Source organism: Geotrypetes seraphini, chromosome 13, assembly GCF_902459505.1.
Source record: "Geotrypetes seraphini chromosome 13, aGeoSer1.1, whole genome shotgun sequence".
Lineage (NCBI taxonomy): Eukaryota > Metazoa > Chordata > Amphibia > Gymnophiona > Dermophiidae > Geotrypetes > Geotrypetes seraphini.
The window spans coordinates 35,236,576-35,813,291 of NC_047096.1; the positions used below are offsets into that span (position 1 = coordinate 35,236,576).

Sequence of the window (576,716 nt, forward strand, 5' to 3'; positions counted from 1 at the left end):
CTGAGTCTCTTTTCCCTGGAGAAGAGGAGACTTAGAGGGGATATGATAGAGACTTACAAGATCATCAAGGGCATAGAGAGAGTAGAGAGGGACAGATTCTTCAAACTTTCAAATAATAAAAGAACAAGAGGGCATTCAGAAAAATTGAAGGGACAGATTCAAAACGAATTCTAGGAAGTTCTTTTTTACCCAACGTGTGGTGGACATCTGGAATGCGCTTCCAGAGGATGTAATAGGGCAGAGTACGGTACCGGGATTTAAGAAAGGATTGGACAATTTCCTGCTGAAAAAGGGGATAGAAGGGTATAGATAGAGGATTACTACACAGGTCCTGGACCTGTTGGGCCACCGCGTGAGCGGGCTGCTGGGCACGATGGACCCCAGTACTGACCCAGCGGAGGCATTGCTTATGTTCTTATGTTCTTAGCGCGTGCTAAACGCTAACGCATCCATAGACTATAATAGATGTGTTAGCATTTAGCGTGGTCTAATATTTAGCGCGTGCTACAACAGCTAGTGCACCGTAGTAAAAGGACCCCATCGTTTTTATGCGTTTTCTAAATTGCATCACATCTGAAGACTGCTTAATTTCAATTGGTAACAAATCCTACAGTACTGCTCCTTGTACTGACCGCACAGACTGTCAAATTCTTCTTGAGCTCACCACGTTGAATGACAGAATTTCAAGTTTCATCTGATTCTCAGGGTGCAAAGTTCTCTCCGGCTGATAAAAATGAAACGGCGAATTCAAGACGAAAGGACCGTTATCATTCAGCACTTTGAAAATCAAGCACAAAGTTTTGAATTCAATACACAGGACAGGGAGCCAGGGTAAGCTCTATAAAACTGGTGTTCTATGCCAGTAAATTTATAAAGTCTGCCCAAGCTCCTGGTGGGTGCAAGATTGGCATTTTGCCTAGAGCGCAAGATACCCTTGCACCAACCCTGTTCACAGCATCTCCTGCTCCAGCTAACTTGTGGAGCAGCACGTCCAACTCACACAATGAGACCATATGCCGTCATCACAATAGCTCACGTTGATAACTTCCCCACTAACCTTTGCTCCTTTACATAATTGTGCAGTTCATCATTATGTTGCATCGCATTGCAATTCCCAGACAATAAATTGTGTGCAATAAAATTGGCTGCCAAATTTTGTCTTGGCTATTCAATGCCCGGGCCGGATATGGTCCTGGCATTCAATATCCAGGATCGCTGGCTCCCTCTCACGGGACGAGTATCGAGCCCTAATTGCTTATATTTAGAGAAAACAATGATCGGGATACGCCAAGCTCCATAAGGTATGTAGTGCTATTTACGTATCCTTCTTTAAGCTTTCGTATGCCTTAGAATTCTCCTTCATGTTTGCCATTCGAGTGACTCTGCTACAGTACATCTTCTCAAAGCAGTGTCTTCTAGAAGCAGCAGCAGAGAAAGCCTAACACTAGCCACCCAGTACTCAGCGCTATTTAATTGGCCAGGAACGGCTACTGGCTGGTTAAATAGCACTAAGCCTGCTAAGCACTAATACTCAGCATAGGATGGCCGTTGAATATTAACACTTAGGGCTCCTTTTACAAAGGTGCGTTAGGGCCTTAACGCACAGAATAGCATGAGCTAAAATGCCCCGCGCGCTAGCCGCTACTGTAGGATCATGAAATGGTTAACTGTTGTTTAAAATATTGCTCTGGCCTACATAGCTGAAAACAGTGTACAATCTATTGACTTCATCTGCCTAAAATGTATGTCCCTGCCTTACCACATTGTAAGCTAAATAGATAAGAGTTTGAGCCATGATGTACCCTGCCCTTCTGTACATTTAACATTTAGAACTGTAAGAGTTAGTTAGATAAGTGACCTGCTAGTGTGAGCTTAGGACCAATAATAATTGTAGAAAAGTTATAGAAGTAACAAATGAAAATTGTAGTTTTTGCATATATTAGTTTGCGAAAAGGGTATAAAAGTCCATGCATTTCCTGATTCTAACATTCTAGTAGGCAGGCTATTAACTGCACTAGAGTCTGGTATGCTGTGAATAAACCTCTTGTACTTTCTTCACGCCTCTGACTTTGTGTGTCCAAGTGACCTTTCACTACCGCCTCCTCTTGAGCAGGGGAGCACGCTAATCTGCTGCTTGCGCTAAAAACACTAGCGCACCTTTGTAAAAGGAGCCCTTAGTGGATAGTGGTTAGTCGGCTATGTCAGCTATGTTTAGTGGCCAAATGAGGTAGCTTAAATAGCTGATCTATCTTTGACTGCTATAAACTTAGTCAGCCAGCACTTAAAATTGACAGCCCACTAAGTTTCTAACATCTGAAAATAAACTGGATATTCCATGTCAGTCACTGCCAGTCACTGCCTTGAATACCTGGGTTCAGCACTGACCATGGGAGTCAGCCCAGTTATCTCCTATGGTCTGAATATTGGCCGGTCAGTCTTTACAACCACACATACTCAAAGAACTACCTGGGCCAATCAGAGCCTTAGGCCCCCCTCCCCAGCGCATCCCAAGATGTACTGGGGAGGGGAAGGCCCACCATTTTTAAGAGGTGGGCCTGCTGGCCGGAGGAGATAGGCATCCCTCTGGCTAGCCATCATAAACAAGGTAAGGGGAGGGGACTGGGGGTCATCAGAGGCACTGAGGGTGTCGGGTGGGGGGCATTACTTGGCAGCAGGAGGGAGTGGGTATCTCTCCTGCAGCCAATGGGTGTTAGGGGGCGTTGCTTGGTGGCTAGAATGGTCATTTCTCCTACTGCCAAGGGTTTTTGGGGGGTTGCTTGATGTCAGCAATGGGAGGGAGTGGGCATCTCTCTTACTGCTGTGGGAGGAAGTGTCGGGGGGCCTTTCTTAGTGGTGGGAGTGAGTAGGCATCTCTCTCACTGCTGGGGGGGAGGGGCTGATTGAATTCGGCGGTGGAAGGGAGTGGGCAATCTCAGGATGACTACAATGCAAACATTCCCCAGATAAACACAGTATCATTACTCTGACTTCATTCCTGATGCTTTTATTGAAGTGTTCAGATTATGAAATAAACTTTTTAAGTATGTGTAAAATATATCTAAGATTTTTAGACTATGTTCAAGTGTTACTGAAAATTCATTGCTTAAAGTTTATTTTCTCTCACATTTTTTAAAAATCTACCAGTTAAATCTATATCACTTGTCAAAAATTGGGACTGATCAGTGGAGATATAGGACTACCAACACCCAATTGGGAAATATATAATTGACCTTAGTAAATTAAGCTCATTAGGAAGTGAAGCTTCTGGGCCTAAGAATGTTCCTATTTAAAAAAAAAAAATTTTCAAGATGAATAATTAGATTTTCCATAAAATAAAACTACCTTGATAAGCACATTTGTAACATTACCATGAATATAACGAAAATAATTACAAAAGATAATATTTTTTCACCAATACAAGATCCCATCCTACTTCCCCAAAAAACAGAAATTCTAGCATGATCCATATAGAAGGTGGAAAAACCAACTAGTTGGCAGAAAAGCAACCAAGTCCCCCATGTCAGTAGTTTCTTCTGAATTCATAGGATCCCCAAATAACATTTGCATCTTCCTTTGCCCAAGAAGTGCTGTCCTGGAGGGCACTGGCCTCTGACGTCTCATCGGAAGGAAGATGAGCCATCTTGGAAGGTAACTCATTTGCAACAGTCATGAAGGAGGAGAAAGAGTAGGAGGACGAGGTGGGACAACTGGAAGTGTAATGTGCATCATCAAAGGCATGCAAGGAGTAGGACGGGGTACCCGGAACTGCAGAATACCGAGGTGGAGCTCTGTACTGGGATGCATTACTTGGTTCATGGTGCACAAGGCAGTTTGCCATGGATGAAGGAGCTGTTTGCAAGGCATCCGGACATAAGGTTTCTGACTGGTTGATTCCATCGGGTCCTGATTGGTCCCATGAGTCTCTCTGTGAACAAAAAAAGACAAGATACAGTAACCAAACACAAAATATGGAAAAGCAAATCAGCCACCATTTGGAACTGCAATATTCTTCTCTGGAATTCTTTGGTGTTCTGCTTTATTTACTAACCCTCAAATTCTGTATATGGCACTTTATGTTGTGTGCACAAATCTGTGCACACAGCTGATTTGCATGCACAACTTAAATTGTTTAACTAACCTAATTGGCACCGATAATTGGCCATTAATACCACACAATGTCAAATTCCAGCTGACCTCCTTCCAGTCTGCTCTTTCACTTGCCAAATAAGACTACTACACCCATGTGACTAATTCTCTTGGCTCCAACCCTCACCATCTCTTTGCCACACTCAAAGTGTCCTCACCTCCAATCCCTCCTTCACTTTCTCTTTTCTTTCACTCTCTTCTACGATAAGGTTCACAAGATTAACCTTAAGTTCAAAACCAGGTCACCTCCACCTTTCCTTCCTCCTGTCCATTCTGTCAACCTTCCTTCAACCCCTGCTACCTTTTCTGAAATCTCTGAAGAGGAAACTGCACAATTTCTTTCCTCCTCCAAACTCACTTCCTGTGCCTCTAATCAGATTCCCACCCATCTACTCAGCACTGTATCTCCTATTGTCATCCCTTCTATTTGTCATATTATCAGTCTTCCACTTTCCACTGCAACTGTTCCTCAAACAATCCATAGTTACACCCCTCCTCAAAAAACTCTCACTGGACCCTACCTGCCCCTCCAACTATCACCCCATCTCCCTCCTTCCTTTCTTCTCCAAGCTACTTGAACGTGCTGTTCACCGCCATTATCTTGACTTTCTTTCATCTCAAGCTATTCTTGATCCACTTCAATCAGGCTTTCGCCTTCTGCGTTCTATGGAAACTGCCCTTGCTAACTTCTCCAATGGCCTGTTCCTGGCCAGATCCAAAGATCTCTATTCTGCTGCTTCTGACACTGTTGACCACCACCTATTTAGCAGTCTGAAAACCCAACTTTTTGATACAGCCTAGAGAATGACACGGTGACAAAATTCATCACCGTTCCCGTCCCCGCGGATAACCGCGGGAAATAATCCCATGTCACTTTTTAGTGTCTACTAGCTGATGCCCCGGCGTTGCACGGGTATTTAATTATAGCAATAACACTGTAAATGGATTTAAATAAAGATACTTTATAGTGGTGAATGAAATAATGTTGTTACAGATTTATAAAAAGTAAAATATTAAAAGTATAATGTGAAATATTTGACAAAATGAATACAATTCAACTAACATAAAAATTGATTATACACAACATTTTTAGTTTCACCTCCAGGAGCAAGAACATATACATTCTTGGGTGAACCCACCCTTCCCACGTGTGCAGGTGGGCCGCGAGACCCCCAGAACATATCACCCCAGGTAGTGAGGGATCTGCATACCAAGTTTCGTTCAAATCGGTCCCACAGCTTCTTACATTTTTTCCATTGACTTGAATGGGTGAAATCTGAATTTCTGTTTGTAGCTCCGCCCACGTGTGCAGGTGGGCCGCGAGACCCCCAGAACATATCACCCCAGGTAGTGAGGGATCTGCATACCAAGTTTCGTTCAAATCGGTCCCACAGCTTTGTACATTTTTTCCAATGACTTGAATGGGTGAAATCTGATTTTCTGTTTGTAGCTCCGCCCACGTGTGCATGTGAGCCGCGAGACCCCCAGAACATATCATCCCCGGTAGTGAGGGATCTGCATACCAATTTTCGTTCAAATCGGTCCCACAGCGTTTTACATTTTTTCCATTGACATGAATGGGTGAAATCCGATTTTCTGTTTGTAGCTCCGCCCACGTGTGCAGGTGGGCCGCGAGACCCCCAGAACATATCACCCCAGGTAGTGAGGGATCAGCATACCAAGTTTCGTTCAAATCGGTCAAGCCGTTTTTGAATTAATGTGAGAATGGCATCTTTTTACATTTTTTCCATTGACATGAATGGGTGAAATGTGATTTTCTGTTTGTAGCTCCGCCCACGTGTGCAGGTGGGCCACGAGACCCCCAGAACATATCACCCCAGGTAGTGAGGGATCTGCATACCAAGTTTCGTTCAAATCGGTCAAGCCGTTTTTGAATTACAGTGAGAATGGCAGCTTTTTACATTTTTTCCATTGACATGAATGGGTGAAATGTGATTTTCTGTTTGTAGCTCCGCCCACGTGTGCAGGTGGGCCGCGAGACCCCCAGAACATATCACCCCAGGTAGTGAGGGATCTGCATACCAAGTTTCGTTCAAATCGGTCAAGCCGTTTTTGCGTGATCGCGGCACATACACACACACATACACACATACATACCTCCGATTTTATATATATAGATTTCAACCTCAGTCCTTCTATACCAGCATTCTTCAAAGCAAAGCTTGAGGGTCAGTGGTTGTGGCCATTCATATTCTGATTCTTCCCTCGCTCCTTAAAGAATGACATGAAGATGGTTTCCCGCGGTTATCCGCGGGAATGGGAACAGTGATGAATTTTGTCACCGTGTCATTCTCTAATACAGCCTTCAATCCTTAACCCTACTCCTCTGCCCTCCAACCCAGCCAGCTCATTAACCGTCCCCCTTTACTGTATCCATAACATCCTGTCTGTCTTGTCTTGTTTAGAATGTACTCTTTTGAGCAGGGACTGTCTTCTTTGTGACTCTGTACAGCGCTGCATGCATGTGGTAGCGCTATTGAAATAATAGTAGTAGTAGATATCCTGTGCTCACTTGGATGTCAGGGCTCTGCATATAGACCAGACATAGCACCCGTACTCATCCCAAGGAATAGACATGTTCAAGAGATAAAGGGCTCCTTTTACGAAGGTGCGCTAGCATTTTTAGCGCACATAGCGGATTAACGCGCGCTAATCCGAAAAACTACCGCCTGCTCATTTTAGCACATGCTATTCTGCGTGTTAAGGCCCTAACGCGCCTTTGTAAAAGGAGCCCAAAGTGCTACTTATGCATAGGATAGCATTCCAGTATAGCACCTGCAATTCCAAATGCCAATTTGTGTGGTGCAAGATATAGCTGCCACTAGTGCAGACCTTGTATCCACATATGCCCAGTGCACTCTCCCATATTAACATATGTTTTTTTAATTGCACAGGGCAAATTTGCATATTATTCAATTACTACACTAGGGAGCAAAACTTTGGTGTTAGTCTTGTGTTAAGGAAGCCATGTGCTTAGCGTTAGCGCAAGGCTCTAACACAAGGTTTCTGCATCAGCCGTGTGTGTATACACATGCACACACATAGGGACAGATTCTATATATTGGTGCTCAGCACAGTTCTACAAGGCACACATACCTTTTATAAAATTGTGCTTAACACTGCTGTGTAAAGCATAAAATCAGGCCTAAATGCCTGTGCTTGCTATGTGTGCACTGGGTGTATTCTATAACAATGTGCTTAAATGTATATGTGTTGTGCCGCCAATATATTATGAACTAGCTTTATAGCCCGTTACATTAACGGGTGCTAGAATATGTGTGTGTGTGTCTGTCTTTATTTCTTTCTCTCTCTGTCTCCTTAGCCGCTTTCTGTATTTCTGTATTTCTGTCTTTCTTTCTTTTGGCTGTCCACCACCACCCCTTGCGTGCTCCCCCTGTCCATTCTTCCTTCCTTTTACCTCCCCTGTGTCCATCACCACCCCTTCACTGCTCCCCTTATCCAGCAGCAGCCTTCTCCCTTTGTTTTACCTCCCCCCTGTCCATCAGCACCTCTTCCTGCTCCCCCTGTCCAGCAGTAGGCCTCCCTTCCTTTCCCCCCCCTGTCCATCAGCACCTCTTCCTGCTCCCCCTGTCCAGCAGTAGGCCTCCCTTCCTTCCCCCCCCTTTCTCTATCCCCCCAACAGTCCAGCATCTCCCTTCTCTCTATCTCCCATCCCCTCTTCCTCCTGTCAAACGCTGCCATGGTGTCCAGTTCCAGCGCGTTGCTCAAAGGCAGAGCAGCGGGAGCAGCGCCACCAGCAGCAGCGCTGCCATCTCCGCTTCCGGACACTGCGGGAGCCCTTCTCAAGGGGGCGGGACAGGCTGCTGAGGAGCTTCGGAGGCTGCTGTTAGCCCTGGAAGAGACGTCTTCTGATAGCGGATTGATTTTTACATATCACCGCTGAGCTGGCGGCAGTGCCAGCGCCGCTTTCCCTCTCAGCGGGCCGGACCAGAAAAGGAGGAGAGTTACAGTTGTGTGCAGTCTGTCTGATATATGGTGACATATAAGTGCACATGCGCACTCTTGTGGCCACATCGCGATGGATCAGGGAACACGGCTTTAGAGTGCGCATGCGTGCTTACCATTTTATTATATATGATAAGCTGTCTTATTCCTTATCTATATCTCTAGTAAAACGTGAATGTACCCTTAGTCCTAGGCATATGTAATGTGAATGTACCTCATTCGTAGGCCTTAGTGACTGCAATATGGTGTGATGCCTTAGGGCTCCTTTTACTATGGTGCGCTAGCGTTTTTTAGCGCACGCAGCAGATTAGCACGCGCTAACCCTGCACTACATGGCTAGAACTAACGCTAGCTCAATGCTGGCGTTGGTGTCTAGCGCACGTGGCATTGTAGCGTGCGCTATTCTGCGCGTTAAATCCTGAACGCAGCTTAGTAAAAGGAGCCCTTAGTGAATGTGATGTAATGTGAATATACCCTATGACAATGTAATGTGAATGTTCCCTTATTCGTACGCCTAAAAACATTGTGAATGTATCGCTGTAACCCGTTCTAGGCTCCTGGGAAGGACGGACTAGAAAACTAAATAAATAAAAATAATAAAGTGGTGGAGAGGAAAACAGTGATGGAATTCAAAAAAGCGTGGGATAAAAATAGAGGATTTCTAATTAGAAAACGAAGGATGTAAATTAAAGAACCAAGGCTGGTAATGGACAGACCTGCACAGTCTATGTCCCATATATGGTGATTCGGTGTAGGATGGGTTAGGGAGGGCATCAATGCGAGCTCCACTAATTTGGAACATGAGGATGTTACTGGCCAGACTTTACGGTAGACGTCCTGCAAACAACGGGATGGTTGGATAGGCTGGAGAGAGCTTGGACGGCAACTTCAGCATTTGGAACCTAGGACAATATCAGACTTTACAGTCTATGGCCCAGAAATATCAAAGAAGAGACAAGTTAATCTAATGTATTTTTTAATGGGTATAACATGGGCAGCCTGGATGGTCCATTCAAGTCTTTATCTGCCGTCATTTACTATGTTACTATGTAAATAAAAAATAATAAATAAATTTTAGAAATGCTCCTGGTCACACCCCCTTTTTCAGATTCACATACTGCAGCTAGTTCATACTTTTTACAGAATTGTGCTTTCCAAGTTGTGCATGTAACTTTTAATTAGTGTCCATTAGTGTCTAATATGAGGTGGTAATTGCCAATTAGGCCAATCAATAAAGTTGTGCATGTACATGGGCTACACACACCAATGTATGTACACGTTAGATATTATTTATAGAATTGGGGGGACTGTGACTAAGATTTACAAAACGTTTACACAGGTTAAGCCTGCCCCGTCCTTGACTTTATGGAGCCTCATATTTATCTGCAAAAATATTTTTACTGATTTGTAACTCAGGAGACAAATTTAATTTCACATATTTCTTGGTTCCAACAATTGCTTGATTTATCTTTTAATAAAAAGGGTTGATCTTGTTTGTTGACCTTTAACTCCACATAAATTAGGTACCTAACATGGAAACCACATGATTTCACTGACTTATCTTGAAAATGTTACTTTTTCCATTTGGGGTTGATATTTCTTTTTCTCCCTTTTTAAAAAAAAAAAAAAAAAAAAAATTATACTGTCAAATTTTGGGCAAGCCAAGAGAAACCAAAATGCACAAAACTCTCATGAGGACCAAAGTTGATCTGGGGCACTGATATTTTACATCAGGGGTGCCCACACTTTTTGGGCTTGCGAGCTACTTTTAAAATGGCCAAGTCAAAATGATCTACCAACAATAAAATTAAAAAAAAACACAACGCACACTGTACGCATAGAAAATGTTAATTATCATTCCTATTCCAGGGTTTTTCAAAGAGGTCAAAGCAGATGACTCTATGCACTATCACCTCAGTAACAACCATACAAAAATAGACAAATATACCCCCCTTCCTTTTTACTAAATGACGATAGCAGTTTTTAGAGCGCAGGGAACTGCGCTGAATGCCCAGCGCTGCTCTCGATGCTCATAGGCTCCCTGCGCTAAAAAAACTCTATTGCGGTTTAGTAAAAGGGGACCTTAGTGTAAAATATAGACAGCAGATATAAATTCAGACACATTTTGATCACTAAATTTAAAATAAAATCATTTTTCCTATCTTGTCTGGTGATTTCATGAGTCTCTGGTTGCACTTTCTTCTTCTGACTGTGCATCCAATCTTTCTTCCCTTCTTTTAGCCTGTATGCTTCCTCTCCTCCAGACCTCGTTCCCTCCCCCAACTTTTCCTTCCTCTCTCCCTGCCCTTTCTTTCTCTCTGCCTCCCTTTCTTTTTTTTCTGTTTTTCTTCTTTCCTTCTGTCTCCCTGCCTGCCCTTTTTCTTTCTTTCTCCCTGCCCTCCCCCAAGCCACTGCCATCGGGGACCAGGACCCAAACCGCCACCAATAACAGGCCCGAAAGCCGACGCCGCCCCAAGCTGTCCCTGCTTCGGCCGACCAGCATTCCTCTCCCCGACGTCAATTCTGCCATCGGGGAGAGGAAGGCTGATTGGCCCAAGATCGCGATCGACCTATTGGGGGAATTGCTGCCGGGTCCTGCCTTCGCGGAAACAGAAAGTAGGCAGGACCCGGCAGCAAGAAGAGCAAATGCTTCACTAACCTGTCTCCCGCCTTAGCCCATAGCGAACGCTTGCTTCAGGGCTCTCAACATGTGCGTGCCGGCTTCCCTTCTCCCCCCCCCCCCGGATATAACTTCCGGTTTCGGAGGGAAGAGAAGGGAAGCCGGCACGCACACGTTAGAGCCACGGAGCATAAGTTCGCTACGGGCTGAAATCTCCAAGCCGGTTTTTTTTGTTGTTTTTTTTAATGTTCAGCAGCGGCAGCAGCAGCATATGACAGCTGGGCGGACCGCCCAGCTAAAAGGCCCTAGAGAGAACACTGGAGAGGAAGGCTGATCGGCCCGGTAGATCAGGACGGCAACACGAGTCTATCACAGAGCCCGGGATGGGCTCCGCGATCGACTCACGTTGCCTTCCTGAGCTACTGGTTGATCGCGATCGACGTGTTGGGCACCCCTGTTTTACATGATTTTCAATTGTGCGTAGATGTTTGAATTTGTACATTTTTAAGTACGTCTTTTACATTACACTTCTCCCTCCGTATTCGCTGTGATAGGGGATTAACAGAACCGCAAATACAGAAAAACCGCAAATAACTTTTTCATATGTTATTCACTGTTTTCTATTAAAAACCATTGTGGATAAGGTGAAACTGCAAATAACATGGTGGGAGACCTGGTCTGTTCCTGAAGGAGAGGCAAAACACGTTGAAGAAAGTACTGGAAATCAGCGATTTTCTCTGTAAATGCTTGGAATCAACGATTTCTCTATGCAAGCTGATGTAATTTTGGGGGAGGAGCCAGCAAGCTAAAAACCATGAATAATTTAAACTGTAAATGCTGAAACCATGAATACGGAGGGAGAAGTGTATGTATGTGAACTTGTAATCCACTTACTTGATAAATGGACTAGAAATTTTTTAAATAAATAAATAAATATTTACAGTTCTCCAGAAACAGATGCAGAAAGACACCAGTTCAGTGGCTGACCTGTCTTTTCCTAGCCAAAAATCCATTTTTATTTTTTTTTTTAAAGAAACATCAAGCAATGTACTCCATGTCTTCACCACAAGACAAATGGAAATAAATGTAAATACCTACTAGTAAGAAATGGGCAGGGTCTCCAGAGAAGTGGGGCAGTAATGGAGGCAATGTGGTTGCACTGAACAAGGATCCCGTGCTGGATGTGGTTAAGGGCGTGGCCCGGTATTCTCCAAAGGGTTCTGTGAAGCATGGGTCCAGCATTGGCGGGTAGCCCTGTGCTGATGAAGCTTCACAGGCTAAGGGTTTTGCACTCAGGGCTGAAGCATACACATCACTGGAGTACTGCTTGGCATTCTGAAAGTCCGAGTCCGAGAGGAATGATCTTCTCATGCCATAATAACATGAAAGCATGGGAGGGGAACCTGTATATAATAAAGAGATTGGGCCTTGTTCAATGTTTTTGATAAATTTAACATATGAAATGCCAATCTAGTATTATTTTAAGAGTGCCTTTGAGCAACGAAACCCGTTTGGTGCATACCAGTCATGAATTGGAGAGCCTTGGCTAGGCTTAAAGCCAATAATTTAGCCAGGAGTTTTCCAGTTCAATAATTTTTATTAAGTATTTTAAAGGATACAAGAATCATTTAAAGTACATAGAAACAAAATAAAGCTTTCTGTATATAAAATATATAAATCTATGTTTAACTGTATAGGAGCAAAGGCTCCAATTATTAAAAATGTATGTAAGGGATATATAAGATAAAGATGAGAGAGAGCAGAAAAGAAAAAGGAAAGAAAAATGAAAGAGAGAAGAGAGGAGAAGAAAAGGATAACAGGAGTGTCTAAGAAGATGAGCGTACATAGGAGTCTAAGAATGACCATGGAGATTTGTTGTATTTCAAGTTCATGCAGGTTCGGAATGTAACTCTCTTCTCATATGCATAGGATTCAAATCTATGATACATACTCAGAGAGTTCCACCAAAAGGTATAATCTAATAGCGAGGGTGATTTCCAATTTTTTAGAATGTGCATGAGAGCAGTCACCAACATGGTATCAATGAGTTTAGGTGGACAATTTGATTGTGTGAAACATGGGTGTTGAGATCGAAGGATTACAATGTCTATAGAGATTTCTTCTGAGCAGTTAGTAATAGATTGTATGGTGTTCCAGACATAGGTCCAAAAAGAGCGGACTAGAGTACAATGAAATAACATATGATCAAGAGTTCCTTCCTCTTTCAAACAATTCCAGCAAACAGAGTCTTGCTTTAAGTTAGCTTTCCACATGCGAAGTGGGGTCCATATTGCCTGCCACATAAGAAAGTACATTGATTGTGATACTCTAGAAGATAAAAGCGGGCGATTTGTTGATGACCAGAAAAGCTCCCAATCAATGTCAGAAAGCGGAGTGGTAAGTATAGCGTCCCAGTGCTTCATAGAGTGAGGTGAAAAAGTGAAGGAGTGATCTCTTAAAATGCTGTAGAAGGATGATATCGCCTTGCCTTTTAATAGAGACAGAGAAGACCAGTTGTAAATAGTATTTTTGGAAGTCATATAGTCAAATCGTATATGCAAAGAAGGCAACACTCCAGTGAGAGAACGCCATTGTGAATAAGTAGAAGGAGGCAGCGAGTATGTAGAGCACAGTATATCGAATGGAACTAACGAGTTGAGGGTAGACAATTGATGGACAAACCATATACCTGCCCGCTGCCACCTTTTCCATGATAGAGATTTATTGTGATTTTGAATTTTGGGATTGTTCCAAAGGGACATGAGTGGACTAACATTAACTGAGATTTCAGTCAATGTATCTATAAGATAAAAAGCATGCTGCGTTGCACCCAATAAAGAGTATCTCTTTAAGTGCCTTGGTATTGACACCGTTAGTAAGCATGAGATGTGTAAAGGCGTACATAAAAAACATTCCATTTCAAACCAGGCAGGAAGATCTTGAGTGGGAAGATTTTGAGTGGTGGAGTTAGTGAGCCAGTAAGCTCCATATTTGGCTAATGAAGCAATATAATAGTGATAGAAATCAGGAAAGTTGAGACCACCGTTGATCTTAGAGGCTTTCAGTTTGGCGAGAGCAATTCGAGGTTTTTTCTTGTTCCAAATGAATTCAGATATTTTCATATTTAGCCAATTAAATAATGATTTCCGGCATAACAGAGGGAGCATAGAAAGGATATAATTAATTTGAGGGGCCAGAGTCATTTTGATGGATGCAATTCTACCCCACCAGGATAAAAAGAGTGGAGTCCATCGAGATGTAGTGTTTAGAACTAGATTTTTGACTTTAGATATATTAAGATCTTGAGCATGAACCGAATCTTTATGTATTAAAATCCCCAAGTATTTCACAGCTTCATGTGACCATGAGAAAGGAAAATGAGCCAAATCTGATGGAAGTATATTATCATTTAGAGGGAAGATCTCTGATTTCTCCCAATTAACAGAGTATCCGGAAAGGAGGGAGTATTGAGTGATAATGTGAATAAGATTGGGAAGGGAGAGTAAAGGGTCTCTCAGAAAAAGTAAAACATCATCAGCATAAGCTGCTAATTTGAAATCTCGATCAGAGGAGGGAATACCTTTAATTGAGGGACTTTGTCGTATAGCTGAAAGGAGTGGCTCTAACACTAAATTAAATAGCAATGGTGAGAGAGGACAGCCTTGTCGAGTACCTCTATGGAGGGGAAATTTATTAGATAAAGAATTGTTAATCCTAATACGAGCTGTGGGTTGATGATATAGTGTTTTTATCCAGTTTGTAAAAAATGGGCCAAAATTATACCACTTCAGGACATGGAAAAGGAAAGGCCACTCCACTCGGTCAAAGGCTTTTTCAGCATCAATAGCTAGGCCTATTACAGGGTCTGACATTGTTTTAGCATGAGCGTTAATATAGTGAAATAGGCGCAGGTTGTCTCCTATATATCTTTGTTTAATGAACCCTGTTTGATCTTTATGTATAAGCAATGGGATTATTTTGGTAAGTCTTAATGCAAGTAATTTTGCCATTATCTTGTAGTCTAAATTGAGGAGAGAGATGGGGCGAAAGTTTTTAACTAAAGTGTCATCTCTGTCAGGTTTAGGGATTACTACAATGGTGGCCTCGGTGAAATTGAATTGCTTGTCCGGAGTGGAGTGGAGGAAGTCATAATATTTAAGGAGATGAGGAGCTAGTAGGGTGCGAAATTGTTTAAAGAATTCGTTCGTGAAGCCGTCTGGGCCAGGGGCTTTCCCAGCAGGTAAGGAAGATATGGCAGTTTCAATTTCTAATATAGTTATTGGAGAATCAAGTTCCAATTTAACAGATTCTGGAATGGTCGGATGAGTTAAGGAGGTAAGAAATGAGTCTATATCTGCTTCAGGAGTGGTAGATTCGGATTGGTATAAAGAAGTATAGAATTTTTCAAATTGAGAGGAAATTAGAGATCTGGTTTTGACTAATTGACCTGATGAATTCTGAATAGCCGTTATATGTAGTCTTTTAGATTTATTTTTAAGGTATCTGGCCAAAGGACGACCCATTATATTATCTCCCATGTAATGACCAGAGTTAGAGATAAAAATATCACGCCTAGCTATATGTGAAACTAAAGTATTGTATTCATATTTAAGATTTTGAATACGTTGGAAAGTATTTGGGTCATGTATGTGGTTAGACATATGTTGTAATTCTAAGGTTTTGATGGAGTTTTCTAAATCTTTTTCCTTTCTCATGGACTGTTTCTTTTTCCAAGAGGCAATTTTAATCAATTCACCTCTAAGGGTTACTTTGTATGCTTCCCAGACAATGGAAGGGCAAATTTCAGGATCTTTAGAATTATTTTCAAAAAACTCCGCAGTGAAAGAATTGATTTTTTCAATAATTTCCTCGTCTAGCAGTAAGGCGTTGTTTAGCCACCATGAGGGGGATTCCTTATGTGGGGCTGAGATGGATATATATAAAGAGATGGCAGCATGATCAGTGAGAGAGATTGGATGTATAATGGTATTGGTGAGATCTTGAATAAGATCTTGAATAAGCCAGGAGTTTTCCATCTACATTAATTAAAGATATAGGCCTGTAATTTGAAACCAACATGGAATCTCTATTTGGCTTCGGCAAACCAATGATTAAGGATTCAGCCATAGCACCTGAAATAGAACCTTTGGTAAGTTGTGAATGATATAAATTTAGCAGATAAGGTAAAAGAATACTTTGGAATGATTTGAAAAACTCCACTGTAAAACCATCACCACCCAGAGCGGACCCAGCTCTGAGGGACTTCAATGCTTTCTGAAGTTTTTGAAGTGATATAGGTGCCTCAAGATTTTGTTTTATATGCTTGGGAATTTTTGTCCCCTGAATTAGCTTTAAAAATTCTAAACCTTCAATTTCTTAATCTGGATAAAGCTCAGAAGAATATAAAGCTTTATAAAATTCCAAAAACTGCTTCACAATATTTCCAATTTGAGAATGAGTGTTACCCTTCTCATCTTTAATAGCCGCTATTTTTACTTTCTTTTTTTTTTTTTAGATAATTTGCTAATAATCTTCCCGCTTTATTCGAATTTATATAGCCTGCTGAGTAAACAAATCTTTCCTGGCCAATTGTGAGGAAATCTCATTGTATTTATATTTAGCTTTCAAAAGGGCCTGTAAGGTGGATTGTTCCCATTTCGAGGCCAATTGCGATTCTAAAGTCCGAATATCTTGTGCCAAATTAGAGAATTCTACTTTTAAGATCTTCCCTATGTGTGCCGAATATAAAATTATTTGCCCTCTCATCGTAGCTTTAAAAGCATCCTAAATAACTTCCAAAGAGACTTCCTCTGAGGTGTTTAGCTGAAAATATTCAACTTTCTTCTGAATTTCCTCATGAAAGTTTGAATCTGCAAGCAATATATTATTAAATTTCCAAACAGGTCTATTTAAATCTGTTTCTCCAAAATTATATTCTATCCAAATACCAGCATGATCCGTCAAAATAATCGGATCTATACTGGCCTTTGTAACCTGTTGAATTAAATTATCTGAAACAAAAAAGTAATCTATTCTTGAAAATGACTGATGAACATGGGAGCAAAAGGAAAATTCCCTAACATTAAAATGCAAAAGTCTCCAAATATCTTTTAGACCACATGACTGTACAAAATTATCCAGACTGAGTGATTTCAGCTGCCTGCTAGGTTGTTTATCCAACAGCGAGTCCATAACTGCATTGAAGTCTCTAGCCACTATTAGATCTGATGTAGCCAGTGATAGAATTAAGTGTTGGAGTTTTTTTAAGAATTCGACCTGATTTGAGTTAGGAGCATATACATTAAAAGGGTCAGGGTATTTCTTCCTGAGGTCATATCCACTTGAAGCCATCTTCCCATGGTGTCAGCTTGAATCTTATCAAATATCACATTACATTTCTTATTGACCAGGATAGCCACACCAGCCTTCTTACCCACTGCCGGTGCATTAAAACAGTGTTTCACCAAACCTCCTTCAAGTTTGACAGCTTCATTATGAGATAAGTGTGTTTCCTGCAGAAAGTAAACATCTGCCTCTTGATTTTTCAGAAAATTCACCATGTTTTTGCTCTTTATGGGGTGATTTAGCTCATTGACATTAAAATTCAATAAAACATAGTTAGAAAATTCTAAAACTAAAATCGCATCCAGTACCCCATCCACCCCATTCCCCCCCCCCATTAATAAAGTATTTCATGATGAACTCAGACACAGTTAGTTAGACACGCAATCACGCCCCCACACCCCCTCCCTATCGCTATACAATTTCCATTTCATATAAAGTAAAACATACATCTTATTATAATAATCCAATATGTTCAATAGTTCACATTAATACTTTGTAATCAATCAGACTTCAAATTATTTCATTAAAATTATGAACTAACAAACATCAATAATTAAGAAGACCCATAACCCCATAAAATGAAATAATTCAGAAAGTTCTTCTTTGATGTTAACCGCCTGGAACTTTGTGGATGGGCAGTATACAAGAATAAATCTTTATTATTATTATTATTATTATTATTAATATAAGTGAATTTTTTGATGACAATATAGTAATGTTTTTTCACTACTGACTCTATCAGCTACGTGGTGAACAGTTCTGAAAAATTTTGAACAATGTACTAGACTGTTATCTATAGTGTTGAAAAGAATTTTTGATGTATATAAAAGAAAAATAGATCAGTTGGGTAATAAAATATAAATATAAGCGGTACTGGGGAGGTTTTTACATCAATGATTGCAGGAAACAACATAGCTCCATAATCTCTGAGGCTTTTCCTACCCCAAATAGTCACCGCAGGCTAGAATAGGGGTGATACCTTTTTCTGTATATGTTTATTTATATATATATATATATATATATATATATATATATATATATATATATATATATATATATATATATATATATATATATATATATATATATATAAGGCAGATTTATTGTAGCACCTTTTATGTGGCTGGAGAAATGATAAACCTGGAAGACGGATTGTCTAGGAACTGGATTCAGCTTTATTAAAGTTTTCAAAAGAAAAGAAACAACTGAGAACATGTAGTTACTTTTGCACACTCTCCAGAGCCAAGTATATGCTCAAGTCCTTGTCCTGCCTAGAGCTTCCAGGTCTAATAAACAAAGCAAGCTCACACAAAACCAAAAAGAGGAAAACAAAAAGGTTTGGGAATGCCAAGCTCCCCGTCATATGCTTCAGTCACTGGAAGTCATCCCCAGAGAAAAACAAAATCAATTACCTTCCTTTTACAAGTCCTCTGGAGGTAAGGCAACTTAAAGTTTCTTATAGTGACTTCTCAGAATTGGACAGGACTGCCTCTGCCCTGCTTCAATGCCTGCTTGTGTTCAGGGTTTTAATTAACCTGGTCTGGATTTCTGGGAGAGTCAGCAGGCCCTACTATAACCCACTCTCTCCTACATCCATATCCTCCCCAGGTTCACTCTCTCCAGTAAGACTGTTCATTTCCCAGTCCTTAGCCCCATAGCACCGGCTGTCTCTCCACCCGGTAACCTCAGGTTGTTCCTCCCAGCCCCCTCCTTGCCTGTGGGTTAGCTCTTGGCTAACCTGACTTCTTCCTTGTACATCTCTTGGATCACCCTCCCAGGGTTTGTCCGGCCCGGCGAGATACCTCCCAGGGTTTCCAATTTCCCTCCTGCTGGGCTGCTTCTGGGACAAGGTTCTAGCCCGGGGCTCAGGCACGCTGTGGTAGCTGCAATCCTTCCTGGCTGTAGGTTGATTGGGATTAGCCACAGCTGAGCCTCCTTGCTGTCTCCCTCTAGTTTGTATTTGAGGCTTTTTTCCTGGCACACCCTGGGGACTAACCCCACCCCCTTCTGGATTGGTTTTGGGTTTGAGAGAGGGAGGAAAGGAGTAATAGGGGGAATAATTAGGTTCTAGTGCCCTCCCCCTCTGATTCTTAGGCTGAGCTATCACCTGTCTTTTCTGTACCCTTCCGGGCTGTGCCGGCTGTCCCGGCTCCATGCCGGGTTTTCCTGGGACCAGGGCAGAGTGCATGCTGGATTTCGTGGTTCTTTTGGCTGGGACAGGAGCTTCCCTGTCACTATATATATATATATATATTTTTTTTTTTTTGTAGTTTATTCTCTAATCACAGAATAAACTGGATATTCTTTTTAATCATAATTTTCCTTGTTCCATCCATTCTTATTGAATATGCATGAGAGATTTGCCTACTACCTCCATTGTATGTAAATATCTCTTATGCATATTCATTAGGAATATTCTGAAAACTAGATCCACTTGAAGACAGGAGCTGAAGCACTGATCCTTCTAAGCTGAGTGAGAACCCTCCACCTACAGTACTGCCAGTGGGAGGTGCAGTTTCACTATCACATTTTCAATAGTGAAGGATAGGTAAGCTCTGTAGGACATAAAAACAGATTGTTAGGAATCATGACTGGGATAGCCATTCAAATGATCAAAACAAATTGGAAGAACTTTGATCGCTTGAATTTTAATTTTTGGTGGCACTCACTATGTCTTTGTTATAGGTTGGAAAAAATGATTACTGATCAAAGGGAAAATATTAAGTTATTTCAATTAACATGGAGTCCATTGACTAACTTTATTAATAATAATTGACTGATTATAAATTACATATCCAAGGGGTGGGAGGGATGGAGAGTTCTTTGACTCTTACAGATGTTAACATGGGGAAGGTTATTAATGGAATCTATATTTAGTTATTTGGGTGGGAAGGCGGGAAGGGTAAAAGTGATTGCTCATGGCTTTTGAAAGTTGAAAGTGTTTTATCTGGATTTATTATATGTACATCTAATTGTTAATGCACTAACATAAGGAAGTTCTTCTTCACCCAGAGAGTGGTAGAAAACTGGAACGCTCTTCCGGAGTCTGTCATAGGGGAAAACACCTTCCAGGGATTCAAGACAAAGTTAGACAAGTTCCTGCTGAGCTAGTCTCAGTTAGGGCACTGGTCTTTGACCAGAGGGCCACCGTGTGAGCGAACTGCTGGGCACGATGGACTACTGGTCTGATCCAGCAGCGGCAATTCTTATGTTTTTATGTTCACTGTTGATAGTTTGGAAAATCAATAAAGATTTTTTTTTTTTTTTTTTGAAAAAGGAACCTACCTGTCCCTAGCAATTGAAAACACAATGTTGAAGTACACCATCTACTGGCAGCAATGTAACTGGAAGACCCTCACTTGGCTTAGAGGGAACAATGGGCTAAAAACTAAGTCCCCGATTCTATAAATGGTGCCAACAACAGGCGCCAAGGAACGCAGTGCATAGGTCATTTCAATCTTAAGTTAGATGCCATTTATAGAATTATAGAAAAAGATGCCCCAAAGATTACTCATAGCTTAAAAGACATAATAACAAAAGGAAAGGCTTGTCTAAGGTATTAAATGTCATGTGAAGATCTTGGCACCTCTAAATTAAATATATAAACATTTTAAATATATATATATATATATATATATATATATATATTTAAATGGTGAAATCCCACAGTGTGGGATTGTAAGCTCTGAAGAACTACTCAAATTATATTTTTGCCTCTTTCTATGATCTTTTGTAGTTTTTGCCTCTTTCTATGATCTTTTGTAGTTTATGAAAGCTAACCTCTTATTCCTTACCTTCTCAGCTACTAATTTTGAGAACCAAAGCGGCCTTCTTTTCCTCTTACTTATACTTACTTGCCTCATAAAAACGGTTTTTTGCTCTTACAAATACTTCTTTCAATTTTGCCCACTGAATTCCCACTCCTTCCAGACAACAATTCCATGGTATAATCCCCTATCCGAACAAAGTTAGTTTTTTAAAAGTCTAGAATCTTTGCTTTTGAATGAGCCCTCTATACCCATCTTAATATTAAACCGTATCATGCATTGATCACTGGATGCCACTGTAACATCAGAAACACTTTCCCCGTTTGTAAGCACTAAGTCCAGTATGACCCCATCCTGCATGGGTTCCAATACCAACTGCTGTAACAGTTCTCCTTGTAGAGAATCCAGGATCGCCCTACTTCTAGAAGACCCCACTATAGGGATACCTCAATCAACATCCAGCATGTTAAAATCACCTATTAGTAAAATTTCTCCCTTTTTAGATATATTCTGACTGTCTACTATTAAATCTCTGTCCACTTCTTCAGTCTGAGAAGGAGGCCTGTATATCACACCAATGTAAATATATTCACCATTCTCTTTTTCCAAATTGATCCATAGTACCTCTTCCTTGCCCTGCAGATCCTGCAATTGTGTGGCCTTAATATGATCTTTAACATATAATGTTACTCCCCCTCCTTTTCTTCCTACCCTGTCTTTCCTGAACAGATTATAGTCCAGTATAACTACATCCTAGTCATGGTTCTCCATGAACCGTTTCCGTGATCATCAATATATCTAACTCATCTTCTTCCATCATAGCTTCTAGATCCAGAATCTTGTTTACCATACTTCAAACATTAGTATATGCTGCTTTCCAGACATTGTCCCCTTTTCCCATTTGTTTAGATTTACTTACCTAAGGGTTTATACCTAAGAGCTTATACCTAAGGTCTTTGATCATCCTGCCCCATCACTTCTAGTTTAAAGCCCTCTTCAGCAGATTAACCAGCCTGCTGCCGAAGACATTTCTTTGATAGATGCACAACATCCCTGCTCAGCAGCCCTTGGAAAATCATACTATGGTCCAGGTAGTCAAAACGTTCTCAACGACACCATCCACGTAGCCACACATTCATCTCCAGGATGCAAGTTTCTCTGCCCTGTCCTTTACCCTCGACAGGGAGGATGGACAAGAAAACCACCAGCGCACCTGCCTGCTTCACCTTCTCTCCCAGAGCCATAAAGTTGCTTTTGATACAGTCACATAGTCTGGTATTTATAGTCCTTGATTCTACAAAGAGAAATCAATATGTCCTACAATGCATCAGGATAGGGTTGCCAGAAATCTAGGACTGGCCTAAAAGCTTCTTGGAACTAGGTAACTTGGCAGCTCCGATGAGGTACATAGAAAAGGGGGCTACACAGTGTTATGTGTTGCGAAGACAGAGAAGAGGATATGAGACAGTGAAGAATATTGGAGGAGAGATGGCAAGAGGGTGTCCAAGATAGGGCAGCAGAGAGAGAACATGATAGTTCACAATGCCAACCCTACATGTGAAACTTTCTTCTTCACACCTTCACGGCCAGTCCTCCTTCCAGCACGCACTGTCACTGCTTGCATGCCTGGTATTTGTTGATGGGATGCTTACATACAAATCACTGCATGCGGCTCACCAATCAGCCCTCCCACTCTCTCCCCACATAACTTCCCAGACCAAGAACAGCTGGTGCCTTACAGCATCCTACTTTCAAAAACAAAAAGGAAAACACGAAGAATTGCCAATAAAGCAAATATTTGCATCATCTCTGGGGCTAATTGTCTGGGATAATCCTTGAACCTGAGGCAGTGCCAGAATTGGGGTGGGCGGGGATGAGGTGAACAGAGCAGCTGCTGAAGGCATCACACTGCAAAGGGAGTGATCAGTTCACATGGCACAGCAACTCTACATGAGAACGTAAGAATCATTATATGGAGTCAGATCAAAAGTCCTGCTTCCGACAGTGGTCAATCCAGGTCACAAGTACCAGGTAGGATCCCAGAAATATGTAGCAAGATTCCATGCTACTTAAAATAGATGGCAGGGTCTAACCTACCTCTGTACACTAGGGAAAATGATTTGTAACACGTTCTAAGCTCCTTTGGGAGGACAAGCTAAAAAATCAAATACATAAATATTGTCATCTGGGTTGATTCCTGGGTCAAATCTTACTGGGGAAACAGCATTTACAAGCCCTGTATGAGGGAGTCTGAAGGTTCCCCTCCTCACTCCCTCATACAGGGCTTGTAAATGCTGTTTCCCCAGTAAGATTTGACCCAGGAATCAACCCAGATGACAGTATTTATATATATATATATATATATATAACTTCTAGATGCTATACTTAGGATCCATCTCTAAGGACCATCTACAACTCGAATGCCTCCCTACTTCCTGATCAACCTACATATAGCCAAAGGAAACCAGCTGCTATCCAATCTCCACTCTACCTTCAATGTCATCCATGAGAGATGGCCGGGGGGAGGGGGGAGGAGGGAAATGAAAAGTGCCCCTCCTCACCCAGCTTGAAAGCACATAACTTGACCTCAATACCCTGGATTTTCCTAGGTTTCTAAAAGGTATGTGATGTCAGCAGACTTGCATGTTACCTGCCACTCGAGTTTCAGTGAGTTAATGGTGCTGTGCAGTAGAGCTGCCCAATTCAGGGAAACATATTTCGTTTTGATTTGATTTGGCCTATTGAATTGATTTTTCGATTCAATTTGATTCACCTTCAATGACATAGCTTTTTAAAGTTGAAGTTTTTAAGTTTAAAGTTTATTGTAAAATTAAACAAGCCAGACAAGTCAGGGATGGCTCTTGTGAGTGTCCCCTGTCCCCATGTACCTCCTCCAGTGCTGGAAGCCTTCACTCTGAAGCGCCCGCCTAATCGTGAAAAGGAAGTGCTGCAGAGCGAAGTCTTCCAGGGAAGGCTGATGGCAGCAGGATCACTCGCTAATGCTATCGGCTGCCTGAAGTTTTGAAACAGCAGCACCGGAGGAGGTACGTAGGGACAGGGGAGATTCACAAGAGCCATCCCTGACTCCAAGGTGGGGGCTGGACTGGAGAGAGTGAGTCCAAAACCCAGACAAACTTCCTCCAGTCCAAGAAACCATCCGGGTAAATCCAGACATCTGGTAACCCTACTTAGGGCCGCTTCTATCAAACTGCGCTAGCAGATTTTAGCACAGAGAGCCGCGCTGAATGGCCCGCGCTGCTTCCGACGCTCATAGGAACTCTATGAGCGTCAGGAGCAGCGCGGGCCATTCAGCACGGCTCACTGCACTGCAAACTGCTAGCGCAATTTGATAGAAGAGGCCCTTAATGCCCATCTGCTTGTCAGCATATATGTCAGCAAGATATTTTGCATAAAATATCTTTTTATCATTATTTGTTGACACAAGAATGTTTTCCAATTTTTTGGTGGTTATAAAACTGTTTTAATGGGGTTCTAAGGAATCTGACTCCACTTGTTATAATAAGCATATTGGAGACTGCAGTGTTATTTTCGTACTGATTTATTGTTCTTATTCAGTATAACAGACGACATAAAATGTCTTTTTATCAATGTATCATTGCTGAGTGTGATACCATAAAAATTATAGCTATAATATCAAGAAATTTATTCCATGAGCTCTATGTGATCAGTGGCTTTGAGGGACCCCAGGATGGGCTTAAAAATTATTATTTTTTAATTACTTTCTGATCAAGCACAATTTCTGATCAAGCACAATCAAACATATGAACATAAGAAGTGCCTCTGCTGGGTCAGACCTGAGGTCCATCGTGCCCAGCAGTCCGCTCACGCAGCGGCCCAACAGGTCCAGAACCTGTGTAGTAATCCTCTATCTATACCCCTCTATCCTCTTTTCCAACAGAAAATTGTCCAATCCCTTTTTGAACCCCAGTACCGTACTCTGTCCTTTAATGCCCTCTGGAAGCGCATTCCAGTGGTCCACCACACGCTGGGTGAAGAAAAACTTCCTAGCATTTGTTTTGAAGCTGTCCCCTTTCAACTTTTCCGGATGCCCTCTCGTTCTTGTATTTTTCGAAGGTTTGAAGAATCTGTCCCTCTCCACTTTCTCTATGCCCTTCATGATCTTGTAGGTCTCAATCATATCCCCTCTAAGTCTCCTCTTTTCCAAGGAAAAGAGCCCAAGTTTCTCTAATCACTCAGCGTATGAAAGGTTTTCCATACCCTTTATCAGACGTGTCGCTCTCCTTTGCACCCTCTCGAGTATCATGGGAAAAACTTCAATTCGCACAGTTTTTCCAACTTTACCTCCCCTTTTACAAAAACCTAGAGCAGTTTTTAGCGCCGGCTACGGCGCTAACAGCTCCGACGCTCACAGGAATTCTAGGCTCAACTATGGTCTGAATTGAGATGGAGGCGATCTGAGGGAGTTGTAGCTGCCTCCTACAAAACACTTCATTACATCAATACATTTCTTTATTTTTCTTCCACATGCTAGGGAGGCAGAGTGGAATGTGTGAAAGAATGCAGAATTTGCTTGTGCCAGAATCCTTTGGAAGATGCTATTCTCCACTCCAAAATGAGGGAAAATTTTACATGAACACTGGCTGCAGGGATGTCAGCAGTCTCTCCCAGCTTTTGCACCCTTTCACAAAAGGTAAACACAAACTTAGAATTTCCAGTTTGATGCTAAATCACTAGTTCAGGAAATCTAATACCCACCTTCCTTGCATTTCACACCCTCTCTCCTCTCTAAGTTTACCATAAGTCCAGGAAAACCTGGACATGTCCTCTTTTTAGAGGACTGTCCAGGTGCCCGGACGTGGGGGATTTTTTTAAAATGGGAGTCTGTCCTGGTTTAGCCAGCTCTCCTGACTCCCCCACCTACCTTCTCCCCGGCCGCAGTAATTCAACCTTTGGGCAGCCAGTGCAGCCAGAGGTGAGCCTGCTGCTGCTGCTGCTGTTGGCCTGCCCCGGAAGCCGCCTCTCTGTAGGTCCCACTTACACAGGAACAGGAAGCTTTCCAAAGAGGTGGTTTCCAGGGCAGGCCAGTGGCAGTAGGCTCACCTTGTTGCTGCACCAGCTGCCCAAAGATTAAATTATAACAGTCAGGGAGGAGATAGGTGGGGGATTCGGGATATAAAGACGTCATGAGGGGAAGTAGCATTGGAGGTTGGAGGAGGGAGGGGAGGGAGGGCTGGAGAAACTACATGGAGAGAGAACGGAGAAACAGAATGGAGGAAGGCATTATGGAAAGGAGAGAGTGCTGAAGAACAGCATGGAGTAGGGTAGTGCTGCATTGGAGGGGAGAGACAGAAACAGCAGGAGAGGAGGTTGAAAGGAAAGAGAGAGAGAGAGGTACCTGTGGGGGGAGGAGGAGCTGAGTTGGAAGGAAAGAGAGAAAGAAAGAAGTATCCATAGGAGAGATGGGTTGGAAGGAGAGAGAGAGAGAGAGAAGTTGGGGAAGGAGGGTTAGAGGGAGGGAGAGAGAGAAGAGCACTAAAAGGGTACAGAGAATGGGAAGGGAAACCAAGGAAATGGGCAAAAGGTGGGTGGGGCTGTGGGTGGAATATGGGCGGGGTCACGTGTCCTCTTTTTTGTCTTCACAAATATGGTAACCCTACGCCTCTCACACCAAAATCATATTCAGAACAGTGTCACAAATGATCTCCCATGGAATGGTACGGGCAATGAGTGATGTCACTTGTTTTGTGACATTTCCAGACCATATCCAGTTAGTATTAAACTTGTAACCATGACTTTTTCCAGAATCATTTTCTCCAAATGCTTACAGAATTGAATAAAATAACAATTTAACATTTTGAAAGAATATATCTGTGCTTCTTTTAAATTTTTTAATGCATATATTTTCTTGATTTTATTGGGTTCTATCAATCACTAAACTTATCTCTTAACTTACTTACGGATCCTTTTACAAAATTGTGCAACTGAACAGCACATGCTAAATGCCCGAGCTGCTTTTTCTTTTCTTATAGGCGGCTCGGCATTTAGCGTGCACTGCTCGGCAGCACTGCTTTGTAAAAGGACCCACTGACTTTTATTTCCATATCTATAAGCAGACTAAAGAGAAATTACCTGACTTCATTGATTTATTAAAGCAAGAGTCCTACATATGGGAAGATAATTCAAGCATTAACATTGAAATGCTTACAGCTGCAGGGACAATACAATTTCATTCTAAATTATTTAAATGAGATAAATATAAGGACAGATAGATGGATATAGATATATAATGGAAAAATTTTAATGGCAATTAAAATCATGGTACTAATGCAATTCTAATTATCTCAGTCCATATTCAGCCCACTGTTGTCAGCATTTACTACCATGGGCTCAACTAAGCATCCACCTTCTCTTGAAGCCATCCCCCCCCCCCCCTGAGAGTACCTCTTTCTGAAGAGCATCAACCCTCTTCCAAACATCACCCTCAAGAGCAATCCATCCTCTTCCTGATGCTCCCCTCCTGAAGACACTCCCATGGAAGAAGAACCCCCAACCCGAAAACTCCCTCAACCCCCCTATAGGCACCCCCAAGGCCTACCTTAAGGATGCCCCAGTGGTCTAGGGTAGGGCAGGCAGGAGCAATCCCTTGTCACTCCTTCTGCTGGCTCCAGGTTCAAAGTGGCTGCCATGACATATAGTAGCAGTGGCGTACCTAGGGGGGGGGCGGGGGGGGCGGGCCGCCCCGGGTACCAGCCCTAAGGGGGTGTTCCCGGCCTTGCCGTTCAGTCCCCCGCCACCCCCGAAGGACCGCTCGCCCCCCTGGCCTCCCCGTACCACCTATGAACAGCCGCAGCAGGATCGCGAAGTCAGCGTCAGCATCCCTGCGCTGCGATCCCGCCCCTCCTCTGACGTCAGACGTCGGAGGCTGGGGCTGGCGGGCTCGGAGTGGCGCGCGGAGTTACGGTGCAACCCGGCTCCCACTGTCCTCGAGCTCTCCTCTGCCCGCGTTTTGCCGCTGCCGTTCCGTTCCCCGTCCCTCCTCCCCTCCCCCGCCCCACTCCGACTCTCAGCCATGGTCATGGCGGATGGTCAGAGGCACTTGCAACGGGGGCCCGTGCGGGTGGGCTTCTACGACATCGAGCGCACCCTGGGAAAGGGCAACTTCGCCGTAGTGAAACTGGCCAGGCATCGCATCACCAAGACCGAGGCAAGTAGAAGCGGCGAGCCCCGGCGGTAGGGGGCGGAGGGCGGAAGCAGGTCGCCCCTGCAAAATGCGTTTGGGGGTCAGGAAGTTGGGGCGGGCGGGCAGGCAAGCAGGCTTTCAAGGGGGAGGGGGTGACAGGCAGGCAGGCAGGCCTTCAAGGGGGGACAGGCCTTCGGGGGGGGTGTAGGCCTTTGGGGGGGTGCAGACCTTCAAGGGGGTGCAGGCCTTCAAGGGGGGAAAGGCAGGCAGGCCTTCAAGGGGGGGATAGGCCTACAAGGGGGGGGGACAGGCCTACAAGGGGGGGGGACAGGCCTTCAAGGGGGGGTGCAGGCCTTCAAGGGGGGGGACAGGCCTACAAGGGGAAGGGACAGGCGTTATGTTATGTTTGGAATAATGGTTACATATATGAGGTTCAATAAAAGAAAATTTTCACTGCCTGTTTCTATTCTGACCATTTATTCCATTTCATGGTTATTGCAAAAAAAAAAAAAAAAAAAAAAATTTTTTACATGGGGGGGGGGGGGGGTGTCAAAAAATGATGGGCCCCGGGTGCCACATACCCTAGGTACGCCACTGTATAGTAGTCTGTGGATCACTTCTTCTCCCCCATTCTAGGCCTACAGGATGGTTTCTGGAGGGGGGTAAATGCTTTTGGGTTTTCTCATGGAGCTCTGTGGGAGAGGGGATGCTTAGGGACAACCATTCAGGAGGGGGGGACATATGCTTTTGAGGGCTCCAAGAGAGGGTGGATTCTATGAGGGAGGGGTTTTGAGAGAGGGGTGGATGCTCTGAAGGGGTTTGGGGGGAACTGACAAAACTAAACCCTCCTCCCAATATTTAGCCCACTACCTAGTTGACTAATCAGGTTGAATATCACCATTGTCTGATCAAGGGAGGAAAATATCAACAAGGGCTACCATTAAGAAGTTTAATTTACTGTTGACCCCAGTTATTACTTTAGCAGGTCTCATTGCATAAAATGGAACTTGTGCTGCATGGGAGGGGAGAGACAGAAACAACAGGAAAGGAGGTTGGAAGGAGAGAGAGGGAGAAATACTTGAGTACCTGATTGTAAAACCGCTTAGATAATCTTGATAGGCGGTATATAAAAACCTAATAAACTTGGAAACTTGGAAAGAGAAAGAGAGAAGTCCCTGGGGGTTGAAAGAAGTGCCTGGGGGTTGAAAGAAGAAAGAAAGATAAGGAAGCATCCACAGGAGAGAGGGGTTGGAAGGAGATAGAGAGAAGTTGGGGAAGGAGGGCTGGATAGAGGGAGAGAGAGAAAAGCATAAAAAGGGTACAGAGGATGGGAAGGGGAACCAAGGAAATGGGCAAAGGGTGGGTGGAGCTGTGGATGGGGTGGGTAGAGTTGTGGTAAAATAACTTCTTTTAACAGTGGCTCACATGGATAACTCCCTCCCTAAGAGGCTCTTTCACTAAAAATTAGCACATATGATCTACAAAACGGCCCATAGGATTAAAATGGGTACTGAGGCAGAGAACATGTGCTAGTCTTTAGTACAATATCCCCTAAGTGTGTTATTGTACTTTCTAGGACTGCAATTAAAATGCAATTAACCATGATCAAAAATTTTTATTATCTGATTGATCACAATTAAAATTTTTGATCAATCAACAGCTATTAATATAGGCCCCCTTTTAAAAAAACGTAGCATGGTTTTAAGCACCGGCTGCGGCGGAAACAGATACAATGCTCATAGAATTCTTGTGAGCATCAGAGATGTTACCACCGTGACTGTCGCTAAAATCTATATTACGGTTTTGTAAAAGCGGGGGGGAGGATATATAGTAGGTCTCATTTATGTATTTCTTTATTTTTGCAATGTTTCACTATGCCTTCCTATCAGAAACCCAAAAACCTGGAGGGAATAATTCTGTTTGCCAAATTTTACACCCCCCCCCCCCCATTTTTTTTTTAAAGCTGCATTAGGGGTATTTATCGCAGGGCATGACGGTATAAGTTCTGATGCTCTTAGGAATTCTATGTGTTGGAGCTTTTACTGCTGTGACTTGTGATTTTTTTTAAAAAAACCTAATGCAGCTTCATAAGAGGGTGGGTTTAATTCTGAAAATTCTACTATAGTTTAGTGGGAAAATACTTACCTGATATCTGGCCAAATGGAGCCTGAACAGGACTGACACTGCCCTAAAACAGAAAGACAAGACCTCTGTAATTATTTTTCAGGGAGCTCAAGCACACAGTTTAGAAGTTCGTTCAGCAACATACAACTCTAGAATCTGAAGGAAGTAGAAAAATGGGGCGTCATGAGATGATTACAAACCTTGTAAAGGAAAGAAGCATTTCTCAGAACAGAGGGGAAGCAGGTATAAGCAGTGTGGTTCAAAGTACTTGGTCAAAGAACTTAAGTAAAAGTAAATAAAGACATTAAAGAATGTACTTAAGTGAAAGGAAAAAAAAAAAGTAATTGCCTAATCTAGAGGTCCTTTTATTAAGATGCGCTAACTGATTTAGCACACGCTAAATGCGAAGGTGCCCATAGAATATAATGGATGCCTTAGCATTTAGCATAGCATGCGCTAAATTCTTTAGCACGCCTTAATAAAAGGACCCCATAATTTTTTTGAGCAAAAAGTAGCATAACTACAATGAATGCAACTATTGTTAATGTTTTTATCCCATCAACTTTATTGCTCTACAATTCAATCCACTTTGCTTTTAGTTCAACTAAATTTTGAAAATGACTATTACTCATGCAAGAGTGGTTGTGAGTCATTTTTTAAACCAGCACAGCTAAAATAGTATTCAATAACTGCACTGGTAGAAAGTGGATTGCTCAGTCTGATTAAAAAGTTCCTTCAAATCAGACCAGGCTGCAAAATTAGTGATATTTTTTCACTGGGTCTGCGGATAATGATCAAGAGAATCTCTGTCTGGATCACTTGACTTCCATATAGCAGAAAATAGTTTATCATCATCATTGGCATTTATCATCCTCTTTAGAAGCAGTGTGTTTTAATTCATCACTTGCATCTTCATCTTCATTATCATCATCATGCTGGCCAATTACAGAGAAGGCTTTTACAAAGTTGGAATCATTGTCTGTTATTGTTCTAACAATTTTTCATTTGATAGCAAACTCTAATTGAATATCTTCAAGAACTGATGCAAGAACATCAAATGTGTGGGGACCCTTCAGTCTTGGAGCCAGACAAGCAGACGTCCTCTCTAAAGACTATCAGGCTAGCGGACAATCATCCCAATGTAAAATTTTTCCATTGGATGACCAGCAGTCTGTTGTGGTAGAGACGTATCTGTTCACCAAGAATTGCAACCAGTTTCAGCTTTCTCCACTTCAAAACGGCCTAATTCATCCCTGTTCTGTTTGGCTGGAGACAAGTAATTGGTTCAACAAACAAAGGCCACTTCACTTTTCTCATAGGCTATATTCCCTGAACTGCAAAATTTAAGATGAAATGATCCACTGTTTGTGTGATGAGGTTTGCAATAGCAAACAAAATCCTGTTCCAGGTTTTGCTGTTTCATTTGCTTTACTGAAGAATCATCATATACATTTTACTTCCACTCTTACTTTTTCACTTTTAGCTGCAAGCACCAGATGTAACTAGGTGAAAGTAGTGAACTTTGGTGAAATTATTACTTCAGTAAAAGTAAAAGTAACAAATGTTATCTTTTTGAGGCCAAAGTATTTTTTGAGTTTGGGTGTTTTGGTTTATTACCTTCCTATTTGGTATCTTACCTGAAACATAAGAACATAAGAAGGTGCCTCCACTGGGTCAGACCAAGGTCCATCTCGCCCAGCGGTCCGCTCCCACGGCGGCCCATCAGGTCTGCGACCTGTGGAGTGGTTTCTGCCTACTTCTATAACCTACCTCAAGTTATATCTGTACCCCTCTATCCCCTTATCCTTCAGGAACCTATCCAAACCCTCCTTGAACCCCTGTACAGAGTTCTGGCTTATCACATTCTCCGGAAGCGCGTTCCATGTGTCCACCACCCTCTGGGTAAAAAAGAACCTCCTAGCATTTGTTCTAAACCTGTCCCCTTTCAATTTCTCCGAGTGACCCCTAGTGCTTGTGGCTCCCCACGGTTTGAAGAATCTGTCCTTATTCACTTTCTCTATGCCCTTAAGGATTTTGAAGGTTTCTATCATGTCCCCTCTAAGTCTCCTCTTCTCCAGGGAGAACAGCCCCAGCATTTTTAACCTGTCATCGTATGAAAAATTTTCCATACCTTTTATCAATTTAGTCGCCCTCCTCTGCACTCCCTCGAGTATCGCCATGTCCTTCTTGAGGTACGGCGACCAGTATTGAACACAGTACTCCAGGTGCGGGCGCACCATTGTGCGATACAGCGGCATGATGACTTCCTTCGTCCTAGTTGTAATACCATTTTTGATGATGCCCAGCATTCTGTTTGCTTTCTTGGAGGCTGTCGCACATTGCGCCGATGGTTTCAGTGATGTGTCGACCATCACCCCCAGGTCCCTTTCAAGATTACTTACCCCTAGCAGTGTTCCCCCCATTTTGTAGCTGAACATCGGATTCTTTTTCCCTACATGCATGACCTTGCATTTCTCTACGTTAAAACTCATTTGCCACTTTTTTGCCCAGTCTTCCAGTTTAATGTTTAATTCATTAAAATGTACCAGAAATTCAGGTATGTTCCTCTTCCCTACCCCAAGGGCCTGTCGCTACAAGACTTTTTTGGACAGGACATTGGAATATCAGGCGGGGAAGTTGAACTCCTGGATGAATCCACTGATTGTTCAAGCCTATACTTATCTTACATTTAGGAAATGATTGACAACTCACCTATTTGATAAACAAGAAGGTTGATATTTAAGAAGGCTCTGTATTTGAAATGTACTTTTTATCTGATGCTGTATTTAATGGATGTAGCAGTTATGATAGTTGTGTTTTTTAACTGATGTGTTTCAGTTCTTCTGTTGTGAACCGCCTAGAACTGCTGGTGGGGCGGTATACAAGAAAATAAATTATTATTAGTAAAAGTAAAAAACTTTTACTTAAGTATGGTAACTACTTAAGTACTAGGTATAAGTTTACCCTTCATGAAAACAGGTTGTTCCCAGCATCATATACTGTATAGTTTTATTATCACAACATAGAAAAAAATGTTGATAGGTGAAAAGTACAGAACAAATATCTGATATGATCAGTCAGCTTTGTGAAGTCATATCAAAGTCATATTTTAAAAAGCATCATCATGTGCCCGTACAATGATACTTCCTGTACAGAAAGTGGAAGGAAAATTTTCACATCCATTTAATCATTTTGCTGAACCATATGTACAAGCATGTGAAACTGCTGACTCGGTCTGTGATCATGTGATTCACAGTACTGTATATGCAAACCATGTGATCACGCAGAGAACTCAACTGGCAGCCAGGCCATGTTGGAACATGAAACTACTGCAAAAGCACTGGCACCCCCAAATCTTAAAATTTTTAAAAAGCGATGCTCTATAATTGTAAAGGGACAATTTAGTATGTGAAAAGACCCAAGACGTTACAACAGTAAAATTTATATTTATTTATACATATCATATCATGCATTCACGCACACCTTCTTCAGAAGTCACAGCAAACCTTTCTAGAACATGCTGAAATTAATTTTAAGAGCACTGACCACTTTAGACCTTGGCAAAGGACACATGGTTACCAGTTTGCATAGTGCAAACAACAGGTTCCTGCAGCACAGGGCAACCAAATTCAGAGGTTAACATTTGAATGAAATTTTCCAGCCGTAAACTTCCTTTTACTAACACTGAAGCTTAACAGGTGCGCAAAAGACTCCTCTAGGGAAATCAGCTCATTAGCCCTAATGGATCACCCATTCTGGAAAACCAGTGCAAACCCATGCCGAAAGCCTCAGTGTGGTCATGCACACCCACACACTGGCAGTTTGTGTAGGGATTGTGATAGATTTTGGTGCCACAGCCCTATCCCTTCTTTGGAGACACTACGATTAACATTGGCACAAAAGGGGGACGTGCAGGAAACAGGCTCTTTGAGAAGACATGTTCATTCAGTACACCATCTTTGTCTTACAATATCACTACATGCCAAGCAGCTACAATAAATATATTTATCCTTTTCTTCAACACTGCAGGCAACCCACCATTATGCTGTGTGACATCCATAGTTAATCCAATTACACAAAATAAAAACCATGGGCCTTTGTTGTGTGGTATTAAAATAAGACAGGAAACACAGTAATGGATTTGGTTAACCATACTATAGTGGCAACTTCTATAATCAGCTTTACAATCCGGCCCCACCCTTTTTTTTTTTTTTTTTTTAGAATAAATACATTTGCGTCGTGGTTTTTGGTGAAAAGTGTGTAGGCAGTGATTCAGTCAATCTTTCCAAAGACACAAAGACTTTCTTCAAAATAAACATCACAGTTAAATTTCAACATAAGTCTAGCCAAGGGCCTCAGATCAACTACTTTGAAAATGGTTGGTTTATGTTAAAATATGCAGGAAAAGTCATGCATATGCATAGCTTTCACTTCCTTTGTTTGTCATTTCAAATGTATGCAAGGCCTATCAGGACTTCACAAAATGTGTACGTTAATGTACTGGAAGTGGAATTCGTTACCAAGGTCCATCTCTGCTAGACAGGGCAGGATTAATTTGTCGAGGGCCCCTAGGCACACAAGTACACTGGGCCCCCCGCCCCACACCACCATGCGCCCAGGCGGAAACAGGAAGCTGCATCAGAGGGAAACTTTGGGCAAGCAGCACCGCTTACACAATTACTGTTCCCGTTGCCTTTCGTACCCGCCTTGCTTGCTTGTCTTACTTTCCGTCGATGGGGGGAGCCGCGTTGCCAATCAGGGTGGGGCCTGCGTTGCCGATCGGGGGGGGGGGGCTGCGTTGCCAATCAATGCTGGATGGGCCCATCGCCGTTTGGAAAAAACGATGTTGATACCCTCCTTCATCGGGCCCCCCTGACCATTTCGGGCCCTAGGCATGTGCCTACCTGGCCTATTGGTTAATCCTGCCCTGCTACTAGAGAAGCCCTAGCTTGGTAACATAAACGTGCTTGCACAAAGACACCAGAGGTACTGTGCTGGAGTTAAGGAGCTGGACAGTGAAAGTTCATGTGCTGCAGGCTTTCCTCCCAAGGAGAACTGAAGAGGAAGAAGGGATGTGCCTTCCGTCTCCAGATGGACAGTAACATTTGGACAAAGGAGCTGATGTTATGTCTTACTGAAATCTCTTCAACTGTAGTCAGTGGAGCGTTTCATTCTATGCTGGTGTCCTAAAATCTGCAAATGAAATATTCTAGGGCTCCTTATCTTCCCATAGCTGGACTTATCTTCCCATGTGTGGCATTGAATGAGTGGGGATTATACCTTGCAGTTAATGTGGAGAATGAGAGCATGCGTTAACTGCTAGTGTGGCAGATAACACAGTGCAGAGGTGAACCTAACTGCATTCTGTATCATCAGTCATACCATTAACATTCATTAGTAATTATTTCTGTATGTTAATGACAAGGTTGCCTTCCTTGAAGTGCTGAGGTACACATAACAGTTAACGCACCAGTTTTGCACCTAATGCATATTAACTTTTTCGCTATTGATGTGCCTTAAGTGCAAACCTTTAGCGCACCTTAGTAAATAGTCCCCTTAGTGTGAAAAGCAACTACCCAAAATTCATCCTGTAGCAGTAAGCAGCATTTAAGCTGTTCACAGCTATATGCTGAACTGACCCCAAATATTCAATACTAGAGCATAAACAGCTCCCAATATTGAATATCTGGGTCACAGTGGTCATAGAAACATTAAAAATGATGGCAGATAAAGGCCATATGGCCCACCACTCTCCTTATTCATATCATCCACTATCTTCCTCCCCCTAAGAGATCCTACATGCCTGTCCCATTCTTTCCTGAATTCAGAATCATCTCCACCAGGAGGTTGTTCCATTCATCCACCACCATTCCATAAAGAAGTGTTTCCTCAGATTGCTTTTGAGTCAACCGGAACTTAACCAAGTGCCAGCTGATATCCAAACCATTGCCTGGTTATCTTCACCGCAGAAAATCAGAACAGCCTTTTTGTGGTTCTAAATTTATGTGGCTACTTAGCCAGTTAGCAGACTAACTGGCTAAGTTTATGCTCTGTCCATGCTCCATCCCATCTGGTCCCTAACCTAGTCACTAGGGGATAGCCCTTTAAATCGCCTGTTCAGAACGTAACCAGTTAGCGCTACTGAAAATAACCAATTAGCATAGAACTCAAAACTGGCTATTTGGGGGGACATTCTGGGGGTAAAGTCAACATTTGGGCGGTTATGTGCTAATATTCAGAACTTAACCAACCAAATTAACTACATAAAAGGACCACATAAAAGTCAGTCCTATCTTTGAGGTTCTTTTGCTAATGGATTTAATGTGTTCTAATAAATTAATGCACATTAAGTGACATGCAGCCCATAAGTACAGAATGGGCTGCAATGCATTTAGTTAGTTAGTTAGGTGTTATCGACTCGTGCTTGAGTCCTAGCAACTTGATGAATTACTGATCTAAAAAGAGATTGGTTTTGTGCTAGTCCAGTAAGGTCCAGCCATCTGATTGCAGGTCACCCTCTTTGCCTAGTTCCTTCGATCTTCCCAAACATAATGTCCTTCTTCTAACAGCGTGACCAAAATAGACAGTCGTAACTTCATCATTTGGGCGTCAAGTGACAGCCGGTTTGATCTCTTCCAGAATTGATTTGTTAGTTCTTTTGGTGGTCCATGACATGCATAAAATTCTTCTCCAGCACCAAAGCTCAAATGAGTCAATCTTCTTTCTGTCTTATTTCCTTAGTGGCTAGCTTTTACATCCATAATTGACCACTGAGAAAATGAGTGCATGGATAAGTCTGATCTTTGTTTGGATCGTTATTTCCTTGCCTTTGAATACTTGGTCAAAAGTCTTCATTGAAGATTGATCCAGTTCTATTCTGCGGAGTATTTCTTCCCTACTAGTTGCTTCTTTGTTTACGAGAGAGCCCAGGAGATTGAAACCCTTTACAACTTCTATTCTATTGCCTTCAAACTCAAAATCTTCATCATTTTCCGTGTTCATGATCTTCGTCTTGTTTTGTTCAGTTCTAATGAAAACCAAAAAAAAAAACCTCTGTGGAGTGACGATGTTCCTAAATGGACTTTATTTGAAAGTGTCAAAGTTCCAAAGGTACACTGAAATCACTTCCGGTTCACCACACAATTGTTTCCCACGTACTCACCTTTATAGGACCCCCAGGGACCCCTGAAGAAGACTTTTTGTCAAAACACAGACCGTTTTGGGTCCTGTATCACTAGCGGACTAGGTCCTTTAAGGCTCTTATGTGGATGATTTATTTTTATGTGGATGAAATTATTTTATGTGGATGATTTCAGTGTACCTTTGGAACTTTGACACTTTCAAATAAAGTCCATTTAGGAACATCGTCACTCCACAGAGTTTTTTTTTTTTGTTTTCTCTGGATTTTCTTTTTTGTGGATATTTTGGGGGTCAATTCCTTTTGTTTTTTGCTTGTTCAGTTCTAATCCCATGTTATGACTTTCGGCTTTGACGTTTCTCAGTAGATACAGCATGTCTTCTTTGTTGCTGGTGATGAGCATTGTATCATCTGCATAGCGCAGGTTGTTTATATTTCAGCTACCAACTTTGAAACCAACACTCTCTTCTTCCAAATTTGCTTTGCCATATAGGTTGAACAGGTAAGGTGACAAAATGCATCCTTGCCTGAAGCCACATTTTATTGGAAATCAATCAGTGTTGCCATAATCTGTTCTCACTGCAGCTTCCTGATTTTTGTAAAGGCTCTTTATCAGCTGAGTGATATGTTTGGGTATTCCCATTGTGCTAAGGTTCTCCATAGTTTATCATGCATGGCATTTAGTGCGCACTAATCATTAGTGCATGCTAAATCCATTAGTGTGTCTTAGTAAAAGAACCCCTCTATGCTGTAACCCATAGACAGTTAAGCACTGAACAGCATGCTTAAATGGTTATGTGTTAGCTTAGTGGTCTCAAACTCAAACCTTTTGAGGGCCACATTTTGGATTTGTTTGTACTTGGAGGGCCGCAGAAAAAAGTTAGGGGTCCTTTTACTAAGGCACGCTCCTGCCCACTGTACCTCCACCGGGGATAAGCAGATGAGGTATGAGCCTGGGTCAGGGAGGGATGCTGGGTGCAGAGCCTGACAGAGGAGGGAGGGAAGGATGCTGGGTGCAGTGCCTGGCAGGAAGGGAGCTGGGTGCAGTGCCTGACAGGGGAGGGAAGGTGGGCTGGATGCAGAATTTGGCAGGGAGGGGGCTGGGTGCAGAGCCTGACAGGGCAGAGCACTTGAATATTAAGCCGTCCGACTTATATTCAAGTCAACCATTTTTCCTCCTTTTGAGGGGAAAAAGGGGGGTATCGACGTATATTCAAATGCATACGGTAACTGGCAAGATCCCAAGAAGAAAAACAGATTTCATGCTGCTTATCTTAGAAACAAAAGCAGTGAATTTTCCCAAGTCCATCTTAATAATGGCTTATGGAGTTTTGTATTAGGAAATTATCTAACCCTTTTTTATGTCCTGCTAAGCTCAATGCTTTCATCACATTCTCCAGCAACAAATTCCAGAGTTTAATTAAATGTTGAGTGAAGAAATATTTTCTTTGGTTGGTTTAAATTTACTACTTATTAGCTTCATTGCATGCCCACTAATCCTAGTATTTTGGAATGAGTAAACAAGTGATTCATATCTACACTTTCCACTACATTTATTTATCTATTTATTATATTTATTTAAGTGTGTACTTGCATTTTCAGTGCTTTTTTTAATCAGCTGTTTATCTTTGTTCAACATTCTCAGCGTTTTCACAATTTGTTGATGTTTTATAAGAAGATTATTACAAAATAGACTCTTGATAAAGGCTATTTTAACCAAAACACTGTGCCGGGTCTACATTCGCTGTCATCAATAAAGACTGTTTTAATCGATCTGGACTTTGGCTCTGGACAACTCTGCCTTATGACTCTTGTTTGCTCTGGTGTTTCTGTCGTAAAGTTTCCCTTCCGGCTTTTTCTTCAGTGTCAAGTACTTTCTCTCACTTGCACATATTTATGTTCAAAAAGAAAGTTAGGCCTGTTCTTTTTTAACATTTTTATAAGCGATATTGTTGAAGGGCAGTGAGGGTTGGTTTGTTTGTTTTTTGGGGGTGGGTTGGGGGGGTTAGCATTAATATGTGCAGGTGAGAGAAAGTAATTTAAATAAATATAATAAACAGATAAATAAATGTAGTGGAAAGTGTAGATGTGAATTAGGTCGATATTTCACTAGCAGCAGTAGAATCTTTTAGCTGTCATTAGCATTATCCTAGGATATTCAGTCCCAAGGAGGCCAAGTCCAGACACCAGCATTGAATATGCAGTTATACATAGGCAGATAACACTTACCCAGTTAACTATGATATTCAACATTTGACCAGATAAGCCCGTATAAAGGTAGGACTGTGTTTTATATGGTCCTAATTATCCAGTTAACTTATCTGGTTAAGTGCTGGATATCATCAACTAACCAGATAAGCGCTGACACTGCCCCCCGGACGCCCACAAAATAGCCAGTTTCGAGTTAGGCAGTAACCGGGTATATCCAGTGGCTCTGTCCATTTAAGTGCTGCAAAATATATCCAATTAGCCCTGGACAAGTGATTTAAACAACCCCTTAGACTGTGAGCCCTCAAGGTGGGTATATAGTAATAGAAAGCCATCTTTGAAACAAATATAGTATCACTTACAGTATATGTTATATGCAAACTATAAATTTCAGGTCTTTATGTCATGGGCAAGATCCAAGTCTCACAATCCAGCCTTTCAAGATATACTGTCCACACCTAAACCAACCTTTTTTAGAGCTACACATGGTAGCAATCATCTGGAATGTGAGAGGGAGAGATGGCTGACATCTCAGTATCTCCCTGGACGTGGCTCAAAGTGTAAAACCCTAGAGGAATCTTGGGAAATGTTCAAGCAAAGAAAATTCATGTTGACTGACAATGTCAAGACCTTTTGGAAAGAAAGAAAACCTGCAGCACTTCCAAACATCAGACAGCAGCCAGGTGAAGGGGTGAAGGTAGGTTACGTGCAGTGTCCTATTGAATTTCTGGCAAAAACAGATAGGAAAAACAGCACATCAAGAACTGATGGAGTCTCAGAATGACCTGATACAACCAGCCTACAGAAGCCAGCCTAACAGTCATCACCTCAGCCTACAGAATAATGATGGCAAATAACGATTTGTATGCACTGGCATAGTAAGGGGGCGGGGGTGGGGGTGGTCTTTGTAAAGGGTATAGGCACCTGTCCTCCTCTCCACCCCCTCCTTCCCCCCCCCCCCCCCGCAGTACATATGTGCCCCTTCCCCTTCCTCACACCTCTTTAACTTTTCCTGCACAAGCAGAATTACAAACTTGCTGCCCGCATCAGGGTCACCTCTTCCTGATGTCACTTCCGGGCCCCACGCCTTGAAAGTGAAGTCAGAAGGAGAGCCGGCACGATGTGGGCAGCAAGTTTGTGCTGTTGCTCTCGCCTGTAAAATAAAAAGGTATGGGGAAAGGGAAGGAAGCGAGCGCACGTGGCGGGGGAGGGGGGTCAGGAAGGAGGGGGCGAAGAAGAGGGCAGGGGAGGGGCAACCCTGCCCCGGGCGCCAGTTACCCTCGCTACGCCACTACCTGGGTGGTTCATCTAGTCTGCCCAACAAGACAGCCTGAATTGTACCTGCCAAGCCATACAGGCTAAACTCCTGTAGGCCCTGTTTAAAGTCTGAAGGTCATTTACGTTTTGCTTTGGTTCCAACCTCTTTCTACATTGGGACCCTCACGTGTTTATCCTAGACATTTTTTTTTAATTCCTTTACTGTTATTGTCCCCCGTCACCTCCACCGGAGGGCATTCCAGGCATTCACCAGCCTCTCTGTAAAAAAACATTCCTTGATGTTACTCCTAAGTCCACGAGCCCTCAACCTCAATTCATTTCCTTTACATGTACAAAACATTTTGAAGCCTCATCTCTAGCTAGATTGCTCCAAAAATCAGCCTGCCTGTTCCTGCGTTCTTTCTCTGCCTTGTGAGCAGACCACTGCTCTGACCCAGCAGCAGCAATTCTTATGTTCTTATGTTCCTGTGTTTTATCATGCAGCTGGATTTCTCTGTTTGCATGCTTTTTTTTAATGTATAGATAGTGGCACTTTAACTTTGATTAATTAGTCTTGCCCTTATTTTAAAAGCTTTATTCATGTTCTGGACATCTCAAAACTGACATTTAGACATCCATAATGCAAAGACTTCCAAATCCCAATTTTATAAAGCCAGGAGATGGAGGTGTAAAACTGCAGCATGTCCTTGTGGCAAAAAAAAGTGTGGTCTGAGTGTGTTTTGGGTGGAACTAAAAAAAAGGCCAAAATACAAACACTCAACTCTGATTTCGGAAGGGGAAGGGGCATATTTGTCTAAAAAGAAATGGACATTGTTATTTAGATCTGATACTTGGCATGTGCAGATTACAGAACAGTGCTCTGAGCAGATGGATTAAGGTAAATCACCCCTTCCATCCCCTCAGGTACTAATGATGGGCATGGTAATAAAATCTTTTTTTTAAATTAACTTCTTAAGAGACATCCATGCAGATTTGGGAAGTAGAGGATCTCAGGTTCAAATCCCACTTAGTAGATATTTTTCTGTCACTGGAGGGCTCACAATTTAAAAAGAAAGGATAAAAATCACGCACAGCTCAAGAGAGATTTGAACTTGAATCCCAAGGTTCTTAGCCCACTGCTCTAACTGTATTCTGCTTCATTTTTTCAATCAAGTTCCTTATATTCAACTTGATGTATTTTATCTGTTCTATGTATTACTTCTTTCCCTGCCATGCTGGTATTTTCTGAAGTATATTTCTGTAATGCTTTCTGTCTTTAAGTCCATTATTCTAATTTGTATCCCATGTATTAGCTCACCTTGTGAACCGACTAGAACTTTTTCAGTATATAAGAATAAAATTATTATTATTATTATTATTATTAACCATTAGGATACCCCTGAACAGATATATGTGTGGCTATTTTATAATACAAATGTTCCAATGCTGACACAAAGCTATCCATGACCCTATTCATGACCTGTTCAAAATTTGGACATTTCAGTTTGTAAAATGGATGTTCATGATGAACATCACCAGCACATGTGTATATCATCAGATCTTGTTCTCAAATACATGAGAAATGGACATCCATATGTGATGTAGACTTGGGTGTCCATATTCTCAGTTGGTTGCTCTTTCCAAAATGTCATTCCACTTGTCAGATTTTTACATGAAGAGCATATTTAGAGTTATAGGATGTATAATAAAACTGTTACAATCCCCTCAGGCAATTTTTATCCTTTCTTCCCCTTCCCCCCAGCTTTGTACCAAATAAGCTAAGCAACACTACAAAAAGCAAAAATTCAGGTATAGTAAATGTGTCCTTGCCCCAGAGTATTTACAGTCTAAGGCAGTGGTCTCAAATTCGCGACCCAGGGGCCACATGCAGCCCGCCAAGTACTATTTTGAGGCCCTCGGTATGTTTATCATAATCACAAAAGTAAAATAAAACAGTTTCTTGATCATATGTCTCTTTAGCTATAAATGATAATATTATTAATAAGACTTAGCCAAAACGAAAGATTTATAAACTATAAAGAGTTTTACCTCATGCAAAATTGTCATTTCTTGAATAAGCCATTAACTATTTTTTTCTGCTGCCCTCCCAAGTACCTATAAATCCAAAATGTGGCCCTGCAAAGGGTTTGAGTTTGAGACCACTGGTCTAAGGGGTCCTTTTACTATGCTTGTGTTAGGCTCTAATGCGTGCTTAATGCAGCAAAAATGGCCTAACGCAGGACATGCTAAAAACATCCTGCATTATTTTTTGCATTTGCAGATTTATTTATTTTTTGAGGAGGGTGTCAGGAGGGGCAAAATGTTCATAGATCCCATCTTGCCAGAAGTTCTCAAAAATTAAAGCTTACATTTCCCTCTCTCAGTGGTAAAAACAGAACCTTAAGAGATTTAATCTTTTGCTTTTAAATTAACCGAATTCTGGAATGCTTTACCGCTTACATTAAGAAGTTTAGGTTCTTTTGATTTATTCCAGAAAGTTCTGAAAACTTTTTTGTTTGCTAAACATTTTGGAAATTAACTATTTCAGTCTCCTTTTCCTTGTCAAGTTTATGCATTATATATTACATTATTGTTAACTAAGTCGAGCTCCACTTGCTTGATGACTCAGGGGTAAATTCTCTATTAGTACGTCTACCTTAGGCGTGCTTTAGACGGCCGGTAAACGTAATTGCCAATCAAACGGTACTTAGGCGTGCGGTAGACGTCCCTACAACATATTCGCGCAAGATAGACGCAGGTTTCTGAAACGTCATTAAGACGTCTCCAATGGACCCGTGATAGACGTGGGTACGTTTTTTTTTTGTTTTTTACATTATACTTTATTTATACTCTTTATTATCACTCATTCAGCATTGTAAGTATAGGATGATGAAAAAGATAACTAAAACACAGTATACCATTTTGTAAACTATATATTAGTTAATCTAGCAATATCAGTGAGGTAGGGAATGGCAGACAGAGAACACTGCTGTGTTGTATCTTTTTCCTCTAGGATATCAGAATTGTACAGTTTACCATTAATACAAGGAAAAAAAATATGTTATGTTTCAAAGGAGAACTAGAAGATGAAACGTACCAAGTGGGTGTTGAACTTACATTATCAGTATGGAAAGTGGGAACCGGTAGATGTATGCTACACAGAAAGCTGTACAGAAATGTCATACTCACCTCCTATTAGAAGTGGAAAGGATAGGACTTTCAACACCATATAAACTTCGTTTAAGTTCCACAAAGACTGGCAGGAAAGGCACCCTTAGTCATCCAATAAGCTTTCTCTCGATTTCCCAGAGACATTATTTCAGAGAGGATAGTTTAGAAGTGATATCTTGCTCGAAAGAACACTCTCCTGGTCTTAAAACATTGCAACAATCAGCTCATTCTTCAGAACAAAGGTAAATCCCATAACTTACACTGGCCCAACTTAGAAACAGAATCAAAACACAGATTAGACCTGAATGTGGCTTCCAGTTCACAGGAAGAGGAAGTAGCAAGCAGCACAATGCTGATCTCATTGTGACATCATCAAGGTGCACCTGGAAGGTAGATATGCCACAAGTAAAAGACAAGCCGGGAGTTGAACTCACAACCTACAGATGATCAATATAGTGCTTTTACTCACTGACCTACACCTGTGTCTCTGGTTCCCTTGTCATAGCATACCTTAGTGATGTGCTAAAGTATATTCTACTTAGCTATCATATCACAGTCAGTTGAGGCAAAAGACTGGTAGCTCAATGGTGTAAAGCACCGTTGTCACAGATGCAACACCCATATTCTTAAGTATGGTTCAATAAATGTAATACAGAGTCAAAATTATGCTGTTTATTTTATCAAACCCAAGCTCAACTTTGTAATGTATTGTGTATAGTCTCGCTAATGTGTTTGTGATGAAAATGAGATGCGATAGGTGTATATCCTATATAATAAAACCCTAGCCGCGCGTGCGCACATACCTGCGTGCTTCTGTGATCTCTGCTCTGTGATCAGTAGGTCTGTGGCCAGCAGGAGTGCAGATGCAGCAGCCAGGTGACTCCCCCCTCCCGCCCTCACTCACCACCAAAACCACCACCGCCAAAGCCTCCTCCTTCTGCCTAGCCAGGAGGAGGGCTCCGAGTCGCTGAAGACTGTCCCAGATCAGCTTACACGGTCCCTAAAAAATGAACCTTTTCATCTGAGGCGCAAGGCTGCGGTGACCTCCCTCCCCCGGCTCACTAAGGTTTCGTCTTAAGAAATTCAAATGCGTTGTTGAAAACGCAAGTGACTGTTCTCTGTCATCCTAGACACCCCTGCAACACCCCAACAACACATGTCCGAGCCATGGTAAGTTGAAAATAGGTTTGCCTGGAAAGGAAAATGTGCACCTTACAAATGGCAAAGTCCACCATGTAGACCCTGTTATAAGAGATAATAGGAAAAAAATAGGACCTTATTAAAATGAGCAAAGGTGGGAGTCAAACCGGGGAGTTTCAGAGGTCAGAACTCGGAACAGGAGCATTACCGTGTTGAGCTACAAATGCTTTCTTGTGCTTATAGCAGTTTGGTGAGACAAAACACTGCAGTTATATATTATTGTTTCTTCACCATTTCAGAAATGTATACTTTACCATGATATAAACTAACAAAGTATGCCATGTTTAAAAGGAGAAATATAAGATGAGTTGAACTCAAATTCTTAGCATGGAAGGGGGAAAAGTTTATTTTTCTGCTACACAGCAAAGTTGTACAGTAATGTTATAGTCAACTCCTATAAGAAGTGGAAAGCATCATCAAAGTGCACCTGGAAGGTAGATATGCCACAAGTAAAATACAGGCTGGGATTTGAACCCTGAAAGGCCGGAAGATTGGTAGAGAGTGCCTTTCCTCACTGACCTACAGCTCCAATGCCTCTGGTTCCCTTGTCATATCATATCTTACTGAAGTGCTAAGGGAAAAGGAGTTTAGCTATAATGTCATAGTAGGCTGAGACAAAAGAGTGGTAGCTCAATGGTTAAAAGCGCTGCTTTCACTGGGCCCCAAACTCATATTCCCAAGTGTGCTTGAATACATGTGAGGTGGAGCTCTGTTTTTCTCAACGCTAATCTTCATTCTAAGCACTGTACTAATGCATATATGACTGTAAGTAATCTGTTCCGTTTAGGCATCATACCGGAAAAGTGGTGTTTTTTTTGCCCTTGCCGATCAGCGTCATTTGTGCTGCAATTCTTTAATACATAGTTGATATTTGTTTTCTACTTAAAAACCTTCCAAATCTTTAGGCATTCCTTTGCTTAAACTTATTTGAGTTCATCCTGATATGATCGCTAATGAGCATAGACAGCTCAGTCAAGTATGATATGAACGGGTGGTGAGATGGACCTTAGTAGAAGTAGCTGTAGCTCTATGTGTTAGGCGCCAGCCTGTGCTCCTAACATCCAGAGGTTGTGAGTTCTACACCCAGCACATCTTTTAATTGTGGCATACTACTTTGAAGGTGCAGATTGATGAGGTCACAATGAGGTCAGTTTTGTGCAACTGAAGACCTCCATTTTGCAATGAGGGAAGCTGAATGTTAAGGTGTGTATCTGTTTATTCTCTTTTTAAGTGCTGATAATGTGTGCTGTTTTTACTTTGCTTTCAAAAGAGAGCCGATTGCAGTGCTGTTTGTTGAGAAAAAAAAGGGGGTTGTAAAAGCCATGTGTAAATTATATTATTGTTTGGGCAGAAATGTGGTTTGTTATCCATGCAATATAATGTGTTCCATTGTTATGGTGTCATTATATTTATTAGGACAGAGAAAAGATGAAAATTACCTATTCAAACTCACTATTGGAATTATTGATGAAAAAACACAGCGGACGTCTGCCTCGCGTGTAACAAAGAGCCGCAATTACGATAGTTGAAACGGCATTGAAATCCAAGTTAGACCAGGGTTTCTTACGTCTACATAATACTCGATATTTAGACGCAGTTGCTCGCTCAGGTAGCGCTCAGGTAGCGTCCCCATTTGGCACGCCCACGGAACGCCCACATCCAGAGCTGGAGACGGGACTATGCTTTCGATAGACGTCAGTTCGTCAAGTACCTCATAGGGACGTCTATGTGTCATTAATTACCCAATTAACATTAATTAAGACCCTTAACTTCGTAATTATTCACTTACATCGGACGTCCAAAGCACGCCTAAGTTAAACGCAGTAATAGAAAATTTACCCCTCAGTGTATAAAACTAAGTTTTAGTTTAGTTTACAGCTTAACATAGCGGAGAATGGGCAGAGCATGGACATGGAAAAGGTACCGGTAACCAGTTAGTGTGTGTACATTAGGTTGCTAACTGGTTATTGCAGGGTTAATGCAAGAGCCTTACCACCTCCTAAATAGGAGGTTTAAGGACTCTCATGTTATAGAAACATGATGGCAGATAGAGGCCAAATGGCCCATCCTGTCTGCCCATCTATATCATCCACTATTTCCTCCTCTCCCAAAGAGATCCCACATGCCTGTCCCATGCTTTCTTGAAATCAGATACAGTTGTCTCCACCACCTCAGTCAGGAGACTATTCCACATATCTACCACCTTTTTCTATTAAAAAAAAGCATTTCCTTAGATTACTCCTGAGCCTATTAATTCTTAAAATCATCCCATGCTCTCTCACTCTAGAGTGTCCTATCAATTGAAAGAGACTCACCTCATGTGTATTTATGCCACATAGGTATTTAAACATCTTTATCATATCTCTCTTCTCCTGCCTCTCCTCCAAAGCATACATATTGAGATCTTTAAGTCTGTCCCCAAACGCCTTATGAAGAAGATCACCGACCATCTTAGTAGCCTTACTCTGGACCAACTCCATCTGTTTACATCTTTTTGAAGGTGTGGTCTCCAGAATTGTACACAATATTCTAAATGAGGTTTCACCAGTCTTATACAGAGACATCACCTCCTTTTTCCTACTGGCCATTCCTCTCCCTATGCACCCAAGCATCCTTCTAGCTTTTGCCATCGCTTTTTCAACCTGTTTAGGCACCTTAAGATCAGCGCATACTATCATAACCAAGTCCCACACCTCTTTCATGCAAAAAAAAGTTCTTTACCCCCTAAACTGTACCCTTCTCTCAGGTTTTTCCAGCCCAAATACATGGCCTTGCATTTCTTACCATTAAATCTTAGCTGTCAAATTTCAGACCATTCTTCAAGCTTTGCTAGGTCCTTCCTCATGTTATTCACACCATCAGGGGTGTCTACTCTATTGCAGGTTTTGGTATCATCCACAAAGAGGCAAATCTTACCTGACAGCCCTTCAGAACTATCACTTACAAAAGTGTTAAAAAAGAACAGGCCCAAGATCCAAACCTTGAGGCACACCACTGGTAACATCCTTTCCTCAGAGAGATCTCCATTGACCACTACCCTCTGTTGCCTTCCACTCAATCAATTCCTGACTCAAGTCTTTTACTTTGGGGCCCATACTAAGGGCACTCAGTTTATTTATTAGACCCCTTTGTGAAACATTATTAAAGGCTTTGCTAAAATCTAAATATACCACATCTAGCGTACTCCCTCTATCCAATTCTCTGGTCATCCAGTCAAAGAAATTGATCAGATTTATGTGACAAGACCTGCCTTTAGTGAATTCATGTTGTCCCTCGGGTCCTGTAATCCACTGGATTCCAGAAATATCACTATTCTCAGTTTTAAAAGTGTTTCCATTAATTTACTTACCACAGAAGTTAGACTTACCGGACTGTAGTTCTTTACTTCTTCCTTACTTCCACTTTTGTGGAAATGGACCACATCTGCCCTTTTCCAGACCTCCGGTACCACTCCTGATTCTAGAGAAGCATTGAAAAGGTCAGCCAGTGGAATCGTCAGAACTTCCCTAAGTTCCTTCAGTACCCTCGGATATACACCATCCGGCCCTATCTCTTTGTCCAACTTTAGTTTAGTTAGCTCCTCACAAACACAATCCTCTGAAAATTGATCAGGATCTACCATACCTCCATCCCTATTTGCATTTGTCTTCTGTGGTCCCACTCCCGGCACTTCAGCATGTGAATATTTGTTAAGCAATTCAGCTTTATCTTCTATATATTTCTCCCCTTCACCGTTGAGTCTCACAATGCCACTTTTGCACTTCTTCCTATCACTAATATACCTAAAAAAATGTCTTGTGCCCCTAATTTACCATGTTGGCTATTTTTTTTCTTCCATTTGCACCTTTGCTTTCCTGACTATTAAACTAGCCTCTCAGCTTTTCCAGATATTTTAGCCTGTCTTCCTCTTTCTGTGATCTTGTGTAATTTATGAAAGCTAACCTCTTATTCCTTATTTTATGGCTACTACTGGTAAAAACCCCAAAATGTTTGAGTACCTGAATGTAAACTGCTTAGACAACCTCCATTAAAGGCGGTATATAAATAACTAATATTAAATAAATTAAATTAGCACACAGCAATAAATGAAACAAATACAAAAAGTCTTTTTCATGGCCACAGTAAGGGTGTACTAAGTCCATTTCTTAACACAGCTTATTAAATGAGCCCTTAAGTTGGTACTTAAGGCTATAGCAGGCAAATTGAGTTGCCCAAGTGCACAGGGGAAAAATAGAATTTGAACCCAAGATCCTTGGGCTGTAACAATTAGGCCACTCCTCCATTCTAAACATAGTAACATAGTAGATGACAGCAGATAAAGACCCAATAGTACATCCAGTCTGCCCAACCTGATTCAATTTAAATTTATTTATTTATTTATTTCTTCTTAGCTATTTCTGGGCAAGAATCTAAAGCTCTACCCGGTACTGTGCTTGGGTTCCAAATGCTGAAATCTCCGTCAAAGCTCACTCCAGCCCATCTATACCATTCCAGCCATTGAAGCCCTCTCCAGCCATTCGCCACCAAACAGCCATATACAGACACAGACCGTGCAAGTGTGCTCAGTACTGGCCTTAATTCTTCAATATTTACTATTATTTTCTGATTCTAGATCTCTGTGTTCATCCCAAGCTTCTTTGAACTCCGTCACCATTTTCCTCTCCACCACTCTCTCGATAGCGCATTCCAGGCATCCACCACCCTCTCCATAAAGTAGAATTTCCTAACATTGCTCTTGAATCTACTACCCCTCAGCAAAACTCAGGAAAATCAGTTTTAACATTCTGTACATCAGCACCATACAGTGTATCTCAGGACTGCTGGGGAAGTAGTGACTGAGTAAAGCCAGAGCAATTGGAAAATAAATTTCTGTAATCTTTCTCCTTCCAATTCATCAAGTCTTGTATATACCAAGAATCTTATCACATGGCATTTTGCTGCTCTGCATTATTGACTAATGAGTACAGCTTAACATAGTTTTGAATTTTTAATAATCTCCCAGGCTGGTACACCATGTTTGCTTTGGCGATTCATCACCAGATGTTTACTAGGGCCTATAACACTGGACTGTTCCTTCCCATTTTTCCATTAAATTTCCTCATTTATTCCGACGTTAGGAGGCAGCTCAGCAATGATTAATTTCTTATTACACCAGAAATGTTGACTTTTCTTGCACTAAAATATGAGTAGCCTTGGGGAAAAATTTATTGCTTTACTCTGCTGGAATCAGCGAAACTCAGGAAAATCAGTTTTAACGTTCTATAAAATGATCTCACCAGCACTAGCCTATGCTTCTTGAAGATTCTGTACAATGGTATAATTGCGTTGAAGTGTGCTAAATCACACAAGGGGCAAATTCTATGTGGGCACCAAAACATAGGTGCTCATTTTCCATGGTTAGTACACCTATTTCTATAAGCACACTTGCATGTATGTGTGTTTATAGAATTCTTCTTTTTCTTAGGTATTTATCAAGGTTATCTAAGTGGTTTTACAATCTGGTACTCAAGCCTTTCCCCTATCTGTCCTGGTGGGCTCACAATCTATCTAATGTACCTGGGGCTAAGGCAGACTAAGTGACTTGCTCAGGGTCACAAGGAGCAGCGTGGGGTTTGAACCCACAACCCCAGGGTGCTGAGGCTGTAGCTCCAACCACTGTGCCACACTCTCCTCCAATGCAATATCAGAAGTGAGCCAAGTATAGAACAATGAAGACAGTGTGACATTACTGATGAGGCTGGCTCTTAGGCTTTGGTGGGATGAGGCATTATGACATCACAATATGAGCTCTGGAATGTTGCTAGTATTTGGATTTCTGCCAGGCATTATGACATCAGGGAAAGGGATCTGGACTTGTATACTGCTTTTCTGAAGTTTTACAACCACACGCAAAGTGGTTTAAATACAGGTACTTAGAACATAAGAACATAAGAATTGCCATCTCCGGATCAGACCCTGGGTCCATCAAGTCCGGTGATCCGCAAACGCGGAGGCCCCGCCAGGTGTACCCTGGCATAGTTTTAGTCCCCATATCACTGTATGCTCTCAAGGGAGATGTGCATCTCATTTACCCTTATCCGTATCACTCTATGCCACTCTTAAGGAGATGTGCATCTAGTTTACCCTTAAATCCTAGAACAGTGGATTCTGCAATTACTTCCTCTGGAAGAGCATTCCAGGTGTCCACCACTCGCTGCGTGAAACAGAACTTCCTGATATTTGTCCTGGACCTGTCCCCCCCCTCAGCTTCAGTCTATGTCCTCTTGTCTTTGTCACACTGGACATTGTAAATAACTGCTTTCCCTGCTCCATTTTGTCGAATCCTTTCATTTTTTGAAAGTCTTTATCAGATCCCCTCGCAGTCTCCTCTCCTCTACTTCAAGCATATTCCCTATCTGTCCCGGTGGGCTCACAGTCTATCTAACGTATCTGGGGCTATGGAAGACTGAGTGACTTGCCCAGAGTCAGAAGGAGCAGCACGGGGTTTGAACCCATATATACAGTAGAATCTGGGGGATAGTGCCGAGGTGCAAGGGGGTGTATATCTGGGCTAGCATGGGAGAGCATTGAAAGGGGCAGTCACTTATACATGCAACTTACAGAATATTGTGAGTTACATATGTCTTAGCTACATTTAACACAGGGGTGCCCAATACGTTGTTCGCGATCAACCGGTAGATCGGGAAGGCAACGTGAGTCGATCGCAGAGCCCATCCCGGGCTCCGTGATAGACTCGTGTTGCCGTCCCGATCTACCGGGCCGATCAGCCTTCCTCTCCCCGACGTCAAAAATGACGACGTCAGGCATCCACTTTAGTCTGGTTTTTGTCATTTTGGGGTGGGAGGGTGGTGGCGGAGGCAGCAGCCTGAAAAAGAAATGATCCTGACCGGGGTCGGTGTCATGCTTCGGAGCTTCTACCTCTTCCAGCAGCCTTCCTATCTGGTCCTCTCCCTTCTACCTGCATCAGGTCACACCCCCTGCTCTACAGCTCTCTTTGGCAACTCGTCAGCAGCAGCGATTGACACAAGCTTCTGACGTCGGGGCCTACCCTCTGCGAGTCCCGCTTGTTTCAACTTCCTTTTTCCACAAAGGCGGGACTCGCAGAGGGAAGGCCTCGATGTCGGCAGCCTGTCTTGATCTCCGTTGCAGACGAGTTGCTGAAGAGGGCCGCAGGGCAGGGTGTGTGGCTGGATGCAGGTGGAAGAGAGAGGGCCAGATGCAGGACTCATGGGTGAGGGAGGAGAATGAGAGAAAGAAAGAGAGAGGGGAGGGAAACAAAAGGAAATATTTCATACCGGGCTGGGCCGGAGTGGAGGGAGGGTGGAAAGATTATGGCTACAGGGTGCAGTAACAAAGGAAAAGGGGGGAAAAGCTGAAAATGGAGATAGTGACACAAAGAAAAGAAAGGGTAAGCAGGACCTACTGAATAAGGATAGAGATACAGAGGGGACATGCTGAAAGCAGGGGTGGTGGTGGTTTAGCACAGTGGGAGAAATCCTGAAAAGGGGTTACATGGGTTTACAGAGGGAGGAAATGCTGAACGAGGCTAGATTGGCACACAGAGGGAATAATACTGAAATGGAGGGTTGATGGGGATACAGATGGAGCAATGTTGAAAAGGGGGAGAGGAGATAGGGACACAGAGAGGGAGCAATGCTGAAGGGAGGTAGTGCTGAAAAAGAGGAGGTGAAATAGAGACAAAGAAGTAATGCTGAAAAAGGGGGGGAGATAAAGACATTGAAAGGGCAAATGGTGAACATGGGGTAAAGACAAGGACAGAGACAAATGATTCTGAAAAAGTGGTGAGATAGGGATATAGGTGAGATGGACAAAAAGAAGGGTGATACTGGAAAATAGGTGGAATGGTAATTCTGACAGACACAGAAGGGAAATGCTGGATCTAGGAGAGATGGGGCTCAGGCTGGATGGAATGGGGAGAAATGCCTGGTTGGCCCGGAACTTCCTCTCCTATGTCAGAATTGACATCAGGGAGCGGAATGCTGGTCAGCGCGATGCTTCTGCAGGGAGAGCTTGGGGTGGCAGTGGCTTGAGGGCTATTCCCTGATGGCGGCAGCGGCAAACAGAGTGGCTTGCGGGAGGGCAGGGAGAAAGAAAGAAAGGGGGCAGGCAGGGAGACAGAAAGAAGGGGGAACAGGAAGACAGAAAGAAAGGGAGGCAGGGAGACAGAATGAAAAAATTGGGGGAGAGAATGAGGTCTGGAGGAGAGGAAACAAACAGGAGGCTGAAAGAAGGGAAGAAAGATTGGATGCAGTCAGAAGAAGAAAGTGCAACCAGAGATTCGTAAAATCACCAAACAAAAAAGGTAGGAAAAATTATTTGATTTTCAATTTAGTGATCAAAATGTGTCTGTTTTGAGAATTTATATCTGCTGTCTATATTTTGCACTATGGCTCTCTTTTATTAAACCGCAATAGCAGTTTTTAGCGCAGGGAGCTTATGAGCATCGAGAGCAGTGCGGGGCATTCAGTGCAACTCCCTGTGCTAAAAACTGCTATCGCAGTTTAGTAAAAAGGGAGGGGGTATATTTGTCTATTTTTGTATGGTTGTTACTGAGGTGACATTGCATAGAGTCATCTGCCTTGACCTCTTTAAAAAAAAAAAACGGAATATGAATGATAATTAATATTTTCTCTGCCTTTCAGTGTGCTTTGTGGGTTGTTTTTTTTTTAAATTTCATTGTTGGTAGATCATTTTGACTTGGTCATTTTAAAAGCAGCTCACAAGCCCCAAAAGTGTGGGCACCCCTGATTTAACATTTAGGGCCCCTTTAACAAAGCCATGGTAGTGAGTCCCAGCACGGCAACTGCAACACAGCCCATAGGAATTGAATGGGCTGCCTTGCATTTGCCAGTGAGAATCACAAATGCAGCTTTGTAAAAGGGGCTCTTAATTTTACATTTAATTTAAATGTTAAATTTAATTTTAATTTAACATTTAAATTTACATTGACCCTCTTAAGAGGGATAAAGCAGGTTATAGGTCCCTTAACATAACATAATATGTACAATTACAGTTATGCCTTTTATATTCTGCTAATTCCTATCTATTTATTTATATATTTATTTTCCAGATTGATAGTCTGCTCAATCTAATATCCTTGGTGAGTTACAATAAAACATATGGAGGGACATAATCAAAAGAAATGTCTGTCCGTTTTGGAACTAAGTCGCAAGTCGCCCAAAGTCGGACATGGGAAAAGGTCCATTTTCAAAAAATATGTCCAACATTTTTTTTTTTTTTTTTTTTAATCGTCCAACTGTATGTCCAGTCATCTGATCACCCAGACCGTTAAGTTGTCCATCTGTATGCCCCATTTTCATCCAAAAATTCATCCAAGTCACAAATGCCTAGAAAAAGACCTTTTGGGCATGGGAGGGGCCAGAAAAGTGATGGACTGGACACACAGACATGGCACCAGAGTAGTGGGGTACCTTACAGGGCACTGCTGTAAACTTCACAAAAAGGGTTCCACATAAACATCTCACTACAGTTCACTTATAGGTCATGGTGAGCCCCCCAAAACACCCCAGAATCTACTAGACTCACCTATCTACCAACCCAAGAGCCCTTATGGCTACAGGAGCCACTTATATGGCAGTACAAAAGGGTTAGGGAGGGTTTTTTTTTGGGGGGGAGCACACATTTTTCACTATTAATGCAGTGATTAGAGTGGCTTATGGGCCTGGGTCCTTCTCTCTATGGTTCACTAACCCACCCCCAAGACCACTTAAGCCACCTCTGTGTAGCTCTACTAGGCTTTCCTATGCCAGGCTGCCAGGTGCTGATGCTCTGGAGGCAGATATGTAAAGTTGCTATTACAATTTTTATGGGGGGGAGTCAGTGATCACTGGGGCAGTGTGTTGGGGTCTGTATTTTGTGTCTGCAGTGCTTATCCGGTCACTTTGGATACCTTCATGTGACTTAGACCTGGTTTCAGATGACGTAAGTCATAACATCCACGGTCCATCTAGGCCAGGGGTGTCAAATTCAATCACATAAGGGGCTGAAATCTAACACTTAGGCTGTCGCGGGCCAAATTTTTTATTAAAATACTTAGGGGTCCTTTAATTAAGGTACGCTAACCTATTTAGCGTGCACTAATTGCGCACCTTAATACAAGTACCCCTTAGTCTTAGTAGAGGGTTATAACACCAGCTCTGGCAGGATGCACATTTCAAATCTGACACACTGTAATTGCAAAACAGAAAATAAAATTATTTTTTCTGCCTTTTATTGACTGGTCATTATTCAAATTATTGGGCAGATCAATCTTGTTGCTGCATTTTATAAAAGTTGTATATCAAATTACAATAATCCAAGTATGTTAATATAAAGGATTGTACTATTAACTGAAAGACATCAGAGTCAGTCAAAATATGATTTACAGTAATTTTTCTCAATTTCCAGAGAACTTTAAACACCCTATTTGACACCTGTTTCACTTGATGTTCAAAAGATATATTGTCAATTTTGACTCCTAGGATTTTAAATTAATTTTCTGATTTGTAGGGAATACCTTTAATAAGTTCCTTACTAGGTAGTTGACAAAAATTGCGATCTATCACCATAAATTTGTTTTTTCCTATTAAATTTTAGTTAATTTGACATGCCCAGTTCTCCATTATTGTTAATCCATTGCAAATTGTATTGGTTACTTGGGCAATATCACCTTTAAAAAGTTTATTAAACATGATATCATCTGCAAATATAAATGGGTTGAAGCCAAAAGAATTCAGTTTAAAGCCCAGTGTTAAGATAGGCGATAATGGTGAGCCTTGACGAACTCCATAAAATGAAATTAAAGCCAATGAAATAATTTGATTTGTCTTTACCTGATATGGATGGTTTTTAAGAAAACCTTGTAGCTAACTGATTTAGGCCAGACACTGTTCCCTTCGGCAAAGATCAAAAGCTGGCCGCCAATCTACCTACCAGTACTCACTGCAGGGTATAGGCTCATACTCACTACAGCGTTGACTCACTCCCAGTAGCGTGCAACCGCAACTCCCAGCAGCGGCTCCAGCCCCATTGTCTTCTCACTCTTCCCCTTTCCGGTTCGACCAGCTGATGTGGCGCTGATGGGTAAAAAAAATGTCTGCTGCTCACCGCAGGATCAAAAATTGGTCGCCAATCTGCCCGTACTCATTCCAGCGTCAATTCACTCGTGATAGAGTGTGACCGCAATTCCCAGCAGCGGCTCCGGCGGGCCAGCTTAAGTGCAAATTGCTAATTGTTGGGCGGGACAAATTTTATGACACCGCGGGCCAGAGGTTGACATGTCTGGTCTAGGTAGTGTTGTAAAACTTTCGGTTATACATGCAATACGACTAAGTCTAGGATGGCCCATGTCCCACCCAAATCCTGCCCTCGATACTCCTCCTGACACCCCCCTTTTAGCTCTGGTCGTTCAGCAGCACTGTGAAGGCCTAGGTCATTTTTAAATACGTCTAAAACCCGGTTAGATTATTGGCATTTGGATGACTTGTCTTTTAGATCGTCCAAGTGCCGATTTAGGCCGGTTTTTAGACGTTTTCTGTTTCGATTATGGGCCCCACAGTACATAAGCTTGATTTGCCCAATGATTTGTCAGTGGTTCTACGTGAATTACAAACAAGAAGACTAGATTAATTATCTAGGAACTTACAGGTTAATCAAGATAAAAATGACAAACCAATAGCAAACCAGAAGATACTTTCAAAACAGGACAGTTTGGATATATTTTTTTTAATAGCACAGCTAAATAAGAATCTCATCTCACAAAATTGTTGTTATATCCAGATGGATACAGCAATGATTTTGGAAACATCTCTTAAAGATTTAGTTAAACCAACTACTTTATTAGTCACGGTGGCATTGGCACCTGACAAAAATTGGATTCTGAAATTGTACTTTAAACACAGGCAAAGGACAAAAAGTTCAGATGTTCCCAGACGTGACAAAGGAAACCCAGAAACGTTGACGACAGTTTTTGCGTCTTAAATCAGGGGTAACAGTGATGGGTGGAGTATTTTTGCTACGGTATCCATGTAAATGCATTGTTAAATATAGATCTCACACATAAGCATTCTTTGAACCGTCAAAGTTAACTGAGTTTCTCTCTATGAAAAAACTTGAAGGGGAGATAACAAGTTAATGTGTTATTAATGCTCCTGTAAACACAGTCAGATAAGTGGGTGAAAAACCATGATTGCCTTATTTTGTTTTTCACTCATTAGATTCTTGGATCTAAAATTTCAGACTGTAAATATTGATTAAGTAACATAAATTTCTTTTGTAGTTTCTGTTTTATTCATTGTATCTTTTTCAATAATCTGTACAAGAAGGCGTTCTTTATAATATTGTTTAAACTTAATTAAATAAATTTTTTTAAAAAAAGAATCTCATCTCACTAGGTAGAATAGACCAATCACTAGCAGCTAGGTAAGATTAAAAAGAGGAAAACAGTTTCACAGATAAAATATCTTTAGGATTTGGAAACGATAAAACCACAGAATTATGTGTTATGTGATATTAGTTGACTACTGGTCTGCAGATAAGTAGAAGCATAAACTTTAGCACTATGCCAAGAAAGATTTTAAATATCAGACAGTGAAATTTGTGGAAAACACTGGTTTCTAAGGAGAGCCAATGCAGTAAAACAAAAAAGGAGGTTATAATAATAATAATAATAACTTTATTCTTGTATACCGCCATACCCAGCGAGTTCTAGGCGGTTTACATCAATTAACAAATGATCTGCATTGACAATCTTATTTACAACAAGTTACAAGCAGATTTACAACAAATTACAATCAGATTTACGATAGATTACAACAATTTACAGCAGTCAGCGAGGAAGTTACAGCAGTTTACAATAGTCTGCAATGAAGGGAAAATGTACAGCAATTTAAGAAATTGCAGCTTTGATCGAACTAGACAAGGGAAGTAGAGAGTGGGACAAGGGAGGATCTGGTGAGGGCGAAAGGGGGAGGGGTGGGGCCGGTGTTATGTGGGGTGAAAGGATTAATTAAGGGTCATGTTTGCTGAATAGGTAAGTTTTTAGTAGTTTTCTGAAGGCAAGGTAAGTGGGGGCCTTATCTTATATTTTTAAGAGAAAAGATTAACATGCATGTTATCCTATGGACACGTTAGCGGTTAGCGTGTGCGTTGATTTAACGTGCGCTAAACACGTGCTAAAATGCTTAGTGCACCTTTGTAAAAGAGGGCCTAAGGCCCCCCTTTAATCAAACCGCAGTAGAGCTTTTTAGCATGGGCTGGCGAGGAAAAAGCTCTGAAGCGCAAAGGAATTTAGCCTCCCTTTGACGAAGCTGTGCGGCAGACGCTCATAGGAATTTTGTGAGCATCGGAGCTAATACCGCCATAGCCGGCGATAACAAAGCCAAACACGACTTCATAAAAGGGGGGGGTGAGGTTAATTAGCATTGGAGGTCTGCTGTTCAAGACCCTGCCTATGTTACCTAACCAACATGGCAGTCAGTGGCATGCTTCAGCCACCAGATTGAACTGATCATGCGCATCGTGCTGGCTCAGCCTCTTCATATTTTCCAGAGAATTATGAATCTGATTTTTTTCAGGAAAAAAAATATACTGCAAGTATTTCACTATTAAAATCATGAACTTTTTTCCTGTAGGACTGGGAGATAGTATGACAAGTTATTTACAACTCTAGAAAGCTCCTTGAGCCAGCAAAATAGTTCAACAGAAACAAAGTCTTCTTGTCTAACAGAATCACATTTTTCCATCTCCTTGGTTAATATTTTATCTTAATCAGAGCATGTTTGGCACCACAGTTTTTCCAGTCATTGATCAACCTGTTTCAGGGATCTCGATTCCTCTGAAAACCACAGCACAGGTTTAGCAACAGAGGTTTTTAATAGGGGGTGACATAGCCAAATGAAATGGAGGAGTGGCCAAAGTTAGAACCAGGAAAGAAAGGCTTCCATGTGCATAGTGAGGAGAAGACAAGAGGGGGTATTTGCCCCTCTCCCTAGGGTTACCAGGGGTCTGGACGGCTTTTCAAAACCCGGCACTTTCCTTCATGCAGGAGGGCATCTGCACATGCGTGGATACGACGCCATGATGTCACATGCACTTGAAGTCATTGCGTCTCATCCACGCATGCGAGGACAGGCAGCGGGAGGCGGGGCTGGGGTGGGATTGGAGGCGGAGCTGGGGCAGGCTTGGGGGTAGGATCGGGGTGTGACAGGACAGAACCGAGGTGTGAAAGGGCGGGGATGGGTGGGACTCGGTGGGCCTGGGGGTGGGTCTAGGGGGGTCCAGATGGAAAATCTGGTATCCCTACCCTTCCCCAAGATTTCTTACCTGTTCATTGTTGCCTGCTACTGCTGTGTTCCCCTCCAACCCCCAGATCCACCACCTCCCTTCCTCCTCTTGTTTACTAGGCAGGCTGAGAAGACAAGAAAGTGATACCTTCTACAACAGGGATCTCAAAGTCCCTCCTCGAGGGCCGCAATCCAGTCGGGTTTTCAGGATTTCCCCAATGAATATGCATGAGATCTATGTGCATGAACTGCTTTCAATGCATATTCATTGGGGAAATCCTGAAAACCCCACTGGATTGCGGCCCTCAAGGAGGGACTTTGAGACCCCTGTTCTACAACAAACAGAAATGTGCACGCTGCATGACCTACCAAGAAAACTCATCCAGCTCTGAGAGCAATTGAACTCCCTGATGCTTCCCAGCCTCTAAAGGAAGCATAGCATATGCATTCCTGTTTGCTGTAGATTGTATTACTTTCTTTTTTTTTTGCCTGCCCAGTAAAAAGGTGCTGGACTATGTGTACCATGGAGAAATCCAGCTGGAGCTATAGGAAGGAGGAATATAAGAACATAAGACTTGCCACTGCTGAGTCAGACCAGTGGTCCATCATGCCCAGCAGTCCGCTCACGCGGAGAAGGGATGATGGACCTTTTTAGGGGGGAGGGAACGAAACTAAGGACAGATGTTGGATTTCATGGATAAGGGGGGAGAGATTAAGGAATGTTGGACCTGAGATAGGAGTATGGAACAAAAAGGGGAGATGCAGGACATGGAGAGGGAATAGACTGACAGAGGAAAGATGGTAAACTAGGGGGAGAAAGAGAGACAGTGAAGACTGGTTTGGACATATGTGGACAGAAAAAGGAGATGCCATGTTAGAAGAATGGTTTGGTGCTATGGCTGGGAGAGGATAGGGACCCATGTAAGGGCAATTGCTGGAGCAAAAGGAAGGGGGGAGAATAGGGACGCAGATAGGAGATGCTGGACCACCTGGACATGGGGACTAGAAAGTATATATTAATGCTCATAGTATGGGAAATACTATGTATGTGTTCAGGATACTGGACATGGGGTGAGGGACTAGAGAGACAGAAGCATATGAGCATAGAAAAATGAAGTCAGATAAAGACCATATGGCCTGTCTAGTCTCCCATCCATGCTTTCTACTCTCCTATTCACTCCCTTAGAGATCCTATGTACTTGTCCCAAGCTTTCTTAAATTCAGATACAGTTTTCATCACCACCACCAGGAGGCCATTTCATGAAGTATTGTTTCAGGTTACTTCTGAGTCTATCTCTTTTCACCTTCATCCTATGCCCCCTCATTCCAGAGCTTCCTTTCAATTGAAAGAAACTTGCCTCCTGTCCATATGTGCCATGTAGGTATTGAAATGTCTCTATCATATCACCCCGAGTGCCATGTTGGTGGGGGTGCTGACACCCCTCTTTCTCTCCACCCACTGCATCTTCCCATTCCTCCCCTCCATGTGCGTACCCCCTCCTTCCCTTTCCCATACCTCTAGTTGAAGTTGTTGTTCATAGCAGTCAACCACATGCTCTTTGTGACCCCCATCAGTTCTCCCGCTGATGTCACTTCCGGGTGCCCCGCATAGGAAATGACTTCAGAGAAGAACCAACGGGGTCGTGAGGAGCACGCTGTTGACTGCTGCGAGCAACAACTTCAACTAGAAGGGAAAGGAAGTGCGGGGGGGGAGGAACACGCACGGTAGGCGAGATCGGGGAAGGAGCGAAGGGGCGGAGAAGAGGGCAGGGGAGGGGTGCCACCACCCCAGGTGCCTCTCACTCTCGTTATGCCACTGCATGTAGTCATAAAATTGCCCTGCTAATGTCTGAGTCTGTAGTGATCTTAAGCCAAAGGTTTCATTCAAGACAACTTAATTTATGCCATGGAAGCAGTGCCAGAAAGCTGATTTGGATGACTTGATTTATAGCTTGCTAATCTGCTTCTCAATGCTCCAGGGTAACCACACAGGAGGTGCTGGAGACAGCCAAGACAGTCTTGCCTCACTCTACAACATAGGAAAAACTCACAGCTAGGCTCAAGCAAAGCTACTGCCCTGCCTTCATTGATTCTCAGGCCAAATCAGAGCCTCACTTAAGCATTTTCTTTCTTTAAGCTTTGTTAAGACGGTAAAGCTCTGTCACTAAGCAACAGTTTGACGCTATCTGACCCTGGCCTTTGTCGCATATGCTCAACAATTAAAGAAAGCAATGTATAAAGATGATATTTTTCTGTCACTGAGACCTAACAGCTGTACTAGTCAGACATTAACCACAGTCTGGCTGATATTCAAAACTATTTAACCGGCCAGAAATGGCTCCTGGCTGGTTAAATAGCGTTTTAGCGATTAATTGTAGATATTCAGTGGGAGATATTCGATTATCTCCTGCTAAATATCAACAGTTAGTGGCTAGCAGCTAACTGGTTATATCGCACAACATAGCCAGTTAGGCAACAGATATTCAACATCAAACCAGCTGTTTGTAGTAAAAATAGGCCACATACCTAACAGGCTTATCTTTAACCGCTAAGCACTTAATCGGAAAGCACTGAACATTGGCTTTACCAGTTAGATTGCCACGGTCAAAAATGAAACTGGATATTGAATGCTGGTCACCAGATATGGCCCAGCATTACATATCAAGTCTGATGCTGGCGTCAGGCAGTCACCATGCAGCCCAACACGGGCTGAATATCGGGGTGAAAGCTTCTCATTTCTTCTGGACAGTAAAATAAATTGTACATATAATAAAAAAAAAATAAAAAGATGCAGAGGAATAAGCTTGTTCAGTGTATGACCCAAACCATCTTCACAGAAATTTAAACAGACATGTTTTAGATGCAGGTCCAGCTCAACCTATGGACCAGGTGAGGCCCTAGCCCAGGGCATCAAAATCCCAGTCCTGTCTACCTTCAGACTTTTACAGGGATACATGCTGGACCAGGATTTTGCCACCTTTATCATCAGTGCCCTGAGGAGACTTGAGAGATAGGGAGATACCAGCTCACAGGGAAGGGGGAAGGAGAGAGAGATACCAGTGTGTGTGTGTTGGGGGGGGGGGTTGCGCTAATGCCAATTGTCCATCTAGCTCAGTATCATGTTTCCAACAGAGACCAATCCAGGTCACAAGAAGTAACCTGTGACAGTAGCTCAATCCCACTGATTAGTCACTCCTGCTCCAACCCCACTAAGAATTGGGGATTATACCAGATAGCCTGGGAGGGAGGCTATGGAGGGTGGAGGTGCCTTAGGTTGATTGTAGGAGGGCTTCTGGAAAGGGTATTGACTTGGGGGGGGTGGGGGAGGGCTGCTCAGGGTATTTCACACTGGCCCCTTTAAAAAGCTCCCAGGAACACTGGACTGTGGCTTTGCAACCTGATGTTCCCAAGATGGTGAAGTAAAAAATATATATATATTGCCAGCTTGGTATCTTTCCAGTAATAATACAGTTTGCAGTGTCCACTGAAAGCCATGTTATTCATTTACATATTAATGAGCTATTCTCATGTATACATTTGCATGCTTTGCATCTCATTACTGTGTAATGCAGTACCTCAAATTAATGTGCATTACAGTAATATAGGGCCTCGTAGTGATGCTGCTCCAGTAAATGCCCCAAAGCCCATTCAATTCCTTTGGGCTTTAGTGTATGCTCCGCGGCAGCATCGCAACCACAGCTTTGCAAAAGGGGCTCATAATGTGTGTCATTTTCCCTTTAATACACATTAAGAGACAAATACGGTAAATCATGTTCTTTAATAACTTCCCCTCTTAATTATTTATACATTATTTTTCTAACCAGCTGACTCAAAAGTCAAACAGAGCTATTATGAGTATTATTCAAAAGATATTCCCAATTGGTGCCTAGGGGAAAAAAATCTTCATCAAATAAGACCCTATTCATCTACATATCTGAGAGACTATTGCCAATAAACTCTCCTTTCCGACGTCAGGTGTTTCATGTTATTGCTTTGACACTTTTTATCCATAAATTGGGTGACTGCCTCAGAATGGTATGAGTCTTTGGCATCATTATGAGCTTTCACTTATCACTGTTTATTCTGGCAGGAAAGGTCAATAAAATATTTTTTTAATAAGCCTGCTTGTTTCTAATTTCTAAAAATGATGTTTTTTCATGGTAACTGGCACCTGGTAATGCAAAAAATATATCACTTTGTCAAAAATATTGGGATTAGACAGAGGCAGCAGTGTCCAAACTAATCTGCCATCTCTTTGAAAATGCCTCACTCTCATCAGTTGAAAAAAAACAACAAGAGCAATCCAACGGGTCAGCAGTTGAAGGTCAACCAATGAACAACTACTGCTGCTACTACTATTCATTATTTCTATAGCGCTACCAGACGCACGCTGTGCTGCAGAATCACAAACAAGAAGAAAACAGTCCCTGCTCAAAAGAGCTTACAATCTAAACAGCCAAGACAGACAAACAGGATGTCATGGATACAGTTAACGGGAATGGAGGGCAGAGAAGTAGGGTTAAGGATTGAAGGATAATCACAATCGTGGTTCTCATATATGAAGACACAGGACCCGACACAGTCCGTGTTTCGGAGAAACACTCCTTCCTCAGGGGTCCTAAGAGGAAATGTATAAATGAGGTGCAGAAAAGGTGTGTATGTTAAATCTAAAATCGATGGAGTATTATATATACACTAGTCGTTAAGCCCGTTACATTAACGGGTGCTAGAATTTATGTCTGTCTGTATTTTTCTTTCTGTCTCTTTCCTCCCTCCATTTCCCTGTGTAGCGCTGTCTCTGCTTTCTTCCTCAGTCTGCACTCTCAAGCTGTAACATTACTGCTTAGCTTTTTCTCCCTTCAAGCATCTCTGCTCTCTTTCTCATCCCCAGTCTCTTTGCTATTTTTCTCTTCTTGCAGGGGTCTCTGCTCTCCTTTCTCTATATGTTCCTGATTCCTGCAAACTTCTGTTTTCTCTGTATGCTTTTGATCCTGTGTTTCCCTGTAGGTGTCTCTTCCTTTTTTTTTTTTATTCCTTCTTCACGTATGGTTGATTTATTAAAAGTTTTTATATTTTTCCTATTTGTTGCATGCCTGTCTCCTTGGCCGCTGTATGTTTCTCTTTTTTTGCTTTCTGTGTTTGTTTGTGTTTTTTTGCTGATTGTCTACTTGGTCGCTGACAGTCTGTCTGTCTCATTGGCTGCTGTATGTCTGTATGTCTTTTTTGCAGTTTAACTCCTTGGCCACTGTATGTCTGTATGTTTTTTTTTTCCTGAATTTATCCTTGGGCATTGTATTTTTTATTTTTTTCTGTTTGTCTCCTTGGCTGTTTGTATTTTTTTTTTGCTGTCTCCTTGCCCACTGTCTCTCTGTCTGTCTACTTGGACGCTGTATGTAAGTATGTCTGTCTCCTTGGCTGCTGTATGTCTGTTTGTCATTTTTTTCCTGTGTCTCTCTCTCTCCTTGTCCTCTGTGTTTTGTTATTTTTTCAATCTGTCTCTTTAGCCCCCTGTCCTTCTGTGAGTGTCTGTGTGTCTCTCTCTCCTTGTCCTCTGTGTTTTGTTATTTTTTCAATCTGTCTCTTTAGCCCCCTGTCCTTCTGTGACTGTCTGTGTGTCTCTCTCTCCTTGTCCACTGTTTGTTTGTTTGTTTTTTTCAATTTCTCTTTAGCTCCTGATCCCCTCTCACTGACCCTTGTGCGACTGCATGTTATTCCGGCTGGGTTTCCATGGCAACCCTGCTCGCGGGTCTGTGAGTGTAGGGCTGTTTTGTTGGGTCTGGCGGCGCTGTGTAGGGCGGAAGCGGGGAGGCGGGGCCTCAGCACCGGCCGGGCGGCTCGCACCGCCAGCCCCCAGGAGCCCGAGGCCATCGGCGGGGGAGGCAGGGACATGCCTGGCGTGCCATGGTGCAGGAGGAACGGAGATCGGCGGCTGGCTGCGGTTCTGCTTGTGGAGGCGATCAGCTGGTGACGTATAAGCGCGCATGCGCACTCCTTCGGCCACAGACCTACAGTGCATGGAACACGCAAATAGGAGTGCGCATGCGCGGCTAGCTTTTTATTATATAGGATTGCATTTGCTTCAATAAAGGATCCTGCGCTTTGTACATCGCTTCTGCAATTTTTTCTTTTGCTGTTCACTCTCATCAGTTCCCATCCATTGGATGGAACTAAATTGTTTGCAGGTTACTGCCAAAGTCACAGATAGTAGAGTTGTTGATAATTGCTCTGACCTCCATACAATTAATGATTTTGTCATTTTTTGCACAGTTTAATGGAATCTTATTATTATGATCTAGAATCCAGAACAGATACAGTATATACTAGAAAAGATTTTATTCATCACACATTCATTGTTCTCATTTTGTCAAAATCAATCAGCCTAATCACCAGCCAATTTAACCAACCAACCAATCAAGCAACTAATCGGTCTATCTACTAACAAATGAAAAAATTCAGTATTTGCTGTATACTACTTTGGGTGAACCTCTTCATAAAGGCAGTTCATAAATCCAAATAAATAAATATATAAATATATTTTACTTATTAATTTGTAAACCTCCTCCCCAGATTACAATGGACCCAGACAAAACATCCAATCACTGATGCAAATCAAATCAACTTTATTTACATCTGTCCTTTCCAATGACAAAAAAAGGAGGAAAGAGAGCATGTCCCATGCAGCAAGTAAACAAGCAAAACAAAGTGAAGTACGTGGATGCTCAGGATCCTTTAGCTGCTTAATATATTAGTGCAGCAAATTGTCAATACTAGCAATTAATTGTTCTCAATAACAAAGTTCAGCAAAGTGCCAATACAAACAATTGCTTTCTCTCAACACGGCCGTGTTTCGGCGATTCCACCTTCATCAGGAGAAAGAGCGAACCTTAATGCCAAAATGAGTATGTTTATGTTCATTAAAATTTGATATACCGCCATAGCATACAACTGTTCACAGCGGTAGTCAACAAGTCTTAATATCAAGACGAGTTAAATGATGCACTTTGGACAACCAATCATCTGAATGAAAAAATGTGCAGCGCGGGTAACACCCATTTCTTCAATATGATGAGTTATTTTACCGCAAATCGTGCTGTTTTAGTATAGGGTCTCAATGTATATATGGGGACCCTATGCTAAATTAGTATGACCTTTGATAAAATAACCCATCTTATCAATGGTTCACATTGATAGCTTCCCCTCTGAATGCAAAAACATTGCTGAAGAATAATATACTAAAAGAGAAGACTTACATTAAACCGGGAGCCTGTTGTCTGTCGAGATCGTTTTTCTGCAAGAAGATCTTTGACGGTATGCTTTACTCTGACACCTTGATAAATTCTTTTATTGAAATCTGTGGGGACTAAACACATGACCTAGAATTACAGTTCATCTTACTGCATTGCAAAGAGCCATCGATAGCAAAGCAAAATGCATTTAGGCCTTGATTCTATAAAAGATGCCTAAAGTTAGGCACCTATATTGGCACACCTACGTTTTTTAAATTATCTTGAGCAAAAATGGATTTATAAAATTAATTCTGTAGTGCCCGTGGGTTTGAATTTAGCTTTAGAATGGGCTTCTCTACTTTGATCTGGATGTCTGGTAATGATGACATCAAGGGTCAGCTGATCTGAAGGGAGTATAAAAAGGCAGAGAAGAAAGCCACCGCCATCTTGACACAATGTAAATGAATGGTCGGGACGACGGAGTGATTGTGGTAAGTGCTAGGATAGTAAAATAATTTTTAACATATATATATATATTTAAATATTTAATCTAATATGCTTTTTACTTCTCTAGGGAAACGATCCTTGATAAAGCGTTGAATACAGATCCGAGTTTCCCTGATCATAAAAACTGAGATAAGTCATAAACCTTTAGTATATATGTAAAAGCATTTGACTAGTAGCACTTTAAGGTACTTTTTAAGCACTTTGAAACTGTTGCACTTTAAAAACTGCACTTTAAAATATTGAAATCCAATTAAGATTTAAAAAAAAGTGGGCCAGTGAGGAGACGACACGTCAAGCTTATAGCTATGATAAACATTTGAGTGGTGAGTGGTGTTTCTGAGGTCTGAAGCTTCAGTAAAGTTATGAAATTTTAGCTATTAAGAGTGGTCGAATCATATATCACAACAGATATTTATCACTTGGAAAAAGAGGTATTTATAAGTTTACTTTATGCATATCTGTACCCTACCTCCCCCCATCCTTTTTTTAAATTTTTTTAAACAATGTAACCCTTACGGGTTCCCTCCTGTCTCCTGTGAAGTCCACTTCCCCCCTACCTTTAAAGAGTTTGTTTTAACTTCCCTTGTAAGTACACTTTTTTAAATAATTTTTTTAACTATGTTTTAAACTATGCTTAACTTATTAACTATGCTTAACTATGCTTAACTATGCTTAACTTTAACTTATTCATAAATGATCTAGAAACAGGGACGAAGTGTGAGATAATAAAATTTGCAGACGACACCAAACTATTTAGTGGAGCTCGGACAAAGGAGGACTGCAAAGAATTGCAAAGAGACCTGGACAAACTAGGGGAATGGGCAGAGAGATGGCAGATGAAATTCAATGTTGAGAAGTGTAAAGTATTGCATGTGGGAAGCAAAAACCCGAGGTATAATTATACGATGGGAGGGATGTTATTGACTGAGAGTACCCAAGAAAGGGACTTGGGGGTGATGGTGGACATGACAATGAAGCCGACGGCACAGTGCGCAGCTGCCACTAAGAGAGCGGATAGAATGCTAGGTATAATCAAGAAGGGTATTACAACCAGAACGAAAGAAGTTATCCTGCCGCTGTATCGGGCAATGGTGCGTCCACATCTTGAGTACTGCGTCCAGTATTGGTCACCGTACCTTAAGAAGGATATGGCGTTACTCGAGAGAGTTCAGAGGAGAGCGACACGACTGATTAAGGGGATGGAAAGCCTTTCATACGCTGAGAGATTGGAAAAACTGGGACTCTTTTCCCTGGAAAAGAGAAGATTAAGAGGGGATATGATAGAGACTTACAAGATCATGAAGGGCATAGAGAGAGTAAAGAGGGACAGATTCTTCAAACTTTCAGAAAATAAAAATACAAGAGGGCATTCGGAAAAGTTGAAAGGGGACAAATTCAAAACAAATGCTAGGAAGTTCTTTTTTACACAGCATGTGGTGGACACCTGGAATGCAATTCCAGAGGACGTTATAGGGCAGAGTACTGTACTGGGGTTTAAGAAAGGATTGGACAAATTCCTGCTGGAAAAGGGGATAGAGGGGTATAGATAAAAATTTACTGCACAGGTCCTTGACCTGTTGGGCCACCGCGTGAGCGGCCTGCTGGGCGCGATGAACCTCCGGTCTGACCCAGCGGAGGCATTTCTTATGTTCTTATAATAAGCTTGAAACTTGAACTACATAGGGGGAGACTGTCAATAATTGGGATATTTAAACCAATACACAAATCAAAAGACAAACATCAATGAAGGTGAATACCCATAGCTTAATCTGTATATTCTTCACAGATTATAGAGGTTTCAGGTTTATTTAAAATTTGATTATATCGCTTATAATAATTCTAAGTGATGTACACTTTAAAATGGGGTACATTATTATAAAATAAGAATACATCTCAAATCATACAAGGACCAACATGATACAACAGGAAAAGGGGTTGAACTACAATAGTTATAGTAAAGAAAGGAGTCAAGGGACATAATTTGAGGATGAGGGGTGGTAGATTCAAGAGCAATGTTAGGAAATTCTACTTTACAGAGAGGGTGGTGGATGCCTGGAATGCGCTCCCGAGAGAGGTGGTGGAGAGGAAAATGGTGACGGAGTTCAAAGACACGTGGGATGAACACAGAGGATCTAGAATCAGAAAATAATAGTAAATATTGAATAAGGCCAGTACTGGGCAGACTTGCACTGTATGTCTCTGTATATGGCCTTTTGGTTGAGGATAGGCTGAGGAGGGCTTCAATGGCTGGGAGGGTGTAGATGGGCTAGAGTGAGATTTGGTAGAAACTTTGGCAGTTGGAACCCAAGCACAGTACCAGGTAGAGCTTTGGATTCTAGCCAAGAAATAGCTAAGAAGAAAAAATTTAAATTTAAAAAATTTAAATTGAATCAGGTTGGGCAGACTGGATGGACCATTCAGGTCTTTATCTGCGATAATCTACTATGTTACTATGTCACATAAAGGGTTGACAGGGGGAATCTTGGATGTCTCCTGAGTTGTATACTTCTTTAAAAAGAAGTATCATACATTTGATACTTAAGTGTGAAAAGCATCTTTAAATAAAAATGGTGGAGGTCTTCCTACTCCATTATGTCATAAATGTGGGATGGGGGAACACACTTTGGGACATGCTTTTTGGTTTTGTCCCATTATTCAGCATTTTTGGAAGCGAATAATATCTTATATGTCTGAGTTAATTGGAAGATCTTTGCGCTACTCTCCATCCCATTTTATTTTGGATTTGCCAGAAGCTTTTCGTCATTTGCCTAAGGGGCATAGGGCACTGTGTAGGAAAATGAGTCTACTGGCCAAAAAATGTATTCTTCAATATTGGACGATCCCTGACCCTCCAAAGTTTTGGCATTGGCAAAAACAGTTGGCCATCTGGGAAGCTAGAGATACTGGAAGGATGAGGAAGCGAAAGATGTTGTTTATGCAAATATGGGATCCATATTTGCAAGCCTTATTTCCTAAAGGTCGTAGAGCGGTTTTAAGATTGGTGTCCTAACTGAGATTGAGGAGGGGTAGAGAGTACCATTGGAAGGGGAAGGGAAGGGAGAGTTTGGGGAGGGAAGGTAGAGGGTATTAAATAGATTCAAACATGTAGTTCTATTGAGATTTGATGGGGGATGAAGGAGAGTACCTTTGAATGGGGAAGGGAGGGTTTGGGGAGGGAAGGTAGAGGGTATTAAATGATTTAAAACATTTAGTCATACATAGATTGAGTGGGGTTTGATGGGGGATGAAGGTATTTTCTAGGTTTATATGGGATGTATTTTACTCGATGCTTCATTATTATACTAAGCACCTTGGTTTGTATGTAATATTGACCACATCAATATGTTCATCATATTATTATATTTGTTGCATCATCATTGTTATACAAGTTTTAATGTTGTATTTGTTGTTGTTTGCATCAATAAAAATTGTTTGAACTAAATTTAAAAAAGACTTTAAGCTGCTTTTAAAGCGATCGAGTTTTAGTTCTTCTCTAAGATAAGAAGGTAAAGTATTCCATAGCTGCGGAGCAAAAATTGTGAATACTTCGTTTCTTTGAGTATTAATAACTTTTAGGGAGGAAATTACAAGTAAATTGTGATCTGCAGATCGTAGAGTTCTCAATGGTGTATATGGTATTAAGAGTTTATCTAGGAATGCTGCTAAGTTTGATTGTCATATTTTAAAACAAAGCAAGATTATTTTATAAGTAATCCGATGGGATATTGGCAACCAGTGGGCATTCTGTAGAAGGGGCGTCACATGATCAAATATTTTGGAATTAGTGATGAGTTTTATAGATGTGATCTGGATTAACTGCAAGTCTTAGTTGGATCTGGGTGACATCTTTATATGGTGAGTTAAAGTAGTCCAGTCTAGAGATGACGTGGGAGTGGACTAGGGTGTTTAATGCGGCTAAAGATTTCAATATAACTATAAATGTGAGATGTAAATGCTACATAACACCAAGTGCTACAATAACTTGGTACAATAGCTGAACAAGACTTGGTTTTTTTAAAATTAATTTTTAAGTTATACATATGGCCAATACAACCAAGATGAAAAGATTATTCAAGAAATTAATCTTCATTCATAAAGCAATACTACATTACAAGTCTACATCAAGAACAATGATCAATACCAATCTTACGTCTGTAAAAAAATCTATAGCTCTTGGCATTCAGGGGAAACAGGAAATAGAATCATATTTTAAACCATAATTTTACCAAAACCTAATGAAATAAAATCAAAATTTATTTACTAATCAGCTAGGTCCAAAAGAAATTTTTCTAATTGAGAAGAATCCCAAGAAACATATCCATTACCAGATTAATTAACCAAATCTTTGCGAGAAAATTTTAGGAAGAAGATATCACCCTCAGCTAAAGTCCTAGACTTCAGCTGTAGGAATGCCATCCCCGTTTTTTGAGTTGGTCTACTGCAACTTAATGGTTTAACATATCCAATCAACTCTACTATAAAAATCCTCGGAGTCATCTTAGATCGATGCCTCACTTTAGAAGATCACACTAACACCCAAGTCAAAAAATGCTTTTCCACCCTCTGGAAACTCCGCTCCATCAAACATTACTTCGATTTCCCCACCTTCAGGTTGCTGGTCCAATCCCTAATCCTAAACTCCCTGGACTACTGCAACATCATATATCTGGGCTCATACAAGAAAACCATAAAACGACTACGACTTATCCAGAACACCGCCGTCCGCCTCATCTACGGGCTCAAAAAGTCAGACCATATCAGCCCTTTTTTACAGAAAACTTCACTGGCTACCGTTCGAAGCAAGGATCATCTTCAAATTCGCCTGCCTCTGCTTCAAAACCCTAACTAGCTCAGCCCCGATATACCTGTCACACCACTTCACCTTCCCAGGCTCTAACCGTACACGCAATGTACACCTGTTTGCCTACCCCTCCCCAAAAGGATGCATCCACAAAAGGTTCTTCGACAAACCCTCTCTTTCCAAGCTGGCAAATGGAATGCCTGCCTGTCCACTCTCATCTCTCTTGCCCCAACTTATCAATCCTTCAGGAAATCTCTCAAAACATACCTCTTTGACAAATTCCTCTAACCCCCACCCTCCCTACCCAAAATAACACCCCACTTCATCTTCCTCCCTACCCTTCCCTCTCCTTCACCCCGGTTGGCACCCCCCAAGCAACAGTGATTGGTTCACTTCGCATTTGCCACCGGTCTATACCATATAATTGTTAATTAATTCTCTACACCTGCATTGTATAAATCGCTCTGAACTGTTTCCAATATGCTGTAACTGTTTCCAATATGCTGTAACTTCGATGTAACTTCGCTGTAAATGTACAGTCTCTTACCCTGTAAACCGCTCTGAACTGCTTGTGGTATTGCGGTATACAAGAATAAAGTTATTATTATTATTATTAGATACATCAGGAAATGTGGATACTGTTTGGCCAAAAAAAGGGACTTGCTTCTTTGGAAAATACAACTTCAAAATCTTCATTTTCTGTTTCTCTAAATAGGAGACTATCTCAAAAAATGTTGAAATATTTAAACTATCAGATAGTCTGAAAGACTGGTCTTTCTGTTGTTGCTTTGCAACACTAGATGCTTCATCCAACCTGCTGATAGGAAAAATATGTTGAAAGGCAGTGAGGGAGCTTTTGTAAGCACAATTCAAACCAGAGAAACTGTCAATATTCTTTAGAAGGGGCTGATGCTTTCAGTGTATGCAACAATACCTGTCTCTCTTCCCTCATCCTCAACCTTCATTATTTGAAGATGAAAAACTTGTATCATCCCAAACAAATACACCAGTTTTCATTAAACAATAAGCTTTGTCATTGTCTCCCTGAACAAGTCTGAACAGGGTCTTTTATTGTCTAACGTATTTGAAAGCTGGACTATTAATAATTCTTTGATTTTTGATTTACATACAGTACCAAAGATGTTTTTCCTCACAATACACTGGGAGCAACGGCAAACATGCTCAATTGCAAAACATTTATCTTGCTTGGCTAATGAATGCAAAAAAAAAGCATAAAAAAATAAAACAGATGGTTGGGTCTTAACAAAGGCTGTGGGAGATCAGTTAAAAAAAAGCCACTGCTTACCATAAAGGCATTTCTTTGAAAAGGCAATGAATAGCTCTGGAGCTACTGGCCTGGTACAGATTTTTCATAAATACAATAATTGTTTTTATTATGTTCAAGTCCATTGGAGGAGCAGGTGAGATTTCAGGACACAGCATGGAATATAGTCATGTTTAGCTCAAGAATTCTGTGCTTTTTTTTTCTGTCTTTTAGCTGCCAAATTTTAGACCATTCCTCAAGTTTCTCCAGGTCTTTCTTCATGTTATTCACACCATCAGGGGTGTCTACTCTATTGCAGATTTTGGTATCATCCCCAAAGAGGCAAATCTTCAGCAATATCGTTTATAAAAATGTTTAAAAAAACAGGCCCAAGAACAGAACCTTGAGGCACACTTCTGAGTTTATCCCCCTTCAGCTTTATCTTATGCCTTCTTGTTCCAGAGCTTCAGCCAAGCTGGAGATGGGCTTAGCATGTGGGAAAAGTCCTGCATTAGCCCATACTAAGCCCATGTTCCAGCACAGTTTAGTAAAAGGGCCCCTTTATCCTCCATTGTCCCATCTACAAACTTAGAGACCCTTTTACTAAACTGTATCAGGAAATGGACTTAGTGCATTTTAACAAAGTACTTTCCCATGTGCTAAGCACATTTATAGGGTGGCAGTACTTAAGGTATTTTTCAATAATTTTTTTCAGGCCATGCGTTAGAACTCTAAGGTCCTGATTCTATAAATTATGCCTATAGTTAGGCATCTAGATTGTGCCTAGCCAATTTAGGCACCTAACTTAATTAAAAGCTTTATTGGTGCTGATAATTAACAAATTGCACCTCATATTTGATGTACTACCACTATTACTTCTACTATCCATTCAGTTGTGTCCGACCTTTCGATACTCTGTAGGCCCGTCCTCACCATACTTTCCTGTTTTCCATGGCTTCTTTCAATTGCTTGATGTTCATTCCTGTGTCATTCTTGATGGTATCCAGCTAATAATAATAATAATAATAACTTTATTCTTGTATACCGCCATACCCAGGGAGTTCTAGGTGGTTCACAGCAATTTATCAAAGTTATAATGGGCCTTTGGTCTTCCCTGCTCCCTTTTACCACTGACCATTCCAAGTAGCACCTCCTTTACTAGTGAATTAACCCTCGTCACTTTCTATCAGGTAATCTTGCCTTCCAGGGACAACTTTGGGTTTATATGATAAAAAACATCTTTGTTGGTGATCCTAGCTGTCCATGGGATTCATAGAAGTCTTCTCCAGCACCACAGCTTGAAGGTGTCTGTTTTTTTTCTATCTGCTTTCATGAGCGTCCATGTCTTGCAGCCATGTCGTGATTGGGAACACAATGACAGTGATCAGTCTTTGTTTGATGGTAACTGAGATGTCCTTGCACTTCCATATTTGATCCATGCTCACCATGGTTGCACACCCCAGTGTTAATCGATTCTTAATCTCTGCCATTGTGATCAATGAGGGACCCAAGGAAAATGAAGCAGCCAATCACTTCTATTTTTTCATTGTTGATTTTTATGTGGACTTTCTTGTTAGTGGTAGTCATGATTTTGCTCTTCTTGATGTTCAGGTAAGGTCCCATCTTCTAGCTTTCTTCCTTAAGTTTCAGGATCAATTTCTTGAGGTCCTTCTCACTCTCTGCCAGCAAGAGGTTGAAAAAAAAGGAGACAGGATGCATCCTTGTCATGTACCCTTTTTGATCTTGAATCATTCTCTGTCTCCATATCTGGTTCACATTGTAGCTTCTTGATTGTAGTAGAGTGATCTGATTAACCTGATGTACATTGCACTTAACTAGATAGTAGGTGCCTAACTTTTATAGACTTGCGCTTAAGTGCTACACTACTTGGTGCCTATTGTTTAGGCACCATTTATAGAATCAGGCCCTAAAGATCAGATTCTATAAACGGTACCTAATCACACCTACATTGTAGGTGCTGATAGGCACGGTAGTCAATCAGCCACTAGGTACCACTTATAGAACCATGCCTAATACCACCTATGCATGCTTAGGCATTATTAAGTGTCCTAAAGGTAGATGCCGGTATATCAGGCCAGGTTTTACCTGGCCTAATTTACTGGCACCTAATTCGGATGCCTAGTGATGTCTACGTCAACCATGCCTATTCTCCACCTTAAACCGCACCTACTTTTAAGGTAGGTGTCATTAGGCATCGTAGGGTGCGTTGCTAGGTGCTGTTGTCAATCAACCGCTAGGCATCACTTATGGAAGTTTAAGCATCACTAGGCTTCCTAGAGGTAGGCGCCAATATATTAGGCTTTGCCTAGCCTAATTTACCACCACCTAACTCGGATGCCTAGCAACACCTACGTCAACCACGCCTATTCTCTGCCTCTAACCATGGCTACTTTTCAGGAAGGTATCATTAGACACTGGAGGGTGCCTGGACTCGGTATTGCTAGTCTTCACTCTGTGCTCTGTAAGGAACTGTTCATTGGCTAATTTTTAATTTTTTTTTTTTCAATTAACTTCAATGGCATGGTCAAACATGCCATTTAATCTATTTAAACCAATTTGAGTTGTGCATGGATTTTCACTAGACATCTACAATGTAGGTGCCTAGTGACATCTTATGTAGGTGCTATTTGTAGAATCTGCAGTGGCAGCCTATTTCCCAGTGGCAGTGGCAGCATTTTCCCAATGGTGGTGGCATAGGGGAGGGCAGGGAGAAAGAAAGGGGAGACAGGAAGCCAGAAAGAAAGAAAGGGGGCAGGGTGAAACAAAGAAAAATGGGGCACGGAAAGAGAGAGAGAGAAAGACAGACATACAGAACGAAAGAGGGTGTGGAGAGAGAAAGAAGGGGGCAGGGTGAGAGAGAGAAAAACAGACATACAGAAAGAAAGGGGGTATGGAGAGAGAGAAAAAGAAAGAAGGGGCAGGGTGAAACAAAGAAAAAGTTTGGGGAGGGAATGAGGTCTGGAGGAGAGGAAGCATACAGGAGGCTGAAAGAAGGGAAGAAATATTGGATGCACAGTCAGAAGAATAAAGTGCAACCAGAGACTGATGAAATTACCAAAGGTAGGAAAAATGGTTTTATTTTCAATTTAGTGATCAAAATGTGTCTGCTTTGAGAATTTATATATGCTGTCTATATTTTGCACTATGGCCCCCTTTTACTAAACCGCAATAGCGTTTTTTAGCGCAGGGAGCCTATGAGCGTTGAGAGCAGCGTGGGGCATTCAGCGCAGCTCCCTGCACTAAAAACCGCTATCGCGTTTTAGTAAAAAGGGAGGGGGAATATTTGTCTATTTTTGTATAGTTGTTACTGAGGTGACATTGCATAAAGTCATCTGCCTTGACCTCTTTGAAAACCCGCGGAATATAAATGATAATTAACATTTTCTCTGCGTACAGCGTGCTTTGTGTTTTTAAAATTTTATTGTTGGTAGATCATTTTGACTTGGCCACAAAGGTAAGGGGGAGGGAGGGAGGGGAACTGCTGAAAGACATCTAGTAATCCTTGAAGGCTTGACTGTGCAGGGAATTATTTTTGTAAAATCATGTTTTGTTATGTGACTGGCATTATTTAGACTTTAATTTCTATGAATGAATAGAATGAAAATGATATAAATTACTTGCTTGTTTTTATGTGCGTGTGCTGAAGGAAAGTGGAGAGAGAGTGGGCTGAGGACGCTGAAGGGAAATGGGGAAGAGAGAATGGGGAGAAGACGCTGATTTATAAATTGACAATTGTACAGAATATTGTTTCTTTTTTATATTCATCCATAGCTGCATGTTAATGATGTGCTCATATGCACTTATTTATCATCATAACATATACATCATCATTAAAATGCAGCTGTGGATGTGTAAGGACAGGCTGAGGAGGATGGATGGGAAGGAAGGAAGGTGCACATATCAACATATCGTACATTTTTAACATGCATGATGCAGCTATAGGGAAGCAGAGGAGGATGGGATCATACAGATGTGTATGTTCAGATATGCGCTCAGATGTGTAGTTTTTACTGATATATTTATTAAGCTTACAGTATTTATAAAAACACATTTAATATTTGTTACAAAAAATATTGTGCAGTTGTGATCTACTTCTGGCCTACAAAGGTCAAAAGAAATCCTTAACTGAGATTTTACATTCAAAAGTGAATTATAGCTACTAGCACTATTATTTATTAGTTATTTATTATGCAGATGTTTGTTAGTTTGTTATTAGTTCAGTATTAGACATATGTTAGTTTAGAATAGATAGGTATAGATTAGTTTAGTTTAGGTTAGGTTAGGGCCCTGCTGAAAGAGTCTACCTTGACGTGGTTGCAGGCTTACAAATCTTTTGGTCAAAGAGTGCGGCGACAGAGAAAAGTATGTGTGCATTCAGCCCATGGAAGAAGGGGGGGTCGGGGGGAAGGGGTGCGTGGGGGGCCCAATAGGATTGCTCAGTAAGGGGCCCAGAAATTTCTGATGGCGGCCCTGAAACAGGGTGTCAGGGTAGGGGGTTAGAGGGGATAGTTAAACTGCTGGCTAGGGGGGGTGAGCAGCGGGGATGTAGGGTTATGAGCTGAAGGCTGTCTCAAAAAAGTGAGTTTTCAACCTACCTTTGAACAAGGGATAGGAAGGGGGGGGGTTCGGACTCCAGGCATATGGGGCAGCGAGCTGAAAGGAATGAAGTCTGGAACTGGAAGTGGAGGCGAAAGGTACAGACAAAAGCAATTTGTCCGAGGAACGGAGTTCTCGGGGAGGTGTATAAGGAGAGACAAGAGAGAAGAGATACTGAGGGGCTGCAGAATGAACACGCTTGTGGGTTAGTAACAGGAGTTTGAACTGTATGCGAAAGTGGATGGGGAGTCAGTGAAGCGATTGAGGAGAGGGGTAAGGTGAGTGCAACAAGATTGGCAGAAGATAATTCATGCAGTAGAGATTTATACAGATTGCAGGTGAGAAGAGGTTCAGCAAGAAACCCGTTAGAAGTAGATTGCAGTAGTTTAAGGGGTCCTTTTATCAAGACGCGCAAGCAGGGTTAGCGCGTCGGACATTTCAGCACTCGCTAACCCCCATTTCCGGCTAAAAAACTAACGCCTGCTCAATGCAGGTGTTAGTGGTTAGCGCGGCAGGCAGTTTAACATGCAGTATTACGCGTTTTAAACCCCTACCGCAGCTTGATAAAAGGACCCCTAAGTGTGTGGTTACAAGGGCCCAGGTAGTGTACTCAGAGAAGAAGAGAAGAATTTTGGTGATGTTGTTGAGATAGAAGTAAAAGGAGAAAAATCTCTCAAGACCCTCAAAGAACGGGGTGAGGGGAAGAGACAGCTCGAACCAAAATATAACTATAATTGGTGAATGGGAAGCCCTCAGTCACACAGCTCGCAATGGGAACAAACCCCTAATGCATCAGCTGTCACTAATACACACCCAAAGGGGTGCTATCTTCCCATTCACCAATTATAGTTAATTTTTGGTTTGAGCTGTCTGTTCCCCTCACCCCGTTCTTTGAGGGTCTTGGGAGATTTTTCTCCTTTTGCTGTATTCAGTTTCTCCTGGGTTTGGGGTTTTTTCCTGTTGTTGAGATAGAAGTGACAGGCTTTAGCAGTCTGTTGGATATGGGCAGAAAGTGAGAGATCAGAGTCAAAGATGACCAGCAGAGGAGGCAGGAATGATAACAGTATTATTTACAGAGACAAAGAAAGGAGGGAGAGGAGCTGAAGGTTGAGGAGGAAAGAGGAGCAATTCAGTCTTGGACACGTTTAGTTTCAGGTGGCAGTGGGACATCCAAGCAGCAATATCAGCCAGACAGGCTGAGACTTTTTCTTAGATTTTAGGTGAAATCTCAGATGTAGAGAGGTAGATCTGGAAATCGTCAGCATATAGACAATACTGGAAACCATGGGAGATCAGGACACCAAGGGAAGAGGTGTAGAAAAAGAAGAGAAGAGGACCTAAGACAGAGCCCTGGGCTACACCAACCGCTAGCGGGATAGCAGCAAAGGAGGACTCAACAGCGCATACACTAAAGGTGTGATGGGAGAGGTAGGAAGCAAACTAGGAGAGGACAGATTCAAGGAATCTAAGCGAGGACAGCGTATCATGGAGTAAGCAGTGATTAACAGTATCAAAAGGAACAGACAGGTCAAGAAGGATGAGGATAGAGTAAAAGCCCTTAGATCTGGCCAGGAACAGGTCACTGCAAACTTTGGTAAGGGCAGTTTCTGCACATTCCAGATATAAGGAATAGAATTATCTACCAGTGTCCTCCCCTACCCCACCCCCATTGAGTATATCTTTTTTTGGCATGTCGATAGTGGCCAATAGTATGATTTTTATATGGTTAACCTTGGTTCTGTCAGAAACACAAAGACTATGAGATTGTGCAAATATCTGTGTGCATATGACTCCCTCTCCTACTAGTTTGGCTAAAGGGCATGAAAGTTTGGAAACTGAGGGGGCACAGGCACAAAAACCCAAACAAAAAACCCATTCTTCCCCAGCCCCACCTTGCTCTACCTCCAGCACTGCCCAGTTCTGCCTCCAGCCCCACCCCAAAACCTTGTCTCTTCTTCCCTGACCTCTCTGTCTTTCCCTTCCCCTCCCCCTGCCTTAGTCTGGAATCCCTCTCTCCTCCTTCCTTTCCTTGGTCTGACATCTCTCTTCTTCCCTATCCAGTGGTCTGACATCTCTTTCCTTCCCTTCCTCCCCCCTCTCCCGTGGTCTGGCATCTTTATCTACCCCTTCCCTCCCCCTCTCCTGGAGGTTTGGCATCTTTCCTTCCCTTTTTGCTCCATCCCTGTGGTCCAGCATCTCTCTTACCCCCCTCGTGCAACCTGCTCCCCCTCCCCCAGGATCCAGTGCTTGCTCACCCGCTGTTTTCTCCTTCCAGATGCATAGGTAGCATCACGACCCTCCTATTTGTCTGCAGTGGAAGCTATACATCTTGCTCCTTGTGACTGCTCAGTTGATTCTGCAGCCTCCTGTTCCCCATGATGAATTTGGAACAGCAGTTGCAGAATTCTGCATGGCAGAGGGATCCTGTACAATTTCTGTAATGAGCATAATTCCTTCAGGAGTTATAACTAGACACAGGCTCAACTTACTGCATTAGGGAATGCGTGTTCTATATTCTGAAGTACTGTATTTAGGATGCATTTATTTTATTTATTTAAAACATTTGTATCCTGCATATCCAAAGAACTACGGGGGTTATATAAAAACATTCATAAAAGTCACATAAACAGGACAAAAAACACATTCCCCCAATACAATCTATTCATCATACAAAATAAGAAACAGTAAAACAATTCTACATCTTTAAACCTGAGAAGGCTCTTAAAAAAAATAGGCTTTTTAAATTTAGTTTCAACGAGAGATTTAGAACTAGTCCTAAGGCAATTCTGATCATTTTGCACAGAAACTATATCATTTCTATAGCAAAAGCAATAACTGTAATGCCCTACATCTGGATTAGTCTCATTAATGACTGTATCAGACAAATGGACCAGTATTCCCTTAAGAGGCAGCTACCTGATTATGTCGCTGGCCTTTCCACTGCATAACCATTGTAATAACAAGCATAAATAAGTTATATTTCTGATTCCTTAAGTCTTTCTTTCTTTCCACAATCAACTGGGAGCAGCTAAGGCCTACTGAATGTAGAGCTCAGAAAGATGTGGCATACCAATAAGACAAAAGGACCAGCCCTACTCACCAGCTTCCATTCTGCGGGATGCTGAGAAGTGACTTCTTAAAGAGCACTTCACAGTTTCTCTGAGACCTCATAAGCTGTCCAGTTAGTGAGAAGGGTACACGCACGCTGCTCTCAGATAACGTTTCATGGGAGGTTAGGGGGGGGGGGAGAAAGACATTTTGTCAGCTTGTGATGAGGCTGAAATGACTCTCTTTCCAAATTTGTTTAAATGCAAATATTCTTCACTGACTGCTTCAATGCAATTTGCATTGTTGAAGCAGATTCTGATCAAAGGTAATTCTTTTCATTTTTGTACAAACCCAAGAGATGTGCTGAGGCGTTTACCAGCGTTCACCTCTGCTGTCCTGCAAGAGATTATGAGACAAATTTAGGTCCTCTTTTACTAAGCCCCGGTAGAGGTTTCTACAGTGGCCCAGGGCGCTAAATACACTGACACGCACAGGAACTCTATGAGCGTCGGAGCATCTAGCGCTCTGGGCCGTGGTAGAAACCTCTACTGCAACTTAGTAAAAGGGGTGGGGGTGGGGGAGGTTAAAGAATGAGTTTGAGTAAGGTGCAAAAAATGAGGACTGTGCAGTTTTCTGTCATTTCGTATTATGATGTCACCTGCTATTTCATTTAGTGAACACAAAATAAGGCGCATTATTACTGAACAGCGCACATTATTGCAAAGAAAAACAAAAGGAAGAATACAGACAGAAATCAAAACAAAAATGAAAATGAGACAAAATTGAACATTTTTGTGCCTTCGTGCACCCGTGAATTAGTGTGTTTACACAGTTTTGAAATGCTTTTTAACATATTTATAAATGATTTGGAAACAGGAATAAAGAGTAAGGTGATTAAGGGCCTCTTCTATTACACTGCGCTAGCAGTTTTTAGCGTAGAGGGCCGCGCTGAATGGCTCACACTGCTCCCGATGCTCATAGAGTTCCTATGAGCGTTGGGAGCAGCGCAGGCCATTCAGCGCAGCTCTCTGCGCTAAAAACTGCTGGCACAGTTTAATAGAAGAGGGGGTATATTTGTTAATGACAAGCAGATTGTGAAAGTTTGCATGAGGACCTCATGTCACTGGGAGATTGGGCATCCAAATGGCAGTGGAAAATGATGCCAAAGGGGAGAAGAATCCAAACTACACTTCTCCCTCCCTATTTGAGGGGGTTAGGGGCAGGGCCAGCCCGCAAATAGGGAAAATTTGCAAATAACTTTTGGGCTGGCTCTGACCCACCCCTGGACCTTACCTGGTGGTCTAGCGGTGATGCGAGGCAGGAGCGATCTTCCTACACTCCTGCCCCAATCCAAGTCCCAGGGTCATTTTTTTTTTTATGCGAGCGATTCTCAGAGGGGGGACTGGGGGGAAAAATTGTGAATAATTGAAACCGCAAATGTTGAAAACGTGAATACGAAGGGGGAAATGTATAGCGACATAATGTAGGGTTCCTCTTTAGGATCCACTACCCAGGTAAAGGACCTATACCGTGGTAAAGTTGGTGGCATGCTCCCAGCTGCCAATGCCAGCACACTCCACACCTGCTCAGTTCAAGAGGGCACCAGTGCCAGCACCTGGGAGCATGCTGCTGACTTAGAATGGATCTCATGCGTAGCTAGTATGAATAGCCTGATGATTGGACTTGCTTGTGATACTCAAGAACCAACCTATGGGAGTGTGTGGTGCAGTGGTTTGAGCTACAGCCTTGGCACCCTGAGGTTGTGGGTTCAAATACCACACTGCTCCTTGTGACCCTCACAAGTCACTTAATCCCCCCATTGCCCCAGGTACATTAGATAGAGTGAGAGCCCGCCAAGGCAGTTAGAGAATAATGCTTGAGTACCTGAATAATTTGTAACCCACATAGAATTGTAGGATATGCAGAATATAACTTATTTAAAAAAAAACTAAAAACCATGAATGGCCTAGTCCTGCTCAACACTGTTTATGTTTAAATCTATTTTATTAAGCAACAGTAAGTACAACAGCAATAATAACCATGGAATGCAGTTTCATCAAACACCCGCGGAGGACTGGACTCTTATGTCCTCCCCGGACCCACCATACCCCCACCCCCCAACAAAGAAAACCCTACCCCCACCCACCCCTCCCCATCCCCCCACATGTACAGAAAACTCGCAAGCAGGGAACAGCAGAGACATCTAGAAGCACAGTTTCAGAGGTGGAGTCTATTCAAGACCCGGCTACGACTCTCAGGAGGCAAAATGTTCAAATATGGAGTCCAAGTGTGAACAAAGTCTCTGCTCCGGCGTCGGGAAGAACGAGCCAAACGGGCTTCCCAACCCATAAGTTCATGGAGGCGATTCCTCCAATACCAGAATGAAGGTGGTTCAGCAGACAGCCAGCAACACAAGATACATTTCTTCCCCAAAATAAAACATTTACTAAGAAATAATTTTTCATAAGAATTGTACATATACAAGAATGAAAAATGGGCAAACAGCATAGACTGCACGGAGACTGGCACAGGGGTCCGCAACAAGCCCTGTAAAAAGGAGGCCATCTCGGTCCAGAAGGTCTGAATCCCCTCACAACTCCAGAAACCATGAAAGTAAGAATTTACCTCCACCGAACAGCGGATACATAACTGAGTATCTACACAACCCATATGGTAAGCCTGACTCTGGGAGGCGTAGGCCCGCAGGACAGTTCTGCCAGAAATAAAGGTTTGATATCTATTGTTGCAAATCTGTTGAAGTCAATAGCAGCTGTAACCTGGATGAAGCAAGAATACAAGGGGCCACTGAAAAGTTCTCAAACCAATCAACTGACAAAGTTGGGGCAGTGTCCATCGAGGGTTATACACTTAGTCCAGTGATTGTCCACTTTTTTTGGTTCTATTGGAAAAATAAGGAATGAAAAAAGTGGAAAATCATTGGACTAAATGTATAACCCTCGATGGAGACTGCCCCAACTTTGTTGGTTGGGCTGAGAACTTTTCAGCGGCCCCTCATATGGTTGAGGTTGTACATGTTGGAGACCCAAAATTTAGTATAGTGAAATGTTTTTATAGAAAAAAAAAAAAATTATACTGTGCAAACAAAAATTAGTGCTGAAAGTAGGGCATTTGCCAAGTTTTTCAATTTAACCATTTTTGGTTTTCACATTTGTCAATTCGTAGTAGAATGTTTTCTCTTCCTGTGGGAAACGAACCCTTACAACAAAAGAGGCACTATTTCCAAACTGTGCAAGCAGACTGACTTGCCAACAAGTTTTTTACATGTGTCTGTCCAATGCATAAATGTGGCAAATTCTTTGAATGTGTGTGGTACCCCACACATCATCCACAGCAGTAACAAAATGTACCTGACACCTGTGTGCTTTGAGCTCAGCATTCAGCAAGTACAACAGACAAGCTTAGCTGTGACCTTCAACAGGGAACCTTAGCAGCCAGAATGAAATGGGAAGACTGGGCAGACAGAGAAGATTTGGTCGTTTTGTTGGCTGGCATCAGGCACCTCATCCACCCATCCAGGGATAATCGGAATTTTCAGCTAGTAGTTGAAGCTTTAGTATTTTTAATTGTCGCAGCTGAGAAGCTCTTTCGGAAGCATTGTGTTTGTCAGCTCAAGACCACATTCCCCTGAAGTTCCATATTAGATACCTTCGGGAGAGCCTGGGATCAATTTCTTATGATCATTACGCAGCTCTTTGGTCTAGAGATCTACTTTGTGTGGTTACTGGATTGCAAATTCAGACTGGTCTTAAGCGAATGCATCATATTACAACTCATGTTACTTTGATCGAATTGAACTACAAATTTCTCCTTCGACTTCACCGGTCTCCGGTATACCTTCATAGAGTCAAACTGAGCGCTCACCAGCCTCAGGCTTCTTTGGGTCATCAATACTGGACCTGTCCTCAAATTCAAGATTTTTGGACCCAATTACACAGTCATATTACAGCTATGTGGCATCATAGTTATTCTCAAGGCCCCGAGCTGCTTTTCACATTGGATCATCTTCCTACACCATCACCTAAAGGGTTTCGGGCATTTCTGGAGAGGGCCTTCTTGCTGGGGAAAAAATCAATTCTACACTGTTGGATTGTTCCTGAATCGCCAACTTTGTCTCTTTGGCGTACTCTCATGCTTCGGCAGGCATCCATGGAACGCTTGTTTATATACTCGTTGGATTCACCTAGGGGACGCACTTACTGTTCCATTTGGGAGCCATTTTGGCTTACTCTCACGCATAGAGCTCGGAGTAATTTGCTAAACCCATGATATTTCCTTCTCTGGAAGACGGTTGTTTACTTTGTACCTGTGTTTTTGGGATGGGATGGGGGTGGGAGGGAGGGTGATGGGGGGAAGGGGCGTGTATACCTGTATTGTTATGTTGGCTATTTCTTTGCTGATTTCTGTTGAAAAAATAATAAACAAATTTGACCATAATTGTCGCAACTGAAGTAGGGTGAGGGATGGCTGGACAAGTTGTACATAGCAAAACACATGATGGGTATTGGATATGGATGTGTACCTAAGAGAAGGTCTATGGCAATATTTAGTTGGGCAAGCAAGAAGGAAATAGCATTGAGGAAAAGGCCACTGATACTCTGAACTTCCATGGCTCAGGGGTCATAAACTATCCGACAAGTTTGCAAATTGGGGTGGGGCAGGGTTTAACAGCATGACTGCCTTTGGGAGAGAAGTCCATGTAGGGTACTATCTTCAATGACTGATGCAATAAGAACATAAGAATTGCCATACTGGAACAGACCGAAAGTCCATTAAGCCCAGTATCCTATTTCCAACACGGGCCAACCCAGGTCCCAAGTATCTTGCTAGATCCCAAGTAGTAAAACAGATTTTATGCTGCTTATCCTAGGAAGAAGCAGTAGATTTCCCCAAGCCATCTCAACAATAGCGTAAGGGCTTCTCTTTTAGGAAATTATCCAAGCCTTTTTTAAACCCCAGTAAGCTAAATGATTTTACCACATTCTCTGGCAACAAATTCCAGAGTTTAGTTACATGTGTGAATAAATATTTTCTCTGGTTTGTTTTAAATCTGCTACTTAGATTGTTGTGGGTCAAGAATAGGGTAATTTCTACAAGGGCTGTGGAGTCAGAATCAGAGGCAGTAAAAATGAAGTGACCTTGACTCCAGCTTCCAAATAAAACAGTATATTATATATTTTCATTTTATATTATTTTTTTGTTCACATTCCTTGTTCAAATGACAGGTAAATATATTTTATAATCTACTAGCTGATCACCCTGCGTTGTCCAGATATTTATTTATCCCATTCTTCCGGTATCGATAGACTTGAATTCAGTGATTACACCTCGTAAACTGGAAAGTATTTGATTGTTTATTTCATGGACATCTTCATTTTTAGCAGCAAGAATGACCCTCTGTATGGGGCTGAACTTGGACTTAAATGGCATCGGGAGTGTCACTATTCATCTCAGTGAGTCCGGAAACTATGGATTAGACACTAATATCTGTCATTTACAATTATTTTTTACGTCACCCCTTCCCACCCCCACAATATTTTTTCCCAGATAGTAAGTGATATGTATACCAAGTTTGGTTGAAATCTCTCCTTGCATTTCAGAGTTATGCTGCAAAACTATGGATTAGACAGTAATATCTGTTGTTTTCATTATTTTTATGTCACCCCCTTCCCACCCCACAGTCTGAATGGAAAATAAAAGTAAAAACTACTATTATACATTGTGCTGAACACAATTAAAAGCGTAGCATGAATGTGCATGAAAAAGGATCTATATCACTTTGATATTTCAGGTTTTCATGATTGTCAAGAAGAGAGAACAGACATCTTTGTTTCTTTCACAGAAGATAATGTCATTACAAAGTTTAAAAGTCACATAAGAGCCTCCTATCAGTTTGGGAGAAGAATGACACTAGTATCCAGTAATGTGTAACTACTGCTCTTATTTGCCTATTCTCATTTGCATACCTTGTATCTGAGACACTTGCAATGCCCAGGAATACCAGATGAGCCAAAAATGTAACTCAAAGTTGACAAAGTTATGATGCAGACAAAAAAAAAAATCAATTATATTGCCATTACAGCATTGCGGTTGTTGTGTTACTCCACCTGGAGACGTAGAGTTAAAGATCAACAAATAAGCTGAAGGGAGGACCTCTACAGTATATGGATTGACTTAGAAGACTAGTAGGGCAGGCATGGACAGCTTGCAGGTCTGGAGTGCTCTGTACTCATGAGGGGATTTAGGGATATTAAAATACCTTTTGATTATGCCCCTCCACGTTATTTATGGAAAGGTAGGTGCAGTGGCATAGTAAGAGGGGGGCGGTCTGCCCCAGGCGCTCTCTTGGTGGAGGTACCATCCTCCTCTCCACTCCACGCCCACCCCGCCATGTGCATGCACCCCTTCCCTTCCCTCAAACCTCTTTAATTTTCCCGGCACAAGCAGTATCATGAACTTGCTGCCCACATCAGCTCTCTCTGATGTCACTTCTGGGTCCCGCACTTAGGAAGAGCCGACACGATGTGGGCAGCAAGTTTGTGATGCTGCTTGCGCTGGGAAAATTAAAGAGGCATGGGGGAAGGGAAGGAAGACGTGCACAGCAGGGGGAGTCGGGAAGGAGCAGGGGACGGGGGCAGAGAAGAGAGTGGGGGAGAAGCGCTACCTCCACGGGCACCACTCACCCTTGCTATGCCGCTTGGTAGGTGTGTGTGAAACCCAAAAAATCTGATCATTATCACGATATTTATTTTATTTATTTTAAACTTTTCTATCCCACTTATCGACTGTTGGAACCAGAAATGATGCATTCTAGGAAGAAGCTCAGAAAAGTTCTGGTGGATCTGCATAGGACCTGCCCGATAGATCTCTGAGGGGAAAAGGGTGGTTCTTAAGCCTGGAGAAATGGCAGATAGATCATAGTTTATTAACATTTTGAATAAATGCTTATCATTACATTCGAAGCGTTGTACAATAAAATGCTATAAATATAGATGGGGAACAAACAACAGATAATAGACAAAATCTTTATTTAAAAAGAAAGCATTTTAAACTATTGAATTTATCCAAGTTTTATTCTGCTCTAATATATAGTGGGAGAGAGTTCCAGATTGAGGGAGCAGCGACTAAAAAGATGGTAGTGCTGATTATTTTTAGTGAGGGGACATTGAGAGTATGTTGCAAGGCAGACCTTAAAGTTGGGGGGGGGAATCGTATGGTATTAAAAGTCTATCTATGAAAGCGAGGGCATTAGTCTTTTGAGTTTTGAAAGTTCATAAGGCAATTTTATATGTAATTCGGTACGGAATGGGTAACCAGTATGCATTCTTTAATAATGGAGTAACATGGAGGCCAATAATAGATTATTATAATGATTAAAGTTAATTTACTATTCTTTTTCCTTATGTGATAATTTGAAGGAGTGGGGGGGGTGTTATGATAATTTAAATAAATATTTGCATAAATATTTGCATATTTTAACTGAATAATACACATAGGAAGTATAATATATATGTATAGATATGAAAGTGGGTGGGATTAAAATTTTTTGGAAATATATTGTTATGGAATTTCAAGTGATAATGTAATATGATGAGCTCTATTTATTGTACACCTGATGTATATGTTAAAAGGAATAAAGATTTGGAAAAAAAAATAATGGAGTAACATGATCAAATCTTTTCAAGTTTGTAATAATTTTAATGGCCGTATTTTAAACAAGTTGGAGATGCCTAATATCTTTTTGACACAGCCCTTTGTAAAGTGAATTGCAATAATGCTGTCCCTCTTTACAAAATGGCAAAAACCCTCTTTACAAAAGCAACATCTGAATTCAGTGGTGATAAAGGAAGGAAAGGACAGTGAAATATCTTTAATGCAGCAACTTGCAGATGGAAATTCAATTTAATGCAGATGGTAATTATGTCAGACAAATCTCATCAATGTCTTCAGTTGCTTCAAGGTGGGTGATGGATGTAGTGTACTTAGAATTCAGCAAAGGTTTTGATACTGTCCTGCATAGGAAGTTCACAAATACTGAGGAGTCAAGTGGTGGGCACTGAAGGTTAGAAACTCATTAAGGTATAGATGGCAAATTACAGTGATAAATGAAGTTCACTTCAAGGAAACAAAAGTGATGAGTGGAGTACCTCAGAGAATGGTCCAAAAACTGGATCTTTCAATCTCAGTATGATTGATAATGTAGAGATATTTCAAGGAAAGCTTATCTTTTCATGAGGGGGCATTGTGATCTACAACAGAATGGGCTTGCTTGAGAGGCTAGATGAGATAGTAATTTCAGGAAACTCTTGTACTGGCCAACTGTTTGGTCAAAAAAAACTGGATGGAACAAGAACCTTTTGGGATGATTATAATCCCGTGATTTCAAAGTACTGAAATACTGAGATAACGTGGACACAGGCTGATGCATAAGAAGAAGCATAACTGTTAGTAAAATTATCCTAGAGAAACTTGTCACTCATATCCTCCTGTAATAAATTCCAGTTTGACAGTGCTGCTTATTCTGATCCAATATAAAACCCATGAAATATACTTTCTATTTGTTTTTCATTTCAGTAAGGACTTTAAATGAATTATACTTCATGAAATAAAAATTAAAATAAACTTTCTACAGCAGCCTAGCATCATACATTAAAAAAATCCAGTTGCCCTCTTGTGGTGAAACTGTATATTGCAAGTGAGCTGGATTAAGGCTACATAAGTACAGTGACCACACAGCTTCATGTCCAGGAGGATATGCCAAGCCCATACTAGTTTTTTTACTCTCGTTGTGTACAGGGCAGTATAATTCTGATTTCCTGATTTCACTCCCTGAAATAAAAGGATCTGTATTTCCATGCATGCAATAATGTAAAACTAGGACTGGTTCATATTCCTGGAACTTTATGGTCATCCCTGTAATGAAACCTTATTGAGATGGTAAAAGGTTTGCAAACAGGACATCTGTACTGAATGGCTCCAGGGATACCTGCTTTTAGTGACGTTTTCATTAAAAGCAGGTATCATTAAAATAGCAACACATATTTCAGGAAGGACGCCACACTGCTCTTCCTTGGTCTACAAATCAACATATGCAAATTTTGCACCTGAAATCTTTTCCACTTGTATTTTGATACATATGGAAATCTGTTATGTGGGAGGAATATTTCTATAGAAACAAAAATCAAGGAAAAAAGCAAGCCAGTAATTTGATAGAGAAACATCTCACAAGCATTTAGAGAAGATTTAGTCCACATTTCCTGATTTTATTGTCATAATGGTGCTTGAAGGGGAAAAGCTACTTGTGTGTGTATTGAGAAGAAGCATAGGACTCCCATTATTTCACTCTTCTCTATTTTCCACCAGCTACAATATCCAAGAATTGGGGAGGGGGGATCTGGAACAGAGATAAAGGCCCAGATTCTCCAACCAGTGCTTTTGTCGGTGGCTAGCTTAAAAGCGGCCACCGATCATGTGTCTATCATGCAACAGCATTGGTTAGAGAATTGCACCTCCAGCAAAGGTAGGTGCCAGAAATGTAGGCCATGTATATTGAGTATATTTAAATATTACATACAAGTATTTTACATGTATTAGCACTGCTGGAAACATTAATCTGCAAGAATGTCTCCTAGTTCTGTTTGAATCTCATTTTCCAGAAGATCTTCCATGTCTTCTTCCAGCGACTTGCTCAGCTCTGTCAGGATTACATCTAATGCCTGAGATATACCAGAACAACATGAAATCAGAAAGCTATGGCAACTGGAACAACTGAGTTCAAAACTGACAAGTGCAGAAATGACATGGCTTGATCAAGGTCACAAAGGAAGCAGTTTTATGAACGTCAGTAAAACTCAAGCACCCAAAATCGGTGCACTAAGGCCCGGATTCTGTAAATGGTACTGGTTTTTTTTTTGGCCCAAGCAGAGAAAGATGTATGTGATATTTAGATATCTTGTTTAGCATGATTGAAACAGTGGTTAGGATTTTATGTTGATAATGTAATTTTATGAATGTTTTATGCTTGGTAACTGCTTAGAGTTTAGGCGGTATACAAAATTTTTTAATAAATAAGTGAAAAAAACGCCATTTCAATGACATTTTAAACTGATTTTCACCAGAATTGCACCTCCATAGGTGCTTTACAGCGCCAAACACCACTGTAGGTTTGGCTATCGCTGGAAGTGGTGTTAGGCACCACAAAGCACCTACAGAGGTGCAAGTCACATCAAAGGTAGGTGCCAGAAAAGTAGGCCTTGAAAACCTGGCCTACAATTCCAGTGCCTACATTTGCAGAGGCGCAATGTCCTAAACTGTGCTGTCGCATGATTGACACACGATCGGCAGCTGCTTTTAAGGCAGCCACCAACAACAGCACCGTTTAGAGAATCTGGGCCTAAGATAATAATCTATAACAGCATCTGGATGCCCAGATACTGTTATAGAACGGAATCTAAGTTGGCGCTTAGGCTCCAACACTTATGTAATGTAATGTAATTTATTTCTTATATACCGCTAATCCGTTAGGTTCTAAGCGGTTTACAGAAAAATACATTGGGGTGCATTAAAATTATAAGTAAATAGGTACTTAGAAATTCCCTTACTGTCCCGAAGGCTCACAATCTAACTAAAGTACCTGGAAAAATAACAATTAGCTGAGTAATAAAAGTAAGGAATAGAAATAGAAGAAAAAATAAGAAAATAAACATTCTAACAAGACTACATTTATCTAAGGACTTTGAAAGGTAGAAAAGAAGAGATATAGGAATAGCTGCAGAAAGGAGGAACTGTTGAGCAATAGAATTTTGGAGAAATTTAAATGTTAAAAATAAAACAAAACAAGGGGCAAATCAATGAATGAAATTAACAATAAAACATAAACTGGAAAAAAAGTGAAAATAAAAATCAGAACAGTCGGATTAAAGTCCAGATTGAGATGACTTCACTGCTAGGCCGCCAAATTTCACCAGGTATCATCCGATCCTTGCCAACACACCGGAAGCCCCAGATCCAGTGTCTCTAGTCTTCGAACTCGACCGAGATGTTCACATCCTCCTCCTGCATGCCAAACCTGATGAATTTGTCTCTTTTTGGAAAGGTATTGTGCCATTTTGACCGTGCGCAGCTCCTTGGCGGCCATGCCGTCCGGGCTAACCATGGCCTCCCCTTCGCTTATACCTTCTAAAAGGCATGTGTATGTGTTAGTGCCTAAATTCTGCTTCTAAAAATATGGCATCTAAGTGTGTGCCCTGCTCAGGCCCCGCTCACATACATGCTACCTTTGCAGTTGTGCGCTAAAGCACTTAGGCACTAACTTTTAGAATAGCACCTATCTGCCATTTAAATTCCATTTAGGCGTCTAACTTGAGGTGCACTATACAGAATTAAAGGGAAAGAGTCAGTGGCAAGGTGGAAACTTGAACCCATGCGCTGAGGCCCAGATTTAAGCATAAGTAACCTAGGCAACTGCCTCTGGTGCCAAAGTTTAATAGGTGCTAAAGCAGAAGTTCTTAACCAATGGTGCTCACAGCTATAGTTCATTTGTGCTTTAGTCAGGTGATGCAGAATCCATGTAATATATTAAAAAAATAAATTAAGGCTTTTTACAGAGACCTTGTGAGAGATCAGATGTTTAAATTTGGTAGGGCTAGATTTTCAACAGTGCTAATGCCTTATTTGCAGATTTTATGCTTGGGGTTAATTTTATAAAGCATTGCTCATGAGCCAAGCACGTTTTACATGAAGAAAATGCGTGTTTTCCATGACCATCTGGGATAGAGCCAAGTTTTCCAGCACAGCTAGGGAAGAAGTCAAACAGATTGCGGAGAAGGGTCTTGAAATCTAAGGCAACTTATTGATACACCCTAATTCTATATATGGTGCTCAAAACTGCATGTGCAAATATGGGTGTGCACCCAATTTGTGAACATAATTTAACTGATAAATGAGCCAATTAATGCCAACAATTGGTCATGCGCTAATGGCACCTAGCAAAGCACATTCAAGATAAAGTATGCAACTGAACTGCAGGTTTCAAAAACGTGTAGCCCCAAGGAGCAGCAATTGTTCCTATAACAGAATTGTGCATGTTCATCCAGATTCCGTGGTTTTTATCCCACTTTGTTTGTAACTCTTTACTACTAGTCATTGTCCCCCCCCCCCCCTCCTTTTTTTTTTATTTTTTTTTGCTTGTTCTAAGGAAAGAGCCTCCTATTGTATATTCATAGAGTTAGAAAAATGGAGCACTTTTTACCAGGGGAGTAGCCATGGGGCAGGACTGGAACTCCCGGTTTGGGTTCAGGCCCGTCTACCCAGCAGCCACTGGCAGTGGTTTCTACACACTGCCAGTGGCTGGCACGGAGCCTTACCTCTGACACATTTGCGTTTTGCTGCTGCTGGCAACCTGAAAAGAAACAGAAATGCTACATGGGCTAGGGTAGGGGGTAGGCAATTCCGGTCCTCGAGAGCCACAGGCAGGTCAGGTGTTCAGGATATCCACAATAAATATGCATGAGATAGATTTACATCTCAAGCAGGCAGTGCATGCAAGTCCATCTCATACATATTCATTGTGGATATCCTGAAAATCTGACCTGCCTGTGGCTCTCAAGGACTGGAATTGCCATCCCCAGGCTGGAGGGTGGGAAGGGAGGGAAAGAAAGAGGCTGTTGCACAGGCAGGGAAGCCCCGCCCACCTTGAGCTCAGGCCTGCCCAGAATTGGCTAGCTGGCTTTGTCACTACTTTTTACAGTGAACCTCTAATTTGAATTTAAACTACTTCACTACTACCAAGAGAGAGCAATTTCCCCCACCATTTGATGTCAGATACATAAAGAGATGAGTCACATTTGCCAGGTAACATGAATGCAATTACACCCTTTTTATCTTAACATCACTGTATGTTAACTGTGAAATCTATGTTTTGCATATCTAGGTAGACCAGGAAACAGTAAGCAAGCTTTTACAATAACCTGTGCTACTCTGTCTATGGATAAAAGCATAGGCATATGTCAACAAGCAGCAAACTTTTACCTGGTGAGGGGGAGGGGTTTGGAGACATTTCAAAGTAAGTTCAGGTTCAGAGAGGCAGACACATGCATAGTTTAGCCTTAAAAAGTACCTATACGAATTGCTTTGGTCTTCCCAAGTAATTTGCATTACTCCATTTCTAGACTGCAAATACCTTTCAGTTCATTGCGGTGTACAAAGAAATGAAGAAACCGTAAAACTACACTGACTTACCAAATTTGCAGAAAACAATTTGTAGTTAAAACAGCAAGAATGTTCAGTTCCAAAATAAATGACCGGATTTTCAATTAAATAAACTAACTCGAGTGGTTTAAATAACCCAAAGTGCAAAAACTATTACACATCACTCATTTTAGAAAGTACAACTACCAACTCTTAGCTTAGCGTAGTGCTCTTGCTCCTGTTCCAATCATTGGCCAGGGGACCTGATGTTATCGTTACTTTTTTTTTATAAACTTTTAGTTTTTTTAGTTTTTCATATTTTCAAACTTCATAAATATTCCAACAACTGATTTAAAAGCCTATTCTCAGCAATATTTCTTCACCATATCTCTACACCAGTGTCCACAATTCAACAATTTGCTAGCATGCACTTATCCAGCTGGTTGAAAAAAATTGACAAAAAACTACTTATCTTCAGCAATGCTTGTTCCTAAAAATGTAACGAGAACATCAGGTCCCCTTGCCAATGACTGGAGAAGGAGCAAGAACACTACGCTGATCGTTTCAGTCAGTGATATCACAACTGTGCGTAGGCTCTGAGGCCTGTAACAAAGACCTGAGAGTTCAGCGGACGGCCACCAGGATGATCTCGGGGCTCAAGGGTCTCTCGTACGAAGAGAGACTGAACAAATTGCAGCTCTACACTCTCGAGGAACGTAGGGAGAGGGGAGACATGATCGAAACATTTAAGTACCTCACGGGACGTGTCGAAGTGGAAGATGATATTTTCTTTCTCAAGGGACCCTCGGCCACAAGAGGGCACCCGCTCAAACTCGGGGGCGGAAAATTTCATGGTGACACCAGAAAGTATTTCTTCACAGAGAGAGTGGTTGATCATTGGAACAAGCTTCCAGTGCAGGTGATCGAGGCAGACAGAGTGCCAGACTTTAAGAATAAATGGGATACCCATGTGGGATCCCTACGAGGGTCAAGATAAGAAAATTGGGTCATTAGGGCATAAACAGGGGGTGGGTAAGCAGAGTGGGCAGACTTGATGGGCTGTAGCCCTTTTCTGCCGTCATCTTCTATGTTTCTGTGTTACTTTCTAAAATGAGTGGTGTGTAATAGTTTTTGCATTTCGGATTTTCAATTAGCAATAAATTTGGTAAACAATGATGATTTCAATGATTTTCCAAATTGCAAATATGAAGATGACAACGATAGCAATTTAAGAAATTCAACAGCCCAATTAGCAGCCTGAAAAGAGATCAATCGATGTAAAAACGTATAAATACATCCTCTTACTGATGGAAAAGTGAAAATAGAAATAATCCATAAAGGGCGATTTGTATTAAAGAAACTAAATTGGGCCATTAAGTATCCCAATTCTCAATAGTATGAGCTCTTCCCGATGCTTCAATCCACCTCTTCTATTTTATACTTGGAACAGGTTGTGAGTGTGGAATGGAGCAGTTAGGATTAGCAAAATCTTTAGCTGTAGTGACCTTGGAGACAGCATAGTTGCATACCTGTAACAGATGTTCTCCTTAGACATCAGGATTCTACAGCCACAGATTCCCACCTTCTCACCTGAGGTTAAAGCAAGCTAAGAGCTGAATGAGGAGATAAAGCACTGCTGAAGCACGAGAACACCTGCATGAACTCACAAAGCTTTTCTAGAGATCTTTTAACTCTGAAAGAGAATATCTGACCTGGCTTCATCCCTGATGTCAATGTAAAACGTGCTTGGCTCATAAGAACATAAGCATTGCCTCTGCCGGGTCAGACCAGGGGTCCATCGCGCCCGGCAGTCCGCTCCCACGGCAGCCCTCCAGGTCCATGACCTGAAAATGTTCCCTACCTAACCTAAAAAGTCCATACCCTATTTGCTCAGTGTCCTGTGAGGTAAACCTCTATCTGTACCCCGTTATTCCCTTCGCTTCCAGGAAGTCATCCAGTCCCTTTTTGAACCCCAGAATTGTACTCTGGCTTATCACCTCTCCGGGAAGCGCGTTCCAGGTGTCTACCACCCGTTGAGTGAAGAAGAACTTTCTTGCATTCGTTTTGAATCTGTCTCCTCTCAGTTTTTCTGAGTGACCTCTTGTTTTAGTTGCCCCTGCTAGTTTAAAGAATCTGTCCCTCTCCACCTTCTCTATGCCTTTCATGATTTTATAAGTCTCTATCATGTCCCCTCTCAGTCTCCGCTTTTCCAGGGTAAAGAGCCCCAGCCTGTCTAACCGTTCGGCATATGAGAGGTTCTCCATACCCTTTATCATCCTCGTTGCTCTCCTCTGGACCCTCTCGAGTATTGCCATGTCCTTCTTGAGGTATGGCGACCAGTATTGGACGCAGTATTCCAGATGTGGGCGCACCATTGCTCGATACAGTGGCAGGATAACTTCCTTCGTTCTGGTAGTGATACCCTTTTTGATAATGCCCAGCATTCTGCTCGCTTTTTTTGAGGCCGCTGCACATTGCGCCTCCGGCTTCATTGTGTTATCCACCAATACCCCCAGATCTTTTTCTTGGCTGCCTTCCCCGAGTACCCTCCCTCCCATCATGAGCAATGCTTTACAAAATGAACCCCAAGCATAAAATTTGCAACTAAGGCGCGCCAAGGTGCGATAGCACTTTTGAAAATCTAGCCCTAACAAATTTAAATATCTAATTTCTCACAAGGCCTCTGTAAAAAAACTTAATTTGTTTTTTGAATATATTGGATGGATTCTGCATCACCTGACTAAAGCACAAATGGATTCTAGCTGTGCTCTCTGAACTACCATAATACCATGGCATATTCCCATCACATAACAGTTGATTCTTTTTCCATTTCTTTGTCTTGGTTGGAAGGAAAATTCAAGCTGCCACTAATAACCGAAGTTTAAAGATGGAAGCTCTTACCACCTCTTGGAATGCTTTTTGATGAAAGTCTTCAAGGAGAAGGTTTTCCACAGTGGCTCGCTGCTGCTCGTGAATGTGGAAGTTTTGCCTCAGAAGGATATTCAGCATCCAGCCTGGAAGACAAGCAACTGGAATTGTACTACAGTGTGTGCATGCTGAAAACGTGTTTTGTTCGGGAGAAAATCTTTGGGTGGGGGGGTTTCCATTTCGTTTGCTTCATCTTGGGTTTTTTAGCTTTCCGTTCTCAGCATGCACTGTTTGCAAATAAAACAAAATAAGAGGCCTAACATGTTCCTGCACCTGACAATTAACTCTTCCTCAAATTTTGTATAATATCTCACTCTGGGGTTGCCCTCCTTCTCCATCCCCTTCAGTCCTTACCCCAACTTACTCAATCCAGTCACTCTTGTACTAAATCCTCTATATTGCACAGAAGCAGACTTTACCAAAGTCTTCAGCCTAGGGCCATTATTTTTTTTTTATTCAATTTTCTATACCATTCTCCCAGGGGAGCTCAGAACGGTTTACATGCATTTATTCAGGTACTCAAAGCATTTTTCCCTGTCTGTCCCAGCAGGCTCACAATCTATCTAATGTACCTGGGGCAATGGGGGGGATTAAGTGACTTGCCCAGGGTCACAAGGAGCAGTGTGGGTTTGAACCCACAACCTCAGGGTGCTGAGGTTGTAGCTTTAACCACTGTGCCACACTCTCCCTCTTGTTGCATTGGGTGTGTTGATCACCATCCTCTCCTTAATATTCCATCCTCACTTGGATTTCAGGATACAGTTCCAACCTGGTTCTCTTTATACCTCTACCATCACACATTTACCTTCTCTTCTATGAAAATGCACTAGCAGTTCCTAGCAAGGGGAGCCGCACTGAATGGCCCGCACTGCTCCTGACGCTCATAGGAACTCAATGAGCGTCAGGAGTAGCGCGGTTCTTTGTGCTCTCTCTGCGCTAAAAAAACGCTAGTGCGGTTTTGTAGAAGAGGGGGGTTAGTGTGTTTTCTGTTAAATACTCCTGCACTACTTCCCACCATCAATCAGTGTGCCTTGGGGATCTATCCTAGGCTCTTTGGTCTCTCCATATTTGTTCCTTTGCTGCAGAAACATTGCAAGCATGGAACATACCCTGTGCAACACCTCCCCCTTCCCCCCCCCACACACACTTACCACCACATCCCCTCCCTACCCACTTTCAACATGCTGGCAAGAGAAGCCAATGAAGAGGGTGCAATTTTCATCCCCCCCATCTTAACCTTGTGTCCTTTGTGGCCCACTAGCCACACATAGCTAGCTATGATCCAGCCTTGGTGCACTGATCTCTCATGGATTTCAGTGCCATCCATGTGCTAACAGATGCCAAATCTATGATTGTATCAGGTTTCCATGTCTTGCCACATCTGTGTAGAAAGAACCGACATTCCAGCCACCATGCTGTGGCTTTCTTCATACTCTGTTAGGGAGAGGAGGCGATAGTGGATGCTATGGATGGAAAGACTGGATGGGTTATTTGGCCTCTATCTGCTATCATGTTTCTCTTTTCTATGTTATAAAATAGCACTTTTATTGGCACCAATTTTTAGGCACCATATATAGAATTTCCTTCAAAATGCAAAACACAACAGAATAATGATCCCATACATATACTTCACCATCAGGATTAGATCGCTGTTTGGTCTAAAGTGCATAGGAAAGGAAATAGTCACTTCCCAGTTCAGCACTCACTGTCCAAACATCTGCGAGCTTCATCCTTCCAAGGTAATGCTGGTCCATACATTCCAGTTAAGTGCTCCAGGAGGAACAAGTCAATCAGATATTTCTCAGCACTAGCTGTAACCTAGTAGAAAAAAAAAAAACTCCAGTAAACTATAACACAGGTAACAAGACTGCCCTAAAACCATAACCAGTCAGACCTCAGCTCAAGATGACCTTATCAACCAGATGTTTCCCTGTATTCTCTGGGTCATGCTCACAGAAGATCAATGCTGAGAAACATCTAATCTTAAAAACAGTCTCATCTTCTCCTGATATTCAGCCTGGGTGATCAGTGTTTTTATAAATACCAGCCTTCCCAGGAATTTATGTTTGGATATTCTTCACTGAGCCATAGTCTGGATACCAATGCTGACTTTCAGGTACCTATCTGTGAACTAGTGATATCCAGACTTAACCCTATAATTAAATGAACAAAATTAGGACAACCTTTCTGCTGGATATTACTGCTAACTGGGTAACTCCTGGCTCTGCCTTAGCTCCGTCCCTGGACTGCCCAGGAACTATCCAGAAAAGCACCAGGGTGCTCAGTTGCAATTTTTAGTGGCTTTATTTGGATTACATGGCTGAAAATTCATGGCTGGCTCTGATGAGCAGTGTTTATCTAGGAAGAGGCTATTTATTTTTAGATAAGTACCGCTAAATATTGACTCCCATAATTTTGGCAAAAGCAGATGCAAGTGCATCTTGTAAAAACAGTACAAACCATCTTTTTCATCAGAAATCCGGGATTGCTATGGGGATCACGATGGCCCCTGCTGTTGCAAATCTGTTCATGGACAAGTTTGAATGTGACTGGGTGTATGGTTGTGAGTATTTTCAGTATGTGGCTTTTTGGACCAGATACACTGATGATATTTTTTTAATCTGGAATGGCAGTTCGGATGATTTGGAAAAATTTTTTGTGTACCTGGACGCCTGTCATCCCAAAGTGCGCTTTACCCATGCCTGCAGTACTAACCAGATTTCTTTTCTCGATGTATCTGTTGAAATTAGGGAGGGGTTTTTTTATACATCAGTATTTACTAAACCTACTGACTGTAATTCCACCCTTCACTATTCAAGTGCTCATTCTAGCTCGTTGAAAAAAAGTCTCCCTTATTCCCAGTTTCTACGGATTCGGAGGATCTGTTCCTCTAAAGGGGACTTTAAAAAACAGGCTGATGTTCTAAAACACAGGTTTCTGGCTCTAAAAGTTGTTTCTGCAGCATATAAAAGAGCATTATACTGCAACAGGGAGAGTCTGTTTGCCCCTAAGAGATCTGATTCTCAGAGATCAGGTGAACAATGTATGACGTGCGTTGTAACTTACTCCAGCCAGTGTCATCGGCTAGTTCGCTCGCTTAAAAAACATTGGGCGATCTTACAGACCTCCGGTACTTTTAAAGATTACAACTTAAGGATAGCCTTCCGTAGAACTAGGAATTTGAAAGAGATTTTATGCCCTTCTGTACTGCCCAATATCAGTTCTGGGCAGGATCAAGTATGGTTGGGACATAAAGCGTGTGGAACATGTCAAATGTGCAAGCTCATGATTTGTACCAACTGTTTCTGTAATCCTAGAGACAAAAAAGAGTACAATCTACGTCATAACTCTGATTGTAAATCCTGCGGCGTGGTGTATATTGTACAATGCCCCTGTGATCTAGTATATGTGGGTCAGACTTCTCGTAAATTCACCACAAGACTCACAGAACATAAGAGCAATATCAAGAATAAAATATTTGGGGCTCCATTGGCTAAGCATTGCCTTGAAAGATCTCATGATTTTGTGTCTCTGAAAGCTTTAATTTTGGAGGTGGTTCAGCCAAGTACTAGAGGGGGGGACTTTAGAAGGTATCTAGCACAGAGGGAGCAGCGGTGGATAAATAGGCTGAATACACTGTGGCCTTTGGGACTTAACAGATCATTTGAGTGGCAACATTTTTACTAGTGTTTACAGTGTGTCCAGTGATCCGTGACGTCATTACGTAACGGCTATAAAACGTAGCCGACTGCCATCTTAACATGATTTGAAATTCTGTGACCGAGTGCAGTAATGCGAGTGCTGTTATCTTGTTTCTTTAGTTTTTGGGGAGCTAAATACATTTTTTAATTTTGTTCTCTATTTTACAGTGAGCCTTGATTTTTGAATGTCCTGGTGGCCCTGACGCAGCGGATGGTCTTTATTATAAAATTCCCGCGAAACGCTGGCCGCGTCGGCAAACAAACACTAGTGACTGTATTTTCCTGTAAAGACAAGTCAGCTACAAAGCTAAGTCTTTTTTCTGGTCTATGTTTTTCAGATCCTGGCTTGCACTTACACAATGTAACCCTGTAGAGGTTGTATTTATAGCTTCATTTAAATGCTTTTGAAAAATTTCCTAAAAAAATTGATGCGTGTTGGCCAATGATTGGAGCAGGAGCGATTTCACTACGCAGATCTTCCTCAGTTTGTGATTGACACTGCTGTGCGTAGGCTCCGATTCTGAGGCCATAGTCCTTCAAATTTGTTGGGCTAACAACACTGATGTGTATTGCTGGTTATTAGCAGTATTTAGGTTTGCTTTACACTATAAAGTGATCACATAAACCAATCTGGCTATGTTTCGCCTGGGATGGCTACAAACATCAGGGATTGAAAAATCTTATATAATAATAATAATAACTTTATTCTTATATACCGCCAACAATCTTGCGACTTCTAGGCGGTTTACAATAAAGAGAAACTGTACAGACAGCTACTTACAGAGTATGGCAGTGTTCATCAGCATTAGCAATAATAACAACAGGTTGTATACTGCAGGACCATGTAGTGCCATGCGGTTTACAATGAATTAGAAAAATTCCATAAATTGAATGGAACATTCATTGTTAGTGATTAGGGGTTAGCAGTTTACAAGATCAGATTTGGGTGGGATTGCGAAGGGGGCTATTGTTCTTGGTCGTTACCTAGGTATTTCGAGAACAGGAATGTTTTTAGGTGTTTCCTAAATTCTCCATAATTGTTTGTGAGTGTGATTAGTTTTTCTAAGCCTTGCCATATCAGAAGATATGTGCATTTAATAACTTTTCACAATGGACTGTCCACAATGGACTGTCCTTCCATAGTTGGGTGAGACCATTTATCTAGTTTTTGTGGTTTGTTTTTGCCTAACTTTGAGTGCCTTTTAACAAATTTGCCCCACAGTGGCCAAACATCCCTGGATAGTAAAACTACACATTCACTGGCCTCCAATTTGAATATTAAGTCCATAGGTTCATATGTTGTAGGGTTAACAGATTTATTCTACACTGCCCTGGGCGCTGCTCACCCTTACGACACCACGGTTGATTCAGTCCTGGATTTACCCCAGTGTATCCAGGGACTTGTAGTTCTGATTCACAATAGCATTCTCTAAGAAAAGTAAGACTAAATGTCCCTGCCTCTATTGCATTAATCCTGTTGGTGAACCCAGAGTCAGCTGGCAACCCTGAGATGTTATTTTATTGACAAAGTTCAGATACTTTCCAAAACAGAATAGTTAATCCTACCATAGCTTTAAAATTCTGCTTCTTCACGTGCAAAAACAGTCATACAAAACCACATGAACACATATAGTACTGGATCCTCCTCAAACGTGCTATATATTCCTGAGCTGGAAGGAGATTGTACCTGTTTATGCTGCAGTTTCAGCAGCTCAGCATTAAGTTCACTAAGAACTGAGACCACGATAGCCCTCACTTCTTCCTCAATGACATCACAAATCACCGCGTCAAGGGTTTCCTCCCATTCCAGCTCCCACTGTGTCTCCTGAATCTGTACCAACGTGCAGAACATTCCAGTCAGCTGATTGTGAGCATATATCTGTACACATCAGTATTTAAGCTAAGCGCATGTGTGTGTCTGTGTGTGCACCCAGACCGTGAAGCCTGCGCACACGGCAAAATGAAGTGTACAGAAGAAGATGTAATACTGAGGCATTTTAATTAGTTGTTAGAAAGCAATACAGAGAAACTGCACCAGCCTCATTTTCACAAACAAGCAATTTCTTTGCATAAAATGGCTTTCTAATAAGATGGCTGTTCTGGTTCTATCCATAGTATGGTGCTATAATGATTAGAGGTTACTGAGAGCACTGTCGTTATTAAATTATAACACTGTTCACTGTGTGATTCTGTGTAAAAAAGTCATGTTGGGAGGGCTCTGTTTGGGGGAGGAAAAGAGAAGGTATTACAACTATACAATTCTGAATGAATTTTCAATAAAAAGGGTTTTATTTATTTATTGAAAAACTTATACCTAAGCGGATTGCAAAAAAACACCCCATAATCAAATCATAAAATAAAACACCATAATATTTCCATTAATCACTTCATTCCTTCAGTTACTGCTTCTTGTTTTTGGTTCACATTATCTACAACATAAACTAAATTAATATATAATATATAAAGTGATCATTAACAATGAGGTCCTTTTACAAAGCTGCAGTAACAAGTAGCCTTAGCACACTCTTACATGGGCCATTCATCCATTTTTACTGACTCTGTAAAAACCCCAATTTTCTATTTTTATTTCATTAATGGCTATGCACTAATGTTGTCATTAGGCACATGACCATTTTTTAAAATTACCATGTGAGCATCCTAGTCGGTGGCCACCTTAAAAGCGGCCACCGATCGCCTGTCAATCATTTGAGGGCACCAGTTACAGAATCATGCCTATTCAGTCAAGATAGGCAGCTGAAATGTAGGCTCAGAAAACCCTGGCCTACATTTCAGCCACTTATCTTTGCTGCTAGACTGCAGCAGCTGATCACAGCATGGGAATTCCCCCCTCCCCCATCAGCTGAGCGGCAGGGACTCCCCAAAGCTGCAAATCTATTACCTACGCCCAAGTTGAATTGCCTGTCAATCATTCTAGGTTGCCAGTTACAGAATCGCAGCTTTGGGAAGTCCCTGCTACTCAGCTGACGGGGGTGGGGGGGGAATTCCCTTGGCATGATCGGTTGAGCGGCCATGGCAGGGAACCCCCGAACCCCATCACAAGTCAGCTGACAGGAAGGATGTCCCCCCCTGCCACCCCCCCCCCACTAACATCCCTGGCAGGAGGGATGCCCAATCCCTCCTGCCGCCACCCCCTAAACTCCTCCCACCCTCCAAAACCTCCTCCCATACATTTTTCTGGAAGGCCAGCCGAAGGGATGCCCACTCCCTCTGGCCGACAGGCCCGCCTCTTCAAAATGGCAGGCCTTCCCCTTTCCAGTGCATCCTGAGATGCACTGGGGAGGGGCCAAAGGCCCTGAATGTCCCAGACAGCTAAGGCCCCTCCCATAGGAGGGGCTTCTGGCACCTATGCCAGCCTGAGTCTTAGGCCTCATTCCCAGTGCATTCTGGGATGCACTGGGAGTGGCCTAAGACTCCACTTGGTAAGATCCCTAAGACCCCTCCCATGGGCATCCCTCCGATCAGCGTTCCTGAAAAGGGTCCGGGGGGTGTCTGGGTGGGTTTCCAGAGAGTGGAGGTGTTAGAGGGGGTAGCGGCAGGAGGGATTGTGCATCCCTCCTGGGGGGATGTTAATGTGCACTCATGTGGTTAGCGCACACTAAATCACTTAGCACCCATTGATGAATTCCCTCCCCCCCCCAAGAGGCACTATCTAATTAGTGGGCAATTCTATAAGTGACTTCCTTCTTTTAGGTGTCTTGATGCCACATGGTAATAGCCTATTCCATAACAGCATCTGGGTGCCCAGATACTGTTATAGAAGATTAGCATAACCCAGCATCAGTGTGCTTTACATTTAGGCAGGTGGAGATGCATAAGCCACAAACCTAGGGTAACTGGGCATGCCTAAATGGCGCACATAGCTTATAGTATTCTATAAGTAAACTGTGTAGCTGGGAGATAGACCCATATTCCACCTATGCTCTGCCCATGTGTGTGCTCCCCTTGCATTTGTGAATCATGCCACTTATGCACAACCTTACAGAATAGTGCATTCATGTGTAAGAGCTCATTTTTGTGCATTTTCACATGCAAAGGGGCATGCATCAACTCTATCTTATATTTCTTCTTACTCACGGCTACAGGCAGAAGAGACTGAACTGCCTCAGTCACTATTTCATCTGCAATGTCAAACATAGCCGACCTGGCTAAGTGACCATCCACCAGCTCCTTCATTGTGTTTCGCAGAACGCTGACAGAGAACTCTTTCAGAACTTCAAGCAGCAGATCGTCCATTAGAGACCTAGAGAAGTGCTGAACAGAAAGGCTGGCCATGGGAGCCTGGAGTCTTACAGAGGACAAAAGTATGAATTCAGTGTAGAGAGGGGAGAGAGAAGGAACTTTTTTTTCTTAAGAATTAGTACAATATCCTTAGGAATATACTGTCATTTTTTTTAATGAAAGGGAAAGATCAAAGGGCTCCTTTTACAAAATCGTGGTAGAGGTGTCTACAGCGGGCTGGCGAGGTAAATGCTCTAAAGCTCATAGGAATGTTATGAGCGTCAGAGCATTTACCTCACCAGCCTGTGATTTGTATATGCCAGCAAAAATTTCTTGCCATGCTTTTATGCCCTTTCCTGTCTGAAATGTGACAATAAAACCCAAATATTGGTTTTATCCTCTGTTTTGGTGACTCTATAAAATAGGTTCTTGTCGAAGTCTTTATTACTCAAACTTCTGCACCAAAAATTCTTCCTTGTGATTTTTACAAATTAATTCCTTAATAAAGTTTTAATTTTCTTAAGGCGTGCTTTCTGCTAATAATATCGTCTACTGGGTAAACATAGGGTCAGGACATGTTGTAATATACAATCCTTAATAGAAGAAAGGGAAGAGAGATACAGCACCCTAGGGATGGGGTAGGAAGAAGGAGAGATGCTGGCCCTGAAGTGGGGTGCAAGGGAACAGAGCAGGAAATGACTAGGACTTGATTGAGTGGGAAAGTGTTGGGGGTACAGAACAGAGAATTATGCTGCTTGGGAGTAATGGAGTGGGAATTTTGAGGGGGGAATTTTGAGGTGGGAATGGTAGTTATGAGTAGGGGTATGTTGGGAAAATGAGCGAGGTTGTGAAATGAATAAGAGAAGGGGAAAGGTTGAGACATGATGTGAATGACCTGGAAGACTGGAGAGAAGATGTAAAGCTTTGAAAAGGGTTGGGGGGAGGGTTAGGGAGGGATATAAAAGGAAGAGGGTGGGTTGTGCAATACAATCAATTCTATGCTGTTAAAGTACTCACTCCAGTAAGCTCTTCATTTGTCTCTTGTGGTGGAATTTCAGCGGATAGCTCTTCTGATTCTGTAATATATATGATATACCACTGAGTCCTACATGTCGGTGGAAATAACAAAGAAGCTTAGCTTAAAAGAATAGGAATTATCCGGAAAGGAATGGAAAACAAAGATGAAAATGTTATAATGATCTTGTATTGCTCTATGATATAGCCACACCACTAATACTGTGTGCGATTCTGGTCGCCGTATCTCAAAAAAAGATATAGCGGAATTAGAAAAGGTACCGAGAAGGGCAATGAAAATGATAAAAAGGGTTGGGATGACTTCCCTATGAGGAAAAGCTAAAGCTGCTAGAGCTCTTCAGCTTGGAGATATAATAAAGGTCTATAAAATAATGACTGGATGGAAAGGGTAGATGTAAATAAGAACATAAGAAGTTGCCTCCGCTGAGGCAGACCAGAGGTCCATCTCGCCCAGCGGTCCGCTCCCGCGGCGGCCCATCAGGCCCATTGCCTGAGCAATGGTCCCAGACTATCCCTATAACCTACCGCTACTCTTATCTGTACCCCTCAATTCCTTTATCCTCTAGGAACCTATCCAAACCTTCTTTGAAGCCTTGTAACGTGCTCCGGCCTATCACAGCCTCCGGAAGCGCGTTCCATGTGTCCACCACCCTCTGGGTGAAAAAGAACTTTCTGGCATTTGTTTTAAACCTGTCTCCTTTTAATTTTTCCGAGTGCCCCCTTGTACTTGTATTTTGTATGGTGATTTCTAAGGAGGACAGCTTTATTGAAGAGGGTTTCTTTCTGCATAGAAAGCCATGGAATCTTATATTGGGCAAGTTGCAGCTCTACTCTCTAGAGGAGCGCAGGGAGAGGGGTGACATGATTGAGACATTTAAATGTGTCACAGGTCGTGTCGAGGTGGAAAATGACATATTCTTTCCTAAGGGACCTTCAGTCACAAGGGGGCACCCGCTCAAACTCAGAGGAGGGAGATTTGGTGGTGACACCAGGAAGTATTTCTTTACAGAAATTGTGGTGGATCACTGGAACAAACTACCGGTGCAGGTGATCAAGGCCACTAGCGTGCTCGACTTTAAGAATAAATGGGACATCCACGTAGGATCTCTACATGGGTCGAGCAGCACTCTGACTTAATGGGGTGGGACAGTGGAGTGGGCAGACTTGATGGGCTATAGCCCTTTTCTGCCGTCATCTTTCTATGTTTCTAATTTAAAAGTGGGGGGAGGGGATTGTGATGTGCAGAAATGCCACTTTGGCTTTCTACCCTCCATAGCTTGTTCACTCTTTCCAAAAATACTAGGACTAGGGGGCATGCAATGAAACTACTAAGAAGTAGATTTAAAACAAACCAGTGAAAATATTTCTTCGCACAATGTGTAATTAAATTCAGGAATTTGTTGCCAGAGAATATGATGAAATCAGTTAGCTTAGTGGGGTTTAAAAAAGGTTTTGTATAAATTCCTAAAAGGGAAGTCCATAGACTATTAGTGAGATGGCTTTGGGAAATCGACTGCTTATTCCTAGGATAAGCAGCATAAAATCTGTTTTACTACTTGGGATCCAGCTAGGCACTTGGGACCTGGGTTGTCTACTGTTGGAAACAGAATACTAGGCTTGATGGATCTTCAGTCTGTCCCAGTATGGAAATTCTTATGTTCTTATGTTACTAGGAATTAACTGGTTAAGTAAGAGAAAGCCAAGTAAAGTGGAAACTAACTTGTTAGAGAAGCAGAATGAGACCTGGGATTCAAATTCTTCGATTGATGCTCTGTGTGACGTTGAACAAGACACCACACTCCATTACCTCGGTTACTACAACTCTGATTATAAGTACCGCTGTACCAAATATTCTTATTCGATTCGATTCAGCCTCCTCACCCACCCAAAAACAAATGGCAGGAGGGATGCCACCCTCCGGACGCCCCTTCCCCATTCCTGGTCCCCTCCCCGTACCTTTAACGAAGCAGGAAGGGTGCTCAATCCCTCCTGCTCCAATGCCTCCCGTGACGAGTCTGAGGCCCCGCCTTGATGCATCATGGCTCAGGTGCCTCCCAAGAAAGTCTCGGATTGGCCAATGAGGAACTTCCTTAGTGAGTACTCACCAAAGAAGTCCCTGATTGGCCAATCAGGGACTTTCTTAGGTACTCACTAAGGAAGTCCCTGATTGGCTGAGGCACCTTAGGCCCCTCCCATGGGAGGAGCCCGAGGCGCCTGAGCCAATTCGGGTCTTAGGCCCCACCCCACGCATCAAATGATGCACCGGGGTGGGACCTAAGGCCTCAGACTCGTCACGGGAGGCATTGGAGCAGGAGAGATTGAGCACCCCTCCTGCTCCGTTAAAGGTATGGGGAGGGGGGTGGGGAGGGGACAAGGAATGGGGAGGAGGCGTCCGGGAGGGTAGCAGGAGGAAGTTGGCATCCCTCCTGCAGTTTGTTTTTGTGGGGGGCATCTGCACGGGGGGGCAGATATCAGCACAGGGGGGGCATCAGCACGGGAGGGGCTTCAGCATGGTGGGGGGCATCAGTGCGGGGGGGGGGGCTGGTTAAAACCACAGGCTATATCTGGAATTAAACAAACAAAGAGTACTTGCCTTGTAACAGAAGAACAAACAAAACCAAACAAGGTAAAAGGCAAAAGAGATGTTCTAATCAACCAAAATGTAACCTTTATCATGAAACAATCCCACAATAAAGGTTACTTATTGGTTGATTAGGATATCTCTCTTGCCTTTTACCTTGTTTGGTTTTGTTTGTTCTTCTATTTCTATTCTGGAACTGCAACATTAGGGCTGTTTAAGTCACAGTAAGGGCCATTTACTGCAACTTACAGCCCTAACGCTCCTTGATGAATTCCCCTCTAAATGTGCTTTATGTATTGTTCTGCATTTAGGCCCCCTTTTTACTGAGCTGCAGGAGCGAATGCCACACAGCAAATGCTCCAACTCCCATGCAATCCCTAAGGGCATCAGGGCATTAAAGGCATCAGCCCACACTATCAGATTTAGTAAAAGAGGGGGTTAGTGACCAGCTTTATTCAGTGAAAATGGTCAACAGACTACCACCATCAGTACAATTGATAAAGCCCAACATGTTTGTGGTTTCCTTATACTGTAATACTCCAGTATAAAAAACATGTTCTTCAATATTTCTCTATACCTTGGCAAAACTGTGTGTTAAAGTCTCAATAAGCACATCCGGCACAAATTCATCCAAAAGAACCTCAGAGATAAAAATGTCTACAAAATCCCAGGCAAATTCTCTGTTTCCAAGGAGATAACTGCCTGCTGCATGTACCTTGAAGGAGGAAATAAAGCATGTATTTTTGTCATTTATGTCCATGTTTCTTTGTCCATCAGATCTTGCATGCAAACGGTGACAATCAGCAGCAAGTCACACTCCCAAAATGCATGCCTTAAATCAACAGTGGTAACAGGATAACACAGGATCTAATCGTATCCTGATTAAAACAGAAATCAGAGAAAAAACATCAGAGAGGGGAAAAATCAAGTCTTTTTTTTTTTTAAATCATGGACCTCAGCAGCACAATTCAATTAATCTGAAAACGGCCAAATAAACATTAATTTTCAAATGATCCTATCTGATGACTGCTGCAGATGCAAGAAATTAAAATTACTGCCGATCATTTGCTTAGGACTCAATTTCTGTAATACAACACCATGAAATAATTTCCCCCCAAGAACAGTCAGTGATTTTGAGGATTATTTCCCCTACAACCAATTAGTGCAATGCTACATCATAGGATCATTTTTTCTAGAGCCAATCACCACAGTGCTGAATCATGAGGATCCTTTTATCCCAGGGACAATAACTGTAATTCTCTGTCATGGGTATTATTTTCCTCATAGCCAATCTCTGATCATGGGGAATCACTTTCTCTGTAGCCAGATATTTTATACTATATCATATTATAATGCCTCTGCATTACTTCATAGCGCATCTCAAAAAAAAAAAAAAAAAAAAAAAAAAAATACAGCTGAATTAGAAAAGGTACAGAGAAAGGCAACCAAAATGATAAAGGGGATGGAACAACTCCTCTACGAGGAAAGGCTAAAGAAGTTAGAACGCTTCAGCTTAGAGAAGAAATAGCTGAGGGAAGAGATATGAGTTCTATAAAATAATGAGAAGAGTGTAATGAGTACAAAAACACAAAGAGGAGCACAAGTCTCTGGATGTCCAGGAGAAATAATTTATTCAAAACATTCAGTTTAAAATCAAGATAAAAGCAACCTCTTGGTAAATATGAATCAATTGTTTACTTTTTCCAAAGGACTAGGAGATGAGCAATGAAATTTCTATGTAGTACATTTAGAACAAATCAAAGAAAATACTTTTTCACTCTGGCATTCGTTTTCAGAGAATGTGGTAAAAATGGTTAGCATAGTAAGATTTAACAAAGGTTGGACAAGTTCCTGGAAGAAAAGTCCATAAACCATCATTAAGGTGGACTTGAGGAAAATCCACTGCTTATTCCATAAGAACATAAGAATAGCCTTACTGGATCAGACCAATGGTGCATCTAGCTCAGTATCCTGTCTTCACAGAGGCCAATCCAAGTCATAAGTATCTGGCAAAACCCCAGATAGTAGCAGAATTCTATCCCATGTCTGTCTCAACAGCAGTTTATGATTTTTCCTCCAGGAACTTGTCCAACCCTTTTTTAAAACCAGCTACATTAAATGCTCTTACCACATCCTCTGGCAATGCATTCAAGAGCTTAACTATTCTCTGAGTGAAAAATATTTCATCATATTGGTTTTAAAAGTATTTCTCTGTAACTTCATCGAGTGTCCCCTAGTCTTTGTAATTTTTGACAGAGTAAAAAATTGATCCACTTGTACCCATTCTACTCCACTCAGGTTTTTGTAGGCTTCAATCATATCTCCCCTCGGCAGTCTCTTTTCCAAGCTGAAGAGTCCTAATCTCTTTAGTCTTTCCTCATACGGGAGGAGTTCCATCCCCTTTATCATCTTGGGGGCTCTTCTTTGAACCTTTTCTAGTGCTGTTATATCTTTTTTTGAGATAAGGAGACCAGAACTGTGAGAAGAAGCATAAAATCTATTCTATTCTTTTGATCTGGATTGGCCATTGATCACTGTGAGAAACAGGATACTGGGCTTCATGGATATTTGGTCTGTCCGACTACGGCAATGCTTATATACTAATGGGGATCAATGGCAAGATGTTGCTAGAATAATTCCTTACCTTGTTGTGCTTTGGTCCGTGCTGGTTTGTAAGTCCTTTGATAGTATTTTCATGAACAAAACCATTTTCTCTCCACTTTTCCTTCCTGAAAGGCATTATAAGAATTTCTCAGAATATTATATATATTATACATTAAGAATGCACAAAAGGGAGAAAGAAAGTCCAATGTAGTCTGCAGTAAACAACAGCAACCAGAAAACAACGAACAGACTGCAGATAATGTACAAGTTGGCAAAAATTGTGTAAGACTTGCTTGACCCCATTTGATCGTGATTGGCGTGTTTGTTATCTTTTATGCAGTTTGCTTTATACCTTAACCACCATGGACTCCTGAGGAAGGCATGTTATCTGAAACACGGACCGTGTCGGGTCCCTTGGTTGGCTATAAGGTTGTATATGTTACTGCATTTACTAATAAACAACGCCCGCATCTTGTACATTATCTGCATGTATTACACATTATACATTAGGACAGGGGTAGGCAATTCCGGTCCTCAAGAGCCGGAGCCAGGTCAGGTTTCCAGGATCTCCATAATGAATATGTATGAGATGGATCTGCATGCACTGCCTCCTTGAGATGCAAACCTATCTCATGCATATTTATTGTGGATATCCTGAAAACCTGACCTGGCTCCGGCTCTCGAGGATCGGAATTGCCTACCCCTGCATTAGGGTGATGTGACAAAAAATGTAAACTATTAGTCTAGACAAGGAGCCAGAAATTTTCCTCAATCTCTCTGTTCACTCTAAACCACTGAACTCCTCTCCGTCATGTCACTCACTCTGAATTCATCACTCACCCTCCCTTTTGTCTTCACAGTCCTCAACATTTCTCCCTCTCATTCAGCCATCCCCACTCTCGCTGCATTTATCTCGTCCATGGTGCCCCCCCAATGCCTCCTATACTCGACCGTATCCTCCTGTTCCTTCTTTTGCTCTCTGCCGGGGATATTAATCCCAATCCCAGTCTTCCTAATCAAGTCCCACCCTACTCAGGCAGGAAGGTCCCACTGCTGCATTGCTAATGTCATCTCTATTCCTCTCCCCTTCTTCTCTTCCTTTCTCGTGTGCCTTGTGGAACACCCGCTCTATCTCCAACAACTTTGCTTATGTCCAAGACCTGTTTATCTCTCACTTCCTTTCTTATTTGCTTGCACTAACAAAAACCTTGCTCTGCCCTGAAGACTCTGCTTCTGTCTTGCTCTGCCCTGAAGACTCTGCTTCTGTCACTGCCCTATGTCATGGAGGTATCTCGGGCACCACTTACTCTCGCTAAGCCACTGCACCTGAATGTTATTCGTAGATGCCTTTCTTTGGGATTTTTTTTAATTGTATATATGTTTATTTTATTATATACTAAACTAAAGCTTAACTGTGTATACTGCGTCATCATTCTGAGAAGGCTCAACTCGGTTTATAGCAATTAAATAAACAGGGAATGATAAATATTACATTACATTACATTACATTAGGGATTTCTATTCCGCCTGTGCCTTGCGGTTCTAGGCGGATTACAATATAGAAATATCTGGGATATTCCAGTAGAGTTACATTTCAGGATAAGAGTAAGTTACAGGAACAGTAATGAGTTATGATACTACAATTTCACAGAAGATAATACTTGTTATAGAAGATAATACATATAACGGAAGATAATGCATTTAACAGAGGTAATACATGTTAACTCGATCGGTTGAATCGGGTGTAGTGTAGCAGAATTACAGTACATTCTAGATCGCAGATAAAAAGATAATATAGGTGGGTATTTCCGAAGTCGTTGATTGGGAGGTCATTGGGTGGTGGTTAGAGTGATGGAAGATATTTTTTGAACAGTAAAATAGCAAAATTTCAAAAGAATTAATTTTCAAAATGTTTGACAGAGTAGTTTTTAAAGATTTATGGAAAAATTGAAACGAACTGGAACTCCTTAAAAAAAAAGGGGAGATCATTCCAGAGTTGAGAGAATTTAAAGACCAAAGATTGACTGAAGATCTTGACTCCTTTAATCCCTTTTATAGAAGGAAGGGAGAGTTTAAATTGTTGGATACCTCTTGCAAAGGAGAATCGGTAAACGTTCCAAAATATGCCTATTTTATCATGTACTTGTTTTTATTATATGTTCGTTTTAATTACTGTGTATGTAAATTATATAAACCATTTAGTTTTAAAAGGTATATAAATTTTTAAAATAAATAATGTGCCATGATGAAAGGTGTGAGCTAAATTTAAACAATCATAAATCATCAAGCCCTGTCCTGACACTGAAAGAGAGGCCCAAAAGGTGAGTACTGTCAGTACAAGAAGAATATCGTACAGGAGACTTTAGTGGAAGAGTCAGAGAGTAGATCACAGATAGAATTTGACCTGAGACAGCACAGCAGATGGGTACAAAAAGCTGGACCAAGTGACTTATTTGTTGATATCTCTGTTCCTATAAATATCTTACAAACCAATAGAATTGTCTGATTTTAGTCACAAGTCTAGCTTCAGTGAAAGATGTTCTATTAAGATATACAGAGCTGACCCTTTTTTGTGGTTATCGCCCAAAACCCAGTTAAGGAATCAGGATCTCCTGCTAATTAGTTTCTCCTTCTAGTAGCAGCAGGAAACACCTTAATAAAATGTCATCTCCTGCTCCCATGGGACCAGTCTTATGACTTCTACCACTAAATTATTTCTAGAGGCTACCAGATGTACAGAGTTTCTAAGGAGCCAGTCCATGCTCAAATGAGCTTAAAATCTAAACAATCAAGACAGGCAAACAGAATAAGAACTGTGGTCTTGTGGTAGGAGATTTTATTAAGGCATCTCTTGCTGCTGCTGGAAGGGAAAGCTGCTGCTGGTGCTGCTGCTGCTGCAGGGTGTAACATCAGGATGTGCCAGGGGTGAGGATATGAATTGGGCTGGTAAGAGCTGAGGATGGGGCTGGGCAGAGTAGGTGGCGCTGTGAGTGTGCTCTAAATTTCCCTCTGAAAATATCATCCCTTTGGCAGCTCTGCACAGGGTTTCTTCCTTACCTTTCTTGAAGATCTGTCCATGTTCTTGCAGTTCTGTGTGATTCCATCAGTAGCCAAATGACACCAATAAATACTGCAAACAAAGATTATAATCCCCTACGAAACAAGAATATAAAACTGAATCAGAATTTTGTTGATATCATCAAGGAGAGAGATGGGGCTTCCGGCACCCCCTCTGCAAAGTAAAGATCGGTAGTCTCCCCCACCCCAGACTGCCACATACAGTGGCTGCTACACAGATCAGAAAGGGACTACGGTGCAAATCTCACAGTGTCCAGAGTTGTGAAACTTGTACCAGAGTTTCTTCCTGCACTGCATGAATTAAAGCTAAATGGACAAACTGCACTCCCATACAGGGCCAGATAAAAACAAAGGCACTAAAGTGGTGCCCACAGCAGCTTTTGGGCCTAGATTCACTAAACTCACCGATCTGGTTGTTGGGGGCGATTCTTGGCCGAGTTTTGCCGAGTGACCAATTCACAACGGATTCTGCATGCAAATGATCTGATCGGACGCACGCCCTACAGCGATCCCATGGATTGCTGTGGAGCAATCGAGACACATGCACAGATTATCCTTGTTGGTTGTAGATGCAATTTGTTTATGTGCTTGCTCTTCACAGAAGCAAGCTCAAAATAAAAGGGGAGGGGTGGCTGCAGTTTACTTGCTGGCCCTACGAGTGGACATTTTAAAAGGAATGATTTCAATTTTTGTGCAGCCAGATAATGGAACAGAACACGCTTTAAACCCGCGGGTTAAAACCACGGGCTGGCACTGTGCTTTTTGCAGAATATATAAGTATAGATATTTTACCGTTTTACTTTTTATTTTGATGGTTGTTTTATATAGGGTTTTTACCTTGATACTGAGATTTTAGGGTGGAAGAGAGCAGGAGAGTCGGCAAGGACAGTAAGTGACTGGTCCTCAGCAGTCACTTCATTGCAGATCGGCAAACCCAATCAGTGTTTCTTCTTCTGCTTAGTGAATTGATGGCTTCCTACTTTTGCGTCAGAGATTGAACACACAGCAGTCGGGGAACAATCGCGTTGGGGAACAATCGCAAAACCATCAGTACAGGATCAGTAAGTTTAGTGAATCTAAGTTTTGGTATCCTTTCCACTCCCCCCCTAATCTGTGAGGCACTAAAATTATCACCTATTATTTAAAGCCCAATGTTTTATTGTTAGACTTTAACACCTTTAAATGATTTATTTCTAGAATCTATAGGTTCTATTTGTAAACATAGTAAGTGACAGCAGATAAAGACTGAAATTTCCATCTGGTCTGCCATGAGGTGATTAGGATGGTAACGAAACATTCTCCTAGTAAACGCCCACAAATGCCTATTCACACTTCCTACCCTGATTATGGAACGAAATCCTGCCGACTATTAGATCACTGGCAGGTTTATTAAACTTCAGGAAAGTGATAAAAAGTCACCTTTTCATCTAATTATCCCTCATAAAGACACCCTCCAACCCTAAACCAGCTGTCTAAAACTACTTCTATAACTGTTGTGCACACATCGTTGAAAGTGCCTTACCCTTCGAATTGTAGCTGCAATTAAGGCTAGATGCACTAAAGTCAGTCGGTAATACCGACTGGATTGCTGTTGGCCGATTCTCTGGCCGACTGTGGAGGAGCGATCGATGAGCTACCAAGTTTGCATGCAAATCTGACAGATCGCTCAGTGAGCGATTGACACATGTGCAGAGCCCTAACAGCAGTGACAGGGGAAGCAGCCTCCTGTCACTGCTGCTAGGGATTCTTTTTTTTTTAATGGCACAGATGTTGTGCGTGTGTTACATGACCCCCCTACAGCAGTGAAAATGGCAGGATGGATGCCCCCACCCAATTCTGGAACCCCCCCCCCCCCCACGCCACTGTAGTTTTGGGCACCGACTAGGTCATCTAATGGAAGCATCAGCCCTGGCATTGTCATGTTAATTTCAATTATTAGGCTGTCTAGGAAATATCTAAAACTAAGCAGCTAGATAGATTGTTAAAGAACCATATGACAAAAAGTTGGAAGCATCCAAGTACCATCATTTACATAACTGTTTTAAAAGTACAATATAGTATAAAATAAAAGCCAAACTGAAGCAAATAAAATGCAATGCTAGGTACAATGAAAGAATACAAGTGTGACAGTTGTGTACAATCTAATACATACCACTTGTGAAACTGAACACTTCTCAAGACCCTCACAGCCTAGTCATTCTTTAGTATCCTTACAACAGCCTGGACAAAGCTGATTCTTGTTTTAGATTTCTCATGATCATATTCATTATAAAAGTGCAGCACAGGTAGGGAACTGATCCACTTTGCAACAGCAGAGGAGCTAGAGCCAGCCCTAGTTACAGCACACATACAGCTTAGCAACCTACTCTTCAAAGCACACAAAGACCAGTAGAGGGTAAAATCTACAGTTCTATTTTTTTAATAGGAATAGGTCTACAACATTTACACAGTGAAACCTCCTCATTCAACTAACCTACTTAATGTGCTTAAACATTGTTTGAAAAAGAGTTTAACTGTTTTCTATATTAAACTTTGTGCCCTGCTTTAGACAGTCCTTTGCAGTTGGGGTTTAGAGCTATATTGCTCAGTGTAAAGTCACAAAGTAAGAATTTCTGTACAAATTCTGAAACTAATCCTGTTGAGCCTACTTTCTGAAGGTGATAAAAAATCTTTAACCAGATTTGTTCAACCTACATTCAGTTTATCTTTCTAACACTATTTGCATATTATCTGGTCTTGATATTTTTAATGTCCATCCAGTCCCTTTTCCTTTCCACCCTGTGATTTCTTAGGCTTTATATGGAGGAATCATCTGACCCATATGATGACGTGTTGAACTCTGACGCTGAGTCAATCATGAATGAGTTTTTTTCAAATAGGAAGATGACACAACAGGATTTGGGGCATAATTCTGTATAAACAAAGTATCATTCACCTGTCTGTATATGTGTACCACTGATGTGTGCATATGGATGGATATGACATAATGCATAGTGAAAGTGGCCCAACATAGGAACAGGAGCTGACTCTGCTTAGCTGCAGCAGAGAGAACGGCTCTAATCCTTGCAATGGCAAGAAGTGAGTCATGGCAGAAGTGAGTCTGTGGCAGAAGTGAATCATGGGGTCAAGGTGGTGGCAGCTGGCTATCAGTTACAGGTTTAGTACTGCACAATAAAGCAAATCAAAACTCATCTGCAGTGAGCTAGGGATAGGGCAGAGAAGAAGGAGGACCTATCACCACCAATCCCTGCTGGCAGAGGTCTCTTGGAAACCTGTGCCAGCATACCCAGTGAGCTGGAGCCTAAGAATTAAAGCTCTGGCAAGAAGACTAGGCTGAAATCTCCTGGCTCAACTGAGGTAAGGACCAAGGTCCAAACCCACAAGCTCCATATCCAAGGACCAGTCCAAGAGATGTAAGCCCTTATGAACCAGAGGGTCAGGCCTACCTATCCTAGATCCTACTGCACCAGCCCATCTCACCATCTGCTGGAGGCAGAAAATTACTGAAGGGTTCCAACCTGCACCAATCCTTATACTGATGTCACTGGAAAAGTTCAGTATATTTATCTCCATCTGCTAGTCGGGAAGGGACACAACCCAATGGTCTGAATGGGTGTAGTGGTATAAGTATGGTACACAATGCAAAGGGGGCATGTCCCTGGCAAAGCAGTTATTGCTATTTCAGTGGCTCTTCCGTCTCCAAGCAAGAGGCTTTGTGTGATATCTATAGCAGTTTGTCCATTAGTACAGCAAACTGATAAGAGGTTTAAATCTGTGAAGAGTTCTTGATGGTGAGTAAGGGGTTATCGTGAGAGAGAGATAGGAAGGTTGGCCTGACTCGAGTACCCTTAAACGTCATAAGCATAATTTTATATAAGTGAAATGATATGTGATAGGAAGCCAATGTTCATCATGGTGGAGAGGAATAAAATGGTCATATTTTTAAGTGTGTGAACAGATGTACAGCTGAATTCTGAATAGCTGAAGGTGACGGATATGCCAGATCCTAATGCCCTGAAACACTGCATTACATATGCATATGGTCAGAGAATGAATGATGGCATGAAGTGCAGGGGTCGAAAAGAGATAAAACTGGGTAGATCATATGAAGTTTGTAATAGCTAACCTTGATTATGTTGGAGATATGTTCTTTAAATAAGATACTGTCCAATGTTACACAGACACACTCACACATCCACAAACAATTACGGAAATTTTAAAAAATAATTTATCCTGGTGAATAAGCTATTGAAAATTACCCACTGTGGGTAAAAGTAGGCGGCTGGATGGTGGTCAAGTGCTTTTTAAAGATATATGTAGTTAACATGATAGCATTCTTCCTACACATTATCCTCTTGCCTCCAAACTCCGCCTCTAGGAGGTTGGCCGCAGTCATCACGTAACGTTGTCAAAAAAAGAGAAAACACCACAACATCCTCTCAAACACATTGCGACGCCAGAATGAGGCTTGGAACGCCTTGGAAAAATAAAGAAAACCAAAACATTGGAGCACCAGAATGAGGCTGGGAACACTGGGTGAAGCTATTGAAGTACCAGAATGAGGCGTGAATGGCCACAAAAAAAAAAAAAAAGGCAACCGGAAGCTACCAAACCGCCCCGTCTCAGCCACAGGACTGACAGTCACGTGACTGCTTGGATCAGAGTCTCGCCACCGACGTCAGATCAGGCTATTCAGCCCCGCCCCTTCCATTAATTCAAACCGGTGGCCTGGGGAAGCTCGTGAGAAGCTTTGGTAGGCGGCGCGGATGAATGGGTAATTGACATCGAGCTGCTGCAGAGCCTTAGCTTTAATGCAGGTTGGTAGCGGTTGCGTAGACAACATTTCGGTTGGGGTGACAGGAAGCATCGGGCTGGCGTGCGGAGTCCACTCCCGCACCCCTTCCTCTTACCTCAGGTAAAATAACCACACCATTATCTCCTGATTAGATAGGCTGCATGTTAATCTGCCAGTATAGGGTGTGTTGGCCAGGAGCGTACATCCAAGTTTCCAAATTTATTTTTATTATACCGCTCATCGACACAGCCATCTGAGCTGTTAACAGGCTAATCAGATACTCTCTTAAGTATTTTCCCTATCTGTCTCGGTGGGCTTACAGTGTCTCACAAACTGTGTGCCACGGGAGATTCCAGAACTTATTTTAAAAAATTCCCTTCATCAGAAATAATTCATAAAATAAATATACACTAGACTAGATTACGTGTATGCAAGTCTGTCACTGCTGGCACCTCTCCTCTCCCTCCGCGTACCTCTGTAAATGTTTGCCAGTGCGAGCAGCATATTTCACCTGCTGCTTGCACCATCTTCAGCATTGGTGTAGTAAGAGGGGCGGTCTGTCCGGGCGCTGGCACCTGTCCTCTCCACCCCCCCTGCTCCTTCGCCCACCCCCCACTACTGCGTATGCCCCCTCCCTTCCCTTGTACCTTTTTAATGTTTGCCAGCATCGGCTCTTCCTCTGATGTCACTTCCTGGACCCAAGCCTAGTATATTTTAATAATAATAAACTCATTTTTATATACCGCAGTACCACAAACAGTTCAAAGCAGTTTACAGAGGAAGAGACTGTATACAGACAGCGATATTACAGAAAACTTTCAAAATTACACACTTTGTCCCACCCCCATCCCCAAAGCCAGCCTGCCTGCCTGTCTATCTCTCTCCCTCCCTTCCTGGCCAAAGCCAGCCTGCTTGCCTGCCTACCTCCTTCCCTTCCTGCTGAGCAAAAAAAAAAGCCTCCCTCCTTCCTTTCACTCGGACCGCTGCTATCTTACCGCCCTGCTGCTTTTGCTAAAGCCGACAGGAAGTCTTCTTTCCGATGTCAACTCTGACGTCGGAGAAGACGTTCTGGGCCAGCCAGGCAGCGATTGGCTGGCCCAGAACGTCCTCTGGATAGAAGACTTCCTGTTGGCTTTAGCAGCAGCAATCTTGCCTGCCCTGCGCGGCAGAAATTTCCTGCGGACCGTCGGTTGAAGAACAGTGTTCTAGTGTATATTTATTTTATGAATTATTTCTTATGAAGGGAATTTTAAAAATCTGGAATCTCTCGCAGCACACCCTGAATCTCTTTGTGGCACAGTTAGCGAGACACTGGCGTGAAGGGTGGTTTATCAAGTCTATTAAACTATATGATCATATAGAATAGTGTGCTGAAATAGTATTTTCTGTCACATAGGTATAAAGATGGACTTGGTACTGAACTACGCAGATTATTACATTTTTACACCATATGTGTATCCATCTACCTGGCCAGAGGATGATGTCCTTCGACAAATTATAAGCCTCCTTATTGTGACAAATGCTGGTGGGCTTATCATTTACTTCCTGTTTGGAACACTCAGTTATTATTTCATTTTCGACCACAATTTGATGAAACATCCACAGTTTTTAGAGGTGAGATTTTGTTAAATCTGTTCTTGTCAGACATCTACAGAATTGAAAATTAAATCATGTGATATTAAGAGGCCCATTTTCTCAAGTGTAAAAAAGGTTTCCAAACAGGCCTTAGGCATAGCGGGTCCGCCCATCCCCACTTAATCTAAGGCCTGATTGGCCAATCAGACCTTAGACTTAGTGGGGATGGGCGGACCTGCTATGCCTAAGGCCTGATTGGTCCAGGCTTCTAGAGCCTGGGCCAATCAGGCCTTAGGCTTCGGCGGGATGGGCCTGGAAGAGGCGGGCCCACCTCATTTCGACGAGACAGGCCTGCCGGCTGGACGGACAAGAACCGTCTGGCCTTAAGAAAAGGTTAGTTTGGTGGGGTGGAGGTTTGGGGGTTGTTAGCGCCGGGGGGGGGGGGAGGGTGCGTCTTCGGGCAGGAGGGATTGGGCACCCTCCTGCCAGCGATCGATATTGTCGGGGGGGGGGCATCTTCTGGCAGGAGGGTTTGGGCACCCTCCTGCCAGCGATCAATATTGTCGGGGGGGGAGAGGGGAGGGTGCGTCTTCGGGCAGGGGGGATTGGGCATCCTCCTGCCAGCGATCGGACAGGCCGTGGCCCGCTATACTTATACTATACTTATAGATATAGAGATTGGAATCGACTCCACCGTCCTAATGTGGTTCTCAAACTTCTTACGCTCCCGTTCCTACACCGTCAACACAAATGGCACCATGTCCACTCCTTGGACTCCATCTTGCGGTGTCCCTCAAGGATCACCCCTTTCCCCTATTCTCTTTAACATCTACATGTCCTCCCTGAAACTCTTTCAACTATCCCCCCTGGAAACAATCTACACTTATGCAGATGACATCCTTGTCCTCCTTGAGACTGACCAGAACCTCACCAACCTCCACGAAAACATTACAACTTGCATAATGAGACTCCGTGCCTGGTCCTTCTCGGTACAGATGAAACTAAACGAATCTAAAACAAAACTACTCTGGCTCGGCCCAAAATTCGAACACCTGCCCACACTTTTCACACTACCCACAGGCGATACACTACAGCTCGAGTTCTCATGCAAGGTCCTTGGTATCACTATCGATTCCTCTCTCTCCCTCAATGACCACCTCAACTCCTTGGCAAAATCATGCTTTTTCAGCCTTCACATGCTGAGGAAAGCTAGATCCTACTTCAGCCAACAACACTTTGCCATCCTTGTCCAATCCATCATCCTCTCCAAACTAGATTACTGCAACGCCATCTACTTAAATCTATAAAAAAAAAGTATTCTAAGACTCCAGCTAATCCAGAATACTGCAGCCAAACTGATTTTCTCAAAACGCAAGTCTGACCATGCCTCCCCACTCCTTGCCAAACTTCATTGGCTCCCAATAATCTCCAGAATCCATTTCAAATGTTCCTGCCTGGCTTTCAAGATCATTCACGGAATCCTGCCTCCTCTTATCCCACTGTCTTTCAACTCCTCCAGTCCCGACTCCTCCAGAACTGCCCAAAGGCTTAAACTAGCCTTCCCCTCTCCACGCGGCATCCACTATTCAGGCAAACTGGGAAAATCCCTTCTCTTCAAAATCACAGGTCTTTGGAACGACCTCACCACCCCGCTGCGGAACCTGAGCTCCCTTCAGTTATTCCGCAAACAACTGAAAACCTGGCTTTTCAGCAAATTGTAGCTCTATCCTTCCCCCCTTTCTCTCCCCCCTTCTACACATAAGTTCATGTAATCCTTTTTCTTCTTCTCTACCCACTATTTTAAGTTCTTGTAAACCGTGTCGAGCTCCATTCTCATGGAGATGATGCGGTATATAAACTTAAGGTTTAGATTAGATTAGATTAGATAGGGGCCGCGTCTACTTACAATGTAGACCAGCATTTTGCTGGCCTACATTTTAGGGTTTCTCCTCTACTAGGGAGACGCGTAGGGCCGCCTAGGTTTGCCTAAGGCCCGCCTAAGGCTCTTAGGCGAGCTTAGGCATCTTGCGGGTCTCCCTAGGCTCCCGAAGGCGCCTTCAGGCCTGCCTGGGGAGCATTTTTTTTAAAATACGTGCATCCCGATTGGCTGATTAGACAGCTGTAGGACGCCTACAGCTGCCTAAAATCGGGACGCACTTTGGAGAATCAGGCCCTAAGCGTTTTAGCGCGCACTAGCCGAAAATCTACCGCCTGCTCAAAAGGAGGTGAAAGTGGTTAGCGCGCGGCAATGTAGTGCGTGCTATTCTGCGCGTTAAGTCCCTAGTGCAGCTTTGTAAAAGGAGCCCTAAGTTGATGTGATATCCATAGATTTATTTAGGGCAGTTCTATTTGTTTCATTCTGTTTTATTGATCTTTTAATGCATTTTTTTGTATAGAAGACTCTAGATGGGAAAAGAAAAATGTTTGTAGTCGGTCATTAAAACTTGACTGATTAGATAAAATAAACAATCTTATTTTAACTTTTTTAAATCATATATATTTATTTGGAAATGGAAAAATTCCAACTGTAGATTACTGAATATATACCATAAAGAATTGTAATCCAGATACATTTACCTATCTGCATATATACAATTATATAAATGTATATATATGATTTTGTAATATTGACATTTGGGTATTTTGTTGTATTGCTTATTAAAAATAATAACTTTAACCGATCCACTATCTTTTTAATGTTCTATGATTTAGTTTTTTTGCATATTTTGAAAGACATACCTGTATTGGTAACTGAGATTCCATTTTAATCTCTCTCCACTACTGATTTTCAGAACCAGGTGCAGCGTGAGATCAAGTTTTCAGCGCAGTCCATGCCATGGATTAGTATTCCTACTGTTGCTCTCTTCTTTGCTGAAGTCAGAGGGTATAGCAGACTTTATGACAACATTGAAGACTCGCCATATGGTACAAATCCTACTGATTTATTGATCCAATGTTTTGAATTATGGGATGCCACATAAGAAAATTAGGGTAGAATATTTAGAGTATCGTTTGAATAGCCTAATTGTAAAAATAAAAAAATGTGATGGTAATTTCAGAAATAAAGGTGTAGCATAGTGGTTAGAGCAGCAGCTTTAAAAGTTTAAAGTTTATTTGGGATTTGATAAAATCGCTTTTTCATAGACTACAAAGCGATGAACAATTTTAAAAATGGGAGGGGGAAACAATTTTGGGGTAAATCACAGACATACTTTCCACGAGAGGGAAATAGAGGGAGGAACTACAAATTAGTATAGGAAAGATTACATTACATTACGGATTTCTATTCCGCCTATACCTTGCAGTTCAAGGCGGATTACAAAAGATTTGACTGGACATTTTCCAGTGAAGATACAATTTTTTTTTTTTTTTTTTTGTCAGAGGAGAGATAGCTGGATAGATTCCTAAGGGGATTTAGGGGTTGGATAGTAAAATGATAGTGCCAAACTGTGTGATATAGACAAAGAGAATGTAGTTAGAGTAGGTAAGATTACCATCTATTTTAGGGGTCTGTTTGCTTGGAGGTGTTTAGGTGGGTTATTTGGGGAAGTGATATCTTGAGGTAGGTGAAGAAGGGTTAAGATATTTGGATGAATTTTTTGAAAAGCAGGGTTTTGATTTCTTTTCGAAATGTTTTGAAGTCGTCCGATGTTGTCAGCAGATTGAAGATGGAATGGTTGAGTTTTGCTGCTTGTGTTGCCAGAAGGTTGTCAAACATTTTCTTGCGTAGTGTGCCTTTGAGTGGGGGAAAGGCAAAAGGGTTTGGGGTTCTTCTTTGTCTTGAGTTGGAGATCTGGATTAAGCGGTTGTTTAGGTAGGAAGGGGAGGAGCCGTATAACGCTTTGAAAAGAGAATAAAAAAGGGGAAAACAACAGAAGGGCTTGACTGGACAGATGCAAGGCAGTGGTTATTCAGAAAGTGCGGTCACTGTCTCTGGTGCTGTACTGAACAACGGCACTGTCACTTTCATTAGACGGACAGGGAACATCAGGTCTGACAATTGTTTACCTGCGTGCGCCAAGATTACAGTAAGGGGGTTGAAAGAAGACATGGGTTTAGCAGCCACCAGTACCAGATTCCTCGGGGAGAATGTGGGATCAAAAAGGGAAAGCAGTTCACACTGAAAACCGTGGGCCAGTCGCTTTACACATTTTCGCCGCTCATTCACTAAGGTAGATCGATTTGTACTGCACAACACAAGCCCCATTCCTAGTGCGAGAAGTTCTTTGGTCTTGAATGGATAGGTTGTGCACCCCCACTCCTGAGATCTGTAGAAGTATTTTCTGCCACGCCTCCTTGGTTCTCTGGGCTGTGCCCTCTGAGACCAGTTTTTCCTTGTACAAGCAAGCGGAGAAGGTGTCTTTTTCTCTGCTCTGCATCTTACTGAGCTGTGGAAAAAAGGGATAGATATTTGAAGGGAATGGTGGCTCAGAGCTTATATTTTAGTACTATTTTTGGAAGTTTTTTCAAGAAGGTGAACAGCCAGTCATGTGATTCATAATCAGTAAAAAAAAAAAAAGTTACCTTTTGAGGAAAGCAGAAGCCATTAATATCCGATAAGTGTTCACACTTTTTTTTTTAAACAGTAAGAGATGTAGAGTTAAGGGAGAAGAAAACACAGAAGGAAAATTAGTTTATCATTTTTAATGACAAAATGTAATGCCATTTAAAGAATGCATTATATAACATTTAAAATTCAAAGAGGCAGAGAACTAACATATATAAAAAATACTGTGTTTTCATCCTTTGTAGGCTGGTTTGGAGTAATATTCAGTATATTTTCATTCCTATTCTTCACGGACATGGGTATCTATTGGATCCATCGATTCCTCCATCATAAGCTCATATATAAGGTAAAAGCAGTCATCTTGTAGTAAATGTGTTCTAAATATAGTGAGCCTGGAGTATTCTGTGCTTTAACATTTTATAAGAAATATGGGAATGTTTAGAAAAGTGGAAAAATGACGAGTTTACATCTGTAGTTGTCGAGACGCAAAATCCATATGCACAAGACAACTTTTCATAATCCAAAATTAAGTAGAAAAGAAGTGCACATTAGAGAATGACACGGGGACAAATTTTTCCTCATCCCCGCAGGAACTCAATTTCCCCATCCAGTCCCCGTTTGTAATTCTGTAAACCGTTTAGTTTTAAACAGTATAGAAATTTTTAAAATAAATACATTTTGTCACTGTCCCTATCCCTGTCCCATTCTTGTAAGCTCTGCCTTAACCGCACAAGCCTCGAACACTAACGGCCTCTTTTTTACAAAGCTGCACGGCCACAACCCCGAAGCCATTTATGGGCTTCGGGACCATTAGCGCAGCGCAGCCGCTAGCGCGGCTTTGTAAAAGAGACAGTAAGGGCCTCTTCTATTAAACTGCGCTAGCAGTTTTTAGCGTGGTGAGCTGCGCTGCTCCCAACGCTCATAAAGTTCCTATGAGAGGGGGTAAGAGTTAATTTTTATTATAATCAGTTCTCAATGGAATAAAGTAAGAATACTAACTTCTGCTTAATAAATACTTTACCCTAATTATCTTAATTTCATCTACAGACTTTTCACAAGCCCCATCATATATGGAAGGTTCCTTCTCCGTTTGCAAGTCATGCTTTCCACCCACTGGATGGGTTCCTTCAGAGTCTGCCGTATCATATTTATCCTTTTATTTTTCCTTTACACAAGGTAGCTTACTTAGGTCTCTACATCTTTGTTAATATCTGGACTGTATCAATTCATGATGGTGATTATCGTGTCCCACAATTCCTAAGACATGTTATCAATGGCTCAGCACATCACACTGACCATCATCTATATTTTGATTACAACTATGGTCAGTATTTCACTCTATGGGATAAAATCGGTGGCTCCTATAAAAACCCCTCTTCCTTTGAAGGAAAGGGACCTCATGATTATTTGAGAAAGTTGAAAGTGTGTGTATCAAACAGGACAAGCAATGGTTATGAAAATGGAACACAAGAATATGGGAAAAATAAATAATTTCTTGATCCCTAAGAGAAAGCCATGAATATATTCATAAACAGAAACCGACATCAACCTAATTTTAGAACAATGGATCTTGGAATCTTGATATTAGAGGTAAATGTAATACACATGAAGCTTTTTGTCAATAGTATTCATGACTTTTCATCTTATGTTACCATGAGCTAAAATTGCAATGCTGCTAGTGTTGCGCCTTTTTAATTTAAACTGAAATTTTTAGAACTTCTCTGGTGTTATTCTTCCAGAATGAGTTTGGTATTTATGTAGTCTCTTGGGGCATGAACTGGTGATCTCCATGAGGAGAGACTGGGATCTGGAATGCTTGCATTCATAGTATAGTCTAAGGTTATGGGATTAACCTTAAACTACTGACTTTCAAGACACCTACTCTTAAAGAGAAAATGTTGCAGGAACATTTATGCTTAGCCAGTTAAAAGCCTACTGACAGAAGCAGCAAAGTAAGTGTACGGAAGACTTTTTTTCTAGAAATGTAAAGATGAAATACTAGTTGTTGACAGGGGTACTGAAAACAGCACTTTACACATATTGTACAGTAGCAAAAGCTTTTAAATGTAATACAAGTGATGTATACTAACACCTGTAAGGATTATGACCTTGTAATACTCCTAACCATTGTATAAAGACTAGTGCTGCCCGATTCAGAGAAAAATATTTCGATTCGATTCACCCTGTTAATGACACAGCTTTTTAAGTTTAAACATTTTATTTAACCAAGGCAATATCATATCAAAAATTCCCAGCTTCCATCCCCAGACTCGCCAGCCCCCCTTCCGATTCCCATCTTCCATCCCCAGCCCCCCTACCGATTTCAGCTTCCATCCCCAGACCCCAAGACTCACCAGCCCCCTGCTGATTCTCAGCTTCCATCCCCAGCCTTCTGCCGATTTCAGCTTCCAGCCCCCCTGCCGATTCTCAGCTTCCATCCCCATGCCCCAAGACTCACAAGCCCCCATTCCGATTCTCAGTTTCCATCCCCAGTCCTCATTCCGATTCTCAGCTTCCATCCCCAGCCCCCCTGCCGATTTCAGCTTCCATCCCCAGTCCCCCTGCCGATTTCAGCTTCCATCCACAAGTCCCCATTCAGATTCTCAGTTTCCATCCCCAGCCCCCCTGCCGATTCTGAGCTTCCATCCCCAGCCCCCCTGCCGATTTCAGCTTCCATCCCTAGCCCCTAAGACTCACCAGCCCCCATTCCAATTCATTTACTTACTGGACTGGATATTAAATTGCGGGGAAGAGAGGAGAAATGCGGGAAAAGCCAGCCAAAAATAGTATTTGCTGCTGCCGAGGTCTGCTGTACAAGGTCCGCTCGCTCGCCGATTGACTCTCCCCACTACTTTTGTTTCTTCCGATGTAACTTCCGGTTTCGCAAAACCGGAAGTTACGTTAGATGGGTAGAGTCGGGCGGCCAGCGGCATGAAAATCATCTTGCAGCTGAATCGGTGAGTCCGTTTTTTAACAAAAACGAACCAATTCAAATCGATTCACCTGATTTGAATTGGTGAACCAATTCGAATCGTGAATTGGGCAGCACTAATAAAGACGCATCATTTTGTGCTAGCTGAGTGATTTCCAAATGGTTTTTACCTTTTCAGTTTAGCTTCTTAAGATAAAATGTTAATGTTTTATAGACAATTGTAATGTGTTAATGTATATTGCACTGATCAGTATATTAAAACATGTCTCAGTCTTGAGTTCTCTTGCAAAAGAGGACCCAGTAACTTTCTTTATTAGGGCAATTACTCCTAATTTGGAGTTAGTTTCCTTTTACTATAACGCTGGGTTTTACTAAACCACAGAAGAGCTTCTTACCACCGGCAGGCAATAGGAATTGAATGAGCATTGGAGCATTTACCTCACCGGCCTGCGGTAAGAAGCTCTTCCGCGGTTTAGTAAAAGTAGCTCTAAGCCTTTTCACCAGAATATATATAAATAGAAATTTGAATAGCATTTGGGTGGACTTAAAATCAAGCTCTATAAAATTTTAATTTTTATAGTGTAATATATTTTGCTGTAGATGCATATATGCCAGTAACTTATATAGTGTAGTTTTGACCCGGTGGTATAGTCCTGTCCCCCTCTGCTTTTTTTTTTTTTTTTTTTTTTTTTTTTTTAAACAGCTAATCGGCAACTGAATGTTGTAAATTCCAGCCAAAAGCTTCAACCACAATTGATTCCACTTGCTAGTGTGTGAAATACATCTGTGGGGTTTAAGATCCCATACATGTGTTGAACTGCTCTGGGCTTAATTCGTTACTTAAAGAATGCAAGAATGAATGTATTTTTAACTCGTATCCTCTTGCTATGCTGATGATTCCTACAAGTAATGCCTGGATGGTTTGGCTGCTCTCATAGGAAATTTTCACATCCTAATACTTCAAAACATATATTAAGATACCTCGCAGGAAGCCCCTGCTCAGCTAGAGCAGTGTTTCTCAACTTCTTCAAGCCAAGTACCCCCTAAGGGGTCCTCTTACTAAGGCGCGTTAGCCATTTTAGCGCGTGCTAAATGCTAACGTGTCCATTATAGTCTATGGACGCGTTAGCATTTAATGCACGCTAAAACGGCTAGTGCGCATTAGTAAGAGGGGGTGAGTCTAACAAATATCAGCTGAGTACCCCTGCCCAAGCTCTGCTCTAGACCCCACCCCCATAATAATAGTACTAATTGTAATGCAATTTCTTCCATCCATTTTTCATATACACACACAATATAATCTTATTAATACATAATGGTAACCACAGAATTAAAAAAAAAAAAACCACCACAAAGCACACTGTACGCAGAGAAAATGTTAATTATCATTTGTATTTGTTTTTTGTTTTTTTTTTTAAATGTCAAGACAGTTGATTTTAAAATATGCAATGCCACCTCAGTAACAACTATAGAAAAATAGACAAATATAATATAAAATATCGACAGCAGATATAAATTCTCAAATCTGACACATTTCGATCACTAAATTGAAAATGAAATCATTTTTCCTACCTTTGTTATCTGGTTGCACTTCCTTCTGACTGTGCATCCAATATTTCTTTCTTTCTACCTCCTACATGCTTCCTCTTCTCCGGACTTCATTCCCTTCCCCAACCAACATCTATCTCTGTCCACGAGTCCAACTTTTCTTCCTATCTCCTCCACGCCCATTGGCAACATGTCTTCCTCTGTCTCTCACTGTCCTCTCATTCCCTCCCTTGCTGCAAGGGGAGTAGGGAAAGAGAGAGAGAGATCCAGAGTGCATCTCTCCTACTCCCACTACTGCCACATCCAACATTTCTCCCTCCTTTCCACCAGTCCAGCATTTGTTTCTCTCTGCCTCCTGAATGCTTCCTCTCATCCAGTCCTCATTCCCTCTCTCAACCAACATCTATCTCTATCTCTCCAATTTTTTACTGTCTGCCCTCTCCCCTTTCCCTGAGTGTGGCATTTCTCCTTCCCTCCTTTCTGCCCTCCCCATCCAATTTTCCCTCTCTCTCCATGAGTCCAACACTTTCTGCCTCCTACACACTCTTGTTCTCCTTGCCTCTTCCCTCAAGTGTGACTTCCCTCCTTCCTACCACCATGTCTCCCTCTCTCATCACTCTCACTAATCCTACAAAAATTTTCCTTCCTTCCCTCCCCTCAACCCCACTCACAACTAATATACATCCTCGCCATGCACCATCTCACCCTCCCCTCCAGCGTACAGCACCTTTCCTTTCCCTCCCCTTCTCCTTCAAGTCCAGCAGCACCTTCCCTTCCCCTTCTGCCAGGTCCAGCAGCACCTCTTCTCTCTTCCATTCCCTCCCCCTTATCCTGCAGGACCTCTCCCCATGTCCAGCAGTACCCTTTTTCTATGTCCAGCAGTACCTCTCCTCTCCCTAGCGGCAGCTCACTGTGTGCTTTTAACTTCCCCACAGAGCTGCCACTAGCGTTAGTTTAGCTGTTGCAGCCTCGGGGGTCTTTGCTAGACCGGCCCACCTCCGATGACACAACTTCCTCTTTTGTCGGAGGTGGTCCAGCCTTTTTTCCCCATGTCCAGCAGTACCTCTCCTCTCCCGAATGGCAGCTCACTGTGTGCTTTTATCTTCCCCATAGAGCTGCCACAAGAGTTAGTTTAGCTGTTGCAGCCTCGGGGGTCTTTGCTAGACCGGCCCACCTCTGATGACACAACTTCCTTTTTTGTCGGAGGTGGTCCAGCCTAGCAAAGGCCCTGAGGCTGCCTGATGAAACCGCAGCTAAACTAACGCTAACGGAAGTTCTGTGGGGAAGTTAAAAGCATGCAGTGAGCTACTGCTAGAGAAAGGAGAGGTACTGCTGAGCCGGCGATTCCATCAGGTAGCCTCGGGGCCTTTGCTAGGCTAGCTCACCTCCTATGATGCAACTTCCTCTTTCATCGGAGGCGAGCCGGCGTAGGTAAGGTCACATAGCTGCCACTGCTGTTCTGGGGGTGGAGGGGATGAAGGCAGGCGATACATGATGGCAGAAGGAAAGGGGACATACAGTGCCACATATACACCTATGATGCAACTTCCTCTTTCATCAGTAGCGGGCTGGCCTAGCAAAGCTCACACAGCTGCCGCTGCTGTTCCGGGGGGGGAGGAGAGGAAGGCGGGCGATATGTAATGGCAGAAGGAAGGGGGACATACAGCACCACATATACACAATGGCAGAAGGAAGTTGGGAGACATACAGTACCCGATGCTGCATACCCCCTCAAGGGTATGCATATTGCGTGTTGAGAAAAACTGATCTAGAGAACGTTGTAAAATATTGTTTTATGACATTTAAAAGGTGAATAAGTATTTCAGATAAGAGCTGTGTTTTAAAAGTGTTTGTGCTAATGTGCAAATGTTACAACATCCTTTTTTAGTTTTTCACATACTTATCCCAAGGCTTCAGGTATAGAGAAAGTGACTTTATCAAAATATTTTTAATACGGATATTTCCACATTAGCTAGAGTATATTTTTTTTGTACTTTGTGTCCTTTTGAGAGTTCAGATTCACAGCTTTCCAATCATATTACATTTTAATGTTCTAGAGCAGTGATTCCCAACCCTGTCCTGGAGGACCGCTAGCCAGTCAGGTTTTCAGGATAGCCCTAATAAATATGTATGGAGTAGATTTACATGCCTCTCACCTCTATTATATGCAAATGTTTCTCATGCATGTTCATTAGGGCGATCCCAAAAACCCAACTGGCTGGTGGTCCTCTGGGACAGGGTTGGGAACCACTGTTCTAGAGAAATGTAATTTAAACATATTTTATTAGCATGTAGAAGCCCATATTTAGAGATTATACAGTAAAATAAAAACAAAAGTATGATATTGATGCATCATGATCAGTTTTGTAAATTGTGTAAATAGTGGACTGTAGAAATCACAAGCAATGTTTGAATAATAAACACTTAAACAGATTATACTGTAAGATTTGATAGCATTTTATATTTTTAATATAAAGTAACATAGCTGACATCTGCTTGGAATGCATAGAAATGTAATGACGACAAACACATTTTATTGGACTGAATAGTTTGTGACTGATCTTTGATGGGGATGCTTCTTTCACTTAAGTCTGTGCAAGTGCAAGCTGTGTGTGATGTTTCTCTCCCCAGTCTATAAATCCATCGCAGACTCTGTTCCAGTGCTGTGATGGATTTGCAGAGGCAAGAACAATGCTTTCCTCAGTGGACGCTCCTCATCTCTGTAAATTCTGCTGTATATCTGTTTTCTCCTCCTTCCTCTGCATACACATCACCTTCTGCTATCCTTTTGTTTTAGAAATTTGTATAGTTGGGTTTAAAAAAAACCCCAAAACAAATGCTCCCCCACTACTCATATTGTGTTGCTGCATTGCCCGTAGTTGCAGCTTATTTGTTGACCTTTAATTCCAATATATCAAACGTCAGTTATAGTAGAATGGCATGGTTTTCATATTTTTATATGATAAAACAGCTGTTTCTAGGCTATGGTTTGTTTTCTAATTGGTGAAATAGTCAAGCAAGATGAGATTGAAATTTTCTTCCATAGATCGCTGAGCCTTCTGCAAAGACCCATAGCTCCTTGGAATATAATTTATTCTGTATAAAAGGGGAAAATTGAATTCCTCATATTTTAAAGATTTCCTTCAAAAATTGATAGAATAGTTCTTTAGGAGGAATAGTCATGATTTTAGGAAAAATCAAAAAAGTCTCAGATTAAGAAATCGAGTACAGTTATCAAAGTTCTCCAATTTCCTATGAAAGTTCAATTTACCTTGTTTCAATATAGTTCGAATTTGCTTGAAATGTGGAGTTTGTTGGGATAATTCTTTGAGTTTCTTATCAAATTTACCAATAGATTGCTCCACTTTCTCAATCTTATTAACATTCTGTGAGACTATAGGAGAAAGTCCAACATATCTTATAGGTGGCCTTGCTTGCTACGCATATAGAGTCCAGCGTTATCTGTGTAGGTTTGGCTAAAGGAGGCAAAACTAGAACCAGCTGTCCTTGCAAACCTTCTGCAACCCCCAGCAAAGACTCCAAATGACCAAAACCACTCGCTTGCCACTGGCGTCAATGAACCCATCAAGGGCAATATTCAGCAGCACTTTCTTTTCCTCACGTTGCTGCACAGTGCACACCGGACTGCTGCAAACTTGGCACTGAGGGCATGGCCAGTCCTTGAGGGCCAAGTGAAGTATTGCTCCCAAGTTCTGGGCTCTTCCTGATGCCCTGAGCAGCCAGTAAGCCCTGTGAGGTGATTTGTAGAAAACGAGATCTCCCTCTGGTGAAGGTGAACTGCAGCTTGCAGTCAGGTGGGTAACTGCTGTCTTTCTTGATGTTTAGGCATAATGAAGGAAGATATTTGGGCAATAAAAAAATTTCCCGAAGAAAAAAACCTTCAGGGTTGTTAAAAGATGTGTGGACTGTAAAAAATTGCAGGAAGACCTTAGGAAGTTAGAATTGGTATCCGAATGGCAGATGAAATTTAATGTGGACAAATGCAAAGTGATGCACATCAGGAAAAATTATCCAAATTACAGTTACCTGATACTAGGATCCAATATTTAATATTGAACTAGGGGCCAATATTTAATATTGAACTAGGGGCCAATAGTGGGCACACTTGCACTGTCTGTATATGGCCATTTGGGGAAGGATGGGCTGGAGAGGGCTTCAATGGCTGGGAGGGTGTAGATGGGATGGAATAAGTTTTGACGGAGATTTTGGCAGTGGGACCCCAAGCACAGTACTGGGCAGAGCTTTGGATTGTTGCCCAGAAATAGCTAAGAAGAAAAAAAATTAAATTGAATCAGGTTGGGCAGACTGGATGGACCGTCATCTACTATGTTACCTTAAGAGTCAGCACCCAAGAAAAAGATCTAGGTGTTGTCATAGATTCACTAAAATCTTCTTACAGTGTGGCAGCAGTCAAAAAAGTAAACATCATGCCAGGAATTATTAGGAAACAGATAGGACAACAAGACCAAGAATCTTATAATGTCTCTATCACTCCATAGTGCAACTTCCCACCATCCAGGTATCTACAACCCTCTCCATGAAAAAGTGCTTTCTGATGTTATTCCTGAGTCTGAAACCGTTGGCACAATGTGCGGCAGCGGCAAAGAAAGCTAATAGAATGTTAGGCATGATAAAGAAGGGAATCACAAGTAGATCGGAGAAAGTTATAATGCCGCTTTATAAAGCAATGGTCAGACCACACTTAGAATACTGTGTCTAACATTGGTCTCCCAACCTAAAGAAGGATATAAAACTGCTGGAGAGGGTGCAGAGACGAGCAATGAAGCTAGTAAAAGGTATGGAGAACTTGGAATATGAGGAACGACTTAAGAGACTGGGATTGTTCTCCCTTGGGAAGAGGATATGATTGAGACTTTCAAAATACTGAAAGGAATCGACAAAATAGAGCAGGAAAAAAAGTTATTTACATTGTCCAGTGTGACACAGACAAGAGGACATGGACTGAAGTTGAGGGGGGACAAATCCAGGATGAATATCAGGAAGTTCTGCTTCACGCAGCGAGTGGTGGACACCTGGAATGCTCTCCCAGAGGAGGTTATCGCGGAATCCACCGTTCTAGGATTTAAAAGCAAACTAGATGCACATCTCCTTACGAGAGGCATAGAGGGATATGGGTGACTAAAATTACGCCAGGTATACACCTGGCTGGGCCTCCGCGTGCGCGGATCGCTGGACTTGATGGACCGAAGGTTTGATCCGGAGATGGCAGTTCTTATGTTCTTACAACCTAAGTTCATATCCTCTAATTCAGTGGTCTCAAACTCAAACCCTTTGTAGGGCCACATTTTGGATTTGTAGGTACTTGGAGGGCCTCAGAAAAAATAGTTAATGTCTTATTAAAGAAATGAGAATTTTGCATGCGGTAGAACTCTTTATAGTTTATAAATCTTTCCTTTTGGCCAAGTCTTAATAATAATATTGTCATTTATAGCTAAAGAGACATATGATCAAGAAACTGTTTTATTTTACTTTTGTGATTATGATAAACATACTGAGGGCCTCAAAATAGTACCTGGCGGGCCGCATGTGGCCCCCAGGCCGCGAGTTTGAGACCACTGCTCTAATTCTACTGTCTTTCATCTCTGTAAAAAGCTTGTTTGTATATTACTACCATGCAGATGGCATGGAAGCTTAATGCAGATGTTGACAGATAAGACTGAAGTGGCAAATCTAGTCTGCTAGCAACTTCCATCCTGTGAAGGTTAGCCCCCCCCTCCCCCAAGACTTCAATACTACACAATGGGGACAGTTTCAGATTTAACATCTGGATATCATAATTTATGGGTTTGCAAACTAGCATTTGGCCTCCTAGTTGTCTAAATGCTAGGAATATTTTTCTGGTGTCCCAACACATCTGCTAGAAGATCCTCAGGGTTGTGGCTATCCAGGTCCCCAGTTCAAGGACAACTGAAAGGAAGGAAGACAATCCCAGTGATGTGTTTTATGCAAATTACCATAGGATAGTTAATAAGAACATAAGAATTGCCTCTGCTGGGTCAGACCAGGGGTCCATCGTGCCCGGCAGTCCGCTCCCGCGGCGGCCCCCCAGGTCCATGACCTGGAAGTGTTCCCTACCTAACCTAAAATATCCATACCCCATTCGCTCAATGTCCTGTAAGGTAACTCTATCTGTACCCTGTAATCCCCTTCGCTTCCAGGAAGTCATCCAGTCCCTTTTTGAACCCCAGAATTGTACTCTGTCTTATCACCTCTCCGGGAAGCGCGTTCCAGGTGTCCACCACCCTCTGAGTGAAGAAGAACCTCCTTGCATTCGTTATGAATCTGTCTCCTCTCAGTTTTTCTGAATGACCTCTTGTTTTAGTTGCCCCTGCTAGTCTAAAGAATCTGTCCCTCTCCACCTTCTCTATGCCTTTCATGATTTTATAAGTTTCTATCATGTCCCCTCTCAGTCTCCGCTTCTCCAGGGTAAAGAGCCCCAGCCTGTCCAACCGTTCGGCATATGAAAGGTTCTCCATACCCTTTATCATCCTCGTTGCCCTCCTCTGGACCCTCTCGAGTATTGCCATGTCCTTCTTGAGGTATGGCGACCAGTATTGGACGCAGTATTCCAGATGTGGGCGCACCATTGCTCGATACAGTGGCAGGATAACTTCCTTCGTTCTGGTAGTGATACCTTTCTTGATAATGCCCAACATTCTGTTCGCTTTTTTTGAGGCCGCTGCACATTGTGCCGCCGGCTTCATTGTGTTATCTACCAATACCCCCAGATCTTTTTCTTGGCTGCCTTTCCCGAGTACCCTCCCTCCCATCGTGTAGCTGTACATGGAGTTTCCTTTCCCTATGTGCAAGACCTTACATTTCTCCACATTGAAGCTCATCTGCCATTTTTTTGCCCACTCACTCAGTTTGTTCAGGTCGCTCTGCAGTTCTATGCATTCCTCAACAGTTCTGACCCTGCTGGAGAGTTTTGTGTCATCCGCGAACTTGATAACTTCGCACTTTGTCCCCATTTCTAGATCATTAATAAATATATTGAACAGCAGCGGTCCCAATATATTTATTAATGATATTTATTAATGATAATATTTAATCAAGGCATCCTAATCATATGCTAAAACTTTCTGGAAGGGGAAACTGTGTAAAAGAAATACTATGCTTGTATAAATTATTGTACCCATGGGCTAATTTTCAACAGGGGCAAGTTTCCAACTGTCCATCTGGGTACAAAGCCACAGAAATCTTTCTTTACTAGAGCAGCCTGGCAGTCTAATGTAGCCCTACTAATGTTGAGATGCAGTTGTTTACACAAATTTCACATGCCTAACCAAATGAGTTCTCACCTTCCACCCATCACGCTCAACTTGTCCTACCAGTGGTTTGAGTAGTAGCCTGAGATTTAGGGAATCCAAGGTTCAGTCCTCCTCTGTTGTTTCATATGACCTTTGGCAAGGCATTTAATCAACTCTCCCTTGCTTCATGTACAAAACTAGCAGGACAAGGAAATACCAGTTATACCTGAATACAGAAGAATGTTCTCAACTTTCCTTTATACTTCCTTCGTTGTAACTTTTGTATTGCAATATTTTAAATTTTTTTAAAAGCTCATTTTATCTTTCTATTGTTGAGGTATTTTTTCTTGAAAAAAGTGATGTGATTCAAATTTCAGAAAACACTTCACTAGATGGCAGTGTGGGGCAAAGAGTTTTAATCCAAGGCAACTTTAAAACAGAAGGACTATTAACCTAAGTTTGAAGGCAGTGAAAATGTCAGTCTTTGAAAGTTTAAAAAAAAAAAATTCTGTGTATCCAGACTTGAAGGTAGTTCCCAGTTATTTATACTCTATATCAATGACAAGTTCTGACCTCTTTTATTTTGCCCCTTTGTTAATGAAAATAAAATTGCAATAGAAGTGTCAGTAATTGAAAAGGACATAGGAAAATATTTTCAAGGACTGAGCAATGTTCAGCATCCAGGAAACACCTATTGAGAGAATCTTTGCTTAAAAAAAAAAGTTTCTTAAGCACGGGGCTTGCAACAACTAATCCAGTTTTAGGTCCAGCAGAACAAGCTGAACTTGGGTGCACTGTGCAGGTGGTACACCAGATGTTGGAAGGGAAGGAAATACAGTGCCTTTGAGCCAACAAGGACTCCAGAACTGGGAAAATCAGGCTGCTAAGCCATGGCCTGAAGTTCCCAGGCAGTACATTGAAAGTGTTCTAGAAGTCCTCTGGCCAAAGCTGCTTCTCTGTCCATCAACCCTGACCTCTAACACATGAACTTCAACACCTGACCTCTGTCCCTTGGTCAATGATTCTTAACTTCGCACTTGTGGCCTTGACACCTTGACTTCGCACTTGACACCTGGCCTTCAACCTTGTGCTTTCAACCTTTGATCTTTACCTTGAATTTTTAAGCCCCCAAATTTTACGCTTAGTCTTTGTCCATGCCATTTGATCCCATGAACTCAGACTAGTGAAATTTGTCCTCTAAATTCTGAACCCCTGATTATTGGCCCTATACATTTTACCCTACGACTAGCACCTGCTCTTTGATCTTTGGCCCTTGTCCTTTAACCCTGACACTTGTCTCCTTTTAACCATTAACCTCCTACCTATGACTGTTAATTCCTAATTTTGAACCTTGACTTGACCTCTGGACACAAATCCACAAGCTCTGGCCTTTGGCATTTGACCCTTGATATTGATCCTTTACCTTTGACACCCAGTTTGTGATCCCCTGCCCCATGATCTTTGGTCTTTAACCTTGACCCTTTACTCTTGACTCTCAACCTTTGATCCTCCACCTCTGTCCTTCAAACCACGGATCCTTGATTTATGACATTTCACTAATTTCCCCAAGGCTCCTCCAACCTTGACACCTCTGACCTTTTTTTATTTTTTAATCAATTCTTTTTATTGTAAACTGATTAAGAATTACAGATTTACAAATAATGTCAATAAACAGCATGTCAAAAATAAACAGATCTAAACAAGAAACTGTATAATAAAATCAATCAATATAGTAAAAAAATATTTATAAAAGGGAAGACAGAGCATTTCGATAGCGAGGTTGCAATACAGGCCACAGTAGACCAACTTACTATTCCCACCTTGTGTTCATGGATAAGCTCACAATAGATGGGAATAGTAAGTTGATTCTGACTATTAAATCTAAGAGAACAGGAAGAAGTATACAGTGTCAAAAGACACATGAGGTATGCAGGTTCACTGAAGTTAGTACTTTGTATGTTAGCAATTATATCTTGTGGGTGATCTGATGGGAAACAGGTACACTTCACCATACGGATTCGCAGGGGATAGGGGCAGAGCCGGACCGCGAATGGCGAAAAACCGCGAATATCCGGCTCTTATCCATCCCTGCCTTACCTGGCGGTCTAGCGGGCTTTCGGGACAGGAGTGATCTTCTTACGCTCCTGCCCCGTGCAGATCGCCATTAGGAAATGGCTGCTGTGAGTTCCCGTAGTCTCTCGAGACTACGACAGGAATTCCCTACAGCTATTTCCTAATGGCGATCTGCACGGGGCAGGAGCGTATGAAGATCGCTCCTGCCCCGAAAGCCCACTAGACCACCAGGTAAGGCCGGGATGCCGGGGGGAAGACTTAACGATGTTGTTTTTTAATTTTTTCCCCCTCCCCAAAAAATCACAAATATGTGAAACCACGATTACCGAAACCGCGAATGGGGAGGGGGAAGTGTAACCAGTGTGCCTTTTTCAAAAGTGGGGTGATGTGATCAAACTTCCTTGCATTATGTATCAAGCAAATAGCTGTGTTTTTTTAATAATTGTAGGCAGCAGAGGTCCTTCGGTTTCAAACCTGAATAAAGAGAATTGAAGAGGTCAAGTTGTATAATCAGTGAGCGTGTTAGAATATTTACAGCAGAGGGGAAGAATAGGAAATGAATCGAGCGTATCATTTGTAATTTGAAGAAAGAGCATTGAATGACTTGGGATATTTGTGAGCTAAGAATGAGATTTTGGTCATAGGTGTGTGTAGGCAAATTATTCCAAATAGCTGGAACTATTAAACTAACAATTGCATTTCCTATAGAAGCTAGATGAATGAAGGAATCTTACAAATAGGTTCTGTTGAGCAGATCTAAGGGAAAAGTATTTGGATCCGTCAGCGCTACAATGTCATCGAGGTCTGTCAGAGCCGATTTACTGGGGCTGCAGGAAACCAGTTTGAGCCGCTCCAGCACTAGTCTCTGGCTCCGACAGACCTCGGTGACATTTTAGCGCTAACGGATCCTAATACTTTTCATTCCCTATGCTGAGACGGATCCGTCAGCGCTAAATTGTCACCGAGGTCTGTCAGAGCCAGAAACTAACTACAAACGGCACGGACCTCAGATTTTTAAGGACGTGCGGGTTTAGATCTGTGAGGTCCGCGTTTTACCCCTTCCCTGATTCACTTTTATGTTTTTCCCATACCCCCCTTTTCTATCAGATAATTGTAGTTCTAACCCCTATACCTCACACGTCAAGGTTTTTAAATTCAACTATTCTCTTCCCATATTAGATTGTAAGTCACCTGGAAGCTTAATTTCCCAGGTTCATAGACAACGGCACGAAAGACAAAGGTGTGTCCGGACAATTGAGCGCAGCGCGGAGGCGCGCGCCGCTCTAAATTACTTTTTTTAGGGCTCTGACGAGGGGGGGCAGGGGGGGGACCCCGCCACTTTACTCAATAGACATCGCGCCAGCGTTATGGGGGTTGTAACCCTCCACATTTTACTGTAAACTTAACTTTTTCCCTAAAAACAGGGAAAAAGTGAAGTTTTCAGTAGAATGTGGGGGGTTACAACCCCCCACAACGCCCCCACAACGCGGCGTGATGTCTATTAAGTAAAGTTGGGGTTCACCCCCCCCCACCCACCCCCGTCGGAGCCCTAAAAACAGTAATTTAGAGCGGCGCACGCCTCCACGCTGCGCTCAATTGTCTGGACGTGCCTTTGTCCTGGCGCGCTTTTGACCTGACACCAATTTCCCATTGTGTGGGAGAGTAAGCCCTAATAAACTTGGATGACTGGAAATATCCCTTTCAAAGTTTAAAACAACTCTAAGCACATATGTTTTTTCTAGAGCATTTGACTTTTTAACTCATTGTTTGAAACAGTATTAAGCAATCTACAGGAATTCAGGTCCAATTCTCTGCCTGCCTGTCTGACATTGCCGCTTGGTTGTCTCACCGCCATCTCCAACTGAATATGGTTAAAACCGAACTCCTTATCTTTCCGCCTAAACTCATCTTCCCCCTCCTGCCATTCTCTATTTCTGTGGATAACACTCTTCTCCCTGTCTCGTCAACTCGCACCTTCGGGCTGATCTTTGACTCCTCTCTCTCCTTCTCCGCTCAGATCCAACAAATTACTAAAACATATCACTTCCTCCTCCTCCAGCTACTATTAATTATTTCTGTAGTGCTACTAGATGTACGCAGAACTGTACAGAGTCACAAAGAAGACAGTCTCTGCTCGAAAGAGTTTACAATCTAAACAAACAAGACAGACAGGATGTCATGGATACGGTGACGGGACAAAAGTGCGTTGGACAAAGCCATGCCGACATTTCGGCCCAGACAATTGCTTGCCACTGTAAAAGTTAATTTTAAAGAGCTCCGATGGGGGTGTGGGGGAGGGGATCCCCCCACACACTTTACTTAACAGTGTTCGCGCAGCTGTTGGAGAGAGGGGGGGGGGTGGAACCCCCATTATAGAGGAAACTTAACTTTTTCCTGATTTAATTTTGTATTAATATTACCCCCACACGCACACCCTTTTTTACAAAACCGTAGTGTGGATTTTAATGCCAGCAGTAGGAATTTCTTTGAGCGATGGAGCTGTTACTGCCATGGCTGGCGCTAAGAACCACACTACGGTTTTGTAAAAAAAGAGTGGGCGCGGGATATTGTCAACAGTTTTGGTCCTTTGAACTGTCCTGTAGGATTAAAAAGAGAGCTATAAATGCGAGATCAAGTTAGATATCCTAAGAGCTGCTTCAAGCCCTCTGAAAAGCTGAAACATGAACGTGATATACCCACTGCATAGTTGCAGGTTATGGTCTATGTTAAGTGCAGTTTTGGGGCCGAGGATAAGGTTCTATTGCTGATCACATATGGGACAGCGATGCATAATAAGCTAATGTTTTGAGAAATGGTGATCAAAACCAGTTAGGGTCCTTAAGAAATAAATGGAGCAGAGATAAGATGATGGGCATAGATAATTGTTGGAATTTTAGTAAATGACAGCAGATAAAGACCTGAATGGTCCATCCAATCTGCCCAAATAAAAGTATATGCATTATAAATTTATGACTAAATTAAATTGTCTTTTTTTCTTTGATATTTCTGGGCCATAAACTATAGAAGACTGGCTGGTACTGTCTCTAGGTTCCAACTACAGGCATTGCTGTCGAAGCTCTCTTCAGCCTTTCTAAACCATTCCAAATTACTGGAGTTCATGTCAGAGTTCTCCCCAGTCCATCCCAAACTGAAAAGCCATATATGGGACACAGACTGGTTATTCAATTTATACCCTTCACTTTCTGACTAGAGCTCCTCTCTGTTCGTCCCACACTTTTTTGAATTCCGTCACCATTTTGCTCTCTACCACCTCTCTTGGAAGGGCAATCCAAGCATCCGCCATCCTTTCCGTGAAAAATAATTTCTTAACATTACTCTTAAGTCTACCACCCTGCAACCTCAATTTATGCCATCTAGTTTTTCCATTTTCTTTCTCTGGAAAAGATTTGGGTCTGTATTACCACCTTTTAAGTATTTAAATGTCCGTATCATATCTCCCCTGTCCCTCCTGTCTTCTAGAGTATACATATTTAGATCTTGCAGTCTCTTCTTGTATGTCTTTTGACTCAAACCCCCTAGCATTATTTTTGCCTTTCTCTGGACTGCTTCAAGTCTTCTTATATCCTTTGCAATATACAGTCTCCAAAATGGAACACAATACTCCAAGTGGGACCTAACCAACAACCTGTACAGAGGTAGCAACACCTCCTCTTCTGTTGGTTATACCTCTTTCTATACAGCCCAGCATCCTTCTGGCTAGAGCCACTGCCTCGTCAAACTGTTTCTTTGCCTTCTGATCTTCAGACACTATCACCCCAAGGTCCCTCTCTCTATCCATGCATATCAGCCTCTCATCTCCCAGTACATATGGCTCCCTTGGATTTCTGCTCCCCAAATGCACACTCTGCACTTCTTTGCATTGAATTTTAGTTGCCAGACATTAAACCATTCTAACTTTTGTAGCTCCTTTTTCATTTTTCCACTCCCTCTGCAGTACCCACCCTGTTACAAATCTTGGTATCATCCACAAAAAAGACAAACCTTACCTTCTAACCCTTCGGCAAGGTCGCTCACAAATGTATTAAACAGAATTGGCCCCAGCACAGATCCATGAGGCATTTCACTACTCACCTTTCCTTCCTCTGAGCAAATTCCATTAACCACCACCCTCTGGTGTCTGTCCGTCAACCAGTTTCTAATCCAGTTCACCACTTTGGGCCCTAACTTCAGCCTGTCAAGTTTATTCAAGATGAACCATGTCAAAGGCTTTGCTTTATCCTATGAGGAACCATGTCAAAGGCTTTGCTGAAGTCTTAAGTGCACATCCTCAATCCAGTTCTCTGGTCACCCAGTCAAAGATTTCAGTCAGATTAATTTGGCACAATTTACCTTTTGGTAAAACCATGTTGCCTTAGATCTTGTAACTCATTATTTCTCCAATAACTGAGGTGAGGCTTACCAGACTGTAGTTTCCCACTTCTGCAACCACTTTTGTGAAGAGGGACCACATCCGCTCTTCATCAATCCCAGGGAACCACTCCCGTCTCTATAGATTTATTGAACAAATATTTAAGAGGACCCATGAGACCCTCTCTGAGCTCCGTCAATATCCTGGGATGGATCCTGTCCGGTTCCATTGCTTTGTCCGCCTTCAATTTTTTGAGTTGTTCTTAAACACTTTCTTCCGTGAATGGCACAGAATCCACTCCATTCTCACGTGTAACTTTTCCAGCCAATCGTGGTCCTTCTCCAGGATTTTCTTCCATGAACACAGAAGTATTTGTTTAGCATATTTGCTTATTCCTCATCATTCTCATAGAGATTCATGGCTTCTTTCAGTCTCACAATTTCATTTTTTGTCTTCCTCCTTTCACTAATATACCTGAAAAAAAATTTGTCTCCCTTTTTTACATTTCTAGCCATTTTCTCTTCCACATGTGCTCTTGCCAGACATATCTCTTTCTTGGCTTCTTTAAGTTTCATCAGGTATTCCATACTCCTTGAATTTTTTTATATTTCAGGAACGCAAATTCTTTTGCCTTTATATTCTCTGCCACTAATTTGGAGAACCATATCAGTTTCCTTTTTCTCTTGGTTTTATTTATTTTCCTGACATAAAGGTCAGTAGCCATTTTTATTGCTCCTTTCAGATTGGACCACTGTTTTTTTTACTTCTCTTATGTTCTCCCATCCTATAAGCTCTTTTGTCAGGTACTTCCCCCATTTTACTACAGTCCTTGCACTTGAAATCTAGGACTTTGAGTTTTGTGTGGCTGCTCTCCACTTTAGCTGTTATATCAAACCAAACCATTTGATGATCACTACTTCCTAGGTGGCGTGTGGTAATTTGCCTACCAGTGTGCACTTATCATTTGCTATTTATTTGAGGCGGGGTATCATGGACTGAGAATGGGCATGGAAGCATTATTCAAATAGTGCATTCAAATTAGCGTTTGTTAGCTAGATAATGCAGATTTAACTGGGAGCTCTTAGCATGTCCATTAGGAGGCGCTAAGTGCTCCTGTGTTAATATTTTTGCATGCCTTTCATGCTAATAGAAAAGTAGTTGGAGACTTAAAAATAGACAGCCCATTTCTTAATTTTCATTCTTATGATTTGTTTTACTCTGGAGATGATTTAAAATAGGCAGGAAGTATCTAGATTTTAAGAGCGGATTGGTTTTATTCATATGAGAGACATTTCAATTTTTGAAACCTATTGTATAAATAGTTAAAATAGCTTATAATTTTACAATCCTGTTTGATGGAGGGATTGTTCTTTTGGTACATATCAAAGACATGGATGGCTGAGTAATTCCTGCAAAGGTTTGGACATGGTTCTCATTCTGCTGTATAGGAGAATTGCTTTGAACTGGAAATGGGAGAGACAGTCAACCAAGGAAGCATGGCTTGTAGATATTAGGTGTTTTACCTCAAAGGGGCAGGTGTCTCTTTATATAGTGTCTGTATAACACATTTTCAAGTAGATATTGAATTACAATCCAATTGTTTGCAGCTGGGTGAAATGTTCATTGATCTGCCTGACATGTAAGCAGATTTGCTGGATGTGTTGCTGGAACGTTAGTTTATTTATTTATTCCATTTTCTATACTGTTCTCCCAGGAGAGCTCAGAACGGTTTACATGCATTTATTCAGGTACTCAAGCAGTTTTCCCTCTCTGTCCCGGTGGGTTCACAATCTTATCTAACGTACCTGGGGCAATGGGGGGATTAAGTGACTTGCCCAGGGTCACAAGGAGCAGCGTGGGTTTGAACCCACAACCTCAGGGTGCTGAGGCTGTAGCTTTAACCACTGTACCACACTTAAAATATGACCCAACTTTTGTTGGGGGGGGGGGATTCCCAGTTGCTTTTTGATCTGTAACTTTCATAATGTTGAAAATTCATAAAAATGTTCATTTTTAAAAAAAAAGATATTCCCTAGGTATATGTTTAGGCTGAGAGCTACTTAATAATCCAGCCATTAAGCAGATTATAGGACTCATTTTCAAAAGAGAAAAACATCTAACAAACAGCATAACCTGGCACATGGATGTTTTAATCACCAAAACGTCCAAGTGCCAATTTTAAAAACTAATTTTTTAGACATATTGCAGGGCATTCACTCTCCAGGACGTCTAAATGTAAGAGGTGTGCTAGCACTTGAATGTCTTGTGGGTATAACCAAACCTTTTTCAAGATGTCCAGGGCATCGTTTAGATGTTCGGAGTTAGACCTCTTTTACAAGTGACCACTGGAGAGATGAAAGTATGCCACGCCCCCCAACACACACACTCCCCCAGTGGTCACTGGCTTCCTCCCACCCTCCAGAGATCTAAATGAAACAATGCATACCTGTCTGTAGAACAGCAGCATCTGTTATGGAAAAGTCTAATAGAGCAGCGCACAGGTGTCTTAAGTAGCCTGATGGATGGGCTAATGAAAAACATAGAGGAGGACCCAGGCCCATAAACTACTCTACCCACTACATTTATGGTGGAAAGTGTGAGCCCACCAAAACCCACCTAAAACCTACTGTACTGCCAGTAGGCAACACGTGCAGCCATAAGGGCTATTTGGGTAGTAGACAGATGGGTATAGTGGGTTATGAGGGAGTTTGGGAGGGTTTACCATATACTAAAAGGGGGCTCTAGTGAAATATGTACCTGGCACCCTTTATGTGACATTCACAGCAGTGACCCCAAAGGCGTTTCACTCCCCTGTTGCTCTGTGTGGCCAGTCCATTAAGATGCTGGCTCCTCCTATGTCCAAATGGGATTGATTTGGACGTTTTGAACATGGATGTTTTTGTATTCGAAAATGGCCAAAATGTAAGACACCCTAAGTGTTAAGACGTCCAACTGGGTTATTTTTTTAAAAAATTTGGACATCTAGCAGTTTTCGAAAATGGCCAAAATGTAAGACACCCTAAGTGCTAAGACGTCCAACTAGGTTATTTTTAAAAAAATTTGGACATCTAGCAGTTTTCGAAAATGGGTGTTTCCCCGCCCCAACATTTGGATGAGTTGCAAGAAACATCCAAAATTGGACTTAGACGCACTATCGAAAATGCCTCTCTATGTTTAAAAGTAAACTCTAGCAACAGCTGACTAACCTCCTGCTCAAATCATGTGTGCAGAGAGCTGTAAATAATGCAGTGTATACGGAAGGGCTGGTTGGGAACACCTTTGCTGAGTGCATATTACTTGGCACCTTCCTTGAGAACAGTCACTGCTGCATATTACCTGGGAAAAATAACTACAGCGCATCATCCTGGGCCTCTTCCCTGAGAACAAGACAACCTACCTGGGCACAGACAGTTCTGTAATCCTTCTTGTAATGGACATCATAATACTGGCAAGGCACTTCAAAGGAAGAAGGTAATTGCTACACTTTCACCCTGTGAAACTCATGAGACTTTAACATTCAGAACACATGTAACGTGCCTATAAGCTAATGTGCCCAGGATAGATATGGAGTATCTCAGATTTCTTTCTAAAATGTCCGCCCCACAGGTCATGCCAGATGAGCTGTAATTACATAACAGGTACTGTTTCCAACTTGGCATTAGATTGCAGTAAACAAGGTGGTGTTATTGAACTAGGCATAGTCCTTTACAAGTCACATAGGGAAATTCCAGTTTAGAAAGAGAGAGAGCGAAAGTATAGTAAGTGTGGAGGGAAACAGAGCCCAAGAGAAAAGGAACACCATGTCTTAGGCAAACGACTGGAAAAAGGGGGACAAAATCCATTTCTTTAAATGTCAGGACATCTTGATACAATGGCTTTCTCTAGCAGAAGTCATTGTTGAAATAACTCAGTTCTCAGCTGTTTTAGCTTGGTAACATCCATATTTCACTTGGAGCTAAAACTGTGCAAGAATTGTTACTGCTAACAATGAAATTTATTGAAGTAATTAGTGCAATAAGCACATGGAGTTGCATAGAGAATGACATGGGGATAGAATTTGTCTCCGCGGATAACCACGAGAAACCATCCCATGTCATTCTTTAGTATCTATCTCAACCTCAGGCCCTCTGCACCAGCATTCTTCAATGCAAGGCTTGAGGGTCAGGGGCTGAGCCCATTCATACCCTGATTCTTATGTGAGCCAAGTATAAGATAATGAAGCCATTGTGACATCACTGATAAGCATGGCTCTTATTGGTGGAATGAGACATTATGACATCACAATATCTGCTCTGGGTACCAGAGATTGACATTCTTTAGTGTCTATCGCAACCTCAGTCCTCCTACACCAGCATTCTTCAATGCAAGGTTTGAGGATCAGTGGCCTGGCCCATTCATACTCTGATTCTTCCCTCTCTCCTTAAAGAATGACACGGGGATGGTTAATCATGGGGACGGGGAGAAATTCTGACCCATGCAATTCTCTAGTTTCTAAAACCAGGAATCTGCTATTCTCAGTAAAGTAAGTGGTTCTAGTGGTCAGCTCCCAAAGCAGGCATGATGACAAGTTCTGGTCCTTCACTCTCACAAATGAGTCTAGTTTTCAAAAAAAATAAACAATGCAAATGAATCTGGTCCTGGAGGAAATGTATGAAAAGCATATTATGCTGATACTTGGTCAAGATATTATAGTTATCTTCTGTATACCACCTTGGCTAAATCTCGTTGTAAAGGCAGTTAATAAATATTACAAAATTTGATGCTCAAGGTGGATTAAAGTATTACGATTTGAGTATCAGGGGCAATGGGACATATAGGGCACTGATACTATTTATTTGGATTTATATCCCGTCCTCCCAGAATGGGTTAAAAGTTTACATACATAATAAAGCATAACAGGGTATAGCAATGTAGAGCAGGCCTGGACAACTCAAAAATGATCCGGGGCCGAAACAAAGTCGGAAAATGTAGCAAGGGCCGCAGGTAGTGGCCACAGCTCAAGGCACCAGGAAGTGCGCGGATGTTGCCGTGATGACATCATGCATATGCATGACATCATCACATTAACATCCGTGCAAGAACAGAGGTCTTCCATACGGACCCTGAGACACCAGTAGGGGGTGCCAGCAAGGAAGAGGGCAGGAGTGGAGAGGCCTTCAGCAGTGTTTCTCAACTACTTCAAGCTAAGTACCCCCAACCACAGACCTCCCAAGCTCCGCCCTAAACCCACTCAAGCTGTGCCCCAGATCATTCCCCCTTTACTAATTGTAATGCAATTTTTTTCCTTTCATTTTTCATATACACACAATACACACAGCAGATACAAATTCTCAAAACTGGCACATTTCGATCACTAAATTGAAAATAAAATCATTTTTCCTACCTTTGTTGTCTGGTGATTTAATTAGTTTCTGGTTGGAATTCCTTCTGACTGGACCCTTTGGGTCCAGGTCTCTATCTCTTTTTCTTCTGCTTACCCTCCCCAGATCCAATGTCAGTTCTTTGTACCTACCACCACCTGTGTTCCAGGTCTCCCTCCTCTGTTATGATCTTCCATCTCTTCTTCCTCAGGGTCTCTCCCACTCTGTCTGCACCTCCCATAGTCCAGCATCTGCTTCCTGTCTTTCCCCTTTGGCCTTATCTTTCTTCTGCTTACACCCCCCCCCCCCCCCTCTCAATATTTGTTCTTCCAGGTCTTTCTCTGCTCTCTTTCTCCTTCCTTCCTTCTTCACGCCCTGGTCCAGAATCTTTCCACCTCTCTGCAGTCTCTCTCTCTTCCCTCTATACACCCCCAAGTCCAACATCTGCCCCCCTCTCTTCTGCCTCCGCTTTGTTTCAGGTTTCTCCCTCTCTCTATCTTCCTTCTGCTAACATTTTGAGTTCTCCCACCTTTGATCTAGGTCTTTCTGTCTCTCATTCTCTTTGTCTTCCCCCTCCCCAGGGCCTGGCATCTCTCTCTACCTCCTCTTGTCCAGCATCTGCCCTGTCTTTAAGTCTATTTTCCTGCCCTCCTCAAGGTCCTTTTCTGTCTCTCTCTCTCTCTCTCTCCCCACCCACGGAGGTCAGATCCAGCGTCCCGCCAGGGCCCTCGCGATGGGCAGGACCTTACCTCTACTGCTTCCCGCACCCAGTGAGAGAGGTCATCTTCCGCGGTCCGCCACTAAGATAATTACGGCAGCCTGCAGAACGAACCTAGCAGGCTGCCATTGGCCTCCGAAGCATGTGCTCTCTGCCTCGGTCCTGCCCCTCTGACATCAGGGGTGGGACCGCGGCAGAAGGAACGTGCGCAGAGACTGACGGTAGCCTGCTAGGTTCGCTCTGCAGGCTGCCGTAATATAGCTTGTTGGTCCTCGAAAGCGGCAGCTGCGCTTTTAAAGGTGAGACTAGCAGGGAAGAACAGGAGCAGGAGAGCCGGGCCGCAGTGAAAGCTGTTTTGGGCCACATGCGGCCCAGGGGCCATATGTTGTACAGGGCTGATGTAGAGCAAATAGTACATTTTAGGTCATGACATGATAAGACAATACATAGGGAAACATGATAGTCAAAAAGCATGGCAATACTTAATTGGATATGAAAGGACAAGACCTCATACAGCATGGTGTGGTGATGCTATGAGTTTGGTATCTAATAGAGCTTGACAGTACTTTATAGTGCCTGACAGCATGAAATGTAGTAAAGCAGTACATAACAGAGCATGGCAGTGCATTAGGATCATTGGCGTAGTAAGGGGTGTGCGGGGGGAGGGGGAGTGTGTGATCTGCCCCCAGGTGCTGAGTCAGTGGGGACGCTGGCTCCTCTGCCATGCCATGCTTGTACTATCCCTCCCCCCGCCCACCCCGTACCTCTGTATTTTCTTTGCTATTGTGATCAACTTCTATCTGTTGCTCTTGCCAGCCTGGTTCCCATCTGAATCACTTCCGGATCACGGGGCCAGGAAGTGACATCGGAGGGAAATCCGATGCGGCGCGAGGAGCATGCTACTGAAGCCACTCACGCTGGCGAATATTTAGAAATACTTGGGGGTGGGGAGGGAGAGCACAAGTGTGGAATGAGGGGTGGGAAGGAGCGGAGGGGGGTGCAGAAGGAGTGTGGGCGCCTCCACCCCTTACTATGCCAGAGATTAGAATGTATAACAGTACATGGTATGCAGACAATACATACAGGAGCATGGCAGAAATATGACAGTGCAAGGCATGGCAGTACAACACATACCTGTGAATGAAAATATATGGAATGTCTGGTAAAGTGCGGTAGAATCGGCAATGACAATACATGGCATGTCAAGTTAGTACATAACAGCGCATGATATTATATGTTAGGTATGACATGGTATGGAATGTATAGCAGGGCACGGTAGTATCAGTGATCTTCCAAGATCCAAGTTGTATTAAAATTTTCTATCCCGCAGCAAGGGTCATAGGCTTACAGTCTAGACTGGAGCTATTTTATAGAAGGTAGAGGAAGAGGTGAGTTTTTATTGCTTTCCTGAACTTCAGTAGTCCTTCTAGTGATCTGATGTGAGGTGGTAATTGATTCCAGAGGCTTGGTACATAGTACGAGTAAGCATCTTTTCCGGGCATTCTCAAGGCAGTACAATTCAGTTACTGTGGCTTCATGTGGGACTTTACTGTGCAATAGCTGCAAATTTTTTTGTGGCAACCCCAAGGACACTAAGATCGTTACAGGATCACAGATTAGTTATACCATTCTATACAAAGGGCTAGATGGGAATTTACAAGGCCTAAAATCCTTATTTTGCTTTGCTCCAACTTTGTGGAATCAACTTCCTTAACAAATATGTTTAGAAGAAAACTTCAGAAGTTTCAAGAGTCTCTTTTTTTCAGCTGGCAGGGTAGACATATACATTGAATTATCGGGGTATGCGTAAGTAACACAGGTTGTCCTGGGGGACACAATACGATAGATTTTAAGTGATGTACTCGTATCTTTTATGGTTGAATTGTCTGTATGTTATTAGGTCTGTCCTATCATTATATATAGTTTTTTTCTTCTATTTTTTTAAATTAATGAAGGTACCCACTTGGATCTGTTGGTATCTGAAGCAGAATATTAAATTTTAATAAACATAAACATTTTTCTATTAGGTCTAAATGCAAATTATCTTGCAGTACTTGACTGCAGCCGACATAGAAGCATTTATCTTCAGATTCTGTGTGTGGCACCCAGATTTACATGCACAAATTAAGTAATGAGCCCTTAACTATCAATAATTACATTACATTACATTACATTAGGGATTTCTATTCCGCCATTACCTTGCGGTTCAAGGCGGCTTACAAAAAGATTTATAAAATGGGGTTACAATGTAGGAATTGAAGATACATTAGAGTGGCAGTTAGGTAGTTTCGAGGTAAGGATAATTACAGTTTACAGTAAATTGTGTACATGGAGGTAAAATTAGGTGAAGTTAGGGCTGATTTAGGAGTTTCTTAAAAAGTATTGTTTTTATTTCTTTTCTGAATGTCTTGTAGTCTGATGTGGTCATCAGTAGTTTGGAAATTCGGGTATCCATTTTTGCGGCTTGAGTGGCTAGGAGGCCATCGTGAAGTTTTGATCTTCTTACTTCATTGATCGGGGGGGGTATGAATGGGGAGTGCGTTTTTCTGTGTCTGAGTGTGGATGTTTGGTTGAGGCGGTTATTCAGGTAGGAAGGACTGTCTCCGTTTAGGGATTTAAATAGCATGCAGTAGAATTTGAATTGTATTCTTCCTTGGATTGGTAGCCAATGTGAGTTGATGTAAGCTTCTGTGATGTGGTCAAATTTTCTTAATGAGAAGATGAGTCTCAAGGCTGTGTTTTGGATTGTTTGAAGTTGTTTGATCATAGTAGCAGGGCATGGGAGGAATAGGATGTTGCAATAGTCTAGCAGTCCTAGGATTAGAGATTGTACTATAAGCTGGAATTGATTTCTTTCAAAAAATTTCCGGACTTGTCTCAAATTTCTCATGATTGTGAAGGATTTCTGGATTGTATTATTTATTTGTGGTTGCATGGTACAGCTTCTGTCTAAGGTCATTCCTAGTAGTTTTATGGTGGTTTGGATGGGGTAGTTGATAGAGTTGATTTCTAAATTTTTTGAGGTTTGGATTTTGTCGTTTTCGAATAGGATGAGTTTGGTTTTGTCTGGGTTGAGTTTAAGTTTGTGATCTTTCATCCAGATCGTAACTGTATTAAGTATTCTGTGTAGGATGTTTGGCATGGTGGGTTTAGGTTGATCGTAAGGTGTGAGGATGGTAATGTCGTCCGCGTAGCTGTAGGTAATTATACCTAGATTGTTCAGATGTGTTCCGAGAGAGGCAGTGTATAGGTTGAAGAGGGTGGGTGATAGTGGGGAACCCTGTGGTACTCCGCAGGGGTTTGCCCAAGGTTCTGATTTTACGTTGTTTGATTTTACGCTGTAGGTTCTGGATTTTAGGAAGCCTTCAAACCAAGCGTATACTTTATCAGAGATACCTATTGCGTCCAAAATTTGCAGAAGGATATTGTGATCCACTAGGTCAAAGGCTGCGGTTAGGTCTAATTGTATAAGGAGCATTTTTTTCCCTGTGCTGAGGTGTTGTCTGATTGTGTCCATAAGGGAGGCTAGGAGAGTTTCTGTGCTGAAATTGGATCTGAAGCCAGATTGTGTGGGGTGGAGTATGTTATGGTCATCCAGATAATTAGTGAGTTGTTTGGCCACTAGGCCTTCTGTAAGTTTGACGTATAGCGGTATTGAGGCAATAGGTCTGAAGTTGGAGGGTTGGTCTGGTGGTCCTTTTGGATCTTTTTGGATTGGAGTGATGATGATTTTGCTGAGTGCAGTGGGGAAAATGCCATCCGTGAGCGTGGATTGAATCCATTGTAGAAGTAGTGTTCGGAATTTTACACTGGAGGTGGTGAGGAGGTATGAGGGGCAGTGGTTGTAGTCACAGGAGGCGTGGCTGTATTTTTTGTAGAGGTTATTGAAATCAGGCCATTGTATGTTGGTGAATTGAGACCAAGATCTGTCTGCTGCGGTTGAATCTTTTTCTGTGGGGTGAGTTGTGATTATGCTTAGGAGGGATGGGGTAGAATCGAGGGTGGCTCTGGCATTGATAATTTTGTTCTTGAAGTGATCAGCTAGGAGGGTAGCTGATGGGGGTGGGGTATTGTTTGTGGTTGTGTAGGGTTTGGTGTCTGTCAGATCTTTTAAGATTTGGAAAAGTTTTTTGGTGTCTTGGAATTCTGTGCCTATTAGATTTGAGTAATGAGTTTTCCTTTTGTCTTTTAGTAGTTGTTTATATTGTTTGTTGATGTTTTTCCAAGCAGTTTTTGTTTGTTCTAGGTTTGTTTTTCTCCATTTTCTTTCTAATCTTCTACATTGTCTCTTGAGTTGGAGCAGTTCATTGTCAAACCATGGGTCTGATCTTCTGTTGGTTTTGGTTTTGGTTTGTAGTGGGGTTAGTTCATCTAGGATGTTGGTGGACATATGTTTCCAGTGAGAGATGAAGTTTTTGGGGTCTTGGTCTTGGAGTGATTCATCTACTTTTGACCAGAAGGTGGTTGGTTCGATATATTTGCGTGAGGTGTATGTTCTTTTTATGTTAGGTTGAGATGTGGTTTTGGTCCTGTTCCAGTTGATTTTGAAGTTGTAGGTGAAGTGGTCTGACCAAAGCGATGGGGACCAGGTACCTTTGGGGGTTTGAATTACTGGGGTTGATCGTTGATACGTCATGAACGCTGCAATGTCCAGTTGATGACCTTTTTCATGTGTGGTTTGTGGGTTTAGGATTTGGAATGACAGGGCATTGAGGAAGGATAGACAGTTTTTTGCTGGTGTGGAAGTTGGGTCATCTAGGTGAAGGTTAAGGTCTCCTAGGATAAGGTTGTATTCCGCAGTTAAGGAGTTTTGGTAAATGAAGTTTTCAAATTCCGGTCTCGCTGTGGTCCAGTTTCCTGGTGTTATATAGCAGAGCATGCAGTTTAATGAGTTATTTAGAGTAGTGCTTGTGAGATGGCAGGCGAGAAAGTCCATTTGTGGGGTGGATGTTTTTTCTAGTATGTTTAGGGTAAGGGAATCCTTGGTTATTATTGCTAGACCTCCTCCTCTTTTTTTTTCTCTGCATGTCACTGATATTTTGTATCCCTGAGGGCATACCTCGGTTATTCTAGGGTCTGTGTCTGAGGTTAGCCAGGTTTCTGTGAGGAAGAGACAGTCTAGGTTTTCTGTTGTTATCCAGTTTTTTATATGGTCCGTTTTGGGTCCTATGGCTCTGATGTTTACATATGCACAGTTTATGGAAGCGATGTCTGTTTGCTGATTGTGTTCCGTTTCAGGGTAGATGAGAGTTTTGGGGTGATGTTGGGTTTTGGTTTTGTGGTGTGCAGGTCTTCTTCTCCATGTTATGGTGATAGGGTATTGAGTGCTTGGGTGTTGGTTCGAGTTTTCTGTTGTGAGGGGTCTCCTGTTGAGGTTCTGGCTGTTGGTTGCATAGGAGCTTGTGGGAAGAGTGGGTAGGTTGTTTGCTCTTACTTTCCAACTGGTAATGAGGAGGATTATTAGTAGGGTGGCATGAGTGTGTGCTTTCTGGGATAACTTCATTTTGGTGATTGGGGATGTGGTCTTGTGCTGGTTCAGGGTGCTGGCAAGGGGTGATTGTGTTCCCTGTTGTGTGGAAAGTAGGTCTTGAAGGTTGGTCCTTTCTGGCTATGGGAGGCGGGTCTAGCCTCTTTTGCGGCTCTGGGTCGTTGTATTGTGTTAAGATCGTTCCTAAAGTCCAAGGATGATGATTTGCGGGGCCAGTGAGTAAAAGAAAACTTAACTGTAATTAAATTAAATAAGGAAACCTTGTCCTGCGCGTTGCCGCTGAGCCTTTTAACTGGCTCGGCGGTGGAACGTGGGGGAAGGGGCGGAGTGCGCTCCCACGCCTCCCTTCCTCTGCTCGGTCCAGGTGCGGCTGCCGGGGCCGGTGAGTAAAAGTAAACTTAACTGTAATTAGGTTCTAATAGTTATTGAGTTTACTGAAATTAATTGGTACGCATTAAAATTTGTGCGCACATCTGGCTGCATGCTATTCTATAAGGCAGTGTTTCTCAACTTGGTCCTGGAGTACCCCTTTGCCAATCAGGTTTTCAGGATATCCACAATGAATATACATGAAATAAATTTGCTTTTAATGGAGGCACTGTATGCGCCTATCTTCTTAGACATGATTCTGCATGAGATAGACACCTATCTTATGGTGCCTAATAGAGAATGACACGGTAGCAAATTTTTCCCCGTCCCCGCAGGAACTCATTTTTTTGCCCCGTCCCAGCGAGTTCTTTTCATGCCCCTGCCTCATTCCTGGAAGCTCTGTCCTTATCTGCACAAGCCTCAGACACTTTAAAATCATAAGCAGCAACATTCTAGAGCTCAGATTGTGATGTCATAATGCCTCATTCCACCAATGCCTAAGCTCTGTCCTCATCTGCACAAGCCTCAATCACTTTAAAATCATAAGTAGCAACATTCTTGAGCTCAGATTGTGATGTCATAATGCCTCATTCCGCCAATGCCTAAGCTCTGTCCTCATCTGCACAAGCCTCAATCACTTTAAAATCATAAGTAGCAACATTCTAGAGCTCAGATTGTGATGTCATAATGCTTCATTCCACCAATTCCTAAGTTCTGTCCTCATCTGCACAAGCCTCAAACACTTTAAAATCATAAGTGTTCGAGGCTTGTGCTGTTAAGGCAGATCTTAAAGGAATGGGGTAGGGGTGAGGACATGACGGGGAAACAGTTCCTGCAGGGACAGGGAAAAATTTGTTCCCATGTCATTCTCTGCCTAATTCCAAAGGAGGCGTATTTAGGGGCGGAGAAGGACTTAGGCATGATTCGCTGAAGTGCTTAGGTGCCTAGGCTTTTAAAACCCTGGCCTACATTTTAGTTACACCAGATATCCCAAGTGGTAGTAGTAAAAATAGAAACAATATAACACACACCACTTCAACCAGAAAAGTGCATTTCACTACATAGGCCTAAGAACTGGAGCCTACGCGCAGTTGTGTTATCACAAACTAGAGTGATCAGCGTAATATCTTTGCTCCTTGCTCCAATCATTGGCCACATATATAACTTAATTATTTCTTATTAATATTTTTTAAATTTTTTTTCGGAATTTTTAAATTTTTTTAAATTATCAACGTTTTAAAATTCACACCAATGTTTCTGCAATGTTTACTGTCGCAGGGCCACAATGGTGGAACTCCCTTCCCCATTACATCAGAATTGAAAGTGATATCATAACATTTAAAAAGCTTTTAAAATCTTATTTATTTAAGGACGCCTTTGATTTATAATATAACTAAAGGACGCCCTTAAATAATTTTAATGCATAAATTTTTTACGCATAAAATTTTTACGCATAAATTTTAATGCATAAATTTTTTACGCATAAATTTTTATTCATAAATTTTACCCTACCTTTCGTTCTTTCCTGGTTTTTTGTTTTTTTCTTCTCCCACATTGTAACTTTACCCTCCTTCCCTATCTTTCATGTGAGTCTTAATTGATTTTGTAATTTGGTTAAAGTTTCTATATTATATTATTATGTACATCGCCTAGAATTTCGAAATAGGCGATCCATCAAATGTGAAATAAAACTTGAAACTTGACTTGAAACTTTACTGTTATTTAATCATGTGCACATCTCCAAAATTTTGAAAAAGTTGACAAACTACTTATCTCAAACAGTGCTCATTTCTGGATATGCTTTTCAAGCAATACTTATCACACACATGCCAGAAATAATTAAGTTATATATGTGGCCAATGATTGGAGCAAGGAGCAAAGATATTACGCTGATCACTCTAGTTTGTGATAACACAACTGCGCGTAGGCTCCAGTTCTGAGGCCTGTGTAGTGAAATGCACTTTTTTGGTTGAAGTGGTGTGTGTTATATTGTTTCTACATTTTAGTTAAGCACGATTCTGTAATGGGCGCCTAAGTGTGATTGACATGAAATAGGTGCCTAACTTTAGGTGCCTATCTTTTTAGGCACCCAATTACAGAATCTATCCCTAAGTGCAATTTTATAAGGGGCACATTATCCAGATATTTGATGGTTTGTTTGTGAGGTTATCAAAAGGATCAAGTTGCAGGAGGGAGGTTTTCAAAGCTAGATACTTTTCTCCATAGGTCATATTGTTGCATCAAGGACTTCCAGCCTTGTTGAATTACAAAGAGCCATTGACTTGCATTCCTGTCTACTCAGTAGCTTGATAGCACATGAAAGATGTGTTAGCCTTGCTTTAATACTGTGCAAAACAGGCCATTGATCATTTCAGAAAGAGAATCAATGGGCGAGATTCACTAACCTGCCCGAATCGGAACAATCCGTTTCCGATTCGGGCAGGTCCGACTGATTCACAAATCAGTTGTATTTAAATGGGGGCGATTGGAGGAACGCCCCCATTTGCGAGCAGGGATCACAAATGTGCAATCCCCGCTCATGCGCAGACCCTGACAGTAGGGACAGGAGAAGCAGCCTCCTGTCACTGCTGTCAGGGCTCTGCCGTGATTTCTCCTGCCTGCCCTGCTTTGCCCCGATCTCTCTTGCCTGCTCGCCGGACTCTCCTGCTCTCTGCCGCCATTCCCTGCAATGCAAGCCCATGGTTTTAAAGCGGGCTTGCACTGCGGGGAACGGCGGCAGAGAGCAGGAGAGTCCGGCGAGCAGGTAGGAGAGATCGGGGCAGAGCAGGGCAGGCAGGAGAGCCTCCACTAGCCCCACACACTGGCCCGACACACCGGCCCTGCCTGATACCCCCCCCCCCGGACATCTGTTGGGAGCAGGAGAGGTGCTCGGTCCCTCCTGCTCTGTAGCCTCCCCCCCCCCCCCCCCCGGCTGGGCCCAGCCCCGCCCTACCTCCAAGTTGGAAGCAGGAGGGGTGTTCAGTCCCTCCTGCTTCTCCATGTCCAGCAACGCGTCTGCCTAGGCCTGTACCTTATATTCGATGACTTTGTATTGTAACCACTTCGCTGATTGTCCAGCACCTCTTGTTGTAAACCGCCTTGAACTATCATGGCTTCGGCGGTATAGAAAAAATAAAATAATAATAATAATAATAATTATTATTATTATTATTAAGCCCCGCCTCGGTGCATCATGCTGTCTCTGGCCTCTTCAATCCATTCAAAATGCTGCTGCGCGACTCATTCCGTGAGAGCCACTACTCTCACCTTACCCCTCAAGTCACATCATTGGCTCCCTGTCCATTTGTGAATACAGTTTAAACTCCTCTTGCTGACCTATAAGTGTATTTGCTCTGAAACTCCCCCCCCCCCCCCGCTATTTCTCCTCATTCATCTCCCACTATGCTCCCCCCCCTGTGATCTCCGCTCATCAGGCAAACCCCTCTTATCTGTACCCTTCTCTTCCACTGCCAACTCCAGACTCCATCCCTTCTTTCCTGCGGCGCCGTATGCCTGGTACAGGTAGCCTGAATCAATACATCGTGCTCCGTCCCTGGCAGTGTTCAAATCCAAGCTAAAGGCCCACTTTTTTGAAACTACTTTCAACTCTTAACTCCCCCTCACTCTCCCCAACCCTGAAATGTACTGTCTAAATTAGATTGTCAGCTCTTCTGAGCAGGGACTGTCTATTGTATGTTAAAATGTACAATGCTGCGTACGCCTTTCAGCGCTATTGAAATAATAGTAGTAGTGCCAGTTATCCACTTACATTCAGCAACACTTCACCAATTAATGTGACTGAATATCACTAAAGACCACTAAACTAAAAATTGGCGCTTTTGTGGGTGGTCTGAGTGTTGCCCTGGCACTTATGCGTTCAAGTGCCAATATTCAGCACTTAACCACCTAAGCTAAGTGGCCAAATCAGACCACAAATAAGTCAGCCCTATCTGTATGCAGCTTGACACTTAACCGCATAAGTGATAGCTGGCTGCATAAACCCAGCTGTTCAGTGCCAGTGCCCGAACGTGGATTTTTATTGCATATTAAGGAATAATGCCGCCGCCGGCTGAATATCAATCCCTATGTGTTCTGCTGATTTCCTATACAAATGTTCTGTAATCACAAAGAAACCAACTCAAAAGCGCTTGACTTCACTTCTCCTGTGCTTGGTGATCTGGGAAAAAAAAAAAAGTACTGTATGGATATTTTATAACTAGGAGTTCCTGTTTCTGAGCTGCTAATGGATCTGGCTGTGTCTCTGTTTTCTGTTTGCTGATGTATAACAGAACAGTTCTCCTGGCACTGCCTGACTGCAGCGTGTAGGAGGATGTGCAGAGCTGAAGCTGTGCTTGTTTACCTTGGGCTAGTATTGATGCAGAAGTAAAACATTTACTGGAGCTGCCGTTCAAATAAAACCATGCCTATTACTCTCTTCTATCTTGTTACATGCCAGTTCTTTTACTCTGGAGCTCATTGCCATAGGATATGGTACAAACAGTCGGTGTAGTTGGGTTTAAAAAAGGGTTTGGACAAATTCTTGGAGAAAACGTCCGTAAATTATTATTAATTTAGACCTGGGGAAAGCCACTATTTATTTTTTTGCTATTATTTTGGATCTTGTGGTCTGAATTAGCCACGATTAGAAATAATGTTGTATTAGATGGACCTGTGTTCTGATACAATATGGGCAATCATTTACAACGACAGAAGAAATGTCAACTCAGGATAACTTTGGCTTCTGATGGGATTGGGAGGGGGAGGGGAGTGCTGTCCCAGTATGGCAATTCTTATGTTCTTATGACTGTGATATTTCACGAAATGCAACTCTATAATAGGTTTGCACATGGACAGCTTTATATAGCATTGTTCAGCTAAGTGATATGCTTTGATTCTGTTAAGGTCTTTGGTAAAAGAAGAATTATAAATCCTGTATTTCTAAAAATACAGTTCCAATCAAGCTATTAATTTGACCACAAAATATTGCACAGCAGGTATGGCTGTTTCTTAAATGTCTTTAAAGCCTAGGGATGCATTAAAAAAAAAAAAAAAATTGTTAGATCGTCACTACATGAGATCAGCTTGCTTTGCTGCATTTTTCTTTATCAGGGTGTTTTAGGCAGGCTATATAACCAGTCAGTCTCAACTCATTGTTCCCTAACTGCGAGGTCTGATGGTTCTCTTTCTCTGCAGTGACAGCCTGTAGCCTAGTCATAGTTCTGCACAACTTGAAAGCAAATGACATGGATAAAGTCTCAGGGTCAAAAAGCAAAAGAAAATCCATCTCTTTTGCAGTTGATGATGAAACAACCAAAGAACAGCAAGGAGAATGGCAGAATCAATGTACCTCAATGCACTTGCTTTATTTTTACCAGCGTGTAGAATCCACAAATAAAATCCTCATGTATTGTAGACCAGTGTTCTTCAACCACCGGTCCATGGACCAGTGCTGGTCCACAGAAATTTCCTGCCGGTCCACAGGGCCAGCACGTGCATCAGGCCCAAAACAGTGTTCTTCAACTGCCGGTCCACGGTGCGATCGATGCGGCATTATCTTCAAGCCAGTTCCCTCTTCCTAACTGATTCAGTGCACAAAGCCATGGGCAGTGGTTCCTATGGGCATCCTGCGCCTGAACCAGAAGCCTTCTCTCTGACGTTGCAACGTCAGAGGGAAGGCTTCCAGATGAGGCACGGGACGTGCAAGGTGCAATTAGAACTATTATGGGGGCGGGGTCTGGGGTGGAGATTAGGTAGAGATGGGCGGGGTCTGGCCCATGACTTAGCCCAGTATTCTTCAATCGCCGGTCCACAGAATAATTATTTTATTTCTGCCGGTCCATAGGTGTAAAAAGGTTGAAAAACACTGTTGTAGACAATTCAAGTTCACATGTAGACGTAGCACATAAAATCCACCAGCAATTCCACAAATGTCGAACAGGGATCCGACACGGTCTGTGTTTCGATTGCAATGTCTTCCTCTGAGGCAGGGCCGCCATCAGAAATTTCTGGGCCCCTTACTGAGCAATCCTATTGAGCCCCCCCCCCCCCCACGCACCCCTTCCCCCCCCCTTTTGTCCGGGGGGTGCTGTCAGGAAATCGGCAGGGGACCAAAAAAAGTATGACAGCAGTGTTTATTGTTTATTGTTGTGCACAGCAGAAGCATAATACAGGAATTTGTGCTATGGTGGCCTAGGACCAATGTTTCCTCTAAGGATTGATGAGGTGTGTGCAAAAAAAAATATGCATGAGCGACAAGTTACATACTCCACAAATTTATGAGCAGGCATGGAGGACGCATTTTTAAACAAATGTAGTTTATCCTTGTACTCCTTATGTATTTTTAATCATCTATGGATATGTTTGTATGTTTATTGTTCAAATGGTTTTATTTATTTCCCCAAATTTATTTTTGTTATACGCATTGAAAATATTTGATATTGCGTTTAAATCAAAATCTCAATAAACTTGAAACGAGTGCCCGTGAGATTGTGGGAGGGTTAAATACTCAAAACTTAGAAGAATAACAATTTACTTAAAGTTTTTGCTAAGCCAGCTTTCTGGTATCTTTACATACAGTGGCGTACCTAGCATATGTAACACCCGGGGCCCATCATTTTTTGGCACCCCCCCCCCCCCCATCTGTAAGAAAAACATGATTTTTAGTAACAAACCACACGTCACACATGAGTACCTAGGAAAAGGCAGCATCTTACATATTGCAGTGAGCAGTACATCAATACACCCATTGTAAAACTAAACAAGCCAGACCAGCACAGATCAATCCTACATCGTCAATCCTAACAGAAAACCATGTCTTTCAAACACATAGAACACAGAAAACACCTTCGCCTAGTATGGAATATGTCATCACAAATGAACCCCTCCCCCTTTTACAAAACTGTAGTGTGGATTTTAGCCACGGTGGTAACAGCCCTGACGCTCATAGAATTCTGAGCATCAGAGCTGCTACCACCATGGCTGGCGCTAAAAAACGCTCCATAGTTTTGTAAAAGGGGGGATAAAATAGAAATACACAGTTTCAACGCTCTAGCTCAGAGATGCCCAAACTTTTTGGGCTTGCGAGCTACTTTAAAATGACCAAGTCAAAATGATCTACCAAAAATAAAATTAAAAAACACAAAGCACACTATACGCTGAGAAAATGTTAATTATCATTCCTATTCTGGGTTTTTTCAAAGAGGTCAAGGCCGATGACTCTATGCATTGTCACCTCAGTAACAACCATACAAAAATAGACAAATATACCCCCCATCCTTTTTATTAAACCACAATAGCAGTTTTTAGCGCAGGGAACTGCGCTAAATGCCCAGCGCTGCTCTCGACGCTCATAGGCTCGAGAGGCTAAAAAACACTATTGCGATTTAGTAAAAGGGGGCCATAGTGCAAAATATAGACAGCATATATAAATTCAGACACATTTTGATCACTAAATTGAAAATAAAATCATTTTCCTACCTTTGTTTGGTAATTTCATCTGGTTGCACTTTATTCTTCTGACTGTGCATCCAATATTTCTTCCCTTCTTTCAGCCTCCTGTATGCTTCCTCTCCTCCAGACCTCATTCCCTCCCCCAACTTTTTCTTTCTTTCTCTATGTCTGTCTTTCTCTGATTCTGTGCCCCATTTTTTTGCTTTGTTTCTGGTTCCCTGTCCCCCCCCCTTCTTTCTTTCTTCCTTCCTTCCTCCGTGCCCCATTTTTTGCTTTTTTTTTCTGGCTCCCTGTCCCCCCCCCACACACACACCTTCTTTCTTTCTTCCTTCCTGCCTCCCCCATGCCACCACCGCCGCGGAATAGGCTGCTGCCGCTATCGGGAACAGGCCGAAATCTCCCTGCTTCTCTTCTGCACGGGGCCAATCAACTCTCGCCGCCCGACGTCAATTCTAACGTCGGAAAGGACGTTCCGGGCAGCCAGGCAGCGATTGGCTAGCCAGAACGTTCTCTCGACGTCAGAATTGACGTCGGGCCGCCGCGAGAGTTGGTCGGCCCAGCAGGGAAGAGAAGCAGGGAGATCAAAGACACGGTGCCGGCCTGATCCCCGATGGCAGCGGTGAGAAGGGAAGGGAAGCAGGTTGGGCACCACTGCTCTAGACGAGCCGCACGCTAAGGAGAACAGTTGACCGCCCCCCCCTTGGTACGCCACTGGAGCAGCAGCATTCGTTCAAAGCCGAGGGTGGCGGCTCCTTGCGAGATCCGCGCCTGCGTCTGAAGCCTCTCTGATGTTGTGACGTCAGAGAGGCTTCCGATGCAGGAGTGGATAGCGCAAGGAGCCGCCAACCCGCGGCTTTGAACGAACGAGCCGGCTGCTGCTCCAAAAGGAAGAGAATGATCGCCTCCAGACCGCGGGCCACAAATAAAACCTGGAGAGCCACACGCGGGCCGCATGTTTGAGACCGCTGCCTTAGAGGGAACACTGCCTAGGACCCTGGGGGAGCCCGGGCCCCTCACCTCCGGGCCCCTGAATGCAGGACTGGTAGTACTGCCCTGATGGCGGCCCTGCTCAGAGGTCCTAAGAAAGTCTGATTTGATGTGTCAAACAAGGGCCAGTGTTGAAACAGAAGTTGTCTCACTTGGATAGTTGTAGGTGAAGTAATGACCCTCTTTTACAAAGGCATGCTAAGCGTTTTAGCACGGATTTAGCGTGCGCCAAATCAACGCATGCACTAACCGCTAATGCAGCCATAAGATAATATGCACGTGTTAGCATATAGCGCATGTTTGTCATGCGCTAATATTTAGCGTGCACTAAAAAGCTTAGCGTACCTTTGTAAAAGAGAGGGAAAGTTTCAGGGGTCACCAGAAATAGATTAATAAACATTCACTGATAAAAAAAAAAATCAACAAAACAACCAGCAATGATGCAATTAGCCATTTTCTTTCAAATGTAAATTAGGAAATGTTTGAATCCATCCTGTTTATGAAGGGGGTGCAGAGATGGAGAATTACTACAGTATTGAATCCATTATCTACTCAGTTCTTGAAACTTCTTCCCCCCTCCGTCTGCAGAATATCTCCAAGGCTATGAAATGAGAATGTATCTCATTCCTGGCAAAATTCAAATTTTCTGCAGAGTCATGAATTGAGGTTGCAAAACTATAGACTTAAGAGTAACAACAGAAATACATTTTCACAGAGAGGGCGGAGGATGCCTAAAATACCCTTCTGGTAGAGGCGGTGAGGACCAAAATAGCAACAGAATTCAAAAACGTGGGAAAAACCCATAGAGGATCCCTTCAGAGAGGTTCGAGTCAAAGCAAAACTTAAATGAGACACAAACACTTTAACCCTTAAGTGGCAGATGGTGAAAAGGCTGCTTTACATAACTTGATGTCGAACGAGAGCAACAGTGCCAAGAACCAGGCATTTGGAGATGCAGATTTCCCACAAGAGCCATAGAGCAGTGGTTCCCAACCCTGTCCTGGAGGACCACCAGGCCAATTGGGTTTTCAGGATAGCCCTAATGAATATGCACGGAGCAGATTTGCATGCCTGTCACTTCCATTATATGCAAAACTCTCTCATGCATATTCATTAGGGCTAGCCTGAAAACCCGATTGGCCTGGTGGTCCTCCAGGACAGGGTTGGGAGCCACTGTCATAGAGGACACATTTTGCTTCTGAGCAACAATGCCAAATAAAGGGTTAAAGAGGGCACAGAGAGGTGAATGTCTCACATCAAAAATTGCCCAACAGCCTTAAATGAACGTGGAAAAAAAAACCCAACCCACTTAAAATGTGTTTCTCACAGAAAGAGTAAAGATGGTAAGTACTGCTCATGGTACAAGAGAAAAGAGGCTGCATTAAACAACCAATAGATCTCATGAATAGGATTTTGCTATACCTGGTTATATTTATATTTAGGAGGGATTTTTTTTTTTTTTTAAGGCTGAAAAAGGGGAGGAGTGACTATGTAAAATATATATATATATATATATTAAGGGCAGCATACACAAAGCTCCAGCAACCCAGTAAAATACACTGGTTTGGGAGTGATTTTGGTTTTACGGTGTATGCTAAGGGAGGAACTGTGCCTGGCACTGATGCCCAAGAGCTGAGCAGTAGGCTTAGCACAGGCATGGTACAGTTCCTGTGTGACTGCTGCAGCTCTCAAGCAAGTTTATTTATTAGTTTCACACACGATTTAGACGCCACTATTGCTCGTGTTATGGGTGAATGTGTATCCCATGCCTAACATGTTCATACAAAACACAGCACAAACAGCTGACTGTCGGAAATTTTTGCATGGTAAGAGGTGGGCGTACTCATGAGCTCCTTGTAATGCATTTGCATAGGGTTCTCGGTGGCCAATACCGTGCAATCTGTAAAAGTCCCCCAACTCCCCGAACCCTTTTGTGAATCACGAGCTGAGCTGCCTTGCAAATAAGACTGACTACAACCAGTTTTACATGTACAACAAGCTTTGGAGCATTTCCTCCTTTGTTTGGAGGACTAGATGGGCCATTGTGGTTATTGTGTTACATTTCCAGACTGTGAGAAGGTAGTTACATGCAGAAAGACAAATGTCTGGTTTCAATATGAACAGTAGTACACATGAAACAAACATGAATACTTTTCAGGTTCAGGTTTATTTACCAAAAAAAAAAGACTAAATTGTTTAAATATTCAGATGGGATTAGCTATTCAGCATATTTTATCTGAATGGAAGAATGGTACTGCACTCTCCTTCAGCATGGCGGTCTGGAATTTGTTTAAATTCGCAAATATGAAGAGGTTGCTGCTGTTAAGAGGAATGGGGTCTTATTTTTTCAGAGGGTTTGGGTTCCTTTAGAAGATGATTATTGCAACTCACATGCTGTATAAAGTCTGTATTACTTATGTTCTTCCAGTTCACCTTTTTTTGTACTTGATGTAATGGGATGTTAAAGGGTTTTATTAGCCAAAACTCAATAAAAGTAATTAAAAATGAAAAGGGTCAGGTTTATTTCATTTACTTATCCACTCCAGGGCACAATGTCCGTAGAAGCAGGTACAATTTTCCTTGTCTGCATAGTTTTTCCCTTGAAAAACTATCCATACAGTCAAGAATTTTGAGTATATTCTGAGCTTTTATGTTTGTTATGCTTTTATGAGTTGTTATTTTGTTTTTTGTTTCCTATATGCATTTTATTGCATATACTCCCCCCAACACAGTTTTACAAAACCGTGATAGCAGTTTTTAGCGCAGGCTGGCAGGCCGGCACGCTGAATGAATGCTCTGCGCCGCTCCAAACGCTCATAGGAACTCTATGAGTAACGGGAGAAGCGCAGAGCATTCAGCGCACCAGCCTGTGCTAAAAAAATGCTATCACAGTTTTGTAAAATGGGGCTTAATGAGATCTGCACACTTGCTGTTAGCATAATTATTGGTGAGTGGTATATACATACAAATGAAGAATTAAATATATGACTATGTGGTTACCTGTATAGTTGAAAAATGTGCATACAAGGAAATTTTAAAATATGCATGTACTGTATATGCACACCCCTCCTCAACCAAGCCCAGATGGATGCCTCTTCAAGTTGCAAATAAACGCCTATTTACAGGTGCTGCACACATACATTTTCCTGCCCATAAGGTAGGCAATTTATAAAAGCCAGTTCCCACAGCTAAAATGCTATTCTAGCTGCAGAAAGGGCTATGCCCATTGCCTTGTTTGTTCCTTTGTAAGCACATTTTCTCAGCTAATCTTCTAATAGTTACTGTGCCTATCACATGGGTAGAGGAGTAGACTAGTGGTTAGAGCATCTGGCTGAGCTTTTTGGAAAGCCTGGTTCAAATCATTCTTTTCCCACTAAAGCTGACCGTGTGATCTAAGCAAGTTACTTCGCCCTCCACTACACACAATCGGATTATGATGTTTCCTTATTAACACTTCACACTTCATTTGGGTATGTCACTTGCTCACTACAGGAAAACAATTGTTTTTCCCTACTTTTTGGTTGCTTTCCCAATAATTTACAATGTGATGGCAATTCTGAAATAGGAAATCCACTGGAGCTATGGCCCAAGCAATGTTTGCTGAGAAAGGAAGGTAATGTAATGTAATGTAATTTATTTCTTATATACCGCTAAACTCCGTTAGGATTCTAAACGGTTTACAGAAAAAATAGACAATAGGGTACATTAAAATTATAAGAAAAATAGGTACTTAGATATTCCCTTACTGTCCCGAAGGCTCACAATCTAACTAAAGTACCTAGAAAAATGACAATTAGTAGAGTAATGAAAAAATAAAATAGAGAAAGATGAGAAAAAATAAGAAAATAAACATTCTAATAAGACTACAATGGTCTAAAGCAGTGTTTTTCAACCGCTGTTCCGCGGCACACTAGTGTGCCGCGAGATGTTGCCTGGTGTGCCGCAGGGCCGCCGGGCCCGGAGCTGACAGGGGGCCCGAGGCAGGGGCGCCAGTAGCTCGCCAAGGCAAAGTGAGTCGATCACCCAGGACTCACTTTGTCTTGGCGATCTAATCTATGGAGCCGATAAGTCTTCTTCTCCCCGACGTCAATTCTACAGTCGGAGAGGAAGTTCGGGCCAGCCAATCGCTGCCTGGTTCGGGCCAGCCAATCGCTGCCTGGCTGGGCGGAACTTCCTCTCCGATTGTAGAATTGACGTCAGGGAGAGCATGCGTCGGCGTCGGCTTTGGGGCCTGTTATCCATTGGTGGGTCCTGTTCCCCGATGGCAGCGGCAGTGGCTTGGGGAACGGCAGGGAGAAAGAAAGAAAGGGGGCAGGCAGGGAAACAGAAGGAAAGAAGAGAAACAGAAAAAAAGGAAGAAAGGTCAGGGAGGGAGGAAGAAAAAGTTGGGGGAGGGAATGAGGTGTGGAGGAGAGAAAGCATACAGGCTGATAGAAGGGAAGAAAGATTGGATGCACAGTCAGAAGAAGAAAGTGCAACCAGAAATCACCAGACAAGGTAGGAAAAATGATTTTATTTTAAATTTAGCAAAGTGAAGGCAGTATTACCACAGTTTTCAAAGGAATTTGCCCAAATAACTTAATAGTTAACTGGGTAAATTCCCAGAGATGAAAACTTCCCTTCACTTACTATGCACAGTTCTGAATTTATATCTGCTGTCTATATTTTACAATATGGTCACCTTTTACTAAACCGCAATAGTGGTTTTTAGCGCAGGGAGCCTATGAGCGTCAAGAGCAGCGCTGGACATTCAGCGCAGCTCCCTGCGCTAAAAACTGCTATTGTGGTTTAATAAAAAGGATGGAGGGTATATTTGTCTATTTTTGTATGCTATAAAAACCAAATACAGAGAGAGACTGAGAGCTGTTGACGAAGAGCTACGTGTGTGTCTTTCTTCGATTCCAGCCAGAATATCAGCTTTGTGTTCAGCCAAACAGGCCCAGGTTTCGCACTGAATAAAGTATTTTATAATTTTTATTTCATAATAAAGTAATTATAAAATACTTTCTTTGTGTTTATTTGATTCCTATTCAAGAGAATTACTTTATATATAGTCAATATAGGCAGAGAGTTAAATTTTTTAACATTTTCTTATGGTGGTGTGCCTCGTGATTTTTTTCATGAAACAAGTGTGCCTTTGCCCAAAAAAGGTTGAAAAACACTGGTCTAAAGGACTTTGAAAGGTTGAAAAAAGAGGGGAGATAGGAAATAGAAGCAGAAGGGAGAACCGTTTAAACTATAGAATTCTTGGGAAATTTAAATGAAATTTAAATAATAAAGTAGGAAACAAAAAGCAAGTGGCAAAACAATGAATGAGGTTTAAAAATAAAATATCATAAACTAAAAAAGAAAGTGAAAAAATAAAAACAAACAGTCAAGACTGAAGTCCAGCTTGAAATGACTTCACTGCTTTGGCTGCGAAACTTCTCCAGATGTCATCCGATCCTTGTCAGCAAACCGGAAGCCCCAAATCCAGTGTCTCCGGTCATCAACTCGTCAAGATATTCACTCTCTCCTCCTGCATGTCAAATTCGCTGAATCTGTCTCCTTTCAGGACAGGCACCGCTCGCGTCTCTCTGACCATTTGCGGCGCCAACCATGGCCTCCCCCTCGTGGTGGCGGTGGTGGTCGTGGGGGTCGCTCCTCATCATGGCCGAAGCGTGGCCAGGGTGCGGATGCACTAAAAATGGCTGTGTTGGTCGCTGCAGGCCGATTTTTTTTATCCGATTCTGAAATAGTGATCGATGTTCCAACAAAGTTTGCATGCAAATGAGCTTTGCGGAGGTTCGCCATAATCCCGTCTAATCAGTTGTTGTGAAATCAACTTTGACACATGCGCAGAATAGTCCAATTGATACAGGCACAAAGATTACTATGTAAGCACACATGAGCATTAGTCATAGGCGTGCCTTATTATGGTGGGTCATATGCATATGTCATAGCAACTCGTTGAAGGCATCAGCCGTACAGCATTCTTATCGCAAAATGGATTTTAAAAGACCACCAGTCGAGATTTTCCTGATTTTTGGGCTATTGGAAAAGCAAACAGTTAGGCGGCGTTTACACTTTTCTGTTGTGTTATGTGTTTTCAATTGGTGCCTATAACATACAGGTATCTGTCCTTCCTCCAGTATGACAATAAATTTTATAAAGTTTATATTTTGATTTCATGGCGGACCTGTCAGTAAGGCACTTATGATCTGTCGCTTTTTTCAGGTCACTAGAAGTAATCGCTACTTTTTGTGCATGGCAAAGTGATGTTAGGCCATCAATCGGTGTGCTCATTTTAATATTAATGATCTCATTTTAATACTAATGAGGTTGTTTGCATGGGAGAGTTGGAAAATGTACAAACACATGTAAAAGCATGCAGTCAGCGATTGTGTACATCGATCAGCAATGCTAGGTTGCCGCTAAACCAATTGAAACTGGTTTAGTGAAAATCATTAGACAACTGTGCATCCAGCCCCAGGACTCCTGCAAGAATGTTAGTTGCCCTAGACCAGTGTTTTTCAACCGCTGTTCCGCGGCACACTAGTGTGCCGCGAGATGTTGCCTGGTGTGCCGTACGGTCAGGGCCGCCATCAGGGCAGTACCACCAGTCTAGGGAGAGGGGCGGTCCGCCCCACGTGGACAGGAGAGAGCTGGACGAGGGACCCGCGGAGTTCAATACATCTCGAGCCGCGAGGCTCGTCTTCTGTTCCTGCCTGCCCTGCAGCTAACATATAGCCGATCGCAAGCGTTCCCCGATGTCAGCGCTGACGTCGGAGGGAGGGCTTAAGCAAAGCCTGCCCTCCGACGTCAGCGCTGACGTCGGAGAATACTTCCGTTCGGCTATTTGTGTGCGGCAGGGCAGACAGGAAGCAGAAGACAAGACTCGCGGCTTGAGCTTCGTTTTGCTGAGAAAGTTGCAAAGATGGGCTGGTAGGCAAACACGGAACACAAAAGGGGGGAGGGAGTGCGTTTTGGACACAAGGCATGAACTTGGGAGAGAGGAAGGGAGGGAAAGAGATGCTGAGGTGGGGGAGGGAATGGGTTTTTGGACACAGAAGAAATGGACTTGGGAGAGAGGAAGGGAGGGAAAGAGATGGTTGTGTACATGGGGAATAGAAGAAAGGAGAATTTTTGGTCATAGGGAGGGAGTGAGGTACAGATAGTGGCATACCAGGGTGGGGGGGGCGGTCTGCCCCACCCCGGGTTTACGTCCCAAGGGGGTGCACAGCTGGCCACCCTCCAGTGTTGTCCCTAGGCCGGCAAACTGCAGCTCTTTAGCCACTTGAGTGCCACCGCCGCCAACGGTGTTGTTGGCGGTGGCAGCATTATAAAATACTTTCTTTGTGTTTATTTGATTCCTATTCAAGAGAATTACTTTATATATAGTCAATATAGGCACAGAGTTAAATTTTTTAACATTTTCTAATGGTGGTGTGCCTCGTGATTTTTTTCATGAAACAAGTGTGCCTTTGCCCAAAAAAGGTTGAAAAACACTGCCCTAGACAAACCTTCAACCTCAAGCCCCCTCTTCATTAACTTTCAGACTCCTAGGGACAGGGCTGGTTCAACCTATACATCATGTGTGACAGGTCCGCCATGAGACTCTGATGAGGTGAGTCGAAACTCCGCTTCCATGTCCAAGGTAAGTACCCACATTGCAAACAGTTCTTTAGGAGTCTCACCGACTCGGGTAGGATACGCCTCACAGGGACTTAGCAAACACAAGATATGGAGGGCCATGTATATCAATGCACACAGTTTAGGTAACAAAATTCTAGAATTAGAGGCTGAAATAAGGAATGCCGACCTAGATGTGGTGGAAAATATCTGAAACTTGGTTCACGGACTCACATGAGTGGGATATGGCTATACCGGGCTACAATCTACTTCGTCAGGACAGAGAGGGCAGGTTAGGAGGGGGGTAGGTCTATACATTAAAGAGGACATCAAAACCACCAGGATCACAGATGTCACCGGGGAGTCCCTCTGGGTAAACCTGGCAAGAGGCAGAGAAAAATGCCTGTATCTAGGTGTGGTATACAGACCCCCAAGACAACTGGAAGACATGGACGCAGAATTAATTGAAGACATAGAGAATATCACTCTACGAGGAGAAGCTGTACTGCTAGGGGACTTCAATATACCTGATGCAGACTGGAACTCATTTTCAGCGACAACCAGCGGTAGCAGGAGGCTCTTAACCTCCATAAAGGGAGCACGTCTCAAACAAATGGTAACGGAGCCCACTAGGGCCCAGGCGATCTTTGACCTGGTACTCACCAATGGGGAAAGCATCTCAGAGGTCTCAGTAGGAGATACGCTAGCCTCCAGCGACCACAACATAGTATGGTTCAACCTTAGGAAAGGCTTCCCTAGATCAAACACGAAAACAAAGGTACTCAATTTCTGGGGCACAGACTTCGCACGCATGGGAGATTTCATCCATCGGACGCTGCAGGACCAAGCGGAGACCGATGATGTAGAAGCTAAGTGGTTAACACTGAAATCAACCATACATGAAGCAACTAGCCGCTTCATAAAATCAGTAAATAAACGACAAAGATTCACAATGGTTCACCACAGAGATCTCGCACCTCATTAAGGAGAAGAAAAAAGCGTTTCTCTCCTACAAGCACACGGAGAAAAGAGAGGCAAAGGTAGAATATAGGACCAGGTCTACAGTGGTCAAAATGGCAGTTAGGGAGGCAAAACTTCGAGTGGAAGAAATTCTGGCAAAAAACATTAAAAAGGGGGATAAATCCTTCAGGTATATTAGTGACAGAAAAAGGAACACAGGCGGGATAGTACGCCTTAGAAGACCGGACGGAAGTTACGTGGAAGCAGATTCCGATAAAGCCGAACTACTGAATGAATACTTCTGCTCAGTCTTCACCTGTGAGGCACCGGGACACGGTCCGCAGTTGAAGGCAACACAAAGCACAGAAGACCCGTTTCAGAATTTTGAGTTCACACCAGGTGAAGTTTACAGTGAACTGGCAAGACTCAAGGTTAACAAAGCCATTGGACGAGACAATTTGCACCCAAGAGTGCTCAGAGAATTGAGCGATGTCCTGGCGAAACTGTTGGCTGAGCTATTCAATCTCTCCCTAAGTAAGGGGAAAGTTCCCCTGGACTGGAAATTAGCTAATGTCGTTCCTCTGCATAAAAAGGGTTGCAGGGCAGAAGCTGCAAATTATAGACCGGTGAGTCTCACATCAATAGTGTGCAAACTCATGGAAACACTAATTAAAAGAAAATTGGACACGATCTTGAATGAAGGGAATCTTCGGGATCCCAGTCAGCATGGATTCACCAAGGGTAGGTCCTGCCAATCCAATCTCATCAGCTTCTTTGACTGGGTAACAAGAAAGTTGGACTTGGGAGAGTCTTTGGACGTCGTGTACCTGGACTTCAGTACAGCTTTTGACAGTGTCCCACACCGCAGGCTGCTAAGCAAGATGGAATCGATGGGGTTAGGAGAGACACTAACTGCATGGGACAATGATTGGCTGAGTGGCAGACTTCAGAGGGTGGTGGTTAATGGTACCCTCTCTAAAACATCGGAGGTGACCAGTGGAGTGCCGCAGGGCTCGGTCCTGGGTCCACTCCTTTTCAACATATTCATAGGGGATCTGACTCAAGGGCTTCAAGGTAAAATAACACTATTCGCTGATGACGCCAAACTATGTAATATAATAAGTGAATGCAGTTTACAGAATTATATGCGCAGGACCTGCTTACATTGGAAAGTTGGTCCTCAACCTGGCAGCTAGGCTTCAATGCTAAGAAATGTAAGAAATGTCATGCACCTCGGAAGCGGAAATCCATGCAGGACGTACTTCTTGAATGGAGAAACTTTAACTAGGACTTCAGCAGAACGAGATTTAGGAGTAATCATCAGTGCAGACATGAAAACTGCCAATCAAGTGGAGAAGGCTTCATCTAAGGCAAGGCAGATATTGGGTTGTATCAATAGAAGTTTCGTCAGCCGAAAGCCTGAAGTCATAATGCCTTATACAGGGCCATGGTGAGACCTCATCTGGAGTACTGTGTGCAATTCTGGAAGCCACATTACAGTAAAGATGTGCGCAGAATTGAATCGGTTCAGCGGACGGCCACCAGGATGATCTCGGGGCTCAAGGGTCTCTCGTACGAAGAGAGACTGAACAAATTGCAGCTCTACACTCTCGAGGAACGTAGGGAGAGGGGAGACATGATCGAAACATTTAAGTACCTCACGGGACGTGTCGAAGTAGATGATGATATTTTCTTTCTCAAGGGACCCTCGGCCACAAGAGGGCACCCGCTCAAACTCAGGGGCGGAAAATTTCATGGCGACACCAGAAAGTATTTCTTCACAGAGAGAGTGGTTGATCATTGGAACAAGCTTCCAGTGCAGGTGATCGAGGCAGACAGCGTGCCAGACTTTAAGAATAAATGGGATACCCACGTGGGATCCCTACGAGGGTCAAGATAAGGAAATTGGGTCATTAGGGCATAGACAGGGGGTGGGTAAGCAGAGTGGGCAGACTTGATGGGCTGTAGCCCTTTTCTGCCGTCATCTTCTATGTTTCTATGTTGGCAATAAAGGGCTCCAAAATCAATGTCTAGCAACTCTCCCTTTCTCTTCCCTTCCCCCTGCAAGTAGATAAGCAGAGATGCCAGATTGGGATTCAGGATTTTGATATCCTTTATCACCAACATTGTGGGGGGGGGGGACTTAAAATAGAGGTGGAAACTACTGAATTATGGGTGGAGAGTACTGATGCAAAATTTGGCTCAGGGTGCCACAGTCCCTTGAGCCAGCTCTGCCACGGCCCCTCCCACCTGTGATAGCTAACTCACCCCAAAGTCATTTCATCAGAAAAATACTTAAAAAAGTGTAATTGGACATCATGCTTTTATTTACTTTATTCTTATACAGTATATTTCAATAATCTTTCATTCTAGATCAGTGGTTCCCAACCCTGTCCTGGAGGATCACCAGGCCAATTGGGTTTTCAGAGTAAAATGGCTGAAAAACATACTCTGACTAAGAACTGTCAGCTCTGAGAGACACTATTGCTTACACTTCTGCTTTCCTGAAGGCACAGCTGGAAAAAAAAACAATTCTAGTGAAAAAGGGATCCTGCCCACCAAGTTAGCAGGGTCAGCTGCTAGAAGTTTCACAAGAATAAAGGATGTTGATGGAAAACTTCACTACGATGCTGACGGGATGCTTCGCAAGAATGGAGATGTGAAAACTTAAGTGAACTAACCACAGAGCTAAAAAGCCAGTAGACCCAGGTATTCAAAGGATGAAATCTGATATATTAACAGGACATTTACTGGGAAATAGAATAGATGTAGATACAAAAAGGCGTGACACACAGTATCACTCAGTAATATTAACCAATCAATAGATTAATAAATGAGATAATAAATATAATTAACCAATGAAAATGTTAAATGTAACATGCACCAGGGTGGGCCAGAGTTGTCAGAATGATATAAAAGAGAGCTCCTTGGACCATAGTTTCAGAACTCATCAGAAGTTCTCCACCAGTCTGGCCAGCCTGGTGTATGCTCTATTACTCTGTATGCTGTATGATTTGTTCCTATAAGCTATTGCTGTTTGATTATTAAATTGATATTATCTGAACCAGCATAAAGAGAGTCAAGTGGTCTATCAGTGGAGGCCGTAATAGCCGGCTCTTCATCCCTCTGACCTCAATGCCCATCTTGATCGAGAGACCTCCCATAGCACTTGAAAACAAATAGGGACCAATCTATATAAAACTTGCTGCACTAAGGTACACTGGCTACCTCTGAAACAAGGAGTTCATTATAAAGTAACGTCTATAGACGTTACTTTATAATGAACTCCTTGTTTCAGAGGTACCTTGATGTTTGCCTTTAGATAATTGTTTTTCAGTACTTAAGTTACCATCCTAGAAAAACAACTGACAGTATGCTCCACTGAACAGGAAGTAGCAGCAGGACCTTTGCAAAGGTATTAAATACCTCAGACAAACCTGCAGCTCTTCCCTACAATTAACTTTCAGATCACTAAGCTTCTCACTGACATTTCGATAATTAAGATAACAATCATGATCACTCCTTAATAGAACGTTCTTGTAATATATACTTGGATATAATGTTTTGCAATATTAAACATTGTTTCGTAGATAAAAACATACGGAACATTTCCAAAATACATTTACTGGTACCCTGTGAAAGCCGACCACCCTCCCTGCAGGTGAAAGTGAGCACTGATGGTCCTTTGAGTGTGAGTGGCTCTCAGGACCCATTTTTCAGCCTTAATTGCTACTATTCTTTGCTGACCCCCAGAAGCTGCTGCCCAAGGCATAGAAATGGACGGTGGCAAGACAAATGCGCGCAGACATTTGGGCATAGACAATTGCGCTCAGGACAGATCCGCACTAGACAAATACGTGCAACACAATGCTTGCATACTTTTGTCTTGCGAGATATAGACCTGTGTGCATTTGTCCGCGTGTGCCTGTCTTGCACGCAATCGACTTGCATGCTTTTGTCTTGCGCGATGTAGACCTGCGTATGTTTGTCCGCACACGCCTGTCTTGTCTATTGCTCAAGTGTCCTGCACGCAAATGTCTGCGTGTATTTGACAAATTGCATTTGTCTTGCGCGCATTTGTCTATGAACCGAGATGTTTCTGTGCTGATTTTTGTAACCATTTTATTTTGTTCCAGAATCAATGTTGGCAAAATTGTGCACTCTGTGTAATGATGATGCACCTTTAAGAACTGCTGCAGATCACAGATTAGGGTTACCATATGACTCCAGGAAAAGGACAGATTGAGGCATACGATTGTTAGCAAATTATATTTACTCATAAACAACAGCTCATCCCTATCTAAGCGAATGCCTAATCTGTCTAATGGTTACGCTGGGCTGAATGGGAGGAAGGAAAGGGAATGAGGACTTGTATACCACCTTTTTGTTGCTTTGGCAAGAGAAAGAGAGGGTATTTTCTTTTTTTTTAAATATAAATCTTTATTGATTTTTAAGACCAACAAAAGTGCAGTAACCGTATATTTACATTAATCAGCAAGTTAAACACTTATAATCATAATCAATAACACTGTATAGAGAATAAATCCCCTCCTTTCCTTCCATTACATTTCATCAAGGATTAAGACAAAGCAAAGAAATAACCTCCCCCCCACCCCACCCTCTCACCCTTCCCTGGATGTGTGTGGAAATAAACAAAAATTAAAGACAACTATAATGAAGTAATAAAAGACGTCAACGGGCCCCAAACCAGTTAAAATAAATTGCTATGTCCCAACATGTCAGCATTCATTTTCTCAGCTTGAGCATAAATTTGCCCACCAAAATGGAAAATTGAGGCGATTATAATTCTTCCAATTATGAGTTACCATTTGCATGGCTATCCCGGTTATAGTTAGGAAAAGCCGGCATTTATATTGGTCCATGGGAGGCTTAATATGCAATAATGTTCCTCATATGTCAATGGAATTGATGACGCCAGTATGATATTAATCTGTCCCCATATTGACTTCCAAAAGTTGAGTATCAAAGGACAATAGAACAACAGATGATCCAGTGTCCCAATGTCTATAAGACAGTGCCAGCATCTATTAGATTTAGAACTGTCTAACTTTTGTAACCTAACAGGGGTCCAAAAAGATCTATGTAACAAGAAAAACCAGGATTGTCTCATAGATGCTGATGCTGTATATCTCATCCTCCAAGTCCAAATTCGTGGCCATTGAGATGCAGAAATATGTTGCTTTATCTCAATGCTCCAAATGTCTCTAAAACTAGTTTTTGGTTTTTTATTCAAGAATTCAGATATTAATTTATACCACCGGGCGGCCTGATGTCCTAGCAAATCTGTCTGGAAGCATAGGACCTGCAAGCTACAATGATTTTTTAGATTTCGCCATTCAGGGAACCCCTTCTGAATGGCTTGCTTCAACTGCAACCACTTATAATTTTGAGACTTTGAAATACCAAATGATTGTTGCAGTTGTGAAAAATCAAGCATTTTCCTATTTGATAAAACATCATCCCAGACTTGCCAATCTGAATCTTGGAGTTTAGCCATAAGAATTGATGTGGATTTCTCTATTGGAATATCTGTTAATTTGTTAATAAATTTCAAGGTTTTCCAGGTGTCAAATAAAATACTATTGTCCTTAACATATCTGGGTAACTTGATACTCAACATATGAAACAATCGTAATGGGGGCATAAGTTGCCACTTTAAATACAACCAATCATAGAGATGTCCCATGAGCTCAGGAAGGATCCAATACATACCCTGATGCAGTATATAAAAATTTGGGAAATTTACCTCACCTTACCTCATCTTTTGTAAAGATACTAAAGCAATTCGAGCAGTTTTACCCAGCCAAATAAATTTAGTAAGAATACTATTTAACTTCTTATATAAGGACCCCTTATAAAAGGACCCCTGGAAATAAACTGGCAACATACCCATTTGTTAGCAAACCACAGGCAAAATCATCATGTTAACTGTTTGAACTCTCCCCCCACTAAGACAGATGTAAAGGGTTCCATTGCTCACACATTTCTGTGACCTTCAGCAATAAAGATTTTTCATTTACTTTCATTGTTTCTTCCAGTGTTTTTTGAATCCAAATACCTAAATATTTTATACCCTCTTCCTTCCAAAGAAAAGGGAATGTATCAAATAATCCTTTTGGAAGTGTACATTTAGCAGAAGAATCTCCGATTTACTCCAATTTATTTTATATCCAGAAAATTTCCCAAATCTGTCAATCAAATCCAGTAAATGTGGAATGGCAGTTTCAGGATTCCTCAAATGAAGCAAAATGTCATTTGCATACGCAGAGACCTTATATTCCCGACCTGCATAAGGAATACCCTGAATCTCCCTTGCTTGTTGAATAGCCAATAGCAAGGGTTCCAGAACAATATCAAACAGCAAAGGAGATAATGGACACTCTTGTCTAACTCCCCTCCCCAGACGAAAACGCTCTGAAAAAGTATTATCTAATATAATAAAGCCCTAAGCGTGCATGCGCACTCCCACCTGCGTGCTCCCGTTTTCTGTGTGCTGTAGGGCACCACAGATAGGAGTGCGCATGTGCGAGAATCTCCCTGAGGCGGATGTCGGCCGTCGCGGATGCAGGCCGCAGCGGCGGCTGATGGCCGTGGCGGCTGCAGGCCGCGGCGGCTGTCGGCGGCTGCAGGCCGTGATGGAAGATGACACGATGGAAAGTGGCAGCGAGCCACAGTGTCTCCAGCGACCGTGTCAAGTCTTACTCACTGCTTTTACAGAATCTTCTATTCCAAGAACCTCTTTAACATGCTCCCAGTGGGCTTCTCCTCCTTCAGCTGGTTTGAGTCATAGATAGTTCCAAACATCCATCTTTCTTCCCTTCTCTGCTTAACAGACCAGCTTTTATAGAATGATTTGGAAGGTTCTGGAACTGATCCATCCTGGAATCACATGGCTTGCTCAGCATTCCTCCCTATGGGCATTCTCATTTGCTGAGGGCTAATGGAACCTTTTCTCATTCCCCTTCCAAATGAGAATCCAGCCCATGATTTCCATCTAATATAATAATCTAATATAATAAAGCCCTAAGCGCGCATGCGCACTCCCACCTGCGTGCTCCCGTTTTCCATGCACTGTAGGGCACTGCAGGTATGAGTGCGCATGCGCGAGAATCCCCCGAGGCGGATGTCGGCCGCGGCGGCTGTCGGTGGCTGCAGGTTGCGGCGGCTGTCGGCAGCTGCAGGGCGTGATGGAAGATGACGTGATGGAAAGTGGCAGCGAGCCACAGTGTCTCCAGGACCGTGTCCCTGCCTCTCTGTTTCCGGGCTGTGCTGGGAAAGGAAGGGCTGAGGACAGGGCTTGAAGAGGAAAGAGAAGCGCCTGATTCGGCAAGTAACTCAACTGCTGAGGAAACTGCTCCCTCTAGCTGATGGAGAAGCCAAGGAGCCAGAAAGAAAGGTGTGTGTGTGTGTGGGGTGGGGTGGGGGGGACGATACAGAGGATAAGAGAGAAAGAAAAAAAAGAGACTGAACTGAAGGATAAGAAGGGAAATTAAGATACAGAGGAAGGGATAGAGAGAATATTGTAATCACATCATATGTCATATCTAATATAATAAAGCCCTAAGTATGCATGTGCACTCCCACCTGCGTGCTCTCGTTTTCCGTGTGCTGTAGGGACCTGCAGGTAGGAGTGCGCATGTGTGCGGCGGCATGGAGCCTGTCGGCCGTGGCGGCTCTTGCCGTCTGAAGGATAAAAACCCAAAAAACCCCAGAGCTCGCTTCGGGTCCGGCAAGGGCTGCGGGTCCTGAAAACCTTCCAATTCAAGCCCTGATTTGCTGGGCAGTAGAAGGCCCCAAAGCAGCGTGTGTTGAGTGCTGCAGATGCTGCTAGAATCGGAAAGTTTGTCAGGACCGTGGGAAGGGAAGGGGGGGAAGGGACTAAGGGAGCCGGCCAGACCGCGGGAAGGGAAAGGGGGGTAGGGGAAACGCTGCTGCTGCACAGGGAAGTGGTGTGGGAGGAGGGAAATGGAGGGGGAGGGAATGCTGCTGCACAGGGAAGTGGTGGGAGAGAAATGCTGCTGCATAGGAGGCAGGGAGAGAAAGAAAAGAAAAAAGACACAGGGGCAGGGAGAGACACAGAAAGACAGACAGACAAAGTGGGCCATGGAGAGAGACAGATAGCGGGAGGGAGAGAGAGACAGAAATAAAGACACACAGACATATATTCTAGCACCCGTTAATGTAACGGGCTAAAATACTAGTTAATATATAATCTGGCAGAAGGGGAACTATACAAGATTTGAATCATTTGTATGAATCCGGAACCAATACCAAACCAATCCATTGCTTGATACATAAAAGTCCATTCCACACGATCAAAGGCCTTCTCTGCATCCAAAGATACACAAAAGGCCGGATCATCCAAGACCCCAAATTTTTTTTTGATAAATTGAAAAAGTATAAAAAAAGATTTATAAAATGAAAATAATTTATTAGTCTGAAAAGTTTGATAAAAATAAGATGGATTAAGAGGTATATAAAATTAGCTTCCATAGAGTAGTAAAGGGTATGTGTGTGTGGGGGGGAGGGGGGGTGTCAATGAAAGATAACCATTACCACATAAATTAAGGGTGAAAGTCATTATGATCCCTTTAGTGGTATTCTGAGACACTATCCCTCACATTTAAAATATTGACCTTCACCAATTTGTCTTTCTGTGGATCTGGGTTTTGGATGGTTCACATGTTCCACCATAAGTGTAGTAGTTAGAGTGGGATATGGGCCTGTGTCCCCTATCTCTAAGGTTCACTAAACCTAGGATTACCAGACATCCGGGAAAACCAAGACATGGGTGCCTGGAGTGATTTCCAAAACCCAGCAGTTTGTCGGGGTTTTGGAAGTCCCTGACCTCAGGGCCATATCTACATGCACGTGATGTCATTGCGTGTCAACATCCATGCATGCGCAGATATGATCCCAAGCTTGGGGAGGTTCATGTGGAGGTGGAATGGGGGACGGAACAAGGCGGGACCAGGTGTCCTCTGGAAATCTGGCAACCCTAACTACACCGCCCACTAGGCTACATCGGTACATCCCATAAGCCTCTTTTTAGGTAGAACTGAGGTTAATAAAAGGCAAATTGTATTATATTATTACTAGTCTTTAAGCCCGTTACATTAACGGGTGCTAGAGCAGATGTCTGTCTGTCTGTTTTGTTTTCTTTGTCTCTTTCTCCTTGGATGCTGTCTGTGTGTCTGTGGCTCTCCCTGGCCCCCTTTGTCTGTCTGTCTCTCTCCCTGGCCCCCTTTCTCTGTCTGTTTCTCTCCCTGGCCCCCTTTGACTGTCTGTCTTTCTCCGTGGCCCCCTTCTGTCTCCCCCCCAAAGCAAACCAAGATTGCTCCCTGCCCCTCAGCACACCCCTCCCCCTAAAGCAAAGCAAGTTTGTTCCTTGGCCCCCTTTCCCTCTCCCCCACCCCACTACCCTTTGCAGCAGCAGCATTTCCCTCCCACCCTTCCCTGTGTAGCTGCAGCATTTCCCTCCCCCCCCTCCATTTCCCTGTGCAGCAGCATTTCCCTCCCCCACCCCACTTCTCTGTGCAGCAGCATGTTTGTTTCTGGCCAGCTCCCTTACCCTTTCAGCGCACAACAACCAACCTTCCTCTTCCCCGGACCCGATCTCCACGCTCCCGCCCCTGTACCACAGAACACATGAAGCATCCAGCAGGACGGGCAGTGCCCCGCGCCACCACCTCAGCCAGTGACCAGGTGCGGTACCGCAGGGTCGGCAGCCCGTAGGCTCCACTATGAGGTGGTCGTTGCCAGTCGCCATTGAAAGAGCTGCACAGTGACGCGCCTCCAGCTAGCCTAGGCGCCGTGAGGACTGGCACAGAAGCACACCTCAAGGCACCAGGAATCACGAAATTTCAAGAGCGCATGAGTGCTCTAGGGTTTTATTATTATAGATTGTAAAGCCATTCCAGCAAGTAAGTGTGAAAGAAAGAGAATGAGAGAGGCTACCAGACAGTTGCACCTGGGGCAGACTGTCCTCCTGTGCCCTCTTGGAACGCCACTGGGGAAACTACATCTGCTGATAAGCCACTCAGAAGATAGAAAGGTAAGTAGTTGAGTGCCTCAGGGATCAGTGCTAGGGTCGATTCTATTCAATACAGTATATTAGTGACCAATGTTGCTGAAGGTTTAATTAGGGTGCCTCATATCCTTGCACTGGCCTTGCTGCTGACAGTCCTATTAGCAGATTCTAAGAGCTCTCTGCCCTGCCTTATACCTAGCTAGTTTCTTTCCCTGTAGTTTCTAACAACACTTTTGGACTCATCTCTAAATAATTTTATTTTTCTTTTCTTATCTGTAGGGCATAGATTGCTGTAAATGATAAGTTTTCACTATATACTAGTTCATAATCTCCCAGAGTCTTTTGTTATACTCTGTCAAGGCATCTAAAAGCTCTGTTAGTGCAGCTTTTATTATTTGCTCTATATTTTATAGCCTGAATTTCTGAACAAAAAATACACTAGGGAGAGATCAGGTTTGTGCTATTATTGGGAAGAGCCAAAGGGATCTATTTATCATTACAATTGCTGGAATAGTCAGTGCCAGCTATGGAATTTTGCAACTGTTATTGAGAACCTTGGGCTCTATGATGTAATAGTATCCTACTTTAAAAAAATAAAAAGCCCTAAAAATGTTTTCTTGTTTTTAATCTAGAAGCCATAGTGGAGAGTACAAATTTTCTCTGCAATGCTAGTTTCATTGTTATGCAGAGATGCCAAGTTGCCCAGTTCAAGTCTAGAGATTTTGGAACAGTCCTGGATTTCTGAACACCCGATCCTGGTGCATTATGGGACTTGCAGCACTGATTTTAAATAGGAGAGATGCTTATAATGCATTCTAAAAGGGAAACATAATACTTATGAAGCATCTAATAAGCACAAATCAGAACACTCAGATATGACGCTAATTAATACTTTTCTATAATACAGCTTATCCTATAAACAAGGGGTCAAATGAAGATATTAGATGAAGTTATTAGATGATATTAGATTACAATATTAATGAAGTCGTTCTACACTGCTCAAAATACCAATATGCTTGATTCTTTAGCTCAGTGGTTCTTAAACCTATCCTGGGGGAAACACAGCCAGTCGGGTTTTCAGGATATCTGCAATCAATATTCATAAGACTGATTTGCATGCATTGCTTCTATTGCAAGCAAATTTCTCTCATACATATTCAGTGTGGATATCCAGAAAACCTGCCTGGTTGGGGGTTCTCCCAAGATAGGTTTGGGAACCACAGAGTTACTGCCATAGCAGAATTGGGGGGATATAGAGGAAAAATAAGATGCCCTTCCCAAACATAAGAGGCAGCTCATACAAGCCAGAAGGAATATACTGCACTCTTCATGACAGACACAAATGTTGTTTGTCTTTGTTATCTAGAAGGAGGAGGATGTTTTCACATTGGCTAGTGCAAATAAAAGCAGAATATTAGTAGTATATTAGCAGTGCCAGAATTGTAGTGTCTGGGGAACTGCTACAGGAAATGCAACAGTGCAATACTTATCTGCTTGTCCAAGAGGCACCTATGGAACCTAGGGCAATACCCTAATCAACCTGCAATGGTTTCAGCTTTGGATTAGATGCTAATGGAATCAGATCTTGGAGGGGGAGGCAGGGAAGAGGAAAGAGGACAAACATTGGGGTTAGGGAAAAAAAGGGAGAATGCTGGAGCGGGGTGAGCAAGGAGGTGTACGCTGAGGTTAGAGAGAAAGGAGAGAGCACTGGGCCTTTATTATGTTTTTGTTTATTGTAAATGTTTGGTTGTACTCTGCCTTGACCCGTGGCTATTTGGTAGGTTATGAGCTTTGAAAATAAATAAAAATAGAGAATATGAGAGTGTGTGCGAGAGAGAACAAAGAGAGAGTGTGTAAGTAGACAAAGTGGGTTCCCATCGTCTGATAATCCATGCCAATGAAAGTGACAGGGATGGGAGGAGAAAGTTAGCACCTCATGCCAATTTGGCCTTCCTACCTCTTGTTCCCTCCAAATTAAACAGTCAAACAATGCTTATGGCCATTGCCAACTCTTCTGTTTTCTTCTAAGATTATTGGTGCTTTTAGTTCTACCTACTTGTGAAATAAAAATTTGTCCTTGATTTTTCTTGCCTGACAGTTTCCACTTCAAGTTTTAAGTTTTATTAAAATTTTGATGATGTATCGCAATATCCTTAATTCAAAGCGATTTACAATTAAAACAGGGTCTTAATTATTAACTAAAACCAACACAGATGGACATGACGTACCAATACATAAGGGAAGTAGGGAGAACTACAATAAGTATAGTAAAGGATACATAAAAGGAAAATACAAATGGAGGGTAAGAAATTTTAAAAGTATTGATAAAAATATAATAGAAAATTAAGAACTCTTTTTTTTTTTTTTTTAAACTTTTAATTGTTCCTCTGAGCTTCCTGTTCAGTCAAAATCAGTCCTTGTTGAGTGCACAGCATCCCAAACATTCATTCACTGATACCTGGGAGGTGGGGAGGCTAATTTTTATTAATTCTTCTCCCTCTCGAATCCACTCACTACTTCTTATATCTATTTATACAGTATACCACTTATATCCTAAGTGGTTTTACATTCAGGTACTTTATCATATTTCCCTATCTGTCCCAGTTGGCTCAAACTCTATCTAGTGTACCCGGGGCAATGAGGGGATTATGTGACTTGTCCAGGGTCACAAGGAGCAGTGAGGGCTCAGGGTGCTGAGGCTGTAGCTCTAACCACTGCACCACACACTCCAGAATAAGGACCACAGATAAGTGCTCTCTTTGGATCATGGCATTGATACACCTTGAATCCCAGCATAGGTGTTGCTATTGCATGATGGCTGGGATTCTCTCACCCCAGTGGTTATGAACAGTACCTCTTCCAGCATGGTAAGCAGAAACTAGATTCAATGAGCTCTACGTTACCAATGGGTCGCTCAACAGCACCGCTGTTGAGTTTGCAGTTTACATATTTACTAATTATTAGTAAACATCTCTTGTCTGCAGGTTAACATCTATGTTTCTATATTAACCGAGAGCAAATGCTAAAAAAATATTTAAAAAATTGCAAAGAATGGGTTAGACACAGTAGTCAGAAAAATTAACACAGTGCCCTTTGACAGACTATCTTATTACAATCTGTATGCAAATTTGTATCTGAACTGTACATTTGTATAGGGCACTATGTTGGAAAAGCTGGATCAGATTGTATTTTTCTATTGCTTGTTTACACTAATTAAGAATAGGTGAATCACTAACAACATAGAATACAAAAACCTTGTTCTTGTGAAAAATTTTCTTAATTTGTGCTCTGGAACTGAGGATTGCATTTCTCAACATATTGAGATAGTGATGGGATAGATATTTTCTGATCTGTTTTGGAACTGTAGACTGGCCTCTTAAATAAATACTTTGAAAAAGTAGATACATCAACAAGAAAACTCCTCCATGCCTATGAGATAATTTATAAGAATCAATGTAGACTGAGAACTGTATGTTCCTAGAGTTAAAAGAGGAACAAAGGCCTCCAGGACTACTTGACAGCATCAACAGACCCAAATGAACAAAAAATGTTGAAGTATAAAAGTACTTAAAAATGGGAGAATTACCACCTAAAGATCATAAGATGATAAATAGAAATGGTGAAAGCTTAAAAACAACATCAAAGAAAGATTTTGCCACAGATATCTTATATGTGCAGTAAGGGGCTCATAACCAAAACTTAAATATGTCTAAAACCCACCAAAGTCGGCACTTGGACAATCTAAAAGACAGGTCATCCAAGTGCCAATAATTGAAATGGCTTTTTAGAAGTATCCAGTGACCTTTTTAGGCCTCTGAATCCCACTATGCACCCAGAGCTGAAAGGGGCATTTTTGGAGGAGTTGTTAGGGTGGAATGTGGGCCAACTTAGTCATCCTGCCTAGACAGAACTTATATGTTGTGAGTTAGACAATGTAAAGACAGGTATAAGTGCCCTAAAAGTATCCAAAGTGACCAGATAACCACTGCAGAGACAAAGTAATACCGCCCCCCCCATGTTCACAGATCCCATCGCACCCCCAAAAAGTTCAGAATAAAAACGTACATACCTGCCAGCACCTGTGGAAGTCTAGTAAAGCTGCACAGAGGTGGCTTAAATAACCTGGGGGGGAGGGCTAGTGAACCATAGAGAGGAGGACCCAGGCCCATAAGCCACTCTAACCACTACATTCATGGTGGAAAATGTGAGCCCACCATAACCTGCCAAAACCCTACTCTATTGCCATATACAGCAAGTGCCACCTGCAGCCATAAGGGCTATTGGGGTTCTAGACAAGTGGGTATAGTAGGTTTTGGGGGGCTCACCATAACCTTGGAGGATTTGGTGCTTGGACCCGTACCCTTCAATATATTTATAAATGGCCTGGAAATTGGTACGATGAGTGAGGTGATTAAATTTGCAGACGATACGAAGTTATTCAGAGTAGTGAAGACACAGGAGGATTGCGAAGACCTGCAGGCTCGAGAAATGGGCTGCGACATGGCAAATGAGGTTTAATGTGGATAAGTGTAAGATGATGCATGTCGGTAACATAAATCTTATAAACATGCTAAAGCCAGCCAGCCTGCCTGCCTTCCTCCCTCCAGCGCCGATGCCTGCCCCCCTCCAGACAGGCTGCCGCTGCCTACCACTGCTTCAAACACTCCCCCAGTCTGCTGCTGCCCGCCACTACTACAGCAAAGTAAGGTCCAGGCGCCGGCCCACAAACCTTCTTTCCAACGTCAATTCTGATGTCGGAGAGGAAGTTCAGGGCCAGCTTGGGGGGTGGGTGTTTGAAGCAGCGGTAGGTAGAAGCAGTGAGGGCCGGTTCGGGGGATGGGGCAGGCTTCGGCTTCGGCGCTGGAGGGAAGGGAAGCGATTGCCTGTCCTGTTGTCCCCACGGACAGCTTCGGGACGCTGACATTTTGGCTGTGCGTGGGGGACAACAGGACAGGGGATCTAAAAAAGGGACAGTCCTGTTCAAAATGGGATGTATGGTCACCTTAAGCATGACTCCTGATATTTGGGGTTTTTTTTAGTAAAATTCTTATCATGAGGCATTGCACCTGAGAGAAAACATTTCTGGAGCATTATATTTTGCTTGTGAATTTTTATTGCAAGGTCTTAGGGCTCCTCTTACAAAGCCGTGGTAGATGCTCTGACGCTCGTAGGAATTCTATGAAGGTGGAATCATTTACCTCGCCGGCCCCTGTAGAAACCTCTACCACAGCTTTATAAAAGCCAGCGTAAGCATGTAGAGTTATAATATTCTGTGGTATTGAGAATGAAATGCGGACAAAATTTTCCCTGTCCCTGCAGGAACTCATTTTCCCATCCCATCCTGGCGAGTTCTTTTCCTGTCACTGCCCCGTTCCCTCAAGCTCTGTCCTCATCTGCACAAGCCTTAGACACTTTAAAATCATAAGTAGCAACATTCTAGAGCTCAGATTGTGATGTCATAATGCCTCATTCCACCAATGCCTAAGCTCTGTCCTCATCTGCACAAGCCTTAGACACTTTAAAATCATAAGTAGCAACATTCTAGAGCTCAGATTGTGATGTCATAATGCCTCATTCCACCAATGCCTAAGCTCTGTCCTCATCTGCACAAGCCTCAGACACTTTAAAATCATAAGTAGCAACATTCTAGAGCTCAGATTGTGATGTCATAATGCCTCATTCCACCAATGCCTAAGCTCTGTCCTCATCTGCATAAGCCTCAGACACTTTAAAATCATAAGTGTTTGAGGCTTGTTCAGTTAAGGCAGAGCTTACAAATAGAGAATGACATGGTGGTTGTTACCCGCAGCTAGCTGCTGCTAGCTGTGGGTAACCTGCCAAAACGGTGACAAAAACAAAAAGAGATCACCGTGAGTACGGGGACAAGGCCATTCACCGCCCCATGGAGCGGTTAAAGGAATGAGCACATGCGGTGAACGAGCGTGCAGTCTGGCAGCCCCCTCTCTCCCGCTGGCTGTGCATCTCCCTCCCTCCCTTTCCCTTACCTTCTCTTTGTGGTGATTTCTATAAGGCTATGCGTTGTATTGCAGCTGGAGCCTTGAAGTTGCGTCGCGTGTGGCTGCTGGAAAAGTCTCCTCCTACGCAACTTCCTGTTTCCGGTTGCATAGGAAGAGACTTTTCCAGCAGCCAACGTGATGCAACTTCAAGGCTCCGTCTGCAATACAAGGCATAGCCTTATAGAAATTACCATGAAGAGAAGGTAAGGGGAAGAGAGGGAGGGAGATGCACAGCCGGCTGAAGGGAGGGAGCTGCTGGACCGTGTGAAGGGTGCTGGGGGAATGGAGAGGAGAAGATGCTGAAGCAGCCTGAAGGGAAATGGGGAAGAAAGAGAGGGGAGATGATGCTGGGAAATGGAGAAGAGAGAGTGGGGAGAAGACGCTGGAAAATAAGGAAGAGAGAGTAGGGGGAAGATGCTGGAAAATGGGGAAGATAGAGTAGAGAGAAGATGCTGGGAAATGGGGAAAAGAGAGTGGGGAGAAGACACTGAAGGGAAATGGGGACGAGAGAGTGGAGAGAAGACGCTGAAGGGAAATGGGGACGAGAGAGTGGAGAGAAGACGCTGAAGGGAAATGGGAAACAGAGAGTGGGGAGAAGACGCTGAAGGGAAATGGAGAACAGAGAGTGGGGAGAAGACGCGGAAGGGAAGCAGCTGAGAGGAGAAGCAGGAAAGGCAGAAAGAGGAGCGGATCGGAGGAGGTAGAGGGAGAGAGACAGCGGGCGGAGAGCAGTGCAGGGAGACCGGAGGAGGCAGAGGGAGTTTAAAATCGGAGCGGAGAGCATGTAGTGAGATTGGAGGAGGCAGAGGGAGAGAGAAAGGAAAGCGGAGCAGCAAGCAGGGATCCACCAGAGTCGCGGGACAGAAGCGAGAGTTAGCTCCGCCCACCCCCTGACATCACAAGCCCGAACTCACCATATAAGGAGAGCAGCCAACGGCGCGCAGCCGTTCGGCGCGCGGCGCAAGAGCGCCTTTGCGAAGGGCCTCAAGAAGGGCCTCCCTTATAACACTCAACTTATAACACTAGCTAACTAACTCTCAAACTCACAACTTTCTATCTAACCAACAAGCTAACTAACTCTCAAACTCATAACTTCTATCTAACTCATAACTTCTATCTAACCAACAAGCTACTAAAACACTTCTCTCTAGACAAACAGACTTCACAAATCACTCTATTCCCATACCACTTCAACAGGCAGACAGGCTATCCTCCAACCTTTAATCAGCACACTAACCTTTAATCAGCCTGACCTCTCTAGCACACTAACAAACAAACTTCCTTAACTGACAATTAACTAACTGGTAACTAACTACTCTTATCTTATCTAAAAAAAAAAAAATAATAAAAAATTTTATTTAAAATTAAATATTTCATAAATCTTTGTGAATTGCAGGTAGAACTAGAAGCAGCAAGACTTCAATCAAAACGGGTAGTTCAGCCACCGAGAGTACCCAGGGGATGGCTATGGTCCGAGTACAGATGGAAAGGGAACCAGGACGGAGGGCAGAGGCCTCTGTACAGACCGAGGCCATCCCCTCAAAGATGGCTACAGTCTCAACGCAGACAGAAGTAATTGATCAGCCGGACAAAAGCCTTTTGATGGAGCTGAGGAGCCTGAGAGAGGAGGTTCAGCGCTTAAGGAGCATCCGAGACGATGAGACTTTCATCGATGGAGTCATCCAGGAGCTGTCACAGATCACGGAACAGGAACCCGACAAGATCACCCTGGGAACACCCAAAGCATCCAAACCTGCTAACTTGAGACAAACCGTTGGAATGCAGGAAGTTACTGGAGACGCTGACTCCTGGCAGCTGGTGACTTCCTCCACAGGAAAACGCAGAGGACCTAACTCTGTCTCTTTTTCTCACATACAGGGCAGCTCTACATCGACACCTCAACTCGTCCTGAGGAACAGATATCAGCTGCTACAGGAAGGTCCTGAGAACGAAGTACAAGAAGTTGTTCAAGAAGTTGTTCGGCAGACGGTTCCAGCTCCGGAATCAACAGTAAGGCCCACCCCAAAGAAGCGCAGAGTAGTGGTCATCGGAGATTCGCTGCTGAGGGGCACCGAGGGACCAATTTGCAGATCAGATTTGTTGATTGTGATAGAGAATGCAAGTCTCATTGGAATTTGCAATCTCTTAAACTGAAAAGGAAGATCTGTTGGAATAAGTGGCATCCAAAAGTTTCAGTATTGATTTAAACAACTCAATATGTGGAAACTCAGGTTGAAAAGAAACTCCATGCAGTTTTTTCCCGGTTCAGAATGGAACCTGTGTTCCTAGTTCAGCATATGTGAGTACTCATGTAATGTAATAACATTATGAACTGGGGTGCATGAAGGAAACAGTTACAAACACAGTTAGAACATACAAACTCTATATGTATGGTGTCCGTGGTAGAATAGAAACGATGTCCCTAGTGGTTATAGTGTCATTGAAAGTGTTTTATAGTTGGAATTACTGTGAGAATGGCAGCTTTTTACATCCTTTCCATTGACATGAATGGGTGAAATCTGATTTTCTGTTTGTAGCTCCGCCCACGTGTGCAGGTGGGCCGAGAGACCCCCAGAACATATCACCCCAGGTAGTGAGGGATCTACATACCAAGTTTCGTTCAAATCGGTCAAGCCGATTTTGATTTACTGTGAGAATGGCAGCTGTTTACATTTTTTCCATTGACATGAATGGGTGAAATCAGATTTTCTGTTTGTAGCTCCGCCCACGTGTGCAGGTGGGCCGCGAGACCCCCAGAACATATCACCCCAGGTAGTGAGGGATCTGCATACCAAGTTTCGTTCAAATCGGTCAAGCCGTTTTTGCGTGATCACCGCACATACACACACACATACATACCTCCGATTTTATATATATAGAAGATAGATAAGCTAAATATTGCAGTATTGAGGCTTGTATGGATGCTGCGGGACGGGGACAGTGACGGGTACGGTGGTTGCGGGGACGGGGCAGTGACGGGGCCAAATTTTCCCCCCATGTCATTCTCTACTTACAAGAATGGGGCAGCGACAAAACTCGCGGGGACGGGGAAATTGAGTTCCTACGGGGGAAAATTTGTCCCGGTCTCATTCGCTAGTATTGAGTGCACAATCTCAGATTCGTGAGGCCTTAGTGGCACGAGAATAAATCAGAGCAGCACCGCTCTTAGTAAGATGACAAAAACCAAACAAACCAAACACCACCAAAAACGCACGCGTGCCTAGCGAAAAGAAAACGAGGGTGAAATACTACTGCGCAGGCGTCAAGCTCGTGCCATTTTCCCCGCTCCCCCCCCCCTTTCAGGTCAGTTCTGTCTCGCGCCGGGAACGAGCACTGTGGCGCGCTCCCTATCTACCGCAGAGTGTGGTGGCGATAAGCCTCTTCCCGACCATTGGTAGCAGCACAGACTAGGCTGGAAAAACACCGCATTTGGAAACATGGCGACGGCTGGAGCGGGCTGTGGAGAGCGGCGGCGGTCGTTACCTCTAGCACTCCCGGTAGCGCTTCTCCTCCTGTCGGCCGCCGCGACCCTCTGCCAGGCTGCAGGCACGCTGTGGCTCTGGGGTGGCGAGTCGTCCAGCCGCCCCCAAGATGCCGGCTTTAAGGTGTTGAAGGTCCCAGGTGTTAGGGCGGTGGGTCGGCGGCTGAGGAGCCCGAGGAGCGTCGTCCAGCCTGCCGAAGCCATGCAGCTGTGTGGACAGGTGAGAGATTAGCAGCGTGCCCCCCTGCCCCCCCCCCGGGTTATCGTCATTCCGCCCCTTTCCTTTTCGCCTCGGGTTCCACAGGTGCCTTCCTGCTGGGGACCAACCTGTCTCTGCACCTTTAGCTTTCTTTTCCCATCCTCGCACCTGAGCTGATTGTCGGTCCTGTTGCATTCGTTCATCCTAGGTTTCCTGCTGTTCTGTTTCCCAATCCCATGTGCATTTATTTCCGCGATTGTTAGTATTACTATGGAGATACACATAAGTTTTAGCTCTGATGCGCAGCCTTATATATATTTTTTTTCAAGAGTTGATTCAGGCGAGTCAGATTGTTGAGTTTAAACATTTTGATTAATTGATTGTGTAATTTTTTTTTTGTACGAAATTCCCACAACAAATTTGCAAGTTCTGCCCATATTTTAAAAATTCTGAATACTCTTTGGCCTTATCGTGTAATATAATCATCTCTGTTCTTGTATAATAAAAATGCAAATAGTGTACTGTAAATAATTTTCTCCCAACTTTCTCACTGCCCCCTGCTGGCTCACTTCTCTCCATTTCAGTTTTTATTCTGTTTCTTCCCTTTACCTTCAAGATTCCTAGCTCTTTCTTTATGCACTGGACCCAGGCCAATCCTGCATTGAACAATTGTGCTTTTTTGATCATGGAGTCACATTTCAACCCCTACTGACATATGCAAATTAGTCCTCTGCACATGGCCTCACATTTCTTATCCCCCATGTACCCACTCCAGGATTGTTCTCTATCCAGGAAAGACCCCCTCCCCCATAATGCATTTTCATACTCTCTACTTTCTGCTTTAATCATTTGGGCTGATGCCGCTACTGAAACCTTGTTTTACCTCCTTTGTGGCTAATATAGTACTTCCTCATTCTTGCTTCTGCATAGGTCCTGACATTGGTTCTATTGCTTTCTCATTGCAATAGAGTTGATTATGCCCAATATAGCTAGCTGCAAGGAGGAAGCAATGGAATGGAACAGTAGTCAGTCGAAACACAAACTCAATTAAAACTTTTGGGAGGGGATGGGATTCTGATGCATGCTTTGTACAGGGCTATTGCAGTGTATGCGTGGTTTTGGTTGCACAGGTTTTTTGGGTGCACAGTTGAGGGAGAAAAAGGTTTAGTACAGAAGCTAACCCTGCTCAAAGCCTTGTGTTAGACACCAGCAGACAGCACATTAAAATCAGTGATAATGAGACCATTAGCTATTCTGCGCAGATGCAGAGAAGTACACAGAAGTCTTAGGCTGAGCACAATGCTGGGGCTTTAATACCAAATCTGAGGAGATGTAGAAGGGTTGGCTTTTTCTTTCTGCAGTAGTATGTGAGGATTTAATGTGTGAATTAATAACTTTTTTTTTTTTTTTGGGAGGGGGGTCCATGAAGAGCATGGGTGTTTAAAAACAAAACAAAAACAGGGGAGGTATGCTTGGAAGAGTGAGTACATGGTTCTGCTAAGGACATCTAGAGCTGTGCAGAGAAAAAATTGTATCTTCACATATCTCTGCATGTGCTAGAATGCTATTCTTCACACATATATCGGCATTACTAAAATATTATGCTTAGAATAGCTTTCCAGCACATTTGTGGATATATGTTGATAACATGTTTTTCTGCTCAGTAAAGCATGCAGCCCTAGCTACCCTTAGTTCAGAACTGTATGCATGTATCTGATGTACTCTCCTGGGTTAGCATAAAATCTACTTTACTACTTGGAATCTAGCTAAGTACTTGGGACTTGGGTTGGCCACCGTTGGAAACAGGATACTGGGCTTGATGGACCTTTTGGTCTGTCCCAGTATGGTCAATTCTTATGTTCGCACATAATTTGCTTACTGCATAAGCAAACAAAAATTTGGCATTACATGTTCGCTTTACAGTTCCTAAAGCAAGCTTAACTTTAAAGTTTATAAGGAGATGATAGAGAAAACTGGCAAGGATCCAGGAAGGGCTCACAGGAAAAAGATTATAATTTTTATTTTATTTTTCTCTCTGTTGTAGTGATCGCAAAAGAGATTTCTGTGGATATATACACACAGCTCAAATGGCAAGCACTGCTTATCTAAAATTGAGATAATGTCTCTTTCTTCATTCTAGAAACTATGCCTTGATATTGAGACTGTGGAAGGCAGCGATCTTGGATATTCGGTGCCGGGGCCATATTCGGACCAAAGTTTGCTGCTTCGGACTTAGCCAGCCAAGCCAATATTCTTTGGCTGACTGGCTGGCTGACTAAGGCAAAACAGCGAAAGATAGACCTGCTTTTTAGGTGGGTTGTGTAACATAACTGGTCACCAGCTAACCGAATATGCAGCAGGAGATAGCTGGCTAAGTACCACTGAATATCAGAGTGGGGGGAGGGGGGCTTGGAAATTTCCCAATGCTTCCCTTTAAAGCAGTTTTCCTCAGCGGATGAGTAACCCAGAAGTTAAGCAGGAGTTCTCGGCCCAGTCCTTGAGAGACACCTAACCACAGTGGTTTTCCAGGAATCCACAATGAATATGCATGAGATAAATGCATGCACTGCCTCTCTTGTAGATTTATTGTTGGATCCAAAAACTGAACTGGTTCTGTGTGTTTGGAGTACTAGGTTAGAACCCTTGGGATAAACATCTAGTGACAACCAAGGAATCATGTTCAAATTCTATTGTTTCTTTTTATGGTCTTGGGCAAATCACTTAATCCTCTATTGTCTCGGGTACAAAAATTGTATTGTAAACCCTCTGGAACAGGGAAATGCCTAGCATACCTGAATGCAATTCACTTTGAGCTACTGATGAAAGAAGTGTGAGCTAAATCTAACAAAATAAACTATTTTAGTTTATCTTAAAATCGAATAACCTTATATGATGGAAGAGAGTACAGAATAAGTTCTTATTATTAACTAGTGGTTTCCTTTCCTTACTCCAGTAAGAGCTATTATTCTTGTTGCTGCTGTTTTAGAACTTAGGTTTTTGCTGATTTTAGCAAGACATAATGGAGGCATAAATCCTTTTTAAGTTCGGATCTACTGAGGATAAAATGCAGTAAAGTTACAGGAAGTTACACAGCGAATCACCACTTGCATACTGTATATAGGAGTATGCAGATTGCAGAGTAGACGCTATTGTTTTGTTTAAATTGGTGTTGGCTTTTTTGTATAAAGTTTGCATTTGTTTTGGAGGTGATATTCATGATTTGTTGTTTTTTGTATTACAGGTAGATAGCTAAAATCTATAAATCCTGTTTAGACTGCTATATTCAAACCTGATAGAAATTTTAGTTATGGGATCACAAAAGTGTTGATCGTTATTTGTGCAGCTGCTAGATTTCTTTTTAAGTAACTCTTTTGTTATTGCTATTTTTCATTTGAGCCTGAATAAGAGTTGAGAGATTTCAACTTTTCTCATTCTAGAAGAGGTAGTTTTATATATGGAAACAAAAAATTTTCAATAAGATGCTTATGAATGTACCTTGACGGTTGAAAAAAAAAAAGTCCAAATTTGAGAGGCCAGGTATCGCATAAACCCAGAAAAAATAGTCCTATTGCCAAACCATAAAATGTATTATGAGCAGAAAAGTATATATAAAAATGAACAAAAATCCAACACAACCATGTTTCATAAAATGCCTCTATCAGGAGCAAAATAATGGCAGTCTAAAAGCTGAACAAACAAAAATAGTTTTATTCATTTGTTTTTATATTTTTCTAACTGCACAGCATAATCCATTCAACTAGAAATCGTCCAAATAAACTCATATTTCACATAGTAAACAGTTACCTATGCTGGGTCAGCTTCAATTATAATTAGTCCAGTAATAGCAAATATATCACTACAAAGCAAAGCAGTGTCATATATAGTATAGCCTCTAATTTTTTGCTGTCCCTATATAAAAGAGAACTAATCAAGTGGCAAATAGAAACTAATAATAAAAAAAAACTTAATCAAAATATGAATAAAAATGATGGTGGGTGGGTCTATGATCAAGTAACAAAAAAAAATCTCTTGAAAAACCTTTCAAATATATAAACACAAATATCTAAAATTAAACAAGGTATATGTAATGTGATTAAAATTACCGGTATGTGGATGGCTGAGTATGAAAATACCAAGACTCACTAATTCTGATCTCAAGTGGGGACAGTCTAAGGCAGACATGGGCAACTCTGGTCCTCGAGGGCCAGAATCCAATTGGGTTTTCAGGATTTCCCCAATGAATATACATTGAAAGCAGTGCATGCAAATAGATCTTATGCATATTCATTGGGGAAATCCTGAAAACCCGATTGGATTCTGGCCCTTGAGGACCGGAGTTGCCCATGTCTGGTCTAAGGGGTCAGTATAATAAGCTATGCTTGTCCATTAGTGAGATGTTTTACTTTGATTTTCCTATTCTAATTCTACTTTGAAGAATCAGTGAAACTATCCTGATGAAGGGTAGTGCAGTGGGTATGCAAAAATGACTAATCAGAAATTGCTCCTCATGGGTTTTACATGACATGGGAAAAAAGTTTGTCCCCATCTATAAAAGCCTCGAACAGTTATTTTAGATTTAAGTCTTTTATTAAAGTATAAAAAGGAACAATATTCTGTGCAACTATTGTTTATAAATCACATACAGATCAAGGATCAACAAACCACAGTGAATCAGCTTCTTCCTTCCCTTTGTAGTATGGTTAAAATCAGAACATCTTTCTTCCCAGGGTGGTGGACGAACAGTGCTACACCACCTCCTCCTGGGAGACTGTTCATCCACCACCCTGTCTGGGAAGAAACATTTGGTGCAAGTAAAAATAATGGAATGCAAGACAGGTCTCCATAGTATGAGTGGATAGAATGGGGCCCACTCCCTCCCTCCCCCCTCTGTCTCTCTCCATCATAGAGTGCACACACACTCTGCAGGTACTATCACCGGGAGGCATTATGTGCTGTTTACCACTAGGTGACACAGTCGCCAACCATAATGTGATCTTTTTTCATTGGCGGAGAGCCATCTCTCTTCCTCTAGCAGCTGCTACAGCACGGCTCACAGATTTAGGATCAAACTATTATGTGGGAGATGACAGAGGGTGCATGGAACACAGGGAAGGGTTTAATGGGAACAGGGCAGGGATCTCAGAGTCCCTCCTCAAGGACCGCAATCCAGTCGGGTTTTCAGGATTTCCCCAATGAATATGCATTGAAAGCAGTGCATGCACATAGATCTCATGCATATTCATTGGGGAAATCCTGAAAACCCGACTGGATTGTGGCCCTCAAGGAGGGACTTTGAGACCCCTGTAACAGGGTCTTCTTCACTACCCCAGAATAGTGGATGCATGATGTCCAGTGAAAGACCGCAGTCGTTGGCTAAGCTCCTCATGGTGCAGAGAGTTCCCAGTGACCATGTGGAGGAGGGGAGGACTTTGTGTTGCTCTGTTGCACGCTTGTGACAGAAGCTTGTGACTGCCCTTCCACATGTATGTGTGTGAGTATCCAAGAGGAAGGGAAAGAGCCTCATTTGCAGCGTGCCGTGAGATGGCTGCTGCTTATGTTATGTGACTCTTACCTGAAAGTTGAATAGTTAATGTTCATTCAGTCTTCCAACCACTCCCCAGCCCTGAGTGTTTTTCTTTCGTGGTGAAAGATTGATTTCACTGCTGTTATTTATTTCTCTCTCCATCTACTCTTCCTCCCGGATCCAACCATGGCGGCTGCTGTTTTCTTCACCCGCAGCCAGCCTATCACCTTGCTTGGCAATGGCATCCAATCTTCGGGGGGGGGGGGGAGGGGTGCGGAGTCAGTGGAGAGAGCAGCCGTGTTAGGTTGGGAAGGAGGGGGAGATGCCAGACTGTGCAGGTAGCAGAAAGTGGGCCGCACATAGGCCCTAGTTTTTTTGGGTTTTGGTTTTTTTTTAAATTGAAGAAGAGGTCATAGTTAGCCTCACTGTATCAGGTGTCCATGAATCTGATCTTCAAATCTGCTCCTCCTGCTTTAGTCGGCCACTCACGCTGCTCACCCACCTGTCGCTCCCCCTGCCACCCTCACACACCACACTAAACCCCACAAAATAGCTCTCCTTGCCACAGGGTATTTAACTGTGTGTGGCAGTGGTGGGAATTGTATCCACTGAAGAGACCAGTTAGGGCTCTCTTTTTGTGTACGTCGAGGTACTGTGGAGGAGGAAAAGAGAAGGATAAGGCCAGTTTGTTACTGCTAAGTAAGCTGCTCATGAGGAGTCGTGGTAAATACAGACATGTGGGTTTTATTTATTTATTTATTTTTTTGTATAACTATGGGAGCAAAGCTTTTTACCATTCCAGTGGGGCTGTGAAAAGTGTTGTTCCCGCATCCGCAGTGATGTGGCTTAAAATTTTGTCCCTTGTCATTCTCTAGAAATGAGATACGAACAAAGAGATTGTAACTTAAGTTCTTTTTGGGTTTTTACTTTTTTTGTTCAATCAATATATTATAGAAGGGTTATGTGAGGCATCCTATATAATAAAACCTTAAGTGCACATGTGCACTTAGGGTTTCGTGTTCCCTGCCGCTGTGGTGTGTGATCCGTGGCCGTGTTCCATTTTAGAACACGGCAGCAGGGAACATTCTGACCACTCCCCTCCTCCCACCCTCACTCACCATTTCGCCAGGCAAGCTCTGTCCCTGCCCGCGTTCTCGGCAGGGGACACACCTTCCGCCCTCACTCGCCGCTGCTGCCAAACCTCCTCTTCAGAGCAGCCTGTCCTGCCTTCACTCGCCGCCGCCGCTGATGCTCTTCTAAAGAGCAGCCTGCGATGGTGGCCGGCTTTAGTAAACCTCGCAGGCCACTCTCCATCCTCGGTAGCGCGTTCCCTCTGACGCAAGGGATCGCGTCAGAGGGAACGTGCTACCGAGTTGGAGAGCGGCCTGCGAGGTTCGCTAAAGCCGGCCACCACGATCGCAGGCTGCTTTGAAGAGGAGCAGGCTAGATAACACCGGGATGGAGGGAAAGTAAGAAGCGGATCAATACCGGGGGCCAGGGGGAGAGGGAAAGGGAAAGGGGCTGCTTTTGGGGGGAGGGGTGTGCTGCGGGGAGACAGAAGGGGCCATGGAGAGATAGGGAGAGGGAAAGAGGGCTGCTTTGGGGGAGAGGTGTGCTGGGGACAGACAGTTTTGAAAGACTTTTTCGCTTGCTTTCCCGCTCGCGCGGTTTTTGTCTTGGAAGCTTCTCTTCCATTTTATTTATTTTCTTTTTTGTTTCTTTAAAAAAAAAAAAAAAAAAATTCTTTTTTTTTTCTGGCTCACCCCGGCGGGGCCTGTTGCCACCATCGAAGCCTCAGCCTTCGATTTAGCGGAGGCCGTTTTTACCTTCATGCCCCCTCAGGCAGGATTTAAGAAGTGCCAACGGTGTGCGCACCCCATCTCTTTGACCGACCCGCACAATTGGTGTCTCCAGTGCCTGGGTCCGGATCATAGGGCTTCCTCCTGCACCCGTTGTGCTACTCTTAAAAAGCGCACCTTAAAAAATCAACAGATTCAGCAGAAACTTCTGTTCGGTGCCGCGATGACTGAGCCCTTGGCATCCACTCCTACGTCGGCCGCTTCGTCGACGCCGCATGACACCGCTACGGCGTTGCACCCTTCAGGTAAGCCGGCTAAGAAGCCTTCCTTCTCACTGGAGCGCCCTCCGGTCGCTGTGGCAGAGAGTCCAGTCCTGCCGACCTCGAGGCGCCGCCGCAAATGCCCCGCCCCTATAGAGGTGAGTGCATCCTCGTCTGCCTCCTCATCCTCTGGGCATCGAGCGGCACCGCAGAAAAAGAAAGCGATACCGGTGCCTTCCTTGGATGACCGTATTGCGGCTGTCCTTCAGGTTCAACTTAAAGAGCAATTACAGCAACTCCTCCCTGCTCTGTTGGCACCGAACCTTCCACGGTCTGAGCCTCCGGTACCGGCCGTGGAGCAGCCTCTGTTGTCGGCTTCTGCTCTATCAGTACCAGTTCACTCTGCCTCTTCGGTCTCCATGCCGGTCTTGTCTGCGGAACCGAGAGGCCTGCATCGTGCGGTTCAAGCAACCAACCCCGCACTGATTTCTGACCACTCCTGGCACCGACAACCTCTTACTTCCCCGGGTACTGCATCCCTGCGCTCCGGGAAGTCGGTGCACAAAACCCGGTATACTGAACCTTTGACACCGGACTCCCTGGGTCGCGGTTCTCAAGTCAGGAATCCTGATCTTTGGGATGACTCAGAAGAGCCTCTGTTATCTGATGAGGAGGCTTCTTCACCTGAGGAAGACCCTTCTGTGCGGGATCCTTCTGCTAGGCCTGATCCTTCATCCTTTACATCTTTTTTAAAGGAAATGTGTGAGTCTCTTTCTATTCCTTTGGAGGCTGAATCTAAGAAGTCTAAAGCTTTTCTTGAAGCTTTGGACTTTGATCAACCACCCAAGGAATTTCTAAAATTACCCCTCCATGATATTTTACAAGAGACTTTCTATAAAAACTTGGAGACACCTTTAAGCATCCCTGGTGCTCCTCGAAAATTAGACACTTTGTACAGGGTTATTCCCATTCCAGGCTTTGACAAGCCTCAACTCCCGCATGAATCCTTGCTCGTGGAATCCACTTTGAAAAAGACTGTGGGCACTAGTGTCTATGCTTATGTCCCTCCTGGCAGAGAAGGTTAAGCTATGGATAAGTTAGGCAAGCATCTTTATCAAAATGCTATGCTAGCCAACCGCTCAGGTAATTATGCCTTTCATTTCTCCTTTTACTGAAGCATCTTATCCAACAACTTTCTTCTTTTGAGAAATATCTCCCTGATCGGAAGCTTCCCTTATTTCAACAATACACTTCTAGTTTATTGCAGCTTCGCAAGTTCATGGTGCGTTCCATTTATGATACCTTCGAACTTACTTCTCGGGCTATGGCAATGGCTGTTGCGATGAGACGTCTGGCTTGGCTGCGAGTCTCAGAACTTGATGTCAACCACCAGGACCGCCTTGCCAATGCCCCATGCTTAGGTGACGAGTTGTTTGGTGACTCTATGGATTCTACCACTCAAAAGCTGTCTGCACATGAGTCTAGATGGGACACATTACTAAAAAATAAAAAGAAGCCTCCACCTCCTCTTCCTTTTCGCCAGCAGTCATCCTACCAACGTCGCTACTCTGCTCGTCCTCTTCCTCCTTCTCAGCAGCAATCTCGGCGTCAACGTCAACAGCAACGCCAACAACCTCGGGCTCAACAGCAGCAATCAGTAAAACCACCTGCACCACCTAAGCCCACTCAACCCTTTTGACTTTCTTCTCCAGGACATAGCCAGTCTTCCTCCGTCCTCTCTTCTGTCCCAACCTATCGGAGGACGTCTCTCCATTTTCCTCAGCCGTTGGGAACTCATCACTTCAGACCAGTGGGTTCTAAACATCATTCGCCACGGCTATTCTCTCAATTTCCAAACTCCCCCCCCCCTCAGTCCTCCAAAAGAGTCTGCTTTGAACACCTCTCAGTCCTCTCTACTTCTTCGGGAGGTTCAATCTCTTCTTCTTCTGAACGCCATAGAAGAAGTTTCTCTAGATCAGAAGGGGCAGGGATTTTACTCCCGTTATTTTCTGGTCCCCAAAAAACCCTGAGATCTCAGACCCATTTTAGATCTCAGGGATCTCAACAAATGTTTGGTCAAAGAGAAGTTCAGAATGCTCTCTCTAGCCACACTTTATTCTCTTCTCTCTCAAGATGACTGGCTATGCTCCCTCAATCTAAAAGAAGCCTACACTCACATACCGATCAATCTGGCCTCGAGACAGTACCTCCAATTCATGAACAACCACTGCCATTACCAGTACAAAGTGTTACCCTTCGGTCTCGCCTCCTCTTCCAGTGTATTCACAAAATGTCTCATTGTGGTGGCCGCTTTCCTACGATCTCACCATCTCCAGGTCTTCCCTTACCTGGACGACTGGTTAATCAAGACTCATTCGGCTCAGGCAGTGGCTTTGGCTACCAACCAGACCATCTTATTTCTCCAAATTCTGGGGTACGAAATCAACCTGCCCAAGTCTCATCTCATCCCTACTCAACGACTCCAATTCATTGGAGCGATCCTGGACACTGTTCTCATGAGGGCGTTTCTTCCATCCAACCGCCTTCAGACCCTTCTTCATCTCTGTCAGCAGGTGCTCCCATAGCTTTCTAACTCTGCGAAGCAAATGATGATTCTCTTGGGTCACATGGCCTCGACAGTTCATGTCACCCCCTTCGCACGTCTTCACCTGCGTACCCCTCAATGGAACCCAGCTACCCAATGGTCCCAGGCGACGGATCCTTGTTCGCGACACATATCTGTGACATCGTCTCTTCGACAGTCTCTGCAATGGTGGTCGAAATCTTCAAATCTCTCCAGAGGTCTTCTGTTCCATCTGCCTCCTCATCATCTGGTCATCACCACAGATGTGTCCCCATATGTCTGGGGAGCTCACTTGAACGATTTTCAAACTCAGGGTCTTTGGACTGCCCTTGAAAAGAAACACCATATCAATTTCCTGGAACTCAGAGCGATGTTTTATGCCCTCAAGGCTTTTCAGCATCTCCTCTTTCCTCAGGTACTACTGCTTTGCACAGACAATTAAGTTGCAATGTACTACATCAACAAACAGGGGGGCACCGGCTCTCGCCTATTATGTCAGGAGGCTCAAAAGATTTGGTCTTGGGCAACAGCTCGCCAGTTATTCCTGAGAGCTGTCAACATTCAGGGAGAGCAGAATTCCTTAGCAGACAAGCTCAGCAGAATTCTCCAACCTCACGAATGGACTCTCGATCCCTTGACTCTTCAGACCATTTTCGCTCATTGGGGCACTTCTCAGGTGGACCTATTTGCGGCTCCTCACAATCATCAACTGCCCCAATTTTGCTCCAGACTCTACTCCCCTCATCGTCTGGCGGCAGATGCATTTTTCCTGGATTGGACCAATCTATTTCTTTATGCCTTTCCCCCTCTACCTCTCATGCTATGAACCTTATTCAAGCTCAAGAGGGAAAAAGCCACCATGATTCTCATCTTTCCACGGTGGCCCAGGCAACATTGGTTCTCCCTTCTTCTTCAACTCAGTTCCAGGGAGCCCATACTTCTTCCAGTGTTTCCTTCTCTGCTTACTCAGCATCAGCAGTCCCTTCTACATCCCAACCTACAGTCTCTGCACCCGACAGCTTGGTATCTCTCGGGCTGAGCTCATCTCACTCTCTTCTTTCTCAGCCTGTCGTTCTATTCTTGATGCTTCCAGGAAGCCGGCCTCTCTTCAGTGTTACCAACAGAAGTGGACCAGGTTTTCTTCCTGGTGCTTTCGGCATCATCATGATCCAACTTCACTAGCAGTAGAACTTGTATTGGATTATCTTCTTTATTTGTCTAACTCTGGTCTCAAGTCTACTTCTATCAGAGTACACCTCAGTGCCATTACTGCTTTTCATGAGCCGGTTCACGGAAAACCTCTCACAGCTCATCCTTTGGTTTCCAGATTCATGCGGGGGCTTTTCAATGTGAAACCACCTCTCAAGCCCCCGCCTGTTGTCTAGGATCTTAATGTGGTTCTTTCCGCCTTAATGAAGCCTCCTTTTGAACCATTGGCCAAAGCTCATCTCAAATTTCTCACTTGGAAAGTCATCTTCCTTATTGCTCTCACCTCTGCCAGGAGGGTCAGTGAGTTGCATGCACTAGTTGCAGATCCACCTTTCACTGTCTTTCACCATGACAAGGTGGTTCTACATACACATCCAAAGTTTCTCCCTAAGGTTGTCTCTGACTTTCACCTTAACCAGTCCATTGTCTTACCTGTATTCTTCCTGAAACCTCATTCTCATCCTGGGGAACAGGCTTTGCATACTTTGGACTGTAAGCGTGCTTTGGCTTACTATTTGGAGCACACTAAACCTAACCGCTCCTCTCCTCAACTTTTTCTATCTTTCGATCCCAATAAATTGGGTCGTCCTGTTTCTAAACGTATGCTATCCAATTGGCTTGCTGCTTGCATCTCGTTCTGTTATGCTCAGACTGGACTGACACTGGAAGGTTCTGTCACGGCCCATAGTGTAAGAGCTATGGCAGCATCTGTGGCTTTCCTCAGATCAACTCCTATTGAGGAAATCTGCAAGGATGCTACTTGGTCCTCAGTTCATACTTTTACGTCTCATTATTGTCTGGATGCATTCTCCAGATGGATGGTCACTTCGGCCAATCTGTTTTACAAAATTTATTTTCCTAATGGCCAACCTTCCCTCCATCCCTCTTTTTGTTAGCTTAGAGGTCACTCATCAGTTAAGAATATGCTGCCTGCTTGTCCTGGGATAAAACACAGTTACTTACCGTAACAGTGTTATCCAGGGACAGCAGGCAGATATTCTTACGTCCCACCCACCTCTTAGCTGGCTTATCTTAACTGGGGACCGCGCGCCTCCATCGGGCGGGAAGGCACTCGCGCATGCGCGGTGCGGCCTGACTAGAACTTTCCAGTTCTTAGAGTGCAATCACTCTAAAATTGTCTGTACCGGGGCTCCGTCGGTGCCGTCACCCATCAGTTAAGAATATCTGCCTGCTGTCCCTGGATAACACCTGTTACGGTAAATAACTGTGTTTTCTGTTCACCATTTTTGACGCAGCCGCACATTGCGCGGACGGCTTCATTGACTTGTCAACTAGTACTCCCAAGTCTCTTTCCTAGGGGGAGGGGGGGTCTCTCCAAATACTGCACTGGACATCCTGTATTCGTGTATAAGATTTTTGTTACCGACATACATCACCTTACACTTATCCACGTTAAACCTCATTTGCCATGTCGTGGCCCGTTTCTCGAGCATGTTTATGTCCCATTGTAGGTCTTCGCAATCCTCCTGTGTCTTCACTGCTGTGAATAACTTTGTATTGTCTGCAAATTTAATCACCTCGCTCGTCGTATCAATTTCCCAGGTCGTTTATAAATATGTTGAAGAGCACGGGTCCAAGCGCTGAACCCTGCGGCACTCTACTCGTGACACTTTTCCAGTCCAAGTATTGTCCATTTACCCCCCACTCTCTGTTGCTGTAAGCTAGCCAAAAAACTACCGCCTGCTTAAAAGGAGGCGGTAGCAGCTAGCGCGCGCTAAAACCGCTAGTGTACTTTTGTAAAAGGAGTCCTTAGTGGCAGCAACTTTTCCTCCTTGGTGATGCCTCCCCATCCAATGTATAACAAATTAAAACAGAATTTAATTATTTTCTGTTTTTATTTTAACAGCTTGGTAATTGTACTGCATAGTTTAAAAAAAAAAATGTATCCTATTTATGTATTTTAGGTTAACTTGAATGATTCCAATGGACAAATGTCAGTTCACTGGGCAGGAGAAAAAAGCAATGTGATTGTGGCATTAACCAGAGATAGTCTGAGAGCATCAGGAGGATTTAACCGCAATAATGTAAGTATCATCCTTTCGGTTGTATGTATTGCTGTTCAATTATGGCACAGTTAAACACCTGACCCAATTTGAAATATTTAGTGATGCTTCTTTATTTCCAAAACTATTTATAAAGTAGTTGAATAAATAAAGAACCTAGTATAGGATGAAATGGAATCAAGGGGAACTGTAGAGAGGCTGGATCCATGCAGCTGTCATAAATCTTTTGATGCTTGCTTGCTTGATTGATTAAATTTAGTGTAAAAAGATAAATGCTTTCTTTGGATTTCAGGAGATGATGGGTGCAGGGCAATCTCATAGTTCTTTGCAGTGGAGACTTATTGTATAACATAAACAATTCCCCTAGCATGTCCTGCTTCTAGAGGTGACTAGCAGGGATTCATGGATATATTATACATTCAGTGGGAAAAGGGGGCATGGCATTTAAAGACCATCTCTGACCTGTTGGACCTCAATGCTATCTGGGTTAACTAATGCAATGGGGCAGTAACTCAAATATATAGAAGATAAGCTGAATGGATAGAACTACAGGCAGTCCCTGGGTTAAGAACGAGTTCCATTTTTAAAGCTGTTCTTAAGTCAGATTTGTATGTAACTCAAAACTTGTAGAAATCTTTTAAGATACTCTGCTCCCAGCTGACAAAAGGGCCAACTGTCCCTACCAGTGCTCCCTCCAAAGTACAGCATGCCCAACCACACACTGTTCTTGGTCTGGGTGCAAGAGCTGTATGTTGAACCTAGAGCTTGGGTTAGAATAAATGGAAATAATTTGAGCAGGGGAACTGTCAAGAGTACACTACTATATATATATGCAGCTGGAATGGGTAAACTTCAATACACAGTTTATTTGTGTTCATCCTCCCCCTGGACCCCGACTTGTGGTATCCCACAAGGCTCACCCCTCTCCCCAATCCTCTTTAACATTTACATGTCCTCCCTGAAACTACTCCAACTATCCCCCCTTGAAACTCTTTACACTTACGCTGATGACATCCTCGTCCTCCTTGAGACCGACTCGAACCTCACTAACCTCTCCACGAACATATCCTCATGCATAAAGAACCTCCAATCCTGGGCATTCACAATGCATATGAAACTAAACGAGTCCAAAACAAAACTCCTTTGGCTCGGCCCAATATTAGACCATCTACCTTCCTCCATCCCATTGTCCTCCGGCCCCCCATTACAGCTCGAGTTCTCAAGCAAAGTTCTGGGTGTCACCTTAGACTCTTCTCTATCCTTCAACGAACATCTCCAATCCCTGGTGAAGAAATGTTTCTTCAGCCTTCACATGCTAAGGAAAGTCAGACCCTATTTTCACCAAAAACACTTTGCAGTCCTAGTACAATCCATCATCCTCTCCAGATTGGATTATTGCAATTCTATCTACCTCAGCCTAACCAAGAAAAGCCTCCACAGACTTCAGCGGATTCAGAACGCCGCAGCTAAGCTTGTTTTCGCGAAAAGCAAATTTGATCGCGTCTCACCACTCCTGTCTAAGCTCCATTGGCTCCCAGTAATCCCCAGGATCCACTTCAAATGTGCGTGTCTGGCCTACAAGATCCTACATGGCATCCTTCCTGCCGTTATCCCTCTATCCTGGAACTCCCCAACCCCTACTTCCTCCAGATCCTCCCAAATTTTTAAACTATCCTTCCCTTCCATAAAAGGTATTTCCCATGCAGGCAAACTTGGGTCATCCCTCCCCTTTAGAATCACTGAGATCTGGAATAACCTCACCTCCCCACTCCGAACCTCAAGCTCCCTCCAACTCTTCCGCAAACACCTAAAAACCTGGCTATTCTCAAAACTGTAACACTTCCCCCCTCTTAGGCTTCTCACCTTCCCCTTTACACCTAACTCTTTAATCTCTCCACTGTAGTTCCTCTCTCATCCTTCTTCCTGTAAACCGTGCCGAGCTCCGCATTCGTGGAGATGGTGCGGTATATAAACCCAAGGTTTAGTTTTAGTTTAGTTTAGTTTTATTAGAAATAATTTCAAGACTACCCTCTATGATCTTTTTTATTTGCCCTAGTTATGGACTCACAGGCCCATTCTGTGAGTAAACCTAAATGTAGAGTAGAATTGTTGATGATAATGTCTATAAAATTGCTCTTTTTACCAATAACGTGTTGCATACTCTTACAGCACCTGTTGCAGTGTTGCCTAATAGAATCCATTATGTCAAATTATGCTTTGGTCTATGACTTTAAGATCAATTTGGAGACACCTTTAGCCTTAAGTATAAATCTTTTTCAAGAGATACTTTCAAGGCTACATTTAAAATTCCCCTTTTAACTGTGCTGATCCTGTTTGTAACTCATTATTACATAAGAACTCCCCAAAGAGTAAGGTCACCTTATCTAGAAAAATTAAAGCAATATTTTACAGATAGTAAATACTATATCATTGGTAAGGAGAGGAGTTTAAAAGGGACTCGGCATTTGCAGGGTTATGTAAGTTTTGGGAAAAGGAGGGAAAGTCTGTTAAATTTTAAAAAATGCATTCCAAGAGCTCACCTCGAGAAAGCCATGGGCTCGGATCACCAAATTAGAAATAAAGGAAGAGAATCTTGAACTGGAGATGGCCAATGAAATGATAGCACGTCCTTACTATTTATAATAAAAACATAGTGCATTTTTTGGTGGTGGCCCTAGAGGCCATCACGTGGGTCAGGTTCTTAACTTACTATTTTTTTTTTTGTTATACAAGTAATAGCACTAGCGCTCTAGACTGACTTTGAAATTATTATTATTATTTTTTTAGTTATAGGATACTAAACTTTTATAACAGTAAATGTATTATTTTAGCTATACTTCTACTAAGACTAAGGTGTCCTTTTAGCGTACGCCAAATCAGTTAGTGTACCTTAATAAAAGGACCCCTAAGTATCTTAATAAAATATTTGGCCCCTTATGTGATTGAGTTTGACGACTCTGCTCTAGAGTACCATTATGCTTATGTATAAATTATGCATTTAGGACTAGATTCAGTAAATGGCATCCAAGTTTGGGCAATGGAAAAAAATGTGCATGGAGCACTATTCTATAAATGACACTCTTGAGTTGGATGTCATTTATAGACTAGCATGTAGCGCTGGGATCTGCTCCCAACTTTGGGTGCAAGGATTTACACCAACTGAAACCTGGTGTAAATCTTGGCACGTAAAATAGGCATAGATGCCCCCCCCCATTCTGTAATACTGTGTGCATCTTTAGTGAATGTTCTGGACCCGCCCATGCCCCTTCCCTGTCCACTCCCCATTTTTGAGTTGCACAGATCTTTATAAAATAGCTTTTATCAAGATTTGAGTGCATATCCAAATTGTTGCCAGTGAATACCAATAATTGGCTAACAATTGGGCACTATCAATTAATCTAGTTGTGTGCATTTCAGAATAAATGTGCGTGCCATTTATAGAATTGTCTTGTTAGTGTAGAGGAGGGATGTTACGATAGAATCTCCAAAGTAGGATCCGACAAACACCTCCACAACGGAAACAAAAATCCAAGCATAAGAGTCGTGAGGAAGAGAAGCCACCAACCAGGACTATATCATCAAATGGAATATTTATTAGGTTTGGACTCAACACGGCCAGTGTTTTCAGCACCTAAGTGCGAGTCATTCACTTGCCTTTAATACACTCGATGGCTATGTAATCTACTAGTCTTTTAGCCCGTTACATTAATGGGTGCTAGAATATATGTCTGTCTGTCTTTCTTTCTGTCTCTCTCCCTCCCGCTTTCTTTCTGTCTCTCGCTCTCCCGCTGTCTGTCTTTCTTTCTGTCTGTCTCTCTCTCTGGCCTCCTTTGTCTGTCTGTCTTTCTGTCTCTCTCCCTGTCCCTGTAGCTTTCTTCCTTTCTTTCTGTCTCCCTCCCACTGTCTCGCTCCCTCTTGCTGTCTGTCTGTCTTTCTTTCTAACTGTCTCTCTCCCTGCCCCCTATGCAGCAGCAGCATTTCTCCCCCCCCACACTTCCCTGTGCAGCAGCCACAGCAGCATTCCCTCCTCCTCCATTTCCCTGTACAGCAGCATTTCCCTCCCCCTCCATTTCCCTCCTCAGCAGCATTTCCCTCCCCCTCCATTTCCCTGTGCAGCAGCATTTCCCTCCCCCACCCCACTTCTCTGTGCATCAGCAGCATTTCCCTCCCCACTTCCCTGTGCAGCAGCTGCAGCATTATTTCCTCCCCCTCCATTTCCCTGTGCAGCAGCATTTCCCTCCCCCACCCCAATTCCCTGTGGAACAACAGCAGCAGCAGCAGCAGCAGCAGCAGTATTTCTCTCCACTTCTCTGTGCAGCAGCATTTCCCATCATCCTTGATGATCTTCCACAGCCTGATAGAGAGGAGGCATTCAGCTAGATTTGAGGATTATGACTTGAGTTTTACCTTATAGTCAATTGTCCTTAATGGAAAGGTGGTTGTGATATGGCTTGAACAAAGATATGTGTCCTCTGTGGCTTTAGAAAAGGTAGTAAGGATTGAAGTCAAAGGAGAAGTGCTAGAGTGAGTAAGGGAAGGGGATATTGAAGTGATCTTGTGGAGAACCCAAGATTAATCTTGAGAATCTTGCGTGTAAGTCAGTCATAATCTGGCCAGAATGAGAATACTGATATGCCTTTCAGGATGGGGAAGGAGAAAGGAGCAAGAACCTCCTAAAGCAGGGGTGTCCAACCTGTGGCCCGAGGGCCGCATGCAGCCCTATGAAGTATTTTGGGCGGCCCCGGTCAAGGGTGATGCAGTGTTTTCCTCTGCTGCCCCGGGTGTTTACCGTCATGCCGGTTCCCTCCTCTGTCTTGCTGCAGTGTTTGTGCGGCCCCAGAAATATTATTTTCTGGCCAGTGCGGCCCAGGGAAGCCAAAAGGTTGGACACCCCTGTCCTAAAGCATGAAAGACTATAGTGTTATAGGAAGCATGTGTTTCACAAATGGACTGATATAGTGGATGAGAGAAGAGATGAGACTAGTGGAGTGTTAATATCAGTAGCCTGGAGATTCCTAAATAAGTTGGTGCCAGGAGGGGGCAGAGTGAATAAGTGAATTTTATCAGATGATCATAGAGTTCAAGAACTGATGTACTGACAGAGGGAGCAGAAAGCCAGACTTGGGGATGAACAAAAAGAAATTGCCCTTCTTGACTAAAGCTGCTGTTCTAAAACTTTGCTAAAAAAGTTATTTGAGCTGAAAGGCATTGTAAGGTGATTTGTGGATGACACTTATGTTTATAAAGTCTGAAATGATAAATTTGACATATATTAGTAAGTTTTTATTTAGAAGCTGGAGTCAGTACATTTTTACTGACTCTGACTCCACTCAAAATTGCTTCCTACATTGTCTTCATAGTCTTGCTTTCTCTGGGGCTTCACATGCTAATATAGATTCCTTTTTTTGTAGTCTAATGTAGATATTTTCGAAGCCTCTTGTTCTTTCTGGGTCATGTGGCTGCTGAGAGAGCTCCATTTGCCCAGATTATGTGCAGACTTTTCAGATCTTGTACAGGAGGGGAATTCTGTGATTTGCTTTTGCATAATTTTGCTAGACACTAACAGCAGTGTCGAATGGTAACTCTGAATGAAAGTATAATATGATAATGTATGTTCTTTTTGTTAGGTTTATTTATCCACTGATTATGGAAAATCATTTGACCGAATATCAGAGAAATTTACATTTGGCTTGGGAAACACAAGTGGTGTGTCAGTTACTCAATTCTTTCATAGCCCTGCTGACAACAAAAGGGTAAAGAATATCATCTTTGTATTTATGGTTTTTTATTTGCCCTACGTTACAATTACCGGTATGTATGTTTGGATCAGGTACAGTGATGATTTGCTTGAGGATATAAACAAAGATAAATATTTTGAGGAGTTACATCCATGTTTCATGTCAAGTTGTAGAAATCCTGCCCCCCCCCACGACTAGAACTTTCAGCTGGTTCTCACCCTTGTTGGAACTAATAGTTCTATGGACAAGCAGGCTAAGATAGTCCCATGTGTGGGTGATGTCATCAGCATTACCCTGGACACAGAACATGCTCAGCCTTTACAGGAAAAGCCTAAAAAACATTTGTGCCCATGCATGGCAGCCCTGTAAAGGCATGTGCACTGGGAGGCTTCCTTAGTCTTCATTCATCCATTGAGCAAATCAGATGTCTCGTGGTGTTGTTGTCTTGTCTCACTTAGGCTTCAAGGTTCCCCTCGCAGTTGGGGGTTTTCTAACTGCATAAAATGTCACTGTCTTTGGGGGGAAAAGTGACTAAAGTAGCACTTTTTTCCACACTTCATGGGTCTTTGAACAGTCTGTAAAAGTTACACGTTTGAACTGTTGTATTACAAATTGTTTGTTCTAACACAATTCATTAAAACCTCATTTTTCTTGTTTCTGGAAACTTTAAATTTTTCCCAGAGATGATCACAAATTGTTCCTACGTCTTCCCTTCTCAAATTCCAGAGGTGAAGTTATTTAATTTTTTTTTTTGTTTTGATTGGGTAGGGATCATTTTCCAGACAATGACTAACAAAAATAAAATAAAGTTACTGGGTTCAAATGATGACCTGTCTGTAATAGAAAAATGTCTATTACTGATCAATTAAAGGAGTGTATTTAGGGGGAAATTCTATAAGAGGCACTTAAATAAATAGATTCCTAACTTACCCCCCCTTTTACAAAAGCGTAGCACGATTTTTAGCGCTGGTAACAGCTCCGATGCTCTTAGAATTCCTATAAGTGTCAGAGCTGTTACTGCTGCGGCCAGTGCTAAAATCCGTGCTATGCTTTTGTAAAAGGGGGGGGGGATTAATTAGTAAATTAGCTTCAATTCTGAACTTTTATCAAGCTCATAATTGAAAAATAACCCCAAAGTAGTCATGTTTAGGGTACAGAAAGACTTAGGTGCTGCTAGGTGCAATTTTGAAAAGGGCTTAGGTTCCTATGATGCATGCCCTTAAAATCCTGTCCTAAATTACAGGCGCCTAAGTTTTAAGTTAGGTGCCCCTTAATGTGATTCTGTAATGGGCACCTAAGTGTGATTGACATGTAATAAATTCCTAACCTTAGGCGCCTGTCTCTTTTGGGTGCCAATTTCAGAATCTCTCCCTTAGGGCTCCTTTTACAAAGGTGCGTTAGGACCTTTACGCATGGAACAGTGTGCGCTAGGCGTTACCGCCTCCTCTTGAGCAGGCGGTAGTTTTTTGGCTAGCGCGCGCTAAAAATGCTAGCGTACCTTTGTAAAAGGAGCCCTTAGTGTTGTAGGAATTTAAAAAAATTGTATAATTGCATGTCCTAGGATTATAAAATCAGGAAGGCTGTGGTTTTAGAAGACTTTCCAGACTTTTCGAAACCCAGCTTTCACAAAACACTTGACATTTGAAACTTTTTTTAAAATCAAAATCATTGACTTCAAAGATGTTATCCTTAAACCTATGCCATCAAAGATTGCTTCCCTACTTTTTGCTTTCCTACACTCAAGGACACACACTCTCAATTTTTACTGCCTTGCAGATTGTACCATAAAGCTAATAATACCAGAGCAATGACAGCTTCTTTAGCTGATACTGACTCTGCTTCTTTTGAAAATAATGTGTAAAGCTACTTTGTGAAGTTCCTTCCATATGTTTACTTCCTACTTTTATTGTGATACTAACTAGAGAATGACACGGTGGCTGTTACCCATGGGTAGCCGCGGGTAACCCGCCAACGGTGAGGGAAAACCTGTGCTCACCATGGCTACGGGGACAAGGCCATTCACCGCCCCATGGAGCGGTGAATGGCCTTGTCCCCACAGTTAAGGGAGGGAACGCGCGGTCACCTATCGTGCTCCCTCCCTCCTTACTACTGCCGCCGAGTTTAAACATCTCCCTACTCCCTCTCTGCCCTTTACCTTCGTTGCCGGTGTTGTCTAACTGCCTTCTTACAGCAGCCAGAGCGTTGAAGCTGTGTGTGGCTGCTGGAAAGGTCATCTCTAACGCAACCGGAAGTTGCATCAGAGACTGCTTTAAGAAGGCAGTTTAGACATCGTCAGCCATGAAGGTAAAGGGCAGGGAGGTTTGTCAGCACAGTTGTCAGACCGGGCCTGTTGTCCGGGGGGGAGGGGGGCGCAGATGCATGGCGGAAGCGGCTATGAGGTGTTCTCACTGGGGGGGGTGTGAAAGCGCCATGAAGGTAAGGGGCAGGGAGGGAGAAAGGGAGGAAAGATGGGGTGGAGAGGAACAGACGCTGAAGGGAAATGGGTAAAACAGAGTGGGGAGAAGACGCTGAAGGGAAATGGGGAAGAGATAGTGAGGAGAAGATGCTGGCAGGGAAGAAGACAGAGATGCCAGACTATGGGGGGAGCGGAGGGAAGAAGATAGGTGCTAGACCAATTTGGAAGGGGGAGGAAGGGAGAGGCACAGTAACAGAGCAAATGGAAGACGCAGAGAGAAGAGAGACAGTGGATGGAAGGAATTGAATGAGAAGATGAGGAAAGCAGAAACCAGACAGTAAAGGTAGAAAAAAAAAAATTCTATTAGTTGTCTAGACAAAAATTTATAAACAAAGCCCTGCCAGTTGAACATCTCTTTCTTCGGTTCAGCAGCCAGAACTTTGATTTATAAGGAAGGAATAAGCTAAATATTGCAGTACTGAGGCTTGTATGGATGCTGCGGGGACGGTGACATGGCGGTGAATGGGATGGCAGTGACGGGGCAGTGAAGGGGAAGGTGGGTCGCGTACAGGGCAGTGACAGGGACAGATTTTTTCCCATGTCATTCTCTAATACGAACTTTTATCAGAGTAGTAAATCTGAGCAGTCGGTACCAAAGAATCTACTTAAGAACTAACTAAAAAAAAAATTTTGAGAACCTTCTTGCCATGCAATCATTTTTCATGAGTTATTTTAAGAAATGAGAGAGGAAACTTCAAGAAAATCCTTAGCTTTTGAGATTGACTTGACCTGCTTGTCTAGGGAGAAAGCAAAATTGTTTACCTGCACTTGGTGTTCTCCACGGGCAGCATAAGTCATTCATATATATGCTCTGATCGCCCCTTGGATTTCAAAAAATTCCGTTTCGTATATTATATGACGGAAGGGCCTCATGGTACAGGTGTCTATATTGTGCCCGCCTCACATGAACACAAAGCTTTCATGGCTTTTCTTGTAAAAGCTAAAGGCTCCTTTTACTAAGCTGCGATAGCGTTTTTAGCGCACGCTAAACCCGAGCTACGCGGCTAGAACTAACGCCAGCTCAATGCTGGCGTTAAGGTCTAGTGCACGTGTCAATTCAGCGTGCGCTAAGCGCGCGCTAAAACCACTATCGCAGCTTAGTAAAAGGAGCCCTAAGTGTGTTCATACCCATGATGATTTAGCCCAGATGAGTGATTGACTGACGTATTCTACTTTCCACAGAGAACATCAATTAAGATAAACAATTTTGTTTTATTAGATTTTTTGACAGTTGACTAAGAGTGAATACTTCTGACCATTAAACTTTTTGGTTTCCTTTTTTTTTGAGTTAAGATATTTTATATTCGAGAAATTAATTAATTAGACAAATTTAAATCAAGCTTAAAAACTATGCTCTTTGAAGATGCTTTAGCAGCGCAACCGTCCTTTTAAGGATGTTCTCTTTTAACCAAATAGTAGATTTTTCTTCTGACCAGCCTTTCTGCTCAGAAAATCTGCTGTGTCCACCCTATCTTCCCCCCTCCTTTTTGTGCCAGTATAGTCGTTTGTTTTAATGCTTAGTTGTTGTTGTCAGTGCTGTTTTTGTTTATATTCTGTTGTTTAAAAAAAAAAATGATGTCATTTTAATATTTGATGTCTTTTTATTATTCTGTCTTGATTGTCTTTACCCCACTCAAATGTTTTATGAAAGTTAGCTGCTTTGAAACTTTGTAAAGGCGGGTTAACAAAATTTAAATAAACTTGAAACTTGATAATGTTTGTGTTCATTCAGCACAGTTGCATCAAAGTGAATGGGCACTTTAGACCACTCTTGAGTTTTTGTTAGGAGTTTTTTGTTTTTTTTTTCCATTTTAGTTCTGTATTTGTGGATGAGTTGGCATCAGCATTGTTATTGCCTCGGAGAACTAGATAATTTCCTTGTTCCTGTAGTCAAGGAGCAGGTCATATATCTAGTTAAAAGGTCTGCTGAAGGATGCAACGGCATAAACAGCTCTGTGCCTACCATGCAGGAAGTCTGTGTAGCTATAATTTCTAAGAAACCTGGAGATAATTTTAGAGTCTGTGAAACAGGTAGACTCATCTATTTTTAAGTGAAGGGTCAAAGCATTGGAAATAAATTAACCAACCTAACATACAAGAAAAAAAACATGTTCCCATAGTAGCACAAATATAAATTTATGTTCAAAATTTTGACTTTTTGTAGCTAAAATCCCATTTCTCTCTTTTTTTTTCTTATTTTATCTGTTAGTACATTTTTGTTGATGCTAATGCTCCTTACTTATGGATCTCCTTTGACTTTTGCTTGAGCATCCATGGCTTCTCCATCCCATTCAGACCAACAGATCTTCTGTTGCACAGCATGAACCCCAACCTTGTCCTTGGTATTGACAAGTCCCATCTTAACAAACAGGTAAGAACCTTTTCATAACTTATTAGAATACAGATTTTAGAAATAGAATGCACCGTATCTACTCTGTCACTGTGAAACTGAGTTTGCATGTTACAAGATAACGGTGCTGTATCCTCTGTTAAGGGCATGTTGTGATTGTATTGGAATCATAAAACAGTACATTGAAGCTATCTAGTAATAAGTAAATCTTAAATATGTATATGTGGAAGAGCAGTGTAGCACTAATCTGCATATTCTTGTTCCTCAGCTTTGGAAATCTGAAGATTTTGGTCAGACTTGGATAATGATCCAAGACCATGTAAAATCCTTTTATTGGTAAGCATTACATTTTTTACATTTGTTTCTCCCCTCTTCCTTTTTTATAATAAAATAAGTGTTGCATAAAAGCAGTATATCTATCTACATGTTGGTAAGGGTACAAAATTTATAAGGGTTTTGTTAATATTGGTTGTACAATTTAATTTTTCCTTCTTATGCAAGGTTAGACTACATAGTTGCTTAGTGGAAGACAACTATAGTCTATTATATTTACTCTCCTTCACAGTGTCCATGGTTAGTTAATTGGGTAAGATCTGTTGGGGGGGGGGGGTTCTCTCTAAAACCTTCTGATGTGGATGATATTAATATTTTGAAAAATAAACACAGAAAATAATTTTTTCTTCTCAAAATAATTTTCTGGGCATCTATGAAGCAAATTATTGAAGTGAAGAACAGTTTGTGGTGGTGGCTGCAGATGGCTGCCTCTCCAAATTTCCTCCTGGGAGATTCTGACTATTGATGCCAGCTTTTACAATTGGGGGGGGTCATTGCAACAGACACTCAGTTCAGGATTGTTGTATACTGGCTCAGCAAAAGTGGTCCATATATTGACTAGAACTCATACATATTTAACTGGGGCTTCAGGCCCTGGAGAAGTCTCTGGAAGGCAAGGCAGTCAGAGTCTTCTCAGACAATGCAATGTGGTGGCCTATGTCAAACGGCAAGAAGGCACCAGAAGCTTCCCATTATGCCTAGAAGCTCAATTCCTCTTTCGGTGGGCAGAAGCTCATTTGCAGACTGTCTTGGCTGCCCATGTAGCGGGAGTGGAAAATGTGCAGGCTTCACTTTTTTCAGTCAGGGGAATGGTTTCTGTCCCCCCAGGCTTTCACCTCCATAGTTCGGCAGTGGGGGCCATCCACAGATGGATCTGATGGCCTTGGCAGTAAACATAAAGGTGGATCCCTTTTACAGCCAACGATATGAGCCTGGAAGCATGGGGTTGGATGCATTGGTCCAATTATGACCAGAGAAAGGACTTTTGTATGTGTTTCCCCCATAGACCATGCTAGGTCGAGTCATTTGCAGGATTGCAAGTCATCCAGGGTTGGTATTGGTGACAACTGATTGGCCCCACGGCCCATGGTATGTGGACCTAGTTCGCCTCCAGAGGGACAGAGGCCTCAGACTCCTGGTCTAGGTGGATCTTCTCACTCAGGGACCGGTCCATATTAAGAATCCGGAACACTTTAGGTTTATGGCATGACTCTTGAGTAGGTGGCCCTAATGAGCAAAGGTTACTCAGACGTGGTCATCTCCACTTTTCTTAGAGCTAAGAAGCAGTCAGTAGCAAGCTATGCTAAGGCCTGGAAGTCCTTTCAGCACTGGTGTGCTGTGGATGATATAGAGCCCTTACGATTTTTGTAGTCCTGGACTTTTTGCAAGAGGGACTTCAGAAGGGTCTGTCGGATCGCTGAAAGTGCAGATAGCAGCCTTTTCCAGTTTCCAAGCTCGGGGGCGGAAAAATGCTCTCCGGCCTCTCACCCAGATATCACCCAGTTCATTGAAGGGGCCCTTCGGTTGCGCCCTCTGGTGCATCTCCCTTTCCCTTCCTGGAATTTTAACACCATATTACAAGGCTTCAGTAGAGCTCCGAATGAGCTCTTATGGGAGGCTTCCCTTCTGGATCTTACAGTCAAGACGGTGTTTCTGGTGGTGATTATGTCAATAAGATTATGGAAGCAGGGCCCTCGTTACGCACGATTCTGTCCTTCTTACCGAAATTAGTCTTGGTCTTCCACGTTAATCAGGAAGTCAATTTGTCTACTTTTCACCCTATGGGGTCTAAGAAAAAGGATAAAGTGTTGCATTTGTTGGATGTCAAGCGAGTGTTTCTCGTGTACCTCGAAGTTACCAATGAGTTTTGTATATCGGATCATCATTTTTTCAGACCAGTCGTGCTAAGAAAGGGAGGTCAGTGTCTAAAGTCTCGATTTCCAGATGAACTAAAATGGTTATTTCCTCCACGTATGTGGGCTGCAATAAGCATCCACCAATCGCATTGGAAGTGCACTTCACTAGAGTTGCTACCTCATGGGTAGAGACTTGGGTGGTTTCGCCTGAGGAAATCTGTACAGCAGCTACTTCATACCTTTACCAGGTTCTATAGGGTGGAGGTAGCGTCCAAGAAAGATGCCTCTTTCGGGTCCTCTGTTTTGAAGTTTAGCTCAGTGGGCCCACCCTAGATTACTGGGACAGCTTTGGTACGTCCCTAGTGTTCAGGACCACTAGACACGTTGCACTAGAAAGAAAGATTAGGTTCTCACCTCAATGTTCTTTCTTGTCTAGTACTCCTGAAGCCCCACCCTGTCAGTGAGCTTCACCTGCCTTCTGCTTTAAGGTCAGTCTGAATTTGGAGAAGTCTCTGTCTCTCAGATGAACTGAGAGGATATTGAAAAAAAGAAAACACTCAAGAACATAAAGTCTGGTTTAAGTCTGCTTGATAGCAGGACATGCGAGTAGCTATATGCTCTATAAAAGATTAGTGCTGGTTGCACATGGTTTTGTATCTGGTTTGAGCAGTTACTTGAATATCATAATGTTAATTGGTAATGTTACAGAACAGAATTGTAGTTTTGGAGATTTTTCTCCATTTCGCTCCTTCTGGATATGTCTGTCATTACAGTGCTATTTGATTGCTTTTGTGCAAACTGAGGGGGCAGGAGCAGCTCCCTGGGAAGGAGGCATAACTCTAGTGTTCAGGACCACTAGACACATCTACAAGAAAGAAGATTATCGAGGTAAGAGCCTAATCTTTCTTTAGCTACCAAGTTGCAAAAACATGGAACACAGTCCAGGGGTAGGGAACTCCGGTCCTCGAGAGCCATATTCCAGTCAGGTTTTCAGGATTTCCCTTATGAATATGCATTGAAAGCAGTGCATGCAAATAGATTTCATGCATATTCATTGGGGAATCCTGAAAACCCGACTGGAATATGGCTCTCGAGGACCGGAGTTCCCTATCCCTGGAACACACGTCATTAGAGATCTGTTCTACCTCCACAAACACCATATTCCACAAATCCCTAAAGACATGGTTTATTTAAAAAATCCTAGCCAGAAGTATAACTCAACTAAATTCTGATGACATACTCAGGATCATGATATAAACACATCATTCACCAATCCATTACATCACAACTGCCATCACACTGAACGTCGTTGACTGCTATTTCAATGACCGTGTTGCTTTGACTATTTGTTGGAATCCGACAAACTGTTGTAACCCACCCACCTTGTCTAACTGTTGTAACCCGCTTGTATAACTATCATAACCTCTTTGATTATTTACTGTAACCTGCCCCAAACTGTGCTTGGAGGATTTGGTGGGACATAAGAGGTTGAAAAAAAAATTCCATGGATCATGTTCTGCATGCTTTCTTCATTTAGCTCAGCATCTATGCCCTCTTCTTAAGCTACATTTTAGGATGAAGCATTGCATTTTATCTTTATTATGGTAACAATAAAAAGGGTGAAACAAATTATCCCATGCTAACCGTGTTTTATATAGTTAATATACTGTAGTTCCTCTAAATCAGGCCTTCTCAATCCAGTCCTCGGGGCACACCAAGTCCTATTGTGTTTTCTGAATATCTACAATGAATATGCATGAGAGAGATTTGCATACCAAGGAAGTGTATGCCAGTCTATCTCATACATAGTCATAGTGGATATCCTGAAAACCTGATAGAACTTGGTGTGCCCTGAGGACTGGGTTGAGAAGCCTTTCTCTAAATGCTCAGTTTTAATTTGTACTGTTGCCTAAGGGCTCCTTTTACAAAGCCGTGCTTGAGCCTTAACTTGCGGAATAGCGCACGCTAAATTGAGAAGGCGGTAGATTTTTGGCTAGTGCGCGTTAATCCAGTGCGTGCATTAAAAACACTAGCACACCTTTGTGAAAGGAGCCCTAAGTTTCTGTCAAGTGGTATATCTATAGATCATGGGGTAGCAAGAAATAATATATGTGTATTTTCCATTTTTAGGGGTATTGATCCATATGATAAGCTGAATACAGTTTATGTAGAACGTCATGAACCAATGGGCTTTTCAACTGTACTGCGCAGCACAGATTTTTTTCAAACAAGGGAAAGCCAAGAAATTATTGTGGAAGAAGTGGATGACTTTCAGCTTAGGGAAAAGTATATGTTTGCCACTAAAACTATGGTAAGTGTTAAATGGTTGCAGTACATTATTTTATATAAGAGCTTGAGGTTTTGTTTTAAAGGTATTTGTTTTTTGGTTTTTTTAGTAAGAATAAGGTATGCAAACATAAATGGTAATATTTTTACTTTAAAATGTGAGAATTTAATATCTTACACTTTTTCACACATATAAATTCTTAATTTGTAAACATTTCAATTGATTCTTAAGATTTTCCTGGTACTAGCTGTGAAAGCTGCAGATCTAATGTTCACAGTACATTAAGGAGTTGATTATTTACAGATATTTAACCAGTCAGGAGAGGTGCCTACTGGTTAAATTGCACTATTGGTTCAAACCTGAATATTCAGTGACAAATGCCTGTATATTCCAGGGTGGTCTGGAGGTGAAGTTACCCAAGTAAAAAAAAAAAAAAAAGGCTGCCGTAAATGAACTTGGTAACTCCTGTAGGCTGCTGAGTAACCAACTATTCAGTGCTGGTATTGGGATAAGTCAGTAGCCAGTGGCACGGGGAAGCGAGGTGGTGGTGGCGGTGGGGCAGCACGGGCTTTCCTCTCATTTTTTTTAGTTTCACTCCTCTAGAACCATGTAAACCCCGGCTGGGCGATGGCTCATGAGTGATTTTAAGTGATTGCAATATTGAGATAGGGATAGGTCAGCAGCCATTGTTTAAAGAAATGCTGACTGCTGCTGGCTGAATATTGCCCCTTTTACATTTTGTCTTTATTTTTAAACCTACTGTCACATGGCAGTTGCTGTTTTTCAAACGGCCTTTGGATGGAGTACAATTTCAGTACTGATTTCAGAGATTTTTTGACTTCTAAAAATGTCATTCTAGAGCTGGTTAGTTGTGATTGTAAGAAAGCCTCCATGAGGAGGGGAGCAAGATGGTTTCGTAGTGGAACTGAAAGGGAGACTAAGGTATGCAAACATAGAAGATGATATTTTTACTTTAAAATATGAAAAGTTAATATCTTGCACTCCAGATCTTGAAGTTTTTCCCACACATAATTTCTTAATTTGTAAACATTTCAATTGATACGTGAGATTTCCAGCTGTGAAAGTTTCAGATTTAATGTTCACAATACATTAAGGAGTTGATTGTTTATAGCTGTTTAACCAGCCACAATAACACTATCCTTAGGGTGGATACCACAATAACATTCCAAAAGATATTTTGAGAAGTACATAAGGTTGGGGAGGCCTCACCGGGGGCTCTTGTCTACCCTCCCCTCTCCCCCTCCCAAAACAGAGACAGACACCAGGGTTAACTTTCCGCTAAGGAGTTTATTTATTTATGGCCGCAGCATGGTTATAACACAATAACATTGACCATAATCACATTTATGTTCATAAATAACATGATTAATATGATAACATTGAAATAACCATAACTTGTAAACATACCAAACTTCAATTCAACCTAACTTCTACTAGCCTAGACCTCAGGGGAGGGGTCTACCACCCTACCAAGCAGGGCCCAGCACTGCATATAAGTAGGCACCGCCGTTCAAGCGAATGCTCTAATCCCACTTGGCCCGAGCCGCCATCCAAGCGTCCCGGGCCCCGTTACCTGTTCCCCCCCTAATCGCCGTCCAAGCGATTGGGGGTAGCGAGGGTCCATCCTCTGCTTGCCCCTCCGTCCAAGAGGGGTCTCTCATTCATGAGGGGGTAGGAGCCCTCACTTTAGAGCGGCCAATCCTATCCCCCTCCCCGCTTGTGTTGGGTTCCCCCCCCTTTTCTTAAGCCTTATCCTTGCCATCAGCGACTACCTTCCTTCCTCAAGTTTGGGTACGGGTGGGCGGGAGTTTGCTCTCCCCGGCGTGCTGCAAAAGGAATGGCTGCGCCGGGAGAGTCCTTTTTTAAAGTTTCCCGCTGCCTATCCCTGCCTGGCCATTTTGTCTCACCCTGCCTCAGTCCCCTGGAACCCCCCACCTTATGCCTGCCCTGTGCTAATCACTCCCGGGCTTCTTTCCTTGGCATTATAAAAGAATATATTACCCTGCTAACGTGTCCATAGAATATAATGGTCACATTAGCATTTAGAACATTAGCTAAATTGGCTAATGTGCCTTAGTAAAAGGACCCCTTAAACTTAAAAAAAAAAAAAAAGTGGAGAAAAAAAGACCTAATTTAACATGCTCTATCAAACAGGTAGAGTGCCCTCAAAAAATTCTTCAAATTGGGTCCAATGAAATAGGAAACATGCAAGAAAGCCATATACTTATCTGTTCTGCAATATGCTGATGAAAAAACTCTCCCAATATTGCAAATTACCTCTGCAATATGTCCATAGTCAACAGGGTGCTTCCTGTTTTGCTTAACATTAGCTGCTTCAGGGGAATGTGGGATCTCTCAAATTCCTCTACGAACTGCACTTCAACATCCTGTTTGTCTTTGTTTTTAAATAGTCTCGAGAGTTATTATTATTGTTTGGTTATGCACTGTCAGCTTAAACTTGTATTTTTAGCTAAAGTATGTTTTATGTTTTTATGATTTTGTACACCGCCTAGAAGGTTGATTGGGCGGTATAAGAAATTCTAATTAAACTTGAAACTTGCTGGCATCCACTATTACAGGAATAGGCAATTCCGGTCCTCGAGAGTCGGAGCCAGGTCAGGTTTTCAGGATATCCACAATAAATATGCATGAGATAGATTTGCATCTCAATGAGGCAGTGCATGCAAATCCATCTCGTACATAATCATTGTGGATATCCTGAAAACCTGACCTGGCTCTGGCTCTCGAGGACCGGAATTGCCTATTCCTGTAATAGTGGATGCCAGCAAGTTTCAAGTTTAATTAGAATTTCTTATACTGCCCAATCAACCTAGGCGCGGTGTACAAAATCATAAAAACATAAAACATACTTTAGCTAAAAATACAAGTTTAAGCTGACAGTGCATAACCAAACAATAATAATAACTCTCGAGACTATTTAAAAACAAAGACAAACAGGAACAAAAGGTAAAAAGGCAAGAACTACAATAGTCAAAGTAAAAGAGAACAATTAGGGAAAAAACAATGGGAGGGGCTGCTATAAATAATGTTGAACACAATAGTGTTGATCTCAATTGCCCTTAAAAGGACAGCAATAAGAGTTTGTTGTACCAGGATATTTTCTTCACCTTTTGGTTGTTTTTTTACTAGTGTTCTAGCTGGCTTACCTAGTCAAGAGGAGAGAAACAAGAAAGTAGTGTTTTCAAAAAGCATACATTTATATATCTAGTCTAGTGCCTGCTTGACAATTTTGTATCATCTGGAATCCATTGTGCTTTGGAAACTGCTATGAGGAATGAACAAAATAGAGTGCAGAGAAAGGGGGGACATGATAGAAACATTCAAATACATCACGGGCCGCATTGAGGTGGAGGAGGAAATCTTTTTTTTCTTATGGGTCCCACGGCGATAAGAGGGCATCCGCTAAAACTCAGGGGGGGAAGATTTCATGGGGACATCAAGAAATACTTCTTCACCAAAAGGGTAATTGATCGATGGAATGGTCTTCCACGTCAGGTAGTCGAGGCCAGTAACATGCTCGACTTCAAGGGACAATGGGACAGACAGGTGGGGTCGCTCCAGAGGAATGCTTAAAAGATGGATTCTTGAGGGAGGGAGGGTTCTTGAGTGGGCAGACTTGTTGGGCCATCGGCTCTTTTCTGCCGTCATACTCTATGTTTCTATGATGTTGGCTTGAGTTCCAGTGGCAAGAGTTTAATTTGATTAATTTGATATTCTGCTTATTACAACCAGGTTTTAAAGCAATTTATAATAGTAAACAACATTAAATAAACTATAAATTATTACAATGCAAATAAAACATTATTTACAGAATAAGACATCATCAAAAAATCTTCATATTACTTAACTAAAAAAACAAGAATTAGCAAATCTGCTCTCGAAAAGCTAGGCTTTTTTTAAAGCTTTGCAAAAACAATGGTATATGGTTTATTAGGCATGATATACTGCCTTCTGTACAGAACATCAAGGTGTTTTACAGTTAAAATACAATAAACATGCAAGGGAAGAAAATGAAATGAACATTTAATAGGCTAGAGATGAAGATTTAAAAAAAATATTGCTGGTTTCAGTTGGTAAAGAACTCCATAGAAAGGGTCCAAAATAACAAAATAACTTATTGAGAGATTTACCTATATGTAATTCATCAGAAAGATATTTAAGGGTGCCCGGGCCAAAAGTTTTATAGACAAGACACTGTACCTTGAAGATAATGCTTGAGACAGAACTGCATATCAGGAAGATGAGAGGATTTGGCAAGTACTTGAAAAAGTTGGTTCTCATGGCAAAATACGTGCAGAATATATTGTCTTGGTTTACCCAGTGATACATTATCCACCAAATTTTTCAGCATTGCAATCCGATTGGTTTATATGTCACAAACTGATTCTTAAGCAAAGACTGCAGCCTGCTGATTAACCGGTTGCAACCTTTGTCCAACCACTATGCCTATTTTATTCGACTTACCCCTTAGTGTTAGATTTCTTAAAATACATACGTGTTCATTATGACATGCCTTAACTTTTCATGAACAATTGCGGAAGGTTTTACGATTTGGTTTTCCAGCATTTCACTGAGTCCTCTTAAAAAACTAATTGACCACTCATCGTTACATACGCTCATACAAGGCGTGTTAAATAATTTATCTATCTGAGTATGAAAGAAAGTAACAAGCATGTTGAAACAAGTCTGTGTATGTTGTGACATGTCTCAGGGTTATTCATGCACAGTTACAGTTCAGTGTGAGCCTAACATTCCAAGAGACAGGGTATCAGGAGAGTCCTCGTGCAAATCAAGTAAGAAACTGATAGATTCAGTGATAAAATTTCTCAGGAAAAAAGCCAAAGGCAATCTATGAACACATGCATGACTGCAGTTTATGGTGAGTTATTCCATCATCCTACAAAGTAAAATTTTGGAACAAACAGTTTAAGTGAGGTAGAGTCCACTGAAGATGACCCTCACACTGTGTGGAAGCAATTTCCACAGAAATGTGCAAGAAAGTTGAGGATTTAATTTTGTCAGTCATACAAATTAAGGCTTTCCAAATAGCTGAAGAAATGGGTATCTCTACAGGTGCAAGATGGGTTCCAAGAATGTTGATGCCATTTCAGACCACAAGGCTCTAGTGCTTTCAGGAGAGCTTGGAGATACTTCATGAAGACCAAGTGAATTCATTGTTTGGTGACTGGAGATGAGACTTGGGTCTATCGCAGAGATCATGAGTCCAAAATGGAGTCTTCTGGGATGATGAAAGACTTTTGCTTCTAGAGTTCATGCCATGCAAGACAACCATAACTGGGGAGAGTTATGCCAACACAATGATCATTTGCGAGAGTCAATAAAGGATAAAAGACAAGGAAAACTGACAGCAGGCATGCTGCTTTTTCACAACAATGTGCCGGTGCACAGGCTGCAATTCGAGAATGTGGGTTTCAGTAGCTGAACCATCCACCTTACAGTCCTGACCTGGCTCTTTTGAATTATTTCCTGTTCCGAGTTTTGAAGAAATCTCTCCTTGGACAGCGGTTTTCAAGTGATGACATCAAGGAAGATGTGACGTCCTGGTTTGAAGGTCAAACAGAAGAATTATTTTCAAACGGGTTAAAGTCATTGCAGGAAAAGTGGATGAAGTGTATGGAGTTATCAGAGGACTATATTGAAAAAATAAAACAAAATTTTTTTGAAGTCTTATTTTTCCTACAGAGGTAGATAAATTATTGAACACCCCTCGTATGTATGTTTGTTATCTCCCACTTAGATTGTTATAACAAAGTATATTCAGGACTCTCTCAAGTTGAACAGAGACTACAATCTGAAATAATAAAACGCTAGCCGCGCATGCGCACTCAACTGCGTGATTCCGTTTTCCCTGATCCAACATGTAGGTCCATGGCCTTGCAGGAGTGCGCATGCGCGACTCCCCAGCCTTACACACAAATCGGAAAGTGCTGGGCAGACAAATTGAAAAGCGCTGGCCTCCCTGATCTCCCACACCTCCATCAACGAAAAGCGGCACTACCGGCTGAAATTTATTTTACACTTTAAGGCCACTGCGGCGGCTCCTCTGATGACATGCACCTGCGTCGGAGAAGGCCTCCGATGCAGGCGGGGATCGGGCAAGGAGCCGCTGCGGCAACTTTAAACTTTACAAAAACTGAACTGCTGCGAGAGAAGACTTTAGCCACACCAGCAAGGATACTTTCGCAATGGGGCCCGCCAAACAATTTCTGCCGTTGCCGAAATTTGGCCCACCGTTCCTTCCTTTCCTCCATCAGGTACAGTTCAGCTCTGCCTATGTTAAAAGGAGCTGCTTTGAAATTGGAGCCCTGCCGCCACCGTAACACGTTCCCTCTGCCGCGGTCCCATATGTCAGAGAAGGGGCGGGACCAAGGCAGAGGGGAACGTGCTACGGCAGTGGCAGGCCTCCGATTTCGAAGCGGCTCCTTTTAACATTGGTGGAGCTGCACTGCACCTGATGGAAGGAGGGAAGGAAAGGTGGTTGTGCGCTGTTGAGCCCCTCTTTGCCCTCAGCCCCTCTCCTAACTCACTATCTGCTCCCTCCTGTCTCAGACCACTGGGGGGAGGTGCCTGTCTTCAGCTGCCAGAATGGAGGGAGGGAAGAAGGGGCCCTGGCAAGCCAGTTATCAAAAGCCAACCATAGCCTGGGACCCCTACATGATATGAATAATGACCAGACAACAAAAGGTAAGAAAAATAATTTTATTTTCTGTTTTGTGATTACAATATGTCAGATTTGAAATGAGGGAGGCTTGAGGGAGGCTGCCGCCATGGCTTTGGACAGAGGGGTACCATTTTCATGGGAGCCGGCCTTCGGAGAGGTTTGGGATGCGGGGACGGATGCGGGAGGGGCTGCCGCTGCGAAGGGCTTTGGTGGTGGAGCCAGCCAGACCGCGAGTGTGGGGCCGTTGTAAGCGCTGATTGGTCAAGGAGCCGCCACTGCCGAGGCTTTGAAATTGCTCTCCCACCGTCACTCCCTCCCGCCTCGGCTCTGCCTCTGCCCCTGCCCAGGTTCAAAAGCAGGAGAGGCGGTCATCTAGCACCCGTTAATCTAACGAGCTTAAACACTAGTTATTACATAAAACTACTGCACGATTTCTTTGTAATGCTGACTGTTTTGATCACTGTACAGCACTTTTGAACACTCTACATTGGCTTCCAGTTTCTTACCATTCACAATTCAAAATACAATGTTTAGCCCATAAAGTCCTAGACCTGGGCACCACAATTTACCTTTCCAATCGGATCTTTTCTTATAGCGAGAGTACAAATAAAGGGAAAGGTAGGAAAATGGAAAAGGATTTTTTTTTCCCTTCTTATATATATATATATTTAAGCTTGAGTGCATATTTTGTTTGTTTGACTCTGTCTTTTAAACATTTGGAGTTCCTTTTCTTTTCATTTTTAAATTGTAATCTGCTTTGACCATTTTCTGGAATTGCAGTAGAGCAAGTACTTTAAATAAATAAAAAAAAATATAATGCCCCTTTCACGGAGGAATTCTCCAGCTTAGTAACTTTTTGTGTGTCACCTAAGAAGCTTCCATAAAGGCAGTGTTGGAGTTTGCAATCTCTGATAAGTTCACCTTCCTATGGTGATATCCCATTTTTCCCCCTCTGATGTGCTACTTCATTAGTAAATTCATGCAACTGTGAACTGAATTAGACTACTTTCTGTCACTATAAATTTCCCAGATATTTTTGAATGCTGTTTTTTGAGAAACCAGGCTGATCCCTAGTCAGTCCAAATCCTTTCTTTGCCAGAGAATGGAGGATGGAATCCTGCTAAATCTACTTGGATTTCTTCTCCCAGAGAAGATGTAAACTTGTCCTCAAGTGTTCCTCCATTGCTACCTCCTGGAACCTTAGTTTTTTGCTTAAAAAAAAAGGATTTGTTAATCTATGTTTGCACATGAATTTGTTCCTTTTAACACATGCTTCTTAGAGAACTTGAAAATATAGGTCTACTTAAAATATAAAATAAGAACATAAGGATAGCCTTACTGGCCTTACTGGTCCATTAAGCTTGCTCTCACAGTGGCCAATCCAAGTCACTGGTACCTTGCCAAAATGCAAAGAGTAGCAACATTACATGTTACCGATCCAGGGCAAGCAATGGCTTGCCCCATATCTTTTTTCAATAACAGACTATGGACTTTTCCTCCATGAAATTGCCCCAATCCTTCTTAAAACCAGCTACGCTATCCGCTCTTATCACAACCTCTGGCAATGTGTTCCAGAGCTTAAGTACCGGTATTCTCTGAGTGAAAAAAATATTTCCTCCTGGTTTTAAAAGTATTTCCCTGTAACTTCATCACATTTGGAACAGGTCCTCAAAATATTTCCTGACCCTAGCTTGTCCCATTGTTGATTTTGTTGAATAATTTTAAGGCTAGATAACAATAAAGGTTTTCCCTATATAAAAAATGGAAAAGTCCTTACTATAATACGAACAAAATGCTGTAAATTTATATTCATCTTATCTGGTAAAATAGTGGTCCCCAGATTGGAATCCATTATCTGGGAAAATGTTTTGTCAGGAATGAGAATGTCCTATGGTCTGAGCTGACACCTTTCCAAACCTTGGATAGTGTAGCCACCTTTTTTTCTTCGATGGTCATAGCCTTAGTTTAACTGTTTGAATGGTGTGATACCCTGTAGATACTTATGTATCAGTGCAAGAGAACACTGTGCTATTCACAGTTGAACTGAGATGTCCAGAAATAAGAGATAGCAAGAACAACAGGCTAGTAGAGTGCCTGGGCCAATGATGTCAGGGGAGGGGGAGTTTTCTTTATGTGACAGTGTTCTGGATAAAAGATGCTATTTTTTTCCCTGTGTATGTCTGACTTAGTCTACACTCAGTTGTACGGCAGAATTTTGAACAACTTGAAGGGGAAAGGGATGGTTTAGTGAGAAACGTGTGAGAAGCAAGTTGGATTAATCTAAGCATAAGACGATGAGAGTGCGGATAAGGGTTTTGGTAGTGTGCTCAGAAAGGAGAAGATAAATTTTGATGTTTGAGGATGAAAGAAAAAGCCTCCGAGTTCCATGTTGTGTGATTTGATCTTCCACTAGCGGTCTACTTTCCCTTTCAAATGTTTAAACACATCACTACCATAACATGCTGAAGTTGACTTGGATGAAAGATGCAAATCCAAACCTCCTTTGATGTACTATGACAAAATCACAAAGCATTAAAAATGTTCTGATACTGCAATAGATTTCATGAGGATTTCAAGAAATTACTGGTAGAATTAATGAAAAACTCAACTTCATCCAAAAGTGTCTGGCAGAACCCAAAAAGCACATGTTACTGCTTATGAACAGAAGGTAAGAACAAATTGTTTTCACGGTTTGAAAACCATTATTTTACCAAATAATTGATTCATGGAAAGGAACATGATAAACTTCACACACACACATCATGGTTGAGCCTTCTGTTTTCTGATGACTGGCTGGAGGCCACTTATTGTGGGTCAATATTTATGTTGGGGCTTCCAATATGGAATATTTAAGCAGATTTTACAAGTGCAGTGTTTACAGTAAAATCATGTTGTAAAATAAAATCAGAATATGGTATACTTTAGATACTGATAGTGTTCACTGTTTTATTATGGTTGACGTTCAAAGTTAAGTTTCCACTGTTACATATGCTGCTTTAATGTAAGAAAAACTGCAAATGTTATTTTAACATATAAAATTTGGGAGCACTTGGCAAGCCTAAAGACATTTAGGGGGCTTTTTATACTAAGCTGTATTAGCTGTTAATGTGGCAATTAATGTATACTAGCATTTAACGCTTTGCTATAGCTAATAGCTAGTGTGGCATGAGGCAGAGAATGGATGGGGACAGTGCCTTACAGTTAACGTAGAAGTTACTGTATGCCTACTTAACACAGCACATCAGTTAACAAAGTTGCATTCTTGGGAAGCTGCATGCATGTGGTAGTCTGCTGCTACAGGCTGTGCCAAATATTGGTGCTAGGAGAAAAAAAAGTTGGGTGACCTGGCATTGCCACAGGTAGCAGATGCCATGTATGTAAGGGTGACTCTACCATGCAGATTCAGTGATGTCATGGATAGAGACATTGGGGGTGGGGATATGGAAAGTATAGGGATCATGGCTCGGAGGAGGCTGATGTGGTCAGAATCACCACTCTGCAACCAGAGATAGTGAGATCAAATCCCATTGTTACTCCTTGTGACCCTGAGCAAGTTGCTCATTCCTCCAGTGCCCACCACTTTGAATGTAAGCTTTGAATGCCAAAGCCACAAAAAGGCAGTATACAAGTCCCCATTCTCTTCCCGTTCCCTTGTCTCTACTGCTGCAACTTCCATTCAGGACAGTCCTAGAGATTTCCCTGTTGACCACAGGAGGGAGTTCGGGAGTCAGATGCTCTAGAGCAGTGGTCTCAAACTCAAACCCTTTGCGGGGCCACATTTTGGATTTGTAGGTACTTGGAGGGCCGCAGAAAAAATAGTTAATGCCTTATTAAAGAAATGACAATTTTGCATGAGGTAAAACTCTTTATAGTTTATAAAACTTTCCTTTAACAGTTAAAAGGAAAGATATATAAACTATAAAGAGTTTTACCTCATGCAAAATTGTCATTTCTTTAATAAGACATTAACTATTTTTTCTGCGGCCCTCCAAGTACTCTATTTTTTTCTGCAGCACTCACATTTAAAGTTCAATATCTTTTCTTTCTCAAAACTGGCACATTTCAATCACTAAATTGAAAATAAAATCATTTTCCTAGCTTTGTTTGGTAATTTCATCAGTCTCTGGTTGCCCTTTATTCTTCTGATTGTGCATCCAATACTTCTTCCCTTCTTTCAGCCTCCTGTAAGCTTCCTTTCCTCCAGACCTCATTCCCTCCCCCAACTTTTTCTTTCTTTATCTGTCTGTCTTTCTCTGATTCCGTGCCCCATTTTTTGCTTTGTTTCTGGTTCCCTGTCCCCCTCCTTCTTTCTTCCTTCCTCCGTGCCCCATTTTTTGCTTTGTTTCTGGTTCCCTGTCCCCCCTCCTTCTTTCTTCCTTCCTCCGTGCCCCATTTTTTGCTTTTTTTTCTGGCTCCTTGTCCCCACCCCACCTTCTTTCTTTCTTTCCTTCCTTCTTTCCTTCCTTCTTTCCTTCCTTCTTTCCTTCCTTCTTTCCTTCCTTCTTTCCTTCCTTCTTTCCTTCCTTCTTTCCCTCCTTCTTTCCTTCCTTCTTTCCCTCCTTCCTTCCCTCCTTCCTTCCTTCCTTCCTTCCTTCCCTCCTTCCTTCCTTCCTTCCCCCATGCCACCGCCGCTGCGGAATAGGCTGCTGCTGCTGCCACTATCGGGAACAGGCTATCTCCCTGCTTTTCTTCTGCATGGGGCCGAGCAACTCTCGCTGCCCGATGTCAATTCTAACATCAGAAAGGACGTTCCGGGCAGCCAGGCAGCGATTGGCTAGCCAGAACGTCCTCTCGACGTCAGAATTGACGTCGGCCCGCCAGAGTTGGTCGGCCCTGCAGGGAAGAGAACAGTGGACCGCCCCCCCTTGGTACGCCACTGGAGCAGCAGCGTGTCTGGCGGCTCGTTCGTTCAAAGCCGCGGGTGGCGGCTCCTTGCGAGATCCACGCCTGCGTCTGAAGCCTCTCTGATGTTGTGACATCAGAGAGACTTCCGATGCAGGAGTGGATAGCACAAGGAGCCGCCAACCCGCGGCTTCTCCCTACCTGATGGGATTAGTTTACATGTCATAGGCCTAGTGCTCAAGGGAAACAAAATAACTCAGGCTCTCTTTGAGAACTGGGCATCCAAAGGAATTCATACCTCCTTGGCAATCAGGAGACATCAAATCAACCAAACCACATGAAGATGCTAGAAAATATAATTCAGGTATATAAATATAAACAGACAAACACAGGATACACACAGGACATTCAGACATACACTCATATTCATACCTATAGATGATGTAATCTTGTTGTTAAGTCTTGTTCTTGGTTCTTTGGTCCTGAACCTGCTTTTCAGAGACAATGGGGTTGTAGCACAATAAGGCAACAGGTGAGAATGGCTTAGAAAAATAATTTTATATAGAAATAGGCTTATTACAAATGTACAGCACTTAGAATAGAAAGTTATTACAGAGTTGCTTCTTTGTATGTGTTACATGTCTGCCTGTCCTCTTATTTGCTGTTTATGTATGTGAATATGTGTCTGTCCTTCTGTAGGTGGCTGAGGGAGGGGGGGGGGGTGTATGTGGAATGGCTGTCGGAGCATGAATGTCTGTAAATAAATAGGTATGATTGTGAGTGTGTATAGTATGTCATAAACAATATTCTGTTTCCTACCCAAATATACCTAATAGCTTATTTAAAACATATCAGTAAAACAAAACTGCAAACAGTATCAAACAAGTTTTATGGTTGGACATTTTCAGGCATGACCAATTGATCTGCTTCTGCCAAAGGAACTTGGGGCATACCAGATCAATGGCAGAAAGTGGTTTATTTCATAATTTATTGCAACTGTGCCAGCTATTTCTTTCTAGATTTTTTTTTTCCATAAAGTACATGGAATACATTTTTAGATCTATTATTGTCATTTACTTACTGCTTGCATGTATTACTCCTGAAGCATTTTTATTGTAAATTTTCCATCACGCTCCTGGTTAGATGATGCATAACTTAAGTTAGCTATATTTAGATTAGATTTAATTTATTTTTCTTTATTCCATCAGCATCTGTTGGGCAGTCAAGAGAAATCTTCAGTTCAACTCTGGGTCTCTTTTAATCGAAGGCCAATGAGAGCTGCACAGTTTATGACCAAACACCCTATCACTGTAAGTGATGTTTTCAAATTGTGCTGGCACTATATAAATGCATATAAATTAGGGGGAAGCCAACAGCAGCACTTCCTGACTGACCCTCCCTCCTCTCCCTCTAAAGCAGATGCGGCAGCGGCCGGCCAGCAAGAGCAGTGCTGCTGCTCCTATTTTAGGGGGCGAGGGGGAGGGTCTGAATCGGGAAGCCGATTTTTTTTTTTTTTTTGGTTGTTGTTTTGAATCGATTCGAATCGATTCACCTGAAGTGAATTGGTGAACCGATTTGAATCGTGAATCGGGCAGCACTAGTGTGTACTTACCCTAGATCAGGGGTAGGCAATTCCGGTCCTCGAGAGCCACAGGCAGGTCAGGTGTTCAGGATAATCACAATGAATATGTATGAGATGGATTTGCATGCACTGCATCCTTTAGATGCAAATCTTAGTCATATTTATTGTAGATATCCTGAAAACCTGACCTGCCTGTGGCTCTTGAGGACTAGAATTGCCTACCCCTGCCCTAGACCATCAGGGTATCCTTAAGGTGGGCCTAAAGGAGGGGGCATGCTATTAGAGGGTGGAAGGCTTGGGGAGGGAGCATAGGCACTCTGTATAAGGGGGAGGCTAAGCCTCTCTAGCCTAACTATGACCTTCCCCTTTTCTGTCCTCACTTGTTTGCTGTAGGCCGCTTCTTCCCAATGAGGTGGCAGCATGAAAACAAAACTGAATTTTATAATAATGTGCACAAATCTTAGAAATGCCCCTAACCTACCCATGCCCCTTCCATGGCCACATCTCCTTTTCAGGTCTGTGCGTAAAAATTTACATGCACCTCTTTATAGAATAGTGACTAGAAAGATGCACATATAAATTCCAATTAGTGCCAGTTAGCATTGATAATTAATGCCCAATTATTTACGCTAATTGGCTTGTTCAATTAATTCACAATTGTAGCTTGGGTGTGCAGTTCTGAGCACTATATAAATACATATAAATTAGGGGGATATGCATAAGTATTCCATAATTTATCATGGGGTAAATGCATAAGTATTCCATAATTTATCATGGGGTAAATTTTAAAGCAGGCAAAGATAAAAACTACAGTATTTTCCTGGATGCCACAGAAGCAGACTTAAGGTCTACCAAACAGTACATGACTTCTGTTCCTTTACCTTTCTTTCTGTTTATAGCTGCTGCACTTTGTTTCTATACCAAAATATTCCAAATTACTCTTTCCCCATATAGAATTCTCACTCATTCATCAGAATAGATATACACTGGAAAAAAGGTAAATGATAAGTTATTAAGAATATACAAACAAAAACTGGTGAATCAGACCTGTATTAAACTTTAGCTACATTTCCTTTAAATACGAACAGGGACCACAGCCTTTGTTTTGCAGATGTGTGCCTTGAAGTTTTGCTCCATAGGATAGACAAAACCTTTTTAAAGCTCTTGAGCAATGAATCGCAAACTGTGTGCCGCCTGAGATATCTGGTGTGCCGCGCCACACTGGCAAGGAGGAGAGTCGTCCATGCCGGCTGCCTGTCTACAGGATGTGCCTCTCACGGCAAGAGGCACATCTTGTAGGAAGTCAGCTGGCGCAGATCTCTCCTCCTGGCTTGCATCTTTCCTCCTCTCCCCGTACCTTCTGGATCCTTCCACTGGTGGGTCGCGGCCAGATGGGCCTCCACGTATGCATGGCCGTTGACGCGATGATGTCACTCATTTGCGTCAGCGTCCGTGCACTTCTGGGTGCCTTCCAGCCAGGGCACTGGATTTAGTGTGCCGCTGGCTGGAAAGTTTGCAAGACACTGCTCTTGAGGTTCAAAATGTATTTATTTGTAACATTTGGTATACCCCCATTCACAAAGCTTCGTGGGGTTTTACAATAAAACCTTTGATATAAAATTAGAAAAATATAAGACAGAGCAAACAGAACAAAAAAACACAAGGAAGGGAAAAGAGTAGAACATCATCAAATGACTACAAATACTTATCACAGCACTGTAAATTACACAGATGAATGATATTAAGTACTGGGAGAACAAGGGGAGGGGAATAAAATTAGCTACATATTAATAAAAAGATAAAATATTAAAACCAAATGAGAACTTTTGAGAACAACCAGGTCTTTAAAAGTACTTTAAATTTTTCACTGAGGTCTCTAAATGAATTTCCAAGGGCAGTTTGTTCCAGAGAACTGGTGCAAGGCAATGGAAAACAGAAGTACTGGATGAGTCTAGGTGGATAACAGATGATAGGGGGGAGTACTGGAGGATTAGCTGGGGAAGATTAAAGCATACATGAAGGAACATAAAAGTGCTAGCATCAACAGGTATAAGGGAAAACCAGTAGAATAAGGATTGTGTGTAAGAAGCAAAATGTTGAATTTGATCCTAGCCTAGCATTGCGCCTGCAAAAGTAGAGTCAATAGGGTGAGTAGATATGTGGAGTAGACTTCCTGAAGAGGTGGTAGAGACAAAGACTGTGTCTAAATTTAAGAAAGCATGGGATAGGCATGTGAGATCTCTTAAGGAGAGGAGGAGATAGTGGATGCTGATGATGGGCAGACTGGATGAGTTATTTGGCCTTTATCTGTTGTCATGTTTCTATACCTTTGTTGTCAGGAGATTTTATTTTTCCATCAGGTTCCAGTTTCTCTTTTCTGCTTTTCCTGACTCTCATTTGCTAATTCTTCAATTGGATGCTGTCCATTTTTCTTTTCTCCTTTCTTTTGTCTATTTCCTCACTGCACCTGCCTCTGACATACTGATTGCTCCTTTATAGCTATTTCCTCTTTCTTTTCTGCCTCTCTTGTCAACTTAAATTTCACCTTTTTTCATAACTCTTCTCCTCCTTTTTACTCTTCAGCTACCTATCATTTTTTTCCATCTTACTTTCTTACCCACTAGCTCTCTCATGCCCCATCAAACTCCTTCCCTGGCCCTCCATTCTCTTTCATCTTTAATCCACTCCCTATTTTTACCCTGTATAATCATTATTGTCTCATTCATTTCCTTGCCACCCTCTCTTCTTGACCCTCCTGACCTCTTCCACATAGTTCTACCATTCACAGCATCTGCTCACTTTTTTTCCCCGCCCTATTTTTGTAGCCTCTCATCTTTGTCCCTTATCTCTTCCGTCCAACATTCTCCTTCTCTTCCCTCACATCCATTGTCTGACATCTCTCCATCACTCCCTTCTGCTTCTAGATCCAACATCTTCCTCTTTCTCCGCTCTCCACTTCCTATGTATCTCTCCCTCCCTCTCATCCACCCTCATATCTAACATCTCTTTCTCTCTCCCCCATCCCTTGTACCCTGGGTCGGCCATCTGTCTTCCCCCTTTCTCATGCAGCATCTCTCCTTCCCTGCCCAGCCCTATATCCAGTATTTTTACTTCACAGCTCCCCTCCATGCAGCATCTCTGTCTCCTCTGTGCCCCTTTGCTACATCTCTCCCTTTTTTCCCTCTACCCCATGATAAGCAACTCTCCCTCTCTACTCCCCTTATGTCCTGTGTCCAACATCTCTCTTCCGCCTCCCACCATGCAGCATCTCTCCCTCCCCCATCATATTCAATATTTATCCCTTATTCCCCCATACACCATTTTTCCTCTATCCTTATTACAATATTGTCTCCCTCTGTCTCCTCTCCAGTCTCTCTCTCTCCCCTCCATCCCCATGTAAAGACATTCCTTTCTCACCTCTCTCCACCCTTTTGCTGCAAATCTCCCATCTTCTCTACCCGTCCAACAATTCTCCACCCCTCTCTAGCTGCCCTGCAACTGCATCTTTCCTTCCCTTCCTCATCTTATTCCACCCATACTTCTTCCTCTTGCTTCAATGGGTTCCTGGCAGCAGTGATTCTCATATGCTGCCTGTAGCTGACTCAGAAGCTTCCCCTCTTTCTCCTCTTGCCCAGGCAGAGTGATAGAGGGGGGGGGGGCATGGCAGAGGGGAAGCTTCTGGATCGGCATCAGGCAGAGTATGGGAATCTCTGCCAGGAACCCACTGAAGACAGCGATGCAGGACCACTGGAGCTCAGACTTTTTCCTCCTTGCCAGTGCTATCAAGCTACTGTGTTGCTGGGCGGGCCTGAGCCTAAACTGGGTGGGTTCAGGCCCACCTGTGGCTACACCTATGTTCCACCCCCCCTCCCCCCGTCGCTCCATTTAGCTGGTAAGTCCCTCCTATCTGTGCCCTTCTCTTCAACTGCAAACTCCAGATGCCGTCCCTTTTACCTTGCTGTACTATATGCTTGGAACAAGCTGCCTGAATTCCTACGGCGGGTTCCATCTCTGGCAATGTTCAAGGCCCAGTTAAAAGCCCACCTCTTCGAGAGTGCTTTTGACTCTTAACTCCTCTCACCTTGGGTTTTACATCCCCAGCTCTATATGTCATGTCCGTCTGTCCAAGTTAGATTGTAAGCTCTTCTGAGCAGGGACTATGTATTACACGTCAAAATGTACAGCGCTGTATATGCCTTTCAGCGCTATATAAGTGATTAGTAATAGTAGTAGTAGTACACTCTTGCTAGGAATTTCTTATATACTATTTTTATGCATGCCATTCAAGTTTATAAGAGGTAAAAATTACATTAAACCACATTTTAGTGTGGGAGATATGCAACAATTACTACTATACCATAGCATTGTATATACCATTCTTTTGGGGACAAATTTTATATTTGAAATGGAAAATAGGAAGAGGTTGCTGATTTTCTTTGCTGAATGCTTTTCACTTATCTACAACAGGAATATTATATTGCTGATGCTTCAGAGGATCAAGTATTTGTGTGTGTCAGCCACAGTGACAACCGTACACACCTCTATATTTCAGAAGCAGAGGGTTTGAAATTTTCTCTCTCTTTGGAGAATATCTTGTATTTTAGTCCTGGAGGCGTGGGCAGTGACACCTATGTCAGGTAAGAATATGCAGAGACTGTACAGAATTGGAAAATACAGTGTAACTATGACCTCTCTTTATGCATGCCTTTTAATAGAACTTACAGAATATCAGTATTTCATGGAATCCTACAGCTGTTGTACTGCCTTTATAATCAAACCTATAATGAGTTTTAATTTCATTGTATGGGAAGGTACATTGTTGGTTAGATTTATGTGACTAGTTGACAGGACTCTGACCAGGAACAAAGGCTTTGCTGGCTACTCTCTCGGTATGTATTCTCTTCTGTTTTCAGTGTAACATGGTTGAGTTATTGGACAGGCAAGCAGGATCCATCTATGGCCTGGGTTTTTGAACTGGCGCCGATTTTTATAGGCACCCAAACTCAGTTAAAAATGCCATTCAAATGATGTTTTTAACTGAGTTTTAAGGCACCTATTGATGCCTAAAAAATTGGCACCAGAATCGTGCCTATAGAGGCACTTAGGCCACCGAAGGCCACTGTGGGTGTGGCTAATGCTGGAAGTGGCATTAGGCGGCCTAAAGTGCCTCCGTTTGTGCGATTCATATCATAGGTAGGTGCCAGAAATGTAGGCCAGGAAGATTCTGGCCTACATTTCTGGCGCCTACTTTTGCCAGAGATGCGATTCTGTACCCGGCACTGTCGCGTGATTGACATGCGATCGGCTGCCGAGCAAGGTACCAGTTACAGAATCCGGGCCTAAATGTAGAGCAATATGTGTTTTAAGAAGTACAGTAAAACCTTGGATTGCAAGTAACTTGGTTTGCAAGTGTTTTGCAAGACAAGCAAAACATTTTATAAAATTTTAACTTGATATACAAGCAATGTCTTGCAATACAAGTACATACAGTATACACACATCACAACTGAGCCGATGGTTCTTTCTCTGATGCTGCAAGAGTGTGAGCAAAGTCTTGCAATACGATTACATACAGTATACACATGTCACATCATCACAATTGAGCCGATGTTTCTCTCTCTGACGCTGCAGGAGTGTAGTGACTGTTCTAAATGAGCGAGGTCTTGCAATACAAGTATGTACAGTATTTTATATTAAAGTTTTTGGGTTGTGGAACGAGTTTTCATTATTTCCTATGGGGAAATTCGCATTGATATACGAGTGCTTTGGATTACAAGCACGATTCTGGAACGAATTATGCTCGCAATCTAAGGTCTTACTGTATTTTAATTTCTGATTGTGTAATGTAAGTGCTTTTTTATGTTTTTGTACCCCATCCAGAGTTGTGGATATTGTTTTAAATTAAATAATAAAACAAAAAAAGAGGATCCCCAAAGATGGCTGTCGTCTGAGAATGTAGGGAAGGTTTTGTGTTCGTACTACTGTCTTTCACTTTTTGTCTTTTTGCCTGATACTTAAGCACAATGCAAAGCCTTGGGGGAGTTAACCTCCCTCTGACTTTCACACCAGCAGTATTCTATTAAGAGTTTTACTCACTTTCTGCCCTCTTTGGGTGATTTCGGCAGTACTAAGCACAGAAGTGTCTGCTTCCAGCCTTGTGGAAGAAGTTTCAGATCAGGTTCAGGCTGGATTCAGAACAAAGGACACTACTGAGAAGTTACATTATTGGCAGATTGCTTCTGGTGCCAGTGGAGAGGATGCAACAAGACCATATGGAACTGTAGAACCAGATTTTGGTGACTGGGGTAAGTGAGAGCATTTGCTCCTTACCCCATTTATGTGGCTTCTGGTAGTTATTCTAGTATTATAGAAGCCAGCTACAATTACTGTGAAGTCCTTTTGGACTTCTCTTTCGTCCTTGTATCAAGTTATATTTTCTGTTGAGAGCCCAACAACAGCTTTGCCTTTGAAGATACAGACTTTGGAATCAAGTTTGCCTTTGCAGATACAGACTTTGGAATTCAGCTTGTCTATTCAAATATAGAAATTAGAATGTTCTGCTTGGGTTGCCTGTGCTTTGAGTACAATGGCTAAGACGTTGGAATATTTTGAAAATTATATTAGCCATCTTGTGCCTTTTGAATTTTCTCTTAATAAATTCTTACCTGTGTATCTTCAAGAGTTTGACTGAAATACTAAAGGTGCCTGAGGCAGCTAAACCATAAATTAAGGGTTTTTTGTTTTCTTTACCAGAGAGGAGCAATGGGCAAGGCTCTCAGCAGGATAAAGATGTGCCTAAGAGGCCTTAGATTATCTGCATTTATCCCAGGACAAGCAGGCAGGTATTCTCACTAGTGGGTGATGTCATCCGACAGAGCCCCGACACGGACATCTTGAAAGCATGTCTTGCTTGAAGAAACTTAGAAGTTTCGAGATGCCCGCACCGCGCATGCACCAGTGCCTTCCCGCCCGATGTACCGGGCGTGTCTCCTCAGTTCTTTTCTTTCCGCGGAGCTGAGAAGTTTGTACTTCATTCTGCGCTGACTGAAATTCAGTTTTTTGCCTTCTAATTCCCGCGTTTCTATTTCTTTCTTTGATTTTATTTCAATTTTACTTTATTTTTCTAAAAAAAAAAAAAAAAAAAATTAAAATTATTTCTTCCGGGGGTTCGGCCGGGCCGGCCTCGTGGCTGCGGCCTAGCGGCTTCGACCTTGCAGCGTCGATTTTCCGGCCTATGTCCCGACCAATCACCGGTTTTAAAAAGTGCAGCAAGTGCCAGCGTGCGATTTCGCTGACGGACCCACACCGACGCTGCCTTCAGTGTCTTGGTCCGGAACACGTTCCGAAATCGTGCCGGCCTTGTTCCACGCTCACTGCGCGCTCGTTTAAGCGGCGCTGCTTGCTCTGGGAGTCGATGTTCAAGATGGAAACTGCCAAGGAAATCTCTACTACTGCGGCTGTTGAGGTTTCGCCGGTCCGTTCGAAACCTGCATCGACGACTCCTGCATCGAGCATCGTGAAGCCCGCATCGTTCACACCGGCTTCAGCATCGAGTTCAGCATCGGCGCCTGCTTCCGTCTCCTCGGTTCAGGTACCGCCTTCCACTGTTCCTCCGGTGGTCATCAAAGTGCCTAAAGCTAGCAAGCAGAAGCACTTGGCCACGAAGGAACGCGAAGACCATACTGGAGGACCCCCTTTCGGTGCGGATCCCTCCATATCGGCTTCGCTTCGTTCCCTGCTAGAAGCTCAGTTTGTCGAGCTTATGCACACTATGGGACCCCGGCTTATTGCCAACATTCACGGTGAGCTTTCAACCCCGGTTTCAGAGGGCGGTCCGCCCCCTCCCCCTCCTCCTCGTCGTTCAATCTCTCTACTCGACGAGGGGGATCGGCGGAGGGCGGCGGAATCCTCCAGGAGAGCTTCCCTCCCTGAGATGCCACCTTTGGAGCCCATCACACCTCCACGCCAACAGGGTGCTAGGGCGGCTCCTGATAATCGTAGTCCTGGGCATTCTGCATCGCAGGAGGAGTTCTTCCACACTCCATACCAGACCTGGGTGGCGCTGCGTGAATCCGCATCTCTGCCACCTCTACGATCCACTGCATCAAGCCCTATCCATTCCTTTGAGGCTTCGAAGGACCACTCGATGCATAGAAGATCTCGTTCTCCGTCCCGTCACCGGGAGGGGCATCGATCTCGACACTCTTCTCAGCACTCCTCACGTCATTCGGAGGTGTCCCCGCAGAAGAAGATGCAGCGTTTGGGATACTCCTCGTCGGATTTGTCCCAGCCGGAAGGGCCGGAGTATGAGGAACCATCTACTTCCTATTCTCCTTGCCGATCTCAGCTCTCCCTGGACCCGGAGGCTTCCACGTCTTCTAGCCCGTCTCGTCGGCCGGCCTTGGCGGACCAACTGTCTTTCTCATCCTTTCTCCGACAAATGGCGGATGACTTGGATGTGACTTTGGACACTGGGTCAAAATATTCTAAAGAGTATTTGGACACCATGCATTTACCTCATCCTCCGGCGGAGACACTTCGGCTTCCTCTACACAAACTGCTGGACCAGACTTTCATGCGCTGTTTTGAGACACCGTATTCCTTACCTGCAGTCCCCAGTAAACTGGATGCTCGATACCGCATCGTTCACCACAAGGGGTTTGAGGGAGCTCAACTTTCTCATCAGTCCCTTCTAGTCGAGTCCTCTCTCAAACGTTCTCATCCCTCCCAAGTCTATGCTTCCGTTCCTCCGGGCAGAGAGGGGAGAACGATGGACAAGTTTGGTAGACGTATCTATCAGAACTCGATGATGGCGACTCGAGTGCTCAACTACAACTTTTTCTTTTCTTCATACTTGGATTTTTTCTTGCCGGTGCTCCGCAAGTTCACTCCTTTCATCGATGCTCAGGCTCGTTTCCAGTTTGAAGAGGTGGTGGCGACCCTGTCCCAATTACGCCTTCAACTGATGCAATCCTCCTACGATGCTTTTGAGCTCTCGGCTCGAGCGGCGGCATGTTCGGTTGCCATGCGTCGTCTGGCATGGCTTCGAACCATCGATATGGATCCGAACCTCCAAGACAGACTGGCAAATGTACCTTGTGCAGGAGCGGATCTATTTGATGAGTCCATCGAAACTGTTACTAAAAAGCTGTCGGACCATGAAAAGTCTTTTCAGTCTATTCTACGTCCTAAACCGAAACCTCAGCAGTCTCGTCCATCCAGACCGCCTCAAATTTACCAGCGGCGTTATCAACCGAGGCAGACTCCTCCTGCGAGACAGCCTGCGAAGAGACAGCCTCCGCAAAAGACTCAGCAGAAGCCTCAGATGCCGGCTGCACCCAAGGCTACTCAGCCTTTTTGACTCTCTTCCAGGGAGCATAACCGACGTTCTGTCTTCCACTGTTTTTCCCATAGGGGGTCGTTTCCATCATTTTTGTCATCGATGGGAGGCGATCACCACAGACCTTTGGGTCCTTACCATCGTAAGAGAGGGATACTCTCTTCATTTCCAACGGGTCCCCCCGGACCACCCTCCAAGAGAGTATCCTTCAAACTTAACGCAGACCGCTCTTCTCCAGGAGGCCCAAGCTTTGCTTCGGCTTCGGGCCGTCGAGCCGGTCCCGTTAGATCAGCAAAACCAAGGGTTTTACTCCAGGTATTTCCTAGTTCCGAAGAAGACGGGCGATCTGCGGCCCATTTTGGACCTTCGAGTCCTCAACAAGTTTTTGGTCAAGGAGCGGTTCCGTATGCTGACCCTTGCCTCTCTCTATCCCCTCCTCGAGCAGAACGATTGGTTATGCTCTCTGGACCTCAAGGAGGCCTACACTCACATCCCGATTCATCCGGCCTCCCGCAAGTTCCTCAGATTTCGGGTGGGACATCTACATCTGCAGTATCGAGTGCTTCCATTTGGCCTTTCCTCTTCGCCCAGAGTCTTCACGAAGTGTCTGGTGGTGGTGGCCGCTGCACTCCGGAACATGGGTCTTCAGGTGTTTCCATACCTCGACGACTGGCTCATCAAGGCCCCGTCGGCCCCAGAGGTCATTTCGGCGACCTTGACCACGATTTGTTTTCTGCAGAGCTTGGGCTTCGAGATCAACTTTCCCAAGTCACATCTTCAGCCCACCCAGACTCTCCCCTTCATCGGGGCGGTCCTGGATACCATCCAACTTCGAGCGTTCCTCCCTCCTCAGCGCATGGATGCTCTTCTTCTACTCTGCCAGTCGGTGTCTTCTCGCCCGTCCATCTCAGCGAGACACATGATGGTCCTCTTGGGTCACATGGCATCCACAGTTCATGTGACGCCTTTTGCCAGACTACATCTCAGAATTCCTCAATGGACCTTGGCATCTCAGTGGACTCAGGTGTCCGACCCATTGTCCCGCCACATTGTAGTCACTCCTGCTCTACGGCAGTCTCTTCTTTGGTGGATGACCTCTTCGAATCTATCCAGAGGTTTGCTGTTTCACTCTCCTCCCTACCAGAAGGTTCTCACGACCGATTCATCGAACTATGCATGGGGAGCTCATCTGGATGGTCTTCGCACTCAGGGGTTCTGGACCAGTGCGGAACGACTCCATCAAATCAATCTTCTGGAGCTCAGAGCCATCTTCAATGCTCTTCAGGCTTTTCAACATCTGCTTCACGACATGGTAGTCCTAATTCGCACCGACAATCAGGTCGCCATGTATTATGTAAACAAGCAAGGGGGCACGGGCTCGGCCTCCCTTTGCCAGGAAGCTCTTCGAGTCTGGGATTGGGCGGTCCGCCACAACACCTTCCTCAGGGCTGTCTACATTCAGGGGAAGGACAATGTCTTGGCAGACAAATTGAGCCGTCTTCTCCAACCTCACGAATGGACGCTCAATTCCAAACCCCTTCATCAGATATTTGCACAATGGGGGACACCTCAGATAGACCTCTTTGCAGCCCCCCACAACTTCAAGCTGCCTCAGTTTTGCTCCAGGATCTACACTCCTCTCCGTCTCGAGGCAGACGCTTTTCTGCTGGATTGGGAGAATCGCTTCCTATATGCGTTTCCTCCTTTTCCTCTCATTCAGAAGACTCTGGTCAAGTTGAGATCAGACCATGCCACCATGATTCTAATTGCTCCTCGGTGGCCCAGACAACCTTGGTTCTCCCTTCTACTTCAACTCAGCAGCAGGGAGCCCATACTTCTTCCAGTGTTTCCTTCACTTCTCACTCAACATCAAGGTTCACTACTTCATCCCAATCTGCAGTCCCTCCACCTGACAGCTTGGTTCCTTTCAACATAACTCCTCACCAGTTTTCTCAAGCAGTGAGGGAGGTTTTGGAGGCTTCCAGGAAGCCTGCTACTCGACAATGCTACTCCCAAAAATGGACTAGATTCTCCTCCTGGTGTATTTCCAATGCCACGGAACCTGAGCGAGCTTCCCTTTCTTCTGTATTGGACTACCTTTTACACCTATCTCAGTCTGGTCTCAAATCTACCTCCATACGAGTCCACCTGAGTGCTATTGCGGCTTTCCATCAGCCTCTACAGGGGAAACCTTTGTCTGCTCATCCTGTGGTTTCCAGATTTATGAAAGGTCTTTTTCATGTCAACCCTCCTATCAAACCTCCTCCTGTGGTTTGGGATCTCAATGTTGTCCTGTCTCATCTCATGAAGCCTCCGTTTGAACCTCTCAACAAGGCTCCACTTAAGTATCTCACCTGGAAGGTGGTTTTTCTGGTGGCCCTCACGTCTGCTTGCCGCGTCAGTGAGCTTCAGGCCCTAGTGGCGGATCCACCGTTCACTGTATTCCATCATGACAAGGTGGTTCTTCGTACTCATCCGAAATTCCTGCCTAAAGTGGTCTCTGAATTTCACATCAACCAATCCATCGTGCTTCCAGTGTTCTTTCCAAAGCCTCATTCTCATCCTGGGGAAGCTGCTTTGCACACTCTGGACTGTAAACGTGCTTTAGCTTTCTACTTGGATCGCACAAAGCCTCACAGAACTGCTCCTCAACTTTTCGTCTCCTTTGATCCAAACAAGTTGGGACGACCTGTATCGAAGCGCACCATCTCTAACTGGATGGCGGCTTGTATCTCTTCCTGCTATGCCCAGGCTGGATTATCCCTTTCCTGTAAGGTCACAGCCCATAAGGTCAGAGCAATGGCGGCCTCTGTAGCCTTCCTCAGATCGACACCGATTGAGGAGATTTGTAAGGCTGCCACTTGGTCCTCGGTTCATACATTCACCTCTCATTATTGCCTGGACACTTTTTCCAGACGGGATGGACAGTTTGGCCAAACAGTGTTACAAAATTTATTCTCTTGAAATTGCCAACTCTCCCACCATCCCATTGGGGTTAGCTTGGAGGTCACCCACTAGTGAGAATACCTGCCTGCTTGTCCTGGGATAAAGCAATGTTACTTACCGTAACAGTTGTTATCCAGGGACAGCAGGCAGCTATTCTCACGTCCCACCCACCTCCCCTGGGTTGGCTTCTCAGGCTAGCTACCTGAACTGAGGAGACACGCCCGGTACATCGGGCGGGAAGGCACTGGCGCATGCGCGGTGTGGGCATCTCGAAACTTCTAAGTTTCTTCAAGCAAGACATGCTTTCAAGATGTCCGTGTCGGGGCTCTGTCGGATGACATCACCCACTAGTGAGAATAGCTGCCTGCTGTCCCTGGATAACAACTGTTACGGTAAGTAACATTGCTTTTTGAACAGTCTTTGAAGAGTGATAACTTAGTGGGCCACATACCTAGTTTTTGAGCAAGCCAAGGACTCAATTCTGCACCTTATTTTCGTAATAATGTTTTTCTTATGGGAGTTGTGTTTAGATTTTCCTGATAACCCTTCAAATTTTCCTAGAAATAAGATGTATTTCTTGTCTATGTGACAATAGGTGCAGGCTTCTTGTGGGAAAATGTTAAGACAGTATTTCCCTATTTAATCACATATTTGTTTTGGATTGTTCCGCTTTGATTTATTTTTCTTGGTAATAAGGGAGTACACCACGGTGAGCCCTCAAAACAGACAATAAATAGGGCCTACATTATGTGATAGGGTAGCTGATTTCTAATTTGATTTCTTGTTTATATATATATATATTTTTTTTTAGTTAGTCATACTGCCTTGGACATTTAGGATCCTGTTACTTTACTATTTTGTGGATTTTTATCAGTTGAGAAGAGAAAGTTCCTTGTCAATCAAAATCAAGAAACAATACTATTTTTGGAGGAAGCTGGGATATTGGAATTAAGTAAAGGACTTGTGAAAAGAAAGGAGGAAAGCAGTACTTGGAATGGCCCCTAGCAGAAGTGGAACTGGTTGAGTGGAAGGCAACAGAGGGTAGTGGTCAATGGAGATTGCTCTGAGGCAAGGGATGTTTACCAGTGGTGTGCCTCCTCCGGGTTCAGTTCTTTTTAACATTTTTTGTAAACAATTTTGCTGAAGGCCTGTCAGGGTAAGATTTGCTTCTTTGCAGAAACCAAAATCTGCAATAGAGTAGACACCCCTGATGGTGTGAATAACGTGAGGAAGGACCTAGCAAAGCTTAAAGAATGGTCTGAAATTTGGCAGCTAAGATTTAATGCTAAGAAATGCAAGGTCATGTATTTGGGCTGGAAAAACCCAATATACTGTATATACTTTGGAAGAAAGGCGGGGAGAAAGGAGACATGATAGACATTTAAATACCGCATAAATGTACATGAGACAAGTATTTTTCATTTGAAAGGAAGCTCCAGAATGACAGAGCATAGGATAAAGTAAAGAGGTGAAAGGCTTGGGAGTAATCTGAGTTAATTTCCTTTATTGAAGAAGTATTAGGTATTGGGGTTTCCAAGACTATGGAGTGCTGTTTGTTGAATAAAGGACCAGTTGTCCTGCCCTTGAACTATCAGAAATGGACATCTGATAATGACAGCAGGTCGACTTGTCCAGGCATCTGCTTGAAAACAACCAGATTCACCAGGGCCTCGAGTATTATTGATCAAAGTTCAATACATACAACAAATGTCAAAATTGACTGCTCTTGGGAGAAATCAGATACATAATTACAACACCATTTGGGGTGTATATGAAATCTGGATTAATTCCCAAAAGGATAATTCTATTGACCCTTGATAGTTTTTATTTTTTCATCTTTAAACTTTTCTTTTACACTCTATAAATCTCCTGCACACATCCTCCCACTGGGGTGGGGAGGGGGGACGACGACGGGAGGGTTGGGATGCAGTAGCTACTATAGGTATTTTGATACTTTTAGTATTTATCAAGAAATAAGTTATATAATGAATTAATGTATTGTTTTATATATGAATATATAAATTGGATGCTTTTAATTGCATTAAATTTCAATAATAAAAAAGAGATTTAATCTGCCTTCCTCTTGGTGCTGTCTTGGCTACCCCAGGTGATTCCTTGTCAGTTTCCTTTCTTAACTTCTTTTTACTTTTATGGGATGCTTGATTTCTCCTCCCTTCAAGCACCTCCTTTTTCCAGAGTTAGTGCTCGGCCCTGCTACAGGGTTAACCAGGCTGCCTCCCACGTTCCCATCTTGGAGTTTTATTTCCTTACTCCTTTTTAGACACAGCACTGACCTCCCTGGTGTACACAGAGTCTTTGGCAGAAACAGATATTCCACGCCAAATTTTCTCTTTTTCCTGTTGGAGTTTGGAAATACAGCAGTTTCTCTCTCTCTCTGGCTCCAGTTTGGAGTCTTGTATTTCCCAAGAGCCAGCTACTTAGTAACAGAAGTAGCAGCTCTGGCTCCAGAGTCCATCATTTCTCTGGGCCAGCTTTTCTATCTGCTCTAGTACCAACAGTTCTTGGTTTCAATTTCTACAGGACTTTTCCTGACCCCACTCTGGCTTCTTTATCAAGTACACTCCACTGCTTGATCAGGTAAGCTCCCCAGCCTGATAATCACTTTTTAAATTCTGTTTTCCTTCTGTAACACTAGCAAGTTTGTAGCTTAATCTAAAGCTCAGACATACATGTCTTCTTTTCTTCTTCCCATTGGAGGCCAGATTTTCTCTATTACCCTGGTAGTAATGTACTTGCCAAACAGAAAAAAATACCTCCTACCTGTCAAGCGCTACCTGTAGTTCTTCCAGTTCCTTTCTTGGGGCAAAGCTAATCTCCTTATCCCATCCTTGAAAAGAGCTATACTACTCTAGTGAAGTCTGAAGCCCTGGAGGTAAATGAATCGGCTTCTTTGAAGCAGAAGCTCATATCCCGGCACTATCACCATATGTAATTGCCTGAGCAGGTTTTTACATAGAAACATGATGGCAGATAAAGGTTAAATGACCCATCCAGTCTGTCCACCCATAGTAACCATTATCTCTTCCTCTCTCTGAGATCCCATGTGCCTTTCACACGCTTTCTTGAATTCAGACACAGTCTTTGTCTCCACCACCTCTTTCGGGAGACTGTTCCATGCATCTACCACCCTTTCTGTAAAAAAAAAGTATTTCCTTAGATTACTCCTGAATCTATCGCCTCTCATTCCAGAGCTTCCTTTCAAATAAAAGAGACTCATGAGCATTTAAACCATGTAGGTATTTACACATCTTTATCGTATCTCCCCTCTCCCGCCTTTTCTCCAAAGTATACGTATTGAGATCTTTAAGTCTGTCCCCATATGCCTTATGATGAAGACCACGCACCATTTTAGTAGCCTTCCTCTGGACTGACTCCATCCTTTTTATATAATTTTGAAGGTGCGATCTCCATAATTGCACACAATATTCTAAATGAGGTCTCACCAGAATCTTATACAGGGCCATCAATACCTCCTTTTTCTTACTGGCCATACTTCTCCCTATGCACCCTAGCATCCTTCTAGCTTTCACCATCACCTTTTCAACCTGTTTGGCTACCTTAAGATCATCACATACAATCACACCCAAGTCCCGCTCTTCTGTCGTGCACATAAGTTCTTCACCCCCTAAGCTGTACCGTTCCTTCGGGTTTTTGCAGCCCAAATGCATGACCTTGCATTTCTTAGCATTCAATTTTAGCTGTCAAATTTCAGACCATTCTTCAAGCTTTGTTCACACCATCTGGGGGGGGGGGGGGTCTATACTATTGCAGACTTTGGTATCATCTGCAAAGAGACAAATCTTACCTGAAGCCCTTCAGCAATATCGCTTATAAAAAATGTTAAAAAGAACAGAACCTTGAGGCACATCACTGATAGCACTCGGTTGCCTTCCACTCAACCAGTTCTTGATGTCTGTGTGAAACACTGTCAAAGACTTTGCTAAAATCTAAATACTCCACATCTAGCACACTCCCTTTATCCTATTCTCTGGTCACCCAGTCAAAGAAATTGATCAGATTTGTCTGACAAGACTTACCTCTAGTGAATCCATGTTGCCTCCAGTCTTGTAATCCACAGAATTCCAGAAACTTCACCATTCTCTGTTTTAAATGCGTTTCCACTAATTTGCTTTCCTCAGAAGTCAGACTTACAGGCTTGTAATTCCCTACTTCTCCCTTACTTTCGCTTTTGTGGATAGGGACCACATCCGTCCTTCTCCTGTCCTCCGGTACCACTCTAGAGAAGCTTTGAAAAGGTCAGTCAGCGGAGCCACCAGAACTTCCCTAAGTTCCTTCAGCACCCTCGGATGTACACCATCTAGCCCTATCTCTTTGCCTACCTTTAATTTAGCTAGCTCCTCATGAACACAACCCTCTGAAAATCGATTGGGGTCTAACATGCCTCCATCCCTATTTGCATTTGTCTTCCACAGTTCCGCTCCTGGCACTTCAGCTGTAAACACAGAACAGAAATGTTAAGCAATTCAGCCTTTTCATTATCAGCTTCTACATATTTCTCCCCTTCACTTTAGAGTCAGAGTGCCACTTTGGCACATCTTCCTATCACTGATAAATCTAAAAAAATGTCTCGTCTCCCCATTTTACTGTGTCAGCTACTTTTTCTTCCAGTTGCTTCTTTGCTTTCCTGACTACTTGACCAGCCTCTCTTAACTTTTCCAGATATTTTTACCTCTTTCTACGATCTTTTGTAGCTTATGAAAGCTAACTTACCTCAGGGATGAGGTTTGTGCACTGTCAAACACACACATAAAAGGTGCAATAAACTTTAGTAGTGCAGAGCCTAAATGCTGTTAATTCACAGGGTCAGGAACAAGAAAAGTAGTCTCTTAGTTCAAAGCATAAAGTTTTAGAAGTTGCCTGGGACTTGCAGGGCCCAAGTTGCGGTCTATAGCTGTCACGTCCCAAACACAGTCTTTCTTCAATCAAGTACCAGGGTCTGGCCCCAGCCAGCCCCAGATCCAAATCCACATATATTTTACGTAAGAAGTTGGCTTACCTCAGGTAAGCAGAGTCTAGCTATCAAAGTCAAGGTATATACTGGGGAGCACTGCTTCCTTCCTTCCCCTGGGCTACTTCTCAATGTAAACCCTGGTAAGGTTTCTCCTCCTTGAGCCCTCTTGCCTCGGGACCCTTCTCTGGGAAGTCTCTTGTTGTGGGACTTCTCTGATTGATTGACTCCACTCTAGGGCGTATGAACTCTTCCTTGCCTGAGTCCCACCTTATGACTCAGCAGCTTTGCCCTACCTCCCCTAAGGTGGCTTACTCTTGAGCTAGCGCCCCCTGTTGTCCAGTAGTGTAAATGCAATATTAGTGAGGAAGTGCCCCTCACTCCATCACACCTACTAATTATCTACCCGGGTAGGCTTTTGTTGTATCTTTGAGGCTTTGCCTGGTGACAGTCTAGGAATAGAGTTTGCTATGAGACCTATAAGGCTCTTTTGTAATGCTGCCCTGTCAGGCTACTCTCTTTCTGTTCTATGATGCTTGTCTATGGCACTAAGCTGTGTGAATCTGTGGTGCTGCTATGCGAGGCTGTAATGTTGTGCTTTAATGTATTACAGTGCAGCGATATAAGCTTGGTCTATGTATAGATCCAACGTTGGTCATTTAGGACTCCAGTCCAGTTAGGTTTTCAGGATTTCCCCAATGAATTTGCATGAGATCAATTTGTATGCACTGCTTCCATTATATGCAAATAGATCTCATGCATTTTCATTTGGGAAATCCTGCAAACCCAACCTGGCAAGGACCAAGGTTGGATACTTCTGATCAGAGGGGTTTCATAAAGTTGATTTATAATGCTGTTAGGTGTTTCATATCAGCTTTGTCAATAGTATACTGATAAGCTCCAGGACTTTGCCACTGCTTGTATTGGTGATTTATTTATTTAACACATTTCTATCCCTCAATATCTATAAAAGCTAAGTGGGTTTCAACTAACATTTATAAATTTCAGGATGTAAAGCCAACATATGTCACTGAATTGTTGGTATTCTCTGCCTCCATCTGCTGGTAGCAGGGCATAACCCATTTGTCTGAATTAGTCTAGCAGGACTCAAGAAAAGACATTATTAACACTATATCCATGTTATTCCTGTTGTGATTCAATTTACCTGTCTCCCAGTTTCTCATTGATTGCATTTTTATTTATATTTGGCCGTTTTACTGTTATTCTGTTAATAATATTGTAATTTTTATGCCAAACTGTACTACACCTGCTGTACACCATCTTAGGTAAATCTCTTCGCTTTATAAAGGCAATAAATAAATATACATAGATTATCCCAGGACAAGCAGGCAGCATATTCTTGACTGATGGGTGACGGCACCGACGGAGCCCCGGTACGGACAATTTTAGAGTGATTGCACTCTAAGAACTTTAGAAAGTTCTAGCTAGGCCGCACCGCGCGTGCGCGAGTGCCTTCCCGCCCGACAGAGGCGCGCGGTCCCCAGTTTTCTTAATTCCGCGGAGCTAAGAAGACGCGTGTTTCCAACGGCTGTTGGAAGTTTTTCTACTATTTCACTTGCCTTCCCGCTCGCGCGTATTTTTCTCTTCATATTTTCTTTCTTTCTTTCTTTTTTACCCTATTGTGTAAAAAAAAAAAAAAAATTATTCTTTTTTAATTTTTTTATCGAACTGACCCGGCGGGGCCTGTTGGCACCATCGAAGCCTCGGGCTTCGATTTTGCTACAGCAGTATTTCCCTTCATGCCCCCGTCACCGGGTTTCAAAAAGTGTCAGCGGTGTGCGCGCCCTATCTCCCTTTCCGACCCACACAAGTGGTGCCTCCAGTGTCTGGGTCCGGACCATAGGGCTGAAACCTGCACCCGCTGTAGTTCTTTACAAAAAAGAACTTTAAAAAATCGACAAATTCAGCAGCGGATCCTTTTCGGTACCGCTATGGAAAGTGCACCGGTATCGACGTCGACGACTTCTTCCAAGTCAACTCCGACTACCTCGGCACCGCCAGATCCATCGTCGGTGTCGACTCCTGTAGGTAAGCCGGCTAAGAAGCCTTCCCCTACTGTTCTAGGCCCGCCAGTCGAGCATGCAGTGAGCCAAGTCCTGCAGACTGAGCGCCGGCCCCGTAAACGCTCCGCTCCCATTGAAGTCTCTGCATCGTCATCGGCATCGACTTCACCCGAGCGTCGAGCGGCACCGAAGGTACCGAGCAAGAAAAAACCGGTACCGGTGCCATCGGGACCAACGTTGGATGAGCGCATTGCCTCTATCCTCCAGGTCCAGCTTAAGCAGCAACTACAACAGTTGCTCCCGGCTCTCTTGTCTCCGAACCTTCCAGTGTCGGTACCGACTGAGCCTTCGGTGCCGTCTGTCGAACAGCCTCTGTTATCGGCATCGACTGTTTCGGCACCGCAAAAATCTTTGTCCATGCCTGTTCTATCAGCAGAACCAAAACGGCGTGCTACTCATACGGTGTCGGAACCGGTACTGGTCTCTGAACCCCGTACCGTACTACATTCCCCAGGTACCGTCTCCACTCGGTCTGGTAAATCGGTACACAAGACTAAACATACTGATACATCGACTCCACTTTCCCAGGGCCGTTTACAATCGGTACGGGACCCTGACTTGTGGGATGATTCAGATGATCCCCTCGGTACCGAGGAGGATTATACATCTGATGAGGAGGAACCATCGGTGCAGGATACTACTGCTAAGCCAGAGCACTCCTCCTTCACAAAATTTTTAAAGGAGATGTCAGACACCTTGTCTATTCCTTTAGAGTCTGACTCTAAAAAATCCAAGGCATTTTTGGATGCCTTGGATTTTGACCAACCTCCTAAAGAGTTTTTAAAGTTACCCCTCCATGACATCTTGAGGGAAACTTTTTATAAGAATCTGGAAACTCCTTTGACAATCCCAGGAGCCCCAAGAAAACTAGAATCTCTATATAAAGTGATTCCAATACCTGGATTTGACAAACCCCAACTTTCTCATGAATCCCTGTTGGTAGAGTCAACTCTAAAGAAGACTACAGGAGCCAGTATGTATGCCTCTGTCCCTCCTGGTAGAGAAGGAAAGGCCATGGACAAATTTGGAAAGCGTCTTTACCAAAATGCAATGCTGGCCAACCGTTCAAGTAATTACGCTTTCCATTTCTCGTTTTACCTGAAACACCTCATTCAACAGGTAACCTCTTTTCAAAAGTATATTCCGGACCGTAAACTTCCTGCTTTTCAGCAATGTACCTCTAGTCTTCTGCAACTCAGGAAGTTTATGGTCCGTTCTATTTATGATACTTTTGAACTGACGTCTCGTGCTACTGCTATCTCTGTAGCAATGAGAAGATTGGCATGGCTACGGACCTCAGAACTGGACGTAAACCATCAGGACAGACTTGCCAATGCTCCTTGCCTAGGGGATGAGCTGTTTGGGGAGTCCATGGATACCACCACCCAAAAGCTCTCCGCCCATGAAACGAGGTGGGACACCTTGTTGAAAAACAAGAAGAAACCTCCTCCTCCTCGTCCATTCAGGCAACAACCTTCATATCAAAGGAGGTTTTCTGCTCGACCGGCGCAGTCCCATCCTCCTCAACCTCGCAGACAGCGTCAGCAGCAACAACAGACTCGTCAACAGCAGCCTGCTGTCAAACCGGCTATTCAACCTAAGTCGACACAGCCCTTTTGACTCCTTTCTCCAGGACATTGCCAGTCTTCCTCCCTCGTGTCCTCTACCTCAGCCCATAGGAGGTCGACTACAAGTTTTTCTAACTCGCTGGGAAGCAATCACCTCCGACCAGTGGGTTCTTGCTATCATCGCCCACGGCTACTCCCTAAATTTTCAGACTCCTCCACCTCTAAGTCTGCCAAAAGAGTCTGCTTCCAACAAGGCTCAATCCCTCCTCCTCGCTCAGGAGGTTCACTCCCTCCTTCTTCTCAATGCCATCGAACCAGTTCCTCTGGACCAGCAAGGCCTGGGATTTTACTCCCGGTATTTTCTTGTACCCAAAAAGACCGGAGATCTCAGACCAATATTAGATCTCAGAGATCTCAACAAATGTCTGGTCAAGGAGAAGTTCAAGATGTTATCTCTTGCCACCCTCTATCCTCTTCTTTCTCAGGAAGACTGGCTATGTTCCCTCGATCTCAAGGAGGCGTATACTCACATTCCAATTCATCTGATGTCCAGACAATATCTGCGCTTTCTTGTCAATCAACATCATTACCAATACAAGGTGCTACCCTTCGGCCTAGCCTCCTCGCCCAGAGTATTCACCAAATGTCTGATTGTGGTCGCAGCTTATCTCCGCTCCCACAACTTTCAAGTCTTCCCTTACCTGGACGACTGGCTCATCAAGGCTCCTTCTCCTCAGTCCGTTCACAAAGCAACGGATCAGACCATTTACTTCCTCCGACTGTTGGGGTTCAAAATCAATCTACCCAAGTCGCACCTCATTCCGACTCAGCGGCTTCAATTCATTGGAGCCATTCTGGATACTGTTCAGATGAGGGCTTTTCTTCCTCTAAACCGCCTTCACACCATCCTTCATCTCTGTCAGCAGGTGTTACAGCAACCTTCCATCTCTGCGAATCACATGATGGTGCTCTTGGGACACATGGCCTCCACAGTACATGTCACTCCCTTCGCACGTCTCCACCTGCGTACTCCTCAATGGACCCTAGCGACTCAGTGGTCACAAGCGACGGATCCTTGTTCACGACACATATCTGTGACCTCGTCTCTTCGACAGTCGCTTCTTTGGTGGTTGAAATCATCAAATCTATCCAGAGGTCTACTGTTTCATCTACCTCCTCATCAACTGGTCATCACCACGGATTCCTCCCCCTATGCATGGGGAGCTCACTTGAACGAGTTTCAAACCCAGGGGTTTTGGACCACCCAGGAAAAGAAACACCACATCAATTTCCTGGAACTCAGAGCGATATTTTACGCTCTCAAAGCTTTCCAACATCTTCTTTTTCCTCAGGTTCTCCTCATTTGCACCGACAACCAAGTTGCAATGTATTACATCAACAAACAGGGAGGGACAGGATCCCGTCCCTTATGTCAGGAAGCTCAAAAGATTTGGACCTGGGCGACTGCTCGTCACCTATTCCTGAAAGCAGTCTACATCCAAGGGGAACAGAATTGCTTAGCAGACAATCTCAGCAGAATTCTTCAACCTCACGAATGGACTCTCGACCCTTCGACTCTCCAGTCCATTTTCTCTCAATGGGGCACACCTCAAGTGGATCTTTTTGCAGCTCCCCACAACCATCAACTGCCCCTGTTTTGCTCCAGACTTTACTCTCCTCACCGTCTGGAACCCGATGCATTTCTCCTAGATTGGACCAATCTCTTCCTTTATGCATTCCCTCCTCTTCCGCTCATGCTGCGCACCTTATTCAAGCTCAAGAGGGAACAAGCCACCATGATTCTCATCGCTCCACGGTGGCCCAGACAGCATTGGTTTTCCCTTCTACTTCAGCTCAGTTCCAGGGAACCCATACCTCTTCCTCTGTTTCCTTCACTGCTTACACAGCATCAGCAAACACTGCTTCATCCCAACTTACAGTCTCTGCACCTGACAGCTTGGTATCTCTCGGGCTGACTCCAGCTCATGCTCTCCTGTCTCAGCCTGTTCGTTCTATTATTGATGCTTCCAGGAAACCGTCCACTCTTCAATGTTACCAACAAAAGTGGTCTCGCTTCTCTTCCTGGTGCCAGTTACATCACCACAATCCCATATCTACAGCAGTGGGACTGGTGTTGGACTATTTATTGTCCTTATCTGACTCTGGTCTGAAATCCTCTTCGATAAGGGTCCACCTTAGTGCCATTGCAGCTTTTCATGAGCCGATTCATGGGAAACCCCTCTCAGCTCATCCCTTAGTTTCAAGGTTCATGAAGGGCCTCTTCAATGTGAAACCACCTCTTAAAGCCCCTCCTGTTGTTTGGGATCTCAATGTGGTTCTTTCTGCGTTGATGAAGCCTCCTTTCGAGCCGTTGGCCTCAACGCATTTTAAATTTCTCACTTGGAAAGTGGTCTTTCTAATAGCTCTCACTTCTGCCAGGAGGGTCAGTGAGCTTCATGCGCTAGTGGCGGATCCACCTTTCACGGTTTTTCACCATGATAAGGTCGTCCTCCGCACACATCCCAAATTCCTTCCTAAGGTTGTGTCTGAATTTCATCTTAACCAATCCATAGTTCTACCTGTTTTTTTCCCAAAGCCTCATTCTAATCCAGGTGAACAGGCTTTGCATACCTTGGATTGTAAACGTGCTCTGGCTTACTATCTTGATCGCACCAAACCTCACAGATCTTCTCCTCAACTATTTTTGTCATTTGATCCTAACAAGTTGGGTCATCCTGTCTCTAAACGCACTCTATCCAATTGGCTGGCTGCTTGCGTTTCTTTTTGTTATGCTCAGTCCGGCCTGACATTGGAAGGTTCGGTCACAGGCCACAAAATTAGAGCTATGGCAGCGTCTGTAGCTTTCCTCCGTTCCACTCCTATTGAGGAAATCTGCAAGGCTGCCACTTGGTCCTCAGTCCATACTTTTACATCTCATTATTGTCTGGATGCATTCTCCAGACGGGATGGACATTTCGGCCAATCGGTTTTGCAAAATTTGTTTTCCTAATGGCCAACCTTCCCTCCATCCCTCTTTTTGTTAGCTTGGAGGTCACCCATCAGTCAAGAATATGCTGCCTGCTTGTCCTGGGATAAAGCACAGTTACTTACCGTAACAGGTGTTATCCAGGGACAGCAGGCAGATATTCTTGCGTCCCTCCCTCCTCCCCGGGTTGGCTTCTTAGCTGGCTTATCCTAACTGGGGACCGCGCGCCTCTGTCGGGCGGGAAGGCACTCGCGCACGCGCGGTGCGGCCTAGCTAGAACTTTCTAAAGTTCTTAGAGTGCAATCACTCTAAAATTGTCCGTACCGGGGCTCCGTCGGTGCCGTCACCCATCAGTCAAGAATATCTGCCTGCTGTCCCTGGATAACACCTGTTACGGTAAGTAACTGTGCTTTATAGCTCAACCTTTGCCTTCTTAATCTCTGATGTATCAATTAAGTAGTGCTGTCTGCATGGGCAGGAGGAAACTGAAACAGAAATGATTCCTCAGTAGTATATGGTAATGTAAGGAACTAAATCATTCCTGGACTTATTCTTACAGGATCTTTGCTAGAGAAGCTACTGCTGACTTTCACAGAGTAGAAGGTGTGAGGGGTGTATATATTGCTACCCTGATAAATGGAACCTTTGGCCATGGAAATATGAGATCTGTCATCACCTTTGACAAAGGAGGAACTTGGGAATTTCTTCAGGCTCCTGCCACCAATAGATATGGAGAAAAAATAAATTGTGAGGTGAGATGGGTAATATTCTAATTCTTGCCTACAAAGATATAAAATTAAGTGAAAAAAATATTTACCTGGTAAGTACTTTTACAAAGTTGGACTACTGTATGTGTTATGTGAGGTAGGGGGCTTCTATTCTTGAATACCCTTAAGAGTCTCTTCAAACATGTGGATGAACTGAAGTAACTGTCCCAAATCCCAAGTGCATGGTCTTTTGCATTAAATTTATTTAGATATTTTTTAGAAAATTTTGAGGGGAAAATGACATATCCAGTCTGCCCATCCGCAGCATCCACTATCTTCTCCTCTCCCTAAGAGATCCCACATGCCTGTCCCACGCTTTCTTGAATTCAAACAGTCTGTCTCTACCACCTCTACTGGGAGACTGTTCCATGCATCTACCACCCTTTCTATGAAACAATACTTCCTTATATTACTTCTGAGCACATGACCTCTCATTCTGGAGCTTCCTTTCAAATGAAAGAGACTCGTTTCATGCGCATTTATGCCATATTGGTATTTAAACGTCTCTATAGTATCTCTCTTCTCCCGCCTTTCCTCCAAAGTATGGTTTTTTAAAAATCTTTATTGATTTTTAAGACCAACAAAAGTGCAGAACCATATTTATACAATAATCATCAGGTTAAACACTTATATTCATAATCAATAACAATGCATAAAGAATAAATTCCCCTGTCCCTTCCAATACATTTTCATCAAGGAATAAAACAAAGCAAATATATAACTACCACCACCGCCCCCATCCTACCACCCCATCCTCCCCCAGATGTGTGTGAAATTAAATATATATATATATTGGGTTTTTTCGCAGCCCAAATGCATGACCTTGCATTTCTTAGCATTAAATCTTAGCTGCCAAATTTCAGACAATTCTTTAAACTTCGCTAGGTCCTTCCTCATGTTATTCACACCATCAGGGGTGTCTACTCTGTTGCAGATTTTGGTATACATATTGAGATCTTTAAGTCTGTCCACAAATACAGAAAAAAAAATCCCACAGTAGGGTATTTTAGGAGAGAAACCTACTTGGGTTGGGGGTACTTAAATCCAGTCCCAAGTCTTAGCAGTTCATCGTTTCAATCACTGACCTAACTGACCTCCTTCTCCTATTTGTGTTTAACAAAATTCTTATTTTTTTCTTTCATACCATTAGCAAGAAATATAACTTATCTTTTTTTTTTTTTTTTTTTAAATATCATGTTTATTAAGACAAGAAACACGTGGACAGCCACTGCCATCTACAATACAAAGTAAAAGCAGTACAGATGTATAAGAAAACAGAGCAATGAACATGGGATACTAAACCTCAGATCAACAGATCAATTCGCACATCCAAACAAGCATAAACATAAACAGGTGACTTTGTATGAGAAGGAGGCCCAACACCACGGCAAATATCAAATAACTAGCGATAAGAGAGAACAGTGTGCTGTCCAGCATCCCCTGCCTATAATTTCTAATTAGAGAGAACTGCAACAGCAAGGATCCCCAAATGATTCATCACAACCACACATCATGCACACCCCAGTCAAATCAATCAAACCACCAAACACACCTCAAACAGCCCAACAGACACACATTTACACTGCATTGTTCTTGTTGACACGAGTCACCTGAGCAAGAAATGAATGGTACTCAAATAAGCAAGACTGAAATATGCAAATACTCTAACTTGTGACCTGCAGCACTATAACAGAGAGAAGAGTACATGATGTAAACAATAAAATACAGAATTATTGGAGACGTACACATGCAATGCAGGAGCCAACTCTACAGAGTGGCTAAGCAACCTGATCTAGAGATTTCCTCCAAAGGGAGCAATAGAGTTTCCAATGGGGCTGGGGTCGGGACGCATAGATGTCCAGTTCAAACCGCGCCTGGAGTTGCATCCGCGCTGTCCACATGCGATATGTCGGTACCTCCTCAGAAGCCCAATACTTCAAGATGAGTTGTTTGCCCACAAGGAGCGCGTGTAGGAGGTATTTTTGAGCAGAAAAATCCAGGCCTTGCTGATTGAAATCCGTGATATCTCCCAGTAACAGTGCGGGAGGGTTCCAGGGCACGGTACGCTGCAGGACATTTGCTAAGTAGAGCTGCACCGGACTCCAGAAGTGCAGTTTGGAGCAAGTAAAGAATGAATGGTCATAGTCACCCCTGTGGGATGTGCATTTAGAGCATGTGTCATCACGCCATAAGCCCATATGATAGCCCCTAGCTCTAGTGATATAGGACTGATGTAATATTTTGTATTGTGTTTCTTGTAGGCCCGAGGCCTTCTAATGCAAGTAAAGTGTTTGAAATAGGAGCCTGATGTCATCTATGGAAACCTGCATGCCAAGCTCTGTGGACCACTCACCCCCCAAGACACGAAGGCATCCCTCTCCTAAATGATCTCTCCCCGCCTTATACCATGTAGAAATCTTGTTAGAAGCAGTAGGGGTGGCGAGAAAAACCAAATCCAAAGGGCCACATCTCCAGCTATCCCCATGAGCACGTACCAAGGAATGGAAATAGTGATGAATTTGCAAATAAGTGTACATATGAGCAGGAGGCAGATGCCATGCCGTCCGCATTTGTGCAAAGGAAGGGAATTCTCCCCCCCCCCCCCCCAAAGCCAAAACATCCCCCACAGTCGTGGTGCGGGCGGTGCGATCTCTCAGTCCCGCCAGCCCCCCACTCCGGAGACAAAGTTAGGATTCCATAGAAGAGAGAGAAACGGGGATACAGTAGGCGACCTATTCTGAAGATCTCGCCACCAACGCCATGCCCGTCTGAAAGGAAGGAGGAAAGGCAAAATAGTGGTGCGAGGCTGCGCGCTCCCTCCCCCATTCCATGGATAAAGGAGGAAAAGGACCAGGGCAAGCAGCATTCCTCTAGTAAAGATTCAGGGGAATAGCGGCGCAAAGAAATCAGTTGCTCATGAATCCAGCGAAGGAGCGCGGCAACGTTATAGATACGCAGGGATGGCAGGCCCAGGCTCCCCAATCCCGACTCTGGGTTAGTTTAATTGAGTTAATACGTGCCCTCCTCCCCTTCCACACGAAGGAGCAAATGATGGACTGATAGGCGCGTTCGTCCGCACGGAAAATCCAGACAGGTATAGTTTGCAGTGGGTAGAGCAATTTCGGAAACATCACCATTTTAACCAAGGCCACACGCCCCAAAAGCGAAAGAGGCAGCGATTGCCATTTAAGACAGAGAGTTTTGATCCGTCCTATGGTAGCAGATATATTAGCCTCGTACAACTTGTGCGGGTCTCTATAAAGCATGATACCTAGATACTTCAACTTTCCCGGGGCAATACCTACGCCAAGACCCCTACACCAGGGCTCTGTCTGTGAGCCCCCTAACGAAAGAGCCTCCGTTTTTTCAAAATTAATTTTCAAACCAGAAAAGACACCATATGCACGAATGAGGGACATCAGGGCGGGCATTGTCTGGTCTGCATTATTAACATATAAGAGCATGTCATCCGCGAACATACTAATGCGAAATTCGTTGGAGCCCACCCGGAGACCCTCCAACCCTGCATCCTGACGAATTCGAGCTGCCAAAGGTTCGAGCGAGAGAAGAAAGAGGAGGGGCGAGAGCGGGCAGCCTTGACGTGTGCCCCGTCCTAGAGGGAAGGGGTTAGAGAGTCCACCGTTCACCAAAAGTTGGGACGTGGGGTGATGGTACAGAGCCGACAACCAAGCGATAAAGTCCCCCTGATCCCGAATCGGCCAAGCGTCCGGAAGAGGTGGGGCCAAGAGACCATATCAAACGCTTTTTCTACATCCAGGCTAGTGATGAGCGCCTTGTCAGAAGCGGCGCGAGGGTGTTGTAGCACTGCAAGGACCCGTAGGAGATTCATGGACGCGTGCCTGCCAGGTACAAAACCGACTTGGTCTTCGTGGATGAGTGTGGGCAAGAATTTATTGAGACGTGACGCCAAGATACTAGCCAAAAGTTTTACATCCTGGTTAAGAAGGGAGATGGGGCGGTAAGACCCCAAAGCGTCAAGTGGGCGCCCGGGCTTAGAGAGAATAATAACGTGCGCCCTGTTATGCGATTCTCTGGGGGAGTAACGCTGCGGAGTCCCATAAAGTATTGTTGTAGGGAAGCTAGAGCCGGGAGATTCAATAACTTATAGAATTCGGGGCCAAAGCCATCTGGGCCCGGAGTTTTGGCCAGCTTGAGCTTTTTGATAGCAGATTGTCCGTCAGGGTGGGTAGACAGAGGCCCTGAAAAAAACGATCACTGGTAGTCTCGTCATAAGGTTGCGCGGCGTAGAGGTCAGTGTAGAATTGCACAAACTGCTCCATGACGGCCGAGTGAGTGACATGCGTGATTCCTCGATTATCTTTAATGGAAGTAATGGTGTGACGGGTTTTGTGTGGGCGCACCAAGTTAGCCAGCAATCTCCCCGTTTTATCCCCCCAGCGGTAGAGTTTGTATTTGTAACAGTATATATTACGATTGGCCCTTTGATCTAAAAGGAGGTTAATTATTTTCTTGACGTCACACATGGCCTGTTTGGAGGCTTCGTCCAGACGAGAAATATGAAGAGAGCGAAAGCTGGCAAGATCCCGCGACAGAGCCAAGAGTTCCCCGTCCCGCTTTTTATTCAGGGACGCCGTGTAAGCCAGTATGTGACCTCGCATGACCGCTTTAGCCGCCTCCCAGTAGACAACGGGGTCCACATCTGTTACTGAATTAGTATTATGGAACTCCTCCCACCGTTTTTGAAAGAATTCTCGAAACTCCGCATCCTCGTAAAAGAATGGGGACATCCGCCAGATACGGCCCGCGGCCTGAGACCCGAAATGTAAGTCAAGGCTTAGCAGAGCATGATCAAATACAAGTGGTGGTAAGAGGCTCGTTGCCGATAGGTTCAGGAATAGAGAGGCTGAGATGAGGAAGTAGTCGATGCGAGAATGAGACGAGTGAGGGTGAGAGTAGAAAGAAAAATCAAGTTCAGTGGGGTGTAGCGTACGCCAAGAGTCCAACAATCCCAACTCCTTAATAAGGAAGTGTACCCCTCTAGTGAAGTGGCCCTTTGGCACTGGCTTGGCCGGCCTACGATCCCACTGGGGGTGTGCAACAAAATTAAAATCGCCTCCCATGATAATCGGTTGAGGCATGAGGGGTACCAAATGACCCACCACTGAAGTAAAGAAAGCATGAGAGTAAGTGTTAGGGGCATAAATATTGCACAAAATTAAAGGTTTGCCCCATAGTTCACCTACTAGAATAAGAAACCTCCCATTGGGGTCATCAATTTGGCTATGCATAATATAACTTATCTTAAGTGTGCAGCGTTTCTTGCTAATGTGATATAAAAGAAAAAATAACAAAAAAAATATATTGGTATATAGGGTCCTGTAAAAGCGTTTCCATTAATTTACTTGCCACAGAACCTTTACTTTTGAATGAGCGCGCTCTACACCTGTCTTAATATTAAAATGCACCATGCGGTGATCTATGGATGCCAGATGATCACCCACTGTAATATCAGAAAAACTTTCCCTGTTTGTAAGCACTAAGTCCAATATGGCCCCATCCCACGCGGGTTCCATTTCCAACTGCTGGAACTGTTCTCCTTGTGGAGAATCCAGGATCTCCTTACTTCTAGAGGACCCCGCAGTAGGGATACCCCAATTAACATCTGGCAAGTTAAAGTCACCTATTAGAAATACTTCCCCTTTCACAGGTATATTCTGAATTTCTACTATTAAATCTGTCCACTTCTGTCTGTGAAGGAAGCCTGTATATCACACCAATATAAATACAATTTCCATTCCCTCTTTCCAGATTGACCTATAGTGTCTCTTCCTTACCCTGCAGATCCTGCAATTGTGTGGCTTTGATATGATCTTTAACATATAATGCCACTCTCCTTCTTTTTCTTCCTACCCTGTCTTTCCTGAACAGATTATAGCCCAGTATAATTATATCCCAGTCATGGTTCTCCATGAACCATGTCTCTGTGATTGCCACAAAATCCAACTCAGCCTTTTCCATCACAGCCTCTAGATCTAGAACCCTGTTTCTCTTACTTAGAGCATTAGTATATACTGTTTTTCACACATTGCCCCCTTTGTCTTATTTATGTAGAGATATTTAGTAATTCATTTACCCGAGAGCTTATACTCACCGGGAGGCTTTGATCATCCTGCCTCAATGATTCTATTTTAAAGCCCTCTTCAGTAGATTAGCACCACTTCCCTTCTTTGATAGATGCACACCATCCCTGCTCAGTATCCATTAGAAAATCATCCCATGATCCAGGAAGCCAAAACACTCTTGACAACACCATGCACGCAGCCGTACATTCATCTCCAGGATGTGAGCTTCTCTGCCCTGGCCTTTACCCTTGACAGGGAGGATCGATGAGAATACCACCTGCGCATCTGTCTGCTTCATCTTCTTCTCCCAGAACTACAAAGTCACTTTTAATACATTCAGAGGGGTACCTAGCAGTATAATTAGTACTAACATGGATGAGTGATATTGGATAATATTCATTAAGCTTGATGAATTTCGGCAAGTTCTCTGTACCATCTTGGATTTTGACCAAAGCAGATCCAATTTCCTTATTTTTAAGAGCAGTCTATCAGGTGTCAAAATTAGTTGGAGAATGTTCAATTCTAGTCACAAAGAATCGCACAAAGCTGCTTAACCCCAAGATCTAGTTTCCAATTCTCACAGCTTGGATGTTGCGTGAGAGATAGTACATTTCCAGGGCTGGCTCAAGGTGAATCTTCAGCTGTATGTCTTCAACCTAGTATGTCTTAAAGTTCTTCCCCATGCCATGCACATCCATAATGTCTCCTCCTCCTCTCCCCCCCATTCCAGCATCTCCTTGTCTCTTTTCCTCGTCCCCCTACCATGGTACCCAGCATATCTCTTCTTTCCTTCTACACCCCCTCTTGCAGTGTCCAGCAGCTTCGACTTCCCTTCCCTTTCTTACCACTTTCAAGTAATTCCATCACTGTACAGTCTCTAGTTATCAGATTCAAGTGAACTTGCTTTGATTGAAGACTTCATTAAGCCACTTGTAATGTTTTAGAATTTAAATATTCTATTTACTCAAATAAGGAAAGCCCTTTAAGATGCTGTTGAAGTCTTACAGGCTCTAGCACTGATCTGGAAGATTATATTTTTGATGGTATCACTTTAACACACAAAATTAATGAGCTTTCAAGCCCGTATGTATTAGAATGGTGCGGTGATACCAGATTTCCTTGTTCATTAGCTAATATTTGTCCTCTGGCTCTATGTTCACAAAAGTGCACAAGACACGCACAATTTGTGTAAATTGTGTAGAAGACATCTACATTTTTAGGCTCTGCCTCCTGTCTTGCTAGGCTGTGCTGTATCTCCTCAGTTTTTCTTTCTCCATGTGAGTTTGAAGGTGTCTCTTTGATCTGCTCTGATTTTGGTTTGCTATTTTCGGGTTTTTATCCTCAGTTTGAAGCTTCAGTGCTTCAGAGATCTCCACTGTTCCTGGGGCAGTTCTGCCTAGAAGAAAACACTCTCCTGATCAGAAGTCTGTAGTTGGGAGGGCAACCCTGTTACAGGGCATTTAGAGAGCACTTGTCTTCTATTTGAAACAATCTACCCATCTTCCCATTTCTTTTTAACCAAATGGCCCTGGTGTTGCTTTAGTTAAATTCAAGTTTATGTTTCAAGTTTATTTAAATTCTTTGATTTACTCGCATATTTCAAATCCAATGCGATTTACATAAGTTAAGAGTTAAGTTAAAATAAAAAACAAACAAATATAACAATTAATACTAATTACAATAATACATTTAGGGAAATAGGGGCCAACAACAATTGGCTTAAATACAATTAAAAAAAAAAATAACAACCAAAAAAGGAAGGTCTAATGACACAAAAGGTTGGGGAACAAATACCTGCTTGATTTTACTAGATCATCTTCCTAGTCTATTGTAACTTAGAATGAATCCATTAGAAAGCATCCTTAAATAACCAACTCTTTAGGAGACTTTTAAACTTGCTCAGTAATTTTTCTTCTTTTATATTAAGTGGGAGTGAGTTCCAAATTTGAGGGGCTATAACAGAAAAGATCTTATCTCTCCTAGAATATATATATCTTAATGAAGGAACTACTAATAAAGATTTATCTTCAGATCTTAAAGATTTTATGGGGGCATACGGTATTAGATATCTTTCTAAGAATGTAGGGGCTTTGTTTATAAGTATTCTCACAGCATGTTGCGTGAGAGGTAGTACATGAAATGAACCCTTTCTAATTGGATAGCAGATTGCATCTCCTTTTGTTATGCACAGACTGGTATAATTGCAAGATGGGCTATGTCAAATCTCCCTGTTTGGTGATCTGGTTATATTTTGCTTTTTGGTAGCCAGCACTTTGGAGTACCCACTTATATGACCGATAGGTTTCTCCATCAAAAAGGAGAATAAATTGCTTGTTTCTGATGACAACAGGATAATTAACCACACATACTTTCTCTCCTCTATTTTGGATCTGGATTGAATTTATATATTATACTTAGGAGATCAATGTGGCAGGTGTAGGAGAACATTTACACATGCTTGGACAAGCTTTATAGGTTTTTCTGATTGAGCTTAGATATTCTCTTCATTTGTGCCATTGGATATCACCACCTAGAAGTGTAGCTGGTTTTACTGTTTACAGAGATCACTCATTAACCTTTTCCTATCGTAATAAATTTTACATTACGCAGGTTCCAATCATAATTATTTTAGCAAAGTTTTGTATTATTCACCGTTATCATTTATGGCTATTGTAAACATAATGTAAATAAGTAATAAGTCTGTAAATGCAAATATTTTGTATTCCTGGCTCTTTATTAGTCCTTACAGACTGTTTATCCACTGTCTATGTCATTTTTGGAATGTCCCGTCATCTGGGACACACGAAAGGAAAAGGTTAAAGGTAAACTACTTGATCATCTGTATATCATATCCTAACCATTAGCATGTGACACAAAGATTTAAGAAGGCTATTATAAGCTAAAAATGCTAATGGTTTTTTGCTTTTACATGATTTTAAAAAAAAAAAAAAGAAAACAAATGACTTGTTTCAATGTGATTACTTCCAGAATTGAGATATTTCTGGGATTTCTTTACTTTTAGATTGCAAGGAAACTGAATTAATGTTCATTTCATAAAGGATATATTTGTCTATTGCAGGTTTCTGAAGGCTGCTCTCTTCATCTATCTCAAAGGCTGAGCCAGTTGCTGAGCTATCAATACCTTGGAAGATCCATTCTCTCTAAAGAATCTGCCCCTGGGCTTATCATTGCTATTGGTATGTACTCTCTAGAATCTTAATTGGAAAACTCTTCTCAGGATTGCTTGCAGTGCCACTGATGCACACAAACATATAAGGAGGAAGAAAACAATATGATCCTCATAAAAGGAACTATCAGATGTGTGCTCAAAAACTTCCAGATTCTGATCACTGGTCCTCTTTTTGTTGTTACTTTTCGAATGCATGTATAAACAAAGCATTTATCATAGATAAACTCAGCAGTTTTAAATGCAGATGGATCTATGCACAATGTTATTTATCAGAACATTCTGTTTCATCCTCTACAATGACTTTTTTTGAAGGAAACGGCAGCTTGTTTCATATTGATAATTTTGGCCAGCCAATAGACAGTGTTATAATTAAAATGGCCAGCATTTTGCCTGTGTATCCAGTAGATATGTCTTGTGTATACACCCTTTTGTTGGTTATGTATGTATGTATGTATGTATGTTGGTTGGTTTTGTTGTATGTATTGGTTGGTTTTGTTGGTTATGTACGTATAGTCAATCAGAATAATGGTATCCACATTAAAAAGCCAAATAATTGATACACATGTGATATAACAGTTCTGCCATACCGCAAAAGAAAAACACAAAAATTATGTATGCTAATACCAACCTATGCAAATCCATTCCCCCTGAATATCTTTGTGAAATCATGTGCACTTACAGACAATATGTGCAGGCTTCTACCTAGACATCAACGGTCAGTTTTGTAAAAACCCATTTGAGATTACTCTTCTTATTGGTTTTATTTGTTTTGTGTGTTTTCAGTATCCTACTTGAAATTTGTGAAAAAGAAAACATTGGGGGGGGGGTTTCTCATGGGCCACATGGTTTCTCATGGGGAGTTATCTGCATGTTTCTTATGAATAAAATGTATGTATACATACAACAGTTTGTGACCATTGCCTAGCCTGCATGTGTATAAAAGCATGTGTGATGTAGCAGTGGTCATTATACATCTACCAACTGAATGAAGTGTACTTCCTGACTCGGCATACAGTATTCATGTTGTAATGGGATGTGTCTGTGTTCAACCACAGATTCAGAAGAAAGGAGTGCTCCTTGAGTAGAAGTAGCTCTGTTTTAATTGTTGATTAGCATCATGAAATAGTGTGTTCTTCAGAAAGTCTCATCAAACTAGTACCCTGGTCTGATTACCATCTGATCCCATTCAACCACACCTACTCGATTAAACAACCATCAACCAGGAAGCAAACCCAACCCAAGAAAATATACAACAACGCTGTTGACTTAGAGGATCTTGCCTCAGGCCTTTCCAACCTAGCGGGAACATTAAAACCTAACTCCAAGTCCAGAGATGAGGCTACTATGAACTGGCACACTGAAGTGAGAGCCCTCTACAAAGATTTAGCACCAGTCAAAGAAATCAAATTCTGCCCTTGCAAACTCTCTTCCCCCTGGTTTACTGACAACTTAAGAATCAAGAAAAGAGAACTAAGGAAAGCAGAAAGAAAATGGTATAAATTAGGCTTAAACGATGACAAAACCAGCTGGAAGAAACTTCATAAAGAATATAAACAAGCTTTCCTAGAAGCTAAAAAGGGGTGGGTTTATTTTGGGTTTTTTTTAACATTTTTAAATTAACAAAACATATTCACAGCATCGCAAGGAGACAACCAAAGCCTTAACACCGAATTTGACAGTGAAATGCTCTCTGACGACTTTGCTGACAAAATACGATCTCAACTTGACTCTGTCACACTACCAACACCAACTCCTGACAAACCAGACAGGATACTTAAATCTGCAACTGGAAACCTAATCCACTTCAAAACTGCTTCATTTGATGGCCTCACAAAGATACTAAACTCTATTTGCCCTTCCAGCTCCATCCTAGACCCCTGTCCACCACACCTCACCCCCTAGTTGCTGCAAAAGAAGCTTTTGTAAGCTCCACCCTTCCTCTTATCAACACCTTCATACAATCAGACTCGGTACCCACAAAATTGAAATCAGCAATCATTAGATTGATCCTAAAAAAAACCCACACTAGACTCTAGCGTGTCCAGCAACTTTAGACCTATCTCCAACCTACCCTTTATATCCAAGATCCTGGAAAAAAACTGTACTAAACCAACTACACTTTCTTCGATAAGCAAGGAGCCCTATCCACTTTACATTCTGGATTCAGGAAATTCCATAATACGAAATCTGTCCTTCTCGACATCATCAACTGCTGGAAACTTATGGATAAGGGAAATGATGTCCTCCTAATGCTGCTGGATCTTGGTGCAGCAGCCTTCAACACCATTGACCTCCCTCTCTTCATTACATGACTCTTCAAAATTGGCATTCAAGATGTTGCATTATATTGGTTCACTTCCTTTCTAAGTAATAGAACCCAAGTGTACTGCTAGACACTACCCTATCAAAACCAAAACAATCAAATATAGGGTTCCTCAAGGGGCACTACTATCCACTCTGCTGCCATCCCACGGTCTATTGGTGTACCTCAAAGCTCCATCCTGGGTGCTCTCCTATTTCCTTTTATACCTGTTCTCTCGGTACACTGATCTCCTCCCATGGTTTTCAATATCACCTCTATGCCGATGACTCCCAGATCTACCTCTCCACACCAGTTCTCTCTACAGGAACTCGGGCCTGAATCTCAGCTTGCCTATCCGACATTACCGTTGGATGTCTCACTGCCATCTCAAACTAAATATGACTAAAACTGAACTCCCTATTTTTCTGCCTAAACTCACCTCCCCCATCTCGCCGTTCTCTGTTTCTGTGGACAACACTCTCCTCCTCCCTGTCTCGTCAGCTCGTAACCTCGGGGTGAACTCATCTTTCTCCCTTTCTGTTCAGATCAAACAGCCAAAACCTGTTGCTTCCTCCTCTATAATATTACCAAAATCCAACCTCTCCTCTCTGAACACACCACCAAAACCCTTATCCAAGCTGTCATCACCTCATACATAGACAACTGCAACGTACTTCTCTCAGGCCTCCCGCACATCCATCTCTTACCCTTTCAATCCGTTCAAAATTCAACTGTGTGACTCATATTCCGTGAGAGCCACTATTCTCACATTACCTCTCTTCTCAAGTAACTTCATTGGCTCCCTATCCATTTCTGAATACAGTTCAAACTCCTCTTACTGACTTACAACTGCATTCACTCTGTAGCCCATAAGTATCTCACATCACTTATCTCCCCCTATGCTTCCCCCGTGAACGTTGTTCATTGGGTAAGTCCCTCTTATCTGTACCCTTCTCCTCCAGACTCTGTCCCGTCTTTCTTGCTGCGCCCTATGCCTGTAACAGGCTGCCTGAATCAATACATCATGCTCCTTCTCTACCAGTATTCAAATCCAAGCTAAAAGCCCACTTTTTTTTGAAACTGCTTTCAACTCTTAACTCCCACTAACTGCTGTCAGATACCTATACCCATTGTATCATTTCCTCTACCAGAATCTTCCCAACCCTGAGATGTCCTGTCTGTCCAAATGTTAAAAGTACAGCGCTGCATATGCCTTTCAGTGCTATAGAAATGATAAATAGTAGTAGTAGTAGTAGTAGTATTTAATCTGTACATTAGACCTGTCCTGGCCATAACTCACAAATTCAAAATCAAGATTCACTACTTTGCTGATGACATCCAACTATATCTCCTACTGGGAGAGAACAGCAACTCCCAAATCACAAACCTTCACATCTGCCTCTCAGAAATCAAAAACTGGATGTCCATCAACAAACTACAACTAAATGCCTCTAAAACGGAATTCCTTTGGATCCACAAAGAACACTGCACCTACACCTTCCCACTCTTATAATAGCATATGAAATAACCTCTTCATAATTCTATTTTATTTTGGTAAGAGAAAGCTTTTACTTCCCCCTCTTCTTGTTTTCCTTCCTTTTTTTTTCTTCTTACCTATAATATATTGTAAATTTTTCCTTTTCTCTATTTCTCTTGTTTCTGTTTAGGGTTTTTTTTGTGTGTGTGTTCATTGATTTTAGAAATGTCCCCCTTGCTTTTAATATTGTAAACTGCTGTAATATAACTTTTTGTGTTAACATTTGCAGTATATCAAATAAATTAAACTGTGTAACCTTATCTTAACTGCAAAAGACCAAGCACAGAGTTTAGGGATACTTCTCAACTCAAACCTGTCACTTACCACCAATATCTCCCAAGTGGTCTCTTCCTCATTCTACTATCTCTGGCAACTCCAAAAAATAAAGAACAGCTTCTCAAAACCTGACCTTATCTAACTTCTCTATACCTTCATCCTCTCCTGCAGTTTAGTATAAGGGGAAGTAAAATAGGACAGAAAAAGAAATAAAGGTGGAGGGAGTTATAAAGTTGCTTTAGAGCAATAACGCATGCTGCTAGCTCCTTAAACGTGACTTAAGTGCTCTAACACAGGTTGCCTTGCCCGAATGCAGTAATATTTAGGTCACTGCAGGTAACAGACTAATGAGATGCAAAATGCAAATGCATGTAAAGCATTTCATTATTATGTAAAAACTAACACAACTTTTCAGTGAATATGAGTGCCACTATAAGCCATATAATGGCCATAAAATGATAGAAATATAGGGTTGGGGTTATTTTATCATGCCAAGAGCATTGGACCTCAAAATCATAGTCCGATGCTCCTTGGCTGGAACTTAGAGGTTCCAGTGCTGCCCACACCCTGATCACACTCTTCATCCCATCCCATCTCCCATTCCCTCCAGCATTGGGAGTGTACTGGCCCTATACCCGGTGATCCAGTAGGTCCTAGTGTAGATGTGATCCCCAGTCACTTTTGCCCTGCCGGTCTGGTCTCCGAACATAGTGCCTCTAGCAGTAGTCTCACATTACTACCTTTAGGGGTCAGGTGATTCACATGCAGAATTATTAATTTACTATGAGAGTCAGTAACCTGCGTTACTGAGATATTGGAGGTTGGTGACTTCTCTGGTAAATCAATGTGTGGTAAAAACTAACCTTCTGCCATGACAACCTCCCACCCTAAATTAGGTAATCTGTTGATGATGAAACAAAGTATGAGGTCTGTTCAAAAGGTTCCAGGATAGTTTGAATTGCGCACCAATGAGAAGATCTTTTGGGACGCACTAGTTGGCATTGAGTAGCTTGAAACCTCACAAGTAACCTCCTTTTTTCCATTTGTTGATATCTGTTTTTGTCTCTAAGCTACAGCAGTTTTTGTGAAAGTGCGTTTTCATGATCAGCTATTTTTCATCATGCGTTGACCTCAATGAGCAGCACTACAGTGTGAAGTTCTATTTTAAATTGGGTAAGAACCCTACAGAAACTTATGAAATATTCAAAGTGGCTTTTGGGGAACGTATCAGGAATTGTGGAAGGTGTTTTGAATGGTATTCACGCTTCAAAAGTGGTAATGAATCAGTGGAAGACGATTCGCGAACTGGAAGAACATCAATGTCAACTGATGATGATCATGTTGATTAAGTGAGGGTTCCTTGTGCTAATCGGTGAATGACTGTTAGAGACTTGGCAGAGAAATGCAACATCTGCATTGGTTCATGCCACAAGATTCTAACAGAGAAGTTGGAGATGTCTCGTGTCGCGGCAAAGTTTATTCCACGGTTGATGACCGATTACCATCGCAAAAAACGCGATGACAGTTCTTCCCGAGCCACCTTATTTTCCTGACCCCCTGCTGACTTCTTGTTCTCTTGTGATCCTGGGCAAATCACTTAATCCCCATTGTCCCAGGTACATTAGATAGAGTGGGAGCCTGCCAGGACAGTTAGGGAAAAATGCTTGAGTATCTGAATAATTTGTAGTCCGCATAGAATTGTAGGATATGCAGAACATAATTTTTTTTTTTTTTTAAAAAAGGAAAGCAATGCGACACCATTGAAGATGTAAAGCAAAATTCAATGCAGCAACTTTTTGCGATTTCTGAAGATGCATTTAAGGACTGTTTTCAGAAGAGGAAACTATGTTGGGAAAATACTGTATGTAGGGAAAGAGACCCAATGTTTTAAGATCATTTAATAAATTTTTATAAAATCAGTCCTGGAACTTTTTGAACAGACCTTGTATATTTGCTTTCAGATCTTAACTGTAAATTAATTATGCAAGCTTCAATCCCTGTAAATTGTTTGCTGACCAAACATTGTCACCAAAACTAAGGGTTTTTTTTTATGATGGAGGGTGGGGGGGGGACGAGGGAGCAGTTTGAGACAGCTCCAATAAGCAGATATGTTAAAGTTTTGAATGAGAAAGTTAACAAGCAATAGGTTTTTGTGAACAAAAAATCTTTTTGAAAATCTTCCAAGTGAATAGCAAGCTGGTGTTTTTCTAAAACAGTATTAAAAGTATTTTCCATTAAGTCTTTAATGAGGTCAAACTCACACTTTTGTGATTGCTTCTGACCATTTCATCAGATAACAGCCTGCAACATAGTATCACAGAGGGAAAACAATGTGAGGATTTAGAGTGTCAAAAGAGAATGGTCACAGTCAGTGTGTTGTACAGGTGTTTTAAAGTAGTCGCCTTAAGTGATTTTTGAACCTCAAAATAAAGTTATTTCATTATGAAATCTAAAATACACAAAACCCGGTACTGTTCTGAGCCTAGTGATTTGATTTGGCAGAAGTGCAATGCTTCGTACTTTTTCTGTGAATGTTCTCTGAAAAATTATTTACAACTTAGATAATGTCTGTCTTTGACATCAGAAGACCTACTAGTTTGCTTTACTGACTCGGCAGAGGGATTGTTTTTCTTACACTGGGGCCTATGCATTAAACTTGAGCAAACACAGGAAAAGCATGTATATGCTAAAATAAGGCCTTAATGTGCATGTTAAAACTGGTCAAGAAAGGAATTAGTGTGAGTGCACTAAAATATCCACACGTGAAAATAATCTGTGCAAGATAACGCAGTGGGTGTTAACCAGACCGACTCCCATGGTTGGTGTTGAGCCCGGATATTCAGTGGCGAGCTGTTTCTGGCAACAGGCATTGAATATCTGGTCTATCGTTGAGCTGCTCAAACTTAGCCGGCTATGTCAGTTTTAAGTGCTGGCTGCCTAAGTTTATAAAGGGCAAACGTAGACTAACTATTGAATATTAGTGCTTAGCCAGCTTAACACTATTTATCCAACCAGTTGTGTCAACATTTGTGTACTGTACAAATGGTCATTGTTTAACTGACTGGTTAAACAGCATTGAATATAGGGCGGCGTATGTTCAACTTCCATATTTAAAAATGCTTCTTATTGGCATGCGGGAGTTTGAAAAAATGAAGGCCACAGACAGGAGATAGCATGATGAAACTATTTGTAGGCTCTTGGCGATGAACATATTCGGCCACATTTTTTTTGCACACATTTTTTCCAGAAATGCTTTTGTAAATATAAATATTTGCACTATTAATATATATATCTCCAGTATTGTGACTTTTCAAGCATTTTTACATCTCACAATGTCTTAAGGTACAGAGGCTTCATAGCATTGTGGAAATGGGCAAGCTGCAGTTGGACCAACTGAGTCCTCTCCGTGTCTGTATGCTTGCTCCCTGAAGTGTGTTGTGCCACACATTTTTAGGAATGTAGGTGTGACTTTGACGTGAAAAAGATGCAGTAGTAGACTGTTATGCAGCTACTACAGTGCCTATGGTTAAAGGTGATTATGAAAGCAGAAATGGTCAGATGCCAGCACCCTTATGAGTAAGAACAATCGTCGTTCTATCTGGGTCGTCTTTCTGCATGCTTTTCTGTTTCCAAATACAACTTCTATCCGCACTCTATGAAGACCTTTACTGACACAAGAGACTGGTGGTTCTAAAAATGCACTCATGTCTGTTTTGTGCTTTCCTTTTTACCTGTTCTCTTGGAGTCTAGAACGCTCTCGTTTCTTCCCTCTACATTGACAGCCAATTCCTTTATATCAGGCTGATTTGTACCCTTTGGAAGCAAACGGGAGCAAAGAAGAAAAGAGAACTGAGCTTGCATAGGTTAGCACAATTTTTCTATTTGGTAGTTTCCTCTCAGTAAGTAACATGCTCAAGGTATGTGGCCAATGCATTTTTAGATTTCCATGCATGGTGATATTGACTATGCTATTGGGGATACTTCTTACCAAGACCATGCTGAATCTTACTGCCTCACTCTGAGTGACACTTTTAACATGCACGTTCAATTTTTGGCAAGGCCCTACTAAAGTTTTAGTACAAATTTAATGCATAGGCTCTACATTCTCTGTGCTTGCATTGTATTCTTTTAAAATAATACCAAATATTTTCTGCCCTCTAGGTTCAGTTGGAAAGAATATAACCAGTAAAACAAGTGTATATGTTTCCAGTAGTGCAGGAGCCAGATGGCGAGAAGTAAGAATATATATATATATATATTTTATTTTTTTTTTGTGCTGTGGCAACATTTGTGTACTTTCATTGTGTACAAATTGAAAGGAGCTTAATGCTACAGTACTGGACAGAACTTGAATTGTCTTGTCTAAGCTGTGGCATAGAACAATAAAGAAGAGAAGACATGATTGTGTAGAAAAACAAGATAAATTAGCTAGCAGGAGCAGGGACATGGACGGCAGATTGAGTGGGCCTGGGTGGACCAGCAGGAGCAGGCATGCAGACAGCAGATCATAGCTCTGCAGTCTGCTGTGTCTCTAACCTGTGCTGGCACCATTAACTGTGATTGCTGGCATCTGAGATCTTGTGGCTAGATTCACTAAACTCCACTTACTTTTCCAATCCATGTCCGCATCATCCCAGCCGACCAATTCAGGAACCCTCAACATGCAAAATATCTCGATCGGTGGCACGCGTAGAGCGATCCTGACACATGCACAGATCATCTTCTTTGCCTGTAGATGGTCTGCGCATGTGCTTGCTCTCCTGACTTCCCTCCGACAGCATGGAACAGAAAGAAAAATCTGCTGCAGAAAACACGGCCGCATAGCAATCCAGTGGATAGCTGTTTGAACAAACTGGCCCCCCTCCAGCCTTGAAGCAGGAAGAAAGAAAACAGAGAAAAGCTACAAAAGCCCCGAACAAGTTTACTGCTTTGGGAGGAGAAAACCACCGCATTCTCAGTTTAAACCGGCACTCTTTTCTGTGAGCTGTAAACGTGTGCGGTTAACTCGCATTGGAGTTCAGTCGCCGTAAAGAATCCTTCTTTTCTTCCCTTTACTCCTCCTTGCTAGGACCATGCAGCCAGCGTTGGCTTCCCTGATATGCTACTGGCTTTGCACTGGGCTAATGGAGCAGGGCGGCAGAGAACTGGGGAAGCAGAGAGCAGGGCGCGTTTGATTGTATTTTTCAGGGTGGCAGAGAGCAGGGCAGTTGGAAAAGATGTGAACGACTGGTCCTCAGCAGTCGCTCACTTTTGGATCAGCCAGCCAAATCGATTTGTTTAGTGAATCGCTGCAGGAATACATTTTCTCTCATTTGCAAGTTGGAATCAGATCGGGTGTGGACAAGATTGGCCAGAAGGTTAGTGAATTGGGTCGGGGTCGCAAACCGATCAGTACACGGTCAGTTTGCTTAGTGAATTTGGGCCTTAGTAGACTGCAGAGCAAATGCAGTGTTTTTCAGCATCAGCAGCAGGCACATAGCCCCAGATGAGGTAGGAAGACTCATAGGAGGGGAATACACTATGGACAGCACTGTGCACTGGTAATTTTCATTCTACTATAAGGAATTTTAATTAAGGGGAATTAATAATAGTTCTTATTCTATTCAAGTCTTTAAACTTTGTTATTCTTATCCAATTTTCATTCTTACAGAACATGATGATTTTCATTCTAGTTCTCCAGAACTAATGATTCAAAGTTTTTGTTCTTATCCTCGTTAATAAAAATATTCCTGGTCTTATGCCTCTGACTATAGATCTATTAGGCAGATATTTTTAATAGATTATAAGTGAAGAAATACTATACATTAATCATTCATATATTCTTCACTTCACTAGTTCAACAATACTCTTATAAGTTTCTTTATCTCTCATCGATCTTATCTTTAATTTTTATTTATTATTTTCAAACTCTATAGCAAAAGCATTTAAAGGATTCTTTATATGGGGAAACCTCAGTGGCTACACCTGAATAGCCATATGTTTGTTTTCAGTTCAGGACTCTCATGTAGCTAGCCTCCTCATCGGTCAACCCTCCACCTATCCTATATTTTATACTTTTTAGGGTTTTTTTTTTTTTCTTTTTCTTATCGTATAAATTAGTTAAAGTATAACACTTAGCTCAAGAGCAGCTTTGAACATGAGCTAAGTGTTATACTTTAACTAATTTATACGATAAGAAAAAGAAGATTTACATCTTCTGTAGGGATATCTTCCAATAACCTGGTACTGAAAATCTTAATATAACTTATGAGTTCTTTTACAAAGCAGCAGTAGTGATGCTGCTGCAGTAAATGCCCCGAAGCCCATAAGAATTGAATGGACCTCTGGGCATTTACCATGGCAACATTGCAACTGCTGCTTTGAAAAGGAATCCTTAGAGATTGAGGAGCTGTATCCTCATAGCCTTTTTTTGGCTGAGATGTATTGGTTTTCTTTTGGGAGTTTTCTATCAAGAGATTGATCTGGCTGTGGATATCTCCAAATTTGTGATTTTTGCAGGATAAAGAAAAACACTTCTCATGAGAGGTACAAAACTGAGTGTGAATCTCAAACTGGCAGTATACAGAAAGGAAGAAAGAAACGGGATATCGCCAATGGGCTTTGTGACCTTGTATTGCTGGACTTCTATATACTCTGTGTTGCACTCGCTAATAAAAATTATTATACAAAAAAAAAAAAAAAGAAAAACACTTCTCTGTTCTGACATCCAATGTTCAGCCCTTACAGTCATAAGAACATAAGAATTGCCGCTGCTGGGTCAGACCAGTGGTCCATCGTGCCCAGCAGTCCGTTCCCGCGGTAGCCCTTAGGTCAAAGACCAGTGCCCTAACTGAGTCTAGCCTTACCTGCATACATTCAGGTTTAGCAGGAACTTGTCTTACTTTGTCTTGAATCCCTGGAGGGTGTTTACCCCTATGCCTCCGGAAGAGCATCCCAGTTTTCCACCACTCTCTGGGTGAAGAACTTCCTTACGTTTATACGGAATGTATCCCCTTTTAACTTTAGAGAATTCCTTCTCATTCTCCCTACCTTGGAGAGGGTGAACAACTAAGTCTATTCCCTCCATTATCTTGAACGTTTCGATCATGTCCCCTCTCAGTCTCCTCTTTTCAAGGGAGAAGAGGCCCAGCTTCTCCAATTTCTCACTGGATTGTGAGAGGAAGAATTTGTTTTTAAGCTCTAAGGGGGTACCCAAAGCGGTTCTGGTTCTAGGGTAGAATCCTGTGGGTTGAAGTAGAAAACGTTTGACATCTGATGTGGAGGCAAATCATTAGATGGTTTTTTTTCCCACTCAAAATCTGCTAGAATACCATCTTTCTCTTTCAAAATCTGATTGAAAACTGAACTCTGTTTCACTTAATTCATTTGGCATTTATTGAAACAGCATGTAGCAGGAAGTTCCATCTCTGTACTGCCTTTAGATGTTAAAAGTCATGCAGAGCTTGCTTCATTTGAAGCCTCCCATTAAGCCATTCATTATGTCATGGGATCTTGATACGGTACACTTTGGGCTGAAAAAAAGTCTAATTTTAGCCTCTGGCCTCCTTTTGGTTAATATATCCAACTTGGAAGTTAATATTTATTTTTTGATAATCACTCTGGTTCAGTATCAGTGCGCTCCAGGCTCTACTAACTTTAAGTTAAGTTTTGTCATCATAGGGTGGTGCTGTGCACCCTCCCAAATTTACTTAAGGTGGTAGTGAAGTTCCGCCTTAGCCAGTCAATTGTTCTTACATTTTTCTCAGGCTTCGTTTTCATAAAGGTGAGCAAGTCCTGCACAGCGCCGCCCTGCATAAATCTGTTACTCAGAGAATTGGTACTAAGCGCTATTCTATAAAGGGCATGCGCTCTATATAGAATAGTGCTTAGCGCTGATCTTTTCTAGTAACTGCTTTTGAATGACATTTATAGAATTGCCCTAATGTCTATCAGACAGTATTTCTTGATTGTAGCCATTAAAACTTAATTTCAGCCTGTAAATCAGCAAAGGACAATAAAAAAGGGATCGCTTCTCGATGGTATGCTGCTACCATTTGGGACTTTCATTAGAGGAAAAGACCTGGCGGGACGTTTGGGTCAATATGTTTAGATCGTCTCGCTCTGCTAGTGTGCTTCAATCCATGTTCTTCCTTCTACATACGCACCTTTCAGTCTATTGGAGTAAAGTTTGGGAAACCATCTCTTCAATCTTGAATATACAGGAGTCCATAAATCTGCGCATTATTATCTTGGATTTTCTCCTGCATTATTATCTTGGGACATCATGGCCTCCTACACACGTTGTCTGATCATAACACAAGGTTGCTTAACATCCTTCTATTTCTGGCCCTCAACAATATCCTACATTGTTGGAAAGACCTATCCAAGGTAGATTATATCACTTGGTGGAATATGTTATACCTTACGGCTAAATATGAAAGTGTTATAGCGGAAAAACACAGGTCCATGAGTTCCTATTTTAAAATTTTGAGTCCGGTCAACTCCTGTTGCAACATAGAATGATGACATTCAGTTATTGATCTAGGACTTAGCTATCTACAGAAATTATACCAAGTCATGGCTCATGTCTCGAACTGCTATTGGATTATAGTCCTGGGGTCTCTCTGTACTTTGGATATTCTTGACTTTTATGGCTGCAATTATGCTGATATTCTTCTAGATAGGCGTGGATCAGCTTGTTGTATTACATAGGCATTATTGTATGATTTTTTTTCCCTTTGTATAACTTGACTGCATCTTGCCTTAACATTTTTTTGTACTTCTTGTATATTAAAATCAATAAAAATCTTTGAACTTAAAAAAAAACTTAATTTCAGCTAGAATCAAAGCAACAGATAGCAAAACTTCCATATACTGTTCTCCTGGGGAGCTTAGAATGGTTTACATGAATTTATTCAGGTACTCAAACATTTTTCCCTGTCTATTGTCTTTCATGTTCAGGAAGTGTGAAGGAAAGACTGGTTAGTTTTGCTTTGTGTTTTTACCACAGCATATTAATCATTTTGTTAAATTTCTGTATCTAATGCAGCTATTTAATCTCTTCCTAGGCTCTTATTGGACCTCATTATTATAGCTGGGGTGACCATGGAGGAATCTTGATAGCTGTTCAACAAAATATTGGAACAAACCAATTAAAGTAAGTTAGTTCGTCCTTTAGTACACAGAAGCTGTTATGTTTGTAATGGAAATGCTGCATTATCAACTATGCTATTTATTTATTCAAGTTTCTATACCGTTCTCCCAAGGGAGCTCAGAACAGTTTACATTAATTTATTCAGGTATTCGAGCATTTTTCCCGGTCTGTCCCGGCGGGCTCACAATCTATCTAATGTGCCTGGAGCAATGGGGGGATTAAGTGATTTGCCCAGGGTCACAAGGAGCAGCATGGGTTTGAACCCACAACCTCAGGGTGCTGATGAGGCTGTAGCTTTAACCACTGTGCCACACACTATCACTTATGTCATGTCCAGTCTATATTATGAATGCACTCTTGTAACCTGTTCTGGGCTCCTTTGGGAGGACGGGCTAAATAAATGAATATTGTACTTATCAAAAAACTCCAAGAAATAGTTCATTAACTGAAAATTTAAGATTTTTTACCTATTATGGATCTTATTCAGCTTGTTTTGAGACTGTGTAAAACAATCTCGTATGTACTTTGCCTTGGGATGTGTCCACTCTGGCTTTCAGGATATCTACAATGAATATACAATAGAGAATGACACGGTGACAATAAAAAAAAAAGAAGCCCCCACTGCACTGATGGTCATTCCCAATGACCTTCCCACAGCAGCGAAAATGGCAAGAGGGATGCCTACTCCCTCCTCCTGCCTGGCCGAATATCCCCATGCTGTGCCCCCACCCGGTCCTGTACCCCCTGTGCCAACAACCCCCAACCATCCCCTGCCCTCTGCCCCCTCCATAAAAAAAGGCAGGAGGGATACCCACTCCTTCCTGCCACCGGATGCTCCCCCAAAACCTCCCCCCCCCCCCCAGTGCCTTTGGTAGACGTTGGGAACTGGAGGGAAGCACAGTCCCTCCAGGTCCTTGGTGTACCATGTGATGCATGGAGAGGAGCCTAAGGTCTGATTGGCTTAGGCACTTAAGGCCCCTTCCCTTAGGCTCTTCTCAGAGTTCTGCTCCAGATCTCCTCTTGAGTTTTTTTGACAACTGATGCCAGTCTCTCTATGGCTGGGGAGAGCATTGCCTAGGGCGACCAGTCCAAGGCCAGTCAACCCTATCACAGAGGAAGTGGGCCTAGCTTTGCTGACACTGGAAAAGTCCCTGGAGGTCAAAGCAGTCCATGTGTTCTCAGATAATGGCTGGATCAAAAACTGGCTGGCAGACAGGAAGCAGAGGGTTGGTGTAAAGGGCCACTACTCGGACTGGTAAGGGGTCACGAGCGGGGTTCCTCAAGGGTCAGTGCTGGGACCGCTCCTGTTTAACATATTCATAGACGACCTGGAGGCGGGAACAAAATGTGAGGTCATCAAATTCGCAGATGACACCAAACTATTCAGCAAGGTTGAAACCACGGTAGATTGCGAGGATCTCCAAAGGGATCTTACGACACTGGAAGAATGGGCGAAAAAGTGGCAAATGAGCTTCAACGTAGGGAAATGCAAGGTCATGCATATAGGGAGAAGGAACCCGATGTTCACTTACAAAATGGGGGGATCAATGCTAGGGGTCAGTAAGCTGGAAAGAGACCTGGGAGTGATTGTAGACACGACATTGAAGGCGTCGGCACAGTGCGCCACAGCCTCGAGGAAAGCAAACCAAATGTTAGGTATCATTAAGAAGGGTATCTCGACCAGAACGAAGGAAGTCATCCTGCCACTGTACCGGGCTATGGTGCGCCCGCATCTGGAATACTGTGTACAGTAATGTAATGTAATGTAATGTAATTTATTTCTTATATACCGCTACATCCGTTAGGTTCTAAGCGGTTTACAGAAAATATACATTAAGATTAGAAATAAGAAAGGTACTTGAAAAATTCCCTTACTGTCCCGAAGGCTCACAATCTAACTAAAGTACCTGGAGGGTAATAAAGAAGTGAAAAGTAGAGTTAGAGGAAAAATAAAATAAACATTTTAACAAGACAGCATTGATCTAAATACTTTGGAAGGTAGAAGAGAGGAGAGAAAGGAATAGAAGCAGAAGGGGGAGCCGTTGAACAGTAGAATTCTGGAGAAATTTAAATGAAAGAAATAGAACAAAACAAAGACAAAAGGCAAAACAATAGATAAGATTAAAGATAAATCATAAGCTGGAAAGAAAAATAAAATAAAACTTTGTCTTCAATCCACGGTTTCAGCGTCTGTGATGAAGTGGAGCAAGTAAGTTTAGGAGGAGCGATTGATGTTTCCAGTACTGGTCACCGTACCTCAAAAAGGACATGGCAATGCTTGAGGGAGTCCAGAGAAGAGCAACTAAACTGATTAAGGGTATGGAAAACCTTACATACACTGACAGACTGAAGAAGCTGGGGCTGTTCTCCCTGGAAAAGCGGAGACTCAGAGGAGATATGATAGAGACCTTTAAGATCCTGAGGGGCATCGAAAAGGTTGACAAGGACAGATTTTTCAATTTGAAAGAAACCACAAGAACAAGGGGACACTCGATGAAATTGAAGGGGGACAGGTTTAGAACAAACGCAAGGAAATTCTTTTTCACACAGAGGGTGGTGGACACATGGAACACCCTTCCGGAGGCCGTGATAGGAAATAGCACAGTACAGGGTTTCAAGGAAGACCTGGATAGGTTCCTGGAGGACAAAGGGATTGAGGGGTACAGATAAGAGCAGTGGAAGGTTTAGAGATAAGTGTAAGAGGTAGGTATAAAATTAGTCAGGGACCGCTGCTCAGGCAATATGCCTGATGGGCCGCCGCGTGAGCGGACCGCTGGGCGGGATGGACCTTTGGTCTGCCCCGGCGGAGGCGACTACTTATGTTCTTAATGCCAAGTCAGTCGACAAGGAGGCACCAAAAGTGCTCCTCTGAATCAGGAGGCCCAGTTACTGTTTTAGTGGGCAGAGCTCCATCTACAAGCAATATTGGTGGCACATGTAGGAGACTAGAGAATGTACAAGCCGACTATCTCGGCAGGAAGACTTTATACTCGGGGAAGTGATCACTGACCCAAAGGGCGTTAGACTGCATAGTGAGACATTGGGGCGTCCAGTGATCGACCTCATGGTGATGGTGGACAGCAAGAAAGTGAATCAATTTTTCAGCAGAAGATTCAAGATAGGAAGCGAAAGCCTAGGTGCCCTATTCCAGCCATGGCCAGTGCGGGACCTGCTGTATGTGTTTCCCTCAAGGCCCATGATAGGCTGAGTCATTTGTTGGATAACGAGCTATCAAGCGCAGGTAATCCTGGTGGCTCCAGTTTGGACATGACGACTATGGTACAGGGACTTGGTGTGTCTGCAAAAGGACATGTCTTAGTCTACCGATGCACATGGATATCCTGTTTCAGGGTCCATTTCCCCTAGAGAATCCGGAATGCTTTGGCTTTACAGCATGACTTTTGAGCATGAGGCCCTAGTGTGGAAAGTGTATTCGGAGGTGGTTATCACTACCCTCCTTGGAGCAGAGAGACCATAAGCCATTGCAGCATATGTTTAGGCCTGAAGATTTTCAATAGTGGTGCATAAAGGATCAGGTAGATCTGTGTGTGCGCTAGTGTTGGTAGTTTTGGCCTTTCTACAGGCAGGTCTGGAAAAGGGACTGCCACTAAGTTCCCTTAAAGTGCAGGTGGCAAGATCTCATGCTTTAGAGCCCGTCTGAAAAGGGGATCCTTAGCTTCTCATCTGGATTTAGACAGATTCTTGAAGGGGACACTTAACTTGAGCCCCTCCCCCCCCAATAAAGCAACTGTTTCCCTCATGGAATTTGGACATCGTACTGAGGGGCCTCAGCAAGGCACTGTTTGAGCCCTTTTATGGGAGGCATCTCTGCTGAAATTAACTGTGAAGACAGTATTTTTGATGGCCATTGTCTCCACAAGAAGATACAGGCATTGTCTTGCAGAGATCTATTTGTCAGAATCACAGAAGTGGGGGTAGTACTTCGAATCGTGGTCTTAACATTTCATATTAATCGAGGTTGGGCTACCTGCTTTGCAGTCCACGGGCTCCCTGAAGAGGGATGAAGTGTTGAAAGTACTGGATATGAGGAGATCCCTTCTTCGATACCTAGAAGTGATGAATGATTTTCACCTTTTGGATCATCTATTTTTTTTTTTCAATTTAACAAATGCAGCTTTGCGAGCAAGCCAACATCAAAGGCAATCATTGCCAGTTGGATCTGTATGGCTATATCTTCTTTGTTATATACAAAGATTAGCAGGCTAATGAAGTTTCTACTAAGGTCATTCAACACACCATATCCATAAGACCTTAGGGTAATCAGTGGTGTAACCATGTGGACTGTAAATTTCAACACACACGGTGTTCTATACACCTAAATCGTCATTGGTCCAACATTTTTTATTTATTTATTTATTTTTTTATAAGTTTTACAAATTGTTAAACAACAATATAATAGAAATAAACAATTATAAAGAAACAAAACATATGAATTATAAATTCCACAAAGTTAACTAAGTTCACAGTCCACAAACTGAGGAGAGAAAATCCTTCACCTCCAAGAGAAGTTGGTTTTCAAGAAATGTTCTTTCATATTAGGAGATCATACAGTTGGATTAAATTAAATTAACATCCTGGTTAATTGAGAAGTTTCATGGAGGAAACTGGAGCTTAACCAGCTGCCTTACCCTCAAGAAAAAAGTTCAACTGATCAGGTTCATAAAATATATATCTAATATTCTGATGGGTAAGACAGCATTTACAGGGAAAACGTAACTGAAAGGTTGCTCCCATACTCAAAATAGACTGACGATAAGTTAAAAATTTCTTTCGTCTATTTTGGGTCCATTTCGATACATCAGAAAAATTAAGACTTTTGAACCATGAAATTCTAAATTGTCAGTCTTATAGAATAGACGAAGAACTGCTTCCTTATCTTGATGAAAAACAAAGGTTACCAATAAAGTTGCTCTTTCCATAATTTCTTCTTGCTGAGATGATTCCAGGATAGCTGTGAGATCTAGGTCTCCTGCTACGGTTCCTTTTCCTTTTTCCTCTTTAGGAATATTTAAATAGTATAATTTATGTAACGGTGGTAGATTATTTTCAGGAAATTTAAGTACTAATCTCAAGAAGGAATGAAACAGTTCTCTTGCCGTTTGGAGTTTGGAAATAGGAAAATTTAAAAGTCTAAGGTTCAGACTCCTATTAGCATTTTCCAAATTTTCCAATTTTCTAAAAAGTAAATTTTTATCCTTCAATTGTAAGTTAATTGAAGCTTTCGCTTCAGTCACAGATTTTTCCAAATTGTCTATTCTATCGGATTGTTTTAGAAGTTTCTCTTCAAAAGTCTTAATCTGTGTGTTAGTACTCTGGACTGAAGTGACGAATTGAGAGCATACCTTGTATAATGATTCCAAGCCACTCCAAATAGCCTCCATGTCTATAACTTCTGGTCTTATCAAAGGAGGAAGCAAAGTTATACCAGGAATCACTCCACTGGATTCCGCCTTCTCCTTCTCTGTTGCATTACAGGTTTCCGTTCCTCCATTCTCCATTGTCGGCTGCAAGCAAGTCGGCAAGCCGTGTACCTCATCCGGGGTCAGAGGGGAAATCTGCAGCGCCGCCGGAGACGTCAACTCCGGAGCTTCCTGCACTGCAAGCAGTGTTCCCGACTTCATCCCGGGACGAGGAGGAACTCCAGGTCCCATCAGGCTGAGCGAAGTCTCGCCCTCCAAGATCGAGGTCTGCCCCTCTCGGTCTGCGGATGCACCCGCTCCAACTGAGATGGCATAGGAGGTAATCGCCATCTGCCTCGACGGCAAAGAGGCAGAGAAAGCTGGAAGAACGCCCCTCTGTCTCCCTTAGGCATAGCGGAAATAGGAAAAAAAGCAAACAAGTAAGTATTTTGCCAATTGTGCAGGAGCCTCTCGCCGACGCGACTTATTCCATCGCCATCTTGGATCTCTCCCCTCTTGGTCCAACATTTTTAGCAAAGTGCTTAGCATATTTAAAGTGCAGAACTGATTACCCTAAGGTCCTATGGATATGGTGGCTATATCTTCGACATACATTTGGCTGTGGGAAACGGCCTCCTAACCTCTATGAGAGCACACACTACCAGAAGTGTAGCATCTTTGTGGGTGGAGATGTGAGCAATTTCTCCTGAATAAATTTATAGGGCAGCTACGTGGTCCACTCTCCACACATTTACTAAACTGTATAGAGTGGATGTAGCAGCGAGAGAGGATACAGAATTTGGATCCTTTGTGATAAGGGCAGGCATATCTGTTCTGTCCTAGAATCAGGAGACTGCTTTGGTAAGTCACCTACTATCAGGACTTATACTTTGTGTAACAGAAGGGAAGATTAGGTTCTTACCTCAATAATCTTCTTTCTGTTAACACAGCATAAGAGTCTTGACAACCTGCCCCATCAGTCTGGCATTCACCTGTGTATTCTCTGGATCAAAGTTCAATGTCCACTACTGAAGATTTTATTCTGTCAGTCATAATAATAATAATAATAAAAAAGTAAGGATTAAAGGGAGAGTGCTTCAATGGGAAAGACAGTTCAAACTCCTTAAGGTTAATGCATGTTGCTGTTTTTAGTGGGTGGTGTTGGTTTGTTGCCCCTAAGTTATTTAAGGTGTTATATAACCTTGTTTAACATTTCTTACAGTGCAGAACAGAACTGTGTTTCCGGGGAGACTCCCCATACCCTCTCCTTGTTTTCTGTGTTGTGCTGTTAGATTGCTTTGGTACTAACTGAAGGGGGCTCCACAACACTGGAGAAGAAGGCAGAGCTGAAGAATTTAAATTTTATCCTCCTGCAACCAACATGCGAGTGTGGGATATTCACCTACTGTCAGGACTTGTATGATGCGTTAAGAGAAGATTATTGAGGTAAGTACCTAATCTTCCCTTGCTCCTCCCTCTTTTTCTTTTATGGCATTACTTTATCTTACAATTTACAGTATTGTGTATCTCTGAAGTGTCAAGTGTGCCTGGTCGTGCTAGTCTAATATTTTATGTCTAACCTAATTGGTAATTGAATGAGGCTAATGTAATCATTGTATAAATTTAATTTTAATTCTTTTTAAAGACGCTAGGATGAAATTAGTATAAAGCATGACACATGCAAGAAAATTGTTTGTGATTGTCTTTAGTTTGTGACTTGGGTTGTTGTTTTGTTTTTTTATGCCCTCCTCAGGTACAGTACCAATGAAGGGGAAACATGGAAAACATTTAACTTCTTTGATAAGGAGATATATGTTTATGAACTGCTTACAGAGCCTGGGGAGAAGAGCACTGTATTTACCATCTTCGGAGGATACATAAATAACCAGTCACACAGTTGGTTGATACTGCAGATCAATGCAACAACTGTGCTTGGTATGATGTTTTTGCATTTGATTGTAGAAAAAAAGAGGCATCCTCCTGACAGAAGACAGTGAGAGGACAATAATTAATAACCAGCCACTCTAAGCTAACAAATACCAAATAGACAATTAAAAATATATATTGACTTTAATAACAAGGATTGAAACCACCAAAATTAAACAATACATAAAACCCAACTTGGCTATATTTTGGCTAATATCTGCCTCAGGGTTATAACTTACTGAGTTACTATAAAAATACCAGAATGGTATATGCAGAGTTGTATCATTGATAAAACTCATAGTTCAAGGTAAAATCTTACACACTGCTAGTACCCCTCTGTGTGTGTGATTTGAAAACCTGACTCAGTCAGTAACTTTGGGGCCTATACAGGGGGCATTCAATTTATTTATTAGACGCCTGTGTTGAACAGATTTTATGCTTCTTATCTTAAGAATAAGCATTTATTTTAAGAAGTTATTCAACCTTTTTTTAAACCCTGCTAAACTAGCCACATTCTCTAACAACAAATTCCAGAGTTTAATTGCACATATTTTATCTGGTTTGTTTAAAAAATACTACTTAGTAGTTTCATTGCTTGCCCCTTAGTCCTAGTATTTTTAGAAAGAGTATTTTATAAACCTCTATCATATCTTTTGCATTCAGTTCTGGTCACCTTCTCTTCAGGCTGGAGCCATCTTTCAAAACTTCTGACTAGGTGAATGACATCATTTCCTCTGTGTGTGTTTTTAATGTCTTTTTTTTTTCCCTCTTGTCATGTCCGGTTGAAACATAGCGTAGCATGTTTCAGTCCTTACATTTTTTTCCCCTTTGTAAGACATAAGAACATAAAAATAGTCATACTGGGTCAGTCCAGTGGTCCATTTAGTCCAGTATCCTCTTTCTACAGTGACCAAGCCAGGTCGCAAGTACCTGACAAAAACTCAAATAGTAGCAACATTCCGTATTACTGATCCCAGGGCAAGCAGTGACTTCCTCCATGTCTGTCTCAATAGCAGACCCAACACTGTATCTAGTTGTGTACTATAAATGGCCTCATCAAGATCTTGCTATTCAATTTTTAGGAGACAGTCCTATATAATAAAACACTAGCTGCGCATGCGCACTCTTAACTGCGTGCTTCCATGATCCGTAGGTCTGTGGCCGCAGGAGTGCGCATGCGCGAGTCCCCAGTCTTCTTCCTAGCACCTACCTACACTTGTGGACAGGACTGGCCGCCAGCGCTGGACTCCCTGCTCTCCCCAATATTCAGCTCCTCTCACCAGTGGCACCAGTGTCAGAGAAGGCTTCCGACGCTGGCGGGGATTGAGAGGAGCCGCGGTGACACCTCGCGGGGCGGGAAGCGCGGAAAAAACACTCCAGCTGCTACGTTCTTCGCGGTCCCGACTCCAAAACTGCCGATTCCAGCAGCATGTGCAGCACTCTACACATGCTGCTTCGGGGCCTTCTACTGCCCTGATTTGCTCTGCCGCGTCTCTGACGATGTTATCAGGGACGTCAGAGAAAGGGCGGGACCGCCTGAAGAGGAAGCAGCGTAGTGCAGGGCTCAGAGAAGGGGCAGGACCGCCGGCAGAGGAAGCAAGCTGGGCTCACTAGCATCCGGAAACAAGGTAGACAGCTTCTCCATGCGGGAGGGGGAGGGGGGGAGGCTGTGGGGGTGCGAGCGGTCCTTTGGGTGGGGGTGCGAGCGGTCCTTCGGGGTGGGGGTGCGAGCGGTCCTTCCGGGTGATGAATCGGGCATCGGGGGGGGGGCATCAGGCTTTCAGGATGGGGACAGGACTTCAAGGGGGACAGGCAGGAATTCAAGGGGGACAGGACTTCAAGGGGGGACAGGCAGCGAACGTCGGGGCAGCGAATGAAAAGTCGGGGCGGGTGAAAGGAGAGTCGGGGCAGCGAGAGTAGAGTCGGGGCAGCGAACGGAAAGTCGGGGCGGGTGAAAGGAGAGTCGGGGCGGTGAACTGAGAGTCGGGACGGCATGCGCGGCATACCCGTGTGCGCGGTATGTAATAATTTCTTTACATAGATTTGTGTTCCCCGCGCGCTATACCCGGGTGCGCGGTATATGGGTGAAAATACGGTATTTAATATACCACAAATAGTAATCTAATTGGTTTACAAGCACTCATAATTTGAAGAGATTAAAGGGGGGGAGGCAAAGGGAAAAAATATCAAATGGAAGGAATTACTACTATTTAGGTGTAGGACATACATGGCAGGGAATGGTAGTGAAAAGAAAGACAGGACAGTGAAGGAGGGAGCCAGTGCTATAGTGGAGAAGGAACTGTGAAGAGGGGCTGATCATTATTGAGGTTCCATTGAAAATAGTTTAGAGAAAAAAATGGGCTTTAAGTTGAACCTTAAACCTAAGAGATTAGAGCTCACTTCACAGATGCAAGGGGATAGAATTCCAGAGAATAAGAGGGAGTACTGATAGAGCATAGGTTCTGATGGAGTGTGAGTTAATTCAGAGGAAAAATGGACAGTAAGGATATATTGATGGGATGAATGTAAAGAACGATTTGAATAAGAAGACCTGACCAAACAGTGTGAAAAGTTAAGAGAATAATTTTATAAGCAATGCGGTAGTGGACTAGTAACCCATGTTCAGTATGGTGAGGGGGAGTAACGCATAGTACCTTGGTTATACAAAGATTAAAAGGAAACTTACAACAACAATATAAATTAACATAAATCATGTTCAATACAAAACAATCAAAATTTAAAATCAGACACACTTTAATTTGCAGAATTTTATTTTTCTCATTTTTATTTGGACTATGATTAAATGTGAGCTCAATTTTATGCTTGTTCAACTAACAGCAATTAAAATAGAACAATTTTGTGCTTCTACTTTAAAAAGATTAAAATCTGGGACACCAGATATCCTCTAGTAAGGAACCACCCACTTCCCCCCACTTTCTATTTTCGTTTTGCCAGAACCTGTGTTACTTTGACAGCATTTGCTCAAGCTCATCGCTAAAATGTTATAACCTATTTAACCTCCTTTACTCTTCTGTCTGTTTAGGAGTTGCGTGCACGGAAGGTGATTATAAGCTGTGGTCACCTTCTGATGAACGAGGGAATGAATGTTTACTGGGGCGTAAAACAATTTTTAAAAGGAGGATTTCTCATGCCACATGTTTCAATGGTGAAGATTTTGATAGACCAATTGTAGTCTCCAACTGTTCTTGCACAAGAGAAGACTTTGAATGGTATTTATTAGTTGTCTTTTAAGATAAAAACTTTTAAGATTAAAACTTGTCAGCTTTTGCTTGTTTATTTTGTAACTATTGCTGTTTTATACAGAAGGACTAGAGTGCCATTATTTAATATACTGTAATCTCTTCAGATGTGTATATATGCTGTAGGTTTTTTATTGCATCCTATATATAAATTTAACATATGTATTTATATTTTATTTTATGTATATATAAATGAATTGTGTATAATCATTTTAGTACATCCATAGATCTATTAATTACTATATAAACATTTACTATAGATGTTATCACTATGAATATCCATAGCAGGTTTTCAACAAAAAAATAACATATGAATCTCTTATGCTGTTGAACCAGTGTGGGTAGAGAGACCATGCTGTTTTTAAGGGCCATCATTAGTGGGTCATACCACTATCTGCACCTTACTTTCCTATGTGTATTGTGGTTCAGAATTTTATATGCAAAGGGAATATGTAGTACTGGAGCTTAATTTTTGGCATAAGAACATAAGAGCCATCATACTGGGTTACATCAAATGTTTATCAAGCCTAGTACCTTGTTAATAACAGTGGCCAATCCAGGGCATGGGTACTTTGTAGGATCCTAAAAAAGTTGGATTCCATGCTAACTTGCACCCAGGAATAAGCAGTGGCTTTTACCAAGTCTTCCAAGTTAATAACTGTTTATAGACTTACCTCTCTTAAAAACTTACATTCAACCCAACTATGCCAACTACTTTTTCCATATCTTTCAGCAACAAATTCCAGAGCTTAATTGTACATTGTTAGTAAGCATGTGGAATATTTTCTAGTTTTGTTCTTTTGAAAGGGTAAAGAACTGTTTTTGTGTGTCTCGTATACCGGTAATAATTAACAAGCAAGAATCCTAAAGTTGAAAGTAAGTCATCTTTATTGTTTTCTATCCAGTCAAGAAGCAGTAGACATAGAAGCATTTCAGCTTAGAATATATGGCATGGTCCTTAATGTCTAAGTTTTCAAGTAATGACATTTCTTTCCATTCTGTTAGTAAAGCAGAACTTCACATGCATAACATATGATCCAGTCACCAGATTAAATTGTGGCAGTCATAAAAATGAGTGCTTCCATTAGCATGAGAGCAGTGAGTGAAACAATTGCTAATTACAGTTCATAAAATTAGTCAAATGCATGTTTTAGCAAATTAAGCTTTACCAATGTTTTCATTAAATATAGTTGGTTACAACTTTTTCTTTATTTTTAGTGACTTTGGCTTTAAACCTAGTAACGACTTATCCTCTGAGGTTTGTGTACCTGATCCTGAGTTTGCTGGAAAACAGTATGAACTTCCTGTGCCCTGTCCTGTTGGCACCAATTACAAGAGAACTAGAGGGTATGTTCTGTATATGTGTGTGGGTATATGACCCTTTAACTATAGTTCAGTAAAGCTGGCTTGGTAGCTAAGAAACAGTATTGTGCACTGCTATGCAGAAGATCTCTAGGTCTGATATTCCAGAATTGGCTGGGGATGTTGGTATGTGTAGAAGGAATGAATGGTGATCACTTAGTGGTCAGATGCAGGGTTTCATGATTGCAGAGTTCCAGATGGAGGCCTGGTGCATGACTCCTGGCAGGAAGACTGTTAATGCAATGGTCAAACTACGTTTGCTTAATAGGGTTTGGGGGATGTTTGTGGTGGTGGGGGGGGGTTTATAAAATTGAAGATTAATAAGGGAAAAGAAGATTATGAAATAGGAAAAAGTCCCATGGTAACTGTGAATAAAGAAGGTGTATTGCCTGGATTCCAGCCTTGGTTTTTGATTGAACTGAAGGCCCAGAAGAATAAGTGGAAACTGCTGGGTCAATAAAGCAAAGTCTGATGATCTCTGTAGAGATGGCAAGTCTCATTTTTGAAATATAGTAGAGTCTTGATTTTCTGACAAAAATAGGCTTGACAGGTTGTTGGATAATCAAACTGACATAATATAGAAAAAGTGGATGAGGGATAAAATACAAGTTTATTGAATGCATGTTTCAAACGTTAGCAATAAATCAGAGTTTAAAATTTAATGTGCCCAAGAATCTTACCTCAAAAGTATCACCCCAGTCAAAAGTAAGACATTGATGAATGCATAGCCACTAACGTTTTCAATGTCCTTTTTTATCTCATATAATCTCTTCTAGGGCTTCAGACATACCATTAGGTGCCAGGCATTTCTATGGTCAAACTTTCGGCCATGGCTTCCTCACTAGCCTCATTTATATTCTTTTTTTCACATTTTTTTCTTTTATTAAAGTGCTAAGTGCTATATTTTGACTCAATAACTTATTTCTTATATAACAAGAATTGCAGATCGGGGTGGTACGATTAAGCTTGAAAAGGAGGGACTTTTCTTGAAACAGCCAAGAGGCGAAACATGTCGAATGACAGGTCCCTTCCCGATGATAATATGAGAAAAGACTGAATTAAGATAAGTTAACTAAATTATGATAAGTTTTAAGTTTATATAAGAAATAAGTTATTGAGTCAAAATATAGCACTTAGCATTTTAATAAAAGAAAAAAACGTGAAAAAAAGAATATAAATGGGGCTAGTGAGGAAGCCATGGCCGAAAGTTTGACCGGTGACCATAGAAATGCCTGGCACCTAATGGCATGTCTGAAGCTCTAGAAGAGATTAAATGAGATAAAACAAAGGACATAACGGACATTGAAAACGTTAGTGGCAAGAATCTTACCTAGCACTACTGCCTTTTAATTAAAAATGATACTAGGAAACAGAGAGAAACAATGCACATCACAGTGAATGTTGACGTCACCAAGCTAATCCAGAGTGTTGAATAAGCAAGACTCTTCTGTAGTTTTCTTAACCTGTATCTAAAGCCATATTTTGGAATAGATAACTACTGAAAGATTTGATATAGGTTCCTTTTTGTTTTAATGTGATATAGGTTCCTTTTGTTTTAATGTGCTTTTTTAAATGTGTGTACTGTTTTCAGTGGGAAAAATTACTTTGCATTTATTCCATATCTCCCTCACAAATGTTTATCTTAAATAGTAAGTTAAGTTGATTTTTTTTTTTTTTAATTTAGATATCGGAAGATCTCTGGAGACACATGTAGTGGTGGTGATGTTGAAACACGGTTAATGGGTGAAATAGTACCTTGTCCTGTAAAAGGTAAGGGAGACAAAGTGGTCACAGTTGAACACAAATTTCTAAAATACTATCATGGTTATTTGCTTGGCTATAGTGTAAATTACAGCATGAAGATCTTTGCCAAAGAGGATTCTTGATCTGTTTGATGCAAACTATGCAAAATGGCAGAGATTAACAATTATGTTACAAAAGCAACATCCAACATACAGAAATCTGGATCGTTGTAATCAAAATCCAACCCACATATCAGTTAAATATAGTAATAAAGGGTTAAAGGATATTTAATAACCGTTCTATCTAATAGATTTGGCTTAATAAATGCCTTCAAAAGTTTTCAATTCTGGCTCCCTTTATTCAATTGTCTTTCGCAGCAATAATAATTCAGCAACAATAATAATCCCTGATGAAGGTGTGGTGACTGAAACACCACACACACACAACCACACTTTTTTAAAATGTCAATTAATATATGTTTTTTACAAAAAAGAAAGACAATTGAATAAAGGGAACCAGAATTGAAAAATGTTGATAGCATTTATTAAGCTGAACGGTTGTTAAATATCCTTTAACCCTTTATTACTATATTTAACAAAAGCAACATCCAGCATGTGCTAGAATTCAGGGTGCATTTGATTTAAATCAGTAGTCAGAAAGACTTGATTTAAATCATAGTTTTCTACAGAAAAACTCATTCTTGCTGGTATTTAAAACCATAAATGGCAACAGCCCAACCTACCTGAACAACCGCCTCATCTAAACTACATCAATTAGACACAGGAAAACCCAGACTCCATTCACGCACCCTCCAATCAAAGAAGTCAAACGGAAAAATCTATATGATGGCCTCCTAACCACACAAGCAGCAAAATTCGACAACCAAATGTCCAATCTACTAATTATGACCCTAGACTACAAAACATTCAGAAAAGTAGTAAAGACGCTACTTTTTAAGAAATTCCTGCAAACGACTTAATGCCGCTAGCTCCTTCCCAATACCTTACCGATTCCCCAAAGCAATCTCATCTACTCTTTTCCTCCTCTAGAAATGACCAGATATCTTCTTCTTGTAATACGTTTTTTGTAATTCTTTTGTAATCCACCTTGAACTGCAAGGCAATGGCGGAATAAAAATCTGTAATGTAATAAATATTTATAACCAGATGAAGGTTTGCATTTTGCATGCCTGCCTTACCTTAAGTAGATAAACTCAGGCTATGCACACAAAGATCCTAAGACTTGTGGAGTATTCTGCTCAAAAGGTTTCACTCTTTCTTTAATGCTTGCCCCTCCTCCCTCACACTTGGGCTCCTTGTGAAAATATATAAACTTAGCACTTAAGAGATAAGGGGATTGATTCTGTGTACAACAATTTGCAAAGGAAGAATGGGGCTAAGATATTTTTCTCAACTCTATAACATTTTTGCTATGAAGAAGCATGCTCTATGTAGACACAAATTCACTGTTTTGAGAAATGCAAAATCAAGCATCAGTAATGATATCTTCTAGATAAAAAAATTACCCATGATGTTATGAATGAATTAATGGAATTCATTTACCAAAAAGAATGTAAACATTGCATGAATATACAGCCTTATGCTAGATAATTAAAAACTAATTCTTATTTTATGATGAATAACTTTTGGACTATAATGCATGAGTATCTTAAATAGAAAACTATTTTTAGAAAGCATTTTATATTTTTTAAAAATCCAATTTAAATAAAAAAAAAATTATTTTTTTAAACCAATGATTTTTATCCACCCTGCTAGAAATAAATCAGTATCTATAAAAAGATATACCACAGAAGTTTTGGCATAAGGACAACTTTTCAAAATTATCGAAGATGCTAAATCCCAAAACAATTTTGCCCCTCCATGGACAAAATTTGGTCAATATTGGGGATGCTCAGGTACCCATTACATCCAAGGAGTTGGCACTTGTGGTTGAGCACACAACTGATTTTTCTAATTCAAAATGTAGTCTTGAATTGCTGTAAACTAGATTTTTTTTTAAATGAAAGTCAAGGTCAAATTTTAAAAAATGTTTAAGGTAAAAATAACCATTATTGTCATTTGATCCTCCATGTGTAGCAGAAAATATTTTGCTTCTCTTTTTCTTTGTGTTAGGTATCCTTTAAGCATAATTGACTTTTGGCCATATTGTAGATAGTTTAACCTGGTAGGGTTATTTGGTCAACCAATCTGTCTGATAAGAACACTACCAAATGGTAAAATGCATACATGCAGAAAAAAGTATTTTACTGGTTCTGCCTTTGTACGGTAGTATGTTGGACTGTACTTGATCTGACTTAGAACTTAATGCTTATACCTCCAAAACACCTCTCATGTATTTTTATTTATATACTCAGAGGAGAATGAGTTTATGCTGTATGCCATGAGGAGTGCCATCTACCGCTATGACTTATCTTCTGGAGTTAATGAAGAACTGCCCTTAACTGGACTACGACATGCAGATGCACTTGACTTTGACTATCAGCACAACTGTCTGTACTGGGCAGATGTTACCCTTGATATTATTCAGGTAATATTAACTATCAGCTGCTGTAAGATTAAAAAAAAAAATTCAGTGGGAGAGAATTTATAGGTTGCTGTAAAGCTATTAATGGCTTTTTTAAAAGATTTGGCTCTTACTAAACTTCAACAGATATCGTATATACACAAATATAAACTGAGATTTCGGGACCAAAATTATAGCCAAAAAATGGGGTGCTCACTTTATATTCGAGTCCACCAGATTGCTAATGATTTTGTCCTCCCTTTCCAATGACAGGCAATACTTTTCTGCATTCCCACCACTCATGATGACTGTCACTGCTCCCCCTTGATGCTGCTCTCCTGCACAACCCCAATACTGCTCTCCTGCACACCCCCTGATGACCGATGCTGCTCTGCTACACATACACCCTGATGACGGGTGCTGCTGCACTCCATCACCACTCCCCCCACTGCTGCTGCATTCTCCTTACTGCTCCGGTGCTCAAGAAAGCTGACATCAATGTTCTGTCCTAGACCAGTGCGGGGCCTTGAGCATCTGCACATGCTCAAGGCCTACCGGCTCAACCCTCCCTAAGTTTCCCACAGCTCATAGTTTTATGCCTCTGCTCTTCCAGGCAGGGAAGCCAGAACATTGGACTCTTTTGACAAACATATTTCCAGTGCAAAGGGTATATAGTAGGCTTGACATTTAGGTTCCTTCCATTCACTTGCAAGGTTTGCAAAAGGTATCATTTATATTTTTCAACTCTGCTTCCTTATGTCCGTGGGCAGTACCTCAGCACCTCAGTTTTTTGTTCTGAAAGCGAGAAGAGAATGTGTTTTTCATCTGCTCTATCTCTTATTTTGTTGTTTTCCAGTTTTTATCTGACATTTGAGGCTTCCTGATGCTTCAGAGGTTCTCGGGATTCCTGAGACAGCTCTGCCTGGGAGAAGATATAGTGTCTTTGGATCAGAGGACTGTAGCCGGGGGGGCAACCCTTTCATAAGGCACCTATCTAACCGGCCTGCATTAATTCTTAACTTGGGGTGTGTTCCCCTGAGAGCTCAGCTTGCCCTTGATTTTTCATGCACTTGAGCGCAGGCTGAGTGGCCCCATGTTGGTCCAAAGGATTGTAGCAGATGGATGCCAGCTGTGTCCTCCCCCCCAAAGATGCTTGAGGAACTAGTTGGGTCGAGGGTTTCAGGCTCTGAGAGCCTATTTAAAAGGCAGCCTGAAGAGACAAACAACTGAAGAATTCTAGAGGCTTGTCTGAGGCAGAAATCTCCATTGTCCAGCTGCAGTGTAAGCTGATTTAGGCAAAACACCAAACTGTTCTGTGAGTACAGCCTATTACTGTCCATGGGAGACTTCGGGGTGGTTCAGGAACTGGACTTTTGAAGGTCTTGAGCTTTCTATAGGATCCCCCTCCTCTAAAATTCCCTTTTCTTAATTTTTGGAAATTTGATATAGTTCTCCCGAGCTGTTTTCTGTCGCCAAAATGCTACCATAGTGGCCATTTTGGATTTCTCTATTTTTTTAAAAAAGCCTCTTTCTGCCTCAAAACACCTTTTATCATAAATGATTTTTATGGGCTATCCAGGCCTTTCTACCCCTGTATCATGCCAATTTTGGACAGGGTGGGTGGCTGGACTGACTGAGGAGCATCCATATGTCACATGCTAGGCGGCATGTGATGGGGGAGGGAGCTATGGGCTTAGCCCCCTCTGGTCCCTCTAGGGCAGTGGTCTTCATTGCAAGGCCCGTGAGCTGATGGTGGCTCTGAGACCTCTGAGGTGACCTGTGGAACCTGCGCAGAATTTCATCCCTCCTGGCAGAATCTGGCACTTTTTACCCTTATATTCCAGTGCTACAATCTTCAGGCCGCAGGCAACGTGAGTAAAGTAAATACTTTGCCTTTGGCCCCCAGAAGCTATCCCTTTGCTACAGCTTCCTACCGCTTTGTCAGGTTCATCCATGCTTGGACAATTGGCTGATAAGAACCCTGCCCAAAGCTGAAGGTCACCAGGCAGTGGCACAAGTTGTATACCTCCTGCAGGACCTGGGATGGATTATCAATTTCTGGAAGAGTCATCTGGACCAAGTCCAATCCCTGGAGTATCTGGGGGTTCTGTTCAACATGGCAGAAGGTTGTGTTTTCCTTCCGTAAGCTTGCAAATTGAAACTAAGACACCAGATTTTGGAAATCCTGGCAATGCCGGCTTCTATGGCTTGATACTTAAAAAAGTCACTACAGCACCATCAAGACAATGTGAATTCAAAAGTGAACTTGATAACAATTTTTTCTTTTTTGAACTCTGCTCAGAGACATGAAGGCTGATTACTCCGCCTCAACACCCAGTCATTGCAGTGTTCAGAAAAAACTGACTCTGTGAACATTCAATAACTTAAGTGCTAGCCCAAAATTGCTATGCTAACACTGTAAAATGTATAAATATCTTCAAATCGGATTGGCCACGTCGGCCATGGTACAAAAATTTTAATACAGCTACAATGGGACAGATGTCTCAGGCTGCCCTTACTGCCAACACTTTTGTCACACGGCCCAATTGCCCTGGAGGATACGGAATGCTTTGTTCTTATAGCTTGGCTTTTGAGCATGCAGCTTTAGTGCAGAATGGATACTCAGAGGGAGTCATAACTACCCTTCTATGATCTAAGAAGTCATTGACTTGTCGCGGCTTATGCTAAGTACTGGAAGAGTTTTCAATGCTGGTCAGAAGGTAGAGCCTTACATGGCTTCCGTTTTCAAAATCCTGTTGTTCCTTCAGGATGGCCCTGAAAAGGACCTAGTGGTTGGTTCTCTCAAGGTGCAGGTAGCCAGCCTGTCATGCTTTAGAGCCCGAGTGGAGAAACTTATGTCTGATCCTCTCAACACGAGATTCTACCATAACAGTGTAGTGCTCAGAACTCATTCAAAATTCTTGCCCAAAGTTGTTTCACAATTCCACCTCGACCAGACCATAGTATTACCTGTTTTCTTTCCAAAACTGCATCTGCATCCTGGGGAGGCAGCTCTTTATACCTTGGACTGCAAATGAGCTCTGTTATGCTACTTGGACAGGACTAAGCCTCATTAAGGATCCTCCCAGCTCTTTGTGGCTTGTGACCTTAACAGACTTTGATTTCTTATTACCTTGGCTAGCAGACTGTTATCTCCTTCACTTATACTAGTGCTGGTGCTGCAGGGCCATATTAACAACCCACAATGTCCAAGCTATGGCTACCTAGATAGCTCATTTCCGATCTGCATCTATTGAAGACATTTGCAAAGAGACAGTCAGTTTGGACAAGCAGTTCTGCAGAAACTTTTTACTTCCTGAGTGCCAACTTTCCCTCTAACCCTCTTGGGTTTCACCAAGCTTATGCTTATATATCCATTATTCTTGTCCGGAGTTGTCATTCTGACAGTTTGGAAGTCCCACATGTGAGAATGTTATGCTTTCTTATCATTGTAGAAAACAAAGATACTTACCTCTAGCAGGTGTTCTCAGAGAACATCAGGCATATATTCTCATAACCCACCCACATGCCCTACTTAGCTTCTTAGATTTGTTACTGAATTGATGGTCCTACGAACCACCGTCAGGTGGGAAGGCATCAGCACATGCATGGTAAGAGCACTGCCTAAAAATTTTAAAGTGACAGTGCACTTGGTAGAGGAGTCCGTACCAGGATCTGTGGATGATGTCGCCCACATGTGTGAATATATGCCTACTGTCCTTGTAAAACACCTGCTAAAGGTAAGTATCTTTGCATTATACTTGGGTGCCAATATTGAATATCTGGGTATGAGGCAGCTGCCGGAAGTTATCAGAGTTCCACTGAAATGCAGTGGTGTAACCCAGCTAAGATAGGACAGCGAATTAGATGTCCTAACTTATCTAGATAGTTATCTGGACACCAGAGCTGCATATCAGCCATACCTACACAACTTCAAGCTCTGTTCTAATACTGCCCTAAAACTATCTGAGTAGTGCTGAGTTGTGTTCTGAGTTATCTAGGATAATGTCGAGCATACTGTACTGTGGAGGGTCCATTGAAAATGATGAATAATTAGGAGTCCATTGCAACCTGCAAAAAATTCAGGATTCAGTTTTCTGTGGTATTTGGATAGGGCAGCTCCTATTAGGACAAGTCCCCCTCACTGGGGCCCCAGAATATTGACCTCCAAATTCTTTGCAGATTACATCTGACCCTTTATTTATAATTTTCACTGTGCCTTCCATGGTAGTGTTACTAAGTGATAATACATGAGTTCAACTAAATAAAATTACAACTGAGCAATCCCATTTTTTCTGTTACAAGATGCTAATTTCATTCTGGCTAGTTAAATGTCGATTTTTTTTTTTTTACAATCCCCCCTTTGTTTTGTCTTTAACATGTATTTAAATAGTCTTATTAGTTATCCTGTACTAGTCCTTATTTTGAGCAATTTTTTTTCCTGAAAACTGGAAGTTACTGAAATTGAATCTCTGAAATTTTTTTGCAGCGTCTCTGTCTAAATGGCAGCTCTGGTCAGGAGGTGATCATCAGAACAGGCCTGGAAACTGTAGAAGCTTTGGCCTTTGATCCTATCAGTGAGTTGCTCTATTGGATAGATGCTGGTAGTAAGAAAATTGAGGTATGTGTCAAGTCAAACTCTGGAGTCAGGTACAGTAATTCCATCACTATATCCCAGGGGTCTTCACTAATTTTTACACCAGTACCACTTTGGATCTAAATAAACTCAAGAAGAGCTGCCAGATATCTTCCAATGTGTGGCCATAATGCTGCTAACCAGCCATACCCACCAGCCCACTTTCAAAAATTCCCTTCAGAGTATCCTTAAAGAACTGGGCCTTTCTAAATACATTCTCTTTGTCTATTGAGAAATGCTTTGTCTTGAAGCATGTGGCTCTTTCCCCATCCAATTTCCCTTTTCTGTGACAGGTATAAGTAGAGAGGTGGTGAGGGCCACTCCAGCGGTCTTCAGAGGGCCGCCATTGGCCCCTGGGCCTTGCACTGAAGAACACTGCTATATCCAATTGATGATATGTTACAACATGGCAAAATATCATGCAACATATTGGATGAGGAATTAGGATAGTCAGTTGAATATGAGAGACATGCATTGGTAGCCTACTTAAACTATAGTGTACAAATTCAGTTCTCAACAGCTAGAAACAATCCAGTTTTTTAAATGTTTGCTTTGTATGATGTGGCCATTTAGTTAATGCCAAATATAGCATTATGTCATGAATATTCCTGATAGATACATAGGTGTTATTGTTGAGGATATGTTGAAACTATCAGTTCAGTATTTGATGGTGGCTAAGAAAGCAAATACTGTAAAATGTTAGAAATTATCAGGAGAGGCATGGAAAACAAATATGAAAATGTTATAATACTTTTCTGTCACTCTGTGGTGCAGCCACACCTCAAAAACTGTGGAATTCTGGTCACCGCATCTCGAAAAAGATATTGCGTAATTAGAAAAGGTACAGAAACTGGTGAAAAAAAAATGATGAAAGGGATGGGATGACTTCCCTGTGAAGAAATTATAAAGCAACTAGGGCTCTTCAATTTGGAGAAAAGAGAGCTCAGGGGAGACATGATGGAGAGGTTTATAAAATACTAAGTGGAGGGGAACAGGTAGATGTAAATTGCTTGTTTACTCTTTCCAAAAATACTAATCTAGGGGCATGTGATGAAGCTACTAAGTACAGTAGTAGATTTAAAACAAACTGGAGAAAATATTTCTTCATACAACATGTAATCAATCTCTGGAATTTGTTGCCGGAGAATGTGGTGAAAGCAGCTTAGCAGGGTTTAAAAAAGGTTTGGATATTTTCCTAAAACAAAAGTCCATAAGTCATTATTGAGATGGCTTGGGAAAATTTACTGCTTATTCCTAGGTTAAGCAGCATTAAATCTGTTTTACTCCTTGGGATCTTGTTTAGGTTCTTGTGACCCGGGTGACCACTGTTGGAATCATGATATTGGGCTTGGACATTTGGTCTGTCCTAGTATGGCAACTGTTATGTTCAAGACAAAAAATATGTGTAGTGTGTTATTTAAAAAGAAAATGGCAAGTAATTTAACACTTCACCTGTTGTAATTGTGAAATGCCTTATTTATTAATCTTTGAAAAGAATGTGATCATAATGTTATTTCTTGCTTGATTAGTCAGTAATGAAGAGCCATAGTGTAAAGCAGGGGTGCCCAAAAGGTCAATCGCAATCGACCAGTAGATCGCAAAGGGAACACGAGTCAATCGTAGAGTCCATCTTATGCTCCGCGCTACTCGCGTTGCCTTTGCGTTCTGTTCTCCCTGCTTCCCCAATGCCAGGCGCATAGAAGCGCTGGGCCCATAGCCTTCCCTCCCCCCCCCCCCAGAACTTCCTCTCCGCCTGGCCTGGTGTCAGTTGCCTGTGGGGGGCAGAGAGAGAGAAAGACAGAAAGAAAGAAAGAAGGGGGGCAGGGAGAGAGAAAGGAAGACAGACAGTAAGAAAGAAAGGGGGGGGCAGGGAGAGAGAGAAAGAAAGGGAGAGGGAGAAATTTTGGGTTGGATAGTATTGCCTTATATCAGGGGTGTCAAAGTCCCTCCTTGAGGGCCACAATCCAGTCGGGTTTAATTTCCCCAATTAATATGCATGAGATCTATTTGCATGCACTGCTTTCATTGTATGCTAATAGACGTCATGCATATTCATTGGGGAAATCCTGAAAACCCAACTGGACTGCGGCCCTCGAGGATGGACTTTGACACCCCTGACTTATATTGAAGAGTACCAGTATGACTGTTTATGTTTTGGGGGTGGGGATTTGTCTATCTGGTGTATTTGCCATTGTGAAAAATAAATCAAAACTTGTTAAAATAAAAAGAAAGGGGGAGCAGGGAGAGAGAAAGAAAAAGTTGGACTTGTGGAGGAACAGAGAGAGATGTTATTTGGGGAGTGGAATGAGTTCTGGAGGCAGAAAGAAAGAAATATTGGATTTACAGTCAGAAGAAAAAGGAAGTGCAACCAGAAACTCATAAAATCATCAGACAGCAAAGGTAAGAAAAATGATTTTATTTTAAATTTAGTGATCAAAATGTGTCCGAATTTATATCTGTTGTCTATATTTTGCACTATGGCCCTCTTTTACTAAACCGCGACAACAGTTTTTAGCGCAGGGAGCCTGTGAACATCGGAAGCAGAACGGGGCATTCAGCGCAGCTCCCTGTGCTAAAAACCGCTATCGCAGTTTAGTAAAAGGGAAGGGAGTATATTTGTCTATTTTTGTATAGTTGTTACTGAGGTGACATTGCATATTTTAAAGTCATCTGCCTTGACCTCTGAAAAACCCTGAATATAAATGATAATTTACATTTTCTCTGCGTATAGTGTGCTTTGTGTTTTTTTAAATTTTATTGTTGGTAGATTATTTTGACTTGGTAATTTTAAAAGTAGCTCGCAAGCCAAGAAAGTGCCAGCACCCCTGGTGTAAAGCAACTTATATCAGGTGTCTTGTTCAGGGAAGAGAATGATTTAGCCTCTGAATTCCAGCTCTGAATTATTTGTTTTGGTTTTAGGTATGAATTTAAGCTTGAGAATGTTTGGCTTATTAATTTGTATATATATATAAATCAAAATAAGAAATTTCTAATTGTTTTTAAAATTTTACTTTTTTGTATTTACCAAAATATAATTAGATTCATGCATTTGTCATGCTTGTTACATCAGTCTACAGAGGTAAAATGTGTGACCAGATCTGCTAGATGAACTAAAACAGTTTACAAGGCTGCTGCTTAGAGAATAAGTGTGTCTTGTTCAAATCAGAGCTAAGAATGTTTATAAGAAAAAGGAAGCCTACATTTAATTGAGTAGGTAGTTAAAAACCCAAACAGCTGCAATAAAAAGAAAGAAATCAAATGATGAAAATGAGATCATAAATGTTGACATATAATTTGCAGGTTTGGAAATGGCTTCTGTTGCATAGTAGTTCACATCAAAATAGTAAATGATGGCAGATAAAGACCTGAATGGTCCATCCAGTCTGCCCAACCATACAAGCTCTATAAATTAATTATTTAGTTTAAATGGTCCTTTTTCTTAGATATTACTGGACCAGAAACCCAAAGCCCTGCCCAGTATTGTACTTAGTTCATCTACTGGAGTCTCTATCAAAGCTCACTCCAGCCGATCTTAACCATCCCAGCCATTGAAGCCCTCCCCAGCCCGTCCTCAACTGAATGTCCATAGACGTGACGCAGGCCATGCAAGCCTGCCCAGTACTGGCTTTAGTTCCTTCAGTGTATACCCATTATTTTCTGATTAGAGATCCTCTGTATTCATCCCATGCTTGTTTGAACTCTGTCACTGTTTTTCTCTCCACCACCTCCCTCGGGAGCACATTCCATGCATCAAAAACCATGTCCGTAAAGAATTTCCTAATATTCCTAACAAAGTAAATTGCTCTCATATATTTAATGTAACTATAGGATGAACTTAACTGCATTTCTAGCTCTAATTTAATTTTAAGCTATGTGCTTTCAACTTCCATATGCTATTTCGATTAACCCAAGAATTCATTTCATTTTACACAATACAGTTATTTTTGCATTAAAAAAAAAATTCCATCCCTGCATTTTGTGTCATCACATTAGGTTGCCAACCCTGATGGAGACTTCAGACTCAGTATTCTAAATTCTACTGTACTTGAACGTCCACGAGCTTTGACATTAGTTCCTAATGAAGGGTGAGTAAGAGAATATAGTAAGTACCATTCTATTAAATTATAGTTCATACTAAATTTTCTGTTTTTCTGGTGATGTAAGGATTGTGGGCTACCAATCCAGACAGATTCCATAGCTGTGCTTGGTGCTTAATCCCACATTCATAAAACAAATCCTAGCTTTTATATCTTTTTTTAAAGCACCTTGGGTGATTTGTTTGTCCATCTTGGTCAAGCAATAGAAGTCTGGCACATTGCATTTTTCTGGCACATATAGAAAACTGCAAATGAGAATTAAGCCAAACTCAGGACCGAGGTATACTTCAGAAGTTCTTGTGGTAAATAGTAATAGTGAATTGTGATTCTTAGGTTAATTATGTAGTCAAGTCTGTTTTTTTCTGTTTTGAATTGCACCAGAATGTTTGTTTCACTGGTCTTTTGGTGGTGTGCATTGTGATTATATATTTGAGTTAAATGATATTTTGATTTCCCTATTTTGTGCATATTATCAGCTTGATGTTTTGGACTGACTGGGGAGACAATAACCATGGTATCTACAGAAGTGAGATGGATGGTTCGTCAGTGATTCACATAGTCTCAGTTGGAGTCAAATGGCCAAATGGCATCTCTGTGGATGATCAGTGGGTCTACTGGGCAGAGGCTTACATGGATAGAATTGAACGAGTTGATTTTAATGGTCAACGAAGATCAGTTATACTTGACAATCTGCCTCACCCTTTTGCTGTAGCTATCTTTAAGGTAATTGTGTTTATATTTTTCAAATCATTCATGGCATTTGGTTTCCCAGTATTCAACATAAAATGTTATGTCCTTGTTCATATTTTGTGTCAGGTTTTATTGCTATTATAAATCCAACAAGTTATTTTCAAGCCTATTGCTTAAAGATTTTGTGACCTATAGTGTTAAGAGATCTATCAAATGACATGATCTTCTATGTTTGATTGTGATTACCTTACAGCTCCAGTTTACATAGGGTTTGACATTGAGGGGTAAATTCTCTATTAGTACGTCTAACATAGGCGTGCTTTAGACGTCCGGCAAACGCAAGTGTCAATCAAATGGTACTTAGGCGTGCGGTAGACGTCCCTACAACCTCTTCGCGCAAGATAGACGCAGGTTTCTGAAACGTCATTAAGACATCTCCAATGGACCTGTGATAGACGTGGGTAGGATTTATTTTTTTTTTTTAGATTATACTTTTTTTATACTCTTTATTATCACTCATTCAGCATTGTAAGTATAGGATGATGAAAAAGATAACCAAAACACAGTATACCATTTTGTAAACTATATATTAGTTGATCTAGCAATATCAGTGAGGTAGGGAATGGCAGACAGAGAACACTGCTGTGTTGTATCTTTTTCCTCTAGGATATCAGAATTGTACAGTTTACCATTAATACAAGGAAAAAAAATATGTTTCAAAGGAGAACTAGAAGATGAAACGTACCGAGTGGGTGTTGAACTTACATTATCAGTATAGAAGGTGGGAACTGGTAGATGTATGCTACACAGAAAGCTGTACAGAAATGTCATACTCACCTCCTATTAGAAGTGGAAAGGATAGGACTTTGAACACCATATAGACTTCTTATAAACTTCGTTTAAGTTCCACAAAGACTGGCAGGAAAGGCACCCTAAGTCATCCAATAAGCTTTCTCTCGATTTCCCAGAGACATTATTTCAGAGAGGATAGTTTAGAAGTGATATCTTGCTCGAAAGAACACTCTCCTGGTCTTAAAACATTGCAACAATCAGCTCATTCTTCAGAACAAAGGTAAATCCCATAACTTACACTGGCCCAACTTAGAAACAGAATCAAAACACAGATTAGACCTGAATGTGGCTTCTAGTTCACAGGAAGAGGAAGTAGCCAGCAGCACAATGCTGACCTCATTGTGACATCATCAAGGTGCACCTGGAAGGTAGATATGCCACAAGTAAAAGACAAGCCGGGAGTTGAACTCACAACCTACAGATGATCGATATAGTGCTTTTACTCACTGACCTACACCTGTGTCTCTGGTTCCCCTGTCATAGCATACCTTAGTGATGTGCTAAAGTATACTCTACTTAGCTATCATATCACAGTCAGTTGAGGCAAAAGACTGGTAGCTCAATGGTGTAAAGCACCATTGTCACGGATGCAACACCCATATTCTTAAGTATGGTTCAATAAATGTAATACAGAGTCAAAATTATGCTGTTTATTTTATCAAACCCAAGCTCAACTTTGTAATGTATTGTGTATAGTCTCGCTAATGTGTTTGTGATGAAAATGAGATGCGATAGGTGTATATCCTATATAATAAAACCCTAGCCGCGCATGCGCACATACCTGCGTGCTTCTGTGATCTCTGCTCTGTGATCAGTAGGTCTGTGGCCAGCAGGAGTGCAGATGCAGCAGCCAGGCGACTTCCCCTCCCGCCCTCACTCACCACCAAAACCACCACCGCCAAAGCCTCCTCCTTCTGCCCAGCTGGGAGGAGGGCTCCGAGTCGCTGAAGACTGTCCCAGATCAGCTTACACAGTCCCTAAAAAATTAACCTTTTCATCTGAGGCGCGAGGCTGCGGTGACCTTCCTCCCCCGGCTCACTAAGGTTTCATCTTAAGAAATTCAAATGCATTGTTGAAAATGCAAGTGACTATTCTCTGTCATCCTAGACACCCCTGCAACACCCCAACAACACACTCCTGCAGCATAAACCCCTCATGTTATAATAAAGTAAAAGACAAGTCGGGAGTTGAACTCACAACCTATGGATGATTCGTACAGCGCGTTTACTCACTGAGCTACCGAGCTACTTAACTGTAGCCCTAACCCTAACCATAAAGTAGCATCTGACGTCATAGAAGCCGTTAGAATTTTGAAATCGTTTTGGATGTTCATTGGGTGTTCTCAGATCAAATACACCTGTAGATACTTGCAATGATTACCCCTTGTCAAAGCTTGTACCTAAAGCCATTTCTGGAGACTCCCATTCCCAAGTCCCCAACATAGCTCAGTGCTTAAAAGCACTGCATGTATCTTCCAAAGGTCAGGGGTTCAAGTCCTGACTAAGGTTACCAAAGACATAATATTCTTTTTTTTTCCACCCACCCAAACATGCATAGCTAAGCTAAAATATGTGAACCTCACTTCCCAATCTTCATTTATTTCATTTATAACTTGTCATTGTGTTTGGGGGAGGTGAAGTTTCATTAGGTTTACATGGTAAGCTTCTAAGCTTGTACCTAAAGTCATTTCTGGAGACTCCCATTCCCAAATCCCCAACATAGCTCAGTGCTTAAAAGCACTGCATGTATCTTCCAAAGGTCAGGGGTTCAAGTCCTGATTAAGGTTACCAAAGACATAATATTCTTTTTATTTTCCACCCACCCAAACATGCATAGCTAAGCTAAAATATATGAACCTCACTTCCCAATCTTCATTTATTTAATTTATAACTTGTCATTGTGTTTGGGGGAGGTGAAGTAGGTTTACATGGTAAGCTTCTAAGCGTTCTGCTATACTTTTTTGTATAACAGCGAAATCGGCGTGCTTTAGGATGTAATCAACAGTATTGATGTAGCGCGGAGCGGCCGCTGCAAGCACGCCCAAGCGGCACAAAAACGTCATCGCGTTTTTTTGCGTTGTGATGTCATAGAATCACCCGTTCTTCATACGCAGTTGTTTCTCCTAAAATGGCTGCCAGGAGACAGCCAAACTTTTCCACCCAGGACTCCAGGCTGCTGGCCAGACTGTTTCTCTCCCGGGAGCACCACTATTTTGTAGTGCCTGGCCATCGCAGGTCATACCTGCAATTCAGGGACTCATGGACCCGCCTGACCCGGCGGTACAATCGTAGAGCCTCCTGTCCCAGGGAAGTAAGTATTCCAAGTCAGGCCCTCACAATTAATCATGTAAAAAGTAATTATGATGGAAACCTGTCTCGATCAAATTGGTCATGTTTTTTGTGATTCCTTTTTAAAACTACAATTGTGCATAATAAATCTTTTACATTGAATACTAAAATTAAAGCACATCCCAAAGGAGCAGTAGTAGGATTTCAAAGACAAATTCAGCTCCTACAAGGCATCTATTCCATTCACACAACTAATTTTTGTGTCACGAGCATCGCATTTGTAATAGAAACATCTTGAAATCAACTTTGCCAAAGGAAAACAAATATATTAAAGTGCTGCTATGTCATTTCAAGTACCTACAACTTTCCTGTATCAATCTGCTGGTCTAGGGAGATAGTGGCATGACATTTAAAGTGACAGCGTCAGTACCCTGATGTCAGGGGTTTCAAGCCACGCTGCTCCTTCTGACCAAACTATTTTATTGCCCCTGCTGCATGATTGTAAACTCACCAGGACATGCTGTAATGTGGGGCAGTGCTGATAGGCTACAGCCTCAGCACCCTGGGGTTGTGAGTTCAATCCCACACTCCTCCTTGTGATGCTGGCCATGTCACCTCAAACCCTCCCCCCCCCCCCACTGTCCCAGGTACAGTAGAGAGATAGCGATGCCTCCAGCACAGAAAGGGGAAAATGCTGGAGTACGTGAATACATTCATGTAAAACATGTGGCAGAAGGGGGTGGAGGCAGGCAGCAAAGCGGATAGGGGCTCTTGGAGGGCAGCATACTCCATTTTTATGTGCTTATAGAGGTCAGTACTTAAGTAAACATGTTATGCCACAATGCTAGATGGCACTCATCAGATCCCTCCCTCTCCGTTCTTTCTCTCTTTCTCTTTCTCTCTCTATTATCCAGGTTGAGGATCTCAGGAAACGGGGTCGGCTGCTGAGGCGCCAGGAGCGGGCCTTCCTTGAGGGGGGTGAGGGAGGAATTGCGCGCTGAAGCCGATAAGTAATGAGTCCAGCGTGTGTTTCTTTGTGATCAGCCTACCAGAATAAATAGATGAAAATGCTTGAGTAGCTGTAAACCATTCTTAATCATAAAATCTGCAGTAAAGCTGCTATTGTGATATCATGTCACAATGGCTTTATGGTGTTCTACTTGCCTCACTTACTTATGCTACATTTTGATGTTTACAGTGGAGTAAGTGCTTTGCATCCTGTTATTAGCATTTGAAGAAAATAACGTAGTAAAGAATGTCATGTTCAAAAGTGTTGTGGACATATCTGACTGGATCCTGTTTCCCTCTTGTCAAGCAGCAGCGCAGGCACCCCCTCAGGAGGCACCGCAGGTGATGGAGGGAGCCCCACCCTGGTCTTCGGCGGAGGAAGAGGAGGAGAGGGAAGAAGGGGAGGAGGAGGAGGGGGATTATTCTCCCTTGGAGCCCTCACGACCACCCACACCGCCTGCCCCACCACTGCCCCCTGGACTCCCACCACCATCCCCTGTTGGACCTTCCCCTTCCCTCACCCATAGCCCTTTCCATCACTCTCCTGCCCTTCCTGTTCCTGTTCCTGATCCCATCCCACCCCTTTTCCTTTCTGTTCCCCCCCAGGAGCAGCCCGCCCAGCCTCAGGAGGGGGCGGGCAGGGAGATGGAGGCCTACTCTGCCATCTTGGAGGAGGTGCAGGTATTGAGAGGGTGTGTGGAGAGGATGGAACATGCCAGCAGCCATACACCCTCTCAATGACTGCACCTCTTCTGCCCCCCTCGCCTGAGGTAGCTCAAGCTGCTCTTGGGGGGCACCCACCCTCTTTCCCTGCGTTATATGTTATATATGTAAATTGTTTTTTTAAAAAGAAGTTTAAGTTTTTAAAAGTTTTATATTTTAATAAAAAAATTGTTTATAGTTTAAACATGCCTGTGTGGTTTTAACCTTGTAGCATCATCAGTTTAGTGGACAGAGTCCAAGGTAGATAGGGGTTCAGGAGGGACTGCTGAATGGGCCATTTTCAATATAACAACAAGGTGACATATAGAAAGTTTGACAATCTTTATTGGGGTCTGTCATTCATTCTATTACCTGCTAGCCACTCTGATGTCAAATCATTGCGGAATCTAGGAAAAAAAGCAAGTGAATGCAAGGGTATATGCAACTGTAGGTAGATGACGACATCTCAGCTATGATGTGCAAAGTAAGCCAGTCCCTGTTCCAAAGTAAATGGCTACATAAGGAAGAGAATATAAGTCACTGTGGTAGATTTGTTGTTAAGGAATAGGGTTACTGCTAGTAAGAGTTGGCTCCACACCAGGAGAATCCAAATGAGACGTGGGTTTTTCTTCCTTTCACGGAAGGTGATGGACGTAAAGGCCAGATACCTCAATCTATCCTCCTGGTTCTTGAGCTGCACTATTTTGGTTAAGCAGGTGTGGAAACCACAAAGATGCTCACAGCTGCACTGCTCTCAGTAATACAAAACTCCATCTGACAATACTGCAGTTGCCTGTCTAAGACACCTGAAAACAGAAAAGAGGAGAATATGGTTTACACAAGGTTCACAAACAGGGGGTTCAACCCCCAAGGTCCATATCTGTCCTCCCTTCCCTGAAGCAATGTGTTAACCTCATTTATGTTGAGCTGCTTAGATGTCACCGTGGTATAGTTGTTAAAGCAATAGCCTTAACTCGCTGATGGTGTGGGTTAATATCACCTGTAATCCTCCACTGCTACTGTTTAGAACTCATGTGAGGGAATAGACTAACTGAAAACAAAAAGTTTGTGTGCATATAACAGCAGGAATGCGTGCCATGGTGTTCTATGAGGCCAACATTATCAATTTACTATTGTTCCTGAAAGTCATCAAGGATACCTGTGTGAAGAGAACAATAGAAGTGTGAAACATTTATTTCACTCATCAGAAGAGTGACTCAAGTGAAGAATAGTAGAGTAAGCAAATAAAGGTTACCATATATCATTCTCACCTACAACTGTTTGGCTAGGTGCAAGCTGGTGTGCTGAGCTGCTCGTCTGGTCTCTCTCTGGCAAACACATAGGTGATGAGCAGAGTTAACCTGAAATGAAGAATAGAGAGAAACTGTTAACAAAGACCTATGTCTCCAAAATTAAACACTGAAGTTGTGGCAGAACACACACCTAGAAGTAACAGAGCTGCTAACATACCTTTAGACTCCTTATTAAAAATGGCAGCCATTAGGCACTCATTAGGAGTTTTCCACCTGAACCATGTACACTGATTGGATGTCCACTGAATGGCAGTGTTTCCCCCCCCAACACACTTGACCTATTTTTATCAATGAGTTAGTACACAGAACCATTCCTCACCTGATTTTAACTTGCCTGTAATTTGATTCTACAAAGAATTAACTTTAGCTCTATGAGTAAACCCTCTCAGATGTGTGAACACATCCATTTTACTTACATATCCATTTTTCTACCAGCAAAATTTCTACCAGCATGGTCTTTATCAGTCTTCTCAGTCATTTTTGTCAGCCCTGTGGAATGGAGAGTAGGAGATATCAGAAATAAAATAACTATTATAAACAATAGCACACAATGAAAGCCCATAAAGAGAAGTCAGTTTTTCTGGTTGGTTTCTTTAGTTCTATCATAAGGACACCTAAGTAGCTTACAAAATATCATTCTCACCTGGACTTACTATCTGAGCTGCTTCTAGAAAAGATAAAACAACATATTAGAATGACATGTAGCTTGTTAATGGCTCTGGAATAGAGGCTAGCAAAAAATATATAGGAACACTTGTAATATATAATGTGTATGTTTATAAACAAAATACCCCTAGAATGTGATCAATAAGTCACAACTTTTTTGGGGTGGGTATCATCACTGGTCAAAAGCCCTTGATTATTTTATATTATTTTAAATATTTTAAATACAATTTTTTTTGTGTATGCTTTTATCTTTAAGTCAAAAAATGACAATATTTTCTTTCTTCTTTTGAATGAGTATGTATGAAACTAGCATCTTATGTATCAAGTATTCACATGATATTCATCATACTTTGAATGTGAAATACTAAAAAAGCACTTATCTTAACAACCCGACGGAGGCCCAGCCCGTTTCGCACTGATGGGGCTTCTTCAAGGGTAATGATAAAGCTTAAGATAGTGCTAGTATGGTGTTCAATGTTGCTCAAAACTCTTAAACAAAAGAAGAGAAGAAAGAAAAAACACATTATATTTATATTATATTTGACAAATCATTGGATTTTTTATAAAACAATATTAAATATTTAAAGAATGACTGCAAAAAGCACCTAAAGTCTTTACATGGTACTAAAACAGATTTTAGAATGTTGAAATATTTATTCATTTGGACACATTTAAAATAATATTTTGCCAAAAAAGCACTCAATATATTTAACCAAATTTGAACACTAATGGCTTTCGAAAGAACCAATATTAAATTTACCATCGTAAACTCATAACTAAAATGGTACTCGTGTTCAAATTGAATGCTAAAGTTTTTGCAACCAAACATATCAAAGATATGTAGATCAAAAGACTAACTTTGGTAACTGTGTTTGATGCTTTAAAAAATATTTGGCAAAGTGAATATAATCCCTTTCATAAATTTATTGTTAATTTTGTCGACATGAAACTAACGACTAAAATAGCACTGATGTTCAAAGACAACGCTGAAGTTTTTATCAGCCAACAATGTCTGAATAATGTCCGAAAATCTGGCGTACTTCAGACCAACTACTGTTACACTTTTGACCAGTAATATATAAATGATTTAAACCTGAAATCTCTAGTTAACATTTTGCATTAAAGGCATTTAAAAGTAAAATAATACTTGCCATTACTGAAAGCTGCTGCTGACTTTATCGACACAAACTGTGACTAAAATGGCGCTTCTATTTGAATAGAACGCTGAGATTTTTCTAGCCAATCATATCTAAGATGACGTCAATGTGGATCACATACTGAAAAATTACCAGCTGTTTTTCGTATATTTGCTACGTGTAAAAAAATATAATGCAAAATTCACCAGCGTCAGTATATATGTTTCTAACTTAATATAGGGTTTTTTTTAATTGATTATTATTAGTCAAAATATAAACCTTTGTGTCAAAATGGCGACCGTATTTAGTTCGAACGCTGAGGTTTATCTGGCCAATCATATCTTAGATGACATCAATATAGATGACATGCTTCAAGAACTGCTAGCGTCAATTTAAACTACTGTTGCCCAAGTGATATAATAAAGCAAAACCTATATGTCCAGAGTTTCAAAAAAGAATGTAAAGCTTATTTTCTTTAGTTGTTATTGATGTAATGAAATGAAAACTTTTGTGTCAAATTATAAATGTCCAACAATAAAATATTAATGAACTATGTGTGTTTCAGTTTATAATAAAAAATTGAAATCAATGATATACGTGTTCACAAAAAATATATCTGTGGTCAAAAAATAAACTCATCAAAAAAAGATGTGCCAGTCTATTTGATTATTGAGTCCATCGGGTTCCAATGAGTGTAATTTTGAGATCCACTGTTGCTCCCGTCTCATGAGTAATTTGTTGCGGTCACCTCCTCTGGCTGGCTTCATAACTTGATCAATCACCCAACATTTTAATTGATGGAATTTATGTTGGAACTCATTACAATGGGTTACCAATGGAGCTTTTGTTTTCATACGCTTTAAATTTGAACGATGTTCATTTAATCTGATCTTTAAACTTCTGATGGTCTTGCCCACATAAATCTTGCCACATGGACATACCAAAAGATAGACAATATGTGTGCTATTACAATTACTGAAAAAATTGATATGATATTGTTTTTTGTCATATGGATTTGTGAAATTATCTGATTGTATCATGATTTCACAGTTTACACACTGTCCACATCTGTAATGTCCTTTCAATATGGGCTGTTTCAATGTTATGGGTTTGAGTTCTGATGGACTCAATAATTCTTTTAAATTCTTTCCACGAGAGTATGCATTTCTCAAATTGGTATTTCTAAAAATATTAATTGTTTGCATGATTTTCCAATGTTTTTTGATAACATACGAGATTCTAGGACTAGCATTAGTATACTGAGAAACAAAAGTACATATATCCTCACGATCTAGATTTTTAGAAACTGGATTCAAAAGCAATTCTCTGTTTCTGAATCTTGCTCTCTTGTATGCTGTATTTAAATTCTTCTTCTTGTAACCTCTCCCCAGAAATTTTTCTCTCAAAGATTTAGATTGTGATTTAAAATCTTCATTCGTACTGCATATACGTTTGTATCTTAAAAATTTGGAATAAGGTACACTAGTTTTACAGCCATGCGGATGACAACTGGAGGAATGTAACAGAGTATTGCGGTCTGTACTTTTGTGGTAAACTTTTGTTGAAAATCCTTCTCTTGTTTGACTGATGTTGACATCTAAAAAATTAATATTATGATATGAATATGTATATGTGAATTGAATATTATCATTGCATGTGTTTAACCAATTGAAAAAAGATGTGAACTCATCCACAGAACCTGCCCATAAAAGAAAAATATCGTCTATAAATCTGTGCCAAGATTTTATTCTATCACTGAAAGGAGACGATATAATCCATTCATTTTCAAAATGATTCATGAAAATACACGCTATTGACGGGGCAAAAGTGGAACCCATCGCGACTCCCGATAACTGTACATAAAGTTTATCCAAAAATGAAAAATAATTTTCCTGCATTGCTATTCTTGTCAATTGTAGTAAAAAATCTGTAGGTACAAATTGAGGACATGGTCTAGAATCTAGAACACATCTGATCACTTCAATAGCCTCTAATTGAGGAATAGATGTATAAAGAGCGTTGATGTCAAGAGTGACCATCAAATATGGTTCTTGATTTGACACACAATCTGTCAGATTTTCTAAAATATTCAAAAAATGCGTAGTGTCTTTTATGTAAGAAAAATGATTTTCCACATGTTCTCTTAGAAATTTATCGACATATGATGACAACACTTCTAGTAAAGTAAGGTGCACATTTCCCTTTCCAGGCAAACCTATTTTCAGCTTACCATGGCTCGGACATCCTAAGCAGTGATGAGAGGAAACCTTTCCTCTGACAGCAAGATGACATTTGTGGATCGCCTGGTTAATGTGCTCTCATCACTGCTTAGGATGTCCGAGCCATGGTAAGTTGAAAATAGGTTTGCCTGGAAAGGGAAATGTGCACCTTACAAATTGCAAAGTCCACCATGTAGACCCTGTTATAAGAGCTAATAGGAAAAAACTAGGACCTTATTAAAATGAGCAAAGGTGGGAGTCGAACCGGGGAGTTTCAGAGGTCAGAGCTCGGAACAGGAGCATTACCGTGTTGACCTAGAAATGCTTTCTTGTGCTTATAGCAGTTTGGTGAGACAAAACACTGCAGTTGTATATTATTGTTTCTTCACCATTTCAAAAATGTATACTTTACCATGATAAAAACTAACAAAGTATGCCATGTTTAAAAGGAGAAATATAAGAAGAGTTGAACTCAAATTCTTAGCATGGAAGGGGGAAAAGTTTATTTTTCTGCTACACAGCAAAGTTGTACAGTAATGTTATATTCAACTCCTATAAGAAGTGGAAAGCATCATCAAAGTGCACCTGGAAGGTAGATATGCCACAAGTAAAATACAGGCTGGGATTTGAACCCTCAAAGCCCGGAAGATTGGTAGAGAGTGCCTTTCCTCACTGAGCTACAGCACCTTTTGCTCCAGTGTCTCTGGCTCCCTTGTCATATCATATCTTAGTGAAGTGCTAAGGGAAAAGGAGTTTAGCTATAATGTCATAGTAGGCTGAGACAAAAGAGTGGTAGCTCAATGGTTAAAAGCGCTGCTTTCACTGAGCCCCAAACCCATATTCCCAAGTGTGCTTGAATGCATGTGAGGTGGAGCTCCATTTTTCTCACACGCTAATCTTCATTCTAAGCACTGTACTAATGGATATATGACTGTAAGTAATCTGTTCCGTTTAGGCGTCATACCGGAAAAGTGGTGTATTTTTGCCCTTACCGATCAGTGTCATTTGTGCTGCAATTCTTTAATACATATTTGATATTTGTTTTCTACTTGAAAACCTTCCAAATCTTTAGGCATTCCTTTGCTTAAACTTATTTGAGTTCATCCTGATATGATAGCTAATGAAGCATAGATAGCTCAGTCAAGTATGATATGAAAGGGTGGTGAGATGGACCTAAGTAGAAGCAGCTGTAGCTCTATGTGTTAGGAGCCAGCCTGTGCTCCTAACATCCAAAGGTTGTGAGTTCTACACCCAGCACATCTTTTAATTGTGGCATACTACTTTGAAGGTGCAGATTGATGAGGTCACAATGAGGTCAGTTTTGTGGAACTGAAGACCTCCATTTTGCAATGAGGGAAGCTTGAATGTTAAGGTGTGCATCTGTTTATTCTCTTTTTAAGTGCTGATAATGTGTGCTGGTTTTTCTTTGCTTTCAAAAGAGAGCCGATTGCAGTGCTGTTTGTTGAGAAAAAAAAGGGGGTTGTAAAAGCCATGTGTAAATTATATTATTGTTCGGGCAGAAATGTGGTTTGTTATCCATGCAATATAATGTGTTCCATTGACATTATATTTATTAGGACAGAGAAAAGATGAAAATTACCTATTCAAACTCACTATTGGAATTATTGATGAAAAATACAGCGAACGTCTGCCTCGCGTCTAACAAAGAGCCGCAATTACGAAAATTGAAACGGCATTGAAATCCAAGTTAGACCAGGGTTTCTTACGTCTACATAATACACGATATTTAGACGCAGGCGTTCACTCAGGTAGCGCCTATCTAGCGTCCCCATTTGGCACGCCCACGGAATGCCCATGTCCAGAGCTGGAGACGGGACTATGCTTTCTGTAGACGTCAGTCCGTCAACTACCTCTTAGGAACGTCTATATGTCGTTTATTTCCCAATTAACATTAATTAAGACCGTTAACTCCGTAACTATTCACTTACATCGGACGTCCAAAGCACGCCTAAGTTAAACGCAGTAATAGAGAATTTACCCCTGAATGTTCATATTTCCCCCAGTATTTTACAAAATGCTCTGCTGAATGCAGAGCCTCTTGTAAATGCTATCCTGAATGCAGAGCCTCTTGTAAAATATGTATGAGGACATGCATTAATGCATGTATATTCACTGCCACATACAGCTTGACACTTCTATTTTAGAAACCTACAGGTGCAGAAGAGGAGCGGCATCACTCGGGACTTTGTGTATAAAGTGCTGGCATTACATGCATAAGCACAACGTCACTTCAAAAACTTGTGGAACACACTACTCCCTTCCAAAAAATAGGCTAATGCTAGACCCAAAAACTCATATACAGTGGTGCCTCGCATAACGGACGCCTCGTACAGCGAACGCTGCGCATAACGAACTTTTTGTCTTGCTCCCTATAACGAACTTCGTTTCACACAACGAAGTCACCCGAGGGGCCCGGGGGGGGGGGGGCGGAACTACTCTCGCCGCTTCCTAATGTGAGCCGGGAACAGCAGCACCCTCCTGTCTGAATGCAGTGTTCCATCATCTCCCTCCACCTTACCTTAGATGCCGAGTTTTCCGGCTTTCTTTTTCGGCCAGCCACACACTTTCAAAGAGCAGCACATGCGCGCATGCTCTGTTGTTCAATCTTCTCCTCTGACGCAACCGGAAACCGGAAGTTGCAGGAGAGGAGAACATTGATCAACTTCAGCAGCTGCGCGTGCACAGCTTTTTGAAAGCGTGCGGCTGGGTGAAAAAGAAAGCTGGCAAACTCTGCATATAAGGTGAGGTGGAGGGAGGGAAATGTAGGGCTGCAGAACGAATTATTTTGTTTTACATGTATTCTTATGGGAAAACAGGGCTGCAGAACGAATTATTTTGTTTTGCATGTATTCTTATGGGAAAACGCGTTTCACACAACGAACGTTTCACATAACAAACTTGCTCCTGGAACGGATTAAGTTCGTTGTGTGAGGCACCACTGTATTTAAATCAAATTAAATTGAATTAACACCTTAGGATCTCAATTGTACGCACTTTTATAAGCTAGTAGAACTTGTCTTGGCTCATAACTATTTTGTGAGCTATCGTCTTTTTATTATTCAATTTAGTATATATGGAAATATTCTTTTTCTTTTTGCACCATTTACTTATTATATGATTGTTTATAATTCAACTTCTTAAGTTCATTTTTGGTCTTTATTTCAATTTTATAATGTAACCTTAATGATACTTAGCTCGGGTGTGCGTTTTTGTACCCGGCACTCTCAAACACAACGACAGAAGATCTCCCGTTTCGCTCTCATTTGTAGCAAGAGAGCTTCATCAGGACCAGCGAGGTTAATACTTATTAGCACTGTCCAAAATGCCAGCCTCTGTGAGGGAAATTGGCTTTTTTTCAGAATTATAAAGAGATCCTTCCCCAAATCTTCTTTCAGGGCATCTTACGTCACTTCCAGAATCAGTTTACCAGATATGCTGGAAGTGACTGACGTAAGATGATTTTATGGCAGAGTTGAAGCTACTCTTACTGATGTGTTATTGATCTTAATTTTGCTTTAATCTGATGTGATAAATTACACAGATGAGTATTTTCTAAATCATGTTACAAGTGTAACGTGACCATTTTATTTTTTTCATCAAAAGGGGACATCTATTAATTGTCAGTCCCGCCCCCAATTCTGCCCTAGCCCCGCCCCCAATTTCTTCCATTCAATTTTCATGTACACATAATAGCTTATTAATTCATAACAGTAACCATAAAATTTTAAAAAAACCTACAAAGCACACTATACGCAGAGAAAATGTTAATTATCATTTATATTTGGGGGGTTTTCAAAGATGTCAAGGCAAATGATTTTAAAATATGCAATATCACCTCAGTAACTATAGAAAAATAGACAAATATAGTTCAAAATATAGACAGCAGATATAAATTCTCAAAACTGACACATTTTGATCACAGAATTGAAAATAAAATCATTTTTCCTACCTTTGCTGTCTGGTGATTTCATGAGTCTCTGGTTGCGTTTCCTTCTGACTGTGTATCCTTTTTTTCATTTTTTTCTTTCTGCACTCAGGCCTAACAATTGTCCCTTTCTATTCCCTCCCTCCTTCCTTCCCATGTCCTTAGTGCCTCCTTCCCATGTCCTTAGTGCCCCCAGTGCCTCTATCCTGTGTCCTTAGTGCCTCAGTGCCTCCTTCCCGTGTCCTTAGTGCCCCTAGTGCCTCCGTCCCGTGTCCTTAGTGTCCCCAATGCCTCCGTCCCATGTCCTTAGTGCCTCCTTCCTATGTCCTTAGTGACCCATCCCTGTAACTTCATTGAGTGTCCCCTAGTCTTTGTAATTTTTGAAGAAGTGAAAAATCGATCCACCTGTACCCGTTCTACTCCACTCAGGATTTTGCAGACTTCAATCATATCTCCCCTCAGCCGTCTCTTTTCCAAACTGAAGAGCCCTAACTGTTTTAGTCTTTCCTCATACGAGAGGAGTTCCATCCCCTTAACCATATTGGTTGCTCTTCTTTAGCTACAAGATATTTTTATTCTCATCCAGATAGCTCACGAAGGGAACACCTTTCCTCCATGTTCAAGACTAGGGTACTTCCTTTGAGTGGGAAAGGGGAAGGGTGGCAATTCTTTTCTTCAGTTTCTTAGGCAACAACCCAGTTGATTATCAGGAGAGTAATTAAAGTTTCCGCAATCTAATAGACTTGGATACATTTCTTTCTCATAACAACTGATGGATAGTTTGTAAATTTACATAATATAGTGATTGGCAGAGTGTTTCCCCTTTTCTTATATTATTGCTTGCATATTACTCTTTCCTATTTTATATAGAATTAGATGAAACCATCATTGATTCTTTCATAATTGTGAAAACCTAGTATTTTTCTGTTTTTCGTTTGCTCAATAGGCTGAGGTCAGTCTACAAATGGCCAACAGTTCCCCTTTCTTCCTGTCGCTTCCAGTAAACTCAATTCTGATTCATTCTTGTATAATTCAGTGCCCGATTTGCCCCGATATCCTGAGCCTTCCCCACGACTCAAGGACCTTCTTAATTATCAGCTTTTACTCAATCAGCATTTCTCCCCCTCCCAATGACAGTTAGCAGCAGCTGTACTGTGCAGTTTGGACAATCGGCTTCTCTAAATTGCAGAGACCTTTCCCCACAATGCTACCTGCTTCTTATCCTTAAATCCCCTGCATGGGCAATGATGGGGCAAACAACAAAGAGCAATCCACTTGCTGTCTTTGACCTTACCTTAACTCCCCACACACCTGCTCTTCTTCTAAAAACGCCTGCACCATATATACAACCACCCTCAAGCACGAGGGGGAAGAAGAACCTCCTCACGACATGTACCACATGGGGATGACTCAAGAGCTTGCAATTGCTCCAGCATCCACTCCCTCAGGACTCTGTTTTCTTGACTGGAGCCCAGAGCTCGCGTTAGAGCGCCCACACAGCCGGCTATAAATCGCTAGGGAGTGGAAAGGAGGGAAGTTGAGTTCACCAGGCAGTCGGGGCCCTCCTGACATTTTCGGGCCTAACCTTTAATTCGGCCCTGGTCTTATGCAGGCATCGACTGAATATCGGACAGGACCCGCATAAGTTCCATGCAACAAATTAGCTCCGTACATGGCCTGCCTCTCTTCTTACTTCCCTGCTGCTGCTTCTAATCACCGCCAGAAGCCTTCTTCCCGATGTCAATTTTGACGTTGGAGAGGACGTTCCGGGCCTGCCAATCGCTGCCTGGCTGGCCCGGAACATCCTCTCTGACGTCAAAATTGACGTCAGGAAGAAGGCTTCTGGGCGACGATTAGCACCAGCAGGGAGGTAAGAAGAGTAGCAGCAACGTCGGCGGACCAGGGGGGAGTTGGGGGTTTAAATCGGGCACTGAAGGAAGGCTTTTTTTTTGTGCGCAGCAGGGAGGAACAGGAAGCGATTGCCTGTCCCGTTGTCCCCCCGCATAGCTCTGGGATGGGACATTTCGGCGACTCGAAGCTGTGTTTGGGGACAATGGGACAGGGTGTCCCAAAACGGGACGTATGGTCACCTTATACAAGTGGGCAGTGGCACAGTAAAGGGGGGGGGGCGGTGATCGCCTTGGGTGCCGGCACTTCTTCTCTTCTTTCCACCCCCACCCCCGTACCTCTTTGACTCTTCTCTGGCATGAGCAGCATCTCCAACCTGCTGCTTGCGCCAGCTTTGACTCTCCCTTTGAAGTCACTTCCTGGTCATGGGACCAGGATGTGACATCAGAGAGCTGAGGCTGGTGCTGGTAGCAGGTTGGAGATGCTGCTTGTGCTGGCGAAGAGCCAAAGAGATATGGGAGGGAAGGGAAGGTGTGCATGGTGGGGGGAGGGGGCATCTTCTACTCTTGCTACACCATTGCAAGTGGGGTATGATTTACAGCGGAATTATTTTTTCTTGGGTATGCTTAAAAAGGGAAATATTTTTTGTATGCTAATAGTAGTGAACTTTGCAAAGTAAAATCAGGGTTTTGTTTCCCATTGATCAATCTGTAGCATTCTATGTCCCTTTTCTTATCTTACTGGTGTAGGTTATTGATGATAGTGGAAACAGGAAGTAATCATCACGGATAGGAATGGGTGCTAGTTTTTGCTATACTTTTCATAGGCCCTGAAGTTATAGTACTGGAAATTCAGTATTTAAGAATTATCTGATTGCGTGATAATTTTTGAAAGAGCAGCCAGCTTCTGTTTTTTTAAAAAGGGCACCACAAAATTCTGTTGCAAAACTGTTCTGAATTTCTTCCTTCAAAAATATGGGAAAAGTTGTATTAGAATAGCCCCATGATATTTGACATTTTTGCTGGTCTGCTGGCTTGTCTGAGTTTCATTCTTTTCTTATCACTTGGCTATAGACTGCAGTCTAGCAGGGGCTATCTTTGTGTCTTAAATTCCTGGTGATCTTCCTTTGCTTGAAGATTCATACTTGCTTGTTTAGCACATTTAAAAAAAAATAAAACTCAACTGGATTCTTTATTTATATTTCAGAATGAAATTTATTGGGATGACTGGTCAAACTTGAGTATTTTTAGAGCATCTAAGTACAGTGGAACAAAGAAGGAAGTTTTAATTGATCATTTAACAGGTGTTATGGATATGAAGATTTTCTACAGAGGAAAGATGACAGGTAATGTAAGTGTTGCTTTTGTGAGAGTAGGTCTTAATGGCAAAATAGGAAAAAGTATATGCGCTTCTACTGGCCTAATTTCCTCTGCTGCGTCCCTAATGATGTCATCAGGGATGCGGCAGAGGAAATTAGGCCAGTAGAAGAGCCGAAGCAGCATGTTTAGTGTGCCTGGGACGCTGCTGGAGCTGCCAGGTTTGTCGGCCGTGTAGCGGTGGGAGGGTCGGCTGGGAAGGTCAACGGGGGTTTCTAGTGTGCCGGGTAGGGTCGGCGAGGGGGAGGTTAAAAACATGCTGCTCAGAGGGATGGGAGGCAGGCAGGCAGGCTGGCATGGGGGTGGGGGGGGTTAAATGGAAGGGGGATGGGAGGCAGGCAGGCTGGCTTCGGGGGTGGTACAAAGTCTGGAAGATAATGATGAGGACATAAGGAGGCACTGGGGGCACTAAGGACATAGAAATGAGCATTGAGGGCACTAAGGACATAGGATGCAATGAGGGCACTAAGCAGGACAGAGGCACTGGGGCACTAAGGACACAGTACACAGCCACTGGGGGCACTAAGGACACAGTACACAGCCACTGGGGGCACTAAGGACACAGTACAGAGGCACTGGGGGCACTAAGGACATGGGAAGAAGGCGCTGGGGGCATTATGGACACAGGAAGGAGGTAATAGGGGCACTAAGGACATGGGAAGGAGGCACTGAGGACATAGGGAGAGACACAGACAGAAAAAATGACAGACAGGCAGCGTGCAAGGAGAGAGAGACACAAAGAAAAAAAAAACCCAGACAGACGACATCTAGTATAGTACCCGTGTAGAGTGCTGCAGACGCTGCTGGAATTGGAAGGTTTGTTGGGACCGTGGGAAGGGAAGGGGGGGGGTTTGTAAGGGACCAAGGGAGCCGGCCAGACCGCAGGAAGGGAAAGGGGGTAGGGGAAATGCTGCTGCTGCACAGGGAAATGATGGAGGGGGAGGGAATGCTGCTGTGGCTGCTGCACAGGGAAGCGGTGGGAGAGAAATGCTGCTGCATAGGAGGCAGGGAGAGAGACAGATAGATAGAAAGAAAAGAAGAAAGACACAGGGGCAGGGAGAGACACAGAAAGACAGACAGACAAAGGGGGTCAGGGAGAGAGACAGACAGCGGGAGGGAGAGAGAGACAGAAATAAAGACACACAGACATATATTCTAGCACCTGTTAATGTAATATATAAAAATATCTACCATTAAAATCAAAACTTAGGGCTCCTTTTACAAAGGTGCGCTGGCGTTTTTAGCGCACCGCTATAGCACATGCTAGCTGATAAACTACCGCCTGCTCAAGAGGAGGTGGTAGCGGCTAGCGCAAGTGGCATTTTAGCGCGCGCTATTCCGCATGTTAAGGCCCTAATTCACCCTTGTAAAAGGAGCCCTTAAAAACATAGTAGATCTTAGTAAATCTGATAGAAGAGTATAAAATGCCGAGTGGAGTGGAAAAGGTAAACACAGTTTGTTTACTTTTTGAAAAAAATGCAGACGAGATCATTCCACTACACATTTTTAAGCTCTGGAACTTGTTGCTGGAGCATTGGGTTAGTATGATGGAGTTAAAAACACTTTAAAAACAAATGTCTAGATTCAAAATTCATAAATAATTAAAGTAGATCTGGGTAAGCCACAGCTTACCCTGGGTGCAAATAGCATGGAGCATACCTATCTTTTAAGATCCTGCTAGGTACTTGAGGCCTATATTGACCATTGTTTGGAAACAGGATGCTGGGCTAGATGATAATAATAATAATTTTATTTCTTATATACCGCCAAAGCCATGGTAGTTCTAGGCGGTTTACAGTAAGAAGAGCTGGACAATCAGCGACATAATTACAATGTGGAATCAATGAATACAAGTACAATGAATGCAAGTACAATAAGAAAAGCTGGACAATCAGCGACATGGTTACAATGTAGAAGCAATGAATATCAGTATACTGAATAGGAGAGATAATGAACAGAATAGGAGAGGTAATGAACGGACAAATTATTAGGTAACAATCGGTTGAACGGTTTCGTTTTTACTAATTTTCTAAAACTAAAATAGGATGAGGAGTGCATGATAATGTTTCCCAGCCAATCATTCAGTTTGCCTGCCTGGAAAGCTAGAGTTCTGTCCAGGAATCTTTTGTAATGGCAGGCCTTTATTGTTGGGTGGGTAAATATGTGGATTCTACGTGTGGGCCTCGTAGTATAACCCAGATTAAAGTGGGAAACCATGTACATAGGATCCAAACCAAAGATTGATTTGAAGCAGAGACAAGAAAATTTAAACAAAACTCTTGCTTCGAGGGGCAGCCAATGGAGTTTTTGATAATAGGACTTGTTCAGATCCAGTATGGCAATTCTTATGTTCTTATCTGTTTTTCTTCCAAACAGGACAGAATGCATGCACTTTGAAACCTTGCAACTTGTTGTGCTTGCCTAAAGCCAACATGAGCAGAACTTGCAGGTGTCCTGATGGCATAAAGAGCACTATGCTGCCATCTGGAGAACTGAAGTGTGATTGTCCACATGGCTATGTAATGAAAAACAACAATTGTGTAAAAGAAGGTAAACTAGATTCTTTTTCTGTTATTAGTTTCCCCTTTTGGGTTGAGTGGTGCATGCAATAAAAACTGTCTGGGGTTATCTTGATAACTTTTTCATACTTGTTTTGCTATAAACTAGTGATCTTCTCTAGTTTTTAAGTTGGAGCAGTTTTGGTTTCAAAATTACTGAAGGGGGGCCAGGACACTAGCCAGTGCTTCCGACTACCGTACCCACCAGAACATCTGGCCTCTGTCACAAATGCTGAACACAGAAAAACCCTCTTCAAATATAGGATCACAAACTAAAAGTACTAATGTACACAAACAAAATGCTAAGATACTATATTCCACATGCAGTTCAATGCCAGAGAAACAGAAAAAAAATGCATTTCATCCTAAACAGTGTAAAATATAAAGACAACCGATGTAAACTCTCAAAACTGGCATATTTCATTCACTACATTGAAATTCATTTTTCCTACCTTTAGTGATTTTTCTAATCATCTTGTCCCCAGTCTCTGCACTTCCTTCTTATAATAACTCTGTTCCAGTACCTCCTTGTCCATTTGCTGTTTTCCACTTTCTGCTTGACATCTTTGGCACTTTTTTCATATTCAGCTTGTTTCCATTTTTCTGTCTCCTTCTCAAATCTATCTAGCTTCCCATCTATCCATGAACAGCTTCTCGTTCCTCTTTCTTCCCTTCCCATTCCCCTTCCTCCATCTTTGTTCACCATCTCTTTCCTTCTTTTCTTTTGCTTCCTGCAGCAAGCATTTTCTGTGTGCAGGATCTTACCCTTCTCTTTCCCTCGGCATCCTGCGATAAGCAGCCTCCTTCTCCCCCCCCATCTCATTCTAGCATCACTCATTCTGCCCTGCCTCACACTTCAGTTCAGTCGAGTATCTCTCCCTGCCTGCTTACTTCCAGCCCACCTGACAGTCTTACAAACTTGATCTTCCTAGCAATGATTCAGCCAGGCTTTCACTGGCCAACTCCGGGAACCTTTCCTCTAAGTATCCCTCCCATTCAGCGATAGGAAGTTGCTGCAAAGGAAAGACCCCTGGGGTTGACAAAAAAAAGTTTGACTGAATCGCTGCCGAGAAGATGGTCAAGTTTGTAAGACAGGTGGGGAGGAAGCAGGCAGGCAGAGAAGGGTGCCCCAACCATGAAGTGGGGAGAGAACATAGGGCAGGGAAAGAAAAAGAAAGATCAGTTTGGACCAAGCAGAAGTGAGGGAAGAAGGGACAAGTTAGCCTTTTTATATATTCTTCAAGTCTTTTGGAAAAATCCATATTAGACCCAATTTGCTTTACACCATATGTCATTCTGGGTAGGATGATTATACAATAAAGAAGTCCTCCTCTTCTTAGTTCAGCATTAGGAGCATGGCAGTATTCTTTAATGCAAAACCCTGCATGGCCTGTATTTGGTGGACCCAAAAAAATTACAAGGACTGCATGAGCTGCCGAAGAGGTCCCTAGGGGCCGCCATTGGCTCACGATCCTTGTGTTGAAGAACCCTGAGCTTATCATAACAGTTTATAGCAGAGTCCATATGCCAATATTCTATCTATTGTAGCTCACTGACAATGGTCAGCCCATCTCTTTTGTAAACTGCATAGAACCGAAAGGTTTTTGTGGTATATAAATAAAAATTTGTGTTATATTAGCAAGGACGCACATGGGGATAAAACAGGACCAAGGCCACTCAGTTTATCCATTATAGTTGGATAGTAGTAATTTTCCTCCATCTCACGTTTCCTCCTTTCTTAAGTTTTCATGCAGACAGTATGCAAGAAATGTGTTGCCAGGTTTTGTGCTTCAGAAAGGGGACTATATTTCTTTCTGAAATTAAAATGCACTTGAGAACCTGTTTGAAAAAAAGCTACAGAAATCTAGATATCAATAGAGGAAAAACCTAAATTAAGGGATGTTTAAATATTTATTAACAATCAACATACTTGCTATAAGGCATGCAACATAATTACAGTCTATAAGGATATTAAATCATTGCAACTTGAGCTTCAAGCATCAAAAGCTTCAAAATTGGTTCAGTGTGAATAACATTTTTTTGAGGGGGGTGTACATTGACCTCATCGACATAAAAATCTTTTCAGTTGAATCTTGTACCAAAAGCCTTGTGCAATGCAAAAAACAAAAGTCGCTGTACTTTGAGATAAATATGCCCGATACTCATCTGATCGGAGAATCCACCACCCCGACGATGGCTAGCATTTTGCCTATGTTTTGTTTTTTAGGAGACGATTGATACCCCCATATCCTAAATCAGCTGACATAGGCTAAATACTGGTCATCGTTGGTGTGGTGAATTATCCAATCAGATGAGTATCGGGCATATTTATCTCCAAAGTATAGCGACTTTTGTTTCTTGCTTTGCACAAGGCTTAAGGCACAAGATTCAATTGAGGAGGTTTTTTTTTAAAATGCCAATTTATATGGCGTGGGAAGGGGTTCTGAGGCTTTTTTCCTTTCTTGAATTCTGAACCAATTTTGAAGCAGTTGATGCTTGAAGCTCAAGTTGCAATGGTTTAGTAACCTTGTAAACTGTAATTATGTTGAATACTTTATAGTGTGTGTTGATTGTTATTAGGAGAGTTTGTTTTGTAGTCTTATTTTGTGTCCTTGCATACTTGAGTTGGGAGTTCTAAATATTTATTAAATCTTGTCAGTAACAAGACCTGCTTGAAAATTTCTTTCCCCTTCTGCTGGCAAAAGATATGTGAACACTGAAACAGTGTGGGTAGTTTTTTTTCTGTATCTTACTGGTAGGGGTGACGAGGAATGCATAAAGAATTTCATTTTAAAATCTCCTACGCCTGCAGTAGAGTAAATGCAAAGTCTGCTGGTGCTGTTCCCCCCCTCCAAATTTAAAGAGGAGTTTCCTTTTGAAAATTAACTTATATGCCTATGGGTGCAAAGTACCCTTGAATCTGGAAGCCCCCACATAATTTCTAAAAGTGGCCCCCAAAGGAATTGAATATCCTGTTAACTTTCAGAACATTTAATTGCTGTCTTTTTTTATTTTGAATAGATTGTGATAAATATAGAAATAGACACCCTCTAATTCTATATATGGCGCATGCAGTTATAGACTAGCACCACTTAACACACACACAACTTAATTGCTTAATTGGCCCTTGATTGGTGCTTAATTGGTGATAACTATCAATAATTGGCCTTAAATAGCTCTCATGGGCCCTAATTTGCAGTTAAACGTGGGAGTTATGATCTTGTTCTATTAAGGGTGTGTATAAATTATGTAGCGTGTAACTGTTCACGTGGCTTGGATGTTCCAACTATTCTAGTGTGCACTTGTTAGTGTGTAAATGTTTACTTAGTATGGTGTTCTGTAACAGTAATTGTGCACTTAATTGGTGTTAAAGAATTTGAACTTAGTGCATGAAATATAGGTGTTTAGGCCACCTTTCTTGAATTGACCTCATAGAAGGTAATTTTAGAATGGTGTCAAAGGGAAGCATCCACACAGGTGCCCACCTAGTTGCTGTTTTATAAAGACAAGTAAGTGAATGTGGACAAGTCCTAATGTATGTGGAAGAAAACATACCACGAGGGTAGGTGTGATCACTTGAACATGCACGAGTGGCATAATTTATTTTCATTCATGCATAGATTAAAGTATTTCACAATCTGTATGCATACATGTGAACTCTGATGAAAACAAAACTGTGGATACTGATGTTCTGGAGATAATTTATTAATTACTGACATATAAAACCATGAATATTCAATTAAAAAAGTACAATGCTAAAAAATATTGTGATAAAAATCCAACCGGACCCTACACGGTCTGTGTTTCGGCGAACACACCTTCCTCAGGGGTCCAATGGTTTGCAAACTCACTTGATGGGCCTTGGCCCTTTTCTGCCGTCACTTTTCTATGTTCTATATAAAGAATGGGACTGAAAACAGTCTATTGTCTTTAAACATGTGAGCAAAGAACACTGCAGACAAGCTACTTTAGCTTGTCTGTGGTGTTCTTTGCTCAAATGTTTAAAGACAATAGACTGTTTTCAGTCCAATTCTTTGTACTTTTTTAATTGAATTTTCATGGTTTTATATGTCAGTTTTTGTTTTCATCGGTGGATTGTTTTCACTGTGGATCATACTCTGCTTAAACTTTGCTCCGTGCATGTCCACTGGCAAAGTACACACCACGGTATCATATACTTGTTGGTACTTTTAAGAGATCATTTATGCAGTTTGTTTTTTTTGTGTAGAGAAGGGTTCCTTATAAAACTGATGGCTGTGTTTGTATTCTTAAGGGTATAGTTTGTAGAGCAGGAGCAGAGTTATAATGTATGCATGTATTGTACAAAATACAAGTGTACACATTGTCACCAGCAAGGCCACGCCCACACGGATCTGGCCCGTAAAGCCTGATGCACACGGTGCTGACTGAGTGGTAATCAGCAACTTGGAGTGGTGGATCAAGTGATATACTTTTCTGCACAGTTGCTTTAAGTTCAAAAATCAAAATAGTCTTTATTTTTCTTTCAAAAAGAAAGTATGCCAAATATTCTCATACAAGCACTGCTGTGATTATTCATAAACTTACAAAAACAAATAGCAACCATTCGTCACCAAGCTTTTCCAGTGATTTAATCTTCCATTTGTTCAAAAACAAGAATCACATTCAGAATAAAGATAGTTTCAAAATAGTGACCTGGTAGGCCTGTGCCTACCCTAAGGCTTGTCTTCCTTCCAGTTCACTTCACACTGGGCTAATCTTTCCAGGTGGGGGAACACAATCAATTCATTCTACAAAACTTCACATTCAAAATGCAGTTCCAAACTGGATTTTCCACTCTAAACTTTTCTGGCAGCTAAACTCAGAAGCGGAAAGGGCCTCCTCCCACAATGACCACTGGATGTGGTCCTTCCCCAGATAGGACCCCCAATCCAGTCAAGCAAACAAAGGTCATTGCTCTTGCTGTGCAGTATTGACTGCCACAGTCAAACAAAAAAAACCCTCACTTTTTCCTTTCCAGCTTTAGAAGTCATTAAAAGTTCTAGATTAGCAGATCATAGCACTTAGTCCCTTTGGCAGCCTTCCACAATCAAATTCTAGCCAAACTTGAAGGTACTTTTATCCCTAGGTTTGCTTCAATGTCCAAGCTCAACACGATCTAGCTTCGAACAAAGTCTGTCTCCATAGCTTCTACATTACTTTCATCAAAGTCCATGACCTCTTTGGCTTTACATTTTCATAGCATTCAGGAAATTCAGCCAGGTAATCTTCACTCATTTCAGCATTAAAAGTTATCTCAAAGAGTACTAGGATTAGGTCTGACCTGAGTCTTGAGATGTGCTGTGCTGCTTTATGCTCTAGGTGCTGGTTTTCCTCCATCGCTCCATTCTCCTCCCAGATTATGCTGGTTCTATGGCTGCCTCCCCTCTGTATCAAACAAGCATCAGGTGTAGACTGTTCCCTAATGAAGGACTCTAGAATGTGCTAAGTGTTGTTCTAAATCAGGCCCCCATGGCTGTTATGTATAACCTGATGAATCTTCCCACTAGGATCAGTAACTCTTGCTCTGCTGGTTCCTATTACTTCTTGTTTCCCTCTGCTTAACCCAGAGCTGCTTTTATCTGTAATTTCCCTGGTTATTCCTGGTTCTAGGCTGGGGTATTGAAGGTGTCAGCTTTGAGAATGATTTTTTTTTTCTGCCTGGTTCTAGTAACAGGCTTCTTTAGGCAATCATTCACAGGAACAGGGTTTTCCTGTGACAACATATAGAATACACACCCATTTTTACAACTGCCTCAGAGCAGTTGCTTCTTAACACAGCACAGCGCTTGGTTCATTTAAAGGAGGTTTTTTAGCCAGTGAAGTGAACACTCCACCACTGTTATTCCACCATTGTGGAGGTGGGAGGGCCCCTGTCTAAGGCTTTTTCCTCCGTTTGAAAATGGTTTTCTGGCCTGTACTGTGTTATCAATACACCATCTGACACAATGCATTTTATAATTGTGAAAGTGTCTTATTTAATTCTTGTTGGTTTTCACAATATCCGAGTTTTTGTGGCTGTAAATTTGTACAAGAACATTTATACATTATTGGAGAGAGTTGTGGGAGTTTATTTATGAAAAAGCACAGAGACCTTTGTTGCCTCATGAAATAGTGCTTTTTGGAGAATATTTTAAACACAGTTATGGAATTACTTCCATAATATTTATAGTGCTGATAAATGTGTTTCTTTTCAAAATGTTTCCACCAGAAAACACTTGCTTGCCCAACCAGTATCGATGTTCCAATGGGAACTGTATCAACAACATTTGGCAGTGTGACAATGACAATGATTGTGGAGACATGAGTGATGAAAAAAATTGTCGTAAGTACCAGTTTTTATGGGGATAATTTTAAAGGCATTTTGTGAGGTTTCTACTTAGAAATAGTCATTTACAAAATTGTATCAAACAAAGTAAGAACAAATAAGGCATGCAAATGGGCTGCAGTAGAACAAGCTATTATTCATTAAGTAGAAATGGGACTCAACACTGCAGTGTTTCAACAAAATCCTTAATCGGGAGTCCAAACACAATCAATAAATCCCCTTATAGCAGGGGTGTCAAAAGTCCCTCCTCGAAAGCGATAATCCAGTCGGGTTTTCAGGATTTCCCCAATGAATATGCATGAGGTCTACTAGCATACAATGAAAGCTGTACATGCAAGTAGATCTCATGCATATTCATTGGGGAAATCCTGAAAACCCGACTGGATTGCTGCCCTCGAGGAGGGACTTTGACACCCCTGCCTTACAGGGTTCATTCAGAGCACAAAGTAGCATATACTTTCAAACTGAATGAGCTTAGTTTTCACACATAGCTCTTATTTCCAGTCTTGAACCATGAAATGGATTTATTGCCAATTGCTACAGACCCAAAACTATTTCTTCAGTGTTGGTGGAAGCTGTTTTGACACCAGCTGGTTGTATGACTGTGATACAGCCTTGTAGCCGAAACATGGCCACATCGGGTACAATTCCTGGGAGCATTTTTTATTAAATATGAGTTTTTCCTTCATATGATCTGCTTATTGTCTTCTGACTTATACCACATCTTAAGCAAAAATGAAATTGAACATGAAACATCATTTTAACATTTTTCTTTGTTTCCTAATGTGCCTGTGGTTCCTTGTCACAAGGAGGGTCACAGGAGGCATTTTTTTAAAAAAATCACATTAAACTGGATTCTGAAAATTTAAAAGAAAAATAACAATATTCTGAGTCTCTTAGAAGCAAGTAAATCGATATTTTGACCATTAAATAACATGCTGTGCAACTTTTATGGACACTTCACTTTTTGTATATATCATATAATGTATATTTCATTTTCATATTGCTTTTATATATCTTTATTTATATTTGTACATTACCCTTTGTATAAATCATAATGGCCTTAATATTTTTCCTTTCCTATCAGCTACTACAATGTGTGATCCTGATATCCTGTTTCGATGTCAGATATCTGGTACCTGCATTCCATTGGCTTACAAATGTGATCATGAAGATGACTGTGGTGACAACAGTGATGAAAGCCATTGTGGTGAGCCTCTTTTTTTAAGTTCAAAGAGTTTTATTGATTTTATAAAGCATAGAATACAATAGGCGTATATTCATAGAAGAGAGAGAATGGCTGTATATAGATTTATCTCTTCGCTTAACTTATTTCCTAAGTTATGTTGTAGCTCACTGATATTGTTCATACACCTCTTTTGTAAACCGTACAGAACTGAAAGGCTTTTGCAATATATAAATAAAAATTTATGATATGTTACGTTATGCATGACTGGACCATGAAATAAAAGCTTTAACAGACCAATAATTCTAGCAGCAATTGAAGAGTTATGTCCTGTGGTTTATAACCTACAACTTGATTTGATATCTCTTGCATATTAATAGATTTTTAAAAATATTGCAGGCTTATGAAATTGTGTATATTCAGAGAAGTTATGTTGTTCAGCATTTATTGATTCAATTTTGTAAATTGTTAGCTTATTCTTTCAGATTGCTTTTTAGTTAATGCATAGCATGCTTATTCGGTACGCCCAGAATTTTTTTTTTTTGTACATTAGTGTTTGCATTTTCACTTTAGAAACTCATCAGTGTGGAATGGATGAGTTTAATTGCAACTCGGGGATATGCATTCGTTCCTCCTGGGTCTGTGATGGAGATAATGACTGCAGAGACTGGTCAGATGAAGCTAACTGTACAAGTAAGCCTTCTTTCAAATCTGTATTGATGCCTGTCTTTGGAAACTTGGAAAGAAAAAGTCTTAAATGAGAGAAGTGTAATTTTGTTTGTGTACTTGTATATAGAGGGTAATGTTTTACATATATATACATTAATTTCTGCTTTTTAGATGTACTTTAGGTAACATTTTAAAATAATTTTGAATCGATACTAAAATGTCATACCAACAGCCTTCAACAAGGAGCATGCTGTTGCTTCCATTCTATCTGTGCTGGATCAATTCAAGACAAGTGGCCTATATCCCCCTGCCAGTAGATAGAGGCAGGAAAAAAGCTCAGAGCTGATTTCATCTCCCTTACAGGGAACTAGTGCTACCCTTTACCTTTCAATATTTCTTTCTCCAGCAGATGGTGCATGTATGGACTGTTCTGTTGTGGATAAGTTCATACTTTAGCTGTTGATTCCCACTTCCTACAAAACAGCAGAAGGGTGTCACTTTAAGAACTTTAACGCCTCCCTTTCTGCAGTGGAGGACAGCTCCCTCCTCAGTTTTTTCCTTTTGCAAACAAACTCAGAAGGTGTGTTCTGATCTATTGTGCTTCTTTGTTATTTTCGGGTATTTTTCTGTTGGATTTTTGGACTTCTTCATGGCTTCGGTGCTTGGAGGTCCCTTTCTTGGGCTTACTTTGCCAGGGAGAATATGCAGTCTTGTATAGGTGGACTGCTACTCCCAGTCCAATCTCTTTGAGTACCTGTGGAGCCAGTCTGCTTTGGGTCACTTCAGGAGCTCGGGGTCTGCCCCCCTGGGAACAGCTCACTTGCTGATTTTATCAGAGGCTTGAGCACAGGTTGTATGGCCCCTGAGTAAGAACCCCCTGGGTATCAGGGAGCTAGCTACATAGTTTCTTCCCCTATCACTGTGTAAGGAATCTCAGGGGGGGGAGGAGTCCATGGTCATGTTTAAGGAGAGTGTGGATTATGTGGCTGATGCTCTTTATCACATCAGCATTCTGAGTGAGGTTGCAGCCTACTCCATTTCTGCCCATCAGATGCCCTGGATCAGACAATGGGTAGGCGACTCAGCCTCCAAGACCAACTCAGAAGATTACCCTTCAAAGGGCATATACTGTTTGGCAAATGGCTAAATGACCTCATGGCCTGTGTGGCGGATCGCTGCCCCAAATACCTCCTAGGTAGTAAGAATCATCACTTTGCTGGGGGCGATAGAGGCAACTTTTGTGCTTCCAGGAGGTCCCCCCCCCCAATTTTCCTCCAGTTATTCCTTTCATAGACCTTTTCATGGGTCCAGACAGAGGTTTGTCAATTACAGGTGCCAGCAGCCTTCAGGTTCCCACGGTGGCTTGGCCTCCAAGAAGACAGCTGCACCTCTTCATTTCAACCACTGGGTTCTGGATATTATCGGGGAGGGGCACAGGATCAAGTTTTCTCAGCCTCCTTTGGATCTGTTCCTTGACTCTCCTGCTGAACAGCTAGAGAAAGAGGCCAGAGTCAGAGTGACAGTGTGTAGTGTCTCTTAGCCATTTGTGCCATAGAACTAGTTCCTGAAGAAGAATCGAGGTCAGAAAGATATACTTCATAATGCCAAAGAAAGGCACAGAAGATTGGAGGCCCATTCTGGATTTGAAGTCTGTAAATGAGTCTCTGCAGGTTCCCCGCTTTCACATAGAAGTGATCCACTCCGTCGTAATGGCGGTGGCTCTGGGAGAATTCTTTGCCTAGAAGGATGCTAGATTGCATAGGGAAAGGTTGCATAGGGAGAGGTATGGCTAATAGGAAAAGGAGGAATTGATGCCCCTGTATAAGACTTTGGTGAGATCTCATTTAGAATATTGTATACAATTCTGGAGGCTGCACCTTCAAAAAGATATAAAAAGGATGGAGTCAGTCCAGAGGAAGGCTACTAAAATGGTATATGGTCTTCATAATAAGGCGTATGGGGATAGACTTAAAGATCTCAATCTGTATACTTTGGAAGAAAGGCGGGAGATATGATAAAGACGTTTAAATACCTACGTAATGTAAATGCGCATGAGTTGAGTCTCTTTCATTTGAAAGGAAACTCTGCAATGAGAGAGCATAGGATGAAGTTAAGAGGTGATAGGCTCCGGAATAATCTAAGGAAATACTTTTTTACAGAAAGGGTGGTAGATGCATGGAACAGTCTCCCAGAAGAGGTGGTAGAGACAGAGACTATGTCAGAATTCAAAAGAGCCTGTGATAGGTACATGGGATCTCTCGGAGAGAGAAAGAGATAATGGTTACTGCAGATGGGCAGACTAGATGGGGCATTTGGCCTTTATCTGCCATCATGTTTCTATGTTACACATCCCCATCTTTCCAGCTCACAGGAAATATCTGAGATTTCATGTTCTCCAGCTCCCCACACCTTTACCAAAGTGTTGGTGGTTGTAGCAGCCCACCTGCGCAGGATGGGTGTCCAGGAGTATCCTTACTTGGACTATTGGCTGATCAGAGCCCCCTCTCTGGAGGATAGCAAATGCGCAGTTCAGCAAGTAGTGAGTCTCTTACAGGACCTGGGCTGGATAGTCAACTTCTTCAAAAGTTAGCTGCAGCTGACCCAGCGCTTGGAATATTTGGGAGTCTGCTTTGACATGGCGCAGGGCCATGCTCTTTTTCTTGAGCCATACAAACAGAATCTCAAGAAGCAGATCCTAAAGATCTTGGCTCTTATGATCCCCATGGCCTGACATTATCTACAGGTGCCGGGCTCAATGGCGGCCTCTTTGGAATTGGTGTCCTTGGAGATGGCTCATATGCGCACTTTCAAGTACTCCCTTCTGTCCAGATGGTCTCTGCAATATCACTCCTCTAGATGGCAGAGGTGTGAAGTACAGCATATGTTGGTGGTTCCAAGGGATGAACTTGGTAAAGGGACATGCCTCTCAGAATCGACACGTGGGTGACCCCTCATAACCCTCTGCTGCAGCCGCCCTTTCCAGAGAAGGTGGTCCCCATCAGAAAGCAAGTGGTCCATAAATCTTCTGAAACTGAACGCCATCCGGTTGACCTTGTTGCAGTCTTTCCTGACAGAGAAAGCTGTTGGGGAATTTTTGGACAATGCCACTGCGATGGCTTACATGGACAGGCAGGAAGGCACTAGAAATGCTTCCCTTCGCTTGGAGGCGCAGATGTTGTTCCAGTGGCAGAACTTCACTTAGACACTCAGCCCATGTTGTAGGAGTAGAAAACATCCAAGCTGACTTTCTCAGCAGACACTCTGGATCCTGGGGAGTAGTCACTGTCTCAGAGAGCATTTTCCCTCATAGTTCAGACTTGAGACAGATCAGGCATGGATCTCATGGCCATGGCCAAGAAAATGAGGGCAGTCTGCTTCTACAGTAAAAGAACCAAGCAGGGAAGCGCAGGGCTGGCCCACAGAACAGCTCCTCTACGTATTTCCGCTGTGAGCCATGGTGGGGCGGATAATCCTCAGGATAGCGATCTATCAGGGTCTAGTAATCCTGGTGGCTCCAGACTGGCCCTGATGGTACATGGTACACTGATCTGGTGCGTCTGCAGAGAGGCAGGCCCCTGAGTCTGCCTGTTCATCTGGAACTCCTCAGTCAAGGCCTTGTTCCGATAGAGAAGCCAGAATGCTTTTGTCTTATGGCACAGCTCTTGAGCACGTGGCCTTAATTCAGAAGGATTATTTGGAGGTGGTGGTTACAACTCTCCTTGGGGCTAAGAAGCCTTCGACGGTTACGGCTTATTCTAAGACCTGGAAGACCTTCCAGTTATGGTACGCCAAGGAGCAGGTAGAGCCAGAGAAGGCTTCCATTCTGGTTTTGAAAAGGGCCTTGCAATTTTGTCTCTCAAAGTGCAGATAGCCAGAATTTCATGTTATCATGCTCAAGAGTGGCCTATGGTCTCTGGCTTCTCATTCTGACGTCTCTCGGTTTTTGAGGGGAGCTCTCAGACTGAGACCCCTGTTGTGCAGACCATTCCCATCTTGGAACCTCAATGTGGTATTGAAGGTCCTAGCCCGTGCTTCGTACAAGCCTCTTTCGGAGGCTTCCCTGCTAGACTTTACAGTCAAGATGGTGTTTTTGGTTGCCATTATCTCTGCAAGAAGAATCTCAGAATTGCAAGCCCTCTCCTGCAGGTAGCCATTTCTGGTACTGTCAGCGTATCAGAATGTTGTTGGCACTTACATTCTTGGCACAAGTGACAAAAATGTCCTTTATAGGGCATTTCAGTTCAACCCAGTAAATCACCAAGAGAGCAAGTTCTTCAGCCAAAGGCGGACTTAGTTAGAGGATCTCTTTCGCTCTTACCTCTATCAGAGACCTCTTTGTTGGAAGAACCCACTCCATTCTGTGTTATGGCCTTAATTTATAGGATAGCTTCTTAGCATTGATGTTCACAGCCTTCAGTTAATAATAAAGGAAGTTTATGCAGTGAACCTAGGTTTTGGTTTGGCATCTCTGAGGGTTCAGCTTTACAGAGTATGCCTTATTACCCACATGGGTTGCATTTCATCAGTCAGGCTCTTCCTCGAGAGGAGACTGGATATTGGCAACACTTCTCATAGAGGGTGGCGTTCGGTTCTGATGTGTTTCAAGGCATACAGTTCAAGATGAGTCTGGTCTTGAAACCTGGGCTTATCCCTGAGGGCTCTGACTTTCCTTCCTTTTAGACTTTAGGATGGTATCCCACTTGAATTCAGACTACTTATTAAGTTCAAACAATGTAGACTGAAGGTAGGGGTCACTATTCTCAAGTCAGACAGAGGCATCCCTTGTAGCTTCTTAGCTCTTTTCAAATTTGAATAGACTATTTTTAATTATAGATGGGTACCGAAAATGATGCAGCTGAGTCTTAAGACATCAATTTCCAGAGGATTCAAGGATGAGATAACTTTGACTCACACTAACAAAGTGAGTGAGTTTTTAACCTGGGTTATTAGCTTTTACATAAGTGTACTGAAGAGTAAGAAGTGAGGTCAACGCTAAGCATTTTATCTCTGTTTCCATTTGGAGGCAGGGGGACATAGCCTACTTTTCTGAACTGGTCTGTTAAGGGGATAAAGAGGTAGGTTTAATTCACCATTGTTATGTGGACCATTCATTTGAATTTGTTTTATTATTATTTATACTATTAGTATATTTTGCATTTTATAAGGTAAGATTGGATCAATTGACATGGTGAATGCAAAGAACATAAGTCAAACTAGTACCATGGGTACTGTATGAGGGTAATTCATAAAAACTGCAATGCCAGCTGCTGATACATGCATCTTTCTGTGGCATTTATAGCAAGTCGTAGTCAAGGTTGTTCATGGGATACTTGTTGATGTCATTAGTTTTATAATAGGCTTATTAAGCAGTTAATATTATTTGAATTCTTTATGTATGTTGGGAAAATATCTTGCAAGAAAATAAAATTAGGATAAATTTTTTAAAGTATTACAGGAAAATTGTATTTTTATTTTTTAGCTATCAGCCATACCTGTGATACATCAAGTTTCCAGTGTCTTGATGGCCATTGTATTCCACAGCGATGGGTATGTGATGGTGATACAGATTGTCAGGACAGTTCAGATGAAGATGCCACTCACTGTAGTAAGTAGCACTTCATCCTCATTTGTGACTTTTGCATGCTGTAAGTGATATATGTCTATCCCAAGACAAGTAGGCAGCATATTCTCACATGCGACGTCATCCAAAGAGCCTGTTACGGACAGTGCAAAAGTTTACTGTCACTTTAAAAGTCTTGAGACTGTCTGTACCATGCATGCATGAGTGCTTTCCTGCCCGATTTCGGCTTGCAGGACCATTGGTTCTCCATTTTTCATGGAGCTGAGAAGCTGTTTGGACATTCTCCAAGAGTGTAAAACTCTTGCCTTTTTCAGTGCCTTCCCATTAGCTTTTTCACTTATTTCTTTCATAGTATTTCATTTTATTGTTTCTTCTTTGTTCTAATAAAAAATGTTTGATATTTTAATTGACTTATAGTTTTGGGCCTTCAGGCTTAACTCAGCCTGTTTTCAGGTTACCATCTATTTGACATCTCTGGACCATTGAGTCCTTTGACCTAACATTTGCGGTGTTCCCCTTGATGTCCAAGTGGCTTCAGGTGGTGCACTTAGTGTAACAAGACAATTTCAGCCCAGTGCCTAGGTGTGCCCAGTACCTAGGTCCTGAGCAGTGTGATATTTCTTGCCCTAAACTCCAGAAGAGGTCACTAAGAAATAGGAATTTACAATATGAGAAACTTTTTGGGTCAACTCCAGGAACATCGAGGATGTCTGTCGGCTCTGATGCTGACGCTCAAAGACCATCAGCAACATTGACACTGTCACTGATAGTGACGCTCCAATCAACTTCCTTGTCTGCCATGCCTCCAGTGGGGGAAATTTGGAAAAAAGCTAAGAAGCATAAACATCTTTCCCCCTCTAGTCTTGCATTGGCATCGTCTAAGGCACAGGTGTCAAAGTCGGTCCTCGAGGGCCGGAATCCAGTCGGGTTTTCAGGATTTCCCCAATGAATATGCATGAGATCTATGTGCATGCACTGCTTTCAATGCATATTCATTGGGGAAATCCTGAAAACCCGACTGGATTACGGCCCTCGAGGAGGGACTTTGACACCCCTGGTCTAAGGTATCTACACCATTGATGCACTCAAAATGTTGATGCACCGAAACAAGATTGCCATTGCTGCAGCTGGTGTGTCCTCTGAGGCGTGCCTTGACAACGTCATCAATGCCTCAACACCTGACACAGTCTGCACCTTCTGTACCACTTGCAACATCAATTATGGTGCCATCTCTGCAAGATCAGATCAGAGAACCGGTGCAGAAAGAATTAGCTGGCATGCTACAGTCGCATACACTGCAGAAACATTGCATCCAGCCTCATCTCAGTCTGAGTAAGCCCCCAGAAGTCATCGAGGATTCGATCTTGTCCACACCATTGATGTTCCCAGTCAAGGAGGCCTACTTCCTCCAGGGAACACAGTTCTTCTTCCCATTCTCAACACTCCTCAACACTGGCATTCCTGTCAATGAACACCTTGAAGCACTCCAACGCTCTCCTCGAAGCATTACTCTATGTTCTCCAGCTCCAGTGCATGACATCAAGCATGATTCTGACCTATCTCTGAGTTCTTCTGAGTACCCAGAACTCTCTGCAGGCAAATCCTATAGCATTCCTTCAGATCCATCTCCTCTTCCTCCTCGTCGAAGGTCTCCACCTGAAAGTCTGTTTTTCACAAAATTCAATAGACAGATGGGGCATTCTCTTTCAGTCAAAATGGAATCAAAGTCTGAGCCTCAAGCAGAACTAATGTATGCTCTAGATCAGAGTCCCTCCTTGAGGGCCGAATCCAGTCAGGTTTTCGGGATTTCCCCAATGAATATGCATCGAAAGCAGTACATGCACATAGATCTCATGCATATTTATTGGGGAAATCCCAAAAACCTGACTGGATTCGGCCCTTGAGGAAGGACTTTGGAGACCCTTGCTCTAGATTATAAGGACTGTCTTAAACTACCCTTCCACAATTTAATGAAGGATGCCATGTTTAAAAACTTGGAATCACCACTCTTAGAACTAGTTGCTTTATGCAAGCTGGATACCTTATATAGGATCCTGTCTTGCCCAGGGCTTGATGGGCCATAGCTGCAGCATCAATCCCTCCTTGTCGAGTCTGCATTAAAAAAGTAAACAGTTCAAGAACCTATGCCAGTGCTCCATCTGGAAGAGAGGACAGGACTCAGCTACAATTTTTATACGACATTTTACTTAGTCTCTTCTTCAAAAAATGTCTTTCTACAACCAATATATTCCTGCAGAGCATTTAAATTTTCACCAACTATCAAGTGACCTCTTAGAAACAAGGAAATACATAGTGTTCTCAGTATTTGATGCATTTTATATAACTTCCTGAAAGTTTCCATTGCTATTAGGAGGAAAGCATGGCTTTGAGTTTCAGATCTTGATGCCAATGTGCAGGAACATCTCTCCAACATACCTTGTTTAGGAGATGACCTCTTCGGATACAAAATAGAGGAAGCAACACAAAAAATAAAGACATGAGGACTTCATGACAATACTATCATATTCTGGTCAAATAAATCTCAAAAATCTAAGAGGTTTTATAGTCCTAAATGTTCCTCTTATTACACCAAATGGAGATATGCTTCACCTTCTTCATTCTCACAAGCTCCCCACAACAAAGAGCTAAAAAATCTCAGACACAGACTCAATTAAAATCTTAGTAGTCTTTTTGATTCCATTATCAAGTGCTGAGCCAGTATTCCTCAATCTCTACCTTCAACTCTCCCTATAGGACAGATATGTCAAACTCTGGCCCGCGGAACAAATCTGGCCCGTAGTCTAATAAAATTTGGCCAACCAGATAATTCCTGCCATCGCTGAGATTTGGCCCACCGTTCCATCCCTGCCTGCACCCTGCCTGCCGCCGGCATAATCACCACTGCCACTGCTCTTCACGAACATTTGGGAACTCGGGAGGAAGATGAGCTTCAGACATTAAAGCAGCCTGCAGAGGATCGCTGGTCAGCTATAGCAATCCTAGCAGGCTGCCGTAGCCTCAGCAACACATTCCCTCTGTACGTTAGAGGAGGGGCAGGACCGCGGCAGAGAGAATGTGCTGCAGAGGCAGCCTGCTAGGACCGGCGATCCTCTGCAGGCTGTTTTATTTTGGTGATCCTCTGCAGGCTGCTTTATTTTGTTTACATCACAGATGGTAGTGATCAAAATGGTGATGAACAGAAGCAAGTGGCGATAAGAATGAGGAAGAGAGGTGGCTGGAGAGTGAGTATTAAGGTCTAAGGTGAAATAGTAGAAATGATGTAACTGGACAGGTTAGTAAACCAAGAGGATCTATTCTACTGATGAGACTTACAAGGTTGGGCGATTGGGGATGCTAGTATTTGAGGGGACTGGGGAGGAGAGGTGGCGGTAAGAGGAAGTTTTCTCTGTAGAGAATACAGTGGAAGTAATCTGGATAGAGGATAATTGAATGAGGAAGGGGGAAGAAGAAAGGAGAGGACAAATGATTGAGATGTTTGGAGAGTGATGAGTTGGAGAGAGTCAGGAATAGGGGGACAGATGAATAAACAGCTTTACAATTATTGCAGTTACTACGTCTAGGTATGGTGAGCTGGAACAGGAGCAAGAGCAGGATGTGACATCACTAAGTGTAACAAAAGAAAGACAGCATGAAAGAAAGAGGGAGGTGATGAGAAAAAGGAAAGATACCAGACCTCCAGGGGAGGGAAGTTTGGTGGAGGATGGGCTGGGGAGGGCTTCAATGGCTGGGAGGGTATAGATGGGCTGGAGTAAGTCTTAACAGAGATTTCGACAGTTGGAACCCAAGCACAGTACCGGGTAAAGCTTTGGATTCTTGCCCAGAAATAGCTAAGAAGAAAAAATTTAAAAATTTAAATTGAATCAGGTTGGGCAGACTGGATGGACCATTTGGGTCTTTATCTGCCATCATCTACTATGGAAGGGAAGAAGAAAGAAGGTGACCCTGGCAAGTGAGTTATCAGAAGACAACCAGAGCCTGGGACCACAACATGATTTGAATGATGACCAGACAACAAAAGGTAGAAAAATAATTGTATTTTCTGTTTTATGATTACAATATGTCAGATTTGAAATGTGTAATCCTGCCAGAGCTGGTGTTAGAGAGCAGCTGTGAACTAGGTCCTATAAGAGAGAAGAAAAGTCTTTTTTATTTATTCTGTTTACATTACAGAGCCGATGTGGGGTTGGAGAGGTTGTAACCCTACACTTCTACTAAGACTAAGGGGTCCTTTTATTAAGGTTTGCATATAGCGCGCGCTAAATCAGTTAGTGTACCTTAATATAAGGACCCCTAAGTATCTTAATTAAAAATTCAGCCCGCGACTTAGCCTATGTTTTAGATTTTGGCATCCATCCAATTCAGTAGAAGAGTGGTCTGGTGCTTGGAGCAGCTGCCATGGCACCCTGAGGTTCTGATTTCATCTCTGTGTAGCTCCTTGTAGTTCTAGACAGGTCACTTAACATTTCACTGCCCAGATAGTTATTCCTACACATTGCTATGTTGGATTTTAATTTCTGTGGTGCTGTTTACTATTCTTCAGACACAACATACTTTCTTTCCACTAATGGACTTCATGTTCTCCCGCTACTATTCTATCTCTTACATTTGGGTATACCCACATTCTCCTTTCACTATAGCTATTAATGGCGAAGTGGTTTAAGCATTCAACTTATCTCATGGAAATGTGCTCCCATGGGTTTGAGCCCCACTCCCAGGAGCATTTTAAATTTCCCTTAGGATTGTCAGGTTTTTCTGACTTTTCTAATTCTTCATAGCCACCTTCATTCTTTCGTGGCCTGACCACCTCTCTCGCTTCTACACAGCCATTTGCAAAGCTCCTCTAATGCACAAGCACATAACGACAGTATAGTGCACATCTGCGGAATCCAACCTCTGCACCTTGGATTGTGAGTAAGGGCCCTGAGCTTTCCCTGTGACCATGCACAATTCATGTAGGGTTTTTTTTGTGCCTCTTTCTGTTTCTAAAACTTCACTTGGATAACATTGCACCTTTCCTACCAATGCTTTGAATGGGAAAAGGTTCTATTTCTCCTCATTCACATTTCAATATCTGATCTCTATACTCTGTTTCTCTCAGTACAGCCTGTAGCCAGATTATTCACAAATATTTGCATATTCTGCTCTAATTTTTGAACCTTACTGCTTCAACAGGAACATTTAATGGTTTCTACTTCCTGTTCACTGTTTATTCAGTCCCTTCTCAACTGGTTCTCCTTTGTTTTCTTTTCATTATAAATTGTGAGAAGAACTGCTTCTCTTCTATTTTCTTACATTGGCTTTATTCTCTTTACAAGGCATTCCAGAGCTCTCACACAGCCTCCTGATAGAACTGTTCATATATGACTTAATCTTCAGTCAGATAGTCTTTCTTTTCAGTTCTCCATTAATGCCCATAGTATGGAATTTCTCTCCTTTCTATGCTTTTGTTCCCAGTTTCATCCTACAACATTAGTCTATTCAACTGGAACCAGCCTTTCTTTTCTTTTTCCAATTTTTTGGTTTTCCCTCTCATTTCCTGTCTTCTCAAGAGGAAACGAATGGCTTTCTGGGATTTTTCATCTGGCACTCTTATATGTGCCATTTTCTCTATTTCCCTTTCTGCTTTTCTCCTTGAGTTTTTCTGGCGTCTTCCTAACCTATACTCGGACTCGCCTGACGTTCTGAGGTCGTCTCCTTTTTTACAGCCTCCCTTACATGTTGCTGTTCTTACCTTCTTACCATTTCCTGTTTCGGAGGATGGGTTGTATGCCTCTTATTTCTCTTTTCTTTTTCTTCCTTTGCTCCGCCTACTCAAATATGATAATATATATGCCTTTTGAGTGGAGACCTTCCTATTGGTGTTTTATTTAGAGGCCAACACTCGCTCCATCCCATTTCATAAACTAGGCAGGCCTACATGTTGAGTATATGCTTCCTGCTTGTCCTGGGATAAAGCACAGTTATTACTGTAACAGGTGTTATCTGGGGACAGCAGGCAGGTAGTCTCACATCCCACCCACCTCCCCTGGTTGGTTTCTTCATTTGGGCATAGAACCTTGTGAGCCAGCGTCAGACAGAAAGGCCATGCAGAAAGCCCATGCTTACACAAAAACTCCTGTTACTAAGGGATGATTGAAACAATTCATAAACAGTCCCCGAAATCCCAAAAGTGTTAAGTCTATCCAGAAGAACTTGATGATTCACAGTATCAAATGCTGCTGCCACATCCAAAGATACTAATAAAAAGGTGCTTCCCCTTATCAAAACCCAACCGAATTTCCTCGCAAAGAGATAATAACAGTAACTCAGTATTGTTGTATTTACAAAATCCAAATTGGAAATCGTCAAAACACTCATGGGAAGTTACAAAATTGTTCAACTGTTGCAAAACAATCTTCTCCAGTACTTTAGACATAAACATCAGATTTGAGAAAGTTTTCGTCCTGTCTTCTTTAGTAACATCTAACAAAGCACCCTTCAAAAGAGGGCAAACTACGGCTCATTTCAACATATCCAGAACTCAGTGATGGTGCTTTCAAAGCCTTAAACACCGATGGAGCACATGGGTTCAAAAGACAATTCGATGAACTAACTGCCTCTATTACTTGAATCATATCCCAACTCCAATTGGCAAGAACTCACTCCATACTTCGACAACAGCCTGATTGACCTGATCAGCCTTCAAAGCAGGCATAATTCCCATAATTGTTTGCTTTGACAAAAAATAATCAGCAAGCTGAATACATGTCTGATATTTATGCTTGGTAACTATTGGCGTTATCAGTGAATGTACAATGGAACACAATTCCTTTGAACCTGAGGGAGCAGATGCAATCTGCATGTCAAAATATTGTTTTTTTAGTGTTTAACACAGAGGCTTTAAAGTTAATCATTGCTGTAACATATGCCTCCCGAAAGAAAATCTGGGTTTTTCGGCCACTAATGTTCTAATTTCCACTGTTCATATTCTTTCATATTCACTAGGTGGATTATGGATTGTTAGTCTATTTTGTGTCTTGATGCTTTAAACTCAGAAGTAAATTAGTTGTCTTAAATTACTCTTGTACGGTTTCTGCTAAAAGTATATATTAGGGTACAGTATATTGGTTCTATGAAGTCCATTCTTTTAATCACAAAATACCTGTGTATTGAACTGTCATTTAATGTTTATTTTTAATGATTTGCAGATAAAAAATGCAATGGATATTTGTGTTCAAATGAAACTTGCATCCCATCTGTCAAGCACTGTGATGGAATAAAAGATTGCCCTGATGGTGGAGATGAGCTACAGTGTGGTAAGCATACTGGACAGCTATTTTCTCAAAAGATATGGAATATATGCCATACCTCTGTTTTATCATTGCGGCATATTACAAGTTGCAGTCTGAATTTTTTTAAAAAATTTGCCCCATAACCTAGTTATACCTTGATTGTCACCATTTTTCTACACTAGGATATTAAATACAGTAACATAGAAATGAGGCAGAAAGCTCTGGGAAGGTTACTGGGCTGATGAAGTAAGCTGGCTCTTCTTAGTGCAGATCCTAAACCCTGAACAGTGATTAAAAGGGCTTTTAAAGGAGGAGGCTATTTATTATGTATTTTTAAAAAAATGAATAGCCTATTTCCAAAATTCAAAGCAGATGACGAAATGATGTACATAATAAAATCATAAATTGTAGAGAAAGTGAAGATACCCAAATATTTAAATGCAATGATAACCTCTTCAGCATACAATCTCATTTTTTCCTGCATTTTGATCTTGTATAAGAGTAAAAGCTTTATGTAAGGCTATTGCTTGTTGTTTGGAACAACTGTTTCATCAAGTGATACCTTTCTCCCCAGCAGGGTTTTTCCTTGACAAATATGAATCTTTTTGATTGTTAACTTGATGTCAATGTTAGTTGGTTTGGAAAACAGAGGTATGGTGGTGGTGGGGAAAAATACTTAGGGCTCCTTTACTAGGGTGCGTTAGAGCCTTAACGCGTGGAATAGTGCGCTAAATTGCCCCGCGTGCTAGACCTTAACACCAGCATTGAGCTGGCATTATTCTAGAAGCATACCGCGCGGTTTAAAGCGCAGTAATTTTGTGTGTGCGCTAAAAACACTAGCGCCCCTTAGTAAAAGAAGCCCCTAGTATATGGATTAAGCCAGAATAAACCTTTCTTTTTGGTCATGGAGGAATCTGTTTCATACCAGGCTTACTCCAAAGCATAAACAGGTATTTTTACACTAAACTATACAGCAGGGTCAAAAACATGGAGGACTGCGAAGATCTTCAAAAAGATCTGACAACGCTGGAAGAGTGGGCCAAAAAGTGGCAAATGAGCTTCAACATAGGGAAATGCAAGATCATGCATGTAGGGAAAAAGAGCCCGATGTTAACTTACACGATGGGGGGATCACCGCTAGGGGTGAGCAACCTTGAAAGAGACCTGGGAGTGATGGTAGACACAACATTGAAGGCGTCGGTGCAGTGCGCCACAGCCTCAAGGAAAGCGAACAAAATATTGGGTATCAAGAAGGGTATCACGACCAAGACGAAGGAAGTCATCCTGCCACTGTATCGTGCAATGGTGCGCCCGCACTTGGAGTACTGTGTCCAGTACTGGTCGCCGTACCTCAAGAAGGACGGTACTTGAGAGAGTCCAGAGAAGAGCAACTAAGCTAATAAAGGGTATGGGGGACCTCTCATATACTGACAGACTGAAAAAGCTGGGGCTTTTCTCCCTGGAAAAGCGACGACTCAGGGGAGACATGATAGAAACCTTCAAGATCATGAAGGGCATAGAAAAAGTGGACAGGGACAGATTTTTCAAATTATGGGGAACCACAAGTACAAGGGGGCACTCAGAGAAATTGAAAGGGGAAAGGTTTAGAACAAACGCCAGGAAGTTCTTTTTCACCCAGAGGGTGGTGGATACATGGAACGCGCTACCGGAGGATTTGATAAGCAGAAGCACGCTACAGGGCTTCAAAGAAGGTCTGGCCAGTTACCTGGAGGACAAAGGGATTGAGGGGTACAGCTAGGAGTAGAGGTAGGTTATAGGGATAGGATTAGAGGTAATTTATAAAATTAGTCAGAGACCACTGTTCAGGCAATAGGCCTGATGGGCCGCCGCGGGAGCGGACCACTGGGCAAGATGGACCTCTGGTCTGCCTCAGCGGAGGCAACTTCTTATGTTCAGGCACTCTCATAGTCTTATTTTGAATCCTTTTAGGTTATCTGCCTCTGATTGGTGGGGGGTGGGCCCCTGCACCACCACCACCTTTCTTCTCTTAAAATTCTTTTTTTTGTAGGAGGGCTTGTATTTTGGGATATCTTTGGATGAAACTGACATGTGTTATCTCTGAGGGAGTATAAGAGCATAGCTCCCTCGGAATTTTATTTCTGCTCCGTTACTTGTTTGAATGATTTCATCCTTCTCTGATTCAAATTGATATGCTTAATTGAGATGATTCATTGTAGGCCAATTTTCTTAGTTTTTTGATCTGGCTGGTATAGTTTTCAGACTATGCGATCTTTGTCCCTTGCCAATAGTTCTCATTTGCATTATTCTGGTGAGGTAGAGGAACAAGGGAGGGGTGGGCTATGATATTGTATAGAATGAATTGCTATTGAGCCAATCTGATGTATTTTTGACTGTTTGTTGAATTTTCAGTAAAAGAAGAAATCTAACATACCTTACCTTCTTACCACAATACTGAATTTATTTATTTTTTTTTATGTTTAAGAACCTTTGTGCACACGTTACATGGATTTTGTGTGTAAGAATCGTCAGCAGTGTTTGTTTCACAATTTGGTATGTGATGGTTTCATTCAGTGCCGGGATGGATCTGATGAAGATTCCAGCTACGCTGGATGCTGTAAGTTTTGATTTTTTAAAAATTTGCTGTATATATTTTTTTCTGAATTGAAATAGAACTGATCTGAACTAAATATAAGACAGATAAAAATTAAGAAATAAACAGACACATTTTCCCCTTTATTTAGTTGCAGTAATAAAGACAAACAGCTTACCATACCATTAGGTGACATAATTGACATCAGAACGTGTATTTCCAGAACTTTAAAAATAAAGTTACAAGTCTCTCCTGAGCATGTATAGAATTTCCAATGTCCTTGTGGCCATACCAGGCACCTCCAGCTTCCCCCCCCCTTCATTGGCTGAAATGGGTGTTTTTGAGTCTCATCATCAAACTGAGCTTTTGAATTCAGTTTTTCTGTGTTTTGCACGTGCTTTGTCCCTGTTAGTTCTTGATCCAGATTTTCAGATGTACAGTAAGTTTGTTTTTTCTTTTTTTTTAATCTTAAGTATGTTTGTAAATGTTTAGTACTATATCAAATATGCATATTATTGTTGTTTACAATTGTGACATGCATTGTTTTTATTGTTCTATTAAAATTCAAGAAGTTAACACTAAATAGAAATTATTATAAATAATTTGTCAGCAAGGGAAAGAGAAGTGAGTCAGTGTTCAAGTCTTTGCAACTGTGTGTCAGGAGACCACTGAGGCAGTCCATCATTGAAAGTAACAGCCTAAATCGTAGAGAGAATATGGTTTTTATAGCAAGTTAAAAAAACAGCTATTGCTTCAAACTTTCTTGTTTTTCTCTGACAAGACTTCTAATGGCATTTCTTCATTTGGGTTCTTTTGCTTTTTGCCATCATCAGCCCTTTATCATTTCTGCTTGGCTTGATTATGCTGTTCTGCCCCCATTTGCATGGAAGCAAGTTATTGTTTAATGTAACAGGACTACAAGTCCCTGTAGTCTTGTAGTTCCCTGTAACAGGCTCTTTCATAACATGTGTACAAGCTCTCTATGTCTTATGGGACTCTTTCTATTGTTTTGCTTGTTCCCTAAGCATGCTAGGAAAGTAGCCTCATTCCTCTTCTAGCCCTTTTGGGTCTATAAAGTTAGTCTCCAGCATGTTTCTTTTAGGAACTAAAATTGCCATGCTGTATTAGGGCTGCATGAGCTCTTCAACTCCATTGTGATTCTATCAAAATTTTACCAGTGAAAAAAGTATAAACGGTATTCTTTATCGTTCCTTCAGACCGGCACAGACGGATGGGTTTACGCTCCTGTGCCAGCAGGAGGAGACTGAGAACACACTGAATTCTTACAGTACAAGTGGACTGTGCAGTTTCCCATAGAATCAGTCTGTTCTCAGTCTCCAGCAGGTGGAATGGAAAGCCTGTGCAGTCTTCTAAATTTAGGCCTTGGCAGGGTCTGATGGAAAGGTTAGGCAGTAGCCTTTTTTGTCTGCCCCTATTTCTGGTTGGACTGAGCCGGGGTCCTGCGGGACCATTACCACCTTGGGGGGTGTCACACTCAGTTGGTCAAGTCCCTTCCCCCATTTCCCCCACCTCCCCATTTTTTCTTTAGAGGAGTCTCAACTACGCCTTGCCATGATCAGGCAAAGACTATAGCTTTGAGTGCTTGTGGGGTCTGCTCCTTTTTATTTTTAAAGTTAAAAAAAAAAAAGGCCCGAAGCAGTGCTTTTCTCTGTTCCGGTTCTTTCAGCTGCTGGTTTCATTTTGACTGCCTTGCGGTTAATATGCACACTTCTCACAAGCTGAAGAAGTGCACAGCATATACCTGCTAAGGAATTAATGCATTTGGCCTTTGTTGTTTTTGATTGCGGCTGGAAGGGGGACCCTTGTTAGATTCCAGAATGCTCTTGTGGGCCAATCACGACTGTGTAAATCGGTTTCAGTGTAAGAAACAGTTTAAAAACTCAGCTGTTTGTTACTGCATTTTTGTGATCTATTAGTAGGTATTTGATAGCTAGCCCTGGACATTTTCCACTTGCAGTCCTAGTCTTTTCTGACTTTACTAAAATTAAATAAATAAATAAAAACATTGCACATAAACTGTCAAGATAGATAAAAATCAATTCCACATTGGCTATCAGAGATGTGCTTAATTTAGCTACATTCTCTGAAGCAAATACTAGTCCACCACTGAAGCCCCTTCAGCTGTTCCATGGCAGCCACAAGGATAACTCTGCACCTACACTCTTCGCCACTGCACATGCAGTTACCTTAGTGCATGCACGGATTCAGTACCCGAATAGTATCACCTAAAGGCTTTTTTTTTTTTTTGGGGGGGGGGGGGTTATTTTAATTTGGTTGGGCAGACTCAGCAGTTCTGCCAGCCTAACCAATCAAAAGAAAAACAGGAACTGAACCAGGAACTGAATCCCCCAATGGCACGATGCGTTCCTATGCTTGATTACTACAGGACACTAAGGAGGAGGAGCCAAAACACTCTTCTGGCCTGGGATTGGTCAGCCTTGAGCCGTCAAGGGATTCAGCATCTGTAGACAATTCTTTGAATGCCTGACACCGGCAAGGATGCTCTGAACTTCGCTGGGCATGAAGGTAAGGAGGAGCAGCTGCTGGGAGCCCCAGCTTTTGATTTGGGCCTTCACTGAATCCCTTGAAGGTCCTGACCTCACGCTACTGGCGCTAATGGGATATCGGATGAAATAAAATAGAATGCAGTACCTCATTTCTGTAAGGGTGCAAATGTAATGATATGTTTATCTTTGGGTTTGTTTGTTTTTTTTAATAGCCAATGTACCTGAGTTCCATAGGTCTTGTGATTCCTCCAGCTTTCAATGTCAGAATGGACTGTGCGTCAGTCTGGTTTGGAAGTGTGATGGAACAGATGATTGTGGAGATTATTCTGATGAAGCAAATTGTGGTGAGTAATATAATTGCTACATCGTTTCTTTGCAAATATTTTGTGGTAATGTAGCATTTTGTCTTGGCCAACTTTAAAAGTCAAATAAGTTGAAATTACAGTGTTTGATGCATAGGATTAATATATTGGAACTGGAAGAAAGAGACCTACTCTCAATTCTTGGAACTGTCTTGAACCTACAGGCTTTCAAGTTTGCACTACTTAATTAATACTAGTTAGAAACACCAATGGGTTCTGAAAATTTAATAAATATCTGAGGGAGGCAATCAGTTCATGGGAACGCAAAATCACAACTTTCCAGAATTTCAAAAAGCACAGAAAAGTGCAAAAATCCTTCTTAATGAGCCTTGTGAAAGCAGGAAATCACATATGTCCAATGAACTTAACTACCATCTACAAGGACTTATCTCAGAAGCCACCAACATCCATCTAATAAGAGGGTCTGTTGTCTGGGAGTGCCAACTGATCACCCTATAGAGCCCCGTTTCTTATCCTTCATCAGGGGTAAACTCAGGTACATCTCACACCAAAGGTTAAATCAAACGCTGTTCCTCTCCAGCACGAAATAAGACTTTAGCTGAAACTGTCCATGTCCAACGGTTGCCAGCATTTTGCTTAGCTGCTACAGGGAACCATAGACACTGGTCATTACTGAACATGGACAGTTTCAACTAAAGCCTTATTTCATCAAAATAAGTAAAAAGATGTTTGCTTATCAAATAACTGGAAATTCAGACTCCCTGAATCACTACATCAAGCACCATCCCTGCCTGTATTCAAATTCAGGCTCAAGACCTACTTCTTCGAGGTTGCTTAAATATCTCCTAACCCCCACTCTCTGTTAGGCATTCATGCTGATGAACTCCTCAAACCCCTGCTTGTTATATTTGTCTGTTAAGTAGATTGTAAGCTCTTCTGTGCAGGGTCTGTGTCTTGAATGTTCTAATGTGCAGCACTGCATATGTCTAGCAGCGCTATAGAAATGAAAAGTGGTAGCAGTGCTAAGAGGACAATAATAATTTTAATGGGAAGTTTTTTCTGCCAGTGATAGGATTTAAAATTCTGATGATTTTGTTTTGAAAGGAGTTTTCTGAGGCTTTTTTCTTACATTTTAGTAGAATGTATGTATTTGCTATAAAATTTATAGCTATAAAGGTGGAGAATTGCTAGTTTTTGTATATACAGTGGTACCTTGGATTACGAGCATAATCCGTTCCAGGAGCATGCTCGTAATCCAAAATGCTCGTATATCAAAGCAAGTTTCCCCATAGGAAGTAAGGGAAACTTGCTTTGATATGTTTCCACCCCCCACCTTCCCCCCCCCCGAGGCCAGCAGCGCTGCTCCCCCCGAAGGCCCCCCTCGTGAACCGGCACCCCCCGCCGCCATCGGACACCCCCCCTGCCGCCATCGGGCACCCCCCCGTCGCGACCTGAGGTCCCCCCAACCCACCTGAACCCTCTTCTTACTTTTCTGTAGCCTCCAAAGCGGCACCGGCACCAGCATGTCCTGTGCGTGGTGCCGGTGCCTGAAGATCTGCTTCCTGTGCTGGGCCTTGAGAGTTCACGTTCGACGTGAACTCTCAGGCCTTGCACAGGAAGCAGATCTTCAGGCACCAGCACCACGCACAGGACATGCTGGTGCCGGTGCTGCTGCGGAGGCTACTGGAAAGTAAGAAGAGGGTTCGGGTGGGTTGGGGGGACCTTAGGTAGCGGCGGGGGGGGGTGCCCGATGGCAGCGGGGGGCCCGATGGCGGCGGGGGTGCTGGATCGCGGGGGGGGAGGGTGCCGGTTCGCAGGGGGGGCGCTCGCAAATCGAAGCGCGCTTGGTTTCCGAGGTGCCGATTTTGCGAATGTTTTGCTCGTCTTGCAAAACACTCGTAAACCGGTGCACTTGTAAACCGAGGTACCACTGTATTTGTATGCTTTATGGCAGCCAATATCTTGAAGAAATTTGATTTAACTGTATGGCGTTTCTTTCTAATTTCTGATTTTTATTATTTGTACCCGCTTGAATGGATTTTATGTCCCAGAATGGTTAAGCAGATCTAATAAACCTGAACCTGAAATATATTTGTCATTAGAAAATCCAACCGATGTCTCCAGCTGCTCCCATTTTTACCAATTCCAGTGCCAGAATGGACATTGCATCCCCAATAGATGGAAATGTGATGAGGAAAATGATTGTGGAGACTGGTCTGATGAAAAGAATTGTGGCGGTAAAAGCATTTTGTATAGTTCTTTTCTTACAATCGCATACAAAAATAAAATTAAGAAATATGAGGCCATTTTCAGACAAGGCAGTGTGTGTTGTCAGTTGAAAATCTGGACATCTAGGTTCAGCTGAAAATTTCCTTAATCTCGGTAGTTTTTGCCACTCAAAATTAGAATAGCCATCTTTGGATAAAAATGGGGCACCTAACCCTTCTCTTCAGTCACAATCTCTCTCCCCTCCAATCTGAATCATGGTATTCTCCTTTCTGACCTATGATAAGTTAAAATCCACTTTCTTCCCTGAGCCGGTCAGTATAGTATATATGGTTAGATCTTTTAATGTCTTCCCTCACTTTACACCATAGATTGTACATTTCAGTAGTAGTTCAAGGTGAGTTACATTCAGGTACAGTAGGCATTTCCTTTTCCATGGAGGGTTTACAATCTAAGTTTTGTGTCTGAGGGTAGTACAAAGAGTTCAGTGACTTGCCTTAGGTCACAAGAAGCAGCAGTGAGATTTGAACCCTGGTTCTCACTAGAGGTTAACTGAATTTGAAGTCAGCTCTGAATTTGGGCTTAGTCATCCTTTAGTTTCAATCAAAAATGCAAGTGTATTTTCGGTTGAAATCGAAACGCCCTCTGTCATCACTCTCTACTTGCTCCCATCCCTACCCCTTCCCCTTCCAGAGTAGGTCTAACTAGGCAGTGGTGGGGTTTGAGAGCCTAGTTTTTACATGCCCAAGTGATCTAGTGGCCTCCCACTGCAGCCTTGGTAGCCATTTTGATTGACCAGCGGGGTAGGACTAATTGGGGATGCTCCTTCCTGGCAGAGAGCTGGTCCAATGGAACCCACTCTTTCCTAGGAGTGGGGGGAGAGGAGGTGCTCTTTTTGGTCACCCTTTAGTTCTTACCCACTGATTTAACCATTAGGCTACTTTTTTCAATCCTCCCCTTATTGGGAAAAGGGTAGAAGGTGCTTCAGTGCAGGCCTGTACAGGAAGGCTCCATGCTGGTGCACATCATCTATGAAGTGTCAGAAAAGGCATGGGGCACAGCACCCATGTGGGGAAGGTTGGGGAGGGAGGGAAAAGATGCCAGTCTATGTTGCCTGGGGAGAGTAAGGAGATAAGATGCTGGACACTAGAGAAAATAGGTAGGGGAAGGTGTTGGACCCAACATGGGAGACTAGGAAAGAACTATTGGACCCATGTTTAGAATCGCATATAGATTGCCTCGTCGACTTTTGACTTGGTTAGAAACTTTGCGAACTATATGCATGTATCTCTGGTAGCTTGTTTAATTCATGAGCCATTACTCCATGTCAGATATTCCAAGTTGATTCTGAACTTAATATACCACTTAAGAGAAATCTATCAAAGGTGGTTTACAAATTTATTAAAAAGAAAGATGAGAAAAGGAACTACAGTGGTATAGAAGAGATAGACGCCATGGAGAGTAAATGAAATCTAAATGTATTCTTGGCCCCTTCCCATCCTATTTATTTGCGAATATTCCCATCTCAAACCATTATTTGGTTGTCTACGCTACTGAATTATGCCTTAGAAAATGGATACTTTTCTTATGATATGGGTTCAATAAATCTTACTCCTCTCTTGAAAAAAATCAGGCCTCGATCCTGCTGTCTCCTCTCACTATAGACTGATTGCCAATGGCTCCTTCTAACCAAACTTTTGGAATCAATTGTTGCTTCCCAACTCTCAAATTACTTGGAGAAATTTTCTATCCTCCAACTTTCCAGCACGATTTCTGCTCAAATTCTAGTATGGAAACACTCCTGGTCTCCCTGCTCTCAAAGATTCAACAAATGCAGTTATGTAAGAACCACGCTATTTTTCAATTTGATTTATCTGCTACTTTTGACGTCATTAATCATGACATCTTGCGTTTCTTGCTCTCAGAAATTGGTCTCAATCAGACAGCCCTGGAATGGTTTTCTAACCCCCTCTTTTACAAAGGCGCGTTAGCCATTTAACGCGCACTAAATGCTAACGCGTCCATAGACTTATAATGGGTGTGTTAGCTAAAACACATAGCGTACCTTAGTAAAAAGAACCCTAAATTTCTGTCGTATCGTTCCTACTAAGTTAATATGGAGGGATCTACTTCAAAATCCTGGAGGGCCCCTTGTGGTGTACCCCGGGGTTCTCCACTGTCTCGGATCTTATTCAACATCTGTATGAGTACATTGAAATACTATGACCTGAATATTCACGAAACCCTATTGACGTATGCTGATGACATTTTTATATTACTCGAGGTCGATCCAGATCTAGTTAATTTATCAGCCAATATTAACCATTGTATTACAAAACTACAGCCCTTGGCACTGATGGACTAATGAAAGCGAGCCAACATGGCTTCTGCAAAGGAAGATCGTGCCAGACAAACTTACTGCACTTCTTTGAGGGGGTAAACAGCCAGATGGACAAAGGGGAACCCGTAGACATCATTTATCTCGACTTCCAAAAAGCCTTTGACAAAGTACCCCATGAGCGGCTACTTAGGAAGCTGTGGAACCACGGGGTGGAAGGGGACGTACACAGATGGGTTAAACACTGGTTGGCAGGCAGGAAGCAAAGGGTTGGAGTGAAGGGCCACTACTCGGACTGGAGGAGGGTCACGAGCGGAGTTCCGCAGGAGTCGGTACTCGGACCGCTGCTGTTCAATATATTTATCAACGACCTAGAAATGGGGACGAAGTGTGAAGTTATAAAATTTGCGGATGACACTAAACTCTGTAGCAGGGTTAGAACTGTGGAAGAATGTGAGGACCTACAAAGGGACCTGAACAAACTGGAGGAGTGGGCGAATAAATGGCAAATGAACTTCAATGTAGGGAAATGCAAGGTCATGCATTTAGGGAAAAAGAACCCGATGTTCAGCTACCAAATAGGGGGATTAGTACTAGAGGCAAGTAACCTTGAAAAGGACTTGGGTGTGCTGGTGGACACAACAATGAAGTCAACAGCACAATGCGCAGCAGCCTCAAAGAAAGCAAACAGAATGTTGGATATTATTAAGAAGGGTATTACAACCAGAACAAAGGAAGTCATCATGGTGCTGTATCGCGCAATAGTGCACCCGCATCTGGAATACTGTGTCCAATATTGGTCGCCGTACCTAAAGAAGGACATGGAGATACTTGAGAGGGTTCAGAGAAAAGCGACAAGAATGATAAAAGGTATGGAAAACCTTTCATATGCAGACAGGCTAGAAAGGCTGGGGCTCTTCACCCTGGAGAAGCGGAGACTCAGAGGAGACATGATAGAGACTTACAAGATCATGAAGGGCATAGAGAAGGTGGAAAGGGACAGATTCTTTAGCCTATTGGGAACTACAAGAACAAGAGGGCACTCGGAGAAATTGAAAGGGGACAGGTTTAGAACCAATGCTAGGAAATTTTTTTTCACTCAGAGGGTGGTAAACACCTGGAATGCGCTTCTGGAGGATGTGATAGGACAGAGTACATTAAGGGGATTCAAAGAGGGATTGGACAAGTTCCTGAAGGATACGGGGATTGAGGGATATAGATAGATGTAGAGATAGGATTCTGGAAGGGTATAGATGGAAGAATAATGGGGATTGAAAGGTTTTAGACAAAGGATCACTTACAGGTCATGGACCTGATTGGCCTCCGCAGGAGCGGACTGCTGGGCGGAGGCAACTTCTTATGTTCTTATGGTCCAGATGAAATTAAATGCTGCTATGACAAAGCTTCTTTGGCTGGGCCCTAAATTAGATTCTCTTCCTTCTGCTGCGAACCTAGATTTGGGAGAATCTTCGAAAATTGAGTTTTCCTCATTAGTATTAGGCATTGTCATTGATTCTTCACTCACATTTAAGAATCAAATTAACTCTCTTGCAATAAAGTGTTTTTTTAGTCTTTGTGTTTTGAGGAAAGTTAGACCGTTCTTCTACCAACAGCATTTTTCTGTCTTGGTCCAATCAGTCATTCTGGCATGTTTGGACTATTGCAATTCACTGTGCGTGGGCTTATCTAAGGCTAGCCTTCAGAGACTCCAGCTAATACAGAATACTGCTGCGAGACTCATTTTTGGTAAGCACAATTATGACCATGTGTCTCCTCTCCTTAAAGAATTACACTTCTCCCTCAATATTCACGGGGGTTAGGGGCAGAGCCCGCCCACAAATATTAAAAAAATGTTAATAATATTCAGGCCGATTCTGACCCCCCCCCCCAGCTTTCCCCCAGAATTAAAGCTGTATTCCGGACCATCCCCACCTCTCTCCCGCTTTCCCCCAGAATCCCTTAAGCCTTATCTGGTGGTCTAGTGGGTTTTTGGGGCAGGAGCGATCTTCCTATGCTCCTGCCCCATGCAGATCACTCATAGGAAATGGCTGCCGTGAGCTCCCGTCATAGTCTCGAGAGACTACAGGAGCTCACAGCAGCCATTTTCTATGAGTGATCTGCAATAGAATACTTTTATGATCATGATTCAGAGCCACTGATTATTTGAAATTAATTCCCTAAAAATTATACGTTTTTGAATTTTGAAATGAGTGGTTGTAAGGCTTATATCACTTAATGCTAGTTCACATTGTTAATGCTGTCCAGATAAAACAATAAATGTTTTGACCATCAAAGATTATTGATGACTCAAGTAGCGAAAGAAAATACATTTTTACATCTTTCTGAAATTTATTTATTTATTCAATTTGCTATGCCTTTCTCCCAAGGGAGTTCAGAACGTTTAACATTAATTTATTCAGGTACTCGAGTATTTTTGGGCTGCTTTTGTTGTCCTGGCATATATCAGAGTCATCTAAATTAATTTTATTTCTGGTTTTGATTCAGAATCACTTCCTTCTACCACTAAAACACCACCTACCTGTGGGCCCAATTATTTCCGATGTACCAATGGAGCATGCATCAGTAACAGCTGGGTTTGTGATGGCTACAGAGATTGTATAAATGGATCTGATGAGGAAGACTGTCCTGTTTACACAAGTGAGATTTGTTCCCCTTTTTAAGACAACCAAATTGCAAAGAATAAATCTGATTTTACCGATATTTACTTCAAAGAAATTATACTGTATTTTTCACTCCATAAGACACACTTTTTCCACCCCCAAAAAGGGGGTGGAAATGTAAGTGCTTCTTATGAATCAAAGATACTAATTTGTTAAGCCCGCTGCCACGTCTTTTAAATCTGCCACCGCCACATATTTTTAAACCCCCTGCCGCATATTTTTTTTAATTAAAAACCCACTGCACCCGCTGCATATTTAAAAAACAAAACAAACCCGCCACCACTGCATCTTTAAAACCCGCTCGCTGCCGTCGTACCTGGTGGTCCAACGTATTTCCCGGCTAGCAGCACCACAGGCCAGAAGCGTAGAGATCAGGAGCAAGCCTTCTGAGCTCCCACCTGGGCCCGCGCCGATTCCGAATGTCTGTAGTCAGCTCTCGTGAGAACTGACTGCAGCCATTCGGAGATCAGCGTGGGCATGGAGGGCTTGCTCTTGATCTCTGCGCTTCTGGCCTGTGGCGCCACTGGCTGGGAAAGATGAAAGCCGTCTAAGGAGGGAGGAATTTAAAAAGGTACCTAGGGGGTATGATTAAAGATATGGGTGGGAGGAATGATTAAAAAAGGTACTGGGGGGACATAGGGGGATGATTTAAGGCAGTGTTTTTCAACCTTTTTTGGGCAAAGGCACACTTGTTTCATGAAAAAAATCACGAGGCACACCACCATTAGAAAATGTTAAAAAATTTAACTCTGTGCCTATATTGACTATATATAAAGTAATTCACTTGAGTGCCACCGCCGCCATCGGGAACAGGCCGGCGCCAAGTTCTCCCTGCTTCTCTTCCCCGCGGGGCCGACCAACTCTCGCCACCCGTCGTCAATTCTAACGTCGGAGAGGACGTTCTAGGCCAGCCAGGCAGCGATTGGCTGGCCCAGAACGTCCTCTCTGACGTCAGAATTGACGCGAGTGGCGAGAGTTGGCCGGCCCCACAGGGAAAAGCAGGGAGAACTTGGCGCCGGCCTGTTCCAGATGGCGGCGGTAGCACTCAAGTGGCTAAAGAGCCGCAGTTTGCCGGCCTAGGGACAACACTGGAGGGTGGCCAACTGTGCACCCCCTTGGGACGTAAACCCGGGGTGGGGCAGACTGCCCCCCCCACCCTGGTATGCCACTATCTGTACCTCACTCCCTCCCTATGACCAAAAATTCTCCTTTCTTCTATTCCCCGTGTACACAACCATCTCTTTCCCTCCCTTCCTCTCTCCAAAGTCCATGCCTTCTGTGTCCAAACACTCATTCCCTCCCCCACCTCAGCATCTCTTTCCCTCCCTTCCTCTCTCCCAAGTCCATTTCTTCTGTGTCCAAAAACGCATTCTCTCCCCCACCTCAGCATCTCTTTCCCTCCCTTCCTCTCTCCCAAGTCCATGCCTTCTGTGTCCAAAAACCCATTCCCTCCCCCACCTCAGCATCTCTTTCCCTCCCTTCCTCTCTCCCAAGTTCATGTCTTGTGTCCAAGACGCACTCCCTCCCCCCTTTTGTGTTCCGTGTTTGCCTCCCAGCCCATCTTTGCAACTTTCTCAGCAAAACGAAGCTCAAGCCGCGAGGCTTGTCTTCTGCTTCCTGCCTGCCCTGCCGCGCACAAATAGCCGAACGGAAGTATTCTCCGACGTCAGCGCTGACGTCGGAGGGCAGGCTTTGCTTAAGCCCTCCCTCTGACGTCAGCGCTGACATCGGGGAACGCTTGCGATCGGCTATATGTTAGCTGCAGGGCAGGCAGGAACAGAAGACGAGCCTCGTGGCTCGAGATGTATTGAACTCCGCGGGTCCCCCGTCCAGCTCTCTCCTGTCCACGTGGGGCGGACCGCCCCTCTCCCTAGACTGTGGCCTAGGACCCTGGGGAAGCCCGGGCCCCCTGTCAGCTCCGGGCCCCTGAATGCAGGACTGGTGGTACTGCCCTGATGGTGGCCCTGACCGTACGGCACACCAGGCAACATCTCGCGGCACACTAGTGTGCCGCGGAACAGCGGTTGAAAAACACTGATTTAAGGTACTGGGGAGCACGTGGTTGTATGGGGGGATGATTTAAGGTACTGGGGGGGATGGGGGATAATTTAAGATACATGGGGGCACGTGGTTGTATGGGGGGATGATTAAAGGTATATGGGTATGGGGTTGATTTAAGGTACTGGGGGGCACATGGGGGTATGTGGGATGATTTAAGGTACTGGGGGGGTACGTGGGTGGTATGGGGCCTGCCTGCCATTAGGCCTGCCTGCTTTGTGCCCTGTCCCGGCCTACCACTATACCACTAGAGAGGGGACAGGGTGCAAAGCCTGGCAGGGAGAATTTGGTTCAGAATGGGTTTTTTTTTTTTTTCTTGTTTTCCTCCTCTAAATCTAGGGTGCATCTTATGGAGCAAAAAATACAGTAATTTTCAGGGTTTTAGCTCTTGCTCTCACAAGAGGTTTCCAAGTTTATTATAAAATTTGATTTATCGCCTATTCAAAATTCTAAGCGATATACAATTAAAAGTTACAGAGTTGAGGGAAACAGACTTAACTAACAAAAACTCATACTACTAAACATATTAAAATTCAATAAATACATACAAGGTCAAACATAAGGAGAGTTAGAGAAGAAATACAATTTAGTTATAAAAGAAACAATTAAGGTAAAAAACACATTGGGAAAGGGAAGAGACAAGTCATTAAAATATTATGGATAAATTAAAGGCATAGGCAATGGAAATCATATACCAGCAGCACTTATAGGACTGTGTCCTTGGTTGCTGAGCAGCAGCTGTAACTCTAGAGCCAGTTTTGAAATGGTTCTTTCTAATAGTATGGACTTCACAAATCCTTTTATTACATATTTTGTATAATGGATTGACACATTTAGTGTTCATCTGTTTCCCCTGAAATTATGGAAAACTAGTCTTTAAGCCCCATTAATGGGTGCTAGAATAGAGTGTCTGTCTGTGTTTCTTTATCACTCTCTCTTGGCTGCTGTCTGTGTCCTTCTGTCTCCCCCCCCCCCACGAGCAAAGCTGTCTGTCCCCAGCACACACCTCCCACCCAAAGCAGCCCCCTTTCCCTCTCCCTATCTCTCCATGGCCCCTTCTGTCTCCCCCCAGCACACCCCTCCACCAAAGCAGCCCCCTTTCCCTCTCCCTGTCTCTCCATGGCCCCTTCTGTCTGCCCCCAGAGCAAAACTGTCTGTCCCCAGCACACCTCCCCCCCAAAGCAGCCCCTTTTCCCTCTCCCTATCTCTCCATGGCCCCTTCTGTCTCCCCCTAGCACACCCCTCCCCCAAAGCAGCCCCCTTTCCTTCTCCCTGTCTCTCCATGGGCCCTTCTGTCTTCCCCCTAGAGTAAAACTGTCTGTCCCCAGCACACCTCCCCCCCAAAGCAGCCCCCTTTCCCTCTCCCTATCTCTCCATGGCTCCTTTCCCTCTCCCTCTGGCTCCCTGAATTAATCCCCCTGCTTACCTGGCCTGCTCCTCTTCAAAGCAGGCCGCGATCGTGGTGGCCAGCCCCAGCGAACTTCGCAGGCCGCTCCCCAACCTGGAAGCACGCTCCCCCCGACGCAATCCCATGCGTCAGAGGGAACGTGCCACCGAGGCCGGAAAGAGGCCCGCCAAAGCCGGCCACGATCGCAGGCTGGCCTGAAGAGGAGGATCAGCGGCAGCAGCGGTGAGCGAGGGCGGGAGTTATGGTTCCAGCTTGGTGAGGGAGGTCTGCTGAGCTTCCTTCGGGTTGGTGAGGGCGGGAGGAGGGGCGTGGCCAGAGTGATCATTGGCCGGGTTCTAAAATGGAACACGGCCAAGGATCACACACCACGGCCGCAGTAATCACGCTTTTTTAAAAGCGCATGCGCCACTAACCTTTTATTATATAGGATATTCTTTATAAGGTTAGTCTGTAGGAAAGATTGAATTTATCAGAGAGCAATAGTTTGTTTAGTTTATAAAAAATTCTGGTCTGCTAAACCTAAGATCTTGTTTTTAGAAGATTATATGAGTCTGTTTTAATTAATACTCTGTTCAGCTCTGAACATGAGAGCAGCTGCTGCCATCTGGTGGGACACAAGGATTTTTAACATTTAACAATTTTGTTGGGCTTATTGAAAACTACAGTCATTAATTGATAGTGCCCAAGAAATGAAAATCTGATCTTGCTATTGTCTTTTTATGACTTCCCTTTGCATCTTTCTTGTGGCTTTTTTTTAAGTACTGAATACAACTGCCAGCACAATATTCAAACCTGGACGATGCAGCAGATCTGAGTTTGAGTGCCAGCAGTTTCAGAACTGCATACCCAACTGGAAGCATTGTGATGGTCATAGGGATTGCCGTGATGGCTCTGATGAAATGAATTGTCGTAAGTTTTCCTACAATTTATGGCAATTACAGGACAGAATGCTTTTCTGTGGCAAATGAAGTGAACTACTGTACTTTCCTACAGAGTCATCCAGTTAGCTTATTTATTCCAGGTATATGTCTCTGCAGAGGAAGTTGATTTTGCACTATGGATAATTTGTTTAGGAAAGTATTTGGTTGTGTAGAGGACTGGTTGATATGTTTTGCATGCATTGTTAATGCATCCCCTCCTTAATAGAATACCCTTAAACTGAAGATAAAATATGGTTCTGTTTGTTCCTTAAAAAATAGATGTCCTGGAGGACCACCAGGCCAATCGGGTTTTCAGGCTAGCCCTAATGAATATGCATGGAGCAGATTTGCATGCCTGGCACCTCCATTATAAGCAGATCTCTCTCATGCATATTCATTAGGGCTAGCTTGAAAACCCTGTCCTCCAGGACAGGGTTGAGGATCACTGATCTAGATTACCTAGTGTGCAAGTGTTTAAAGTATTTCCTTTTATTTAAAAAAAAACAAAAACAACAACAAACAGTTGAGATCCTATGCCACATTCAGCTGTAATAGAGCCAAACTCAAAGGGTTGTATTTGAGCTTATTCTTTTCTTTGTAATTTTATCGGCATATGAAATGCACAGAACTAGACAGTGTTTTAGATGAAAGTGCTGGAGAACTGCTGGACAAAAGAATTGAGAATTATGCTTCTTACAGCTACCCACAGGTCATTATCCTGTATCAATGGCTTCCCCTGCCAGGATGGAGAAACCTGTATTGCTACATCAGAACTCTGTGATGGATTTCTGGACTGTTCAGATGGCAGTGATGAGAACAATTGTACAGGTACAACAATGGTCTGCTGACTGCAATTGTGTGATATAGGTATTACTGTCTGAAAGCACCATTTAAAATTTTTGTGCTTCTAGGTAGAAAGAAGCAGTTTATAGATCACCAGTGTTAATATAGGAATAATCATTTCATAAGGATATTAACTGAGACTCACTGATTAGATGTTGCCCAATATTTCTGCCATACCCTGAAAGTCCAGTTCCTATTTTTATTTTTACCTTTCATACTCTACATACATACAGTCTCTTATTTCAGGTTTCTGATAATTGCTTTTCTGTTACGTAAAGCATATGAGTCCTGACAATAGGTCAATATCCCATACTTGTGAGTTGATTGCAGGAGGATAAAATGTGCATTCTTCAGCTCCATCTCTTTCTCCAGTGCTGTGGAGCCCCCTTCAGTTTTTTCCTTCTGCAAGCAAGTTGAGAAGGGTGTTTCTGATCTGCTCTGATCATTTATTATTTTTCAGGTTTTCTATTCGAGTCTGAGGCTTTTGGTGCTGGAGAGGACCCCTGGTGCCCATGGGGGCAGCTCTGCCTGGGAGAGGATGCAGAATCTGTGTCAGAAGTCCGCAGCTATCAAGATAACCTTTGGATTCCTATCCAGCTGGCCTGCTTTGAACCTTTTGAGCTCAGGGTTCATTCCCTTTGAAGCTAGCTCACATCCTGATTCATCGGGTGCTTGAGCTCAGGCTGTTTTTAGCCCCAGTTTCTGTCCAACAAAGCTTAACTGGTGCCATCTGCTTAAATTACTCCCCCCTATGTATCTGCAGGTTGTGGTCTTGGTAGGATTTTTTAATCCTTCCCAGAATTTTTGACCTTTGAGTTGGTTTCCCTGGGCCATTTATGCCATGACCATGTTTTAGCAGTGGTCATCTTGAATTTTCTTGATTTTGATAAAGAGCCTCCATCTGCCTCAACACACCCCCTCCCCCCAATTTGAGTAGAAATCACTAGGAATGGACTCCTCTAGTGGAGATACCCCTATTTCATGCTATATTTGTGATGGAAGGCATGTGAGGGAGGGGCGGGAGCTCTGGGATTAGCCCCATCTGGCACCAGTAAGTTTGGAAATCGCAAAAGACCTCTTGTTTGGGAAAAAGAAGCCCTTTGGAGCCTGAGGAAGGAGTGAAGGTGAAGCGCAGGTGTGTCGACACTGCGGAGCCAGGAAAAGACAGAGTGAAGCATGGATAGGTACCTTGAGGGGCCCTAATCAGGGATTTACCCTGGACTTTGTAAACTTGCTATGGAAAGCCTATTTAACCTGTTGGGGGGTCTCCTTTCTCAACAAAGGGGGTGATGGTGGCTGCGCAAGGGGGAGTAGTCTCTCTAAGTGTGCCTGTGACAGCAGAAGTTACTGAACAAGAGCCGGAGGACCAGTCTAATAATGACTGGGGAAACTGGAGGTCGGACTCTATGCCGTTGCTGTCCCAAAGTGAGACTTCTCTCCTGGGAGAGTCTGAGTTTCAGGCAGAGGCTGGAAGCCAGGAGATGAAAGTTTCTCTTGAGCAAGGGGAAGATCCTATGATGCATCTTCTGTTCAAAGCATTGGCTTTACTGGAACTTATTCCAGAGGTGCTGAGGGAATTTATTCTGGAATTGCCTCGGGTAACGGCAGTGCAGTGCTCGATTATGAGTGCTCGGAATAATTTTCATGGCTGCGGATGGTTTCATCAGTACTCTGGAGGATTCTCCACACAGAGGATGTGGTGGGGTCCTGTAAGAGATTTGGCGCCTCCCAGACATACGCTTTGGTCTTATGGCATGGCTCTTGAGCATGAAGCTCTGGTGTGGAAAGGATATTCGGAGGTGGTTATCGCTACCCTCCTCACGGCAAAGAAACCATCAACCTTCACAGCATATGCAGGCCTGGAGATCATTTCAAAAGTGGTTTGCTAAGGATCAGATAGATCCTGTGTGTGCACCAGTGTTGGTATTAGCTTTTCTGCAAGCTGGCATGGGGAGTCCCTTAAAGTACAGGTGGTTGGTGTCTCATGTTTTAGAGCCCATATGGAAAAGGGGATCCTTGGCTTCACATCTGGATATTGTCAGATTCTTAAAGGGGTCACTGAGATTGAGACCCACGATAAGGCAGCTGTTTCCCTTGTGGAACTTGAACATTTTACTGAGGGGTCTCAGCAAGGTGCCATTCAAGCCTTTGTGGGAAGCATCTTTGCTGAATCTAATGATGAAGACTGTCTTTGGGTAGCCATCATCTCTGTAAAATGAGTCTCAGAGATCTGTTTCTTAGAATTATGGAAGCAAGAGTCACACTTCGAACCATACCTTTGTTTTTACCAAAGGTGGTTTCAGCATTTCATATCAATCAAGAGGTCAGGTTACCTGTTTTTCAGTCCATGGGCTCCCAGAAAAGGGATGGTGTTGATTAGTGGACGTGAGAAGAGCTTTAACACCTAGACGTGACAAATGACATTTGCCTTTCTGATCATCATTTTGTTTTGACAAAGGCTGCTAGGCAAGGCAGGCCAGCTTCAAAGGCAACCGTTTCCAGATGGATCCATATGGCTATATCTTCCATGTACATAGTTTTGAGAGCGTACTCTACCAGAGGTGTAGCAGCTTTGTGGGTGGAGGCATGGGCAATTTGTCCTGAAGAAATTTGTAGAGAAGCTACATGGTCCACTCTCCACATGTTTACAGAATTGTATAGGATGGCTATAGCAGCGAGAGGAGATGCTGATTTTGGATCCTTAGTGATAAGGCAAGCTCATCTGTCCCGCCCTAGACTCGGGAGACTGCTTTGGTATGTCACCTGTTGTCAGAACTCGTATGGTTTCGGTAACAGAAGGGAAAATTAGATTCTTACCTCGATAATCTTCTTTCTGCTAACACAGCATGAGTCCTAACACCCTGGCCTATCGGGCTGCGTATTTTCTGGATCAGAGTTCAGTGTCCACAGCTGAAGATTTTTCTGTTGTCAGTCAGATATAAATAATAATAATAAAAACAAAGGAAGAGCGAAAAGAGAGTGCTTCAATGAGAGACTCTCCAAGCTCCATAAGGTTAATGCATGTTTTTGGTGGGCGGTTTTGGTTCGTTCACCCTAAGTTATTTAAAGTGTTTAACCTTGTTTAATATTTCTTACAGAGCAGAACAGAACTGTGTTTGTGGGGAGTCTCCCCATACCCCCTCCTTCTTGTTTTCTGTGCTTTAGTTCTGTTCAATTGTTGTTTTCTGTGCTTTAGTGCTATACAATTGCTTTGGTATTAACTGTAAGAGGCTTCACAGCACTGGAGAAGGAGATGTAGCTGAAGAATGTAAATTTCATCATCAACTCACAAGTATGGGATATTCACCTAGTGTTAACAGAAGATTATTGAAGACAGAACTCTTCCTTTCCAGACAGGTAAATTGAACGATTGGCTGGGTAACATTATCACAAGACACCACAATCCAGGTGGTTTTCCCACTCAAACAAACATTAAAAATACTAGGAGTCACGCTTGACAAACATCTATCCCTAGAAAATCACACCGACCTCACTGTCAAGAAAGGCCTTTCAGCACTCTGGAAACTCCGTACCATAAAGAAATACTTCGATGACACTGCATTTCGACTATTAGTTCAATCCTCTATCCTCAGCATACTGGATTATTGCAATATCATTTACCTAAGCTCCACAAAAAAAATCACCAGAAGACTAAAACTGATTCAAAATACAGCTGTCCGCCTCATTTTCGGCCTGAACAAATGGGAACACATCACCCCCTTCTACCACCAACTGCACTGGCTACCCTTCGAATCCCGAGTCCTCTTCAAGTTCGCCTGCATCTGCTACAAGACAGTATTTGGTCTCTCACCAAAATACCTCTCCCCACATTTCAATATGTATTGCACCAACAAGAAATCCCGCAGAATCCAGTTGTTTACCTTCCCCTCCATAAAATCATGCCAGCTCAAAAGATTCATCGACAAAACCTTCGCCTTCCAGGCGGCCAAGCTGAACCCTTGGCTAGCCCAAATGATGCTAGAGGCCCCGACCTACCTAGACTTCAGAAAACTTCTCAAAACACACCTCTTCCGCGAACAAGACCCTTAGTCCTTACTCCCCGCATACACTCCAACCCCCCCCCACCCCCCCCCCCCCCCCCCCCCCCCCCCCTCTTCTGGTTTCCCACTCCCTCCTTTTTATCTTCCAACCCAACTATGATAAACCTGTGCTAAAACTACTTTGCCTCCTTCCGCGCTACCTGCAATTCCGACAAAATTTTTGTAAATCCGTGTTCAGACCGGATCCTAATGTAACGGATGTGAACCGCCTAGAACTCTTTGGGTATGGCAGGATATAAGAACCTAATAATAATAATAATAATAATCATGCACTCCTCATCTTATTTTAGTTTTAGAAAATCAGTAAAAACGAAATTGTTTAATCGATTTGTAACCTAAGAATTTTTACTTCTTTTATTTGTTTTTACTTCTTTTATTCTGTATGCATGTATTTGATGATTTTACATTACATTGTGATTGTTTCTCTGATTGTAAACTGCCTCAAACTATTTTGGCTTTGGCGGTATATAAGAATAAATTATTATTATTATCCCCTTCAGTGTTGTGTCACTAAATTGATTTTATCTGTTTAGATGACACAGCTGTGTATAAAGTTCAGAATCTACAGTGGACTGCTGATTTTTCAGGCAACATAACTCTCACATGGATACGACCCAAAAGACTACCTATTGCTTCCTGTGTTTATTCTGTATATTACAGGTAAACTATATCTTAATTGTTTGGTCAGTGGAGGTCTTCACAACTAATCTTTTTACTGCTTGTCATGCAGGAAAATATTTAGTAGGCAGTAATTTATTTAGTAGGCAGTAATTTTTATTAACCAATAATTTAGTTTGAAGCAAAGTTATAAAATATGTTCTTTCTTTTAGTTAAATTTATTAGTTAAATTTATTTTTTTTAAACAATAAGAGAAAAGTGGACTTAGAAAGGAGGTAAAAACTTTTGCTGGGTTTTACTGAACTGCGGAAGAGCTTCTTACTGCAGGTTGGTGAGGTAAATGCTCTTATGCTCATAGGAATTGAATGAGCATTGGAGCATTTACCTCACCGGCCCACAGTAAGAAGCTCTTCTGCGGTTTAGTAAATGTAGCCCTTTATTTTTATTTAAACTTGCCCTTTTTCCTATATGTTGTGATTATGAAAGATAACCACAATATGAAATGAGGTAAAAATAATTCAACAACTGAAATCATCTACTCAACAATAATTGCAAAAAATAGCAAGGGTCAGCACAAAATTGTAACACATATCCTAACAAGCTCAAAAGAGGAAAGGAAAAAAGCCTGATAATAGCACAGGATCCCCCGCGAATGTTGGAAAAACCACAAATACAGTTTTTAGCAGGAGTGGCAGGAGAGGGCAGCAGGAGAGGGCAACTGGAGTGCCGGCGAGTGAAGAAAATCAGTCGCGGTATGCTCTGATCACCTCTTCCTGTACTAAAGTCGCATGTCAAAGCAGCTCCTGATTGGTGAGGCCCGACTTTAGCACAGGAAGAAGTGGTCAGACCATACCGCGAGTGATTTCCTTCACTTGCCGGCGCTCCGGCTGCCCTCTCTTGCCCGGTCATTCGCAGTCAGAAAATACTGCGAATGACTGGGACCGCAAATTCATGGGGGAGCACTGTACTATATAAAATGGTCAAAGTGATTTACAGTATAAAATATATATCACACCAAATAATGATAGGAAAGAAATACCTAATATTGGAAAAAAAACAAACTAAAATTAAAAATCAAATACAATTAGGACCAAGTACATAAAAATATATTCCAAAGTGCTTAACATTTCTAGAAGGCAGAAAAAAACCTTTCTTATTATGCATGTGCAATTAACAGTTCACCAATTCTTCAGTGATTCAAAAACTTTTAGGTAAAAAAGTGTCTCCATAGAAGTTTCTCAAACTTATCTGAGCATTTCAACAGGTCACCCCACTCTTCACCTGCTTCTGCCTATGATTGATGCTGCTATCATTTTTTCTGAGACTTTTCTTCCTTTATTTTGTACTTGCCAGAATATATTACAATTATTTTGTGCTGACCCTTGCTGTTTTTTGGTTGGCTTTTTTTTTTTGCAAATATTGTTGAGTAGGTGATCTTAGGTTCATATAGTTGTGGGAATTTTTGACTAGAAGATGGCATCCTATTTGTCTTTTCTGTTTAGACTGTAAGCTCCTTCGAACAGGGACTGTCTTTTTATGACTCTATACAGTGCTGTGTACATCTGGTAGCACTATAGAAATAATTAATAATAAGATGTAACAGTGCCATAATAGGGCAAAGCTCATAGAAAACATGATGGCAGATCAAGGCTAAATGGTCCATCCAGTCTGCTCATTCCCGTATCCACTGTCTTCTCTCCCTAAGAGATCCGACATGTTTATCCCACACTTTCTTAAATTCAGACAAAGTCTTTGTCTCCGCCATCTCTACCGGGAGACTATTCCACGCATCTACCACCTTTTCTGTAAAAAAGTATTTCCTTAGATTACACCTGAGCCTATTGCCTCTAAATTTCATCCAATGCCCTCGCACCTTAGAGTTTCCTTTCAGTTGAAAGAGACTGGCCTCATGCCTTTTTATGCCACATAGGTATTTAAACATCTCTCAAGTAATAGTAGTTTGGCAACAAATTATACTTCTTAAACAGTACTAATGTTACCAGCCAGCGGTGGGTTTACCCACAGAAAAAAGCATTTAATAATAAAGTGGAGAAAAAGCCTCAAGCACTTTATCAGAGACGGCAATCAGCATTGATTTTAAGCCGCTCACTTCTTATCATAGGCATAAAAAAAAAACTCCACTTAGAAAATTGCAAATTTCAAATCAGGACTAAGCCCACCACTGTGCACAGGGTTTAATTGACCCAAAAAGTGGTGGGCGTAGTCCCGATTTGAAATTTTCATATATGTACGTGAAGTTTTTTTATGCCTATGATAAGAAATGAGCGGCTTAAAATCAATGCTGATTGCAGTCTCTGATAAAGTACTTGAGGCTTTTTCTCCGTTTTGTTATTTAATGTTTTCTTTTTCTGTGGGTAAACCCTCCGCTGGCTGGTAACATTAGTATTGTTTAAGAAATTTAAATGTCTCTATCATATCGCCCCTCTCCTGCCTTTCCTCATAAGTCTGCAGACTCTGTCAGGATCTAATGCACATGCTATCTGTAACACGTTGCTTGACTCCAAAAAGAACGCTGCCACAGATGCTTCAAAAGACCCAATAAAAGGCAACAAACAGTCTTAAGGGTTCTGAGGGTTCTGCTATTTATTTACACCTATGTATTATTAGATTTTCACTGTGGTTTAACACTGATTTTGATTTATGCACACGTGAGGCAACCGATGATGGTGTGCAGGCGGGGGCTTTGCTGCCTTTGCTTTCTAGTGTGAAGCGCTGGAGAAGTTCTCCTTTCGCTGACCCTCCACACTGAGGTTGCCCACTTCACTAATATTTATTATTATTGGTTATTTCGATATTATTGTTTAGCTCAGGTGTTTTTATAGGCAGTTTTCACCCTCAGAAACCTTAAGGCTGTTTGTTGCCTTTTATTGGGTCATGTTATCTGTAAAGCAGCAGAGGCGATACAGACTGGTTACTTAAGATATTCTTCAGAAATAAGTATCTCATGTTTATGAATTGCCAAGTGAGGATATACCAGGATGTTGCTAAGGCCACACAGAAAAGGAGGAGGTAAATTTTGCTACTAAGGTCTGGCATGGTGCAGATTGGAGCTTTATACCCCTATACATTTTCTTGTAAATGCTTAATTAAGTATCAAGGTTCCATCAGCATTGAAACGGATGAGGACGGTAACCCTGTCCTTTAAGTGTTTTTCTCAGTGCATAGCACCAGAAGAAAGCTGTTTCATCCGCATTGTAAATTTGCTCAGGACATAGATTTCCATCAGATAGCAAATTCAGCAATATATATACCTTTCAGTTGCCTTGTAATTGGCAGAAACTTTTTCACCACAGATTTTGAGACATATGATACCATGGCGCTTCTTGAATTTCTGTAGCCGACCTTCTGAATATACACATTCACCGCCAATGTTCAGTTCTTGATGGTACTTTTTGGCTTGCTTAGTTACAATCATACCAGTCACGGGCATGCCTTCGCATCTTCTTTCACGAATCCACACAATCAGCACACGGTCTAAATCTTCAGTTTCATCCTATGCAGTTTTTTATGGTTGCCATTAGTCTCTGGTCCTCACTCTCACGGTAAAACTTCAGCAACTTATCTTTCTGTTTTTTTAAGTCATGGTTGTTGTACCAACGCCATATTCTTCAACCAGCTGGCGTACAGACATGTTTCATCAAGCTTCTTCAATAATTCAACTTTCTTTGCTAGTGACAGAGATACATGCTTTGTTTTCTGCCCCTGAGTGGACCCTGCATTTCTCTCTGCCATTTTCCAGCCCTCCGACCTTTTCTGCTTCACACTTCCACTCTGAGTAGAATCTCCAGCTCTTCTTTGACACACTCTCTCTGCCCTCTTCCAGCTCTCCAAATGCTGATTTCAGTGTGCGCTGCTTCTTATACATGCCCCACCCTCCTCACCATGACTACACATACCCCCTCCCCCCCCCCCAATAACATCCTGCAATGGATCCAATCTTTGCACTGCCCTCCTGGAACTACATGGAGGACATACAACCTCATTCAGACTTCCAGGGACAGCACCAAGAGCCTGGCGTATGGGTTAGAGCTACAGCCCCATGAAGTTGTGGGTTCAAATACCGCACTGCTCCTTGTGACCCTGAAGAGGCAGAGAAAGACAAAAGCAGAAAGGTAGCTGTTCGGCTATGGATGAAACAGTGGACAGAATCCTGCTTCAAGTCAGAGAACACAAGCAAGCAGAGAGGACAGCAGCTCCGATCCTCATCTACAAAGAAAGCAGGGATCACACCCAAACTCCTTATGACTCAAAGGGCAAGGGTTCTCCCTATCAGGGTCAAATTGATTTGTGGTAATCAGGAAGGAGCTTGGTTTTTTCCACCCCTCCAGAGGGGCGCAGAATCCAGCTCTGAGTTAGAGGAGACAAGCAGGTCCTTCACCCTCACAAAACAGGCATCTCCTGTACAGGAGACTGCCAGCCCCTCCACTTCTCTCTTTCACCACTTAGGCAAACTAGTCCTGCACACCTTATACTCCCACAAGAAGGTCTGAGCTTCTCCAGCCCGACTATTAAGCTGAGGAAGGACCCATGCCTCTGATTATAATTTAGGAAATAATTCCCTACTCTAAGTCAGAGGCTGCATGCACATGGGATGGCACTTCCCCACCCTGTCTTCAAAGAAAGTGGGGATGAGCTCGATCTCGAGTCCAAGCTCATGGAACTCCTGCCCAGATGCAGTGAGCAAATCTAACTTCATTCGGACTACCCAATATGGCTGTTCTTAAGCCCTCTTCTCCCCAGCTGGAGGACATCACAGAAGGCCCTTTGCACCCTCTGGCAGCCACCTCGACTTCCCTCTTTCATTGCCTAGGCATCTCGGGTCCCACTCGCATGAGAATGGCTGAGCACCTCTGGCCCGACTATTAAACCCCCGCCCAGACTACCGACTCCCCTTTTCCCCCGGCCATCCGGTGCCCTCCATGCCATATCCCCGGGCCAGAGGGGTGAAAGGCACCAGGAGCCACTTGCCAGGCCCGCTGGAAGTCCCGCGAGAGCACTTTTCCTTTGCGTAAGACACACTAAAATCAATTGGTGGGAGAGGGTAAAAGAGGACCTGCAGGCGGAGAGACCCACTTTTTTTTTTCTGCTCTGCCTCTCCACAACGAAAGCCCCAGCCAAAGGGGACAGATGAGGTTCTTCTGTCCAAGCTCCTGGAACCGTTTGTGCAGCGAACACATTCATATGCTCTCCCTATGCAGTGAGCAAATCCAACCTCATTCAGACTTCCAGAGCCCTGAAGCCCCGGTGGAAGTCCCACGAGGGCGCCACCCTCCTCCCCTCACGTACGATGCACTAAAATCAATCCGTGGGAGACAGTACGCGGGCCTCTCCATTTGGAGGAAACCTGTACTCAGGGAGAATGCTTCTCCACCCTGTCTATGACGAGAATTGTCCGACGTAGGAGACCAACTCCGCCCCCTACAGCCCCTGCTGAACAGTCCGCTGCCTCCACTCTGCCTGCCTGGCTTAAGTCTCCCATGTTCAAATTCCATCATGATCTGTACAGTTTACTTGATTGCATTATAAAGGCTCTTACCCAATTAGCTATCGCTAAGCCCCTCTGCTGGAATTTGTCCAGTTACTAGTCTCTGCCCATTGCTAAAGCCCTTTTCTGACCAAAAAAAACAAACAAAAAACCCACCATGAAGCCACCCCTTTGGGTCCTTATACTCCTGCTCTGCTCATCTCTCAACTCTCTCTGCCTGAACCCTCCCTCTCCCAACCTGCTCGACTCCTCAAATAGTCACAATTCTGGCCCTGGCACCAGAATCCCCACCCTGACGCGCCCCAGGAATCACCCCACCAGAAAAAACCCCCGCAAAGTCAATCCCACCTCTCTAAAGCCTGTCCCCCATGCTAACCTCCCCTGCCATGCCTCTAACTCTCTCACCCCTGTCCCGACCCTTTACTGCAACGCCAGATCCGCATGCAATAAAATTCAAATTCTGAAGGACCTCCTTGAGGACCTTGATCCTGGATTCCTGTGCATCACAGAATCATGGATCTCAAAAGACGACCTCTTCACACAAAACGAACTCTGCACCCATGGCTACCAAGGCCTCTTTTCACCCAGAATCAACCGCAAAGGAGGTGGCCTGGCACTCCTCTACAAATCCTTCTTTGATGTCCAGCTCCTCGAGAGAGGCACCCACGCTTCATTAGAATATATGCTAGCCTCAATCAATGATGAGCTCCATCCTCACCCACTGGGCATCCTGTTACTATACCGTCCACCTATCCCTTGGTCCAATTCCTCTAACCTTGTCTTCGAGACCATAACTAATGCCTTTCTCAAATTCCAAAGATTACTAATCATCGGAGACGTTAATGTAATGTAATGTAATGTAATTTTTTAATCTCCACCTTGACGACTCCACCAGCAAGGACACGATAGAATTCAATGACTTCCTCATCTCCCTAGGTTTCTCCCCCCCCACATCCGCTCCTACCCATGAAAAAGGGCATACCCTAGACCTCATCCAGTTCCTCGAACTCACCGCTTATAAAACGTCTGCCGAAGACACCCGTTGGGAACACATCCCGTGGTCAGACCATCTCCTAGGGGCCTTCTGCCTCCCCATCTTCATGTCTCATCTCGGATCCCCACCCCGATCCCCCAATTCTATTACCTTCCGGAAAAAAATTTTGAGCGATCTATTCTGGACCAAATTCCTCAACCTCCTCCCCTCCATTCCTAAGCTTGCAGATTCTGAAAACAATTGGCACAACTGGATCGCCCTTTCCAAGTTCACCTACCACTCCCTCGCCCCCCCAAACCACTAAATCCATCACCTATCCCCATAAAGCCCCTTGGTACCTTCCACTCCATAGAGACCTGAAACAAAAATGTCGAGCCTTAGAGCGAAAATGGAAAAAATCCAAATCCTCATCTGACAGACAGGCCTGGAGAGTCAATATCAAACTCTACAACTCAATATTAAAAAAAGCAAGGAAGAACTTCTATGGAGACAAGATCTCCAAATCCAAAAACCAGAATGGCACATTGTTCAACATTTGGCGCTCCCTAACCACTAAAAATGACTCCACCCTTCTTCCCTCATCTCCTTCAGCCGAGGTCCTAGCAAAATTCTTCAATGATAAGATCTCTACCTTAAGGCGCTCCTTCCCGCCCGCAATCTCCTACAATTCTCTGGTGCCCCCCGAACCCAACCCCACCCTAGCTGCTCTCAACCCCATCCCTGCCGACAGATCCTGGACTGTCTTCGAGCTCATATCTGATTCTCAGACCCTTAAACTCTGCCTCAAGTTAAAATCATGCAACTGCATCCTGGACCCATTTCCCTCCTACCTATTTGAGAAAATCCCTGCACAGGCCATCACATCTCTTACCAAACTCATAAATTCTGCCCTATTATCAGGCCTATTCTCCACTGAAATGGGACACATCGCATTGACCCCTTTACTGAAAAAAGCTGACCTAGACCCCTCCATACCATCCAACTACCGTCCAATAGCAAATATCCCTCTCCTCACCAAACTGCTCGAGTCTATCATATCTACCCAGCTCTCTTCCTACTTAGAAAGATTCTCCATCCTCTTACCTTACCAATATGGCTTCAGACCCAACTTCTGCACTGAATCCCTATTGGCCTCTCTAATCTCTAAGGTTCAGCAACTGCATTCTCGTAACAAGTTTGCTGTCCTTCTACAATTCGACCTCTCCGCAGCTTTTGACGTTGTCCACCACGACATTCTAATTTTCCAACTCTCCGAGATAGGCATTAGCTCCATAGTTCTTGATTGGTTCTCCAAATTCTTGCGATCCCGCTCTTACATGGTTAACATGAGTGGCACCTCATCCTCCCCCTGGACTCCGACTTGTGGTGTCCCACAAGGCTCGCCCCAATCCTCTTTAACATTTACATGTCCTCCCTGAAACTACTCCAACTATCCCCCCTTGAAACTCTTTACACTTACGCTGATGACATCCTCGTCATCCTTGAGACCGACTCGAACCTCACTAACCTCTCCATGAACATATCCTCATGCATAAAGAACCTCCAATCCTGGGCATTCACAATGCATATGAAACTAAACGAGTCCAAAACAAAACTCCTTTGCCTCGGCCCAATATTAGACCATCTACCTTCCTCCATCCCATTGTCCTCCGGCCCCCCATTACAGCTCGAGTTCTCAAGCAAAGTTCTGGGTGTCACCTTAGACTCTTCTCTATCCTTCAACGAACATCTCCAATCCCTGGTGAAGAAATGCTTCTTCAGCCTTCACATGCTAAGGAAAGTCAGACCCTATTTTCACCAAAAACACTTCGCAGTCCTAGTACAATCCATCATCCTCTCCAGATTGGATTATTGCAATTCTATCTACCTCAGCCTAACCAAGAAAAGCCTCCACAGACTTCAGCGGATTCAGAACGCCGCAGCTAAGCTTGTTTTCGCGAAAAGCAAATTTGATTGCGTCTCACCACTCCTGTCTAAGCTCCATTGGCTCCCAGTAATCCCCAGGATCCACTTCAAATGTGCGTGTCTGGCCTACAAGATCCTACATGGCATCCTTCATGCCGTTATCCCTCTATCCTGGAACTCCCCAACCTCTACTTCCTCCAGATCCTCCCAAATTTTTAAACTATCCTTCCCTTCCATAAAAGGTATTTCCCATGCAGGCAAACTTGGGTCATCCCTCCCCTTTAGAATCACTGAGATCTGGAATAACCTCACCTCCCCACTCCGAACCTCAAGCTCCCTCCAACTCTTCCGCAAACACCTAAAAACCTGGCTATTCTCAAAACTGTAACACTTCCCCCCTCTTAGGCCTCTCACTTTCCCCTTTACACCTAACTCTTAATCTCTCCACTGTAGTTCCTCTCTCATCCTTCTTCCTGTAAACCGTGCCGAGCTCCGCATTCGTGGAGATGGTGCGGTATATAAACCCAAGGTTTAGTTTAGTTTAGTCTATCTTGAGTCAGAGCTTATGGAACTACTGCCTGGATGCAGTGAACAAATCTGACCTCATTCGGACTTCCAGAGCCCTGCTGCACAGGCCGAGAGGCAGCTTTTCATCCAGGCCTCCTGGGTCTCGCTCCCTCTGGACTTCCAGGGCCGGTGCCCTCTGGTGGCCATCAGCGAGAGAAAAAAAAGCACAGCTGAAACACAATGTAAAAGATTTATTTATGAGTCACTGTGTCTTTTGGCTCAAAGTGATGCACAAAAATTAAAAACTGATGGATAGGTGGTTTGTTGAGGCCCGTCCCATGCTCACTGGCCCGTCGTGATAGGGAGAGTAGAAATTTCCTTCACCGAAGGAGGGGGAACATCACACTCACAGGCATAGCAGGTGGGTTAAGCCCTGCTCTCTGCCAGCCAGGTGCAGGCTGGAGGACATCGCAATAGGTCCTTCACCCACCCACCCTCCCTCACAACCCAGGCATCCCCTGTTCGGGAGGCTTCTGGCCCAACACCTTCTCTCTCTTTCTCCACAGCATTGTCATCCCCACCTTATGCACCCATGAGAAGGGCATTGCTCCTGTCGGCTTGACTATTAAGCTCCCGAAGAAGGGCTCACACCGCTCTGACTATTAAGGCTCCCCCCCTACCTTCTCTCTTTGACCCCCAGCCATCCCAGCCAGGTATCCAGCCATCTGGTCGCCCGAAATCCTTGAAACCAGGCATATTTCGGTTTTTGGGATTGCGCATAAAAGTTTGTGTACCTGTATTAAAATGTGATGTAAATGAAGCCATTAGCAATTCCCTCCGATGCCCAGAGAAATGATATACAAAACCCCCTGTCCTAACAACTAAAACCTACCAACAGCTCTAAGCAGGCTTTAGGATGGGTGTGCAGAGTTACATAGGAGACCTTGAGAGTAGAGGAAGGGATGGGGGAGCAAGCTGATCTTTGCTTAATCTCTGGGGCCTCCGCCAATTTCTTGTTCCTGATTCAGGAAGTTGTAGGTACGGAAAACCTGTAGTTTTCGTGTGTAGCTCTGCATTTTCTGCGACTTGTTTATGGTGCCTTCTCCAGTATTGGGTTTTGGTTTTTTTTTTAATCTTAATTTTTAATTCTATATTTATACATTTTTGCTGTCTAGTTTACTCTCTACCCAGGTCTTCTACTCTGGAGACTACAACCGGTCTCTCTTATGGGCATGCATAAGGCACATTCTTCCCCCTTTTACTTGCAATGTTCAACACTTAACAGTGTTGTTAGTGTTGAGCATTGTGTGGTAATTTTTCTTCAGTGTTCGGGCCAGTGTTTTCAGGCACTGTTATGAGTGTCTGGGCCTAAGTGTTCTCTGATGGAAGACCAGTGAAAGACATTTTAACCAAAGCTAGAAATAAGTTGCTCTAACAGCAGTATATTCTATACTTGTATGCTGATAAATAATAATAAAAATAAAGATAGCTTTAGTCCAGGGGTCTCAAAGTCCCTCCTTGAGGGCTGCAATCCAGTCAGGTTTTCAGGATTTCCCCAATGAATATGCATGAGATCTATGTGCATGCCCTGCTTTCAATGCATATTCATTGGGGAAATCCTGAAAACCTGACTGGATTGCGGCCCTCAAGGAGAGACTTGGAGATCCCTGCTTTAGTCTGACTTGGCAGCTTGTGTCTGGTGCCCATTTATGTGTAGTGAGGACTTTGGTTAAAAACTCTTTTTTTTTTTTCCTATGACCCTAAGTGATTTTACTTTCCTGTGCAGGATGATTGGGGAGAGCACTTGGAAAATCTTGGAAACACACAGCAACAAAACTATTACTGTTTTGAAACTCCTTAAACCAGATACAACATACGAGGTCAAAGTGCAAGTCCATTGCCTGAGAAAAACCTACAACACTAATGACATAATTACTTTGAGAACACCAGAAGGATGTAAGTGATCATGTACTTCTAGGCAGGCTACATTCTTTAATCATTAACAAAAATTATCCTAAAACTTAAAATGCATGTGAAGAATGAATGTCTATATCTCTGACATTTGTTTTTTTATGGAATTGATCTCTAGACATGTGCACTGCTTAGTGAAAGTAAACATGAAAGTTAAATGTGAATAACCTTTAGCAATTTATCTTAAAATAGATAAACACCAGCAAGTTTTTATGGTTGTAAAATGGAAGACATTAACACTGCAACTGGTAGAATCGTCCTTCAGATCACAGATGTGCATATTTCTTTCTATGACTTGTATATATGATGCCTTACGTCTTCGCACTGCAGAGCATCTTAAAAAAACTAGTGTTCAAAGTGCATTAAACTAGGAGCTTGTATCACCGATCTAAACATTTGTAATTGGTTTTCATATTAAAAGTATAGAGTTTGTTATGTAGATCAGTGAAGCAAACTCTTGTTTAATGCATTTTTAATTGTATTGTTTGGACAGCAGAATGTGAAAGTGTATAAGGGTGTGAAGACTTTTACAAGACATTGTAGTTACATTTAAATTAGGATTCATACTTTCTTCTGTCTTGAGACCTAAGAACCTTTGAAGCTAACTGTAATCTCTGATATTTGTTGCTAGCCAGATTCAAATTTTGCTTGCCTATTTCACAGTTGCTTGAAGTCGATGAGCTCTCTATATTATAAATATGTATATATATTTATAATATTATAATTATTATATTTATTATATTATAATTATGTATATATTTGTATTTGATAGTGCCCGATGCTCCGCAGAATCTCCAGTTGTCTCTGAATAAAGAAGCTGATGGTGCAGTTGCTCTTTGCTGGGCATCTCCTGCCAATGTTCATGGATTAATCAGAGAATACATTGTATGTATTACTTTATATCAGTGTCTCTCAATGACCAAAATATGTACAGATTATATATTTGCAGAGCGATAAATATTGATGTTTATCAAGAGACAGTGACATTTTTGAATGTCTCCTTTAGCCATTTTATAAATCTAGATAATAATGAGGCTTAAATAAAGCATAATGCCTCTACCTTTATTACTTTTAAATATGTTGTATACCTTAGAGGAGAGACTGAGGGAAGGAGCATTATGACAGAGACATTTAAATATGTGAAAAGTATTAATGATGCAAAAGAAAACCAAAGATTTTCATTTGAAAAGTGTTAGAACTAAGGATTTCCAATATGATGCTCCTAAGGAGAAGTCAGGAGCAATGCTACAAAAAAACTTTTTTTTTTTTTTTGATTGACACACAGAAAATGATGGCAGGTAATGATCATATGGCCTATCCAGCCTGCCCATCTATATTGTCATCTGTTCTTCATTGAAAGGGTAGCATGCATGGTGTGGTAGCTGCAGCCATAAACAGCAAGATAGCCTTGTGGGTAGCCTTCACAATGTGTCTGGTACAACCCTGAAAGGCAGTGCTGCTATTTTGAAGGTTAGGTGAGGAACATAGGAGAAGAGTAGGTAGATAGGAATTTATATGTGCACGTAGTAAAAGTAAGCAAATCACTTTGACTGAATGGGTCATTTAGTTGACAATGGGTCATTTAGGTATTCATATGTTGTAATTTACTGTTACTTATTGCCCTCCCCCTACATATTTTTTTACATAAATCCCTAACTGGTTCTTGCAGAAATCTACACACTTTTTTCCTCTTCTCCTCCCACTTAGCTGAGAAGCATAGAGCCCCCTGGAGTTTTTATTTCTGCAAGTGAACTGTGCAGAAGTGCTTCTGATATGCTGTGCTTCTTTTTCTTTTTTGCTTAAGTTCATCCTTTTTTGGTGGCTTCGGTGCCTTGAGAGGTTTTCTGCCTAGGGAAAGGAAGCAGTTTCTGCAGAGCTGGACTGCAGCTTCACAGGGCAAGCTTTGGGTGAACCTGTGGAGTCAGCCTGCTGTGTGCCACCTCAAGGCTCGGGATCTGTTCCCCTGGGAGCAAGCTTGCCTCCTAACCTTGCTAGAGGCTTAAGTGCAGGCTGTATGTGCCCTAAATAAGAGCCCTCGGTATCAGGGTGCATGCTGTGTTTTCCGCCCGCGGTCATGTGGCGAGGTTGCAAGGGGTGGAAGTTTCAGTCGGAGTCCCATCTGACTGGCAGCCTGAAGATTGGACTGTTTGGAGAGAAACTGAGACAGAAATTCCTTTCCCTGCACAGAGCTGACAGGCTGGCACTTTGGAGACTGAGAGTATAGTCCCATTACTTCCTTATGAAAGAATCGGGGAGGCCTAAAACTGGGTTTTTAGCAGTTTCTGGAAGTGTGCTTCAGGTCCCCCACCTCCAAAACCTCTGTTTTGACATTTTTTATTTTCCTAAACGGCTCCACTCTGAATTTATTGGCAGCGGTCATCTTTGATTTTTATCGTTTTTTTTTTTTTGTTTTGTTTTGTTTACTTCATTTTTCTTCCTCATAACCCCTCGATTTTGCTACAAATTGTCAGGGATGGACTAATCAACTCCTATTCAGATGAATTCATGTGTGGGTTGCGCTGGACTTTCAGCATATGAGCATCCATGTACGGTGTGGTGTGGCAGGCGAGGGGAGGGGGCAGATGCTTCAGACTTCTAGAGCTGAGGAGCTGGTGTGGCCTCAGGAAATGGGCAAAAATCTCACCAAGAACCAGATTTTGGCAGCAAACACGCAACACAGGTGTGCTGAGTCTGGGGACACCTCGCAGGCATCATATGAGGTCTGTCGGGAGTCGTCTTCAGCCCTGGTGTGTGGCTTTTCCCTGGAATTTGATCAGCACATGTGGAGAGCATACCTTATAGACTCAGCTTATATGGCACGGCTGGCAGGTGTGCCATAAACTTCCAAGCCAGTGCATTCCTTTGCCAGAGGTCACTGGTCAGGTCCCCAATGCCTAACTTCTTACGGACCCTGACTGTCTTAGAGGGCACACTGATGCTATGCCGCTTCTATCACAGTTAGCCTCTATCCACCATTTTATTGTGGACGCCATAAAGGAACTGATGTTGGAGGATCAGCCTTCCATGTCTCAGTGTACAATCATGAGCTGTTCCAGTGCTCTAATGTCCTTTTTTCTGGCACACCAGAGAGTTCCTTCAGACTGACTAAAAGCTATGTCTAAGCTTTCTCCTATGGCACTAGAATTTGCAGCAGTGTTTGAGCAACCAAAGGTTGATTTGGCAGTGGCTTCGGTTACCAAGCGCATTGCCTTCCCTTCCCTACAGAAGTGGTGCTTAAGGATTCTCAGGACCACAAGGTGGATATGGTCTTGAAGAAGTTCTTTGAGGTAGCTTCTTCGGGCATTAAGGAGCTATCTCCTTTGTGGCACATGCCTGTCACATGAGATTGTACCATGATCCATTGGCAGAAGAAAGGTGGATTATGTGGCAGATGCCTTATGTGACATTATAAGGGTTCTGGGTAAAGTCTCGGCTTATGCAGTGTCAGCAGAACATTCTGAATTAGCCACTGGGCTGGAGATTCAGCCTCAAAGCGACCCTAAGCAGACTTCCTTTTAAAGGCCAAATGCTTTTCGGCTAGTGTGGGGAATCCCCACGCTAAGCCCCTCCCAGATAACAAGCCTCAACATATCCCTGGAGGGAGATGCAGTAATTTTTGTCCCCCACGTAAGTTTTGTTAAAATTCCATGGGTTCATCTCCAGAGATATTCCCAGAACTACAGACAATGCTAGAGCAACCCCAGACATCAGAAGGCTTTGGATTCTCACATCAGCCCTACCTCCAAGAGGTCCCAATGACACCAGGTCTTCAGCCGCGCCTCCTTGTATTGGAGGCTCGTTTTCGGAGTTCCTTCAGAATGGGAATGGATCTCCTCAGACCAATGGGTGCTGGACATCATTTGGGAGGGACACAATATAGACTTCTTTCATCTACTCCCACTCCAGCATGAAAGCTGGAGAAGGCTTTACCACTCTGGGCGACACTAAAGGGACTCTTGGATGTTCATGCCAGTTCTCGAAAGTGAATCAGGCTCCAGCAGATACTTCTTATGCTTCCTCGTGCCAAAGAAAGGCTCAGAGAACTGGAGACCCATCCTGGATCTCAGGTCAGTCAATGCCTTTTCTGCAGATTCCACACTTTCGAATGGAGACAGTGCATTCCATCGTCATGGCAGTGTCTCCAGGGGAATTTCTTGCATCTCTGGATCTGAGAGAGACTTATCTTCATATTCCTATATTTCCAGGACACCGGAAGTATCTCAGATTTCAAGTTCTCCAACTGCATTTCCAGTTTGTGGCCCTCTTCTTTGGGCTGGCGATGGCCCCCCACGCCTTCACCGAAGGTGATGTGATGGCACATCTCTGCAGAATGGGGGGCCCAAGTTTATCCCTATCTGGATGACTGGCTGATCAGAGCTCCATCCATGCTGGAGTGCGAGCAAGTAATGTCTTTTTTTTCCAGTGCCTGGGATTCATTGTTAAATTTTAAGAAGAGTCAGCTAAAGCCTTCTCAGACGTTGGAATATCTGGGAGTTTAGTTCAACAAGATCCAAGGACATTTTCTCTTCCTGAGCCTCACAAACAGAAGCTCAAGTATTGGGGGGTCCATGGCGTCCATGGCGGCCTCCCTGGAAGTTGTACCCTGAGCCAGGGCACACATACAGCCTCTACAAGAGTCCCTCCTGTCTCGGTGGTCCCCTCAGCCCCTTCAGATGCCTCTTTTCCTGGACGGAGCCAGCACTGAGCTGGTGGATTCAGGGAGAAGCTCTCCTGCAGGGCATGCCCTTTCGAGTCACAGAGTGGATTACTCTCATGGCTGACACCAGTCTTTCTGGCTGGGGTGCTCATTGCGGGGACCACTCTATCCAGAGCCAGTGGATTCCCCATCCAAAGGGTTGGTTGATAAACCATCTAGAGCTTCAAGCCATGCACTCGGCATTGCGAACTCTTCATAACACCCTGGAAGGAAAAGTGGTAAGAGTGTTTTTCAACAATGCCTCAGTAGTGGCATGCGTGAATTGACAGGGTGGCACCAGGAGTACTCACTTGTGACGGGAGGCTCGGATTTTATTTCAGTGGGTAGAGCTACACTTTCAGGCTTTCTCTGTGGTGCACATGGCCAGAGTGAAAAATGTGCAAGTGGACTTTTTCAGTCACCAAGTCCTGGACCCAGGAGTGTGGTGTCTTTTGCAGAAAACATTTTGTCTCATTGTAGCCCACGGTTAGTTACATTCAGGTATAGTAAGTACTTCCCTGACCCAAGAGAATTAGTGACTAACAGCTAGAGTTATTAGTTTGCACCACCATGTCAGCATATGCCAATGCATTTAATGTACATTATCAATATCTAAATTCCATTGTATAGAATGGGACCTGTGGTAAAATAATGAGAAACTAGTTTTACCTGTTAATTTTCTTTCCTTTCATCCTACCAGGCCCATCAACCATCAGATAGAGACAGAGAAGACTTGTCAGCTCTGCCCTGTAAAGACACTATGCAGCCTTAGGTCATCAGTATTCTTAATGGCAAAAATTAGGCATTTCCCTTTCATCTGACTTGTAGAATAGAAATATTGGTTGACCTGTTAACAATGAACTTTGAACACAAGTAGAAACTTTACATACTTATATTTCTGCCTACCATTGACTTTTTAAAGCAGCTCTCCTCCTGCTTTAGACACATAGATCTCTGCTCAAGCTCTTCTTAGATTTACCGACAAGAGGGAATTCTGTCGTGTGCCCCCCCCCCTCCCACCTTCTGAGGAATAGAGAGAAGAAAAACCCCTGCAGCTCAAAAAAGAAGGGACAAAAGGAGGGAGAAATTATCAGGCTTCTCTAATATGTCCCCTCAGCTCCAGCCAAAGCAAACAGGCTTTTATCCCCACTTTTAGTCTGCTAGTGGAGAACCCCCTTGCTCTGTTCTCCAGTTGGCCCAGAAACCTCCCTTTACAACCATTTCAGAAGTTGCATGGTTCACCCATCACTGTCTGCTAGAGACATGCATAATAAAACAACAAACATAAAATACATATAAAGCAAACAAGATAAACGACCAGTGCCTTCATAAATACAAATTTTTTAATGCCCATATTTCATCTTGCAAAATAAATGCCTCTTCAGTAATTTCTTAAATGCCTCAAGATTGCTTTGCTTTCTAATGTGCAAAGGTAGCTGGTTCCATTCCTGAAGGGCCCTACAGGAAAACATAGTTGCACGTGAGGTATTCCATCGCAATTCTCTTACCAATAGCACAAACAAGTTGCCATAAGGGACAGATGGTATTGGTGCATGTTAGTAATGCTATCTATAAGTTTGTAATTAAGGCAGCAGATGTCAAACCAATGGCTTCCTTTTATGCAAGGTGAAAACACTTTCTTGATCCTTAGTACTGTATTTACCTAAAGCTATCCCCTTTATTTTCACTAGGTGGAGTACAGTGCAGATGATAAGGAATGGTTATCACAAAGTGCAAGTTTGAACTGCACTGAGATTCGGAACTTGCAAGTCAATACAAAGTACGGATTCCGAGTGAGTGAGAAGTTTTTTTCTTAGGAAGATATGCAGTTCCCTTTGCTGGGGCATTCCTAGAGCAATGTAATATCAAGAGATAGAAAACTGAATATTTCTGATTTTACACTCTCAAATAACTTAGTCACAGAAAGAGATCTGTTAGAGTCTTCTGTAGGATAGAGAATTGCGCGGGGACAGAAATCTCACCCGTCCCCGCCAAAGTCCCACCCGTCCCCGTGAGGAATCCCTCCATCCCCACCCGTCCCCATGAGGAATCCCCTCCGTCCCCGCGAGGAATCCCTTCCGTCCCCGCCCGTCCCTATAAACTTCAGAAATAGTTATTTCATTTAATTATGCTACTGAATTAAAGGCTCTGGTAGAAACCCATTTACAAATAAGCAAAAAGACTTTATTAATTTGGAGATATTAATTGGGAAGAATACATACTTTGTAAAACGGGTTTCTACCAGAGCCTCTAATGTTTATAAATTTTTATCAACACAACTAATATACTACTTTATCCTGAAGCAAAAAAAAAAATAATAATTTTTTTCCTACCTTTGTTGCCTGGTTTCTGCTTTCCTCATGTTCTCATTCAATTCCTTCCATCCACTATCTCTCTTCTCTCTGCGTCTTCCATTTGCTCTGTTACTGTGCCTCTCCCTTTCTCTCCCCTTCCAAATTGGTCTGGCACCCATCTTCTTCCCTCCGCTTCCCCCATAGTCTGGCATCTCTGTCTTCTTCCCTGCCAGCATCTTCTCCCCCCTCTGTCTTCCACATGTGCTTTCAGTGTCCTTCTCCCCCCTCTGTCTTTCCCATGTCCTTTCAGCGTCCTTCTCCCCCTCTGTCTTCCCCATGTCCTTTCAGCGTCCTTCTCCCCCTCTGTCTTCCCCATGTCCTTTCAGCGTCCTTCTCCCCCCTCTGTCTTCCCCATGTCTTTTCAGCGTCCTTCTCCCCCCTCCCGTCTTCCCCATGTCCTTTCAGTGTCCTTCTCCACCCCTTTGTCTTCCCCAGTACTTTCAGCGTCCTTCTCCCCCCTCAGTTTTACCCATTTCTCTTAAGCGTCTTTTCCTCTCCACTCCACCTTTCCTCCCTTTCTCTCTCCCTGCCCCTTACCTTTGTGGTGCTTCCCCACCCGACCGACAACAGAACAGGCCCGGTCCGACAAACCTCCCTGCCCTGTAGCCGCGAATCTAAATTACCTTCTTACAGCAGCTGGAGTATTGAAGCTGCTGTAAGAAGGTAATTTAGATTCGCGGCTACAGGGCAGGGAGGTTTGTCGGACTGGGCCTGTTGTCGGTCGGTCGGGGGAAGCGCCACAAAGGTAAGGGGACCTGGTTGGCTGTGCACCCCCCCTGAAGCTGCACCCGGGGCGGACCGCCCTCCCAGCCCCCCTTGGTACGCCACTGCCTTTCCCTATCTGCCCTGCCGCAGCACACAGCTGTTCGGAAGTCTTCCCGATGTCAGCGCTGCTTAAGCCCTCCCTCCGTCAGCGCTGACATCGTGGAAGACTTCCGAACAGCTGTGTGCTGTGGCAGGGCAGGTAGGGAGAAGACGAACCTCGCGAGTACATCCAACCCTGCAGGAACCCCGCGACCCTAGGGGGGCGTCCCCACGGGATCCCCGCTACCCTAGGGGGGCGTCCCCACGGGATCCCCATGACCCTAGGGGGCATCCCCACGGGATCTCTGCGACCCAAAGGGGGAACCCGCGGGAGTCCCGTCGTCCCCGTTCCCGTGCAGCTCTCTACTGTAGGGCTGGTGAAAATGATACATTGGGAATTACAGTAGTCACCCAGTAAGGGGTGGAAAAGAATTAAAACAGTATCTGTGACAGAAAATATGCAATTATATGATGTCATGCAACTCTTGAGAGAATGTCAGAAGTACTTTTTGAAAAAAGTGGAAATGTGCTAGCTATTTTGAACTCCAGTAAAAATTAGAACTGTAGCTGACAAAATAGAGGTGTTAATAGTGTACAAAAAGGGACATGTTGCAATGTTGATTATTTTGCATGAAAATATGTCAATTTCCATACATGTGATGAATGTAATGAGTCTTCAACCACTGAAATCAGCAAGGTAATGAATCGGGGGTTTTTTTCTATCCCTTTATTCTTCCTAACCACAAATTCAATTGTTTCTCATCGTCATGCTTTTTAGAGGATTGATTTAGCTCATTACTTGTGGTCTGCTATTTTCAATACTTACATGCAGTTATAATATATGCCTGTTTCATATTCATTAATTTTAAAAGGTTGCTGCTGTTACAGGCCGGGGCGTAGGAAGATGGAGTGATACAAAATTCATAACTACCACTAAAGGAAAAGGTAAGTCTTTTCAAAGAGTCTGTGTAATGTTGGCATACTTAGGAAACCAGAAAGAGAGTAAAGTTGTTTACAGATTTAAACTTTAATATACTCTTCTTTCAGAATGTTTAACAGACAACAGTAGAGAGAATCTGCCACACTTATGAGATTTGAAAAGAGCTGCTGCTGTTGTCTGTGCTTAATACCAGTACACTTAACATTTCACCAGTAGGACAACCCATTGCCTACTTTCATGCAGTAACCAGATATATGGGGAGGACATTTTCATTGCTATTTACCTGTTTAAAATTGTCCAGCTGAAATTAGCATTACCTGGTTGGCATAAAGTATGACCAAAATTGTACAATGTATTACCCACCACTTATTCAGAGAAGTACATCTAGCATCTTACAGCTAGTTTTATAGGTATTCTTTTAAAGGCCTCAGAGTTGGAGCCTACGCGCAGTTGTAATATCACAAACTGAAGTGATCAGCGTAGTGTTGTTACTCCTTGCTCCAATCATTGGCCAAAGGACCTGATGTTGTTACTCATTTTTTTTTTTCATTTTTTCACTTTTCTTTATATAGATTGTTAGGTTTTTAACTTCTCAAGTAAAACAATTTTTTAAATATATTTTTTCAACAATCTCTTCACCAGTGTCCACCGTGTTCATAGTTTCATCAATTTGTTAGCATGTACTTATCCAACATGTTGAAAAGAATTGACAAAAAAGCTACTTATCTTAAGCAGTGCTTGTTCATAAAAATGCCGACGCGGCCAGCGTTTTGCAGAGTTTATTCTTATCTGCTGCTTCAGGGCCAGGACTAAGGCATCCAACTATTACTGTATTACTGGCCGCTTCGGCATTTTTATGAACTCGGGTTAATTTATTTTGGCTAAAAGCATGCATAGGCTTCTTTAGCAAATGTTCTTTCAGTTGGGTTAAAAAAGAGATTTTTAGGAGTATGTTTGTCAGGGGAGTAATATAGCATTGTAAATTGGATTTTCAAAGTTGTGCACTGTTACAGCTTCAGTCACATGTACAAATAGTACGTGCAAAAGTATGTACCGGTACTCCCTTTGAAAATTCAAGTATCTATGTACAACAGGAAACTACTTTAATATTTCTCTTTGACAGTTGGCTACAAAGATGTCATCATACAAGCTATTGAAAATTATCCCCTTACTGTTTGGTAACAATTTGGGGTTGAGTGTTTAATGAAATTTTTCTTTTTAGTCTCAAAATTCTTATTGAAATTTAAAATAGAACACAAGAACCAAAAACAGATCCAAGGAAAACAAAACACTATTTGAATTTATGTGTTGTATTGTATTAGAAAAGAGAGAAAAATTAGAGACCTGGGACCACTCCCTTTCCCATGTGTTAACCCTTTAAAATCATTGTTTTATGACTGGTCGAGGAAGCGGAAATAAAGTCCCTATCAGCCCAACAGAGAGTGTATAGGAAGTCTACCACCTGCTGGAGACTGAGAAATACTGACTGGCCAGGGTGTTGCACAGGATTCTTAAGTAATGACATCACAGCTCATTAGTTCTCAGTCTCCACCTGCTGGCAACAGCACACACCCAAACATCTGGACTGGTCTGAAGGGACACAAGGAAAAAAATTAGCAGGTAAGAACTAATTTATCCTTAGTGCATAAGCTCTTTAGAGTACATTAGCAGTAGTCTTCCTTCAGATGTGAAAGAGTATGAGCTCTGTTGCTGCTTTAGTTGTTAGTTCTTTAAGAGGTATAAAAATCTAGGGGAAAAATTATTTTCTTTAGGATCATGGCTACTAAAATTTTATATTTTAGCCTTAAGGATGAGATCTACTTTTCCAAGAATGTAAAATGTTACTAACTGATGCAAAGCATATTGTTAAAAGGAACCATTACCTAAAAATAACCATTTCATGATGCATGTGTGTGCGCTGCTATACAGAACATGTTGAGTGTATTATAACTAGTAACTTGGAGATGTGATTATCCCTATCTCCCCCTTCCCCCAGGAGGTACAGTGTAGAGTTAAAAGTCAACTTATCCCTTGCTTCTAGCACCACATCCCAGTTCCCTTTCCCATCCTGCCTTCCTTCTTCATGCTATCCCCTCTTTGCTCTCATAGTTTATAACTGGTATGTTATGCCTATGATAACAATAATGGTATATTGAGTGCTTGTAAATAAATAAATTAGTAAATCTGTGCTGAACTGCTTTAAATACAGGATCTCAGTAGGGAAGGGATTTTGTTTTTTTCTCTCACTTTTTTTCAGAGCTAACCGATGGTGAGTTTCATATTCAAGTACAGTATGTATTTCCCTGTCCCTAGAAGATTTACAATCTAAGTTGGCACCTGAAACAATAACTGTTAAATTTTTACAGAAATGTTTTCTACATCAAAATAAACCAGCTGGAGAGCAGTAGAATACCATAATTTAATTTAAATTGTAACTATATATGAACTCAGCTTTACTTTTTGGTAGAAATTGGGCAGTTGAGAGTGGAGAAATAACCCCTAATGTTAATAGGCTGAGAACCAGAGAAGCAGGGTTTAAATCCCACATTCACTATATAATCTTGGGAAAGTCACTTAAGCCTCCATTTTGAATACTACAAAGAGATTTGTATTTTATTTCTTTTTATTGTCAGCAATTCCACCCCCTTCCATCCACATCGAGAGTTGCACTGAAGACTCTGTAACTTTGACCTTGAAACTGGATTCTACTGTAAAGGTGTGTTAAGCTTTTGTATTTTGTTTCACTGTGCTCGCCTTGGGCATTCATTATGGAAAGGCATGTCAAAAATCACAATAAGGTGCTTATTTTAGAAGTGCTATTGGTGTTTTAGATGTCCTTAACTTGCATGTTGGAGTTCTTATGGTATGAACATGTAAATCTCAGTTTTGCAAAGCTGGGATATGAACTAGTAAAATCTAAGAACATTTTTTTCTAGCTTATAATTGCTTTTTGGGAAATTATTAAAACTGAATAAATGAAACCTAAGAACATACATACGACAAGGGAACATGGTCTGGGAGTGTTGTGGGTAGCACTAATCCAAAACATGAGTGTTCATTACTCATTTCAGAAGGGGAATGAGCATCTATGTTGAAAAAGATGATTGTCGGCATTTAAACCTGAGATGTCAAGACTGCAAATAAGTGCTCCAATCGAAGTGCTCCATTGGAGGGCATAGGGAGGTTCACCACCTAACTTCCCCTATAACTACTCTCTCCGCTACCTGAGAAATAGAAACAGGCAAGGTATAATGAAGTCTGGGACAGCTTTAGAAAAACTGTACATTCTTTAGCACTCTCCAGACCAGTAGAGGTTAATCTTTACGAATGGGTATATATCTAATCATGACCAGCAGGTGGAGACTGAAAACAAAACTTTGGGACAGTATATACTATCCTCCCTTCTCTATTTCCCTCAGTCTTCTTTCAGTCTCCAGCAGGTGTTGATGTGATCTGTACCCATCTCCCTTGGTAGGGCTGTTGGAATTTGTTTAGGGGGTTTATTGTCCCTGTTTTTGGCCGGACGGAGCTTGGGCGGACTCTGTTTGGGGGTTCGTCCGACCTCGGAGGTGTCAAACCCGGCGGGTCTCGAGCGGGGTCCCTCCCCCCACTTCCTCCACCTCCCCACATTTTTTTAGAGGAGCCTCAGCAGTAAGCCTTGCCCCCTAAATCAAGCAAGGCATATTGCTTCGAGAGCCTGTGGAGTCTCTTCTGTAAAAAAAAAAAAAAAATCCTGAGGTAGTGCTGGTCTGGAGGGTTGTTTCCCTTTAAGAAAACTGTATTTTACTGTATTTTTTCAACTAAACGGCACTTTTTTTTTACAGCTAGGTCGCGTATGGAGCAATGAGCACTTCTAAAGGGAAAAAGTGCTCATTGTGCTCCAGACGCGAGGCACTCGCGGCCGGCCTGTGCAAGCGGTGTTCAGGCCGGTGCGGTGGAGGAGCTCCGTCGGCTGCAGGCGCCCAGAGCTCCCCGCCGATGGTGCCTCGCGAGTCGGCAGGGAACGGTGGGGAAGCCCGGTCTTCTCCGTCCGCCCACGGAGGGATTCCCCGAGCCGCCGACGGTCGGGTTTTGGAGGATTCCCTCTCAGCTGATTTTTTGACAGCTGATTTTTTGACAGCTGATGCCGGCTTGCCTGCTTTAGCGGCTGAGACTGTTCAGGTTTCTCAGCCGCTACAGGCTATGGAGGGAGCTGTTTTGGCGGGAAAACCGCCATCTTCTCTGTCTGGCCCCTCCATTTTGTCTTCCACCTCAGGTGACCTTCCCCCTGTTTTGACTATGCAGGGGCAGGTTTCTGCTGGGTCCCCTGCTGTGGCGGGGACTCCCTTGGGACCCTCGGGGGGTTTTTCTCCTGATTTTTTCTTTTCTTTATGCAGAGCCTATTTTCAGGCGGCTGGGGGTCCCGGTTGCGCCCAGGGGGTTTCGGGGGGTGGGATTTCCTCCGCGCTCCCTACGGCTTTGCCTCTCTCGTCTGGCGTGACGTCCCCTCCGCCGCCTCCCTTGTCCAAGCGTCCGCGGGTGTCGTGGGACGAGGATTTGTGGTCGGAGGAACGTGTCGGTCTGGAGGAGGATCTGGACCCTTATGAGGAATTCCAGGACCCTCTGGAGGGGACGGAAGCTGGCGGCGGGTTGTCGGGTTTCCCGTTCTCCAGTGAAGAGGCGTCCGTGGTGCGCCTTTTTCAGAGAGATGAGCTGCCGGACCTTATTCAACAGGTTTCTTCGGTTTTGCGTTTTGAGGATGCGCCGCCAGAGACTCCGCGTGTGGGGGACCCTCTGTTACGGGGGATCCGTTCCGTTTCCCGCTCTTTTCCTATGCATCAGGATATTCGGGATATTATTCTGGAGCAGTGGAAAACGCCGGAGACGCCGTTTCGGCTGGCGCGCAGCATGGCTCGCTTGTATCCCATTCCTGAAGGGGATCGGGCAACGTTAGCTTCGCCAGTCGTGGATGCGGTGGTCTCGGCAATTTCCAAGCGGCATACCGTGCCTGTTGAGGGCGGTTCTGCCTTGCGGGACTCTGAGGAGCGCAAGTTGGAGAACATCCTTAAGCAAAATTTTCAGGTCTCTGCCTTTGGGGTCCAGGCGGCTATTTGTGGGGGACTGGTCGCTCGCACCGTGTTTCGGTGGGCGGAGCGTGTCTTGGATCGGGAGTCTGATGACTGGTCTCTGGTGGATCAGGAGGTAGCGAAGATTGAGATGGCTGCCTCATTCCTCTCAGATGCTCTATATGACTTGGTGCGGATCTCGGCTAAGTCTATGGCGTTTGGCGTGGCCGCAAGGCGTGTGTTGTGGCTGCGCGCTTGGGCGGCGGATGCTGCGTCCAAAGCTAAGCTTACTAAATTTCCCTTTCGGGGGTCGTTTTTATTTGGAGAGGACTTGGATAAGTTGATTCAGACTCTGTCGGACTCGAAAGTTCCCCGTCTGCCGGAGGACCGTGCCCGCCCTGCGTCTCGGGGTGGTGCGGCCCGGGGGCGTTTGCGGGAATTTCGCAAGTATCGCCCTGGGCGTGGGGCTGCTTCTTTCCAGTCTCCGGGGTTTTCCCGGGGTCGGTTCTTCCAGCGCATGCAGCCCTTTCGGGGGGCCCGTCGGGGGGCAGGGAATCCCTCCACCGGTTCCCCCGCTTCCCGTCCTGCACAATGATGCCTTGCCGGCGCCCCCTTTGGTTCCGGTGGGGGCCCGGCTGCGCGACTTTTTCCCCAAATGGGCCGAGATCACGTCCGATCAGTGGGTCCTGGAGGTGGTGCGGGACGGTTATGCCCTGGAGTTCGCCTGCTCTCTGCCGGACTTTTTCCTCGCTTCTCCATGTCAGACTCCTGGGAAGACGCAGGCTTTTCGCCAGACCCTTCAGCGCTTGCTAGATCTCAGGGCAGTTGTTCCAGTGCCCCCTCCGGAGTGGGGCACGGGCAGGTACTCCATTTACTTTGTGGTGCCCAAGAAGGAGGGGACCTTTCGGCCCATCCTCGATTTAAAAGGGGTCAACAGGGCTCTCAAGATTCCCTCTTTCCGTATGGAAACTCTGCGGTCGGTCATTCTGGCGGTTCAGCCGGGGGAGTTTCTCACTTCTCTCGATCTGACGGAGGCCTACTTGCATGTTCCCATTCGGGCCTCTCATCAGCGTTTCCTGCGCTTTGCGATCTTGGGTCGGCACTATCAGTTCTGTGCGCTTCCCTTTGGGCTGGCCACGGCTCCCCGGACGTTCACCAAGGTGATGGTGGTCGTCGCGGCAGCCTTGCGGTCGGAGGGCATCCTGGTACACCCCTACCTGGACGACTGGTTAATTCGGGCAAAGTCGTTGCAGGAAAGCTCCCGGGTTACGGCTCGGGTGGTAGAGTTTCTCCGGTCGCTGGGCTGGGTGGTCAACCTTTCCAAGAGTCGGTTGGTCCCGGCTCAGCGTCTGGAGTACCTAGGGGTGCTGTTCGACACCTCCTTGGGGAAGGTCTTCCTCCCAGAGGCCCGGGTGAGCAAATTGCAATCTCAGATTCGCCTGCTTTTGGCATCCCGGTGTCCTCGGGCGCGAGATTTCCTCCAGGTCTTGGGGTCGATGGCGGCGTCCCTGGACGTGGTGAGGTGGGCGCGGGCCCACATGCGTCCTCTCCAGTATGCTCTGCTCAGGAGGTGGTCTCCCCAGAGGCACGGGATGGATGTTCCGATTCCCCTGCGAGGCTTGGCGCGCTGCAGTCTGCGTTGGTGGCTCCGGACCCCTCACCTAGTTCAGGGGGTGGGTCTGGATCTTCCGCAGTGGACGGTGCTCCTTACGGATGCGAGTCTCCTGGGTTGGGGGGCTCAGTGTCTGGGTCACTCAGCTCAGGGTACCTGGTCCGCGGAGGAGGCCTCCTGGTCGATCAACGTGTTGGAGACCAGAGCGGTCCGGCTGGCGCTGTTGGCTTTCCACTCCCTTTTGTTGGGCAAGTCGGTCAGAGTCCTGTCGGACAATGCCACGGCGGTGGCTTATGTCAATCGTCAGGGGGGCACCAAGAGCACTCAGGTGGCGCAGGAGGCGGCTCGGCTCATGGTTTGGGCGGAGTCGCATCTTCTGGACCTCTCGGCCTCTCACATTGCCGGGGTAGAAAACGTTCAGGCGGACTTCCTCAGTCGTCACTTCTTGGATCCGGGAGAGTGGTGTCTCGGCGCCGTGGCGTTTCAGTTGATAGTGCGGGCTTGGGGACAGCCCCTGATGGATCTGATGGCCACAAGTGGCAACGCCAAAGTACCCCGCTTCTTCAGTCGTCGCAGGGACGGTCTGGCCGAGGGTCTGGATGCTCTGGTCCAACCGTGGCCAACGGAGGGGCTGTTGTATGTGTTCCCTCCTTGGCCATTACTGGGCAGAGTACTGCTTCGCATTGTTCGCCATCCGGGGCTGGTGGTTTTGGTGGCTCCGGATTGGCCTCGTCGTCCGTGGTATGCGGATCTGGTGAGGCATCTGGTGGCGGATCCTCTTCCTCTGCCTCTCGTGTGCGATCTTCTGATGCAGGGTCCCATTCCCATGTTCGACCCGTCTCCCTTTTGTCTTACGGCTTGGCTCTTGAAAGGGGCCGCCTGAGTAAGAAGGGATATTCAGATAAGGTGATCTCTACACTTTTGGGGTCCCGGAGGCTTTCTACCTCTCAGGCTTATGTACGGGTTTGGCGTCTTTTTGAGGAATGGTGCCGGGCGCGGGGAGTGGTCTCTTTTCGCGCTTCCCTGCCTAACATTCTAGAGTTCTTGCAGGATGGCCTGGATAGAGGCCTGGCTTGGTCTTCTCTCCGGGTTCAACTGGCAGCCCTGTCGGCTTTTCGGGGGCTGGTGACGGGTCAGCGTTTGTCGGCCATTCCTGATGTGATTCGCTTTCTTCGGGCGGCCAAGTTGCTCAGGCCTCCCATAAGGCCCTCGGTTCCCTCTTGGGATCTCAATCTGGTTCTCTCGGTTCTAGTGCGCCCGCCTTTCGAGCCGTTGGATGGATGTTCTTTGAAGGACCTTACGCTGAAGTCGGTCTTTTTGGTGGCCATTACTTCCGCTAGACGGGTTTCTGAGCTACAGGCTTTCTCTTGTAGGGCTCCCTTCCTGGAATTTTCGAGGGAGCGGATTGTTTTGCGGCCTGTTCCTTCTTTTCTGCCGAAAGTAGTTTCTCCTTTTCATGTCAATCAATCGGTGGTCCTCCCGGTCTTGGGTAGTCGGGAGGGTTCTTCTGAGCAACGGCAGCTGCGCAAGTTGGATGTCGGTCGGGTCCTCCGCGCTTATGTGCAGCGGACCCGGGATTTTCGGAGCTCCGATCATCTCTTTGTCCTTCTGGCGGGTCCTCGTCGGGGGGCTGGAGCTTCTAAGGCTACTATTGCGCGCTGGATCAAGGAGACGATTGCTTCCGCTTATCTTCTGAGTCAGAAGCCGGTTCCGGAGTTTCTCAAGGCTCATTCCACTCGGGGTCAGGCGGCTTCTTGGGCTGAGTCGTCGCTCGTGCCTCCGGTGGATATTTGTAAGGCTGCGGTTTGGTCCTCCTTGCATTCTTTTGTTAGGCATTATCGGGTAGATGTTCAGGCGCGTCGGGATGCGGTGTTCGGTGAGCGTGTTCTGGTATCGGCCCTTCGGGGGTCCCGCCCGTGAGAGGGACTGCTTTGGTACGTCCCATTCGTAAAGATTAACCTCTACTGGTCTGGAGAGTGCTAAAGAAGGAGAAATTAGGTTCTTACCTGCTAATTTACTTTCTTTTAGCTTCTCCAGACCAGTAGAGGTCCCCACCCTGTCTGTTGTTGTTGTTGTTGGGGCTGTTTCGCGGGCAGTTTTTGTTTTTTGCTGCGGGTTCTAGTATTTTTCTAGGGCCGGGGAGAATTAAAGAACAGCGGCTGTGGCTCGGCTGGCTTAGCTGGCGAGCTGTGGGGACATTTTCCTTCGGGTATTTCTCCTCTGCATTTTCCAACAGCATTTGGGTATGTTATTTGTTACTCCTGTTCGGAGTATTGTTTTCTTTCTGTTTTCCAGTTCTTGGTTCTGCTTGGCTATTCGGCAGACTGAGGGAAATAGAGAAGGGAGGATAGTATATACTGTCCCAAAGTTTTGTTTTCAGTCTCCACCTGCTGGTCATGATTAGATATATACCCATTCGTAAAGATTAACCTCTACTGGTCTGGAGAAGCTAAAAGAAAGTAAATTAGCAGGTAAGAACCTAATTTCTCCTTTCTGTTTCTAAACTGGGAAAGATAAATGTTTATGTTCAGGCAAATAGATGTTTAAGTTGCTTTTTCACAACGTGATGGCACATGAATGTTCACGCTATGTGTCTGTTTTGACCAGTTGACAAGTTAGAAGTTTAAGTGCATGAACATCCATTTCACTATGTATTTCAGAGCAGACTATTATAGCAGATCCTTTTCTTGAATACAAGTGGAATTTCTCCACCGGTTAAGGTTGTAAATTTAAAAGTCATCATCAACATCTTCTCGCACATCAAGCAGCATTATGGGGTAAAGACCTTGAACAATTGCTTGTGCCTACAACCTATGGAGAATTCGGGAAACGCCTGAAAACACATCTGTTCCTGAAATACTTAGGAAACCAACCTATTCAATCTTAGTCCTCAACAAACGACCGCAAAAACCACCAATCGCTAAGTCTGTGCTTTGTTTATTCATTCCATCTGTAACTTTGTTTATTCACTCAATCTGTAACATTTCTAATCATTATAAACCGCATAGAACTTCACGGTCCTGCGGTATATAAACTGTTATTATTATTATTATGTCACAACCTGGATGTTGAATTTCAATTTGCACATCCTTTCTAAAAATGTAGTTCTGTTGTATGTATGTGTGTCATATATGGCAGCACCACGGTTTTCAGGGTTAAGCGATTATTTAATAATATCTAAATAGATTTGCTGCATGAACTTTGATTATCTGTAAATGCCAGTATGACCAGTTGTGTGTTCATACAGTATATAACGCTGCTCAGGAACATTTTCAGTGCAAAGGATACAATAGGCTTGACCATTGGGTTTCTTTCTTCTAACTGCGAGGAGTGCAGAGGGCATCATCCACATTTTTCAACTCTGTCTCCTTGTGTCCCTGGGCAGTGCCTCATCTCCTCAGTTTTTCCTTCTGCAAGTGAGATGAGAAGATCTTTTTTCTTCTGCTCTGCATATTCATTCTTATTTTCAGGTTTTCATCTGATCTTTGAGGCTTCTGGTGCTACAGAGGTTCCCAGAAATCCTGGGACATCTCTGCCTGGGAGAATATACAGCCTCTGTGTTTGGAGGGCTGTAGCAGGAGGGGGGGCTACCCTATAGAGAATCTGCCTAGCTGTCCTGTACTAGCCTTTAAGACAGCTCAGGGTATGTTCCCCTGGGAGCCCGGCTTGCCCCTGATTTATCAGGCACTTGAACACAGGCTGAGTGGCCCCCCATGTTCATCCAGTGGACTGTAATGGGTGCCGGCTGCGTTTGGCTCCCCCCCTCCCCGAAGATATATTTTCTGTTCTCCAGCTGCAGTGAGAGCTGATGCAGGCACAGCACCTTACAGTTTGTGAGTATAGTGCATTACTGTCCATGGGAGAAATGGGGGGGGGGGAGGTTTCCTGAAAATGAAGTTTTGAGGGTATCTGAGGCTTCCTTTAGGGTACCCCACCTCCAAAACCCCTTCCCTGAATTTTTGAAACTTTAATGCAGCTTTCCTGGACCATTTTTTAGTGCTAAAACTCTGCTGTGGTGGCCATCTTGAAGTTCCTGATTTTATTTTGAAAGCCTCTATCTGCCTCAAAACACCTAAATTTTACTAATAATTGATTTCTGTGTATTCCAAACCCTGACACAACTGGATTATTGAAGGGAGCATTGCAGCTGCATCCTCCCATGTGACAAACATTCCCTAATATTGGGATATAGGGGCCTCTGTAAAGCACCTTATGAACACTTTCAGAATGTATCTCGGATGGATCTTGCAGTCCAGATGGATTTCCTGGTGTCTGTAGCTTCAACGAGAAGGGTTCTGGAGCTCCTGGCTCTTATCATACAAGGTAGCCTTTTCTCAGTTTTGCAGATGCAAGTGTGTTTTTCTGCACTGTGCCTTTGTTTCTACCAGAAATGGTCTCTGCCTTCCATGTAAATCAGGTAGTCCAGCTCCCAGCATTTCTAGCCATAGATATAAAGAAAAAGAACAAAGTCTTGGTGTTACTGGACATGAGGATAGTTATTCTCTGTTATTTCGAGGGGTTAAATGTATTTTTGTCTTTCAGATCTCCTTTTTATGTTAAACATCCATAGCATGTGGAGCAAACCTGCCTCAGACGCCGCCCATTTCCAGAGGGATTCGCATGGCTATTACGGTTGCATACAATTGGCTGGGGTAAACAGCCACCGATTTCTTTGGGAACATATTCTACCAGAGACATAGCCTCTTCATGAACAGAATTTCGGGCAGTTCCACCTGAGGTGGTTTGTAGAGAGCTACCTGGTCCACCCTCCCTACCTTTGGAAGGTCTATGGAGTGCATGTTGCAGCACAAATGGACACCGTGTTTGGGTCCGCGGTGCTTGCAGCAGGCTCTTCTGCCCCACCCTAGCTTGGGGGACTTGGAGGACGTCCCAGTAGTCAGGCCTACTGTACTTTTTGCACTGGGAAGAAAGATTAGGTTCTTATCTCAATAATCTTCTTTCCAATATCCAATATAAGAGTACAGTAGGCTTGACGGCTCACCCTGTCAGATGTTGAGTTAGCTTGCTTTCTGCCTCTGACCTATTTGGTATCTCCAGTTATTTATCTGTGATCAACCAAGAAAAAATGAAGACGCTTAATGTTCTTCTGTTAAACAAGTAAGAAGAGTTATCAGGTCGGCTGTGTGCTGCGGCAGGGCAGGTAGGGAAAAGAAGACGAGCCTCGCGGCTCGAGTGCATCGAACCCCGCAGGATCCCCGCGACCCTAGGAGGCATCCCCACGGGATCCCCGTGACCCTAGGGGGCATCCCCACGATCCTAGGGGACATCTCCAAGGGATCTCTGTTACCCGAAGGGGGGTCCCGCGGGATTCCCGTCGTCCCCATGCAGCTCTCTAGATCTGCCTGCTCCTCCTTGTTCTGATTTTTTTTTCAAAATATTTTTTTTCTTAAATCATGTTTTATTTGTATTCAGCATTTCATGTAAACATTCTGAGCTTCAAGTATGTAGTAATATGTAGAAGGTTTTCTTTTTTTCATTTGATTGATGTTTTAGCATCTCGTTATCTTTAACTGTATTTAGCTGTAGAGACCTGCGATGCCTGTTTGGAAGCGGGTAGCTTCTTAGCTGGCTTCCCTGATGCTGGAATCTCTTGGGGTGATGATGTTGAAGCTGATGCCTGTGAAGATTTGGTGATATCCATGGCAGCGCCAAACAACTGTTCTGTTGAGCATGATGAGCTTTAAGAGAATGGGACTTTAAAGTTGAACAGTGAGAACAAATTTCAAATTTATGAGGGTCTGCAGCAGAAATAGACTGCTGACACTCGCCACACTTTTTGAAACCCATCAACAATCTCTACAAAGATGGAAAAATTACTTCAGTGACATTGAACTCAATTGTCGCTGAAATGTATGAGGGAAAAGAAAAAGAAAAATAGATAAAGAAGAAAAAATATGCAAAAGCGGGAAGACAAACTTAGGCCGAACGGAGGCCTACCAAACAGTACTTCGCTCTGTAGAAAATGAAGAATTGAGGTGCCTGAGCCTCAGCGGGCAGGAAGGAAGTCATGCATGTGCGGTGCGGGCAGTCGCGAAGTTTCTTAAAGGAAGGCAGTCATGCGTGTGCGGTACGGGCAGTTGCAAAATTTCTTAAAACTTAAAGTGACAGTTCACATTTCATACTGTCCATACCAGGCTCCGTAGATGACATCACCCATATGTGAGAATATGCTGCCTGCTTGTCCTAGGATAAACTGACATTCACTTGGGAACCTATGGTTTTATCTACAAAGTATGCCATCCTAAAAGTAAAATTAAGGTAAACTAATGGTACAAACATTAGAAAAACTGATTCCAAATTACCTGCAGCAACTTCTAGTAAGCAGTTTGGGATAATAATAATAAAATATATATTTTTAATTGTATGTATGCAAATTTATTTATGCTAAAAATTTGGAAAAAAGGTTTGGAGAGTTAAAAGTGAATGGCATTAATTGAAAATATTAACATTATTCTGGTGGATCTGAAACATCTGCATATCAAAATCAAAGAACATAAGTAGCCTGCCACCTTAATGTCAATAAGACAAAGATTCTGATAACTGGTAAAATCAATAATTTCATCCTTGATAGAGAGGACATGTAGTTGACCACAAGTAGATAAAAAAACAATGCTTATTCAAAACCAGAACCAAATGTGGTCAGTGTTTCAGCAAAATAACTGCCTCAGGGGTCATCTAAAGATTTTGTTGACAACATGTCTCCTTAGTTCACTAATAAAAATATGAAAAGCAGCTTTAAAGAAAATTTCAGTCATTGATCATATTCCAGGACAGATATTTCTCCCTGAATTCAGGGAGGCTAAGTTTCTAGATGTCATAAATTGCTTTAAAAAAAAAAACTGACTAGTAGTTAAATCATAGGGATCAGGTGGTATTCACACCAGAGTTCAAAAGGTACTCAGTTATGAAATTGTGGACTTCCTGTTGGTACTTTGTAACCTGTCATTTGAATTTGCCTATGTACCTGAGAACTGGAGGTTAATATAACACTGATGATTTAAAAAAAGGGCTCTAGAAGGTGACTAAGTAACTATAGACTTGTAAGTTTGATGTATGTTCTGGGTAAAATGATGGAAGCTATTTTTAAGAAAAAAATAACTGGTAAATGGATAGAAGCAGAGATGATAAAAATGGGGGAAAAAGACGAAAGGGAAGATCAGTGTTAGATTTAGACAGAAGAAAGGAACAAAGACTGGATGAAGGTGAGAAAAGAGATGGAAAGGAGAGCCTGCGAAAACTTAAAAGAAGATTTAACACAAGAAGAATGCAAAAAAAAAGACCAGAACCAACCTGATTTGCAAAATAGAATATCCAGAGAACAAAGGCAGAAAAGAAATTATTTTGATTTTTGGGGGATTGGAATGTTTCAACTTGGGGAAATGTGCATAGTAATATAGTATATGATGGCAGATAAGCACCTGCATGGTCCGTCTAATCTGCCCAATAAACTGACCAGAGCCTCATCTGCCACTCTGCAAGTTACAATCAGATACTGGCACCACAAATAGGGCAGTCACACAATTGTGGAAGAATGGTTTTGTAATTTTGGTTGCAGTACAGTCACATTATTTGCCAATAATGCACTCTGCAATCCACTACTGCAATCCAGTAGTGTTGCAAAAATAGTTTTTACTTGCTATGTTCCTTCTCCCCCCAGCACCACCGAGATATATTCATAGCATGTGATATGAAGGCGACACAAAAATGCACACTTGTTTTCTTGTTCTTGATCTATCCCTGCTATTCTCAGAAGTCTGATCATATTTCTCATTCACTGGAGTAGCTGTCAAAGCCCACTTTAGCCCATCCAAATATGTCTTTCCATAATTTTGCATAATACAGGAGGAAATGCACCGTAATTTATTTTGCCAGTATTGGGTTACTGATGGAATCTGGCTTTCTGTATTGAGAGTCTACTTTGTTCCATGTGTGTGATGAAGGTTGATGGATTCTGCTAGCACATGAAGGGCCGGATTCTGTATAGGACGCCAGTCTCAGAAGCTGCCTCAGTGGCTTTTGAGAATCACAGATGTCCTATATAGAATAGTGTGTGTCCTCTTGCTGCAGACATGAGGGGGTGGCTTCGGGGGTTCCGACAGGAGGGACTGGGCATCCCTCCTGCCGGGGATTGTTTTGGGGATTGCGGCAAGAGGGATTGGGCATTCCTCCTGCCTGCTGACTTCATGGTGGAACAGGTTCCCTGCTGCGGCTACTAAACTGATCGTGGCAGGGAGATTCCCTTGCCATGATCAGTTCAGCGGCCAAGTCTATTTGAAATATAGACCAGCATTTTGCTGGCCTACATTTCAGGTGCCTATCATGGCCCTAGGGAGACACCTAAGGCCACCTAAGCTCGCCTAAGGCCACTTCCTGCAAAAGCACGCTTAGCCTTGGGTGAGCTTAGGCAGTCCTACGTGCCTTCTTAGGCTTGCGAAGACGCCTACAATGTAGGCAACTTCCTCAGGGTTGTTGGGTTTTTTTTGGTTTTTTTTTAACATGTGTCCTGATTAGCTGGTTAGACAGCGGTAGGATGCCTACCGCCATTTATAGAATTTGGCCTGTAGTGTCTATGTAGGGATTTGTTGTGCCTTCTAGTTTGCCCAGTAGTAGTTCTTGTACAATCCCACCTGGACCAAGTGGGTTATGTAACTGTGGTTGCCAGACAGCTTGTAGGAAGCCTCAATCACACAATGTTTTCAGCTCCTCCCCTTTTACCTCGGGACTGCCTCCCAAAAATCCAGTTGGCATTCTTACAAGCCAGACAGTAGGAGTTTGTCTTTTCTGCTCAAGTTTATTTTTCTCTAAACTCAGTCTTTTTGTTCGCAAATTGCGCATTTCTGCTGCTGCGGGAGATCACAGACTTTGTAGAAAGTCTGTTTCCAGGGGCTTGGCAGCCTAGCAGTGCACCCTCTGGACAGTCTGCACTTTCAGATTAGGGCTCAGGGACCATTTCCTTGAGAGCTCTGCTCATCCCAGGTTCATCCGCTAGTGGGTTTGAGTGCAGGCTCCGTGGAGGTGTGCCTGGGATCGGAGCCAATTGCGTCCCTTCTCCAGGTCGCGTTCGCAAGGATGTTCAGTGTTGGCAGAGGTCTCCGGCTGTTGGTGTTATGCCGGTAGGGCAGTCAGAAGACCAGCAGTCCAGTTTGCATGCTTGTTGAGGCAGAGGATCTCCCTATAAGCTGTGCCAGCTTCCTTTACTGCAGTTTCCAGCACAGCTTTGCACAGTGAGTACAGAACTGACAGCTTGTTTCAGCGATTTTGGGGGTCTCCAAAAGTGAATTTTGGGCAGTTTCGGAGTTAGCCCTACTCACCCCACCCCTAAAATCCAAAACTCACCATGTTTTGGGGGTTCCCCTGCTTTTCCCAGGCTATTTTGTTTTGAAATTAGTACCCGCGGTAGCCATCTTGGATTTTCCCAATTTGAATTTAAAGTTATTTTTTGCCTCTACAAGCTTTGTTTCTTCAAGAAAACTGCTCAGATGGACTCCCCAGGGTATGATTCTTTGGGTTCATACCCTATTTGCAGTAGATGTCTGTCCAGTGAGCGGCTGTGTTCCTCGTGCTGCAGCATGGGGGGGGGGCAAAATCTCATCAGCCCAAGTTCCCTCAACTCCTGAAGGGGGTCTTGTCACTCTTTCCAGTCAGGGACACCCTAAAAAGTCCAAAGAGGGCCCCAAGGACAGTGTTCGTGTTGCTTCTGCAAAACACAGCTGAGATTTGGCGTCTAAAACTCAAGTCCTCCAAAAGTTCTAAGAAGGGTCCAAAGGAGTCAGCTCCCACCTCAGATGACGGGTTTTCCCCTGAATTAACATGATGTATCAGGCTTATTTGGCAAAGAAAATGGTGCCTTTTATGCCTCCTCATGCATCCATGCCAGCCTCAGGGACCCCACCTTTTCAGGACACTGATCTTAAGCCCGGTTTCCCCATGGCATCCCCCCACTGTTGCACTAGCGGTTGATGTGGACACTCTGGATGCCCTGATCATGCCTTTGCTCATGCAGGCTGACACTACTACTGTGGTGGATGTTGCAGCACTCACGGATCTCCAGGATTAGGATATAGGTGGGGCCCTGGATCTGGGTGAGAATCCCACAGTGTGGAGGTTTTTCAAACCCGCAAACCTGGTTGATTTGATTTGAGTCTCTTCAGGAGTTGAAGCTGGAGATTGATCAGTCTGTTACTGCAGAATGCTCTCTTATAAATAGCGAAAACAAGCAGTTTGTCACCTTCCCTGATCATGTAGACATTGTCAAGATGCTCACGGAGACTTGGCTCTACCTGATGGCGGATGCTTTTAACCTGCGCTTTGTGTCCCCAAAGGTTGGTTCTTCATTGGCACAGGTTACTAAGGTTACTCCCCAATGATGGTGGGGTGGTGCTGTAGGATCCTTAGGATCACAGAGTGGATCTTGTCCTCAAGCACCTCTTTGACTCAACTGCTGCTGGGCTGAAGGCAATGGCAATCTCTTCTTTTGTGGCCAGAGCTTGTCACTCGAAGCTTCGCCATGATCCTGACACCATTGTGATCCAGGATCTCGTTTTTCTGATCTCTGGGGTGGATTACATGGCAGATGCACTGTACAACATTTTCAAAGTATTTAGCAAACTGTCGGCCTATTCCATTTCTTTACGCAGGATGTTGTAGATCTGACAGTGGTCCGGAGATGACTCCTCTAAGGCAACCCTGAGCAGATTGCCCTTCAGAGGGCATTTGTTGTTTAGCAAAGGTTTGGATGACCTTATGGCTAGTAAGCAAGTTTATCAAGTTTCAAATTTATTATAAAATTTGATTAATCGCTTATCAAAACTTCAAGCCAATGTACAATAATAATTAAAAAGAGGGAGATACATATAACATTGATTAAACAAACATAATTGAAATGCAGCCAATGACAGTAACAGATGTACTGAAACACAGTGGATGATCGGGTGAACTCTAGTCAGTAAAGGAAAGAAACGTAAAAGGTAAAAACAAGGAAGGGGAGGATTATAAAAATCTCTTTAAGAACTTGGTGGAAAGTTTGAGTGTAGGACCGTAAACCCAAGTTCTTGCCAGATAATAGGCCCAGACCCCTCAGACATTCCCATCAGTACAATGGATGCTTCTCAGGGCATCCCAATCTGTCAAGCAGAGATTTGATGGTTCCCTGCGCCGTCCGCCGGTGGCCTCTTAAGAACCAGTTCTGATTCCATGGAACAAGTTAGCTCCCAGGGGAATGGACCTCGAGCTTCAAGCATACACAAAGCAGGCCAGCTCAGCAGGTACATCCAGGGGTTGCCCTGTGAGTTACAGACCATCCTTGAAGAATCTGTGTCCTCTTCCAGGCTGTGTTGCCCCATGTGGGGGATCTCTGGGTGCCAAAACCACATGAATCAGATTTTTAAAAACCCCAAAATCAAATCAGAATATACCTTCTCAACTCGCTTGCATAAGGAAAAACTGAATAGGGTACTGTACTTAACTGGTGAAGGAGAAGTAGCTGAAAGATGTGATTGACATCTTTCTGCAAGCAACCTGTGACTAGGGGTTATTCACCTAGAGCAGGGGTGTCCAATCTGCGGCCCAGTGAAGTATTTTGTGCGGCCCTGGACGAGGGCGATGCAGTGTTTTCCTCTGCTGCCCCTGGGTGTTTACTGTCTTGCCAGCTCCCTCCTCTGTCTTGCTGCAGCGTTTGGCGACCCCAGAAACATTTTTTCGGCCAATGCAGCCCAGGGAAGCCAAAAGGTTGGACACCCCTGACCTAGAGTATAGACTCTTATATTTTTGCAACAGAAAAATCTAACTGTGTTATGCTCGACCAATTTCCAAAAAGTTGTTTCACAAGTTAAATCATCTTTAATAAATTGATAAATCTAGAAATTTAATATTCCAGTAGTCATAAGGAATCACAAACTGCAATCAGGGTCCAATGAATTCACTCAGACTGAACACTGTATTAAATCATTTTTGGAACCAGTCCACAAGCAAAACAAGATTGGGATAAATTGTTAGACTTTAGAGAACAGTATTGTATGTATAAGTTAAACTCAGTGATCCTGCTTGGGCTTAGTGCTGAAATTTAGTGTGAATCCCTAATTTAACTGAAGTGCTGTGATTGGTCCATTAGATCTGCTGACTAAAATAATCCTAATAAGAAGGATAGGGAGAATGCCACTGCCATCTTTTATTCAAAAAGAGCTGTGCAGATGATGTGTTTGGTGAAAGAAGGTAAACTAAATATTTTATAATATTTTAGGATAAATTCAGGAGTTACTTGTTTTCTCACATAAGTTGTGTGTTATTGCTGGGTTGTATCCTTGATAAAACCTTCAGGCAAAACATGGTGCATGTTGGATGTCATTCCCCTGTCCGAGTGGACAAACATAACAAGATTGTGGTTTATTTTATTTATGCTGCTGATATCCCATGTGTTGACTGAGAATGTTACATATGGTACACCACCTGATACTTTTGTCATTGGCACTATATCAAGCTAAATAAATCCAATTCAAGATGAGTATGTTCTTAAATAATCTTAAGATTGAAATATTGGAAGCATTAATTTAAGAAGTACAAAAGTTAACATAAAGGACTAATGACAAAAAGCTTGATTGAGGCAATGAAACATTTGAGCCTCAAGTTGCACCACTGAGGTCCAATTCAATGAGAGCCACACAATGTTTCCACTAGTGGCTGTAATGGTACCTGAAGCAGGAGCAGAGCACAAAATTCTTGCATACCAATTTTATTTTTTACCATGGTGACTTGGACCTGAAGTTTGTTGAGCCCTTTTATTATATAAATGTGTTCAAAGCATACATTCATGAATCTGTCATTTAATGATAGAAAATACCAAATACTTCTGTTTGTTTTTTGTTTGGTAGGTGAATAATTATGTATTGAGTATTGTCTGGGAATTTGACACACACATACAAGAAAACAGAACTTTATTACTATATGGAGGACCATCGCAAGTAAAAGGTAAAATCACTTTTTCTTCAAAATTCATTTTTCAGAGAGCTGTAGTAGCCATGTTAGTCTGTTTTAGAGAAACACATCTGCAAATTAGGTAGAGCTGGACAGATACAACATTTCAGCTATTTGATCAACAAAACACTACATAAATTGCATGATTAACATCCACTAGTTACGACTAAATAGACTAGCAGGTTGCACTTCAGTTGTGATTTACAGAAATTGCAGATACCACAGAGACCAAAAGGGCACAAATGTAGTCAACAGTTGCTTCAAAGATAGCTTGGTAGATTGTATAGAAATAAAAATGAAAAAAATAAAAGTAATACAGGATATCAAAGATGTCTGAGAGCCACAGTATTTCTGATTATGGCAGAGCTGTATTCCTTCTGCTGTATTTTGAAGCTGAACCAAAAATTAGGACCTGATGCTACGTTGTTGTTCTGAAACTGCTTTCTCGTGTTTCCCTGAAGATCATAAGGTCTAAGAAATGATGATATGTGCCAAACTATGGAATAGCCTTCCTGAAACACAGAAACATTTGATCTTGAAGTTTTCTTCTGCATCGTTTATTTATAAAATATCAAAACTGCATTGCAAATAGTGCTAATAATAAAATCAAAGAGATACACTTTGACGCATTGTTTTACCTCATAGTAGGTAGCCTTAAAAGTCACAAGTCTCATTTCTGTTCTCTCCTTAGTGAATAATTTGACAGCTCAGACAGCATATGAGATCTCTGTATGGGCCAAAACTGATTTTGGGGATAGTGCTCTGTCCTTTGAGCATGTTACAACCAAGGGTGAAAAACCTACTGTCCCAAGTCTCAAAGCCAAAGCCATCAGTCAAACCGCAGTGGAGTGTAGCTGGACAGGTCCAAAAAATGTGGTAAGGCTTGGTTTAATGACAACCCATTTCTCATTTGTTTTGTGTACATGTAATTTTGCTTCCTTATCCAGAAGGCCATTTCTGGGAAGGCTGTAGGCCCAGATTCTCAGTGAAGCATAAGTTCTTTGGGCCTGATTTCCTTTCCCACTTTAACTGTCTAAAGGACTAGGATTGTCTGGGGCTGGTTTATACAGCCCAGGTGTGCTAAATATAGTTGTGGTCCCTCCTCCTTTTTCTCCCTCTGATCCTTGTGGGGGTTTGTGGACACAGTGCCTACCATCTTCCTCCCCTACTCTTGGGAGGGGGCTAAAAGTAAATTCTCTGAGTTCTGGGCAATTAAGGATTTCAAATCAGGAAATCCAAAATAATCACACTTCCTTCTCCTCCTTAACTTGTTTCCAGTATGTCAGGGAAATAAATGGAGGTGATGTGCTACAGGTAAGTCATAGCAGTTCAGCATGTCAACCAGTGCATTTGGTCTGTTTTGAGAGTAGGCAGGCAAGCAAGCATGTATATCAGATGCATGGGTGTGATCTGTGGAGATTTAGCACCTGACCAAAAGTGAGCTGGAGAAGTTCCCCAGAATGAGTTGTGGCCCATGTGATGTGGATTGAATAAGTCCTGTATTGTAGGGATCAGCAGCCTTTTTATTATTCTTTGGCCAAAAGTACATATGCGAAGCATGCAGAGCCCTTGATCTCTCTTCTTTTCCTCTGATAGAAAAATGGAGAATTTGGGGAAGGTTACATGTTGTCTACCCTCAGGCATATCAGAGGTTATGCAACTCCAGTTCTCTACTGAGTTAATATTTCAGCAGGCAACCTCACATGCATTGTTCCTGTCTCCTTCCAGCTAAGGGAGCAATGGATGGAGCAGACTGCACTACCAGCTCTCTGCCCTTCCAGAGTGTTTTCAAGGTTGGTTTAGGCTTACAATAAATGAAAATTGCTGCAGTTTGAGCATAATTAAGAAATCCAATTAAATTCCTGGGTGGTCCCACTTTGGTAGTACCTTCAAGATCAACTTTGAGATCTTCTAGTCCTAATCTGTTGCTGTGCGTGGAAGAAATCATAGTTTGATCTTGGCAATGTTTCAGGTGCTAGAGCTATAGTGATTCTCTATCCATGGAAAAAAAGTGTTTTCCAAGTTGAAGTGTGCTTCAAAACTGGATTAACAGAACTAGCAGGAAAGAAACAAAAGAACTCCTGCACAGTCTTGGAAAACTTTTCTAGAAGCTACATCCCAACCTGATGACTTTACCCAATAGTGTTGAGGTAGGATCCTATCGTCCATGGAGTATACCCATTATAAGTATGCAACTTCATTTTTATTCATGCAAAGAACTGCTACAGAATTAGAATTTGAAGATTTATTTAAGAGCACACAGTATACATATAATGTGGGCGATATCGGATTGGGTTATGTTATCTAGCTACCTTCCTTCTTCCTAACTAATCATATATGTGATGTAAAAACAAACTGCAATATAAGTAGTTTTTAATATTGCTGATGTCTTTGCTAAGAAATATTCAAGCTTGTGAAAGAGAATGCGAGAATTTTATAAAAGCTTATCAGTTTTTTGGCTCATTTAAAATAAGGTTGTAAGTTCATTGCAGTTAACTCTGTGATTAATGCATCTAATATAATAAAATGCTAGGCCGCGCATGCGCACTCAAAAGTCGTGTTCCCTGATCCGTCGCGGAAACACGAGTGCGCATGCGTGCGTTTTACATCACCACCTGCTCTCCACCTCGCGCCACTGCTTTCAAAATAGCTACCGATCTCTGTTCCTCCTGCACCATGGCACGCCAGGCATGTCTGCCGCCAGCCTCGAGCTCCTGGGGGCCGGCGGCGCAAGGCGTCCGGCCGGTGCTGAGGCCCCGCCTCCCGCTTCCGCCCTACACGGCGCCGCCAGACCCGGCCCTACAAAACCCTGAGGCCCCGTCTTCCGAAGAAGCCACGGTCCGGCCCAGCCCATTGAGAGGGAGAGCGGCGCTGGCACCAGGGAGGGGGGGACACACATGAGGGCTCTGCCACCCGCTCAGCTCCGCCGTTCCGTCTCTACCGGGGCTAACATCAGCAGCCCCTGAAGCTCCTCACCAGCGTGTCCCGCCCCCTCGAGAAGGGTTGAAAAGCTGGCCTCGCGCGCTCTGCAATCAACTGCTGCTCGCCTACCCATGCCAGGGTGATGCGCAGGTGCGGGGGCTCCCGCAGTGTCCAGAAGCGGCGATGGCGGTGCTGTTGCTGGTGATGCTGCTCCCGCTGCTGTGCATGAGCGACGCACCGGAGCTGGACCCAGCCTGTCGGCAGCGGCTCGATGAGATGGCGAACGACAGCGGCTGATAGGAGGAGACAGAGGGGAGATGCTTGATTGATGGGAGATAGAGAGAAGGGATATGTTGGACTGTTGGGGGATAGAGAAAGGGAAGATTCTGGTCTGGTGGGGGGAGGAAGGGAGGCCTACTGCTGGACAGGGGGAGCAAGAAGAGGTGCTGATGAACTGGGGGGGGAAAAAAAGGAAGGGAGGCCTACTGGTGGACAGGGGGGAGCAGGAAGAGGTGCTGATGGACAGGGGGGGAAAGGAAGGCAGGCCTTTTGCTGGACAGGGGGAGCAGGAAGAGGTGCTGATGGACAGGGGGGGGGAAAGGAAGGGAGACCTACTGCTGGACAGGGGGAGCAGGAAGAGGTGCTGATGGATAGGGGGAAAAAGGAAGGGAGGCCTACTGCTGGACAGGGGGAGCAGGAAAAGGTGCTGATGGACAGGGGGGAGGTAAAACAAAAGGAGAAGGGCTGCTGCTGGATAAGGGGAGCAGTGAAGGAGTGACTGGGGAGCAGGGAAGAAGTGCTGCTGGACAGGGTGAGCAGGGAAGAGGGACAGGGGGAGCAGGTAAGGAGTGCAGCTGGACAGGGGGAGGTAAAAGGAAGGGAGAAGGCCTACGGCTGGACAGGTGGAACAGGCAAGGAGTGATGGTTGACAGCCGAGGAAAGAGAGAGACAGAAAGCGGCCAAGGGGAGAGAGAGAGAAAGAAAGAATGAAAGACAGACATACATATATTCTAGCATCCGTTAATGTAAAGGGCTTAAAAATGAGTTAATTATAATCACAATTTTAAAAATTGTGTTGCATCTCCTGTCTCCTCTTCCTCTCCCTTCCATTCCCATCCCCTGTCCTTGGCATGATCTGGCATCTTCCCCCCAATCCACAATTCAAAATCATCCCCCTTCCATGCTGATCTACCTTAAAGGTAGGTCCCCGGCAGCATTAGTATTGCACATATGTTGCTTGGGGCCTGGTTCGAAGCTTTCCTTCTGATCCATTCTGCCCTTGTAGAAATAGGAAGTGATATCAAAGGTGGCGGGATTGGTCAGAGGAAAAGCTTCAGAGCAGGCTACTGGCAGAGTATGTGTAACAGTGTAACTGCCAGGGCCAACAGAAGACCACCTTTAAGGTAGGCCAGAGGGGGAGAAATTGAGAGGCTGGGCAAATGCCAAACCCCAGGTGAGGGGAGAGGAGTGAGCTGCAGACCCATGAGTAAAACTGGAGGGGCCATCGATGGTAGCTATGGCCAAGGTATGGAGCTCCAGAAGTCATGAGAAGAGCTTGCTGCTGCTCACCACCAATTTTGGGTTGTTGCTCATGGAAGTGGAGAGAGAGAGAGACGCTGTACAATGGAAGTGAGTGAGGAGAGAAGAGAGAGAGAATGAACCCCAGGAAAGAAAAAAGATGATGAGAAGAAGAGAAAAGGAGAGATGTTGGATCTTGGGTAGGAGGGAGATATTAATCCTAGAGAGAAGGGAAAGGGGATGGAATTGGATATATTGCATTTCTGTGGTTACAATCAACACAGTTTACATAGTGTATACAGGTACTTATTTTGTACCTGGGGCAATGGGAGGATTAATGATTTTCCCCAGAGTCACAAGGAACTGCAGTGGGAAATAAAGGTTATTTATTTATTTGTGCAATTAATCACAATTAGAAATTTTAAGCAAAATGCAGCCATAAATTAAATGTTATCTAATGGGATATGGTGCCAAAGCTTTCATTTGCAACCATAACCCACCCTATTTAACAACTTATCAGTGCCTTGGACTAACTTTTTCTTTATGCAGCATCAGCAGCTAGATAGCTGGGGAGACTAGAGGTAGAAATTTATTTCACTGCCCTGTTTGCAGCTAGCTGGAGTTTCTCCTCTTTCCCCCCAATTTTATACTCCTTACCCATAACTTAGCCCAGTCATCACAGCGACAGTCCTTGGCTATGTGCTGCAAATCATGGGTCTCTTCAGCTAATATGGCCTCTTAAGATTAAGCATGCACTGCATGATGGCTTAAATATCATCTCCCTTTCCCTCCTTCTTTGAAATAGCCCCAGCCCCACTCAATCTGAGAAGCAGGCGACTTGATCTGGGAACTGAACCCAGGTTGGCACATTGTCCCAGCCCTAAGAGGGTCATTTCCAATATTGGCAAAGATAATTAGAGCATAAAGTAATTAAACAAAAATGTTTATCACACACTCAAAATGCCTTCTGTTGTGTTTTTTTACAGGTTTATGGACTGTTCTATGCTACATCTTTTCTGGACTTGCACAGAAACCCAAGCAGTGTTACTACAGTCTTCCACAATATTACCGTATTTGTTAACAGGGATGAACAGTACTTATTCTTGGTATGGCTACTTCTGTGGCATGTTTATGGTGTTTTTATAAACTACAAAGATGAAATAATGACAGAAAAACACCTGATCTCTCCCATCTCTTTTTCCTAGTGACTACTATGAATTCTGGAAGTTAACAAAATGCTGAAACTATTTTTTTAAGCATATATTTCATGCCACTTTTCTATTATCTGTTTTATTCTTTTTAGGTCCGTGTAATAAAACCTTACCGAGGCCCACCTTCTGAGTATGTTGTGGTTAGGATGATTCCAGATAACAGGTTACCACCGCGCCATCTCCATTTTGTTTGGGTTGATAAAACATCTGCCCTCTTGAAGTGGGAGTCTCCCTATGATTCTCCAGATCATGAACTGGTAAGCAGTTTGTGAACATAATCATTTTTTCTTCTTTTGTTCAGTAATGCTGCAGAAACCTGAGGGAATGGTACAGTTTAGGGGTTGAAGAACTTTTGTGCATGAAAGAGGAGCAGTACTTGGGGGTAATGTGATGATTTTAAGGTAGCCAAACAGGTTGAAAAACCAATGGCAAAAGCTAGAAAGATGCTTGAGTGAATAGGGAGAACTAAGAAAAGCAGAAAGAAATTGGTGCAAATCCAAAGACAAAAAGGACAAAGACCACTGGAAAGAACTGCTAGATGAGTACAAACTATCCATCCATGATGCAAAAAAGACCTGCTATACTAATCTCCTACAGAAAGCTCCAAACATATCAAGGAATACCTTCATACTGACAAAAAACTTACTCACTGCCTCACACGGAAATCCAAAAAACCCTACAAACCAACCTGAACAGTGAAACATTCTACTTCCAAGAAAAAATTGATTGCAAACGTGCAAATCTCAACTCAACACCTCAAAGCCCAGCAAACACTCAAAATGATGACCTCCCCCCCTATGAGAGAACCTCAAACTGAAACCCTTGATCACTTTGAACCTGTTTCTACTGGCGACCTAGCAAAAACAATCACTGCGCTACTATACTACTGCCCTCTGGATCCATCCTTGACCTGTGCCCACCAGATCTACTGATGGCCACAAAAGTTGCCTTCATCCAATCGATCCTACCTCTAATAAATTCCTTCCTGCGATCAGGAGCAGAACCGCAAAGCTGGAAATCGGCAATCATCAGCCCAATCTTTTAAAATACCGACCCAGTATCTGAACGAGCCCAGCAACTACAGACCAGTCTCCAACCTTCCCTTCATCTCCAAGATCCTTGAAAAGAGTGTACTATTTCAACTCCAAGCCTTTGTCGACAGATGAAATGCCTTCTCCCCTTACCAATCTGGGTTCAGGAAATTAAATAGCACAGAAACAATCCTAGTGGACATCATCGATGACGGCTGGAACATACTAGACAAACGATGGTCTGCTGGTGCTTCTAGACCTCAGTGCTGCCTTCAATACCGTCAATCACCCTTGCCTCCTCACCAGACTCACAAATATTGTAATCAACGATCAAGCATTCCGGTGATTCTCATAATTCCTGAGCCATAGGCCTCAAAGCATCCTACTGAGAGATCTCCTATCGCAACCTAAATTGATAAAATATGGAGTACCTCAGGGTGCCCTCCTGTCCCCTCAGTTTTTTCAATCTCTACATCAGACTGGTGATAAGACATGGCCTTAAAACACCAAATAAAGATCTACTCATTTGCTGACAACATACAACTGTACCTACCGCTAGGGTCGAACCAAGACACTCAGATCTCCAAACTACACAACTGCCTCAGAAATAAAAAGCTGGATGTGCTGGGTGGACGTCTACAGTCTGTGTCTTGCAAGTGTTGAGATAGATTTGGATAGGATGGAGTGGGCTTCAGTGGCAACTTAAGTAGTTGGAACCTAAGAACAGCGCCGGGCGGACCTCTACAATCTATATCCCAGAAATGCCAAACAAAAACCAGGATCAAGTATTTTATATCACATTCATTGTTGGTTTAATCATGGCTTGATAATGAATGTGACTGGATGGACCATTTGGGTCTTTATCTGCATCATCTATTATGTTGCTATGAATATGTAGAAGTCCTTGAGTTTAGATCTTGAAAAGGTGAGTAAAAATCCAATCCTTAATGAGTATGCATACAAACTAGAGAGATTCAGTTTCTTTATATATGTATTTGGTTTTCACTTAATTATAGATTTATTTGTTGATCACATTTTATATAGATCAGAATAAGTAGTGCACTGATGTACTTGGCAAGTAGCTGTTAAAATCCTCAAAGGCTGTAGTTCTTTTTTTCAGATGTACTTTGTCACAGTCAAGGATCTGATCAGGAAGACTGACAAGAGTTACAAAACATTAAGCTCTAATAGCACAATTGAATATACTATTAGAAAGCTGGAACCTGGTGGAAAATACAATGTAATTGTCCAGTTATGGAACATGAGCAAAGAATCCAGTGTAAAAGTTAACACAGGTAAGCAAAATAGAAGAGAACTAGAGAACTTTTTCTGGTCAGGAATTTTTATTTTTATTTTTTTACTTAAAATTGTATTGGAATTGTGAGGGTTGCAACAGACTGTACAGTATAGTCAAGCTTTATAAAGATAGAGGCCTTTATTCAAAGCAACTTAGCCAGCCACTGATCGGTTAAATCACTTGGTTGGGTCTAGCTATTAATATTCTGCGGCACTTAACTGGCTAAGTGCTGCTGAATATTTTAGTTAGCGCCGAACTCAAAGCCAACTATGTTGGGGGCAGAGTCAGCACTTGGCTGTTTAAGAGCTGATATTCAGCTCTTAAGTGGCCAGATTTAATGCATAAATGCTTAAGTGCTGAATATTGACTGAAGCAGCTATTTGTTAGCAGACTTAAACAGCCGGATATTCAAAGCTGTAGCCCTCACAGGTTCCAGCTTTGAAGATCCAGTTTTAACTCCATTGACAGCATAATAATGCTGCCTCCCTCTCCTCGCCTTTTGCTGGCTGAATATCGGACCCATAATTTTTTTTTTTACAGTCCAATTCCAGTCAGGAAATTGGCTACATTTAAAGCACAGACTCTTCCCCCCTCCAGACAAAGAGTTAAGTTTTATACGTGTAACAGCTACACAAATAGTGATGTCACTGAATGATGGTAAATTGGATCTATTCTCTTAGAGACGAGAAACCTCTAAGTAATTTTCTGGGCACCTCTGTCTTTCATTTTGTCTGCATTCTGTTTTTTTATTTAAATTTTTATTCCTTTAGTTGAAAAGAATAACAAGTGCATTTTATTTTGTAATCATTTATCTTAACTTTTCCTCTTGCTTTCAGTTCCATTATCTGCACCAGATGCCTTAAAAATTATAAACGAACGTGACCATATTTTGCTATTTTGGAAAAGCCTAGCTTTGAAGGATAAGTATTTCAATGAAAGTCGGGTATGTACATAATTCCATTAAAGATGATTTGTTTTCTTTATAGTATGTGCTGCTTATCCTCAGTCAGCAGCTGTATGCAGCATAATATTAGTAAATCAGCAGGTAAAATAAGATTACAGACTTTAGGGTGATTTTTTTTTTTTTTAATTTGGGGGGGATGTTTTGTTTTCTCTATAAAAGTAATTGTCTTCCTCAGGATAGTATCTTTTTCCTTTTTCATACTATGGGGCCTCCAGTTTTGGGAAGTAACATTACTATTAAACATAACAAGTAATTGTAATGATTACTTTTATGCAAATGTAATCATTACTTAAACAAGTAACTAATACCTGTAATGTATTACTTTTCATAGTAACTTAACTTTTTTTTTTTTTCTTTTTATTAAACAAGTAAATAGCAAGTATAATATGTTACTTTTACAAAGTAACTTGGGCAACACTGGGAGGCTTTTTACTGAGCTGCATTAGCTGTTAATGTGGAAATTACCTTACGTTATCTACTAATGGAGGAATGGGGCAAAATGGTACAGAACATAGGTGGAGATTGCAGCCTCTACAGTTAATCCAAATGTAATTGCTGTTCATTTTTAATGCAACAGATAATACAATACAGAACACCACCTGAATAGGTGTAGCTAACTGCATTGTGATGACATTTCCTGAATCAGAAGCTGCTAGGGATGCCTTTTAATGCTGAAATTTGCAATTACCTTGCCTGTGTACTGCTTTCATTATTTTTTTTATGAGATTCTGAAACCAGAACAGTACACACTAATCAAGGGTCATTCACACCACGAACTGACACAGTGACAGTTTATTCTATAATTGGGGAATTTTGCCCCTCAAATATCTGCACTATTTTTCAATCTCTGATAGCAGTATAGTAAATAGGCTACTGAATAATTATTCAAGATAACCACTGCTGGAATTCATCAGCTTTACTTTACTCAGCATTGTGTTCTTTGAAGACATCAGGGGAAATGCAGGCATACTTGTTGGTGAAGTCCTCAGACTGATCCTGTGTGTCGGTGCTCTCCCCTAGCTTTTGCCTTACTGAGCATGTGCAGGGATTCCTGCTTTCAGCAGCTCCTCCCCTCACCAGCTCAGTTTTTTCTTCAGCAACTCCTTAGGTTGCAACTCTCCTCTTTTTCTCTCGCACTCACTATTAAAAATCAGAAAATAATAATAATAAAAGGAAGAAGGAAGATCAGAAGACTAATAACAGCAGGAGTTTATCTACAAAAATTAAAAAAGGGAGACCTCTTTACAGACTAAAAGGAAAAAACATCACCCAAGTCAAACAACTCAAAGTGCAGGAGAAAACTACACAGGAAGGCCTACTCTGCCATCTAAACCAGCAGGGCACTAGGACCACCGCAGTTCCCTCTTGCCACAAGTCTCTGAAGCATACACAGTAGTGGCTTTTCCCACAGCGCGCAGCTCAGCGCTATAACTTCTACACAGCCGCTATATGCTTTGATGGCTCCCTTCCCCAGGGCCTGTTTCAGTACCCCTGGGAGAGGTAACTTGCTTCTCCCTGACAACCTCAAACCGAGACAGTGAGGCAGAACCCACCAGATCAACACGCAGCTGAGATCAGTGGAGTCCGCCAGATGCTCCACCTTTTAAATGCCAGCCAGCTCAGTACCGACTTCAGAGGACTTCACAAGGTCTGCCACTGAATTGGGGTACCTACAAACAGAAGGGAAGGCTCCTGTGGGCTCGGTTTTGACCTCGCTGTCCTCGCCTTCCATTAGCAGACCTCCTTCATCAACCAAAGGAAAAGTGTGCAATCTTCACAAATGTTTAAGGCAAAATCCATTTTCATATTATATGAGATTTTACAGCAGTAACCTTTACATGCATTTGCAGATATCTCCAAGTCTAAGACCAAAGCTCGCCTTAAGGTCTAGCTGGTTTTGCCATTTCAGCAGGAATCCAATTCTTCTAAGGGTAAACATAAAATGTCTCAGTTAATTTAATGAAAATGCACCTTTATACATATATACACACTGAACAAAAAAAAAAACCCCACACCAAAATGGTTTTTTGTCGTATCTTTCACAGAACTCAGCCGATTCTTATGAAATTTAGTGTGTCATGTCTTGAATGAAGTTGATGTAAAATGTTGTAAATATTTCCCACCGCACAACACTACCTTGTGAAAATGAATTGTGAACTGAATAAAACCACATCAAAAAGTGTATGGCATATTTTGCAGAAAAATGTAAAGTCAAAAAGTAATGTTTCAGTTAAGCAGATGTTCGAAGTGTGCTCCCTTTGCACAAAGGCACACCCTCAGCCTTGGCCGCTGATCTGTGGACTTATCAGCAACACTCTGCTTCAGCACAGCCCAAACAGAGAAGAGGTGCTGTTTAAGATCTTCAATGTCAGATATTGCTGTCTGGTAGACGTGTTCCTGTATCAACCTCCAGATTCAGTAGTCAACCGGGTTTAGGTCTGGTGAATTCGCAGGACAGAGATCTGAACCAATGAAGTCTGGGGTCTCCTGAATTAGTAGTTTTACAGTGTCCTTTACCCGATGTGCTGGAGCATTGTCCTGTTGGAAGATAAAGTAGTCTCCTGACATGCGAGGGATTGCTTACAACAGCTTCTGCATCAAGAGGATGTCCCAGTAGTAGGTGTTATTGATCTTAACCCCAGGATCGATGAAGAACAGATCTGTGAATCCAAGTTTCGAAATTGTGACCGAGATCTTGACTGATTGACTGAAGGTTGGGCGGGTCCTTAGTAGACGTTTAGCATTAACCTCGCGCTTCAGTGTCGAAGGCACATACATGTGATCATTCTGTGTGTGTTAATCGGTAGAGCTACTATATATATCTTTTCATCTGTAAACCAGATGAAGCTGATACTGTGCTCTGGGTACTTGGTCAAAAGCTGGTATGTGTTTTTGATGTGTATAAATCTTGGGCATAACGCTTTTTAGGACACTTTCATTTCGGATTGCCATTAATTATCCTAACCATAGTTGCCTGGCTTATACCTGCTTCTCTTGCTATTTGGAGAGTTCTTCGGCATGTTTGCGGTGTGTCCTCCTGCCTCAATATAAGATTGTGTACAATGTCAGTGTGCTCTTGTGTGTGAATCGAGTACAGTCGTCTGCTGCCTGGCTTACAATCCACACTGGCTGTTGCTCAGATCTTGCGTAGCAGCACATCAAAGCTGTTTTTGTTCTATCCCTTCTATAGGATCTCGTTCAACAATCATCAACTTCTGTAACCTTTTATTAGAATTTAGTCTTCTGCAGTGAAAACTATTTTGATACAGAGACTGTTTACAAACTATGGTCTGCTTCTGTGCATATCCCATAGCAACAATTCATTTTCACAAGGTAGCGTTATGGTGTGGTGGGAAATATTTACAACATTTTACATTTTACAACTTCATTCAGGTTATGATGCACTAAATTTAATAGGAATTGGCCGAGTTCTATTGAATATACAACAAAAAACATTTTGGTGTGTGTTTTATCGGTTCACACTGTGTTTATGTGCCATCCCTTTGGAATTACCATTCCCAATTACCTCCGTGAAGAATTTTCTGCTTCATTTTAAAAAAAGTTGGAAACATTTCTGTTCCAAGATGCATTCGATTGCTGATAGCAATAGGCAACATCCTTGCCTTCCCTATCGTTTTTTCCTTAATTGTTCTCTTTTCTCAAAATATTGTAGTTCTACCCCTTTTTCCATCCATTCCCGTCCGTCTTTGTCAAATACTAACCCTGTTTTATATGTTGAAAGCTGTATTTTTATTGTCTGAGTGGTATAAGAAATTGTAAATAAACTTGAAACTATTTATGTATTATTGTGTGCCATTTGGCCATTTTCCCATATTCACCTCCTCATTGTGCAGACTGGATGGGCCATTTGGCCTTTATCTGCTGTCATGTTTCTAAGTTTCATTGTGTGAGTGGTCAGAAGAAGTCTCCATTTTCACTTGCCAGTTTTGCAGTGGCAATGAAATATAGGTCTAGTATGTTTTTCTTGATACTAGAATTTTATCATTAGCAAACTTAGGAGACTAGCACCATACTTGGAGGATAGGTGACAAAGATCTACAAAAGTCCAGTCAGTTGGTGTGGTAGGTTAACAGCTCTCACAATATAGACTCAATCTGATTGCACACAGCACTAAAATCCCTACCTGCTCCCAGAATTTAGGTGTGCAGTGTTAGAAAATCATCAACCTCCATCCCACTGCTGTAGAAGCGGAGTAGGAATATTTAGGAAGCAGAAGTGTCAGAGATTCCATCAACTTCATCTAGAATTATGCAGTTATTTCTGCCACAAATTTAAATATCCTGCATCTAAGCTGCCAGACTATTGTAAAACAGTTTGTTTACTGTAGAATACAGAACAGCTATATAATCTTAAATTTAAACCAAATTTGATGACTTGTATGATCATTTTTCATATCAATAGTCCTGTCAAAAATATTCAAATGATGAAATAATTTCTCAATCACTAGACAAGTTATGTGTCTATAATTTCATGCATCTGGGGCCATAATTTCAGCAGCCTTTATGCATAGATTTGGACTTTATTCTGTAATACTTCAGTAAGTAGCTCTGCTGAAACAGGTTAAATTCAAATTATAAGAATACATTTTAGAAAACATATGGATTTCCCAACCAAACTAAGGGCTCCTTTTACTAAAGTTTGCATGCAGGGAATTACCACGCGCTACGCTTCTAGAACTAACACCAGCTCAATGCTGGCGTTAAGGTCTGGCATGGGTTAAAGCCTTAACTCAGCTTAGTAAACGGAGCCCTAAGACTTCATCCAACACAGTTTCCACATACAGCAATCTATCTATTTAGAAGTTGTCTAACTTATTCCAGGGGGAATATCATAAAAACTAATTGAAAAAAAAAGAAAGAAAGAAAAGCAGGCCTCTAGTACCCAGCTGCTTGCTCTCAAATCTAACCCTAGGTTTTTTGACAAATTAGTAGTGAGGGGGCCAGCTCAGCCATTTCATTTCTGCTTGGTAGACCTTCATGATAGAGATATGGGTCCTGGATATCATCTCACATTAGCTGTTAATGTGGAAATTACCTTATGTTATCTACTAATGGAGGAATGGGGCAAAATGGTACAAAACATGGGTGGAGATTGCAGCCTCTACAGTTAACCCAAATGTAATTGCTGTTCACAGCATATTAGAACCCATCAAGCTATATGCTGGAAATGAAGACGAAAAGCTGGCAGGATTGAAGGTCAGTCTAGAAAGAGGTGTGTAGGCAGATTGATAGGCTTAAGAGCGATAAATCCCCGGGACCGGATGGCATCCATCCGAGGGTAATCAAGGAACTGAAAGGGACCATAGTTGAACTGCTTCAACTAATAGCCAATCTGTCGATCAAATCGGGAAAGATTCCGGAAGACTGGAAGGTGGCAAATGTTACACCGATCTTCAAGAAAGGTTCGAGGGGAGATCCGGGAAACTACAGACCGGTGAGTCTGACCTCAGTACCGGGAAAGATGGTAGAGTTGCTGATAAAGGACCGCATCATTGATCACCTTGATGGACACGGGCTGATGAGGACCAGTCAGCACGGTTTTAGGAAAGGCAGATCATGTTTGACAAACTTGCTGCACTTCTTTGAGGGAGTAAACAGACAGATAGACAAGGGCGACCCGATCGACATTGTATATCTGGATTTTCAGAAGGCGTTTGACAAGGTTCCGCATGAACGACTACTTTGGAAAATTGTGAGCCATGGAATCAAGGGTGAAATTACTCACGTGGATTAAAAACTGGCTGGATCATAGGAAACAGAGAGTGGGAGTAAATGGACAATACTCGGACTGGAAGAGCGTCACCTGTGGGGTGCCGCAGGGCTCGGTGCTTGGACCCATGCTCTTCAACAACTTTATAAATGATCTAGACATTGGTACGACGAGTGAGGTGATTACATTTGGGGATGATACAAAGTTATTCAGAGTAGTGAAGACACAGGGTGATTGCGAAGATCTGCAACGTGACATAATCAGGCTTGAGGAATGGGCATTGACATGGCAGATGAGGTTCAACGTGGATAAGTGTAAAGTGATGCATGTAGGTAACAAAAATCTCATGCACAAATTCAGGATGTCCAGGGTGGTACTTGGACAGACCTCCCAGGAAAGAGACTTGGGAGTTATGATCGACAAGTCGATGAAGCCGTCCATGCAATGTACGGCGGCGGCAAAAAGGGCGAACAGAATGCTAGGAATGATAAAGAAGGGGATCACGAACAGATCGGAGAGGGTTATCGTGCCGCTGTACCGGGCCATGGTGCGTCCTCACCTGGAGTACTGCATCCAGCACTGGTCACCATACATGAAGAAGGACACGGTACTACTCGAAAGGGTCCAGAGTAGAGCAACTAAGATGGTTAAGGGGCTGGAGGAGTTGCCGTAAAGTAAAAGATTAGAGAAACTGAGCCTTTTCTCCCTCGAACAGAGGAGATTGAGAGGGGACATAATCAAAACATTCAAGGTATTGAAGGGAATAGACTTAGTAGATAAGGACAGGTTGTTCATCCTCTCCAAGGTAGGTGAAGACCCTCCTCCTTGGCTACAAGAGAGCCCTCTACCAGACAATCCTATCAATCTAAGAGGGCACATTTCTCTTATTAGGCAACTTCCCAACACCAGGATCCTCTCAAGTGCCCAATTCCACACATACTGATTTACCTCCTCTACTTATCAGATTTGGCCTCAAGACAACTTTAGTGCACCTCGCGAAACTGTAGGAACTCGCAAAAACTTGTGGCAGCCATTTTAGATAATGGCTCGCATGGGGCAGGAGCATAGGAAGATCGCTTCTGCCCTGGTTCACTGCTGGACCACCAGGGTTTTCAAGATAGGCTTTCTAGAGGTCTGGAAGGTGGGAGGGAAGTGGGATGTTTTAGTTAGCCAGGACAGGAGGCAGGAGGGATCCTCCTGTTATGGCTCACTGCTGGACCACCAGGGCTTATAGCAGGCCCAGGGGAAAATAGGTGTCAACTTGAATATAAATCAAAAACCCCATTTTTGGGTCTTTTTTGGTGCCCAAAAATCTTTGTTTAGATTCGAGTATATATGGTAATGTTTTCTGGAAGCATTTTAAAATTTGTTGGTTTGTATGCCAGTAAACTTAATTTGTTTACATTTATTTGTTTATAAAATTTATAGACTGCCATTCATAGTGGTGTAGTGATCGTCTCTAAATAAAATTAGAGAGAGAAGACCAGTATTTAAAACAAAGTTTGGTGTTTTAGAAGTACTTATATTATTCTTGCACTTAATATGAGTATAAAAAATACCACATTCATTTTTTAAAAAATGAGATATGCAGAGAATGTGTATTTTACCTACTGATTTCCCAAATCTTGTGATGGCAGGGTTATGAGGTGCACATGTATGACAGTCTAACAAATATCACCACATGTTTGGGAAACACTACCAACAATTTCTTCAAAATCTCAAACCTGAAGGTGGGCCACAACTATACATTCACTGTCCAAGCCAGATGCCTCAATGGTGGGCAGATTTGTGGTGATTCTGCATTGCTGCTCTATGATGAACCAGGAACTGGTAAGGAGATTAACTCTGAAAAAGAAAACTATATATCTTCTTTAGCATTTTTCCCAGCCGTTTTATGTTTAATATTATTATATTTAGTCTTTATCCTTTCGGTTTTTGGATTTTCTCTTTCCCTAGACAGCATGGCTGTGACATTAGTAGCCCTGACAGTTTTTATCAAAGTAGCAGCTCAAAGATTCATGTACAAAGGGGATGGAACTTGATTATACTGCTTTTTCTGTGTGGTTACAATCAAAGCATACATATTTTAGCCAGGTACTTATTTTGTACATGTGACAATGAAGTGTTAAGTGACTTGCCCAGAGTCACAAGGAACTGCAGTGGGACTTGAACTCACAACCTTGGGGTGCTGAAGCAGCTGCTCTAACCATTAGGCCACTCATCCACTCAGAGATACAATAAGTCCCTGGAGGGTTTACAATTTAAGTTTGTACCTGAGACAGTAGAGGGTTAAGTGTTTTGCTCAAGATCATATGAAGTGTCAATGTGATTTGAAACCTACTTTCCTGGTTCTTGGCCACATGATGGTAAAATAACAAATAAACAAAGCCAACTCTTGAACGACTCTCAAAAAACGTTTCCAGTGTTATAATATTTCAGTTTAAACAAATCTTTACTGGAGTAAGACTAACATTCTGTCCTAGTGTCCCCAGATAATTTTACGTTTTTGTGTCCTTTGGAGGACTACATATTGAATCCTGAGAATTCCTGTCAGAATTTGAGAAAAGATCTCTGCTTGAAGCAAGAGTTATCAAGTATGTTCCAGAACACAAAAGGGGAAGCAGATTTCCAAGCCCTAAACAAAGTTCACCACAAAAATTAATAAAGATTGCATATTATTCATGATCTGGCTCTGTTTTGTTTATCTTAAATTTGAGTATATCCACATAGCAGAATTGCTTACTTATAATGGGGATTCTCTGTGGATACCCCACCTCCCCCTCTGATATTTCTATTCCTCTTTATCTAAACAATCTAAGCAGATAACACAAAACATTCAAAGTTAAAAATACAGAGTAAAACATACTTCAAGACATCATGACAAAATATATATATGACAACCAGTTGTTCCTGAAATCTTAACTCAGATGTTAACTCTATAATTCAAAATGATATCAGCAACTAATAAATTCAAAAATCAATGTAAGATATGTTGAGATTTCCAAAAACTACTCCACAGCTCATTACATATTGAAAAAACTCATAGGACCATCAGAGATGAGATTCTCAAAGCAATATCGATGAGAATATTTCACCAATCAGTTCATTTCTTCAGCTCAAATAACTTGTCCTCAACAATTCATATATAGTGTATGAAAAAAGCTCCTATACATGAAAAATCTTTCCACAATCTCATCTTCATATTTAGCAACTTCAGCACATGCTTGTTCAATTCAAATCATGGCCGCAGTGTCTTTTCATTCATACTGATATCAGGACCATGTGATCAATTCAGTGGGTGACATTGGTTTAAGTTATCCCTTTATTAAGACTGCAAGGTTCCAAGGAATTCAACTTAAAAATTCAAAATTGTTCTCTCTAATTTATTCTGAATATCACTACCCATCCACCCGCTTTCCACTACATCTATAATACGCCATTTTATATCTGCAATAGAATGTTGCCTACTGCTCCAATGTTGAACTAAAGGAGCTTCTTCAGTTTGGATATTAATCTTAGATTTATGTTCTGTATGACACATTTCTTTTTTCTCAACTTCTCTCAATATGACTTTCTAAACCCCCAACCCTAATGTTTTTTCCTCTGTCATATTTTCACTTTCTTCTCCTCTGAGAAACGCAATATGTAACTTTAACCTACTTTATCCCTTCCCATTGTTTCTCAAGTTTGTCAGTATTGTCTGTCTGAAATTTTTATGTACCTCTTTTAAAACTATGTATAGCATTTCTTTTTAATTGTTGCTCGCTTAGTACAAAATAGGTGATTTATCAAAATCAATAAAACTTGAAACTTTAATAGGTCTACTACTCCTACCTATATACACCATATTGTATAGATCACATTTTTTGTAATACACGATACCATAGATTTGATGGAGACAGAAATTTCAGTTTGGGGATCCATCCAAGTTGGTCCTATCATTGTTTATTCACACCACTGGAAAGAGTTGCATATAGCTTGGGAAGAATTCTCCATAGATTGTTCAGTGTCCTTTCTCATTTTGACTAATTCACCCAATATTTCTTCCCTCGTATAAGCTATTATTGGATGTTCTTGAAAACATTTGTATAACTGTAAAACATGCCAGTGTTAAAGAGAAAAATTTCGGATTTTTAAGTTAAATTTCATGGAACATTGCAGTCTTAATAAAGAGAGAGACTGGATGACGTTGGTCTCGGCTGATTATGAGTAGAAGAAAAAAATGTTGAGATGGAAAAAATACAGTATTGGACAGATCCAAACTTTTATTGTTTGGAGTGGAGGCGTGGCCTAGTGGTTACAGCTGCTGCCTCAGGGTTTGATCTCAACACCATGACCCTGGGCAAGCCGCTTAATCCTCCATTGCCCCAGGTACCATGGTCAAATTGTGAGCCCACCAGGATAGAAAGGGAAATACTTATGAGAACCTGATTATTATTCAATGTAAACCACTTAAGATATAGGTGGCATGTAAATAAATTATTATTATTTGAGAAATACACAAGTATGCTTTAAAAATGTTAAATGTTTTCTCTTCTGTTTATTTGTACAGACTACTCTCTATTTAAGACAGAAAAGTCCTCTGATGTAGCTGCCATAGTAGTACCAATTTTATTTCTGTTACTTGTGGCAACGGGTTGTGGTTTTGTTCTACTCTATGTGCGGCACAGGCGACTTCAAAATAGCTTTACTGCTTTTGCAAATAGTCACTATAGCTCACGCCTGGAATCAGCCATCTTTTCATCTGTTGATGATTTGGGTACGTAATGTGCATGATCATTTTCAGACTGTAGTGAAGCACTATATATACTACATGATGTTAATAGGAAGCAAGATATTTAACAATTAGTGTCTGACAGTTTGGCTTTACAATAGGCCAGAAAACTGATCTTTTTAAATGAGAAGTCGGCATTATTGGCTGTCAATACATAAGCCCCCAAATGCATGGGCTCAGCAGAGTACAAACATGAATGTGTTTTCAGTAGTTGTTTTTACTCTGATTTTGCTTTTATCCTTGCTTGGTTAGACAGCCACCTCAGTAAATCTGCAGAATGGGATGATTCATCGCAGTCATTCAACACAGCTGCGATTAATTATCCTCTCCACCACGGCCGCGATGAACCACGATGGTGGTGCCTCTCCTCTAACCCTCCCCTCCTTTTCGGTGCATCTCCTCTTCTCCGCACCCCCTCCTCTGCCAGTGTCTCTCCTCCCCTCCTGTTGATGCCTCTCCTCCTCCCTCCCTCCCTCCCTCCCCAATATCCCTTGCTCGGCTGGCCTTGGCTCCCTTCCGATGTTGCTTCCTAGTCACGGGACCAGGACATGACGTCAGAGGGGAGACGAGGCCAGTGCGAGCACGGGGTGGAAGATGCTGCTAGTGCAGCAAACTTTTCAAGCTGATTAGTGCAGTGGTAAGCATGATTTAGGCACGCTGTATAAAATCACACTTAGCGCTACCTAAGCAGCCTTAGGTGCCATTAGGCATCCTACCATTTAGCCATACCATATTTATAGCAGGGTTTTCTTGGCCTAAATGCTTGCGCCTAAATTGTACACGCTGCAGTGCCTAAATCAAAAGCAGGCACCAAACTTAAACACAATCATGATCCACTCCAAACCATGTCCACTATGTTCTTTATACTAGGTGCCTAACTTTCACTTAAGTCAAACTAATGCCAGTCATTGGCACTGATTTAACCTATTAAGTTAGGCACTTGCATCAGCTAGGTGTGCCAATGTTGGTGCCTAACTTTAGGAAGACTTTATAGAATTTGGGGAGGGGAAAGGTACACTAAAGGTTCCTTTTACAAAGCTGCGGTAGAGGTTTCTACTGCAGGCTGGCGAGGTAAATGGTCTGATGTTCATAAGAATTCTATGAGCGTTGGGAGCATTTACCTTACCAGCCCGCAGTAGAAACCATCTAGTGTAGATGAAGATGAGTATATTTTGATATTTAAAGTATTTATATTTATATATATAAAAAGAAAAAAAAGTACTATAGAGGCCTATGACGACCATGGGTGCCAATTGAGTCTGTATGATCTTCAAAGCTTATAGACATACAGTATGGTACTTCTGAGGTCTGTTAGCCTGAACAAATATTAAATGTCTTAAGTTTAAAGACTCCTTTTAGTTAGTTATCTATTGCTTTATATTAAAGGAGGTCTGAAACACTTGAGCCTGGTAGTGTGGACTTTCTAAAGCTGGCATAAGTATTTTAGAAAGGACACTCCACACAGAGCACCTTTTACAGAACAGCCTAACGTGGATTATCCCAGTGCCTAAATCTGAGTGCCATTTATTGACTTCCCCCTTATGGTTTAGGATCATTTCTGTGGTTGATTGAGTTGTCCTTTTCTTGTTTCAGGAGATGATGAAGATGCTCCTATGATAACTGGATTTTCAGATGATGTGCCCATGGTCATCGCATGAAGAATATTGTTTTTCTCCCTCTCTGTAAACCAAATAGTGTAAATATTTTATTTGATAAAAATAGTGGATTGTTTTTATTTTTAAAATGCACTTTCAGTTGCAATGTTATTTTTATATGGGCCAAAAAATACACTTTGTAGTACACAACTGTGAAATGCAAACCAGATTTGGTAAATGGCCATGGGTACTTTGATTTGACTTCAAATCTGGTCTTACAAGGCTATGCTTGCTGGGCATGCTTTTAAGCTTGTGAGATGTTACTGTTAAACAAATGGACTTATGTTTTATTTTTCTAAGATAAGACTTATTTAAAATCAAGAAATATTGTATTGTAGTTCCCAAAGATACACCTAAAAAATTTGGGATTTGAAATTTTTTATATAAAAATGCTTTTGTTTAATTTATTGGAAAATGTTGGACTGTTAATGTCATTAGCCAATTATGTACTGGCTTCAGAAGAGGGGTTTTAAAAAATATTCATGTAGAGTCAGCTGTGGGAGGGATGAAAATCTAGGTCAGGGGTGTCCAACCTGTGGCCCCGTGAACTATGTTGTGCGGCCCCGGTCAAGGGCGGTGCAGTGTTTTCCTCTGCTGCCCCCGGGTGTTTACCATCTTGCCGGATCCCTCCTCTGTCTTGCTGCAGCGTTTGCACATTTGTGCTGCCCCAGCAACATTTTTTTCGGCCAATACGGTCCAGGGAAGCCAAAAGGTTGGACACCCCTGATCTAGGTGATGTAAAGGGGGAGCAGCATCTAGAAATGATTTTCCTTTAGGCAGCTGTGTAGGTGTCAGCACACATTTCCCACTTTGAATGTGCCCTGTCCTTATTCAGTGCTGCAAATAACAATATTATATCAATATCTTAGTTCTAGCTTCACTTTTTTTTATTTTTTTATTTTTTTTAGTTTCAGCTAACCAGCCTTTCTATGTGCACATAAAAGAAAAGTAGATACAAGTGGAAGCTTGTATGATGCTAGTTTTCTCTCAGATAAATGATTGAATATGGCTCCTGAATAATTATTTTGATACAACTTCAGTGTATAACTGTACTCATCACCAGCATCTCTTAAATATACTGAAATTACATATTTGAATAGCTCTCTTATTGCTCAATTTGTTTTTCCAAATACTTCCAACACAGTTTAATAAGTTCCGACTACTGGAAGAGCCACCAACTTCGTTCAGAAGATCATTATAACTATAAATCACCTTGAATGAACAGCGTTGCCATGGAGTTTGGTAGTATATGAAGATGGTAATCATAGCCTTTTTTTAAAAAAAAGTTTTGAGGAAAACTTTCAGTTTTGTTTCCTAAAAATCAAAATTCGGTTTTACAGTATATTAACTTTGAATTCTGTATTTATTTGAAAAAGTCGCTCTGTTTTGGGACCTTGGTGTTGATTTTATCTCTAGTTTTAATAAAATTAATGGACTGTATAGCAGCACTCCCCTAAGGGTACCTGCAAACAAAGTTTACTCTAAGAGACTGATATAACGTTTTGCTACAAATAAAAACATCTTTTGTGTATGTGGATTGATTAACAAAAAATAAACAAATTTTTTCACAATGCACTTTTATTCCTGTTAACAATATATGCAATGGAATTTACATTTTCAATAAATGTAGTTATGGTCAGCTAGATTTGCAGTTTATATTTTCACTACGTGATTTATTTAATTCCCTTTTTCCTGACCTATTAATTTAGTATGGTTAAAGTGCTGGCACTACACAAAAGAAGAGAATTCAAATCAGACAAAGGATCTAGTTATCGTTTGCTACCTTTGTACATTTACAATATAGAAGGAACCTAAAATCCACAAGCAGCCAGCGTGTGGTTGAAGTAAGACATACAAACCTGACTCTAAGATCTCAATCAGGCTTTTTTCCATAGACAACTCGTAGTAGTTTCAGCTGTATTGTTAGATTCAAGAACAAAGGAAAGAGAAAATAAGAAATCACAAGTTCTACCAATAATTGACATTACTGGATACATTTAAAATAGCTATTTCCTTGCATAACCTATTAGGTCAGTTTCTCAACACCTACCGAGTGCTTTAACTGTTGCAGTATGTATTATTTTACCATGCTCAAATGAGGATAATGCAGCCACATTTGGTTATATTTCTTTACAAGCTATCTGTATGGAGCTGTCCTCTCTAGCTTGCTAACAAAAAACTAACCAATAACTCCTGTGCATCTTTCTCGCTAGTTTGTCTTTTTTCATGCTGAATAGGAAGCACCAGCCAAATTGAGGAAAGGATTTTCCATGAAAAAAAAATTTAAGACCCATGATTCTACATCAAGTGCCAACCCAAAGGGCCTTCTGCAGGTACCAAAGGGAACTTTGACACTGCAGGCTCAGTTCAAGTCATCACTGCAGTTACTGCCAATAATTGTTCTCCTTTAGGGGTGAAACCTCACATGGCAAAGCCGGTTTCCTCAGAAAAAAATAAAATAAGTTGCAAACTTCCAGAATCTAAGACTGGCAGAAAGTACCTCAGCTGTATGTCTTTCTGCTTCCCCTGTGAGCGCTCTCTATTACTGCACAGAACATACTCAATACTTTAAGTGCTTCCCATTTATCTCCCCCATTACCTAGGGCTGTGCTAAAAAAAGGAAAATAAAAAGTTGGTTAAAACCAATTCCCATTTTTTATCCTCAATTCCCATTCTTTATCCTGTTTACAACTATGCTTATCAGTGGCTACCACAGAACCACAACTTGCAATGATATTATTTGAAACAGTGCAAGCTTCTTCACAAATCACCACTCAGGAGGCAGCTTTACTGTTAGTTCAGCTGTGACAAAAAAACCATTTGTAACAGTTATCCCTCCAAACGCCTCCCATGTCTCCACCAATACAATCTCAACCTTTGCAACACAAACTATCTCCTGCGCCCTCTTCATTTCCAGGCACACCTCCGTCTATCTCTTCTCAGTGGCAAAGCCTGTCTCCTGAATAGTCCAAGTGCTCCCTTTGGACAAGAAACCACCCTCAGAGATACTGCCAGAAGAATAACAACCAGAATCTTGTAAACAATTCATGAAGGATGCTTCTCAACAGAATCCATGAGAGGATTCTAGCTGTCTGAAATTGTATTCAAAAGATTCTCAAATATCTTGCATTGAGGTAATCAGAGAACTTTCCTGATGCACAAGATTTTGATGTAATCATGAACCCTTTTGAGACCAATAGCAGTTCCCATTTAAAAAGTTCTTCAAAGTCACCAGACAGATATATGGCAGAACCCCTATTTTGCCTAACCAGTTTCCAAACTTGGAGGGGATAATCAAAAAAAAAAAGTCTAAGTTCCCTTTTGGCCTAGGCCCTAATCGCAGAAAGTAGAAGCATGGAAAATGTCCATTCTCAAAAAAAAACATCCAAAAAGAGTTAAAAAATAAATAAATAATGGCGTGCCTCTACGTTCAGCTGTTTAAATGCCCAGACCACCACTACGTCTACACTTACAACAGAACAAAGAACCCAAAAAAAGCCTAAGTCCCAAACGCCCAAAACCAGTCTTTTAGGTGACAGAGGAGCCAGTCCTTCGCCTAAAAGCTGGATTCTGTAACCGGTGTCTGTCAAAAAGAACACTGGTTACAGAAACCACCCCCCACCCCCAAGCAACGATCGTGGCAGGAGAGATGGCTCATCTCCCCTGCCGCGATCCACCCCTCACCCCCGATTGGCTCAGGCAGGAGGGAGCCCAAGCCCTACTGCCCGAGCAATCTCCACCCTCCCCGACATGATCGGGGCAGGAGGGAGGCCAAGCCCTCCAACCCTCGATGCACCCCTGCTCACCCCCACCCCCCGACACCCCCAAGTACCTTAATGTTGGCCGGACGGACAGGTCCCAAGCCTGTCCTTCTGGCAGGCCCGCCATCCTCAGAATGGCGGGCCTTAGGGCCTGATTGGCCCAGTCGCCTCAAGCCCGCCCACAGGTGGGGCCTTAGGCAAATGGTTGATTGTCCATGCCTATGGGATAATTTATTTGGAGATAAAGTTAATATTACAGTCATCCAGGTAAAGGACAGTTGTCTAAAGAGCTAAGTTCTCCAATGAAAGACATTAAGTATGTCCACACTGCTTTTTTGTTTCATCGCTGGCTGGGAAATGAGGAGCCCAAAGAGCAAAGGCTGCCATGGCAGGCAGGGAGGGAGAGAAGCCAGCTGGAGCTGCTGGGCAGAATTTTAAAAGGTATGGGGTGGGGGGCTGGCTGGTTGCCTGGAGCTGGCTGGCTGGGGGCAGGCTAGCTTGGGGCTGCCTACCATTATACGTGCCCACCACTAGACCACCAGAGGGGGTACAGGGCACACCATTTTGTTCAGAATTTTTTTTCTTGGTTTTTCCTCCTCTAGAGGTGGAGCGAAAAGTATGGTATATAATTTGCATTTCATTAATTGCTAAGACTCAAAAACTAAACATACTATTTAAGGCTCTCTATACCAGTCTAACATACCCAGTACCTTAATAGGATTTAATTAAGCAGCTCAATAATAAGATGCAGATAGTAGTCCAGCAGCAAGAGTGAAGCTATCCAGTCTTTTGCATAAGTGTCACAGGTATGATCTCCCAGCTGGCGAGAAATTATATGTGTGTGCTCGCTGCAAAGAGCTTCTGACTCTCAGAGAATGAGAAATTCTTCTTCACTGAAAGAGTGGTTGATCGCTGGAATAGTCTTCCACTACAGGTGATTGAGGCCAGCAGTGTGCCTGATTTTAAGGCCAAATGGGATCGGCACATGGGATCTATTCACAGGGCAAAGGTAGGGGAGGGACTTTAGGGTGGGCAGACTAGATGGGCCGTGGCCCTTATCTGCCGTCTATTTCTATGTTTCTATGAGTCTGTTCCCTTGAGGCTAGAGTTGCAGACTTGGAGGATATGAAGGAGACAGAGAGATACATAGAGACCTACAGGGACATTGTACAGAAGCCTCACTTCTCCAAGGCAGCCTCTTTGCTGCCTTGGAGAAGGGAGGTCTCCTAAAAGGAGGATTTCACCCTGGTGATGCAGGAAATAATTCTATAGCCAGGACCTGCCCATCAAGAGATGCAGATGCAATATCCTCTTGCACCAAGGATCTATCTCCAGAGGCTTCAACCCAGAAGGAAGTAGTTAGGACAGCCATTGTAGTCAGAGATTGAATCATAGGTATGTAGATAATTGGTGGGTGTGAGGATCGCCTGTCACTTGCCTGATTGGTGCAAAGGTGGTGGACCTCATACATCACTTAGATATTAGATAGTGCTGGGGAGGAGCCGGCTGTCTTGGTACATGTAGGTTCTAATGAGATAGGAAAATATGGGAAGGAGGTTTTGGAAGCCAGATTTAGGTTATTAGGCAGTGGCGTACCTAGCATGTATGACACCTGGGCCCATCACTTTTTGGCACCCCCTCCCCCATCTGTACAAAAAACATGATTTTTAGTAACAAGCCACACGTCACACATGAGTACCTAGGAAAAGGCAGCATCTTACATACTGCAGTGAGAAGTACAACAGCAATACACCCATTGTAAAACTAAACAAGCCAGACTAGTACAGATCAATCCTGCAGTCAATCCTAACAGAAAACCATGTCTTTCGAACATACAGAACACAGAAAACACCTTCGCCTAGTATGGAATGTCATCACAAACTTACCCCTCCCCCTTTTACAAAACTGTAGTGTGGATTTTAGCCACGGTGGTAACAGCTCTGACGCTCATAGAATTCTGAGCATCAGAGCTGCTGCCACCACGGCTGGTGCTAAAAAACACTCCACAGTTTTGTAAAAGGGGGGATAAAATAGAAATACATAGACAAAGGTTAAATTGAACCAGCAAGAAGCTGGACTCTGCATACAATGCAATACCACAGAAACAGTGACACATGTCTCCTAAAACAATAAATAAATAGAAAATTTTTGTTCTACCTTTGTCTTCTCTGGTTTCTGCTTTTCTCATCTTTTTGTTACTTTCTTCCTTCCATCCACTGTCTGCCATCTCTCTGCCCCTATATGGCATCTTCTCTCCTATGCCCCTTCCAGAAACTGTATGCCTCCCCTTTCCATCTCTCCTTTCACCCCCATTGGTCTGGTATCTGTCTCCTCTCCTTCCCCCCTGCTCTGGCATCTCTCTCCGCTCACTTCCTCCTGTTCTTCCCTGGTCTTCCTTCTCAATTTATTTTCTGCCTCTGTCTAAATTCTTTTTTACTATTCAGTCCTCAATTTCTCTACCTATAGCTTGCCACCTCTTTCCCTCACCCTTTCCAGTAGCTAACTCTATCTTCTTCCCTCAATCCTGCATGTGCCCTTTTTTTCTTTCTCCTCCCTACTTCCTTCCAGCATCTGCTCCCCCTTTCCCTCACACTTCCATTCAGCAGCTGTCCTTCCTCTCTCCCACACTTCCATTCAGTGTGTTTTCTTCTCTCTACCCCTTCCATCTACTGTTCACCCTCTCTCGCCCCTTCCATTCACTGCCCTCTGTGCTCTTTCTATCCAGTGTGCACCCTCTCTCTTTCTCTCTTCCATATGGCATCTTCCCTCTTTCTATGCTCCTTCCATAAACTATCTATCCCGTGCCCCTTCTCGCCTTTGTACATGGTTGATTTCAACTGTCACCTTTCCGTTTTTCTCTGTCACCACCCCCTCCCCTATGCTCTGGCATCTCTCTCTTCTCCTTTCTTTCCTTCCCACCTCATGGTCTGGCATCATCCCTTCCCTGATTCCCAGCATCTCTCTCCTTTTCTTCCATCTCTCCCTCCCCCTCCATGCTCTGACATCTCCTCCTTCCTTTTCCCTTGATCTGGCATACCTTCCTCCTTCCCTCCATGCTCTGGCATCTCTTCTTCCCTCCAAGCCCTGGCATCTTTCATTCCCTCCAGTTGGGTACAGCAACACTCTCCCCAATTCTCTCCCTCTCTGCTCCCTTTCCTCCTTCTGTCACCCAAGGCCTGGTGTCCTGAACTTCATCGGGCAGCAGCATTCACAATTCACTGCTGTTGCCTGCTTCAGGCCTTCCTCTCTGTCGGGTCCTGTCTTCATGAAAACAGAAGTAGGCAGGACCCGTTTGGTGGAGGATGGGCTGGGGAGGGCTTCAATGGCTGGGAGGGTGTAGATGGGCTGGAGTAAGTCTTAACAGAGATTTCGGCAGTTGGAACCCACAGTACCGGGTAAAGCTTTGGATTCTTGCCCAGAAATAGCTAAGAAGAAAAAAAATAAAAAAAATTTAAATTGATTCAGGTTGGGCAGACTGGATGGACCATTTGGGTCTTTATCTGCCATCATCTACTATGTTACCCGGCAGAGAGGAAGGCCTGAAGCTGGCAACAGCAGCAAATTGTAAAAGCTGCTGCTGCCCGAAGAAGGTAATGGCGCCAGGCCTTGGAGCACCGAGGCAGACCGCTTCTCCCCCTCCCAGCCAAACCCCCGCTGACCCTCCTATCTCTCCCCCCCAAGTGAACCTTTCCGACCCTCCCAACGAGAGAAGCAAACCTCCCTCCAGTAGCGTCGGTTGCTTCGCGGCTTTCATCAGTGACGCAGCAGAGGGAGGAGAAAGCCGCGAAGCAGCCAAAGCTACTGGAGGGAGGTTTGCTGCTCTCGCTAGGAGGGTGGGAGCATGATAGGGACCAGGCCGGCTGTGCACCCCTCGTCTTCCTCTTGGTATGCCACTATTATTAGGTAAAAAGCTGCAATACAGATCCTCCAGGGTAGAATTTTCAGAAATGCTTCCCATTCCATGCGTAGGACCCAAGAGGCAGGCAGAGCTCCAAAGTTGCAATGCATGGTTGAGGGATTTAGATTTGTTAGGAACTGGGAAAGGGGGAGCCTATTCCGAAAGGATGGACTCTATCTTAATCAAACATTGAACTAGAACGCTTTTTCAAATTCAGTACCAAATAGCTGCTGCTTATCCAGTCAGGTCGTAACTGCATTTATGACTGCAGACTCCTTGCATAATCAACAGAATTATTAGCTGCAAGAAGGATCATTTAGTCCTGATCATTTAGTCCTGAGTGACTGCAATTTTTTTATTTATAACAATTACAAAATTAGACTCAAGTAATAAGGTGTATTAAAAAGTAAATTCTGACTAAAAGAAAAATAATAGAAACCAAAAATACAGTCAGTAATTAACAAACTGAGGCCCCCTTTTATCAAGCTTTAATAGAGTGTTTTAGCACAAGCCAGCGATATAAATGCTCTGATGCTCATAGGAATTAAATGAGCATTGGAGCATTTATCTCACCGACTCGTGCTAAAACGCTCTACCACAGCTTGATAAAAGGGGGTCTTAATTTGCCAAAATTCACACCCAAGTAAGTAAAAGAGGAAAAAGGACAAAATAAACGCTTATAAGAACGACTAAGCATCCAGCCAAAGCTCATTTTAAATTAAGAAGGTGGAGATCATCTCAGCGGAGACGGGTATCGTCATAGACAGCCTTTTAGCAGCCAAAAAAGCAGACACAGTTAGAAGCTCAAATGAGAGATCTATTTCACAAGACATTTACAAGAAAATTTTTTAAGAACAAACATAGCTGCCAACTGAAACCTGTGGTTGCATAAGCAAAACTTGTTCTAATTTCTATTGTGGTTGTTAGATGCCATCAACTCGTGAATTACAAATCTAAAAAGAAATTGGTTTTATGCTAGTCCAGTAAGGTCCTCCAGCATCAAACCCAGGGTTGTTTTCAACATGTCCAGCCATCTGATTGCAGGTCGTCCTCTTTGTCTGGTTCCTTTGATCTTCCCAAACATGTCCTTTTCTAATGATCTTTCTTTTCTAACAGAGTGACCAAACTAAGGGAGTTGTAACTTCATCATTGGGTTTCAAATCACATAGCCAGTTTGATCTCTTCCAGAATCGATTTGTTTAGTTCTTCTGGTGGTCCACGGCATGCATAAAATCCTTCTCCAGCACCAAAGCTCAAATGAGTCAATCTTCTTTCTGTATTGTTTCCTTAGTGTCCAGCTTTCGCATTCATAATTGACCACTGAGAAAATGAGTGTGTGAACAAGTCTGATCTTTGTTTAGAGTGTTATTTCCTTGCCTTTGAATACTTTGTCGAGAGCCTTCATTGAAGAGTGACCAAGTGCTATTCTGTGGAGTATTTCTTCCCTGCTGGTTGCTTCTTTGTTTATGAAAGAGCCCAGATTGAAATCCTTTACAACTTCTATTCTATTGCCTTTAAGCTCAAAATCTTCATCATTTTCCATGTTCATAATCTTCATTTTATGTATGTTCAGTTCTAATCCCTTGTTATGACTTTAAACTTTGACTTTTCTCAATAGATACAGCATGTCTTCTTTGCTGCTGCTGAGCTCTGTATCATCTGAATAATGCAGGTTATATTTTGACCACCAACTTTGAAACCAATGTGCTCTCTTCTTCCAGATTTGCTTTTCTGAAGATAGTTTTACTGTAAAGGTTGAACAGATAAGGTGATAAGATGCATCCTTGTCTGATGCCACATTTTATTAGAAACCAATCTGTAGCCATAGTCAGTTCTCAATGCAGCTTCTTGATTTTATAGAGGTTCGTTATCAGCTGAGTTATGTGTTTGGGTATTCTCATTTGTGCCAGAGTTCTCCATAGTTTATCATGATCCACACAATCAAAATCTTTGCTGTAGTCAATGAAGCAACAGTAAAGGGACTTTTAGTATTCTTTGCTCTTCTCCATTATCCATCTAACTAGCAAAAATGTCTATTGTCCTCGACCTTTTCTGAAACCACAATTTCACAATTAAAATAAAAATCCAAATCCCAAGTAGACAATCTTTATATGAACTTAATGCAAATTTTATTTATTATCATTTATAATCTACCTTTAACCACAGTGGTGTACTATCACCATTAAACTGGCAGGAGCCAGCAACTGAGAATCCGAATGGTCCAGCAGTGCAGACACATCCATTCATCTTGTGATCAATTTCTTCCTGAGATTGTATGCACCATTTTTTTTTTAAAGCAAGCAAATAATAAAACAAAAGATAGAAGATCCTCTGGTGGAACATTTAAGACCTCATGCAAACATTTCCTCAGCATACCTTGTGATAAAAACCAAGGGCAAGCAAGGGAAAATTCAGCCACAGAGTTCTAAACTCCCACTTACATATACCAAAGCCTTTACTTTACCATAACATTTCTTACACCTTTTCTACTCAAGTGCCGAAATGCAAATTTTTCTCAATTTTTGCATCGTTTGCACTAATACAAGGTCTGCAGTTGCCTCCTTCACATCTAAACTAATAGAAACAGGTCAAGCTAGCAGAAATTTGGCATTGATACAGTTGCTATTCCCATGATGCAAGTCTTGCCGCCAATTCTGCTCTAACATCCATTTGCAAGACAGGTAATCTGCCTTCCTTTCACTACTGCCACTTGTGCACCGAATCCTGGTGCCTCCTCTGCTGTGAAGCTCCAGAACCAGCATGAATCATCCATCTTTCCTCTGTTTTTCATATCTGCTAGCTGAGATTGTGAAGCTTCTAGAACCAGAGAGCTTTGTAGTTGTGGTTCTAGTAAGGTGCTCTCAAACCCAGGCTTAAGTTGGCAATTAGAGAATGACACATGTCATTCCTTAGTGTCTATTTCAACCTCAGTCCTTCTACACCAGCATTCTTCAATGCAAGGCTTGAGGGTCAGTAGTTGTGTCCATTCATACTCTTGATTCTTCCCTCTCTCTTTAAAGAACAACAGGGGGATGATTTCCCACGGTTATCTGCAGGGACAATGACAAATTCTGTCACTGTGTCATTCTCCCGACGTCACTCACCCGATCTCCCCCCCCTAAAAGGGGACGAGCCAGCGTAGAGTCCACACGCTGCAGCAGGAGCAGGCACACAGAGAGGGTGCACGTGGAGAGCTTGCACGAGGTGAGCGGGTGCTTGGAAGCAGCGGGAGGGCAGAGAAAGCACGGAGGAGAGGCAGTCGGGAGAAGGAGGAAGCTCGTGAGAGGGCAGAGAGGAGTGCAGAGGCAGTCGGGAGACAGGGAGAGGGGACGAGGCGGATAGTAACTCCGCCCACCTCCCGACGTCACTCACCCGATCTCCCCCCATAAAAGGGGACGAGCCAGCGTAGAGTCCACACGCTGCAGCAGGAGCAGGCACACAGAGAGCGTGCACGAGGTGAGCGGGTACTTGGAAGCAGCGGGAGGGCAGAGAAAGCACGGAGGAGAGGCAGTCGGGAGAAGGAGGAAGCTCGTGAGAGGGCAGAGAGGAGTGCAGAGGCAGTCGGGAGACACGGAGAGGGGACGAGGCGGATAGTAACTCCGCCCACCTCCCGACGTCACTCACCCGATCTCCCCCCATGAAGGGGGACGAGCCAATGGCGCGCAGCTTAGCGAGAGCGCCTTTGCGAAGGGCCTCGAGAAGGGCATCGAGAAAGGGCTTTCTACTCTAACCGATTTATCAACTTATACAACTAGCTATTTTACCAATTGACTTCAGTTTTTATTCAACTTCCCACCAAGTCTTTAAACTTTATTACTAGCCAAGAAGCAACTAAATCCTTTCCCACTAAACAGGCAGACCTCACCAATCACTCTCAACTTTCAAATTTCTACCTAATCAACAAACTACCAAACCTTTCCCTCCAGACAGGCAGACCTAACCAATAACTCTATCTACAAACCAGCTATCCTCTAACATCTAACATTTAGTCAGACTGACCTCTCTAGCGCACTAATCAACAGGTAACCTTAACTGACAATTAACTAACTTTTAGCTAACTAACTATTAACTTCTCTATCCCTTAGGCCAAGAACTAACTAACTACCTCTGACCAACACTAACAGTCCCCCCACCCCATCCTAACAAATATCCTATTAAAAAAAAAAAAAATTTCTTTTAGAAATGGCAGGTAGAACTAGAAGCTGCAAGACTTCAATCAAACCAGGCAATTCAGTCTCAGAAAGTACCCAGGGGATGGCTATGGTCCTAGTACAGATGGAGGGGGAGCCAGGACGGAGGGCAGAGGTCTCTGTACAGACCGAGGCCATCCCCTCAAAGACATCTACAGTCTCCACGCAGACAGAAGTAATGGATCAGCTGGACGAAAGCCTGTTGCTAGAGCTGAGGAACCTAAGAGAGGAAGTTCAGCGCCTAAGGAGCATCCGTGACGACGAAACCTTCATAGATGGAGTCATCCAGGAGCTGTCTCAGATCGCTGAACAGAATGCTGACATGACCACCCTGGGGACACCCAAAACATCCAAACCTGCAAACTTGAGGCAAACCGCCGGAATGCAGGAAGTAGCAGGTGACGCTGACACCTGGCAGCTGGTGACTTCCTCCTCAGGAAAACGCAGAGGACCTAATTCTGTCTCTTTTTCTCACATACAGGTCAGCTCTACATCGACACCACAAATCGCCCTGAGGAACAGATATCAGCTGCTAGAGGAAGGTCCTGAGAACGAGGTACAAGAAGATGATCAGCAGACGGTTCCAGATCCGGAATCATCAGTTCGACCCACCCCTAAGAAGCGCAGAGTGGTGATCATCGGGGATTCGCTGCTGAGGGGCACCGAGGGACCCATCTGCAGGCCAGATCTACAATCAAGAGAGGTCTGCTGTATGCCAGGGGCCAGGATCCGGGATGTAACCGCTTGCCTTGATAGACTCATCAAGCCTCAAGACCACTTCCCCATGATTCTAATCCACGTCGGAACCAACGACACCGCCAGGAGTACCCCAGACAGCATACCTGAAAACTTCAGGGCCCTGGGTGAGAAGCTGAGGAGGATGGATGCACAGGTGGTCTTCTCCTCGATCCTCCCAGTGAGGGGCAAGGGCAGAGCCAGAGAGGATAGAATACAGAGGGCGAATGACTGGCTGCGAGGATGGTGCAAGGAGATGAACTTCGGGTTCCTGCACCATGGAGAAGCTTTGCAAGGGCTACAGGGATACGACGGGCTTCACTTGACCAGAAGAGGGAAGAATGTTCTTGGACACTGTCTAGCCCGCCTACTTGACAGGGCTTTAAACTAGGTAAGTCGGGGGGGGGGGGGGTACATGCACAAACTACATTCCTGTCACCAATTCAAGAAGCTCAAACGGGATTACCCCGACCGGGATGTAACAAAAATATAACATGGAAGGCTATGTACGTCAACGCACACAGTTTGGGAAACAAAATCCTGGAATTGGAAACAGAAATAAGGAATGCCGACCTGGATGTGGTGGCGATATCCGAGACCTGGCTCACAGACTCCCACGGGTGGGACATGGTCATACCGGGTTACAATTTGCTTCGCCGGGACAGGGAGGGCAGAATGGGAGGAGTAGTAGCATTATATACTAAAGATGACATTAAGGTCACAAGAATCACAGATGTCCAATACACTGGGGAATCCCTTTGGGTTAATATGGCCAGAGGGAAGGACAAATGCCTGTATCTTGGCATAATCTACAGACCCCCAAAACAAAAGGGTGACCTGGATATAGAAATTATAGGAGATATAGAAAATATCACATTGCGTGGGGACACAGTATTATTAGGTGACTTCAACATGCCTGATGTGGATTGGGATACACTTACCTCTGCTTCCGGCAGCAGCAGGAGGTTATTAAACTCTATGAAGGGAGCTGGGCTCAGGCAACTGGTGTTGGACCCAACAAGGGATCAAGCAATTCTGGACCTTGTACTTACCAATGGTGAAAGTGTCACAGAGGTCTCGGTGGGTGACACTTTGGCCTCCAGTGACCACAACATGGTATGGTTCAATCTTAAGAAAGTTTTCACTAAAACTACCACACTGACCAAGGTCCTCAATTTCAGGGACACGAATTTCCAAGACATGGGTTCCTTTGTCCACCAGGCGCTACATAGCCAAGCAGAGACCGATAGCGTGGAAGAGATGTGGTCAACTTTGAAAGCCACCATACAAGAAGCGACAAACCGCTATGTTAAATTAATAAGTAAACGACGGAGGAACAATAAGCCGCAGTGGTTCACTGCGGAGATCTGACCTCATCAAGGAGAAGAAAAAAGCATTCATATCTTACAAACAATCGGGAAAACAGGACTTTAGAGCAGACTACCTGACAAAGTCAAAGGCCGTCAAAACAGCTGTCAGAGAGGCTAAATTCCACATGGAGGAATCTCTAGCTAAGAACATCAAGAAGGGAGATAAGTCATTCTTCAGATATATCAGTGTCAGAAGTAAAAACTCAGGAGGGATTGTACGTCTTAAGAAACCAGATGGAGGCTACGTGGAAGAAGATTCAGAAAAAGCACAGCTGCTTAATGACTACTTCTGCTCCGTATTTACCAGAGAAGCACCGGGGCTTGGCCCTCAGCTACAGACAAGGGTTGCCTCAATTGACCCATTTAGTAACTTCAAGTTTACGCCCAGCAGTGTCTACGGTGAGCTGACAAAACTCAAGGTTAACAAGGCGATGGGACCTGACAACCTGCACCCCAGGGTGCTTAGGGAGTTGAGTGAGGTCTTAGCGGAGCCACTGTCCGCACTCTTCAACCTCTCCCTCAGTACAGGCAGCGTCCCGATGGACTGGAAGACAGCTAACGTTATTCCACTCCACAAGAAAGGCTCCAAGATGGAGACGGCAAACTACAGACCGGTGAGTCTCACATCAATAGTGAACAAACTAATGGAAACTCTTATCAAACATCAATTGGATACGATCCTAGATGAGGAGAATCTACGGGTCCCCCGTCAACACGGATTTACTAAGGGGAGGTCATTCCAATCCAACCTAATCAGCTTCTTTGACTGGGTGACAGGGAAGCTGGATGTAGGGGAGTCCCTGGACATGAAAGCTGCCAATCAAGTGGAGCAAGCTTCATCCAAGGCAAGACAAATCATAGGTTGCATACGGAGGGGTTTCGTCAGCCGTAAGCCGGAAGTCATTATGCCATTGTATAGGTCAATGGTGAGGCCCCACATGGAATACTGTGTGCAATTCTGGAGGCCGCATTATCGTAAGGATGTACTGAGACTGGAATCAGTCCAGAGAATGGCCACCCGGATGGTCTCGGGAATCAAGGATCTCCCATACGAAGAAAGGCTGGATAAATTACAGCTATACTCACTCGAGGAGCGCAGAGAGAGGGGTGACATGATTGAGACATTCAAACATCTCACGGGCCGCATCGAGATGGAAGAAGATATCTTCTGCTTCAAGGGTCCAGCGGCAACAAGGGGGCATCCGTGGAAAATTAGGGGCGGAAAACTGCATGGGGACACGAGGAAATTCTTTTTCACTGAAAGGGTGGTTGATCGCTGGAATAGTCTCCCACTTCAGGTTATTGAGGCCAGCAGCGTGCCTGATTTTAAGGCCAAATGGGACAGACACGTGGGATCTATTCACAAAGAAAGGTAGGGGAGGGTCTTTGAGGTGGGCAGACTGGATGGGCCGTGGCCCTTATCTGCCGTCTATTTCTATGTTTCTATGTTAGGTACATCAAGCCCAAAGAAGTATTCAGATTCTCCCAATTACTGAGGCATCCCAAGCAGACAATTGCTAGATTGTGTTCCTTGGGTTTCTGCTTGATTAACGTAAAAGTCCAGCAGACCAGGTGTGAGTGTAGTGACAGGCTGAGAGAGTTGAGCTAGATTATTTCTCTTTCACTTGCCAATTGTATGGCCAAATTACAGGCAATTATGAACAGCCAGCGTTAAGGGGCAGGGTCATGCATTTGAGACACAGCCTTTCTGTAGTATAACTACCATCTGGAACATCAAGCTGCAGATAAATATTAGCAATTATGAATAGTGATCAATGTGGAACCCTTGATTTTAGTGTCCATCTGAGCCCTCAGGATTCAAAATTGTTTTTTTATCTTCCTGAAAGAATATCAGTGAACTAACTGAAAAATGTCTCCCCCCATCCCCAATGCCTGTAGTTGCTTCAGCAATAATAATAATTAAAAAAAAATGATTGACCATGTCAAAGGCAGAGGAAATTTCTAAGAGAAATAACAAAGCTAAATCCTGTTTATATCTGTTTCCAAATATACTTGGGGGTTCTATGCTATGGTTCACTCTGAAGCCCATTTCCGAGTTCTAAAAACATATGATTTTCTACAAATTCCACTAGTCTGCACAATACAAGTTTCTCAACTATTTCAGCCAGAACTGGACGATTAGATACCAGTCTCTAATTTGCTATCATATTGTTATCTTGAGTCCCCCTTCATTGGGATGGGGTATTGTTTAAAGAGGGTGGGGTGTTTAAACGGTACTAGTCACTAAAACTTCTCTTGGGGTATTCCCCAGCCATCACCATGTCTGCTCTGCTTCCCGGTTTGAGAGGAGCAGGGCTCAACAAGACCCAGTCCACACTAAAATCTACCGATTTGATTTTCCTCCCAAAGTAGGCAAGGCTGTATCCACTTGGGCAACTGCTCCTTCAGTTGTCTGAACCAAATGCCTCAAAGCTGTAGGCACCAGAGTGACAGCGAGATTCCTTTTCACTTCCCCATAGCAAACCAAAGGAAAGCGATAGTGCCAGAACTACAGACAAGTGTCTATCCTTGATCCCATCTTCACTCCCCCCTCTTACGTTACCATCCTTATTTCTGAAGGTGGTGTCTCCATTCATTAGAATCGGGAGGTTTGTGTGTCCTTTTTGTGTCACATGGATTGTCATTGGATGATCAAAGGCTTCACAAGCTGGACATCTGGTGAACACTGTTCAGGTACTTCAGAGATGAATGAGTTTTGCCTATTGGACTGTCTCTTTGCACCTTTTCATGGCCCTTAGAAGGGCCAGACTGCCCCAAAGGGCCTCCATTGCAAGATGGATTAAGGCGGTTGAGTGTGCTTACTTTGGCAAGAATCATGTGATGTCTACTAGAGCTAAGGCCACTTCCTTAGCAGAGGCCTGGGTGGTATTCCTTGAGATCGGTTGTGTTGTTGCTTCATTTCTTTGCTAAGCACTACAGAATGGCTACGCTGGCCAGAGCCTGCTTAGACTTTGACAGAACAGTCATTCAGGGGGCCTTGTTTTCCCCTGCCCAATAGATCTGCTTTGGAATATCCCATTGTTTCAAAACAGTGGAGCTGACCACAAGAAAGGAGAAATTGTCTGCCTGAATTTCTGCCCTTAGGAGATCTCTGCCCAGAATTCTGGGTATGCTTGGCAATTCATTTTTCAGTGCTTCCCAAAATTCTGATAGGCAGCCATACAGGTTTCCTGTGATATGGCTACATCCTGGTTCATTGTTCTGCATACTAGAGGTTGCTCCCTGCTCTAGGAGTGGGTGGGGGTTCATGCTGTGGTATTCTTGATTATTGTTCCAGTTTTGTACGGGACTTGTTTCTGTTTTGGCTATGCCCTGTTTGTAATTTGTTTTGGAAACCAATAAAAATTGTTGTATCATAAAAATGGGAGGGGGAATTAAAAAAGGTACTGGGGACAGGGTACAGAGCCTGGCGGGGAGAATTCGGTTCAGAATGTTTTTTTTTCTTGCTTTCCTCCTCTAAATCTAGGGTGCATCTTATGGAGCGAAAATACGGTACTTTGGAGGGAAAATATGATAAAGATGTTTAGATCTTACATGGCATAAATGCACAGGTGGCAAGTCTCAATTGAAAGGAAGCTCTGGAATGAGGGGACATAGTATGAAGGTGAAAGGGGATAGACTCTAGAAGTAACCTCAGAAAATACTTTTTCATGGAAAGGGTAGTGAATGTGTGAAACAACCTCCCGGTGGAGGTTAGTGGAAATGAAAAATGTATCTGAATTCAAGGGAAAGGAAGGGATAGATGGCATGGAAAGGCAGATTAGATAGGCCTTATGGTCTTTATCTACCTTTATTTTTCTACATTTCTAATCTATTCCCCTAAATGATCTCATTGGTTAAGAATTTTAAAATAGTCTGTTCCAAATCCATCTGGACTTGGAAGTTTCCTGGGTTTCACTGATAATATTAAGAACTTTTTGATGGTGGGCTCAGCTCAAACCTTTCTTTAGAAATTTCAACAGTTAAAAATGAGCAAGTGGCATGTATTACCTACCTGAGCAATGGTCATTTGTAAGCTGAGCATTGTTTGGTGAGCTTATCAATGTAATGCTACATGGCAGGAACTCCTTACAAAGCTTACATTTTAGCATTTGTTGCTGTGTGCAATAGAAACATAGAAAAATGATGGCAGAAAAGGGCCAAAGCCCATCAAGTCTGCCCACTCCAGTGACCCTTCCCCCATGAGTTTGCTCACCAACCTCCTGCCCTTACCTCATTAGAGATCCCACATGAATATCCCATTTATTTTTGAAATCTGCCACGCTGTTGGCCTCAATCACCTGCCGTGGGAGTTCATTCCAATGATCGACCACCCTCTCAGTGAAGAAATACTTTCTGGAGTCCCCATGAAATTTCCCTCCCCTGATTTTCAGCGGATGCCCTCTGGTGGACGAAGGTCCCATAAGACGAAAGATATCCTCTTCCACTCGATACGACCCATGATATATTTAAATGTCTCAATCATGTCTCCTCTCTCTCTTCGTTCTTCAAGTGAGTACAGCTGCAATTTATTCAGCCTTACTTCATACGGAAGATCCTTGAGCCCCGAGACCATCCTGGTGGCCATCCGCTGAACTGACTCAACTCTCAGCACATCTTTCCGGTAATGTGGTCTCCAGAATTGAACACAATATTCCAAATGAGATCTCACCATGGACCTGTACAGTGGCATTATGACCTCTGGCATCCTGCTGATAAACTAAACTAAACTAAACCTTAGGTTTGTATACCGCACCATCTCCGCAAGCGCAAAGCTCGGCACGGTTTACAGAGGTTGAGAGGAAAGGAACTACAAAGAAGGGATATAGGAGAGGGACTGAGAAGAATAGAGAGGGACAGGGTACTAGAGAACAGGAGGTGATTAGATTTTTGAAAAGAGCCAAGTTTTCAAGTGTTTGCGGAAGGATTGGAAGGAGCTGGAATTTCTGAGCAGGGATGAGAGGTTGTTCCAGAGTTCTGTGGTTCTAAAGGGGAGGGATGTTCCAAGTTTTCCTGCGCGGGATATACTTTTTATAGATGGGAAAGATAGTTTCAGTTTTTGGGAGGATCTAGTAGAGAGCGGGTTTGAGGAATTCCAAAAGAGTGGGATAACGGGAGGAAGGACGCCATGTGGAATCTTGAAGGCTATGCAGGCACATTTATAGAGGACTCTGGAGTATACTGGGAGCCAGTGAAGCTTGGAGAGGAGTGGGGAGACATGATCAAACTTGCCTTTTGCGAAAATAAGCTTGGCCGCGGCATTCTGAATTAGCTGAAGTCTATGGAGGTTTTTCTTAGTTAGGCTTATATAGAGGGAGTTGATACAACCCATCATTTGCCTTGCCTTGGAAGAAGCCTTTTCCACTTGATTGGCAGTTTTCATGTCATCACTAATGATTACTCCTAAATCCCGTTCTTCCGTGGTCCTAACTAAGGTCTCACCATTTAACGTGTAAGTCCTGCACAGATTTCTTTTACCCAGGTGCATCACTTTGCATTTTTTAGCATTGAAGTTGAGCTGCCAAGTCGATGACCATTGTTCTAATAGTAGTAGGTCCTGCGTCATACTGTCAGGCATAGTGCTTTTACCTACTATGTTGCACAGTTTGGCGTCATCGGCGAACAATGATATTTTTCCTCTGAGCCCTTGGGTCATATCACTTATGAATAAGTTGAATAGGATTGGACCTAAGACCGAGCCCTGTGGCACTCCACTGGTCACATCTGATGTTTTGGATGGGGTACCATTTACCATCACCCTCTGAATTCTACCGCTCAGCCAATCCTTAACCCATGCAGCTAGTGTTTCCCCTAATTCCAGCGATTTCAACTTGTTCAATAACCTGCGGTGTGGGACGCTATCAAAAGCTTTGCTGAAGTCCAAATACACTACGTCCAGGGACTCCCCGGCATCCAGTTGTCTTGTTACCCAGTCGAAGAAGCTAATCAGATTTGATTGGCAGGACCTGATACCATCTACCTGTATAGACTTATTACAATGTTTGCACTGGTTCCTTTTAACTCTGAAAACAAATATGTTCATATTTGATGAGGCTTCCTTGCTTTATTTCTTACTGGCTCAAAAATTCCTAGTACGCTTTCACTGCATTTCAGTATACCAAAGTTAATATATTTTAATAACACAGCAGCACTAATGCTCCATACTCATCACATCCCCTACTACTACTGCTTATCACTTAAATAGCACTGAACAGTGTACACAGCGCTATACATTTTGACATTTGTAGAGGGTTCTTGCTTGGAAGAGTTTACAATCTAGAGGAGTTAGGAGTCAAAAGAACTCTCAGAGATGGGTTTTTAACTGGGCCTTGAACACTGCCTGAGACAGAGCTTGCCATATAGATTCGGGCAGTTTGTTCCAAGCATATGGTGTAGCAAGGCAGAAGGGACCGAGTCTGGAGTTGGCAGTTGAAGAAAAGGGTACAGATAGGAGGGATTTACCAGCTGAGCAGAGCTCACGGGGAGGGGGGATAAGTGAAGAGAGATAGCGAGGGGGCAGCTTTCTAAGAGCAACTGCCGGAGACACAGAAACTGTATTAATCGGAACACTGAGCTATAAAGTACATGCATTTAAGCTGCTGTATTCTAGATTTTTTAACATTATCCTTTTATTTTAGATTTTTCTTTTTTTAGTTTTGGTCACCTTCCAGGTAATATCCTCCCCTTTTCCTGCTTATAATCCATGATAAAAGTTTTGGAAGATGTAGCCATGTTAATCTGGTGCAACAAAACTAGCTAGAAATGCTATTGAGGCATGAGCATGGGCATAACCAGATACCCAATTCTGGGTGGGCCCAGGTCCGGCCCCAAGTTAGGTAGGCAGAAAAATCCTACCCTATGGGCAATCTGGTCTCTTGCACCCAGGCGATCCAGTCTCTCAACTTCCCACTGCCCTTACCTTTTTAAAAGTCAAGATTTTCACTGGCAGTGAGCAGCATGACTGATACACTGCTCGTGCCAGCCCTGCAGCCTTCCTTCTAATGTACTCAGCCTATATAGAAACAGGAAATTGCATCAGAAGGAAGGGTACGGGGCTGGCACAAGCAGCGCATCAGTCACTCTGATTGCTGCCGGTGAAGATATTGTACTTTAAGATACAGAAGGGAGAGGTGTTGGAAGTTTTTAGTAGCAGGGTCTGGGGATCCCTGCCAGCTACATTAGAGGTGTGCTGTTACTGAGTGGACCTGGGCCTGGGCCCAGCTGTGGTTATGCTGCTGGGCATGAGCTTTAGGGAACCTAAGTGCACTTCGTCAGATGCATGATGTATACCCTAAATAACAGAAGGACAAAAAAATCTAGAACAGGGAAACTTAAAAGCATGTACTTAATAATTCTGTACTTTTCTTCATCTGACAAAGTGGACATTGGTCCTCCAAAGTTCATGCCCCAGTGGATTAGTTTAAGAAGGTAGTACCTGCATTTGTTAATTTTATAATCTCTCTAGGCCCACATTCGGATGCTACATTGGCTTCCAGTTGAGGCACGGATAGTTTTTAAAATGGGATGTTTTTGTTTTAAAATGATGTATGGGCTTGTGCCAAATTATCTCGTTGATCATTTTAGGTTCACAGAAAGAAAATTATCACTGAGCAAGCTTAGTATATTCACATTTCTTTCAGTAAAAGGTTGTGTATATAAGTGATTTTTTTTCAGAGAATTCAGGCTTATCAGGTAGCATCCTGGGATAGGAGTGTTGGTAAATTGATACAGGATTCTGGCTCTTATCGGGTTTTTAGAAAACTTATCAGGCTGAAGACTTACCTGTTTGACAAATTTTATGAATTAATTTATTATCCGTTATGCTTGTATAGCTTTTTTTTACATTACATTATATTATATTAGGGATTTCTATTCCGCCATTACCTTGCGGTTCAAGGCAGATTACAAAAGAATTATCAAGGATGTATTACAAAATGATCTTACCAAAAAGATATCTGGTCATTTTCAAAGATAGTAAGAAATGTTTTGGGTAGGTTGCTTTAGTGAGAGGCGGTATGGTTACTAAACCGCCAACTAGGTTACTCTAAACACCTGCTTGCTGCTGTACTAGGCTTTCCCACATCAGATGCTGCTATTCTTTTATTTTTGTAAACCACCTAGAACTGAGAGGTATGGCAGTATACAAGTGGATTTTAATATTATGTTATTCTTCTCTTCTTCCTCTTATCCCTAGGTATCGTGCATTTCTTCCAGCTCTCTCCCTTCTGATACACTTAGCACAGGGACTCTGCCACTGGTAGAAGCTCCTACTTACAGTAGCCTAGCCCTGCACTTCACTCCATACCATACTGATTCTTGTATCCCACAAATGTCTACTAGGAATCATTGTGGCTTACATAAAATTAGAAATGATACAGAGGTATAGACTTCATACACATAAATACGTTATAACTCTCCCTGCTTTACCATCAGCACTAGCCCTGTCTCCCTCTAACAAAATAATCTTCCTTTCTCAGAATAATCAACTTTTTCCATGGCAGGAGTTAGCAAATTGCATTTATTTCAAGCTTCTGCCATCTTCCCTCTGAGGTTTGACCTTTGTGGGAGACTTAGTAGAACAGGGCAGTAGCAAGTAAGTGCTTCTCCTGGCCGGAAGAGATTGCAGGAGGCAGTGAAAGAGAAACAGATTTTTCTGCTGCTGTCAGCTCTGACTGACATCTCCTCTGTGGCAGTGGCTCTTCCTTGCTCTACTCTTTCTGCTTATTAAAAATTTGGCAGCATACAAAATGGGACCCTAAAAAAAAAAAATCTAATTAATTAAAATGTCTATTTAATTTTCATTAGGTGAGAAGTGGTAACAGTGGCGTAGCATATCAGTCATCAAAATGTACTAAATCCTATAAAGGCATCAACTATCATACTTCATTTTACAAAAGAGATGATTGTCTCATATATACTGGAAGTTTTTCATCTGTGGGACCTATAGAGTGGAACAAAGTACTAGTTCTCATAGCTTCCAGATATAGGTTCAGGTTTGGGCACAGTTTTGCCATCATCATTATACTGGGATATTGACATCGCCAGTGCAAGCAGAAATAGAAATGACTAAAAACACTAGCTTTAGTCTGCTCTCAAGACCCAAACATCATACTAACCATCTTTATTATTTTGCATAAATGAAGTTTCTAAAACTTTAATGAATTTTTGTTTCATTTGTGCTTTGAAATGTTGGTACCATTCTATAAGTTTCTTTCGTCTTTGAATCTTTTCTTGTAAGCTCAAGTTCTTCTCCTTTTCTAATATAGAGGGCAGCTCTTTCCAGTTTTTAATAAAAATGAAGGGAGCACCCATAGACTTAAGTAATCTCAATGGAGCCTTATGGTGCAGAGATGAGTTACCACAATTTCCCAGAGTCATTATGTCTTCCACAACAGGAACTGAGCCATATGAGCAAGCTTCATAAATTCTGTAGCATTCCACATTTACACCGATTGGGCTCAAGGTCAGATCACTCTGTAGCAGTGCATCCTGATAGCTCTTCAAGCTTTCATTTGTTTCCTGAGGCTGCCATCGCTCTCTGGCTGAAATCCAACAATGATGGTTAAGTCCATTTTGTCTAAGAACTGCTAAAAGCGTCTCTCTGGATGAATTTTTATAAATAGTTCCCAAAAAATTACAGAGGTAAGGTCTAGAAGCTTGGAGCATTGACCAATCAGGATTCACCACAGGAAAATTCCTGTATGTAGCAACTCCTAGGGGCCACTGAAAAATGTCAACTTCATTAATCCAGGGACTATCATAGACCAGGAAAAGCAACTTCACAAATCCTCCATATTTTTTCAGATAAGGTTGAATCCATTCATTATTGCATTGTTCACTTCCAAGGAGCACTACAGCTACATACTGCAGCTTGTGAGTTTCTACTAAAGTCTGCACATAATGTAGCCACTGTACAGCATAAGCAATTTTTGCTTCTTCTCTGCCATTCAAAACTAAAACCACACCATCTGTCTCTACTGAGAAATAACCTGGCATTACAGCAGGACCTGTGATAAAACTAAAATGTGTTTTCCCTTCTCTTAGGTTTCCTTCTCGCCACTGTGCTGCTGTAGAAGTTGGTTTCAACAAACCTTCAAATATATGTTGCCAGAGGTAAAGGCCAATAGCAGCCTTACCCCAGATTTGTACTCTAAATTTGACTGGTGCACTAATAGGAAAAGCATACCTCTGTTCTGCAGTTACTTGTATTTGTTTTTCATCATTTTCCCAAGGGTTCCAGTCTTGCTTTCCCAAAGAGGGCTCTTGAGCATGAGTATTTTTCTTATGTGCTACCCTGTGGGTACGAGAATGGACATAGCTCTTAAAAAAGACTGTATAAGCAGCATAGAGGGAGAACAAAGAGTACACACAAAGGAGGAGGGAGCAGAGACGCTTGCGTGTAACTCTCATCTTTTAGCTGCCGTGGTTCATGTCTTCTTGTTACTTCATGGCTAGTTGCTAAAGCCTCTGGAATCTGCCATCAGATAAGAAAAAATTATTAAATTACTCATAATGGCATAATGAAATTATAGTTTATGCGTTTATTGGAATAATATAAAGATTATTCAAACAGGGGCATATTTGAAGAAAGGGTCTTAAAGGCTGGTGAGATAAAGCAATCAGTAGAATTTGTATTTGATCCAATAAAATATATTGTAAACAGAAAATTAAATTATGTTCTCACTAAAATGCTATTTTCTGTAATGGAAACATGAGTCACTTTTAAAGCAAATATGATTTATAGATAAAGTTTACAGATGTTACTGAATAGAAATACAAACTAGTCTTCCTAGAAATTATTAAAATTTATGAAATTTTGTTTTGGCTTAAACTGGTTATCTGTTTTTAGTAAAACTGTATTTTATTCTCCCAACCCCCCAAGTTTTGACCCAGACTTCCAGTGTGGAAGTGACCAGTGCTGGAGCGTAAGCAGCTGAGTGAGGGGAGGACCCCAGATGCAAGCATAGTGATGAAACATGGTCACATAGCATCTACTAATAAAGGATTTCAGAATGGACTTGTGGTACTTAATTTGCAGCCATCTCCACTCGCCTTATTTTGTGTCCTTTTCATTACATTACCTTAGTGACTTATATTCCGCCTGTACCTTGCAGTTCTAGGCGGATTACATTTGAAGATAGCTGGACATTACCAGAAAGTTACAAATCTCTGTTACCATTTCTCTGTAGAGATTCATTTTGTGTTGTTGCTGCAAAAGTCCAAAGCCAGGGGTGTCAAAGTCCCTCCTCGAGGGCCGCATTCCAGTCGAGTTTTCAGGATTTCCCCAATGAATATGCATGAGATCTATTAGCATTCAATGAAAGCAGTGCATGCGAATAGATCTCATGCATATTCACTGGGGAAATCCTAAAAACCTGAATGGATTGCAGCCCTCGAGGAGGGACTTTGACACCTGTGCCATAAACTATTATAAACCAGACAGACTTGGGGATAAAAAGAGATTAGGTTCTTACCTTGCTAATATATTTCTTAGTAGTAGATAGGTGTGTCGTTCTGGAAGGTAGGGTATTCTCCCCATGCTCACAAGCTGTGCAGAAGGAAACCATTTCAGGTTTTCAACTCCTCCTCCTTCTCCAGAGGGCTCTGCTGTTCCCTTCAGTTTGTACCAAAGCAGGCAAGAAAAAGGGGTACAGGGAGATTCCCCAATCTACAAATGTGTTCTGCTCTGAAAGTATAACAAACATGTTAAACATTTTAATTGAACAATCAAAATAACCATACCAATCAGAAACATTTATGGAGCTTAAACATATACATAATGTGCTATTTTTTATTCCATTTTTTATACCATTCTCCCAGGGGAGCTCAGAATGGTTTACACAGATTTATTCAGGTATTCAAGCATTTTTACTTGTCTGTCCCTGTGGGTCTCACAATCTATCTAATATGCCTAGGGTTATAGCAATAGATTATTCTTCATACCCTTAAGGCAGTGTCTCTCAAACCGGGACACACTAAAGGTAGTGGCCACGGCTTGAGGCACCCAGAAGTGCGCAGTCATTGCCGTGATAACATCACACATATGCGTGACATCATGCCGATGTCCGCTTATCTGCAGAGATCCTCCAGATGGGCCCTGAGACGCCAGTAGGGGGTGCCAGCAGGAAAGAGGGCCAGAAAGAAGGAGAGGCACTGGCGCCAGCTGATTGCCTACAGCAGTGTTTCTCAACTACTTCAAGATAAGTACCCCTAAGTCTAACAAATATCAACTGAGTACCCCAACCAAAGACCTCCCTAGGCCCACCCAAGCTCTGCCCCAGATCCCATCCCCTTTACTAATTGTAATGCAATTTTTTCCATTCATTTTTCATATACACACAATATACACAGCAGATATAAATTCTCAAAACTGACACATTTCAATCACTATTTTGAAAATAAAATCATTTAACCTACTGGCGATCTGCTGGAGACTGCTGTAATTAGCTTTCAGAGGGGAAACTGGAGGACGCTAGAAAGAAGGGGGAAACATGCAGGTCTTCAGCGAATCGGGCAGCGCTGACGCTGTACCAGGTAGAGAAGTCAGCTGTAAGGCACCTCTCTTCCTCAAAGTGTACTGCGGCACACGTGGAATCTCAGGAGGCACACAATTTGAGAAACACTGCCTTAAGGTCTGACTGACATCAAAATCTCAGTTCTGACTTGAATTTCCTGATCGAGACAGTAGGCAGGCGGAATAAATACTGACAGCGAAGGGTTCCAGAATGACACACCTATCTACTAGAAAAGATATTAGAAAGGTAAGAACTTAATCTCTTTTTTCTAGGTGGGTCATTCTGGACAGTAGGAATATACAAAAGCAGTCCCAGAAGGCAGGACTTCTGTGCCTGCACGTAACACTGAGGACCCAAAGACCACTTCAACTCTGTAGAACTTGAAGAATATATGTGAAATCGCCTGAGCGTCCACCCACAAAGAAGCCATGCTTCTTATGGAATGTGCTTTCAAGGAGACCAGTGGTTGTTTGCCACTGGCAATATATGCTGTCAAGATGCCATCCGTATCCATCTTGAAATGGTAGCTTAGACGCTGGTCTAACGCGTCTAGCCTGACTGGTGAGCATAAATAGACAGCTGGAACTCATTGGTGACTTCTAGATAATGGAGGACTCTCCTCACATCCAACTTTCTCAGAATCCTGTCCTTTTTCCTTTGACCCTGTGGTCTGGAACGCTGGTAATCGTACCTCTTGATTGACATAAAATGCCGAAACAACCTTCAGCAAAAAGGATGGGACTGTTAACAAGGAAACTCCCACTTCTGTGAACTTGAAGAAGGGCTCCCTGCATGACAGGGCTGCAGCTCCAAGACTCGTCTCACTGGCATAATGGCCACAAGGAAAACAGTCTTGACGGTAAGATCCAACAAGGATGCCTCTTGAACAGGCTCATATGGAGCCTGACTGAGGCCATGCAAAACCAAGTTAAGATTCCATGAAGGAAAAGGTTGTTTTACCGATGAACTGAGTCTTAGTACCCCCTTTAAGAATCTGTCTGTGTCTGGATGAGAAGCCAGGGGAGCTTTGCATCCAGTCTCTGAAGCACGAGAGGCCCACCACTTGGACCCTCTGAGTGACACCACTGCATGGCTTTTGTTGAGACTTACTTGAAGGAAAGTTAGCACCACTGCAATCGGAGTAGCTTTCCATCCCACCCCACACTCCTCCATGGATATTACCTTCCACAATCACTTGCTGGGCATGGGGGACAAGACATCTCTCCCCTCTCCTCTCCCTCCCAGGTCCAGCATTGCCTTTATTTCTCTTCCCTTATCTATTGTCTTACATCCAGCATCACTTTCTGTCTCCCTAGCCACTACCTCCACGTCCAACATCCCCTTCTCCCTTTCTAGTTGTCAAGCCCACTATTCAGCATTCCCTATTTCTCTAGTCTCACCCTATGTCAAACATTCCAGATTCGTATGGCTCCCTAGCCCCTCTGCAGTTAATTTCCTATGTCCATACACCGCCCCTATTTGTTTCCAGAAGGGCAACATCCACCTGGATCCAGCTTCCTTTTCTTCCCGGAAAGTTGCATTCACCTGGATCCAGTCCCCTTTGCTTCCAGGACATTCACGGTGTGGGGGTGGGGGTTCGGGGTGGCGGCAGAAGTGGGCAACCCTCCTACTGGCCAACTTCACGGAAAGGGGTTTCCTGCCACAGCTGCTCAACTCAGCTGATTGCAGCAGGGAGATTCCCTTGCCACAATCAGCTGATGGCAAGGGATCAGGCACCGGTTAGAGAATCGGGGGTGGTTAATTGATTCTGTATAGGATGCCGGTGTGCAATTAGCCGCCGCTTAGGTTGCTGCTGAGACCGGTGTCCTTTACAGAATCAGCCCCTTAATGCATAAGCTCTGAACTGGGTGCCAGAGGATGTGGTAAAAGCAGCTAGCATAGCTGGGTTTAAAAAAAGGTTTGGACAAAGTCCATAAACTGCTATTAAAGTAAATCTGGGGAAGCCACTGCTGCTTGGAATCTTGTTACCTTCTTGGAACAAGCCAGGTACTTGTGTCCTTACTCTACCACTGGTGGAAACAGGATGCTAAGCTAGATAGACCATTGCTGTGACCCACTAGGGCAGTTCTTCTGCTCTTATGAGTCATATATTTTAAAATATCCTGAGTTTCTTATTCAAGTAGGACTCCTATCGCTTCACCACCCTTTCATTTCCTGTTTTTTCTATTTGCTTCTTTTTCATTTCTTGCAACCCTCACCCCATCTCACCGTCTTGAAAGCTCTGTGCCCTATAACTTTCTCTTCATGTTAATTGTTTTTATGTACACTGCTTTGGACAATTGTTGGGGAAACATTTTATAAACCTTAAAAATGAACACTAAAAATGAACACAAGTTATTTATTTCAAACATTTACATTCTGCAACTCAACCACAATGCTGTCCTATGTGGTTTACATTAACATAACACAAAAACTTGGGTGGTTTTGCCCGAACAAAAACAGCACACAGCATCTCAGAGCACCATACTTTTAAAATACCTTATATACTCTAATACAGGGGTAGGCAATTCCGGTCCTCGAGAGCCGCAGCCAGGTCAGGTTTTCAGGATATCCACAATGCATATGTATGAGATGGATTTGCATGCACTGCCTCCTTGAGATACAAGTCTATCTCATGCATATTCATTGTGGATATCCTGAAATCCTGACCTGGCTGCAGCACTCGAAGACTGGAACTGCCTACCCCTGCTCTAATATAAACCAAGATTTGGGGGCCAAAAAAAATGGGGGTCTCAGTTATATTCAGGTCAGCGTCCACCAGCCTCCTCCCCCCCCCCCCCGAACCAGTTGTAGGCCTCCCCCGGGTCTGCCCTGCCGTAAGCCCTGGTGGTCCAGCGGTAGGCTGGGATGAGAAGGATTCATCCTGCCTCCTGTTACAGCTGACTCTGACATATCCCACCTCCCAGACTTAAAAAAAAACTACCTTTAAAGCCCTGGTGGTCCAGCAGTGAACTGGGGCAGAAGCTCTTCCTAAGCTTCTACCCCTTGCAGAGCTGCTATCTGCTTGCGAGTTCCTGTGGTCTCATGAGGTTGCCACAAGAACTTGCAGCAGCCATTCAGATAGTGGCTCTGCACAAGACAGGAGAATAGGAAGATCGCTCTTGCTCTGGTTTGCCGCTGAACTGCCAGAGTTATAAAGGTAGTTTTTTAAAAAAGTCTGGGAGGCAGGAGGGAGGTGGAATGTGTCAGAGTCGGCTGGGACAGGAGGCAGGAGGGATCCCTTCCGGCCACTGCTGGATCACCAAGGCTTATGGCAGGCTCAGGGGAGGCCTGCAAAGCATCAGAGGAGGCAGACAGGGTGCAGAGCCTGGCAGGGGAGGGAGGGAGGAGGGCTGGGTGCAGAACCAGGCAAGGGAGGGAGGAGGGCTGGATGCAATGCCAGGCAGGGGAGGGAGGAGGGCTGGGTGCATAGCCAGACAAGGGTTGGAGTGGGGGGGGAGGAGGACTGGGTACAAAGCCTGGCAGGGAAGAGGAGGGAGGCATGTAAGAATGATATTGGCTGCAGAACTGGGCAAGGCAGGGAAGGATGCAGAGCCTAGCAAGGGAGGGTGGTGAGGGAGAGGGACGGTTCAAAGCCTGGCAGGGGAGGGAAGGGGCTGGGTGCAAAGCCAGGGAGGGAGACTGGGTGCAGAGCCTGGCAGAGCAAACCCAAAGCAAAGAGAAGAGACCAGTGAAAAAGAAGAACAAACTTTCATTCCCTTACGTCTGCAAGCACCAAAACAAAGAAAAGAGAAAGGGCAGGGGAAGGCCTTTAAAATGAATACTGTGCAAAGAGTCACACCCCCTGTGATGCAAACTAACATGGGGGGGGGGGGGTTTACCACGAAAGAAGAAAGCTTTTAAGGTGGATACTGAAGGACTGTAATTGCAGGAGACTCATGCACGGCCTTACTGACATATGAAATAATAAAATAAAAATAAAAAAATATATATTCAAAGCCCAAATATTACAACCGAGTCAAGAAACAGTCAAATTTTAAAATTTAGAGGATCCAGGGAAATCCAGAGGATCCAACAAATCCGCGTTTTACCTTTTACCGACTGTTGGCGCCACCCTGACTAATTTTGGAGGGTTGTGGTTGTTTTTTTGTGGGTTTTTTTTGCATTTCAGTTCTTCGGCAGTGAACGATGACGTGAAACACTAACATGTTTTCTCCTTCACTGCTATTAAAGTAAACATATCAGTATCTATACCCCTCTCATTTTCCCCCAAGCCTCAGGCATTTAAAACTATAGTAAATGGAGGACAGTATCGATACGGTGCATGTCATAAAGCACAAGTAAGAACATGAAATTTGAATGCATACCGTCTACAAAGTCAGGCACATGGCGCCTCTGCTTTGTAATTGTCTGCTCACTGGCATTGCTCCATCAGGAGGCTGCAGCCCTTCTGCACCTCTCTGAAGGGGGTTTTCACCTCTTTCTTCCTATTTTAATGGACGCACTTCTCACACCACTACGTTCAGCGTCCCTGGCTGGAGCATGCTCTTTACGATTGGCTCATGCCATAATCCCGGCCAGCCAATCGGGCACAGCTTTCCCTATTCCTGTCCTAGCAACAAGCCCTGTTCCAGGCTTTCTCAGGCAAATTTGACACCGGAAAAAAATCACCTCATGAATATTAACGAGGCAGTCAGGGCCAAGCGATGGCTTTTTTTTTTTTTTCATCTGTCTGCAGTAGAGTTCATTTCAGGTGTTTGTCTAGAGATTCTTAAAGCCACAGTACTTCCTCTACCGTGGGGGTTCAATGGTGGTTTTTAGATTGCGAAAATGAGGTGGCTATAATTTTTGCAGAGGTGGCTATAATTTCCTTTTTTTCTTTCGAGTTTCATGCACATTTTATGTTTTGTGATTCCAAAAGGACAGATGTTCTGTACAATTTTATACGTTTGTATTAGTAGAAAACAGAATGCACTGTGCATACAAGTGAGAACAAGGTCTACTACTGTCCGTCCCCCCCCCCCCCCGTACCTTTGTGGGAAGAGAGCAGTTGGAAGGCTCCATCCCTCCAGTTCTGAGACCCCTGATCCAAAATGGCAGGCTTACCCCTCCTTGTGTATCCTAAGGGTCTGACTGGCTCAGATGCCTAAGGCCCGCCCCTTGGGTGGGGGCCTTAGGTGGCTGAGCCAATCAGGGTTTTAGGCCCCTCCCCATGCATCACATGATGCACTGAGGAGGGGAAGGCCCACCATTTTGGATCGGTGGACCTCAGAGCAGGAGGAACCAAGCCTCCCTCTTGCTCTCTTCACACAAAGGTACTGGGGATGGGGGTTCAGGGGAACATCTGGTGGCAGGAGGGATTGGGCATCCTTTCTGCCTTTTTTGGGGGAAAGGGGGAAGAGTAGGGGGTGGTTCAGGGAGTGGTGGCTGGCAGGAGGGAGTGGGCATCCCTCCTGCCAATTTTTTCTCATGGGGGGTAGGGAAGGTCGGCAAGGCAGGAGGAAGTGGGCATCGGTCTTCGAAGCTGGTTTGTTGGGGAGACGTCAGGAAGGGCTCTCATTGGTGGGGGGAAGGGGGCTTTTTACTTCTTTTTTTTTAATTGGGCAGATATTGTGCATATGTAATACACACACAGCATCTGTGCCCATTAAAAAAAATAATAATAAATAAAGGTTTCTTGCCCCCAACAGCTGAGTGGCAGAAGGCTGCTTTGCGGCTTGCCGTGCCGGCTCTGAGCATTTGTGAGAGTCGCTCTCATAGTGATCAATTGGATGGGAGAGATGGGGATTACAATGTACCTCTGTGCGAATCATTTGCATGCAAAATTTTTAGTGCATCAATAGCTCTTTTAGAATCAACCAAAAATCAGATTGGAGTGGACCCAAACGGTCTTGCCAATCCTGTAAAGCCAATATTCCCTATCTTGCCAAGCTAACAGAAAAGATTGTCTTTAATCAATTAACACCATTCCTCGAGCAAACAAATGCACTCCATCCCAACCAAACAGTAGACCACATTACTCAACAGAGCTATCTCTCTTGGGCTTAGTCACAGTGGTCAGAAATTATTTGGATCAAAGAAAATCAGTTCTCCTTATTTCACTTGATTTGAAGGCAGCTTTCGACACAATTGACCATACACTTCTCTTAAATCGTCTTGAAATATTAGGAATCTCTGGAGTTGCTCTTAAATGGTTCAACTCTTACCTTTCTGACAGACAATATCGAGTCCATTTTCAAAACTCTTCTTCAAAGCCATATTCCCAAGATTCAGGGGTACCTCAAGGGTCCATTCTTTCGCCTATGCTTTTTAACTTGTTTCTTGCGCCATTATTAACTATCGCCCAATCTATAGGATTCACAGTCTATGCCTACGTGGATGACATTCAAGTAATCCACCCAATTCAGAACTACAATAATGCTGAAATCCAGATTATTAATAAAAAATTAAATCTTGTGTCTGACTGGCTCTGTCAAAATCTTCTCTCTCTTAAAAAACAAATGTATGCTTTTCTCCCAAGACCAACATGAAACCCTTGTATCCCCAATATGTATTTCTTCAATCCCAATAGAATTTGTACCAACCATTAAAATTCTAGGAGTGATCTTGGACAGCACGCTATCTTTCCAAACTCAGATCAGCTCTGTGGTACAAAATTGTTTCTTCAAACTAAAAATGATCAGATCTCTCAAATCGCTACTCAATCCAAATTCAATCAATATCCTTGTTCATTCTTTAGTAATTTCAACTTTAGATTATTGTAACTCACTTTACCAGGGCATTACTCAAAAGAAGATCAGGAGATTACAAATCATTCAGAATACTGCAGTAAAAATCATTTTTAACACTAAAAAATTTGATCATGTAACAAACACCATTTCTCAGGAAAGCTCACTGGCTACCCATTTCACATAGGATTACTTTCAAAATACTACATTTCCCCCTCCATATTCGTGAATTCCATATTTATGGATTCGGTTATTAGCGATTTTTGACCAAAAAATAAATTTTAATTTTTCAGGCTTTTTTTAGCCTTGTAAGCCAGGAAATGGCTCGAGAGACTAGGGGAGCTCAAGGCAGCCATTTCCTATGAGTGATCTGCACAGGGCAGGAGTGTGGGAAGATCACTCCTGCCTGAAAACCCGCTAGACCACCAGGTAAGGCTTAAGGGGGAGGGGCTTACAGGGCTAAAAATAGCCATGGGAAGCCGGGGATAAGGGCAGAACCGGCCTGAATATTATTTGCAGTTTTTCCATATTCGCGGGCCAGCTCTGCCCCTAACCCCTGCAAATTTGAAGGGGGAAATGTACTTCTTACTTTTAAAGTTCAATCTAATCACATTCCATCCTTTATAGATAGGATGTTAATCCCATATGACCCACATAGGACGCTACGCTCCTCCCAAGAATATCTTTTAGCGATCTCCTCAGTCCGCCAATTGTTTTATGATACAACACATAAAACAATCTTTTCTGTAACTGTTCCAACATTGTGGAATACTTTACCTCTTACCCTGAGACAAGAAAAGAATCTCAATAATTTTAAATCTAATCTTAAAACATTTCTTTTCAGAGATGCTTTTGAGATCTATACTTAATTTTTTTTTGTTCAAAAAAACTCAGACAACAGGCCTTACATTAAAGATTCCTTTTTACCTTTTGTTTTTTTTCTCCTCTTTCTTTTATTTTAAGCAATGTATCCTCCCTATTTGCCCATGTGTATCATGTTGCGTCTGTATTGTAATTGTGTATTCGTTCCCTTTATGTTATATTTTTATATTTTAAACTTTTTGACACTTTGTATTAATTGGAAACTGCTTTGACTATAAAAGCAGTATATCAAGACAAATAAACTTGAACTTATCTAGCTCTCAGTTAACCGGCACCCAAGGGAATTGATACATGCTGGATAAATGCAGTTTCAGATTGCTTTTGAGAGTTACAATTAAAAATAGACCTGATACTATACCCCTTACTATGCCATACCATAAACTGTTCCAAACTAGGCAAAGCGTGGGCATTCTTAGGTGTGGTGTGCCAAGTTTACATCTAAATTTCCACCAGAAATTGATTTTATTTTCATTTTTATTTAAAGTACTTACAGTTTTTCTTAGATTTTCTTTTTCTGGTTGATTGAGAGTTCTGGTTAGTTGAGTTTCAGTTAACAGAGAGTCTACTGTATTACACAAGCAAAGGATGCACTGATAGCACAATCACTGTATCTATAATATAAATTTTGAAATACAAAACACCACACACCAAGAAGCAAGATTTAAAAAATGATAGCAAAAATGGTCATATCAGTCTGTGTCTCGTTTTCTGATGGCTGGAGAATTATGGGGTGCATAAGAACATAAAAATAGCCTTACTGGGTCAGACCAATGGGTCCATCTAACCCAGCATTCCATCTTCACGGAGGGCAATCCAAGTCACAAGTACATGGCAAAAACCCAAATAATAGCAGAATTCCATGCCACCGATCCAGGACAAGCAGGCTTTCCCCTATGTCTGTGTCAACAGCAATTTATGGACTTTTCCTCCAGGAACTTGTCCAAACCTTTTTTAAAACCAGCTACATTAACCACTCTTACCACATCCTCTGGCAAAGCATTTCAGAGCATAACTATTCTCTGAGTGAAAAAATATTTCCTCCTTTTGGTTTTAAAAGTATTTCCCTGCAACTTCATCGAATGTCCCCTAGTCTCTGTAAGTAAATAATCGATCCACTTGGACCTGTTCTACACCACTCAGGATTTTGTAGACTTCAATCATATCTCCCCTCAGCTATCTCTTTTCCAAGCTGAAGAGCCCTAACCTCTTTAATCTTTCCTCATACGAGAGGCGTTCCATCCCCTATATCTCCAAATATGTTGGATTTCTCATTTGAAAATAGTGAGTACTGTATCAGTTTGCTTTCATTTGAAGAAATTATTTTTCTCTTTTAAAACTCTATGATCATGACTTTATTCTTTAAAAAAAAACTACGTAAGAATGCCATGCTGGGTTAGGTCAAAGTTGACAGTATCCTATTTGGGTCACAAGAACTAATAAAATAAGTGACATATTTTTGTTTAGTATTATGCACCTACCTGTTGTATACTGCCTGGGGTGACTCTCTTCATAAAGGTAGATAATAAATCCACAGTAAGAAAGATTGCCGGGGAATGGAGATGAGACAAGCATTTTAATAGTCAGTGTTAAGTCTGCAGCTGCTCAAAGATATGGAGTTCTCCCACTGGCCCACTAGAGGGCTCTAATATTGCAGATAAACATAGAATGGAGAAGGGAAGGGGAAAAATATCTTATTGTTTCTCAGTTATGAGACTGCTCTTAGAGTAAAGAGGTTGAGATTGCAAATTTCTGCAACCAGTGCTCGCTTAACTATTAATAGATTAGGCAGTTGCCTAGGGAAGCCTCTTCTGGGAGGTAGAGCAGCTGCAGTCAATGCAAAACAATATATTCTGACAGCCATACAAAGTAAAAGATCCATCAGCATTTACACCCATAGGGAGGATGGGTAGTATTCAGACTGTCTATACATCTTTCTAAATGGCTTTTGGAAGTTTGCATCATTTCTTTCTCTGTCTATATACATACACATACATTATCCCTTTCAGAGCAATCCTGTAAAATTGCTTAATTGAACATCATACTTTGGAATATAAAATTTTGCTATCAGTTTATCTATATCTATCAAAGTTTAATATTTCAAAGCAAGCAATTTACAGGTTTGTTCAGGAAGGGGTGATGGAGTATTTTTAATTGCTCAGTTTAATTATCAAAATTGAGGAAGGGGGTCTAAAGAGCTGAGAGTGAATTCAAGGTGGGAGGGAGGTGAAAGGCTAGAAATTCACCTAGAACACCTCATACCCTTGCATCAGCTCTCTGCAATGTCACAAATATTTGATGCTTTCTTACTTGGGAAAGTGCACGCACATAAGGATGCAATAGATAGGTTATACTGCAGCAGAAAAGTGTCTGTTGTCTTGGTGCTTCCGTTCTTGTTTTATTGACACTATTGAATATATATGAAGTTAGTTTATACATTGGTTCTTCAATATTTGTAAATGTATTTCAACCATATTCATTGTGGAAACCCTATAAGCCAACCCATTTCTGGTTTTTAAGTAGGGTTACCATATCTGTGAAGACAAAAAAAGAGGACACATGACCCTGCCCAAACTCCACCTATTTCCTTGCTTCTCTTTCCCTCTGTACCATTTTAGTGCTTCTCTCTCTCCCTTCCTGAGAATATGGTATAGACCAGCCCAGAAACATCAGAAGAGGTCCAAGATATGGGACAAGCCTGAAGGAAGGTTCCCCAACTAACCTTTTTAGGGTGATGAGATAGACTCATGAGTGGGTGGTGCTGTCAATTACCCTAGGAGGAAGGGTGAGGAAACCTTGTGGGTTCTCTTATCTGCATTGGAACCAGTGACCTATTAGGAGTAGGAAAAGAAGGAGAAGAAATTTGCATAGTATTTGCGTGAGAGACTGAGGGCTAGATGCACTAAACACGGTCAGTAAGACCATGTGGCTCGCTATGGAATGATTTTTTGGCTGATTCTGAAACAGTGATCGATGCTCAAACAAGTTTGCATGCAAATATGATTTGCACAGAGGTTCACTGTAATCTCCATTCGACCCTGTCCGATCGATCTCTGTGAGAGCAACTCTTGCACATTCTCAAAATAGTCCCGTTAGTACAGTGACAATGTAAACATGCACCAGATTTGCTATGTCAGTTATAGGCAGCCAATGCAACGCCATGACATCATATACACGTGACCATCGAGGCCGTACAGAGGAAGCAGAGAGGTAGCAGCAAACTATGCAAATGTGGGCCATAAATTAGGGTGGTGCTGTATAAAGTTCTGGCCCAGCTTGTATATATTTTAATCATGGGGTACAAAAACTTTAGCTTTCTCATTGGCCCCATCTTTTTGTTGCCTTCTCTTCTATATTTTACAGTAACGGGCACGCATAAAATGCGCCTTCAACACACATGCTTACAACATGCATATAACACACATATATGTCCCTGCTATTGTAAAAACTGTATTTATGGTATCAGTCTTATAAATATTATATTAATTATAGGGCTGAACTATCACTAAGACATGTAAGTGACTGGTCTTGATCAGTCACTTTTTTCAGATTGCTAAAAGCGATCTATTTTTTTTGTAAATCACGAAGCAATGTTAGAGCATCAATCGCTCAGCTAGTTTACATGGCATTTCAATATTAATGACCTTATTTGCCTGGCTGGATTGGAGAATGAGTGATCGTTTAGCGACAATCGTTAGGCGATCGCTGACTTTAGTGTATCTGGGCCTGAATTCTAGAAAGAGATTCAGACAGACTCCAAGTGAGGGGGGAATTCTCCCTGGGCTTGGGGCTCCTCTTTGTTGCCAGATGCACATTGGATAAACTAATATTAAAAACTGACTTTGCTTTCAAGAGTTTTGCCTTGAGTGTAAAGGCGGGCTTCTCGGAGTATTTGAAAGGCTGCCAGAACCTAAAGGCAGTTTTTAGTCTCTTTTAGGCCTGCAAGAGAAAGACTTCTCTATCAAGGGAGATTGCTGGTGTGCGAAGAGTTGGATTTCTGCAACTGGATTTATCCTGAGGCTGGGCATATCCTGAAACTGGATTCTTCAACTACATCAATGATTTCACTGAAGGGATGTACTTCAAACCAAAAGAGCTGATTAGCTTCCTGGTTGCTGTGGTGTACTAGTCTATTCAGCATATAGTCATTATAGTAATTCAGGGGCTGAAGTTATTTTTTCACACAGTCTCTCTTTTCTGGGATCCACTTCTACACACAGATGCTCCGATCTGGAGTAGTCTCATGCATTGTACCTCCTTTGTAGTCTAGCTCTAGAGTGGGGCTTCTCACTCTTTGTTCTATTGGATTGAAGGCCAAGATGTTACTCCACTCCTCAGTCAAACAGCAGGTAGAGGGGTGGGTAAAAATCGCTGATCTGTCACATTCACTTCACACTGGATGCAAACTACAAAGTCAAGGGAGTCTTCACACAAGAGGCTGGGCCCTAAAACATTGAGGTTCCAAAAGAGAATGTGCCTCTTTTCAGTCACCACCACCAATTACTACACATTCTCACTAGGGTCTCTGGCTTATAAAATGGTGGGCAGTACCATTGTAGCCATCCCCAGAAGGGGGGGGTGCTATAATCAGATGGTATGATCCCAGAGGCAGGAACATACAATGTAGAAATGGTCTTTACACATATTTTCTCTTTTTCGTCTGGAATGCCCATCTTTATGATCTTAGCATCTTTTTGAAAAAGACAGACCTTCTGCGAGGTCATATGTGACAAAGTTGAACAGAACCACCCTCATGACTGATCACTGAAGCCTTCCACTAAAGACCCCCCTTTCTCTTTTCTTAACTTATTTTGACCAGATTCTAGCCTAGTTTAGTACCTTAGGTCCCACCCCTAAGTTGCTGTACTTCCCATATTAAAGTCTTGCTGAAACTTCAACTTGGAGTTTTTCTCCTTTTCCTTAACCTCCTTCCTGCTATTCATTAATGAGTACATACGAGAGTCAATTGAAAGGTTACCGGCTTAATCAAGAAAACAACATTTTTAGGGGAGGGGGGAAAATAAAAATTTATTTTCAACAGTCTTTTAACTCAATACATTTGCTCCAACGTTTTTCCAGACCTTCCATGCCTTTAGTAAAATACAAAACGTCTAAATTGGAAAAATAGATATTTACAGCATCTATGACCACAAAATCCAAAGAAGATTGATTCCCAGACAGCCATTTTTTCAGGTTCAGAAACAGAAAGAAGTCACATGGGGCCAAATCCAGAGAGTACAGCAGATGGGGAATTAATTTGAACTGCAATTCATGCAATTTCACAATTGTTGATATGTGAGCCAGTGTGTTGTCAAGGTAGAAGAGAACTTTCTTCTTGGTCAAATGAGGACATTTTGTCCTGATTTCAATGCTAAGATGTTGTAATAAACCAACATTGTATTTGCCATTAATGGTTTTTCCCTTTTCCAGATAGTCAGTAAAAATTATCCCATGAAAATGCCAAAAGACAATTGCCATCACCTTTCCAGCCGACAAAGCCATTTTCACTTTCTTTGGAGTTGGTTCATCTCTTGTAGTCTATTGTTTGGATTGTTGTTTTGTCTCATGAGTAAGAGACTGTCTTATTCACAGTCACAAAACACCACAAGAAGTCATTCTCATTGCACTTAAAATGCTCAAGATGCGTTTTTAAAATGTCCAATCAAAACCGTTTTTAGTCGATGGTTAGCAAATGTGCCACCCATTACACACTCAACTTCCTAATGCCTAAATATTCATTTAGGATAGTGTGTTCACATTCTGATGAAATGCCAGCAGCCTCTGCTGTCTCATTTAGGGTCAATTGGCGATCTTCCATCATCATTGGGTGAACTTCATCAACCATTTTGTCAGTTGCTACTGTTTTTGGACATCCGTAGCATTCTTCATCAAAAATGCTTGTCTGGCCACGTTTAAACTCGGCAGCCTATGTTTTCACTATGAAAATGAAGGAGACACATCACCATTCCACTGCTTATGTAAGTGCCCTTTGTGTCTGCTTTGTTTTGCTTTTTTGTTCTTATTGATTATTTTGCTGTGTTAGTTCTTGGTTTCCTTACCTTGTTTCCCTTGATGTACTGACTCTGCCTATGATCTGAGTAACAGATGCACTATGATATACCCTCCTTTTTAGTTTAATTAATTGGTTGAGGTTTTTTGAGGTTTTTGAGTTGATTCTCTCTGCTCTTAGGACTATGTTGAGTCAATTTACTAGAGAGGCCAGGATTAAAAACTTACTGATGACCGACTTTAAGTCTCTCGGAGATTCTGCAAAAGGTGATGCTTTTCAGAAATTGTTCATCACCCTTCTTCCTAGTCCCTAACTGAGCTCAGTCCTGTGGTCTCTGTACACATTACACATCTTTCCCATCTTAAGAGTTAAAATGGAATGTGTCTAAAATGTTTCCCTCCCCCACCTTTCCTATACCCTTTGCATGACTAAACTTCACCAGGAGCACTGGTATCATGGGCTTCAGAATGTTTCCCATTTAATAGCTTGATTTGGAAAGACTCATTAAGATGCAAACATGGTTTTCAATAAGATTCTGGTGCACAGGGAGATAACACGACTCATCCAAGCTCACACAATCAGCAGCTGTGTCACTGTCAAGTCATTTAGTTCATGTCCCAGGACTTCTCTTGAACCCACAGTCCAATGTCTGGATCACAATGTATAAGCCTCTAGCCACAGAATGAACTAATTTGAACAGCAAAGATGTAATCGTCTTTTGTAGAACTATACAGCAAGCCTGTGCTCAGGTACATATTGATCTGCTTTCGAAAACAGATTGATTGAAAGCATGAAAACCTTAGCGTCTGTGTGTGTGTGTGTGACTCAAGGGATTCTCTCTTCCCCTCCAAACATTTGGGCCTTCAAGTAATCTAAACACGTCTGAAAATACTGCAGCCAACTTTATAATAGGCCTAAATAGTTGACAGCTTGGCTAACCTTCTCTCTTTTCCTTCTTTCTTTTCTTCCTCATCCCCCCTCCATTCCCTACATCTGAGAACAGTTTAACCTGCTTTGTAAAGATAGCACGGAATCTGAAACACTTCCCCTGCAGAAATTTGAGGAGCAAACATCCTAAAGAGCTATTTTTTTGCTCTGCGCTTATGAGAACCATCAGTCACCCCATGTGAGGAACATACTTTGTGATTATTTTTTTTTTTTTTATTAGAAAGCATACATAGCTAAAATAAAACCTAAGTTACATAATCAAAAATGTATGTTGGTTCAGCCATCATTATCAAACATTCGTTGTGTGGGTTCTTGTTAAGGAGTTTTCTTCTTGGTTGATTTAGGACTATGGAGCAAACCTAGTTGCTATAAAAGCATTTGATAGGATAACATGGAATTATTTAGAATGGACATTGACCAAATATGGAATAACAGGAGTCTGTGAATTGGGTGAAGACCCTATATAACAAGCTCACAGCACGTCATGATAACTGGAAAGCATATATAAGACATTAATTTAAAGAAAGGGATGAGATAAGGCTGCCCTCGTTCTCACCGCTTCCCTTTATGCTTTTTCTGGAGTCTTTGGCCATAAAAATTCAAGAGGACAAGGAGGTTAAGAGCATTGAATGATATATTTTTGCATCTCTGCCCCTACCTTAGCCCGTTTTTCTCTTCCTTCACCTTTGATCCCCAGTCCTTTTTTTATCTCTCTCCTCTCCCACTCCCCTAGCCCAGATGGTAGGAGAACAGTATCAGGCTTCCTGATTTTTAATCTAATCCTGGCCTACACTTGCATTTCAGCCATTTTTCTACTCCAAAGATGCATTGTGTCCTGGGTTGCTGCTGTTTTCTATCCCTATTTGTGACCCTGTTCTCAGCATTCCTCTCCTCTTCTCCTCAGGAGTTTCCAGTATTTCTCACAATGTATCATAGATGTCTCTCTGATAAACATAAGAACATAAAATAGCCTTACTGGGTCAGACCAATGGTCCATCAAGCCCAGTAGCCCATCCTCACAGTGGCCAATCCGAGTCACTAGTACCTGGCAAAAACCCAAAGAGTAGCAACATTCCATGCTACTGATCCAGGACAACCAGTGGCTTTCTTCATGTCTTTCTCAATAACAGACTATGGACTTTCCTTCCAGGAAATTGGCCAAACCTTTCTTAAAACCAACTATGCTATCTACTCACACAACCTCTGGCAATGTGTTCCAGAGCTTAACTATTATCTGAGTAGAAAAATATTTCCTCCTATTGGTTTTAAAAGTATTTTTCTGTAACTTCATCAAGTTGTCCCTAGTCTTTGTAATTTTTGATGGAGTGAAAAATTGATCCACTTGTACCCGTTCTACTCCACTCAGGATTTTGTAGACTTCAATCATATCTCCCCTCAGCCATCTCTTTTCCAAGCTGAAGAGCCCTAACTTTTTTAGTCTTGATCACTCTTCTTTGAACCTTTTCTAATGCCGCTATATCTTTCTTGAGATAAGGAGACCAGAATTGAATGCAGTACTCCGGGTGAGGTCGCACCATGGAGCGATACAGAGGCATTATAACATTTTAAATCTTGTTAACCATCCCTTTTTTAATAATTCCTAGCATCTTGTTTGCTTTTTTGGCCACCACCACACATTGGACAGAAGGTTTCATTGTATTGTCTACAATGACACCCAAAAGATTAGCACAGTAAAATCAGTATAAAACTACTGCTTGAAATGTAGTGCAGTGAGCATGTAAATCACTAAATTAAAAATTGTTTCCCAAGGTAAAAAAAAATAGTGCTAAAATCTAGTACAGTACAAGTGGTTACTCCTTCTGTAGTACAGAATCTCTACACCAGTGTGGAAGCAGAGGGTGATTTGAGGTGAAATGCACTGCTTCACCTCCAATCCCTGATCACTACAGAAGGCTAACAGACCCATTCCTCCTGACCCAACAAATAGCCTACATCCTTCCTCCCCCTGGTATTCCCCCTAAAACTCCAAGGGGAAACCCTCCTTTTAATCCTGTGAGCCCTCCCTTGTAGACCTCCCAGGATGCATTTGTCTTATTTGGCAGACAGACCAGTGTGGTATTTCCTGGAACGTACAGTACAGGGTCAAGTACCACCATTTTTCAAGATGGCAGTTCAGAGGCAGGAGCAAGTGAACATTTCTCCTGTCTGCCATATTAAAAATGCATGAAGGGGGGCTAGGGGGAACCTATAGAGGGAAGAGGAGAAGAGGGTGGTCCAGTTGACCACCAGGAATTTTGTTTTGGGTCTTGGAAGGACCCATTAGATAACACTGTGTGCAATTTTGGAGACCCCACCTTCAAAAAGATATAAAGAGGATACAGTTGGTCTAGAGGGCTGCAACAAAATTGGTTAGTGGTCTTTGTCATAAATCATATGGGGACAGACTTAGAGACCTTAATATATATACTATGGAGGAAAGACGGGAGAGAGGGGAAGTGATAGAGATGTTTAAATATCTCCATGGCATTAATGTACAGGAGATGAGTCTTTCCTTCAAATGAAGGAAAACTCTGGAAGGAGAGAGCATAGGATGAAGTTAAGAGGTGATAGGCTCAGGAGTAATGTAACATAATACATATTTACTAAAAAGTGTGGTAGATGCATGCAATAGTCTCCCGATGGAGGTGGTGGAAATGAAGACTATATCTGAATTCAAGATAGCATAGGACATGCATGTGGGATCTCTTAGGGAGAGGAGGAGATAGCGAATGTTTATAGGCCATTTTGCCTTTATCTGTCATCATGTTTCTATAACTAGGGATAATTCTGGGATGTCAGGTTAGATGGGATGCAGAGAAAAGTAGCCTGATTTTATTTGTAATGTCTCCCAGACAGTATGTGAGTGAGGGAGGTATTTCAATCTTCAATGTAACACATGGCTGCATATTACCACAGTAATGGAGTACATTTTTTTTTACAGTGCACAATTTTTAATTCATCAGTAATTTGCATCCTATTTGCTTATAGCATTGGAGAGCTAAAATTTTGTATTAAGCTTAGTGTTAGGAACAGGAGCATAGTAAGTCATGAATATGCTCTGTATGACATGCCCTCAAATGCTTCCACTTCACAAATTCTGGCAAGAGAAGCTGAAGGATGGGACACAAGTTTAGTGCCCCAGTTTCCCTTGCACTCTATGTGACCATACCAGGCCGATGCACATGCACCCTGCAGGCCGATGCTCAGAGCTCCAGCATTGTAAGGAACAGCGCTGGAAAATACCACCTGAGCAGTGCCAAAAAACCTTCCCAATTCTCAATGCTAATGTAGCATGATAGGATTAATTTTGCTGGATCTAAGAATTAGAAAAGTATGGCTTGAACTGTGGATATAAGGATTATAAAATGTATTTCTTGGACTGACCTCTGAAAGACTCTAGTCATCTGTCTTCAGAACGCTGAAAGCCTAAAATAAAAGGTGTTAAGTGCTCACTTAGTGGATTACAAAAGAGAGGCAGGATGGTGTCCTACCCTCCAAGATAGCATTCCTGGATATGTCCTCCTTTTCGAGGACATGTCCGGGATGGCTTTTCAAAACCCAGCACTTTGGGTTTTGAAAGGCTTCCTCGAAATCGCGTCAGGCAGGAGGGCATCCGTGCATGCGCAAATGCGACACAATGACGTCATGCACAAGTGCGCATGATATCTTCACATCGCATGCGCGGATGCCCTTCCTGGATGAGAGGAGGCAGCGGGGGCAGGGCTAGGGCGGGATTGGAGGCGGGGCTGGGGCATAGTGGGGCGGGGATGGATGGAACTGGCAGACCTTGGGGGGGGGGGCGGGTCTAGGGTCTGAGTAAAAATCTAGTAACCCAACTCCAAGATGATCATGTTTCCCCTTTGTTGATAAAGCTTCACTGTTTCACAGTTCGCTTTAGGATCCAATTTAAATGCGCATGCATAATCTTCAAGCTTCTCTATGGAATATTTGATTCTTTTGTCTCCTTATGTTGGAATACCCATAGACTTTGCCATTTGAGAAACACACAGAGATATATGTTAGCATTCCCTTCCTTTAAGGGAATTAAATCTGCTGGGAAGCTTCCTGACTCCATTAGGCTTTTAGGCGAGCTGCAATTATTTCATAAATTCCTGAAAACTTTGTTGTTCTCGTAATTTTTAAATGGTTTAACTACAGTCTCAACAAAATGATAATATTATAGTTATTTTTCTTATGCTTTTCTTATGTGCTTTAGTTTTTAATTAGTTCTTGCTTCTCCTATGTTTTCTGCTATGCACTCTAGTCTTGATTATATATGAACCGAGTCAAGCTCCACTGGGAGATGACCCGGTATATAAACCAAAGATTAAATTAAATTAGATTAGATTAGATATACACAACAAGTTGTGACAAGAGAAAGCAGAGATGTTAATAACCTCTATTTTCCAGGAACCATACCTAAGTAATCAGAGGTTGAAATGAGACAAAAGCCATTGAAACTCCCAGACAATGACTCTCTTTAATCCCATCAGGGATCTGCCCAGCTAGGAAGTATGTGACCAGCCAAACCAGATGACATCACCAGACCTTGCAAGAAACCAATTTTGAACTATCTCTGAATTTTGATTGGACTGCTAAATGTACCACCTGACCCTAGCTCCTGTAGCCCATAAAAAGGAGAGATTCGCCTAAGCCACTGTTCTTCAAGCGCCGGTCCGCGGACCGGTGTCGGTCCGCAGGAAATTTCTGCCGGTCCGTGCAGGGCCGGCATGATTAAAGTGACCATAGGTCCGTTTTCAGACCTCCTGTCCCGTTGTCCCCACACACAGCTTCGGTACAGCGTCCCGAAGCTGTGCTCGGGGACAACGGGACAGGTGATCATTTTCTGTCCCTACCTACTTCCTTTCCCCGGGTCCCCTTCTCTTACCGCCCTGCCGCTGCTGCTAAAGCCAACACTGGGGGCACTAAATATAGGAAGGGACACTAAGGACATGGGAAGGAGGCACTGGGGGCACTAAAGACATGTGAAGGAGGCACTGGGGACATTAAGACAGGAAGGGGCATTAAGGACATGGGAAGGAGGCACCTGGGGCACTAAGGACATGGGAAGGAGGCACTGGGGGCACTAAAGACATGGGAAGGAGGCACTGGGGAAACTAAAGACAAGAAGGGGCACTAAGGACATGGGAAGGAGGCACCTGGGGCACTAAGGACATGGGAAGGAGGCACTGGGGGCACTAAAGACATGGGAAGGAGGCACTGGGGACACTAAAGACAGGAAGGGGCATTAAGGACATGGGAAGGAGGCACCTGGGGCACTAAGGGCATGGGAAGGAGGCACTGGGGGCACAAAAGACATGGGAAGGAGGCACTGGGGAAACTAAAGACAAGAAGGGGCACTAAGGACATGGGAAGGAGGCACTGGGGGCACTAAAAACATGGGAAGGAGGCACCAGGGGCACTAAGGACATAGGAAGGAAAGAGGGAGGGAATAGAAAGGAACAATTCTTGGGCCTGAGTGCAGAAAGAAAGAATTGAAAGAAAGGATACACAGACAGAAGGAAATACAACCAGAGACTCATGAAATCACCAGACAGCAAAGGTAGGAGAAATTATTTTATTTTCAATTTAGTGATCAAAACGTGTCAGTTTTGAGAATTTATATCTGCTGTCTATATTTTGCACTATATTTGTCTATTTTTCTATAGTTACTGAGGTGACCGAGCTCGCTGAGATGGGGCGGAAACGGGGTTTTTAATTTTAGTCCTAGTAGTTTGCCGGTCCACAAAATAATTCTTTTATTTCTGCCGGTCCACGGGTGTAAAAAGGTTGAAAAACACTGGCCTAAGCTTCTTCCTCTTGGGATCACCACTGGACTTTCAACACACCTTGCTGGAATCTCTTCTGCATCTTAAGTCTCCCTGTTTCACTCCCAGCCTTTCTGTAACTGAAGAACCTTTCTTCCAGCAAGGGACCATCATCTCCTCAAGCCATCCTCTGCAGACACAAGACCTCCATTACCAGATTGAGTTACTTTCTCCCAGCATAATTAATAAGTCAATCTCTCTCTCTAACAATATTCTATCTTGTGGCATATTTTCCATGTTTAAAGATTCCTAAATTTTCAGAGCTAGATTTATTGCATTGCCCACATAATATTATAAATAAACTTGCTCTGTAAAATCAGATTCTAGTTTTTTTTAAATGCTCTAAGTATATGTTCTTAAATGTTATACAGTGTTGGTTTACAATGTAGGTAAGGCCATTATCCAAATTAACATCTATTTATATTATATTTTTTGTTATACTAATAGATTACAGATAGGAAACCATGCTCTGTGTCAGCACACAACTTTAACACAAGCTTCCTGCTTTGATCCCTCAGTCATACATTTTCCTCTGTATTTGTGTCACTAACTTTAATGACAAAACCCACAAGAGAAGTAACAAAAATGATTTTGCTTGGCATCATTTTAATACTGTATTTCTCTCCCTCTTTGCTTCTGTTCCAAGCAAGGCAGGCACTGAATTCTCCAGGGTCTGGCAAGTCTGACACCTCCATGTGTCTGTCAAGCTGCAAAATCATGTGGGAAGCAGAGATGAGGAAATGAATGGCACTTTCCCCCTCCCTATCTGCAACAGGAGCAGGAGATTCTACTAATTACTTCAACATAGGCTCTCACATCCAGAAGGAGAGGAAGAGTCCCAGGTGATTGCCATATTATTTATTAACATCTAGGCAACATGTAGCTGCGGAAAAGTGAAGAGGAATGGTTGCATTCTGACTAACAAAGTCAATTCCACTCTTGCTTGGATCGTCCTGGACTCAACCACCTGTTGGGTGCTGCTTCATAGGCAGCTAAGAGAGAGAAGAAGTACTGGAGCCTAACTGCCAAAAACTTTTTTGTAGACTCAGTTAATACTCTCATTGAATTCTGTGTATGTCTTTACTAATACAGTATTTAAAAACCAGAATGAAACAAATCAGAAATTGAGAAATAGCCTGTCTATTTTTCTTTCCTGCTCTCTTAATCACCACTTTTTTCAGTTTGGAAGGCCAGAAGTAAGGGGGCGGGGGTACATAAGAACATAAGAAGCGCCATCTCCGGAACAGACCCTAGGTCCATCAAGTCCGGCGATCCGCACACGTGGAGGCCCCACCAGGTGTACCCTGGCATAGTTTTGGTCCCCATATCGCTCCAAGCTTCTCGTAAAGAGAAGTGCATCTAGCCTACCCCTACCCAGAGAGAACTGAGGCAGTTTTAAAATAGAGTTTATCTGTAGCCTGAAGAGTTTGTATTATTAAAAGAGTCACAGCTGACAATAAACCTTTATTGTTGCAGAAGATGGAAAGGCATTTCGGGACTCTGAGGTGACGAGTTTCTTTACACTGCAGCAATAGTGCTACATGTTTCTTTGTTTATGGATGATACTGTTCAGGAATGCGTTTGTTCAACAGAAAATTAAAAGTAGGCAATTTTTTAAATGGGTGCCTCAATTTTGGTGACTAGAGGCAGTGCACTGGCTTTAATTCAGTGGCATAGTGAGGGTAGGGGGCGCCCGGGGCAAAGATGCACTTCCATGCCACCATCCCCCCTTCCTGCCACCAAAACCGGAACCACCTGACATTCCCCATCCCCGACACCAAGCACCCCTGCCTTCGATCACTCTTCCCTGGTGCTCTAGTGGGCTGGGGGGGTCAGATTAGACCCCCCCAGCTCAAGAAATATCCACCTCTGACATCGCTCCCCGTACCTTTCTTCGAAAATCATGCAGGAGGGATGCCCACTCCCTCTTATCTTGAAGGGCCGCCTCTTCAAAATAGTAGCCTTTCTCCCTCCCGGTGCATCCCAGCATGCCGATGATGCACTATTTCCTTCCCTTCCCTCATGCCATGGCATCTCTTCCTCCTCTCCATGGTCTGGTATCTCATTTCCTTTTTTCCTTTCCCTCCCTCCCATGGACTTGGCATCTCTGGTTCCTCTTCCTTGTCTTCCTTCTCCCTCCTTCCCTCTCTCTTCCCAATTGGGTGCTGCAGCAGCAGCATTTCTCTCCCCCTTCCCTGTGCAGCAGCAGCATTTCTCCCCCTATTTCCCTGTGCAGCAGCAGCATTTCTCCCCCCCTTGCCTGTGCAGTATTTCTTCCCCCCTTCCCTGTGCAGCATTTCTACCCTCCCCCCTTCCCTGCCCAGCATTTATACCCTCTCCGCCTTCCCTGCCCAGCATGTCTGGCCGATTCCCCTACTGAAAGCCACGGGCGTCTACACCTCACCGATCCGCGGCTGCATCGGAAGTCTTCTCTCTGACACTGTGACAGAGAGAACGCTTCTGACGCTGCCGCGGATTGTGCGAGGAACGGTTGCCTGCGGCTTTCACAGGGGAGCTGGCCAGAAGCTGAGCAACGCCAGTGAGCATCCGCGGACACCCCTGTTTGCTGCCGCTGCTGCTGGTTAAGAAAAGGCAGCAGCGGCAGAATAGGGGGGGTGGCCAGCTGTGCACCACCTTGGGGCATGCACCCAGGGCGGACCGCCCCCCCTCTTGGTACGCCACTGCGTATATGTATATTTTAATGCATTGTTTTGGAATGAAAACTTAATAAAGATTTATTTTAAAAAAAAATCACTGGCTGCTGCGGTAAAAGCTCCGACGCTCATAGGAATTATATGAGTGTTGGAGCTTTTACCGCAGCGGCCGGCAATACAAAAAACCGTAATGTGGCTTGATAAAAGGGAACCTATGATTGGAACAAGTCTGTGTTTGAAGTGCTTGAAGTGTTTAATGTTCGTGACTCTTTCCCCAGCAACGTGCACTCTTTCAGCCCCTTTTACAAAGTGCACACTCTTTCCATAAACACCATGGTGCGCATTCATCAGCTGCTGTCAGTGCTGGAAAATTGTTGAGATGTGCACTCCTATATTTTATTTTATATCTGTCAAGTACATGTCAGCCAGTGTAGGCTCTTTGGTTAGGGTTACCAGATTTTCTGTTTGGAAAATCCGGACCCCTAGACCTGCCCTAGGCCCGCCCAGTTCTACCCATCCCCGCCCCATCATGCCCCAGTCCTGCCCCCAATCCTGCCCCTGGACCCGCCCACCACCACCTGCTGTCATCGAGCAGGATCTACATTTATTTGTTGAGTAGAATTAGATTATCTTTAAACACAGCAAAGTCACTGACTTCTTAACATGACTACCCAACAATTTTCATGTGTTTGCAGTGTAAAACTACCATTATCTGTAAAAAGATAATGGGCCAACTTACTGTTAATGATGTCACAGTGACATAGACTTTTGTAAACAATAATTTGAATTAAAAGAATTTGTATTTGATAATTTACAGATACTATTTTTTAAAAAGCATTTCATATTGGAACGGTAATCATGAGCAAGGCGTTGGTAGCAGACAAAATGACCAAAGAACTGGAAGCTCAGCACTGTGAAGAAAATTTGTCGGTGTGACTGCAAAATTTTATTTATTTATTTATTAAAAAATTTCTTTCCCGCTCATCACCTAAGCGGATTACAGTAGAAAACAAACATATTCAAAACATACTCAAACGTATTTTAACACACACATCCTATCCTTTCCTTCCAAATAAAATCGCTAAAACTAGCATAACGCTAAAAAAAAGCTCACCCTATATAAATTGTAAAATACATTTCTCTTCAAAGCTAACAAAAAGCTTTAATAAATAGATAAGTTTTCAATTGTTTCTTAAATGAGTTTCTCTCTACATAATCTTAAAACCCTGGTAATGTATTCCACAAATACGGGCCTACAACAGAGATAGCTGTTGCTTGCATTTTTTTTATAACACGTTTCACCTGCTGTATCGATCGATAACCTCATCGTGGATTGTGATCTCCAATTCCTAGAAAGAATATATTGTTTCAGAAGCTGTTTTAGGTACAGAGGCGTCTCCCCATAAATTACCTGAACAATTGTCAAAATGTTGTATTCAATCTGCGATTGAATTGTCAGCTAATGCAAACTCTTCAGTACTGGGGTAATATGATCATTCCAGGTTACCCCTGTGATCATACGAGCTGCCGCATTCTACACCACCTGTAATGCTTTAATTCTACATTTTAAAATGCCTATCAGCAAAAAATCACAAAAATCAATCCTAGAGATCACCATAAATTGAATCACAGTACGAAAATCTGATATTGATGTCATAGATTTTACCCTTGACAATAATCTCACCTGGAAAAATGCACTTTTAACCGTTTGTATAATCTGTTCTTCCATAGTGAGTTTTGTATCCAAATATACCCCTAACGTCTTCAGATACGGTGAATCACATCCTGCACCTTCAATTTTTTTATATTCAACAATCCATCATTCTCCACATTCCCCCCTCTTATCTTTTTCAAATTCAAGACCATTTTATTCTCACACATCCAACATTGCTAGTTGCATTATTTGAATGATGTTGTTTTACTGTGTTTTAGCTTAAATATTTTTAACACAAAAAAATCTCTTAAGTAGTAATGTTAAAATCAGTAACATCAACATAGGTTAAGGTAATTTAATGTTGTTTAATAATACAGTGGTACCTTGGAATTCAAACTTAATCCGTTCCAGAACCCCGTTTGAGTTCCAAAACATTCACATTCCAAGACAATTTTTCCCATTGAAAATAATAGAAACTGGATTAATCCATTTCTTGGTTCCACAAACTCAGATTTTCCAATAAATTTAACAGTAAACACACTGGCAGAAGCAACAAGATCGGGCCCCCCTGGCAGAGGCAGCAAGATTGGCAACGGCAACTGCAAGCGGTGCTCAGCCCAAAGCTGCCCTCCCAGGTGGAAACAGGAAGCTGCATCAGAGGGGAAGCTTTAGGCTGAAAACCACTTGCAGTTCCCGTACGTTCGGATTCCAAAGCAGTGTTCGGATTCTGGGGCAAAATTTAATTTTAAAAAAAGTTCGGATTTCAAGTTGTTTGAGTTCTGGGGCTTTCGGATTCTGAGGTACCACTGTAATATATAAGTATGTTGACTAAATAAGATCGTAAAATGTCTTGATGAAACTCAAAGCAGTTGCTGAGAAAACAGTCAAAAACTGGGGGTTACTTTTTTGTACAAATGTACAAAAATTAAAAAATCGGCCATTTTACTGGAGCAGTAAAAATGCAAGCTGAAGCCACAGTGTAAAAGGGTCCCATGGTTTGAAAACTACCCCCTTAATTGTTTATAGAAATACACAGGCCCTCTTTTACTAAGCCGCGGTAGAGGTTTCTACCGCAGTCTGGGGTGCTAAATACACTGATGCTGTTCCAATGCTTATAGGAATTCAATGAGTGTCAGAGCAGCGTCAGAGCATTTAGCACTCCAGGCTGCGGTAGAAACCTCTACCGTGGCTTAGTAAAAGAGGGGATAATTAGGAAACTATAACCATATCAGTTACTTCATTCTGTCAAGTACGTAGGTTATTTGCAGTGTAACATTAGGAGACTTTGGGATGCCACTGTGCTTCTGCTGCTCCCATGTTCTTATTTATGTATTTTTTAACCCTTTCAGGACCAAGGGACATATTTGTCCCATAACTTTAAAATCCTATCAATTTTGATTGGGATAGTCTACAGTTCTAAATTTGATATGTACGGATTCCATAGGATACTGCCTTTATGTAAACAAACTGGTTCCGACATTCATTCATTAGCGTCGTTGCTAGATTGACGAGAAGATTCACTTGCCACACTGTCCATAAGCCAGAAGTTTGATTTTTTTAAATAAAAATAATGATATTTCACAAAAAAAATCAATTTTTTGGCATCTGCAAGCCCTTTTTACCATAAAAATGTCATCAAAACCACAAAAATTGGCCTACGATCCTTATGGTCCTGAAAGGGTTAAAATGTAGCTTCCACTTTCTATTTAGTTATTTATTCAATTTTCTATACCGTTCTCTCAGGAGAGCTCAGAACGGTTTTACATAAATTTATGCAGGTACTCAAGCATTTTTCTCTTTTTCAGGAGTAGTTTAAGGTGAGTTTGTACCTGGGGCAGTGGAAGCAGTTCTGTAGTAAGGAGGGGGCGAGGGGGGTGGTCCACCCTGGGCGGCATGTTGGTGGGGGTGCCAGCACCCTTCCTTCTCTCCACCCCCTCCACCTCTTCTCACTCCTCCCCTCACCACGCATGCGCCTCCCTTCCCCTCTACCTCTAGTTGTTCACTGCCATGAGCAACAACTTCAACGTGTTCCTCGTGACCGCATCAGCTCTCCCGCTGACATCACTTCTAGGGGCTGCGCATAGGACATGTCATCAGAAGGAGAGCCAACGGGGGAAGGGAAAGGGGGCAGACGTAGCAGGAGGGTGGAGGTGGAGATGAGGGCAGGGGAGAGATGCATCTCACCTTCGCTGTGCAACCTCCTTCTTTAGAAAGCTGCGGTAGCATTTTTAGTGCCAGCGGTGGCGGTAACTGCTCAGATGCGCATAGGAATTCTATGAGCGTCGGAACTGTTACCGTGGTAGCTGGCGCTAGTGCGGCTTTGTAAAGGAGGGGGGTAAATGATTTGCCCAAGATCACTTTTACTTTAAAAAGCATTAACATTCCACCTAAACCACAAGCTCAAAGAAGATCACAATAACACAATTAAGACTACAGAAAATGCAATACAAAAAAATAAGATTTCTTTGCAGTTTATTTATTTATATTTATTAATTTAGGTATTTATATACCATCTATCACCACTAAAATTAGATTTTCCCATGCTATCTTTCCCTAACATCATTTTTGGGGAAATTAGGAAAGGCCTTTTGATTTTAAGAGGCATTTGGCTAGTTTTGGTCTGCTAATTTATGGAAGATGGCAGATTTGTTGAGGTGGTTTTCAGAGCTGTACCAACCAGCATATTTTACTATTCAGCCGATCAAGTGGTTTTTTTCAGCAGGATTTAACAGAGTAGAGCCCCAGATTATTCATATTTGAATGTAAATCACTATTCGGACTAATACGATTAATGTATTTGGGGCCAAATCAAATAAAATATGAATATTCAGTACAGCCCTAGTGGTTTGGCCTTTATTGTAATGAATGATTTTATTAATTTGTGTTATGTTACTGCATGTTTTGTTGTGTATGATTATGTGTTACATTTTGTTATGGTCGTTTGTGTGATTTTATGTTATCTTTTATTCATTTATGTTTTTTGTTCTTGTAGATTGCTCTGAGCACTTGTTTATAAATGTGAGAAAATTATAAATAAATGAATGTATTTCCACATGGGTCTGCCTCTCATAACAGGTTAGCTAAAAGGCATTGAAGACTTTAGGGTTCAGATGACAAGGAGAATCAGGAGCTGAGGCTATGTGGGTTTCAAAATGTCATTTACAATACTTGACGCAAGTTGTATACAGGACTATTCCATCCACTAGGCAGACTAGGCATCTGCCTAGGGCAGTACAATTTAAGAGGCAGTTCCAGAGCTGATGTACCACTCCGTATTTATAGAAGATCATCGTGGCTGGCACAGAGCATTAAGCATTCATACATTCTCAAGGCCTGTCAAGTTCTATTCTCTCTGAAACAGACGTTTGAAGGGGGCAGGAGCTGCCAGGCCTTGAGCTTGCATGCGTGCATGCTCAAGGCTCCGCATTGACTACAATGAATATCTTGTATAAATATTCACCCCAGAGGAGAGTAGATAATCCATTGAACACTTCATGGGGAAAAGGGAAAGTGGAGAAAGGGAAAGAAGGAAGAAGAAAGGTGCTGATCTCTATGGTGTAGGTGAGGGTGGGAAAAAGAGAAATGCTAGAGACCAAGTGGGAGGAAAAGTAAGGAGAGATGCTGGAGACCAAGGTTACGGGGGAGGTAAGAAGGATATAGGGGAAAAGATGCTGGGCGCCATGGTGAGGTGATGAGAGGCATAAAGAGAGACTGGACACAATGGGGGGGGGGGAGAAGGAATGAGACATACTGAACATTTGTGGGTTGTGGAAGGAAAAGAGAGAGATGCTGGACACCATAGGGTGGGGTAAGATGGGGGTTATGCTGGACTATAGAATCATAGGGAAGGGAATATGCTGGAAGTAGGGAAAGAGAGCCTTAAGCCACCCCTTGATGGGGGTGGGAGCGGACTGCTGGGCACGATGGACCACTGGTCTGACCCAGCAGCGGCAATTCTTATGCTCTTATGAAGGTTCACCTAGGGCTGGCCCTGGCTGCATAAAATAGAGAGGTAATTTATAACATCAAAGGCAGTCAATCATGCTTAAAAAAACAGAGAGACAATGAGTCATTTTAATAAAGAAGCAAATAAAGGAGTGACTAAAACCTAGGAAAGTGGTTTCCCTCCTTAAAACATGTCCTGCAGCTTTAAAGAACTGACAGATAATGGCCACTTGAGGGCGCCATGATCACATGAATGAAACTAGGTAGATGGCTACTGAAGAATTATTAAGGAATGTTATATAATTGTGTATGCTAACAAGACCAGACCTGTGACTCCTAAGCAAAATTATCTTCCCTATCTCAGGACTTCAGATTGTGTTTTATTGCACAAGGCAACAAAAAAGGCAATGGAAGCATAAGAAACAGCAGTAGGAGATGAATCTGGTTGTCAGCCTGGTGCTCTATTAGGCTCCTCCCCCACTCCTGACCTATGTTCTCTCTAAGCAGAGCACGTGAGCAATTGCTCATACATTTTGCATGGTCATTACATAGTCGCTTGCAAAAATACTGATTCGACCCAATTTTCAAACAAAATTAAACTATAAAAAATTAATTAAACTAAATTAAATCAGTTACCATACATATGATGGTTTTATGTGCTATACTGTATATAGAAATACATTGCTAATACTGGGCTCAAAAATTGTTGATTTTTAGAACTTGTTGCTCACTCACATAAAAAAATTGCACATACCCAGCCTCTCCTTGGAGGGAACATTGCTCCTGACTATAGTCAATCCACAAAGGATATACATTACTTTTTCAAAATGGAACACAGATATAGCTGGGGTGGTCATCTCTAGTCCTCAAAAGTCACAAATGGGTGTGCTTTTCAGGACCTCCATAATGAATATGCATGATGTACTATCTGTATGCAGTAGAAGCAGTACCAGAGCCGGCATTAGGGGTGGGTGAACAAGGCAATTGCCTTGGGCCCCCATGTCATGGGGAGACCCAAAATTGCCTAAAGTTGAAAGAGGGACAACCTGCAAGTAAGCTTTGGGGGACCCCTCCCTAGCATCTGCTCTGGGCCCCATCATGTCTAGCATCGGCCCTGAGCAGTACACACAAATTTACCATATCCTGCATATCCAATGTGGATGCCCTGAAAACCAGATCTGTTTGTGGTTCTGGGGAATCCAAGTTGGCCACCACTAAGATATAGAATATGTAGAATAGTTACTCATTAGGTGTAGAGTAGCTTTCAGCTATAATCATTGAAATCACATCCATCTCACTCCCTGCTGTTTATTTGTGTTATCTATGACATTGGTACCAAACAGTACCAGTCTCAGGACAAACTTTTAGACACTTGAAGTCCCATTTTCCATAGAAAGCTGAGGTAGAACTAGGGACATCCAAATCAGGATGTTCACAATTCCTAGAGTATTTTGCAAAAGGCCCTGCTAAATGCATATAAGGATGATAGCAAATATGATTGTATCTGTTGGTGCACATATTTATTTATTTATTAATATACCACTTACATCCTAAGTGGTTTTACATTTAGGTACTTTATCATATTTCCCTATCTGTCCCAATGGGCTCAAACACTATCTATAGGGGGATTAGGTAAATAGGGGGATTAAGTGACTTGCCCAGGGTCACAAGGAACAGTGAGGGATTTGAACCCACAACCTCAGAGTGCTGAGGCTTTAGCTTTAACCACTTTGCCACAAACTCCCCCAGGAGCAGCCATTTCAAAAGCCTTCATGTGGCATTACTTGACATCATTAGCATGTAGAGGTGGGGATTATTGGAGAAATTCAATAAATGGCATGCAAATTTCCACAAGCAAAATTGTGCACCATTCTGAGATAAACACAACTAAATTGGCTAAAGAGCCAATTACTGCTAAGAACTGGGTGCTAATCAATTATTGGCATTAATTAGCAACATTTTTTATTTGCACGCTAAGGGCTGTTCTATAAAGATCGGTGCAGATATCTTATAACGCATAACTCAAAAGGGGTGTGGCCATAGGAGGGGCATGGGCAGGTCAGGTGTATTCACTAAAGATGCCCCAGTATTTGGGGGATCTGCACCTAACTTACATACCAGGATTTACCTTAAGGTTTCAGTTGGTGTAAATCCTCATGCCCAGAATTGACCATGGACCCTAGAGCCATGTACTGTTTTATAAAGGGCACCCATCCCAGCTATAATGGACATTCCGGAATTGCCCATTCAGCGCCAAATTTTCTTTTTTTAAATTGCATTTTGAGTGTCATTTATTGAATCCAGCTCTATCCATGAGATTGCTGATTTTCTGACACATCTGCATGTAAGTTCCAGTTACTATGCCTGGAATGCACTCTTGAGAGAGGTGGTGGAGATAAAAACGGTGATGGAGTTCAAAAAAGCATGGGATGAACACAGAGGATCTAGAATCAGAAAATAATAGTAAATGTTGAAGAACTAAGGCCATTACTGGTCAGATTTGCACGGTCTGTGTCTGCATATGGCCATTTGGTGGAGGATGGGCTGGGGAGGGCTTCAATGGCTGGGAGGGTGTAGATCAGTGGTCTCAAACTCAAACCCTTTACAGGGCCACATTTCAATTACTAAATTGAAAATAAAATCATTTTCCTACCTTTGTTTGGTAATTTCATCAGTCTCTGGTTGCACTTTATTCTTCTGACTGTGCATCCAATATTTCTTCCCTTCTTTCAACCTCCTGTATGCTTCCTCTCCTCCAGACCTCATTCCCTCCCCCAACTTTTTCTTTCTTTCTCTATGTCTGTCTTTCTCTGATTCCGTGTCCCATTTTTTGCTTTGTTTCTGGCTCCCTGTCCCCTCCACTTCTTTCTTTCTTCCTTCCTGCCCTCCCCCATGCCACCGCCACCGGGGAATAGGCTGCTGCTGCTGCTGCCATCGGGAACAGGCCGAGATCTCCACGCTTTTCTCCATGGGGCCGACCAACTCTCGCTGCCCGATGTCAATTCTAACGTCGGAAAGGACGTTCCGGGCAGCCAGGCAGCGATTGGCTAGCCAGAACGTCCTCTCAACGTCAGAATTGAGGTTGGGCGGCGAGAGAAAATGGGAAATCAAAGAGCATGGTGCCGGCCTGTTCCCCGATGGCAGCGGTGAGAAGGTAAGGGAAGCAGGTTGGGCACAACTGCTCTAGACAAGCCGCACTCTAGGGAGAACAGTGGAGGGTGGCCAGCTGTGCGGACTGCCCCCCCTTGGTACGCCACTTGAGCAGCAGCGTGTCTGGCCGGCTCGTTCCGTTCAAAGCCACGGGTGGCGGCTCCTTGCGAGATCCGCGCCTGTGTCTGAAGCCTCTCTGATGTTGTGATGTCAGAGAGGCTTCCGATGCAGGAGTGGATAGCACAAGGAGCCACCAACCCGCGGCTTTGAACAGAACGAACCGGCCAGACACGCTGCTGCTCCAAAAAGAAGAGAATGATCCAATCCAGACCGCGGGCCGCAAATAAAACTTGGAGAGCCACATGTGGCCCGCGGGCCGCGTTTTTGAGACCGCTGGTCTAGAGCAAGGCTTCTAAAATGGTGTGTGTTCTTTGTCATAAGGTGAATGGAAACAGACTTAAAGATTTCAATCTGTATACTTTTGAGGAAAGGCAGGAGAGGGGAGATATGATAGAGACAATTTAAAAACCTACATGATGTAAATGCGCATGAGTCAAGTCTCTTTCATTTGAAAGGAAGCTCTGGAATCAGAGGGCATAGGATGAAGTTAAGAGGTGATAGGCTCAGGAGTAATCTAAGGAAATGCTTTTTTTCAGCAAGGGTGGTAGATGCGTGGAACAGTCTCCCGGTAGAGCTGATGGAGACAGAGACTATGTCTGATTTCAAAAAAGCCTAGGACAGTCACTTGGGATCTCAGAGAGAGGAAGAGATAATGGTTACTGCAGATGGGCAGACTGGATGGGCCATTTGGCCTTTATCTGCCATCATGTTTCTACGATTTTGGCGGGCTTTCAAAGCAATTTTATAAAGACACAATGGCACCTATATGTCTTTTTAAAATAGGTGCTGGCTTAGCTTCTTAATATAGGGAACCTGTTATACTATTACCCTCATATTCACCTGGATTCTATATATGGCACTTTGAGTTGTGCAAGCAAATTGGATAGAGCCAATTAGCGTTGATAATTGGCTTCTTAATAAGCATTATTAGTGCAGGAATCACACCTAAAATTTACACATGTTGCAAAAAAGGGAGTATAGAAATGGGAGGGTCATGAGCGGATCAGGGGTGTTCCTCAAAGTTAAGCACATAATTATAGAATAGAGGGTATCCATGCCTAACTTTAAGCACAAGGTTTGGCACCATGTTTCTGTTGCTGCAAATGGTTGTACCTAAAGTTAGGTGTGGCTCCCGGGTATAAGCTCTATTCTTTAAACTGTACACTGCACTTAACTGCAGGTGCCACTTAGAGATTAATGCTTAAGTAGGTTTTTTTCAGCACTGAATTTTTGGTGGAATATGTAAAATTCAGTCCATTGTGTCTAAGTAACAAAATGATGTAAATAAGGGAAAAAGGTTTGCTTTGTCCCCCTGAGGGGCTGCTGACATCAGAGTCCTGTAGGGGATACCCACAGAGAAAAGAGGCAGGCAACCCCTCTATCCAGATTGCTGGCTTGGGTAGGAGCCGGCAGTATAGAAGGGGAAGAGCAGCATTGAAACTCCCCCATGAACCCGGAAGTGCTATGGGCCACAATTCATCCTTTACACTCTGGGTTGTGGGAGAAGGAGAGACAGGCAGAGTAGGCAGGGAAAGCCATAGCAGTGGTGAACCATGGCACTCACCACTACCACGGTGGAGGTAGGACAGCCGTGGCTCATCTCTGGGCTTGAGCTCACCTGGGCTTGCATGGTCTCTCTCTCTCTCTGCAAGGGAATCGGGCAGAAACTCTCCTTCTCTCTCCTCACAGGACTTGCTTGCAGCTTCTGCTCTTCTCTCTGTTTCCAGTCAAGTTCTCTCTGCTTCTGGCCAGATAGAGAAGCAGCCCAGGGGCCAGACACAGGCAGGGGAGACAGGCTTGCAGGAGGAGCTGGGCCAATTGACAAAGAAGAAACAGGAAGCCAATCCAAGTAGGAGGACTGTCAGAAGTCCTAGACTGGTGCCAAAAGTCAGCCAATCTGGGAGATTGGTGCAAAATTCCCACCAATTGGCCGCAGGAGAAGGTTGAGGAGGTGGAGCAGCCCTCTTAGAAGTGCATCTGGGGAGGGGCTTGAGGCTCTGATTGGTCCAGATTGTTTATCCTAGGATGCATCGGGATTGTATCCTAGGATGCATCGGGAAGGGGAAGGCCCATTTTGAAGAGGCAGGCCAGCTGACTAATGAAAGGTAAGGGGGAGAGGGCAGGGGTTGTTGGAGGCCGGAGGGGGTGTAGCATGGTGGCAGGAGAGCATGGACATCTCTCTCGCAGCCGAGGAAGGTTGGGGGTTATGTCGGTTTGCAGCAGGAGAGATTGGGCATATCTCCCGCTGCTGGAGGGGTGTGTCAGTTGGCGGCAGGAGAGTGGGCATCTCTCTTGCTGCTGGAGGGGTGTGGCAGTTGGTGGCAGGAGAGAGTGGGCACCTCTCCCACTGCCGGAGGGGTGTGTTGCTTGGTGGCGGGAGAGAGTGGAAATCTCTCCCGCTACTGTGGGGCTGTGTCAATTGACAGTGGGAGACCGTGGGCAGTCCAGGGGACTCTGGGAAGAAGACAGACTGGAGAGGAAAGCAAACAAACAAGCAAGCTTAGACTGGAAGTAGCGGCAAGCCCAGACTGTGGGAGAGTACCTGGGAGGTAGCTGCAAGAGAGAAGGGAGCATTCTAGAAGACCATCCAGTAGACCAGCAAGCCAGACAGAGGAAGAGACTGCCCAAAAGAGGAGCTACAGCAAGCCAGGGCTGAATAATGGACCACAGGTAAGCCCAACCTGGAGAGAAGCTGCAGGTGAGCCCTTGGGAGCTGTTGTGTTGGTGGGTAGAAGAGAGAGTCTGATTGAGAATATGAAACCCAGGAGTTGCAAGGACAAGCCTAGGAAGGAACCAGTTGAAGGAAGCTGAAGGTGAGCCCTAAAGAGAAGAATAGAGCTGCCTGAGAAGAAGAGATGTGTCTGAAAAGAAGAGAGCTGCATGAGAGGGGGAAAGCCTGGCTGCTGAAAACCTATGCTGCAGGAGAGACAGAGAGAGCCTGGTTAGAAGAAGAGAGAACTTGACTGAAAACAGAGAGGAGAACAGAAGCTGCAAGCAAGTCCTGAGGGGAGAGAGAAGGTGAGTTGCTGCCTGATTCCCTTGCAGAGAGAGAGAGAGAGGGAGACCATGTAAGCCCAGGTGAACCCAAGCAGCTACCACCTACTCCAAGATCAAGTACCCCAGGTATCTATCTGGACCAGAAGAGGTCTGCTGGTGTGAGTGCCTACACCTGAAGATAGAGGATCTGTAAATCCTACACGCCTGCCTCTGTGAGTGGCTTTCCAGTTAGAAGCCTGCCTCTGAGAAGTCCATTCAAAAGCCTGCCTTGAAGTTTTAGTTAGTCAGTAAAAGAAGTATAGGACGGGTGGGAGAAGAAAGCAAAGAAGAGAAATTTTAAAAAAAGTTTATGTTGGAAGGGCTAGGTAGGAATTCCCCTGCTTATCTTTTTATTTTCATTGGCTAGTTTACATAACTTTGCTGCCCAACTATCTATGGACCATGATCAGGATGTTGTCTCACAGAAGACAGGGAGTCAGGGTTTTCCTTTTTTTTTTTAGTTTGTTGAGCTAGTGTAGTAGGTTCCTACATCAAGGAGGCTGACTGCCCTCCTTAGAAGAGACGAGACAGAAGCCATCCAACGGTACCCAACGCAAGAGAGCTGCAACTCTGTCTCTCTTCACAACTGTGTGCACACAATTTTATTACTTTAGTACCAAAATCTCAGATCAGAATAGATAATTAATTACCTGTACACACTCACTACAAAATACTTACCTGAAGGAAGCCTGGTTGCATGTGAATCCATAGAAACCTGTAAAAGAAAAATTAGAAAGGATTTGAGAACAAAGAATCATAGTCTTGGTAGACAGAATTACACTATGTAAATGTGAAGGAACAGCTTTATGTACTTATCTAATGCTGTAGTCCTTGAAAGTTGTTGGTTACAGAGCTATTGAATTCCCGTAATTGAGTTACTGCAAGGAGGGAAGCAAATAATTTGGTTTATTGAAGAAGTTAAAATTGAATCCTTGATAACTTTAATGATAAAATTTGAATATCATATTTATTTTGTAATTTACTGCAAAGTATTAATATTTTGTACCATTTGCTTAGTAACATCTAGCTTTAAAATTTGATACACATTTGAAACATACCAAGTGTTTTACATTTATTTCTATTTAATACATTTTCTACAAGTTTTTCCTGTTGAAGCTCTTGGTTTTGTGGAGTTATTTAGGAATCCTAATAGAAGCCATGACATGTTGTGTCTAAGCTATGTTTCTGTACATCTATTTTTCACATGTGTATACCTCACAGGCAATTAACTAAGGAGCCCTTACCTATCAATAATTGGGTGCTAACAACCAAGTATTGAAGTTAATTAGCATTTATTAAAATTTGCATGTGCATCTGGCGGCATGCTATTCTATAATGCATGGCGCCTAACTCTACTAGCATGAAACTCAAAAAAGGGTGTGGCCATGGGCGTGTCAGGGGCATTCCAGGAAGTTGCACATGGAATTATAGACTATGGCCTCAGCACGTTTAATTTGCCTGCCAGCATTTATACCAGGTTTCAGCAGGCATAAATGTTGGTGCTTAAAGTTAGAGGATACAAAAATTCCTTCAAATATAAAGAGAGTAGAATGACTGGAGTATCACAAAAAAATCTCTACTGTAGAATAGGAATTTACTATATCATAGATACAAATTGAAATTTTTTATGTGAAAAGAGAGCCCTTAGTTTTCACAACAATGTTCTATCAACTTCACTTTATGTATACGTATAAGTGTAACGTGCTTGCTGGATAATACAACCACACCCATTCTCTGCCCATAGCACGCCCCATGAGAGAAAAATATCTGAAAAATGCAGTAACACATGGTATAATGTGTAAAAGCAGGCAAAGTACCCTAAAACCCCTTAATGCAGTCATACAGTATCCTGTTTCTGTGTGTTACGGGTTTACAGCCTAAGTCTATAAAAAGCACAAAAAATTGCACATACAAATTGGGCCACATACCCTATTTGCACATGCAATTAATTGAATAATGAGCCAATCAGCACAATAATTGGGATCATAAGCAATTATTGGCACTAAACGTAATTAAAAATTACAGGTGTATTTTTAGGTATGGTTGCCTAAAAGGGCGTGGCCATGGGAGGGTTATGGGTAGATCAGGGGCATTCCTGCAATTTATGTGAGTGGTTATAGAATAAGGGGGGACCCATGCCTAATTTAAGAGCAAGGCTTTACATTACGTTTCAGTTGGTGCAAATGGCTACATCTAAAGTTAAATATGAAATCCAATGGCACTTAATCCTGAGTGCCATTTATAGAATAGCACTATGCTATTTTTCAGCAACAATTTTTTAGCTGCCATTTATAAAATCTAGACCTTAACGCCTTCTAGTAAAGGGGCCCCTCAGTTATACAATTACTCCAAAGTTATCAGCTTGCAAAATTAAATGATTAATAATTGAACATTTTTAATTACCGTACAAGGATTACATTTTGTTAATATTTGTTGCTTATTTAGTTATGCTTTTCATTTTATATTGTGGCTTGAACTTTGATGAATGCATGATTTATAAATGATTTAATTAGATACATAAATACATTTTGGTTCTTTACCTTTTAATAAAAATCTTAAAGGTTCATGGGTCCTTTTCAGTGTTTGGCCAACATGGATGTTTACAATCTCCCCTTTTCACTTAGCTGCTAAATTGTACAGACAAAATTACCCAGATAATTCTGGTAAAGTTATGTGGACCTTGTTGTCTGGCTTTGATCCAGATATTCAGTTGGTACTGATTCTGACCGAATAACTGGGTAGAGTTAACCAGACAAAGTCATTTGGTTAGCCTTATCTAACAAGGATAACTGGCAGGATATGGACTACGTATTTAGTTTCCTGAAGTGTCAACAGCACTAACTGGCATTTGGTTTACAACTGTGGAGCAGAAGCAAAGATAAGCAGGTTGAAAAATAGGAGGAGCTCAACAGCAGGTCCCTAAAAAATGGCTCAGTGGAATAGGCCAATCTTGTCATGTTGCAACATGTTGTGAAAAAAAGTCGGCCATTTTTCTTTTTTCCCAACCGTCAGTATCCCTTTAAGACTTCCACACATAGGCGATATCGCACTGTCTTGTCACCACAACAGCTGATATTATTATCTACACATGCATACTGTAAGGGATTTTGTTTCACCATTATTTCCAAAAGGAGCAGGTGGCTTTAGCCAATCGCAGAGAAACAGAGGGCAGTCAAGTTTTTGCTACATTATTTGGACAAAAGCCCTGGGATGTGACTCCCCAGGTTCGATTATGGTCACCTCCAACTGCAATTTTCAATTCGTAATCCTTTCTAGTCTTTTCTTATTAATGAGGCAATGGGGAATGTATGAGTATTTGAGATCAAAGAGAGCTCTTAATGTAACCAGCTTTTAACAAGGGTTAAATCTTCAGGCTGTGGTGGACCTTGTTATGTGCAAAGAAAAAAAAAAAGAAATCAATGAATCAGGAAGCCTGAGGGGGCGTCCATTTTGAAAAGCCATAATGAATCTTTTTTTTCTCCCACCATGGTAAACTTGGCAGCCGCCGGGTCCTGTTCTCCCTGCAGCCTCCTTTCACATGTCCAAGCCCTCTGTGACACATCAGATTTAATTAGACTCTGCAGACCTCAGGGAAGGAACAATAGCACCACTGGGAGACTTTGCTAAGGGGGAGCAGGGCAGGATGCATCTCTTCTTGAAGACCCCGGAAAGGCAGTGTGGCAAACAGGGAAGCTCCACTCTTCCTATGGCAGCAGGTGGGGTGGGGGAGGGGAGGACAGAGCAGAGGTCTCATGGGAAGGTTCATGTCTGGAATAAAATAGGCACTGCGGGTCTTTCTAGGCAAGCAGTTAGGAGTTCCATTTAGTTGAGGTTCTTCTAAACATAATTCTGAGGATCATCAACCATGTTGGAATTTCAGGTTAACTGTAGCAAATATTTATAAGATATAACTATACCAACATTCAAATGTTGGAACCCACTTCTTTGTACACCTCTGAAAAGGACATATGTTTTGGGTTTTTTCACCTGACTGTGATGCCATATATATTGTACAGTATATGCAAATATTAACCTGACTTGTACAGTACATATTGAATATACCCAGTGTTGTACGGAGACATGAATGGGGTAATTAGGGGATTTAAATTTTGTAGTGAAATTCTGGCAGGTGCTTTTTGCTTGTGAAATGAGCAATCCTTTCTGATGTGCAATGGTGTCAGAAAGGACTTTTGGGGCAGTTGCGGTCTATCCACATCAGAATGGACTTTTTAACATCTGCAGTCTCTATGCAGTTAAAGCAGTCTCTCGCACAGAGGCCAGTCCTGTTTGAAAAGCCAGCTGTGAGGAGCTGGAAGGCATACAGCTGTGGACAGCTGCAGGGCTGGTACTCTAACAGAAACACTCACAAATCTGAGCTCTGGCATGCAATGATGAGGCCCAGTCAGGGTCCTTCTGTCAGACAGTACAGAGTTGCTTCTGTGTTCACTTGCCTAAGCGACGCTTCCTTCCTAAGATTCCAATGTTTTGTATTACATTTTAAGTGCAATACAGTGAGATTTACATATCCTAAATTCTTATGAGATATTCCTTTTGGTGTGTCCTATAACCTAATTTTCACTTTATTCATTTTAAGAATAATCCTCATCTGGAAAGCCAATGATGTGCTGAAAAGGATTCGAGCTAAGCCTTGGATCACCCCATGCATGGCACAAACACTTCTCAGTCTTTCATGTCTGAAAGAGAATTCTCCCATTCACCAGAGATGTATAAACTGTTCCGTACCTTCCAAAGAGGAAAGAATAAATATGGATGAAAACGAGTATACATTTTAGTATACTTGCTATACATTAAATATAGAACAGTTTATTAAAAAAAAAATAACTCACAGACCTTTAGGAAATTTATTGTTTTTTTCAGATAACAAATTGACACCTTACGAACTGAAATCCTCTATACACAGGACAGATAAAACAAGAACCCTGACAGTGCAACTCTCTAAACACGCTTACTAGTTAGGATGCCTTAACTTTTTTTTAAAGACCACTTGTAATTGGGACAGAGGAAGACTCTGTCTTCTTGAGTTCTGTCTACTACACACTCTTTGCCATTTAGCATGCCTTAACCCTTTTTTAATTTTAAAAACCACTTCTAATTGGACCAGAGGAAGCAAGTCTCCTCAACTTCTATCTAAAGCTATCAATATGCTAATTAATCAGGGGTTACCAGAAGACTCCATAATCATTCAGAACAGCTAGCCTTGGTTTTAGAATTCCATCTCAGGAGGCCGGTGTCTCCAAATAGATTAGTTTGTACATACCATGACAGTAATGAACCTCACACCTAAACTACATTATGGGGAGTATGATTTCAATCTATCAAATTTATTGCTAATACCTGCTATAATACTTGTATTGGTTCAAAGAGAGCTTTTATCTTAAGTTCATTAGATGTAACATATATAGGCAACCGGGTTTATAAAGGTGTTATTGGATGTGACTTTTAGTCAGGACTGTAGCATCTAATACGATGGGATATATTTCTGTATCTCTCTGTTGCATTTTCTCAGTCTCTGCATTTCTTACTATTTGAAAATACTCTCCCTCTCCACACAATTCATAAAACAATCATTTGGTAACACTTTGCCGTTATGCAATGAAAGGCGGTAGATTTAAAAAAAAACAAAAAAAAACGAAGCTAGTAAAAGGCATGGAAAAACTGGAATACGAGGAACGACTTAAGAGACTGAGAATGTTCTCCCTTGAGAAAAGGAGACTGCGAGGGGATATGATCGAGACCTTCAAAATACTGAAAGGAATTGACAAAATAGAGCAGAAAAAAAAAATTATTTACATTGTCCAATTTAACACGGACAAAAGGACACGGATTGAAGCTAAGGGGGGGGGGGGGGCCAAGTCCAGGACAAGTATCCGCGTGTGCGGATCGCCGAACTTGATGGACCGAAGGTCTGATCTGGAGATGGCGCTTCTTATGTTCTTAATAATAAACCATAAATTACTGACACTTCAGTTTCCAATGTCATTCTTGTGTTTTACTTCATTACCACTATGTCCGGTTATCTTGCTTTGAGCTTTTTATCAGTTGGACTAGGATTGTCCTCGGTGTCTTACTCTATGCAAGGCCTCGTGATAACATTTTCCGTAGAGATATGGGAACAAGTCTTTATATACGAATGAGCAAACTCTGATGATCTGGAACCAGTTCGTAGCCCCATAATTAGTATCAAGCTGTCCAATGTTGAATTTCCAATGGGGTTGTTTTACTTAGATCATATCTGTCTTGTTAAAATAATAAATCTAGAAGCCCTTCTTGATTTAAGGTCTGTATCACTCGACAAAATAATTCCTACAGGGATAAAGAAAAGGGTTCAGTTCCTGTAGCAGAAGTAGAAAACTAGAGACATTGCTATGGATGGACTAGACGGGTACCTGGCCAAAGTGGTGTGTGTACATTCGCATCTGCGGACTAATAGGAGCCCAGCCCACCCCCAACATGGGCTCAGCCAGGGGAACTACAGAGCCAGTTAGGGAGGGTTAGATGCTAGGGTGGGATGGGGAGGAGTGCTTATGTTCCCCAATGATAAGCCTGTAGATGAATTCTTGAGCATCCCAGGCAATCTCTCTTTTTTTTTTTTTTTTTTCAGCATTTAAATATATAAACTATCCAAGCTCTTATGAACAAATGTATCCAGGTTTACCTGATTGGATTAACTGCAACATCGCCTACCTGGGTATCCCCCAAAAAACAGTACAAAAATTAAGATTAGTGCAGAACACTGCAGTTCGCTTGATCTTCGGACTGAGAAAAAAAGACCACATTGGACCCTATTACAAAAAATTGTACTGGCTGCCAGTGGAGGTGCGAATACTGTCCAAATTTGCATGTATCTGTTTCAAACAAGTCTGGGGCCTAGCACCTTCCTACCTGCAAATACACTTCACTCTACACAACCCCACACGAACAACCAGAAACAAAAACATCTTTGCAAACCCAAAGACCACAGGCTGCAAATACAAATCCTTCCTAGACAGAACCTTCATGTTCCATGCAAACACACAGCAATCCTGGCTGGGAAACCACATAAATAAAGTCAGACAGACTTACAACACATTACGAAAATCAATTAAAACCGCTCTATTTCACAAATTCCTTGCCTAATCAGATGACCTCTCTCAGGTATTCTTTCCCCTTATAACCCCAATGTATTATGTAACATCTTTCTTCTCTCATGTATTCTTTCCCCATGTTATGCCAATTTATTATGTAACATCCTTCTTCTTGCATTTTGTAATTCGCTGATTGTCCAGCCTTCTTTCTATGTGAACCGCCTAGAAGTCACTTTGACTATGGCGGTATAGAAATATAAAGTTATTATTATTATTGTTGTTGTTTTAGATTAACTATTATTGACAATAGTATTAAGCAGTGTACAAAGCAAAATATTCCGCAATTACAATAAACAATACAATTGTACAAAATTAGGATAAATCAACGTATCAATCTTTATCCTATGATTAGTCGATCTATAATGCAGTTGAAATAAAGTTGCACATATCCTGAAAGCCAGATCAATTTGTGACTCTTGAAGACCAATAATGCTTGCCTTGTCTCATTTATTATAGATTTTGTGTGTGTTTTTTGGACCTGACAACTAGCTCCATTTGCAACACCAAACCAGCCTTGATGTTTTTAGCAAATCTAACTCTGATCCAAAGAAACCAAGATACGAAAGTTTAAAAAAATCGGACCCAGCTCAGAGTACTTCTGATGACTTGGAAAATCTCAGAGATAAAAGCAGTTGATGAGATTTGCAGACACGGTATGCTTTTGTCATCAGCAAACAGAACTGGCTCTCTCTTTCATGTATTTCCTTCTGGAAAGTATAATTTTTTAAAATTTTAAAAGATGAATATATATACAAAACACAAATATGCCAGCATCATTAAATCACTAACTGAGGGTCATTTCATCCAGTTAAGGAGTACCTTAATTAGACAAAAGCCAAGTGTTTAGGTCTTTGTTTCAAAATCCTAACAAATCCTAATCCTAATAAATGACTGCCTGTTGGAAAACGCCTTTTGAAACCAAAGACCACACTATTTCCAGTAACTGTTACTGCACATGTAGAACCAGGCAGAGCTTTTCAAACAGTGTATATATGATTTAGACAAGAAGTGAGATCATTCATAGACAAAGAAAGATTATTTGCAGGTTATGATATTTTCATTTGAAAAAATGAAGAAGCATCTACATTTCATTATGGAGGGAATACAGCAATGTATGTGTATACTTAAATGTCACGAAAACAACAATGAAGGAAACCAAATGGTGCTCAATCCTATTTATTAAACAGACTCAACATGATCGTGTTTCGGCCCAAGAGGGCCTGCCTCAGGAGTCTTGGTATTGAGTGTTAAAACCAATAATGTATCAATCTAAATGTCCAAGTATTGCAATAAAAACACTGAAAAAACCCCAAATTGATGGCTGGCAATGATTGCAGCGAACACCGTGCAAAAGTAAAACATATCTTTTAGGTTATCCAAGTACCGATTTAGGCGGGTTTTTAGACGTATTTCCATTTCGATTATGAACCTCATAGCTTTTAAATACTCTATCCTTAATGAAGCTTTAAATGTACTACATTGAACAAGCCTTAATTTGTATATTGTATATCAGTTATCAATGTCTTACACATCTGGAGAAGAAAAAACCGTGTGACTTTCTAAAGTCCTAGAAACACAAGAAAATAATATTTATGCAAAAAATCTGTATGCATCTAGAATCAAATTAGCCTAAACTCCAAAGTAGTCCTTCCAAAAATGCAAATGAAATATCAAATGTTGAAATCCTTTTCTTTTATTGTATACATTATCATTGTAATTGGGTAATCAGGAATATTATTTCTATATACAGTGGTACCTCGGTTTACAAGTGCACCGGTTTGCGAGTGTTTTGCAAGACGAGCAAAACATTTGCAAACTCGGCGCCTCGGAAACCGAGTGTGGCTCAATTTATGAGCGCCCCCCCGCGATCCAGCACCCTCCCTCCGCGATCCGGCACCCCCCCCCGGCCATGATCCGGCACCCCTCCCCTACTCGATTGGGCACCCTTCCGCCATGATCCGACACCCCCCTCCACGTGATTGGGCACCCCCGCCGTGATTGGGCACCCCCCCGCCGCTTCTTACCATCATCTGGGCACCAGCACCAGCATGTCCTGTGCTTGGTGCCGGTGCCCGAAGATCGGCCTCCTCTTCTGCTGGGCCTTGAGCATCTGCGCATGCTCAAGGCCCAGCAGAAGAGGAGGCCGATCTTCGGGCACCGGCACCAAGCACAGGATGTGCCGGTGCCCAGATGATGGTAAGAAGTGGTGGGGGGGTGCCCAATCGCATCGGGGGGATGCTGGATTGTGGCGGGAGGTGACCAATCACGGCGGGGGGGGGGGGCCGGATCGCAGGGGGGGCCTTCGGGGGGAGCAATGCCGGTTCTCGTGGGGAAGGGGGGGGGAACTCGCTTTGATAAATGAGTATTTTGGATTACGAGCATGCTCCTGGAACAGATTATGCTTGTAATCCAAGGTACCACTGTAATTTATTTTATAGACTCTTTTCTAAGATTAGATATGTATTATAAGGTGAAAGATGAAAACAAATTGGTTGCCTGATAGAAAATTCTTAGTTAGCCCCATTACATGATGATGGTGGAAGGCGCGCTGGATAAACACGTATATTTATTTAGCATCTGGCGCATCTGATGTAACCAAAGCTTTTGGAATAACTTCTTGTATGGCTCTTTCCGCACTCTTTGATCACACAAGTGCCCCCTCAGTTCAGATGCAGTACAGACCAAGTTGGGCTAAGTATGGAATGATTTTGCTATAAAATGGAAAAGACCTATTACACACCCAAAAAAGTCTTGTGTGCTTATTTATAGACAGGTAGCTGTTTTTTCACACAGGGTCAGAATGAGGGGCAGCACGAAGGAACTTAAGGAAGCGCAATTTTCTACCTGGCTGCAATCGGTCTTTAGAAGATGATGGAACAATACGACAGCCTGAACTTTCAGCTAAATAGCTTATTTGGATTCATTAAAAAAATAATTATGCCTCATTTAGATGTAGCTTCTTCATGTACAGTATTTGTTTTCTTCAGACAAGGTATTGATTGCTTCATTATCTGGATAAGTTCCAGCTACCTCCTTCCTCTTCCTCCTTTTTATAAACCCCCCTCCCCCCAAAACCTGTTCTTTTATATCCAATATTTCAGGAACATTTCAATCAACATCAATAGGAGTGATGCCTGCGTGTTTCTTGTCATGTGTCACTCCATTAAACAGGAATTTGCGTTCCTTTTTGGAACAAACCTCAGATTACAAAAAAAAGGTGAGGAGTGGCCTGCTCCTTGTGACCCTGGGCAAGTCAATTCTCCATTGCCCACTGCTTTGAATGTGTAATCACAAAAAGGTAGTATACAAGTTCCATTCCCATTCCCCCTATTTCACCTCATTTCCTCAGGGCTAGTTCAACCTATGGACCAGGTCATGCCTTGGCCCAGGGCACTGGTGATAAAGGGCACAAAATCCCAGTCCAAGATCTCTCCCTCTCTCTTCCCTCCCCCTTGCAGACAGAAAGGGAGAAATGCCAGACTGGAATTCAGAATTTTGGAGAACTATATCACCAGCATTGGGAGGAGGCTTGAGATAGAGAGGGAGCTACTGTATCATAAATATGGATGGGGGTCATCAATGCAAAAGTTGGTTCAGGGTAACACACTCCCTTGGGCCAGCCCTACATTTCCAAAAACTCCAATTTCCTTTTTTCCCTCCCCATTGCATATTGTTGGCAGTGGAGAACACTCTTTCCTTCTGGGGATTGTCAACACATTCAACAATAGCCTTCTTCCTTTGTAAGTAAGCCAGCTCCAAAAAGATCTCAGTGGTGTAGCGAGGGAGGCTGGTGCCTCAGGTAGTAGCGCCCGGCATCGCTGTGCCATGCGCTCCCCCACCCCACTCTTTCCCACCTCTTGAAGCACCCCCCTTTCCTGCTGCTTGAGTGCCTCCCAGTCCCACCCCCTGCATACCTCTTGAAATGTTCACCGGCATGAACAGCATCTTCTACCTGCTGCTCATGCTGGCCTTGGCTCCCTTCTGATGTTACATCCTGATCCTGTGACCTGGAAGTAATGCCAGAAGGGAGCCAAGGCCAGCGTGAGCAGCAAGTGGAAGATTATCCTTTTATTGGACTAATTTTAATACATTTTTTTTACTAACTTTCAGAGACCAAATTCTCCTTCCTCAGGTCAGGACAGGATACTGACCTGAGGAAAGAAGTTTTGACCTCTGAAAGCTAATTTTAAAATGTATTAGCCCAATAAAATAATATTATCTTATTTTTCAATTTGTTTTACTTTTATTTGTTAATTTGTAATGCGATTTGTTATTTCTCTTTTTTCAAATTTATTTCTGCTATCTTTATATTTTGTACAGTATTAGGTGTACTGTTTCTGTGGTGTTGCATTGTAGGCAGAGCCTGGCTTCTTTATGGTTCAGTTTTTGTATAAGTATTTCTATCCCCCCTCCTCTTTACATAAGAGCAGAAGAAACATAGAAACATGATGGCAGATAAAAGCCAAATGGCACATCCAGTCTGCCCATCCGCAGTAACCATTATCTCTTCCCTCTAAGAGATCCCACATGGTTATCCCACACTTTCTTGAATTCAGACACAGTCTCTGTCTCTACCAACTTTTCCAGGAGACTGTTCCACGCATCTACCACCCTTTCTGCAAAAAAGCATTTCCTTAGATTACTCCTGAGCCTATCACCTCTTAACTTCATCCTATGCCCTCTGATTCCAGAGCTTCTTTTCAAATGAAAGAGACTCGACTCATGCGCTTTTGCATCATGTAGGTTTTTAAATTGTCTCTATCATATCTCCCCTCTCCCGCCTTTCCTCCAAAGTATACAGATTGAGACCATGCACCATTTTAGTAGCCTTCCTTTGGACTGACTCCATCCTTTTTATATATTTTTGAAGTCTCCAGAATTACACACATTCTAAATTAGGTCTCACCAGAGTCTTATACACAGGCATCAATACTTCCTTTTTCCTACTGACCATACCTCTCCCTATGCACCCTAGCATCCTTCTAGCTTTCACCGTCACCTTTTCAACCTGTTTGGCCACCTTAAGATCATCGCATACAATCACACCCATGTACCGCTCTATGTTGTGCACATAAGTTAGCTAAATTGATTACACCTTATGTTCCTTCCTGCATGCTATGTTCAAGTCAGGCCTCTTCACTCCAGGTGCCAGCAGTAAGAGAGGCGCATCTGACTGGTACTCATAATACTGCTTTTTTCCCCTCTTTTACAAACGTGCCGAAGATGTTTCTAGCACCGGCTGATGCGTTGAATGCTCTGCACTACTCCGACGCTCATAGGAATTGTATGACTGTCAGAGCAGCACAGAGCATGCAGCGCACTGGTCAGTGCTAAAAACCTCTTCTGTGCTTTTATAAAAGTGTGTGTATGGGGGGGGTGTTATTATTTAGCTCCAGTTTTGTGGAACAATCTTCCCCAGGAGTTTAGGGAAGAACTGTTAGAAAACATTTGAAAGCTTATTTCTTTTGGTTGGCTTATGGGGATGAAATGGAACAGATGGTTAGGGAGATGAATGATGTAATCTGTGAAAACAAAGAATACACATAGGCTCAGATTCTGTAAATGGTGCCGATAGCAGTTGCCTAAAAAGCGGCCGCCGATCGCATGTCAATCACGTGATGGCACCATATAAAGAAATGTGCCTCTTGGAAAGATAGGCACCAGAAGTGTAGGCCAGGGTTTTCTAGACTTACATTTCTGGTGCCTATCTTTGTCATGAATCGCTCCTAAGTAGTCGCTTTAGGCCTCCACTTCCGGCATTAGCCACACCTACAGTGGCATTAGGTGACCTAAAGCACCTACGGAAACACGATTCTGGCACAGATTTTTTGGACACTGGTAAGCACTTTAATTTTAACATTTTTGCCATTTTAAATGGCGTTTCTTAATTAACTTAGGTGCCAATAGGGCGCCTTCTGACACCTAAGCTTAGCACCATTTATAGAATTTCCCCCAAATTGAATAAATATATTGAAATTTTTAAGGGTACATATCTATGGGGTGGGCTTTTATGTAGTTCCTTTCTGGGGTTTTATTGTTTTTATTATATAAAACGCTGAATGAGTTGGTCTTAAAGGAGGTATATCAAGTATAATAAACTGTAAATTGTAAAGTTAGACATGGGAATTGGTACCACTCACTGTACTATAACGGGTGCCTGCCCTTTATACAATAGTGTTTAATGCTGATTTTTTTTTCTGGTGCTCAATTTCTTTGGACAATTTAGGGTTAACAAAAAAGGACGGAGACTATGGAATACAATGTTCTTGAAATCTTCTTTATTGTTGGCTAAAATCAGTTCAAATCAAAGATCTCCTAATTCCAAGGAAATGCCAAATTCAGAAAAGAGCGGCTGCGAATTTCAGAATTCGGCATTTCCTTGGAATTAGGAGATCTTTGATTTATATTTACATCTACCCTAAGCATTGGCTTCTGTGCTTACTAACCTGGATCCCCGAGGATGGCTCTTAAGAGCTGAAACACGGACCGTGTCGTTGCTACTAATTAGGTCAGCTGCCCTCTATAATGGATGTATTTGATTTGAACTGATTTTAGCCAACAATTAAGAAGATATTAAAAACATTGTATTCCATAGTCTCCATCCTTTTTTGTTATCCCTTCTTCAACTTTGGAACTCTTAGGCTTTTTGTTGTTTGCCTTTGGACAATTTAGACCACCATTTACAGAATTCCTCCCACTTCCCTAACTGAGAGGCATGTCCTGTCCATGCTTCATTCATGTGTATACTCCCCATTCAGTTAGGCTCTAAGGCACCTAGGTGCTACCTTATAGAATAACCTAATCTAATCCAATCTAAAACTTAGGTTTGTATACCATATCATCCCCAAATTAGAGCTTGATTTGGTTAACATAAGAGTATAAACAGATTCATAATCTTTGGATAGAATATGATGATCCTGGTTGTATGTTCCCTTTGCAATTGCTAATAAAGACAATTTAAAAACAAAACAAAACATGAGCTTGAACCAAAATTTAATATTACCTGATTGGCAAGAATCGCTATCGGTAATATACAAAGATTATTTTCTTATCCTATAGCAATTGTCTAAATATTGTTGAAATAAGAAAGTTTTCAAAGTCTTTCAAAAGATTTGAAGGGAAGTGAGAGTCGTAACAGAAGATGGAGTTTTGTTCCAAATCTCAGTAAATCTATATATGTAAGATTGACAGAGCTTACCAGTTGATCTAATCCATTTAAAAGAGGGGAAGGAGAGTTTTTACTGTTGTATATTCCTGGTATGAGAAATTTGTCGAGCATTCAAAGATAAAGGTAATAGGGATAGAAATATACCTTGTAGAAGTTTAGATACTACATATGCACATTTATACTGTATTCTCAGGTAAACAGAAAGCCAATGAAGTTGACTCAACAGAGGAGACACATGGTCAATCTTTCTCTTTCCAAATATCAATTTTGCCGCCATATTCTAGATCAGTTGAAGTCAATTTAAACTACCCTTACTCAAAGTTACATAAACTGAGTTACAGTAATCTATTGTGCTAAAATGATGGCCTGCACTAAGGGCTCCTTTTACAAAGGTGCGTTACGGCCTTAAAGCGTGGAATAGCGCACGCTAAAATGTCACAGATGCTAGCCGCTACCGCCTCCTCTTGAGCAGGCGGTAGTTTTTTGGGTAAATCCGCTAGCGCACCTTTGTAAAAGGAGCCCTAAAACTGTAAAATGTTGCTGATGGAATAAATGTCTGACTTTCCTCAACATACGTAGGTGGAAGAAGCATTTCTGTACTAGGCATCTGTCAATTAATGGTGCCTTTGACACCGTAAGCAGCATGTGCCTCTAAGCACCAGTTTATAGAAATGGCTTCTTACTGGCTATCAAAAATTATAAGAAACCTCCTTATCCCTTTCAGGACCATAAGGATCGTAGGCCAATTTTTGTGGTTTTGACAACATTTTTATGGTAAAAAGGGCTTGCAGATGCCAAAAAATTGATTTTTTTTGTGAAATATCATTATTTTTATTTAAAAAAATCACACTTCTGGCTTATGGACAGTGTGGCAAGTGAATCTTCTCGTCAATCTAGCAACGACGCTAATGAATGAATGTCGGAACCAGTTTGTTTACATATTGTATCATATGGAATCCGTACATATCAAATTTAGAACTGTAGACTATCCCAATCAAAATTTATAGGATTTTAAAGTTATGGGACAAATATGTCCCTTGGTCCTGAAAGGGTTAAAGAATTCTTGAGGAGGTCTTCCCCTCTCTTCTAATGTCTGTTGGCATGATTTGTAATTAGCTTTGTAACAAATTTGATACTGAACGGACATAAACATATGTGTTAATTGTGCATAAAATGTATGTAGGCTTATTGAATTCCATTTGGGACTTGCATACACTTTCACACTGGATTTAATAGTGTGGTTGTAAAAGGAAATTAGTTTACAGATCAAGACCTAACATGTCCGGTCATGATGTATAAATACCATTTTCGATTTTAAAATACTAATTTAAAAATAATCATTTTGTATTTAGGTCAAATCTCTATATATGTGTCCTGAAAAGACTATTTCAAACAAAGTTTACACACATGATCTTCATTCACATCTTTGGTAGTGTTCCCAATTAGCTCCATTATTTTGGGACAGGTTGAACCAGTCCTGGTTTTACCCCCCTGCTTAAATGGGCTTGTAGTTCTGGTGATCCTGTTGATTTATCTCAGATAAGCAGAAGTACGAGTCTATGCAGGTAGTAGGATAAAATCAGAACTGAAAATCTGGAGCCAGTTGGCAATCCTAGCCTAATGTGTGTTTGGACTAGGAAGAGACTAAAGGTTCAGAGGCAACCAACATCTGATACAACAGCACAGGTAGTAATTATGCTGGTAAGCATTTCTGAGATAATATATAGCAAAAACCCTGCCATGAACTGCCTAAAAGCTGCCTAACAGCTTTGGCTGTTGAGTCTTAGCCGGCTAGCCAAAAATAGACCAGAAATTCAATGCCGGTGGCCAGATGCAGCGCCAGCATTGAATTTTCGATATTGCTGGCGATCTCTCACAGTCTGAATGTGAACTTGATCATCTACTAAAGAACACCTGGACATGGCCTTTTCATAGATACCGCTAATCATCTGAAAACCTGGCTTTTCTCAAAAAATGTAAGTCTCCCTCCAAATTAGGAATCAAGGAAACTCTTATATCTTGGCATCCCAAGTCCTCTAAATTTTCTTCACACTTCTACCTCTAACCCTCTGTTGTAGTTCCTTCCTATTTCTTCTAATGTAAACCGCGCCGAGCTCTACGAACGTGGAGATGATGCGGTATACAAACCTAAGGATTAGATTAGATTAGATTAATCAATCTTTTATGTACCATAGAATACTGTACTCCAGTTGGAACTAATAGACCCTACATTAAACCTTTTGTATTCTCTTTCCCTTTTGCTTTCCTATTTAAAATTGTAGTTCTTCCCCCTTACCCATTTGTGTTATATGATGCTTTTATCCCTTTTTCAATTTGGGTTATGTGATGTTTTTATTTTATACAATTTATATTGTAAGCCATTTAGACACGTGGAAGGGCATAATCAAAAGAAATATCTAAGTCCAATTTGGACGTAGGGTGCTAGTCACCCAAAGTCGGCAGCGGAAAATATCCATTCTCGAAAAGCATATCCAAAGTTGTTGGTTTGTTTTTTTTTTAATTTGTCTAGCTGTACTTGCAGGTGTTTGATCGTCCAGACCGCCACTACGCCTATCTTTATAACACATTCTCAACCAAAAATTTGTCCAAAATGTCCAGAACAAGACCTTTAGGGCATGGGAGGGGCCATCATTGTGATGGACTGGCCACCCAGACATGGCAACAGAGCAGTGGGTACCTTAAAAGGCACTGCTGTGAACTTCACAAAAAGGGTGCCACATAAACATCTCACCAGAACTCCCTTATAGATTATGGTGAGCCCCCCAAAACACCCCCAAAATCCACTATACCCACCTGTCTACAACCTCAATAGCCTTTATGGATGCAGATGGCACCTATACGGCAGTACAGTAGGGGGGTTTGGTGGGTTCACAAGTTCCACCATGAATGTAATGATTAGAGTGGCTTATGGGCCTGGGTCCTCCTATCTATGGTTCAGTAACCCACCCCCCAGACTACTTAAGCCACCTCTGTGCAGCTTTACTAGGCTTTCCTATGTCAGGTTCCAGAGGCAGGCATGTATACATTTTTATTCTGAATTTGTGGGGGTGCGACGGTGTCAGTGAACACGGAGTGTGTGTGTGTGTGGGTGGGGGGGGTGTCTTTACTTTGTCCCTGCAGTGGTTATCTGGTCACTTTGGGTACCTTTTGTGTACTTATACTTGTCTTTACATTGTCTAATTCACAACATATAAGTTCCTTCTAAGCAGTCTCGTCAAACCTTAGATTATCCTTGCAGGATGACTAAGTCTAGGTTGGACAACTAACAAATTTCTGGGATACAATCGTAATAGTCAATATATGTGAATTCTATACGTATTGTTGAACATAGTTATTAGCAGGGACTCATTCAAGCTGCATCCAACAGAAGCATTGACGTCACATAGAACATATAGAAAATCAAAACAGTAATAATAATAACGATAACACGGAGAAAAATAAACCTCAATTGTGAGAGGTTGGGACTACACAAGTACCCAGCCCTCAACACATCATCACAGGTTTATAAAAAAACTCCGTATACAATTATATAAGTAGGATTTTCATTCATTCATAGTCACTTTTTTTCAAAAACTTTTTTTATATATATTGTGACCAAGCAGATGTAAGCCCGACCCAAGCTTTAGCTGAAATAAAAAACCCCAGGGTTAAACTAGAAACCCGGCAGAGAAAGTCCAGGATCTGGGAAGATGAAGGTGAGGAAGCTAATAGGAATCACCACCAGGGGAGCTCTAGAGGTCCCTGGTCGTCAGCTGACACTGCTAGGTCAGGACACTCCCCAAGAGTAGAAAAGCCAACAGTGGCTTTCAAACAAGGCAACAGGTTAGGGAGGAAGTTTGTGCCTTGCCTCCCTAGGGTGCTTCCCAAGCCAAACAGGGTCAATGGTCCTGTCCCTATGGAATGGAGTGAAGTTGAGCCAGCAGAGGACTTGTCCAGGCTCAGGGAAGAGCCTATGGATTTTGAAGAAACCTGTGCTGCTGTGGAAGTTGATTACCCTGAAAGAATGCAGGTGGACTTAGCTTGTTGCCACAAACTGTGAGTGGAATTTCCAGTGAAATGTTTGGGTAGTGTTTTGTTTTTTTTTACCATATAACACACGAGTTGAGAATTACTGTGAAAAGCTTGGAGAGGCGGGGAGAGGTTTTGCTTCCAGCTGGGTGGGAATTTTGTAAAGCTGTTTTTTTGGCTTTAAATTGCAAAACCTAGAGCTATCTCCTTCTTCCTGGCATTTGTCTCAAACCTGCCAGAGGCTTGTTTTTTCTTTGTTTGAAGCACTGTTGTTTTGCAAAGCAGTGCACTGGACTGTGTGTTGGGCTGCTACCCAAATGACTTGATTAAGTTTTTTTTTTGTTGTTTTGTATTTGAACTCCAATCCAGCCTGCAGGGTGACTCCGGTCCGGGTCACACGCAAAAAGTACTGTGTTTGTAGTCACCTGTATCTTGGCCTTGCCTGTGTTAGGCTAAAGTGGTGACCACAATATATAGCAACTGTGAGTATGTCAAAGATTCGTGATAAGAACCCCAAGCTTAACTAAATTAGTGATGAAGGCTACAGCTCAGTTTCATTTGTGCAAGAATTTTCGGAGGCACAGAATGCAAAAAATCGCAATTAAGGAAGAAATACACTCATCTGAAAAGATGAAGATTCCAGAGAGGCTTTCAGCTCCTAATCCCGACAGAAAAGACTTTCTGTTTCGCCTAAACCAGCTACTTCAGGGGATATATGCCATCTTCAGGTGTCTCCTTATTTCTTGCAATCCGTTGGAAATAAAGCTGGCTCTTCTCAAAATGGAGTTAGGACTGTGAGACGCGCCCAGTTCGAATAAAAAACGAACTGGGCGTCATGACGTCATCACGAAACGTGATGCGTGATAGGCCAAACATCGGCAATCATACAAACCACCCAGTAACTGTCATTAATAAAGGAACATCTGCTGGTTCAAAGAAACGGTTGCCACTCATAAGTTGTATTCAGACCCAATGGTTCCACAGTCTGTAACCTGTTGATCCATCGTTGTTCCTTCTGCCACAATATTCTTCTGATGTCTCCTCTTCTTTGAGTCAAGGGCAATTTTTCGATCACCCAACATTTCAAATTTTCAAATCTATGATTACACTGAATGCAATGAGCTACTATAGGCGCTGTTAATTTTCGAGTGTTAAGACAACTTTTATGTTCAGTTATTCTGACGATTAAAGTCCGAGATGTCTGACCTATATACAATAGGTCACATGGGCATTGAATTACATAGATGATATTTGTAGATTGACATGAAGATGTATGATGTAAAATGTAATTTTTCCCGTCAGAAGGATTAACGAAGTCAGAGACCTCAGCCATTATGTTACAATTTGAACAGTGGCCACATGGCCTATGACCCAGTGTGGTACTAAGGTCTTCATCTATAAATTTTTCTTTAGCAGTATGACAAAGCCAGTCACTCAAATTTTTATTTCTTGATTGAGAAAAAATAAATCGTTTATTCTCAAAACAAGGTAAGGTTTTAAGAAGAGGAAGATGTCTTTTATATCTCCTAATAATTTGTGGTGACATACGAGTTTGTTTAATCACACAGGGAATGATTGTTTCTTCAACTTGAGATTTCTTATAATCCAACAATGTTTCTCTAGGGTTATATAAAGCTCGTTTTTTAGCTTTCTTAACTATAATGGCTGGATAATCTCTTGATAGCAATCTATGTTCCAATATTTTTGCTTCTTGTATAAATCTTTCTTTAGTATTGCAAATCCTTCTGTATCTAAGAAATTGAGCAAAAGGAATACTAGTTTTTAAATGAGCCGGGTGCATACTGTCAAATTTTAATAACGTGTTTCTATCAGTTTTTTTATGATGAATAGAAGTCTCCAAACCGTTATTTTTCTTCTGAATAAGAACATCTAAAAAACTAATACTCTCGTTACTATATGACATAGTAAATTTGATAGATTGATGACATTGATTTATTATTTCAGCAAATTCAAAAAGTTGTTGTGGAGTACCCGACCAAATGACAAAAATATCGTCTATAAAGCGCCACCATTTGGAAACATGTCGGAACTCAGGCAATGTATAGATAAAAGATTCTTCAAACCAGGACATATAAAGATTGGCTATTGTTGGAGCGAACGACGCACCCATCGCTATCCCTGAAAGTTGTTTAAAAAACTCACCATTAAAAATAAAATAATTATTTTTCAACGCTATTGCACATAGATCTCTCAAAAAATTGGTGTGCATAGTATTATGAAGAGGTTGAGAATTCCATAAAGCTATAAGTACTGATAGAGCTTCTTCTTGCGGAATGCTTGTATATAATGAACATACGTCAAAGGTAGCCAATATATAATTCGTGGAAATTTCAGATACAAGCTCATTCAGTTTATTCAGAAACTGGGTGGTATCCTGTAAATATGATTTAATCGTTTTAAGGAAACATTGAAGTTGTTTATCAATATATTTACTTGTTCTTTCTAATAAAGAATCCCGGGCCGAAACAATCGGCCTACCCGGAGGACATTGAGTATTTTTATGAATCTTTGGTAGCAAATAAAATATGGGTACTTTAAAACATTGGGGTGTGAGAAATGTATATTCTTTTTTTGTGAGAAAACCACGTTTCATTGCATCCCTACAGATATCAGCAATCATTTCAAAAATTTCCATGGAGGGATCTTGATCTAATTTAAGATACGTATCCTGATTCAACAATTGAATGTTAGCTTCTGCAATATAAAGATCCCGACCCCAAACCACTACAGCGCCCCCTTTATCTGCCCTTCTAATCACAATGGTAGAATCTTTACTTAATTTCTGGAGGGCCTCATATTCTAAGGGGGATAGATTATGAAAACCTCTTTGAAAATTAGCTGTCTCGTTTATATTCTGAAGTTCTTGAATCATGAGATTTTTGAAAGCTTGTATAATAGGGTTCGGAGGACCTGGGGGATTCCAATTTGATTTGGGTTGCACACAAGACGTATCTGGTGTAGAGCTAGGGTGTTCAAAAAAGAACGAACATAAATTTAATCTACGTAGGAATTTTTCCAGATCGATTTGAGCTTGAAATGCATTATGGGCAGCTGTCGGGACGAAGGTAAGTCCTTTCGATAATAGGTTTATTTCCTCTGGAGTTAAGATCTTGTTAGAAATGTTAATCACTATTGATTCCGTTTTTTCTGAGTTCGGGCACGTGATCGTCCTCGGTGTATCCCTCTGCCTCGAACGTTTCTGCCTCCACGTGTGTATCCTATAATTTGTCTGTTTTGACCTTGATCCCCATTCGGATATTCCGATGTGGAAGTACTTTCACTATTCATGTTATCTGACGATTCACCTGAAGTTGTGAATCTAACTGTCTTTGGTTTATAATTAACATTCATCCATCTATACACATATCCCGTTTGATAGTCTTTCTGGTCTCTCTGAAACTTTTTCCATTTATTAGTTCTCACTTCCCTACGTAATTTATCCATTCTAGAATTGGAGTCTGCTAATTTATTTTCAAAGTCATTATTTTTTTGTGCTTCCGTTATAAGTTCATCATGTTTAAGTTTAGTCTCCTGAATTTTCACTTGTAAAGTTTTAATGAGCAAAAGCATTAAATCCAATGAACAACGATTTAAAATCTGGTTCCAAGTTGTAATAAAATCAGTGTTATCAGTAAACATCTGTGGGGCTGTCCTCATTCTTAAGCCTCTTGGAATTATTTCATTTTTGCAATATTCTACTAAACTAGCACTTTGCAACTCCATTTGTATTACTTGTTTCATAATTTTTTCAATGTCTAACCAAGCTAAATCGGTATCATGTGTTTCCTCATTAATGGATAAAGCCGGTGCTTGCAATATCTCAGTCCTTTGACTATCTGAGAAGCCAAAGCCACTATCCCACAGCTGTGCCATCTTAATATTCCTAAATTGAAGTTGTACAACTAACAAATTTCTGGGATACAATCGTAATAGTCAATATATGTGAATTCTATACGTATTGTTGAACATAGTTATTAGCAGGGACTCATTCAAGCTGCATCCAACAGAAGCATTGACGTCACATAGAACATATAGAAAATCAAAACAGTAATAATAATAACGATAACACGGAGAAAAGTCTAGGTTGGCCCACATCCCACCTACATCCCATCCTAATCACTCCTCCAAAAAAGCCCCTTTCAGCTCTGGGTGCACAGCGGGATTCAGAGGCCTAACATAGTAACATAGCAGAAGACGGCAGATAAAGACCCGAATGGTCCATCCAATCTGCCCAACCTGATTCAATTTAAATATATATATTTTTTAAAAAATTTTTTCTTCTTAGCTATTTCTGGGCAAGAATCCAAAGCTTTACCCGGTACTGTGCTTGGGTTCCAACTGCCGAAATCTCTGATAAGACTTACTCCAGCCCATCTACACCCTCCCAGCCATTGAAACCCTCCCCTGCCCATCCTCCACCAAACGGCCATATACAGACACAGACCGTGCAAGTCTGCCCAGTAACTGGCCTAGTTCAATATTTAATATTATTTTCTGATTCTAAATCTTCTGTGTTCATCCCACGCTTCTTTGAACTCAGTCACAGTTTTACTCTCCACCACACCTCTCTCGGGAGCGCATTCCAGGCATCCACTACCCTCTCCGTAAAGTAGAATTTCCTAACATTGCCCCTGAATCTACTACCCCTCAACCTCAAATTATGTCCTTTGGTTTTACCATTTTCCTTTCTCTGGAAAAGATTTTGTTCTACGTTAATACCCTTCAAGTATTTGAACGTCTGAATCATATCTCCCCTGTCTCTCCTTTCCTCTAGGGCAGTGGTTCCCAACCCTGTCCTGGAGGACCACCAGGCCAATTGGGTTTTCAAGATAGCCCTAATGAATATGCATGGAGCAGATTTGCATGCCTCTCACTTCCATTATATGCAAATCTCTCTCATGCATATTCATTAGGGCTAGCCTGAAAACCCGATTGGCCTGGTGGTCCTCCAGGACAGGGTTGGGAACCACTGCTCTAGGGTATACATATTCAGGGCTTCCAGTCTCTCCTCATACATCTTCTGGCGCAAGCCTCCTATCATTTTCGTCGCCCTCCTCCTCCTCCTCAAGTCTTCTTACGTCTTTCGCCAGATACGGTCTCCAAAACTGAACACAATACTCCAAAAAGTCCCTGGATACGTCTAAAAAGCCATTTCGATTATCGACACTTGGATGACCTGTCTTTTAGATCATCTTGGGTGGGTTTGTAGATGTATTTAACTTTTGATTATGAGCCCCATTGTGATTTGTGGGGTATCAAAAAATAATAAACTTGAAATAAATCCACTTTTTTTATAACAGAAAAACAGATGTGCAATTTACTTTTGCTATGGGCACATTTTACATTTTGTACTAGTTCTTAACTGTCTTCTAAGAATTCTGTTTTGTACAGAATCAGCTCCATAAGATCAGTAAGTACCAGCTCAGGAAAACAAAGACGCATACACATCGTGGCATGGAAGAAAAAGACAGGGTCGATTTGGTTTTCTAATGCAGTGGATATTTAAGATATGTTTTAAATTAATTTTAGACCATGACTAAAACTAAAGCAAAATAAAATCAGTTGGATGAAGCTGGAGCAAGTTAGATTTGGTTTTAAAATAAAAGCATATAATATAGTCCAAGAGCATGGTGCTTTTTTAAAAGTAAAACTAAATGAAACACTGTTATGTATTCGCTTTAAAAAAAAGCTTGAACAAATAATAATAATAATTTTATTTCTTGTATACCGCTATACCGTGAAGTAGGTTTTAAGCAACTTCCTGAATTTCAGGAGGTTTCTACAGAAACGTAATGTTCCTGACAATGCATTCTACAACTGTGGACCAGCTAACAAGAAGCAAGAACTCTTCGTTCGAACATATCAAATATTATTCTCTCTTTTTGTGTCCAGCAATAAATGATTCTCAGATCTCAGCTTCCTTGGTGGAATATACAACATTAAACATTTTTCCAAATAATATGGCAGAGAATATAAACACCCTGATGTATGAGTTTCAATACCTTGAATTTAATGCGAAACGCTATGGGCAACCAATGCAATCTCTTCAAAATGGGAGAGATGTGCTCATGTCGGGCTACTCCCTTAAGAGGACCTTGAGAAACTGGGAGACTGGGCATCAAAATGGCAGATGATGTTTAATGTGAGCAAGTGCAAAGTGATGCATGTGGGAAAGAGCAACCTGAACTTTAGGAGACAAGGGATCCAGGTGTCATCGTTGAGGATACATTGGAACCCTCAGCTCAATGTGCAGCTACTACTAGGAAAGCAAATATAATGTTAGGAATTATCAGGAAAGGAATGGAAAACAAAGATGAAAATGTTATATTGCCCTTGTATCGCTCTATAGTATGGCCACATCTCAAATACTATGTGCAATTCTGGCCACCGTATCTCAAAAAAAGATATAGCGGAATTAGAAAAGGTAAAGAGGAGGGTGACGAAAATGACTTCCCTGTGAGAAAAGGCTAAAATGGCTAGGGTTCTTCAGCTTGGAGAAGAGAAGGCTCAGAGGTGATATGATAGACATCTATAAAATACTGAGTGGAGTGGAGAGGGTAGATGTAAATCATTTGTTTACTCTTTCCAAAAATACTAGGACTAGGGGCATGTGATGAAGCTACTAAGTAGTAGATTTAAAACATACTGGAGAAAATATTTCTTTACACAACATGTAATTAAACTCTAGAATTTGTTGCTGGAGAATGTGGTGAAATCAGTTAGCTTAGCAGGTTTTAAAAAGGTTTGGATCATTTCCTAAAAGAGAAGTCCATAGTCCATTATCAAGATGGCTTGGGGAAATCCACTGTTTATTCCTAGGATAAGCAGCAAAAAATCTGCTTACTACTTGTACTTGGGATCTAGCTAGGTACTTGGGATCTGGGTTGGCCACTGTTGGAAAGAGGATACTGGGCTTGATGGACCTTCGGTCTATCCCACTGTGGCAATTCTTAAGTTCTATGTTTTGACATTGTTTCAGATCATTGATTGAACCATATCCATGTCATTCTCTTCTTGGTTGGACTGAGAACCTTTCAGCACCCCCTCATAAAGCAATGGGAAATAAAAAGATGGTTTATCCAAAGTCACAAAGAATGTCAGCTGTAGAAGCAGGATTTCAGCCCTGGTTGTCCTTGCCTCTCAGCCCCTTAAGCTAACCACTAGACACCTTAACTTAACCAAGTTTCTTCATCATTATGGTGTAGGATCCATGTTGGAAATCCATTTCATTCCACAAAGAGTCAACAGCTCTCTGCTGAGTTCATCACTACCATCACTATCCCCATTCCCCTTCTTCATCCCAGATTCCTGAAGCTCACTTGAGGTTGGCAAGAGTAACCCCAGTGAAGTTATTAAGGTTTGAACAGCTCAAGTTAGCTGAAAGAAATAAGAGCTGCATATGTATATGGATTATGAACAGTAATACCCTTCATTGTCCTGTGGATATCACAGTCATGGCACTTGCTGTAATTACATAGCTAGGGATGAAAATAGGTGTTGGAGCATGTCCAACTCCCTCTCTCCCCTGCCATTGCCTGTCTGGATAGTTATTTTTGGATACACTAAAAATAGCAGATGCCATACTCTGCAATCTTTTATAAGTTCTTTTACTACATTACCTGCCCTTATATATTTTTATACCCATGGGTATAGGCTGGAATTTCTCTAAGAGGGGGCAAAATAATTTTTGCATTACCCTACAGAAATTTCTAAGGTCTTCCTGCGTTTTTTTACATTTTGCATGCGTTTTAACAACTTTGAACAGTTTAGTGTCATCTGCAAATTTAATCACCTCACTCGTAGTTCCAATTTCTAGATCATTTATAAATAAGTTAAATAGCACTGGTCCCAGCACAGATCCCTGCGGCATACCACTATTTACCCTCCTCCACTGAGAAAACTGGCCATTCAAGCCTACCCTCTGCTTTCTGTCCAATAACCAGTTCTGAATCCACAATTGAACATTGCCTCCTATCCCATGACTCTTTAATTTTCTTAGGAGCCACTCATGAGGAACTTTGGGCTCCTTTTACGAAGCCGCGTTAGCGGTTTAACGTGCATAATAGCACGCGCTAAACTGCCAGCTGCGCTAGCCGCTACTGCCTCCTCTTGAGCAGGCGGCAGTTTTTCGGCTAGAGCAGGGGTTAGCATGTGATAAAAAGTCACGTGTGATAAAGCCGCTAATGCGGCTTCATAAAAGGAGCCCTTTGTCAAAAGCCTTCTAGATACACTACGTCAACTGGCTTACAATGTACAGATCAATTTAGCACAAATAGAGGGCTGGCTTCTCAAGGAAAACATCAGTTCCTCTTAATTCACTTTAAGCCCAACATCCCAACACTGTCACGTATAATATTAAGCCAGTGATTAATGACATCACCTTTCCTTTCATTCCCTCTCATTTCTTTCAGTCTTTGTGTTTTTCTCCATTTGTTTCAGCTGGCATTTTTTTTTTTTTTTGCAATGCAGTGTGATATTTTATTTTATTCCTTACAAACTTTAACTGGTTCCTGTACCTGTTGAGCAACAGGCTCAGACTGACAAATAAAAAATAAAAAAACTTCATTCCTTGTCCATAGGAAAAAGTGTCCTTTGTGATGGGACAGATTGTTGCATATTAGGTTAAAAAAAAATGCTACTTTTCTCTCATTAATGTTTGTTTTTCAGGATATCCATCATAAATGTACATGAGATAGATCTACATATGTTGCTTCCCATGGAAATAAATCTGTCTCCTGGATATTCATTGCAGATATCCTGACAACCAAATTAGCTAGAAGGTACTTCACCACAGATTTGAGAAACATACACACTCCATACAGTGATCCAGCAGTATCTAACTTATATCATAAAATAAGCCAGAGGTCTTTCATCAAGTTCACGGATCACACATTTTGGTTTGCATTACCTGATGGCCAGTGTCACTCAGAGTCACACTGAATATTATATCTCCTCTGTTTCAGCTGCTGCATAAGTGTCTTCCAAATAGGTATGGCCTATGGAACTGTAGACAAATAAAGCAGAAAGGATTCTCAGGAGATCATTGAATCTGTCTGCTTTCCCTGGCCTAGTGGGGAGAAATGGCCTAGTAGTTAGAGCTGCTGCCTCAGCCCCCTGAGGGTGTGAGTTCCATCCCAGCCTGCTCCCTGTGACTCTGGACAAGTCATTAACCAAGGTACCACAGTTAGACTGTGAACCTGCCAGGACAGATAGGGAAAACACTCAAGAGTACTTGATTACTATTCAATGTATCATAATGTAAACCACTTTGGGTTAATCTCTTTATGAGTCTCATGTAGCCAGCCTAGTTTTCAGGATATCTGCAACCAGTGAACATGATACATATTTGCATAGCATGAAGGCAGTGCATGCAAACTTATCTCGTGTGTTTTTTTTTTCAGAATATCTTGAAAACTAGAATAGATAGGAGTTTAAGAAATATAAATTAATATGGAAAATAGGAACAAGGATGAGAAACAAATGCATAGAACAGAAGTGAGCAGTGCAGGATAGCTTTGGCTTCCCATATGTTTTCTCATGATCCTCCATTTTGTAATCTGATTTTTAGAGTCAGAATGGGTTCAGCCTAGGGAGATGTTGCCTCACCAATTTGCTTGACTTCTTTGAAGGTGTGAATAAACATGTGGATAAAGGTGAGCCGGTCGATGTAGTGTATCTAGATTTTCAGAAAGCTTTTGACAAGTTCGTCATGAGAGGCTCCTGAGAAAATTAAAGAGTCATGGGATAGGTGGAAAAGTTCAGTTGTGGATTAGGAACTGGTTATCAGATAGAAAACAAAGGGTAGGATTAAATGGAGGAGAGTAAACAGTGGAGTGCCACAGGGATCTGTACTGGGACTGGTCCTATTTAACTTATTTATAAATGATCTGGAAATTGGAACGACAAGTAAGGCGATTAAATTTGCAGATGACACCAAACTGTTCAAAGTTGTTAACACACATGCAGATTGTGAAAAAGTGCAGGCAGACCTTAGGAAATTTAAAGACTGGCCATTCAAGTGGCAGATAAAATGTAATGTGGACAAATGCAAAGTGATGCACATTGGGAAGAATAACCCGAATCACAATTGCTGGATGCTAGGGTCCTCCTTGGGGGTCAGTGCCCAAGAAAAGGATCTGGTGTCTCTGTAGACAATACAATGAAACTTTCTGCTCAATGTGTGACGGCAGCCAAAAAAGCAAACCAGATGCTAGGAATTATTTAAAAAAGGATGGTTAACAAGACTAAGAATGTTATAATTCCTCTGTATCACTCCATGGTGCGACCTCATCTGGAGTATTGCGTTAAATTCTGGTCTTCTTATCTCAAGGAAGATATAGCGGCACTAGAAAAGAAGAATGTCCAAGATGATAAAGGGGATGGAATGCCTCTCATATAAGGAAAGACTAAAAAGGTTAGGGCTCTTTAGCTTGGAAAAGAGATGGCTGAGGGGAGATATGATTGAAGTCTACAAAATCCTGAGTGGAGTAGAACGGGTACAAGTGGATCGATTTTTCACTCTGTCAAAAATTACAAAGACTAGGGGATACTTGATGAAGTTACAGGGAAATACTTTTAAAACCAATAGGAGGAAATATTTTTCCACTCAGAGAATAGTTAAGCTCTGGAACGCATTGCCAGAGATTGTGGTAAGAGCGGATAGTATAACTGGTTTTAAGAAAGGTTTGGACAATTTCCTGGAGGCAAAGTCCATAGTTTGTTATTAAGACATGGAGGAAGCCACTGCTTGCCCTGGATTGGTAGCATGGAATGTTGCTAGGTACTAGTGACCTGGATTGGCCTGGGTTTAGACCAGGTACTAGTGACCTGGATTGGCCACCGTGAGAATGGGCTACTAGGTTTGATGGACCATTGGTCTGACCCAGTAAGGCTATTCTTATGTTCTAAGCTCCATTTCAAATCGTTCATATATTAGATATAAATGTACACTAAGGGGATGGAACTTGTATACTGCCTTTTTGTGGTTACACGTTCAAAGTGGTTTACATATACACAGGATCACAAAGAGCATACAGTATACTTGCACATGGTCACAAAGAGCAGTGCTGGGATTGATCCCACAACCTCAGGGTGCTGAGGCAGCAGCTCTGTTGCTAGGCCACTCCACACCAGCTTTCAGATGATATACTTACACTTAATTTAATTGCTGCATTAATATCTGGTTCACATATTTAGACTGATGGGCTAACCAGTCAGTGCCTGTGCTTTGTAGTACTGGCATTCTTGGTAAGGTTACATAAATATTGCTAAGAAATTGGAGGATGATGGTTTATGACCAGTTTTAATCACGGCTTTGACATTATCTTGGTATTCTATATAAGCAAATAATTCTGTTTGACTGAATCCTGCATAGCTGACTTGGTTCCTTTATGGACAAGAAATTTGAAACCTTCCTGCCTGTACCTTAATGAAAGCCATATGTTCATTCTCTCTCTCTCTGAAACCTCTCACACAGTACTGCAATTTCAAAAGAGAACCATTTTAAGAACTTATATCCCTCACTAAAGTCTAGTGATGACCTTCTCCTCTCAAAGAAGACTCCAAAGTTGGCCCTCAAAGTCCACAACAGAGGGTCTGGTTTTCAGAGTTTCCTTAATGAAGGTGCATGAGGTGTTTTTAGGACAATGTACACACACAACAAAAGAGATAGAGACCATCAGTAATACCAGCACAGTTAGAGATACGTAGTAGCATATTGATCACTGGTTTGGAACTCAGTCAACAGAGAAATGTTACAAAGGACAGAAATATTAGGGACACACAAGAAGTGGAATTCTGACAAGCCTTTAAGAAAATATTCAAACTCCCACTGTGCATGCCAAGTCGAGGAGTTCCAGATGTTACTTCTGCCATCCACATCTCACAGACTGATGTTACATGGATAGACAGATGCTGAAAACAGATAGGGATTTGCCTGAAGGAGAAGGGAAGGAGGGAAGGAGCAATAGAAAGCAGGAGAAATGTCCACCTTTATTTAATTTGTTAATGTAAAACGTTGTAAGAAAAAAAATAGATACAATACAGACAAGAGCAAAAGAATGCAGAATAAGAGCAGTAAGGAGCAAGACAGGATGATATTCTGAGCACAAATGGTGACTGTGGGCATATATTTAGTACAAGTATTGATAAGTTTTGAGCAGTGCCATATGATCGGACACAGAAAGCAAACACTGTCCTCTTCAGGTGATGATCACCCAGTTTGGAGCTTGAGATGATTTTAGCAGGCTTACATACCATTTACACATGTCAATGGCAGACTGTGGTGTAGTAAGGAAGGGTGGGGGAGGGGCAAACTGCCCTGGGCACTGTCTTGGTGGGGGCACCGACACCTCCCCTCCTCTCCCCCCCTGCCACACGTGTGCCTTCACTTCCCCCCCCCCCCAATACCTCTAGCTTTTCACCAGCGCGAGCAGCAGCTCCAACCAGCTTCTCATGCTGACCTCAGATCTCCCTCTGTCCACTTCCAGGTCCCGCAACCAGGCCAGTGAGGGCAGCAAGTTGGAGATGCTGCTTGCGTCAAGGAAGTTAAAGAGGTATGGGGAAAGAGAAGGGGCATGTGTGCATTGTGAGGGAGCAGGGAAAGAGCGGGTGGGGGGGCAGAGAAGAGGGTGGGGATACAACCTACCTGGGCACATCCCTTCCTCACTATACCACTGATGGCAGCTTTATACATATGGGGTCCGATATTCAGCATTTTGCTCACCACTGACATGGTTATTCTTGGGAATTCAAAGCTGGGACCTGTGTGGGCTTTGGTTTTAAATATCTGGCTATTTTTAGGCCGGCTAACACTAAAAATAGAACAAACTTTTATTTGGTCCCATTTACATGCTAAATTGACTCTGCTCCCAGAACGCCCCCGACATAGTCAACTTTGAGCTCGGTACTAAGCACGATATTCAGTGACATTTAGCTACTGTATGTACATACTCGTACCATTGAATATTAGCAACCAGCCCCAAACAAGTGATTTAACTGGTCAACGGCTGGCTACATTGCTTTGAATACCGGGCACATGGGTAAGTCTATAGCAGTGCACTCACAGTAGGTATTGTTATGATGGATGTTTTAAGCCTGCTCTATAAAAAAGAAAGTAAGCCCCTACTTTTCTTTATGAAATATGAGAGCAAGTGACAAAGAATGCACATAAATTTAGGTATGACCAGTTATATCAGTGTCATAGCATGAGCACATATTCTATTCCACATTTACCTGCATCAGGTTCTATGCAGATCACATATCAAGAGATCAGGCATCCCCAGGAATTTACCACTAGTTGAAAAGATTAATATAATAAAATTGACAATTAGTGATGTAAAATTAACATAAGCATTTCTTAAAATAGCAAGTCTTAAGAGTATTCTTTAAATAGTGCATAAGACGTTTCCCATTTAAATTAGAAGAGAATTCCAAATATGTGATGCTAAATAAACAAATCCTGAAGAATACATCCTTTTTAGAAGACTACCTTCAGGATTTGGAAAATGTAATAATAAGAGGTCCTGTAAGCTCTTTGATCTAATAGTTTTTGAGAAGCTGATAAAATCAGACATATATTCAGGAGCTTGACAATAAAGGATGTTAAAGATCATGACACATAACTAAATCGGATCTATGCCTCTATAGGTAGCCATTGCAACTCATTGAGCAAAGGAGTGGCCCTATATATTCTTTGGACTGGAAAAAAAATCAATCTTGTTGCCATGTTCTAAATGGTCTGTAACTTTATTTTTTAAACAATGATCTGGAACTGCCCAAATAAACTATATTGCAGTAGTCTAATTGAGTCAATACAAGACACTATATGGCCATTCTGAAGGCGTGGCATGGAAACTGAGTATGCGCAGGGGAGGAGCAGTGTCACAGCAGCGAATGTATATCATCACCAGCTGCAGCAAGTAGGGAAGTGATCTGTTCTGGCCACCAGAGGATCTCTTCAACTAGTAGAGCTTGGGGATGCCTGCCAGCCATAACAAGTGTGCCAAAATGTTGTGTGTGTCTGAGCCCAAAGTGGCTACGCCACTGAAATATATATGTATTCTGTATTTCAGAAACATTCTGCATCAGCATTTACCCTTCTTCCAAGTCACACATAACCCCCAGCTAGCATACTGCTTTGAGCTAAGGTGTGGAGGAATGCTTGAGTGGGGGATTGTGTTCAGCCGTGTGCGGCTCTCAGGCATTGGAAACCAACTTTGGTCTAAAGTTTGAGTTTTGAATCTCCATTCCTTAATCAGATCCATTCAAAGATGCAGATTTACAACATCTGACACTTACATATATAAAAAGTGCCATGTTTAAGAAGAAAAACTACATTTTTAACTGAATCTAGCACTATTTGTAGATGTTCAAAGCTCTGTCCAGCTATTTGCATGTCAGAACAAGACTGTCCATTTTCAGACCTATGCATTCACACTAAAGATGGCACTATTTAACTCAGTTTCATTAATAGTTGGGAGTTATACAACACAAGTCTCCAATACTTCACCCAACCTCCACAATATCCAACATCCCTCTCCACAAAATTACAAGTTAGAAACATAGAAACATAGAAAAAGATGGCAGAAAAGGGCTATAGCCCACCAAGTCTGCCCATTCCAAATACCCGCCCCCTGGTTTCACTCCCTTAGGGATCCCATGTGAATATCCCATTTTCTCTTAAAATCTGATACGCTGTTGGCCTCAATCACCTGCAGTGGGAGTCTGTTCCAATGATCCACCACTCTTTCAGTGAAGAAGTATTTTCTGGAGTCGCCATGGAACTTCCCTCCCCTGATTTTCAGCGGATGCCCCCTGGTGGTCGAGGGGCCCATGAGGTAGAAGATATCTTCTTCCGACTCAATACGGCCCGTGATGTACTTAAACGTTTCAATCATGTCTCCCCTCTCTCTTCGTTCCTCAAGTGAGTACAGCCTCAGTTTATTCAGTCTTTCTTCATATGTGAGATCCTTTAGCCCCAAGACCATCCTAGTGGCCATTCGTTGAACTGACTCAATTCTCTGCACATCCTTCCGGTAGTGTGGTCTCCAGAATTGAACACAATATTCCAAGTGAGGCCTCACCATGGACCTGTATAGCAGCATCATGACTTCAGGTCTCCTGCTGACAAAACCTCTACGGATACAACCCATCATTTACCTTGCCCTGGAGGAAGCTTTCTCCACTTGTTTGGCAGCCTTCATGTCATCACTAATGATCACCCCTAGATCACGTTCCGTCGTGGTCCTGGCCAAGGTCTCACCATTTAGTTCCACATGCTCTCATATATTTCAAATCTGGCAAAATGTGGCCTCAGGTACCCCTCCTCCACCCTTAGTAATGTTCAATAGAGGTAGGGATACCAGTGTTTTTATTCCTCATTGGCCCACATTCTTTTATTGCAGTTATTTAAGTAAACTTTTTTTAAACTTTTAAACTTTTTTATTCACCATAATCTTTTTAGAAGTTTTAGAAGTTTCCTTGAGATTATTCTATTTAAACATATTCAAATAAATTGTATACTTAGCTTAGTATGCTACTGGGTTACGTGATCCGACATGTTTCACAACAATTTGCTTTATCAAGGATCCCCCTGTAAAACATTAAAAAAAGCTTTCAGTACTTTATATCTTACTAAACAAACTCAGCCCAAACTTCTAATACCTTCCACCTTAACACACCCTTCAGTGCTTACCAGAGCTATTATGTCCACCATCTTACTCAGAGTTTTTTTGCTCCTTTTATAGTACTTTCTCCCATGACTAACACCCTTCCCCCATAGAGGAACTAGATCAATGTGGCCCATTCAACCTCAGAATTTAGGCCGTTTGGAGCCACCATATTGTGGAGGTTGGGTGAAGTATTGGAGACTTGCATTTTCAGGCCTAGACATCCTATTCCAAGTTATCTTCTCATTTATTTAACTTATTTTATATCCCATTCTGCCCACTGAGCTCAGAATAGCAGGTTAATACACAATTAACGGGTTACAATACATAATATAATGGGTTAAAACTTCTTATATCTTATCCATAAAATCCAATTTACATTTTTTTCTTTTCTATTTTTTTTAAGTGAGAGTGGGGTTTAAAAGCAATTTACTGTATCTAATATGGCAAGAACCTAATATCAGTGAGCATAAGAGGCACGGATTGAAAATACAGCCTTTCCAGTAGTTTTAGCATTTACAGCTCAGAGAGAACAAGAGGAGGGAGAACCCCAAGCACAAAGAATGCTTTTTCAGTCCTGTGATATCAAAGTGACATTCAGTGCGACTGGTGACATCGCTGCTGAACTAAAGAGGCACCTTTTGTGTTGGTCAGATGATATATTAAAGTGTCACACGAGGGGCAGATAAGAAAGAATCTTTGATTTAACTGATTGGTTGGTTATGATGCTATTGAGATGCAACCTGTAGAGTTTGGAGGAAACATCTTCAAAATGAAAGAAATAAAAACATTTCCAGCCCTGAGAAGTTTCTGCTTCAGTTTATTTCATTTGATATATCGCCTTATCAACTAAGGTCAAAGCGGTTCACACATTTTCTTTGTCAGGTACTCTAAGCGAAAAGAAAGTGGAAGGTCAATGAGAGGAAGTGATGGGTTAAATCTGTCAGGTCTTGCCAAGCAGCCTTCCTTCCAATTTCTAGTTCAATACTTTAACATAAAGGGAGAGGCACAAGGCTCTGTACAGAGTGAATAGGGACTAAACCTTCCCTTTGCCCTGCCATCCCAGCCTTGGTCCCTCCCCTCCCCCCAGCTTTGCATGCTTGAATTCTACCCCAAAGCCGTTCCTTCCTTTTTCTGCATTCCAGCATCCTAATTATCCACCTGCATCCCCCTGGGAGTCCTTGAACTTGAGCCCTTCTACAAGCCAGCACCAACAGAACATCCCAGAATTAACCCCTTGCAGCTCAAGTAGCTAGTTCAGATTTTGTAAACCAGAAAATCTTTTCTCTAGCTACATCTGAAAATGAAAATATTTTTAAATATTTCAGGCCCACAAAGCATCCAGGACTGACAGAGCTCCTAGAGCTCTCATCAGCCAAAGTATAAAAAAAACCAAAAAAACAAAGAGCACATTCCCTAGGCACCAAAATTGTTGTTCATCTTTTTAGGTACATTTTTAATTTAAAATTCCATGACAAGTTTCAAGTTTAATTATAAGTTTGATCAATTCACAGTTTCATACTTCAAAGCATAAGAACATAAGCAGTGCCTCTGCTGGGTCAGACCAGAGGTCCATCATGCCCAGCAGTCCGCTTACGCGGCGGCCCATCAGGTCCAGAACCTGTATGTAACCCTCTATCTATACCCTTCTATCCCCTTTTCCTTCAGAAAATTGTCCAATTCTTTCTTGAACTCCAATACCGTACCCTGTCCTGCATTCCAGGTGTCCACCACCCGTTGGGTGAAGAAGAACTTCCTAGCATTGGTTCTGAATCTGTCCCCTTTTAATTTTTACGAATGCCCTCTAGTTCTTATAGTTTTCGAAAGTTTGAAGAATCTGTCCCTCTCCACATTCTCTATGCCCTTCATGATCTTGTACAATATAAAAAATAGTGAAAATGGACTGCATTTATTTCAATAAGACGTGGACCAACAGACAAGTACAAGAGGGAAAAAGGGTGGAACTACAAATTAAATTAAAGAGAGACATAAAAAGGTAAAAACAGCACATTCTCTAGATACATTTTTAATTTAAGATTCTGTGACATCTTCTTAACCAGTATAGAAAACCCAACTGTTTGCCATCATAAATTTCACCTTATCATATCAGCCCTGCAATGAGACATGTTTCTATAATGCTATCAGGTGTTCCCACCACTTTACAGAGGCACATAAGAGGCAGGACTGCTCCTTGGACCTTATAGTCTAGTCAAAACAGATAAAAACTAATGAGGCCAAGAAGAGTTAACCAGGTGGCACTTAAGGTCTTTTTACTAAACTGCGGCAAAAAGTGACTTTAATGCATCCGTTTACTGTATGTGTTTTTTCCATTCACTAAAGCTATTTTTACTGCAGCTGCAAAATGGCTGATTTCTTATTGTTTTCAGTCTAAGGCCCTGCCCTATTCCTGCCATTATTGTGTAGCACTTACCATTTTGTTTTATTTCCTTAGATGTCTCTGGTGTTTTCGATACTGTTAATTTGGAGCTCTTCTAAAACTGTCGAAACTTGGGCTTGATGGTGATGTGTTTTTTTGGTTTTCCTCCTACCTTATAGGGTGGTCCTTTAGTGTTCGGAAAGGTCAGTTGGTTTCTGATAGAAAAGCTGTCAGGAAAGGTGTGCCTCAGGGATCAGCCCTATCAACATTGCTGTTCAACATCTATATGTCTACCTTGGGTATAAGGTTTCGGTCTTTGGGCGTTGACTACCGGATATATAGATGATATTTTGGTTTTCTTCCCTATGAAGGGGTATTTTCAGGAATCTGAGTGGACTTTGACTGAGGTCTGTAACTGGATAAATGATCATGGCTTACAGTTGAATGTGGAGAAGATTGAGATTATGATTGTGGGTAATGATTGTGAAGAGAAATTGCCTGACACGTTTCGGGTCATGGGAACTCAATTGATGGTGAAGAATGAGATGACCATTCTGGGTATTAACTTGGACTCTGCCCTTTCAATGGGGAAGCAGATTCTTAAGGTGATCCAGCGTGGTTGTGCTCATTTGCACATTTTGTATAGACTGAAATCGATGCTTTCGCCACATGCTTTTCAATCTGTGGTTCAGGCTTTGGTCTTGTCCCATTTGGATTATTTTAACATGTTGTATATCAGTTTGACTAAGACAAAGATTAAATCCTTGCAGCTATTCATGAATTCTGCAGCAAGATTAATAGCGGGTATCTCAAAACCAGATCATATTACTCCAATTTTGAAATCCTAGCACTGGCTTCCTGTCCAGCAGAGATTACTATACAAAGTGCTTTCCACTGTTCATCAAGTGTTATACCCATCTGCTCCGGTATGTTTCCTAAATCTTTGGGAAATTTACCAACCACCCTGTAAATTCTAATCTAATCTAATCTTCCATTTGTGAGTCGCACAAACCTGTATAAGCTCTAGGCGACTGACAGAGATCAGGAGGGGAAAGGGGGAGAGGAGCAAGGGAGGGATAAGTGAAGGTAGGGGAGGGTGTAGAAAGAAAGCATATAGCATTAGTTGTCAAAGAGATGAGTTTTCAACTTTTTCTAGAAGACGGTGTAGTTGGCCTCTTTCCTGATAGCTTCTGGGAGGTAATTCCTTTTACTCCCAGATAGGTTAGCATGGAGTTGAAGATTCGACTGTAGTGAATGTTTGTGGAAGGCAGATTTAGCTGAATTCTGTTTAGGATTTTTCTGGATGTGGATCAAGCCGTTGATAATAGCTGGATAATGGGAGCAGCTGAGTTTCCATGCAATATGTGGTGTAGGATGCATGATATTTTGAAGTTTATCCGGGATGATATTGGAAGCCAGTGTAACTGTTTGACGAAGGTTGAGATCGAATCGAAAATTGAGATTTGAGGGTGGTATGTGGCTGATTAGTGTCAAAGAAGATAGAATTCATTATGTGAAAATGAATAATTCCATGTTTTCTATTGTTGGAGTAAAACATTGGAATTCTCTTCCCATGGCTTTTAGATTGTGTGAAAATTGTATGTGGTTTAAGAAACTGCTAAAGACACAATTATCTGTAGATGCCTTTATTTGATGTTTATAGGGTGGCCATTGCTTTTCATGATGTTCTATTATGCTCTCTGGGGTTGAGAGATGCAGAAGATGTCTAGACTAGTATGTTATTGTAACATTCTTAGGTTTAATTGATGTTTGTTTTGTGCACTGTTTGTTTTTAATATTATGCATGTTCCTCCTGTTCACCGCCTAGATTTTAAGCGGTTTATACATTTTTAAAATAAATAACACTTATTTTATATGTGGCAAAGGCTCACACTGTAATCCTACGCCCTACCCAGTTAGCATGCACTAATGGGGATGCACTAACTGATTAGCATAGGAACACTCACTCTCCACTCCCCCAGACACATCCCCTCCAGAAAATTAAAATATATTTTTTAACCCCATGTGTATAAGTGCCAGCACTTGTGTGGAAGTTGTGAAATCACCATTTCTACATTTAATCATTGGCACTCATACTTGGAAGCTGTTGAGTGGTGGCGCTCTTTTTTTCTACATGTATTTGATGAAATCACTTCTCCCACCATATGTTCTTGTGTCCTTATAAGTAGCGTATATAAGGCTCTGCATTTGGCAGAGCCTTTTGCAAAATGTTTGCAAAATGTGAATATCCTGACCTGGATGTCCCATTTCCCACATAAAGACCCCTGTATGGTATGGGGAATGGGGCAGAGGAAGGCTGTGGTTAATCAGACAGGTGGGTGAAGTAAGGACCAGTAGAGGGCAAGGATTCACATGCCACCATCTGAGATGCTGTTTATGTAACAGATGTTACAGTAATTTTCTGTAATTATATTAACAATGAAAACAATTATTTTTCCATATTTCCAGGGGGCCATTTTCCCCAAATTACTGTAAGGCTGCATCATAGAGAAAATTCCCCCAGGAATAGTCACTGTTTCCCCTGTAGCTAGTCAGTAGAATAATCCATAATCATTTACATCATAGGCAGTTATGGTAATGTACTGTGCTGATGGTGCAGCCGAGGGAGCTATTACAGAGAAGGAGGGCTGCCAGCCTGCAGTCTCCATCATGACTATGTCTGACAGCAAGAACAGAAGCTCCATGTCCTTGGCACAGAAACAGAGGACAATGAACTTAAGACCGAGGGACCTCAGCATTTACATGTGGAATGGTCACATAAATATTAGCACCTGTGTTAAAAAATGCATGTAAGAACAGATTGTTTAAAGAAAAAGGAAGAAAGTCAGGCAGCTGTTCTGAAAACCAGCACTACCGTGTGAGTTTTTAATGAGGGCAATGTCAGAACTAGGAGGGATAAAGAGTTTGTGTTCAGTGAAAATCAAAAGCAGAATGCATTTAGTCGGCATTTACTGAGCATAAACACATATTAAGATTTGGTCTGTAAGTGATGTTAGCTTGGATCCATTATAGTTATAGTTTATTTAAAATTTGATGTACTGCCTTTCGATGAGCCACACAGAGTGCTTTACAATACATAAACCCCCCCCCCAATTCTATAAAAAGCACTACAAATTTGGACTCCTGCAGAATTTGGGCAAGCAATATAATTGAATAACATAGTAAATGACTAACGTGACCATTTATTTTTTTTCATCAAAACGGGACATCTACTGATTTTCAGTCCCGCCCCTAATCCCGCCCTAGCCCTGTCCCGCCCCCAATTTCTTCCATTCATTTTTCATGTACACACAATATTTTATTAATTCATAATGATAACCATAAAATAAAAAAAACAAAGCACACTGTATGCAGAAAAAATGTTAATTATCATTTATATTCATTTTTTTTTTCAGAGGTCCAGACAGATGACTTTAAAATATTCAATATCACCTCAGTAACAACTATAGAAAAATAGACAAATATAGTGCAAAATATAGACAGCAAATATAAATTCTCAACACTGACACATTTTGATCACTAAATTGAAAATAAAATCATTTTTCCTACCTTTGTTGTCTGGTGAGTCTCTGATTGCACTTCCTTCTAACGGTGCATCCTTTCTTTCATTTCTTTCTTTCTCTCTCCATGCCCCCCTTTCTTTATGTCTTTATTTCTCTCTCCCTGCCTCCCCCCACGCCACCACCACCGCAGACAATTTCTCTCTGCTTCCACCCTGCCGATGCCGACGCAGCAAAAGGGCCAGGTGAGGTGAGTGCAGCGACTGCACAACGGCCAGCCCAGAAGCCTTCCCCTGACATCAATTATGACGTCAAAGAGGACGTTCTGGGCCAGCCAATCACTGCCTGGCTGGCCTGGACCTTCCTCTCTGACGTCAGAATTGACGTTGGGGAGAAGGCTTCTGGGCTGGCTGTTGTGCAGTCGCTGTACTTGCCTCACCTGGCCCTGTTGCTGTGTCAGTGGTGGGGAAGCAGGGAGAGAGTCCAGGCTCCGCGATCGCCTGTCTCGTCCCCATGTACAGCTTTGGGCCGCTCTCTCTGAAAACGGGACATTTCAGCTCCCAAAGTTGTGCGTGGGGACAGCGGGACAGGGGATCTAAAAACGGGATGGTCCCATTCAAAACAGGACGTATGGTCACATTATAAATGACGGCAGGTGTTGGACCTGTGTGGTCCATCCAGTCTACCCAACAGTCACATTTATTCTCAAGGCAACAAACCAGTAATTACTCATTTTGCTTGCTAAGTTTCAGTATAAGATATCCTCCCCCCCCTCAAGATAAGTAACTCAGACAATTTGAACGTGGTATAAAATACGTACTTATCATTGCTCTTGATCCTTTTTGCTGCACATGGGTTGGAGACCAAGAAGTCTGTCTGGCACTGGCTACACCGCCCCACACTGCCCCATGCCTGGAGTTGCTGTAATAGCTAACTTCCCGTCCCCCCAAATCAAACTTGCCATATACAGGACACAGACTATAGAAGTCCATCTGGCATCATCTTCCTTCCCCACTGCTGGTCTTCTATTTAAGTACCACTCCTGCACATCATAAATGAAGATATAATCTGTAGAGTTTTGTGTCAAAGCTATCCGCTTTCTGTTTAGGGATCTTATGGTATAGATTATTTATTTATTTATTTATTTCCTGCTCTATCGATATAATTATAGACAGATTACATGATCACATTCACAATTTATGAAAACATAAAACAAGAATAACAATTAATAACAATCATACACTACATAAACCCCCCACAATAGTTTCACTCACTAGATTCAGTCAAGATAAAAACTAATATTATTTCCACAAAACAGGAAATTATTCAGCCTTCATAGACAGCACATATTAGTTGAATAATGCTCCATCATTTTTTTATCCCTCTTTAAATAATTGTGTTTATAATATGGTCTTAAATTTCTTCAAATTCTACAACAACCACATATCATCTGGGATAACATTCTACAACTGAGGACCTTCGATATAAAACTGAATTTCTATATTTATGTAAGTATACAGAGTGAAAAGAAGGTACATTCAACCTATTTAAAGTTGTTGAATGTATTAATATGGAAGGTTGATGGGGATGAAGAAGCAATAACAGGAGAAATATTTAACACTTTTAATGCCATCAAAATAATTTTATAAAGAATATGAAATTCTACAACTAACCAATGAAGGGCTATAAATAATGGAGTAATATGTTTCAACTTTGATGATCCAAAAATCACTCTAGCTACTGAATTTTGAGCTGACTGAAGGGATTTTAAATAGAAATTCCAAGCAACAAATTATTACAATAGTCAAAGTGTGGGATTACAGAACTTTGAACAACCATATGAAAATTTCCCAGTGTTAAAAAAATCCTTTGTCTGATATAATTACCTCTCCTCGTGGTTATGGTCCTGGGATGGATTGGGCCCTTGGCAAAATATGCTCTATTTCAGAAATAAAATGGAAATTGAATGATTTTGGGGTTTTTTTTGAGTGGGGAGCAGAGATGGGGTGAGATATGGAAACCTTAATTATAGTATAAACACATGTGTTGCTATATTTGCAACAAAAAAAAATAAAAAAATTGCAGTGCAGAGAGGAAGGAGGAAAGGGTTTTCAATTTCATAGCATCCAAGACTTAAATCTAACATATAAGGACACACTGATTTTGCAATTAAACCTGTGAAGTACCATAAAAAACACACCCCAGAATAGCATCCTAAAATATTCAGAGACCCAGCTGTTCAAAGACGATGTTCCTGCCTCCAATAGAGACACTTCCTCCCATTTTAATGAGAGCTTACTGCTGTGCCAAGTGGAGACAGCATTGCATAGTTTTGTTCTATCGATTTAAAATCTCTAGATAGGCACATAACCTGTGAGGCTTGTGTGTTAGTGGGTTTCACACAAAACTCAAGTGGAATGACTTGAGTTCATGCTAGGCTTCAAGGAACTCTAGTCTGCATCCCACGCCTATTATGACATCATTAAATTCTTCAGATCTACACAAACCATCAAATATGAGTTACACCAGTCAGATCAAATGCATCCTAATTCATCTCATCCATGACCAGTTTGCTTTTGCCATTCTCTCACGTGGTTCATTGCAGCTTTGTGTTTCAGCAGAGATTATGGATAAAATAGTGTGATTGTCGTAATTGTCCAACTGAAGCTACAGAAATAAAGGCTAATTAATGCAAACAGAAATATGGACTAGCTGGACAAGCTGTTGGGAGCTAGTTCCCTTCCTCTGGTCAGGACAGGGGTTATGAGACCTTCATTATTTCCAGGAGTGACCAGACAGCACAAGTCTCTGCTTTTCTGCAGCTGTAAAGCAGCAGAACCATACTACATTCTTTTGGGTTCCTCTCAATGAATGCAGGTGCCCATCTCTGCTTTCTCTGTCAGAACAGAAATGTGATTTAATGAGTGGACTCCAGTGAACTGATACACAAGTTAACACACAGAGTGTCTAAAATGAAGCATCTGGAAGGAGCTTATTCTATACAAGGTGTCTACTGTATAGAATACTGGCTTCCCTGGCCATATACACATATTTAGGCATGAACACTTGTGCCAGTCAGTGACATAGCATTTGGGGTGGTAGCACCCCGCATTGCCGCTCTGTGCATCCCCCACTCTTCTCCAATGCTTGAGCGTCTCCCTCCACACACACACATACCTCTTGACATGTTCTCTGGTGTGAGCTGCATCTTCCACTTTCTTCTGGCACTGGCCTCAGCTCCCTTTTGATGTCATGATCTGGTCCTGTGAGCAGGAAGTGATGTCAGAAGGAAGCCAAGGCCAGCAAGAGCAGCATGTGGTAGATGCTGCTCGCGCCAGTGAACATTTAAAGAAGTATGCGGGGGGGGGGGGGGATGAGAGGAGGAGAGGCGCCAGTATGCCCCACAAAGATGATGCCCAGGGTGGTCTGCCTTGCCCCTTTCTATACCACAGCTGCCAGCCATGTTGTACATGCTAGTGCCCAAATGGCAGAGATGTGTGTAAATTATAGCATTCTATCACATACATGCATTAATGAACCCATGTGTACACCCCCCTTGCAAACACCAGCTATGGAAGTTAAGTAGATATCGTATCACTTTTCTAAAAACACCCGGGCTATTGTTAAAACACTGGGTTTTCTGAAGTCTAGGGTGGACTATTAATGGAGGCACCATTTCTCTCACCACCATTTCTTTCCTCCATCCTGCCCCCTGAGATAAGCCACATTGCTCTCCTCCACTTTCTACTCCCCTCATGATGACTGGATCTATCCTATCTCTCCTGGTGGTTATGACCCTGGGACGATGTGGGGCCTGAGCATCTGTGCACATTCAAGGCTCTGTAATGGCCCAGCACCAGAACTGAGAGAAAAGTTCAAAAGAGAGTTCCAGTCATCATAGGGGGTGGGGTAAAAGAGTGGAGGAGAGCAATGCCAGTTACTTTGAATTCTGGGGGTGGGTTATTATTGGAGGAATCTAAAGTTTTAAGATGAAATTTACAGGGTTTTTCAATTGGGGGGGGGGGGTTAGGCTATTATTAGAGATGGGCTTTTATTAGAAATAATACTGTATTTGCAGAATGGCACTTAGGCAGAATTTGGCCATTTACAATTTCTGCTAATGTGCAAACACAGCCATGTAAATGCCATTGTCTTAAATATATACATGCATATTAGCACCTATGTTAGAGAATTGTCCCTAAGAGGGTAATTTATAGAAGGGTGCCTAGTTTAAGAAGCCAAATAAGTGTTATTTAAAAATGTTAGGTGTTATTTAAAAGAGGCATAGATACTTACATGCATGTAGAAAATAGTAGTGTAAGTGGCAGAAAACATAGCAACATTTTAGGCACTGTTACACCTGCCTGAGAGAGAGAATAGTTAAGCGCTAGAATGTGTTGCCATTGCCAGAGGATGTGGTAAGAGCAGTTAATGTAGCTGTTTTTTTAAAAAAAGGGTTTGGACAAGTTCCTGGAAGAAAAGTCCGTAGTCTGCTGTTGAGACAGACATGGGAGTGGATCGGTGGCATGGAATGCTGCAACAATTTGGGTTTTTGCCAGGTACATGACTTAGATTGGCCTCCGTGAAGATGGGCTACTGGGCTATATGGACCATTGATCTGATCCAGTAAGGCTATTTTTATGTTCTTATGCGAGCCAAATATAGGACAGTCAAGCCATTGTGACATCACTGATGAGGTTGGCTCTTAGGCATTAGTGGAATGAGGCATTATGCATCACTATCAGCTCTGGAATGCTGCTATTATTTGGGTTTTTGCCAGGTACTTGTGACTTGGATTGGCCTCCATGAAGACAGGATACTGGGCTAGATGGACCATTGGTCTGACCTAGTAAGTCTATTCTTATGTTTACCTAGATTATTTAAGCATGCATGCAAATTAGCATATTTATACTATACCCATGCACTTAAAAACTGGCCAAACGCTGCCCCCATATATGTACAATCATATCAGCACATACTTTTAAACCAGTCAGAATATTTTAATATGCCATATATGTGTGCGTGTGGCCACACACGTGCAAATGACTTTATAAATGACCCCCTAAGATAGTGGTATCCAGTGCGTGACCCCCAAAGTCCTTCATTCTAGCCCTGTTGGCGGAAATGCTCTTCAAATCCTATAAATGTGTTAATTTCAATCTTGCTCACTTGATATAGTTAACTGCATCTCATTTATGGAATTTGCTATTGTTGACAATCCAAAATAATGTGAGTTTTGAAAATATATCCTTGAAGTGTTGTAGAATCAATAATTTGTATCGCAATCTATGAAAAGGTGATGGAGACAGAAAGGGAGTGGTAAAGGAGGAAAAAGAGGTAGCTGATAGGTTAAACAGGTTCTTCTCGTCAGTCTTCACAAGCAAGGACAAATCCAATGTATCAGAACCCGAAGAGATCATAAGTGGAGACCAAGAAGAAAAACTGTCGCAAATAGAGGTAAGCCATGAGGATGTCCTGCAAAAGATAGATAGATTGAAAAGCGACAAATCACCGGGCACGGACGGAATCCACCCAAGACTATTAAAAGAATTAAGAAACGAAATAGCAGAAACACTTCGACAAATTTGCAACCTATCCTTGAAAACTGGGGAGATCTCGGAGGACTGGAAAATAGCAAATGTTACACCTATCTTTAAAAAGGGATCGAGGGGTGACCCGGGGAACTACAGGCCGGTAAGCTTGACTTCAGTTCCGGGCAAGATGGTAGAAGCGCTGATAAAAGACAGCATCTGTGAGCACATAGAAAAAAATGGACAAATGAAAGCGAGCCAGCATGGCTTCTGCAAGGGAAGATCGTGCCAAATGAACTTACTGCATTCTTTGAAAAAGACTTGGGTGTGCTGGTGGATACAACAATGAAGTCAACGGCACAATGCGCAGCAGCCGCAAAGAAAGCAAACAGAATGTTGGGTATTATTAAAAAGGATATTACAACAAGAACGAAGGAAGTCATCATGCCACTGTATCGTGCGATGGTGCGCCCGCATCTGGAGTACTGTGTCCAATATTGGTCACCATACCTTAAGAAGGACATGGCGATACTTGAGAGGGTTCAGAGAAGAGCGACTAAACTAAACTAAACTAAACCTTAGGTTTGTATACCGCGCCATCTCCGCATGCGTAGAGCTTGGCACGGTTTACAGAATTAGGATAGAAAGGAACTCCAGAAGAAGAGGGGTTATAGAAAGGAACTAAGAGGGTAGAGAGGGGCCAGGGTACCAGAGAGCGGGAGGTGTTAGATTTTTGAAAAGAGCCAAGTTTTCAGGTGTTTGCGGAAAAGTTGGAGGGAGTTTGAATTTCTGAGCGGGGATGTGAGGTTGTTCCAGAGTTCTGTGATTCTAAAGGGGAGAGATGTTCCTAGTTTTCCTGGGCGGGATATACCTTTTGTAGAGAGGAATGATAGTTTCAGTTTTTGGGAGGATCTGGAGGAGTTAGGGTTTGAGGAGTTCCAAAGGAGTGGAATAACGGGAGGAAGGATGCCGTGTAGGATCTTGAACGCTAAGCAGGCACATTTAAAGAGGATTCTGGAATGTACTGGAAGCCAGTGAAGCTTGGAGAGACGTGGTCGAACTTGCCTTTTGCGAAAATAAGCTTAGCCGCGGCATTCTGAATTAGCTGAAGTCTGTAGAGGTTTTTCTTAGTTAGGCTTATATAGATGGAGTTGCAATAGTCCAGTCTAGAGAGGATGGTGGATTGAACAAGGACGGCGAAGTGAGAATGATGAAAGCAGGATCTCACATTCCTCAGCATATGAAGGCTAAAGAAGCATTTTTTTATCAAGGAGTTGAGGTGGTCATTGAAGGAGAGAGAAGAGTCTATGATGATGCCCAGGACTTTGCTTGAAAATTCAAGATGAAGAGTGGGGCCCTAAGATAATGGGATGGAGGTGGGTAAATGATCTAATATTGGGCCAAGCCAAAGTAATTTTGTTTTGGACTCATTCTGTTTCATTTGTACAGATTGGGCCCAGGATTGGAGGTTCATTATACATGCGGATATGTTTCCAGCGAGGTTAGTAAGGTTCGAGTCAGTCTCAAGGAGGATGAGGATCTCGTCAGCATAGGTATAGAGAGTTTCAAGGGGGGAAAGATGGAGGAGTTTCAGAGAGGACATGTAAATATTGAAAAGAATAGGAGAGAGGGGTGAGCCTTGAGGGACTCCACATATCGGATTCCAGGGGGAGGATAAGGTACCGTTTATGTTAACGGTGTAGAAGCGGGAACGTAGGAATTTCGAGAACCAATCTAGGACTGTGGAGCTTATGCCTATTTCGGAGAGTTGGCAGATTAGGATATCATGATGGACGACGTCGAAAGCTGCGGAGAGGTCGAATTGTAGAAGCACAGCGAATTTTTTGCGAGAATGGAGTTGTTGCACTTTAGAGATTAGTGATGCCAATAGGGATTCGGTGCTAAAGTTGGGTCTGAAGCCGAATTGATGTGGTAGGAAATAGAGAATCTTTCTAGATAGGATGAGAGTTGAGTGGATATGATAGATTCTAACATCTTGGTTAGGAGAGGTATATTTGCTATTGGACGGTAATTGGATGGTATGGAGGGGTCAAGGTTGGTCTTTTTCAGTAGAGGAGTCAGAGCAATGTGTCCCATTTCGGAGGAGAAAAGGCCCGATGATAGGGCAGAGTTTATAAGATTGGTGAGGGAAGCGATGGCCTGTGTAGAGATATTCTTAAATAGGTAGGAGGGGAAAATGATAAAAGGTATGGAAAACCTTCCATGTGCAGACAGGTTAGAAAGGCTGGGGCAGAGGAGACATGATAGAGACTTTCAAGATCCTGAAAGGCATAGAGAATGTAGAGAGGGACAGATTCTTCAGCCTATTGGGAACCACAAGAACAAGGGGGCACTCGGAGAAATTGAACCAATGCTAAGAAGTTCTTTTTCACTCAGAGGGTGGTGGGTACCTGGAATGTGCTTCCGGAGGTTGTGATAGGACAGAGTACACTACGGGGTTTTAAAGAAGGATTGGATAAATTCCTGAAGGATGCGGGGATTGAGGGATACAGATAGAGGTAGAGATGGGATTATGAAAGGGTATAGATAGAAGCATAAAGGGGAATAAAGGGTTTTAGACAAGGATCACCTTAAAGGTGATGGACCTGATGTGCCGCCGCGGGAGCGGACTGCTGAGCATGATGAACCTCTGGTCTGACCCAGCGGAGGCAACTTCTTATGTTCTTATGTTCTTATGTACCAGGTCTTAGTGCATGCTTACTTGAGAAATGAGGCAACAATGTCAGTTGGGTTCTATTTATTTGTTGTTGAATTATATTGCTAATTGAAACGGTATATCTCTGGCAAATGAAATGATAGGAAGATGTGCTTTGTTGTATTTGATCAAAATAAAGCTTCACAAACTTTCTCAGTATTATTCACACAACAATCTTTACTTGCTCCCAATATTTCAGTGTGAAGAAAAAATACAAACGTGCAAAAGCTACTGATATTTATAGGGATCTTCAGACTACCCTTTGAGTAATATAACTCAAGACGGTTTCAATCCTCATTGATCCCAATGATATAAGCTTGAAAATATTGATTTTGCTTTAAATATTCTTTACTTATGCATTTTTCTTATACGTTTAACGGAAACATATAAGAAAAATATATAAGAAAAATGCATAAGTAAAGAATATTTAAAGCAAAATCAATATTTTTAAGCTTATACTGTTGGGATCATTAAGGATTGAAACCGCCTTGAGTTATATTACTCGAGGGGTGGTCTGAGGATCCCTATAAATATCAGTAGCTTTTGCACGTTTGATATATTGGGAGCAAGTGAAGATTGTTGTTGCATTTGAATCAGCATCTTCTTGATTACTTAGCCAGCTGAATAATTCAATTTCTAAGACTTGGGCCCTTTTCTTGGATTATGACACATTCATATGTTTAATGCCCAGTCTAAACAAGCAGGTCAAGATGGTTCACAAAATGTGTAAATTTGAAATCCTTGGTGGCCCTCAGAGCTTTCTCATTTTCACATTGTGGTCCTTAAATTTATTATTTTTGTTGTAAGATGGCGTCCGTATAGGACATAGGGCTATAGTGCCCCCTTAATTATTTTTTAGTTTATATTTTTATGTTGGTTTACTCTATCCTGTTAATTGTTTTTTTCTTTATTAGCTTTATTTTGTCAGTTTTCTTTGTTTTTATTTACTTTTTGGTTTCAAAAACAGACCATTAACGAACTGTTATTAAAGTTTGGAATTCAACAGTTTACTGTTTAATGGTCGAGAGGCCTTATTCCTACTGAAGCCCATCCTACCTGTTTCATGGGGAGTGAGGCATTGCTTGACTCCGCTTTGAGAGCTCAGGCTTTGCTTTGTGCTGTCTTGACTTGTACCAGCTTTGCTTCATCCAGCTGTTTCCTACATTGTGTCGGATGGTATCATCCGTATCTGCCTGCTTAGTGTTGGGTGTCTCCTCCTTCGCACTGGCTGGTTCTTTCATTGTGCCAGTTGGTGTTTCTCGTCGGGGTTTTTGCAGGGGCCCTTCCTATCCTGCCTGCCGATGCTGGTCAAAGTTTGCAGCTCACCTCATTCAATGTTGTGATGGTGGATCCATTGGAGAATGGGCCCTGTCTGTCTTTCTGTGCCAGCTGTTTTCCTACTTCTGAGTTGCTCCTGCGTGCTCCGAACTTGGTGAGACCAGAGGTTTGGATCCTGTGAGAGAAATTGTTTCCTGGCAGCATTGAAGTATTGATACATCCAGTTTCCAGCTGTGTGAGGATGGTCCATCACTCTTATAATAACTTCTTTTTAGATCAGGCCATTGGAATTCCAGCTCGTTGTGGCCATGTTTATTTTTGTTAATTTTTTGAATTTTTCTTTTTGTCTCTTAGTTTTGTTTTAAAGGATACCTCAGTATTATTTTATATGCTTTATTTAGTATTCTTTTGTTTCTTTCATTTGGTTTTCTTTATTAGTAAACTTTAAATTATTGAATTTATTTGGTCTTTTAATTTTTATTTTTTTAGTAAGTAAGCAATTGTTTATTCAGGTGCTTTAGTTAGATTGTGAGCCTTATCGGACAGTTAGTATTGTTTTTACAAGCACCTTGTTTGTGAACCGCTGTGAACTTCGAAGAGGTATTGTCTATATACAAATAAAAATTGTATTGTATTGTATTAAATGGAAAAGGTTGGAGACCACTTCCCTAAGGACCCAGAATCTTCAGTGATCCCATACTTCTGAATACAGCAGCAATATAAATTAGCTATAATCTAGACTTGCTGCTTTCTGGTTTTGTTGATGAAAATTAATGTGTGCCAGAGTTGCTCATTTAGGGCCAAATTCTATAAACAGCACAGTCAATTACTGCACTGATTAAAGCCAATTAAAGCAATTCAATTAAGCAGCGGTAAGGCGCCTACCACCACCTAACTTATGGCGCCATTCATAGAATATGGCCACTAAACTCTATTCTCAACCTTCTTGATCTTTCTGATGATTTTGACACTGTTAATCACCACGTTGATACAATGTCCTTCCTTGGGTTTCAGGGCTCTGTTATTTCTTTGTTTTCTTCTTATCTTTTTCATTGCACTTTTAGTGTATGCTCTGGCGAATTCTCCAGAACCGATATCTCGCTATTGATCAGCGTAGCCCAGGTCTCTGTGCTGGGACCTTTTCTTTTTTTCCATCTACCCTTGGTGCTCTGATCTCATCCCATGATTTTCAGTTTCATCTCTATGCTGATGACTCACAGATTTACATCTGTACACCTGACGTTTCTACAGGAATCTCAGCCCGAATCACAACCTACATGTTCGACATTGCCACCTGGATGTCTCACCACCATTTCAAACTAAACATGGCCAAGACTGAGCTTTTTATCTTTCCTCTTAAGCCCACCTCTCCTCTTCCCCCATTCTCTATTCCTATGGATAACACTCTTATCCTCCCTGTCTTGTCAGCTTGCAACCTTGGGGTCATCTTTGACTCATCTCTCTCCTCTACACAAATTCAACAGACCTCTAAAGCCTGCTGTTTCTTTCTCTATGATATTGTCAAAATCCAGCCTTTCCTGTCTGATCACACTACCAAAACCCTTATCTACATTTTCATCACCTCTCACCTAGATTACTGCAACTTGCTTCTCATAGGTCTGCTAAACCATCTTTCTCCCCTTTCAATCTGTTGCATGGCTTATATGCTGCCACTGTCACTATGCTCACGTTACCCCTCTCCTCAAGTAATTCTGTTGACTCCCTATCCACTTCCACATACGTTCAAACCCCTCTTATTGACTTACAAGTGTGTTCACTCTGCAGCTCCTCAGTATCTCTCCTCTCTTATCTCTCCCTATGCTCATCCCCGGGAACTCCATTCATCAGGTAAGTCTCTCTTAACTGTACCCTTCTCCTCTGCTGCCAACTCCAGACTCCGTCCCTTCTATCTTGCTGCACCGTATGCTCCATCTCTGGCGGTGTTCAAATCCAGGCTAAATCCCACGTTTTCAAGGCTGCTTTTAACTCCTAACTCCAGTCCATGTCTATTTTGCCACTCCCTCTGTAATTCCCTACCCCTACCCTGTCCTGTTTGTCTGATTAGATTGGTAAGATTTGTCGAGAAGGGATTGCCTCTTACATGGTTAATGTAATATACAACGCTGAATGCATCTGGAAGCGCTATAGAAATGATTAGTAGTAGTAAACATTTTTTTCCTGGAGGTTTGAATTTGTGGGCACAATTTATGTTCACAGTTGTAGATGTTAACTCTTTGCTTTTATGCAAATGGTTTGCCACCAAGTTGCTCTCACATCTTTGGTTAACGCAGAATGTCGCTGAAGTAGTATCCATTACATCATCCATCATTTTAACCTTTGCGTTCATGCTCACTGCTATGAAGTTACTCATGTTTTACAGGACTAGGGGGTGAGAAGGTGGCATAGAGTCTATAATCTCAACACTGAAAATGTGTCCATGCATTTAAAAGCTATTAAATAGCATCATTCCTCAAACTCCATTGTAAAGAATATTGTAGAGAAGCAGAAGTTGCTGCAAAGGAAATACAGAAACCTACTCATGATTTCATCCTACCCCTCCCCATTGCTTTTTCTTTGTGTTTTCTCTCCTTTAATATACCTTATTGTAGTTCACCCTTAATCCTTCTGTGCCATGTTAGTCCGTTCTGTCTTTGTATTTGATAATATGTATTTTTGTTGTGTACCCCCTGATTATAAATATTTTATATAATTGCTTAGTATTACGATAGGCGATATATCAAACAATCTTTAAACTTGAAACTAGAACTAGAACTTGGAGCCCCAGACCATACAGTACCAATATGGACCTACCTTGTGAGACTAAAAAGCATGAGACAACATGCAGAGAAGTTAATATGGACAAGACGGCATGAATCCAGATTGCTAAATGATGGTGGATTCCTGTCGGTCATGCATAGTTGGCAGTGGATAACCACAAGCAGCTCCATTCCTTTTGGTAGATCTTCCCTGGTGTAGGGCTTGGCTTGGCTTGGCTCTTGGCCCTTGGCATGGTGTATATTTTTGTCTGAGCTCTTTTCTCAGCCTGGATGCCAAGAGAGCCCATGAAAATGGAGCTTCCACCACTCGTAAGTTTAGATCAACCAGGTGCACCGATGAAAGAATTCTTCTTGAGTTGCAGCATTTTCTTGGGATTACCTTTCCTAAAACAAATCTATTCACCGTGGAAACTAAAGCCTTTCTTCCCTGAGAAGCTGCTTTTGTGTAACCCTTCCATCCGAGCCAGGCACCTGCGAAGCCTGAGCACAGGTCAGGAAATGCAATGCAAAAGGTCTGGCATTGAAGTTCACCTCTTAAAAGGAAACCCTGTGAGCTGTAGGCTGCTTGGGAAGAGCAGATGGTAAGCATTATTCACCCTGAAATTTCTGTCTCTACAGTGGTCACTCAGTTCAGCACAGAGATTTAGTAGCCTTAATGAATCTGGAGGAAAGTGTTTTGGTTTTTTTTTAGATTGCAATACTTTACTGTAGACCTCAAGCAGGGTTATCCAAAGACGTAGTGATGTGAATGTCCTTTTAGAATCATGTAGGCTCTTTCTCCAGACATGAAGACACTCCCATCATCATCATCCACCCTTTTGTTTGATTGGTTTATACAGGGCCTATGATGTAGCCAACATAGTCCAAGATGCTTATCTTGGTATAAGTAAAGTTGCATGCTTTTTTTTTAAAGAAATATATATATGTTCTAGATCTATTCAGTGTAAGAGACAAATTAATTCCAAGGAGGTCAAAGATTCCAATAGCACTGAAAGTGTCATGGAATGGACAATTGCTACAAAGTAAAAAATTGTGTACAATGATCCACAGAATAATCAGCAGCAATGGAAAACGATATGCAGGAAAGGAGAAAGTTCAAAAAAAAAAAAAAAGGAAAGGAGTTCAGCCAACCCAACTCCTGCCAACAGATGTACTTAGAGTTACCAAAGTAGTGCTGCGTGCTTTATTTTGGGATAAAAAAAAAGTTTCCAGGGTGGCCAGATGTTTCAAACAACAACCTCACCAGTTCAGATGGCTGTTTGGATTATTAGAAAATTAGGTAGTAGGGCATGGGAGGGGGTCTGGGTGTTGGATTTCATGCTGGACTTGGAAAAACCATAAAGGAAAACTGGGAGGCCTGGAATAGCCGGCCAGACAAAGTGCTGGAGTCCAACACTGTAACTCAGTTTAAAGGTGCTTAGAATGCTTCAAGGAACAGGGCTGAGAGGCTGGGTAATAGACGAGGAGGGGACTGGTGTTGGTTTTAAGTATTGAAAATGTATATGCCCTCCCCACATGCTAACAAATTTTTGGGAGTGCCTGGGAGCGGAGCATGGGTGTGTGTTTTAATCAGCGCATTTACATTACCACACGCTACCTATTCGCACAAGACCACTACATAAGCCCTTATTGCTTACAAAATAGGTGGCGGTAAGTGCTCATATGGTAATTGTTTTTAATGGCCCCCACACTAATGGATGACATTAGTGTATGCCCATTAATATAAGAAAATAGAAAATCAACCATTTTACTGCTGCAATAAAAATGCCTTAGGGCATGGGGGAAAAAATCCCATCTAAGGGCGCACTAAGGCAAATAGGTTATGGAGACAAGGACTGTCTGAATGCATGAAAGCATGGGACAGGCACATGGGATCTCTTAGGGAGAGGAGGAGATGGATGCTGCGGATGGGCAGACTGGATGGGCCACTTGGCCTTTATCTGCCATCCTGTTTCTATGAGCCATGAGGAAAAACAATCAAATTGGTAGAGAACCAGAGAGGGGAAACAACTGGCCAGACCGGATGGGCTCTTTTGTTTATGTCTGCTCTTATTTGCCATGTGATATGTTACTATGGAGGCCTTTACTAAAGTCCAGTAAGCAGTTACCACTTGAATAAGTGCGATACATGGCAGACACCCACCAGCCTCAAATACCATGATGCCGTTTCGTGGGTTGCTTTTTTTTTTTTTTTTTTTTTTAAGGAAAAAGGGATGGGATTTGATATAGCACCTTTCTGTGGTTACAATCAAAGTGGCTTACATATAGTAAATATTTGTGACCCTGGGCAAATCACTTAATCCTCCACTGCCCCAGGTACTCAAGATAGATACAAAAAGGCGGTATACAAGTCCCAATCCCTTATCCCTGTGGCAATGAAGAGTTAAGTAACTTGCCCAGAGTCACAAGGAGCTGAAGTAATCCCACTGTACTAACCATTGGGATTTAACATCCAGGGGATTTTTGTTTCGACTTTTATGATGTAAATGCCTGTTGCAACGTTCTTCTAGAAGAATACAATGTGAATTATGTTAGAGTGGTAATGCTACAAACTCTTTAATACGTGAATCTTATATACATCTCCCTACCCAGGCCTTGTCTTCAGGTAGCAATTGAATAAGTTAAAGGATCTTATAAACGTTGACCGCGGCTTCCACTCTCTCTTTCTTCACAACTCCAACAAATGCAGCTGGGTCTTGTTCCTCAGTTTTATTCACCTGGAACTAAGAAGATTAAATCTGCTTTTAAAGCAGAGACCTTCCCCCCCCTCCCCTCCCTTTTTCGGGAAGCTAAAAGGAAGTGGCTGCAATCCCGCGGTTAAGAGAAGTCACTCTTTTCCAACTAGCATGGGCATTTATTTGTATATTTGGAACAAAGACAGGTCAGAACACCTTACACCTTTCATATTTAATTAAGGACAAGACTAATCAGTACCGGTATTTTGAATCTGAAGCTTGAAGCATTCAGAATATATCATCTTTAATATGCATGCCCTGGATGATCTACCTTGCACTCTCTCCCTCCCCCAAGCCTCCTCTCCTGCTTCTTAAGACTTTCCTAGGTCCCTCTTGGCTCGGCATGAACGCAGTTGGCCAGGATCCATCTTGCAACAAAGACTCGCATTCCAGCTGTCTGCTTCTAATCTCCAGTGTCAGCCCTTGTTAATGTTTCAGCGTGAAATCCGAAAGGGCAGAGCTGCACAGAATATTAAAACCAGGAGCAGAACTCTGATGGTCTGCAAAGAGCCATGAGGGAGGAGGGGGGGGGCTTGCACTCACTTCCTTATGTTAAATAGAGAGAAACTGAATTTTGAGGGGGGGAGGGGTAAGGGTCATTTTAAGGTAGAGGGTGGACTAAAATTAAAAATAAATGTGGAATGAGATGAATTGCTGAAGCCAAATGAGTATGTTGGAATCTGAGCTGCATAACACATTATCCTGCAAAATGTCATTACAGTGCTCAAAGGGACTGCTTCTTTCTTTGGAAATGAGAGGTTTCTGCCCTGTATGTTAAAAAGGCCGTACAATAGACCGAATTTGAAGTGTAATGGGAGAAGTGATGGAATGATGCAAAAAAAAAAAAAATAAAGAGTTTGCCTGGTGTTATGGGTCATTTTATCCTTACATATATTTTCATTCTACAGCAAATTAAATTTGTGCTCCTTTTTTAAAAAAAATTTCATTCAGCAGTACACCCCCCCCTAGTTTGCATAAAAGACAATTATGACCAAAGGGCCGCCGTGTGAGCGGACTGCTAGGCATGATGGACCACTGGTCTGACCCAGCAGCGACAATTCTTATGTTCTTAATATTACCAAATATTGCATAGCACATACACAACTTTAAAGTAGGGACCCCCTAGACCTGCCCCCCAGGCATGCCCAGTTCCACCTAGGCATGCCCAGTTCCACCCATCCCCGCCCCGTTACACCCCAGTCCTGCCCCAAATCCCACCCGAGCCCCCACCCTTGCTGCTTGCTCTCGTCAGGTAGGAGAGAATCCGCGCATGCATGTGATTCAATGGCATCACACACATGAACGTGCAAGTGTGGATGCCCTCCTGCCTGATGCGATTTCAAGGAAGCTTTTCAAAACCCAGACAAAGTGCCGGGTTTTGAAAAGCCATCTGGACTCCTGGACGTGTCCTCGAAAAGGGAAAATCTGGATGGCTGGTAACCCTACTTTAACGAGAACCATGGGGGTAATTATATAAGCAACTTGAGCATGCTTGTAGAGCAGCATTTTACATGCGCAACTGGGCACCTATAGAATTGCCCTATACATGCATAATAGCAGGCACTAGAAAAACATGGCACCTACTTCTATGTAATATTTTTACTGGATTTAGCACCTGTAGCTCAAGGTGAATTGCATTCAGGTCAGGGCAGGATTAACCAATAGAGCCCGAAATGGTCAGGGGGGGCCCGATGAAGGAGGGCATCAACATTGTTTTTTCCAAACGGCGATAGGCCCCTCTAGCATCAATCGGCAATGCAGGCCCCCCCAAATCAGCAACGCGGGCTCCACCCCGATCGGCAACACGCCCCCTCCCCCCAATCGACGGAAAGTAAGACAAGCAAGCAACGCGGGTAAGAAAGGCAATGGGAACTGTAATTGCGGTACTGCTTGCCCAAAGCTTCCCTCTGACGCAGCTCCAATTGATATGAGGTGGACGGCTGCGGTAGTGGGTAGACCCCTGACGAAACTTCAGTGAAACATGTTGGGTCTTACTGCATAGTCCGTATGAAAAGCAAGATTTCACCATTACTAAGTTAAGTGATAATAACAATATGTTAAGAAATGCATGACGTTTAAATTGTTAAGAGACCGGTGAGGATTTCACTGCTTGTATCTCCCCGTGTTTACACCTTGGTGGGACGGAGGAGTGGTGGTTCTGAGGTCTCATGAAAAGACAAAAAAGGAGTGTTTTCAAAATACTGTGAACATACAGTCTAACCAGATATCTAGAATTTGGGCATTAGTGCCAATTCTGTAATGGCATCTTGGCACCAAGATTCCACAATAGAATAATTGCGCAATAGTTTAATCACGTCAATGGCAGTTGTAACTGCTAGCAGAGGCATAGTAAGAGGGGCGGTCTGGGCACCATCATGATGAGGATGCTGGCACCCGTCCTCCTCTCTCCCCCTGCCTCTTCCCACTCCTCTCCCCACTGCATGTGCACCCTCTTCTCTTTCTAGTTGTTCACCACTACGAGTAACAACATCACCATGCTCCTCGCGACTGCGTCAGCAACCGCTGACGTCACTTCCGGGTGCCACACATAGGAAGTGACATCAGAGAGAGAGGATGTGGTCGCAAGGAGCACGTTGAAGTTGTTGGTCACGGCGGTGAGCAACTAGAGGTTATGGGAAAGGAAAGGGAGCACGCATGGCAAGGGGGTTGGGGAAGGAGCAGGGGGGCAGCGAAAACGTAAAGGAGAATGGGAGTTTTCAGTGTACTGGGGGTTTCCCCCCCCCAACGAGAGCGCAAGGACTTGTAAATGTAGTGGGGGGTTCCCCCCCACATCCCCCCTCACAGCAGTAATGGGAACACTTCAAAGCAGCGGAAGCGGCGCCGCGCATATGTCCTGCACACAAATGTTGCCACGGGATTGTCAGCACGCCAAAGTCTGGCGCGCTTTTGATGGTGTACCGTAAATCCTCATGCCTAAATTAAGCGCATCCAAAATTCAGATGCGGAAAACATCCATTTTCAAAACTACTAGATGTACATCTTTTATTTCTGAAAATCACCTATTTAGACATCTTGGACATGAGGACTGCCATCCTTAGGATGCCTAACTTTTTTTGCCATTTTCGACCACAAAAACATTCAAGTTCAAAAAGTCCAAATCCAGACCTTTTGAACATGAGAGTAACCATCATTGTGATGGACTGGCCACACAGACTTGCCAACAGAGCAGTGGAGCACCTTAGAGGACACTGCTGTGAACTTCAAATAAAGGGTGCCAGACGTACATCTCACCATAACCACCTGTTTGTACCATTTTAAGATGGGTCATATGGCTATTTCATCTGCTTACTTTACAGCCAGAAAGAAACCCCCTATTCTATTAGAGGTATTTCCTCTTCTTGGGCAGAGTCATCGGTGATCTCTTTGGAGGAGATTTGCAGGGATGCTACCTGGTCCTCCTTGCATAATTTTACCAAGTTTTGCAGGATCAATGTGGCGGCCAAGCAGGATTCTGCTTTTGGTTTCTCTGTTTTGGCAGCAGGCTCATTAGTCCCACCCTGACTCTTCAGGACTCTGACTCTTCAGGACCCTGACTCTTCAGGCTCTGTTATGTCCCACTTTTCCAGGAACAGAGCACCCTTTATGTGATATTCATAACAGTGCCCGCTAAGGTGCCCCACCGCTCTGTTGCCATGTCTGGGTGGCCAGTCCATTGCAGGACTGGCCCTTCCCACATCCAAATGGTCTTATTCTGGGCACTTGAGACTTGGATGAAATTTTGATTAAAGATGTGATATAAAGATAGATGTCCTGGCCGTCTGGGCGTCCCAATGGCCTGGATGTCTAGACAGAGGATTTAAAAAAAAATTATTTCTAGACATATATTGGTTTGCCTTTCAAAAATAGACATTTTCTTACTGCTGACTTTAGACGTCTAGCACCATACATCCAAGTCAGACTTTGAAAATGCCCCTCCATGTATGTTCAAGTTTGATGGTGGAGATAAAACTATTCAAGGAAAATTATGCTTATGGATGTTGTTAGTGAACTAACTCCATCAAATATTAGTAACACTATTAGCAGAAATAAAATGAGCCTGCAATAGATAGCATGCACTAATGCCATTAGTACATACAGTATAGAAACATAGAAACATAGAAAATGACGGCAGAAAAGGGCCATAGCCCATCAAGTCTGCCCACTCTAAGGACCCACCCCCTTTATTATACTGACCCATCCCCCTGCCTTTACACCCTTAGAGATCCCATGTGAATATCCCATTTATTTTTAAAATCTGACACGCTGTTGGCCTCAATCACCTGCAGTGAGAGTTCATTCCAATGATCGACCACCCTTTTGGTGAAGAATTACTTTCTGGAATCACCATGAAATTTCCCTCCCCTGATTTTCAGTGGATGCCTTCTGGTGTGCGAGGGTCCTATAAGACGGAATATATCCTCTTCCACCTCGATACGGCCCGTGATATATTTAAACGTCTCAATCATGTCTCCTCTCTCTCTCCGTTCCTCAAGTGAGTACAGCTGCAATTTATTCAGCCTTTCTTCATACGGGAGATCCTTGAGCCCCGGGACCATCCTGGTGGCCATTCGCTGAACCGACTCAATTCTCAGCACATCTTTCCGGTAATGAGGTCTCCAGAATTGAACACAATATTCCAAATGAGGTCTCACCATGGATCTGTACAGCAGCATTATGACTTCTGGCATCCTGCTGACAAAACCTCTACGGATACAACCCATCATTTGCCTTGCCTTGGAGGAAGCCTTTTCCACTTGATTGGCAGTTTTCATGTCATCACTAATGATTATTCCTAAATCACGTTCTGCCGTGGTCCTAGCTAAGGTCTCACCATTTAGTGTGTAAGTTCTGCACGGATTTCTTGTACCCAGGTGCATTACTTTACATTTTTTAGCATTGAAGCTGAGCTGCCAAGTCGATGACCATTGTTCCAATAGTAGTAGGTCGTGCGTCATACTGTCAGGCAAAGTGCTTTTACCTACTATGTTGCACAGTTTGGCATCGTCGGCAAACAATGATATTTTTCCTCTAAGCTCTTGGGTCATATCACTTATGAATATGTTGAATAGGATCGGGACCAAGGAATGTTCTAAATTTGGTCCCAAAATTCAGCCTACAGTGGTCAGCCAATTTAAAGGTGCTGATCGCCATGAGCTAAATTTGATCTGGATATACAATACACTGCTGGAGGAAAGTCAATGGTCTGCTATTGAGACAGGCATGAGGGAAGTCACGGCTTACCCTGGATCAATAGCAAGGAATGTTGATACTATTTTTTTTTTAGTTATAAGTTTTGCTTAATTACAATATTATCATCAATATGGAATATCTAAGAAAAAAATTCTACTAACTGAAATAATTAGAAAAGTATACATATATTTGTACACAATAAATTGAAATTGGATCCAAGATAAAGGGGGGGGGGGGGGGTGGGAAGAATCAATAACATAGGAGAGAACAAAACAATCACTCAAATCTTCTCCACAGCCTAGCCTAAGCAGTGAACATATCATAAATTTACAATAACATTAACATCCTCCTTAACTTTTAGGAAATCTTCTATTTGCTTGGAATAAAAAAAAATCCAAAGAAAACCTGAAACTTTATTTTTATAGGAAATCAAACAAATGCTGGGAAATCTTAAGACCATAAGAATTGCCATACTCATACTGGGACAGAGCAAAGTTCCATCAAGCCCAGTATCCTGTTTCCATCAGTGGCCAACCCAGGTCCCAAGTACCAGGTAGAAATCCAAAGAATAGCAACATTCCAAAGCTGAGATTGTGGTGTCATAATGCTTCATTCCACCAATGCCTAAGAGCCAAACTCATCAGTGATGTCACAATGGCTTGAATGTCCTATACTTAGCTCATGTAAGAACATAAAAGTTCAAGGCACAACAAAGGAGTCATGAGGATGAGATATCAATAATTCAGCCACGGGTATAAAGTTCAAAGTTCACTTTATTGATAGTAGCACTGCGAGGACTCAAAAACTTTGAGGCTGGTGGAGGAGAGGAAGCTTTTGAGCTGGTAAAAAATCACTTCAAAATCACCTGTTGCAACACAGCGGTAGAAGCTGGAGCTGGGGGATTCACCTGAACTTTTCCCCATCTCTTCCCCATCAAAAATGGGCAAAATATTCTCTGTTGAAGTCTATGGCATCAGAGGACAGGAGCTCAAGCAGGTACGTCCTCACTTCAAATTGCCATCTTGGATATAGCTCGACACGATAGATCACAAGCTCCTTCTGTTACATCTGAGTGAAATTGGAATATCAGACCAGGTCCTGGACTGGTTTTCGTCTTTTTTCTCTGAATGGTCCGCCAAGGTAGTCTTTAATGGAACATCCTCAGATTCATTCACCACTGAATATGGGATCCCACAAGGATCAATATTATCTCCTCTACTATTCAATATCTTCCTAACCCCTCACCTAACATTAGGGCAATCCACTGACTTTACGATGTTCACCTATGCAGACGATGTCCAACTAGTTCATCCAATAGACCTAAATAACCCAAATGAAGTAATACTCAAAACCAAAAATTGGAAAAAGTCAATTCTTGGCTTGACTCTAACATGCTTTCTTTGAATATTGAAAAGTCCAAATTTCCCATCAAAGAACTTTCCTTACAGGTTCCCTTAAAACTCAAAACCCTATCTATCAACGTTGTATCTTAATTAAAATTATTTGGAGTCACCTTTGATAGCAAATTAAATTATCACCTTCATATTAGTACAGTGGTCCAGCGTTGCTTTTACCGGCTGCACATGATCAGAGCCCTATCTTTTTTTAAAATAAATCTTTATTCATTTTAAAACATACACAAGTGCATACCGAAATACAACAATTAACACCAAATAACAGCACTTATTACTAACAAATAATAATGTAGACATATTTCCCCCTCCCTTCCCCTCCCTCCTTCCCACCTGAATGTGTGTAAAACTCAATACAATATAAGGCTTAGACTATTAATTAATTAGTGGATACAAAATCTACCTAAATTGCTAGAACCAGCCTCTTTGAACATTTTGATTCACTCCATTATGATCTCTTATATAGATTATTGCAATGCCCTTTACAAAGGCATAACAAAAAAAGAAATTAGAAGACTCCAGATAGTACAGAATACTGCAGTAAAATTATATTTAATGCAAAAAAAACATGACCATGTTACTCCCCTTTTACATAAAGCTCACTGGTTACCAGTAGAACACAGAATCACCTATAAAATACTTTTGTTAACTTTCAAAATCCAACAAAATAACCAACCAGAATTCATTAATAATCTTCTTATCCCATATAACCCTTCTAAGACCCTTCGATCGTCAGCCCAAAATCTTCTCTGTCACTAAAGCACATAAACATAATGAGATCTTCCATTTTTTTCCGTGACTGCTCCTTCTCTTTGGAATAGTATCCCAGCTTATTTATGCAAAGAATCAATTCTTAATCAATTCAAGACAAAGCTAAAGGCATTTCTTTTCATTGATGCCTTTGAGATTTAACTGCCCTTTTAAGGGCAACCTAGAATGATTTTATTTCTACTTCCCCTCCTACTGTTTTTCCCCTAAATTGTTATCTTTTACCTTCAAAATTGTAGTTCTTACCCATTTTCATCTTGTTCCCATTCGTTATGGTTTTATGTCTCCAAAAGTCTTTGTCATCCCCTGTCTTCTTAAATTTGTATTTTAGCTATTGTATGCTTTTATGATTTTGTACACCACCTAGAAGGCTGATTAGGCGATATAAGAAATTTTAATTAAACTTGAAACTTGATTTGGGTTTTTGTCTAGTACTTGTGACCTGGATTGGCCACCATGAAGATGATCTAGAGACTTTCAATGGGACAAGATAACTGAACTACAGGCAGTCCCCAGGTTAAGTACGAGTTACGTTTTTAAAACCGTTCTTAAGTCAGATTTGTATGTAACTCTGAACATTTAGATTTTAAGAGTCTTGCTACTTACGTTTGCTCCCAGCTGACAAAAAGGCCAACTGTCCCAGTGTTCCCTCTAAGATACAGTATGCACAACCACACACTGTTCTTAAGAAGTGTAGGAGTCTATGCCACTGGAAATACTGCTCAGTGAAATCAAATGGAGCTGTGACCGCGTTCTTAAGTATGAGTCATACTTAAGTCGGGCATCTGTAACTCGGGGACTGCCTATATTCATATGACTTTTAATTCTACATTTCACAACCAAGACTGAACAGCTACCTGGCCACAACATTCTTCACTTTTTGCAATTTCCTCACCATATTCTTTGGAAGACTTAGATACAAGATGTGACAAGAATCCAAGCAGGAAGTAATAGCAATATGTGCAAAAGATGCAAAACTCTCCTTCTTTAATAGTTGACACAGCATCTTCAGCTATAACTGCACTACATTTGACATTGGATGGGCTAAGGTTAATACAGCACCAGTCTTTACTGCAAAACTAATATCTGGTCTTTCATTTCCAACAACTGATCTCCAATAAGTATAGCTTTGGAATGCTATACTTAGAACTTATGGTAAGGTGAGTGAGGGTGGGACTAGGCCCTTAATAATAACAGCCACAAAGAGGATTAAGTATGAAAGAAAATCATTGATTTTCATGCAGAGGAATAGCTGACCTGTTCCCTTCACAAATCAGGAAAAAAACAGACATGTAAAGTCACTCTCTACATTCATAGTTCTCTTCCATGGCCTGCTTCTGTAAGCCTACAACATATACTTGTCTGCCCCTCCAAAAGACAACCCAACCACCTTATCTCTATCCTGGAGTCCCCAAAGTTCAAATCCTGTCTCCCAATACTCAGCACAATTGGGCCTCGCTTAACCCTAGCTTTCAAATCACAATTAGCGGCATTTTCAAAACACAAAAATAAAAAAATAAAAAATTGGCACAGACATTTTTCTCTGCAAAATATCCAAGTGCCAAAATCGACGTTTGCCCTCCAAAATGTCAAATTCATAAAGGGGCATGTTAGATGCATGTTTTGGGTGGAATTTGGGCAGGCTGTGGGCCGGGTTAGACTTGGATATTTTGTGGCAAAAAATTGAACCTGTGGCAGGACGTCCTAGATTGAACTTAGATGTTCTGAGCTAGACCTATTTTAGAAGCATTTACATGTCAAAAAGTACACAAACTGACCAGATGACCACTGGAAGGATTAAGTAATGACCTCTACACTCTCCCAGTGGTCATTAACCCCCTCCCACCGACCCCAAAATATGAATAGTACATACCTGTCTCTAGAACAGCAGCATCTGGTATGGGAAAGGTTAGTAGAGCATCACACAGGTGTCTTAAGTAGCCTGGTGGATGGGCTAATGAGCCATAGAGAGGAAGACCCAAGCCCATAAGACATTCTAACCACTACATTTATAATGGAAACTGTGAGGCCACAGAAACATCCAAGTTGAAAATATTCAAATCTAAACCATTTGGACTTGGAAGGGGCCAGCATTGTAATGGACTGGCCACATAGACATCCCAACAGAGCAGTGGGGCACCTTAGAAGGCACTTCTGTGAACCTCACATAAAGGGTGCCAGATATACATCACACCACCATAACCCCCCTTCTAATGTATGGTGACCACTCCAAAACATCTCCCAAACCTACTATACCCACCTGTCTCCCACCCCAATAGCTCTAAAGGCTGCAGATAACATGCCTATGGCAGTATAGTAAAATTTGGGTGGGTTTTGGTGTACTCACACTTTCTACCATAAATGTAGTGGTTAGCGTATCTTATGAACCTGAGTCTTCCTCTCTATGGCTCATTAGTCCACCCACCAGGCTACTTAAGATAGTTGTGATGTTCTATTAACCTTACCCATACCAGATGCTGCCGTTCTAGAGACAGATATGAATTGTTTTATTCATATTTAGGGGGGGGATGTGAGTCCACTAAAATCTTACTATACTGCCATATAAGTGCCACCTGAAGCCATAAGGGCTATTTGAGTGGGAGACAGGTGGGCAATGGGGGAGTTTTGGAGGGATCAAAGCTAGCTATCTAGGGTGTACAACTTGCTACCTATATAACACACTTTGTAGACCTAGGCAATGATATTCAGAGGCATTATCAGATAATGTCATTGAATGCCATGTCTGACCACCTCAGCTTTATTTGGGTAGTGCCAGGGTGGTCATGGCAAAGACTTAGCACTGTATTTAAATAACCCTACAGGCAAATTAGGTCAGAGAAATAACTGTCCTAACTTGTCCAGACAGTTATCCAGGTACTGGTACTGAACATAAGGAAGAAGTGGTGGAGACAGAGACTGTGTCTGAATTCAAGAGGGCCTGAGATAGGCACGTGGGATCTCTCAGAGAGAGAAAGAGATAATGGTTACTACAGATGGGCAGACTAGATGGGCCATTTGGCCTTTATCTGCCATCATGTTTCTTTGTTTCTATAAGTATGACACGGATAGCTTCCAGCTGTGGACAAATGCCTAGATATTCAGTACCAGTATCTGGGCATAGAAAAAACAGAGACTGCCAACATTCTGCGAGTTTAATATGATCACTGTGTTTCGATGCCAAAGGTATGGTTGATTGGTACCATTTCCAGTGGAATCAAATATGTTAAATCTGTGTTCCTTAGGAGTCATCAACACAGAAAAGGCTCAAAATCTGAGGGAAAAATGAAAGACAATCCAGGGGACAGCTGAGAGAAAGTGCATCTTTTCCAGTATTTATCCAATAAACACCTATAGTAATTTAACTAATTAATTAATTTATTTTTTTGCATTGGGGTATTTTATAAGTGTTTATGAGTTAAAACCTAATCAGAAACCCAGTCATGCCACATATCTTCTCTCTTTTTGCTGGATTCAATTTCTATTTAATCTCAAAGATCCACCCTTGAATTGAACCAGGACAGTCATTCATCATCTGGAACTTCTCCTCTCCATTTCCCCCCAGTGGAATATAAAGTTGTATATCATCTACAAAGATTATTAAAAAAACAAACAAACCCCAAAACACCCCAATCTAGTATTTCCCAGTAACCTTAACTTAATGGTCTCAACTACAAGTTTAAAATGAGGGAAGACAATATAGAGCCTCAGGGCTCCTTTTATCAAAATGCGCTAGCGGTTTAACACGCGTAATACCGCACGCTAAACTGCCAGCCGCGCTAGCCGCTACTGCCTCCTCTCGAGCAGGCGGTAGTTTTTGGCCAGCGCAGGGGTTAGTGCGTGATGAAAAGTCACGCACGTTAACCCCGCTAGCGAGGCTTGATAAAAGTAGCCCTCGGTGTTCAAGAACTACCTTGGAAACCGCACCATGAGATCTAACATTTTCGCTGTTAATGCTCCCTCCCTCTGGAATTCCATACCTAATTACCTCTGTGAAGAGCCATCCTTAAATCAATTCAAATCAAAACTAAAAACATTTCTGTTCCACGACGCTTTTGAACTATAACTGTCCTTTTAAGGACTTAGTAATTCTTTTCCATTTTTGTTCTACCCTTACCTATTCTTCCCTTTTTTGTTTTCTTTTCTCCAAATATTGTAGTTCTTACTTTTCTCCCTTATGTTTGCGTTTGTCTATGGATTAAGTGCTCCTTTTATAAAGGTGCGCTAGCGTTTTTAGCACACGCAGCGGATTAGCGCGTGCCGAAAAACTACCACCTGCTCAAGAGGTGGAAGTGGCTAGCATGCACAGCATTTTAGCACGCGCTATTCCGTGCGTTAAGGCCCTAATGCACCTTTGTAAAAGGAGCCCTAAGTTACTTGTTATACTAATAATCCCCTAATGGTTATTATTATTTATTTTAAAAAATTATTTACCGTTTAAAACTAAACGGTTTACAAAATTTACATACACAGTAATTAAAATGAACACATAATAAAAACAAATGCATAGTTAAAAAAACATAAAATAAACAAAAACAATCTTCAAAAAGATACCATAATGTGGATAAAACGATCATGGATAGTTCATTAACTTTGTCAAGAATACCTAAAAAAAAAGGCATCAACAAATAGCTGCGACTTTAGTAATTTTCTAAAGCTCCCCTTTTCACAGCAATTTCTTATCTGACCCACCAAGGAGTTCCATAACTTAATTCCTGCGCAGAAGAAGGTCATTTTACCTAAAATTATAAGAACCACTAAAAACCCTTTCCTCATCCCCTTGTTGCGTAGCTTTGAAAGAAGTACAGTATTTTGTCATTCTTGTAGCTAAAAGATGTGTTTGTGTATATGTGTTTCACTGTCAAATAATTCACTTTGGATAAAGCTTCTCTCCTTCTATTATCGTTTCAATGATCCTTTTCAGTTATGAAATGCAACATTATGCTTTTTTTTTTTTTTCTTTTAAATTGCATGGAATCTCTTAATCCGGCTAATCCTTTCTCCAGACAAATGGGTTATTTAAAATCAACTGCCATTTTATCAGTCCAGTGGAGCAGAGATTCTGGATTCGGCCCTCTCCTCAACAAGGCATTCTTTTCATGAGCTAATATGACACCACAAAAGGGTCAAGGAATTCCAGATGCCAGATCTCTAGGATTTAAAGGCAAAGCAATACGAGGCACTATTTGCAGGTTCATTTATTTCTTCAGACTTGGTTTTATATCACATAAACAAGCACCAGAAATCATCCTTAAACTGGAAGACAATGAAAACATTTTTATAGCTAGCAAATGTTTTATGTCCATTTTTAATGCTGATAGGAAGATATGAACTAGAAGCCACATTCAGATGCAGGTGACGTTTGAGGACGTGGCTGTCTCTTTTTCCCAGGAGGAGTGGGAATATTTAGATGAAGGGCAGAAGGAGCTTTACAGGGAGGTGATGAAGGAGAATTATGAGACTCTGATCTCCCTAGCTGCCACTATACAATTTTTTTGTGACTCTTTGTTTTTCCCTCTATTTTTACCATGGACCCCTGACGAAGGTTTGTCCAAAACACGGACCATGTCGGGTCCCCTGATTGGTAAAAGGGTTTGCATATATATCTTTTTGTCACAAATAAATCTTGCCTACGTCTTGTACAGATCTGCAGTTTTGTCTTGTTTGCTTGCGATAGGAAGATATAGACATTATAACTCTTTCATGCCTTTGATCTGGATTTTCAGGCAGGCTAAAAGGTATCAGCAGAAATTCTCTCCCCTGAAAGTTAACTTCTGCAAGGTTGCACATTTTTCTGAACATTGCTGAATGTAATGTAAAATTAATTTGTAGATATCTACTTAATAAAGAAGTGTTTTGCACTTCTGAAATATTTGAAGAATATGAATATTTCCTAAAAAGATAGATATATTTCATAGTATAAAAATATGTATTTCCATATTTTTTCCTATATTACCACTAAGGTATTTTCCTATAGTTAAATATTTTCCAAAATAGGTTCAAACTATGGGCTCCTTTTACAAAGGTGTGTTAGGGCCTTAACGCGTGGAATAGCGCACGCTAAAATGCTGCGCGTACTAGCCGCTACGCCTCCTCTTGAGCAGGCGGTAGTTTTCAGGGTAAATGGCGCTGAGAAATCAGTGCTAGAAAAAATTGGAGGAGGGGCTTGGATGTAGGTATATAAACCAAGGTGCTTACGGGCAAGTAGGCATATTGAAGGCAGATTTGGGGCAGAGTTTGTGCGTGGTTCATGTTAGGTGCTGATGGCGTATGCCTCTTAGGCCAAGAAACCCCTGGCTTAATATACTGGCACTTAGGGGCAAATTCTATAAGAAGCGGTCACAAGTTAGGCACTGATATAGGCACCGTCCAGCGCGATTCAAGCACAATTGGGTGCTGTTTCGTGAATCACGCTGAGCGGCACCTATTTTGGAGGTGTCCATTAAATAGGCCAGCTCCAGGCACCACTAAAAGTTAGGCGCCCATGCGAGCACTTAATCACGCTTAAGAGCAGTGATTAAGAAGGCGCCTAACACATAGCCACATCCACGCCTAACATGCATAGCGCCTATTTTTATTGAAGGCCGCCTAAATTTTTAGAGACGTCTTGTTACAGAATCGCGCTTTCCTGATAGGCGCCGACGTTTCAATTAGTGCTGATTAAAAAGCTTAATTGAGCTTGTTGTTCAATTTAGATAGGCGCCTATCTAGTTGGGCGCCTCCGAAATAGGTGCCTAACTTTAGGCGCTGGTTACAGAATTTGACATTTAAGCTGATTTAGACGCTGCTTGGTGTGATTCAACACATGGCGCCCAATTTTGATTGACATGCAGTAGGTGCCATTTTTCTAGATGTCTACCGAGTTGGGCACCATTTATAGAATCTGACCCTTAGGGTCTAATTTTATAAATGGCACCGCACAGTGCCTAACTTGCAGGCTTGGTTGTCAATCAACCACACAGCACAGTTTATTGAATCACGCCTAGCGGCTTAGGCATCCTAATGATAGGTGCTGTTAGATTAGGCCAGGCACCCCCGAGCCACCATCCCCCCTGAACCCTCCCAAAATGGCAGGATGGATGCCCACTCCTTTTTGCCACTGGATGCCCCCCCCCACCTATCCAAACCTTCCCATATCTTTTTTAAAAGTTGGAAGCAGGAAGCCCGCTCTGAGGATCCTGTTTTGGGCTGCCAGTCCTAAATGACAGACCTTCCCCTCCCTGGTGCATCATGTGATGCACGGGGAGGGGCCAAAGGCCCTGGGGCCTTAGGCGTCTGAGCTAATCAGGCTGTAGGCACCTTCTTCTGAGGGAGGAGTCTAAAGGTTTAGAGATGATCGCTGACCTTAGTGCATCTAGCCCTAAGAAGACTGAATATTGCTTCTAAATGAATAACTCCAGGTACCACCTTCTCTCCACTCAAAGAATGCCCTGCCACTAGAACTATATAGCTGAAACCATTTTAAGGACATAACACTGTTCTTGTGCTTCAGTGAATAAGAAAGATTAGATACCACTATTCTAAGTTACTGAAGAACAAATTATATATATATGCAGGGCTCAATTTCAGACTGTTCACTTAGGGAGTACTGTGAATTACAGAATGACAAGGGGGCCAAATTTTTCCCCATCCCCACGGGAACTCATTTTCCATCCCATTCCGGTGAGTTCTTTTCCTGTCCCTGCCCCATTCCTGCAAGCTCTGTCGCAAGCTCTGTCCTCATCTGCACAAACCTCAAACACTTTAAAATCATAAGTGTTCAAGACTTGTACAGTTAAGGTAGAGCTTACAGGAATGGGGCAGGGACAGGGACAATGACAAAACTCATGGGGGCGGGACGGAAAAATCAAGTTCCTGCAGGGACAGGGAAAATTTGTCCCCATGTCATTCTCTGCCATGAACACAGCATCATATTTCAAAGACATGGTATGTGCATACTTTCTCTCTGAAATTTGCCATGTGCATTTCACTTCTCCATAATCTTTTTCTGCAGATAGATTTTGCAAGGAAAATAACATACATCATCTTTGAAAATGCAATCTGCACACATTAGTGTCCAATCTGACCCAAAGCTCTCCTTGGGGAACGTCTCCCATAAATGTGGCCAGGGGAACGACATATGGATTTCTAGCCACTTTCAGGAAGGGTGATTTACAGACAGCCTGGATGCACAGTGAATCCAGACTTGCTTAAAGACTTTGCAAATTGTCCATTTAAAGTTTATGACTCGCTTGAGTTGAGAGTGTCATATATACATATATACTGTACATGAAGACATATGGAAATAATTTCATAAACATTTTTCTGTTGGCTTTTGAAAAAAAATACCCCAGGGCCATATAATCAAACACCTCTCTGCTGCATCTCTTCTCATGTTAACTTTTACTTGCAAGTCTCTAGATAACAAAATACCACCCTTCCCTTCTTTTTTTAGCCGTACGCCATAAGGAATTTTCTTGCGCATACTAGGTGGCCATTCTTTTTCAACAGGTACATTTTTGTATCAAGCATACTGAAGCCTGCAATCACTCGGCTTCCCTGAGCTTCAGTGGCCTTTTCCATTGGAGAGTTCAGGCCTTTAATATTGAGGGATACCATCTGAAGCTCAGCCATATCTATAAATAATTTGAGGTGCCTGCTTCCCTCCCATCAGTGTCCTAATTTCTCCTGCTCCCATTTCATCATGCAGATTGCTTTATTCACACCTCCTTTCTCCTCACAGTACTTCACCCTGATTCCTTACCACTCCCCCTCACTTTTCCCCTGGACTCTCATGGCTTGTTTCCATCAAGTCCCATAGGCCACTTCCTGTGAGAATGCAATGCCCCCCCCCCCACGCCCTGCTGAATTCCACAGGTAAAGCAAAAAATCTCCTTCCCTCTCCCTTCCCTATTTGATTTAACCAGGAGTTTCTACCTGGGAAGGTAGCTCACCTTGTTAGAGTACTGGGCAGACCTGCACGGTCTGTGTCAGTGTATGGTCGTTTGGTGGGGGATGGTCTGGGGAGGGCTTCAGTGGCTGGGCGGGTGTAGATGGGCTGGAATAGGTTTTAACGGAGATTTCGGCAGTCGGAACCCAAGCACAGTACCAGGTAGAGCTTTGGATTCTTGTCCAGAAATAGCTAAGAAAAAAAATTTAAAAATTTAAGTTGAATCAGGTTGGACAGACTGGATGGACCATTCGGGTCTTTATCTGCTGTCATCTACTATGTTACTATGTATAAGAGCATAAGGGTTGCATACTGGGACAGACTGAAAGTCCATCAAGCCTAGAATCCTGTTTCCAACAGTGGCCAACCCAGGTCACAAGTACCTGGTGAGATCCCAAAGAGTAAAACAAACTCCATTCTGCTCATCCCAGGGACAAGCAATTGATTCTCCCAAGTCCATCTCAATAATGGCTTGCATACTTTTAGGAAATTAATCCAAATTTTTAAAGCCCTGTTAAGCTAATGACTTTCACCATATTCTCTAGCAACAAATTCCAGTGTTTAATTACATGCTGAGTGATGAAATGTTTTCTCTGGTTTGTTTTAAATGTATCGTTAGGAGCTTCATCACATGCCACCTAGTCGTAATATTTTTCAAAAGAATAAACAAACGATTCATGTCTACCCATTCCAATCTACTCGGTATTTTATAGACTTTTTGTGGTCTATTCTCCAAGCTGAAGAGCCCTAACCATTTTGGTGACAGGTCAAAAGCGCACGCCGACAAAGGTGCGCCGAGACAACTGAGCGCAAGGTGGAAGCCCGCGCCGAAGAAAAACAGTGTTTTAAGGGGCTCTGACAGGGGGTGTGGGGGGGACCCCCCACTTTACTGAATACAGATCGCGCCAGCGTTGTGGGGGGTTTGGGGGGTTGTAACCCCCCACATTATACTGAAAACTTCACTTTTTCCCTAAAAAACAGGGAAAAAGTTAAGCTTCCAGTATAATGAGGGGAGTTACAACCCCCCAAACCCCGCACAACGCCGGCACAATCTGTATTCAGTAAAGTGGGGGGTTCCCCACCCACACACCCCATTGGAGCCCCTTAAAACACTGTTTTTCTTTGGCGCGGGCTTCCGCCTTGCGCTCAGTTGTCTCGGTGTGCCTTTGTCGCTGCGCGCTTTTGACTATGAACCACCATTTTATAAGCTTTTCCTCATAGGAAAATCATCCCATCTCTTTTATTATTTTCATCGCTCTTCTCTGTACCTTTTCAAATCCCACTATGTCTTTTTTGAGATGCGGTGATCGAAACTGCACACAGTATTCAAGGTGCGGCCGTTGTTCAGTTCTGGGGCAGGCGCTAAGAGGCTTTGTAAGCTAGGTATCTTTTTGACTTAACAGCAATTGCACCTTTTCATGATGTTAAGGATCTGTACTCAATATTAGTGCATGATGTTTTTGTGTATGTCTAGTTTTTATTTATTCATTTGGTTTTATATCCCATCCTCCCAATGGAGCTTAGAACAGGTTACGAGTTATATGCATAATAAAACCTGGTAAAATATAAAGTAATGTAATGTAATTTATTTCTTATATACCGCTACATCCGTTAGGTTCTAAGCGGTTTACAGAAAATATACATTAAGATTAGAAATAAGAAAGGTACTTGAAAAATTCCCTTACTGTCCCAAAGGCTCACAATCTAACTAAAGTACCTGGAGGATAATAGAGAAGTGAAAAGTAGAGTTAGAGGAAAAATAAAAATAAAATAAACATTTTAACAAGACAGCATTGATCTAAATACTTTGGAAGGTAGAAGAGAGGAGAGAAAGGAATAGAAGCAGAAGGGGGAGTCGTTGAACAGTAGAATTCTGGAGAAATTTAAATGATAGAAATAGAACAAAACAAAGACAAAAGGCAAAACAATAGATAAGATTAAAGATAAATCATAAGCTGGAAAGGAAAATAAAATAAAACTTTGTCTTCAATCCACGGTTTCAGCGTCAGTGATGAAGTGGAGCAAGTAAGTTTAGGAGGAGCGATTGACGTTTCCAGAAAGGGCTTCTTCAGGGAAGAGACTTGTCAGACAGTCCCAGGATGCCTATGTCTCCTCCCCTGCGATGTTCTCCCATCCATGCATTCCCTCCCAGACACACTGCCCGTGCCCCAGCCGCTCCAAGGAGGCTGCCCCAGATGAGGCCCACGGTGAATGCAGGATTCTCTCCTCTGCGGGAAAGCCGCCCGGAGCCGACAGTTGATCTTCTTAGCGGATTGCATGGGGGGAAGGGTTCACACTCTTGGTAGGATCGGGTCTGTGTGCTCTCGGTGGTTGTGGCTGGTCTCGTTGCTGCTTAGGTGTAAAAGCAGTTGATCTCCACTGCTGCTGATATTTAAAAGCAGGCAGATTGATCTCTCCAATGGACTGCAGGGGGAGGAGTTCACACTCCTGGCAGGATCGGGTCTGAAAAACATGGCACGGTGTGACACAGCATGACGCGCATTGCATTACAAATATAGGATAGTAGCTTAGCATGGCAGACAGTCATATTACAAGCACAGCATAACATGATAAGCATAGTATTACAAGCATGGCAGACATAGTATTATCTATATAAGCGTAGCATGGCAAACATAGCATGGCAGACGTATTATACATGGTGAACATAGTATTATCTATCTAGCTATCTATAAACATAGCATGGCAAACAAAGTATGGTAAACACAGTATTATACAGTAAAACCTTGGTTTGAGAGCATAATTCATTCCAGAAGAATGCTTGTAATCCAAAGCACTTGCATATCAAAGCAAATTTCCCCATAGGAAATAATGGAAACTCAGACGATTCGTTCCACAACCCAAAAATTTTAATACAAAATACTATACATACTCGTATTGCAAGACCTTGCTCGTTTAGAACAGTTACTACACTCCTGCAGCGTTAGAAGAACCATCGGCTCAGTTGTGATGATGTGACACGTGTATACTGTATGTACTCGTATTGCAAGACATTGCTTGTATATCAAGTTAAAATTTAATAAAATGTTTTGCTATTCTTGCAAAACACTTGCAAACCATGTTACTTGCAATCCAAAATTTTACTGTATATAGAAATGTAGCATGGCAAAACAGTATACAAAACGTGGCTAACCTAGTATGACATGACAGTATGACACTTAATGTGGTAGAACCTAGCATGGTGGACCTGGGAGAGCCGATATTGTATAGTGGACATAGAATGTGAATTTGTAGCATGATAGACGTGGAATGGCATATATAGTAAGAAAGATACAATGTATAGTAGAGTGGGAGAAAAAGGTGATAGTATTACAAAATGTGGCGAAGTATTGTATGACAAAGACATGGCGGTTTGGTAGGGTAGAGCATTATATGATGGTCAGTATAAGGTGCGGCAGCTGCTAGTACGGTGGGCAAAGTGCATCAGCGTTTGAGATTTGTGACAGCAGAGGGCTGGTGCTCTTTGTTAGGTTTGGGATTTGGGTAGGTGTACTCTCAGAGTGGGTTGTCATTGCCTTCCTGAAGTTCAGTTTCTTCATTATCAATTGTCTAAGGACGTGTACTTTGCCAGTGGGCATATATAGAGATGGAGTTTGGGTGGCGTTCGCAAATACATTCTATTCAAATTCTATATATGTGTTTATTATAAAATATATTAATTTACCAGTGTACTTAAATAATCTAGACACAGACATTTATACTCGGTGGTGCGATTTCTGCTTCTCATGCTACTGTTTGTAAGTACGCATAGCTACCTCTGGTTCCCATTTTCAAAGACAGACACCTCAACTATCTAGTCACATCCAAGTTACAAAAATGGGCTCTGATCAACAGCTGACCGCTGGAAGGGTTAAAGCATGATCCTTCCTTAACCCCCCCAGTAGTTGCTGTCCCCCCTCCCTCTCCCCTGAAAGTGAAACCAGAAAGGAAAACCAGGCTGCATGTCATTTGTAGGCATAGGCATCCAAACACTTTTTTTGTTTGGGGGCCCAATAGGTCCACCCTAGAACCTGCCCAAACTCTCCCCAAGCTCTGCCTCAGACCCCACCCAAGTGCTTCCCCCGACCCTACCCCCATAATAATAATACTAATTATAATGCCATTTCTTCCATTCATTCTTCATGTACACACAATATAATCTTATTAACAATACATAATGGTAACCACATAATTAAACTACACAAAGCACACTGTATGCAGAGAAAATATTAATAAACTATCATTTATGTTCTTCTTTTCTCAAAGAAATCAAAGCAATTTAACAAACAGAAATAAAACAAAAGATGATAAATAAGAGAATATCATTTTATTGGACTAATATATGTTTCAATTAGCTTTCAGAGGCCAAAACTTCCTTCCTCAGGTCAGTGCAATATACTGCAGATATGCTATCTTGTTCTGACCAGAAGGGGGATTTTGGTCTCTGAAGGTTAGTCAAAAATATGTTAAAATTAGTCCAATAGAAAGATCACCTTATTTCCATTTTCTATTTAAAAATGTTAATCAACACAGCTTCAATACTACATTATCCTAAAGAAAAAAGAATTTATTTATTTTTTTACCTTTGTTGTCTTTGATCTTCTCTCCATCCCTCCCCCTATGGTCTAGCATCTCTCTGTCCTCACCCTTCTCTTCCCTTTTCTCTTCTTCCCTGCCCCCACCTCAGGGTCTGGCATCTCTATCTCCTTCCCTTCCATTTCTATCTCTCTCCCCCCCCTCTTACCCCATGGATTGGAATCTCTCCTCTGTTTCCCTTCCATTACCTCCCTCACCCCATGATCTGGTATCTCTCTTTCTCCTCTCTCTTCCTTCCCATTTCCTTCCCTGGACTTCCTTCTTCTTTTCCTCCCTCCCAATTTGGCCTCCTCCTTTACCCTTCTCTTTCCCCAATCTGGTACGACATTGCTTTCGGGGTTCTTCTCTGGGATGGGCACCTCTCCTATCTTTTCTCCTCCAGGGCAGACAGTTGCTTCCAATCTTTGGGCCACTGGAGTGTCAGTAAGCTGAATACATTGCCTTCAATGGTCCCAGAAGCTTTCACTCAGTGTCAACTTCCTGCCCCTGCAGAGGCAAAGCTACTGGGCTATCGAAGGTTTCAAGTTTCAAGTTTATTTATTCTTAATGAATCGCCTATTTTAAATCACTAAGCGATGTACAAAGCCTTAATACATACAGATTGAAACCTTAACACATGCAAATTAAATGTTAATGACAATATAAAGTAAAATTTTCTTAAAAATTAAACATACTTAATTACATACGTATATTAAAATGTTAGTTAGGGTATAGAGACATACTTGAATTGTGAGGATAAATAGGGAAGAAATTACAATAATCGGATAGGAAAGGAAGAGTAATAACAACGGGAAAAACAAAAAGGAAGGGGAAATAAATTTATAGATAAATAAAAAAACATGAGAAACTATTAAAAATCATATGCATCTTTAAAGAGAAACGTTTTTAGTGTTTTTTAAAAAATGGATAGATCTTTTAATTCCCTAATGTGTTGCGGTAAGAGATTCCAAGACTGAGGGGCAATAACAGAGAACATGTCGTTACGCCTAGTTCCAATCACCTTCAACGAGGGGACCGACAAAAGGTTGGAAGAAGATGAACGAAGTGAACGAGACGTGTTATACGGGATTAACCATCTATTAATGAATTGTGGTTCGTTGAAAGTGATGGTTTTAAAAACTAAAAATAAAAGTTTAAACGTAATACGGTGTGTAACCGGTAACCAATGAGATTTGATAAGAAGGGGAGTTACATGATCATATTTTTTTGCATTAAAGATTAATTTGACGGCTGTATTCTGAATTAATTGTAGTCTTTTTTTTTCCTTTAATGTAATATTAATGAAAAGGGAATTACAGTAGTCCAATTTAGAGATTATTAAAGAATGAACCAGTGTTCAGCTGACTGACGCTGCTGGCTGAGGGGGGGGGGCCTGTGTTTGGGGTGCTGGAGCAGTCACAGGTCTCTGATCTGCCTGTGCATATCCGTTGGCTCTGCCAGCCCCTATTCCCTCTAATGTCAACTTCCTGCTCTGAAGCAAGGGACCAGCAGAGCTGGTGGCTGCACACAACCCCATGACTGATCCACACACCTTCCCATTACCTGGAGGAAAGGGTGCTCCGGCCTTAGGCGGGGATGCTCAGCCCTGGGTTCCTCCCCTGCCTGGCATGCCACTGACTATTCCTCCATTCTGCATAGACATCTGTGTGACTATTTTCAAAAGAATGCTGCTAGAGAGACATCCTTGTGCTTTGTTCCATGCTGTTTATAATTTAAATGTTTCAGTCTGTAAAATGGTTGTTCAGAATGGACATCTCCAATGAAAGGATGTCTCTAATGTAAGGTTGTCTGGATTTTTTTGAACAGGAAATCTGAATGTCTTTCCTGTTCAAAATTTACCGTGAGATGGAAGCTTTGTTAGGATTACTTGGATATTCTTTGGAAAATGCCTCCTATGTATCTTTATAAAATAGCACCTAAGTGCCTACTTGGCCTCTTAAACTAGGTACCCCTTTAAAATTATCTTCTTACCCCTTAATTCTAAATGTAAGTGCAATTTGCGTGCTAAGATCATAGGTAGCTGATTGCTTTTTTTGTTTGGGGGGGTCTAAAAGCTCCACCTTAGCCTCAGAATCCTGCAGTACGACCTCTCTCTCTCTCCAGCTCCCAACTCCCCCACCTAACTTCCCCGGCAGCTATGGCGCAGCATCAACGAGCAGGCCTGCCCCGGAAGTCTTCATTTTGAAGTGCTGATTATGGAACGAAATGCATAGATTTGTTAACTTACTTTTATACTTGTGGGCATTTTGTTGGTTAATGTATACAGAGGTCAAGATGATTGAGATACTCACCAGAGTAGGCCAAGAATCAGATAACCGTTTACCACTTTGTCCACATCTGGTTGGCGTGTACTTAAAATACTACAATTATTGACAATAATCAGTATTTGCAATACTTAATAAAACACTGTGGTAGAATAATTAACATAGTAACATAACATAGTAGATGACAGCAGATAAAGACCCGAATGGTCCATCCAGTCTGACCAACCTGATTCAATTTAATTTTTTAAATTTTTTTCTTAGCTATTTCTGGGCAAGAATCCAAAGCTCTACCCGGTACTGTGCTTGGGTTCCAACTGCCGAAATCTCCGTCAAAACCTACTCCAGCCCATCCACACCCTCCCAGCCATTAAAGCCCTCCCCAGCCCATTCTCAACCAAAAGGCCATATACAGACACAGACCGTGCAAGTCTGCCCAGTACTGGCCTTAGTTCAATATTTACTATTAGAACATAAGAACATAAGCAATGCCTCTGCTGGGTCAGACCTGAGGTCCATCTTGCCCAGCAGTCCGCTCACGCGGCGGCCCAACAGGTCCAGGACCTGAGCAGTAATCCTCTATTTATACCCTTGTATTCCCTTTTCCAGCAGGAAAATGTCCAATCCTCTCTTAAATCCCAGTACTGTATTCTGCCCTATAACATCCTCTGGAAGCGCATTCCAAGTGTCCACCACACGTTGGGTAAAGAAGAACTTCCTGGCATTTGTATTGAATCTGTCCCCTTTCAACTTTTCCGAATGCCCTCTTGTTCTTTTATTTTTTGAAAGTTTGAAGAATCTGTCCCTCTCTACTCTCTCTATGCCCCTCATGATCTTATTATTTTCTAATTCTAGATCCTCTGTATTCATCCCATGCTTCTTTGAACTCCGTCACCGTTTTCCTCACCAACACCTCTCTCAGGAGCGCATTCCAGGCATCCACCACCCTCTCCGTAAAGTAGAATTTCCTAACATTGCCTTTGAATCTACCACCCCTCAACCTCAAATTATGTCTTCTGGTTTTACCATTTTCCTTTCTCTGGAAAAGATTATGTTCTACATTAATACCCTTCAAGTATTTGAACGTCTGAATCATATCTCCCCTGTCTCTCCTTCCCTTAGGGTATACATATTCAGGGCTTCCAGTCTCTCCTCATATGTCTTCTGGCGCAAGCCTCCTATCATTAACTCGTATTTTACTCATACTTTTGTTGTTTTTATTCAGCATTGGTAATATTTTGTAAAAAAAAACAAACACTGCGCTAGAGTAATTAATATTCTTCTGTGTTTATAATGCTTCAATCGATCAAGCACATTTACTTGGCAGTGCAATTCCAGAATAGATAACGTTCACTTATTTATTCTTTATCTTGATTTATAGAGATAGATATGTTGTCTGACTTACAGTCACAAGGCGATCAGAATACGTAAGTTTTTAAAAAATTTATTTTAATGACACATAAATCATTATAGGTCATGCTTTTGCCCCCTCTTCTACAAAGCCGCGCAGCAACAGCCCCAAAGCCCTTTAAATCTCTATGGGCTTCGGGCTGTTACCAGCGCGGCAGCTGCTAGCATGGCTTTGTAGAAGAGGAGGGGGTTGGTTTTTTTGGTTTCAGCTATCCAATACCTTTTAAATATATATTTAAATGAACACTGTTTGGTGAATTTCTTCCAGTCTAGTTTATTATATGTAGGAAAATGAAATTATTGAATGATATTTATGTTACCTGTATAGATAATAGTGTAATATGTGGAATATCTTTTGTTCTTTCATTTGTATGACACTGTTTTTGATTAAAAATCAATAAAGAATAAGACACACAGTGCATTTATCTGTTTCCATAGTGAGTGCATAACACACATGTAACTATGATATTTAAACCTTAATGGATGGTTTAGTTTATAGTAGTGTCTCTATTTCTTCAACGCTGTTGGTATTATTAGGGAAAGGGAACTTGTATACCACCTTTTTGTGGCTTTGGCATTCAATGTGGTGGGTACTGGAGAATTAAGTGACTTGCCCAGGGTCACAAGGACCAGCGCTGGGGTTTGATCTCACAGCCTCTGGGTGCAGAGGCAGCAGCTCTACCAGTGAGCCACAGCCCATCCTCCTTGAGCCATAGTCCTTCCTTCCATTTTTTTCTGACAAACATTTGATCTACTAACCAATAAGGTGCGCAGAATTGAATCGGTTCAGCGGACGGCCACCAGGATGATCTCGGGGCTCAAGGGTCTCTCGTACGAAAAGAGACTGAACAAATTGCAGCTCTACACTCTCGAGGAACGTAGGGAGAGGGGAGACATGATCGAAACATTTAAGTACCTCACAGGACGTGTCGAAGTGGAAGATGATATTTTCTTTCTCAAGGGCCACAAGAGGGCACCCGCTCAAACTCAGGGGCGGAAAATTTCATGGCGACACCAGAAAGTATTTCTTCACAGAGAGAGTGGTTGATCAATGGAACAAGCTTCCAGTGCAGGTGATCGAGGCAGACAGCGTGCCAGACTTTAAGAATAAATGGGATACCCATGTGGGATCCCTATGAGGGTCAAGATAAGGAAATTGGGTCATTAGGGCATAGACAGGGGGTGGGTAAGCAGAGTGGACAGACTTGATGGGCTGTAGCCCTTTTCTGCCATCATCTTCTATGTTTCTATGTTGTGTGATTCCCTTTCATCCTTAACACAAACTCTTGTGTATTAATATTCATTGAAATTATGCTTTACTTATTAGGTTTGGCTAGCGTGTCTCCTCACTACGCTACTGGCTGGGGATAAGGTACCATATAACATGGAGGCCGAGAAGATTTCTAAAATCAGGAAAGTCAACATAATAAAAATAGCACACATATTAATTTCTGAAATAAAAGATATTTTAGGGCAAGACAAAGAAAGACCCAGGGAAAAGAAGAAAGAAAAGCAAAGGAAAGACTGGAACATGTTATGTAAAAGCCAATATTGTGCTTGAATGCAATTCTGTAGAAACTCATAAAAAGATGCTTAAGCCTTGATTCTATAAAGTCCGCATAAAGTTAGGCGCCAATATCATCACTAATTCTATAAATCTTAGGCACCCATTATAGAATCATGCTTAGCATCGTCTAAGCATGCTTAGGTGGTGCTCAGTGTCCTAACATTTAGGCATTCCCAATGCCAGGGTTTTCTTTGCCTAAAGTTAGGTACCGTTATCAGAGCCTAATGGCACCTGATTCACAAAGAGGTGCCTAACTCAAAAACACGACCATGATCCGCTCCTAACCATGTCCACTTTTAATCTAGGTACTTTGGGCTAAGTCCTTACTTTTTATAGAACTGATGTTTTCAAGTTAGGCACCTAACTTTCAATTAAGTCCAATTAAAGACAATTGTAAGGTGTTGAGTGCCAATGCCGGCACAGATTAAGCTTATTAATCAATTAAAGTAGGTGCTAATTGCAATGGGAGCATGCACATGGGAGAAGTATGGCCCGGACATAAGCAGGGCTTGCAGTTACACACGTGCCAACCACATTTATATGACCACAGTTATGCTAGGTTTATGTCTAGTGTATATATAGATACTGTATGTACATTACATTAGCAACTTTTATTCCGCATAAGAGGTTATCTGAACATTTCCAGGAGAGTTACAAAGTAGAGCGGATTACTTTGGGGGAGATCTGGACATTTTTCAGGATCATTACAAGATAGATAATTTAACTAGAAAGTTATAGGATCTGGAGAAGATAGAAATGATCCATTCGGTGTTAGTTTGTCTTGATAAATTTCTTGAATAGAAGGTTTTTTTGTGGGCGCACTGATACCAGATTACAATGGAATCTGGGTGACTAGATGCTGTCATAGGATAGGCTCGCCCTGTATAGCATCAGAGTGCTTAAATGGTGGTGCCCAGTAATAAGTATAGAATTTCCCCCTCAACCCCCAGATTCTGTTAATGGTGCCCAAAATTGTGCCCAATCCTTAGATCCATGCACAAATTAATTAGTTAATGAGCCATTAACAATTAATAATTGGCTGCTAACAATCAATTGTTGATGTTAATTGGCTCTAATTTGGGTCTGTGTGTGGATATGGTTGTATGCAAATTCTAAAAAGATCCATGCCCAAATCCTCTTGTGTGCAACCTAAAAGGGAGCATGGGATGGGATGGGCATGGATGGGTCATGGGCACAGTGTTACAGAATTGGGGGGTTGCATACCCAAGTTGTATACCAGATTTACACCAGAATTCAGTTGGTATTAAGTCTTCACACCCAAAATTGGGTGGAGCAACACTGGCTACAAAGAGCAGTGGTGAGACTGCTAAAGAACCTTTTGACCAAATCTCCCCCACACTGAATCAGGCCCATTGGCTTCCAAAGCACATGCACACCATCATCAAACAACTCATGCTAGCTTTTAAGTGAGGAAGCTTCCAATCTACCACCCTCGGCAGCTTCTCTGATCTCAACTTGAACTCAGGCTGTGCAACACTGCTGCAAATTGCCTACACCTAGAAATGGCCCAGAAGTGATCATACTCTTACAGCATTCCTAAACTATGAAACCGACTCCCCCACCCCCTGCCATCAGGGCAATTGACAATCTCCTGGCCTTCCGGAAGGCAGCAAAGACACTAGTATTCATGAACTAGCATGCTCCTGGGATTGCAATTATTTCCCATGAATGAGGAATTCCCAGTAAGTACAGGCCATAAGCTCACGTTGATTAAGTCCCTGCCCTTTGTACACACCGCCCGTTGCTATTACCAATTGGATGGTTGGGCTATAATCGACCAAGACACGGTACACCTGTAACATGGGGCACCTGAGAATTTCTGTCAACCACTACTTATTCTCCTAGCTACCGTAGCCATACAGAAACCATTCTTAGATTCTCTATAGCTTGTGTGTTCTTAGTTACTCCTTAGCATGTGTGTTATTGATACCAGTCTTAAATTCTCTGTAGCTTATGTTTTGTGGATCCCGATGACTACTGTGTACCTATCCTTGTAGCCCATTCTAGGCTGCTGAGGAGGACGAGCTATAAAACTAACTAACTAAACAAATTCTTTAATGAGAAGTCAGCCTGGAGCATTCTTTATAGAATAGCCCTGAGTATGAATTTTCCTGGCACCTACTTTTCAGTTATACTCCTTCAATATTCAGTCATTGACCAAGACCCTATTATAAATGGATTAATGCAGGCGCAAGCTGGTCACTTATATCTGATTTTGCAAAAACTAGGAAAATTTTTTTTGGGGGGAGCACAAAGACCTCAAGTGCCCGCAGCTACATGTTGTTAGAACTTGTCTTGACAAGTTAGCTGAATGCGGGCTATCACTGGTCTAAAACACACTTTTTTAATATGTTTAATTTACTTCTTTTTCTTCTATTTTCTTATTCAGTTTTTATCTGAACATTCTTATCCCTTACACTACAGGAACCCGTGACCTAATATAGATGGTACTTAGCTTGGGATTTTCTCTGCCAAGCTTGATAGGTGTGGTACGACGGAGCGTCTCCATTTTGCTCCAAGAGATTCAAAAGAGCTTTCTCAGGATATGGGTAATCCTATAATATGAACTGCAGATAAACATATAATATGAATTAATGTCTAAAAGGACCTACTTTTCAGTGCCATTTATTAAATCCAGCCCAAAATAAGAAATAGTCAATGAAATGTAAAGTGAATCAAACTGATAAACTAAAATGCAGTCCCTCTCTTCTCAGACAAAAGAACCGACTAGACATCGATTCAGCATCTATGACTACCAGAGGATCACTTGTAGTTGCCACCACTCGCATTGCAATCATTGACCTATTCAAAGAGAAAGTTGGCAAATACATATTAGTAATACTTTCATTTCTAAACCATGTAATAAAATAGAAAACAGGTGCAATTATACCATTAAGTGGGCTTATGCAAATGTAACAAGGAAATGGCAATAATCAGGGGTTAAAGACAATTTAAACTTCTAAATGTATTCTGATGAATGTAGAAAACCAAATATACAATCCAAACTTATTAATGGGTAATTCAGTTGGCAACTGGTATGAGACAGCTAGGGAACAAGTAATTACTTTCTCCTGACTTTGAAGAACAATGAATTTGGCCCTGAGCCCAAACTTGTAAAGAATGGGCTACAGAGAAATGGCTGGAACCCTCCCCGTTTTTTTCTCCATGTACATGCTTAGAAAATTAAATGCAGTACGGTACTTTAAAAAATGGTTCTATTGTATTTATTACCAGGATATTTTTTTTTATTTTTTTTTTACCAGAGCACTGTATGCATAAAGAACAGCTTTCTTACAAGGCCCAATTTCACTTGGCCACCTTGTTGTTCTGGCCTCTCATTGAATCCAATTTATATATCTGTATAAACATAGTTTATTAATGCACCAAGCCTGGCTTCGCTGGAGACCGGTCTAGAACCTATTTTTCTCAGTGGATAGGCTTTGTTAACCTTGAGTAGGTCACTTTTATCGCCTGTTTCCTCAACTACCCTTATATATTCTCAGCTTTATGAGGTAGGGGCTTGCATCCGTGCAGAATCTGTTGCATGGGGCTTTGGTGTACAGTCCTATATAAACATTGCACTAGGAAAAAAAAAGGATATATTTATATAAATTGTGTTCAGAGATTTTTATTAATCTAACACTGTTTTCGAATAGGCATCAGTTGCTGCTTGTTATATGCAATAATCTAAAATAAAGCGTGTACCTAAACATGCGTTAA

At 42.4% G+C, this 576,716-nt stretch overlaps 5 protein-coding genes across 13 annotated transcripts; 2 read left to right on the plus strand and 3 right to left on the minus strand.

Moving 5' to 3' along the window:
• Positions 1–2,996: 2,996 nt before the first annotated feature.
• C13H11orf53 (chromosome 13 C11orf53 homolog) lies at positions 2,997–81,081 on the minus strand. 2 transcript variants are annotated; one of them, XM_033918725.1, is made up of 5 exons: positions 80,944–81,081; positions 66,679–66,788; positions 30,173–30,215; positions 11,852–12,156; positions 2,997–3,925 (listed from the first exon to the last, which is right to left on the minus strand). In XM_033918725.1, the coding sequence occupies exons 1-5, from the start codon at positions 80,951–80,953 to the stop codon at positions 3,521–3,523; spliced, it is 873 nt and encodes a 290-aa protein (XP_033774616.1). In that variant the 5' UTR covers positions 80,954–81,081; the 3' UTR covers positions 2,997–3,520. The 2 variants fall into 2 exon arrangements, with proteins under 2 accessions (XP_033774616.1, XP_033774617.1); XM_033918726.1 differs by lacking the exon at positions 80,944–81,081 and having other exon boundaries at positions 66,679–66,798.
• A 6,736-nt stretch (positions 81,082–87,817) lies between these two features.
• LOC117347712 lies at positions 87,818–119,664 on the minus strand. Of its 5 annotated transcripts, none has more exons than XM_033918984.1 (10): positions 119,532–119,664; positions 114,243–114,338; positions 111,226–111,310; positions 109,159–109,296; positions 105,983–106,041; positions 104,822–105,032; positions 102,414–102,557; positions 98,732–98,843; positions 96,999–97,111; positions 87,818–90,625 (listed from the first exon to the last, which is right to left on the minus strand). In XM_033918984.1, exons 2-10 carry the CDS (start codon positions 114,287–114,289, stop codon positions 90,518–90,520), a joined length of 1,017 nt encoding a protein of 338 aa, XP_033774875.1. In that variant the 5' UTR covers positions 114,290–114,338; positions 119,532–119,664; the 3' UTR covers positions 87,818–90,517. The 5 variants fall into 5 exon arrangements, with proteins under 5 accessions (XP_033774875.1, XP_033774876.1, XP_033774874.1 ...); XM_033918985.1 differs by lacking the exon at positions 119,532–119,664 and adding an exon at positions 118,608–118,678; XM_033918983.1 differs by lacking the exon at positions 119,532–119,664 and adding an exon at positions 118,527–118,619.
• SC5D (sterol-C5-desaturase) lies at positions 118,942–128,728 on the plus strand. Of its 2 annotated transcripts, none has more exons than XM_033918987.1 (5): positions 118,942–119,178; positions 120,455–120,672; positions 123,426–123,558; positions 125,386–125,486; positions 126,188–128,728. In XM_033918987.1, the coding sequence occupies exons 2-5, from the start codon at positions 120,463–120,465 to the stop codon at positions 126,629–126,631; spliced, it is 888 nt and encodes a 295-aa protein (XP_033774878.1). In that variant the 5' UTR covers positions 118,942–119,178; positions 120,455–120,462; the 3' UTR covers positions 126,632–128,728. The 2 variants fall into 2 exon arrangements, with proteins under 2 accessions (XP_033774878.1, XP_033774880.1); XM_033918989.1 differs by having other exon boundaries at positions 118,963–119,080.
• Positions 128,729–191,668: 62,940 nt separating this feature from the next.
• Positions 191,669–432,143, plus strand: SORL1 (sortilin related receptor 1). Of its 2 annotated transcripts, none has more exons than XM_033918566.1 (48): positions 191,669–192,065; positions 205,346–205,465; positions 211,072–211,197; positions 215,868–216,029; positions 216,277–216,344; positions 220,328–220,508; positions 233,259–233,360; positions 238,100–238,269; positions 258,106–258,298; positions 267,497–267,614; positions 275,884–275,957; positions 280,770–280,858; positions 288,029–288,210; positions 291,245–291,431; positions 292,680–292,808; positions 294,508–294,593; positions 296,941–297,113; positions 301,579–301,710; positions 305,719–305,810; positions 306,299–306,545; positions 323,697–323,835; positions 326,243–326,416; positions 332,654–332,767; positions 333,858–333,980; positions 334,530–334,649; positions 340,105–340,230; positions 347,415–347,522; positions 349,963–350,094; positions 352,811–352,942; positions 355,024–355,158; positions 359,991–360,143; positions 364,392–364,541; positions 365,252–365,380; positions 369,990–370,116; positions 380,773–380,942; positions 381,730–381,842; positions 387,345–387,446; positions 389,684–389,756; positions 392,385–392,467; positions 409,296–409,392; positions 410,090–410,274; positions 414,825–414,944; positions 415,142–415,306; positions 417,201–417,375; positions 418,214–418,320; positions 425,709–425,901; positions 428,624–428,830; positions 430,439–432,143. In XM_033918566.1, exons 1-48 carry the CDS (start codon positions 191,802–191,804, stop codon positions 430,501–430,503), a joined length of 6,612 nt encoding a protein of 2,203 aa, XP_033774457.1. In that variant the 5' UTR covers positions 191,669–191,801; the 3' UTR covers positions 430,504–432,143. The 2 variants fall into 2 exon arrangements, with proteins under 2 accessions (XP_033774457.1, XP_033774458.1); XM_033918567.1 differs by lacking the exon at positions 191,669–192,065 and adding an exon at positions 194,226–194,356.
• Positions 432,144–453,217: 21,074 nt separating this feature from the next.
• RXYLT1 (ribitol xylosyltransferase 1) lies at positions 453,218–462,039 on the minus strand. Of its 2 annotated transcripts, none has more exons than XM_033918570.1 (2): positions 461,962–462,039; positions 453,218–454,928 (listed from the first exon to the last, which is right to left on the minus strand). In XM_033918570.1, the coding sequence occupies exon 2, from the start codon at positions 454,862–454,864 to the stop codon at positions 453,566–453,568; it is 1,299 nt and encodes a 432-aa protein (XP_033774461.1). In that variant the 5' UTR covers positions 454,865–454,928; positions 461,962–462,039; the 3' UTR covers positions 453,218–453,565. The 2 variants fall into 2 exon arrangements, with proteins under 2 accessions (XP_033774461.1, XP_033774460.1); XM_033918569.1 differs by lacking the exon at positions 461,962–462,039 and adding an exon at positions 461,298–461,489.
• Between the last annotated feature and the right edge of the window lie 114,677 nt (positions 462,040–576,716).

Bases quoted from the DNA above. Each gene is read 5' to 3' on its own strand.
- SC5D (XM_033918987.1), top strand. From the start codon at position 120,463: ATGGACTTGGTACTGAACTACGCAGATTATTACATTTTTACACCATAT. The intron at 120,673-123,425 runs GTGAGATTTTGT...ACTGATTTTCAG, and splicing joins AACATCCACAGTTTTTAGAG to AACCAGGTGCAGCGTGAGAT. The intron at 125,487-126,187 runs GTAAAAGCAGTC...TTTCATCTACAG, and splicing joins ATCATAAGCTCATATATAAG to ACTTTTCACAAGCCCCATCA.
- C13H11orf53 (XM_033918725.1), bottom strand. The intron at 30,216-66,678 runs GTAAGTCTTCTC...TTTCTGTTTTAG, and splicing joins CAACAGGCTCCCGGTTTAAT to GGCAGTGTCAGTCCTGTTCA. The intron at 12,157-30,172 runs GTAAGTATTTTC...TATTATATACAG, and splicing joins TCCATTTGGCCAGATATCAG to GTTCCCCTCCCATGCTTTCA.
- LOC117347712 (XM_033918984.1), bottom strand. From the start codon at position 114,289: ATGGAATCACACAGAACTGCAAGAACATGGACAGATCTTCAAGAAAG. The intron at 106,042-109,158 runs GTATAGAGAAAT...TATATATTACAG, and splicing joins TAACACACAGTTTTGCCAAG to AATCAGAAGAGCTATCCGCT. The intron at 102,558-104,821 runs GTGAGTAAGAAG...ACGTTGGTACAG, and splicing joins AGTCTCTTCTGCCTGTAGCC to ATTCAGGAGACACAGTGGGA.
- SORL1 (XM_033918566.1), top strand. From the start codon at position 191,802: ATGGCGACGGCTGGAGCGGGCTGTGGAGAGCGGCGGCGGTCGTTACCT. The intron at 305,811-306,298 runs GTGAGTAAGAGA...GCATATTATCAG, and splicing joins ACATTAGTTCCTAATGAAGG to CTTGATGTTTTGGACTGACT. The intron at 415,307-417,200 runs GTAAGCAGTTTG...TCTTTTTTTCAG, and splicing joins ATTCTCCAGATCATGAACTG to ATGTACTTTGTCACAGTCAA.
- RXYLT1 (XM_033918570.1), bottom strand. From the start codon at position 454,864: ATGAGAGTTACACGCAAGCGTCTCTGCTCCCTCCTCCTTTGTGTGTAC.